Here is a 576,716-nt window from a genome sequence, read left to right on the forward strand (position 1 = left end):
GAAAAAGAGGAACTCTTCTACACTGCTGGTGGGAATGCAATCTGGTCCAGCCATTGTGGAAATCAGTGTGGAGGTTCCTAAAACAGCTAGAGATTGATCTACCATATGATCCAGCTATAGCACTCCTAGACATATATCCTAAGGACTCATCTCATTTCCTTAGAAGTACATGCTCAACCATGTTTATTGCTGCTCAATTTATAATAGCTGGGAAATGGAACCAGCCTAGATGTCCCTCAACTGATGAGTGGATAATGAAGATGTGGCACATTTATACAATGGAGTTCTACTCAGCAGTAAAGAAAAATGAAGTTATGAAATATGCAGAAAAATGGATGGATCTGGATAGGGTTATAATAAGTGAGGTAACCCAGGCCCAGAAAGCCAAAAAAAAAAAAAAAAAAAGAGGGGAAAATTATCAGGGTAAAGGTATCCTACAGATGGGTGAAAATGTTTAGCAGTATATTCATCCAAAAGAGGAACAATATCAAGAATACATAAAAACTCAAAAAATAATAAATACCAAAATCAATTAGTCCAATCAACAAACGGGCACATGAACCAAACACTTTCTGAAGAAGAAATACAAATGGCCAATAAATACATTAAAAAGTCTTCAACATTTTTACCCATCACTGAAACTTAAAACTCCCTTGAGATTTCATCTCCCTCTAGTCAGAATGGCTATCAACAATTAAACAAATTAGTAATAATAATGCGGCCAAGAGTGGACAGGGACAGGATCCTTACATCTTGTTGATGGTGATGTAAAACTAATGCAGCCACAAAGAGTATCAGCAAAGGTGCATCTTGACCATAAAAGTGAAATTCTATTTAATGTAGTCATACTTCTTCTAAGTATATACCTGAAGGAATCTACATCACTATACAGTAGAGATACCTGTATATCCATGTTTATCATAACACTGCCTGCAATATCCAGTGTATGGATCAGTCTAGGTGCCTGTCAACAGATAAATGGAAAGGAACATTGTATTATATACCTATATTTAATGAAGTTTTCAGCCATACAAAGGAACAAAATCATGTCATTTTCAGACAAATGGATGGAACCAGAGATCATCATGTAAAGTGAAATTAGCCACAATGAGAAAGAAAAATATCACAGGTTTTCTTACATATGTGTTGTTGCAGTCCAGTTCACATTGCTGGTAGAAATCACCCAACCAAGAGTAGCTTCTGGGAAAAAGAGGTTTATTTTGGCTTACAGGCTCGAGGGGAAGCTCCACGATGGCAGGGAAAACAATGGCATGAGCATAAGGTGGACATCACCCTCTGGCCAAGATAAGGTGGACCACAGCAACAGGAGGGTGAGCCAAAAACTGGCATGGGGAAACTGGCTATAAGCCCATAAGCCCGCCCCCAACAATACACTCCCTCCAGGAGGCATTAATTCCCAAATATCCATCAGCTGGGAACCTAGCATTCAGAACACCTAAGTTTATGGGGGACACCTGAATCAAACCACCACATTCCGCCCCTGGCCCCCATAAACTGATATCCATACATGATGTAAAATACAATGCATTCAGTCTGATTTTAAAAGTCCCCATAGTTTTTATCAATCCCAATGATGTTCATACATCCCCATAGTTCAAGATCTTTTAACTGAGCCATAATACCAAAATATAACCTCAAAAATCCCATAATGGCACAGAATAAATATTCACACTGCAAAAGATAGCATTGGGCAAAGCAAAGAAACATTCAACCAACACAAGATTTAAAACAACCAGGGAAAACATCAAACTCTATAGCTTCAAATCCAGCAACTCTAACCAGTGACAGATCTTCAAGTCCAATAATTCTAACTAGCAACAAGTCTCTGGCATTCCAATTCTGCCCCTCCAGCTAGGCTACTCACAGTCCTGGAAAACTTCATCGGGGCCGGCAGCTCCTCAGCAGCCATCTCATGGTCCCGGCATCTCCACTGGGTCTCCACTGCAAGCCACGGTTCATCCTCATGGCCCCATGGGGTCTCTATGCAGGCAACCAGCAAACCTGCTTCACACTGCCCATGGCCATTTCCAAAACACAAGACCGTGTTGCAAACTCAATGACCCTCTTTCCAGCATTTCTTATACTCCACAATACCAGGTAGGGTGCCAATTTGTTAATCCAGGGGGAAATAAAGCAGTCTTTGAAGAACAGGACTCCTTGAGCACTCAGGCCCCTTCAAAAGAGTCTACATTCTTCTTGTTGCCCCAGCGCAGGTCAGCTAGCCCAGTCTCAAAGGTTGTAATCTCTCAGTTGCAGCTGAATGGGCAACAGTTCACCCAAAGATTTTTCTTTCTGTGCCATATCCCTCTGCACACACCAGTTCATTTCTACGCAAAGCAACCCTGCACAACTTCTCAGGACATGGGCATAAGAGCAAGCTTCTCACACAAACTGCTAGCCCAGTCCAAGCAAAGCTCTTTCTCACCCTCATAAGCCAAACCTCACAGACCATAGTTCTTACTGCATTCAGGTCTTGCAGCTCAGACCCGAATAGTCCATCGAGCTGTACTTACAGCACCGCAAGGCATCTCTTAGGCCAAGGTTTCTACTCCTTCCACTTTCCTCTTGAAAATCAGCTCCAAAGGCCAAAGCCACACAGTCAGGTGTCTAGCAGCAATCCCACTCCTCGGTACCACTTTACTGTTGCAGTCCGGTTCGCATTGCTGGTAGAAATCACCCAACCAAGAGTAGCTTCTGGGAAAAAGAGGTTTATTTTGGCTTACAGGCTCAAGGGGAAGCTCCACGATGGCAGGGAAAACAATGGCATGAGCAGAAGATGGACATCACCCTCTGGCCAAGATAAGATGGACCACAGCAACAGGAGGGTGTGCCAAACACTGGCACGGGAAACTGGCTATAAGCCCATAAGCCTGCCCCCAACAATACACTCCCTCCAGGAGGCATTAATTCCCAAACATCCATCAGCTGGGAACCTAGCATTCAGAACACCTAAGTTTATGGGGACACCTGAATCAAACCACCACATGTGTCATCTCTCATATATTGAAAAGAAGAATGAAAGTAAAAGAGGTAATATAAAATAAGAAGAATGGGATCTGGGCAGGAGGAGGGGCATAAGGTTATGCTGAGAGTGAATAATATTAAAGTACATTATAGGTATGCACATTATATATATATACATGAAATTTCACAGTGAAACACACTAATGTTTACAATACACAGCAATAAAATACATTTTTAAAAATAATTAGGATACAAAAAGATATACAATGATATTCATGAAAGACCACAAAATACAACTGCAAACTGGAAATAATCCAAAAATCCAACAAAATAGAAAACCAAGTTAGTGGTATACTTATATAGTAGAATACTATTGATCAATAACAAATGAACTATTCACAACAACAAGGTCTAATTTCATCAACATTTTGTTAATTTAAAGAAGATATAACAACATATAAGAACAGGATACACTGGTCAGAAAGAGGAGATCTCTTGGGGAGAAGGAAATTTAATGGGAGGAATTATAAGGAACTTTCTGGAGTGAGGAAAAAAATCTCAATGTTATTTGGGGTAGTAGTAATGTTACTGCATAGAAAAATCCAAACTTCTCAACTGGACAATTCTGATCCAGCCCATTTAATGTAATTTGTAGCTCAAACTGAAATGTTACATGGTTACAAGTGTTTTTGATCATAGATAATTCTGATGTCATGCCACATCAGAGAAATATTTTCTCTTCAGAAAGAATTTTCCTGGGCTGGAGAGATGGCTTAGTGGTTTAGTGCTTGCCTGTGAAGCCTAAGGACCCCGGTTCGAGGCTCGATTCGCCAGGACCCACGTTAGCCAGATGCACAAGGGGGCGCACACGTCTGGAGTTCGTTTGCAGTGGCTGGAGACCCTGGTGCACCCATTCTCTCTCCCTCTTTCTCTCTCGTTCTCCCTCTTTCTCTCTCTGTCATTCTCAGATAAAAATAAACAAAATAATGTAAAAAATATTTAAAAAAAGAAAAAAGAAAGAATTTCCCTTATGATAAAGAAAAAAAAGCATGTAGTTGGCATAGGAATTTCTACTTATAACATTCTGTATCTCATTGCTACCATAACTGGCTCTCAATAGACCCAACCCCAGCAGCCTAAGGAAGTACTCACTGTCTCCATGAATTAAGTGCTTTATTTCATTTATTTTGTAATCAAAAATCTTTTTTTTCTAAGCCTTTAATTTCAGTTTTTTTTCCTTAGGCCAAAGCCTAACTAAACATTGTGCCTATGTAATGTCTCTAAAATTACTTTTGCATGCAGAGGACTTAGTTCCAAGACATGATTGATATTGTAGGGAGCACAATGTTTTCAGAGGCTCTGTGTTATGACTAGTGTAGGTACAGTTGGAATAGAACATGAGGTTCATGTTTACAAGATAGTAAAAAGAATTATCAAAGTGCCTCAGATGAAGCCGCATGTCACATTTACTGTAGGAATAAGTTCAGAGGCAGCACAGTATACACAGACACGTCCACCCTTCATCAGAAAATCCTGTAACCGCTGCAAGGTGTACTTTGTCAGCACAGACTCACAGGAAAGCTCCCAACCCGAGTTACCTTTGAAGGAGGAGAGATGGAAAAACATTAAGATTGAAAGCACATCTCAGTGGGACTGGGGAATGGCTCAATGGATAAAGCACCTGCATGAGTATAAGACTTCAGATCCCCTCCATGTGAAAAAAAGCCAGAGCTAAACCTTGTGGTGCACACCTTTAATCCCAGCACTCAGGAGGCAGACATAGGAGGATCTCTGTGAGTTCGTCAGCCTTGGACTAAAGAGTGAGTTCCAGGTCAGCCGGGGCTAGAGTGAGACTCTAACAAAAAAAGAAAAATCCAGATTCTGTGGTAGATAATCATAATCCCAGAAAATTCTGTGGGGTAAAGGAGAGCTAGAGGCAGGAGAATGTTTTGGAAGCTCTGTGGCCATGTCATCTGGTGAAAAAGTTGTGCTGACCAGTGTGAGACTTGCCTCAAAGGAGGGAGAAGGAGAATACCAACAACAGAAAGTTGTCTTCTGACTTCCACATACATGTCATGGTATGTTTACACACACATACACACACACACACACACACACACACACACACACACTCACATACATGCTCCAGAAAATACCACATCTGAGATGACAGGGAACCTGTATACCAAGACAAGGTGTAAAATCAACTCAAAGATAGATAGCCTTAACCAAGAGCACTGGTATGACCACTCTAGTAAAACATGAGCATTAACTCCATCCTAACAACAGTTAACCACATATGTTACTCTTAGATTTTCTCCCAGTAAAGAAAGAAATAGAAATACAGGCCAAGCAAACACGGCATGTTCTCCCTCATCTGTGATTCCTAACCTTGAACAGCTTGAGCAGCAGGCATACCTGACAGTAACTTGATGGACAGATAATAGGTATGGGAGAGCTTGGGTGAGGGAAATAAGAGGGCAGGGGAGATTCATGAAAAAATCCAAAATGAATTGGTACCACAGAAACCTTCCTTCTGGATAGTACACTAACAGATATAACCCTCAGTACAAGTATGGAGTGATCACCTGATAAGAAGGACCAAGGAGGGGATGAGATGAAACTTAACCCTAAAACATGTGGCTATGGTTTGTAACTCCCAGTAACAGAAATTGGTACTGCCCACATTGAGCTGTTGATCAGAGAGACCTACGAGGTCCCCAAAATAAGAAAGGCTTCTGCCAAAGCACATGATTACACACTTGACATAAAAAGGTAAGACCTGATTGCTGAAAACACCACATGCTGCCAACTAAGAACACTGAGACATCTGGCTGGAACCTGGTAGGAAGACAATTTCCAGATGGTTAGACCATATATGGTGCTGGAAAGTGCTACATGAGCTGTTATGGTGGGGGGGGGTATTTTATTATTATTATTATTATTATTATTATTATTATTATTATTATTATTATTTTGGTGTGTGGTGTCTAACAGCACTGTGAGCAAGCAGGGGACACTGCTACATAAAAGCAACCAGCCTAACAAGTCATGCACACTTGTGCAGTGTTGGCACTCAGCCTGGGTGGATGACCAATGGCTTTCTCACAGGTGAAGCTATCTGCCCAGTGGAAAGGAACCCGTTTCTGGAACAGGGAACCAAATAAAAATCCTGTAGTGGCCAAGATTATGCACTCCAATGAGAAGCACCCACCAGTTTTTTTGCAAAAGTGTGGCCACACTCATCAAAATCTCTAAATGAACAATGCTTATCACCTGTTTTGTTTGTTTGCTTTTCTGTTTTGTTTTTCAACGTAGGGTCTCATTCTAGCCCACGCTGACCTGGAATTCACTATGGAGTCTCAGGGTGGCCACGAACTCATGGTGATCCTCCTACCTCTGCCTCCCGAGTGCTGGGATTAAAGGTGTGCGCCACCACACCCATCTAATGCTTATCACCTTTAACCTATACTGATCTCACTTTCTGTTGAAGACTCTATTTTTTTTCTTTTACAGAAGGCAGCTAGAACTAAGGCCAACAAAAATCTATGATCCACCCCTCACACATCATCCATGTCCTAGGCTAAACCACAGAAGAATTGGCAAGATAAGCAAGAGTGCTATTTCCATGGTGAGCCTGACAACCTGCACCAGGAAGATGGAGCTTGTTGCAGGTGTGCTGAGATGGACTTCTAGACCAGGCACAGTTACAGAGGGAGGGATTTATTGAAGCCTATAGACCCAGGGGAACTTCCATAATGGCAGAAGAAACTGGTCTGCTTTCACAGGACCAAACACACAGAGAATGAGAGGGAGAGAGAAAGAGAGAGAGAGAGAAAGAGAGAGAGAGAGAGAGAGAGAGAGAGAGAGAGAGAGAGAAAGCCACACTACACAGCACACTTCAAGGACTCCAGCTAGGCACACTTTGTATATCTTTAGATTAGAATTTCAAACCCACCACCACACCTTAGGGCTGGACCCTAAGATCCTCCCAGTGACACTGTCTTCAGTGTAAACTACAAACTAATAGATGTAAACTACAAACTAATAAAACACTGAATATATTGGAGCCCATCTATTTAAACTACCACAGAGCTATACATTGAAGATACTAAAAACATATCAAAGCAGAAATCAAGACACTGCTAAGAGCTCAACACTAAACTAGACTTAAAACATATCCTCCATGGCTCAGGAAAGTTTTCAGAAGAGGAGGCAGAAAGAATATAAAAGCCAAGGGTGGGAGGGATATCCACAGGCATTGCCCACACCCAACAATGACTGACTGCTGCTCTCACAACTCATAACCTACAACTCCATAGTGAATACCAGCAATCCCACTGAGGTGGGCCCTGAGTGAAATGGGGGCAGGGAGGAGGGAAATGATGGTGCCAACATATGATAAGTTCATACAAAGTTTGTATGTAATAAAAATTAAAACAAGTATAAGCACTTGGGAATGCAAGCATGGAGTGACGTAAATGAATGGAGTTTACAGGGATAACAACCTCCTATTTTAATAAAATTATGAATCACTACAACAGTATATTATGTGGCCATTCCTTAATAACTAATTATTATCACAGAAAAGTGTATGTTGTGGTGTGTTGTTCATACTTGGTTTTTTCTTGTATTTTCTGTTTCCTTCTTCCCTTATCTTATGAAGAAAATGGCTGCCATGTTTACACAGCTCTTTTTATTAAGTGGTAGCGTCTATTTTCCTACAACTCAACTTTCTTTAATGTTATATGACTTCTTTGCTTGTCTGCTCTTGTCCTTTTGTGATGTGGCTACAACATAAAGAATCTCCTGGACACAGGACACATGTGGCCTACCTGAAGCCAGCACTAAAGTGGGAGATATGTGAGAGAGGGCAGTGTAGAACTTCGGCTCTATGTTGAGCTCTCAAATGATGACTATAGCCATAATAATGTCACTCCAGACCAGCAAAACAACCATCTAAGTGACCGTGGCCCAGGTGGCTGACCCCCAGAATAATAGTTGCTATTTTAGGTTACTAAATTTTGAAGTAATTTGTTAAGCAAGAAGAGGTAATTGATATACTCTCTTTTCTTGTTTGATACAAGTGTCTTCAGACATCCTGAACTCATTAGAAAAGAGTTGATGGATCAAAGATAGAAGATTATAGGAGAAGCCAAACTTCTCTTCAAATCCTCTCTGGAAGTCCCAGTAATGTTTATTCTACTAGAACAATGCAAAGAAATGTTTGCTTATTTAGCTTAATAACTCAGTTAGATTTGCACTCAGTACTTTTGGTCCATAGCTCTGTTCTTCTTATGGTCCCCCACTGAAAACAAAATGCAGAATTAAATAGAGTATAATTCATCTAATTCACCACAGACATACATAGATAATAGAAACTCAGAAAGCAAAATGTTGTATTAACATCATAGAAAAAGGGGGCTATGTAGTGTTTTATATTAACCAAAAAAGATCACAACCCCATTAAACCTAAATCATTTAGTGGTGTAACCAACAATAACAATCTCATTTATCAAGGACTTACTATAGTTCTCCGAACTAACCATGAGATGGGTGTACTGGTTTGTCCATTTTACAGATAAGGAAGCTAAGATGTGCTTCATTTCACTTACTTCCCAATACCATGTTAAATACAATCAGATTCTTAAACTAGGCCTCTTGCTTATCTCTAGATCTTTTTACCTATGGGCCCAGAGTTGAGAATTTGGGTTTTCTTTCTTTTTTTTTTCTGTATTTTTTATTTGTATTTATTTATTTGAAAGGGATAGAGAGAAAGAGGCAGACAGACAGATAGAATGGGAGCACCAGGGCCTCTAGCCACTGCAGATGATCTCCACCACCTTCATGCACCACCTTGTGCATCTGGCTTATGTGAGCCCTGGGGAATTGAACCTAGTTCCTTTGGCTTTGCAGGCAAGTGCCTTAACTGCTAAGCCAGCTCTCCAACCCAAATTTGGGATTATTTAGCAATAAAAATAGACTTGAGACTATGATCTCCACAGAAGCACTCAGAAATATACTCAAGGTAACCCTTCTGTCCATATTAAATTCCAAAGACTACAATATAGCCCTCCAGTCCTTTTGCTTTACTTTACAAATATATTATTGGTAAATTTACCTAGCTTGAGAAATAGAGTCTAAACATTCTTAAGCTCCCTATAGACCAATTCTCTAAGATGATACCCAAATCTACAACAGAATGGGTTATTTACAACAGTACATTTCTACAATCTACTCTCCTCATCACTGGCCAATTGTATTATATAGACTGTACAACTCTGTGAAGTTTCATAATCTCTAGTCCAAAAAGTATTGTATAAAATAAGGAACTATAACAAAAATCACATTGTTAATCTATGACAGAGTCAGATCTAAAATTTTGATCTTTTATCTCACTGGTAAGGATAGCATTTAACAAAACTCAGGAGACAGAGGCAGAAGGATTGTGAATTAAAAGCAGCTTAACAAAACTATCTTAAAACAAAACTAAGCAAAACAAACAACAACAAAAAAAGAATAAAAATGTGGTTTATGGTTCCTAATCCAAAAATACCTTTGGCAAGATTGTAACTGATATTGACAATTACTTGGGAAGTATTTAAAACTAAAATATGGGGGACCTCACATATGGTAGATTCAATTACTTTTTCTTTTTCTATCTTAACACATTATTTAGCTCCCCTAGGCATAGGAAGTTATATGCTCTCTCACAATTGTTTCTAATATATAAAGTGAAAAAAAATGCTTAATCGAGCATTCAGCTTAAGTACAGAACTATCAAGTCATGTGTAGAAATAATCCATTTCATATAGGAGTTTCTCCATGGAGATCTTCCTTTCTTCTCTTATTTTACTGTTAAATTAAAAAAAATATATTTTTGAGTGCCTAACATGTGCCAATCCAAGTATGTTAGATACATATATTAATTTTACTTGCAAAATAACCAATGAGCTGGATATTATGATCATTTTAGTTTCATATGTGAGAAAAATAAAGGGAGAAATTGATTGTTTAACTTCATAGGAGTGATGCTGAAAATGACTGATGAACTCTGGCTTCTGCCTCAGGCTCTGTGGATCTAGAGTTGCACCCTCAGCTGATAATGAATGTTTGATCCTGTCATAGGCAATATAAGGTGGTGGTAGATAAAATTTTAAGATACTGGATACATTGTTTCCCAGAAGGTATTGTGTTCTAGAAATATAATCAAATATGTTACTTCCAAAGCTACAGAGCCCTCGGGCATGAATCACAGTGGCTTCCATCTAACTGAGCAGATTGAACTATCTTCCAGAAATATAGCATGTAACAGGCTTCCTGGAGAATGAGACAGGAACTGCAGGTGCTCCCATCTTTTCCTTGCTGACCATTTGGAATAAGTTCAATGGGTGCCATCTTGTTCCTTGAGCTTTTCTAGCTTGAACTCTGACTGGGTATCTATTCTTTTCTAGGATCAGATCCAGACACTGTCACACAAGTCTGTCCATACTCATGTCCTCTGTCATTTTCAAACTTAACCACAGAATCCAAGGTTACTTTTATTCTCTGTCAAATATGTCTCTTGGTGACCCAACCCAAGGAAAAAAATGACATCTTTCCAAGGTGTAACCCTATAGAACAAGTAGGTATTCTCTTAAGAAATCAATGACTTGTGCATGGTGTTAATGTTTTTTAAGGCCATAATTTTGCAATTCTTCCAATCAGGAGTAGAATTCATTTCTCTACTCCTTCAATCTGAGTTGTTCATGTGGTGCACTTTTAAACAATGGAGCATTAGCAAGTATTACACAAACTGAAGAAGAAAGACTGTGCTTTGGTTGAGGCTTCCCTGCTCTGGTTGAACCTAAAACCTTGAGATCATCATGTAAATGAGTCCATGAGGCTGAATGGTATAGCATTCTCAATCTGGCACTGAAGGCCTGGAGGAATCCTAGAGAGTCCTCAGTCCATATTAGAAGGCTGATAGAGTTCTGATGTCCACAAAGCATAGCAGCAACAGAGTAGATGTACACAGCTGCAGGTAGCTCAGGCAGCCAGGTAAAAGACACTGCATTCTCTCCTAGAGACTCTCTCTCTCTTTATCTATCTATCTATCTATCTATCTATCTATCTATCTATCTATCTATCTATCTATGCATGCTCTACAATTGTAAGGGCGGCCCACTCTGGGAAGTCATCCTCCATAAATTATTCCTGGAAACATCCTTACACAGCCCCCCAAGAGGTATGGCTCTTGATCCCTAATCTAATCAAGTTGAAAACAGTACTTAATCATCACAGCCTCTAAGCCTCTACAAAAACTGATAAATGTAGAAAAGCAAAACTTAGTTTAAAAATACAAAAACCACAGGTCTTCTGGTTTTTGGTTTCTTATATATGATTCCATATATAAGAAACTTAGAAGTCACCATTCCAACCAAATAGTGAATAAAAAGTTGAACCGGGCTGGGCATGGTGATGCATGCCTTTAATCCCAGCCCTTAAGAGGCAGAGGTAAGAGGATTGCTGTGAGTCTAGGACACCTGAGACTACATAGTGAATTCTACATCAGCCTGGGCTAGAGCAAGACCCTACCTCAAAAAAAAAAAAAAGTTGCACAGATTGTCAAACCAAATCTGAGATTCAGAATAGAGATGAGAACACAAGATACTATCCCCAAGAGTGGAGAGACTGGAAAATATAAGAAGCCGTGACTTACTAGGTAGATACAGGATCCAGTCCCGGAAGGAAAAATATAAACTGTAATAGATGAATTGAAGGAGGTGCCACATGAACAAGTCTGAGACTTAAAATCCCCAAGAGAATTTAAAGGATAATTATATCAACCTTCTCCAGGATTGTTATATTATTAAATTTGTTTTAATAGTCTCATTTTCTGATATGATCAGTATACTTTAGACCAATAAACTAAATTTGTGACAAAAAAAAATCTCCAGGAGGATCCAGTTAAAAGGAGAAGTCTCCTCCACAGATTTTTGTGAATTTTACCTATTGAATTTGACCAGAACATTATAGTGAACATCACAGTAAAAGTCTCTTTGTAGTTCTGGCAAGGGGAAGGGAAGGGAGTGATTTTGAAAAGCACCAGAATGCTTTCATTCTCAATAAGTTTGGCCCAAGGAAAACCGACTTAATCAAAGACTAAAATGCTAGAAAATTATAAGAAACTAGCAAGCTATATATATTGGAAGTATCCAACTGCAGCCTACTAATACATTCTATGTCATCTAAGAAGGGAGATCGAAAAAAAAAAAAAAACATTCATATACAGCCCTGAGGCATGGCTCATTAAGACTATGTATTTTCAATTTTCCTACATACTCACCACCACATTGCTGACAGCTTATTTGCAAGTTGTTTTACCCAATATATTAATACCTAACTACAAAGTAAAGATTACATACTAAAAGGGAAAATAATGCACCATTTGAAGATAAAGAACAAGCCTCATAACTAAGATAAGGATGTTTGAACTTTAAGAATAAAATTCAGAACAACCATGATTAATCTGCTAAGGGATCTAAAGGACAAAGTGGTGATGTAGGCACAGACAGACAATGGAAACTGAAAATCATAAGAAACAGCTAAAAACAATTATTGGACATCAAAAGTATTGCAGCTAGGGCTGGAGAGATGGCTTAGTGGTTAAGCACTTGCCTGTGAAGCCTAAGGACTCTGGTTTGAGGTTCAATTCCCCAGGACCCACGTTAGCCAGATGCACAAGGGAGCACATGCATGTGGAGTTCGTTTGCAGTGGCTGGAGGCCCTGGCATGCCCATTCTCTCTCTTTCTCTGCCTTTTTCTCTCTCTTTCTCTGTCCTTTTCTCTCTATCTCTCTCTCTCTGACACTCTCAAATAAATTTTTTAAAAAAGTATTGCAGCTGAAATAAAGGATGTTTTCCATGGGCTTATTAATATAATGGGAGTTTGTTAAAGAAAGAATTTCTAGCTTAAGACTACATCAGCCAAATCATCCAAACCTAAAAAACAATGAGAACAAAGATATAAAGGAATAGAACAAAATATCCAAGGAGAAATGTTTTACACATGCATAATTAGAATTTCAGAAGGAAAAAAATTAAGAAAAGGAAGGAAATTTCAAACAATACTGACTTGGAATTTCTCTAAATTAATGTCAGACTCTGAACTGCAGATCTAAAAGTCTGAGAGACCATCAAGCAAGGTTAAAACCAAACACAAAATACCCTGGGCACATTATTCTCAAGCTATAGAAAATCAAAGATGGAGAAAACTTTCTGAAAGAAGTGAGAAGAAAAAAATAATCTGACCTCCAGAGCAAATGCATCATGTTCCTCCTCATAGATCAGCAGTTGTCATGGATTGAGGTGAAGATGACCAGGAGGACCACAGAGAATTTTTAGGGCAGTGAAAACACTCTGTATCAGTTACCTTCTTATTGCTGGGACAAAACAACATGATAATCTTCAGTTTAAGGCAGTTCCATGTTACAGTTCATCATGGCAGGGAAGACTTGGCAACTGCAGCTGGTCATATTCAGTCCAGCAGTGAGGAAGCAGGTGGCCAAACATTGGGCCTCAGCCAGTACTCTATTTTTATATAATCCAAGACCCTGCCCACCACTGAGGTGGGTCTTCCTATCTCAATTAACTGATCAAAATAATTTTTCACAGGTATTTCCTCTCAGGTTGACAGTCAGTGTAAACCATTACATTTTGTAGGATGTCATAATTGTGGATATATCACATACATGTCTCCAAACACACAGAAAGGCCTAGACCAAGAACACACCTTAATATAAACTATGGGCATAATGTGATGATAGTGTGTCAGTATAAGTTCATTGATTGTAGCAAATGCACCACTCTGGCAATGGGTATTGACAATGGCAGAGTCGACAAATGGTTGGGCAAGATGTTCTATGTGAAATAGCTACACCTTGCTCTCACATTTGCTGCAAACCTACAACTGCTCCAATTATATCAATTTAAAAGAAACAAACATGAGCAGATCGTGAACTATGATCTCTATACCTGGATCTAGTACAAGTGCAGGTGATATGGTCCCCAACATAATGGAAATTTCCTAAAACACAGTTTTCTATTAAAGAAAAAATTGTTCTGCAATAAACAGAGTAAGACCCTCTGCATAAGTAAGAATATCAGAAATGTCACTGAGCAATTCTAGACAATACTACACAGCATTATGTGACCCATTGGACTATACCCACATAAGGACTAGTAAAAAGCTTTCCTGATGAACCATTGAAACCAAACATTGTCTGTCTAGTTGTTCTCAATAGCAAAACAGGGCCACCACGTTCATTCGTTCAATCATTCCATAAACATGCAGCAACACATACTAGACGACAGAGAGCAGCCCTTGATGGTAGAGTAAAGCCAGTCATGGTTCCTACCCTGATGGTTGTATATTCTTGTGGAGAAATAGACTTCAATAAAATAATTAAAATAAAATAATATTTAAAATAAACTAATTAAAATGCATGGAACAATAGACCAGAGCTTGTAAAAATTCAAAATTAGAGAAGTTGGATTTATTGAAGAGGTAATGAAAATCTTCTCTTTCAGAAAAATAATCCTGAAGTTGTTATCTTAAGAATATATGGCATTAAAACTTTGGATCTTGAGGAGTAAACACCTGTCTGGGAAGAATGACCAAATGCAGCTTTCCTACATTAAGAGGAAGTGAGCAAAGTTGAGGGAAAGGATTGGGTGTTTCATCAAGTGATGAGCGCCACCCCCAGGAGAAGCCTGAATAGAAGTGTTGATCATCAACTGAGGTAGAAAGACACTGGCTTGAAAGGCCCTGCTCAGGCTTCAGTCCAGCAACACCCTTCTCCAGGGCACTAGAGATTCTGGGGCGATGGAAGTATGCCCTAGCATCCATGCTACCCACCTCCCTAGGCTATCTTCTAGCAGAGAATGCACAGAATTCCATCTCCAGAGAGCTCCACTCTGCTCTCAAGACGCAGGCCCTAAGTGCTGACTGTGGTGATGGTTATATTTCCACGCTTCCACCCACCCTGGGGCGGGGTGCTGAGACAAAGGTTGGTTGTGAGGATGATGTTTATTGAACTAAAGACTTACTTGGCAGATTACACATGAACTTCAAGGAAGTACCAAAACTCTGAAGGAAACCCCACTTTCCAGATCGTTGGAAAGGTGTTTGTCTAAAGAGGATCAGCATATATTTTATTTAACAACTATTGATTTACTAGTTTTAAATATTTAGGCCTAGGGCATATGGGCTACACCATCTACTCTTCCTAGAGATGCAAGAATGTTAAGCAGATTTGTTAAATATGTATTCAGTTCAAAGAACACAAAGCCTTGCAATGCATATTTCACAAACTTCCATGCAGCTATGAATTACCCAGAGATGTTGAAAACATGCAGGCACCAATTTTCCACTTCTAACAAGCTCCCAGGAGTTGCCCATATTTTACTGCAGGGATGACATTTAAGTAGCAAGGTTGGTGGATATGTTAAGATTGTTTATTTGTATCCAATGAGCCATTAGGGACTTCAAGAGACAAATTTTCATTTGGAAAAGAGGACAAAGGCTCAAATGAATGCATAGACTTAAGGGCAGAGGGCACCGTCATCACCGCATAAGAGAGTAAATATATTTCGACCTGAATAGAAGGTGGGATCTGAAACATCTGCTAAACTAGAACTGGAAAGGAGAACGTGGTAGAATACCAGGAAGGGCAACATTCAAAGAATAAGTGAATAAGTAAATAAAGAAATCTGTTAGCTAGCTCTGTCATTCTCTCAACAAATACTACAGGATAGCAGGATTTCTTCAACCACATAGTTCTAATTATATATGATTTCAGAGAACTAAGAGGGCCTTTTCTTTTCTATCCCTTTGCACATAGTCAGAAGTAATTTTTTTTTAATCCACATTACCATTAACCTTCTTTCCTTTTCTCCCTCCCAAGGGAGCTCAGAAAAATAGAAGGGACAGCAGTTACAATTATAGCCATCTCAATTCATCTGCATTCCTTCTGCATTTAGTAAAGCCATCTGAGCATTTTCTGCCTTTAATTAAGGGGTGTGACTGTCACACACTCTTCTCAGAATGATTTTTCCAGTATCCAAGTGATTAAACAGAATTCTATTCCCTCTACTCTTGGAGCCACACTCCAAAACCTGATTGCCCAAGCACCCTGAAGGAATAAACTCTCTCCCCAGCGCTCCCTTCTTGTGAGAAGCTTGCTTGCATCCTGATGGCACTCTTGGGGATGTTTCCTGACTTCAGAGGGACTTTCACTTTCTTTGAGATGTGGCAACAGCATTCAAGGTCCTGCGAGGTTAATCACTCAGTGCCACCAGCAGCAGGAACATACTATCCCCCAGGAGCTCATGCCTCCAGGGAACTCTGGTTCCATTGAGCTGCACGTGCTGTGTGGCATATGATGCCAGCAGAGCTTTCCTGCTTCACTAATCCCAGCCTGTCTTCCGCTGTGACTCACAGAGAGCAAAAGAGGTAAGACTTAGAGGAGCTTCCAGGAGATATCTTAGCTTTCTCATAAATGCTCAAGGAAAAAAAAATAATGCATTGCATTCTCAGCCTGGTCTGTCATTTATTTCCCACACTGTATAATGAGCCTAAAGAAGGCTGGCTGGATTTGCCTACATTCAAAACATCTTGATCTATTCTTACCTTTATTTATTGTCCTATCTCATTCTATTCATGATGCTTTAGAACTCAGTATCAAATATTTATATGCGTTCATTTCCTAGCTGCACCCCACTTCATCATTTCCTCCACAGAGTGTTGTACTTTATGAAACCAGGTTCCTTCTTCAGTCACCCCCAATACCCCTACTGTCTTCTTCCTCCATAGTCACTGTGTGAAACTGCCAGTTCTGGGCATAGTAAGAGATGGCAGTCTTAGTTTCTCACTTATTTGACAGCATCTGCAGAAGGCACTTCTGTGCTCCCTCCTCAGCATTTGCTTCCCCTGACATGGACTATTAGACAACCCAAAGGCCTGATACAAACCCCCAATAGCATGGAGCTTGTGGAAATGAGTATCCAGAAACATGCTGCAAAGAATGCCTAGGGGCTTATGTCCAACTGGACAGGGCATGTCCCACTGAAAGGTGACAGCCACCTCTTTAACCCAGCCATTAGTATCATGTATGACTTTGTCATCTATTATTTATTAACACAGAATCACACAGTGCGAACCAGATCAGCTTCAAACCTATTTTGTAGCTCAGGCTAACCTTGAACTCAATCTTTCCACCTCAATCTTCCAAGCATTTGCATTATAGGTTGTACCTCAAGCTGAGCTACCTGACAAACACTTTCATACTTTTCACTTTCGGTTTGTCATGTGAAATTCCCAGATCTCTGTCTTTTGGCTAGCTCCAATAGCTCATGGTAGGCCAGAAGTGCAGGTACTCTGGTTCTGAGCTCTCTTGTTGGGAAGCATGCTCCAAACCATTCTCACTCCCAAAGAGTTGAAGCTCACCACATTGTCTCGCCTGTCACTTCTCACTCAAAAGTGCTCTGAACACGGAAAGGAAGAGCAATTAAAAGTGTAAAGCATTAGCAAACACCTCACTGCCCACCCTCCTTTCGATTATAACCCCAGTACAGCCAGGCAGCCTCGAGGACCATCTGCTTGTCAAGGCATCTGACAATACACAGCAATGCTTCACGTTGGGAAACAAGGGAAATAACATTTGTTTCTGTTCCGGATTTCCTTGAATGATCACTCAGAAGCATTTCAAGAACACAGAGTTCTTCTCAAGAATCAACTTTGAGAAACTCATTTCTGCCCAGAGTGCTGTGACTATACAATCCCAAATGCCTGCAGTCCTTAGCATGCTCTCCTGCTTAGCACATGACTGCATTATTTGATGGTGGGGTGGGGAGGGGAGATAAACACGTTATTTTTTTAATTTGCACACATCAGCCCTTGGTATGTGGTTATAAAAATATTATTCACATAGAAATAAGAGTTATCAGGCTGCAGAGAGGGCTTAGTAGTTAATGCCTTTTTCCCTACTGCAGTACCTTTACGAGGTAGGACCTTTGGGGCTAGTGCCTTGGAGAACATCCTTAGGTCACTGGGGACAATGAAGGGCATTTTAGAAGCACGGACTCATTCCCCTTTTCTTTGCAGCTGGATTCATCACATGCTCCCACTATGATGTGCAGCCTTGGCAGAGACTGAAAACCATGCCCCTCCCATTTTTAAGTGGAACCTCCAAAACCATAAACCAAAAAAGCTTCTCTTTATGTGTTAATTATCTCAAGTATTTTACAATTGTGTTATTATATGAAACTGCCTAGCATGCTTTATATAACACATCTGATTCCCACCTCAATAATAGTTGTTGAGTAGATTTGGATAAGCCTTTCTGAACATCATCTTTAATGAAAAGAATCATAATTATCCTTATAGAATAAAAAATCTATATGGCATGCAAATGCCTGGGAGGTATTCAATAAATGAGGAAGAAGAGGAAAAAGGGGGATCAGTATTATTCTATAGAAGGTAGCTTCTGAACAACAGAACAGGCAAAAATATATTTTCGGTGATTTAGCAAAAACATTCTCACAGCTACTGGCCATTTGACCTCATGTGGGGAGAAATTCCATTATTTTTTGATTCTTTGAAAATATCATGCAAATCTATGAAAGCAAATCCATGAAATGTTATATTTGCTGAGTTAAAACTGTGTGTACGGGATGGAGAGTTGGCTTAGTGGTTAAGCGCTTGCCTGTGAAGCCTAAGGACCCCGGTTCGAGGCTTAATTCCCCAGGACCCACGTTAGCCAGATGCACAAGGGGGCGCACGCGTCTGGAGTTCGTTTGCAGTGGCTGGAAGCCATGGTGTGCCCATTCTTTCTCTTTCTCTCTGCCTCTTTCTCTCTCTCTCTGTCACTCTCAAATAAATAAAAATAATAATAAAGGCGTGTGCCACTAGGCCTGGCCAAATTAAAAAAAAAAACAAAAAACTGTGTGTATGTGGGAGAGGGAAGGTGGGAGTCAACCTGTAGAGTTGCCCATTAAAGCAGTATCAGAACTCTACTCCAGAGCTCATGTCTTCATGAGTATTTGTATCAGTGATCAGGAAATCTCTGAAATTTCTAAGTCTAGAGTAGGTTTCCTTTTTCTGAATCCCTTTACTCACCCCTACTACCACCTAACTATCATATTTCCATCTTCACCTGCCACGTGCAACTCCTCTTTATTACAAGATTAATACATAATTTAAGAATGTGTACATGGCTGGACTATCTATATGAGATGGTGGCCCTAATGGGGTGGAAAGTGAAAGTAAAACCAGAGACCATGCAAAAGACTCTAAGCTCATAACTCTGTTTTGGGAGCTCTTTGGAGTGTGTGTCTGACAAAATAGAAGGAAATTGTGTTAGGGACAGAGGACATAAGTTTGTTCTGAAATCTTATATATACATTAATGCCATCTGTCCCCTACCTGAAAGTTTAGAGATATCAAAACTGTGGAATGGGACTCCTCCCCAACTGTTAAAGAGGAGTCTTTTCATTTTCCCCTTAAAGGAAGAATTTCATTGTCATTATGTTATTTCCTTTCTTCTTTAAGGAGTTCAATTTCTTCCCAAATAAAATTGTCACCTGTCACTAGATATGACCAAGGACTGCTAAGTTTATCATAACACTAGTCTAATTACCATAAAATCACACCTCCCCTTTCCCAAGCCAGAAACATCCAGAGTCCTCAGTAGAGACAGCACTGCAGGCAAGACGCCTACTCACAGAGGAAATATGTCAAGCCTTCAGTAAGGCACAGCAGCTGAAGCCTGTCAGTTCACAGCTGATGGCACCAAATGGAGAAGAAATCATCCTGCCCAGGGTGCGGGGACCTGTGCTCCAGACTGGACCCTGTCCCTACTGGTTGTGTGCCCATGTACACGAACCTCCCCATCCTATTCCCCTTCCCTGAAATAAGGCCTGTACAGGTACATGACAATTCAAAGCTCCCTTCCAGCTCCACATGCTCTTCAGCCTGTCTAACCCTTAGAATCCCAAGCACCAGACAGCCAACAAGACACATACATGAACTCAGTATGTTGACCCATATTCTTGCTTTGTCTTTCGAACTTAATATAGACATTTTTATGTTTCCAAGTTCCTCCTACATGATTATATGATTTTTTCCTTATTAAAAACATTCCATACATGCTTATTATGCAGATAAACAGAATTTACTCACAATGTCAGATTCTTAAACTGTGACATGTATGTGGGTACTCTTTGAAATATCTTTCAACATTATAGTACATTGAGACATCACTCATAATCTTTTGTATCATTCAAAAATATAATTTAATGGCTGCAATTGCTGTCAGTGTGGATGAGTCAATCGACCAATTTAGATATTGTTATTCTGTTATTTTTATTACTTGGTCTGAGGTATACATTCATTTGCTCTGAGTCTTAAACATAATAAATCATAAGTGAGCCACATCTTTTACTTACTTTGTGGAAGATTTTTCTTTTCAAATTGCTGAGAACTCTGTGGAACTCTAGTTAAGGAGTAGAATATGATTCCCCTCCCAACTGGGGTTATATTTATGACTCACTTTTAACTAAGGCTGAAGCCATGCTGTGTGACAACTAGGACTACATCAGAAAACTCCATGCAGCTCCCCTAGTTATACTGAAAGACTTGCTCTTTGACTATTTGGAGCCCAGCTGTCGTGCTGTGAGGAAGCTTGAGCCACATGGAGGGGCATGTGTGGTGCTGCAATCAACAGCCTATGCTCACCCAAGCAGCAGACATGTCAGTGAAGACTTAAACTGGGGAACTAATCCTCAGGCCACAGCTTTCCAGGGGTATCTATGTCACCCCCAGTCCTCAAGTCCTCCTAGCTGAGACCTCAGTCCCTGTGAAGCAGCAGAGAGGAGTCTTCCATGTTGCTGGGTTCAAATTTCTGCCCCACAGGATCTGTAATCAAACAAGAGCTCTTGACTTACACCACTATGTGCGGAGGATGACATGAAAGACCACACTAAAGCTGACGTATTTTAAAGAACAGTATTCGGAAGAAAAGAACCTAAATGAACTTAACCTGCAGAGACGACAAAGATAATGCAATTCTGGTGGTGAAAACACTTGGAGGGTTACGTTTGCAATATTTTTTTTCTTTTTTTATTTATTTTTATTTAATTATTTTGACAGTGACTGACAGAAAGAGAAAGAGGCAGAGAGAGAAAGAATGGGCCTGCCAGGGCCTCTTGCCACTGCAAATGAACTCCAGATACATGCGCCCCCTTGTGCATCTGGCTAACGTGGGTCCTGGGGAATCGGGCCTCAAACCAGGGTCCTTAGGCTTCACAGTCAAGTGCTTAACGGCTAAACCATCTCTCCAGCCCTGCAATATTTTTTATGTTTGAAATACCCATTCGTAGATGCTTAAAATATGACTAACAGTCTCAGAAAAGGTGGCTTACCAAAACAAAAAACAAAAAAAAAAAATCAAAAACCACAGTTGAGAAAGGAAAACACTTTCAGACTTTCAGGGTCTCTTTTTTTTTTTTGTTATTTTTTTCTTCTTTTGGTTTTTCGAGGTAGGATCTCTTTTTGCAATAGTTGTGGCCCAAAAAGAGCAAAATTGCAAAGTATTTCAGTTGGGAATTAGATGATCACTTTGCCAGTTCTAGAAAGTTGTTTTCCCTCATCTCTAAACAAGAAAGGAGAGCTCATTCACATCATGTGGCTGTGAGGCTCCACAGCCTAATGGATATGATGCGCTCAGCACAGAGCCCAGAAGAAGACAATATTGATAGTGATGGTGTTGCCAGCAAAGCTGGGAAGGAGAGATGATTATATATTCAGCTGAGAAATGAAGAAAACATAATTCAGAATATGTTATTCCATCTCCAATGCAAAGGGCCCTTTTCTGGCTGGCCATTGCAAAGTAGGAGAGAGTTTCTAAGGAATAAGGTAATGAACCCTTTCCTTGGCCTCCCCTAGGAAGGCTCTGCTGTGTCCTCCTAGATTTGCGGTTCAAAGTGATGGAGTGGTAGGGACATAGGGGTGGAGTATGGTCATGTGATCAGATTCCTGTGCAGAACACAGCTGGAGGCAAGTTGTTCTTCACCAGGATGGTGAGGGGAGTTGGCAGGATAAATCTGTCTACTGATTCATACCAACACAGGATCTTAGGGGTATAAAAATTTTAAATGTGAAGCTATGTTTGACGAGGCAGGAAGCCCACAGTATATTTCATCTATGAGATTGTCAGTCTAGTTTAAAAGTTTTAAAATGTATACATTGCATTTGAGCCTATATTTTTATTCCAGACATGGAACCACAGATGCTGTAGGTACCCTGATCCTGAGTTTTCATCGACTGTCACTTCTTTTAAATTTATACTTGTCTTTAGGGAAAGAGTGGGGAAATTGACCCAACTGAAAATATTAGAAGTACAATGAATTCTGTGTAACACAAGAGAGAAATTATTTGGCATAAGAGTCCTAAGTTCAATTTTTTTTTAAATTTTTTATTTATTTATTTGAGAGTGACAGACACAGAGAGAAAGACAGATAGAGGGAGAGAGAGAATGGGCACGCCAGGGCTTCCAGCCTCTGCAAACGAAATCCAGACGCGTGCGCCCCCTTGTGCATCTGGCTAACGTGGGACCTGGGGAACCAAGCCTCGAACCGTGGTCCTTAGGCTTCACAGGCAAGCACTTAACCGCTAAGCCATCTCTCCAGCCCTAAGTTCAATTTTTTAAAAGTAAGCTGTAGGAGAAAAAGTTTTATCATCTCCACTGTGGTGGCCTAATCCCAATTAGTCTAATTAAGCACCACTTTCTCTCTTCCCACATAGCAAAGTTTCCTTCACTGAAACCATTTTGTAGAATATCTCATTCCTGTATTCCCTTCTGTAACACTTTATTTTTAGAAACCTCTAAGGGTTTTGAGGCTAGTATATTGACAGCCCTCTCTCCTTCAGAAAAGAACACTGGTACACAACTGGTAAAGGGGACAGGATACAGTTTTAGGGTGTTCATGGAGGTCATGGGTTGGAGAAGCCACCCTCCCCCCAGTTTGACTAAGTATGTGTGGGGAAGAAAATGAGTTCACTTTGAACCTTCTCACATACACTGTGAGCTCAAATCAGATAAGATGAATGAGCTGCATGCCTGGAGTCATCTATTGCTATGTAAGAAATCAGCCCAGAATGTAGTGGCTTAAAAGAGTGAGGATTCTACAGGGTAGGCAAGATGCAGGTACAATAGAATCTCCCCTCCACTTATGCTAATAACTGGAGTGGGCTAGATTAAGGAGCTGATAAGGCAAGATGGATACATACACATTTCTGGACCCTGTGGCCAAAGTCACCAGGTGCTAACTTGACTGTCTATGTTTTGTCTTTCTCTGGTGTCTCACAGCCTTTCAGACTTTTCTTTCACATAAGCTCTCAAGCAGGGCAGAAACAAGGGGGAAAATGCAAGTATAGATTAAGAAAGCTTCTTCCTGCACTATGCTTGCTAATATCCATTGTTAAAGTAAGTCACATGACAAGTCAAAAGTAAATGTGGGAGAAGACCACAAAGATGTAAATGCCAGCCAGCATGCATAGCTTCATGAGGCCACCAATTAAGTAGTCTACAGCTTACCCTTTATGAATGAAAGAGAATGAAAAAACAATTATTATAACCTTTTAGGTACACTATATTAGAAGGAATGTCTGCTTAGTCCTTCCAATCAATGAAAACTGAAAGGTGTCTCTTCAGGCAGTTTTCTCTTACTTCATAACAGTTTGTAAGTAGACACGACCTAAGGCATGGTGATGCCTTCCTTCACAGCAGGTAACTGTAAAGGACTGGCAATGTCTGGGTTCCTATGACACAAATCCCATTATGTACAACTGGAGGACAAGGACCACAACTATTTTGCTCACCATTAATCCTAGGACATGGCAGACCCAATAAGTGTTTGAGAGTGGGAAGGACACAAGGAAGGAGGAGAAAGGGAAGAAGAAATAGAGCAAGAAAAGAAGGGAAACAAAATTCCACATGGTATGAGGTTCTGGAATTCAAGGCATAATTTGAATAACACGTTAATGTTACAGTTACTCTCCAGGACCCTATGAAAAAGTGAGGCTTATAGTAGTTATGTGATTTTGCTAAGGCTAACAAGATGGCAAATGGCAAAACTGGTATTTGACCCCAAATTGTCTGGTCTCAGCTCTCATGCTTTTAACCATCCTTAAGTATTATTTTGCTTCTAGGTTAAAAACCAAAGATTAGAAGCAAAAGTATTTAAGAATGCACATTAACTTACTTAGCTTCTCAAGGGCTTTCTGAGAAATATGAGTACATAGTGAAAAGAAAACAAATATAAGAAATAATTATTGATTTGTAAGTTCAAAAAAAGAAATTAAAAGCAATGGTGGTACTCAAGAAGAAAATTGGGGTGAAAACCAAATAGCAGGAAAATGGAGTCAGAAAGGATTAACAGAAAGAGATACTCCAGTAGTTGTACCCTGATTTCATAGAAAAGGAGGGGGAAAAAGGAGATTAAAAAGAATCATGGTAATCAAGAAGAAAATTGGGATGAAAAACAAATATAAAAAAATGGAATCAGAAAGGATAGACAGAAAAAGGTGCTTCAGTGGGTACACCATAATTTTGTAGAAAAGGAGGTGATAAGACAACCTCCCAGCAGATGAGAAGGAGGATAAGCTGACCAATGTATTCAACTTAGCTTAGCTAAAGGCTGCTCTCACAATTAGCATTGGGCTGGAGAAATGGCTTAGTGGTTAAGTGCTTGTCTCCAAAACCTAAGGAACTAGGTTAGACTCCCAGAACCCACATAAGCCAGATGTACGTGGTGGTGTACATATTTGGAGTGTGTTTGCAGTGGCAGGAGGCCCTGGTGTGCCCCCTCTCTCTCTAATAAATAAATAAATAATAAATAAATAAATAAATAAATAAATAAATAAATAAATAAATAAAAAGATTAGCATCATTTAAAAGCACTATGGACAGAAACTATATAAAAGAAAGAATTGTATACCAGTGACAATGTTTATTAAAAGCAGTATATAAGGGCTGGGAAATGGCTTAGCAGTTAAGGTGTTTGCCTGTGAAGCCTAAGGACCCTGGTTCAATTCCCCAGGACCCACATAAGCCAGATGCATAAAGGAGTGCATGTATCTGGAGATCATTTGCAGTGGCTAAAGACCCTGCCATGCCCATTCTCTCCCTCTCTGTATCTCCCTCTGCCTTTCTCTCTCTCTCTCAAATAAATAAAATATATAAAAAATTTAAAAGCAGTAATTGAACCTTATAGTTTTCTGCAACAGAGATGAAATACATGATTCTCTGTAGAAAATGTTAAAAGACTTATTTCACACCCGTGGTATAAAAGCAAGCACTAGTGAGGATGTAAAACAAATGGAACTACTCTGTCTGCTGGAATCGTTATAACAATACTCTGAGTAACTCTGAGAATGTAACTCACTTTGGCACGTACTGAAGCTGAACATATGAGCATATCCTATGACCCAACCATGTTGCAATTATATACAAAACCATAGGATGACCCTCACAAGCTTAAATATTTAAAGATTAAAAAACAACAAGCAACAAAAGCTTGAGCTATAAGTTTGAGATTAGTCTGAATAACAAAGCAAAAATAAGCAAATAAATAAAATAATCATAGATAATAAATAAAGTTAAGCAATAGAAATAAGTGATGCCATGGGGAGTCGGGAGGATATCACTTTGTAGGGAGGGCAGAGGACGTCAGAGAGACTTCTTAGGTAGTATGCATACCTTTCTATATGGAAATCAAATAAAATATTCAAAGAAGATAAAGATAAAGAGATTCAAAATCACATAAACATCTTTTGGAATGGGGGAGTGCTCACAAGAAGGACAGTATCTTGTAGAAAGAGGCTCAGGAGTAGGGTCACATGCTTGTAATCCCAGCACCCAAAAGATGAAGACAGGATGACAGTGAGTTTGAAAACAGCCTGAGCTACACAAAGAGTTCAAGTTCAGCCTGGACTACACAATGAAACCTTATCTAAAACAAATCTCATTTGGAAACATATCCTGCAGTGATGGACATTAGCTGTGACTGTGGACCACAGAGGTAGAAGGTAGGGTTCTAGAGCTAAAAGCAAACACTGGAACCATCTCAGTAGGAAGCAACACTAAGGCCCACTTCCCTCACCACCCTGCTGAAATCTCCCCTTTGCTCTGTTCAATCAGCAATCATGCCTGCAGGAGAAGCCAGAAGAAAGGCAGTGCTTGAATAATAAAAACTCCATGTTACTCGTTCCATCCATGTAAATCCCTGCACTTTTAAAGACTTTGCTCTAAAAAGACTCATGGACTGTTGAGTTCATCTTCTTATGTGACATATTTATGTGCTAGAATTTTCCACAATAGGGATACTGTACAAATTGGGTCCCTATCTCCAATTTGTATTCCAGCACTGCCTAGAGGCTGGAGAGGACACATTTTCACTTAGGAAACTCCCCTTCCATAAGAGCCATACTATCACCAAATCTAAGGTCAGTGTTTCCAAGATATACACCTCGGCTACTTTAAAAGAAAAGATGCTCTTGCCCAGCCCTCATCCCACCCCCATCTTATTAGAATTCTACCCAATTCTACCATTATGGAATTACTAACTCCATAATGACAGTGTAGCACTAGAGTAAAAATTTTAACAGTTTTAACAGTTCCTCAGTTAATCATTAAAATTAGCCTATCAGGGTGAAGAGATCGTCTACTGTTTCAGCACTGTGCAATTTTAGATAATAAGTGAGATGATAGGAAAGGATTTTTAATGCATTATAACTCCATGAGGGCAGTGAGTCTGCTCACATAGATGCTTTGAAATGCCAAAAGTAAAACAAAGCAAAACAAAACCTAACTCCAAGCAAAGCCCGCTTAGATTCGATTTCCAAAGGAGAAAGGCATGAAGTTAGAGTAATAAGGTGACAAAGAATATTTCTTGAATTATTTTTTGGTTTAAGACAGAGTGAAAACTTAATGCCACCCAATGTAAGACCAGGTCTTTATTCTGCAAATATTTATGACTAAATCTTAAAAAAAAAAAATACAAGTACAAGAAGCTGGAAAGATACTGAAAGGTTGAGGCACTTGCCTGGGAAGCCTAAGGACCCAGGTTCAATTCCCAGTACCCATGTAAGCCAGATGCACAAGGTGATTCATGAGTCTGGAATTTGTTTGCAGTGGCTAGAGGCCCTAGCATACCTATTCATTCTCTCTCTCTCTCTCTCTCTCTCTCTCTCTCTCTCTCTCCATGTATACATACATACATACTAATATACATATATATATCACAAATAAAAATATTTTTAAGTAGGAAGAATCATTTGCAGTAACAGAAAGCTCCTTTAGGGTCCTGCCGTGTTCTCAACACCCTGGCTCTAGTGTTGTCCAGCTCAGGAGTGTGGACATTACAGGTTCTCAGTAAATTGTTCACTAAAGAAGAATTGAAGTATTTTCCTTGGAGCCACCATTTAAGTTTTAGTTTATTTGCAGGATGAGCTGAATCTTTTTTTGAGAAATTGAGAGTCGGATTTCACTAGACCACTAGAATGGCGACTGAAAACCCAGTGCCCTGTTTGTCCAAATGCCTCTGGCAGCTGCATTTTTCTCTGTCCTAGAGTCGGGGAGCACCTTGGTCATGATGAGAAAGAAGGACTCTTGAAGACGTGACTCCCTCGGCGCCTCTTCAGTTTGCCTTCAAACCCTGTCCAGTGGGAAAGTAAACACCAGAGCATTTAAACCAAACAGCATCCACTTTTTCCATTTTCTTTTGTATTTGGCTTTTATTCTAGTTTGTTCAGCCTTTCCCTAGGGTCTATGAACCCTGGGTTTATAAAAGTTTTATAGGCATTCAATCAGTTTCATATAAGAGATCTGAAAAATATGTGAGACGATTAGTTCAAGGATGTGTGGCCTCACTCAAGTTCCTTCCACCTCACTGTAGTTGGGTTCAGAGGTTAACATCTTTGGGTCCAATTAACATCTTCTTGTTTGGTTTGTTAACTCCAGCTTCTCCCAGATTTTGAGATTCCATCTGTGTCAAACAGAGCAGAATTATACACTGATGACCTGGAAGCTTTTTGTCTTGGGCATTTTTTCTTCACTTCTGCTCATGAGTGACTGTGTGTGTGTGTGTGTATGTGTGTGTGTGTGTGTGTGTGTGTGTGTGTGTGTGTGTATTTAATGATTTCTTACAGCTAGACATTGATGGAGACAGGTAGTTGCTAAATGATCCACTGAAAGCACTTGTGTGAATTCCAATCATAGCAGGAAATTGTAAACCATAAAAGAAAAGAAAAAAAGGATCCATGACCAAGCCAGAGATTTTACCTCTGGCCTTCAGTGGTGGGGGTGGGGATGAACCATAATATCCCCCACCATGGCATTGCAGTGACATTCCCCCATTGAGATGGGGGCGGGGCCCCTGTATCCTCCTCTTGAATCAGGGCTTGTGATCATGGAGGAAAAAATTAATCTGTGTAACTTAAGAGGCTATAAGAAGCCAGTCAGTGTTCACAATGCTTACATGGAACACTGGCTTAGTGCCCTAAGCAACCGTGTATAAGAGCCATTGGCCTAAGGAAGCTCAGCATAGAGAATCCCAAAATAGGCCAGGCAAAGACACCATATAAGTGACACTGAGACCACATGGAAGAAGGAAAAGCTGACAGCCACCAGCTGCTTCAGGCTTGGCTGTTACTATTCCTACTGCCTTCTACCTATGATCACGAAAGAAGCCTTATCAAGTTCCACCAATCTGGGTTCTACCTGAATTCTAGATCCTCTGAATTATCAAAGATAGAAAAATGAGTGTGGCTGTTGTAGGCCAGTAAGTTTTTAAATGATTTATTACATAGTGATAGATATACAGGATATCATATCTTACAACCACATCTTACAAGGCTTGTAAAATAGAGGAGGAAAGAGCACTTAGTAATCTTCAATGGCATTATAATATATGGTTTTAGTTCTTCTCAGCTAACTGATTTATTTCCAAAGGATTGGATTGGATTATAAGACCAATTTTAGAATATAAACCTAATATCTCTATGCTAAGGAGACCCAACAAACCAACAATTTGGCCATTTGGTAGACTTCATAAACAAACATGGTAGAATGCTACAAAAAAATTGTACCAGATTTCCCTAGTGTGACTTTATCACAGAGACTTGGTTTACTTAGTCAGATCCTCTCAGGTCACCTTGACTGTGACATAGAAGACAAAAGAGCTGAGCTTGTATAGACTGGATGCGAATACAACATTCAAAGAATCCTTACTGGCATTGCTGGTAAAGAAATAGTTATTGAATAGACAGGCCTAATTTCTTTGAAGTGACTTCCTAAAGCACATGTCTTCTAGGTTTGTAGAGAGCACTTGGCAAGAAATATACCCCAAATAAGCTTCCATGTGCTAGAAGAAGTGCATATATTTGTTAGCTCTGACTGTACAATAAACCATTCCCCAACTTAGTGGCTTAAAACAATAACAGTTTTCTTCAGTTCACAATTCTGTGGGCCAGTTGAACAACAGTTCTAATCTGGACTGGCTTGGCCTATGTATCTGTTGGACCCTCTCACATAGCTGTCATCAGTTGGCAGGTTGGCTTGTAGCTGGTTGATCACATATAGCCTGTATTATTTGCATAATTTCTGGGCTTGTTGACTAAGTTAACATGGATACTACCAAGTGTTACGCCGTGTTTTTCATCCTGTTGCCTCTCACCCTCTACCACATTGTTTCAGGGCAGAGAACATAAGAGTATCCAGATTCTAGTATAGCACAAGAGACAAAACCCCATGTTTCAAGCCTCAGGTATTATCCAACCAGACCAAGCCAATCACATGGCTGAACCTAAATTCAAATTATAGAATTGAGATGGAGATGCTACCTCCTTATAAGAAATATAAGGGTTTTATTGCAAAGATGTGTGTGCTTTCAGGAAAGGTACAGTTAATCTTCACTGTCATTTAGGATCACCTCTGGACATATTTGTGAGGGAGTATCCAAAGAGGTTTAACTGAGGGGGGAAGACATATCTCAGATCTAGAATGAACCATCCCATGGGTTGGGTGGAGTCCTGGACTGAATAAAGAGGGGAAAACCTGAAGATCAGCTGAGTGTCAGCATTCTTCTCTTTCTGTGCTTCCTGCACCATCGGGAAGCTGGCAGTCCCAGCACAGCTCCCTTCTGTCATGAACTCTACTACTCCTCCCTCAACAAACAGACCCTCATGATGGTTCTTAAACCGTGACCAAATTCTTCTTTCCTTAAGTTGCCTCTTTGGTCAAAGAGACAGAAGGTAGGAATTTGGGGTATTCTGTGCAGCTGCAGTTGGGAGCTGCTCACAGCCACCTTTTAAGCCTGTTACCCAAGCTCTGAGCACAACAGGGTTCATTCATTCACCAAGAACAGCCGAGAGGACCCAAGGACACACACCACTCTGAACTCAGCCCGGCTTCATCACAATCTGCCATTTCCCAAAAACAGACAGAATATTTAGTCCTGGACTGTTAGCTCCAAAAGACAGAGCATAATATTTTTTTAAAACACAGGATGTTACTGATTCATGATAGCAGCTGCGAAACGATCATAAAAAGAGAAGTTAGGGGAAGGCCAATCAGAAACAAGATGAGGCAATTTCAGCTCTGTAGCTTTCACTGGGCCCTGGGAAAATGCATGCTGAAAGAAAGGTTAGTTAACTTTCTTCCTTCTAACGAACATGATGAGGACAAATGGCCTGTTCCCTCGTACCCTTTTGGTAGCCTGGTGAATTTGTTAAGCCCAACTGGACACATAAAGCAACCCCCTTTGTCTTCATTAAACCCTACTGGAACAGACAGCAAGCTGCAACATCATTTCTCTGCTCTGGTGGGTTTTGTCAAAGGGTTTAGAAAGCTTTAAAAACCTCAGATGCCATTGAGCTTGGCTGGGTTAGCATTTATTCATCTCTTGTAACAAACATTGGCTGCTCCTACCTCTATCCATAGATTCAAGAGAACCAGACCCTCCTTCCAAATACACAGCAGAGGATCCAACACAGCAAGCATGTGCACATGAATATATGTGTGCATACATGAGTATGTGTGTGTCTACACATGCACCAACACACATACACACACACATACACTGACTATTATCATACCTTGTTTTACAAGCAGAGAAGGAAAGAGGATTTTTTTTTTTGTTCGTAATAATAAGGAGGGCAGGGAATGGCTTTTGACCACATTGTATATAAGTCTACATGGAGCCACAAGAGACAGCAGTTAAAAGGAAAAGTGGTTTCCAGTGCTGGCTGTCCCACTGTCTGGGCTGGACAGTCCCAATTAGGTGACTTAGCTTTGCTGCACCTATCATCACTTGTCCAAACAAAATAGAAACAAAAATAAAGAGATTTTGTGAAGTTTAAGTTAATGGTTCTGTGTGCTAAGAGTAGCACCTCTCTTAGATTAGGCACTGCGTAGTTGTGATTTGAGTGTGTCTACTAGGGCTTACATGAAACTGCTAAGAAGCAGCCTTGCTACACTCCAGTTTGCTCAGGAGCCTGAGAGACAAAGTGTAGCTAAAAATGGACAATGACAATGGGCCCTCTTCTTGCTCGAGCACCCCAAGTGGCCAAGTCCTGGTGTTTGTGAAGTTTTTCTTCTCTGTCAGGGATTTTGAAATGAGAATGGGAAAAAGGCATAAGCCAAGATGGAGTGACTTCAGACAGCATCGTAGATAGGAAAAGAAAGACAGTGGCCATGGTTAATTCTGTGATGACAGCAAAGATCATTGTGTTGGTACATGTAATAAGACTTTTCATGGGGTGCCTAGAAATAATATCCTGGGAGTGTATTGTTGGTTGGAATGTGGACTTATCTATTCACACATCTGACTTCCATCTGAAATCTCATCTTGAACTATTAACTCACTATACTTGACAATGAAGCACCCACAGATGGCTTCTTCACAGCATGGTGGTTCAGGATGTACCAACTTTCTCCATGTCAGGTCAGTTCTTCAAAAAACAAGTAGTCCAGCCAGCAAATTAGAAAGCACATAGCCTTGTGACCTACCCTGGGAAGGTAGACATCATCACTTGTACCACATACCATGCTTGAAAAATCCTAAAGGGAAAGAACATAGATCGCATATCTTGACTGGTGAAGGTCAATGGCACACTATAGATGAACATGTGGGAGTCATTATTATAGATAAGATGCAATCAGCTCCAGGGGCTACCAAGCCAAAAGTATTTTTATTACATAAATAAATAACTTTTCATTTACATTTATTTGAAACTTGCATTAATTTTCATAGGCTGCCAAACAAAATACCACAGACTGGATGCCTTAAATAATGGGAATTTATTTCTCATAGTTCTAGAGGCTAGATGCTCAAGTTTCTTTCAGTGTTAAGATTCTGATAAGAACCAGCTCCCAGGGCCTTTCCTCCCCCTTCTCACTATGTGCTCGATGACCTTTCAATGGCCTGTAGGGATGTGGGGAGAGAGAAAGAGACTAAGCTCCTCCCTGTGTCTCTACTTGTAAAACCCTTAATACCTTGTTTAAACTTACTTTCCCTAAAGGGCCCATTTCCAAATGAAGCTGCACCAGCAATTTTAAAAAAAGATTTCAACATATACTTTCGTGGAGCACAGTTTACACCATTCTGCTTCCAGTCCCCCAAAACTAAATGTATCTTCTTCATGACAAAAGCATTCATTTTGCCTTAATAAACCTCCCAAAATCTTACTCTAGCATCAGGACTAGATAACTAGGGAGCCAGTGACAACCCAGTCTCTGCCTTTCCCCAGCACTGGAGCCAAAGGCATGCACAGCCATGACTATCATTTTATGTGAGTGTGGATTGAACTCAGATTCTTGTTTGTGCAGCAAGCATTCTTTGAGCCAACTTTCCACACCCAGGATTGTGTTAAATATGGATACATTTACCAGTAATCACTTCAGGACAGTCTACACTTTTCATAGAATACATCTCAAAACTAGCTTCTTTTGACCCAATTCTGAAGCATCATCCACATTTTTACATATTTCTTATGTAAACATCTTACTTCATGGAAACAAAATACTTATTAGTCTGCTCAGGCATCTGCAACAAAATATTCCAGGCTAGATGGATTACACGATGGGTATCTATTTCTCATAGTTCCGGAGGATAGGAAGTAAAAGATCAAGGTACCACTATAGCATCTACTGAACACTCTCTTCCTGACTTCTGGAAAGCCAAGTGCTTTTTGTGCTCTCATATGGCCTCTTTGATGAGGAAGAGAAAAGGAAGAAGGAGGAAGGGAGATAAACAGGGAGGAGTATTCTTTATTGTCATATGACCACCTCTTGGACTTATTGTAGGTAATGCTTTGTACACAACCCAATTATCACATACTGACTTTTTTGACAAAGGGGTCAGTATGTTCTGCAACTAATAAGTACATTGCTAAAAGTCTAAGTCACATGCTAATAAATAGAAGCTCAAAGCTCTCACAAAAGGTTGTGAAAAATATGAACATTCTCTCACGTACTCTACTCTCCACTGAAATCTTCACTGGGAGACAGAGCTATAAGAGCAGAATAGTATTCGTAGCTACCGGACATGGCAACTACCTAAGACAACACTTGGTATTAGCTGGAATCCATAGCCATTAAGTTAGATAATGAATAAGCCCTGACTTCCAACCCTTCAAATCTCAGACGGTCCTTTATCTTTCATAAACTTGATTTTAAAGGTAACTATATCTATTGTTTCTAGGAGGCATGGGTAACCTCTGGTTCCCTACTATAAAAGATGTCCCAGGGTCATTCACTGGCAATGAGGGGATATGATACCAGAAAAAAACTGTGATAGAGCTATAACAATTTCTTAGCAGCCTAATGGAGCATAAAGATGACATTTCAAGGTTTCAGTAAGGTGGCACAGGTTAGTCTAAACAAGGGTGATAAAATAATGTCTCAAAATTAACTACCCACAGACGGCTTTTTAGAGTTTTCCAGAAAATATTAGAGATTGGATTCAGCTCAGTATTATTTGGCTCAAAAATGTAAATCTGGGGCCTCAGCAATTAAAGTGCTTGTTTGCAAAACCTGGTGGCCTGGGTTCAATTCCCTAGTACCCAAGTGAAGCCCAATCCACAGAATGGCACATGCATCTAGAGTTTGTTTGTAGTGGCAGAAGGCCCTGGCATGCACATTCTCTCTCACCTCTCTTTCTCTCTCTCTCTCTTCCTCCCTCCCTCCCTCCCACCTTTTCTCTCTCTCTCTCTCTTTGCTTGCACATAAATATTTTTAATGTACATTTGGTTTTAATTAGTACTGTGGTCTAAAGACCTGTGCCTGCCCAAAACTCATTAATTGAAGTTCTGAATTATAAAGGGATAGTGCTAGATGGCGAGGTCCTCAGAAGGTGCCTGCGTTAGGGAAGAAGATCTCTCACGAACACCATTTAGTGCCTTTGTAACAGATGCTCAGATAGAATCCTTGTTCTCTGCAAGGATCCATTGAGAAGAAACACTTCTATTTTGTCCTCTTCTCCTATAATCCAGATTGTCTTTCTAGACAGAGATCATGGTGAGAGAGATGTCTTGGAGGAGGCAAGGCCACACAGAGAACTGAGCAGTCCAGCCAAGAACAAGGGTCAAAGAACTAACTATGAAATCTGAGGCCAGCACCTCGTGGACAATGAAGAGTTACCTGTCTGCCCTTAGGAGTCTTGCCTAAAGACACTGACTCACAAGAGCCATGAGCAATAGCATAGTTATTGTTTAAAGCCACCAAGCTATGGAGGGTCTGCAAGTCAGCAGACATCTCATCCACTCTCTCATGCCCTTGGATGAATTCATCCTACAGGTTGTGAAGTCTGCCAGTCAGAACACGCTTTCTGTTATACCCACCACATATAGAGTATACCTCTCAGCAAACTACATGAGTTACTTTTCCACACAATAGGCTTATGCCATTCACATCCAACCATCTTATTTAGACTTGAAAACTTTTCCCATGGCTCCTGTGTGGTGAGTGCTCATTTCCTGAGAGTCACTGTGTCAGGTGAAGCTTTTCAACTCATTGATCTCTGCAAAGAATCTGACAAGTGACTGCTGACAGAAAAATTTTAAATGTGAAACCTGATCTCCTACAAGGTACACCTTTGAAACAACGTTTGCATTGAATAGCAATGAGAACACTCAGGCAGCTGTAGTCCGAATCCTAAAGCTGAATAATTCCATCCTTTTGAGGACCCAGGAAAATACTGCAGCAGCTAGTACATGTCTCAATATTATCAGGTGATCAGTAAATCTTTTCCTAGGTGTGTTTTATGATGGCCAGCCCAGCAGCATCTTAAATGCTTGAATTAGATAATGTTCCTTTTTATTATCCGAGATGAAGTACCTCATGGGGCCAGCAGATACACAAATGAAGTGTGCCCTTCCACTGTGTACAAGGGTGTCTTCCGTCAGCTTCTGACAAGTGCACAAGGCTGCTCCATGTTAATGTTATAGGTTTATTTCAATGGATTCATTGCTGCTCCACACTGAGTAATAAAAAATATCACAATTTCCATGGCAAATGTGGCAAGCCATCAGGGTAATACAAAATTTAAACCCTAAGCTTCCAGGGTTTATCCTGAAAAGGAGGTTTTCTTCAGAGTGCAGCAAGATGTTCATACATATAAGAGAAAATGTACTTTTTGCTCCCACTGGACTCCAGAATGCTGGCAAAACAGGACATTATGCTAATAAATACATGTGATAATGCCAGCATCCATGCTCATCATGAAAAGGAAAGAATGGGGAATGTCTGAGAGTTTACTAACTCCTTGGAATAGGACCTGAACATTTCAATACCTAGTATTTGCATTCCTGAAGAGGGAAGCTTAGATCTCTGTTCATGTTCTTTAGCAACACCTACCATATGACCAACACTCTGTAAGTGCTTGTAATTGAACAATCATTTCTTGCTGACATTGAAGCAATAAAGTATGTTTCTGTCCACTTGTTGTAGCTACAGCAAAATAACTGAGACAGGGTGGTTTATAAAGAATAGAAGTGGATTTGAGTCACAATTCTAAAGCCACAGTTCTAAAGCTTATAACCAAATAATCATTTCCTGCTGACACTGAGGCAATAAAGCATGTCTCAGTACACTTGCTGTTGCTATAACAAAATACCCGAGATGGGATGATTTACAAAGAAAAGAAATGTATTTGAGTCACAATTCTAAAGCCAGAGAAGTCCAAGAGCATGGTGCTGACATCTGCTTGGCATGTGGTGAGGGTTCATATAAGAATATGGCTCAGTTCATCATGCAGTGACACACAAAACCTGCTATCTCCATCTGTTCCTCTTCTTATAAAGCCATTAGTTCCTTCATGAAGTCCTGTGATGGTTAACCTCTGGCTGTCAACTTGAAAGGATATAGAATCCCCATAGGAAGCAATCTGAAAATGTCTATGAGGGATTTTCTACATCAGGTTAATGAAGATGAAATGACCCACTTTAACTATGGGGGACACCATTCCATAGGCTGAGGTCTTGAATTGAAGGAGAAAACCAGCTGAACAGCAGTATTTATCACTGTGCTTCCTTTGTGAACTCACTGTGGACTGAATGTGACCATCTACTTCGTGGTCCTGCCTCCATGCCTCCCCTGACATGAGGGACTATAACTTGGAACTGCAACCCAAAATAATTTTTTTCTTCCTCAAGTGCATTTTTATATTTATGTATTTATTTATTTATGAGAGAGAGAGAGAGAATGGGTGCACCAGGGCCTCTAGCCACTGCAAACAAACTCCAGACACATGCACCATCATGTGCATATGGCTTCCATGGGTCCTAGGGAGTCAAACCTGGGTTTTTAGTCTTTGCAGACAAGCATCTTAACTGATAAGCCATCTCTCCAGCCCCTCAAGCTGCTTCTTGTCATAGCATGTAAAAGCAGCTAACACAGGCTCCCACCCTTAAAACCCCATTCAATCCCATATACTTCCCCAAAAGCCCCACCTCCAATTAACATGAATTTGGGGATTAGGTTTCTGAGCCCTGAACTTTGGGGACACACATTCCTACCATAGCAATATGGGTTTGCTTCCTAGAATAAGTGAATAGGAAATGATGAACGGGATTCAGTACAATAAGGAAGAATGGGAGAAAGGACATTCCAAGAAGAAACAGCCAGGAAGCAAGAATGCACCAGATAAACAGGAAGCTGTGCATGCCCATGATCTTGGGGCAGTGCACCTGCAGAAGGCTGGGGACAGAAAGACAACCAAATAGGGAGGCACCAGCCAGGTCATGGACAACCATGATGAACCTCGGGCTTCATTCTTTGTAGCACCAGGCTGGAGGGGGAAGGGTTAGAGGTTTTAATTAAAGAAGGATGTTGGTCTGATTTAGAAGGGTTGTTCAGGCTTTAGCGTAGAGATGAAGACAAACGGGACCGCTAGAGTAGAGGAGGTGACCCAGGAGGCCCTGAGCTATGGCTAGGCTAACTCTCTTCAAGTTCCCCACAGGCAGGCAGCACAGCCGGGCAACAGGACTTCTGCCATCACAAGGCCATCTAAGGTGAATTTGAATAAAGTAACTGAGTGTCCCAGTTCTTGCAGCATCTCAAGGCCCGGATGTTGTGTTTGGAGAGAGCACACTGCTGAAGAGTACAGACCTACCTTCACCACTCCTTAGTCCTTTCCCATCCTGTTAGCCATGGACACGGCAGGAGGATGGCCAGTGTGGGAAAAGTAACAAAGTATCACCATCTCTCTACTGGCAACATTTCTCAAAACAATCCATCCTTAAAGTTTAAAGGACCCTTTTGGTCTTGAGCCAGTACCGGGAAAGAAAATATTAAACAGTTACATTTGCCAACAAATTGTGCTTCCCATCAATGGATACAGTAAACAGGCTACTTTATTTCCTGGTGACAACTGTTAGAAAGGATTCTGAGACCATGGGTTTTCAGTCTTTCCCCACCCCTACCTCATGAAAACAAAGCATGCCATGAGCCCACCTGAATGCCAGGCACTGTTTTAAGGTGCTTTCAAGAGCACTATAGGTTTGAGAAATAAAAAGCCAGACCCTTCACTATTTTATAAACATCAGAAACTGCTTCCTTAATATGGACTCCTTTTTGGTTGGTCTGTGAAAGTGCTGGAATGTTTCAAAAACAATTATTCACAAAATGTCTCAGTGTATATGAGAACAGTGCCAGCCAGGACTACAGATCCTCTGAGCCCACGTTGTCATTTTCCACAGCCAAGGGAGCCTATGGTTTTCCACCTCTATCAGAAGTACAGACAAAGAAATACACTTCCTTGTGACTTAATTTGGACAGGAGGAAAAATTTGCTTAGAAGAAGTTTATTTTAAAATGCCATGGATTAGCCAGGCATGGTGGCACATGCCTTTAATCCCAGTACTTGGGAGGCAAAGGTAGGAGGATTGCCGTGAATGCAAGACCACCCAGGTGAGCCTGAGCTAGAGTGAGACCCTACCTCGAAAAACAAAACAAAAAATGCCATGAATTATGAAGGGAAAATTCTGCACATTCATTCTTCAGCAAATGCTTGCTGAGTGCCAACTATGTGATAAACTCTGCTACATGCTAAGAGCATTAATTAATGTAAAATAAAGGTCTAGACAGGTGACACATGCCTTTAATCCCAGCCAACACTCAAGAAGCAGAGGTAGGAGGATCACTGAGAGTTCAGGGCTACCCTGAGACTATGCAGTAAATTCTAAGTCAGTCTGAGCTAGAGTGAGACCCTACCTCAAAAGCCAAAAAAAAAAAAAATCTCAAGCAAGACTGGTTGATATTCCTTCATGGGGCCTCTGGGACACCAAATCAATGAGGCTTCAGCAACTGGGAACTACAAAGCACCTGAGCCCAGAGTGTGTAGAATGCAGTGTGGATCAGTGCAGTGTGGCTGCAGTACAGTGTGGGTGCAGTGCAGTGTGGTCAATGCTGTGTGGGTGTAATGCAGTGTGGGTCAGTGCAGTGTGGGTTAGTGCAGTGTGGGTGTAGTGGGGGTCAATGCAGTGTGGGTCAGGACAGTGCAGTATAGATCACTGCAATGCAAGCACACTGCAAACAAAGACAAGGAGAGAGTATAACAAGACTCACATCCCTGCTGCAAATCACCATGTACCCTGGAGAAAAAGCAGGATGGGGGAAGTCAAGAACAGAACTAACTGGATGAAATGTGCAAAAGAAGCCGTGGCTACTTGGAGAGAGGCAGAACCAAAGGAAGAGATCTTTGGGGCCACTTTCAGAATGATACAAAGTGAGACCCCAAGTACCAGTTTAAAAGCATAATATTTAGTAGCCATTCTGATGGAATCTGTGAGAAGTGGAGTTTTCAAACTTAAGCATGGCTGTCTCCAGGAAAGATCACTGAGAAACTGGCTCATGGGGTCATCGGTATGTGCTATGTGTGAGCCTGAGTCAGTGGCACAAGCTTAAGAAGAGACCTGGATCTAGAAGAATGAAAAGAAACAGTTTTCAAAGACAGCGGAGCCAATCTTCTAGTGGATGGTGGGCATATCAGTGACCCAACATGCCCATTGCTTGCAGCTTAACTGGACAATTTAGTCCTGAGGCAGAGTCCAAATACTTTACAAAAGAAATCTTCAAGCCCTTACCTCCCATAGGACTCAAAATTCTTCACTCTGATTTTCTCAGGAGAGTAAGCAACTGTCTCACAAAAGTTTTTAGTGAGTTGGAAGGGAGGACCGGTCATAGGAGGAGCAGCTAACCCATGTTAACATAACCCATGTTAATAATAATCTGCTCTGCAAGTAATTCGATTAAATCTTCTTCACATTCAAGATATTAAAGCAGGGTTTGAGTGGCCTGTAAGTTCTCCACTTCCCATTCCTCACTCCTCTGGCTCGTATGATTTATTAACAGAACACAGAACAGAAATAGTGAGTGCACAAGACAGATCCTCAGCTGATCCAGGAGCCTGTCCACTGAACCTCAGTCATTTTTACTGCAGGGAACAAACAAGCAATGCCAGTCCCTCCCTACTGGTGTCTCCAAGGATGCAATTATCTAGCCTACTCACGTGGCATTGCTCAGCCACATTTTGGTTGTCATCCCTTCCTTCCTAATGTCAGAGGTGAGAGACCCTCACATCAGGTCAGCAATTCCACTTAGAATCGTAAATCCACTACAAAAGATTAGAGCACTCATCTTCGGGGACCCCAGCAGGAACCCACAAGCTACCATTGTTCTACTCATACACATATACACCTAGCATGAGATACCCCAAGACATCCCAATCCACCTGATTCTTGAAGTTTTCACAGTAATCTAGTTGTGCCTGTATTTGGAAAAAAACAAAAAACAAAAAACAAAAAAACTTGCAATTTCAAAAATAGTAGATACCAAAAGATGATATGGAGGTACAAAGAACGGGCACACAAGAGAATATTTTATCCTATTACAATATGGTGATTGGGTAAATAATGGCAGAGGGGTCAGCAAACTGTTTCTATAAAGGGGAAGACAGAAAGTCTATGTCTAACCTATATAGGAGGCCTGCCACTGAAAGGACCGAAGACTCACTTTATCAGCGAGGAACAGCTTCATTCTGATGAACTCGGCACAGCAGCAATAACAGGTGGATTTGTAATGAAAGGGTCAGGAAACCAGACCATGGCTGTTCACCCCACCCAAGGCTGGGTCTCGTCTTATAGGACAGCTTTGTCTCCAGGTTCCTGATGGCACTGGTGTGTGTGTACAGGCTTATGTGTGTCTGTATGTATAGGTGTATGCGTGCATATGTACATAACTATGTATATGCCAAAAGGTAGGTAGGGGTTCCTCAGAGACACATTTTAACTACATAATGATCCTTGAATTTCAATGTTCAAGCCACCTCCCCAGCCTCTACCAAAACTAAAAACAAATCATAAATGCAAATATTACTAAACAATGCTAACAGATGCTCCTCCTGTGCTGAAACAACTTGTTAATCCATGATCACACACAATGTTTGTCTTTAATGAACAGATTCCAAAACCTTGCCAGGGCCAAAAGTGTGGGAGGGAAGCACACATATCATTCCTCACATCAATTTTATTTCTCGGGGTCAGAAACATCTCTGAGTTCCATGAAACCTCAAGAAGTAATTTGACATCAGTGGTCTCAAGGTGGTAGTACCCAAGAGGAAGAAAGAGGTCCAGTTTCTCTATGTATGGACTCAACTTCATCTGTGGCCTCAAACAACTCTCACTGATAAACTTCCACAGAGATCAGGCAGTTCACAGACAAGATCCCATCTTCAGAAACAGAATAAAATTCTAAAGTCTTTGGACATTTCACAGTGTAAAACAATAGGCTCATAGCATAAAATAACATGTTCACGTTTAAAGAAATAAGAGAAATTTGGGCTGGGCAGATGACTCAGTGGTTAATGTACTTGTTGGCAAAGCTTGCTGGACAAGGTTTCATTCCTCATTGCCTACATAAAACCAGATACACAAATTGGCATATGTCTGAAGTTCATTTGCAATGACAAGAGGTACTGGAGTGCCCATTCTCTCTAAGTAAATAGAGATAGTGTTAAAAAAAGAAATAAGAGAAATTTGGACATAAATTCCTTAAAAAATAAATAGGTGCTTTAAGAAATAGTCAAAATGATTAAAAATTCTCAAAATTAGAACTATAGATAGAGCATCTCTAATCAGAAAAGTTCAAAATTTAAAATGCTCCAGAACTCAAAACACATCAAGCACTGACAGGATTCCCCAAATGGGAAATTCCAAACAAATGACCACATGTGACAACCAATCAAAACACAGACTCCCTGGCATTATTGCATACAATCACCTCCTAGCTCTGAGCATCAGATGGAGATGGAACACAAGTGAATTTCATCTTTAGCTATGCGCCCCATCCATAGATTACCTCATTAAATATGAGAAAGTTATTCAAAAATAAAAAAACAACAAATCATAAACATTCCTAGTCCCAAGTACTTTAAATAGGGCATAGTAAAGCTATAGAAAGACTGAAAATTATAAGTAAATTAAAAGAAACACTGACCGGATCTGGAAAAAGAGTAAGTAAAGAAGGGATTGTCCATGAGTGAGCTGGAAGGTACTAAATGATGGGCCAGATGAAAGTAAGTGATGTGAGGGGCCCACAGCTCCAGTCAGTGCATGAGTTATACTGGTTTGCTTTACTTTATTTGGTTTGATTTAAAGATGAAACAAAAATACATCATTGTCTATGAAATCTCCTGATCCTTCCATGTTGGAAACAACTTCAGTTAAAACAGAGTAGGTTTGCAGCCTTAGCAGCAAGATGGTGACTTCAGCTTAAGAGCACTGTTGACAGTAAGAGGAATGAAGCTCACAGAGAAGGAAAGGGGAGGCACACACCAGGGGTCGTTCAGCTGGGCAGGATGAAGCCCAGAACACAGAATGAGCTGAGCCAGCCGCTGAAAGAGAAGTGCAAAGGTGGAGCTCATATTCGGTGTATCCCAACCATCTTGAAAAGTTTAGGAAGACCCTGACTGACATTCTGTGGGTATGCTGTGCTTGACCTTTATCAAGGGACATTAAAGATCAAAGGGAACCTTCTGGGCAGAGCACTGGGGCAGTAATCACATTGTACACAAGCATTAGGATGCTGGATGTGGCACTGCTCTGGTAGCCAGGACTGCTGGGATGAAGCTTGGAGGCATATTGTCTCTTGTTGCTGGGAAAGCTGACAGCAATTAAATGAAAGGAAATTCTCGTTAAGTATTCAGTAAAGGATTGATGGCATTCTGAAAATCTGCAATAAGGAAATAGCTTTTCTGATGCTGTTTGAAAGGAAGTCTCACTCTAATGTAGGGAATGAGCAAGAGGCAAGCCAGGTAAAAGGAAAGCAGCAGGAAGAGGAAAAAGAAAGGAAAAAAAATCTTGATGTTTTGGAAGGGGATGTAAAATAGCAAAGTATATTCTGGGCCTTAAATTCAAAAGTGATGTTGTTCACTAAGGTCCTTAAGAACGTCTACAAAATCTATTATAACAAAGAAAGTCAACAGATCTGGCTTCAAGTCAACTTCCTCTACTAGAGCAAGAGCCAGTGCTCCGGCAGCCTTCGGTGGACACAGCTTCCAGCAAGGTGGAGAGCAGTTCGCATCAAGGTCACTTCTGTTTCAGCTTTGAGCTCCTTACATCTAGGTGTTGAATTTTTGTGCCCATCTGCTGACCTCTCTCTTCTGTTATTTCAAAGAACCAACAATCCATACAAAAAGGCTGTGTCTTAAACTGTGAGTGGAAGTGCATATTTGATCAAGTTCTATGTAAATTCCATCCACCAACAGCGTGAATATTTTCCCTTGCTTCGGAAATACACTTTGCCTGTCAGTATTTGTGTTTTAACAGCTGTAAAGCCTTCATTTATTGTTTTCCATCACCATTTTATATCCAACCTTTCCCATTCAAAATTCCTTCTTGTGAAAGCAATGTATCTCCCCATAGATATAGCCTTTATCAAAAGAAAAAACTCAAAAATAAGTTTTCAGGCCTTGTGTCCAATTTGCAAAGATGCTTTCAAGGACATTTCTAAACTAAAGTCTCATGGAAAATGTTAATAAAAATTAAAAAATTAAAAAATAAATAAATAAATAAAGTCAAATCTTTGTTATTAGTCTATAATATTGTCTTGGCTACAGTTCTGAATTACATTTTGCCAACAAAATTATGTGGCAGTCTTTCCGAAAATACAAATACATGTAAGTAGTGTTTAATAAATTTTAAAAGTATATGCTAAGAGAAACATTTCATTTTCATTTCCCTGTCATGTTAAGATTAAAAAAATATACAGATTGTCTTCTCCCACCTCAGAGGTCTTGTTACTTGATTATCCAGAGGGATATTATATTAGTTGCTCTTATATAACTGTGACAAAATATCTGACAACATTAAGGAAAGGTTTGTTTTATATCATAGTGGACAAAAGCAGAGAGAGATAAATACCAGCATTCATTTATATTGTTCATTTCCGAGAGAGAGAAAATGGGTGTATCCGGGCTTCTAGCCACTGCAAACGAACTCTAGAAGCATGCATCACCTACTGCATCTGACTTTATGTGAAACTGGGTGAACAAACATGGGTCTGTAGGCTTTGAAGGCAAATGTCTTAACTACTGTGCCATCTCTCCATCCCCTTTTAATCTTTTTATTTTGTCAGGGATCTCAGCCCATGGATGGTATCACCCACATTCATGATGGGTCTTTTCAGTTAATCCTCTATAGAAATAAGCAAAGATGTATCTCACCATCACCTATCCAATGTATTCAACCTTTTGACATTGTAATCTACAAAGTTCACACTTGTGGAATCAAGTTACACACACACACACAAACCCTTCAAGATCTCATGTTTGAAGTAAGTTCACAATATTGTGTCTGCCTACATTCATGGTCATTCTGGGTCATATGAGGCCTAAGGACTGAGAGCTAGACATACCTGATAGGGGATTCTAAATCCAATTGAGTTAACAATGAAGATTACCCATTACAGATACTTCATTTATTGGGAGCAGTGAAATAAGGTCTCACTATATAGCCAAAGTTGGCCTTCAACTCACTGTGTACCTCAACCTGGCCCCAAACTCACACTTTAGCATCTCAAGTGCTGGGATTATAGGCATAAGCCACCAAATCCAAATCAACACTTTTGGAGATTTTCTGTACCTGAGAATCATGTAAGGATCTTGTCAAGATGCAGGTTTTGCCCCAGTAGGTCTTGAATAGAGCCATGATTCTACATTCTTAACAAGCTTCTTGGTGAGGGCAATTTTGCTAGCCCAAGCATCACATTTGGTTCAAAGTGACTTGAGCAGTGGTTCTAAGCCTTGATTCTACTTGTGAATCCTGAAAGGGACTTCTGCAGATCCAATGGATCTTAGGTGATAAGTCAGTGGTTGACAGCAAGATACAGTTGTGATGGTCCACATTCTGGGCTATGAGCTCCTGTAGGGCAGAGTGTGTGGCTCAGATGAATTTTCCTCTTGGGAAGCGCAACATATATATACGGCTAAATCATATTTTAACATTGTTAGCAAGTCACATATTATTTAAAATTAATAACCCTATGAGGAAATGATCTGGGACCTTTTACCATGTACCATGGAACCAGCACATTTGTGTTAGTGACTCCCATGGGACACAAGCTCAGTCCCATGTGAGAGTTTTAGAGCCTTATATATTTGATTTCATATAAATGTCACACACACACACACACACACACGTATTCTGATGAACATGGAGTATCCTGCTTTCTCTGCGAAGGAAGTCTGAGGCCAAAGGAGATTAAATATGGGGAAAATCAGGAGTTACTAAAAACCTGTGTTTCAGAGTTTCCAGGATGACAGCAATTGTCTAACTCCACCAGGTGGAAGCATACAAACATACTAAATGCTTTGCAAAATCCTAAAATGTTGTGTTTCCAGGGACTTTGTGGGAAGCATATAATTCTTAAAGACCCTCAGGCTACTTCTTCAACTGTGAAAACAGAATCTGTTGGACTATAAAGGTTTCAACTTATGTTGAAAGGAATATAAATTCAATAAAATAAATGCATAGTGAAGTCCTACTTGACTAAGGAGACTGGTGGAGGAAAAGGCATTAGATGCAAAGAATTCATTTGGAAAATTAGCATTTCTATTCCCTTGGTCATTTTCAGCTGCATTGTTTTAGAAACCTATGTTACAACTATGGTTTAATATCTCATTACATTAAAATCTACTGGCAATTGGCAGACATTTTCAGTACAGTTGTACTCCTATATGTAACATCATTTCTTTTCTTCCTCTTTACCTCATGTTTTGACATCTGGGGAATAATCTATAAGTATTATTGAATGTGGTGACCTTGGAAACACCAAATGAATACTCAATGGGCCAGAGTCAACTGGGGAAGAGTAGACCGTAGGCTTTCTGTCCTGGTATGATTCCTACTGCACACATCTATATTTTACCAAATCATCACATGTGTTCATGAAACAAACCATTGGGATGAGATTGTTTCAATGAAGACTTTAGATCCTGAGCTTCTTGTGAAGTCCAAGTTTAACAAAGCATCCCCAGCAGGTTAATACTGACTGGCTGACACTGGGGTACTGTCAGCCCCCACTCAGACCTCAGAAACATTTTCCATATATTTCTGAGAACTACTATGTATTCATGTGTTTCAAAGAGCATTGATATTGTCCTGCTAGGTCCTGTTCTCTTCTGACACTGAGTCACTTTGATCTTTTGTGATACAGCATTGCCCAAGTTTCTTGCACAGTGAGGAGGTCTCCAAGCATGGCTATTGGGTCTCTCTGTGTAATCTAGTTTTTATTTTGTTTTAATTTATTTTTATTTTTATTTTTTTATCTAGAACTTGTCCAACCCATGGGTCTGTCAGATAGATACAAAATTTGAGTCCTAGCTGCAACATACAGTCCTGATGTCCACTTTTCCCTCATGTTAACGAATGATCATAAAAGTGCTTTTATGAATTAGTTGTCTTCAAAGGGACTCCAAAGAAATATCAGTTGGGATCTTTCACATATCTGCTAGTCATGCAGAAAACCTTACAGATACACTCATGGGTACAAATGATACAGAGACAAAAATCAATTAAATTTGTAAAGGTCGACAGGTGTGGTGGCACATGCCTTTAATCCCAGCACTTGGGAAGTAGAGGTAGGAGAATCATCATGTGTTTGAGGTGACCCTGACACTACATAGTGAATTCCAAGTCAGCCTGGGGTAGAGCAAGACCCTACCTCAAAACCACCAACAACAGAGCCCAAAAAAAAAAAAAAAAAAAAAAAAAACAACTAAAGGAGGTCCACTATAGATCCAAGGAGGTAAATAAAATACCATTTTACCTATAGTTCTCCTTTCACTGGCAAGAAGCACAAGCTTTCTGGAACAAAAGGAAATCTACCAAGTGGCCTTTTTATATGTTATTAGGATCAGAATCAACTTGCCAAATGGGAAAACCCAAATCAAATTATTATTCAAGTAAACAAACTGAAAATGAGACCATTCCCAGATGCTTTTGACAAGGGGCAAATGGGTTATTAAATCAAAGAGCTCATAAATAAATTAACAAAATGCATTGTGTAACACTAATATTAATAGTGCACACCAGATTGCCAACATTATTAATCAAAATTTTTCCATGTAGGCCATGATGTTGTGAAAGGGTCACTTCTTCCAGACAGCTCATAACAGTAAGTAAATCTCTCCAGTGACGTTTCTACCACCACCAAATGCTTTTCCGTCTGATCTCTCTCCAGGCCTGACATTTCTGCAAATTAAACTGGATTACATTACCCATGATGGCTTAAATTCAATTATCCAAAAAACTAACCAGCCAGTTCTATGACTAAATTATCCACCTGCTGCCTGAACTTTTGGGGTTTGACAATGCGCTGGTTTCATTTATATTTTTCATAGTGGAAGCAGATCAAAACAGACCTGGATTGCTCTCAGAAAAGTACTGAGGAACTATTTTTTTTTAATTTTAAAAATTAATTTAGGGATAAAAAACTAGAACCTCACTGTAAAAGAATCAGTCAACACAGAGATGGTCAGAAACAAGAGTCAAATATTCCTTTTACTTTCTTACTCTGTCTCCAGTGTCATTTCTGTCTTCCTAAGTCCCATCTACTTTCTTGGGTATTTGTTGAGGTTTCCATACTAAGTGATCTCAAACATTCCCAGAATATACATCTTCCTCTTCATGCACACCTGTAGGTCATAGAAGATCACATTTCTATTTATGAAAATACTGTCATATTGCTTTTCTATATAAGACTTCTATGGTGGGTCAGGTGGAAAGTCAAGACAAAAGGGGGAAGTATAGACATCCTCATTAACACAGCCACTCTCTCCTTTCTGATCGCCATGATGTGAGCTGCACTGCCATGCCTCCTGCCATGCTCACTGCATCCTCTGGAAGTGTTGGCCAAAATAATTCCTTCCCCTGAAGTTGCTTTGGGGAGATATTTGTCACAAGGTTGGAATATTGGCTAACACAAAGCCACTCTCACGTTCTCTCTGACAGTGTACTACAGTACTGTTTCCTTCCTCACTCATCAACACTTCTGAGTGCACTTCATTTTATATATATTTTAGTTTTTGTCATATGACAAGTCAAATCTCCATTAATATAATTCCCATGGCTGCATGAGATTTTTACATCTTTCTAGACTTGCTGGATCCTTTACACATCATTTTTAAACTTGGTAGAGCTAACAGTTTAGGTTATAAAAAAATTGTAAAGTTAACGATTGCCAACATGTGTATTGGTAGAAACTCTTTAGCTAATGACTGAAGACATTAGAGTCAATTTTACAGCAAAGCAAACATTGAATGATACAATACATATATTAAAGTTCATGCTTGAATAAAAGAAGTGTCTTTGATTGGGAGGCAACTCTGCAAAGCAGAGATTCAGAGTTTAAAGAGAAAGGGGAATTCAATTGGTAGGCCTTCACATTTCAATTATCACATTAGCCTTCTGTTGCTGCTACATACCTGAATGCCACAAACTTATTTGTGTTGCTTAAGGCAATAAAAATTTATGATCTTCCAGGTCTGTACATTAGAAGTCCATAAAGGTCTCAATAGGCTTACATTATGATGTCAGCAGGTGATACTTTTTTAAGTAATCTAGGGAAGAACTTCTTTCCTACTCATTTGTATTGATGACTGAATTCAGTTACTCACGGCAATAGGGCTAAAGTTCCTATGTTCTTTCTGGCTATAAACTGAGGTCCATTCCCAGATTCTAGAAGTTGATATGGTCCTGGATTGTAGCCTGTTTCCTATACCTTCAGAGAAGACAATGTTGAGTCCACTCCACATCACATCTTTCTAATCCACTCTTCTGACTTCATCTTCCAAAGATCAAGTGCCATTGGGTTGGGTCTTCTGCACAATCCACATTGTCCTGGTTTTTTTTTGTCAAGGCAGGATCTCTCTCTAGCCCAGGCTGGCCTTGAACTCGCAACAATCCTCTTACCTCAGCTGCTTGAGTGCTGGGACTAAAAGGATATACTACCATGTCTGAGAGAGAGAGAGAAAGAGAGAGAGAGAAATTGTGCACCAGGGCCTCTAGTCACTGTAAATGAACTCCAGACGCATGTATCTCTTTGGGCATCTGGTTTTATGTGGGTAATGGGGAAATCAAACTTGTTGTTAGACTTTACTGGGCAAGCACCTTAACCACTGAGCAATCTCTCTAGCCCCTATCTTTTCTATTTTAAGGTCAACAGGTGACAACATGAATTCCATTTACCATCTTAATTCCATTTTGCCTTATAACAGAGTCTAGGGGTTGGGACATACTGGGTGGAAGACTGTTCTCTCTATCACCATTAACCTGATGAAATATGTTCATAGAAGCCCCCAAGGAGTGATAACAGGCTAATTTTTATTGAGTTTGGTCTCTGATTGCTGAATTAAAATAAAAAGGATCTGAGCCTCCACAAAGAAAGCTTTATGGGGCATTTTTGGAAGTCTCCCTGATTTAGTCAGTTGTCATGTAGAGAATAAAGACTCTTTTCTATTTCTCTAGAGCCCCTTGCCCTCATTGCTAGGCATTGGACATCATTGTTTCTTTCACTGTGAAAACCAAGAAAATGTGCAATCTGATGCCCTACTTCAAGAGAAAGCAAAGGGCATACTTCTCCTTCACTGCTAGGCACTGGACATCATTGCTACCTTTACTGTGAAAATTAATGAAATATGCAAGCCCATACCCTACTTCAAGAGAAAGGAGAGGGCATACTAGTCTCCCAATATGTGACATATACTTCTAGTTCTAGGTCTACCCGGTCTACATTGCATAACTTGGAAAGAATGTGGCCATATCTATGTATCCCTTTATCTCCCTCCTCTCTGCTGCAGAAAACTCATTCAACTTGATATTTGACAGGACACTGCTCATCAGATATGTACAGAGTGGTCTGACATGTATGTATTATACTTATGCTATACAGATTTGGGCATATATATAGAGAGAGATGTATATACATAAGAAACATATATACACACATGATGAAATAATCTCATTCTCCAGAGGAATTAAAAACATTAGCTTATTACCTTATTTATAATTCATTCTAAATAGCTTTTTATGGAGTATATTTAAGAAAATAACTTCACTTGCCAGATTATAGCATTTCAACCTAAAAATAAAGCTCTATCTTCTGTTTTACTTTTATACTCTTTGTTTTGTAAATTTATTTCCTATAATAAAAGTCTTTCTCAATTTTACTAGGTAAATCACAGCCATTGAAACTGGGACAGGGAACTCCTGGCCAGAAACAGGCCATCATTGTATTTCATTCAAACAAGTACCTTTAACAGTTGGAGCCATCTCCCCAGCCCTACTGTGCCTCATTTAAAGGTTTTGTTCTCTAAGGAGGCAACCTATACCATAGCAAGACTTAGGACTTTGGTTGAATTCCTTCTTTCCATAGTGTTCTTTCAAACAAGGAGCCAATAAAAGAGCCTTGACAATGACAACACATCTGAAGCTGTCGCTAACAATGGGCTTCATAATAAATATTATCATTCTGAAATGGCATGTGTTTCACTTTCAAAGACTTTCTAAGTCTTAAAATCTGGGGTGAATCTCAAAATTTGACATCTTACCCAGAAAGCTAATCAAACCATGTTCCCATCATATACACTGAGATTAAAAGATAAGATGGCAACCTTCCACAAGAAGCTTTTTGATCCAATTCATTTAGGGCCAGAGTTGTCAATTTTAATTGACTTGGAATCCTGAAATATTGGGATATCCTGGAGAATCACTACTGGGGCTTCAAGTCTGTCCAATCCAATGCCTATCTCACAGAAACAAAAAATAATACTCAGTGAGCAGCAATAGCATACTCAAGGTAAGGCACTGAGGCCTTGCCAAACCTGGACCACAGAAGTTCACTGTTCTGTCTTCCGTGATACCTGTTTGGCACTCATCTTCAAAGAACGGCATTGTTGATTGCTGGTTCAAGATGGCACATAGGATATGTGAATTGCTTTGACTGTAGTAATCATTCACTATTTATATGTATATAAAAACATCATGCTATATCTCTTAAATACATATGTATCTTGGGCAAAAATATGGCACACGAAATATACTCTTTCAGATTCCCCCACCCCCTTAAACTCTTCTAAAAGAGTAAGGAAATGACAGAAGTCAATGAAAACAAAATACTACAATATTAAAAGCAGGTAAATTTATTAAATATAGAAATCTGTGTCTTTAGCCAAAGAATATTTGAAATTCATCAAAGAACTACCAAAGTTTCAGAAATTATTTGTCCTAAGGACCATTGATTCCAAGGAGTGGCATTGGTAAGTCATAGAAAAGGAGGCAGTGTGGACTGATGTCTTCCATATCCATGCAGCAAGGCCAAGAGACCTTTCTTAGTGCATCAGAAGACAGGAAGCTGATAATTTAGAATGGAGAATAAAAGATACTCAGAAACAGTCAGGATTGTAGAACCAAAAGCTGATGAATCAAAAAAATAAATAAATAAAATAAAGTACCTGCCTGATGTCCAAAATTCATAGCATTAACAATTATTTTCTTAAATATTTATCAGGTATCAAATCCCAAAACAAATATATGAACTATAAACCATGAACACTAGGGTTACCCAGAAGAACCCCTAGCTCGTCTCCTCTCTTGGTGACTTTGAGTCAATCGAAACATTACAACTGGTGTCGAGGCACACACCTTTAATCCCAGCACTTGGGAGGCAGAGGGAGGAGAATCGCAGTGAGTTCAAGGCCACCCTGAGAATACACAGTGAATTTGATGTCAGCCTGAACTAGAGAGAGACCCTGCCTCAGGAAAGAAAAGAAAAAAGAGACATCCCCTTATTGAGCCTATCAGTGGTAAGAGGCACCGCCCCACATGGTCATCTTCAGCAGTCTAATTCTCTTAATCTTTGAGGGACCTGAACTCAAGTAAACCCAAACTCATGGCTTCAACACAGAAAAGAATTTCAGTACTACTCAGTAAGAAGCAGGGTTGTGATTTTATTAAATGTATTTAAGTATATGGAGACTTTGGGTACATGGGGTGAAGAGAGAGAGGTACTCAAAAAAAAAGAATGTAAGACAGTCCCAAGGGATAGGTGTGGGTTCTCAGAAGAGCCACACTTCATTGTCTTCTCAATGGATACAGGACTTTGGTGACTCTAGAAGCAATTCTTTTCAGAGGGTCACTAAGGCATCTAAATGAGAACTTGGGATAGTTCCCAAGACAATGACTAACAGAATCACAAGTAAGGAATTCAAGCCGTACACCTATTACACTGATGAAGGAAGGTAGTATGTTTAGTGTAAGCAAAGTTAATCTTGTTTGAGATTTCCAGAGAATGTCTAGGAAAAGGATTGAATTCTTAACCAAGATCATATTCACGCATGCCTAAAGCCTGGTTTATTGCCATTTGAAAATGGAATACTTACATAATAAAGGAATATTCTGTGTTGGCCACCTTCACAGCAAATTTTGTTAATTGTGCTTAAATTCTCGCTTCTCAGGTGGCAAGAGGGTTCAGTGAGACTCTTGGGGAAAGGCTCCCTTTCTTTCGCAGTGACCCTCATAATTATCCCTGATTTTCTATCTTGACTTTGCTGTAATTAATCTGAGGAACTTTATAAGAAGATGAAACATAAGAGAGATATTCTCCTAGTAGACTGAGGGAAAAGAAGTAGCCATGCTTTGAACAATAAATGGGGGCATCTGGGAAGGAACTATGAAGACCTCTGGGCATAGACAATGTCCCTGGTTGATAGCTAGCAAGAAGAAAACCTAGGGCTAAAGTACAACTTCAAGATAGAGCATGTGCTTAGCCCTGGGCTTAATATACAGCACTAAAGAAAATAAAGAAGGGAATGTCAGTCACACGACTACAAAGAAACAAATTCTGCAACAAAGCAGAGTTTGGAATAAGACTTTGAGCCTGAGATAAGAATTGCAGCCTAAGAAACTGCCTTAACTTCACCCCAGTTAAAGGCTTGTACAAGAAGCCAACCAACTCATACCCAGACTCTTGAAGCAAGGAAACTGAGAAGATGCACTTAGACTACTTTTAGTCACTACACTTATGGTAATTTGTTATATGGTAGTGGAAAAATCAACACGTTTGAGAAGTACCAGTGATGAGAAATGTCCCAGAAAGAAGTCTAACATGGGCCAAGCCTACGGCCACTTCAGTAGATGGGAGTAAGTTTTTCATTTCATATTCTATACCTTTATGCCTCAGATTTTTTAGTATTTTATATATGTATTTATTTGAGAGAGAAAAATGCAGAGAGAGAAAATAGGCATGTAAGGCATCTAGCCACTGTAAATGAACTCCAGATGCTTCTGCATCTGGGTACTGGAGAACTGAACCTGGGTGTGTCCTTAGTCTCTGTAAGGAAGCACCTTGACTGCTGAGCCTTCTCTGCAGCCCTATCCCCCAGTGTTAACTGGAGACCTGACCACATTTCCCATGGCTTGATCTCAGGTAAGGTATTTCATGCCTTAACTTATTTCTTCATCTACAAGAATAATTAGGATTGATATAAGCATAGAACTTCTATACAAATATAACAATATGTACATGGGAAAACCACACACTATGCTGCCTGCATAGAACTTTTCCACATATTTTCTTGTGGTATTAGGACTGACTATTCTTCCTTCTCTATTATTTGGACCCATTCTCCAGAACCACCTTAGAAGAAGCCAAAAATATGCATTAAAAATATGGAGCCCTAAATACTGAATCTTAGAATAAACCTATCACCCTCTCCCAGCCCAGAATAAAATATCATTGGTATTCTCAGCATCCCACAACAATCTCCCAGCATTGTAAGAAAGCTCATACCCTGCCCAGCTTGCGTGGTTAGATGCAAGAAAGATCAAAGCCTTTCATCTCAGCTCTGAACAGTGAAAGACAAGCTGTCTTAAAAGGATCGGCTTGCTGGATTGTGAAATGCTTCAAGCATGTTAAACAGGAACTGGACAGCAACAATGGAAACAAGACTCAGGCAACCAAAGTGCAACCATTAAATTTTCATGATTTCTGAGCTTGGGACACATGAGTTCATCACTGTGGCACTTTTTATGTCAGTGAATTGGTAATGAACATAGCTGTTTGAAAATCAGCACCATTCATGGTCATAGCTTAGCACATAATGCTGGCATTTTAGAAATTGTTATCAAAACTGGCTTGCTATAAAAATGAAAAGAACCTTTAATAAGAGAAGAAACCTAAGTGCCTGGGCATCATTACCATCTTCAAGAGCTAAAACTGTTTCATGGCTGCCAGCTAATGTGTTCTTCTTAAGGCAGCTTGGGGAGGTCAGTTCAGCTTTTTTTTTTTTTTTTTTTTCCAGAAGAGAGCTCAATACAGAAAACTCGGTGATTTGTTTAGGTTATGGGTGGTGACATCTTGACTGGTTTCTCTCATTCATCCTCTAGTTCAAATGCAATTTATTTTTACAATATTTCAACCTTCATCTCAAACTACCATCACATGTACTCAAACACACTTCCTCATACATGTGTACATACTAAATAAGAGGAAACTCTTTTTTTTTAATTAATTAATTTATTTATTTGAGAGCGACAGACAGAGAGAAAGGCAGATAGAGGGAGAGAGAGAGAATGGGCGTGCCAGGGCTTCCAGCTGCTGCAAATGAACTCCAGACGCGTGCGCCCCCTTGTGCATCTGGCTAACGTGGGACCTGGGGAACCGAGCCTCGAACCGGGGTCCTTAGGCTTCACAGGCAAGCGCTTAACCACTAAGCCATCTCTCCAGCCCAAGAGGAAACTCTTTATGGGATAACTTATGTATTGATGACAATAATGCCTTTTCTCTTTTTTTATTTTTTTAAATTTTTTATTAACTAGTTTTGTGCTCAGTGGATACAGCCAATTTGGTACCATTGTTAGGCTCATCCATGTCCTACCCCCTCCCCCTAGCCCCTCCTTGTTGAGGTATATGCGCCATGCATTGTGGAGTTAATCTACAGTTATGGGTAGGATAAATGTCTCTGCATATCATGACCCAACGTGTGGCTCTGACATTCTTTCTGCCCCCTCTTCCACAATATTTCCCTGAGCCATTTTGGGTTCATTTTTGGTCTGCTTCAGTGATAAGGTGTTGGGGGCCTCTGGGTCTCTGGAAATCTGATTTGGTAGTTGATTTTTCTCTATATTGATCTCCTTCACCCTTGTGCTGGTACCTGGTTTACCAAGCAAACAAAACCATTGCTTGTTTTGCCAATTGTTCGTAGTTTCAGCCAGGGCCCTTTTGAGGTATAATGGGATGGCTCTCTCCTTAGGATCTACGTCTATCTGAAAACGAGGAGCAGATTCTCCAGCAGAGAGTAAAGTTAGCACCCGACAAATGAGATACCCCTTACTTTTTCTATAGAGAATTTAATAGGTGTAGGCCCTCTTATAGCCCACGATTGGTGGTAGCTTGATAATGGAGAGCAGGCTTATGTTTAGACATGGTTCTGACTTGTTTCCCAGTTCCAGCTATGGGTCCTGTACCACTGAGGGGATCAGTTAGCCAAACCAAGAGCAGTCGGTTTCCCACCATGGCTGTGTACCACTATTGCACTTGTGTGAGCATCACAACAGGTTATTTGCTGCTAAGTAGGTTAGACCATGAGTTGCTTGGACAAATAGTGGTCATTTTCCCCCAGTTGCCCGTGTAGCACCTTCTGGCACTAGATGCTCCGACTGTCTGGGGACTGACTCTCTTCCAGCTTCCATCCATGCCATTCCATTCTATGTGTCAACCACATAAGGTGTCTTCAGCAGTAGGGACTTACCACTAGCCTTTGGTAGGTTATCAAGTACTCTAACAGGAATCTGTCTTTCTTTTAGGAAACCTTGTAGGACTCTCTGATCAAAAGCTCATTGTGGATGATAGCCACATGCTGGTACTGGGAGTTACAGGTCAGTGCCCACTAAGAAAAGAAAGAAAAAGATAACTAATATAAAAGAGTTAGAGAGAAGAGAGAGAGAGAGAAGCTGTAGAAGATTAAGGTCAGTCTTCATCATACCCTCTCCAGTGTCTTGTGGCTCAGGTGTTCCCTCTAAGGGCCAGGTGAAGGTTCAGCCATTTGGTCTGCCTTTAATAATGTCTCTTCTCTATCTTTCAAAATGTGTGTACATGCACACGTGTGTGTGTGTGTGTGTGTGTGTGTGTGTGTGTGTGTGTGTGTGTGTGTGTATGGGCACTCCAGGGCCTCTTGCCTCTACAAACACACACCAGCCATTTGTGCCACTTTTGTGGGGGTGAGTGGCATAGGAATCAAATTTTGTGGGGATGAGTGTCTTGGGAATTGAAATTGACCAATGGGCTTGCAAGCAAGTGCCTTTAAGCATGGAGCCATCTTCCCAGGCCCCATCTTTTCTATCCATGAACACCACTCTCACCACCTACTGGCTCTGCACTTTGAGGGCCCTTTTCTCATGCTGAGGTCTCCTAAACTACAGCGTTTTAAATATGACCAATGTTGGATGAGGGAAAGGAGGGGACCAACACATGAAGGATCCATAATTTAAAAAAAAAAATGGCAATGGTAAAAAGGTTCTGAATATGTAATGACCAAAAATTAATTCAAAATCAGAAGCATAACGAGCCTGAATTACTCCTGGTAGGGCTTACCCATAGTGCCTTGCACGACTTCACCATAGACTTAGTTCTCAACACACACGACACATGCACTTCACACTGCACATGCTGCCAGGCGGCTTACCACCAGAAAATGCCACTAAATACACCTAAGCTCAGATTTGAAATTATTTTGTATGTTATGAATTACAATGCTTTTGCTATACATACAATGTTTTCTGCACTTGTAGCTACATAATGGCTTAATTACAAAAACAAATAATTTTGTGGGGAGGTGTTCCAAGGCAGGGTTTCACTCTAGCCCAGGCTGACCTGGAATTCATTATGTAGTCACGGGGTGGCCTTGAACTCATGGTTATCCTCTCAAGTGCTAGGATTAAAGGTATACGCCACCACACCTGGCCCTTAGAAAATACTTTTGATATTTTCTACCACCATGTCTCAATTAGTGTATGTTTAGATTGTATTGTGTTATAACATGTGGTTTTAAAATCTATTGTTTGAACTGCTGACCTGAGTTCCATAAAAGCAATTATTAAATGAATTTTGGCTAGGGATTAGTACATAATCTCCAACAATGTCTGAAATGACCCTGAATATACTTCTGCCAATCTCTCCTGTATATTTATGAGAAATAGCATTCTCAGCCTCAGCATTGATGATTAGGAAACCAAAATATCAATCAACTTTGAAAAATATTAAAGATGTCCTTCAGTATTAAATATGCAGTCAACAAAACTGGACCCCCATGGAAATGGTACAATAGAGTCCTATATCCTGAAAGATAGTCTAAAAGGTTGAACTTTTATCAGGTTCTTAGAGGGAACACCTGAATCAAAGGGCCCTGGAGAGGGTATGATGAATACTAACCTTAATCTTCTCCTGTTTCTCTCTCTCTCTCTCTCTCTCTCTCTCTCTGTCTCTCTTTCTCTCTCTCTCTCTCTTGCTCTCCCTCTTTTCTCTTTCTCTTTTATATTACCTATCTCTTTCTTCCTTCTTTCCCTTGGTGCTGGCTTGTAACTCTCAGTACCAGGATACCCACAATGAGCTGTTGATCAGAGAGACCTATAAGGTTTCCCAGAAGCCAGAAGATGCTACATGAGTGACTGGGGGAAAATGACCAACATCTGTCTAAGCAGCTTGTGGTCTAAGCTACTCAGCAGCAAACAACCTGACATAATGCTCACCCAAGTGCAATAGTGGCACACAGCCCTGGTGGGTAACCAACTGCTCTTGAATTGGCTAACAGATCCACTCAGTGGAACAGAACCCATAGCTGGTTCTGGGAAACAAGTCGGAATCATATTTAAAAAGCAAGTTTGCTCTCCAATATCAAGCTCCCACCAATCTTGGGCTACAAGAGGGCCTACACCTATTAAATTTCCTCTAAAATAATAATGGTTATGCCATTTTTCTGGTGCTGACTTCACTCTCAATTGGAGAATCTGCTTATCTTTTTCAGATGGATGCAGAATCTGAGGAGAAATTCAGCTGGTTGCACCTCACCAGGGCCCCAGCTGAAACCATAGAGAAAGTGGGAAAATGAGCAAGAGTGCTGCTTTCTTGGTGAACCTGGTACCAGCACAAGGGTGAAGGAGATAAACACAGAGAACACTCAACTCCTACCATATCAGATATCCAGAGACATAGAGGATTCCAAGACCTTATCACTGAAGTAGACCTAAAACAAACCCATCATGGCTCAGAGAAATCTGCAGAAGAGGATGTGGAAAGATTGTTAGAACCACAAGTTGAGAAATTATGCACAGAGGCATTGCCTCTGCCCCATAACTGATGGCTACCCCCACAATGCATGACCCACAGTCCCCAATGAGAATGGTCCCTTTGGAGTGGGGAGAACAGGGAGGAGGCTAATGATGGTACCAACATCACTGGTTATACACTGAGTATGTACATAACTAATAAAAAATAAATTAATTAGATAAGTAAAAATATGTAGCCAAGATGTAATTCTTTATGAAAAAGTAAACAGCACATTTCTCATTAATATGAAAATTTGCTTTCACTTTTAATAAATGATAAAATTGTATGTACATCGAAAATCATTTTCAAATAAAATTCTTTGTGATTTATTATCATCACTTGGTTTGTATACCTGTTTCATATATCTACATACTCGTATCATGTCAAAATTCCTCAGACACAAAGGGATTCAGAGTAGAAAAGGTTTCAGAAGCCCTGTTGTAGACAATAGCCCTAAGATAAGAATTTGAGTGTGATTTATTCGAGAGGAACAGTAACCTCAAGAGTCACTAGTAGAGAGAGAAAAAGAGGGATAGGAAGACAGCCAGAATAAGGTATTTTGATTATGAGGCCATTTTGTTGGTACACAAAGAAGCTCAGCCCCACTGGAGTACTCTGTGAGACCACTGCTCCAAGTCAATTCCTCTATGCTGGCTTGCCTTGCCCTACACCAAGTAGGCTACTGCAGCTGGCATAAACCTCAGGCTTTCTTATGTGTTGTCAATAAGTCATCGTAATGCACAGGAATGGCAAATGGCAGGTAACAGAGGCAAGGAAATAGCAGTGTCTGTTTCATGCTGTACACAAGCCTCCAGCCTCACCACTTGTCACCTTCCTAGCAGTCAACTGACTCACTCCCAGGTGAGTCCTCCCTCTGGCCCTTATTCAGTTCTGACCACAACCAACACTGGCAAGTAAAAGCCAGGCAGACGTAGAGGGCAGACAAAAGGAGAGTCGTGTTGAGTATTTCTTATCCTAAAAGTATGGGGCCAGAAATGTTTTAGATTTCAGATATTTTGGACTAGTTGGATATTTGTATTGAGAAGTCTTGAAGATATAACCAAGTTCTTCTTTGTTTGTACAAAGCTTCTATATGTATAGCCTGAATGTAATGTTACACAATGTTTTTATAATTGTGTGTGACATGAAGTTTCATGGTATGAAATTTTCCACTTGTAGAATCAGGTTGGCATTCAAAAAGCTGAAACATTTCAACACCGTAGAGGCTGAGGCAGGAGGATTGTTGAGTTTGATTCCAGCTTTGGCTACAATAGTGAGAGCCAGATGCTAATCGGGGGGCTTTGTAGACCTTTGGTTTCCAGGATTGGAAAGCTCTTTATATGTAATGGTTACGACTGTGGGTGTTAGTGTCCCACAGCCTGGAACTGGAGCTCCCAGCTCCTACTTCTTCCTCCAAGTAATTTCAACCCTGGACCATGATATTTTCCATGAGCCAGGCCAGATTTCTAAAAGACCCTGGAAAAGAAGCAGCACTAAATGTGTGTCATGTGAGACCTAGTTCAAGTGGCTTTACAGAACCTTCAGGAGAGTCTGGGTACTCAAAGAGCCAAGCCATTCAGCACAAACAGGCTGTTGTGTTCCAGAGGAGCCTGTCGACCTTCTGTGAGGGCTGAGTTCCAGCTTGGCACACAGGAAGCAATGGTAGACATACCCAGCTACATTGTAATCCCACAGGCCACCAGCCAGGGAAGGAGAAGCATGTGAAATTGATTGAGCCCAAGCAAGGCACAGACGATTTTAATTTAAAAATAATTAGATTATAAAAAGAAAAAAAGCAAGTTCTGTAAGGGAAAAACATAATAGAGTGTATGGAAGAGAAAATTCTTGTGCATTTACAACTAAGAAAATAGATAACGAGAAGCAAAAAGCACATAAATTAATTGAAATATGGACAACCAAGTAGAGAGGAAAAAAGAATGAGGGAACAACTAAAATGCATGGGAGAGAAGAAGAAAGAAGACAATGTTTTTTTGAGCGAATAAGTCTGATTGATTGAGATTTTTAAATGATCACAGACCATTAAAAAAAAAAAAACTTATAAAAGAGTAAACAGACAAAATATATAAGGAGATCTTAGGAAAACAGCACAGTGAAGGCAGTTGCTACCCGGTTCTAGGTAACAGGAAAAAGTTGGGCATCACTCCAGCAGTCTACACTCAGTAAAATAAATCATCTATCATCATCCCACCAAACACTCAAATGCCCAGGACAAAGATGTTGGCCTATGATCACATGACTTGTCTCTGATGAGGACATTCAGGAGGGGCTACTTGGTTCCATGGCATGAGAGATGGGTGTTTCTTAGATATTGCCAAAAAATAGAGCAAGAGAGGCCATATAGGCCAAACCTGGCTGACAGGGAGCCTCAGAGAGAGGAAGACAGTGGGATGGTGAGGGAGTCTCAGCTGTAACGGAACATCTGGGAACAGGAAAAAGGGAAGATGAATAAAGAGAGAAAAAAGTAAGGCTAAAAGAACATTTTATTGGGACTAGCCCCTTAGATTTAAAAATAAGAAGGGAAATCAGAAGCCAAGCGTGGTGGCGCATGCCTTTAATCCCAGTACTCAGGAGGCAGAGGTAGGAGGATTGATGTGAGTCCAAGGCTACCCTAGGAATTCAGAGTGAATTCCAGGTCAGCCTGGGCTAGAGTGATACCCTACCTCAAAAAAAAAAAAAAAAGGAAATTAGCTTCTTAGCAGTGAAGGGTCAGACAGGAGGAGGAGAAGGGGAGAAGAGTGAGGCAGAGGATTTCTGTTCACTGCAGACCTACCACTTCTTATGCCTGTGAGGCAGATGGAAAGTGGACAGTGGACGGGGCTCCAGGCCTCCCTATGAGAATGAGATTTGGAATCTTTCTACTCCATTCAGCATGATGTTCATTAAGTGATCTGGTATTGCTAAGGTCCTCTTGCTGTGTAACAAGCCACACCAAAACTTAAACGTTTGAAACAGCACATTAGTATTTATCATGACTCTTGGCTTTGGATTCACAGTGGTGGCCTTCACCTATAATCTCATGTGACTTGACCAGGTTTGGCAGGGCCTGCATTCCCCTGAAGAGCCAACTGGGCTGTGAAGTCCAAAACAGCTAATGCACTCAAATGGAGAGATGGGCTTGGCATATATTATCACTTGGGATACCTCCATGGGTCCTGGGAGCTCTGAGAGGGAGTGAGCATTCTAATGTACAGAAGGAGTACAGTATTACACAAGCTAAATAAGACCAGGAGCTGGCCCAGCCATCCCTTCCACCATATACTACTGATCAAAGTAGTTGTGGTGCACACTTCTCAAAGAAATGGAAAAAGACATTCTTCCTCCTGCTGGGACTCTGGACAAGTTATGTTACAAAACAATGTGGGAGAAGAATTTCTAGAAGATATAATTTTCCACAGGGATCTAGACGCTTGACTATAAAGAATGACTTTATTATCTCTTTAAACCTTTCTGAGTTGTTAGATGTGAATTTGATTATCAACTGTGAATTCTCAATCCATGCAACCTTGCATAATGTCATTTTTTAAGGCAATTTGATTGGTCAGAGAAGACGTTATCTTTTTCAGATGGTTGCTTCAATCTTTTTTTTTTAATTTATTTATTTATTTATTTATTTGAGAGTGACAGACACAGAGAGAAAGACAGATAGAGGGAGAGAGAGAATGGGCGCGCCAGGGCTTCCAGCCTCTGCAAACGAACTCCAGACGTGTGCGCCCCCTTGTGCATCTGGCTAACATGGGACCTGGGGAACCAAGCCTCGAACCGTGGTCCTTAGGCTTCACAGGCAAGCACTTAACCGCTAAGCCATCTCTCCAGCCCGGTTGCTTTAATCTTTAAAGGAATGCCCAGGTAGCATACCAGTCTGTAGAGAGCCCACCACAGCAAGTATTTGCAGTACCCCTTGTTCTCATCATTCATTCATCCCATCAATGTTTTAGTCCCAGACTCCATGGGAAGTTTTGGATGCACAGACAAAAGCTATAGTATCTTATGCCCAAGGGTTGAATACCATGAAGGAAGTTTGTTCATTCATATATAATCTTACAGTCTGTAAAGTCAGAGTTTAAACTCAGCAAATAAGCTTAAAATTACATGCTTTTTAAAGAAATCACTCTTAACAATCCCTCAGGAAGTCATTTCTTTCTGAATACCACTTGCAACAAGCCCAGCACAGATGCTTTGCATCCATTGTTGGAAATGGACCATTGTTTTAATTTTCTGAGTACAAAATAAAATAGCTTTTTTGCATCCAGGAGGCACATCTCTCTGTTGCTCTCACTGTCCTTCCCTTAACAGCAGTGACCTTTTAACTGGTCCCCCTGCTTCCACTCTTGGTGACCTTGACTAGAACAGAACTGCTTAAGCAAATCATCACAAATCATCTAACACTTGTCTCTCTTAAAGTAATATCCAAATACCTTCCCATAGCCCTACATGGAGTGACATTTGTCTACCTCTCCAACATCATGTGACAAAATACTCACTTTCTCTCCCAGCGCTACAACCTCACCAGATGCTTCCCCCTTCATGCCAAACTCACGTAGGACTTTTGAGTTTCCTGCTCGCTCTGCCTGGGCCATGCTTTCCCCAGCAAGTCCCATTACTTCCTTTACTTCCTTCAAATCACTGCTTGAAAAGAAGCTGGGCAGAAAGCTCTTTCCAGACTACAGTATACAAAAAAGTAATGCCCATCATTTTCTGCCCTCATTTTCTAACTTTTTGCTTCTTCATACCATCTTCTCTACACCCACCCTCACTAAAATGCAGCTTCTACTGGGGGCAGGGCAGGGCTTTCATCATCACTGAACTTTGGTTATTCTCAACTCTTAAGACAGAGTACTTAATGGAAATGTGTTGAGTAAATGAAAGGATGTATTATGTACAGATGGATGGATTGGGGAATAGATGGGTTTCTGACTTGAAGCAAACCCAGCACATGTTTTCTATTGTTGGAATATGATCATCATTTTAGTTTACTGAGCACCAAATAAAATAACTTTTTTTTTTTTTTTTTTTTTTTTTTTTTTTTGCCTTTTGGAGGCACGTCTTGCCTTCTTCTCTACCACTGCTCTCCTCCCCTATACTGAGGTAGCCTACTAGTTGGTTGTCCTTAATGCACATACAATGTCTTTGGACAAAAATAATAAATAATAAATCTGCTCAGAGATCTCCATCTTAGCCTATTTTCAGTAGACTTAATCGGAAACAATGTGACACCACAAACATTCTTGTCAAAAGACTAGATTCATTCAGGGTTTTCTGCATAACAAGCAGCACATGGGAACTGAAATACACTGAGGTTTCAGTCCTACTTCTGCCATGTCACACTCATCCCAGAGTATCTGTTCACAAGCAATAACATGGGCCACATGCCACGCCCCATGTGAGCTCTTCTGCTCCTAACAATCCCCCTTCTTCATATTTCTTTCTCCCTTTATGTCTTTCTCCATGAAGTTTGTGGAGTTTAGCTCAGTTACATTAAAACCAGGTACAATGCCATATAACCATACCATGCCAAGTAGCCAGACAAGCTTATTAGACCATCTAAAATGAAATTTCTCCCCAGAAAGGACAAAATGGACTCTGGTTACCTGAACCCCATGTGACTAAGGACAGATAAATTAACAGGAACTAAAAGATGCCCTGTGAGAAACCAAGGGCATTGAGTGAGTCAAGTCATCAGTAAGCTGAGGCATCAGAAGGCAGAAAGTGCATGACAAGGAACAAAACTAAAATAGAATGAGAACATAAAGAGGTAGATTCAGAAGTTAACTGTTAAAAGAGTAAGAATAAGTAAACATTTAAAAATAACATAAGGGGGAAAATCTTCGCCAGCTATATATCTGATGGAGGGTTAATATCTAGGATATACACAGAACTCAAAAAGTTAAATAATAAGGAATCAAACAAGCCAATCAAAAAAATGGGCTATGGAGCTAAATAGAGCATTCTCAAAGGAAGAAATATGAATGGCATATAAGCATCTAAAAAACTGTTCTACATCACTAGTCGTCAGGGAAATGCAGATTAAAACTACATTGAGATTCCATCTCACTCCTGTCAGATTGGCCACCATCATGAAAACAAATGATCATAAATGTTGTCGGGGATGTGGTAAAAGGAACCCTCCTACACTGCTGATGGGAATGCAATCTGGTCCAGCCACTGTGGAAATCAGTGTGGAGGTTCCTAAAACAGCTAAAGATGACCCAGCTATAGCATTCCTAGGCATATATCCTAAGGACTCATCTTATTTCCTTAGAAGCACATGCTCAACCGTGTTTATTGCTGCTCAATTTATAATAGCTGGGAAATGGAACCAGCCTAGATGTCCCTCAACTGATGAGTGGACAATGAAGATGTGGCACATTTATACAATGGAGTTCTACTCAGTGGTAAAGAAAAATGAAGTTATGAAATTTGCCGAAGAAATGGATGGACCTGGAATGGATTATACTAAGTGTGGTAACCCAGGCCCAGAAAACCAAGCGCCACATGTTCTCTCTTATATGTGGATCCTAGCTACAGATGATTGGACTTCTGTGTGAGAAGAAAACTACTTAGTAGCAGAGGCCAGTAACTTAAAAAGGAGATATAAAGGGAAGAGAAAGGAAGGGAGGAGGGTACTTAGTAGGTTGGTATTGTATATATGTAAGCACAATGATTGAGATGGGGAGGTAATATGATGGAGAATGGAATTTCAAAGGGGAAAGTGCGAGGGGGGGGAAGGGAGGGTATTACCATGGGATATTTTTTATAATCATGAAAAATGTTAATAAAAATTGTGAAAAGAAAAAATTAATTAATTAATTAAAAAATAGCATAAGGGGGCTGGAGAGATGGCTTAGTGGTTAAGGCATTTGCCTATAAAGCCAAAGGACCTAGGTTCAATTCCCCAGGACCCATGTAAGCCAGATGCACAAAGTGGTGCATACATCTGAAGTTCCTTTGCAGCAGCTGGAGGCCCTGACACACCTGTTCTCATTCTCTCTGTGCCTCTTTCTCTCTCTCTCAAATAAATAAATAAATAAAAATAAAATATTAAAAAGATAAACAACATAAGGTATCCAACTTTTCATTGACACGATGAGTAAGTTCTAGGTATCTAAAATATTTTATGGTAAATGTCATTAATAATACTATATTGCTTACTTGAAATTGTATAAGAAATCTGAATGGCCACCATTAAAGAAAACTGACTACATACCAGGCATTCTCTGTGTCATAAATCCTCACAATAGTTGAAAAGAATATGTAAGTGAGGAGACTGTTTAGGTGAAATGCCCACTGTTAGGAAGCTGGTTGGGTAAATTATTCAAGGTCAGGCCAGTGTGGCTGAACTAGATTCAAAATTGGGATTATCAGCTTTCAAATGCCAAGTCAGTGCAGCCATTAAATTTTTTTTGCAATGACTGATGTCTGCTCCGCAAGCTGTGAACAGTTCTCCCCAGACCACCAGAGCATGATGAGAAGTTCGGTAGCAAGTCCTAAACTCATGTTAATGACACAGTTTGGCTTTTGGTTGTAGGTCAGAAGCCAATAACCAACTTTTGGTAGATTCTGAAAGGCCAGCTCTCAAGAAGATTCACTTCTTAATGAGTAGGTCTCAGAGGATTGCTGATCAGTCCAACCCTACAAAAAAAATCCAAAGACTGCATAGAAAAGCTGTCCCGGCACTAGTTCTATGAGACCATGTGGATATATAGAAACTACCCAGCAACAAATTTTCTGTCCACAGACAATCTAAGCATCCATTTACCAATCATGCTTCCTCTTATGCACACATACATAACACATTTTACAACTGAGCCATCTGTGTTACCACAGTTATGGTCCTGCCAACATTTCCTTAAAAATGATAGTAAATCCTTCTTTTCTGAGGTTCATAAATAGCCTATAAAAACTGAGTTTGGATTGAAACTTATCCCTAACAGTTTGTAGCCAAGACGCAAATAGATTTTGATAACAAATTAAACAGATATTGATTTACATGGCAATACAAAAAACACAAAAATTTACAATTTCCAAAGGCAAATATATATTCCTAAAGGGGAAAAATAAACTACATGTTAGCATAGCTAAGATTATAGACTTACCCTTAATTTCAAGAGGTCTGTAGAACTTTCATTTGATTAACTTAAAATATTTAAAAGCCAGGTTAGCAACATATCACCTACACATGTTCCCTAATTGCATTTGCTAGATTTTTTTTTTTTACAATAAACAGAAATGGGCAAGGGCTGCCTAAGGCAATATGGAAACTCATCAGAAGGATTTGCAGGATCTTGCAGGATTATTAGGAAAGGGAGGAGGATGCCAAGAACAAGGGTAGAAATAGATGAGAAGCTGATCCAAAGAGTCTATGGAACATGAAAATGCCTAGTCTGGTTAAAGATCTTTTAATCCTTTTAATCCTCTCTCTTTTCTGTGTAACATTTCAGTCAAGATTACAAGTCCCAGGAAAGGGTAGGGATAAGCCTAGTAACATGGTATCCCTTAGTTCTGCTCTATCCTTAGAGTTGATGCAGTGGGGATATACAGCTTTATCATTTATAGCTACCAAAATAAAGGAGAAATGAATGAGACAAAAGGAAAGGAGAGGGAGAGAGACAGAAAGAGGAGATATGGGGGAGGAAGAGAAGATAAGAACAGAAAATATGAACATAAATATCTTGGGAACAGTTTGAATAAGTTATACTACATATATACAATGTAATATTATGTAAAATCATTAGATGATATATTATAGAAACAAAATATTTAAAAAATTTAATAAGTTGGAATACTGTATTAAATATGGTATTAAGCAACAAAAGTACCAAACTGCATGGTCAATACAATGCTAATCTAAGTAACTACGAGAATTGATCACTTTTCTCATTGTGGTGACAAACTCTGTGCAAGAAACAACTGAAGACAACAAATATTTATTTTTGAGTCATGATTCCACAGAGTTGGGCCCATGGTCACTTGGCTCCAAGTACTTGGACAGGATGTCATTGTGGTGGGAACATATGGTAGAAGACACTATTCACTTCATGACAGACAAGAACAGAGATCAGGATGAGAAGTGGCCAAAGACTCACTACCAGCTATCTACTTCTTCCATCTGGGCTTCACCTCCCAAAGTTCCTACAACTTCCCAAAGTAGCATGACCAACAAACAGAGGAACAAGTTATCAAAGAGTGAGTGGGAGGGAGATACATCACAATCAAACTAGAATCACCTGTGTGCCCAGAGAAAAAAATAAAAACTGGTAATGAGACTTCAAGTTATTTTATTTCTTATTTTAGCTAATGCCTACAAACTATGATTTTTTTAAAGATGTGCATTACTTTTGAAAGTATAATTTAAAAATTAAAAATACTTTTTGTTTCAGTACCTAATCTGAAATCTCTTAAATTTGATAAACAGTGTCTCCCCATCCCACACATGGAGAAGTTGAGGTACAGAGCAGATCCTCTGACCCACAATCCCAAAGAAGGATGAACACTGGAACTTGTTCTACTTAGTCTTATTCTGAGAGTGTCAGCTATCTTCTAGCCCACAGCTGTTCTTGTCTCCTAAGAAGGCTGGGCCCCTTAGATGTCATTATTGACCTAGGGGATAAACACAGCATTCAATATGCTTCCCGTGGCTCAGAGCAGCCGCCTTGTTTGCTGCCGCATTGAGAGCCACCTTTGAGGCCAGCTGAGCTGGGGCTGTCCCTCCTCTCTTCAAGGAGAGGGTAATTAAACTGCTACTGGAAATTCTGAATGGTGTGTTGTGACTACTGGATATTATCCTTCACACACCATTTTGAAGACATCTTTGTGTTGGAAAGGTCACTGCCACTGGCTAAATAGCATTGATTTCCAGCCATATACTGATAGACATGACAACTCCTGAAAGGGCCTTTCATGGATGGAAGATGGAGGCAATAGGATCCAGTGAGTAAACATCTCTGAACAGCATGGGCAGAATCATTATGAAAGAAAATAAACCCAGAGACGTGTTTCCCTAGCAGACCTGAAATGGAGCTGTTGCTTTCCTGACACTGAGGCTGGAACTACGACATGCCCAAAGCCCGGCTTACCCTGCCACAGCTTGGAGGCTGACATTTGGCTGACCTATCACCAAGACCGTCATGAGAAATTAGTTAATGTTTGAAGCTCTTCCCTCCCTGTCCCCAAGTGACTGGTGCTTCATCATGGACCGGCAGTTGGCAGAGGTGGGACAGAAGCACAGGCTCCGTGGATCCATCTTTGCCTAGTGAATTCACAGAGTGTTTAGGCAGATCAGTCAGGTCTATTAATTAGAGACACTGCAGTTAGTTCCCAGGGTGTTTCAGAAGATCATGAACATGAACAGCAGTGGGCTATCTGTCTCTTGTTGCTCCACTTGCCTTGCGTGGAGGTCAGTGCTGAAGTCCTCAACCCAGCATTTGGGGAGAGGCTTAGCTTGGGCTCTGTGTGAGGACGTACTAGACTTTCAACCTACCGAAGGGCTGAAGGCCCAAGCAAAGTATCTTGCTAATCACTAATTAAACACAAGATAAGGAAGAAGAAACCAGTATTCCAGTAGAGGCAACTCTGGCTGACTGTGTGGGTTTCCATGGCCTATTCTTTACCTATGCATTAAGGGAAGGGTAAATTCCGATTCCTTTGCTATGGAGTGTATAGTTTTAGATGGAATCAAATACCAGTTCTGCATTTATAGCCATATCAGCTCAGAAATGTTATTTAATCTAGTGGGTCTTGGGAAAGGGAATCATCCTGCTTCCTCTGAAGGTTGCCAAGACCCTTTAGGTGCCTCATAGAGTGAAAAGTACCTTCACCATAGTAGCATGAGGCTGTTTGTCCTTTTCATTCTCATCTTTTGTCACTGGATTGAAAGAGTTTCTCAGCACCTAGAAGATACGTGCCATTGACATTCTAATGATTTACAGAGTTGTGTGTGTGTATGTATTTTCATAAAGTTTTCTTTTTTATTTTTTAATTTGATGAATATTGAAAGAAAGAAAAGCTCTTTGGGATCTTCAGTTCTTTTTTAAAATATTTATTTATTTACTAATATGTTTATTTGAGAGAGATAAAGAGAGGCAGAGAAAGAAAGAGAGGACGTATATGGGCAATTCAGGGCCTCCTGCTACTGTAAACGCACTCCAGACATATCCATACCTTTGTGCATCTGGCTATGGATGAGTACTGTGGATATGAACCCAGGCTGTCAAGCTCTGTAAGCAAGTACCTTAGCCACTTAGCAATCTCTCCAACCCCTCAGCTTCAGTTAGTTCTAAAAGTTTATGAGAATTGTTCCTCTAATGTCTATACCTCTGCTCCTCAATGTTGTGACAGGCCATTGTGAATATTAAGTTTAATGAAGTATATGATGTAATGAGCAATATACCAAAACCCATCCTTCTTTCCCCAAATTCACTCATTGGCCCCGGTCAGGCCTCAGTTTTACCTTCTATGGAACAAGTACCAGGCTTCTTGGAAACACCTATTGCACACAGTGCACTATCTGGACATTTTCTTTTCTATATGACCAGACTCCTTACTGCTTCCACCTCCCTTTCATGGCTTCGCTATGTGACATTTCCACAGGTAATGAAGGCACTGCACTTTTTAGTCAAGTGCATCTATATAGTAGACACTAAAGACCTGTGGGATGGAGGAAGGGTCTTTTCTGAAATGAGTAGTCATTCCTGGCACAATTCCAAAATGTGAAGGCTTCTTATATAGCTACCAGTATCTCCTTGATATCTCTGTGAGCCCCACAGAATAGTTAGGATACAGGTGGCAAATCCATAAATGAAGGGAAAATGGCCCTGACACTTGGAAAGAAACCAGGAGGCCACCATAAAACTACACTGGACATCCACATTTCTTTATCCTTTGTTCCTCTTTATTAACATCTCAGGAACTCATTGGTTTCTCAAAAAAATGCAACCTAGCTTTCTCACATCCTGGCATGTCTTCCTTCCTGACAACCTATGTCTTACAGAATTGGTCAACCCTGGCATTCAGTGCCAGATGAATGAAACAGAGCAAGGAAAGTCTAGGCTCAGGAAAACCAAGCAGACCCAATGAAGACAGATCAGACACTGAGAAATTGCCTTTGCTATAGGACATTGGCTTCTCACTTGGGCCTCTAAAGGAACTAAATTCTAGATAGCATCTTTTCTTTTAAGTTGTGTTTGACTCCTTTCACACTGGCAGAACTACAATATTCTAAGGAGAGACATGTGTGCCCCTCCCTTTGTCCATCAAACTATTGAAACAATGGACATCAAGGAACTAGAATTTCCCCAAGAATTTCTTGTTGGGGGAAGGGATAGATAGGTGCTCTGGCACCAGCCAGAGGCAGAACTTGTCTCCAAAGAAGAGATTTCATATAACTTTAACAATCTGGAAAACAGACCAGGAGCTGAGACAGTGCATCAATGATTAGTGGGACAACATCTCAACCAGAAATGCAGACTTCTTGCCTTCTATAAACTTAAACCTCATGACAGTACCCCAAGGATGGCTTTGAGGGTCGCTGGACCTCTTTCTTTCATTTCCCATCTCTGATTTTAAGTATTGCTTGCATCTTTAATTGGCATATTGAGGATGAGTGGCTGAACCTAGTTTGACAGGGCTGCCAGATCCCAGAATTTAACTCCAAGCACTTCAGTTATACCTTACTTACTTTTGGTCACCTGCTTGCCTTTGCATATCATGCTAATCACTCAAAGAGTGCCTACATAGAAACTGATGATAGCTGAGTGTCCCATTCCCCTTCAAACCTGAGACATGTATGTGTGCCTCACACACACAGAGTAACTGAGACATCTCACTACTATTCTTTTTTTTTTAATTTTTTTATTATTTATTTATTTGAGAGCGACAGACACAGAGAGAAAGACAGGTAGAGGGAGAGAGAGAGAATGGGCACGCTAGGGCTTCCAGCCTCTGCAAACGAACTCCAGACACGTGCGCCCCCTTGTGCATCTGGCTAACGTGGGACCTGGGGAACCGAGCCTCGACCCGGGGTCCATAGGCTTCACAGGCAAGCGCTTAACCACTAAGCCATCTCTCCAGCCCCTCACTACTATTCTTTACAGTGTGCTTTTCCAAACCCTCAAAAGTGCCTAAAGGTCTTCAGTCATTCTAAATTTGCACTCACCTTAGATTCCAGGAATAGCAGAGCCTCACAGGATAGTCCACTCCTTTCCTCAGATTAGAGCAACTGTTAACAAAGATGAGGCTGCACTCTAGAGCAGTAGTAACCAGCTCTTCCCTTCACACAATAATGACTTCTTTTTTATGTATTCATTTATTTGTGTTTATTCATGTGTGTGTGTGTGTATATACATACCACTGCAAGTTTTTGTGTCTGGTTTTACATGGGTACTGGGGAATCAAACCCAGGCCACCCAACTTTGCAAGCAAGCACTTTTAACCACTGAGCCATCTCCCCAGTCCTCTAACAGCTTATTTAGACCACCTTTTAGAACTGAACTGAAGCAGCACTGACCAGCCAGACCATAACTTGCCCATGATTGCTGATTATGCATATCATTGGCTACCTTTCCCAAAATATTCAGCCTTTTAAACCTAAAACTTAGGTCACTATCCCAGAGATGTACTTGGGGATCATTGGACAACTTATTCCTCTGCCCAATGTACACATTGACTACAGCTCTGCTTGTCACCACTGTATCTCTTTAATTAGTTTATTGGGGACAGGTGGCCAAGCTTCTTCTCTACTAGGACTCCCAAAGCATAGTGACATAGTTCTCTCCTTCTGGTACCTAAGTCATTCTTCTGAATGTTTGCTCTTCTGAATCCACCTGGGAACATTTACCACACCAGAGTCAAATGACCCAGGGCTAGCCTAAGGGTCAACTCAGCACACCCCTACTTTTATTGCTTGCTGTCAAGATCAGACCAAGAAAGGCTTTCTTGTTCCTTTAGTGAGTCTGTAGATATTAGTAACCAAAGGAGGCATGAGGCCATGCAGGGAGAATCAAAAGACAGCAGGCCTAGGAGAATGAAGACAATAAGGCAATCCTCAGAAAATATGGAAAACTTATTTCTTTTTCCAAAGTCCTGTTGGCTAGGGAATTATGTTAAATAGCCAATGTGGAGAACTTGTGTGCATTTTGGTAAATTTACATCAGAACCAGGTCTTTCAGATCATTGTAGCAACTGTTATTCCATTGATTGAAAAATTATACATAACAGAAGAACCACAATAAGAATGCCTCTGACCTGCTCAGTAGCAATGTTTAAGAACACAGGTAACCCCTTACAATTCCTTATTGACTAAAATTTGTTTTTACTAAATACTGTTGAGGAAGATGAAAAATAATAGTAGCTGCCACCAACAGTTTGCTTAGTTGAAGGTTTTGGCTGAGTGATGAGTAAGCAAAGCTCTAAGGCAGCTGAGCTTCCCTCTGGGCTATATTAAAGAATTATTGATATAGATTATCTGCCAATTTTGATCTCAGTGACAATTAGAAAGTTGCCCAACATGCTACTTGTCAATAATCTACTTGAAATGGGTGAAGTTATTCTAGTTAGAATAGGTTAACCTATTCCTTCAGTGAAAAACAATCCTCTTGATGCCAGTGGGTACAAAGACAATGGCTTTATGTATGGTGCAGATTTATTGCCTTTAGATAGAGGGCTTTGCTCTATGTAGCATTACGCAGAGACTTAATCTAGTCATAGCAATAAGAGAGGAGAGGAGAAGGAATGGAAGAAGGGAGGGCAGAAGGGATAGGGCATCATTCAATCCTAGAGGCTACATATGTCATTGTGTTCACATCATAGCAAACCATACACCACACAAAGTGGTGCAAATAAAACAAAGAAGTGAAAACACTGTACAAACCAGAATAAAATTTAACAAAATAGGAATAGATTCTAAGCTTATCAGCAAAATAGCCTACATGAAGACAAATACAGAGTAATGAAACAGAATGAATCAGAACACATCTTAAAATTTGAATTCTATGTTAGGAACAAGACATATTTTAGGGGGGAGAGGATAGATAAATAGATACATATATGCATACATGCATGCGTACATACACATACTACACATACATTTTATATATAGATACATACATTATGTATATATGTATGTACATATGCATGCCTAAATATAGTCTTTTATCAGTGAAGTAGAAGCATTTTCATGACTTCCCAAGATCACACAGTTTATTAGCAGTAGCATTCTCACTTATAGGCTGGTAGTCTTTGAAGTAGGAGTCCTCACAGGGGCTGGAGTTTTAAATCCAGAAAGAAAGAAAAGAAAGCCACAATGGCTGTAAAGGCATAATTTGCATGAGAACGTCTTATATTAAACTTCACTAATTACTTCTTTGTTCTATTGCAAGGGATAATTGCCACTTCTTCCAATGAGAGTGAAATCACCAGTCGGAGGTCCCATGCGCTGAACTGCCAGTGTGGACAATCTAAACAGATGAGCAGTTACCTGACACATTCACTGTGAGCTACCTTCTAGCAAAGCCGCGGGGTAAAATCTGAGCACACACTTAAGCATGACATTTGAAGTTAAGTAGAAGGGTTGGCAAATATTAAAAGAGACCTAAGAGATCCCGATTCACCCCAGAGCTCTCCAATAACCATGTGCTTTTATTACACTGAGGAAACAAAAAATATATATGAGTAATTGTAAAAACAAAATATTCTGGCTATAAACTTTGCATAATTTCCCTTCTGAGCATGCCTACCAATCAAAGCTAGAACTGCCAAGCTGACACACATCCTTCTTATGAGACCTTTTTTGTTGGAATAATATCTCCAAACAGCACAGAGAAATATAATGATAGTAATAATAATCTATGAGAAGAGGTAACCAACTCTTTATGAAGTCTGTATGGTTATGATTAAATATGTAACCATGTTTTGATTACAGGATGGAACGTTGATAACCATGACTTAGAAATATCCAATGAGAAATCATTTCATCTTTAATGAAGACAACTGTAAAAATCAGAAGTTGACACTCTACCCAGCTGAACATATTTCCCAGAAAAGACATTTTGGAAAGAGAAGATGATGAAAGCTGAGTTCGTAAAGAGGGAAGCCATTGCTAGGACTTAAATCTCCTGGATGCTGTGGTGGACGTCTGCCTGGTGTGATGATGACCTGCTCTGCTGCTGTCATTGCTGCTGCTGCTGTTTGTTTTTTGTTTGTTTGAGGAGGGAGAAAACTGACCACAACAGGGACATATACACATTGTTTCTGGTTTAGCTTGAATTTGATAATCATTAAATGTGAAGTCCAGCTAGGGTGGGAAAGAGATATAGAAAATAAGAAACTGAAAGAACTATAACAAATGAAAGCCCAAAGATTACAGGATATGAGAAAAGACTGAGACTGAGAACAAAGAAATTGACGGTTAAGATAGAACACAAAGTCATTCTATGAGTGAGCAATTTCCTATAGAAGTTCTAATGCCTGTTTAAAGAAGAAAAATGAAAGTGGTATGACAAAATTTTTATAATAGTGAATGTAGTAGCATATATTTTATTTTGAACATTCTACACAGTATGGAAATCAAAAGCCATAGAAATAACTTAAGAGTTTTCGGTACACACACAAAATATTATTAGCAGGAAACTAATGTACAGTTTAACATAGGAATCAAATTGAAAACATACTCCTAATTTCTTACTTTTCTTTGCTTATCAGACTTTGGTTATAATATGTATGTACACCCCCAATAAGATACAGCCATGAGTTAAGCAAGATGTGATGAACTAAATTTGGAGTAGCTTGGTACACATGCTGCAATATATATTTATATAAATGTACCTTTTTCAGTGGCAGATATTTCCTGGAACCTTTTTTACATCTCCTCCTTTGAAAGTCCTGTTAGTATCTGCATAGATTGACGACCACTAAGTAGACTAGTGGTGCCTTTCAAAATGAATTTGTGTTCCCTCTGCATTTAATTAAATTGGACCTCATGCTATCATCTTCAACAGGACACTGACGCAAAAAGAAGTTTCTCATATGTAGACATTGACTACAGATATGTCTCCCACTTGGCTCCTTAAAGTGATCCAATTGGCAGCAGAGTTCAAAATTTTTGGAATAATATACTTTAGAATACATAAATTCAGTGCAGTTTTCCCTTTAGAACAGAAGTATCAGCTTTGAGTGGGAAGGGTCAGGTATCACTTGCAAGCATTTTTTTTTTAATGGTAAAAATGTTAATGTGCTCCTCAAGTTGATAATCTTTAATGGGAGAAGCCCAATCAGGATGTTTCTCTGGCTCCTAGATAGATTCAGGTCATTAAGTGTTTTCTCATTTAAAAATACCATCTTGGGATCTCTTAGTTCCATAAATATCAAAAAAAAATTATCAAAAGAAATTATTTCATACTTGGCCTGACTTATTGCTCTGGTCTATAGCTGAGTTGTCATTTTATAAGCTGGCCTCACAGTAGCAAATGTTTTATCCCCAAGGCATTTTATGTCTTGAAATACCCTAACCTGATTCATTTCCATAAGGAGTATAACAAATGACCACAGAACTCCTACCTCATTGGTTTACAACGATGACTACCCTCCAGAACTACCTAGGAAACAATTATAAAATTGCATGCTCAGAATTCACTCTCTGAAATTCTAATTTGGTCTGGAGTGGTGCCCAGGTATATAATATTTGTTAGAAGTGCCCTTGGGTTATTTGGGAATTGAGGTGGAACACCATTGTCCTATCCAGTGTCTTTCTCTGAGTGGGGTTAGCCAAAGTGAGCCTTTTCTAGGTAGAAGATAGCCTTTATATCATGTTCTTTTCTCATTAATTCCTCTATTTTTACCTATATGAAAGAGAATAGCCATCTCTTGCATTGATTTTGCAGTAGATGGCATAGAAACAGGGATCTGAAGGGTGGGACTTTTTAGTGCTCATGGCTGCTGCTCTTAGAACTAGGCAGGCACATCAAGACAGTCTACAGGATCAAGATGAAAGAAGTAATATAGAATGCTGTTGTGCTAAGATGCATCAGAGGAGACTCTAAGTCACCTGGGGGCTAGTAAAGGCTAGGTAGGAAGGGGAAATCCAAAATAAAGAAGCTTCAAGTGGAATATCTGGCTACTGAGTGAAAAACAATTGTAGGACATTACCCACTTCATGAACCAACGGTACTTTGCTCTCTCACGAGCTGTCTCTAAGGTACCATCATTCTGAGTATGAATTTCTCTTTACCATTTGCTTATGTCCAGACACAGACAAAAATCTTGACCCTCCGAGTCTGGATTGGCTTTTACAGAAGTACCCCTCAGGGATAGTCAAAATTCAGGTAGTGTCAATGACTTACCTGTGCTGACATCTGAGGAAACTCAGAGGTGACACACATGAGACTCAACTCAAACCACTGATAATGCTGAGTATCAAATTTACTTCTGGTTCAGTGTCCCAAAAATACAAGATGCAGCAAGGCCATATTCCCTCAAAGTCATCCCAAACTACCACGCTGCTCCCTCATAGCCATTCTTTACTACATCAGGATCAGTGTGGCTCTGGGGTTCCATATGAGGTTGAAGAATTGCAGGTTGGGGACTGGGGAGATGGCTCAACAGTTAAGGCACGTGCCTGCAAAGCCTAACAACCTGCATTCAATTCCCCCAATACCCACATAAGCCAGACGCACAAGGTGGCACATATATCTGAAATTTGCAGTGGCTGGGGGCCCTTGCATGCCCATTCTCTTTCTCTCTCTCCTGGAAAATAATTTTTTCTTAATTGGGTTTTATACATCACCTGAGCAAAAGTGCCATATTAGCTATTTAATATCACATATATCACCCTAGGCCTTTTACGTGTTTCCTGTGAGGGCACTGGATACAACACAAAAATGATGTAAATGTCATTCGACATGAATAATTCACACTACCTAATACCACATTTACTTCTACTTCAAAGTTTATTCACAATAGCAAGGCACAGTAATTAACAAATAAATTATATAGTTTATGTGACATTTCCCAGTGAGCCATGTCTCATAAATCTATGAATGTCAGATTTATTTACAGTAAGCAACTGACATCAACAAAATGCATCCTGCTGAAAGTAGTTCATGAGCAAGATTTGCCTTTATATTTCTGCTGGTAAATATCACTCATGTATTTTCCAGGAAGTCTGGTTATTAGTAATTTGCAAGACAATTTGTTTGGTTTCATCTCATTCTTTTCCAGGTGTCACAGGTAAATGCTAAAAATAGATAGAAGACCCACTGCCAAACTTTTTTGCTTTCCAGTGTTGTGGCTGAAAAACTATAAGGGCTGCAGAGAAGGCTTGGTGGATAAAACTGCTTGTTTACAAAGCCCGACAGTCTGGCTTTGATTCTCCAGTACCCATGTCAAGCTACATGCACAAAGTGGTGCATGTATCTGGAGTTCCTTTCAGCGGCACTAGACCCTGACAGTCTCATTCTCATCCATTTTCATATTCTCTCTCTCTCTCTCCTTTCAAATAAAATTGTAAAATATATACCAAATTGGAAAATGGTGGCTCGTTCCTATAATCCCAGCACTTATGAGACTAACACAGGAAGAACAATTGTCTTCCTCCTTCTTCCTGACATTTCATTACCCAAGATGATTTAACTCACCGCAGAGGAATAGTCAGAGATCACATTCCAGTCCTGGAGTCCCAGAGGGCAGCAGAGCCTTGTCCTTGGCCAGTGGCTCTTCTTCAGCCCCATTCATCTCTCTGAAAATGTCATTCATTCCTCTTCTAACAGTGCCTATGTTCCTACTTCCCTTTTACTCATGAAGACAGCATTCAAGCCTCAACCAACCATGCCTACTTTGAGGTTCTTATTTTGAGTAGTTTTCATGTGCATGATAATGAATTTGAATTCCCTTTTTTCCTGATACTTAGCCAAATGTCAGCTTACCCCAGAAGAATCAATCTTTAAACCTTCAGGGGGAAAGTCGACTTCCCCATAACCAGTACTGATACACTGTTTTGATGTTCACAGGAAAACTCAGGTAAGATTCTTCCCTAAGTAGAGCAGAGGGGAAAAAAATCAAAGTACAGTGGGGAGACGCAAAACTCATTAAAGTGCTGAAAATAAAAGACTACTGAGAGAGCAGGATTTATTGAGCTCTGTCATGCCCTCCAAAGCTCAGAGATCATCTCAGAAGACACAGCCAGAGAGAATGTAAGAGCCATCAGTGTGGCAGAGTGCTTTAGAACACTATACAGATGTGAAGTAAACAAAGCATTCATGACCTCACAGCGGCCATTAGCTGTTGTTTGATCTCCACAAGCCTTGTACAATGTTGAACCCATCAGGATTGTTTTTTTTTTTAATTTATTTATTTATTTATTTGAGAGCGACAGACACAGAGAGAAAGAGAGATAGAGGAAGAGAGAGAATGGGCGCGCCAGGGCTTCCAGTCTCTGCAAACGAACTCCAGACGCATGCGCCCCCTTGTGCATCTGGCTAACGTGGGACCTGGGGAACCGAGCCTCGAACCGGGGTCCTTAGGCTTCACAGGCAAGCGCTTAACCACTAAGCCATCTCTCCAGCCCCCATCAGGATTGTTTTAATCTTCATTTTAGAGAGAGAGTATGTGACAGAGTGAGAAAGAGAGAGAAAATTGGCATACTAGGGCCTTAGCCATTGCAATTGAACTCCACAAGCTTGCAACACCTGGTGTGCATGGGCATCCTTATGCTTGTTTATGGTTTATGTGGGGTCTGGAGAGTCAAATATGGGTCCTTAGGCTTTTCAGGTAAGTGTCTTAATTGCCAAGCCATGTCTCCAGCAGCTGTCAAGATTTTGACATAGATGATAGAGGTGGGAAAAATGAACAAGCCATCAAAATAGAAGGACTACTTGGAAAGAAGAAGAGATTCAGTGGACTAGGAGTCAAAAGAGGGTATTATGATCAAATTATAGTATGTTCATGTATTGCAACTCACAATAAAAATCATGAAGGAATATGGGTGATGGAAGACAAAAGAAGGTAATGGGAGATTATGGTCAAAGTACATTATATACATGTATGAGCTGTAAATAAAAATGGTTTTAAAAATGATGAGTATTCCAAGACCTTAGAGCAAACTGGTGATAAGCCACATGAGAAATTCATCCATTTTATTTCTGTATATTCTCTATTAAACTTTCTCTTTTAGATCATGCTTCTCATGATTCTCCCTTCAAAACAAGATATTTGTCACTCCTAAAATTCATGCATACACACACATTCATAAGTATGGATACTGGATTCCAGAATCATTGCTTTAAATATCACTATTGAATAGCACACCATGTGACTCAGTAACTCCTGACAGCTACAAATTCAAGCTGAGTAGTGTGGGTAATGAATATCTTTCTAGCTACTACTTTCAAGGAGAAGGCCACCTTCAAGGCTGTAACATTCTTTATTTCTTCATGTAAACATGACACACAATCATGTAAGATAGGTAGCATGGCCGGGCATGGTGGCGCACATCTTTAATCCCAGAACTCGGGAGGCAAAGGTAGGAGGATCACTGTGAGTTCGAGGCCACCCTGAGACTATGTAGTGAATTCCAGGTCAGCCTGGGCTAGAGTGAAACCCTACCTCACCCCCCCCCCCGAAAAAAATAAGATAGGTAGCATGTTCTTGACTTGTTCATCTTTGAACTTCAGCTTATAATATACTCTACACATACTAGGTGTGTACTAACAACTTTGGTTAGGCTAAATCATCTATATTCAAAACTATACAAACTTCTAAAGGAAGCAGGTCAGAAATAATTATCTTCATTACACATGAGGAAAGTAATAAGGAAATTAAACATGCTCAACTTTGAAGCTGGGAAATACCCACCTCAGGACTTATGCCCAAATATCACGAAACTCAGAGACATTCCTTCACTCCACATGCGGCATATGAATAGTACAGTTTTGCCTTCATGTTGCTTTTTACAGTGCCAAGGTCAGGATTATTACTCAATAATGTCTTCATTGTTTACATAACCTTTGCCTCCAATAATCCCCAGATCAATCCTTGTTATTTGACATGCAGACAGCAAAAATGTTCTGAAACTTCATAGTAATGAAGCCATAGGATAGGGAATGAAAACCAGGCACTTAAAGCAAAGATCCCTGTCACTGAAGACTTTTGTCCTCTGAACAAGTCCCCTAACCTGGTAATCCTTTGTCTCCTCAACTGTAAAGAATAGCAGCAGGTAGATTGGTCACTGTGGCCCCTTTGAGTATTTCACATCTCTGATAACTCCCCATGTTGTTATTTTATTCCCTAGACTATGAACCTACTCAGATCAATCTCAAACATTGGAATTGCAGTTCCTACCTTCTTAATGTTATTACCTATTAGATGTTTTGGAAAAATGTCTACAAAGTCATCATCCTCAGCCACCTTCTGGATTAATCCAGGGTAAGTGAGAAACCTTGTCTTCACTCACAGAATGACTACCTCAGTGCTGAATCACATCTGCCTATCAGATATGTGTCCTGTAACCTAGAAACCAGACGACACTTTATACACACCATCCATTTCTAAGGATTTTAGGATAAGCCTGAGTTTCCACTGATGTAAGCCTAAAGTTTATGAAAGGGCAAAGGGCTGTCAAATTATCACGGAAGATAGATGGGAATGAGAAACAGCTATAGAGGAAAAAGGAGGTAAGAAATAAGAAAAAGAGAAAAAAAAAAAGAGAAACACATTGGGTCTGTAAAACACTTAACCAGTGCTGAACATGTTATGCAAGTCATTTTACCTGAGATTCTTACAACAACCTCTTATAACAGGCATTATAAAAATCGGGAAATTGAGGAAAATGAGGCTTGGGCTGGTTAGACCACTATATTACTCTGTGAAAATCAGATAGCAAACCTCCAACAAGTAAGTGAGGGGAAGTTGATGTCTGCTGGCCAAATCCAGCCACACACTGCTAGCATCTGACCTCTAGAAAACAAAAGCTGGTGCATAGAGTAATCGCAGCTCAAACCTGTGCTTGGCACCATGTGCTTTGTGTTTCATCCACAGAGGCCAGGATCAATGTTGTCAGGCTTATTTTATTTCTGTCCCTGTTCCCAGCAGCCCAGCAGAGTCAGCATTTTCAAATCGTGCAAGCAGTTCATCATGAACTAGCCTGGGCTCTTGGTAAGTGATGGGGATTATTCAAACACAGCTGCTATTTTCTCAGGACCTTTCAGTGTCAAACATGGTAGGGATAAGAATCTCAGAAGGCTTTTAGAGATTCCGGCTCTGTCCCCTTATTGTCCTTATTGAGGTAGGAAGTGGTTCTTCTGGGAATGTTTTTGCTTAAAGTCATGACTCTCTCTCTCTCTCATAGTTAGCATAGGAAGGCAATATCCCTAGCTTGGGAAGGAGGGAAGGCAATATCCCTAGCTCCAACTTTTATCAAGAAACATCATGGGCTACAGAGATGGCTTAGCAGGTAGCTGCAAAGCCAAAGGACCTCAGTTCAATTCTCCAGGACCCACGTAAGCCAGATGCATAAGGTGGCACATATGTCTGGAGTTCATTTGCAGTGGCTAGAGGCCCTGGTGTGCCCATTCTCTCTCTCTCTCTTTCTCTCTCAAATAGATAAATAAATAAATAAATATTTTTATAAGAAAAGAAGCATCACAATCAGCCTCCCAGGTGCAGGTGCTCATCACCCAAGAGCACCTAAACCTAATCATGCATACTCTTATAGTATAATTTTTCAAATTTTTGACATTTCAAAAATGAATGCAACTAAGTCATTTATATTTCCAGGAAAACTTTGTTGAGCTAGAAGTTCCATTCACTTCATTAAAGAGAGAAAAACAAACTAACCAACAGCAAACAAAAGCCAGCATTAAAAAAACTACTACAAGGACCAAGCAAATGTGATTGTATCCTAAAGTTCTAGGTGCCCAAGACTCTTAGAGGCCCTGTCCATGGCAGCTATGCTATACATCTGCTTATCTTTGATGAATTAACTTATGATACATACAGAAGTGTGTTTATTTATTATCTGCACCTATGTTCCTAAGCAATTCAGGCTATAGAAAAGAGCTTTTTGGGTATCCTTTGGAGTAATATCAGGTCCTTTGTCCCAGTTGCACATCTAAACCTCAAAGAGTCAATTTTAAGGATAGAAGAAAAGGCCACATGGGCACATTTAGAGAATGAATCCTAGTGGCCCTTAATCCAGAAGAGCCCAACCTCACCACATAGCACCAGCCTCAAGAGAAACTATTAGCCTAAAGTCCTCAAGGTTACAAAATCCCACAGGAATATAAAATGTCACAGTGCTCACTCCATATTGGGCACTGTTGTAATGAACTGGTTGTGGAGGTGCAGTTCCTATGAGAAAATGGAGTTTTCATAACATAGATCTTGCCCTCATCTACTCTGGATTAAAGACACAAAATTACAGGCCCCTCATTATGTGAGGAGGTACGGTTTGCTTGCTGCACTGGAGTATATTTATTGATATTCCGGCTGTATTTTATACAGTTGCCTAGCCATCCCCTTTTTCCTAGTATAAAAAAAAAAAACTATTCATAATTAAGCAATTCATTAAAACCCAAGTACCATCACTAAATACCTACTAGGCGCCAAGCTTTACATCAGATCCATTGTATACATAATTTCATTTAAAAGTCAGCAATTCTATAATTCAGGAAAAATTAGAATTAGTGGGGTAATTTGTCTTAACCTTCTGATATAATTTATGGGCCATGATTTCAATCTGGGGTTTTCTGAATCCAAATTATTCAGAAACACTGTCAATTATTGGTCATAGCTCACCTCCACTCTCACATTTTAGGCAGCACCTTAAGTCCAGTGCTTGAGCCTTGGCTTATATGGGTCTAGGAAGCAGTTCCTTTGCAGACAGATAATGGTGGCAGGTCATGACCCTGTTTACACAGCCTCTAGTATTCAAAGGAATAAGCACAGAGCAATGAGTCCTCACTGTGATGGTTCTCACCTGGCAGCACCACAGCATGAAAGATACTTTGAGCATAGGAGTTGAAAGTTCACCAACAAGGAAGGCGGCCCTCCGAGTAATTTAGGCTTCAAAGCCATTGACCATTAGATTCAGTGTGAGAGAATACTGAATGGAATGCACCTACCTGCATGTTCTGTCAGGTCAGTTGCATTCTTCCCAAGAGATGCTACTAAAGGGCCTGTGATTTCAGCCAATTCTTTGCTCTGTGAGGAAGAAACCCATGAAAGGGAATAAAGGCATAACATTAATCACAAGATTTTCTCCCAGCTTCCCCCACTCAAGCTCCCCTCCCTCCAAATAGGGCTCTTTGAGTGATATAATGAGCAGGAATGTTGGGATGAGGAGATAGCTCAGTGTATAAAGTATTTAACTTGCATTCAGATCCAAGCACCCATGCAAAAGCTGGGCATGACAACACACGCATGTAGTCTCAGCAGTGGTGCAGCAGAGACAGGCATATACCTACAGCGCTTGCTGGCTAGCCAGTCTAGCTGAAGTGGTGTGCCCTAGGTTCAATGTGATACTTTGTCTTAAAAAATAAATTGGAAAGTGATTGAGGAAAACTGCAGACATGATCTTCACCTGCACCTGCACACATGTGTCCACACTCAGATGAATATGCATACATATATATACATGTACATCACACACACACACATGCATGCACACATGCATGCATGCAAAAAAAAGTAAATAAAGAACATGAATGGATTATCAGAGTAAATTTCCAGTTCAGCCACTTGTTTGTGTGATCTTAGAGGGAGCAAGTGACTTTATGTCATAATATTTGACAGTCTCATTTTCAACTCAGGGATAATGGCAAGTCAAGTTTCCCAGAAGCAGCTCTCAGGTTAAAGACTATAACATTAATTTTTTAAATATTCTATTTATTTATTTGAGAGAATGAGGTAGAGAAACAGAAACAAAGAGAGGGAAAGAATGGGCACGCCAGGGCCTCTAGCCACCACAAACAAACTCCAGATGCATGCACCACCTTGTGCATCTGGCTTACATGGGAACTAGAGAATCAAATCAGGGTCTTTAGGCTTTGCAGGCCAGCACCTTAACCATTGAACCATCTCTCCAGCCCAAGGACTGTATTATTAAGGAAGCATTCCCAAGAGAAACTGGAAACTCAGAAAACATGGAGGAAGCCAAGCTGGTATGTGATTTGGAGGGAAAGTCCCACAGAAATGACCTTCAGATAAAACTACAGTGGACTCTGGACTATACACCTTAAAGCAGGCACTGCTCAAGCAAGCCTGGACTTTATATTTCTAAATCTGCTAGTACTCAGGAAAGGGTCATGGGAAAGGAAGATGGACAAAATACTAAACCACTTTCATGTCTGTGAAGCAAGCCCTGTTAGCACAAGGAAAGCCAATGACACATAGCCCCGGGTTCGAGTTGTTAGAAGCACAAGCCTGCCGAGGCCTGCATGAAATGGAAGGAATAGGAAGAAAGTGAGCTGGATGGAGCACCAACACTGGCCATCAAAACAGCAATGCATCTCTTTGGCCATTATTGGCATTTATGTATATCCATAATTGTGGATCACATAATAGGCACTTGATAAACAACATGTTTTAGTCTTACTGTGTAATCTTGCCTAAAGAGGATGGCTACCATACCAGCTTGAGGACCTGCTAACTCTCTTGGTGGAGCCTATAGAGCTAATGTGCCAGCCAGATGGGCATCTGAATGGTGACTTCACTTCAGTGCCTTTCTCTGGCTGGCACTGCGCGTGTTGCTCAGTCTCTAGTCGATAACAATATCCTTGTGAGTATTACAGCACTTGTCATTTGGAGCCACTGAGAAAAATAATGGATTCCCCTATTGGGGTTTCCTCGAGGGCACACTCAGCCTGGCCCGGGGACATAAGTTTGAAACCCTAGTTCCTCTGGAGGCTGAAGTAGGAACCTCAAGTTCAAGATTTGTGTGGGCTACAGAGTGAGTTCAAGGTCAGCTTGAGTAACTTAATAAGACTCTATCTCAAAATTAAAAGTAGCAAAAGAATTGGGAATTTAGCCTAGTGGTCGAGGCCTTTGCCTAGCATGCCCTGATACAATCCACAGATAAATAAATAAATAAATGGCTTCACTTGTGGTGGGGTAGGATGCTCTGTAGGAAGAAAGCTGGCTGCAGAGAACTGAGGTCACTAATCCCCCTTCTCATTAAATCAACCCTTAGCCTTTTCAAGTTTTGCCTATTCATCTCCTTGCAATGACCCACAGTCCACAAAAGGGCTTTGTTCCTCTTTGAACCTGAGACCTCACCCCAGAGAATTTACAGAGCAACTCCCTCCCTAGGGAGGCTAGGACACCCACAGGAACAATAGGGCCTGGTTCTGAATTAATTAATCTTCCTTAACATTCAGTTTCCTCCAAGTGCCAGCATGCTGAGGCCACCTCAGCCCTGAAGGAGCCGCCCCTTTGTGACTAATCCTCTGTTGAGAGGGTGCTTTGCTCCAAAGCTACCTTTTCTATGCATCCGCTCATAAGCAGCATCGTCTCACCATGATGGCTGGCCCCTTTGGCTACACTGCTTTGGAATCTCATTGTCTGGGTTGCCATCATCCCTGAAATTAATCTGAAACGAAGCTTCTCTGACAAGAGTGGCAGCAAAAATCCCATTCAATTTGCTTTTACCCAAGATTTCCCAGGAGTCATGCCGAATGAGATAATCAATGATGATTATGAGGTTTGGCCTGCCTCACTGAGCCAGCGTGTTAAAGGGAGAGAGAATTTCTGCTCTGGTGCTCGCCCAAGTCAGGTGCTAATTCAGGCAGATCCATTACCTTTCTCAGTGGCCGCAAGCCATTCGTGCCGCAATAATCATGCGGGGTTGGGAGTTAGAGGCGATCAGTTCTCCTATCTAAGAAAAGAGATTTTTTTGTTTGTTTGTTTCTTCCATACCGTAACAATAACAACAAAATGTTCGGAGCATCTGGAGCTAAAATGAGTAGGGTGTTTGAACCAATGATGCTAAAGAGATTTAATTTACACAGGCTAACCTTCCCTTCTCTGTGCTGAGGAGACTAGTCAAAGCTTTTGTCATGAATCCTGTCAGAAGAACGTATTAAGTTACTTGTTGCTGCCATCATAGCCCTGAGAAGAAAGCTTTCACCCTGGCTGCTTGTGCTCGAAGACCACAGTACCCAAGCAAGAAAAGCAAGGCAGAGGGCTGAGGAGTAAAGTCATCCTCCAAAGTGTTCACTCCCTTCCTACCCTTGTCCTCTCTTTCTGCTCTCTGCCTCTCATATTCATAACAGTTGCTTGGGGCTTTGGGGAGAGGGCTCCTGAATTATGTACATTTCTGCAAAGGCCATGGCTGAAAATGACAAGGAAATGGTGTATTAATCACCCCTTCCTGTATAACAAATTTCTACCCAAACAGCAGTTGGAAAGAACAAGAGTGTCTGATTTCCAAGGTCCTGAGAGTCAGGAACCCAGGATCATCCTACCTGTGTAGCACTGGCTAAGAGTTTCACAGGAAGCAATCAGGGGATCAGCCAGGGCACAATGATCTTCAGGTACTTATAACGCTTTAGCTGAAAAGCACTGCCTCCTCCTCACATGGGCAGGCAAGGTAACTAAAAGCAAGATAAAAGCCAGGCATTTTTGCTTTCATTTTGTGTCTGTCTCCTTCTCTTTTTCTTTTTTCTATTTCCCCTTAACACAGGGTATCACTATATAACCCTAGTCACATAGCAATGAACTCACAGCAATCCTTCGACTTCAACATCCCACTTTCTGGGATTACAGACATGTGCCATTACACATAGCTGTACTGGTCTCCTTTACTTTGGATTAGAGCACTGCTTAATTCTGCACATACATGTTACTCATTCAATAAATGTCCAAAGCTACAGCTAACCTGTTGTCCCCTTGGCAGGGAAGGCACACAGGAAAAAGTGAGTGAGGCACCTTCCTGTCAGCTTGACTGTTCCGGATGCCTTCGAAGGCACCTGAAAGTCTCCAGTCATCAGTCATCATGCTGAACCCTCAGTCACCTTGGATTCAGGAAGAAAAGAGCCTGGCAGACAGATTGCCCCAGGATGAGATCACCCCCAAGCAATCGCAATCTCTTATGGGAACCCAACTAGTCCCCTCAGGTGACAAGGACTCAAGGACTTCTCCAGGGCATCTTGTAGAATCAGAACTAAGATAACAATCAACCAGATAGCAGTCTGACCAATTATGCATACTGCTTTCCCACAATCCTCTATCTAAAGCTTGGTGTCAGTAGCCCAAAAGTGGGCCAAAAGGTTTAATTTCCATCTTCCTAAAATAGTCATTTTGATTGAAATCTTTTCCTTTAATGTTTTGTTTGGTTGTGGGTATTTATTTAATGACTTGTTCAGGGTTAAATGGCTGGTCATGATATATTGGAAACCTCAGAGTCTGGCCTCTGCTCTAGAACACTTTGTCCCTAGTTGATGGTTTTTTTTTTGGGGGGGGGAGTTCTGGCAACTTTAGGCAGTGGTGTGTAGCTGTAGGAAGAATGCTACTTTAGGCAAGCCCTTGGGATGATCTTGCCCCTGACTCCTTCCTATCTTCTTCTTTATGCTTCCTGTCCACCATGAAACAAACAGGTCTGCTCCACTGCCAACTCCCAATGCCATGATGTTCTCAGTCCAAGGGCGTGGTGCCAAGTGACCTTGGATTGAACCTTCTAAAACTGTGGTGGATGAGGTGTGTTGCATATATCAAGTATTCTACCACAATGACAAGAAAGGTAACTAAGATACTTGGATTCTCCCCAAGTGACTCATAGGAGCATGTAAGATAATAACTACAGTGGAAAATACAGCCTTTTAGTAGTCCAACATCAAAAGTGATAACACATCTCTTCTACTATGATATGCTCTATTTGTGAGAAGCAAGTCAGTAATTCCTATGCACACTCAGGGTAAGAAGATTACACAGGGTCATTAGAGACCTTCTTAGAGATAACAAGGCAGATAAGAGATCTGCCCTCTTCCCTTTGTTCTCTTCAGGAGGTCATCTCATCTGAGCAAGGAAAATGAAGGCCGTTGTCCCATTAGTTAAATAGTGTATGGATGCTTCAGGTGCTTCAATGGGGCTGGGATCATGTCTATGGTGCAAACAGTGTTATGTGTGACTCCAGGGAAGGAAGGAGGGTTATTATCATATACACAGAATTGATCTGGATACTTAAGACCAATGTCAGAGCTAAGACTAAGAGCCCCTTTCCCAAAAACTTCACTGACAGCAATAGTTAAATATGAGAATGCTGGCCTATGTGCTTCCTGGGTGCACCATCTCACATCTGTATCAGGCAACCTGTGGAGACTGCAGGTAGACTCCAAAGAGGTTAACAGGTGGAGGAGAAGGGGTAAAAGGCCTAGACTGGGAAGGTCTGGGTTGTGCTCAGGGATTTGAACAGAGGCTCCATAAGTGCTTATGCAGTAGCGCTGGTACTCTGGGAGTGTGTTCTGAGACTATCAGGCAATGAAGACTCCTGCTATAGAGGGACATGGGGAAGGAGGTCCAGCCATTCCAGCCGAGTCTAGCCCCAAGTCATCCTGCCAGATGTGTGGGTGGCCCCAGAGGAGACCAGCAGAAGAGTCACTCTGTTAACCCATAGAAATATAGTAAATCACTTCTATGGTTTGGATAAGTGTTCTCTATTGAACCATGTTTCAAAATTTTGCTCCCCATGGCAGCATTCTTGTTACGTAGCAGAACCTGTAGGAAGTGGGGCCTAATGGAAAACCACAGATCATTGGAACATGTGCTGTCGAGAGGGATTGTGGAACCATGGTCTTTTCTTCTTTGCTTCTTGGCTAATGAGCTAAGCACTTTGCCCTGCCTTCCACTCCCACTGTGATGTGCTACCTCTCCAGAGGCCCAAAGGCATGAGAACATTCCATCATGTACTGGAACCTCCCATGTTATAAGTCAAGATATACTTCTCTTTTATATAATAATTACTTCAGGTATTTCATTATAGTGATAGAACGCTAACTAAGTGACATTATTTTAAGCCAATAAGTTTTATCATCATTTGTTTATACTGACATAATTAGTTGACATAGAAAATGGTGTCTAGGAGGAGATGTCTTGATGGTTAAAGGCTTCTTACAAACTTGTCAGCCCAAAATTGATTCTCCAGTGCCTACATAAAGCTAAATACAAAGTAGGACATCTGTCTGAGATTCCCAACATAAATGGGACCTGGGATGAGGAGAATTCAGAAGCTTGCAGTCAGCTAGACTTGGATTTGCAGTGGCAGAACAGTGAGAGAAAAGATGAAAGAAGCCAAGCATGGGGGTGCATGCCTTTAATCCCATCGCTTGGGAGACAGAGGTAGTAGAATTATTGAGAGTTCGAGGCCAACCTGAGACTACATAGTGAATCCCAGGTTTGCCTGGGCTAGAGTGAGACCCTACTTCCAAAAAAACTAAAATAAAATTACTGAACTATATTTAATAAAACAATAATAAAAAATTCAAAAGATGAAAGGAGATGACAAATGCCACACACATGTAATGAAACATGTGCCCCTTTAAACATGCATGCACACACTCACCATACACACACAAAATAAAAAACAAAAATAGTACCTGTGGGGCTGGAGAGATGGCTCAGCAGTTAAGGAGCTTGCTTGCAATCCTGATGGCCTGGGTTTGATTCACCAGTATCCATGTAAAGCCAGATGTGTGAATTGGCATATGCATCTGGAGTTTGCTTCTAGTGGCTAGGGGACCTGGAACGTCCATCCTCCCTGCTCAAACACATGCTCTCCTCTCTCTCTCTGTCTCTCTCTCTCTCCCTATCTTTTCCTCTGTGTTTGCAAATAAATAAATATTTTTTAAATGGTACTTGGGCTGTAGAAATGGCTTAGCAGTTAAAGTGCTTGCCTGAAAAGCCTAAGGAACCATGTGTGACTCTCCCGACCCCACATAAGCCAGACACACAAAGGTGAGGCAAGCACAAGGTCACACAAGTCCACTAGGTGGCGGAAGCATCTGGAGTTTGATTGTAGTGGCTGAGGCCTAGCATGCCAATTCTCTCCCTCTCTTTCTGTTTCTCTCTCTTTATCTCTCTCTCTCTCTGTCTTTGCCTGTACCTCTTACTCTCTCTCGTGCATGCTCCCCCTCACTCTCTGTAAAATAAAGAAAATGAAAAATGGTACCTGTAAGTAAACATATGTCAATGTGAGAAAATAAAAAGAAATACATCACAGCCGTGTCATTGGGCAGATGCTGAATGAGGCAGGGAAAAGGCTGGTCCTCAGGACAAATGGATAGCCTGTCTAAAGTCATTTGAAAGGCAGGGAATATATAGTAATATTATGGATCTGGTTAAATAGGTGACAGGTGACCAGCAGAACGATGCAGATGGTGTGGGACTCTTCCAGCTAGGAATCATAAGTATGAGATGAGGAAGAAGAGAGCTAAAACAAGCAACAGATCCATTTGCAAGAAGAACAAATTATACATGGAGTCCAATACATGCTGAGTCAGCAACCAGCTGTCTTTCAATATCTCCAGTCTTTCCCACAGACAAAATTGCCTTCCGAGTCAGATCAAGGGCATATGTATGAGACAGTATCATTGCGACCTTCTCAACAACACCAAAGGGCAACAAGAGTCATATCAGCCTTACCCAACAAGGTAGAGAAAAATCTGAACCATCAAATCATGGTTATGTTTTTGTTCAATAGAGTGAATTCTAGGTCAACTTGGGCTAAAGGAGACCCTACCTAAAAAAAAAAGAAAAGAAAAGAAGGGGCTGGAGAGATTGCTTAGTGGTTATAGTACTTGCCTGAAAAGCCAAAGGACCCATGTTTGATTTCCAAGGACCCACATAAGCCAGACACATAAGGTGGCAGAGTTCATTTGCAGCCACTAGAGGCCCTGGCATGCCCATTCTCTCCCCCCACCCCGCTTTCTCTCTCAAAAAAATAAAATAAAATAAAATTATTAAATAGAAACAGACTTTGCCCTCAAAATCTACAGCTAAGAAGCAGAATGACAGGTCTACAAACATGGACCATCCCTCAAGGAAACAAAACAGTTCAAAGTGTAGAGCCAAAGCCCTGAATGTGAATTGAAGAGTCCAATACAATGGGTGGCTAAGACAGTACTCTCAGGGAACAGAGCTGGGCCTCTGCTGGGTGGCAGGCAGAAGAGAGCCTCGGTGACAGGGTGCTGGTGAGATTTCAGACTTGTTCTGTGTTGGTCACTGCTATGTGCCTCTCCTTTCCTCCTTTTAAAATGCAAGTTGCCTTTGCAGCCTCTGGTCCCTGTTCCTTGAATGTTGGGCCCTTTGACCTCCATATTAGAGGGACCTGATGTACCTGAGAGTCTTCAAAAGCATCAACACAAGATGCAGAACACAGCACTCCTGAATTCAGAACCTGACCCTGAATGTGCACAAGACTTTGAAGGTCATGGGAGGGAAAGAATGTATTCTGTATTTGAAGAATAACAGTCACTATGGACAAAGGAAAATTGTTAAGTCACACAGACCCCAGAATCCTTGCTGCTTCTCCCATCAGGAGGTAGTATGTATTCTGACATTCAAGTCTGGGTTGAGCTCATGATTGACTTTGCTCAGTAGAACAGAGAGAAAGCAAACCTATATAAATCTCATTGTCTAGTCTCCTGAGCATCTGCAGCTTCAACCACCATTGTCCAGAACCTCATCCTACCTTGCTATAAGGAAACCCATCTATTGGCAGGCTAGCATACATGAAAAAAACACCAGGGTATCCTCGCTAAAAGTATCTACTGCAAGACAGGTGAGGAAGGCCATCTTAGAACACTCAGCCTCACTGATTCTGTAGTTAGATATGGCTCAGATAAAACCCACAGACAATCCACACAGACAATTCAACAATTATGAGAAGTGATAAATTACTTCTATTTAAAAATGTTAAGCATAGAGGTGCTTTGCCATATAGAAATACTTAACTGAAATACCTTCTCTACCATGAGAACTGTCCAGACACACCTGGGTAGGTAATGACAGGATTTTCAACAATCTTATGGTTCCAGGGGCCCCCAAGCTAGAAAGCAACACCTAGCCATTGTCTTTGTCTCTCTCTCTCCCTCCCTGTCTTACTTCCTCTATCCCTTTCCCTCTTTATCAGATAAGTGATTAACAAAACCTAATGGTTCTCTATTTCATGGGCGATTGTAGTCATTGATAAAGGCTGAGTTAATTCCACAGACCATTCTTTGACTTGAAGGATGGTATTCTAGCACAAAAAGGTCTTTTCCAAAACCTGGGCTTCCTGGAAGCACAGGGGAAGCTGGAGTTACGCAGTCCCAGCAGATGGTACTCAGTGTGATGGCTGTGGTGCTGTAAGGTCACCTGTCCAGGCTGTTCTCAGGGGAAATTGTTTTTTACTCCACCAGCAGGTGAGCAGCCTGGGTTGCTCTAGTGATGCCAGTGTCTTGGGATGCCATCAGGCTGTCCTTCTGTCCATCAAGGGGGATGCACACTGTCTAGACAGCATGGTTATCACAAATAAATCCTAATTCATATTTCCCTGAGACCAAGTCTGTCTTCCTGAAATAGTATGCACAAGAAAAGCCAGCCGAGATGTGAGGGACAGCTCCGTCACCCTGCTCTACTGCCTGGTAAAATTCCACCAGCTTGCCAAGATTCAATCCCAGTGTCACTTGCTTTGGCAAGACATCACTTTAACTCCACTTTGATTCTGCTCCCCCATGTGGTAGAACTGCAGCTCTGTGCCCCCATCCTTCCTGCTACACAACATGCCTGCACTACTCAAGGTTGGCTGTGCCTCCCCACTCCAGGCACCCATGGGCCCGGGTCTCTCAAGGAGAAAGTTGTGCGGTAACCTCTCTTTTAATGTGCACCTGACACATGAGAGAAGGTGAGTGGAGAGCTCCTAAATGCATTCTTCAGCAAATATTTATAAAATTCCTACTTTGTGCTAGGTACTTATTCTGATGTCAGAGCAGGAAACAAAACACATAAATTTCTGCCTTCAGAGACCTTAATTTCCACTGAGAGGAGACAAACATAAACAGAATGTAATAATTAAAATAGAGAGCTTATGGAAAGGTAACAAATGGTGTTCAAAAAAATTTTTTAAAGGGGAACTAGAAATGAGGAGTAGCAGGTTTAATAACAGCTTTGGTCTGAACAGAGATTTGAACACAAAGAAGGAATTAGCCAAGTGAATCTGAGAAAAGAAAATTCCAGGCACAAGAAACACCTTGTGCCAGGGTCCTAAGGTAGGGGTCAAGCTGGTTTAATTGGGCATCAAGAAGGTCAGTGTGAGCCGGGCGTGGTGGCGCACACCTTTAATCCCAGCACTCGGGAGGCAGAGGTAGGAGGATTGCCATGAGTTCAAGGCCACCCTGAGATGACAGAGTTAATTCCAGGTCAGCCTGGACCATAGTGAGAGCCTACCCAAAAAAAAAAAAAAAGAAGGTCAGTGTGTCTGCAGCTATATGAACAAAGTTGCCCTTTAGAAAATGAGAAGGAGCTGGAAGCTGGAGTGGGTGCTCTATTGGGTCTGCAGGGCAGACACAGGATTTCAAGCATTTACTCTGAGTGAGATGCGAGATGGAAGCTTTCACACGGTTTTGGAGCACAGAAGTGGCATGACCTGTGTTGGGCTTTTAACAGACTGATTGACCGTTCAGTGAGGAAAGGACAGTACTGAAACTGCAGCTAGAAAGTGATCATCACAGTCCAGGTGAGAGATGACAGTGACCTGGACCACAGGTATCAGGAGAGGTCATGAGCAGTAGTCAGACTTCAAATGTGTTTGGCCTGGCATTTCCAAATAGATTAGATGTTCTGTGTGAGAGGAGAGTTGATAAAGAGGTAAGGAAAGAGGGAAGGCCTGCACTGGCTGATCTGGGAAGACGGTGGGAAGGTCGGATGCCAGGACTATCCACGCAGAGTTTGACATTTCTGTTAGCTGAATTTCCAGGAAAGCTGAGATATTTGAATCTGGAACTCTTTGAGAAAGTGTAGACTAGAAGGAACTAATAAATTCCATTACCTGTTTTACTATCTTGATTTGATCTGCCCAATAGCAAATCCAAGTGGAGGGAGAGGGAATTAGATGAGCTATTAGAACAATGGATTATCTACTAATCTTTTCTATGTGAACACTAGTCATTTATCTAAAGGACAGCTCAGCATAACACACTGAGTGTCTTTGGCCTTCTGCCTTTTCTGGCCTCTCCATGTCTGGTTTCATTTTTCAGGCTTGTGTGAGATCTTGCTCATTCACAGAGAGAGAAAGAAAGAGAGAGAGAAGGAAAGAGAGTGAGACAGCTCAGCTGCAATAGGGAATAGCTGGAAGTAGTGGATGGGCCACACAGCTCTAGGGCAACCAACGTCTGGGCTAAAGAGAGGCTTAGAAGGCAAGTGGAGCCAGGCGTGGTAGCGCACACCTTTAATCCCAGGCAGAAGTAGGAGGATCATCATGAGTTCAAGGCTACCCTGAGACTACAGAGTGACTTCCAGGTCAGCCTAGAAAGAAAAAAAAGAAAGAGAGAAGGCAAACAGAGACAATTGTTCTGCCGCTGGAAGGCAGAAGGCCCGCAGCAGTGGTTGCCAAGGGGAGTCAGGAAACTGCTCCCCTGGTGAGGAAGTCTGCTCATGGTACAGAAGCTGTCTTTCCAACAATGAGCAGGAGGCTCTTGGCAGGACTCTTAAAAGAAGAGTGAATATCCATCCTGATGAACCCAGGGCAGAATGGATTAACATTTTTCATTCTAGTATAATTATTGACACCTCATTTCATTTTTCAAAATTTTCCAGTTGCAATAAATTGAATGACCACCTAATATATATGCTTGCCTCTTTGACATCTACCATTCCCATCCCCCAACCAGCCAAGCGTGGTGGCACATACCTTTAATCGCAGCACTTAGGAGGCAGAGGTAGGAGGATCACTGTGAGTTCGAGGCCACCCTGAGACTCCATAGTGTATTTCAGGTCAGCCTGTACTAGAGTGAGACCCTAACTAGAAAAAAAAAAAAAAAAAAAAAGGACCCAGCATGGTCTTGCCTTGATGAACCAGAACATTCTGACTTCTTAGCAGTTGTGAATTAATTGATCCTCCATGGGCGAATTCTGGAAACACATCAAAAGCTCTAATTTTCTCATTAGCAATGAGAGCCCCCAGTCCCCAACTCACTGGAGAGGGAGGGGCAGGACTCAGGAAACCATCCTCACATGTGACTTGACTTAAAAGTTACTGGAGTTGGGCTGGAGAGATTGCTCAGTGGTTAAGGTGCTTTTTGTTGTTGTTGTTCATTTTTATGTATTTATTTGAGAGCAACAGATAGAGAGAAAGAGGCAAATGAAAGAGAGAAAGAGAGAGAGAATGGGCGCGCCAGGGCCTCCAGCCACTGCAAATGAACTCCAGACACGTGTGCCCCTTGTGCATCTGGCTAATGTGGGTCCTGGGGAATCAAGCTTTGAACTGGGGTCCTTAGGCTTCATAGGCAAGCGCTTAACCACTAAGCCACGTCTCCAGCCCATAAGGCATTTTTTAAAGGTTTGATTTTCCAGTACGCACATAAATCTAGATGCCTAAAGTGGCACTTGGACCTGGAATTCATTTGCAGCAGCTAGAGACCCTGACACACCCTTTTTCTCTGTCTGTCTTTGAGCTTGCAAATATATATGTTTAAAAGTTACTAGAGTTTGGGGTGGAGAGATGGCTTAGTGGTTAAGCACTTGCCTGTGAAACCTAAGGTCCCCAGTTCAAAGCTTGATTCCCTAGGACCCACATTAGCCAGATGCACAAGGGGGCACACGCGTCTGGAGTTCATTTGCAGTGGCTAGAGGCCCTGGAACGCTCATTCTCTCTCTATATATATATATCTGCCTCTTTCTGTCACTCTCAAATAAATAAATAAAAATGAACGAAAAATTTTTTTTAAAAGTTACTAGAGTTTGAGTCCAGGTCTCCTAAGAGGCCTTGTGGCTGACAGTACACATGACTCTTTTCATCTACTCAGTGGAGTGCAGAACCATCCTTCCTAGTTCCCCAGCCATTCACAGTAGTGTTCATTAATAGCCTCTCTTCGCAGGGAAGAAACATATATCAGATGCTTCCACTCTGCAGGATATAAGAGGAGATGTAGAAAAGGTTCACACATTACTCCTACCCTTGGGTCTAGCACAAAAAATAAACATGCAAACATCACCACGACTTGGTGCAGAAAGTAAAATGACAAAAACCAGTCTAGCTGAGCAGCAAGCAATGCAATGACACAAAACCTTGCTATACTTTGCACTGTGTGCATTGGTGATTCACTCCACACACATTTGCCTAGTACCAGTTATCGAGTGTCAGCCACTTGATAAAGTTCATCTCATTGGATCTTTGCAGCCCCACTTTGAGGTTGATATCCTTACTGAAGTTTGCTTTAGTGTATGAGGAGCCTGAGGTTCAGAGGAGTTAGATGACTTGCAGATGGCCACGGGACACGAATGGAAACCAAGGTCCGTGCACACATCCTTTCCAGATGCCGCCTCCATGCAAGGCGTTGTTGCAGCCTTTCTTAGCACCTCAGCTCTGTCAAGTAAGGATCAAATGACATGCAGCTGAGGCCTTGTAAGAAAACTACACATCTCTGGCTGAAGGCAGAGCTGGGTGGGAATAGGGCATGAGAGTAAGGCCCTGGCCTTGGCAGTAAGAACCAAGGTGGGAGAGGGGCTCAGTAATCTCAATAAACAACTTCAATATTTTAATGCAATATTTTTTTTAAAAAGTTCAAATTGTAGTTTGTGCCTTCTTGTCCACATTGCTCCAACACTTTCACCCTCAATAGGCTTACAAATGCTAAATAGGCATGTCTGCAGACCTAATGTTCAGCGGATGTCCCCTAACTAATGTTAATGCAGACTTGAAATGTACTGAGATAAATGGTAAATGGTATGTCTTTCCCTGCTCCTCTCAGAACTCCCCCACTACGCCCCCAACCAGATAATTGTGAAGTGATACAAGTGTTAATTTCCTAGATCAGGTTAATTTCCACATATATGTGCATACTATTTTTATTTTTCAGTTATACCTTCATGTTGCTAAAAGTTAGAATGAAGAAAATTAGCACACTGCAGCTGTCCATGCTCCTAAATAAGACTATTACATTTCACATGTCAGCAGGTCGTAGACATTGGTCCCAGGTACCTGGATTCATTTGCAAAAAGAAAAATATCTTTGTCTTTTTTGTTGTTGTTTGTTTGTTTTCTTGATTTTCAAGGTAGAGTCTTACTCTGGCTCAGGCTGACCTATAATTCACTATGTTGCCTCAGGGTGGCCTCAAACTCATGGTGATCCTCCTACCACTGCCTCCTGAGTGCTGGGATTAAAGGTGTGAACCACCACGCCTAGCATCTTTGTCTTTTAGCCTGGAGGACAGAGTGCTTGTCTGTAAATAAAGGCCACATGCAAATTAAGGTTTTTGGACAGTCACAAAGAGTGACACCAGGAAGCAGAATGCTCTTCAATGCCTCCTTAAAGCCAGAGGACCCTAATGTGATTTTCAAACATGTGTAGGAAACAGGCAGTCAGAGCAGGGGCCTGGATGAGGGACCAGGAGGCAAGACAGTACCAGGTGGCTTCAGCCCGAATTCCTTTGGAGGATTCAACCTGGCTGTGCAATAGAAGTATGCAGGGACTCAGTGTCATTTCTCCACCTATACCAGTGATGGGAACTGAAGCTATTTTTAACACATACCCCATCAGCCTGGGCTTCACCATACACAGGCAGTGAGTAACTCCAGAGCTGCAGCTGAACAATTATTAATGGGGAAAGAGAGGGCTAGGGCCCCAACAGCCATTTTTAACTGTGGACATTATTGCTCAATTTTGAGCTGCACCCAGGGACTCATAAGAGGAAGACATAATGCTTGTTTGTGGAACTTTTATAGCTAATTGACATTTTTCCAGTGCTCCCTCGACAGCTGTAGTTACTCCTGATTGGAAGGGCCATGAAAAGCATCAAGTTGTGTACTGTCTCCAGATGGGGCCATATTTCTGATATACCATAAGAAAAAAAAAAAAGATTAAACAAGAAGCCGTCGAAATAAGCACACTCTAAGGTGATAAAGAGGCACTGCAGTGATTGGCAAAAGCAGCTTTCTTTGTAGAAAAATAATGGATGCTATTTTCATACTAATTGGGGGTGTTTGATTATGTGGAGTTGTCAGACTTCCTCCTCCTCTGTAACATTTCTCTCCTCCTACACCTGTTCTTTGCTCTGCAGAGAAAGGAAACCCAGAAGCAAATCTCTCCTTTCCTAGCCAATGTGCCCATTCTCTCACTTCCCCTGATTCTGATTCTGACCCCCCAACTGTGTCCTTGTTGCTAGAAGTAGAAAATAACACATGTCCTTCTGGAAGCTCAAAGTCAAGTTTATGAGACAAGCATGATCAAGCTGGGAAATCAGACAATTGTAAGACATTTACTTTCATCTCTGGACATATTCACATGAGGATTACCCAAGGTCATTCATTGAGATGATGAAGGATCTATCAGTGCAAGGGGGGAATCCCTTAGGATAAAGCCAGTTTGGATTGTAAACTACCATGCTTTCATAGTGATACATTTTACTGCCATTGCCTTCTAGTTTTCTACTCTTCAAAATACCATTGTTGTTTGTGCATTGAGTTGGCTTTAGATAACTTTTTAGCATAAAACAATATTCTGGATGGTACAGCATTTTATAACCAAATTTTCTGGTCATGTGGATGAATATTACATCTTTCCCTTATCAAAAAGTTTTAGCCTGTATATTCCTTGATTGAAAACATATCTCATGATAGGTATAAAAAAATCACAAACTGGAAGATTTGAATGGAAAAATTTTATATCCATCAAAAGTATATCCACTTGACTTCCAGGTAGGTTGGCAGCATAGGAGCCATGCCAAACCAGCCGAAGGAGAGATCTAAGCAAAACCACAGCAAAATACACTCTTCTTCTGAAAAGTGAAGGTATATAGGTTCTTCTTAGACACAGTGGGGAATCAGGAGAGACCAAAGATCCACCAGAAAGGAGAAAAATGGCCATAATCCCACTGAGGCATTAGTAGTCCCCACAGCATGGGGCTGAGTAGCAGCAGCAGAGACCAAACAAGGGGATTTTCCAACCTCATCAGCCTCCTTGAAAAGTCAAGAGACCTGAAGGAAAGACAGCTGAAATCAGCTAAGGAGCTACTGAAAGGGATACAGGTGGGACTGCATGAGCAACTCCAGTACAACTCCAGGCTTCCTGCACCCTCTCATCCCCCAACCTTCAGAACTGTGAACCTCCAGCATTCAGCCCCAGGTAGCAGTGCATCCAGCACAGCTGATCAGGACTCCAGTTCCATAGCACAACATGAAGGGATTGAAGTGGGTACACAGCATCGGTGAGATTGGAAGTTACCCCAAAAGGTAATGAGGCTGACTGACAAAAAAAAAAAAAAAAAAAGAAGAAGAAGAAAGGGACATAACCTGCATTAGAAGTGCTAATCTCTTTCTATGTCAGGGCAGGTTATGGGTTACATATTCTTGGTTGGCTTTATCATTTTCAAGTAAGCTGTATTTGGAGATTGAATATTGTTGCCTTTGATGCTTTCAGATGTATAGGGAGGGACTTTCTCTTTTGCTTCTGTCACTATTGGTGGCAGGGTCTCATTCAGATCCAGGCTGACGTGGAAACCAATTCAGAACAGAATTCTCTATCTCCCAGCTGACAGGATTAAAGGTGTAGAGTAACACACACCCTTAAGGATTTGAGCTTTATGAAACTGTTTGTTTTAATCCACACACTTGCATATTCTGTGCTGGTTTTCATTGAATGTGTATATTTCTCAGTTAAAGTATAGAATTTGCCAGTAACTTAGTCCACCCAGTCCACTAGAATACTTGCTTAGCAGGCAAACTCAACACCTAGGACTACTTCTAAAGTTGGATTGAGGTACAAGAGCTTCACTTGGCACCTTCAACTCAAATCCTGTAAGTATATAAAGTTGGATTGCCACATTTAAGAACACTGCAGATAAGTAGAAAATGAAAACATTAAATCAATTCAGGTTGTAAAAGTTGCTACACTATAATACAAGAAACACAAAGAATCAAGATAATACAGTCCCACCAAAAATTATAAATCCATCAGAAATGATCAACAATGAGACTGTTTTAGATGAAATGCCTGAGAGAGATTTCAATATATATTGAAAGAAATCAAGCTAATAGGAAGTATGAATGGGAATTTCAAAATATTCAGGACACTATGAAAAGATCAAATATCTTATTTATTCTTTGAAAGAACCACCTCTTTGTTTCATTGACTCCTGGATTTTTTTTTTTCTTTTTGGTTTCTTTTCATTAATTTCTGCCCTAATCTTTTTTGTTTTAGTTTTTCAAGGTAGGGTCTCACTCTAGCCCAAGCTGACCTGAATTCACTATGTAGTCTCAGGGTGGCCTTGAACTCACAGCAATCCTCTGACCTCTGCCTCCCAAATTCTGGGATTATAGGTGTGCACCACCATGCCCAGCTTCTCCCCTAGTCTTTATTATTTCTCCCTGTCTACTGATTTTTGGTTTTCCTTGTTCTTCTTTTTCCAAACCTTAAGATGAAGCATTAAATTGTTTCCTTGTGAACTCTCAAATTTTTTAATATAGGCACTCAGATCTGTAAATTTCCATTTTAGGACTTCTTTCAATGTGTCCCACAGGTTTTGGTATGTTGTATTCTCATCATCAATTGATTCTATGATTTATTGATTTCCTTTTTGATTTCTTCAATGATCCACTCATCATTCAATACTGTACTGTTTAGTCTCCGTGAATTTGTGTATGCTTTGTAGTTTTTCTTATTGCTGATTTGCAATTTAATCCCATTGTGGTCAGATAGAGTACAAGAGATAATTTCAATTTTACTGTATTTGCTAAGATTTATTTTGTGTCCTAATAGGTGGGCTATTTTAGAGAATGTTCCATGTACTGCTGAGAAAAATGTATATTCTGCAGCATTTGAATGAAATGTTCTATAGTTAACTATTAGGTCCTTTTGTTCTATGACATCATTTAAGCCAGATGTCTCTCGGTTTATTTTTTTGCCAGGATAACCTGGCCATTGATGAGAGTGGGGTATTGAAATCACCCACTACAATTGTGTTTGGTGTTATCTGTGACCTTAAGTCTAATACTGTTTGTGTGATGAAATTGGGAGCCCCTTGTTAGGTGCATATATGTTTGTGATTATAATGTCCTCCTGTTGGAGTGTTTCTTTAACCAGTATAAAGTGACCTTTTTTTTTAATCTTTCCTCACTAATGTTGGTTTGAAGTCTATCTTGTCAGATATTAGGATAGCAACCCCTGCTTGTTTCCTAGGCCCATTTTCTTGAAATACCATTTTTTTATCCTTTCACCGTATGACAGTGTCTTTTATGGAGAGACTTTATTGAGTTTCCTGGAGGCAACAAATGGCAGGGTCCTGCCTTTCAATCCAGTCTGCAAACCTGTGTTTTTGGTTGGGGCATTGAGGCCATTGTTATTAAGAATTATTATTGAAAAGTATGCATTTATTCTCACTATTCTTCTTATTTTGTAGTGCTTTCTGTTTCCCCTTTACTCGTTTGCTTTAACTGTTTTTGAGTATGGTTTATTTTTTCCTATTTCCTCATGTGTGTCTTTTGCTTTCTCTTCAGTGTGAAGGATTCCTTTAAGTATTTTCTGTAGAGCTGACTTACTTGTCAAAAGTTCCTTTAGCCTGTTTTTGTTGTGGAATAACCTTATTTCTCCATCAATTTGGATAGATAGCTTTGCAGGATAAAGTAATTTTGGTTGACAATGTTATCTTTCAGAACTGGGAATACATCATTCCAAGCCCTTCTGGCTTTTAAAGTTTGTGTTGAGTAATATGCTGTTATTCTGATGGGCTTGTCTTTATAGGTGACTTGCTTTCTCTCTAAAACTGCTTTCAATATATTTTCTTTGGTATGCATGTTTAGTAGTTTAATTATAAACCCTTAGCCAATCTGACCTGAAGAAAGAGAGAAAAGACAAAAATTAATAAAATTAGAGATGAAAAAGTCACCATTACAACAGATACCAAAGAAATTCAGACAATTATAAGGACATACTTTAAGAATATATATGCCTCTTAGTTTGAAAATCTGAAAGAAATGGATGATTTCCTTGATTCATATGACCTACTAAAATTAAATAAAAATGAAATAAACCATTTAAATAGACCTATAACAAGTATGGAGATCCAAAGCAGTTATAAAAGTTTCCCAATTAAAAATGTCCAGGCCCAAATGGATTCACTGGTGAATTTTACCAAACCTTCATGGAAAAACAAACACCACTGCTTCTCAAATTTTTCCATAAGATAGAAAAGGAAGGAATCCTGCCAAACTCCTTCTATGAAGCCAGCATTACCTTGCTATAAAAACCAGACAATGACAGAACAAAAAAAGAAAATTACAGACCAATCTCCCTCATGAACATAGATGCAAAAATCTCAAGAAAACATTGGCAAACAGAATATATCAAAAATATTATTCACCCCAACCTAGTAGGTTTTATCCCAGAGATGTAGGAATGGTTCAACATATGCAGATTGATAAATGTATGCTATATAAATGGACTGAAGGACAAAAATCTCATGATCATCTCAATAGATGCAGAAAAGGCATTCAGCAAAATCCAACATCCCTTCATGGTAAAAGTATTATAGAAACTGGTCATATAAGGAACATTTCTCAAAATAATAAAAGCTATTTATGACAAACCTACAGCCAACATATACTAAATGGGGATAAACTTGAAGCTTTTCCACTAAATCCAGGAATAAGACAAGGGTGTCCACTGTCTTCACTTTTATTTAATATAGGACTGTAGGTCTTAGGTATAGCAATATGGCAAGAAACACTCATAAAAGAGATAAAAATTGGAAAGGAAGAGATCAAATTATCATTATTTGCAGATTATATGACTCTATACCTAAAGGACCCTAAAGACCCTACCAGAAAGTTGTTAAAGTTGATAAACACTTTTAGCAACATAGCAGAATACAGAAATCAGTAGCTTTCCTATACACTAACAATAAACATGCAGAGGATGAAATCAGGGAATCTCTCCCATTCATAAATGCCTCAAAAAAAAAAAAAAGTGCCTTGGAATAAACTTAACCAAGGAACTGAAGGATCTCTACCATGATAACTTTAAAACACTCAAGTGAAAAATTGTAGAAGAAACAAGGAAGTAGAAAGACATCCCATGTTCTTAGATGGAAGAATCAATATTGTGAAAATGTCAATTTTACCAAAAGAAATCTACACATTTAATGCAATCTCCATCAAAATTCCAATGGCATTCTTCACAGAAATAGGAAAAAAAAAAAACTAAAATTCATTTGGAAGCATAAAAAAACCTCAAGTAGCCAAAACAATGTTGAGCAACAAAAATAAGTCTGGTAGTTTCATCTTACCCGATTTTAAGCTATATTAAAAAGCAATAGTACTGGCACAAAGACAGACATGTAAATCAATGGAACAGAATAGAGGACACAGATGTTCATCCAGGCAGCTACAGCCATATGATTTTTGACAAAAATGCAAAACGTTTCATTGGAGAAAAGATAGCCTCTTCAGCAAGTGGTGCTGGGAAACTGGATATCTATATGTAGAAGGGTGAAAATAGATCCTTCTCTTTCTCCTTGCACAAGAATCAAGTACAAGTGGATCAGGGACCTTAATATCAGACCTGAGACTCTGAAATTGCTAGAGAAAAAAGTAGGAGAAACCTTTCATCATACTGGCATAGGCAATGACTTTCTGAATACATCCCAAATTGTTCAGGAAATAAAACCATTAATCAACCACTGGGATCTCACGGAATTACATAGCTTTTGTACAGCAAAGAACACTGTGGAGAGCAAAGGGACTAACTACAGAATGGACAAAATCTTTGCCAACTACATATCTGACAGAGGATTACTATCCAGAACATACAAAGAACTCAAAAAAAAAAAATAATAAGAAATCAAACAACCCAATTAAAAAATGGGACATGGAACTAAATAGACAGTTCTCATCAGAAGAAATACAGATGGCATATAAACTTCTAAAAATATAGTGTTCTATGTTTAGCCATCAGGGAAAAACAAATTAAAACTATATTGAGATTCCATCTCACTCCTTTCAGAATGGTTACCATCAAGAAAACAAATGACAATAAATGTTGGCAAGGATATGATAAACGAGGAACCCTTCTACACTGTTGGTGTGAATGTAATCTGGTACAGCCATTGTGGAAATCAGTGTGGAGATTATTGAGAGAGCTAAAAATAGATTTACCATATGATCCAGCTATAGCACTGCTAGGCATATATCCTAATGATTCTTCTCACTACCTTAAAGACACATTGCACAACCATGTTTATAGCCACTCTATTCACAATAGTTAGGAAGTGGAACCAGACTAGATGCCTCTTGACAAATGAATGGATAACAATGATGTGGTACATTTACACAATGGAGTTCTATTCAGTGGTAAAGAAAAATGAAATTTGCAGGGAAATGGATGGATCTGGAAAGGATTATACTAAGTGACGTAACCCACGCTCAGAAAGCCAAATGTCACATGTTCTCTGTCATATGTGGATCCTAGCTACAAATGTGTGTGAGCTGGAACCAAAAATTGGTAGAAAAAGGCTATAAGAGAGGGAGGAGAGGGAAGGACTTTAAGGGGATGGTATTGTATATATATAAGTAGAAGAACAGATTACAGGGAGGGGAAAGGCCTAGGTGAGACCAGGGGAAGAGATTGTGTAAAAGAAGGGTGGGGGGAGGGTCAATCAAAATTCAAGATATTCTGAATAAGACATATGAAAACCCACTTTTTTGAATAATGGCACATCCAGAAGCCATCGATTATTACTAGAAAATTTTCATTTCCAGGAATGGGATACCTTCCAGTGAGTTGTTGGCCAGGGTGTTACCTGCTGCCTTCAAAACATTATAGGCTATTGCCAAGGCCCTTGGTTTCCCTTGAGAAAAAGATGGTAAGACCCTATTGCTGAAGACTTTACATGCCTGAGTGGCAAGGTCACTGAGAAATCAAGCTGGGGCTGAGCAGAAGACCTTCTCCCTATAGACCAACCAACTGAAAGCTGGAAAAAGCTGTACTACATGCAGCCTTATGGGAGACAGAAGTCATCAGCAGTGACAATAGTGGACACTGGAGGCCTCAAGTTTGGCCAAACAGGCCAAATGACTGAACAAGTGTCATGTCTGCTCTGGGGAAACTAACTGCTCTCTAACTAGACTGAACGCCCACTCTATGTGAAGGAATATATGCCTGGTACTGAAAACCTAATCAAAAGCCTATGGCAGGGAAGGTCACGAGCCTTAGGGGTATAAAGCCTACTCTTATCTAGCTAAATGTATATATTATTCTCACCAAACTGCCCTGAAAGCACTATACTTAATGTTCATTATCGTATATTAATGCTACTCCCACTTTTAGAGAAGCTACTATTTTCAGATGGTGGTGACCACTGAGGTGACCCAAAAGGCAACATGGTGCTGAGAAGAAGGGATGGAAGAGTGTCCAGCACTGAAACATCTCTATCATATACCCTCTAAGACTCAGGGTCCATTGTGGAAGAGGTAGCAGAAAGAACATAAGAGCCAAAGAAAGGGTACCACCCCTTACAATGCTACTGTCCAGAAAGAAATTGGCCTTGATATCCATGAACTCGCAGTGCCTCGTAATACCTTCACAAGACCTTTGTAATAGAAGGAAAAAAAGATGATGACATCAAAATAAAAGAGAGGCTGATGGAGAGATCAAGGGGATATGATAGAGAGCAGAATTCTGAAGGGGAAAGTGAAAGAGGGGAGGGAATTGTCATGGTTTATTGTCTCTAAGTATAGATGTTGTCAATAAAATAAAATTTCAAAAAAGTATATGCACTTATGGCGCTTGCTAATTAAGCTGGAGTACCAGAGTTCAGTCCCCAGACCTGACACAAAAAAGCAGAAGCCATGGTGGGTTTCTGTAATCCCAGTATGCTGATTTTTGAATGCAAGATGAGAGGCAGAGACAAAAGAATTTCCCAGAAGCTCACAGTAAGCACAGCAAAGAATGACAGTGCTAGAATCCAGAGCAAGAAACTGCCTCAAATGAGCTGGACCAACCCAAAAGCTGAACTATGTCCTCTACACTTGTACCAAACAAGCCTGCACTCCTATGAACATATGAATATACATGCACACACACATACACACACACACACATACCTTTTTTTATGTTTTAGAAAATATTTTATTCAAAATCATTAGACAAGTGAGCTCAGTGAGCTCTGTATACCAGCTCACTTCCCACAGAAGCCAGGACCCATAGTAGCCAAGCAGGTATTCACATAGAATGCCACCAATAAAAGGAATGTCCATGAGACATCCCAGAAAAAGTTGTGTTCTAGATTTCCATTAGTACTCTTTAAGGAGGAGAGTGCATATTTAAAAAATCTAAATCTAATTTTTATTATTGTCCATATTATTAATGGGGTGAAATTAAAAGACACATTTCTATGTCAAACAGGCCTTTTTTTGTTCTTAATTAAGAGGCTCTCAATTCAAATTGGGAGGGGCATAAATAGGAGGGAAAGACACTTCAATGAGCTCTCTTAATAAAATATTTAAAGTTTTGAATCACAAGAGGGACATAAATGGGAGGCAGTATAGCCAGGAGAGTCAGATGAAACAACCTTCCCAAATGCTAGGCCAGCATCAGCAACCAGGACAGCCTGAGGGCAAATATCTCAGGAAAGGACAGACAGACTGAAGCTCTGTCTAATCAGGGCCTTTGTGCTGACCTGATGGGGAAGGAGTAACAGCAGAGGTTGTGAGCACCTCCTCTGAGCTAGTTCCATGCTAGTGTCCTATTGCATGTGGGATTCCAGAAACATCCGATGAGAAGATGAAAAGGAACTCTGTAATTATTATTGTATAATAAAGAAAACAGATTAAATGATGGTTTGGGGGCCTTTGTCTTGAGAAACTTTCTCCAAATTTAGGTTTTCAAAACTATGAGGGTTATACAAATAAGTGCAAGCACACAGAGCAGGCCTTCAAAGGTGAGCCCTGGGGTCAGCAAAAGTGTGTTTCTGAAAGTGTGTCAAGAGAAAATCAATTCCCATGAAGAAGTAGAAAATTAAAGGAAAATTTTCTTTTTCCTTTGAAAATGTAATCACATAATCATAGTCTAATTTGTGAAGGCTTATTTTTTTAAAAAATATTTATTTATTTATTTATTTATTTATTTATTTGAGAGAAAGAGAAAGAGAGAGAGTTAGCCACTGCAAATGAACTCCAGATGCATATGCCACCTTGTGCATTTGGGTTTAGGTAAGTACTGGAAAATAGAACCTGAATCATATGGCTTTGCAGGCAAGTGTCCTAACCATAAGGCACCACTCCAGCCCTGTGAAGGCTTATTTTTAGAAGAGAATCACACACACAAAAGTCTGCATATAATCACATAGTAATTCAGGTTAAAGAGAGGTGTCAAAACAAAGAAAGAGCACTAGGATAAATATGACAGGAGAGACCAGTTAGGGACAAATGGCTTCTAAGAATGTAACATGTGAGAATTTCTGGTTAAGATGGCAGAATAGGAGATTTGCTAAAGAAATCTAGGAGAATAAATGAGACAGGATACCACACTATACAGTTTGCAACCAAAAAGTAGGGAATGATTAACCCAGATGAGACCCCTGCAGAGAAGTAGGGGGTAGCTAGGAGCTTCCAGAAAATATACTATCAGCCAGGATGGGACTTGAGCCAGAGGCTTCTGGGATGTGTCTATTGGGAAAGGGGGATCCTGCCTGAGCCACCAAGTGCAGAACTACTGGAAAGGGATTCTCCCACTCAGACAAACTTTTCCAAATCAAAACTCCAGAAGGAGAAGACAACAGCATCCAGTGGAGCAGCTCCAGAACAACTTCAGACAACTCTCCACCCAGTCTTCACTTCCCTATCCACCAGCACAGGGAACCACTGGAGATCTCAGGACTCCATGCAGCATTTAGCACAGTTGATCTGAAGAGCAGATCTACCAACATAACCAGTGAAGCTGAGCCCACAGCACAACAAAGAAAGATCCAGCTTCATACTCGGGGTAGGTGTGAGACTGGAAGCCACCTAGAAAGGTAACTGGGCTATATTAAACTAGGGCAAGATATACCCCAAAGCCAAGAATATATGATTTAATTGGAAGTGCCAATTACACCATCCATATTAGGAGCAGGTTGCTAAAGAAAAGAATCCCAAGTAAAAAAAATCTAATATCTAGCCCACTAAAAAACAAAACAAAACAATAAACACTCATGTGTTAGAGCTGATGCACATTTAATCTGCTGTGCCATTTTTTTAAACTTTTTATTGACAACTTCCATAAATATAGTAACTATATCATGATCATAATCCTATCTCAGGATTCCTTTTCACCCTTCCCAACAACCTTTGCACTGAATTCCTTCTTAGTTCCAACTAGTCTGTCTTCTATTTAGATGCCAAAATACTTTTCCTCCTATTATGTAGGTCTTGTGTAGGTTGTGTAGTCACTGTGAGGTTCTAAATGTCAAAGCCACTTTGTGCATTGCAAGCACTCCTCCTATTTCTTTGGCTCATACATTTTTTTCCCACCACCTCTTCCACGATGGTCCCTGGGCCTTGGAGGGTATGATGAAGATGACTCAATTAGAGCTGAACATTCTACTGTCACTTCTCAGCATTGTGGCCATTTTTGAGAACACCAGATGTCACTACCCTCGGAAGAGAAAAGCTTCTCTAACCAAAAATGAGAGTAGTTTTAATATATGGGCATAAACATAAGTATGTAGAGGGTAGTTTGGTGGGTATAATATGTCCATTTAGCCAGACAACAGCAGCTGTTTCCCCACTGGGCTTATGATCTTCTCAACCGTAGGCTTTTGACTAGGTTTCCAGTACCAGGCATAACTTTCTGATGGAGCAGAACATCAGAGGTGGGGGTGAGCTTAGAGGGCTAGGAGCAGGGAGGATGGGAAGGGAATTACACAAAAGTTAAGACAACATGAATCAGTTCCATAGAAACCCTCATTCTGGCCAGCATTCTACAAGATATAACCACCAATAAAGGGTGGAGGGACAATCCAGACAGAAGGCAGACAAAGCTTAACTTTAAAACTGTGGATTCTGGTCAATAAATCCCCAGGCCCAGAATTGGTTTACCACCAAAGTGAGCTGTTGGATAGGGATACACATGAGGTCACCAAAACAATTCAGGCCATTGCCAAATCACATGGTTACCTTCCAGAGTTAAAAGATAAGACCCTATTGCTGAGGACACCACTGGCTGTGGTCACAGGACATTGGAATATCATGTTGGATCTGAAAGGAAACTAGCTCCTACCTGCTAGCCCTCTTAGTGCTAGAAAGCCCTATGGAAGCTGCTCGAGGAAAATGGACACCAAGTGCATGAATAATCAGGAGACCTTTCAGACAGGAATGCAATCAATCAGCTGGTCAAGAAGCATACACTGTGCAATAGTGGCACGCCTCTGTGGGTAATCAACTGTTCTCTGATTGGACATGAGGTCCACTCAGTGGGAGAAAAGTCATATCTGATACTGGAAAACAAGTCAGAATCTCATTGTCAGGAAGCTCATAGACCCTAGAGAGAAGCTCCCCACTATTCCCTGGACAAGAAGGGTGGGCTTGAACATCAAAAACAAACAAAAAATATCACTCAAATTGGCATACCTCCTTTAACTCAAGCTGCTCTCACTCTTGTTTTGTTTGGAGACTACTTTATTTTATATATTGCAGAGAAAATGAAGAAGAACCAAGATCCATCAATAAGATAAGAAATTAGCTGGCTGCCCACCATGAGATGTGCCACCTCTATCACATCTTCCATAGCCCAGGAAAGACTGCAGAAGTGACAACATGAATACTACTCATACTGCTGGCCTAACAACCAGCCCCAGGTTGATGATGAAAAACATAGTGATCAATCAAAACAGAAATTTAGAGGCTACAGAGAATTCAACACTAAATTAACTACCAATAGGCCTGCTATGGCTCAGAGAACATTGTGGAAGGGGGGTGGAACGATTGCAAGTGCCACAGAGTGGGTAGGCATATCTTAAGGCACAGTCTCCTGTGATCCCACAGGAACTGACTGAGGCCTTCATGGCCCTTCAGTGACCAACATAACCCCACTGAGGAGGGTCTCCAGGGCGCCAGGAGCTGGGGTGAGGGGATAAAAGAGAATAATCTCTTATAGTTAAAATAAAAATTAATATAAAAAGTTGTTGCCCATGGAGTAGGCTTCAAACAAAGAGAAACTGATTTTTCCCAAAATACACATACCGCCTTTTGGTACATTTGGCCTGACTGGTCAGCCGTAAAACTTACAGAGCCCACTGCTGGTGAAGACAATTGATGACTTTTCTCCCCCCCCAAAGGCTGCATGCTACATAGCTCTTTCCAGAATCCTGACAGCTAATTAATAGGGAGGTTTCCAGCTCAGCTCCAGCTATATTTCTCAGTGACCTGTAATCCAAGCATGCAGAGTCTTCAGCAATAGGATCTTACCACCCTCTTGAGGTGAGCCACCAAGAGCCTTGGCAATAGCCTGTAGTATTTGGGCGGGGGGGGGGGAGGGAGACATTAGAGGTCTCCCTGGCCAATATATTTTTTGGAAGGTAATTCCACCCCTGACAATGGAATTATTCTAATAACAATATATGGCTTCTGTCCACAACATTATTTATGTCCACAAGATACTTCTGTCCAAATTTTCTTTTTGAGATCATATATATATATAATTGGTTACTAAGGAAGGTTCCATACGGCTTTTTTATAAAACAAAAATTTCAATTAATGCTCTTCCCATCCCTTCTGTTCCTCCATCCCTTCCCCTTAGAATACCCCTCCCATTATGTGCCCCTCTACATATGTACTATATCTTGCCCTTAAGCCTTCCCCTCTCTTTCCTTCCTCATAGCTCCATATATAGCTTCCCGGCACCACTAGTGATTTTTATTCCAACTCACATACAAATATAAACATTTGAATCTAGGATCCACATATGACATAAAACATGACCTCACAGTATCTTTCCAGGTCCATCTATTTCCCTGAAAATTTCAATTTTCTTTATAGCTGAATAAAACTTCATTGTGTAAATGTACCACATGTTCCTTATCCATTCATCAGTTGAAGGGTATCTAGGCAGGTTCCATTTCCAAGCTATTGTCAATAGAGCAGCAATAAACATGGATGAGCAAATACCTCTTTTATGGGGAAACCAACTTTTCTTTGATCTTACTTGAGGCCTGCTCCTTTAGAAAGAATTCTTGCCTGATACTGAAAGCCTAATGAAAAGTTTGTGGACTGGGAGGTCATAAGCCCTAGAGGAAAATCTACTGCTGCTGTCTGGCTAAATGGATATATTATGAACACCTCTAAATAATTACACTTATCCCCACATATTAATGTTACTTTCATTTTTGGTTTAGAGAAGCAATAACCTCTGAGGTGACTTAAAAATGGCCAAAGAGAACTGACAGTGTTCAGCACTGTTACAGTCAGGTTTGCATTGCTGATAGAAATCACCCAACCAGGAACAGTTTATGGGAAAGAAGAGGTTTATTTTGGCTTACCGGCTTGAGAGGGAAGCTCTATGATGGCAGGGACAACAATGGTATGAGCAGAGGGTGGACATCACCCCCTGGCCAACATCAGATGGACAATAGAAACAGGAGAATGTGCCAAACACTGGCAAGGGGAAACTGGCTATAACACCCATAAACTCATCCCCAACAATACACTGCCTCCAGGAGGTGTTAATTCCCAAACCTCTATCAGATGGGAACCTAGTATTCAGAACACCTAAGTTTATGGGGACACCTAAGTCACACCACCACATTCTGCCCCAGGTACCCATAAACTGATAACCATACATGATATAAAATGCAATGCAATGATCTAACTTTAAAAGTTCCCACATATTTTATCAATGCTAATGATATTCAAACATTCCCATAATTAAAGGTCTTTCAACTGAGTCATAATACCAAAAAAATCTCCCCCAAATCCACAATGGCACAGAATAAACATTCATACTGCAAAAGATGGTATTGAGCATAGCAAAGAAATACTCAAGCAATACATTTTTTAAATAGGGCAAACAATAATCTCTGTAGCTCCAAGTCCAACAACTCTAGCCAGTGACAAGTCTCCAAGTCCGACAATTCTAAGCAGCCAAGTTCCAATTCCTGCCCTTCAGCTAGACTACTCATAATCCGGGAGAAGTTCATTTGGGGCCAGTAGCTTTCCTTAGCAGCCATCTTGTGGTCCCACTATCTCCATTGGGTCCCCATTGCAATCCATGGTTCATCCTCACAGCTCCATGGGGTCTCCATGTAGGCATCTAGCAAACCTGCTTCACCCTGCCCATAGCCATTTCCAAAACACAAGACTGTGTTGCAAACTCAATGACCCTTTCTTTCTTGCATTTCTTATACTTCACAATATGAGGTAGGATGCCAATTTGTTAATTCAGGGGGGAATAAAGCAGACTTTGAAGAACAAGACACTCCTTGAGCACTCAGGCCCCTTCAAGAGTCTACATTCTTCCTGTTGCCCCAATGCAAATCAGATGGCCTAATCTCAATGGTTGTAAACTCTCAAACAATTTGCAGATGAATGGGCTGCAGTTTTACCAAAAGATTTCTTTCTTTTTTTTTATCTGTGCCATATCCCTCTGATCACACCAGTCCATTTCTATGCAAAGCAACCCTGCACAACTTCTTAGGACATGGGCATAACAGCAAGCTTCTCACAGAAACCACTAGCCCATTCCAAGCAAAGCTCTTTCTCACTCTTTTAAGCCAAACCTCCCAGTCCATAGTTCTTACTGCATTTAGGTCTTTCAACTCTGACCAGAATAGTCCATCAAGCTGTACTTACAGCACTGCAAGACATCTCAGGCCAAGGTTTCAAATCCTTGAAAATCAGCTCCAAAAGGTCAAAGCTACGTAGTCAGGTGTTTAGCAGCAATCCTACTCCTTGGTACCACTTTACTGTTATAGCCAGGCTCGCATTGCTGGTAGAAATCACCCAACTAAAAGCAGCTTGTGGGAAACAAAGAGGTTTATTTTGGTTTATAGGCTTGAAAGGGACTCCATGATGGCAAGGGAAATGATGGCATGAGCAGAGAAGATGGACATCATCCCCTGGCCAACATCAAGTGGCTAATAGCAAGAGGAGAGTATGCCAAACACTGGCAAGGGGAAACTAGCTATAACATCCATAAGCCCACCCCCAACAATACACTCCCTCCAGGAGATGTTAAATCCCAAATCTCTATCAGCAGTGAACCTAGCATTCAGAACATGTAAGTTTATGGGGGACACTTAAATCAAACCACCGCAAGCACTAAGTAAGTCATCTCTATCACACTTTCTAAGGCTCAGGGACCATTGTGGAAGAGGTGGTGAAAAGAAAGTAAGAGCCAAAGGAATGGGAGAACTGCTTATAATGCTTTCATCCAGACACAAAGTGGCCTTTATAAAAGTCATGACCTCACAGGGGCTGACACTACCTACACAAGGCCTACATAATAGGAGGAAAAACTATCATGATATCTAAGTAGAAGAGGGACTAGTTGGAAATGAGGAGGGATTCAGTAACAGAGGCAGGATTTGGAAGAGATAAAAGGAAGGGTGTTGGGAGGTGATTATGAACATGTTATATTGTTTATATTTATGGAAGTTGTCAATAAACAACTTTTTTAAAAAAAGAATCAAATACACAAAAAACACGTTTTCTAATTTCCCCTGTTTAGACTTTCTTCAAGGGGTATTAACCTGAAGTTCATAACTGAGGTGAACAGGTACTTGAGGGCCCCAAGATGTAACACAGAATGTCCATGTCTACATTTTTCTTAGGAAAAAAACTGAATTTCCATAGATCTTTCAAAATGACCATAATTCCACACATGTTTAAGCACCAATATTCTATGATGCCTGGTTAGGTAGAAAAATTCAAATAAGGAAGAAACATTATTAGAACTTTTAGTTAGGAGGTGAAAAAAGAGTATAAGCAAAAAGTTAAATGACATATAGCCAAGAAACAAGGAAATACAAATTAAACATACTTCTTGCAATAACCAATGTCATGAGCATTTCTATACACACAAACATACATACATACTACCCAGAATTCCCAGGAAGGTCACTGAAAGCCCAACAGAACACTCTAAATTCAAGTTTGCTGTTACCTTATCTCTATTCTCTCCTGCCACTTTTGCATGGATCATTGTCTATGGAAATGATTTCAATTACTGAATCATTTATTTACACATTGTTCTATAGCATTTATTTCATTTCTTTTAATCATGCAACAAACATTTAAGGAGTATTATTTTGTAAAGAGAATTAGGATTTCAGCTCCAGTATTGGGCCAAAGTTTTAACCAAGAGGGCAGGGAAAGATTAGCAAACATCATTTCACTTCCTTTTTTGAGTAGACTTCTCTTTTTCAGGTTCAAAAGTTTAAATATTCTATTGTGACCTTAGTGTGATCACCCCTTGGGTCACACCACCCCATTGTCCTCCATGTACCAAGATATATTACATTTTTTATAGTTCCCCACATGCATTCTTTCTACATTTGTACATACACTCAAACATCATTCATATATATATACACATACATATATATATATATATATATATATATATATATATATATATATATATACACATATATGTTGTATGTATTTTTTTCGCAATTTTTATTAACATTTTCCATGATTATAAAAAATATCCCATGGTAATACCCTCCCTCCCCACCCCCACCCCCCACTTTCCCCTTTGAAATTCCATTCTCCATCATATTACCTCCCCATCTCAATCATTGTACTTACATATATACAATACCAACCTATTAACTACCCTCCTCCCTTCCTTTCTCTTCCCTTTATATCTCCTCTTTAACTTACTGGACTCTACTACTAAGTACTTTCCTTCTCATGCAGAAGCCCAATCATCTGTAGCTACGAACCACATATGAGGGAGAACATGTGGCGTTTGGCTTTCTGGGCCTGGGTTACCTCACTTAGTATAATCCTTTCCAGATCCATCCATTTTTCTGCAAATTTCATAACTTCATTTTTCTTTACCACTGAGTAGAACTCCATTGTATAAATGTGTCACATCTTCATTATCCACTCATCAGTTGAGGGACATCTAGGCTGGTTCCATTTCCCAGCTATTATACATTGAGCAGCAATAAACATGGTTGAGCACGTACTTCTAAGGAAATGAGATGAGTCCTTAGGATATATGCCTAGGAGTGCTATAGCTGGGTCATATGGTAGATCAATCTTTAGCTGTTTTAGGAACCTCCACACTGATTTCCACAATGGCTGGACCAGATTGCATTCCCACCAGCAGTGTAGAAGGGTTCCTCTTTTTCCACATCCCGGCCAACATTTATGATCATTTGTTTTCATGATGGTAGCCAATCTGACAGGAGTGAGATGGAATCTCAATGTAGTTTTAATCTGCATTTCCCTATGACTAGTGATGTAGAACATTTTTTAGATGCTTATATGCCATTCGTATTTCTTTCTTTGAGAATGCTCTATAAAGCTCCATAGCCCATTTTTTGATTGGTTTGTTTGATTTCTTATTATTTAACTTTTTGAGTTCTTTGTATATCCTAGATATTAATCCTCTATCAGATATATAGCTGGCGAAGATTTTTTCCCATTCTGTAGGTTGCCTCTTTGCTTTTTTCACTGTGTCCTTTGCAATGCAAAATCTTTGTAATTTCATGAAGTCCCTGCAATTAATCTGTGGTTTTATTGCCTGAGCAATTGGTGCTGTATTCAGAAAGTCTTGGCCAAGACTAAGATGTTGAAGGGTTTCTCCTACTTTTTCCTCTAGCAGTTTCAGAGTTTCAGGTCTGATGTTAAGGTCTTTAATCCATTTGGACTTAATTCTTATGCATGGAGAGAAAGAAGAATCTTCTATTTTAATCCTTCTACAGATATATATCCAGTTTTCCCAACAACATTTGCTGAAGAGGCTGTCTTTTCTCCAGTGAGTATTTTTGGCATTTTTATCAAATATCAGGTGGCTATAGCTACCTGGACTTATATCTGGGTCCTCTATTCTGTTCCACTGATCTACATGTCTATTTTTGTGCCAGTACCACACCATTTTTGTTACTATGGCTCTGTGGTATAGGTTAAAATCAGGTATGGTGATACCACCAGCCTCATTTTTGTTGTTCAGTATTATTTTAGATATTTGAGGATTTTTGTGATTCCAAATGAATTTTTGGATTGTTTTTTCAATTTCCATGAAGAATGTCTTTGGAATTTTGATAGGGATTGCATTAAATGTGTAGATTGCTTTTGGTAAGATTGCCATTTTCACAATATTGATTCTTCCAATCCAGGAACAAGGGGTGTTTCTCCACTTTCTAGTGTCTTCTGCCATTTCTCACTTGAGTGTTTTAAAGTTCTCATTGTAGAGATTCTTTACTTCCTTGGCTAGGTTTATTCCAAGGTACTTTATTTTTTTTTTGATGCAATTGTGAATGGGAGTGATTCTCTGATTTCATCCTCTATGTGTTTGTTGTTAGCATATATGAAGGCTACTGATTTCTGTGTATTTATTTTGTATCCTGCTACATGGCTGTAGGTTTTGATCAGCTCTAACAGTTTGCTAGTAGAGTCTTTTGGGTCCTTTATGTATAGAATCATGTCATCTGCAAATAATGATAACTTGATCTCTTCCTTTCCAATTTATCCCTTTTATGTGTGTCTCTTGCCTTATTGCTATGGCTAAGACTTCCAAAACTATATTAAATAAAAGTGTGGACAGTGGACACCCTTGTCTTGTTCCTGCTTTAGTGGAAAAGCTTCCGGTTTTTCCCCATTTAGTAATATTTTGGTTGTATGCTTGTCATAATTAGCTTTTATTATATTGATATATGTTCCTTCTATTCCCACTTTCTGTAGGACTTTTATCAGGAAGGGATGTTGGATTTTGTCGAACACTTTCTCTGCATCTAATGAGATGAACCTGTGATTTTGTCCTTCAACCCATTTATATAATGTATTACATTTATAGATTTGTGTATATTGAACCATCCCTGCATCTCTGGGATATAGCCTACATGGTCAGGATGAATGATCTTTTTGATATATTCTTGTATTCTGTTTGCCAATATTTTGTTGAGAATTTTTTTAAATTTTTATTAGCATTTTTCATGATTATAAAAAAAAATCCCATGGTAATTCCCTCCCTCCTCCCCCCACCTACACTTGTTGAGAATTTTTGCGTCTATGTTCATGAGGGAGATTGGTCTGTAATTTTGATGTTGTTTTTGTTCTATATTTGCCTGGTTTGGTATCAGGGGGATGCTAGCTTCATAGAAGGAGTTTGGTAGAATTCCTTCTTTTTCTATTTCCTGGAAAAGCTTAAGAAGCAATGGTGTTAGCTCTTCCTTGAAGGTCTGGTAAAATTCAGCAGTGAATCCATCTAGGCCTGGACTTTTTTTAGTTGGGAGATTATTGATAACTGTTCAGATCTCCATGCTTGTTATAGGTCTACTTAAGTGATTAACCTCATCTTCATTTAATTTAGGTAGGTCATATAAATCAAGGAAATCATCCATTTCTTTCAGATTTTCATACTTTGTGGAGTATATGCTTTTATAGTATGTTCCTATGATTTTATTGAATTTCTCTGCCATCTGTTGTGATGTTACTTTTTTCATCTCTGATTTTATTAATTTGTATCTCTTCTCTCTTTCTTTTGGACAGATTTGCTAAGGGTTTATCAATCTTGTTTATCCTTTCAAAGAACCAACTCTTTGTTTCATTCTTTGAATTTTTTTTTGTTTCTATTTCATTAATTTCTGCCCTAATCTTTGTTATTTCTTCACATCTACTGATTTTTTTCTTTTTTGCCTTTTTCTTCTTTTTCCAAGGCTTTAAGGTGAAGCATTAGGTTGTTTACTTGCGACCTTTCTAATTTCTTAATATAGGCACTTAAGGCTATAAATTTACCTCTTAGAACTGCCTTCATTGTGTCCCAGAGATTTTGGTATGTTGTGTTCTCATTATCATTTGACTCTATAAATTTTTTGATTTCCTTCTTGATTTCTTCATTGACCCATTCATCATTTAGTAGTGTATTGTTTAGTTTCCATGGTTTTGTGTATGCTCTATAGCCTTTCTTGCTACTGATTTGTAGTTTAATTCCACTGTGGTCAGAGAGAATGCAAGGAATTATTTCAATTTTCCTGAATTTGTTAAAATTTGCTTTGTGTCCTAATATATGGTCTATTTTAGAGAATGTTCCATGTGCTGCTGAAAAGAATGTTCATTCTGTAGCATTTGGATGAAATGTCCTGTATATATCTCTTAGGTCCATTCCTTCTATGACCTCATTTAGCCCAGATGCCTCTCTGTTTATTTTTTCCCGGGATGACCTGTCAATTGTTGAGAGTGGGGTGTTAATGTCACCACCAACATTGTGTTTGGTGTTATCTGTGACCTTAGTTCTAATAGTGTTTGTTAGATGAATTTGGGAGCCCCCATATTCAGTGCATGTATGTTTAGGATTGTAATGTCCTCCTGTTTGAGTGTGCCCTTAATCAATATAAAGGGACTTTCCTTATCTTTCTTGACTAACGTTGGACTGAAGTCTACCTTGTCAGATATTAGGATAGCAACCCCTGCTTGTTTTCTAGGCCCATTTGCTTGAAACAACATTTTCCAACCTTTTACCCTGAGATAATGTCTATCCTTTGTCAAAAGATGAGTTTCTTGGAGACATCAAATTGTAGGATCCTGCTTTTTAACCCAGTCTGCAAACCTATGTCTTTTGGTTGGGGCATTGAGGCCATTGATATTAAGAGGTATTCTTGAAAGGTGTGAGGTGTGTATTTATGTTTGCCATTTTTTTTTATTGTGGTTCCAGTTATACCTTTGCTCTCTTGTGTTAACTAGTATTTGAGTACTGCTTGTTTTTTCCAGGTTCCTTATATGTGTGCTTTCCCTTTTCTTCAGCATGGAGGATTCTATCAAGTCTTTTCTGTAGAGCTGGTTTTGTCTTTAAATACTCCTTTAACCTGCTTTTGTCATGGAATGTCCTTATTTCTCCTTCTATTTGAATGGATAGCTTTGCAGGATAAAGTAACCTGGGTTGACAGTTGTTATCTTTCAGAACTTTGAAAATCCCTCCAAACCCTCCTGGCTTTTAAAGTTTGTGTTGGATAATCTGCTGTAATCCTGATGGGCTTGCCTTTGTAGGGAACTTGATTTTTCTCTCTAACTGCTTTCAATATTTTTTCTTTGGTTTGTGTGTTTGGTAGTTTGATTATAATATGATGAGGAGAGGTTCTTTCCAGGCTTTGTCTTCCTGGGGTTCTAAAGGCTTCCTGTATCTGCATTGGCACCTCTTTCCCAATTTGGGGGAAATTTCTTCTATGATTTTGTTGAAGATGCCTACTATGCCTTTGGAGTGAAATTCTTCTCCTTCTACTATGCCTGAGTTCTTATATTTGATCTTTTCATAGTGTTCTGAATATCTTGAAATTCCCACTCATACTTTTTTATAAGTTTGTTTTTCTCCTTGTTAGGCTGTATTAGATCTGTCACCTGGTCTTCTAGCTTAGATATTCTGTCCTCTCCTTCATCCATTCTACTTGTGACATTTTTCTACACAGTTTTTCATTTCATTAATTGTGTTCTTCATTGCTAGCAATTCTGACTGGTTTTTCTTTATTATTTCTATTACCTTATTTATATCTTGTATTGCCTTCTTTATTTCATTAACTTGGTGTCCTGCGTCTTCTTTGATTTCCTCTTTGATTTCTTCTTTGATTCCTTGATTTGTTCTTTGACTTCTTTTAACATATTTACAATCATTCTTTTGAAATCTTTCTCAGGCATTTCCTGTAACTTGTTCTCACTGGAGGTCATTTCTGATGTATTAATATTTTTAGGTGGATTTATATTGTCTTGCTTTTTAGTGTTTCTCTTTTTTTTAAGTACTCTTTTTTTTTATTTGAGAGCAACAGACAGAGAGAGAAAGAGGCAGAGAGAGAGAGAGAATGGGGCCTCCAGCCACTGTAAACGATCTCCAGATGCGTGCGCCCCCTTGTGCATCTGGCTAATGTGGGTCCTGGGGAATTGAGCCTCGAACCAGGGTCCTTAAGCTTCACAGGCAAGTGCTTAACTGCTAAGCCATCTCTCCAGCCCCCTTTTTAGAGTTTCTTGTGGTATAATGTATAAATTTTGGCATCTTGGATTAAGTTAATGCTTGGATTTTCTAGCTAGCTGGGTATTCTTAGCTGTACCAGTTGATTTGATGTTATATATCTTCAGGGTAGGAACTTAAGGTGTTAGGTGTGGCTCTTGAGACTCTCAGAGTATCTACAAAGGTGTTCCTAGGGGTTGAGTTTCCCTGCTATGGGAGTATTCGAGTAGGCTGAGTGGAATAAAATATAGGTAGATTCTAAAATTTAACTAAACACTGTACACATTCAATAAAAAAACAGCACCAAGTATTTATTTAAGAGAGTTATTATAACAACCAGATCCTCTATCAACAAAGAGGTCTGTTGAGGGATCCAAGTCAGCTTGTGACCAAGTGAGACCCTTCCCTGGTGCAATCCCATATACCTTTTTGGATGGTTTTGGTATCAACAAGTTGCTGGCTGGGTCATTGGGCTGCTGTTCTGATTTCTGGAGTTGGGCACTGGCTTTTCCTGTGGGGCAAAATGAGCCTGGCAACTGTGGCCCTGCAGATTGATACCCCCACTGCTGGATCCACCACTGCTACTGCTGCTGCTGTAGCTGCCACTGCTGGAATCGCCGCTGCTGCCTCTGAAGCTGCCACTGCTGGAACCACTGCTGCTACCATTGAAGCAGCTGCTGCTGGATCTGCTGCTGCTGCTGCTGCTGCTGTGCCGCTGGGCCCGCTGTTGCTGGTGCCGGAGCCACTGATGTTGCTGCTGGACTCTGCTCCTGCTTGGGTCCTGCTGTCAGCTCAAGTTGGCGTGGCCAGATCCCAGGACTGCTGCTCTCTTCACTGTAGCTGGGCACAGGTGGGGGGGGGCAGGGAGCCGCAGCTGCTCTAGTTCTCTCGCTGTTCCACATGTTCTTCTACCTTGTGATCTGCTTCTCTGTTGTTCACTGCCACTCTCCTTTCATGTTCCTAGAGTTTGCGGAGAGCTCTGGTGTGAGTGGAAGCTCCCCTCACCTGGCTTTTCCTGCAGCTGGAGCCAAGCCTGACAGCTTTCTGGTGCGCTGCTGCTGCCACGGTCAGCAGACCTGCCGGGGCCACTTTTGCCGGCCTGTGCGGGCTCTGGATCTCTTCTACTTCTCCACCGCCGTTTCAATTTCCTATACACCTCACTTTTTAGTAAAAGTGTGTATTTTGCTCAGGTTTTTTTCGTCGTTCCCCCCGCCCCCCCCCCCAGGCTGCTTTGGCGTGGTGCCTATGCCGCCATCTTAACCGGACTGTATGTATATATATATATTTTTTTAATTTTTTTTGGTTTATTTTTATTTATTTATTTGAAAGTGACAGAGAGAGAAAGAGGCAGATAGAGAGAGAGAGAGAAAGAAAGAATGGGTGCGCCAGGGCTTCCAGCCACTGCAAACGAACTCCAGGCACGTGCACCCCCTTGTGCATCTGGCTAACGTGGGTCCTGGGGAATCGAGCCTCGAACCAGGGTCCTTAGGCTTCACAAGCAAGCACTTAACCACTAAGCCATCTCTCCAGCTCCTGTATGTATATTTTTATCCAAAGAGTAGTGTACTAAACAGTCTGTTCTTGATTTTGGTTTAATTTTTCCCCTACTTCATATATCCCTACCTGGGCTTTGAGCGATATGGGTGGCAGTACATGCCTCCCCAAAGAATGTAAGTTTTTGTATTGAGTACTTTGAATTAAAATCCACTGAGAAACTGTGGGTGTCAGAAGGGCAGTCTCAACTCCATGGAAATACACATGTCCTTCCTGCAAACACAAAATTAAAATTCATATAAAAGATGTCTTCCATATGCCAGGTTGAAAGCAGCACTCTGATGGAAATCACAGAATTTTGTCTAAACACAGCTTGTTAAAATAATTTTCATCTGCTTTTAGCCTCCTCACATAGTGTGGGTACATTTCCACAATGGCTTCTCTTTGCTCCCTCTACCCTCCCCAATCCTTCCCTCTTACACACCATGAGGTAAGCTACTTTGTTCTACCACACATTAACCACTATGATGCTCTGTCTTACCACAGTCCTCAAAGCAATAGATCCAGATGATCATGAACTAAAACCTCTAAACTGACTTAAAATCATCTTTCACCTTTTAAATTGTTTATTCCATTTTGTCATAGCAAATATATACACACACACACACACATTCACTTTGTAAAGGCTTTGAAACTGCCAATCACCTCTCCTTACATCCCAATACTGAGAAGCAGTTAGCAGTGCATACCTAAATGCTTGTGGATGTAAGATGAAGCTTGCTGGGTGGCCACTTTTCCAGCTACCCTTCTATCATTATGGAAGCAGGAAATACATTTTTATGGATACTAGCCATCCCATCTAGAATATGATTATCAAGATGCCCAAGACTTAAAGAAATGGGGACAAAAGAGATGTAAGCAGCAAACACTCTCACCTGGCTTTTTAGCCTTAGATCTAAGTGGTCACTTGGGTAAAACTTGCCTTGCTCCTGGGAACTAGGGAAGAAGATCTGTGGCATTCCCTCTTATGTGCCCAGCATCTAGCACATAGCCGCTGAACAAGGACTATCTGATAAATAAACACCAAAGAACAGAGTTAGGCTAGAGGTGGAGCTGTAACTGCCTGTGTGAATTGTCCTTGAGTGAAGGTCAGAGGAAAGCTCTTAGAACTTCAAACTTCACTTGGTGTCTTGTCCACTTCTTGTTGCTGGGACAAAAGACTTGACAAAAATCAGTTTAAGGGAGGAAGGGTTTGTTTCTGCTCACTGTTCAGTTTCCTGTGCATAATGGCAGGGAGGGCATGGTGGCAGGAGCTTTGGAGCAGCCGGAAGCAGAAAGGGATGAACACTGGTGCTCAGCCAGTTGTCTCCTTGCTTTTTAACTTAAAAAAGTTTTTTTTCACAACTTCAGTAATTGTAAACATGGTAATTCTCTCCCTCCCCCCACTTTCCTCTTTGAAACTCCACTCTCCACATCATATCCCCTATCCCTCTCAATCAGTCTCTCTTTTATTTTGATGTAATAATCTTTTCCTCTTATTATGATGATCTTGTATAGGCACTGTCAGGCACTGTGAGGTCACAGATGTCCAGGCCATTTTGTGTCTGGAGGAGCACATTGTAAGGAGTCCTACCCTGAGCCACAGGAGGAACCAGTTGTCTCCTTTTTAAGCAAGCACCTCTAACCACGGAGCCATCTCCCAAGCCCCAAGTTCTCTCCTTTTCTTATAATGCAGGGCTCCACAGTTAGGGTGTCTTCACAGATAAATCCAGGTCTTGTCATGTTAACAATCAGTATAACCAATCACCCTTGTTCTGGGCCTCTCATCATTCCTGACTTTGAGATTTTGTTTGATTTCTCAGCATCTGAGTTTAGGCTTCACAGTTCCAACAAGGCCCGAAGCAGTCCATTATCAGCCCTCAAGCCCTAAAATCTTCTCTCAAAAAGGTTTTGTTTTTAATATGAGCATGGAACAATTATGAGTATCAATATTAATTCTCATACCTCTCATGACTCATTCTAAATTTCTGCTCTTCCTTTTATCCCTAATCCTCAAATAAAAATGTAATGCAAGGTTTAGCCAGGCATGGTGGTGCACACCTTTAATCCCAGAACTCGGGAGGCAGAGGTAGGAGGATTGCTATGAATTCAAGGCCACCCTGAGACTACATAGTGAATTCCAGGTCAGCCTGGGATAGAGTGAAACCCTACCTTGAAAAACCAAAAAAAAAAAGTAATTGCAAGGCTCAAAAAGACTACAGGATAGAACAGTTGTCCTTTTTTATTCCTTTCTTCAAATACACTGGTCCTATTAAATAACATCATACTCTGGGACTGAGGTTTTAAGTAGCAATCAGGTCAAACTAGGTCCATCCAAAAGAGTTTCAGACTCATGACTTCCAGTCATAGGTTTAGGTTCATAACATTTGTAGTGACTCCACTAGTTCCTGGCAATAGTCTCTGATGTGAAAATGTATATCAACACAGTGACTGTCAACAGAAGGTGTATCTCTCATTAGGAGGTCTACCTCTGAATTTTTAATTTTTTAAATTTTACTTGATATGCTTCACACAGAGGAAGTCATTAAAACTGTATAAAGGAAAATGAAACAAGCCCAGGCATAGCTTGTTATGGTAGAATTAATGTTTACAATGTGGTGGTATGAATTAGGTGTCCTCTCCAATTCATGTGTTTTGAATGCTTGGGTCCCCAGTTGGCAGCAGTTTTGGAGGTGGATGATCCTTGCTGGAAGGGGATGTGTTGCTAAGGGCCAGGCTTTGGGTTTTGTTTTTTTTGGGGGGGGGTTGTTTTCTTCAAGCTTTCCCCTTGCCAGAGTTTAGCTCACTCTCCTGATGTCATTTTCTACCTGCTCTGGCAGTAGCGATGTCCAGCCTCTGCTCTGCCATCTCGTTCTGCCATCATGAAGCTTTCCCTGGGGACTATAAACCAAGGTAAATCCTTTCCTTCTATTGTTTGCTTTTGGTCAGGTGTTTTTTTTTTTCCTAGCAATGTTAATGTAACTGTAACAGTGGCAATCATGTTGGGGGGTCTTCAGGGAAAGGAGGAAGAGACGTACTTGCGTCTTCTGCCCTACCTCACTACTGTGTGCATGTGGGGAAGGGCCGGTAAGTCCCAGTGGTGGCCAGGCAGACTGTGGCAGGGTGAGCCCAGCAGAAAGTGGAGCAAGAGTAGTGGACATGTGGAAGCATGTGCTGAGGCAACAGAATTGTGGTTTCTTTTCAAGCTTATTATACTTTACTACTAAAACTAACCTGAGACCTTTCTGTCCCTCTCATCCCTTTACAGACGAGGAAGCGAACCTGCATGAAGAGTTCAATTTAAATATGGATTAATATGAATCAGGTGACTTCAAAATATTTCTGATTTGGAAAAAGCACCATGACACAGTGACCTAGATAGTGTGACAACTCTTCATGGCCTGGGATGAAACTGTATAATTATCTAACAGGACTACTTCTGTAGGAGCATAGGGATTTTCCGCTGAGGGGAGTAGATAATAAGTACCAACAAAACTATGTCACTTTTGGTCAGGCTTTCCCTCTAAGGTCACTTTTTTTTTTAAGTCTCTAGAGAGAAGCACCCACTGCTGTCTGGAAAAAAGAGTGGGCTTTCATACCAAAAGAAAAAAAAAAACTCTCAAATTTGCATGCTTCCCTTTAACTCAACCTGCTCTTGCTTGAAGAATATGTTTTATTTTACAAATGACAGAGAAAACAGAGGAGAACCAAGATCCATCGATAAGACAAGAAGTTAGCCAACTGCCCACTATGAAATTTGCCACCTTGGGCTGGAGAGATGGCTTAGTGGTTAAGGCGTTTGCTTGCAAAGTCAAAGGACCCCAGTTCGATTCCCCAGGACCCATATAACACAGATGCATAAGGAGTCATATGCATCTGGAGTTTGTTTACAGTGGCTAGATACCCTGGTGTGTCCATTCTCTCTATAATCTGCCTCTCTCTCTCTCTCTCTTAAATAAGTAAATAAAATATATTTTAAAAATTTTTAAATGACATATGCCACCTCTCCCACATCTGCCATGCCCCAGGAGAAATTGCAGGGTAAGAAATGGCATGAACTCTTCTCTGACCGCTAGCTTGATAACCCACTCCAAATTGATGGTGACAGATACAGTGATTAACCAAAACCTATCAAAACCAAAATCCAGAGTCTACAGAGAATTCAACACTAAATTAGACTGCCAACAGCCCTGCTATGGCTCAGGGAACATTGTAAAAGGGGGAGGAAATATTTTAAGAGCCACAGAGTGGGTAGGAATATCCTGAGGCATGGTCCCCTGCTACCATACGGGACTGACTGAGGCCTTTATGGGTCTTCTGTCAATATGATAACCCCACTGAAGAGGGACTCAGTAATGGAAGCTGGGGCTAGGAGATAAAAGAGAAGAACATGGTACAATTAACATAAAATATAATTTAGTATTAGATTTAAAAAGGTGACTCCTTTTCATATTTTTCATTGCAGTGCCAGAGATTGGAGGAATACTCAATACATATATGAATTGTAAACCAAGAGACTCAGGGAGATGACAGCCTTTGGCCCAGTGATTGAATGACTATGCCCTTTGCTGAAGTCTACATGGACATTAACCGGGGACACATAAGAACAGTGATCTGAAGAAGGAACCTAAGGCCTTTCTATAAGGCCAGCAAAGATACAGATTGACCCAGGCCAAATATGTTGTTTGATCTCTGGGACCATCAAACATCCTAAATTTATCTACAAGGTAACCTCAGACATGCTGAGGCTAGAAGGTGGCAGGATGGCGTCCCAGTGCCATGTGCTCTGTATGGCACCTGCTTCCCAGCCTAGTGTCTGGTGTCATATAGGAGGTCCACATGGCTACTCAGGAATACAAAAAGGTGTTCAGATTTCAGAGCACCCTTGAGGATGGAATTATGAGCTACAGATGATAGATTTTAATTTCCTGTCATTCCTTTCTTCCATTCCTTCCTCACTCTTCCTTCCATCCTTTACTTCATCTTCCTCTTAAACACGAGACTATGCTTTCTGAAATAATAACAGTAATAATAAATAGATCTTGTTTCTAACAATATCCACTTCCTTTCCAATCTCAAATAAAGAAATCAATAAAACAAATAATTATATGAGCTCATGATCTGGGAAAAAATTTGGATCAAAATATTTCTTTTCTGCAAGAACCATAAAAAGATATTGCAAATTTGTCCATAAAAACTTCATATTTTAGGGATCTTTTGCTGCTAATATGGTCAAAATTTCACACTAATTTAGTGTGAAGTAGAACTTATTAAGGTAAAAACTGATTTTATCCATATAAATTTTACAGTTTATGCATCATAAATGACTCAGTTACTTTAAAAACTGGCACATACCATCTCCTTAAGCTGTATATCCCCAGGTTTAGGAGACACAAGTTCTAGTGTGGATTTTAGTTGAAAACAGACTTTTATTTTATATCTTGTAGGTAATTGTGTTCTCCCTTTTTTTTTTCTTTTCACAATTTTTATTAACATTTTCCATGATTATAAAAAATATCCCATGGTAATACCCTCCCTCCCCCAATGTTCTCCCTTTTTTTAATGTACATGAGTGTGATGTGCATGTGTGTGTATGTGTGTTCATATGCATGTGGGCTCATGTGTGTGGAGGACAGAGGAAGATGTCAGGTGTCCTCTTCAGTAACTCTCCACTCACTGAACTTGGAGCTCACAGATTCCAGTTGTACTAGCTAGCCATTGAGCCCAGGGTTTGCCTAGCTCTGTCTCCATAGCACGGAGATTACACACATGCACTGCCAATGCCCAGCATTTTACATGGGTGCTGGGGATTTGGATTCAAGTCATGTTTGCATGACAAGCACTTCATCCACTGAGCTATTTCCCCACTCCAGTAGGGAGTATTTTTAAAAACAACAATGCTGAGTTTACTCTCAATTGCAGGGCCATAGTTTTTGTTTGTTTTTAACTATATGAGAGATTCATGCTCAGAGCAACATTTCATGAACATGACTAATATAATTGTCAGTTTCCCTCCCAACCTCCCAAGCCCAGTGCTTCAGAACACAATTTATGGGCCTGCAGAGAAAACAGAATGTGTTGTTGCTGGATTCCCTTTTTTTTTTTTTTTTTTTTCCCCCAAGGTAGGGTCTCATTCTGGCCCAATCTGACCTGGAATTTACTTTTTAGTCTCAGGCTGACCTTAAACTACTGGTGATCCTCCTACTTCTGCCTGGGATTAAAGGTGTATGCCACCATACCCAGCCTGGTTTCCTTTTTTTAAATATATATATATAATATAGATCACTTAAAAAAAAAACCTTTTTAACATTTTTTTTTTATTTGAGAGAGAGAGAATGGGGACAGTAGGGCCTCCAGCCACTGCAAATGAACTCCAGATGCAGGTACCACCTTGTGCATCTGGCTTATGTGGGTACTGAGGAGTTGAACCTGGGTGCCTTAGTTTTTCAGGCAAGGGCCCTAAGCACTAAACCAGCTCTCCAGGCCCCTGGTTCACTTTTAAAATGCAGAAATAGCTATAGAAATAGCATATCTACTTCACCATGGGGATTCGGAGAATCGAGGCTAAGGGTTCCAAAGTGGCAAGCATGAGAGCTGTCTGGGAGACACCCTAAGACAGAGCCTGGAACCCATGCATCTCACTTCTGTTGCATCTGTAGCCAAATGGCTCTCCAGGTGAGCCTAGATATCTGCCAGGAAGGTGGGAAGCTGCAGGACAGTAGGACACACAGCACAAAATGAACTGTGCTAGCCACCATGGGAAAAAAATCTCTGGATAAGCCAAGCACAGAAAAAATGTAAGTATGGGCCCCTAGGGAATCCACCAGCAACAAGCCCACAACATTGACTATCTATTGTGCTTTGTTCTGTCTAGTGAGGTTCCAGAAATCTGACTAAAACTGCACAGCCAACATGTTCCAAGTGATAGCCTATGTGGCTTCATTTGACTTTTTACCCCCTAGTAAACTTGAGCATCTTTGTCCACTGACCTCTTCAGTTTCTATAGCTGATATTAACTATATGTTTACATTATGAAGTTAAGACACTTGAAAAGATATTAAAATGGATGGATTGGGTGTCTTTATTTATTTGAAAGAACTCTCGATGTATAATTCCTTTTTAAATTTTTTTTTTAATTTATTTGAGAGCGACAGACACAGAGAGAGACAGATAGAGGAAGAGAGAGAGAATGGGCGCGCCAGGGCTTCCAGACTCTGCAAACGAACTCCAGACGCGTGCGCCCCCTTGTGCATCTGGCTAACGTGGGACCTCGGGAACCAAGCCTCGAACTGGGGTCCTTAGGCTTCACAGGCAAGCACTTAACTGCTAAGCCATCTCTCCAGCCCTAATTCCTTTTTATGTATAAGTAAATTCTTTATATCACAAACATTTTTCCCTTTTGTGTCCTATATTGTTGCTGATGTAAACACCAATTCCATCCTTTTGCACCAGAAACCCTAACACTTTTAGGCCCAACTAGGGTATATTCTTTGTTCATGAACTCCTTTCCCACAAGGCACATCCTCAGGGAAGTTCCCAGACCAAATAGCATCCTGTAAGGAATCTAAAGCTTTGGTTTAGGAAGCTTGCTCAGGCAAGTGTACTGAGTGACTTAGCTTACCATGAGCAGGATTTTGGGAGCTAAAATTCCCTCTAATCACATTAGACACATTTAAAAAATTTTATATTTACTTATTTATTGTATGTGTGAGAGAGAGAGAAACAGAGAGACAGAGAGGGAATGGGCACACCAGGGCATCCAGCCATTGCAAATGAACTCTAGAAGCATGGGCCACCATGTGCATGTGGCTTATGTGCATTCTGGAGAGTCAAATCTGGGTCCTTTAGCTTTGCAGGCAGGTGCCTTAGCTAAGCTATCTCTCCAGTCCTTAGATACTTTTATAATCCAGACCAAGTCTTTGAAAGGGAAGGGAAGACTTAGGGGACCTTTGCAAACATCATCAGAGCATAAGGGACACGTCATCATGGTGGGAACTAGTGTAAGCTTGTGGCCAAGGTCCTGGAATTACATACTGCTACTTCCACCCATGCTTGTTGAGCTGAACTTGGAGGCTGTCAGCTCCCCTGTGCTTCTGAGTCCCACCTGGTGTTGTAGAAAGATGCAGTTACTGGCCTGCAGAGAAGCAGGCCTCTTAGCACATGCACAGGCTGGATGCAGAGGGCACAGTGGTTGAGAGTCCTGGAACCTCTGAATTGCTATTCTGGCCTTGATGATAGGGTGCTTTTGATAGTGGTTCGCCAATCTGGGGGAGGGGCTGGTGCTGGGAGAACATTTTCAGTTGACATCCAGTGTAGTTCATTGTCTTGGATAATTTGGATGGGCCTGACTGAAGCCATTGCAAGGTCTTATAGGGGGCGCTGAGAGAAGGGGGGGAGGGAAAAAAATAAGAGGGAGAGAAAGAGAGATTCTCCCTGTGTGTGTGTATGTGCACACATCTGTGTAAGAATATCAACCCTGACAAAACAGATTAATGGCGTAGCTTCTAATTCTGTCATGTTTGAGGTAAGATCTTGGTCCCTGAAACCACTCCAAGGCCAGGATGCCTTAGTGAACCCTGTACCCTGGATGGAAAAGCAGAGGGAGAAAGCATAGCGAGGAAAGAGGTGGGGCTGGGGGAAAGCGGAGCAACTCCAACCTCAGAGGAACTCAAGGGGAAGTACAGGAAGGACTGAGAGGCCCATGTCTGTTGACTTGAAGATAAGTCATGGCAACTGGGGGTCGGGAGCTGAACTAGGGCACTGGAAGAAACTGCACTGAAGCATTGCCGAGCACCCCTTCCCTTACTCCACATCTGTTTGCTGTTTGTAAAGCAAGGCCAGCTTCCATCCCACATGCAAGTCTGGCTGAGAATCCCCTTTCTGAGCCTCTGCCAAACCACATCCTCCTCTCCGTCCAAAGTCTGATTTCACGCTCCAGTGTTCCATGACGCTCCCCCAGGCTGGGCCCATCTGGATGTGCTCTGCAGTTTCCAGACTTCCTCGAAACCCGACTGGCTCTCTTCTTCCATGTCCTGCAGACACATACACACAAGCATGCACACAGAGACAGACAGGTACATGCATGTACATGTGTATCTGAAGAATCTGGAATATCTGGGAGACTCAAGTTGTAAATCTTCCCCTTTACTCTTCACTCTGACCTTCTGCTAGAACAAGACAAGACTTGGCAATGCATTAAGGAGCCTGGAAGAAGCTCATGAGGTTGGGTGCTGGGGTGCCACCTGTTCTTTCTCTTTCCCCTTCAAATACCAGTAGGCTGGGGTGTACGTTAGGCTGCCTTGTTAGAAGGTAAGGAGGCTTACTCCAACTTTACTTTAGAGTCGCATTCCACACTAATCACACGAAACCTTGATTCCCCCTTTGGGTGTCCAGACTCGCTTTCTGTCACTGAGCTGTCCAGCTGAGAATTCTATAACCTGCTCTGCTCTTTTTTTTTTAATTTTAATTTTAATTTTTGTTTTTTTTGAGGTAGGGTCTCACTCTAGCTCAGGCTGACCTGGAATTCACTATGTAGTCTCAGGGTGGCCTCAAACTCATGGTGATCCTCCTACCTCTGCTTCCCGAGAGAGTGCTGGGATTAAAAGCATGTGCCATCACTTCTGGCTTCTGTTCTATTTTTTTAAACTTCTTTTTCTTTGCTCCCTTTGTTGACAACCTCTGCCCACCCTCACCCAAAGCCCTTGGAAATGCTTGAACTATTACCTGTTTTCATTTTACAAGACTGTCATATAAACAAACAATTACACTAGGTAGATTAAATTATTACTCAGCTTAATTTAATATTTTTTCATACTTCCTTTTGCTGCATTTCTAAAACTCAGATCTGCAGGCTGGAGAGATGGCTTAGCAGTTAAGGCACTTGCCTGCAAAGCCTAAGGACCTGGACTCAAGTCCTCAGTTCCCAGGTAAAGCCAGATGTACAAGGTGGCACAAGTGTCTGGATTTCTTTTGAAGGGGCTAGAGGCCTTGGTTGTGGCAGTCTGCATCTGCCCTCTGAGAAGCACAGTTTGCACCAATTTTCTCTGTTTCTCTCCCATAAATAAATAATTTAAAAAAAATCACATCTGCATCATATAATGACATAGCATCACTTGTTTTAGTGACAATAGATATGTTAGGTTCTCCTTGACATCACAATCTGTTATTAGAAATGTCACATCTCTGGGGGAGTGCTTCTGACTGTAGGCAGGTCCTGGGAGAGTACCAGCTCTATGGTCTCCTTGTTCTAGGCCCTGAAGCCTTTGTGGTGGCTATTCCAACTTGGATAGACCACTCCCTCCCCAGCACCAACATTCTCCAACTGGTGAGAAGTATGCCAACCCACTGGCCTTCAGTGCAGTCAGGACCACCAGGTGTATGATGATCTGTACATTGGGACAGAACTCTTCACACCTGGCCCATGAGTGGCTTGGCTGTCACTTCTTCCCCATTTTTCCCAGAACTCAAGAGTTTTGGAAGGTATGTATGCATGAGAGAGGCTTGAGTTTCAGTGCTTTATGGTTAATCTATCTCTACCTTTGATTTCCTCCTATCGTGCTTGGAGGATTTTAGGAAGCAGTGATTCCCCTAAGCTTGGAAAGACACATCCCGCTCCACTGTTCACAATTTTTCAACACTAAAGTACAAAGATGGCACATCAAGTTTTTTTTTTTGTGTACCCCAGTATTTCTGAACTTTAAGGAAAAGCACTGGAGTCTAAATTAGAGGCTCCTGTCAATGGTGTGGTAGAGGAAAGCCCAACAGTTTGCATGAATTTTCTGAATCCCCTGCATTTTGCCATTCCCTCTTTACCAAGTGGACTGTGTCTAGTTATAGAGATCACTTAAAATGTGTTTCTTCAAGTGAGACTGCCCCTTCTGGCATCCCTCACTTTCTGTTGTGTTCCACTGGACTTGTGGGTGTGGTTTTGGCTGGTCTCCACCGAGAAACCCTGGACTGTGCTTCTCAGAGGGCGGATGCAGACTGCCACAACCAAGGCTCCTGACATCTTCACTCCAAACAAGACAAATTTTTCTCTGTGATCAGACACATGTCCTGTGCTTGCAACGGCTTGTCACCCCTACACTGATGAGCAGATTTTCTGGCTTGGATGCCAGGAAATTTAATGAAAATGAAGGAGGTTCTTTGAGCTTCCTGGACAGCATCATTTCGAGAAGAATACAGGCCAACATCACCAGTTCAGCACTGTGTCTGGACAGAGGGCTAAGATATTATAACAAGCAAGAATTTTTGTTTACTTCACTTCTTGAGGACCTTATTACACTGCAGACTGTCCTTGACTTGTGATGGTTTGATTTATTATTCTTCAGTAAAAACCAGAATTTTTGAATTTTGATCTTTCCTGCTGCTGGTCATATGCGGAACCGTATTTTCTCTCAAGTACTTTTCAGTCAATCATGTGATCATGAGTAAGAGTAACTGATACCTGGTAGTGAACTATGTTTCAAGGTTAGAGTGTTCGGCCTGTTAGGTATATCATTTATATATATGTGTATGTGTGTGTGTATATATATGTGTATATATGTGTGTGTATATGTGTGTGTGTGTGTGCGTGCACATGTGTGTGTGCGTGCACATGTGTGTGTGTGTGTGTGTGTGTATCTTAACCACTGAGCAATCTCTCTAGCCCTCAACTTATGATATTTTCAAAGTAATGGGTCCACTGGATCACAGCCAAACTATCTATCCAGAAGCACTGACATGTAGATCCTTCTGGGCCCCAGATCCAAAATACTTTTTTAATGCCATTAGTTATTTTTTTGGTTACTGGTGTTTTGGAAGAGTTCTTTCCTAGGTTTCCTTTTGCATATCGCTTCTTCACTGGCCATCATACCTTGCCTCCCCACTCCTACGACTGGTGTGGGTGAGCAAAGAAACAAGTGGGAAGGTAGCTCGTGAGTATGTGCTTGTAGAATTGGCTTCCACATTAAAAGTGCAGCCATGACAAAAACCCACCCTGAGACTGGGAAAATAGTAAGAAAAGAAAGAAAGGAAGGAAAGAAGGGAGAAAAGACTGTACCACTTCCTCTCAAGTCCTTAATTTACAAAACAGCATTTTCTTGGGTTCTGAGGCTGAAAGCAGGAAAATGGCCCATGTGGTCTCTGAAGGTCAATGTCATGGCTCAATGCCAGGCACATTATGGCTGATCATGCTTCTCGCGGGGATAAAGAGAGAAGTAATTTCTCAGTTGAGTAGCAGTTCATGTCACTCAAGCAGAAGAGATGAAGTTGCCCAACCTTACATGCAGAGTCCACAAGAAACAGAAATGACCCAGTACAGAGAAGCTAGAGTGATACTTCCAGCTTCCAAAAGAGCACAGAAAGAAAGAAAGAAAAAAAAAAACCTATATGCAATCAATAGCATTTTATGCTTGTCCCTAACCCCGGCCCCAAAGCTATCTTTTTCTGATAAATGTCCTAGAAATATCTTGTGTCATCACAGCCTACCTAGATTACAACTCTGCTCTACATGGAATTAGAGAACATTCTCACAGATCTATTTTCTTAGTCACAAAGCAGCTTTCTTGAGCACTAAAGCAAGGAGAGAGGAAAATTAGTGATCATTTTTTCACCAGAATGGGTGTGTATTTTGGTTCCTTGTTTTTGCCAAGTTGCTGTTCAACACTCCTTACCACCACAGCGATGGAAAAGTCCAGTGAGGTACAAGAGTATCAAGGCATTTTCCACAAGGCTAGGTATGCATTGCTTGGTGCTACATGAGCAAATTCACTTCTGCAACGTAAGCACCTAGAAGCCAGAAGTGACGTGGGTTTGCTCCCAGGCCACAGGATCATGTCTCAGCCATCGGCATAGATAATAACTCCAGGATGTCAGATATATAGCTTATGGTGGTAGTTAGGGGTGAATTCACAGATTCCCAATCCAGAACATTCTTGGAGCTGACTGACAGTTGGTGAGTGTGAGGTTCAGGTTTTAAGAGAAGCAGAAGTCCAGTGGGCCAATTAGTTAAACTTCTTTTCAGGTTCCAAGCCTACAACTTTCTGTCCTGCTCTGGGATTCTGGGGCTGGAACACAAGCCTTAATTCTGCTTTGCCAGATGTTCCCTGTTAGTGCTGCCAAATCAGGGTGCTGGAGGGAGACCTGGCCAGTGGGGGCATGGTGTGTGTGTGGAGAGAGACAGAAACTTGCTTCTATTTGATTCTTGTTCCTTCCTGTCAACTGATGTTCCAGCACCCCTTTCTGACTACTGCCTCTTTCTGATGAGAAGACTCCTGTGAACATCACTTTAGTCTCCATTTCTTTCTTCTGGTGACAGCACTTGCAAGGGACAGCAGCTGGGTGCTGTGTGCAATTTCCACAACAGTTTTCAGCAAGTTTCATTCCACCTGGACCCCACAGGTGCAGTAACCCCTCCTCTGAGGTCGAGGTGGCAGCCCCTCAGAACCTGTTTCCAATTCAGATGCCAGTGCCAACGATAATCTCCCTCCTCCCTGGGGTGTGGATTCAGCACTGTGGGAGTGTTTCTTGCATGTTTCTAAGTTTTACTAATTCCATCCTCTTTACAATGCTCCCCCATTCTCAAGGAAGGCATCTATTTCTTGTAGTTAGTACTTTTGTGACACCATTATTTTTCCTTCTTTTTTTTCAGCAAATCGTAATTATTTATGATTCCATTTATGAAAATAACTGGTATGAGTTCTATATACTACTGTTCTAGAAATGACATACCCCAAATTTTCCTCAAATGCACGCTGTGGCAGGGATCCTGTTATTAACCCAAGTCATGGAGACTCAGGTCCCAATGAGTTCTGTCACTTGGGTGGGTTACAACACCCTTCAAGCTGTTTAACCTTTAGTAAAACCAATGGTTTCATTTACATTTTAGACTATGAATGGTGATATGGGTAGAACATGTGACAAGTGTAGCCCAGTGCCTGTGTGTGCCCCTTTACAACATGATGCAAAGTTCTGCAGGAACCTGTCTTCTCCACTCATACTTGTACTCTGTCTGGCTCCTGACTGGATCCTGGATCCAGATTATCTTCAAGGCACTTTCTAGTTACGACACCTCATTTCCAGCCAGATATAGTGCTGCCCTGCTCATGGCCTGTGTTATTCTGGGATCCTTGAAGATGCCCGCTAGATAACCAAAGGAGGTAATCTGTTCCAACCACAGACCCAGGAAAAGAACACAAGAAATGCTGCTTCCCATCTTCCCTGGCCACACAGGCTGCCTGTAGAGAGAAAAGCCTGCTAATGTGGTGCTCCTTGGTGTCCATGGGCAGTGTTGCAGCCCAGTTCGCCTTGCTGGTAGAAATCACCCAACAAAGAGCAGCTTCTGGGAAAAAGATTTATTTTGGCTTAGAGGCTCAAGGGGAAGTTCCACAATGGCAGGGGAAAATGATGGCATGAGCAGAGGGTGGACATCACCCCCTGGCCAATATAAGGTGAACCTAGCAACAGGAGAGTGTGCCAAACACTGGCATGGGGAAACTGGCTATAATACCCATAAGCCCGCCCCCAACAATACACTCCCTCCAGAAGGTGTTAATTCCCAAATCTCCATCAGCTGGGAACCTAGCATTCAGAACACCTAAGTTTATGGGGGACACCTGAATCAAACCACCACAGGCAGGAAATCCCTTCCTCAGCTGCGGAGGTTGTTGTACATCCACTGGTTTCTGGAACAGATGAAGATGCTCCTGAGCACCAATGCCTGGCTCAAGGATAAGACAAGAAGAGGTTTGGCCACAGGTGGCAGAATAAGCGTGGTCTTCTGGAAAACTTATAGCACACCTGCCATGCCTGTGGATCCCGGGACTGTCAGTCAGCTCACTAATTGGGTGCATAGAGTCAGTGTGGCAGTTCAATCTTGATAGTGAGAACTAGTATCACATGCCCCTGGAAAACTCTAGACTCAAGCAGGTGTGTCCATCCTGCAGTCCACAGGCCACATGTGTCCTAGCACAGCTATGAATACAGCCTGACACATCTTTACACAGCATCATGTTGCTGTGTGACAAGGTTGAACACTGAACCCATACATTTATTCAAATGGGAATTCATTTTGGAGACCCAAAGTAGGCTATCAGCCTTCAAGTCACACGATCATTAGAAACTGATACATTTCACCGAATCTCATTCTGAGTGTAGCCATGAAACTGTTGCGTCCAGCAAAGGGGCTTCTCTGTAAATGCCAGGAATGGGTTGAGTTTAGATCATACTTGTTCTTGACACGAACCTCTGAAACGTCAAGGGCCTCAACGCAACAAAGGTTCAGGTGCAGAAGCACAGAAGTCAGCCTTGATGGCACCGGATAAGCTGGGCCCTCGTCTGTCACTTGTGGCTGTTTAGTTAGGCAGCTCCTTTCCCCTGCTGCATGTGTTCTTCAAGGATGAGCCCTGATTGCCATTGTTACATGACTTCTCTCTTTTTCCCAGGAGGATCCTTCAGGAACAGTGGTAAAGAGAAACACGAAACCCTTCACAGAATTCCCGCCAGTAACCTTTTCCATGTTCTTTGATATGTTTCTGTCTCCATCTACCAACCTGTCTCTGGGATGTCACTCTCCCCATGTGGTAGCCATATCTGTTTTATCTCCATTGTGCAAGATCTGCTATTATCGGGGACAATCTCTCCGCCACTACAACACTTTTTTTTTTTTTTTTTTTTTTTGGTTTTTCGAGGTGGGGTCTCACTCTAGCCCAGGGTGACCTGGAATTCACTCTGTATGTTCAGGGTGGCCTCAAACTCACAGCAATCCTCCTGCCTCTACCTCCTGAGTGCTGGGATTAAAGGCGTGTGCCACTAAACGCAGCTAACACTCATTCTTCATTGCTTAGGCCTTAGCTCCCATGTAACTTGCTCATCGAATCCTCAGGTCTCCCAGGTGAGACTAGCTCTTCTAGTACCTTCTGCCTTCCTGCGGAGCAGTTGTCAGTTTGTAGTCATGTAGTTGTACAATTTTAGTGGGTCTGAATCGAGTGGGAACTCTTGAAGGGTGACCTATGGCCCCATGATCACCAGTGTGTGCCTGCCACTCAGTCTCATGCTAGAATGAATGTCTGCCTGGATGTTTGTTTGGTTGTGGGGTCTAATGATCAGCAACTGACTCTTGAACAAAGATGGAAGACAACACAGCTGGCTTGTTTTTGCTCTGTGTTCTCTGTGTCACATTCCAACCCAATGAGGTCCTTGACACCAAGCATGTTGCTGGTGGAGCCACAAGAACAGCTTGAGTTTGGCATCACCCTTCTTTATCTCACTGTAGGAGGAGTTAGGGAAGTGGCTATGACATGAATTTATAATGATGACTTAAAATAGGGCATAGTTTATGATCTGTCAACCAAAGTGCAAAGGATACAAAACTCTCTTAATTATCACAACCCAACATTATTGTTCAGTAAGTTTTTCTGGCAGTTTCAAATAGCTTACTCACTTCACCATGATTGGTACTCCCCAAAAGGTAGGAAGTTATAAGGCCACTGGGGCATGGAAGGCAGTGCAGGAGAATAGCACACCTATATGGGATCCAAGATGAGAATCAGGCCTGAGGGAGTGCCCTATGGCACCACTGTTTACTGGCCAGAGTTGCACATGTAAGCACTACTTTGAACAGACAGCAAGAACTCCAGACAATGGGGCCCTCAGGAACATTCCATGCCCCAAACCCTCAAGTGAGCGTGGTGCTCTTTGACGAGGGGTCCTTCATTAAAGCAAAAACAGCTCTACATGTGGGTCATTTCAGCCTGCAGGCCACTGCTCTCCCTTCCTATGGCTTCCAGCTTGTTTGCAGAAGAGCTGCTAAGAGTTTAGACATCACCCCAAGTGCAAATTCAACAACAGACCTAATTTTACAAACTCTTAGTATTCACTGTGATACTTTCCTCTCTTCTTCCTGACAGCTTTGAAAGAGCAGCTGCTGCAGTTCTCCATTCCTCCTTTTCTCCCTTCCTTCCTGCAGAAAGACTGAGAAGGAAGGATGTATTCTCAGGAATAGCAAACCCGTAGGGAATTCTTGAGTGAGATGTTCTCAGGCATAACTGTAAGTGCTACTGAAAAGACACAAACACTTCTGCTAACATTAGCTGTGCATAGGGATTCGTGACACTTTCAGGAAAGTAATTCTGCTTTCAAGCAGTTGAAGTGGTTTGAATTGCAGGTTTCCTATATGTTTATTTATCCAGGTTTACTTTCTGGAAAAAGGCTTCTTTCTGGTGACTTGTCTTTATGCTACAAGTTTCATCCAATAGCCCTGTGGACTTCTGCCTTTTCTTTTACACATTTCTCACTTTATACCTTAGTGTGTTATACTAGACTGCTTCCATGCTTGTTGAGAGAGAGAGTTCTAGTCCTTTTATTTTATTTTTTTTTTGTAATCTTTCTTTTCTTTTTGGAAATGTGTCTACTTGTCTGACAGGGAAAAATTCTTGGAGAACTTCTTCGACAGAGAGGGCTGGCCCATCACTTTGCAAATACATCCTCTGTGTGATTAAGGAAGAGCCTGCCTGTCCAGCAATGGGGAAGATGTCAAATGAACTGAATGAATCTTGAATATTCACAGGAGCCAGTGTTTGAAAAAGTAATCCTTTCGAAAAACATACCATTACTCTTTTTTTTTTTTTTTCAAATAAAGGGTTGTTGAATGAATATCCCAAGAAAAGAGCCTTCTAAAGAGATTTGAACCCACCTGAGAAGCCAGTGGCAGAGCCAAGCGGCAGAGCAGTGTAACGGTAGGTTTATAATATGCCATTTTCAGAAAGGAACTCAGCCTTGAGCCCTCTCAGATCAGCCACCTGCCTTTCTGTCCTTCCCACCTCCTCAGAAGGCAACACTTTTCTACTGGACCATCAAGTAAACCTTCATTGTGAAGGCAAGCATTTGGCCACTAGCACCATCATCCCGAAACCTCCCAGGCCCCTTATGCAGGACTTGAAATTGAATGTTATGAAAATCTGCAGTAGTGGGTAGCTTAGTTTAACTTGGGCATAATTCTCTATGTACATAATTGAAAAATTCACATCACAGAATTACTTTCCATCTAATGAAGTGTCATGAGAGAAAAACAGCTTCAGCAGAAAAAAATAAAGTAGGCAATTAACAGGCCCTTTTATTGCATTTGGTGGTCTGTTGGTAAAGGAGGAATATGGGTGCTTTAATGGGTTAAATGAATGGTCTTTAATTAATTTTCCCCAAATCTATCTAATAATCTAAATAAAATTAAAGCAGTGGATTCTCACATGAAGTTACTTTACCCAAATTTCCATCATTCCTTTTTAAGATGGAAAGAGACTTTTCTAATAAAGTTTTATATGAACTACTCATGGAGGTTTGTGTGAGAGAATATGGGAAGGATGCATATGGCAGAAGCATTGAACTGCTGACTCATGACGCATCCAGGAAACATCACGAGCATTTGTAAGAGATTGCATTTGATAGCCTAATGTTTGAAGATGATGTAGCTGAGTAATACGAGGCGCGTGTCTCTTGGGGGATTAAGGCTTGCCTCTTGGCAGGCTCTGCATATGAGTAATTAGGCACCACCTTGCAATGGGATACTGATGGACCTGTGTCTAGAAATAAAGAAATCTCAAAAAGCAGAACTCGGAATGCCAATGTTCCCCAACTCCAAAAGCTGAAACCTACAGCTCCAAAGCAGCTCCTTGGAGTGTGAGTGGGCCTCCCCTCTGAGTTCATCCATGCTCTAGCCTGTATGAACTTCCATCCATACTGGTGATTATACTTTCTAAGGCTCTGTGGGCAGACCAGAAGCCAAATTGAGCAGAACTAGCCCTTATTTGCATAAAATGTAAATTTATGCACCAACACAATCTGCATAAAATGTAAATTTGCAGGGACCTTCAGACCAAGTTACCTTGTTTATGTATCTTAAAGCATCTCTACATGTTGGATCAGAAATCTTCTAAGTGTGAGCCACCAGTGAGCCAGCAAGAGTTGGTTACTCCCAACTACATCCTACAATTAATCACAGGAGCAATTTTGAATCAAATTCAGAAATAGCAAGGTCCAAGTGGAAACTGGTCTGACGGTTACTCTATTGTGATTTCAAGCAAGGGTGGTGAAATAGTTACTTTGTAAGCAAGATATAGGAGGGAATGCTAAAGGACTTTAAAAAAGAATTCTGTTTGAGACCCTTAGATTTGTCCAAGGCCTATAAAAGTACTTGTGGAGGGCTTACCAACTGAATTGCTAAAGCGGCCAGAGTGGTGTTAGCTTGAGACACCTGAAAGTACAGTGATACAATACAATACATACATGCTAATTATTTGTACCCCTTTTAAGTTAGTCCCAATTGATGTTTCCATTTTGTCACCCTACTCTGTCATCTGCCATATCTTTATGCCAGAAAGGAATTCCATAATTTGCTTGTATGTGACTTTTTGATTTTCTCTTATGTTTTATTCAGATTCAGCTGCCTCTATGTCAGATTGGCAGCATGGAGCTCACAGTCACACAAGGGGCCTGTAACTGGGCCAACTGGTACAGTTTTATCTCTCTGTTGTAACCATGGGCCAGAATAGACTAGAACCACCCTCTCCAATAGCTTTTGTTTCCTTTTCAAATAGGTAGACTAGGAAAGGCTGGGAAATGTGAAGTCTCTCTTTTTTGTCTTTGCTGGCTTTAGACAGAGCTGGCTAGCACTGGGGCTGCAATATTCCATTGCATGGATTGGAATAGAATGATCGTCTGATTTACACTTTCTACAAACACATGTCTACTTATCATGCGTAACTTTTATAAAATGCTTGGCATGAGCTCAGCTTCCAGTATTGGCACCATAGGGCAGGAGAAAGATTATCTGGTCAGCTGAAGAAAACCATTTACTCCGCCAACGAGGATGGTCTTTAGCACTTGGACTCCTTTTAAATAATTGCCCTGTAGCTAATTATTATCTCCCCAGCTTTTATTCTTTAATCTCTGGTTTTAAGTTCTTGGTAGCAATTGCTCTTAAACCTATGACTGTATTCACCACTAGAGATGGAAGCAAGCCCTTCTGTAGCAATGAAATAAAAAGTTCTCATTTTTTCATGCTAAACTATGATATTTAATTAGTGGGATAAAAGTTTCCTTCTTATAGAAATAATTGCATCTTTAAGCATATTTTTGAGGCTGGGGAGAGCTGTGCTGTGCAGGTATATTCTAGAAGACTGAATGCAAACACATTCTGTTAACCATTCATTTGTGACTTCAATAATTACTATAATTGCATTTTTTGTAACATAAATACTAAGTTATACATTATGTATCTTTCCAAGCACATTAGATCAATTTTTAAACAGACCAGCAGGGATGATCATATTACAAACTTAAAATAAACTGAGCTACAGGGTAGATTCCATCACTTCATTGAATATTGATAGCAGCTTCATTTAAATTTTGAAAAGCAAACACCTTTAATAAATTTGGTGTGAATGATTATGCAGCTCATATACTACTGTACAAGAGTATGTACATATATAAATCTGTGGGTAGTTATATACATTGCAATATATAACACATATCTTTTTCTACTTACATTTTTCTCTTTTGTAAAACAGAGCAGGTTCACTGTTCATATATGTGCAAGGCTACATTATGTCCTGAGTGATTTAGAGATTATGAAGAAACTACTTTAAATTCTAATTTTTTAAGGTAAAGATCCTATAACAAAATGTTATGAACAAATAATGTTTAAACATATACATCTAGCTCTGAACTTTTTTTTTTTTTGTGAAGAAGCCCAAGAAGGCACAGTGGCCACTGAGACTTGGGAAAATATTCTCATATATTCAAAGTTAAACTATGTCTTATTTGTAGGGACTTTTGTTTATATATACATTTTAAGCAATGTTTCCTACATCCAATTTGTCAGGCATGGAAGACTCTAGTCATGATTGGAGTAAATAACCCTTTTCCAGAACATGAATTTTTTTTTGTAAACATCAGAATTTAGGTATTATGTAGAAGTTCTGATTCAAATGGGGAAAAAAGAAAAAAATATATACAATAAAATAATTTAAAATATCTTTCTTAAGATATAGCCAGCCACATGGGATATAAGAAAATAAGCATATTTTGGTGGAAGAGGGAACCAGATGAAAACCATTTAAAGATGGTCTGGTAAGCCTCCCACTCTGGGAGGTCCCAAGTCTCACAATAAGCAAACCACATCCACCTCTCCAGAGGGGACAGACTGGCTTCACACTGAGAAGGAAGCACTATGGGAAAAGGCCACATTCAGCTGTGGTGGAGCAGGAACAACTGCCTGTCAGGATCACCAGTGGCAGGCAAAACATCCCACTCCCAAACTCAGGCACTAGATATGGCATGTGAGGTGGTCCGGGCTGGCTGCTGCACGATGCCCTCCGCATGAGGCAGGCTGGGATCCTGGGGCAGGGGCCACCTTGCATAGGAGCCACTCCAACAAGAAGGCACTGTGTTGGTGGTTCTTCTATCAGCCTGGCTCTACCCTGTCCCATGGCTGCTGTAGTCAAAGACTCCTTTCTTGAAGAATGGCGAGAACTCACAAATGGTATGCTTTGAAAGGGTCAGCCCCACTTTGTTGATGTGGAGGGGAGATGTTGCAGACTGGAGCATAACATTGAAAAAGTCTCTGAGGTATTTCTAAGGGAGAGACAAGAGAGAAGAACATGGTCAACATGCTGCTAGATGTGTCACAGAAGTTCCAGCTTCCCGTCCACCGATGCATTATCTATCTTGTAAGACCTAAGAAGGCACTCCGTGGAAGACCAGCACCCAAGGAAGGCCTTCACCACTTTAGCTACCGTAAGCCCAAGCGGAAGACAGCCATGATAGCCAGGTTCACAGCAGAAAATTTTGGCCTAGTTCTATGATCACAGTGATACCACCAAAGGTCCATCTGTACACATCCTGTGCAATGAATGGAGCCCTGGGCATGTGCTTCACAGCCAAGGTGCTTCGAGTTAGCACCCTTATTAAAAACTTTACCCTCAACCCCAGTTCCTCAGTAAAACAGGACAAAAGATTGTCCACCCAAGTAAGTAATGTTAAGTGTGGCATATATTGGTATAGACTTTAAAGTTCTTCAGTCTCTGCTTTGCATTCTACTTATAGCATAGAATTAACTCCAAGAAGTAATATTTATAGGTCACCTTTAAAGTTCTCTAACCATTAGAAACAAAAACTTTTTGCTAAAGTGAACTGCTCTGGGTTCCTTGATCTTGCTTTCCTACATAGCAAGGTAATAAAACACTATATAAAAAAATATTTTATTTTTATTTATTTATTTGACAGAGAAAGAGGGAGAGAGAGAATGGGTGAGCCAGGGCTTCCAACCACTGCAAACTTCAGACTTGTGCATCTCCTTGTGCATCTGGTTAATGTGGGTCATGGGGAATTGAATCTGGGTCCTTTTGCTTTGCAGGCAAATGCCTTAACCACTAAACCACCCCTCTAACCCCCAAACTCTATTTTTTACAATTTTACTTTTATTGATTTGAGAGAGAATGAGAATGGGCACACCAGGGCTTCCAGCACTGCAAATGAACTCCAGACACATGTGCCACCTTGTGCATATGGCTTACTTGGGTCCTGGGGAATCAAACCTGGGTACTTTGGCTTTGCAGGCAAGCACCTTAACCACTAAGCAATTCCCCCAGTTCTCAAAACACTATTTTGACTTTTCTGGTTCATAGAGAGAAAAGATGCCTGAGAGAAGGCTCTGAGAAGCTGTGAACACCATCACATGTGGATACAGGAAACACCTATTGCAGAATAGGTTCCATAGAAAAAGCTCACGCATTTCAAGTCAGGCAAATCTTATCTACAATAGAAACTGGGGGGAGGAAGGAAGGGGTTACACCTAAACCATATTACTGCCTCACTTCATTTAAAAAATAGAAATAGTCCTGGCACAAGCTTACAAACAAAGTGTTACAATTTTGGCCTGTAACAAAAATAATGCCTAACGAAACTCAGCCTAATCCTAGAGCAGTGGCTCCTAACCAGGGGCAGCTCTGCTCCACAGAGGCATCAGGCAATGTTTGGAGGGGTGTGTGTGTGTGTGTGTGTGTGTGTGTGTGTTGTGGGGGGAGAGGCAGCTGGGGGTAGGGACCATGGATGTTGATAAGCCTATAATGTACAAAACAGACCCACTGAATTATCTGTCTCCAAATGTAACTAAAGCTTCAGTTGAAATTTTGTCCTAGAGAATTCAGCTGCCTTTTTAAACTGTTAACTGCGAGTCTACTTTAGAAAGATGTCATTCAGCTCAAGGAAAGTATGTTGACTAGTAATAGTTTCTAACATCTAACTTTAAATTTATGCTTGATGGAAATAAACTGTGCAAAAATAAACTGCACATTCCTCTGAATAGAACCTTGCAGTGCTGCGGATAGAACCCAGGGCCTGATGCATGCCAGGCAAGCACTCTCCCACAGTGCTGTACTCCCTGGCCTTAGCTGCTCCTGCGCTTGTTCCCAAAGAAAATCTGAAACCACCACAATATCACAACACTCACTGGCATCACCCCAGAATTATGTATACTTTTTCTTCTAACAGTCATTTTTTAGTGGGGAGGCTGCTCCTGGGAGTCATGAGAGAGGTTGACCACCACCTACAAAGATCAGAAAGCATGTGCTCTTCACTCAGATTTAAACCAAACATTTCTAGCTTATGGGTTGCAGGGTAACCTCTTCTGAGAGGACCCAGAAGTGGCAATCAGTTGCAGCAAGCAAGTGCCAATGACATCTGCTGAAGGATAAAGATGGCACTCTTAGCACTCTCTCTGCATTAGAGGAACAAAGAGAAATTTGACTTCTACTTTCCTAGGGGAGAACAGTGGGAGAATCAACTCTAGAGGGACCTGAATTTTATCCAATGTGGCCAGCAAGTGCTGTAGACAACACTCAAAGGGCCGGGCCTGCAATGAAATGTTCATTGCAGAGCAAGAGCGAAGATTTTTCAGATGAGGGTGTTCTAGCGCTTGTCCACTTGCACATGGAGGTGCCACTTGGCTGCAGGAAGGAAGGAGGACTTCTCCATAGCTCCTGGGTTAACTCTTGCTTCAGGTATGCCATAGGCTGCCTCAATAGCAGACTACTGTCTACATGCTCGCCCTCCAGATGAACTCTGGCAGACCAGGAGGCAACTAAAACAGGGAAACAGATGTTGTCAACATTCGTCATAATTACCTCACAAGGGGCCCATAAAACTTGAAGTTTATGTAAACATGAAAAGTACAAGTGAAAAATATAAACAAAAGAAAGGGGAAGTGTTGGAGACATCTTCCTTGCCAGCCCACGACCACTAAGAGAGAACCCTAACTCAGCTGCAGGTAATGTCTTTTTCTCTAAATACATTCATAAGCAGAGCTTGATGAAAACTCTAGACAGAAAGATCAGATCTGAACACTTCTAAAACACCACAGAGGAACTTGCTTTCTGTAAAACATATCTCTGCTTATAAGAATATGGGGCAGGCTGGCTTCTTTTACACACACACTTCCATGGGCAGATGGTGTTTGGCTAGGAAGTATTCTTTGCGGTGATCTCAATGTGATTCCCAGGACTGCAAAACAAGGCATCTGTCTATAGCCACCTATTTGAATTGAGTTGATCTCATTCTAGTGGAGGATATAACTGAGGGCTGGGGCAGTTGTAAGTAGACAAAAGTAATGTTCCAGAAGGGTCTAGAGGTCACAGGATGTCATTCTTCTCTGCAGTTCTGCTCACTTGTGGCACACTGCCTGGTTTAGGAAAAGGCTGAGATATAGCCTTGATGAGTAATTTTAAGTTGAGTTATATGGACGGAAGACAGTACAGCACGTAAGTATACAACCTAATGAACTTTCCCTAAATGAACATACCTCTCTGATCAACATCTGTTTATAAATAACACAACACCTCCAATCCTAGAGGCCCTCCTGGTGCCTCTCCTACCACCTGCAATCCTTCCCTCAATGGTAACCATTATCCACTATCTGGACTTCTACCAGCACAGACTAGTATCATCTGCTATGAACTCCATGTTAATGGATATGCTCCTTTGTTTCAGATTCTTACTGCTTATCACCATGTGAGAGATACATGGACTGATTATGTGCTTGTGGTGTTCAGAATCCCTGCCCTGGAGTCATTTTAGGTAGATAGGCCAACTGACCAAGTTGGGAGGGTCGTCCTGGTGCATGCAGCTCCTCCTTTCCCAGAGCTCTTCCTTTCATGGGTCTGGGATCATAACTGTGTGGCTGGGGAGGGAGGAGTGGATTCTAAATTCAGCAAATCACATATGTGAAGAAGCCAGGCTGGCAGGTACTGGGCTCTGGGTGGGGAATCGTATGACACAGGAGAACATGGAAGACCATTAATCTGAATTTATGTCAATGGGCTCTTTGTATAAAGCAATTCCCAGCTCTTGAGTGTATAGGACCTCCTTGAAGATCCGTAGGATGAGAACATGTCCCTGCATTCTATGAAGAAAATGACATTTTAAGAGGCAGGCAGAGACTTAGACAAGGAGAGTAGCCACAGAGGACAGAGTAAGCATTTCAAGTTTGGGAGATGGCCTGGTGTGGTGGCACATGCCTTTAGTCCTAGCACTCGGGAGGCAACCATAGGAAGATAGATGTGAGTTCAAGGCCACCATGAGAGTACATAGTGAATTTCAGGTCATCCTGGCTACAGCAAGACCTCAAAAAACCAAACAACAGGGCTGGAGAGAATGGCTTAGTGGTTAAGCGCTTGCCTGTGAAGCCTAAGGACCCCGGTTCGAGGCTCGGTTCCCCAGGTCCCACGTTAGCCAGAAGCACAAGGGGGTGCACACGTCTGGGGTTCGTTTGCAGTGGCTGGAAGCCCTGGTGCACCCATTCTCTCTCTCTCCCTCCATCTGTCTTTCTCTCTATGTCTGTCGTTCTCAAATAAATAAATAAAAAATGAACAAAAAAAAATTAAAAAAAAAAAAAACCAAACCACCACCACCACCACCCCCAAACCAAAACCCAAGCTAAAACAAAACCCAAACAGTCAAGTTTGGGAGATAGAGTGGTATCATACAATCCTTAAAAGTAAATCCTGGGCCTACAGAGATAACTTAGTGGTTATGGTGCTTGTCTGTGAAGCTTAAAGACGTAGGTTCAACTCCCCAGATCCTATGTAAGCCAGATGCACAAGCTGACACACATACAGAAGGTCATGCACATGCACAAGGTGGGGCACATGTCTGGAGTTGGAATGCAGTGGCTAGAGGCCCTAGCATGCCAATTCTCTCTTGCTCTCCTTTAAAGTACAGTGAGGCCCATAAGCCTGAGATGTGATGCAGCCTTCAGGGATTTCAAAACCTTGCACAAGTAGGATTCCAGAATATTCCTTCAATAATCAATCTGTGGGTGTGAACATGCATGTGCAGGTGATTTTATTAATAATTAAGGTCTTCAGGAGCATCCAAAAGGCCCTGGCTTCCTATCTGCTGGCTCCTTCCCCTTTAATTTAATTACCAGAGGGTGAAGTCATGGCTATTTCATGTTGTTAAAACTTTATATATTTTTTATTTTTTTATTAATTAGTTTTGTATTCGGCAAATACAGTGAGTTTGGTACCATTATTGGGCTCATTCATGACCTACCCCCTCCCTTTGGCCCCTCCTTGTTGAGGTATATGGGTCATGCATTGTGGAGTTAGCAGTCAGTTATGGGTAGGATAAATGTTTCTGCATATCATGACCCAACATGTGGCTCTGACATTTTTTCTGCCCCCTCTTCCGCAAAATTTCCCTGAGCCATGCTGGGTTCAAATCAGAGAGCCAGAGACCCAGAAGCCCCCAACACCTCATCACTGAAGCAGACTAAAACTTTATTTTAATAAATCTCATGACTCTAACTGCAACTTGCTTCTTGTTCCTGTGCAGCAGTACATCACCCTAATGTCATTCTAATGATTTTTCCAGCAATCTTATTGTTGTGGATCCTTCTTTATTTTACGAAATTTCAACATAAATCCATAGCTTAATTTAAAGTTACTGAAATTGTTAAGAAATGTTCCTCAGAAATGTAATGGGCCTTATCTGCTTTTCTGCTGTGACATTTAGCAAGAGCGTTCAGTGCCATTCCTCATTTCCAGAAGTCACCAGGCGGACTGGCGTCTTACAACAAGCATCCGCTAGTAAGTCCTAGAGGTTTCATTGACCTGGCACAACTTGGAGAATTCATCACTGACAAGCTGTGAAGATGTTTCAGGTTTGGATAGAGGTACCCAGCTGTGTTTCTAGACCTAGAAAAGGTCTGGTCCCCATTGTGTCATAAATTGACCCAGTGGGCTCAAGGCAACCTACCTAGCCAAGTCTTCTGACCTATAAACTCATTTTAAAAATCCTAAAATGTGGCTATACTGGATCATCCAGTATGTTGGGTTCATTTCCCAACCGGCCTCCAATGTCCTCCACACTGATGAAATCAGGGCACTCTGGTTCAGGTAATCAAGCATCTGGCAGAGTTACTGAACACCTACTTTCCATGAAGCAGTGTGCCAGGCCCCAGACCTGTGTGGTGAGTAGAATGGGCACCTCTCAATGTTGAGGATTTCACCTCGCTTGCTCCAGTGGGGACTTTGTTCCCTCATGAAAATCCTCACCATTTCTTTAATTAGCATACAAAGTCATGGTTTTCATGATTGGAATTTCTTGCATTGTTAATACTTTCCCCACAATCCCTTCCCCATCCCTTGCCCCCTTCCTCCCTCAACTAGTACCAACCCCTTCTGCTTTTATATCAATGTATTGTTTCCTTTTTTCTTTTCTTTTCTTTTCCTATCTCATGATACAGGACAAAACATGTGGTATTTGTCTTCCCGAGCCTGGGATACTTCACTTAAGATAATAATTTCCTTTGAAAGAATTTATGTGTGGTTGGCATGATTTCCTTTAATATTTTAGTAATCTTATAAAATTGAGCCTGGGGCTTCTTTGTAGGAAGATTTTTAAACTACTGTTTATGTGTCTTGCAAAATTTATCCACTTCACTTACATTTTCAAGTTCACTGGGATAAAGTTATTCAAAATAGTAATACTAAAGACAACATTTTCCAGTTCCAACCTTTTTTTTTTTTTGTTTGTTTGCATGATGTCACTTTCCTTCATGGCCACATATCTTACTCATCTGTTAGGGGCAGGTGTTAGCTTGCTTTTCATGGGCTCCTCCTTCCTGGATTCCATCAAGATTGAGAAGGCTTTATCTTCCTGGGCTGGGCTAGAAGCTGGGGTCTCAGCAGTGATGAAGACTTGAGGGACTTAGGTCCTGGCAGGTGACAGACAGTGACTAAGACATGGCCATGGAGAATTGGAAAGAGATTCGTCAGCAGCACCTACAAAAGGAGTCTGCCTAGTCCTGGGAAGGGGGGAGAATGTCAGACTGCAATGGTAAGAGCTCAGCAGCTAGAGATCCGGAGGGAAGTCAGCTCCAGGCAGGGCAGAGAGCACGTAAGAAGCCTGGAGAGGGGAGGCTCTGGTAGTGCAGCCTGGTCAGACAGTGCAGTGGGCATACTCCTGGACACGGAACTTCTCCCTGGGTCTGGCTTTTGCCATACCTCATACTAGGTCCCATACACTGTGTGCTGCAATTGCTTCTCTTCAGCCCATGGAGTCCTGCCAGGTTTCTGGTGCTTCTCCCCCTCCTCTGCCATACACAAGTGTCAGTCAAGTAATGCCAATGATACCCAAGAGCTTTCATGAGTCTCCAAATACCTACTAATTCTCAACTTCCTCTTTCTCTACCATCTTTCCAGAGGTACTCTGAGGGACTGGACACCTTTATGGACACTTCCAGTGTGAGATTCTTTGTGGTTCCCCTGCACCATGTCCAGCTTACATGCCTACACGCTTTCTCCAGCCTTTATTGTCCCACATCAAGGCTGGGTAATCTTTTTCTAAAAAATGTTATTTGAGAGAGAGAAAGAGGCAGATACAGATAGAAAATGGGTGCACCAGACCCTCCAGCCACTGCAACTTAACTCCAGATGCATGAGTCACCTTATGCATCTGGCCTCATGTGGGCAACCATCAATGAAAGCCAGATGCCTAGCTTTGCAGGCAAGTACCTTAACTGTTGAGGCATCTCTCTAAGTCTAAATAATCTTTTTCTATGATCAGGATTGTCCACTTGGGTTTTGTAGGCCAAGAGGCAACAATAATGCTATATTATGTAGACCCTTAAGTACCAAGAGAGAAACTTCCTGCTCTACCCTACCATTTTACTGGATTAGATGACACTGAGGTATTGGGCACACTCTGTAGTCAGCAAAGAGTAGGTGACCCAGAGCAGTTTCATACTTGGCCTGGTGACATCCACTCCTTGTGTCTCTCTCTCCCCTATAGAGCATGACCATTTAAATTTAAGCAGCTGATCAGAGCTGAGGCCCTTTCTTACATTAAAACTCAACTGCTAAGTGACAAGCATTTATCAGCAGCAAAGTCCCCAGCATGTAGATGGGGCAGTGAGGCATGACTACCAGCCAGGTAGTGAGCACTGGGAAAATGGCAGTGGGTACCCTTGAGCAACAAGCACAGATAGTATAAAAACAAGTGGCAGGGTGGATCTGACCTGTGTACTTCTCTTGATTTTCATAGCTGTATACAAATCACCTGGTTTTAATGGCTTGAAACAACCCCTACTCATTAGAACACAGTTCTGTAGATCAGAAATCCGGGCCCAGTATGGTGAGGCTCTCTGCTTCACCTTTTATTGGTCAACATCAAAGTGCAAATTAGGCTGGGTCCTGCCTGGATGCTCTAGAAGAGAACTGCTTTCAAGCTCACTGGCTTTTTTGTTTCGATACAGCTCTAGGCTACTGTGGTACTGAGGTTCCCTTTGAGGTCCCTTTGTTGGCTGACAGTCAAGGACTGTGCCTGCTCACAAAGACACCTACTTTTTGGACCTGGACCCTCCCTGTTTGAACCAGTGGTTGGAGCCCATCCTACTTCAACTTTCAGCATAGTCTTCTGCAACAGGTCCCAGAAAACCCAGCTTTTAAAGGGGTGGTGGAAGTCCACAGGAATGGTTTCCCCTTTGCTTTGCTCTATCACAATCATAGGAGTAGACTATCAGTTTCCACAGGTTCAAGGAGAAGGAGGATAACACAAGATCGAAGTCACTCAGTTCACCAGAGAACGCTCCCTATAGCAGTGCTGCAGATCACCAGTTCCTGCTTTGAACTCTAGCTTAGAATCTGAAGCACACAGCAGAGAGCAGATATCAGCTGAAAGAGAATCTGTTCCTCACATAAGCTAGATGGAACCCAGTTGAGAGCATGGGACTCCAAGGCTGAGGTGAAACCTCCAGCCACATTCACACCACGGACTTGAGGTGTGACTGCTGTAAAATGCTCTAGAGTAGGCTTCAGAGAACAGGTATGACAACCAGCATTGCACAATTCAGGAGCTGTATGGCTCCTGAGAACAGAAAACACAACCAGGGCAACTGGGAAAAAGAATTCACATTTCTACTGTATTCTTTTGTTGCTGTTGTTGAGGCAGGATGGCCTTGAACTCACCATGTAGATAAGGATAACCTTGAACTCTTCTTTGGATTTTTTGGTTGCTACTTCATTAATTTCTGCCTTAACATTTATTATTTCTTCTCATCTACTGATTTTTGGTTTGACTTGTTCTTTTTTTCCAAGGCCTTAATGTGAAGCATTATTTATTTGTGAACTCTCTAATTTTTTTGTTTTGTTTTGTTTTTGTTTTTTCAAGGTAGGGTCTCACTCTAGCCCAGGCTGACCTGGAATTCACTATGTACTCTCAGGGTGGCCTTGAACTCATGGCAATCCTCCTACCTCTGCCTCCCAAGTGCTGAGATTAAAGGCATGTGACACCATGGCCAGCTTTCTAATTTCTTAATATAGGCACTCAGAGCTATAAATTTTCCTCTTAGGACTGCCTTCATTGTGTCCCAAAGGTTGTGGTATGTTGTATTTTTATCATCATTTGATTCTATGAATTTATTGATTTCCTTTTTGATTTCTTCAATGCCGCATTAATCATTCAATAGTGTACTGTTTAGTCTCCATGAATTTATGTAGGCTTTGTAGTTTTTCTTGTTGCTAATTTGCAGTTTAATCCCATTGTGGGCAGATAGAGTACAAGGGATTAGTTCAATTTTTCTGTATTTATTGAGATTTGCTTTGTGTCCTAATATATCATGTATATTAGAGACTGTTCAATGTGCCATTGTGAAAAATGTATATTCTGCAGCATTTGAATGAAATATTCTATAGATAACTATTAGGTCCATTTGTTCCATGACATCATTTAATTCAGATGTCTGTTTATTTTTTTCCTGTGATGACCTGACAATTGGTGAAAGTGGGGTACTGAAGTCACCCATTACATTTGTATTTGATGTTATCTGTGACCTTAAGTCTAATAGTGTTTGCTTGATGAAATTGGGAGCCCCCATGTTAGGTGCATATATGTTTAGAATTGTAATGACCTCCTGTTGGAGTGTTCCTTTAATCAGTATAAAATGATCTTCTTTATCTTTCCTCACTAATGTTCGTTTGAAGTCTATCCTATCAGATACTAGGATAGCAACCCCTGCTTGTTTCCTAGGTCCATTTGCTTAAAATACCATTTTCCATCCTTTCACCCTAAGACAGTGTTTATCTTTTATTGAGAGATAAGTTTCCTGGAGGCAACAAATGGCAAGATCCTGCCTTTTAATCCAGTCTGCAAGCCTGTGTATTTTGGTTGGTGCATTGAGGCCACTGATTAAGAGTTATTATTGAAAGGTATGCATTTATTCTTGCCATTCTTATTTTGTAGTGCTTCCTGTTTTCCCTTTACTCATTTGTTTTAGCTGTTATTTGGGTGTGGTTTATATTTCCTATTTCCTCAGGTGTGTTTTGCTTTCTCTTCTGCATGAAGGATTACTTCAAGTATTTTCGGTAGAGCTGGCTTAGTTGCCATAAATTCCTTTAGTTGTGGAATATCCTTATTTCTCCATCAATTTGGATAGATAGCTTTGCAGGGTAAAGTTATCTTGGTTGACAGTTGTTATCTTTCAGAACTGGGAAGACATCACTCCAAGCCCTTCTGGCTTTTAAAGTTTGTGTTGAGTAACCTTTATAGGTGACTTGCTTTCTCTCTAAAACTGCTTTCAATATATTTCCTTTGGTTTGCGTGTTTAGTAGTTTAATTACAACATAGCAAGGAGAGGTTCTTTCCAGGTTTTGTCTGTTTGGTGTTCTAAAGGCTTCTTGTATCTGCATTGGCTTTTCTTTCATAATTTGGAGAAAATGTTCTTCTATGATTTTGGTGAAAACACCTACTAAGCCTCTGGACTGAAATTCATCTTCTGTTACACCCTAAATTCTTATGTTTGATCTTTTCAGAGTATCCTGGATATCTTAAAATTCCTATTCATACCTTGCTATTAGCTTGTCTTTCTCTTTGTTGGACTGTATTAGGACTGACACCTGGTCTTCTAGTTTAGATATTCTGTTCGCTCCTTCACCCATTCTACTGGCGAGACTTTCCACAGTTTTTTATTTCACTGACTGTATTCTTCAGAACTAGAATTTCAGCCTGGTTTTTCTTCAACATTTCTATTTCCTTACTCATGTCTTGTAATGACCTCTTTATTTCATTAAGCTGGCTTCCTGTGTTCTCTTTTAGGAGTTGATTTTCTTCTTTAATTCCTTTGTTGTCATCTTTGTTCTCTTTGAGTATAGACACCATCATTTTTTTTTTTTTGAAATCTTTGTCAGGCATTACATCTAAAACAGTCTCATTGGTGATCATTTCTGATGGATTTACAATGGTTGATGGGACTGTATTGTCTTGATTGAGTTTCTTGCATTATAATGCAGCAACTTTTGCATCCTGAATTGTTTGATGATTGGATTTCCTACTTATCTGCAGTGTTCTTGGATGTGGCAATTCACTTTTACATACATACATTGAGGATGTGAATTTCAGGCGCCAGGTATAGCTCTTGTACCCCAATCCAGCTACAGAAGTAATCCTTTGCTTGCTAAGCAAGGATTCTAGTGGAACAATTTACTGGCAAATTCTAAACTTCAACTGAGCAATATATACATTCAATAAACACCAGCACAAAGTATGCAATTGTGGGGATTAAAAGTCTTATAAAGCCAAAATCCCTAAGGGTGTGTGTTGTTCTACACCCTTAATCTTGTCAGCTTGGAGGTAGAGATTTCTGTTCTGAATTGGGCTCCAGGTCAGCCTTGATCTGGATCAAACCCTGCCCCCAGTAATGACAGAAGTAAAAGACAAAGGCCCTATAAACATGAAAGCATCAAAAGCAACAATATTCAACATCCAAACACAGGTTATTTGAAAATGGTAGAGCCAACCAAGAATATATAGCCCATAACCTGCTCTTACAAAGAAAGAGAGATTAGCTCTTCCAATGCAGGCCTGTGTACCTGTCTTTTTTTTTTTTTTTTGGTTAGTTGGCCTCATTACCTTGTGGGGTAGCTTCCAATCTCATCAATGCTGAGTGCCCACCTTGATCCCTCTGAGTTGTGCTGTGGAGCTGGAGTTCTGATTAGCTGTGCTGGTTCTGTTGCCACTGGGGACTGAATGTAGGAGGTTCGCAGTTCTGATTGTTGGTGGATGGGAAAGGGCAGATTCCTGGAATTGCTCACACAGTGCCACCTGTATCCCTTTCAGTAGCTCCTTGGTTGATCTTCAGATTTCTTACCTTTGCAAGAAGGCTGATGAAGTTGAAAAACCCCCTTGTTTGGTTTTTGCTGCTGCCACTGCTTGTAGTGCCTGGCAGGGCAGTGAGGCGTGAGTGTGCGGATCCTGTGGACCAGTGGGCCGTGAGTGCCTCAGTGGGATTCTGGCCATTTTCCTCCTTTCTGGTGGATCTTGGTCTCTCCGGCTTCTCCACTGTGTCTAAGAATAACCTGTACTCCCTCACTTTTCAGAAGAGTATACTTTGCTGGGGTTTTGCTTAAATCCCTCCCTAGGCTGGTTTGGCATGGCTCCTATGCGGCCATCTTACCTGGAAGTCCAACCTTACGCTCTTGATCCTCTTCCTTACACCCCAAAATACTAGGAATATAGGTGTATGTCACGACTCATGTTTTTACCTTAATCTTAGTATCGAGTGAAATTCTTATGTGTGGCTAGCGGCTACTTTCTCAACTGCCATGACCCATGCTGTGACTGACTGAGTTCTAATGCATGAGTTCTAAGCACAGAGACATGTCACTATTTCTGTGTGTAAAATTTATTTCAACATTCTGTTTGTACTGTTTTCCCAAATTTAATACCCAAAATATTTGACCATTATTGGTTTTTATGCATTTTTCCAGAGAATTTTTATATCAACATAAGCAAATATAAAAGTCACTAGCCCTACTTCAAGCTGAAGAGACATATTATACATTCTATTTTGTTCATCTAACAGTTTATACCGAGAATAATCTCACAAAGCCATAAAGGTTCTCATTCTGAAACTGAAACTTCTGCTTGCAACATGTTAGTGCACATCTAGGCTGTTCCAATTCTTTGCATCAATTTCATAAAAATGCATGGTGGTACACGCCTTCAATCCCAGCCCTTGAGAGGCAGAGGTAGGAGGATTGCCATGAGTTCAAGGCCACTCTAGGCTAAAGAAAAACCCTAACTTGAAAATATGCAAAACGTGCAAGGTAGAGGATTTTTCACTCCTTTTTTCAATGTTTGTATACTGAGTAACTAAAATACTATCTGACATGGTAAATGTTCAAATATTAGGTGCAGGAAAAACTTGAACAACAGAACACAATGTTGAGTATTACAAATAACGATGGCATAAATAACCACATTTCCGTAAAGATATTACACTTGTATGGTATATTTTTAGAGTGAAATTTCTAAATCAAAGGCTACATGTATTTAAATTTTACTAAATATTGTGAAATTGTTCTTTAACAAGCATTTTACCAATTTATACTCTTGTCAGCAATGTCAGAGAGGAGGTTCTCGACATTTCTGTCTGAACAATAACTCAAGTCTAAAAAAAATCTTTGTAAGGTTACCCAATCCTTTCCTGAGTCTCCATAAAACTGGCAATTTTGTAGCTGGGGACTCTTATCCAGATTCCTTGTTTCTTTAATGAAGGAAGGAGCTATAGTTGACAGAGACTGGATGAGAACACTAAATGTGCATCCTTAAACAGCCAGGCATCTTTCTGATAAATGTGTCCATCTCCTTGGGCAGGATCATATCAAAATTAAGTTTCCAAATGTCTAAAATTTCAAGAATCATTTAAAAATAAGCTTAGTCTGAAGGCGGAATCCATTTTTGTTCAATAGAAGCTTCCAACTATCAAGAGCAAGGTCCAGAAGAGGTAAAGATAGCTGTGAAGAGGATACTGGTTGGGAAATGGAAGGCCTGGTAGTTCTCTGAACTGTAAGTCCCAACGAACTAAGCTTCCTGAGGTTCAATCCTTGTGTCACCCCTCCCCTTGAATTCACGTGAGGCCTATCACTTGTTTTAACCCCGGAAATACACTGGGGAGAATTCTATGAAGCCCAGTCTCTAGTGGAGACTCAGCTGAGAATGTAGCCACATGAATGGCCTGACCTTTCCTTGCCCGGAGCAGATGAAGCATCCAGCCTCATCTTGGCCAGGCTCCAGAACCAGAGAAAGACAAACAATGAAACAGCAACTGTTTCAAGGCACCAAAATTTGGGATAGTTTATTACAAAGCCCTAGAAAATTAAAACACATGGGATTGAGAGTAAGGTGAGAAATGAGGGAATAAAATTAGTTGGGGCAGATGAAAGCGTCTTTAATTTCTGTTTATAATTTATGACAAGACATGAATTAGTGTTCTATTCCACTTCATGCCATTTCTTCTGATCCTTTTTGCAGTTATAATGAGATATTCTGCCTTTGCAGGTACTTCTTTTCTACCAGCAACCTTTACTATCCCAGGTTTTAAAGTAAATACTTGAAGTAGTCATCATTTGAAATATGGCATTTATTTCTTGATGTTACATGGAAGTCTGAGAGCTCCCAGTTGAAATTCATCAGGGTGAAAATGTTAGTTTGTGATTACAGAATCAGGACTATTCATTATAGCTATTCAGAGAATCTGCTTTATGAGTTTAATGACATAAGCATATTGTATTGAATTATTATGGTACTGCATCAATTGGATTCATAAATTTAATATACTCAGTCTGGCTCACATAGTCTAATAAAATCCAGCAAGCTTTAAAAATTTTATAAGGGATGTGTGTTTAAAGTCCATGTGATTTTCAATTTTTACAGGTTGACATTCCTTCTCAGGGCATTAAACAGCTCTAGAGGTCATGATGGCTTCACCATGCAGAAGAACAAGCTTTGGGGAAACCTGCCCAGGGACAGGGACACCAGAAAGACCAAGACCTGCCGGACAGAAGCCTGTTTTTCCAGAGCACAAATATAAGCCATCCTTTATTTTCAGGTCATGGAAGGGTAGCAGGGGAGGTTGCTGATCTTGTTTCTGTCAGCCAGAGGAAAGGAGACTGGCAGCTTCCTGGATACATCATCTGCTGCTCCGACGAGTGCTAACAAGGAGAGGGGCCAGGAAGCTGCTGCCAGGACAGCCTTCTTCCCAGAGCTCCCTGTGGGTCTTGGCTTTGTCGATGAGATCTCTTTGCTGTAAGGGAGAGGTAACTGGCACCATAAAGACACATGCCAATAATATCTGCAGCACTGGAGAGAAGCATCCTGGATGCACACTGTGGCAGCAGTTGACCTCAGTTCTTTCTTGCTATCACGCTCCTCTGGCACCCAGCCTGTGAGTCCACCATGAAGGGCGGGAGACTTTATAGCCCCGATATCTGGAATGAGCTCTTAACTCCTCTGGACCTCAGTTTCCTCATCCAATTATGCCATTTTCTTCTTAGAATGAGAGGGTTAAATGAGCTAGTGTCTATAAAGTACTCGGAACAGGATCCAACTCACAGTATTTAAGCAATACAGATTCAATATTATTATCTATAGCATTGGCTAATTTTCTCCTCTTTTAGATGTTTAAAACAAATGAGTTTAAAGTGTTGAAATAAATACTTTTGCTTGCAAAAGAAAATAGAAGACAGAAAGAAGGTGGAGTGTTCCCCTCCCTGCCTTTCCATCACATCAGATATTAGCAGATCTTTCATGGGCTGCTTTAAAGCAAGAAAGAGCAAACATTTTCAAAATGGGGTACTAAAATTAAAAGTAAGCTGAAAACCTAACCCATACCAGGTAAATGATTATCCCTTAAAAGCTTGTCTCAAGGTATGTTTTGGGTGCTGATATTCTAAAGCACATTTGGAGAAAAAGCAATCATTATTTTGTTTCCAAGTTCAGGGTTTCTTCCAGCACCATAGAAAATTTCAGAGATTCCTGACATTGAGATATAATGACTGCCAAATGGCCAATTTGAGTGACAAAGACTGTCAAGACTTTCTTGCTGGGTGGTACCTCTTGGCTACAATGCACTTAAGATCGAATTCAAAGAATCGGGTACTAAAAACCATGAGGATCAGGAAGTCATTGCGTTATTATTTGCTGGCAGCTAAAAACCCCACTTTGAGTGGAATCCAGGACTGGATGCAACTACTACACCAGACAATGAAGGTCTTTATTCTGTCCTCTGTCCAGCTGGGGTTGTAGCTGAACAGAACAAGCCTTCCCTTTGATGTCCCACCTTTGGTAATTTGTATGGAGTTGCAAATTCCCTGAAAATAAAATTCAGTTTGCCATTGCAATCCAAATAATTTTGAGACCTGAATTGAGGGCAACAGGGTAAACTTCTCAGACTCTAGGAGGGAAGACCTGCTGCCCTTTGTTTGTTCCCTAGACAAAGGCTCCACATCATCCCTGTGGGGCTATTTGTCTTGCTGATTACCCTCCTGCCTTGGGCCTTATTACTCAAGTGTCCACAGTCCTCTATCTTGGGGTAGGGGTAGGGGAGAAGCCATGGTCAAACCCCAGGTGTGAGGAGACCCATGGCCCTCAGCGGTGAGCCTATGACCCCACCCAACAAAGAGGATTAGCCAGGGATTTAGATTATCTGCACCAATGGTCCCCTTCACTGTGTTACTGGAGATAGAAGCAAGAAGGCCCCATAAAACTTCTCAAATCCACCATCTCTAATTAAAAAGCTGCACATTTCACACAGGCGAATGAAAATAAAACTTTCTTTTCTATGCAGTTATCTATAAAATTAGGAAATTCTACACACTTATACATCTAGCATGACACATTGCTCATGAAAGAGGCTCTAGGCTAAGTGATGAATGCACTGCATAGCTGCAAGGAAGCATTAATGAGCCTTGACAGATAGTGAGAAACATGGGCTTTCCTCCCTCAGGAGCTTACAATAACTTCTTTCTCATGACCATGGTGAGATTACTACATCTTTCTAGAGAAGCAGGTCCAACAAATCTTAAATTTGTACTTCAGAGCCACACTCCAAGAACTCATGTGTCCTGTTCACCACTTAATATCTGTGAAGGAAACACCAGCAGGACACATGACAAATGCATCCTAGGGCATATGTGTCTGGTTGTGCTAAACTCCAAGAGAACCCCAAATCTTTGTCAAGTATCAGTCTTACAGCCATTCAACCTTTCAGGGGCTGTTGCTGTTTTCAGCTGAATGCTAAGTAGTGCAGCGCAGGTTGAAGAGGAGACCGGAAAAATGAAGGCAGAAGACTGATAAAATGTGACAGAAGATGTCCCAAATCAAGAAAATATTGGCAGCTGGAGGATCCTGGGAAGAGCCATGGGGATTTTAATCTGAAAAATGGGTTAACTGTGGCTAAATAGATAGAGCTTTTGCCACTATGAAACTGCCTTCAAAGTAAGAGCTGTCAGTGTACATTAACTAAGATATTCCTTGAATATGCCCAGATTCTTTTGGAGAGGAGAATGCAAAAGAACAAAACAAAAAGCAAATGTAAGATGGTGAGTTACAAGACACATTATGTTAGTGAGTAAGGGAAGGTAAACAAGATACCAAGTGGCATGAACACCCCAAACTTGGGAGATATTCCTGGCAGAAGCAGTCACCCTGTTGATCATAGTGTTTAACCAAAGAACTCTGAACTTCAAGGCCTGGGAGGCACTGGGGTTCTGGTTCCAAATGGCTTAAAAAGTCCATTGAGAAAAAGATGGTGGTATCGATTTATTTATTTTTTTATCATTTTAAATATTGCTTTGCAAATGCTTTCATGATTCCAGTATCAGTTTAATTTTACTTCTAAATAATATGAAACAGGTGATCTCAATTAGGAAACAAATGAGTAGTAGTTTGAATTACAAAAGTGACTGCCTGAAATGAAAATTATATATGTAAATGTTAGTGCATTACAGAGAAATTCTGGGAATAGAAATAAATCTATTTTAAAAATGGATGGGAGCTTTACCCAGGCCAGCAATAACAGTAAAAAGTTGTGTGGAATTGGAACAAACGAATATTCATGTCAGTTTCTTCCACAATGTTATCTCAAAGGGCTGCAACATATGCTATGATGCATTAACATTATGAAACATACGTGACATGAACAGAATCAAAACAGATCATTGGGGGGAAAGAGCTGGTTGAATTTTAAACTAAAGATGCAATGTAGAAAAGCCACAAAAGACAGCATGAGGTTCACCAGCAAAGGGCACGGCAAGTAAACGCCTTTATCTAAGGACAGTACCAGTTATTTCAGAAATAAATAATAAATGGAGTTAAGGGAATAGGGAAATCTGCAAGAAAGCCTAATGCAAATCGGACAAGGCTTCATAAAAGAGAAAGGATGATTCCAAAATGTTGATATAAATAGTGAGGGAAGAATTGAGTGGTGATGGCACAGAAACTGCAACTCTTAAAATACACAGATGCACAAGAAATCCAAATGTGTCTTTTGGGCTGTGGCAACAAAGGAGATGTTTGAGGAGGAGCTGTGCTGACACCAATGGAACTATACAAAATCAACTATTTCAGGAAGTGTGAAGTGAGGCCTTCGGGTTTATAATGGCACTAGAAGATGTGAAAGTGCCAAGTGGCATGCTAAACCATGCAATGAAGGAATGAGGACTGTATCCAGCACTGCTCAAGGATTTTTTTTTAGGGAAGAATCAGCTTGGGATAGGGATTGGGGCTCTGTGAGAGGGACTGATGGAGAAACGGAGATGAGAAACAGAGGAGACAGCAAGTTGCGAGAGAGGGCTAGACCAGGTGGCTCAACATGGACAAAAGTAATTACCATAAGAGGTACTCATCAGACAAAAATTCTCAGAAATGTAAGCTGTGAGAAAGATGGACAGAGCCTATGCCAAGTCCTGTAAGACTGATGGGCTGCTTAGCAAGACAGAATTCTCAACATTCAGAACCCTGAACCCTATGAAGAGGCACCACAAGCTAGGCTGCTAGTGGGAGAGAGGGTAGGAGAGCATCAAATGCAGAGGACCAAGACTCAAAATGGCTCTGAAATGCTTTATGGTAGAAGTGAAGTTAGAAAATGCTGAGCAACCTCTTTGAAATCTTGAAAAGAAATACTTTCCAAGTAACATATTATATCCGGAAGTGTTTGAGTAACTGGACAAATTCCCAGACATGTTGCTGGAAACTTTCCTTTTGTGCATCCTTTCTGAGGAAGCTACTAGTGATGCACTCTGTTAGAATGAAGCAGTAAAGTATCTGCTTCCTGTACATGAAGTACAGGAGGCAGGGAAACTAATCAGGAGACTAGATTAGACTGCCAGAACAGGTCACAGGAAAGAGTTCTGCAAGGCTCTATTGAGACATGAAGGTTTGAGAAGAGGCTCACAGCTGAGATTTGAGGTTGGTTGGTGACGAATATGCTATAAGTAGGCAAACAGCTAAGTTCCCTACAGTTCTGAAACATCATGTGGGAAGAGTAATCAGGGGAATGGATGTGTGAAGGAGTGGAGCTGCATGTCAGAGAACCACATACACAATGAGATGTTAATAGACGGCATTTAAAAACATTAACAAGGGCTGGAGAGATGCCTTAGTGGTTGAGGTGTTTGCCTGCAAAGCCTAAGGGCACATGTTCAATTCTCCAGATCCTATGTAAGCCAGACACAAAGGTGAGGCAAGTGCAAGGACACACATGCCCACTAGGGGGCACAAGCATCTGGAGATTGATTGCACTGGCTGAGGCCCTGGTGTGCTAATTTTCTCTCTCTCTCTTGCTCTGAAATAAATTTTTTTAAAAATTAATAATCAATCAATAAATGAAATTTTAGTTTGAAAAAGAATATCAAAAGCTATTGAGAGGGCTGGAGAGATGGCTTAGTGGTTAAGCACTCGCCTGTGAAGCCTAAGGACCCCGGTTCGAGGCTCGGTTCCCCAGGTCCCATGTTAGCCAGATGCACAAGGGGGCGCACGCGTCTGGAGTTCATTTGCAGAGGCTGGAAGCCCTGACGCGCCCATTCTCTCTCTCTCTCTCCCTCTATCTGTCTCTCTGTCTCTGTCGCTCTCAAATAAATAAATAAAATATTAAAAAAAAAAAAAGCTATTGAGAGTACAGATAGGAAAAGGGAAATGGAAGGTATGAACATAGGGAAAGGGGTGCTTTTCAAAATAGCCTAACTAAACTATTAGAACATTTACATAATTGATGCCAATTTAATGAAAGTTTTGTTGCAGAAATCCCCTGGAAAGATCACTCCAACGCCAGTATGAGTGTAAGTAGAGGAGTTTATTAACTCGGGGGCCAAAAAGCTTGAGATAGTCCTCCAAGAAGGTCTGTCCTGGAGCTGAGATTTTATTTTCATTTTATAGTTTTCATAGCCGAAGGGAGGGGTAAGTGAACAAACAAGACCTGGCAATTTGAATATCAATCATTTCTGTAGTCAGGCCACCCTAACAACAAACTCCATTTTACTTTGTTTTAGCCTAAACTGTCTTTCCTTGGAACTTATCTCTCTGAGCCCTTTCTGGATAGTTCTCTCTGGGATTTTTCCATCTGCCTGACAAAGTTAAGTTTAGCTCCTCGGCAATTAACTCATACAGTAACTCAGTGAATCAGTTTAACTTTAACTTCTTTTCTACCACAAATTCATGTACACACAGAATTGATGTCTTACACACACACATATAGGAGCAGTTACCTATGGTAAGTGAACCATTTATTTTGAGATTCTCTAAAATCAGAGAGCCCAAGGCAGATTATTTATGGGTAAGTCTCAGAACAGGAGCAAATCAGTGGTAAAGTGCTTGTGGGAAGGGCAGGGGGTGCCAACTAAGAGGGCATTGTGGAGCAGTCATAACTGTGGGCTGTGGACTCAGTCCTGCTGGGGTCCCTGAAAAACATGCAATGTGCACTTCTGAACTGCCCTGCAAAGGTTTTGTTCCCTATTGCTAGAGAACTACCTCCAAGGTTAAGACAATAAGAACTTGGATCAATGTGGCCTGTACACCATTCACCTAAGCAAATCCCTTATCAAGATGATTTCAGAGAAGATTTAAAAAAAAGGCTGGAGGTACCATTTCCAGGAGGCAGCCATATGGTGGCCAGCATCAAGTCTTTCTTTCACTTTTCTTTTCAAGGCAGGGTCTAGCTCTAGCCCATGCTGACCTGAAATTCATTATGTTGTCTCAGGGTGGCCTTGAACTCAGTGATCCTCCTACCTCTGCCTTCCAAGTGCTGGGATTAAAGGTGTTCGCCACTATGCCCAGCCCATTTCTTTTAAATGAGTGTGAATTCAAATCTTATTTTACACTATTACACACCAGTCTAGCTATGTAAAGTATGTACATTTAATTATATCTGTAACTGATATCTCTACTCATATCTATTATGGCTGAAATCTATACTAGTATACCTTTATAATTATTCTAATAGTTAAAACTGTTTGATACAATTTATAATCCTATTTCTATATCTATACACTTATATCTTATGTTTTATTACTCAATTAATAGTGCTTTATTGTAGATCTCCTTTCCCAGAGAATATATCACTGGGTACTCAGTATATTTAATTTGATTTCATGAGGGGACTCTAAATGACAATTAGCACTGAATAGTGAAGGAAGGAACTACAAACCTCACTGCTGCTGGGCATGGTGGCACACACCTCTAATCCCAGCACTCTGGAGGCAGAGGAAGGAGGATCACTGTGAGTTCTTGTACACAGTGAATTCCAGGTCAGCTTTGGCTAGAATGAGACCCTACCTCAAAATGAAAAAACAAACAAACAAACACACACCTCACTGCTGCTGCATTCATCCCTCTATATCCAGGATAGTACTGTACTTAGGGAAAAAAGAAACAAGTTCTGGCAGAAATGAGCAGCTACAACTGAATTAAAAGCAGAATAGCACTGAAAAGTAATGGTGCAAGCATTGAGCTATCATACATACATACATACATACATACACATATATGTATGTATACACATACATACATACATACATACATACATACATACATACATACATGTATATACACACACACACACTTCAAGAGGATGATGAATGCTGAAAAGTTTTTAATAACTCAGGTACCTCTGGAGGGTGGTCCACACTTTCATTACTAGTCATTTCATCTCAGGTCTGTCTATTATTTCCCAGAAGTTTGAGGTGCATTTCTACCCAACACTCCCCAGCGACAAGGAGCTAATTGAGTGCTCCCGTTTCAAAGACCTCCCATTTTTACCACTGTGGTGTCACAACAGGGATGCGGGATGTCAAGGGCAGAAGAATGAGAGTATTTAATTAAACAATATTGTCAACAGAAACATGAAGCCAACATCTGTCTCAGAACAAGGCAGGCAAGACCCATTCAGGTGCAGGGACCAGGAAGCAAGCCTGTGTGGGATGCTCCTACTGCGTGTGCGTGGTATCTTCTCCTGCTTAGAGGCAATGAGACATTTAATAAAAGGAAACAAACAGCAATGCCACACTGAATCTGAGAGCAGAGCAGGAACAACCCTCCAGCTGTTTAAACACTGCATTGTTCTGGCTTCATTTCATTTTATTTTAAAATTAACCAGGGAAATGAAAAGTGCTCTATTCTGAACTCCAAAAGCAGAGAGTACAGTTGTAAGCCTGCCACCTTGAGCTCTTCTGTGTTCCTTTCATCTGATGCTATTTCCATAAATAGGAAAGAATTGAAGGATTTCTTGTTATATATTTGACAAGCCCCCATAACCTTGGAAATGAGCAAGGGAGCAGGGGAGAATGACAGATATTATGAATTTAACACTAGGGCTGCATGTATGTGTGTGGCTGTATTTGGGATTGATATTAAAATATCAAAAGCCTAACACACAGAAAAATTACCATTGTGGCTCTATCTGGGGTGAACACAAATGGCTTCTGTTATGATTAATTTTCTGGGCCAACTTAATGGAGCCATGTGTTTCTGTGTATCTGGTTAAACATCACCCTGGGTAGGATTAAGCGGGTGGTCCAACTAAGATTAATATTTCAATAGGTAGACCTAGTAAAGCAAACAGCCCTACCTGTTGTGGTATGCCTTGACCAATGACATGAAGGCCTGGAGAGTACTAAAAAGCAGAGTATTCCTTGAATAAAACAAAGCTCTTCACTGACTTCATTGGGCTGGAACATCAGCCTTTTCCTGTCTTTGGACTTGAACGGGGACACTGGCTCTCTTTGGCCTTTACAAGAGATTTCACATCGCCATTGCTAGTGATTCTGAGCCTTACAGACTGGCCTGCTGCTGTGCCATCTGCTCCCCCGGCCATGGAGCGTGCTGACTGCAGATGCCAGGAATTCTCTGCCTCTGCAATCACATGCATCTCCTACTGTATCTTTTGTTCAGAGCCTCGACTCACAGAGCTTCCAAACCACAATTACTGAAATGAGAGAAATCACACTTTGAATACTATAGGCTAAGTGAAGAAATATATTTACTATCAGATTTCACTGTCTTGGTAAATTAATTCAGGGCCCTGAGAATCCACACCAATTTTATCACTATGCCACAGGTGTCATTCAATTGAGTGACAAGCTATCTTTTCTCATCTTTGCAGCTGCCACAGCATCCTAGTTCAGACCAAACTCATGTCTCACCTGGAAGATAGGACCAGCCTGCCCAATGTTCTTCCTGCCCACAGCTTCCCTTCTGGAAAACCTTGTCCCTCCATCCTATTGGATTCTCACTGTTTCTTCATGAAGTCTTAAACCAGGGAGATGGCTGTAAAGGTTGGTATTCTTATCCCTAAAGATTCTACTAACTCTTTGTAGCTTCTCATAGTAAATCCATACTCCTGGGTCCTATCCTGGGCCTGGAAACAATCAAAATATACTAGTACAAGGTCTAGGAATCTGCATGCTTTAAAAAATTGCCCAAGGTCATTTCAAAGATTGACCTGATAGTTTCAGAAATCACCTCTTTGGGAGTTACATCCTTTGTCCTCAGCAAAAGAAACCATAGACACCTGTGCACCTAGGACAGTGCTGAGCTGTCCTAGCTTGGGCAGGACTGTGAGATGTCCAAAGGCATGGATCACAGGACTGACTGCATGAGGGGCAGGCTCAGTGTGAGCACAGAAGTTCTGAGCATGACTAGGGACAGACAGTGTCTGGACTGATTGACCAACACAGGAAACATTCCTGAAGAGCAAGCACCAGGGACTGAGTGCTTGCTATAAAGCATGGGTTGACAGCTATTCCTGAAAAATGCTCCTGCTAAGAAGCCACCCTGGCCCCTGACTAAGTCTCAGGTTTACAGAACACACAGGGTGAGAAGATGTGAACAATAACTCAGAAATATCCAGGTGAAGACTCTACAAAGCAAGTGACATGGCATACATAGACCCTAAGTACCAGACGAGAAGGACAGAGGGAGAGAAAGCTTACAGAGCCCAAGAGACTTACAGGCATTCCAATCAGGGCTGTGTGATTATAATTAGGGGCTAGGTCAAAAACATCCACTGAAAAAATAGGAACTTTGGTGTGACTGGAACACTAGACATTTGTCCATACTGATTAATTTGTGCTCTCTCTCTCTCTTTCTCTCTCTGTGTCCATGTATGTCTGTACGTAGTACTATTACGGTTGTGTCTTAAAATGTTTTGACTTTTTGGGCTAGAGAGATGGCTTAGCAGTTAAGCACTTGCCTGTGAAGCCTAAGGACCCCGGTTCGAGGCTTGATTCCCCAGGACCCACGTTAGCCAGATGCACAAGGGGGCACACGTGTCTGGAGTTCGTTTGCAGTGGCTGGAGGCCCTGGTGTGCCCCTTTTCTCTCTCTTTCTCTCTGCCTCTTTCTGTTTGTAGCTCTCAAATAAATAAAAGTAAACAAAAAATTTTTTTTAAAAGTTTTGACTTTTTAAAAGAGATTTATTTGTGAAGTATTTATAGATAAAATACTCTGATGCCTGGCATTTTCTTCAAAATTGCTGTGTGCGTCTGTCACCCAGGGTTGATTAAAAGTTGAAGCTAGGTGATGGGGAGGGTATACTGGAGTTCATGACACAGTACTTTCTGGCTTCATGTGTTTCCTTAATATACTGTCATAAAATGCAATTTTACAAAGAAAATATACGTTATGGTTTCTATATCATGGCTTCTGAATCCCTGTGGTACAGTAAAGTCTGGGAGGTATGTAATCTGTCACATAGCAGAAACTCACTACTATGACAGAGTTATATTCTTTCACTGTGAGAAATCTTTTAGCACCTGATATTAACAAATCCAACCCTCTCAGATAAAGGGAATTGCTCTTTGGGACCAGAAAGTGTTTCAAAGAATTGTCAAGGAAGGTCAGTAATACACCCAAAGAGATGTGGTCATATAATTTTTTTATTTTTGAGTGAAACAGAGAGAGAGAGAAAGGAGGGAGGGAGAGAGAGAGAGAATGGGCATGCCAGGGCCTTTCAGCCACTGTGAATGAACTCCAGATGCATGCCCCCCTCCCATGGTGCATGTTCGATATTGAGTGCTTGCATCACTGTGTGTCTGGCTAGGTGGCACCTGGAGATTTGAATATGTGTTCTTAGGCTTCACAGGCAAGTGCCTTAAACTGTAACCATCTCTCCATCCCAAGATGATGTCATATTCTTAATTGAAGATGTTCTCTTTTCCATGGGAAATTTTAGTCATATTTGGATGTAAAATGTACTTAGCCTCTAATTCTATACCCTAGTTTCACAGGTTCAACTTTGGTAGAATTAAGGGAACTTGATTTTAATATTATAAAAAGTTATGAGACAGAGGCAGAGGTGACCTACACTGAGACTTCTTAAGTAACCCTTCCTTGAACAAAATACTTGATTTTACAGTACAATTAAGTTTGTTAATAGCTCACACAGGATATTCTAAGTGATGTTAAGAAGACAGATCGTGGAGGTCCCCTGAACCAAACATCAGTGTGACAAAGCCTTTATGGTAATGAGTGGAAATTTCAGAGGAAAATAATCTTTCCAATTGTCTAGTTACATCAGTATTTGACCTGGCCTTTCACCACCTTAATTTAAGGTTATATAAGATTAAAACACATTTCCTTCTTGGCTTCTGCATTCAAATATGTTTTAATTTGAAATGGCAGTCCAATGTGGGGACACCTCATTCATTTCCAAGGTCTAAAAGGCATTAGAAAACATGGTTATTAAATTTGAGTTTGTGAAGAAAGAGGGAGTGAATGACGGTGCTTGGTCAAAGAGATGGAATAGTGGCTCTATTTTCAGAGTATAGGAGAGTCAATACTAATGAAACAAATTATACTTTAGCAGCAGGAACACACACACATCAAGTACAGTTTCCATATGTCATAATTTCCTTCTTATGATGGTTAATGTCTACCATCAAGTTGAACAGATGAGGCATCAAATAAGAGACATGTCTCTTGGGTAGGTCTGTGAGGGTGTTTTCAGTTAATCTCTGGATTAACTGAGGGAGGAAGACCTTCTCCCAGAGTGGGCAGCCTTTCTGCCAGCAGCCTATTTACAAAAAGGTCCAAGAAAAAAGCAGTGCCTTTTGCCTGGCTGCCCTTGCTACATGGTGGCAAGTGTATCTACCCTGTTGCTATTATCCTTCATGACACTGGAACCCAGCTTGTTCAACCTTTCAATGTGACTTGAAGACCAGTGGCTCTTCAGGAGTCTTCAAGGCCTTCAGCAAGCATCAGATAAGAAATGTTGAGATCCAGTCTCATAAACTAAGTATGGTGTTCTCTGACTCTTCAGCCACTGTGGACTATGTACCTTGTATTATCCTGCAAGCCAATCTAGTAAATCTAATTTATAATATATATGCATTCTATGAGTTCTCATCCTCTTACTAATATACTTCTTTTTCACAGTAGCTTACTATAAAAAATGATTAATGATGCTAAGTCCACCTAACCATCCATGTATCAATTGTTCTTGCCGTTTTCAGTAAAGCTATAAGGGGCTGATGGAAAAATAAAAGGATAGAGATGAAAGAGAGATAAGGGAAGATCATAAATGCGTGATGATCATATAACTTTTAAATGTTTTTTCTTTTGGATGTGTGTATATGTGTGGTGTGTGTATGGTGCATATGTTGTGTTGTATGCACATCGATGTACAGATATGTGAATCTAGTGCATGCATGCAGAGATAAAGGAGAATGTCAGGCAACTTCCTCTATCACTCATCCATGTATTTCTTTGATATGGAGCTTCTCATTCCAGAACTTGCCATTTTTGTGAGCCCCAGTGATTCTCTGGTGTCTGCTCCTCACAGGACTGGAGTTACAGAAATGCACAGTCACACCCAGCTGTTTACACAGATGCTGGGAATTGAACTCAGTTGGTCTCAGGCCATTTCAGGCTTTCATGTTTGTGTGACAAATGCTCTTGCCTTCTGAGCCATTTTTCTTTTTCTTTTAAAAATTTAAGTTTATAGAGTAGTTTAGGGTTCACAGAAAAAAAAAAAATGAGCAGAAAATAAATGTTTCCTATATGCCCACATGTCTTATCCTCACATAGGAACATACTAGTTCATTATCAAAATCCCATACCAGAGTGACACCCTTATTACATTAGTTGTCAGAGGGCTTACAGTGGCACATCATTATCACCCAGAGTCCACAACTTACACTAGGGTTCAGGGGTCTGTTCTTTCTATTCATAATAACATGATATCCTATAGGCTAGTTGCATGACCTAAAAATCTGTGCTCTAACTTGTCCAATGTTGGCAACCTACAGTCCTTTCATTGTCTTCATGCCTTTTCTAGAATGCCACATAAATGGAATCACATAGTAAATAAACTTTTCAGACTATCTTCTTTCAATTAGTAATCTGCCTTTCAGTGTCTTCTATGTCTCATGACTGGACAGCTTATTTCTTCTTAATGCTAAATAGTATTCCACTCTCTGGACATACTACTATTGTTTTTTAATCCATTTACCTGCTAAAGGAAATTATGATTCCATTTCCATTTTTGCAATCATGAATTTAAAAATCCAGGAGTTTTCAATGCCATTTTCTATGACTTGGGGGAGGAATATCAAGATTGTTGGATAATACAGTAAGAGTTTTAGTTTTATAAGAAGCCAACTCCTTCTTTCAAAATATCCTTGTTTTTGTCTTCTTACAGTGAATGAAAGTTTTGGCTGTACCATACTTGCAGCAGCTTTTGTTCCTGTCTATGTTCTGGATTCTCACCATTCTGAGGCAGGCGCAGTGATAACTCATGTGACTGCCAAGTCCCTGACTTACAATGTTGGTCACACTTCCATGTGTGGGTCTGCCATCTCTCTCCCTCCTTTGGTAAGATACCTATTCAGATCTAGCTATAGGTTATTTTTTTTTTTTTTTCAAGGTAGGGTTTCACTCCAGCTCTGGCTGACCTGGCATTAACTCTGTATTCTCAGGGTGACCTCGAACTCACAGTGATCCTCCTACCTCTGCTTGCTGAGTGCTGGGATTAAAGGCATGCACCACCACGCACGGTTTAGCCATAGTTTTTTTGAGGTAGGGTCTCGCTCTAGTTCAGGCTGACCTGGAATTCACTATGTAGCTTCAGGCTGGCCTTGAACTCACAGTGATCTTCTTACCTCTGACCTCTGGAGTGCTGGTATGTGCCACCACGCCTCCCAAGTGCTAGGATTAAAGTCATGTACCACTGTGCCCAGCTACTTGGTATGTTATTAGTTGTGTTGTCTGTATTTTTATTGTCAAGCTTTAAAATCCTTTAAATATTCTATCTGCTGCTCTCATAAATAAATAATTAAAATATATTTTTTAAAGGGGGCTGGAAAGATGGCTCAATGGTTAAGATGTTTGCCTGCAAAGCCTAAGAACCTGGTTAAGTTCCCAGTACCCACATAAAGCCAGATGCACAAGGTGGCACCTGCATCTGGAATTCATTTGCAGTGGCTCAAGGCCCTGTTATGTCCATTCTTTCTCTATCTGCCTTCTGTTCTTTCTCATAAAAAATATTAACAAAATATTTTTAAAGTTTTAGATAATTGTATTATCTCCCCATTTATGGCTTCTTCTGTACTCTAGACAATGTTTTTCATGGAGTAACTTTTCATTTAATGTACTCTTGCCTATTATTTCTTTTATGGATCATGACTTTAGCACTTTATCAAAAACATCTCAGCTATACCCACATGTGGTAGTTAGTCAGATGTTCTCAATAAAATCATTTGCTTTGAATGCTTGCTCCCCAGCTGATGGCAATTTGGGAGATGGAGTCTTGCTGTAGAATATATGTTGCTGGGGGTGGACTTAGGAGTGTTGTCATCAGCTTCCACTTGCCAGGGCTCAGCAGCTCACTCTCCTGTTGCTGTTGCCCATCTATTGTGTCAAACAAGTGATGTTCACTCTCTGCTCATACCATGTTTTTCACCCTGTCCTGAAGCTTTCCCCCAAGACTATATGCCACCATAAAATTTTTCTATTACAATGTGGTAAAAATTTTATTTAAGTCTAAGTTCAGGCATGTGCTTTCATACAGACACATTTCCTTGTCAGAACAAATATGTGGCATTACTAATGGAGGAGAAAGATAACTTTTTATAGTCAGTCAATCAGGGAAAGAAGCCCAAGGAAAACAAGGCGATGCTACCTTGCCTACATTGGTGGGACTAGAACCTATGTGTGATTCACTCTCATCCAAGATGGCTGTAAGCAATCCCTCAGCAAGAGTGTTTTTTAAGCTGGGAGTGGTGGCACACGCCTTTAATCCCAGCACTCAGGAGGCAGAGGTAGCAGGATCGCCATGAGTTTGAGGCCACCCTGAGACTCCATAGTGAATTCCAGGTCAGCTTGGGCTAGAGTGAGACCGTGCCTCAAAAAACAAACAAAAAAAACCCCCAAACAAACAAACAAACAAACAAACAAAAAAGAGTGTTTTCTGCTTCTTCTTCAGTCTCATGCACCTCAGTGGGCAGGTCCCTCCTAAGTTAGTCCTGTGAGTCCACCAACCAGTTGGGTCTCTCTCTTACATACCTGGGCCTCAGGGCAAAGCGTATCCTAACTGGATCTCTGACCCATGTAAGTGGGCCTGGCATGTGTGCATACATCTCTTGTGACCCCTTTTCTCCCCGCGTCTGAGGTCCCATCCTTGCTTTGATAAGATCTTCCCCCCTCCTAGCCTTGCTGGGAAGGGCGCTGGGTGTGTGGGTGGGTTGCTTCTCATTTGCCTGGGCATTTCCCTGCTTGTTTAACCTACACAAATTTTTATCTCAGATGCTTTCTCGCTTTGCTACATGAATGATCTCTCTTTAGGCCCTGAGTCATTGACTGTCCAGTCACTTAGCTTTGACTCCCTACGTGAAGGTAAGGGGCTTGTCTCTCAGGCTTTGCCTTTGCGTGTGGGTGCGTGTGGCTCCTCCAAAAGCTCTTTCTGGCAGGTTTCTCTGTGAAGATTTTCTCTAGCTTTCCTCCCCCTTTGTGGCTGGGCAAGGAGGAGAATTCTCTTCTGGCTTGAGTCTTTCAGCTAGCCTTCCCCTAGATCATAATTCTCCCTGAAATGAGCTTCATAATTCATAATTTACCCTTCTCAAAGTCCATTTTATTCAATTCTTTGTTAAATTAAACAAGGATCCAAAAATCCTGCATCTCTATCTTCAATACAGTTTTAACTTAGTACTCAAAAACATTTATTCAGCACCAGTAAGGGTTAGATACTGTTCTAGGCAATGTGAATTCAGATAAAGTGATAAGGCTGGGATGTTTCCACATGGTGGCCAGGAAATACTTCTCTGACATGATGTCTGAGCTAAGGGTGGTATACTCCAAGCTTTGAGATGTCTTGGCCAATTTGAATTACAATATAAATACATGAAGATCCTGATTTGAGTCCAAGATGGAGAAAAATTTTCTACGTACACAGTAGTGCTTCCAAGTCTCAGAGTTGCCACCATCACCCCAGTACACAGTGCTATTTGGTGAAGGAGGAGGAGTATGGCAGAGAGAACCATATCTGACAATGCGACAGTGTGGGTCACACACCCTTTCCTCCTGTAGGCCCCCTGTGGTTTTGGAACCTGTTATTCTCCTTGGAAATGTTTAATTTTGCTTTCTCTGACTGTTCATGGCAACCAAATTGGTATTTTTTTTTCCAATGGAGATTTACTTACTGGTAAAGTCTTAACGCATCAACTCAACACTGGTGAGATTTGCCCTGCATAAAAGGACTTTTTGACTCTCTTTGGCTAGGGGATCATGACATTTACACATCCTATCTATGTGAAGTACAACAAGCAGTAGTCTCCAAACTGCAGCTTAATCTCCACTCTCACGTCCACAGTCACTTAACCCTCCTCAAAATGCTTTGCTACTGATGGTGTGGCAGTAATGGTCTACTAATAGAAAATAGCCCCTGTTAATGTGAATAAGCAGATAACCAGAAGAAGAAAAAAAGCAAAAACCAAAATGAGGAAGGAAATGACTATGAGGTTTCACTTTAATCTTTGACTATGCTTGATAATAGTTCTATCATTGGGAATTTTGTAAGATTAGTGAAAATATAGATGGAATTCAATTCAATTAAGCATAGATTCTAAGTGTCTTTTCAATAGCCAAATGAATGAGTTAACTCAGAATATCTGAGTTGTTTTTTTAAAGTTCCTCAAATTTCAAGGGCTTAACCTGTAAAGTGTCTAATTCAATCAATTCTTTTTTTGGAAAGGCAAAGTTAGTGAGAAAAATAAACTCATGTACAAAGACATACTACTGACAGGGAAAAGTAGAGGGTGTGGTGCAGGCAACATAAACTAGAGGAGTGATTCAGGTGGAGGGAGGCAGTGAAGGCTTCGTGACAATGCCAGCCACTACTAATGTAAATATATATTATATATTTAGCAGCAAAGGGATTTAGAAAACTCTTCATTTAATTCACTGTTCTAATGAGAAAATATGATACACATAAAATTCGAGTATTCTTTTCTAGTAAATAAAAGGAAACACCCACCTGGCATTCATAACTAAACCCCATGGTTTTATAGACTGTAAGCAAGTTCAGAGATAGGGCTATTTGTGACTATGTAAGAGCAAACAAACAGAAAACAAAGCAGAAACAAAAGCCATTTCATCATTATATCTGAAGGACAAAAAACACTAAAACTGTAAATTTGACTGCTACTTTTTAAAATTTTTATTTATGAGACAGAGAGAAAGAGAGAGAGAATGAATGAGAATATGAGAATTGGCTTGCCAGGACCTCTAGCCACTGCAGTCAAATTATAGATGTGTGACCCATCTTACGTGCATGTGTGACTTTGTGAGCATGTGTGACCTTGTGTGTCTTGCTTATATGGGTTCTGGAGAGCTGAATCTGGATCCTTAGGCTTCACAGGAAAGCACCTTAACTGCCAATCCATCTCTCCAGCCCAACTGCTACTTTTCAGTCAAATTAGAAACCATACTGACCTTATTTTCTAAATAAAAATTACTAGTCACCTAATTTCAGAGAAATCCTTCAGATTCAGCCCAGAGCAAAAGCATATTTCTCGTACTCTCCAAATTATGTATAACAAATACAAACCCAAACTTTTTTAAAAAATATTTTTTATTTATTTGCCATGAGAGAGAGAGAGACAGAGAGAGGGAGAGAGACAGACAGACAAACGGCAAGCGAGCCAGAGAGAATGTGCGCACTAGGGCCTCTAGCTGCTGCAAACAAACTCCAGATGCATGTGCCCCTTTGAACATCTGGTTTTGCATGGGTCCTGGGTAACTGGTATCTGGTCATTAGGTTTTGCAGGCAAATGCCTTAATGGCTGAGCCATCTCTCCAGCTTTAAACCCTGGCTTTGTAATACCTTTTTTCTGGGATGCCCTCACAATTCCCAAGGTTAAAGTGAGTCAGTAAACAGTGTATAAAAAGTAGGAGTATCCCTGGGGGTTTCTGACTGAAGAGCACTGACAGCCATTTTCTTTCCACATAGAAGCTGGGGGGGGGGGGACCAGGTCAGCTAGGGGCTCTGTAGTGGGCAGATTTGCAGTCAGTGACCCGGGGCATGCATACAGAGAACTAACCAGCTAGAAACCAAAGACAGGTAACACGGAGGAACGGTGCTCTTTTCACAATGATCCTATGCCTCTGATCTTTCTTACAGTACACAGTACTTGCACAGTGATCCACATCTTCATACAGCAATTTCTTCTCCTTAGGTTAAATGTTTGCAGGTTGAAGGAAAGGATGATATAACACTAAAAGATTTCTAGTATCTCATAGAAGAGTCCCATAATTTCAGTTTTGCTCTCAAATACAATGATTATTTTCTTACTGCAAGATGGTGGTATTCTTTGTCTTTCCTTGGCTTGTTTTTTAAACTTTTTTTTGTTCATTTTAATTTATTTATTTGAGAGTGACAGAGAGAAAGAGAGAGAGCAAGAGAGCATGAAAGAGGAAGATAGAGAATGGTGCACCAGGGCCTCCAGCCTCTGCAAACGAACTCCAGATGTGTGCGTTCCCTTGTGCATCTGGCTAATATGGGTTCTGGGGAATCGAGCCTTGAACCAGGTTCCTTCGGCTTCACAGGCAAGCGCTTAACCGCTAAGCCATCTCTCCAGGCCCTTTTTATTTTTGAGGTAGGGTCTCACTCTAGCCCAGGCTGACCTGGAATTCACTATGTGAATTCACTATGTGATCCTCCTACCTCTGCCTCCTGAGTGCTGGGATTAATGAGCCACCATACCTGGCTCTCCCTTGGTTCTTAAGACAGACCTGAAATGCACCTCCCACAATGCCCATCTTCATGTCCATCATCTCCACCACTACTGCTACCACCAGAGTTTTCTCTTTCATTATTATACCAGTCAACATGTTTAGATACTTGTTCCTGTACAAGACTGTGTTCCATTCTTAATCTCATTTAATCCTCAGTGCAACTCTATCAAGACGGCATCTCATTTTACAGATGGTATGTGAGCTGCAATGTGACGCAGCTTTGGGGAGCAGAACCTGGCTGGGAGCTCAGATATTCTGCTGCAGGCTACACTCAGTTACCACCTTACTTTTGGTGTACCTTGTTAGTGTCTGAGCTAATGAAGTGAAAATACTTGCCTAAGTACTTTGAAGAAAACTTCCTAGAAATGTCCCTTACTTTCAGAGGTGATTCTATTATTCTGGAAAGCTTTAGTTTTAGAGGATTTCTTGTTTGCCTTAATTACAGTTATTTTCTGAAATGACAGAACATTAGGATGATGAGTGGAAATGACTGCAAGTACATATTAATGCTCTCTGAAATTAGTAACTCAAAATGCACCTCTCATCAATGAACAAAAATAAAACAAAACAAAAAAAGTTCACTAATTTTAAGGCTAATTTGGGCATGTTTTCTGATAATTTAGTGAAAGTGAAGCCCTTGTGAAGTGTCAGGGGAGATGAGAAATTCAACCAGATGCCAATATGCTGCCTTCAAGTGACCCAAGAGAGAACTGGAAAAATGCCAGGCACCTACCTCTTGACAGAGCAAGAAGGGAAGGGAGGCCCAGGGAAGCAAGGCAGGCTTCCTGGACATTCTCCAACACTTCTAGTCGCAGCTGTCTGTGCTATGCACCTTCACTACAACTTACCACAATCACTTCATGTATTGTGGATCTCTGTATAACAATAATAATTAATAATAATAGCTCTGCTTGTATTTTATGTCTTTTATTTCTCTTGTCTAAGAGTTGTCATTCATTGTATAAAAGAATGGATAAGCGAGGTAATGAAAATAGTTGGTCTTTCGGCACTGAAAGTTTGAGAAAGAGTATGGTTCTACTTTTCAGACCTACTATTATTAAATATCATATGACATATAGTATTTCTTAGAACTCAAGTTCATGTCAACTTGTATATACATATAGTATTTACATACATATATGAATATACAAATATGCAAGTATATTTTCTATGACACATACAATATTAAATTATATAAAAATTTCTTGAAAGATAGTCTACATAGGAAGCTTTCTTTCATACTTTTATGACTTAAAAAGAAATTTTACTGAGCTAGGGTCTTCTGTCTCAGATTGGCCTTGAACTGGCTATGTAGCCAAGGATAACCTTGGCCTTCAGATGTGCTGCCAGTTCCCAGTTGCTGGGGTTACAGGCATATACAATCATGACCTCTTGATGCAGGGCTGGGGATGGAACCCACAGCTTTGTATGTGCTAGGCAGCCTACCAATCCCTGGCCCTGATTTTAATGCATTTTTAAAAATAAGTGTACATAGGAGTAATATGCCATTTCTTATCTTTAAGAATAAACAAAATTATAAGCAATCTAGATTTAGAACCTTTCATTATCCATACAGAGAACATTATAAAGTAAAAGATCACAACAGATATCTTCCTTTCAACAAAAAGCATATTCACTGTAACGGTCATTAAGAGATGAAGAAAGGGTGGTTGAGTTGGTCAATAGAGCTCTTCAGTCACCCAACACTGCCTGGCACAGAGGAATTGCTTGCTTGACTTTTGTTGGGTGAACAGACTGGTATTCCTGAAAAGACAGTTGGGCATTGCTGCTTTGTGAACACTGTGGAAATAATTCTAAATTTCTGTAGAACTTTCCTTCCTTCCTTCCCTTTCTTTTTTTTTTTTTTTTTTTTTTTTTTTTTGGTTTTTCGAGGTAGGTTCTTATTCTAGTTCAGGCTGACCTGGAATTCACTATGTAGTCTCAGGGTGGCCTTGAACTCACAGAGATCCTCCTACCTCTGCCTCCTGAGTTTATAAAGTTGTATTTCTGGCTTTTAATAATGTTAAACAATTCCTCTTAAGCAAATATCATACATTCAAGTAAGCTGTGTCTTACAGGAATTTACTTTTTTTTGTTTATTTTTATATTTATTTGAAAGTGACAAAGAAAGAGGCAGACGGGGGGGGGGTTTGGAGGGGAGGGAGAGGGAGAATGGGTGCGTCAGGGCCTCCAGCCACTTCAAACTCCAGACACGTGCGACCCCTTGTGCATCTGGCTAACGTGGGTCCTGGGGAATCATAGCTTCACAGGCAAGTGGTTAACCACTAAGCCATCTCTCCAGCCCTGGAATTTACTTTTATATATGTTTGTGTTATATTCCCAGATAAAGATTTCCATAGAAATTTAAACATATGTTCTTAAAAGGAAAGAAGTGTCCCATTAATATTTCCATTCTGTGTAACACCTAGCTCTAGCATGTGACAGACTGGAATTAAATAAATGTTTGCTGAGTTAAATCTTAGGTAGCTCAGGGAAAATTACTGTTAGTTTTCTTATAAAAATACACTAAGTCAAGCAATGACTTCTGATATTAGAAGATCAAATGGAAAGTCACAATAGCCACAAGAAATTAATGCAAAAATTTCAAATTAATTTCCCATTAAGGTGAGGGTGAACTGCTCCTTGAAATGAAGAAAATGTTCTCAGATATAGCACTTGCTAGGTGAAATACACTTGTTTTCAAGTAAGCCTATTTCCCTGAGCCATGAGGCACATTCTATAAAGGCTAACACCACAGGTAAGTAGCAGTCAAAGGTAACCCAAGAAACTCATAGGGAGGCATGCTACAGAATGGACAAGTCTCTCCCAAGGTCTATGTGTTAAAGGACTGGTCTCTGGCCTGATAATACTGGGAGCTGGAAGATCCAGTAAGAGGTGGGGAAGTTGTGCCAAGCACTGTAGCACACACCTGCACTACCAGCTGCTTAGGAGCTGAGGCAGAAGGATCACTTGTCTAGGAGTTCTGTGCTATAGTGCTATGCTGATGGCTGTCTGCATTGAATCAATATGATTTCATCCTGGGAGTGGGGAACCATCAGGTTGCCTAAGGTAGGGTAAACCATTCTAGGTCAAAAGAAGTTTCGAAGTTGTGTCACTGAGAGTGTAAACTTGAACAGAGTATTGGGACCTTGACTCCTTCCTCTCTCTCTGCTTCCTGGCTGCCAAGAGGTGACCGGTTTCCTCTACCACGTGTGCCCAGTGTCCTGTACCATCACGTGCGCCCATCGTCCTCTACCATGTGCTCCCATCATACTCTTTGCCATGTGCTTCTATCATGATGCCATTGCTCAAAAAGGAGCCAAATGGTCCTTGACTGAAGCCTCCAAAACCGTGACCCAAAACACACCATTTCTCTTTGTAAGTTGTACTGTGTTACTGTAGACACCTGAGTAACAGAGACGAATTTAAACTCTATTTATCAAAAATTGATGAGCTAAAAGAGCTAGGTGATAACATAGGACATGCTGAAGGAACAAGTGTGGGTTCTACCTGAAATCACCAAGAACAAAAGAGTACCCTGGGCTTTGCCCTGAAGCTGGTGGTTGGAATGGAAAACTAAGGGTCACCAAGTAATGTGCATGAAACACGCTCCTTAAATGTCACCCAATCTGTTTGTGGCACATCTGGGCTCTATGTGAGTCAAACTAGAGCAGCTAGGGATGGCAACAACCTATTTTCAGTAAAAGACAACAATGATAGCTTGTAATTTAAATCACTATTCTCTAAGCTTCCATTAAAAATGATGCTATATAATGAAGACAGGAAGGGTTATTAAAGAAAAACACCATCAGATTTAGTGTTGTTTTAAACATTTTTATGCGGTACCTTCAAAACTTTGAGAAAACTTACTTGATCAAGCAGGTTTTTTTAAAAACAAATTTTTCCTTGAGGGCAAATTCTTCAGTTAAATTTTAGGCCATGCAGCAGAGGATGAATTTCAGAGCCTAGAACAACCCTTCCAAAACTCACTCAGTCTTAACGGGCTTGGGAGCTCTTCCAATGTGTGACTCCACAGTGTGACTTTAATGCTGAAACTTGTCTTTCTTCAGAGTTGACCAGGACAGAATATCAATACACTAAAATGTCTCTCATGAACAGAATTCTCTTCAATTTCTCCACGTCCCCCATTTCTCACCTTTCCTTTTACTTCTAGCCTCTAGACAGTCCATAATCTTTGGTTGACTGACAGTAAGTAGACCCCACTGGCAGCTGTTTGTGGTCAGCTGGCATCAAGGATCAAGAATACCTCCATATTTTTATATGGCAATTCATAACTCAGAAAGTGCAACCTCAAGCTTTTGCTTATTGATTCAACTTCCAATAGCTCTTATGACTGTTCCTCTTAAAGGGAGCACTGAGAGCCCTTCTGGAAATTTGTAGACATGAAATTACAGTGAGCTAGTTGTACTTTTGCCCCATTAAGGGCTTCTGATGACCATGCCCCATGATTCCACTGTTCTCAATATAAACAGTTGCCTTGGCATAAACCAAATAAACAATTATATCTCCAAGAGAAATACAATCTACATAAAGTAATTGGCAGTATGTGCTGGCAGTAAGGCAGCCAGAAAAACAGATTGTGTTAAACTGAGTTCTATGTGTAGCTGGCTTGAAAGATTAAGTTAAAATAAGCCCAATGGCACCTAACCATATCTAAAACTGGTACTTCTCTTTTTGCTCCCAGGTATTTTAAAAAATCAACAATGATACGATACTTTACTCCTTTAGTTAATTAGTTCCAAGCTTTCCTCAGCAAGCTTTGTACCCTTAATGTGTATCATGTACCATCTGTCAATGGAGAATATTTAGTGTGCACGCATATCCTGCTTCCTAATCCTCAGAACAAATGTATCTTCTTCAAAATCAGATACATGTTTGCCAGACCAGAGAGGAGAAGGACCTGTATTTCCCATCAGCTAGTATCACTGCTTTCCAATCTACTGCTGCCACCTCCTGTGTTCATGAAGCAGCAACTCACCCTTGCTGATAAAAAATAATTTCTGCCAATCAATCAGATGTCAAACTTCCTGTACACAGAGGGAGAAAAGTTAGATCCCCTTACCTCTAAATGAGTCCGCCTCTCAGCAACCACACGCTCGTCTTTGTTCCCAAACAGTTTCTTTGGGGGGAATTCAAGGGTGGCAAGCTGAAATACATAGTTTTAAAAAGATGCATTAATATTTTCCCTATGGTCTTTGGTATATCATTAAACTGTTACTTGGGGGTTTCTATCATGAGGTGATCTTGAACAGGTCAACTAGGGTAAGATTCCTCAATGGTCAACTGAGAAGACAAAAAGGTGGAAACTCTAATGATACTAAGGATGGATTGATAAGACTTTCAACAGTTTTGTCTCATTTGATACATCGGACTCAGTTCTATATGGCTATAGTGGTTTAAGTCAGAAATACCTCATAAACTCATGTGTTTTGGATTCTTGATTACCAGCTAGTGGAAATATGAAGGTGGAGTCCTGCTGAGGGAGGCGTGGGGTTAGGGTGGGCCTAGGGGTGCTGGAGCTAGCTCTCAGTTCGGCTCACTCTCCTGTCAGTGTTTTTTATCAGCTGTGTCAAAGAATGGACACTCAACCTCTGCTCATGGCATGTTTTCCCTGCCATCATGAAGTATCTTCTTGAGACTGTAAGCCAAAATAAAGCCTTTCCTTGCATCAGCTGCTTTTGGTCAGGTATTTTATCCCAGCATTAAGCTCAAACTAGCCTTGGTTCCATGACAAAAAAAAAAAAAAATCCTCTTAAATATGAAGATTATAGTCAAGAGTCAACCATACTGAGTTGGTATCTTTATTTTGAGGCATGGTCTTACTAAGTTACTCAAGCTGGTCTTGAACTTGTTTTATAGCCCAAGTAATCACTTTTATGTTGAGATGAGAATTTAAAACAATCTATACATTCCCCCCAAACATTTGGCAAAATACTTCTTAAGACAATGACTAGATTGTCTGAACAGTCCACATTGCCTTTTTTTTTTTTTTTTTCCCAGTTCCCTATGAACACAGTAGTCAGGTCTGTCACCTTATTTCATAGAGAGTGAGGCTCAGAATTAGTTTTAGCTGGGCTTTAAACTTTCATAGTTATTTTCCTTGCTGCTTTTCTTCTTTGAGGTATAAAGATCATAATAACAAGGCAAGTTTTATTACAGTAACCAGGCTGGAAAGGACTGTATAATCTTGTGAGAACCTGACCACCCAAAGCTGCACTGGCAGAACACATACGATGCAGCAGTAACTGCTGCTGTCAGGTTTCACTGTTTCCTTCCTTTCTCACCTTGGGCCCAGATAAACTGAAGTCAATGAAGCATTATTAAGGAATAAAAAAGTTTTCTTTCACAATTTAGGCCATAATAGGCCTCAAAATTCCAATTTTATACCCAGGTAACTCACTAAGTTAATTTAAATTTATATTGCCACAGCAGAAGTAAAAAATTAAGGACTAGCACCTACATACTTAAGACTTTAAAATCACAGTATTAAAGTACAGTAGACACGCTGAATAAAATGACTTCATGAATGCTCAAACGCTCAACACTGTAGCGAGTCCCCAAGTCAAGAAATTGACACTGTCAGCTTCCCAGGAACCACAGGTGCTCCCTCTATCCTGCCCTCCTTCACCTATGACAATTAACATGAATGTGACTAAGATCTCAGTGTGCCAGATCCCCAGTGACACTTGGAACCATACTTCTGTCCTAGCAATTCTGGTCTGTAGGTAGTCATTTCTGTTCAGGGTCACATTTGCCTTTCTCAGTGTAAATGGTGTTGAACATCTTTCACATACTTACTGATCTTCTGTTGCCACTTTAAGGGAATGGCCATTCAAAACTATCTTGTCCTTTTAAAAAAGAAGGGTCCATATTTTCCCTAGTAATTAATCCCCGCCCGCCCCCCCCCTCCCCGTTCATGCTCCTCAAGGTGCTCCTAATGATGTCATTGTTGCTTTTTCTTTGTTATGTTTTGTGTAGTGTCTTGCTCTAGTCCAGGCTGACCTGGAATTCACTATGTAGTCTCAGAGTGGCCTTGAACTTACAGCGTTCCTCTTAACTCTGCCTCCCGAGTGCTGGGATTAAAGGTATATACCACATCCAGCCCCCCTTTTTATTAAATGAAGTATTTTTTTTTTTAGGAAAGATAAAAACATTTTATTATTATTTTAAAGCGAATCAGATAGAAAGAGAATGGGCACACCGGGGCCACTACCCACTGCAAATGAACTCCAGATGCATGTGCCACCTTGTGCATCTGGCTTTACATGGGTACTGGGGAATCAAACCTGGGTCCTTTGGCTTTGCCAGCAAGTGCCTTAACCACTAAGCCATCTATCTAGCCCTAAAGTCCCTTTTGAAATTTGGAGGGGCAGATGGTTTCACACTTCAGAGCTCTTTTTGCTAAGCAGAGTGACAGTGGAGTGGGTGGCTCAGCACTGGGAATGGATCTCCTTTTCTCACCAATGTTCCAATTCTGTTGCTGACATTCAACTCTGAAATAAGTTCAGGGTAGAGTAAAAGACCAGGGACACTGAGGTAAGAGATATTCAATTTGTATCTGATTTATTCCCTAACTAGCTGAACTTTTCTCAGTCTGAATATTCTCTGTTGAAAAACATTAGTGACAATGTAATATTGAACTTGACAGGCTTTTAAGAGGATTTAGTAAACAATGGTGAACAGTACTTAGCCACATCAGCTTTTAGTTGTTACAAGTCTGGTCACTCACTAAGCAAGCAAGCACTCTGCCTACACACACCCTTTGGCCCTTTGTCTAACCACTAGACTGATTATGTGGCTTCAAGGAGCAAAGCATTTTCTGGAACCTGACCTTGCTGGTACGAACACTTCCCCCCATGTCGCAGCTCAGAGGAGACTGACACACCAGAGCGTGTCCTCCTAGATTTATCCAGTCTCAGTTTCATCTTCTACAAATGCATTCCCCCGATGCAGGGAAGCCGAAAGCTTGGCAAGAATGCTTTCACAGTTGGTTGTTTTGTCACTTTCTTAGGAGGTGATGTGGTTTCTCTCAGGGAAAATTTATACTCACACTCACATGCTCAGTCAGAAATGGTACACTAGGACTTTAGGCAGCCAAACTGGGCAAGCAATAAGCATTCCGATTTTCCCAAGTGGTCCTCTGTTCAAATGAAGCCAAGTATTTTGTACCACTAATATTGAGCCTATGATTCAACTGCATCTAAATTATGGGCAAAACTTTTATTCAGGTCTTAGGAGAAAAAGAATGATCAAGTTTTAATGACTTCCATATATATAAGCATAGGGCAAGGACATTCAACAGTTTCACTGCGGAGTTAAAGAAATGTAGGACCGTAAGTATGTGAAGGGCTTAGTATCCTGGGGTGGAAAAGTCCAAACAAGGATCCCAATTTTTCTAAACAATTATAAAGAAAGTAGCCCCTTTGTACATGTATTTGCAGAAACATGAAGGCGTGAGTGCTGGCAGTAATCAACAGTTACAACAGAACTGCCAACAAGAACCTCAGTGAGGACACACGCCACAAGGGGACAGGAGAACATACTAGCAAGGCAGTGGGGAATGGATTGAGGTCCACTTCAGGACTTGCATGGTAAGTCAGCTCCTATCACCACATTCCTCTCCCAGGATGAGGGTGATTGATTATCTTGACACATAAGGGGAGAGAAGAAAGACATAGAAGTTCCATGTGAAATCACAAGCAGCTAATTCAACATCTTAGTCATGGGGCAAGTACCTGAACAAACCAATGCACAAAGCCATGGTACCAAAACAACAGAGAAAAAAATGCTCCCATTGAAATAACCATGTTGCAGCTCTCAGACCACAGCAGCAGAGAATCCTTTCCTTCTGGCACAGAGAAAACTGTACATCATTTGCTATTAGAACCTTGCTTTCTGCTAGGTCAGGGTGAGTGAGATGAAACTGCCACACTTGGAGGTTAAAAAGTGTTGTGTATCAGCAATTTCATCTGGTTAAACCCCAAGTAATACTGTGACACTTTAAAGTGACTACTGGTTTCATTTAGTTTCCATCAACTGTATTATCTACTGAGTGGATATACTTACTCTCAATTGATGGATTTTTAATCTACTCCATCCAAACCAATACATTTGAAAAGAATATTATTTTTCTGAAAATGCCCAACAAAACAATCCACAAAACAAAACTAGAGGTATCCTATATAAAAAGTAAATAGTGCTAAAATAACTTAAGAGTTGGGATGGACAGTCTAAGGAGCCTCTTGAGGATCAGTAGTGTCTTATGTGGAGCTTGGCTTTTTGTAGTTCCAGCTACCCTCAGTCTGAAAGCATCAAATGGCAAATTCCATAAACAGAGAACTTATGAACTTCACAGCATGTACCATTCTGAGGGACACAATCCTGTGCCTCCTCACTCTGCTACCCAGGTGATGAATCAGCCCCTTGGCCAGTATATCCATGCTCCCATTAGTCACACAGTTCTATTGGAACTCCAACTGTGCTTGTGTAGAAGGCGCCTTACTTAAACTTGAGTGGCTCCAAAATGCAACAGTAGTGATGCTGCCATTAGATATAACAAAAGAAATCAATAAAAATACTTTACATAAAAAATGAGGGGCTGGGCTGGAGAGATGGCTTAGCAGTTAAGCGCTCGCCTGTGAAGCCTAAGGACCCCGGTTCGAGGCTCAGTTCCCCAGGTCCCACGTTAGCCAGATGCACAAGGGGGCGCACGCATCTGGAGTTCGTTTGCAGAGGCTGGAAGCCCTGGCGCGCCCATTCTCTCTCTCTCCCTCTATCTGTCTTTCTCTCTGTGTCTGTCGCTCTCAAATAAATAAAAAATAAAAATTAAAAAAAAATGAGGGGCTGGAGAGATTGCTCAGTAGTTGATGCACTTGCCTCCAAAGCCTAATGACCTGCATTAAATTCTCCAGTACCCACGTAAAGTCAGATGTGCAAAGTGGCACATATATCTGGAGTATTCCTATAGTGGCTAGAGGCCCTGGCATGTCTATTCCCTCTTCTCTCTCTGCTTGTAAATAAATAAACAATATATACGTTTTTAAAATAAGAGCTCTTGACTTAAAATGGATTAAAAAAAAACCCTATGCTAATGTGGCCAAGCTCTACAATATTTTGAAAATGTGAGATGGTGGAGTTGAGGGAAGAATGTGTATGAACACTTTTATATAACTTTTATTATGGTATTTTGTTATAATTATCTTGTTTTATTATTGTTAGTCTCTCACTGTGCTTAATTAAACTTCGCTGCAGGTATGCATATCTAGTGGTTTGATTATAAAATGACCCCCCTTAGGCTCATGAGTTTGAATACTTAACCCTGGAGGAAGTGTGTAAGTAGACTGGGGGTACTTAAGGCATTATAGCTGAGCCTCATGTGCTGTTCCTCTCTCCTTCCTACCTGCTGCTGTGGTGATGTGATGCTCCCACCATGCTTACCTCCAACCCCACCATGGTGTATTCTGCCCTGGAAATATTAAGCAAAATAAACCCCTTTCATTTCATGAGCTGCTTCTAGAGTATTTGGTCCCAGCAATGAGAAATTAATTGATACAATACATATAGGAAAGAGCATAATATATTGGGGTTGGTAGCAATAATGGAACGTTTCCTTTATGGACAATAGTGGACTCCCACAGTTGCTTCCATAGAACATTTCACACAGTGTGTGGTGGTTTGAATGTAAAATGTCCCCATAGGCTCGCATGGTTCAATACTTAGTGCCCAGCTGGCAGTACTATTCTGGAAGGCTGTGGAACCTTGCTGGAGGAAGTGTCACTGGAGGTAGGAATTGAGGTTTTAGAACCTATTCTACACTATTCTTTTTCTCTCCTTCCTATCTGTTAGGGTGACGACACTTTCCTGTTCCTGCCAGGTTTTCTCCACTATGACAGACTCTACTCTCTGGAACTATATGCAAAGTTAACTCTTTTCTTCCTTAGGCTGCTTCTGGTTAAGTTCACATCATGAGAAAGTAACTAATATAGAATCTTAAACCCATTTTTCTAGAATCACCACCACCTTTATTAGTATGGCTTCTTTGGCTCAAATAAATGAAACCCTAGAAGACAAGGTAAGGGCCCTGTGCCAAGTGCTGTCAAACTGGAATTGGGGGAAGGAGATTATGATGATAATCACAGTGAAAGCCCTTTTCACAGTTCAGAATCTGAGGGAACAAAGAGACCTGGGTTTCTCTCTCTCTGGAAAAGCACAGCTACTGCATCATTGGTTTTAAATCTGAATAGCAAAAACAATCCTGTTCTGATTATATGTCTACATTGTTAATTTATTGAACTGCCAACATTGCTTTTACAAACGAACAATTTATCAAGCTCAACAGAGCAACTGGCCAGCATAAGTAATTATTCTTGGAAGTCAAAATGGAAAATAAAACAGAAATAAAAAAGTCTTTTCTATTTTGCTACAAGTGGTACTGACTGAAATGTTAGAATTCCAAAAGATTAATAATACATAAAACAGTTTCAAGGGGAAGAGGGTATTGAAACATCCTGGAAATTTTTAGTGATGTCTCCCAAATATTGTTGTTTTGGTTTCTCATGTTATAAAGAAATTTTGAATACAATCTCAGTAGTATTATCTGGACCTTTTCATTTCCTCTCAAGTGCTTTACATTTGAACATTATCATTTTTATTGCCTTATCTTCCTAATCTAGCAGATGGTCTAGATTTAATTTTCACAAGAAATCCTGTCAGGAACAAACTGTAGGTGGACAAAGTACACTTTGATTTCCTTTGTAACCTCTAACAAAAGAAATACAGTGTCCTATATTTCAAAAAAATTAATGTCCCAAAGTTCTATAGTCCTTACAACAACTGAATTCATTTGGGACTAGGGTATTTCTGATTTATACAGAATGCTCAAGATACCTGGCACTTGGAAACGAGTTTTCTTTCTTTTTTTTTCTACACAATTTAATTTTCATAAAGAATAAGGGCACCATTTTTTCTGTTCCACCCAAGAACAGATTCATGCTGAAAAGCATGATGGCAACAAAAAACAATTTTATACAAGCTATAAAAATGGATAGAACACATTTGATTAAAGATGGTAGACGAAAAGCTTTCTCTGCCTCCCTTACCTATCCCCAAAGCACCAGAAATGACAAAGAAAGAATGAACGTAAAGGAAAAGCTGCCTGCCATCATTCAAATCACCACTGGGTAGCACACAGGATGACTATCCTGGGGAAGAGATAGATGCAGAGATGTGGAGGAGGGGCTGCTCAGAATCATGCTTCCCATACCTCTTGGTCCCTCCTGGGCCTCTGGTACCATGAATTTCCAAGGATGTAATCACCTACACATTTAGGCCTCTTAACCAAAGAGATTCAAAACCTGGGAAAAGAGGAGTAGAGGAAGTCCTGCATGCAGGAGGAAGATAGGTTGGACTACATGAAGAAGAGCCTATAGAAGCCTAGGCTTCCAGGATTGGGAAAGACTTGATCAGGAGGCAGGCAGAGGGCAGGTATGAGGCTTTGCCACCTACAGCCAGTGATCTGGAAGCCTCATGAACATCAGGAGGAAAGCAGGTGTGAATAAAAAGGACAAAATTATCTAGCCAAGAGACAGCACAGGGAAGATCTCAAAATCTAAGATACCAGAGCAACAAGAACTCTGCCTCTATTTATGGTCACAGAAAAAAGAAATCATGTATTTATTTGCAAAATGCTTATCACAAAAGAGTGTGATTGTTATAAATCTTCACAATTTAAATATGACATAACTAACTAAAGGTAATTTATGCCTTTTCAAAGAGCTAACTGATAATTTGCAAAGCGTAGAGACATTACCTGAAAACTAGTGAATTTTTTAGAATCTTTCTCCTGAAATCACATCTATTTTAGAGATCTTATATCTTGTTGCAGGAAAAATTTCTTCAGCTTTATTCTTTCACTTCTCTGTTAAATTCAAATAAAATTAAATTTCTCTTTGTACTTAAAATAACATCCAGGATGAAGATAATGTCTTAACATTACTTCATTCTTTTGCCCTCTTTTCTTATTTTAATTAATTTTATCAGTCTACATACATATCTATTCTTTTATTTCTGCCCATCCTTTGAAGATACTTAAAATACTGTTCATTAAGCAGTAACCTTAATTATACTTAAGAGGACGACTTTCTTCTATTTCCTTGTATTATATACAACTTTTATAAATGAGCATGTGTCATTTTTATAGAAACAGTAAAATGTGATTATTCTTTTTACAAGTTTAATGGAACAGTTAAATTAACACCATATGTCTTTTTTGCTTTTAATAACCTGCGATTTGGGACAATTTCATTTCAAGTCTCAGCTCAGCAAATTGCTGGTTATATAATCTCGAGCAACTTGTAACACCACTCTTGTTCCTAGTTCCATCATCTGCTCAAGTGAAGAAACCAAACGGAAATGTTTCAGTTTCCTTTCAGCTCTGAAATTCTATAACTCAGAGGCTGATGATTAAAATCTCTTGACACAGAGTTACGAGTAGCACTTCAGAGACTAGAGATATTTTACCTATTATCTTGGTTATACTGCATTGTTGCTGAGGAGTGGATCTTACTTCCTGTAAAATTCTTACAGAATTCTCATTTGAAGTGAGGCTCAGATGTGTGAGGAAAAATGGAGCCCAATATAATAATGAAATGTTATTTTTCAAGAGGTTACAGAACAGAAAAAAAAGATAGGCACAAATAGGGATGCAGTATTCATGAGAAAACCCTCAAAATGACATCTTTTCCTGATATAGCCATTATCCTCAGAGCAGGAGTGGGAAATGATGCAAAGACATTTGAGCTCTTATGGGAAAACTGTATATTAAAGTTAAAAATGATGCCTGAGGTCAAATAAATTGGGTGTTTGTGGGAGACATAACAGGCTTAGAGAGTGCTGGAAGAAATTTGAACAATAGCCCCATGGCCTACTTTGCATAATTATGAAATTTGATTATGCAGATAAAAAGACACTGGAAACAAACAAATGAGGATTAAAATAGCACTTTCTTTTGGTCTAAGAGAAACATAATGGCAAGCTTGTTCTGTAATTCAGTAAATAAAACATTCTACAGACTAAAGGGCTGAATTAAAAGTCATTAGAAACATAAAATCAGTAATTTTGAAGTCTACTGATTTCCCATGAAATTTGGTTTTTGGCTTCTTAAGCACATGTAGAATTCCCAAGCCCCAGTAATTAGCTTTATTTTGGATGTTCAACTAGCAAGCCTCTATTTGAGGCTGTAAAACATCTATATGAAAAAATTCCAGGAAGATGAACAGTTACTAAAAACTTGCACAAAGAAGGTATGTAATTTGTGAAACCTGACACATTAAGTAGCCATTTATCCATTTATCAAGCTAGCTGTCTATGTATGCATATTAGAAATACAGTCAACATTCTTCTTGTATTTCTTAATGATCCAAGAGTAAAATAGTGACCTATAAGTTGATTTTCCTTTTTCTGACTCCCAGTGAACAGACCCAATCTATTTTCATCAGTGTCATCAAGCTCAGGCCCAGGCTTTAAGGTTTTCTATAAGAAGATGGGTTGGCCAGTCTGCTGCCATTGATAAGACAAATTAAATGAAATAATAAAGTTTGCTTTCATTAGGAGCTTTTCTCTCTCAGTCAAGGCCATGTTTTAGGTTATATAAACCTTGTATTAAGTCCAGGCAGTCTTGGAAGAATCATAAAGTACAGGTTTTAGTAAATGGCCTCATTATTATTTTATACATATTAAATATATTTATCTCATATATATACACATAAGAAAATAAAATGGGTCACAAAAATCTTGCTTATCTTTTATGATTTTTAACAACACAGCAGCTTAAACTGGATGTACGTTGTTGAGAAGATGAAGAACTAATGAAGCTGTAGAAACATAATAAAAAAAAAAGTGATATTTGGCTATCTGTAGACCATTCTTTTTTTAAAATTCTACAGGGAAAAATTGAATGCACTCTATCACTGGTCAAGTCCGCTATAGTTTTCCTCTTGCAAGGAGATATACTTACTATAACTGGCAGGATTTTTGGCAAAATTAAAATTACTTTTCATTATAAACTCAATTAAATGATTCAGCATTTAAGATAAAAATGAAATGATATTTAAGGAAAATACTTCATTACAGAAATGTTAAACTTGACAGCAAAGATATTTATACAACATTTTGGGTATTAATCATTCATTATAAAAGTGCTACAGACCTGAAATACATCCTCTCTAAAAACACATTTAATTAACAAACTGTCTAATTCCAGTGTCACAATATGAAAGAAGTGTCTCCGGTTCAAAGATGAGATCCTAGTTCTGTAAGATTGGTATCCTAACAAGGAATCATTGACTCTACAGCCTCCCTCTCTCCTTTCCCCTTGACCTACTACTAGAGAATGGTCACGTGAGGGCACAAGTGGCAGTAATTGGCAGTTTTGAAACGTCCACACCCTGCAGGTTAGTGGTTGCACACTTCAGTCCTTTCAGCTTTCAGGAAATGGAAATAATGCAAACTCATCAAAAGGCTGCCGTCATTATCACAGCTGAATAGATGGAAGCATTTTTGACCATTCAAAATTAACAGCAGCTCCCAAGGTCTTATAAGAACAGCTGTCACTGAGAAATACATTCACACACACATACGCAATTGTCTTCCAAGTTTGATTTGTTAGTTGCACGAAGCAGCAGCCCTTCAATACAACAGAATGGATTAGTTGGGAGTGATGAGCTTCCTTTAGACCTTTGACAAGGTGTCTTGCGCCCACTGCACAGGTGATTTATGAGTACCTGACCTGTGCCTTGCTCAAATTTCAGCACATACTAGACTCTTGTGAACACCTGCTGAAGGATGGAGCAAGGCCGAATTCTTTGTTGGCAGACCACACCAATTGTCATGGGGGCATATCTCTAAGAGAAGCTTCTGTTCTCTTGTCACCAAATTGCTAAAACATGAGGACATCCTAGTTATAAAATCAACTTGGAAATGAAGACAGAGCTGCACTGATTTCCAGTTATATTTGGTATAGAAATGAGTATTTCCACATACATTCTCACTTTTCCCAAAGCTAGTGTCAATTTCATTCAGGCATGAGCCAGTGAAGACAGATTTGATTAACATTCATGCATGCAGTAATGACTTTTGAAAGTAAAAATATCAGATCTGTGAATGTTAAACATTACATGTTAAAGAATAATTACGAAGTTGATGTAATTCAAATGTTTACATTTTCCACCTCTTGCTATAATGTTGTCTTTTGCAGGGACTGAGGCATGCAAGAACTTGTCACTGTAATGAGATGTAACAGAAGGAACACAATTTCTGGTTATCTCATTGACATCCACGGAGACTTGCCAGGAATAGGTTTTCTCCTATTTGGCCATGTCTATAGCATTCTGTAAATGTCTTCTTCGACAGTAAACACTGTCATGAAATGGGAGGCTCAAAGAACATGGGATCAGGAATCAGTAGACATGGACCATGTTCATTCTTAATATGACCTGGAATAAAATTCTCCCTCCATCTCTCTGTTTTTCGTTTTTGAAATGAACATTCAGCTACAGGTACAAAGGACCCCAGTGGGCTTCTGCTTCCCAAATACATGCTCCCAGGTCATACATTACATATACAGAATCAAGATTTCCTAGTCTAGGGACACTGTCCACATAGTTTGGAAAAACATTTTGGTCTTTGCCCCTGCACTCACTCATGAAAGGAATGAATTGAATGCTGTTTATCTACTTAGTGAAAAGAACAGTATATTGTAAACCACAGTGAAATGCTCGGGCCTCTGATGATAAGAAACTCGGTCAGAAAGTTGGCTACCTTCTATTTTTTTTTTTTCTACAAAGCTGTTTGCTATTTAAATTTCAAGGAGGCTAAGAACTTGGTGCAACTGAATTTACTAAAGGTTTACTGGATGCTCCCATGACTACAGTTGGTAGCATTATAATTTGGGTAGTGAGTAAAAATGCATTTTTGTACTAAATTTGGAATGCTGGTTATAAAACCATATAGAATGCACTGAAATGATGGATGGTAAGTAGCTGTCCGACACAAATATGAGGCCAACAGCCAGTTCCCTTTCTTGTCCTTATTTGGTGCTGCTTTGGGAAAATTACTTTCAAAATAAAGAAGTTGAGAAATAGTTCTATCAGCACAAACTGAAAGTCTAGATACAAATTAAATAACCTCTTGACTAACTGTTTTGTTGCCTCCCATTGGTATTCACTGTGCATCCAGAGAATAGAATAATGAACAATTACTCTAACACAGCAATCTACCATTTTTACTTTCAGCTTTTCTAAAGATTTTTCTTGCTCATCTTTGAAGGGAGGAGGGATCCCCCTTGGGGGTGCGCCTGACTGGGACAGATCATTTTGTGTTTTCACGTGGCAGCTGAAGAGAGCTGTGCTTTTATCAGGGCATTAGTCACTTACCAGGACTCCACCCTCATGACCCAATCACTTCCCATGGGCACCACCTTAATATCAACAAATTGGGGATACCATTTCACACATGAATTTTGGTGGTACACAGTCAGTCCCAAGGGATTCTAGCACTCTGAAATGTATGAAAACAAAGACTTAAAACAGCCCAACTGTGGCTATCACTATCTCTAAACCTGCTAGAAACAGCAGCTCTCAAAGGTCTTCCAAATTTCTTACCTATAGAATACTACTTATTAAATGCATTTAGCGCCTACGAGGTCAGTTATACAAAAAGTCAAATGAGGTACCATATCCTCCCCATTTTTTTTTCTTTTGGTTTTGCTAGGTAGGGTCTCACTCTAGCCTGGAATTCACTGTGTAGTCTCAGGGTGGCTTTGAACTCACAGAGATCCTCCTACTCTGCCTTCAGAGTGCTGGGATTACAGGCAGTGTCTGGCCCACCATTAAGTTTAGTGGCTAGAAGGGATGAAAGTTTTTGTTCTCTTCACTGTAAGGAGCAATGGTTCTTTTAGGAAGGCCTCTCAGTCTGGTGTGGATATATCCATTTGCAAACATCCTGGACATGAGGCATATACAGTAACTCCACCTCCTTCTTGGAAAAGCAGAAAGAGAACTTAAAGGGCTCTTTTTCCTTAAAGAAACAACTTGACTGATATTTAAAAGACTTACATTTATTGTAGTAACATAGGGAAAAGACCTGGCTTTCATACAAAAAAGCATTGCAAGCATGATTTGGGTAAGTTACAACATTCAATCCAGGTCAATGAGGGAAGCTGAGAATGAAAACCGGAAGGAGTAACTGGCCAGCATAATACATGTCAGTTCATCAAAGCAAAAAGGGAAGTCCATTTGGCATCTGGAAGAAATTGCTTATAATAAAGCAAATGCATAAATAAAGAATAATGAAGCATGGGTAGTAGGAAGAAAGCCCACTCATTCTCTAAACTGAGAATTGAAACCAATTGGTGGACGTCCTAAGACACTGTGCTGCTCTTCCATATTAAAGCGCCAAGGATATAGCTTCCTTTCCTCAGTCATAAAATTTTTATTGTCACTAAAGCTTTTTTTTTTGTTTTCCATTTTTTTCCTTTCAATCTTTTTATTCCTTGTAGTTTTGTGGAGCCCACTTTCTTCATGCCTTTCAGTTCATTAATTTTGCTTTTCATAACCCCAGCTTTTTCAGAGATGTGCATTTATACCTAGTGATTGATGGCTACTTACTGTTTTAATTGCCTCCATAGCTGAGTGAATTAGAGTATCCCAGAGGGGTCATCAGCTGACCAGTATGAAGATCTCCATAAGGAAACATTGCCATAAATAATTAACCACAAGAACATGGGCAAGTAGGAAGACGAGAAGACTTAAATAAAGGAATAAATGGCTGAAGTCTTTTTAAAACCCTGTCCCAAAGGTGAGGGCCTGCAGGGCTCTTGGCTGACCAACTTCAGGGTATTCTTTCCACAGCTGATATCTGCATAAATTCAGTCTTTAAGGACACAAGTAATTATGTAATTCCTTCACAGAAAAGTTTTACAGGTGGGGCAGAAGATATGCAGATAAAAGGAGTGGTTCAATAAAAGAGGATTGAGAAAGATGGGACAAAAGAAAGCATTGGGAGATGGCAATCAATATGTACATGGATAAAAATTGTCACTGAAAAAGTAAAAAAAAAAAAAAAAAAAAAAGGTCAGAGAAGCAGTCAACTCCATGCTCCAATTATCTGGGAGAGGTGGTGCAAAGAGAATGGCTTCCAGGTAGCTGTGTAGACTGACTGCTAGAGTGTTCCAGGCCTTCACTAAGCCATTGTCCTGCTGGCCAATGGCTGGTGAGAAGGTCCCTATCCTGAACTTTTCCTAGACAGAATGCTGAGCACAGCCTATGGAAACCTTATGAGTCTCGATTTATTGACACACCCAAGAGGACTTCCAGGTAGAAACTTCATATTGAAACCTCTGAGGCTCAGATTAAGACAAACTTCAGCAGATAAATGGACAGACAGGCAGGCAAATAAGCAAACATACACTTTAGTATAATGCTGTTTTTTTTTTTTATCATGGACAAATGATCTACTATTTGAAATAACAAAGGAGTGATTATTGAAACAACAACAAAATTTACACAAAAGGAACTGCCAACTCAAATTATTTTACAGTCTGTCCCCAAGAGAACATACTCCAGAATGGAATGTAAAAAACAATAGGATACGATTTTAGACAATGTTCCAAGAATTTATAGGCTGTAAATATAATTGAAGTTGTAAGGTGAAAGATTCTTTATCTTATTAAGCATATTACAGATTCCATGTAAGCCCAACTATACTCTGCTTTTCACTATTTTTCCAACTTGATCAAAAGTTTCAAGACTTGATATGAATGTAAAAATAGTATCACTAAATCTGTTATTCTTGCAATAAAGAGAATAGTTTTTACCTTCACAGAAAGAATGAACCCAAATGGTGAAGGGGAGAACCAAGTAAAACATGTCCCATGTGGCTATGAAACAAGAGTCTGTGTGACAGGATTTCTGGGGTCATTTGGCTTAACTGTCAAGTGGTTCCAAGGATGATTTCAGGCCAAACTGACCATCTGAAGCTAGCTAATTAGCACTATAGACAGAGAGGCTAATGATATGAGCAGTATTGATCTCAAGTCTCAACAGACACTTAGCAAGTAGGATGAAGAAAGGCTAAGCTGCTTGAACAAAATCTAACTCCATAAGCAAGCTCACAGCTGGCAGTCACTGTGGTCCTTAGATGCTCTTGAAAATGTTGGCTGGAAATCATTCTTTTCCTTTGACTCACAGAACATTCATTTGGAACATGCCATGGGATTTTAGAATCATGACAGTCTTTTAAATTACAAATTTAAATCTTCTTGTTGGTTTAGTAATGTGAAATAAAGCTGGATGTGGGAGCACACACCTGAAATCAGAGCTCTCAGGAGGCTGAGGAAGAAGATCGCAAGTTACAGATCCGCCTGGGCTACGCAGTGAGACCCTGTCACCAAAACAAAGAATGACAAAAGGAAATAGGAAGTGAAGTCAAATTCTTTGGCTTCTGACCCTGGTCTCTACTTCCCAGTTGTCTGACGAGAAGCAAGCTACTCATCCCCCTCTTGTCTCTCACTCTCTGCTGATAGCAGCTCTGTATGCACGCTGCTGTCAGAGGGAAAAGCCCTGAAGACAAGAAGCATAGCACCAGTCCCAGGGCAAAGAAGCTCCAGAGGCAGCTGAGGGGCATTGTGGCACCACTGGGCTTTCCTGTCCTAAACGTGATGCTAGCTCTAGGAGTTTCCCGCATGGTTCCCAACCACTGCTGTGCTCTTTGACTGTTCCTTTCTAAAAAAAACATTCACACATGGGTTTCGGGGACCTTTTTCATAACTAATGTATCTTGTGCACAGGATAAAGTAATTATAAGTTGCAGAACTGAGCTAAGGCTAGAAAAGCCCTTTCCATTCTTGGGTACTATTTCTTGCTGAGTCTGTCTTAAGGAAAGGGGCCTGTGGGGCACAGGCCATAAATACAATGGCCTAAAGGTTGAAACTCAGCCAGAAATCAAAACAGAAACAAAAGGATTTTTTTCATTATTGTTGATATAAATATTTACTTCTAAGAGAAGGTTCTTAACCTATTCTTTCCTTAAACTATAGGCTTATATCCATCACCTTTCTAAATGTTTACAACTGGGTGTTTGAAAACAACCTCTGAGTTCTGGATATGAGTGAGCTATGACTCCAACAATCCATTCTCCATACTAAAGTATAAATTGGAGCTCCCTGTTTTATACTGATTTGAAGAATAAAAGTTAAACTCCCCAAGCGATGGTGATTGTACTTAGTCCTTTACTCTAATTCTACATGTACCACTCTTCAGAGGCCTTTTTGGTTTTAAAAATGTCAAACTAAATCCTACCTCAGGGCCTTTGTATCTGCCATTCTCCTCTAATAAAATGTGCTCACCTCTGGACTTTCATGCCTACTTTCTTCTTAATCTTCAGATCTTAGCTCATACCTCTTTTACAAAGGCTTCTCTGGCCTGTCTGATCAAAAACATCTATATATACACTAGATAGCTTGTATGCCACATTACCAGTGTCCTGTTTTATTATCTCTGTGGCATGTCACATTATCTGAAAGTGCTTTCTGTATCTGCTTATTGTTAATTCTCTACTTCATGAGAGGATGGAATGTCACTAACACAAACTTATTCATAGTAGAGTTAATAAGGATTTTTGTATAAATGAATGAATTAGTATTATTATTCATTTGAAGATCATTTAATTATTTCAACATGATGTTAACACAAATTTTGTCTCTTGAAAAGACTTTTACATATATAAAGGTGTTGACTAATTTTACCTGTTACCAGGCAACCTTCGATTTACATGTTTCCATCAATCACAGATACATTTTTTTCCACTGTATCTGTACACATTGCTCCTATCATGTTCATTCTGGAGTAGACATGTGTACTGATTCGTTTTTGAATTCTTTTCAGTATCTCTCAGTTCACATTTAAAGTAGAATTACACCTCTTTAAAGAGACCAAACCTGAAATGCTTTACATGAAGCCTTTTATCTCCATCATACTTTCCTGATATTTTTTATAAGGCATGTAACTTCAATAAAATGACAAGCATGATGACCCTTAAGCTATTAGCTAGTATTTGTCATTGTTTATGGTCAGTCTCCATAAGAATTTAAGACAATAATAGAAGAGATTTTTTGTTCTGTTCAGCTACAATATTAGTGTAATCTGGAAGACCGTGTATATGTGGAATGATTTAAACTAGTGAAAAAAATTGGTATAAAATAATCATGAACTTAATGGTGTGTGTGCAAGCAAAGCTTACTTTTTTTGTCTCAAATACACTGCTTATTATATTACTCTAGGAATTTAGTGACATTAATGTAATATGCAAAATCTACACATTATTAAAGACTTAATGTGGTACCTCACAAGCAAGCAGCTAATGAACTACTGAGCTCACTTTAAAAACAAGCTGTCAGCCAGGCATGGTGGCGCACGCCTTTAATCCCAGCACTTGGGAGGCCGAGGTAGGAGGATTGCTGTGAGTTCGAGGCTACCCTGAGACTCCATAGTGAATTCCAGGTCAGCCTGGGCTAGAGTGAGACCCTATCTTGAAAACCCCCCCCAAAAAGTTAAAAAAATTTGGGCTGGAGAGATGGCTTAGCGGTTAAGTGCTTGCCTGTGAAGCCTAAGGACCCCAGTTCGAGGCTCGGTTCCCCAGGTCCCACGTTAGCCAGATGCACAAGGGGGTGCACGCATCTGGAGTTCATTTGCAGAGGCTGGAAGCCCTGGCGCGCCCATTCCCTCTCTCTCCCTCTATCTGTCTTTCTCTCTGTGTCTGTCGCTCTCAAATAAATAAATAAATAAATAAATGAATAAATAAATAAATAAATTTTTAAAAACAAGCTGTCTATACATTTAATATGTGCTCAGTAGTTCTTCATTCTATTTTTGTTATTAATTTGGACATACAAGTAAACTTTGGAAACAAGTTTCAGTACTTTGATGTGGTCACTTCAGAAACTGAACTCTAACATAGTTGGAAGTTTTTTCAATCCTTAAGAGAGTACTAGTACTCAAGAAGAGGAACAGAATCTCAGAGACAGCTTAATTCTACCTGGATTCAAGGTTCTTCCTTGAAGGACCATTTTATTAAAAAACAACAACAACAACAACAAAAAACTTTGTATGTCAGTTAATAAAAGGCAAAACTTATGCCATCTTTAAAGGAACAATCTTATTTATGTGAATCAAATTGGGGACAATTTCTTTAAGTAAGGTATGTTTTTGGATATACTATATTGCAAAACACTATACCAGATAGCATTTTCTTTACACCATATAAGCAGAACTGAGAAAAAGTAATTAGTGAAAACATGCGAAGTTGATCAATCAGGTCCATTCCAAGTTCCCAAAGAACTGAAGCAACACACAGCTTCTTCTGAAGGAAAATCATCAGCGACACATAGGAAATGCAATTCACTCTCAGAATTTTATTTTTACTTAAAATGGTTTTATAAAAATGTAAATTTGTCTAAAAAGAAATAATTAATAATGCATCAATACACAGTGGGCAACTGATCTGATTACTTTCTTGCTTTTAGATAATTCAATGTTACTATCTACCTCTTTTTATCCATGGCTTGATTTCTCATTAAATGCAAATTTAAGCATAAATGTAGTCTTTTTGAATAAAAGGGAAAGTCTACCTTAACAAATTTATTAGACATTAATTTTAATATAATATTCTTTAAAAGTTATAAATTTATTATAACACTTATTTCAAATTAATCATAAATTTACCTAATGGACTTCAATTATTATCATTTCTCCATCATTTTCCAAATCTATGTAAGGAAAATGTCTAAAATTCTGTAGAACAAAAATGGAAGAAAGGGGTACTATTTTAAAAGTATCTTTGATAATGAGTAAATTAAATAAAACTAGATGATATAAGCTAACACACACACACACACACACACACACACAGAGGACATTGCTAATGCAATCAGCTCACTTGCTTTATAAAATGTATGCTCTTAATTGAGAGTAATGATTTCATATCTTACCTCTGCATACTTTAACTTCAATGTTTTATGCATTTCTCGGAAACGACTGTAGCGCCTGAATACAGTCCACGTCTCATCTAGGACAGAAATCTATTAGGCAGGAAAGCAAAAACGAATCAGCATTAATTATAAGAAAATGTAACACAAATTTTAAAAACATAATTTAAAAATTAAATTAAAAGTGATTAGCATGTACAATTTCTTCACAATTGAAAACATTAATCTAGTTGCCTAAGTGCAACTTATAAATAGTAATTCTACTTTATTAAACATGCATCTTCAGCTTCCCAGTCTTATTAGGAACAGCATCTATGTAAAAAGCAAGGGACAGATGGTCAACTCTTCACTATTTACAATGTCCCTTAACTCTCCACTTATACAAGGGAAATCCTTTTGGTACAGTGGTATGTCCATACAAAATATCCAGTCAACAGAGGTTACCCCACAGTGGAGAGTAAGGAAAAGAGGAGAAATCAGAGAAAAAAGAGGAGGGGAAAGTCAGGATAGGGTTAGGGGGAAAGGGACAAAGGGAAGACAAAGGAAACCTTAGGCATCTCTGTGATTGTGTACATATAGCAGTATATTTTGCCTTTCTTCAGAGGGAGAACTTCTGACCTAGGCTTGACCTGGGTGACTGGAGTAAAAGTTCTCCAGTACACCACACCACCAGGAGCAAGTGGACCACACTGGCTTGTATAATCTTCCTTGAAGTGTAGCCTGCAGTCTCGAGTTCCCAGCTCAATTTTTCACTGCTCTTCTGATCTCCATATCCCTGGACTCAACTTGGAAACTATTTTTTGGATGCCATGCAAGAACCTCTCATGCCTACACACACTGCTCCACCACCTATGACACCAGGCCAACCAGAAAGATGCTGCATCCAACCTCGAATGTCCTTATACATCCATATCTGCACAAGGTGCAGGGCCCAGCTTTTACCTCTGAAGTGGTTCTCAGAGCTGTGCCCTTCCATCCTTCACCATCCCTATCACTTCACTTGAGAGCTGGCCCAGACCATCTCAGGTGTCTAGCCACATTCTCCTCTTTCAGTCCCTGCCTTGCAAAACACTCAGGGCAGTATTCAAAAGCTCAAATCTGCTTATTCTATCTTTTGCTCCAGCAGCTTCAACTTGTCTCCTAGAAAAAGAACAGAATCTTCAACCTGGCACCCACTACCTGCAGCAGCCTCACCTCAGGCATCTCTTGCTTGTGGGGTCTTCAGTCTTGCTGCAGTCCCTGAGCTGAACACATTACACTCCTACCTTTGTGCCTTGGCATGGTCAATGTCTCTGTGTGAAAAACTTTAACCTGCATATTCGAGAAATTCTTCAGTTTAGTAGCTCTCTGAATTTTCTTGGAGGTCATCAAGGGGCACAGGTAGGAAAGGAGAAGACACTTGAATCCCAGTCAGGACAGGAGAAGACACTTGAATTCCAGCCAGGAAAAGGAGAAGACACTTGAATCCCAGCCACAATCGGTTCTCTCATTTTCCAGATTGGCACATGAGATGATTTGGGGGCTGTACAATAATGTATTGCTTTATTTTATCATTCTGCTTCTATGTTCATTTGCACAATAACTTTTTAATTATGATAGGATTCTCTTTATGAGTTTCTATGAAAAAAGATATTCCCATACGGCACAGAGAGTCAGTAAGAAATGACAGTGCCACTGCTCTGCAGCTGTGGCATGCTTTCAAGGCTGGTATGCCAGTCATGCAAGCTGGGAGAGCGCTGCTCCTGACAGCAAGGCTGGGAGGCCTCCCTTTCCAGAGCCCTGGCTTCAGGCTGGAGCAAGTCTCAGGGCCAGAATGCAATCAGTGCCCAAGAAAGAACTGAGGTGGTACAGACCTTCTGCCTTTTCACATGGCTTCTGCTATGTGCTACCAGAAAAGCCTAGAGAATTAATAGAACCACATCCATGACCAGGAAGTGGAAAGATGCAATGCATCCTACAGGTGTAGCCTTGCTATCTTGGGATGGAAAAAGTTGCCACAAGAAGCCTAGTTTTCTCCCATCACTCAGATTATCAATGACCTTGGCTCTTACCTTCTACAAAAATCCTTCCACCAGATCTATTGGTCTCATGTTGGAGAATCACTAACAAAATCCCTTCAGTCCTTAGCCTCTGACAGGCATATCCCTGCATCTCTGTTAAACGCTAAAGGCTGATTCCTCCTGCAGAGCCATTTCCCAATGGTCGCTAAAGTAGAACCATCAGAAGAACATACCCACCAGCACCTCCATGCAGGTCTACACAGCTGCAACCCTCTATTCTGCACCTCACCTTGTTGCCATTATGCAGGCTGGAGATTTGTCAGTTCCCCCAATTCAGTTCAAACCTTCTGGAACACAGAGCTCCAACCTTGTCTGCTTCCTTAAAAACACTGATTCCTGTCATCTTATGCTCTCACTTTGGTATCCCTTTCCTTTCCAGCTATTCCTCTATGCTGTGTCTTCCATTAAAATAAAACTCCTTTAAAAAGTTTACTTATATGCCCTATTGCTGAAGACTCCACATACTTGGGCTGCAAGGCCACTGAGAAATCCTGCTGGAACTGAGCTGAGAACCTCCTCCATGTAGACCAGCTGACAGAAAGCTGGAAGAAGCCATTCTACATGTAGTTCAATGGGAGAAAGAGATACCACCAGTGAAGACACTCAACAGTGGGCACTGCAGCAAGCCTTATAATTGGCCAGCCAGGACAAATGAGCCAACGGGTGCAATAGTGGCATATCTGTCATGGTGGAAACCAACTTCCCTCCAATTGGACTGGAGGCCCGCTCCATGTGGGGAGGAACACATCCCTGATACTGAAAACTTAAAACATGAGCCCTAGGGGTGTAACATCTGCTGATGTCTGGAAAAGTATATATACTATGCTTATCAAACTGCCCAGTAAGCACTTCTCTTAATATTTGTACCCTTATATTAACGCTACTCTCACTTTGGGTACAGAATCTTCTCTTTTCAGAGGGCAGTGACTTTGGGATGACTCAGAAGATATCATAGTGCTGGAAAGAAGTGACTGGAGTACTGAGTAACACCTTCCAAGGCTCAGGGTCTAATATGGAAGAGGTGGTGGAAAGAATGTAAGAGCCAAAGGAAGGGTAGGACTCCTTACAATGTGCTCCCTCCAGACATAAAATGGCCTGGATATCCATGACCTCATAGTACCTGACACTATCTACACAAGACCATCATAAGAGGAGGAAAAGATTATGACATCAAATTAAAAGAGAGACTGATAGAGATGGGGAGGGGATATGATGGAGAATGGAATTTCAAAGGAGAAAGTGGGGTGGAGGAGGGAGGGTATTATCATGGGATACTTTTTATAATCATGGAAAATGTTAATAAAAATTGAGAAAAAAAGCTTACTTATAACATCATCAATTTCTTTCTTTCCATCATTCCCTTGAATCCACCCCCAAATACTGACCTTTCTGAGGTTATCAATGCTCCATATTGCTAAGGAAAAGGGTTAATTCTTTTTTTTTTTTTTTTTTTTTGGTTTTTTTTTGAGGTAGGGTCTCACTCTGGTCCAGGCTGACCTGGAATTAACTCTGTCATCTCAGGGTGGCCTTGAACTCATGGCGATCCTCCTACCTCTGCCTCCCGAGTGCTGGGATTAAAGGCGTGCGCCACCACGCCCGGCTTAAGGGTTAATTCTTGATCTTGATCTTACTTGAACTCCAGGAATGACTTGACAAGCTTTTGATAATGTTCTCCTCCTCTTCACATCTTCCATTTGGTTTCCAGATGGTCATTCTCCTTTTATCTTACTTTTCTCTTGCTGGGATTTCTTATCTCCCTTGCCTCTAAACATCAAAGAGCCCCAAGTTCTAATGTTTATTTTCTGTCTGCACTTGCTCATTTGTTGAGCTCCTTGTTTAAATTTAGACACTGACTTCCTACATGTTCCTTTCTCCCCTCTGAACACAGGCTTGTATACCCTGCTGCTTATTTGGACATCCGACATGCATCTCAAGCTTAATGAGGTCCACATCACAAAATGGATCACATAAACTTCATCTTCCTCATTTCAGTAAATAGAATTCTTCAGCTGATTCAATCCAAAATCATGGTGTAATCCTTAATATTCATCTTTCTCACACCTAACATCTGATCTTGTCTAAAAAGCCTTATTTCCAAATGTGAAGAGTAAGATTCTGGCCATTTCTCATCAGCTGTTACTATCTTCAAGCACCCGACATCATCTCTGCATGAACTGGTTTTTACAGCCTCCTCACTGGTCTCCTTGATACTGCTCTTTCACCTGGTACTACTCATTCTTCGATCAAAGTCATCTTGGTAAACATTAAGTCAGATGAGGCCATTTCTAGCTCAAATGCAGCACCTCCCCAAGATGTCATATCTCACTTAGGTGCAAGCTTGAGTTCCTTCACTGACTTACAAGCACCTCCATGAGTGACCTTCTCCTTGGCCTTCTCTACAACCACCCTCCTTTGTTTACTCTGGACTCCTTGCTTATCCAGAATACACCATACATGTGCACATCAAATAGAGCCTTGAGGACAATGTGTGTATTTTCTCAACCTTCTATAATATTTGTTTCCCAAACCTACACATGAATAGTTTCCTTCAAGTCTTGGCTCAAAGGCAACACTGTCTATGTGGTACCTTCCTGAACAGCCCATCTAAAACTATGTCCTCCTTTCCTCATTTGACACTACTTTCTGTGTTTCTTTTTTTGCACTTAGCAATGTCTGGTTATCAAGCATGGTTTACATTTATTAGCATATCTTGGTTTTGGTCTCTCTTCCAAAGTAGAATGTGAGTTCCAGGAGAGTTGGCTTTGCTTTTTTTTTTTTTGTTGTTGTTTTTCTGCTGACTGCTGCACCTTAGACAAGTATGTGACGCAGGATGCAGGATAGGCATTGTAAATGAACAGCTGGAAGAGGATGCGTCTAAACTACACTTGAGCTCTAAGTGTTTTGAAACATAAATGCTTTTTTTTTTTTTTTTTAACTTTTAAATCTCTAGGGAGAAAAGGTGTTAAAAAGGCCTCAAACAAATTAGGATGAGGAGCTGGGAGGCTGATTCAGCAGTTAAAGGCACTTGCTTGCAAAGCTTACCAACCCAGGTTTAATCCCCTAGCCACACAAGCCAGACAAAAACTGACACAATTATTTGGCATTAGTTTTCAGAGGTAAGAAGCCCTGGGACATGTGTCCACACACACATGCAAATAAATAAGTTTTTAAAATTAAGAAAAGGCACACTGGACAACAGTCTTTTGGGCTTTGAACTAAGGCTTCTTCTGTTGCTTTCACAGCATTATTTTATTTTATTATTTTATTTATTTGAGAGTGACAGACAGAGAAAGACATAGGTAGATACAGAATGGACATACCAAGGCCTCCAGCCACTGCAAATGAACTCCAGATGGATGTGACCCCTTGTGCATCTGGCTTAAGTGGGTCCTGGGGAACTGAGCCTCAAACTGAGGTCCTTAGTCTTCACAGGCAGGCGCTTAACTATTAAGCCATCTCTCCAGCCCTCACAGCATCTTAACACTGAACCATTGTGTGAAATCTCTGGTTAGTGAAAAGACACTTCCAATCTTCATCAAAATTTGGCATATTATTGGTTACCATGGTCTCACAGGTTGCACATGCACATAAGGGGGTGTATGGATCTTGAGTTCAATCACAGTGGCTAGAGGCCCTGGCATGCCAATTCTCTCTTGCTCACACTCTCAGAGAAAAAATAAAGGCAGTCTATTGGGCTTGCCTCAAAGACAAACAAACAAAAAAAGAATACCAATTTCTCTAGCAGCATATTCAAAATGCAGACTATAATGCACCTAAGTTATTTTCTGAGTGGTAGATGTCAACACGATTGGAGCATGAGAAGTGAAGATAGCAAGGGGAAGAAAAAAAAAATTCCCTATATACTATTTTTAGTTTTCCTGATGTTAGTATACTATTTTTTTTTTTTTAGTATACTACTTTTGGTTTTCCTGATGTTATTATACTATTTTTTTAGTATACTATTTATAGTTTTCCTGATGTCAGTACTGAGTGTCCATAAAAGCAGGTAGGATGCTTTCATGTGTACATATGGAACTGGGAGGAAAGAGATGGGCCAACCTGGAGAAGACTGTGCCTATCCACATCTTTGCATTCAAACTGAGCTTAGCAAAGGCACCAGAGGAATGTATGTATGTTTGCTACCCAGCCTTAACTGAAAAGGTGCACTGTGAATGTAATAAGTGCTCAAAAATATTGAGTAAGGATGGGGACAGGGTATACTAGTAGAGGGCTTGCCTAGTATGTATAAGGTCCTGGCTTTTGTCCCTGTTGAACAATGAAGATAATTAGTGTAATATTCTGAGTAATGACGTATTTCTGCCCTGTATCTTACTTGATATTTTCATAATGTCCTATACACGTGTGTTAGTTTGAATGTAAAATGGTCCCTATAGTCTTAAATGTTTGTGATTAAGGTTCCTTCTTAATCACCAGCTGGTGGAACCTTTGAGAGGTGAAGCCTTGCTGGAGAAGGTATACCACTGGAGGCAGACCTGGGGTTGAGGAGACTAGCCCACTAGGTGTTTCGAGATAGTTCACTCTCAGAATATTCTTGCTCGCTCTCTGTCTGAAGCATGAAGATTGTGAGCCAGTTTCTCCACTATGAAGAAACTTCGCCTCAAAACTGTAAGACTAAAATCTTTTACTCCCATAAACTGCTTCTGGTGGGGTGTTTTGTCCCTGTAATGAGAAGATATTTGCTAGTACATGTCAAGGACATTTGCCCTCTATGTTTCAATTAATCATCTGGAAGCAGCATGAGCTGACTTTTTAAAAAGTGAACTTCACTCTGGAGCTTGTTGGAAATGTACATTAAAAGGTCCCACCCAAACCTACCAAATCAGAAACTCTGTGTGGGCTCAGCAGCTTGAGTTTTAACACCAGCTCCCAGGGGATTCTGATGAGGGTACTCATATGTCACTAATCCTCCAACAGCAAAGCCCTTAGGCTGGCATTCAGGGCATCTTCTAGCTAACCTCATGTTATAAGTCTAACCCTAGCTCCCAAGGCTTAAAATCTCACACTCCAATTGTCAGCACAGGAATATGGTGTGTGTGCAGATCTTTTGAAGAGTCTTCTAAGTGGTCTTTACACATACACATTTCCACAGGAGGAGGGTTCTACTGAGCCTCCAGGGCGAAGTTCCCAGTTCAACTCCTCCCTCAGAAGCATCCTTACAGCCACTCCTCTCTGTCCAGAGAAATCATTTATTCTCTCCTCCATAGATATCAGCATTTGGCATACAGTCAGAGCACACATCACAGGTATTCATTATATAATTAGTGTCACACTAATGAATTTATACAATGAGTATTAACTACATGTCTCTCTAACCTACAAGATTTTGCACCTTGTAAGGGACTCTTGTTGTAGAGATAAACTTACTTTGAATGGCTACTACTTATGTAAGTTTGCTCTGCTTTTCAAATCAAATAAGAATTTAGGCCTGGTCCTCATCAGTCATAAGGGACAGCAAGGTTTGTTAAAGAGTATAGGCTCTCATTACCCTGTTCTGGCAACTTGAGGTTATTTAAAACATTTTCTGAAGTAATAAGGTGTCTTTAAAAAGAAAAATGGGGGGAGGGAGTGGAGAAATAGCTTAACAGTTAAGGCGCTTGCTTACAAAGCCAAAGTACCCAGGTTCCATTCCCCAGGACTCATATAAGCCAGATGTACAAGGTGGCGCATGTGTCTGGAGTTCATTTGCAGTGGCTGCAGGCTCTGGAGCAGCCATTCCATCTGTCTGTCTGTCTCTATCTCTCTAATAAATGAAAAAAAAAATTAAAAAAGAAAAACGGCACTAAAAACATGATGAATGCTTTGTAGAATTGCATTGCAAATTTACAGTGAGGCACAGAGAGATGATGCACAAATTCTTCACCCTAGAGATTTTTATCTGAATTGCGGTTATATACAGGGACAATAAAGGCTCACACTTCCCACTTTATACATGTAACCTTTCCCTGTCTATCCGGGGCAAGGACAATGTGATGTTGAATGACTATCATTATAGTCACCTTAGAAGTACAGGCAAGAGGGCTGGAGAGAAGGCTTAGTGGTTAAAGTACTTGCTTGCGAAGCCTAAGGACCCAGGTTTGATTCTCCAGGTCCCATGTAAGCCAGATACACAAGGCAGCACATCTGTCTGGAGTTTGTTTGCACTGGCTAGAGGCTCTGGTGCACCCATTTTCCCTTTCCCTCCTCCCTCATCTTAAATATATATATATTTTTAAAGTGCAAGCAAGGGAAGTCCATGGGTGATATCTCTTCAGGAAAAGGATAAAAAGGTCAAAACCCTTCTTTTTAATGGAAAGATACCATGGCATGTGAGGTTTGGAAAAAAATATACAGAAGTATAAAATATATATTAAATTCCTAATTAAATCTGAGCATGAGTTGAGATGTTGATTGTGAGGGGAGGGAAAACAGATCAGTAAAACAGATATATCAGACCTAGACATTCACTATTTCTTTAATGTTGAGAATGCAAAGCATCCCTACCACATATCTTTGAGAAAAAAAATTCATTACTTCTCTCTCACTAGATGGTTCAGTTGATACAAATCCATCTTTCTTGGGCAATAAAATGATCAAGTTTAAGTTAAACACTATAAACATGCCCACAAGATGGACTGCATTTACTTACAAACAATTCTCAATTGACTGCTTCCTACAAATTTATGTTATATACATATTTTCCTGGGTTAAGGATTGTCGATTTTAAGATATGTCATCAGTACACATTTGTTGGTATGGATCTGTCTGTGTATAGAGCAGCATCGATATTTTCCATCTGAAGAAACAGATTCTAACCAGCCTTCATTTAAGCAGCTACTTGTAGAGTTTTTCCAGTAGTGTTTAATATATATGCATGATGTACATTAAGCTCTACTATGAACGTGTTTGAGGAAACTTGAAATATTTTCCAAATGTATGGATCTGGACAGTAGCAAGCACTAATGCATTAGATTTAATTAAAATGTGCTCATACACCATAGAAAATGAAAACCAATACATATCTGCTAGGCCACTGCTTGGGATGATACATGGGGTATGGAGAAAAACTACTGGACTGGGACTCTCATTCATATTTTATGTTGTTCTTTTTATATTCTACTAGTCTATTACAATAAATGAGGACACTTAATGGATGTTATATGCTTTATAAACCAATAAAAAAACACGTGGGCTGCATCTGGTCAGTAGGTTTTACTGATAGATATGTATGATTAAAAATATCTAAGGGCTGATTTAGAAGAAACACTGATAAATAAATGACTTGGAAATCAGAATGAGTGTAGGTGGGTATAATACTCCTCAATGATACATCAAGGAAAACAAAGTAGTTCCTGAATGGCCTTTAAAGAGTAGATTCAATTAACCCTGGAGTCATTTATTCCTGAGCAACAGCTGGGGGGTAAAAGCCATGCCGGTGGGCTGCAGTGGCATCCTCAGACTGGGCCGTGACAGCAGGTGGTGGAATACCTAGGAAGGAGCAGTGTTTGGCAGTGGGGCGAACACAGCTGTCCAATAGGGTGCTAAAAATCATTTTCTCTGACATATGCACTACCTCTTTTGTGGCTCCTCCAGGGAAAATTCAGGGATGTTCACTCATTTCTCTTTCTAGTAAGAGCAAAGGAGTGCTGATCTCTTTAACCTAGTGGGCTCAAAAGGAAAACAGACAGTGCCAAGAGCCACCCAGAGACTCACTCTGGTGGCAAGGGGAAAGCTGCGGTGTGGATCATGTCACAGACTGCATAAGGAATTCCTGGACCAAATACGTGCCCCTTTTTCACTGTAGTGAGTCCTAAAAGCCAGCAACATGAGAAGTTGTTAAAAAACAACTCAAGCACCCCAGGAAAAAGGCTAGGCCCCAGGCAGGAGGAGCCTGGTTCCAGAGAGGTTCACTAAGTAAGCAAAGGGCAGTCTAATTCCAACACTTGACCTCTGTGTGCTGGTAACTTGTGAGAGGCCCAGGCTTTCTGTTTAAGATCTTTCTGTAACTCATATGCTCCAGGAGAACCCAGCAGTCCCTTCTGCACAGATGTACCACAGATTGTGCCTGAGAGCCTGGTCTGAATTTTCAGTGCTATGAAGAAATGAGCCTAGTGACCAAGTGCTGAGTTAACACCCATGTTCTACACAGCAATGAAATGGAACTTTTTAGCTGGCCCAATCCCAGCCTTCTAAAATAGCTTAAAATAACTTCTTCATGGTTCAATTTCAGCATCTTCAAAATAGGGGATAATACTGCTTATTTAGTATACTTACCTTACAGGTAAGATTGAAGGTAAATTTGATAGAATGTATGAAGCCCTTGAGATTCAAATCCAAGGTCATTACTCATAAAGGCTCTTCTAACACTGTGTGGAGCAGGTGAGGAATAGAGGGAATGATTCTACTTTAAAAGTTCAGCAAATGGCAAGGGTGACAGCCAATGCATTTTTCTTTTAAATTATCTGGATACTGAGCGGCAAAGCAAGGATGGTAAATTCTCTATAGACACTGTAGAAGAACAGAAAATGAAAAGCTATGGATGAACACAGGCTTGGATCCTAATTTCAGCCCAGTAACTTATTAGTCGAGCACTGGCCTCACCTTTCTCAACTTTACTGTGGACTCCTGATGCTTAACCATGCTGATGAACAGCAAGTAGCACAGTGCTTGCACACTCAGAAGTGGGCAGTCCCAGGGAAAGGCCTTATCCAAGACACCCCTGAAAAGTCAGAATTCCCATAGGTAGCAACTGCACCAGGAGGAATACAAGCCATTTGATTTATTTTAAAACAAATTTTAAATAAGATACAACACCCCCAAAGTTATAAAATCAAAAAGAAAGACATGAACATATTCTTAAAAGGAAAAAATGCAAAACAGAAATTTGTGTGAGATGGAAAATCAAGATAGGACTCTGGGCCTGGCATGGCAGCATATGCTTTTAATCCCAGCACTTGGGAGACTGAGGTGGAAGGATCATTATGAGTTCAAGGAATGAGATTCTGCTTTGAAAAACCAAAAACCAAACCAAAGCCAGCACTCTGGTATCGGCTACCTTTCTCCTATGCTTGTGACTCAATCTCATGTTTTAGCCATTCCTAACACATGCAACATTTACTCTATGAAAACAACCATGCCATGGTTCAAGTAACAGTGATATAAAGGATGAGTTGGTTTGTCTGGCAACCAAAGAGGGGAAAAATAGTGGGTGTTCCCCATCCTTCGGAGGAAGACAGAATTGTTAAAGAGGAATACTAAAGAAAAAAAAAAAAACACTTAAGGTAAGTGTGATTCTTCAAGTTCTAATGCAATTTCCTTTCCACACTGAATCTTGGAGTCTGCATGGCCTAGGGTACATGTAGCACTGCATTTGTCTCAGCTGTGCTAATCCATACACAGGGTGATATCTATCAAGTTCCTAATAAGCACAAATTCAGATGCCAACACTCCACTCTTTCTTAACATTTACATTCCCTTCTATCAAGTGGGAAGCTAGTATTTCTACAAGAGATGTATGTGTGTGTGTGTGTGTGTGTGTGTGTGTGTGTGTGTGTATGTGTGTGTGTGTGTGTATAGCTTTTCTAATATAATGGAATGGCTACTCTGTTATTTCTATTCTGCCAAATGGAGAGGAATTTCTCTGACTAAATGTAATTACTTTAACTCCCCAACTGCAAATTTCCTGGGCATTTTTTTTTTCAACATCAAATTTTCCAGCTTTGTCAAAGTCTCAACAAGAGCTACACTTTATAAAATACCCGTGACTCGGCAAGAATTCCAGATAAAAAGTTGAAATGTCTACATACAAACACAGCTACAACATATTTTGTAAGGAGAGGATTTGAAACTGACTACAATGTCTAAAACAATACTAAAATATGCCTTCAACTCCTAAAACATACAGAATGTCTTGCTATTTGTGAGGTACATTAAAACAAGAAAGAGTTAGCTTCCTTCCATCGAGAAGATAAGAAAATGCAACAGAGATCTGCCAGGGAGGATCTCAGGCAAGCTGGGTGGGGGTGGGCTAAAAGACAACAGGGAACAGTGGTGTGACTCCATTGAGATCATCTGATTGTGTCACTAAGGATTGATAAAGCTCACAAGAAGGGGTTAAGCACAGTTACTAAACAAGTGAGGAGTCTAGAAGATACAGGAGGATTTTGCAGGATGTGTCAGAACAGATGATGTACCAGCAGGCCCTAAGGAGATACAACAAATTCATAAAATATGCTAAATATGGACACTAGTTGTTACCATGTAAGAAATGCAGAAGAGGAGCTGGGATGGTAGCCTAGTTGGTAAAGTGCTGGCTTTGCAAGCATGAAGTCCTGAGTTTGACCCTTGGTACCCGTGTAAATGCCAGGCCTGGTGGCATGAATTTGTAATCCTAGTGTTGGAGAGTCAGAGACAGAAGGATCACTGGGATTCCCTGGTTAGCCACTCTAGTCTAAGTAGTGAGCTCCAGACCCATAGAGACCTTGACTCAGAGGTGATGGTGTTGCTGACCTCCATACATATGCATACACACACACACACATATAGATCCACATACAGGCACACACAAACACATGACACACATATGCAAAACTTAATTTCAGAAGATATATTTTATTTATTTATTTAAGAAAGGGAAAGATGCAGAGAGAGAGGGAGAGAGAAAGGGAGAGAGAGTGCGCGCAAGCACATGCACCAGGGCTTCCAGCCACTATAAATCAATTCCAGATACAAGTGCCACCTTGTGCATCTGGCTTACATTGAACCAAGATCATTTGGCTCTGCAGGCAAGCTCCTTAACTGCTAAGCCATCTCTCCAGCCCAGAAGATACATTAAAAAATGACAAACATACAAGAATGCTATTTAAGAGTCAGAAAAGTAGGAAAGTGTCACATTATGGTACACCCCTTATGGGATGACAGGGCACTCCTGAATGGTCCATACTTGGTGACAACCAGCCTGGTCCTATCCTGCCCTATATGTGTTCTACTGCAGAAGCGCAGGAGAAATCTGGGTCTGCTGGCTTGGTGTTCCTGTTCCTTAATAAAGGAAGAACACACTAGTTCTGGGCATCCTTCACTGCCCGAGGGCCTTTGCTCAATCCTCCATGCTGACCCTGGGAATATCATCATCACAGAAAAAGGCAGAAAGCAGAGAGGTGGTGACAAATGAACATGGGATGACCAGAGGTCAGACAGAATCTTACCCAACCAAGCCCTCCTTTTTCCTGGTTCTGTGTAAACCAAACCAATAAGCTGCCACCAGAGACTGTCTGGTCTGAGTGCCTTTCTCTATAATGCAGCCCCTGGAGGTTGCCATCTCATCAAGGTGACTGCCTCAATCGCATGCACATGGACTTCTTAAGTCTATGTAGGACAGGCCGCACAAGCCAGCACATACCAGAAAGTGGATCCTTTGTTCCCGAAGAAATTCCACTCTTGGTTCTTTGACTTTTCAAAAGAACTTGGCAAATCTGGATTTCTATGTTAAATCTTTCACATTTGTAAACAATGACATAGATTTAAATGCTGGCATTCATCCAAAATAAAAATTAGATACATAAATGCCAAGTAAAATGTATCTTCTGTGAGCAGTTTGGTCCAGCCATAGCATGCCAATACTGTTCCTTAGGTGTGCCAGGGCCCCCCTGCTGTCCCATCACGTGTAGGAAATGTGAGACTACTTGCTGCCTTATGCTTCTGCAGTTTTAAGTCTTCCACATCTCACTTTGAGTCTCTTCTGCAATGTTCAGGGAGGACCCCGCATAAGAGCTCTCAGTCTAAGCATTTCCTAACTCAAGGGCTGAAGGCTTGAAATTGGAGGTTGAGAGGGCTCAGACATCTATAGCCACATGACTGCAGAAAAAAGAACTGTCACTGACTGGAGCTCTCCATCACTCTCCACAAGCATTCTGCCTATTTGTGGAACTTCGCCGAGGTCATACTTCCTGTCATTTATTACTTGTTACTGCTGCTTTCCCCCTCCTTTGCAGGCCATCAATCACTAGGCGATACCACAAAATAAGACAGCATTTTGGGGTAAGAGGAGACTACTTATATATTAATTTACACAAAACTTAGATGTTTAGAGTTGGAAAGATTTGGGTACCATGTGTTTGAGGTAAGGTGCACATTTGAACCCGTACCCCTGATGTATGCACTGTTCTAAGGGTTGACCAGCAACCACCTAAGGGAAGGCAGGGCCTTTGAGCGAGGGGGTCTGACCAGGATGCCAGCAGGATTCAGATGACATCAGAGCAAAGGTTTCCATGGGCAGGAGATGGACAATGCCTAACTGCCCAGGATCACATGCGGAGGGAGCTCAATGAGCCCCGATGTGCATCTTTTTGTGAACAAAAGTCACAAAAAGATACAGCAAAGCCAACCTCTGGGTGCTAGGAACTGCCAAGAGCACGGCACATGTGCGCTAATCTGCTGGAACATGGAACTACATTCTTGGACTTGGACACAGTTAAGAAGCTCTATGCACACACATTTCTCCTGCATGAATAAAAGTCGGGCAGGGATGCTGTGGGGAGCAGAAACAGGGATCTGTATGTGTGGATGCTGCCTGGGAAGCCTGTGGGGTACTATTCACAATGGCCACTCAAGATTCTTACTTGAAACTGTAACAGCACACTGGGTTATCTCATCATTCCTACAGCTCTGGGCAGGCCATGACAGTAAGAGTATCAGCCTCACCTGAGTCACCTCTATTGGGCGATCATTCACAAGCAGGTATGGCATGGGTGCTGGGGGTTCAGAGCCATGCAAACCCCTGTCCAAGGCTGCTAACATCTCTGGGGGAAGAGCAGCAATGAAGAGGACAAGGACTGAGCTGTGGTAGGGCTGCAAAGAATTCTGGGTAATAGTGGAGAGTGGGATCCAAGCCACCACTCTAGTGAGGAAATGGAAGACAGTGTCTTATAAAGATTACTTTCTTATAGGAATAAAAACTCTTGAGGAACACAATACTAAAAAATAAATATATAAACACCAGTGTTGGCTTGTTTCTCTATATTTCCATGTTGATATGTAAATTAAAATATAAGGAATTTTAAAATGTCATATTTCTAAGACAAATGGGGTATGACATTCTCTGTTAGCCTTAACCACAGATTTCTCTGGCCGGTGTGTTGTACCATGCTGTAATGTAATTTAGAAATTAAATTTCACCCACTCTGATCCTAGCTAACTGAAAATGGCAAGCATAATGCAAGGCAATTGATTTCATGAATCAATCACTGGAAAGCTTTGAAGAGGGAGCTTTGAGATGGCAACTGTAGCCCAGCGAGTGGCATTACCTGTGGCATTTGTGGTTTATGGGCAGTGCATATTTTATAGATACATATTGCTGACCAGGGGTGGGTGCTCAGAGAGAAGCCAGGCTGATCCACCTTCAGCTTCCTGCCTCCTCTGTGACCTGATGGTTAGAGGCATGTCTCTTTATATACATGAGGACACAGTCCCCAACAGATATGCTCTTAGAAGTCCCTGAAATAAAGCCAGGCATGGTGGTACACATCTTGAATCTCAAAACTCGGAAGGATGAGGTAGAAGCCTTGCCATGAGTTCGAGGCCAGCCTGGGCTACAGAGTGAGTTCCAGGTCAGCCTAGTTGACTGACACCTTGCCTCAAACAAGTCAGTCCCTAGAAGGACAATGCTGAGGGAGTGGGGAAACTGACACCTAACCTGGAAGGACCAGGCATGTATCAATCAAAGATCTGTGAAATAAGGGGAAAGCAGCATGGGTAGGACAACTTCCTGCACCGCCAGATTAAAATGGACATCATCAGGAGAGAAAGGAATGCATAACTGTGATCTGTCCCTGCAAGGGAATGCAACCCAACAAGACAACATCAGTGGCAGTTTTACCCATATGCCAGGTAAATTCTCAAGACCCAAAAAGCAGATGCAGTATGATGCTAGCTCTGTCGAAGGTCGGGTCACACAGAGTGAATGTACAACTGTGGAGATCAACTAGTGCTTGCCTCTAGTGCCAGAGGATTCACAGGATACTGGAGCAGGTTGCCAGGCATGTGCACAAGCATAAGCCTACCAATCCACATACACAAAGTGTGCATTTTGTTTCACAGTACACGTACATGAAGCCTCAGACCAAACAACAAAAACCTTTCTACTTGCATATATTCTGTGATCTCACAAAACAAATCTGTTCTTTGGTCCCCCTATATAAAGGAGGTATATGTGAACCAAATATATTCTGGCTTAGTGAAAAGCTCTATATGCATTTTAAAAACCAGTGATGGAAACTTCCTCAGGAAGAGCCATGGTGTCCCCCTGCCATCTCCTGCAGCCCAACAGGTTCTTAATTACCTCATTTTTCAGAGAGTTCCAATGGGAGCTACAGGGTTGAATATTAATATGAAAATGTCCAAGGGAGTAGAGGAAAAGAAAAGACCTACCTACCTAAGGAAGGGAAAGCTGAGAAGGGTAGGAAGCAGAAAAGATGAACAGGGCCAGAGGAGGATGTCAGCAGCTGTATACTGGTATGGGTCAAATACTTAAACACCTCAACTCATACAATGTTCACACCAACTAGGCATGAAGGTTTTACTAACATGCCTGACAGATGGGGCATTGTGAGTCTTCTTTTCTTCATAGCTGTCATTTGCTCAAGCATTTTGGGGCCTGCCAACTCAGAGAAGGGAATGCTCTCATGGTGGCCTACAAATGAGCCGGTGCTCGAGCAGCAGCAAACCATGACGTGCGCAGGAGCCCCACAGAAACAGGCTCAAGCCCTTCTCGGCTGGTCACAGCGAGTTTGTCATGCATGCTTGGTCCCCCAAGAAGGCACTGAATAACAATGGGGAGGTAGAGTGGTGAGGAGGACAAGTTTGGGGTTTGAAAAGAAGCATCAATGATTGTACTAAAGTATAAATCACAATAATGTCAAATATCTATGCACACAACATCTTATTTTCCTTATAAAAGCCTAAAATTAAATACAATAATCTTTTATCCAAATTAAACTTTTGACCTTTGCATCTCAAAGTCACTGACTCACCAAATAATTTAATAGTAACAAGTTGCCACAAAAAATGAGACTCTGCTAGACAGCATGGTGTGTGCACAGCATATCAACACGATTGATGGAAAAAGTTGGCAAGCTTGCCAAATGGGAACATGGCTTCACAAAACATCCTAAATGCAAAGTTTTGAGGAAAAGAAAAAACTGTTACAAAGTTATTTTGTCAAGACTGTGAGCAGTGTTAACATTGTTTTCTCAGATAAGCATCTACAGATCCATTGGGGTCTCAATGAAGCATGTCAACAAAGATGTTAGAAGCAGGTGCAAAACAGTCACAGTTGTGTCCTACTAGTGACCATTGGAGGATATAGTCTCTATAGGCTTTCTTCACAGATTCATTAATTTTTAAGCTAAAAATTCTGAGGGGAACAAAGAACCAAATAGAAACAAACAAACAAACCACACCACATCACACCAAACTTCTTAGATAGAGTTGCACATCAGAAGTCACTGAGGGGATAGCAAGGTCATTGCTGGCCACATCTTCTCCAGCACTCAGGACATGGCAGGCCCTGTTCCAAGAAGGTTAACACAAGATCACCTGCTCCTCACAGTGATTCAGTTGGCTGGATTTATTGTCCCCAGATAAGGCAGAGTAAGGTTATGTATCTTCCTGAGAGTACAAGGATAAGACAGGAACATCCAGAGCTACTTTAACAGCTGTCTTTGCCTAGAGTCTACATTTGGTTTTGTTTGGAAATGGACACTAGTCACAAGATGTTTGTTTGTAGTACTAAGTCCCAGTCCCTTTGTGACAGGGAGTCTCCACAGGAGTGGAGGCTCTAACTTGAGTTAGGAATCTTCTGGTTGGTGCTAACACTCAGCACCTCTGACAAGTGCTAAAAGGAAGAAGTACTGGGTTTGGTAAACTCCAAGAAAGCAGACTTCCTGGGATTTGGATGTTGTGTATCACAGTTGGACAGTTCTCACAGGCTCCTTTTGATTCCATACATTCTGTTTCCCTAAGTGGCTTCCACAGCAGCAGCAGCACAGTTTTGGGCAGGACTGACATTAACTGGGCTACCATGCACTTAAAACTTTTATTTAAACCAACTCATTTTTTTAAATCCATGTCTTCTTCATAAAAATTTTAAATATGGAGTCAATTTAAGTTACACCATATGAATGTATTCACCTGTTGTGGTAGTTTGAATGTGTGGCCCAGAGTCTCATGGGTTCTGAAGGCTCGGTGCTCAGCTGGTAGCAGTGTGGGAGGTGGAGCTTTGGCGGGGAGGCGCATTGATGGGGACAGGCCTCGGCAGGGAGGCGCGTTGATGGGGACAGGCCTCGGCGGGTAGGCATGTTGATGGGGACAGGCTTTTGGGTGCTATACACAGGCTTGCCAGAGCTCAGCTTGCTACTGCTGCTTTCTGCCAGCTGCTGGGGCAAGAAGTGATGTCCCCCCTCTGCCCTACCATCCTTTCCCATCATGAGGCTCCCCGTGGAGACTGTAAGCCAAAATAAACCCTTCCCTACCATCAGCTGCTTTTGTTGAGGTGCTTTGTCCCAGAAATGTGAAGGTGGCTACAGCACTCGTTGAATTAAAGTATTATTTATTTTTGTATCACCTAAAGTCCTTTCATGTTTTCACTGCTGTGAGTTCTGTGCTTTTTAGGAATTATGAAGTGGAGAAAGCTAGTTTCTAATTAATCCAGCACTATGAAAATAATACAAATACCCTTAAAACTGTTTGTGTGTATATAACATTTATATAACAGAACTCTACACAAGCACGAAGTATGGAATGGCTGAGAACAAACCAAAGGAACTGAGCACTGACTACTCATTACTGGGTCAGGTGCACCAAGGATATGGTGCAACATTTTAGTACAAAACCACTGTTGAAACTATCACACAGGCATGCCTGTTCAACCCAAACCTCAAATATATACATTACTGTCCACCCATATATTTATAAAGAAAACTCAGTGTATAGATACAAAATTATAAAAATCTTATTATTCAAAAGTTGTTTCTTCAGAAAGACTAAAAAATATACACCTGAAGCGAGGGATCCATCAGAGCCCTCAGGCTCCTGAGGTGCATGGGGCTGGACATGTGGTGGTGCTGGCTCCACTGTTTTCTTAAAACTCCAGGCTTGGCTCCTCACAGTGTTCATTCCTCTTTAGATGTTCGCTGATTAAATAGCTCCTCAAATACGATGGCCTTGGGAGACCACTGGTGTTGCTTTCCCTCATTTTACCAGTGAAGAAAATGAGGCTCAAGAGAACTTGAAAGACTGAGAGTCACTCAGCAATCCATAGTCCATACATAATCAGAGTCTACAGAACTCTGTGCAGGTCCCTAGGCCACTGTTTATCTGCACGAAAGCACCTTCAAGGTTACCCTTTTGCATCTATACACCAGAACCCCAGCAGACTTCATTACACTAACACCCTTGACAATCCTTGAAAATGAAGAATTGTGATTTATCATTAATTCACAAAGGAGGAGAGGATGGGAGTCAGCAACACTTAACGAAGGCTTATGAGTCAATGGAAATAAATTAGAAATAAGATGAAGTCATTATTTTAGATAGCATGATGTAAGGAAACAGACTCATCTCTTTCCTAAGTTTTATAAATAATACCTGAAACAGATTAAGAAGGCTCCTTAATAATAGCCATAATAATAAAAATGGCAGTAACAATAATGTAATAGTTATAATAATATATAATATAATAATGGTAATAGTTATAATTTATTATTTATTACATAATAGCCACTGGGTTCAGCACTTTTCTTGCACTGATATTCCTATGATATAAATTTTATTATCATTTTTAGAGAGAAGAAAAATTAAGACCATATGTAGGGATACCAACTGTCCTGGTTTGTTCAGGCTGATCATTCCCAGAATTAGAACTTTCGGAACTCAAATCAGGAAGTGTTAGGTAGTATTAGTTACCCTACCTATGGGGCTTGTGGTTAACAGGAATTTCCTGTCTATCTGAATTCCCACATGAACAACCTTCTATGGGTCATTTCCCTGCATGAACCAAGATGGTTTAAGAGGGCTGTGACCAACATCTTATAGAGCAACGTATTTACACATAACCTAACTGCATAACCTTTTCCCAAACAGCAGAGAATGAGCTGCAACAGCTTCCGGCCTCTGGCCTCCACTCCTCCAGGTAAGAAGGGGACACTTACCTTCACCTCAAACTCGAAGTGTTCATCCTTCCCTTGCCCACAAAGGACATAGCGTGGAATACTAATCTTAATCGGGTCCTTCAGGTCATCTGGATTTGCTCCCAAAGAGCGAGAAACCATCCTCTATCAAAGGTATATGAGACAGGGGAACAAAGAGAAAGGAACAGTCACTGTGCTTTGCAGGAGACAGAAAATGCATTTCAAGCGGAGAAAAGGGCATCAAACTGGTAGGGTTTATTTAGAAAAATGATGGTTTCATTTGAAAGAGAAATGCTAAGCCTCTCTTATAACAAAAGACCATTCCTTTAGGTATTCCATTCCAAGAAGTTAGGGTAAAAACATCTTAAAATGCTGTTTGGCTTTGAAGTCCTTTCCCATTTATAGGAACAACTGAAAACAGGGAACAAGAGTATATGTCCTGCCTTTAAACAATCAGTACACATTAGATTCCTTTTTAAAAAATCCTTACCAGGAAAACTTTTTCTTTTTTTTTCCCTTCACAGACTGACTGCTATATTTAAATTGTAAACACTGGAAAATTTACTCAAATTTATTTAATCTTTAGCATTCCAACTTTTTTTTTTTCAAGGTAGGTCTCACTCTAGCCCAGGCTGACGTAGAATTCACTATGTAGTCTCAAGGTGGCCTTGAATTCACTGTGATCCTCCTACCTCTGCCTCCCAAGTGCTGGGATTAAAGGCCGGCTACCAAACTATTTAAAAAATATATTTTATTTATTTATTTGAGTGAGAGCAAGAAATAGGCAGAAAGGGAGAGAGAGGGAGAGGGAGAATGGGCACATCAGGGCCTCCAGCCACTGCAAATACACTCCAGATGTATGTGCCCCCTTGTGCATCTGGCTTATGTGGGTTCTGGAGAGTTGCTCTGGGATCCTTTGGCTTTGCAGACAAATGCCTTAGCCACTAAGCCATCTCTCCAGCCCCCAAACCATTTTTATAAACCACTGTAGTATGGAAGGTTCTGGAAACAATAATTAAAACAAATCCCAAGTATTTTCTTTAGGGTCCATTTGATTAATCACTGACTTGGCTCTGACAAGTATGTATGTTCTGTGTGGGGGAAAGCCCAGAAGGGTCAGGGGAAGAGGCAGGAAAAAAAATAAATTTTAAAAATGAGTTCTCAAGTGTGTACAGGAAGAACTCTCCAAACAATCATAATTTATACTAACCTGGGGCTTTAGAAAACATATGAAAATATGTTTTGAAGCAAGAAGCAGTAACAAAATAATGAGAATCATACTTGCAGCTGGCATTTGCTGAATTCTTACTGTCTAACTCGCTAGCTCCATCAGTCCTCAGGATGCCCTGTCCAGCACTAACTGTCCTCATATAACAGTCAGAGCATGGGGACTATGAGGCAAGGTTGCTCAGTGGAGGTGGGTGGGTAGACTAGGCTTTGAACTCAAGGTTATCAGAGCCCACCTTTGGCATTACTACATACTTCTGTGGTTATAAAATTTTAAAGTGATTCCATCTATCTGGGATAAACTGAGATAACAAACACTTAAAGTAAACTGAGTTTAAGAAGTTGAAAATTCTAGGCTGGACAGATGGCTTAGTGGTTAAGCGCTTGCCTGTGAAGCCTAAGAACCCTGGTTCGAGGCTCGGTTCCCCAGGACCCATGTTAGCCAGATGCACAAGAGGGTGCACACATCTGGAGTTCATTTGCAGTGGCTGGAGGCCCTGGTGCACCCATTCTCTCTCTCTCTCTCTCTCTGTCTCTCTCTCTATCTGCCTCTTTCTCTCTCTGTCTGTTACTCTTAAATAAATAAATAAAAATAAACAAAAAAAATTTAAAGAAAGAAGTTGAAAATTCCACAATTAAGGAGTAAAATTCACTTATTTGACCCAAGAGAAATCAGTGGGCAATGAATAGTACACTTTTTCCCAAGAAGAAAGGAACGCTGGGCCTAAGGCAGGTGTTAATGTGGAAGGTCTCCGGCTGCCTGTGTGGTATCACAGACATGGACAGTTTGTTCAGATGGTGGCTTCCAATTCAGCTGACAGAGTAGATATGTTGACAGGGTATGAAGTTACCACAGCCTTTTACAGTATCATGAGAATCCCCGTAATAAGCAGCACTGTTTGTCACAATGGTACCTCTCATTGGCTGCTCCTTGTCTCAAGATCCAAAGTGGAAATTCTTAAAAGAGGGGTGTTTCAATATAAGTATTGCTAAAGATTTAATACACTGAAGTATATTTCCAAGTTAGAGGCAGACATCCCTGAAATATGGAATATATTCATCAGTTGAAGGGCAGAATGAATTTAGTGGAGATACATACACACACACATATGTTTATTTTTTGAGGTAGGATCTCACTCTAGCCTAGGCTGACCTGGAATTCACTCTGTAGTCTCAGGGTGGCCTTGATCTCACAGCAATCCTCCCACCTCTGCCTCCCAAGTGCTGGGATTAAAGGTGTGAGCCACCACACCCGGCCTAAGTGGATATATTTTTAAGAACACATTTAATACTACAAAATAGCTTTGACTAACACATACTCCAGTTTGGCCAGGAGGTTCTTGATTTTTCCCTGATCCATTCTGTGTCATGTGTAGTATATACATTTTTCACATAGGAACACCATCTTGTCTCCTGACATGTATGTCTCAGGTACAGTCTGTGACTGTGTATAGGCTATGAGCTGGAGGCTGGGAAACATCTGTGCTGGGGTGAACCTCAGCAGAGAGAAACTGATGCCTTGAGGATTTCTAGTATCAACGAGCACAGCTAGCAACCCCATGGAGAGAGGACTCTAATGCTCTCCCCCAAGAGGACCCTGTGCTCTCCCAGTAAGGTAAACTACCCGGCCAATACCGCCATCAACTCAGCAAAATTCTCTGTGCAGTCCAGGCACTGTCCTATAGGGTGAGGAAAAAGAAAAGCAGGCACGCAGGCCATTAACTTTCTTCCTTCAACCCCCAGGAATGTGAAGAGTGAGAGATACTTAAACATACAACCTTGCTCAGGGCTCACTACCACTGTTCTGGTAAACTTAATCTCTTGTCACTTGAGGCACATGACTGTCACACATACTACTGGTGAGGGAAAGGGTCTGAGAGGCAAACTGAATTTTTTATAATTTTCCCTAGCCCTCAAGTAATGAACTTCCCTTAAGAAAAGATGGAGACACAACTGCCCAGGCATATTCTGTAAGCTACCATGGAGAGTAACTTCAACATTCTAGATACCTTAGCCTTTCATCAACTCAAAAACATGGGATCAGACAGCATAATCTTTCCCATGAGATTACCATGTGTCATGCAGAGGGCCTGATCCTGGGGTGCAGAATAACTGGTACACAGCTTTTGCAATTTCTAAGACTTCTTAAGGATTTAGGGTTCCATCTCTGAATGGATTCTCCTCTACAGAGAGCATCTGCTACCTTAGATTTTACCTGATCCTTCTGCCTCCACTCCCCAGTTGTTTACAACTGGACAACAGGCATGTGTTACCATGCTCAACTCTTAGCTTTCTCTTTTTATAATGCCATTTCAAAATGAGATAGAACCAATTGCTGGTCTGGATATTCCATGGGCATTTTATGACTAGCAAGTTTTTATAAATGCACAATTGTGAAAGTAATCATGAATGACATGAAAGTAACCAAGGCTCAGGGTTGGAAATCCTCCATCCAAACCAGTAAGAAACCAAAACCCTGTTTTGGACAATACCTCTGGGCATATGAGGTAAGTGGGTTTTTGTGTGGAGTGGTTGGATTTAAGATGTTTATGTAGCTCATATCAACTTATGACACTCCTTTCCACATGAATGCCTGCATGTGAGCTTCTACAGATAGTTCCTGACCCAATGCTATAGACACTGCTCCTCCAGGATCAGACAGAGAACCTCACATATTCATCTCCTCATTCCTCAGCATGCTGGAGATGAGAAATATTGTCAGGCTGCCCATGATGATCATTCTTGGCTAGTTTACTTCAATCTCACTCATCACACGAACAAGCTTATACATATGATATCGTATAGAAATGCATCACTGATATAAGACAGGGATCAGAAGGCATTTGAGCAAGAGCATAATAAACACAGCCAGAAAGATAAATGGAATGTTTCCATCAAATCATTGCTGCAATGCAATTTTTAATGAATTCAGTTTCATGGGAAATGAAGAATTCTCAGGATATGGTGCAGAAGGTCTCTGACAACCTCCTAAACTATGTTTATATTTGGTAGGAAGAAAAAAGTAACATAAATGTCTCGTAAATTTACTTTTGATTTGAAAATGGCTGTTTTAAATACCTGGTCTTATCCTATACATGTAAATGTGTGCTGTATTGTGTGATTTATGGGAACTTTTAACTATGGAACATTATTTTTTTTGGAACCAGTCCCTTTCCCTGCATGTGGTAAAGAAGTCTCTTACATTTGGAAGGGGAAGCTGGTGACAGGGACAAGGTGGAGAAACAAAAAGTCTGTCTGTCTGCATGTAACTCTGTGTAGCAGATGTAGTGTAGATGAAAACGCAGATGTTACAAGGAACTGAAAGGGACTGTGAAGTGCTCAGTTAGGAATAAAAGTTCAAGACAAGGCATGTGATTAGTAACCTGGATTACATACATAATAGTTATCACCTTTAAAAATATAATACAAAAATATTTTTTCTGGTAGTGTTTAATAAAATAATATCTGGTGTCATCAAATACATAATTTTTTCTATTGTGAGTAAAACCCTGAGGTGAGGTCCTCAGCCAAAAGACACAGGCAGAATCTGGGCTGCACTGTACATTTTCTAATCAGAATCTTCTCTTCCCATTCCAGCCCATCTCCTTCAAAGGGGAACAAGTTGAAGAAATGAACAAGAAGTGCCATTAATATCTGCTCAGATCACTGTCAGCTCTGCAGGGGCACCAAATGGTCTGATTCTCCAGGGAGTCATCAACATTCCCCCTAAACACTCTAATTATGTACCAGATGGTTAAATTCAGTTCACACTTGACCATGACAAGGTCAGACCTCAGAACTGTCATCGAATTTCCTGGAGCCTACAACTAAGCTTTGCTTCTAGAGGGCAAGCTAAGATTGTTTCTATCAGATTTGACAAACTTACCGATTCTCCTGTCTCTGCTCCCTGCACAGCACACAATTCTAGTTCCTCCTTTGTTTCTACTACACATACCACAGTGATAGTTCTTGTAGGAACTACTATGTATTGACACCAATGCCCTAACAGGTTGAAAACAGGAAGAGGCAGAGATGGGTCTGTGGCATTACTGAATATGTTATAAGTAGCAGGAAATAAAGATAGCTTGAGTGAGCAGGTGCACTTTAAGAATATGATATATGGCCAGGATGGGTTTGCATTCCCTTCCAAGAGAAGCTGCCTCTGCTATAGAGACACTGTCTCAATACCATGCTATACCATGCTGTCCTTGAAGGCTTCGTAAACACAGTGGAATTGGATTTTGCTAGTACATGTGCCCCACATGCTACAGTTACAATTTATCTATCCTTGTTAGGGGACAAACTTAACATCCTGGGATTTAAAAAGAATGGCTAGAGAGATAGCTTAGTGGTTAAGACTCTTGCCTGCAAAGCTTAAGGAGCCAGGTTCGATTCCCCAGGACTCATGTAAAGCCAAATGCATACGGTGGTGCATGCATCTGGAGTTCGTTTGCAGGGGCTTGAGGCCCTGGTGTGCCCATTCGCTTCCTCTCTATCTGCCTCTCTCTCTCAAGTAAGTATATAAAATTTTTAAATCTTCCAACAATATCATTTAAAATGAATTTAGAGGGCTGGAGTGATGGCTTAGCAGTTAAGGCACTTGCCTGTGAACCCTAACGACCCAGGTATGATTCCCCTGTACCCACATAAGCCAGATATACAAGGTGACACAAGCGTCTGGAATTCATTTTCAGTGGCCAGAGGCCTTGTTGTGCCCATTCTCTCTCTCTCTCAAATAAATAAATAAATAATACATAAAAAACAAAAATGAATTTAGAGTAAGCGCCTCCAGAGAAGGAAATACACATTTTAAAATAAAGGAATATTTCTTCAATATTGATAAGCATCACTGGGGACAAGTTTCCCAGAAAACAACAGCCCACACTTCACACAGACCTTGTGAAACATCTTGAACTTAGGTGACACTTCTATCATTATCTGTGATTCTTACTGGAATCAGTTATTTCTTTTCTTCAGATTTGTGTTGACTAACATTAATTTGAGGTTTGGAAGTACTGCATATCTGATAAATATTTCAACTTGAAACTATAAAATGTCATTACTGACTTTGTGCACTGTAATCACAGACTAGGCCTTTTACTGGTCAGCCTTTCTGGACAAGTCATGAAAAATGACCGATTAAAATAAAAGACTACAATCTGGGTTTCGACACCTGTCTGGCTGCTAAGTGTTTCTCACCACCACAGTGGACCTAGTTTAGGCCCCTTGGAAGGGAAAATCAGCTGCTCCCCTTGTACTACACGGCCTTTGACCAACATGAATGGAACACTCTATTGCACCCACATTTGGTCAAGCTGTAGCTTTAGTTCCAACTGTGCTGATTAAATTCTAGGTCCAGGAGAAACTGAAAGTGGGGAGTAGTAAGGGAGTTCTCCCTTTACCAGGCTTCTGATTTAGCTTCCCAGCTAAAGGAGCAATGTGGAGTAAACACAGTCATCTGAGTCCTGTTATATCTGACTGAGCCCAAGCTTTTCCACAGGGGCTGAAGATGCACAGAAAACTGGAGGTACAGGCTCATGCAAGGAAATAGTAGAATTGGAAAGAAACATATACAAAAATTATCTTTAATATCTAGACATTGTAAGAAAAAGCATGCAAATAGTCCAGCTTTAAGTGCTGCTGGAACAGATGGGGGAAAAAAAGAACAAAAGTTTACCCAGACAATGTCAGAATGACAGTGACTAGATATGGCTTTGTCAATATGGAAACAAACTGTACTGGAATAATACATTCTAGTTTTAAGTCACAATCAGCTTTCCCCTTCTACTCCACTATCTCTGATTAGCCATGGAAAGGACCACTCATTCCTTCTCATTCACATTTGGCAGAGCTCTAGCTCAGTCTCAGCTCAAATCTCCAGAGCATTTCTCAGTCCAAATTTCCAGGTATAAAACTGAGATTGTTGTAATTTCTCCTCTAGGAGGGTTATTTTAAGGATTTGAACAAACATCATATGGACAACAACTCCACATTTTGTAAAGTATTATATACAGAATGGATGAGATGTTACCACTGAAATCTACTATAGCTTTCTTAGGAAGGTGCCTTAACCAAGCAAGACATGAAGTATTCTGTTACAGTGTGTGTGGGGTGTGTGTGTGTAAGGGTGTGTACATAATGTACGCACATGTACATACCCAGAAGCAAACAGTAGGTGTCCTCTATTGCTGCTCCATTTTATTTTCTTATTTATTTTTATTTTAGGGGGGGGGGAGAGAGAGAGAGAAAAAGGGGGGGGGCAAGCCAGGGTCTTCAGCGACTGCAACTGGACTCCAGATGCTTGCGCCACCTAGAGGGCACATGAGACCTTGCGCTTGCCTCACCTTTGTGTGTCTAGCATTTCAATATATACATTTGTTTATTTCTATTTTAGAAAGAGTGATAGAGACGGGCCATTTTATTTTCTTTCTTTTTTTGAGGTAAGGTCTCGCTCTAACCCAGGCTGACCTGGAATTCACTGTGTAGTCTCTGGGTGGCCTCGAACTCTCAGCAATCCTCCTACCTCTGCCTCCTTGAGTGCTGGGATTAAAGGCATGCGCCACCACGCCCGACTCCATTTTATTTTCTTGAGGCAGTGTTGCTCATTGAGTTGAGAGATACTTTTTTTTAGGTGACACTGGCAGTCTGACGAGGGATCCCAGCGATTCTCTTGTTTCCCACACCTCAGCACTGGGGATATGGGTATGTGTGGCCAAGCCTGCCTTTTTTTTTTTTTTTTTTTTTTTTTAATCAAGTCTTACCATTTATATCCTTATGGGGTTAAACAAGAGCAGACAGGCCTCTGCCCCACAGTGCAACACAACAGAAGGCAGTACACATACACTCTCACTGAAACACAAGAGGCAGGTTAAGAGGGAGGGCAGAGACAAATGAACCATAGCCAGGGAAGGGAGAAAGGACATGAGAGACTACTAGGAAACCAGCTTGGAGACTCAGTTATAGGAACTAGTCCAGAAAGTCCTACTCACGAAGCACAGTGTAGGAAACGGCATAAGACAGCTGCCCAGCTCCGCTGCCTGTGAAGGAGGGCAGAGGCAGCTGGAGAAGTGGTGGAAGATCAAGGGTGGGCTGGATATGGACAGTCAAATGACTCTGAGGTGGAGTGTGGTGGCCCTGTCCCCCGCCACTGGGCAAGGCCTTCATGCTTGGCTCTTTATGTGGGTACTGGAGACCAAACTCGGGGCCTCATGCTTGGGCAGCAAGCACTCTTTGCTGCATCATCTCCCTAGCTGCCCCTTGCATTCTCTACAAAGGAACTTTAACAAATGGCAAAAATGCACCCTTATCAGATTTGACTGTAGTGGTTTGGAGGCTATTGTACAAGAATATAAGAAAATTAGCAGCAAACAAACTGACGTGATGCTCACACAAGTGCAATAGTGGCACACAGCCATGATGGGTAACCAACTGCCCCTGATCTGGCTAATGGTTCTGCTCAGTGGAATGGGACCCATAGCTGGTTCTGGGAAGCAAGTCAAAACCATATAAAAAAAAAATGAGCCTGCTCTCCATTATCAAGCTCCCACCAATTGTGGGCTACAAAAGGGCCTACACCTATTAAATTCTATCTAAAATAATAATGGTCATCCCATTTAACAGGTGCCGATTTTACCCTCCATTGGAGAATTTGCTTCTCTGTTTCAGATGGATGCAGAACCTGAGGAGAGAATCAGCTCATCGCACCCCACCAGGGCATCAGCTGAAACCATAGGGTAACTGGGGAAATGAGCAAGAGTGCTGCTTTCTTGGTGAACCTGGTACCAGCACAAGGGTGAAGGAGATAGACAAAGAGAACACTCAACTCCTAACAAACCAGATATCCAGAGACACAGAGGCTCCCAAGACCTCATCACTGAAGTAGACCTAATATGTCTCAGGGAAATTTGTGGGGGGCGGGGGTAGAAAGATTGTTAAGAGCCACATGTTGGGACACTATGCAGAGACATTGCCTCTTCCCCATAACTGATGACTCACCCTGCAATGTACAGCCCACATTCACCAATGAGGAGGGTCCCTGCAGAGGGGGCAGGACAGGGAGGAGGCTAATGGTGGTATAAACATGGCTGCATACACACTGTGTACATAACTTATAATAATAAAAAATAGAGAATAAAAGAAAATTCACAGGAGGTAGAGCAAGAACTATCATCTTGAGGGCTATGATGTAACACAGCTTGTGGAATAGACTTGCTTTGTTCCACTACAGAAAGTGCTTTGATAGATTCTGAAGAAGACACTATCTCAAGGAAGTTTATAAAAGAATGATCTAATGATGAGAGCAGTTCTCAATGACTAGCTGTTTCAGCCATATAAAATTATCAGGCTATTCATAGAGTATTCAAGTACAGACTGAAATGGAATGCAAATGAAATACATACTATGGGTCCTAGCACATACATTCTTATTGGTACCCCACTGTTCCCCTGGGGCAAAGTACTCTAAGTTTTACCTGAGTTTTATTCTCACTAGATCAGCAGTGTTTCAGGAACCTTGGCCTGGAGCATCTATGGGAGACTGAATTACTGGGCCCAAGTCTTTCCTCTGCTGCACACTAGGTCATATTTATTGTGTGCAAAGATCTGTTGGTCAGTGCGGTGTTCCTCTTTGTCCTTGATTGATTCTGGGTTTGGTGGCACCCAATGGAGTGTTAGCATTAGAGGTTTGCATGGCTGTTCTTGGGTACTTCTCACCTTCATAATGGTGACTGTTCCTGCAGTAACAGACTCTGAAAAGAGACATATGGGGCAGACCAAACCTAGCTCAGCAGGGTCTACAGCCTTCAGCAGTCATTTCTATCTTCTGGCAAAACAGTACTGAGAAGCAAAAGCTAAATCTTCCAGGCTTGCTAGCAAACTGGCAAGAACTGACTGCAAGGACATTTCTCACAGTAGTCATTTTGAGGAATGAAATAGGGTCAGCTAAACGACATACTGTAGACTGTGCAGCTACCTGAATACAATGATCTCAGTAGAAACGAGTCAATCCAACACCACTGCCTGACATCATAAAAGCATTACTAGAAGTGGTTCAGATCTATCTTGTAAAGCACCAGGGAAGAAGAGTGGAAGGAACACTGATATTACTGCTGGAAGGCTTTAAGTGTCCTCTCCCAAAGGGAAGTATGCATATTTTCCAAGAAATAAGATTCGTGGGAGACAAACTGTTCTGAGATGTTTTTAAACATAGGCTAAATAAATTTACTCTGCCAACCATAAGTCTAAAATAGGCAATTGTGAATAAAACAAACTTTAATTGAATTCAGATGAAATCACTGTTTTATGTCCTGAAAATGGTATTGTCCAGAATACTTGAGTGAGTTCCACCATGTAAAGTTCATGCTTATATGACTACAACTGCAAATGCCAGAGAATCTGGTACATACAAGCTTTTCCTGATTTGGAAACTCACTGTGATTGAGATGTTTCCTTGTACTGAGTACTTTAAAGACTCTCAGGCCTGAGCTTCTGAAGAGCCAGAACAAAAAGGCTGCCTTTAAGCCTGAAGCCATTGTGTTTAAGGGCACAGACCTACTTCACTGGCTTCTACAGGCATTATGAAAGCCTCAATGCCTACCTTATGAAGGAGGTTTAACTTGCACCTGCTAACAACATGCTACTGTGAGGTATGAAGTATACCTAAGCAAGAACAGGAACAACTAAAATCTGAATGTTGTACGCCACTTCCTTTATGTGGGAGATCTGGAGTCCCCACTGTGGGCCACACAGTATACTGAAGACATGATGACAAGCAATATGATTTTATGCAATGCTCATCTTTGCCACAGGCCCCATCTGGAAGAAAATCTGAAGACCGTAATTATGATTTTATTCCTGTGAGGACAAGCAAATATGTCTCCCATTGTAACACTTTGTTAACATGATGTACTGTATTGTAGCGCTAACTTTTCCCAACCACTGTACCCTTCTGAAGCCTATTAAATGTTACTCTATGTTCTTCATGGTTGTTAATTCTGTTTTGTTTAGTAAGGCTAGATGAGAAAAGAGTGATGGGATAATTTAAGAAAATGTTAAGAAAATAATTAGTTGAAAAACTGAAAATTTGGAGAAATAGTACTGATGAGATGTTGGTAGACTATCATGGTAAATTTTAGGATTATTTTTCCATGACAGAAGATGACCTACCAGTCCAAACATGACCTATCAGTGGTATTAATTTTGACAATATCCTCAATATAGATAAAAGCCTTTTGTTGTCAGGCAATAAAGTATGTATGTGTTGGGGGGGTGCTTTGGAAGTGACAAAATCATATCAGAACAGGAGCAATCAATTGTCCCAGAAGCAAAAAGTCTCCACTGGACCATAGCAAACAGGGTGATAGCCAAGAGTTTCCAGGTCACAAGACATACTCCAATTTCCTCCTTTTTCCTATTCACTTTCCCAGAATCTGGGGGGAAGAAAATAGGTGAAAAACAGAACCAGTTAAGGAGTTTGTTAGCATCTCAGATGGTGAAAAATATGCATTTATGGGCAAAACCAGATGGTAAGTTTCTCACTGGAGTAAGTTTAGATGCCATCCCTACTGTTAATTACTTAGAAGACTGAAGGGTCTGTACTTATAATACACATTATCCAGAGATTTGACCAAAAGATAAGATGGCCCTTCCAGGCCAGGGCTAAAAATGGATGATTTAACAAAAACCATTGACTCACATGACAAAAGAGCCATGAGCCACTGTAGCAGGCTGAGCCTGTGCCCGCTGAGAGGGGAAGATAAGTACATGGGGAGAAAAGAGGAATGTTTCCCCCTTCTGAGACTTTGGAATTTAGTGAACACATATCCAAGGACAAGCAAACAAGGAAAGAGCTTCCAGATGAAGTAAATACACATGTTTCCTGATTACTCACAGGATTGCTACATAAAAGTGGACAAAGAGGAAAGGGCGAGGGCAAGGGCGAGGGCGAGGGCGAGGGCGAGGGCGAGGGCGAGGGCGAGGGCGAGGGTGAGGGCGAGGGCGAGGGCGAGGGAGAGGGAGAGGGAGAGGGAGAGGGAGAGGGAGAGGGGGAGGGGAAGGGGGAGGGGGAGGGAGGGGGAGAAGAGGACATACAGACTCTGAAAGGCAGTCAACTGCTGGACCCAGTGTGGGAGAGAAAGAAGAGCCCCTCCAGGACAGGCAAGAATGGATGGAAACTCTTCAAGCCAGCAGTACATCATATTCAGATATGAGACATGGCTGGTTATGAACAAGAGGGAAGGAAGCCACAGAGAGTACTGAATGCCTTCAGAGGCAGCCAGATATGTGACAAGATAACAGCAGAAGCCATGGGAAAAGTAAGACTGAGGGAAAGAGCCCTTGTAGGTTAGAAATATAAAAGTTCAGAGAAAGAACTAGAATGTGGCAAAAGATGTGTAAGAGTGTAGGAGGAATTAAGGGCAGGGCAGTAAAGCTGAATAAATAAATGAACCAATGTCAGGTTCTGCAATCACACACCTTGAACGAGAACAGGGAAGCAGTGGAAAGAAGCCAGCAGTGGGCAGTCAGCTGAGGTGGAAGATGCTATGGGAGTGCAGTGCTGCCTCCACCCCATGCACTAAAGTGACGGCAGGGCATAAGGGCTCCTAGATCCTTACAGGAAGCTCAATGCAGCACTGATGTGCCTGGCAACACAGCTGTGCTATGTGTGGCCAGCATGGAGGACGTCAGTGCAGGCCAATGCCAGACTAGGAAGGCATTTTTTGAGGCACCACAAATTAGCCAGCCGGAACCCAGCAAGCATGGACTGATTCCAGTCCACCATGCCACAAATCAACATGAAGCCAACAATCAAAATGCTTTAATCACCTTACAAATAATGAGGTGGACACAAATTTACAATCCAGAGATCCAAGCAAATAAAGCAGGTGGCAATAATGATGTTTTACTAGTTCTTTGCTGTGAGCAATTTTTATTTTACCTTATTTAAAATATTTTCATTTTCAAGTTTAGAGGTCTACTTTGTTCCAGTTCTAATGTGATTAGCTACACTGAGATATTCATATTCACTTGACTATTTTCACAATGCTCATTTTATGTTTAAAAATGCTCTGCATCTTTAAAAAAGTATTTCCTCCTCAGAGTCTTGTTAGGTATGAGATTAGCCAAAGGCCCTCGTCCTGAGAATTAAAAGTGAGTTTCCAGACCTCGAGGGCTGGATTGTGACTATACTGAACACATGATGGGGTGAGCAGCTCGATGCTTGAAGCGTCATGAAGGTGCACAGATGGGCCACTTCCTGAGTGTGAGGCATGCCCAGGTTTCCTTAAGAAGACGAGCTCCAAAATCGATGCATTATTCTTTTCTGGAACAACAGCACACCGGAACTCACTCAGAGCTCGGCATTTGATCAAGTCAAACCGTGCACGTGGAGGAAGTGTGCTTAGAGAGCGAGCACGGGGGTAAAACACATGATCATCCTTCATGAGCACAATGTGGGTGTTCAGGACGACCAGTGCCTGGCACTGGCCATAGCCAGCCTCACCCTCAAATCGGACCACAGTGTAGAGCAGTAACCGAACCTCTGCCAGGGAAGGGATGTTGGCCTCCATGTTCCCATGAAGAAAGTAAATCATGTCCACCAAGGTCGTCTGGAACTTGGAGGACAACTGAACTCCATTCTCCAAGTTTAAGTCAGGGATTTCTGCCTGCCAATCAAGAGAGAGCTGAACCAGATCCTGCTGGAGCAAAGGGTGACTCCTACAGGCAGCAGCTTCAGGCTTGGGCACCAGGACATTCAGGAGGTCCCAGCACAGCTGCTGAGAAAGGCTTTTGTTGTAAGTGAATATGGTGAGCAGGAGGTCCTCTGTGGAGCCCATGAATCGAAGGCTCTGCCCACCAAAGCCCACTTGAATCTCCTGTAGTGAAGAGAGAGGGAGAGCATGAAAGATGCTCATGGCACCCTGTTGATGGTGCAATGGGACCACAGCGTACAAAGTTGACGGCAGCAGCAACAGACATGCGGGCTGGGGGTCAGGCTGTGAGAGGTTAGCAACCGCCAGCCAATAAATGCCTTTGACTTTCTTCATGCTACCCAAAGGCACTGGAAGAGCATGGGCCATGTGTTGCAGAAGATCTTGGAGAGGGTGCTCTTGAAGCTTCAGCATTTGCTCAGGGAATGACACCAGGGTCTGCTTAAATACAGAGATCTTTCTAGCATCTTTATAATTAAGGTGGAGAACTGAACTTGGTAAGGAACCTGGTGGAACTGCAGCTGTGAAGCCACAGACTGCGTAAGGTGTAACACTGTCTGCTGGCCTCAGGCTTCCACCCTCTTCACTGTCAGAACTGCCAACCTGAGCTTCAAGAAAAGCAGATGCAGATGATGCTAGTTGTGATCTCAATGGCAGGCCAAGGGATAAGTGCCTCAGAAACGGCAGGCTTTTCATGAAGGTTGTCATGTGGGAGGCTAGCCCACTGGGGTCACATACATCTCTCACATACTTGGCCTGGCTCATCACCTTTGTACCAGCCTGTATCAGGTGACCACTGGTGTCTTTATAAAGGTCTGAGAACTTGTGGTAAAAACACCTCAGTCCTCGGTGTCCTTCTGTCCTGACACTGACTGGGGGTGCTGTAGCGGTAGTCGTTTCGGCAGTTAACTCTCTCTCCGGTTGCTGCTCCAAACAAAACGTGGAGGCTGGTGCACTCTGAGGAGCACTGCTAGACTGAGACTTCTCTCCAGAAACCCTTTCTGAGAGAACAAAGCAAAGCACCCTACTAGGCATGGCCTGCTGGCTGCTGTGATTCGGAGAAGCTTGATGGGATGTGTGCTGTACCAATGTCCAGCTGGAATGGACTCCCAAGCTGAGTTCATCCTCTGGAGTAACTGGCTCTCTCTGAATACCTTGTGTACTGCAGCTGTTGTTTATTTGAAGAAAGGAGATTTTAGGTAGATGAGCACATTTTGGTACAAGATGGACAGACTCCTGAGGACAACAGCATTTGTATCTGAAATCTTGCAGTACCTCAGGACCTGAGCACTGGGAAATTCCTTCTTGGGAGGCCAGGGAAGCAGCTCTGGAGCCTGAGGTGCTCTGTGATGCAGGGTGGCGGCTCCAGTGGCTGCTCAGATCCACTTCCTTCCTCTCTTCTCTGACGATGCCACCGAAAATATAGGTGGTATTTTTGGGCAGTGATGGAGCAACAACACACTGTGTAGACCAAGGCTGCCTTTTCTGTTTAAGGTGCCAAAAGAAGTTGAAATGGGCATGTGCCATCATTCCTTTGATCTTTGTAGCCACTGGTTTCATTACATGGATTAAGAGGTTAAGTAAGAAGCCTCAGACATTTATATTGATTAGGGCATGATTTAAGAACAGGTGATCTGATTTATATACAGCACATCAATTTCCCTATCATTATTGTTAAAAATTTCCAGGTATTTTGATAGAAATACCCTGCATAAGATTGATCTAAAGTATTCTTTTCTTGGCCTAAGATTTAATTTTGTCTAAAGCAAATCCCAAATCTTTTGATTCAGTATGTAAAAAGCCACAGTGAGCTGCATGGCCAAGTGTTCAAAATATGTTTCAAACTGGGGTATATGTAATGAAACATCAGCAAGGCCAAAAGAATTTAACAGGTATGCCAATCCAGATTTTTTTTTTCTTTTTGATTACATGCCTCCTCCCTTATTAGACTATCATCACTGGTATTTATCCAACCACTATGAAAAGCTTTCGGCACTCCTGTAATGTGCCAGGCACTGTGGATACAAAGGACTGAGTGGCTAGGAGATGGTATCCAGAAGAGGGAATGTCATTACTGGGTGACTGGCAGGAGGGAGGGCTGTGGTCAAAGTCAGTCAACACCATGGAGGAATACTTACCCTCTCTCTTTCTCTCTATCCAATGAGTGACTAATACTGGTGGGAAGATTATGACCACCTAGCTTTTTTTGTTTTGTTTTTACTTTTAAACTTAAGACTATATAAGAAGAATGTGCCCACTCTGTGCAAGAAAGTGAATTCTTACAAATTGTAAGCCCAAATAAACATTAGTTTGACAATCCATCCAAGAAGCAAGCCAGTCAATTATGAATGTTTCCTTTGTACCACTGCCAACTCTGTCTGTAAAATGAATGGGTTAAAAAGAAAAAAAAAAAAAAAAACACTAAGAAGACCTCAGCTTCATTTTCAACCCTCCTATCTGATTCTGCTTGTTTGATTCTGCCTTTCAAATGAGACCAAGGGAAGGATACTGCTACAAGAGAGAAAGCAGATACAGCTCTGCCACAGCCACAGGCCACTCACATAAAGCCAAAACAGTTTGCTGCCTGCAGGATTCTCTTTAATTTTAAGACCATATAATAGCTTGCCTTCCCTATTAGCCATTAATCTCACTGGGACTTCAAAATTCTAATTATGCAACTAAACATTAAGAAAATTTAATCACACAAGCATGCCATAATTTAAGCAACCCTATCAATCTGAAAAATCATTACCTACCTCATATTTTAGCTTACGTTGAATGGTGCCATTGTGAAATTTCTCATTATCCTGAAAAGAAAATAAAAAGCCTTTTATATTAAATTATAGCATGTTCATAGAGGGAAGAAAAGCTGATTCGATTACCAGTATTTATGGGAACAAAATTTTCAAAAACATACTTGTCATTCAACAATGACAGCCCTTTTACAGAATTAACATTCCTAAGGTAAACATGTCTCTTACTGATTTATCTGCCAGAAAGAGAATTTAACTATTCCTAATGCTAAAATTCAAAGAATAAAATGAGAAGCAAAATTTCTTTAGAACCTTTCGTTTGCAAGATAGAAATGAATTGTATTTTGCTATGGAAACCAATATGGAGGTTCCTCAAAAAAAAACTAAAAATAGAAATACCAGTTGATTCAGCTACCTCACTTCTGAGAATACATCCAAAGCCATCCAAGCCAGTGTATGATTGAGAAACCTGCACAGCCATGTTTAGTGCAGCACTACTCACAACAGCTAAGCTAAGGAATCAACCAGGGTGCCAACAACAACTAGGTAAAGAAAATGTACTACATATACATATACACAGCCAAGTTTCTTTTTAGGCCATAAACAACAAAAATTCATATATAGGGAAATGGATGGAAATCACATTAAAGAAAATAATACAGACCCAGAGAGACAGGTATTGTGTCTTTTCTCTTATGTGTGCGATTTAGAAAAAGAAAAAACAAATGCAATCAGAACATGAAAGTAAAGGGGGGAACTATGAGGGATGTGGTGGGGATCAGATAGGAGCATAAGAGATAGGCATTGCATCATTTCCCTTATGTGTGCAATTTAGAAAACAAAAATAAAAACCCATCAGAACATGAAAGTAAAAGGGGGACTATATGGGAGGTGGTAGAGATCAGACAGGGGCATAAGAAAAGGTAACAACAGAGAGATAAATACTAGATCAGAACATAGCTATGGATAAAAGTATCACAATGAAGCCCATTACTTGATACACAATTAATATATGCTAATAAAATGTATGAATTATCACTTTGATAAAAATCAACCTATCACATGTATGCATCTGGTCAAGAGGAAAATATATACCTCAGATAATTTACAAGGTGAATTAAATACTTATGAAAGCTGGTCATTTTTGAGGAAAAAAAAAACAGAAAAAATGTTACATGTGGAAATTTTATAAATCAAAGCAAATAAATCATGCACTTAAAGAGTTTCCCCTGAATTAAAAAAAATTGAAATAAGCTACACCTCAATTAATTCTATTTGAAATCCATTGAGTTCAATTCAAGCAATATTTAATGCTCACCCTTGAACATTCCACATCCAAATTTTCTCTTAACAAGCAGTAATGAATGACTCCACTACTATTACCAGTCCACTAACATATCTAAGAGGTGATCTGATTGGCACCTGTGTCTCACCTTCATAGTATCTGCAGGTGCATTGCTGGCATCAGCCATAACCCGGTTCAAATCCTGAAGGCGTCTTTGGACTTCTTCCTCAATGTATGCACTGATACTGAAAACAACGGAGATAAGATTGAATGTACCTAACCATTATGCATGGTCCTTATGTCTTCATGATGCCCCATACAATAGAGACTTTCTCATTCTAAAGGCCAAATATTTACATTAAAAAACACTTGGGATCTTAAGCAGTTTTCTTCTTTACAAGAAATCTGGTTCTATGTGTTCACCGTCTATGTCTGTCCCAAATAAGAAAGACCTGAATGAACAAGATACTGAGATTGGAAAGAAGAATCAGTGACCCCATCTAAAACTTTCCTAGATTTTTTTAGTGGAAATCCTTTACAGGGTAGGGGGAAATCACAAACACAGATGTCCAAGGCTTGGTGTGCTCAGATCCTACTTTATAGCACATTTGGTTTCCTCATATGGAAAAGGAAGATACAGATGATAGTCATTTCTCAACCACAGGCCATTTATAATGGTTACAGAAAAGTAAAAAGAGGTAGACGATACTCTCTACAAAGTCTTGGGTGTTCAACTAGAATAATGTCTTCAGTTCTCACACTGTTCCTGGTTTGTCTGTTTCTTGAGCTGGGTCATTGTCACCTGGCCTGCGATTCCCTTGAAGGTCCTTGCCTTCCCAATTGTCAAGTACAGGGCCAAATCTGCACAAGCCAGAGCTGCTGATTTCTGAAGCATGTAACTATTGTCCGGTGCCTTTTAGGATACAGATGAAGCTCTGTGTATGTGAAGTATACCCATCAAACTTAAACATCCCAGAACTTACAGAACAGTCTCTGGTCTGCTTATAAGTTATTGTATCCAGAGGAAACACAGTCCAGAGAATATCAGCCATATCAAAAGTCCTTTCTGTGGTTTACATTGCCAAAAATAAGTCTGACTCGGCTCTAAGCTCCTGTCCTCCAATTCCACAGATGCTTGTTAGATAGGTTATTTTAAATGCATTCCCTGCTTACACCATAACACATTTACCAAACAGATAAATTATACCTTTGTCTTTCTAAATACGTGCAAGGTCCTGTCAGCATGTTTTTTTTTTTTTTTTTTTTTTTTTTTTTTTTTTTTTTGTGCCACAGACCACCAGAGAAATAGTCTTCTAAATGCTGGGTAAAGAGATTAATATTGAGATAGGGCAGCTTACATAAAACAATATTTACCTTTCAGCATTGAAAGCACAATTATGTGTAACTGAACGTGAACCAAGGTAATGTACAAGTTAATTCCCCACTTCCACCTTCACTGACATTTAAACTGATCCTGTGGAAAACAGAGCTAGACTAAGGGTCCAAGGAGGCTCATGCCAATCAGAGAAGTTTGATAGCCAAAAACCTAGCACCTAAGATCCAGGCCTCAAGTCTGCTGGGTTAGAAATTTCCCTATGATATCCTTCAGTCAATGCTCTAGCTTACTTTTTTTTCACTCTGGCCATGCAGCACTTTGCTGTGGATTTTGTTGGATTCTCTGTACTTTATAACACCATCGTTTCACAATGGAGCCAAAATTCCTTGGATCTGGCTGGCCAGTTTTTTTTTTTGTTTGTTTGTTTTTTTTTTGGTTCCCTTCACATGATTCCATACCCTTCCACAGGCCAGGAAGCAGCCAACAGAGCACTGTTCAGGCACAGTATTATTGCTGCCTTTGTCTGAAGCTCTCCATATGTGAAGTAGCCAGTATGGATTTAATGCATCATTAAATCAAATCAAAGAATAGCATTAGTTTAATATTGAGTACCTGGCATCCATCAGTGGAGCCAGGGGAGGTTTTTCAGTACTGGATACCATGTGGGAAGCAGCAGCCTTCCCCTCCAGGGTTCCAAGATAAGGTCTTTGAACACCATCGACCTCACAGATCCTCTGCTTCAGCTGCTGGATTTCAGGTTCCAACCTAGAAATGTTAACCCCATGAATTAGTAGTATTGCATTAGCACACGTGCTGTAGATTTGTTCTAAAAACCATGAAGGATCCAGAAAAGAAACTCAAACACATGGAGCTTGACCTTCTGGTGCCACACACTGGCACTTCTACCTATGAAGCCCTGGAGTGCTTCTCCTCCAAACCTCATGGTCAAGAAGGGTATGGGACAAGTGCTGCAGGTATCCAAAGCAGGAGAGCTTGAACAATAAAGGCAAAAAAGGCACTTCTGCTGGGCTTCAAGCAAATCCTTGAAATAGCTATGCAGAATTCCGAGTCCCCTAAATCCTACCTCAACGAGATGTGGTTGTAGACTGCATATTAGAACAGTGCAAATACTTCCACTTGGCAAGATATATGTTTCAAAGGCTTGTGGAAAATAGCAAGCTAAAAGGAATTTCATGGTCAAGACAAGTCTGGGTTTTGTTTTCAAAGCCTGGAGGAATGTGGACATTTGGAGATGATAGTGGAAGAGGTGTAGAAAGCAATCTGAACAAAGGAGCTATGTCACAAAATCGGGAAAGCCTGTTGTGAGGCAGAGGGAAAAGGAAAGAGAGGATATCTATTTGACTTCAAATTAAAAATTATCTATGGACTGCACAAACAAAAACTATCTCTAGTGATAAATGATACATCTAATATGAGGCCAACCATGTAAAAAAAAGCCATTCTCTTACTGACCCATGTGAACTTGACTCATGAGTGATCAGACTATTTGCTTGCCAGGAAATTGGCACCAATGAACAAAAGTCCCAACAGTTTAAATCTACGGTCCACTCACTGTGCATATATAAATGTGGTCAAATGACTTGAATCTGGGTCTCTATTACTCCAGGGGTCAAGTATGAGTGAATTGATCTCATGTGCTACTGCCTTAAGCGCTGAGTCAGAGGTTTTAGCTGCAAATGCTGGTTCTCTGGTGTCACCAGCAGCAACCTGACTGCCCCACCTTGAACATGAACGCCAACTTCTTAACTCTCACATGTGACCATGGGGTGGGGACAGGAAGCATACCTGGGCTTCAAAGGAAAAAGTGCTGAGTTTAACTCAGGTCTTATCTGTCCAGTGATGAGCCATCACTTACAGAGCATCAACTTGTAGAGCTTCTGGTACTTTCAAAAGAGGAAGGAATCAGCACAAAAGAGTGGTGTCTGGGGCTGGAGAGATAGCTTAGCGGTTAAGGAACTTGACTGCGAAGCCTAAGGATACAGGTTCAATTCCTTAGTTCCCACATAAGCCAGATGCACAAGGTGGTGCACACATCTGGAGTTTTTTTTGTTTTGTTTTTTTTGTTTGTTTGTTTTTCTGCAGTGGTTAAAGGCCCTGGTGCACCCATATATTTTTTTTTCTCTCTCTCCCTCTCTCTCTCAAAATAGATAAATAAAAAGAGTAGTGTCAGAAGCTGGGCATGGTGGCACATACATGTAAACTTGGGAGATAGAAGTAGGCAGATCAGGAGTTCAAGGTCATCCTTGGCTACATAGTGAGTCTGAAGTTAGCCTAGGCTATATGAGACCCTGTCTCAAAACAAACAAGAAAAGAATGGTGTAAGGGGCCACATAATAGGAAAAGGATGAAGGGTAAATGAGCAGGATGTTTAGAGTCTTCTTTATCCTGTGGGGGTTATTTACCCACAGGTGTCCTTTGAGGCTAGTACAGTGGAAAAGACTGCAGAGGGGCCTTGGCAGTGCTGGTCTACGTGGGGCCCTAAGGACTCACTGAGTGAAGAACTGCTCTGACTGTACAGTAGAAAACTATGGTCAGAAAACTAAGAGCTAGGCAGGAAGTAGACCTAGAATCACTTCATCACTTATGTAATACTAGGCTCCAGGAACAATATTAACACTGTGGCTTTAAACCTGTTACCTGGGGATGCTGCTGGGCCTTCTTTGGAAAATCAATGACAATACACATTGTCACATTTAAGACAGTGTGAGTTACCCACAATTATTTTTCATGGTGGACATTAGGACTATCATTATTAAAGGACTCATAGTAAAGTCAATTAAATGTGGGTATTACAGTTTTCCTCTTATGTCTTCTGTGGCAATAGGAGGGCTTTTCAAGTGGGTTGCCGCATACATGTCACTGGGGCAGCTGGAAGGAGCAGCCATGGGAAAGCAGTGAAATGGCTTGACCTTCCCTCATAAGGCATAGAGGGGCCAATGGGCAAGCATTGTCAGTGCAGTGTAGTCACATGTGGTCCCTCATGGGCTTAATCTTCCCCACTTGTCAGATTTCACAAGGGGCCAAGTCAGGCTGTATGGCCAGCCAGTCCTGGCACAACCACAGAACCCAGGAAGAAAATAAAGTGCAGCAGAACTGCCTGCTCACATAATGCTGCTGGGACATCACAGGCAGAGCAAAGCTTCATCAGCATGAATTAGATCTCAGTGCAGTCTACTTCATCACAACTAATGAAGCTAACTGCCTTCCTCGCAAGGCTTCTGGAGGAATGCTGACACTGGGGAATCACTTCCACGGACATCACAGCACTGTATCTAATATTATGAAGTAGTAATACCATGTGGCTGGTTGACAAGAATCAGGGACAGGAAGTTGAAAGCTCACACCGCACTCTTATTGCACACTGCAGGACACAAATTGAGAGCATGCCCTCCACTACTTTAAATTTCCTGGGGCTGGAGCTTTGTCCAGCAATTTCATTTACATAACATACCTGTAATCATTTCCTTAACCCCCTGACCTATTCCTCTGAAGTAATAGCATTATGGTTTTTGATTGTTATTTTGTTTTTGTTTTGCCTGAAGGAGTTACCACAGAGTGACTAAATATAATGCATCACATAAGCAGGTCATTTAAAAGGAAGCTGTTTTGACATTCTCAGGAAATGGTGGGTGAAGGTTAAAACTTTTTAGCCTTGCCATCAATGACTGCCCTGTGCCTCTGCCAAATGCCAAACAAGGGACTCAAGGCAGCAGCCTAGACTTCTGGTGGCAGTGGGTGGGCTTCTGTTAAGGTCTTGAAGGTCCCTAAAAAAGCCACACTACATTGAAGACTCTGCAGCCTCACTAGAACTTTGTGATTACGGAGAGTTGGAATGGTGCCAATGGAGAGTTGAAATGATCTGAGATAATCTTTAGTCGCCTTAATATCCATTTATCAACTATGTCTGTATCTGATTTAACGACTTCTCGATTTTTAAGAACAAATTCTTGGAATGTATCCCCTAAGCTCGACACACCTAGACTCTAACAACCCAAAAGCTAAGAATGCCATCAGATTGCATCTGAAACCCATAGCAGAGTTCCTCCCTCTGCTGGCACCTGCTTGATGTCATCACCAATGTGTTTTGTGAATGTATTCACTGACAACTTTTGTTTGATCTGTCAAAGTTCATACTTCCACAGTGGCACACATCATTCAGGACAACCTGAATCTGTCTTGCTGGGCCATGATTCCTCATATTTGGCTTAGAGTAGACATTTTAACCACACTGGAGCAGAGATATGTTTTGTGCTAATGGCTCAACTGACCAGAGGGTCTTGGGCCTTAAGAAAATGGATCTGATCTTACCCATCTCCTCCTCTTACAGGCACAGGCACTGAGGGTAGAAGAAAATCCAAACTGGGTTATGTTCATTCACAAGGTGGCCCTCAGTCTTTCTGGGAGTCTTAGCATCCTGTCTGCAGCATACCAGATAGATGTTCTCACATTCATGTATTTTTCATTTTGAGAGCCTACTCTCTGGTAATTATGGTAACAAAGAAAAAGGCAGAAAGATGAACAGCCTTTCCTTACCATCAGTACTACCTTCATTTTACTTTTTCCTAATAGCAAACATAGTACTCAGATCACCAAATGCTGAGTTCAGAATCACCTGGACAGCTTTCCTTGCTGGCTTGGTTGGCTGTGTTCACACACAAGTACTATGTATACTGGGCTCTTTTCAAGTACTATGAATCAGGGGGCTGGGGAGAGTTCTCCCTAAGTTGTTCAGGGAGTCAGTTTGGGATATGCAATGATCCAGTTTTTACAGAGACAGTAAGAAACGTGCCATGACAGGCAGAAAAGGAGTAGAAAATGGGCACCTACCATATTCCCTAGTCTTCTTACCTTTCCTGGTCCTTCTCCAGGGCCTCCTGCTCTGCTTCTAGGCTGGCCCAGAGCCCTGACTGTTCAGTACTGTGGTGTAGAGAGACAAGCTTCTGCTTCTGCTCTTGGATCTCCAGACCTAGGATGGAGTGCCTCTGCAGGGCAGAACTCCTCCTCTCCAGCTTGGCCATAGCATGCTCCAAAGCCTCTATCTGCTGCTTCTCCTGGGATTCCAGAATCTCCTTTTCCTTCTTCCTCACTCTCTCTTCCTGCTGAGCAATGTTGGCCGTGAACTCCAAGGTGGCTTGGAGCTGCTGCAGCTGGCTCACATTGGTCTGGTGCTGTGCTATCTGCTCTGCTTTCTCCCCCACTTCTTTTTCTACTTGGTAGAGAGTGTGGTCCAAGTCCAGGGTGCCTCTGTCAAGGATTTCAAGCGCTCTCTGCTTTTCTTCCAAAACAGCTGGCAAATGATGCTTCAGAAGGTCCTGTAGCTGGCGTTCTTTACACTGCAGCCTGTCTTCTGCTGGCTTTATATTCTCTACACCCTGAGCCACACAGGTGACACTTGTAACACTACTATCATTTGTTGCCAAGAGCCTGGGTTCCTTGTCACTCTCACATTTTACTTGCTGGAGGGTTTCCTGTTCTTCTTGGATGTCTTTTCTAAGGCGGTCTTTCGGATGGACCAGGTCCTTCTCCAAGTTTGCCAGTTTCACAAGCTGCCTTTTCTTGAACTCAAAGAAGTGCAGCTGAGCCCTTTCTAGCTCCTCAGTGTAGATGTGGTCCCCTCCAGCACGGGCCTCCCTGGCCCTCAGAAGAGCCTCCCGGATGCCTTCCAGGTCCCTCTTCTCCTCCTCCTCGACTCGCTGAACCTCACTCCTCTGTAACAGGGGAACCATTTCCTGCTTCTCTCGCAGCTGCTCCTCCAGGTGTGCCACACGCAACACCTGCTCCTTCTCCAGCTCCTCCAGCCTCCTTTTCTCTAGCTCCAACTTTGCATTCTGAGCATCCTGTTCCCTGTGGAGCCGCTCCAGCTCCAGAGAGATCTCAATCTTCTCTGCCTGCTCAAGGTTGTTGAGCTCTTGGAGCCTCCAGAGCTCTTCTTTAATGCGGGAGAAGCTCTCTTCCTCCTGCCTCTTCTTCTGTTGCTCAAATTCCAGCTGTTCCTTCAGCCTCTCCTCCTCAAACTTTTCCTTCTCTGCTAGCAAGTCCTTGAGCTTGTTTTCAATGTGGAAGCTACGACGTTTGAGGCTCTCCTCCTGCTTGCGGATCTGGCGCTGCACAATTTCAGTCTCCTTGCGCTGGGTCTCCACCTCCTGCTGCATCCGCTCCAGCTCGGCCTTGTCTGACTTCTGCTTTTCTTCCATTTCTTCAATGAGTTTCCTGTAATGCAAATGTTGATTGTTCATCATTTGATGCTAGGTGCTAATGTTAATCTAACTTTTCTCTAACTGGAATGTTCTGGAAATGCACAGGCAACATGAAGCCGAACCCTTCATTAAAATAAACGAAGAGGAAATGCTTTCCTTTCAACTTTTCAGCAGCATGCTACTTTTTATTTTTTTTTTTACTGTCCAATGTATCATCTGCCTTGTCTCCTGAAGTTACTCTAATATCATTTCTTTGCAAAGCCTAGAATCATAATGTGTTATGCATGATATAATTAAAAAAGCCCCCTGAGCTCAAAGAGAACGAACCACGTCCAATTTAAATTTAAATGTGGATCGCTTTATGCAGCCCAGTGACTAAAATGCAACAGAAGTTCAGTTACAAGATGACATTAAATAAGAATGCTTTGGCTGTCTTCAACTCATTGGGGTCAAATAGCAAAGTCAAAATAATTGACAATTCATTGTTCCAGCTCAAAAATCCTCCATGTTATTTAGCATTTAATCACTAGTTGAGGAAAATCATGATTACCTAATGGCCCAAAATATTAAAAGTAACTGGAATCTCTATTAGGATAGTTGAATGTATGACTGACTCTAGGGGTTACATGTTGCCTTTTTTTCTTGGAATACAATAGATCCTCCCTGGGTGCGAGATCAAACTAGGGGTTGAGTTGGCTTCCAAAGTAAAAGCATGGAGTGACAGCAATCACGCTGGCCCTTCACTTCCTGACTCCTGAAGTCTATCCTGAGTGGTGCTACAAATGGACTCACATGTGACACTGACACTCCAGATTCTAGAAGATAAATGTCACTTTACAGATTTTTGATGGCCTTTAGCTTCTCTTCTGCACTGTGTTTACCATTGGTCCATTTTTTTGCTTATTGAGTAGGATGGGGCAGGGAAAAATATAATTTTATTAGACAAAAGGTATTTCAGAACATATAAAGAACATTCCAAGCCAATTAAGCAGACAGGCATGTATACATACCCTAAAATAAAAGAAATATGAAAGCAAAAAATACAGGTTGGAAAATACAAATTGTTAAACAAAATAAGCAAAAGTATTTTAAAAAGGTGGGTGGTGTTGGGTGTGGTGGTATATACCTATAATCTCAAAAGTCAGGGTGGTGATGTAGGAGGCCTGTCTAGGCTACATAATATTATCCCGTCTCAAAGCAACCAAACAAATTAAGAAAATACCACAAATATACAAAAACTGGGATATGGCTCAATGGTAGGGCACTTATCTTAGAAACCTTGGGTTCAAATTCTAGCCCTTAGTCCCACCCCAAAAGGGGAGAGGAGTAGTTATTAAGGAAAGGAAATTCTTTTGATTTTTTCATTCATTCTTCCATTGACTATTGATGTTTTATAAAATTAAGAGATGTTATAAGAAGATATGCCTTTGAGATAAATTTAAACATATGTAACATGCTTAGTTTGTTGACTCGTGGCCCTTTCTCCCAAGCATTTAAGGACAAAGTGCTGTAAAAAAAAAAAAAAAAAAGCAAACATATAATAAAGTCAATCTCTTAGATATGCAAATAATATAGAACAAGAGGGAAGTGGTAAAAGTGACAAAAGAAGTCTATGTAGGATATGAACACTGGAACCCACAAACAGACAAAGCCTAGTGACTCAAAGCCAATATGGCTTACCTTTTACTTTCTAGTTTCTCAAGTTCTTCACGCTGCTGCCTCTCAAATTCAAGTCTAATGAAATCAAACGAAAATAAGACACTTTGTGAGAGAGGTTTTTTTTTTTTTTTTTTTTTTTTTTACCTCACTCTGAATACAAATAACCCATTAGCTAGAGAATCTGCTTTTTAAAAAAATTATTTTGATTACTATGGATTAGCAAGTTTAAAATACATTCTTTAATGTGTTGACTATGATTAGAAATTAGAAGAAAGTTTGAGTGCTTGAACTTATATTGTCAAGAACAGATTTGTCTCAGAGGCAAATACAATGTCACTGTATTTAAACACACAACATTAAACACAACTTCTAAATGATAAGTATTTCTATTCCATGCAGCTTAGTCACTGGTGAGTATGTAAAAAGAAGTATCTCTACCTTAGACAGATGGGTCCTTTTATAGGAAAAAGACTGCCAGGGAAGTAGAGAGGGAAAGAGCACAGACAATGATTAAGAACACAATTCAACAGGAGGAAGAACCAGGAGATAAGCAGTCAGGTACAACAGCCATGCACAAGGCAAAAAAGGACTTGTTATAAATATCACATTTCCAAACATTTCATGAAGAAAGCATACCCCCAAAAGTTAGCCTTGTTTTGTTTTATACATATCTATGGTCATCACAAGCACTAATAGTAACAATGAACAGCGAGGTCATATTCTTACTACCGTATGGGTAGTGACGCAGCTCAGAGGTTCATCAAGGTCCACCTCTAGCTCATGGTTATGTAATGACTGACTGTGGGGTTATGAGACTGTGGCAGACTGGCAAAGTTGGATCAAAATCAAAGCAAGTAGGTCACTCGGAACTTTAAAATAGCATTAAAGAATTGACAACACAGACGGTAGATTTAATTATTGCAAGGTCTCACTGTTCAATTAAGTAACATGATCTGTAATTCTTGATCTTAAACATTTTCCTGTTTTAGCAGACAGCAGATATAGCTGGAAAACTAGCTGTATAGAAATTCACCATAATTGTTTTCCCTTGATAATATGCAAATCCAGATTGACAATGGAGTTACTTTTACAGTGATCTAACACATTTCCGATAGCTCTCATTTCACTTGAATTTGGGCTAATACTGAGAGTATACTGTCTGGTGGCTTTTGTAAGCAGAACTGAGCATTTATGATATGATGGGCACTCTGCTGCTTTACACAGGGTGCTAGTCCTTGTTGTGCCAGCAAATGAGGAGAACAAATCCCATAGATTCATTCTATAGATGATGAAACCAAGGCCCACATATGTCCAAGATCATACTGGCAATATGTGTTGGGGCCAAGATTAGAACTTACAATCAGCAAATTCCAAAATGTTTGCTCAATTTACAAGCTATGTACAAATTTGTGACATCAAACACAAGAACTAAACCCATTATTGGAACTTATTGTTTACAGCTATATTTACACCAGTTAAGACAATCTGTAGCTTACTATAGCCGTTCTATCCATGAGAAATCAGTCACATGGCCATATATGATAAACCCTACAAGTCATGGAGCTCAGCTTGCATATCATTGCATTAAATGGTATAGACTTCTTTTTTTATTTTTTGGTGTTTTGAGGTAGAGTCACACTCTAGCCCAGGCTAACCTGGAATTCACTCTGTATTCTCAGGGTGGCCTTGAACTCATAGCAATCCTCCTACCTCTGCCTCCCAAGTGCTGGGATTAAAGATGTGCACCACCACACCTGGCCTTAAATGGTACAGACTTTATTAAAATTAATACATGATTATTCTATTTCATTTAACTACAAAGCTTCCTACTAAACATCTCAATAAACAGTTTAGACTTTCTGGAGTCAGTTAATCAGTTTTTGTTTTGTTTTTTTTTAATGCAGGTTCTGGAGATCCAAACTTAAGTACTCACACTTATGTAACAAGTGCTTTATCTACTGAGCCTTTTCCTCAGCTCTAAAACACTTTTGAAACCAGAGAATTTCCCTAAAGGAATTTTCTTTAATCTCAAGTTTTACTTTCTGTGAACCAACAGCTGACCATGCCCATTATTAATATACACTGCTTTGACAATACTGCTTTGCAGTATCTGTAGTTTGTTTTTTTGAAAGTGAACATATCTATCATTCTCAGCTAACAAAGTAAGAAACTGAGGCTTACAATATATGATTAACAAGGAGGAACCTAAACCCAGATTTGCCAAGCACAATTCTTGCTAAAGAGTGCTTGCTACGGAGTGTCAAGATTCTAATCTGAGTTATAATATCTAATGTGGCATTCTACCTGAGCAATGATCATTTTGCCATTGACCACAGCGTCAAGCAACATGACGAGAGAGAAGATATAGCCATCTATAAAGAGGTGCAGCCCCAGCTCTGGTCTGTCTGTGAGAGTACATCACAAAGAGCATAGGGTACCTACTGCAGAATTTGGTAGCAGGCACATTGAGAAAAAACTTCCTGATTCTCGACCTACTTGTGCTTTTTATTCTCTTATATAAGGACTCAAAGAATGCTTAATGAAACCAGACTTTGGCTTCCCATGAGAGATATAGCAACATAGATTGTAAGAGAACACCAGAAAGTGCACATCAAAGAGTGCTGAAAGTTTACTGAAGATTTTCAACTTGATCTGAGAGACAGTGACAGAGAAATGTCTTGGAACAGGTTGGTGAACAACACTGGTGTTCCAGGTTTTGGAAGCTGTAAAAAGAGTGACTGGGAAGCAGGAGACAAATCAGGAGGCTGGATGGAGGCATGGAACTTGAGGGTGCCATTCTCTTAGCACTGTTGAATTCTGTGTAGGCAGAAACAAGAACTCTGTTATTAATGAGGAAGAGTGGTGGGGTTATAGGTGTAAGGGCCAGGGACAGTACTTGTAACAGAAAAAAGGGGCAGTAAATAAGAGAACTGTGGCACATACCTATTATCCTAGCACTCAGGAGGGTGAGGCAGGAGGATCACGAGTTTGGGAAATAGCTTGGGTTGCATAAGTAAACCCTGTCTCTAAAACACACACACACACACATACATACATACATACATACATACATACATACATACATATATGTATATATATATAGCCCAAAAAAGCAACAAAAAAACCAACAAGTTTCATCATGGGTGTAGCCATTTGTAAGTTGCTCATTCCAAAGCAAGTAATATTCTACTCATGATCACAAGTAACCATAACTTAACTCAGTGAGCACAAAAATAAAAGGCATGAATTAAAGTAAAGTAAGATGGAATTCATGGGGAAGAAGGAGGATGTTAATAGGAAGAGAAAGATAATAGACGGCAAGTGGGGGATATAACATCAAATATATGCAGGTATGAAATGGAATAAATAATTTAAAAAAAGAAAAAAATGTACATCTGTATTGTACATATAGAAACTGTAGAGAAAACTGATAAATTAAATCAGGTAAAAAAGGACCAGCTGGGCATCATTAAGGCTTTGGGACAATTAGTTTGAGGCCCCAATCTCTGCACTGATCTGTTTCCCTCTGGTAGCACTGAGGGGCAGAGGACATCCCCATGCTCCCAGAGCTGGAACTCCGGCAAGAGCTTAGCAGAAGGCTTGTCCGAGAAATGTGGAAGGCGTGGGCTAAGCTGCTGGTTTCAGGACTGGAAAAGATACCAAACAGGAGACTAAATGAGGTCAACATGAAGTTTACATGCTGACAAAGTCAATAGCACCTAACTCATCAGTTTGCAGGGTGAGTCAGCACTGAATTACTCAAGACAAGTAGGGATGGAGGGAATATATCTGGGATGGTAGCAAAATGATAACAGGGACAAGAGTCAGAGACAGGTGCCACAAATTGAGCCACTGCTGGCCAGGAGAAGGGGGATCATCTGAGAAGACATTGACCTTGTCAGAGGATGTAATTGTCTCAGGGCTCAGAAATCACCAGCTCCTCTGAGAGTATGTCTTGAACTAGAACACTGGAGTAGGATAGAGGGAAACACTTGATCAATGCAAGCTATTAACTGAAGATACCTGAACCCTCCAGAAGGGCGTTACCAATTGATCAAGGAGAAATTCCCATTTTGATTCCTTTAAAAAAATATTTTATTGACTTATAAGAGAGAAAGAGAGAGAATATGAGCATACTAGGGTCTGTTGCTGCTGCAAATAAACTCCGGATACATGCACCACTTTGTGCATCTGGCTGTACCTGAGAACTGGGGTTTTAAACTCAGGCTGTCAGGCATTATAAGCAAGCACATTTTACCACCAAGCCATTTCTCCAGCCCTTCTCCCCATTTTGTTTCTTAAAGAAGAGGTATGACATGAAATCAGTCTGGAACTGAGCTATAAACTTCCTCCTTCCTGGGTAGCTTTTACAGTGTTGGAAGGTATTATGCAGACCGCGGGGGGGGGTGGGGGGGGGAGAGCAAACAGTCTTAGGGAGTAGATTCTTTTACACAACCAGTCACCCAAGTAAGATGTGCTCACTGTTACAACAGTGGCCTGAATGTCACAAAGTTAAATAATTGCTCTCAGATTGAAATTGAGGCCTGATCCATGGAGGGAATTCATGCCTGGTACTGAAAACCTAGTCAAAGGCCTATGGCTGGGAAGGTCATGACCCTAGGAAGGAAGCTACTACTGTTGACTGGCTGAATTAATCATCTGGGAAGGAAGAGTTCATTGAGAAGGGGAAGGGTAAAAGAGAAGATAATGAGAGGTAAACATGAAAATTAAATGTATGTGCTTATAATTTATATATACATATTATTAATATTATAGGTATATGTAAAACTGGCAATAAAATTCTTAAAAAATTGTGAATTTACTTCTGCTTTCTGTTTCTCAATGTTACTATCTTAGCTGTTTTTCACCAAAAGCTATTGCTAAATAATGATTCTTGTTTCCAGTCAAGACAAAAATAAATGAATAAACCATAGATAATCACTCTTAACTTAAAACAAGGTCCTGAAGACTATAAGAACAGTGATAATGACTTCTATTAGGTTTACATATTATATCTTAAAATGCATCTCTTTCTATAGCCCATGATTATTACTTCAAATAAGAAATTACAAGACTATAAAACATATTGTGAGTGTGTCAAGCATAATTGTATTTAAATGTGGCAGCATTTTAAAATAAGAGTATTTCACTACCTTACATTATTGGAATTATCACGGCCCCAAATGCTAATTTCCAAAATGTTAAAATTAAAAGGGAAACAAGAAAAGGGTGTAATTTCTACAGTTGTTTTCAACATTTTAAAAATGACATTTGGAAATACACAGACTGTGTTAGGTTCAACAAAAAGCACAGTATACAATCTATTTTTATTTTCATTAAAAGACAGCTAGTATTTTTAGGAATAACTTCACATCTTGCAATTTACATTCCTGTTATCATCAGCAATGGAAAATGAGGGGGTGGAAATTTCTCATTTCACACCATTACTTTGAAAGTGAGACTGACTATGAAAGAGAAGAAAGAATAATTGAAATAAACGACAAGCTTAAGTATTTGAATCTTGCTATTGTCCTAATAGTGATTAGTTTGGTGGCTCTGAAGATATTTCACTTTCTAGATGGAGGGAGATAGCTACTCATGTCTTGCCAGCACTTGCGCTGGCAAGTGAAGTGTGAGCCCACTGGGAGGGCAAAAGAGCTGAGTCTGGGACCATATACAAAATGCCTCGAAGAGAGTTCTTGTCTGACCACAGAGGTGAGCTGAGTCAGTCATACTTGTGAAGTTCCCAGATGACTCACTCTGTTGTTTCAGCAGGCCAATGGACAGGCTTGGATTTTCTAGTGACTTTTAAGTTGTAGCCAATGTAGTGGTACATGATCCACAAATTGCACAGACCTGAGCTCACATGGGACTGATTTGGTGCTCTGCCCTTACCATCTTCAAACTTAACAATACTGGAACAAGAGGCCCTACTCCTTCACTATCCACCGGGCTCTGCAAAGTACTTCTGTGACTGATCACACAGATGTCTCTGAAGAAGCATTGGCCATTGCCTGGAATGTGTGGCGCATTCCTCAGTGCAAACCCAGGGAAGGAATGACAAAAGCCTAGCGTTCAGTGGAAGATGCTTTCTCTACCCCTGCTCCTTCCCTGGGTCTAGTTGCTGACTAAAGTGGGCATTGTGGATCCAAGGAGATTGGATCATCCTAAAGATTCAAGCACAATTTTGGATTTGAGCATTAAGCTCATACTGATCCTATCCAACTTTCCCTGACCCAGAAAATAGAATGTACTAGTTGTTCTCTCAAGGCTAAGTGAAAGGCAAATACTCTCCAGGATGGGTACAAGGACACAGATTAAAGGAAGCATCAGCCACTCACCTGAACACTGATTCTTCAAGAGAGGCTTTGAAATATTTCCTCTGTACATCATCACTCACATGAACTTTCGCAGGAAAGCTAAGAAGTAAGGCATTGTAGAGACAGCTAACAGGCATTTCTACACCCTACTGCCATGTCTGGTTATCGTCCATGTCAAGTTATTCAAAAGTGGAGGCTATAGCTGCAAGGGAGTATTTGCCAAGATGGGGTGGGGCAAAAGGACTCACAATTTAATCTTGAAGGTCATAAAATCAAACTCCTCTTGAGTAAAGATCACAGTTTGTAACAAAATATCCAAAGCATTCTAGGAATGTTTTCTAATGAACTGTCATATCCCTAATCAAAAAAAGTACAACTTTCCAAATGGGAGTCTGAAAACTACTCTGTCAAAAAAAAAAAAAAATCCAAAAAGCAAACCAGTGATTGCTTTTAAAAAATGGTAAATATATATATACATATATATATTTTATGGTATATATGTATATATACCATAGCATTTTTAGAGTTAGTCACTCCAGGCTAATTCTAATAATAGTGGTATAATTTGTCCTAACAGAGACTGCCAGGATCCCAGATGTTAAATTAAGAGACACTCTTCATAGGTGGGTGGAACTGGATAGAAATTCAAGATACTATGCCTTCAGCTCAGTTCATACCTCTACATCCTGGCCCCTACCTCCTACTTCTCAAGCCAGAAGGCTGAGACCTACAGGGTATTACAGAAGAGTCTAAGCTAAGCCCCTTTTGAGGATAGCCTACCTTGCCCAGCTCCTCATTTATTCTCACATCTACCCTGGGATTCCATCTCACTTGCTCAGCTACACTGTGGTTAAGTGGGTGATGGCCCCCAAAAGTTACAAATGATTCAGAATTTCTAAATAGATACTCCCTGCTCAACACACCAGAATGGTAGGTCACAGGTTTCTTCCCTCAGTCATACGTTGTATCCAGTGAATCTTTACCAAGCTTCCTTTTGTTAGTGGGCCAGGTAGGACTGAGGACAAAATGGGATGAAGAAAGGGCTACTGGACATCCAAGAGAGTGTGTCACATGTGAAAGATAAACATGTTATACATTGATCACACAGAAGACACTCAGCCCGGTAAGACAGACAATGCATTGGGGCTTAACAGCTGCAGAAATGAATGGAGGATTTGCAGAGGAGGTCCTGGTGAAATGGACATAGTTAACACTGCATAGTGCACTGAGATGGATCAGTGGTTAAGGCGCAAAGCCTAACGACCTATGTTTGATTGCCCAGTATCCACATAAAGCAGATGCACAAAGTGGCACATGCATCTGGAGTTCATTTGCAGTGGCTGAGGCCCTGGTGCACCCATTCTCTTTCTCTCTCTCTTGTCTCTATCTCCCTATGTTTGAAAATAAACAAACTTTTTTGTTGTTGTTGTTGGTTTTTCAAGGTAGGGTCTCACTCTGGTCCTGGAATTAACTCTGTCATCTCAGGGTGGCCTTGAACTCATGGCAATCCTCCTACCTCTGCCTCCCAAGTGGTGGGATTAAAGGCGTGCACCACCATGCCCAGCTCAAACTTTTTTAAACAAAGAAATTCACTGCAAAAAAAATGAAAACTTTTGTACAGAAGCCTCCACCATGGTTGCTCCACCTTGGTTAACAGACTTCAGCCATACACACACACACACACACACACACACACACACACACACACACACACACAAAGAGAGAGGGGGGGGAGGGAGGGAGGGAGGGAGGGAGGGAGAAAGGGGGGTTGATATTGAGAGGTGAGAGCTTCCAGTAAAATGCATTTGATAATCACTTCCCCATCATATACCTGGGACGAATCCCCAAACCATCACCTAGCATTGGATGACACAGTTTAGTGTCACATAATTCTGGAACAAAGACACATATGACTTGTGTAAACAATCACATGTTGATAGAACTGTACATGGCAGAGCATTTTGATAAAGAGTTTGCAGGATCTACACTGGGTAGCCCAAGGAGAAAAGCTATTTAAGTTTAAGAAAAGCTGTCCACATCTGTAGACAGAAGGAAAAGAAAGAGTAGAGAAGGGAAGGGACAGGATGGAAAACTCTACAGAGGCAATACTTCACAGGTGAAACGACCTTCCCAAGCCTACTGTGCACACTGCATACACCTTTGATACTGTACAGAGGAAGACCTCAGTGAACACAGCCAGCCAGGTGCTGCTTGAGCTGTGCGCCTCTACAGCTCAGATGAGGCTAGTGCTGTTCTGGGTATGTCCTGTACCCCAGCCCTCTAGCCTGTGGTCCCTCCTAGCTCACCACGGCCATGTCTTTCCGTTGCAGGTCTCCACTTCAACATTTTTTTTCTCTTTTGCTTTCATTTCTTTTCTTGACATTTCTTTCTCATTTTTCCCTGTGTTACTTTAACTTAAGCAACAGTGGCCATAAAATTAAGAACTATGTTTTAAACATTTGATTTCTAATTATGTCAATAAATACCAAAGTTTGGACATAGGGTCTATGAGTGTATGTTGAATTGTACAAGGAATGAATAAATTGGTTTTGTGAAGTTACTACTGCACTACTGTGTGGTATAAATTGAAGTGGCTTCAAATCCTCATTACCATTTCATACTTGAGATTTTATTTCTCCATTTTATAAATAACATATAACTTAATTTCAAAAATAATTTACATTGACAAAATATGTATCATTTTAATTTTTACATATTAATTTAATTTTGGCAGTCCCACATCATATAGACTCAGAGACAGGTCCTAAATTTGAAAGTTTAAATAAATACTCATTAAAAAGAAAAAAAATAATTCTGGTGTGGATTTAACTAACAAAATACCAAAGTAGGCAGAAATTTATGTAAGAAGAATAACTGTAATGTTATCTACAATTTAGATGGTAAATACAGTTTAGTACCTTTAATGATTAAATAAATCACAATATAAACATAAAATTAACATTTATATTTCATGGCCTGGGCATTATCTCCTAATATAAATTAAGTAGAAAGAAGCAGAAGACAGAATTACATATTCAGGATGAACTCAATTTTTTAAATGTTCTATATGGTGCATGATTATAGTAACTAAGGTACAATTAAACAAATGTACTTTAAAATACAAGCAAATATTACCAGTGCCAACCGATGATGACTTCTTGGTGGAAGAATTACAAACATCTGTGATTACCTTATTCATTTCTAAGTGTTTTATGTTTTTGTAGTTAGTATTCATTTTTCTAATGGAAAAACTACCTGAATTCTTGAAATTTACTGTGATTATGTAAGCATTCACTTCTGTTTGGCGTCTATCAGACTTTAGCTCATGTCCATTTATTTCTACCAATGACAACCAGTGTGAAGTCATACAAGAAGCAGGGCTTGCTGATGTTGACTGAACATATTACTTTACGGAGCTGGGAAATAGCTATTCAAGGTTAGAATTTTGGTCTCTGATAAAACAAGGGGATAGAACTGCCTCAGTGGGGAACAATTCATACCTAAACATCCTTACTCAAACATCATTCCTCAAACACCTTCTGTGAAGTGGGAAGTAGGTGTACAGTGTGGAGAGACCTGCTCTGTTCGCTTACCACTAAACACCAAAACAGAGGCTTGACACAATTGTTCAACAGACAAAATTATCACTTATTTAAACTGCTAACAAGCAAAGCAGGAGCATGTTATGAATGAACAGTAAAGGAGATGAAATTTGGGTTGCACCTGGGAAGTCCTCTTTGAGAAAGTGACATTTAAACTGACAGCATAGAGATGACAGAGGATTTTGCCACATGAAGAGGTGGTAGCCATTTGGACAAGAGTTCTAGGAGACATATGGAAAGACCTGGGCGCTCACAGAGGAAGCCCTTGATGGAATCAGCACATGCTCTAATCAGGGGACAGAGACTGGAAGACACATAACTAAGTTAATGCAGTCTTGTTTTAATGGAACACCAATGCTGCCATGTCAGGCAGGCAGGAACGCACCTACCTTTCATACTTGCACACAACAACCTTTTGTCATGTCACTAATTAATGTCCCATTTGTACAACTGTGCTTCACACCTTAGCTCCAGTTTTTGCAACTGAAAGAAGAGAGCACAGACAGCCCACTACCTGGACTAGGTGAGCCAAAGCACCTGACAAGGTCACTTTGTTATCCTACCCTAGCTCATCTTCCCATCTACCTGGAAAAAGAAAGCATCTAGGGTTATCTTTTAAAGTGCCTCACAGTGGAGTGCTAGCCAAGGACTTAAAAAAGAAAAAAAAAAAAAAAGCCAAAAAGCCCCAGCAAACTCAGTAATTAACACTGATCTCAGTTAATCGAGGAGGAAACCCACTTCTTTTAGTTGCTTTCATCACAAGTTCCTTAAGACTGTGTATCTTAACAAGCCATTTAAGACAATCTATAGCCATTGTAAAGTTAGTAAATGGTCCATAAAAAAAGCAAGACAACTGAGACCAAACACTGGAGAAGAAACCAGCACGGCAGCAAACTAAACTCGACAAATGGCAAGACCTCATAAAATAAGCCAGCAGAGACCAACAGTAAATAATCATCAACCAGCACACAGGCTAACTACCAAATCACCAGCAACATAAATACTGCCAACAACATGCATAAAACTTACGTGCTCAAGGTCAGGAAGAAAAACAGGACAAGCAACTTATAAACTAGGAGAAAGGGAGCCAGAAGAAGCAAGAAAAGCGTAGCTAGCAGGGCGCAGGCTGGTAAGTGAAAGTGAGCTTTCCTCTCAGAACACGCAGGCAGCCATGGCTTCATTATAAAGCAAAAGCCAAGGCAAGAATTCTGTTTCTGAAGTCCTTTCCATGATGCTCCAAAGAGAGAAAAGTGAATCCCTCTCATCTACACTGAAGCTATGGCTCAAAACAATGGAGGATGTGACCTTGACATTGATGATTTCCTAATGTGGTCTATTTATCCCCTGAGTGAAAGGACTGAAGAAAGGAAGAAGTGATAAGGAAGAAAAAGGGAAAGGATGGGAGACAGAAAGGCAAAGGAAACTGCTTTCTACTTGTGTAAGTCTTGTGGGCTTGTCAGAAGTCTCAACAGTATCTTGGTGCCTATGTCAGCTTGCATCCAATCCAAACATTTGGTTCCTAATCAAGTTTCCTCCGGCTTTATGTTCCAGAACTCCACTTCAACTCTTGACCAAGGCACTCTTCACAAGAGACACTGGTGTAGGAAGCCTCAACTCTGCTTCCCAGTGGCAGGGCCTAGAACTCCATCCAAAAGAGTGAACATTACAATGACACAAAACTCTCACACAGTGGGGATGATGGCGGAGTGCACTATTGTAGAGAATAACTGAATACACACCATGAACCTTAAAGCTACTCTCTGGCTTTGACATTTAATCTCTGCTTTCTTTTCTCTTGAGGAAGTATCAAGGAAAGATTCAGATACAAATCTCTATCCCAACAGCTGGAAAGTAAACAAGAAAAATTGTATCCATAGACAGTAAGTTCAGTGAGATATGGAATGCCCATATAGGAGACATTAAAATGACATAAAGGGGTTGGAGAGATGGCTTAGCGGTTAAGCGCTTGCCTGTGAAGCCTAAGGACCCCGGTTCGAGGCTCGGTTCCCCAGGTCCCACGTTAGCCAGATGCACAAGGGGGCGCACACGTCTGGAGTTTGTTTGCAGAGGCTGGAAGCCCTGGCGCGCCCATTCTCTCTCCCTCCCTCTATCTGTCTTTCTCTCTGTGTCTGTCGCTCTCAAATAAAAAAAAAAATAAAAAAAAATTAAAATGACATAAAGCATAGTGATGAAAATAAATATTAAGTTTTGAAAATTCTTTTTTAATTTTTTCTCAATTTTTATTAACATTTTCCATGATTATAAAAAATATCCCATGGTAATACCCTCCCCCACCCCCCGAATATTCTTAAGTACAGTATGAATCCATCTTGGTAAAAATGGTAAACAACAGATAGATACCTGAGAAGAAAAAACTTAAGGGAAGAAGGATCTCCTTAAGTCACAGTACAACAGGGTGTAGGCCATCATAGTGGGAGCGTCATGAGGCATTGGTAGAACGAGTGGGAGACGGCTAGTTACACATCTCAGTAGCAGTCAGAAAACAAGAGGTTCTTACGCATACTAAGGCCTGACCATAAACCTCAAAACCATTTTCCCAAAGACTGTTTACCTCCTGCTAGGTCCCATTACCCAAAGAGCCCTGAGTGAGCTCAAAACACACAAGTCTGAGCCTGACTTTTTTTTCCTTTTCGGTCAAACTTGGTTTGAAACTAAGGTGCTTCATCTTTTCTGATTTTAATTATTCAAATTTATCCCTTTAAATGGGCTCACCACTGAGTAGTGTTTTGAGGAGGCTAATATGCCAGTAAAAAAAAATTCTTTCATTTTCAAGACTGAAGTGAACTTGGAAAGTATCTAATTTTGCTTCGAGCACATTCAAGAAGCTGTGAAAGCTTCCGCCTCCTGCCAAATTAGCTGCCTGTTTGCAGTCTTGGAGTGAGATGGAGGAGGCGCAGGCAGTCGACTTGCTTTCTTCTTAAAGACACTGTGCCAACTGAGAAGGAATGTTTCCCCTGCAGGGAAATTATCTTCTGGCAAAGACCCTGACTGGGCATGTGTCCAAAGTGGAGCTAACTCCCCAAAGGAAGTCACCAGGCTGCTTTGCCCCATCCAAAAATTCTCTGGCACTAAGTATCGCATGTGTATGTACAAATCAGTTTCTAGAGAACTTGAGGGTTGGGCCAGCAGTGAGTTCCAAAACCATGTTAGAAATGATATGCCTGACTTTATGTGCCCACTTGGACAGATAAAATGTTCTTGGGTAGTGAGACTAGTAAAGAAAAAAGCCAGATCCCACTAAATTCAGAATATAAGTTTCTGTGTTTTTTTTTTTTTTTTTTTTTGGTTGTGGGATCCTTGGAAAATTAATAGGTTGTGTGTTGAATGGACAACAATCTGGCAGACTTGAGATACATTGGATCTTACTGGACACAATAATTTGCAAACCAGCTTTAATTGTTTCGGAGTGCTTTGCTCTGGGAAGAACTGAGCGCTAAGCAGCAATCTTTTCATCTACTATATAAAAAAAGGGGGGTTGGAGAGATGGCTTAGCAGTTAAGGTATTTGCCGCAAAACAAAAGGACCCAGGATCGACTCCCAGTGCCCACATAAGCCAGATGCAAAAGGTGATGCATGCGTCCGGAGTTCATTTGCAATGGATGGAGGCCCTGACATGCCCATTCTCTCTCTCTCTCTCAAATAAATATTTTTTTAAAAAATTTAGGTCTACACAACAACAAAGGAAACCAGAGAAAGTATATGCAATCATAAAGAAGGCAGGGGCCAAGGAAAGGAACACCAAGGGATGACATGGAACACGTGATTCACTTGCCACAGGAGACGGCTAGTGGTGCCTGAGCGCACACAGCAGGAGCTCAGAGTCCCTCTGCTGGCCCACATCTGCCTTAAAGACGTCCATATCAATTGAAAGCAAAGCATCCATTAGACGAATCTGCAAAGAGTGTCAAGGTATGTACAGAAATCTGCCCAAAGATAAAGAGAAATCCCAGGGCGCAAGATGAAGAGAACAGCAGCTTTCTGAAGACATAATTTCTCCCCTCAGCTAAGAAGGTCACAACTGGACAGAGGAGTAAGGTGGAAGGGTTTTAGACTTGACTTTAAAGATGTAGGGAGAAGTGTGAGAGTGTTTCGTCCACTTACACCAAGGACCAAGTTCAGGTTGGGAAATTTCAAAGTATCGTCCCAGAGATGAAATTAATGGATGATGATGCTGGTGCCTGAGGGTCACCTGGTGGGGACTGAGGGGCCAGAGCAGAGGCTAGCAAGAAGGGATCATCATGAAGAGTTCAATAGCCACCATGGACTGTCCCCTCAGGTTCAGGCTGGGAGAAGACTCCAAGGGCTGCTCTTTGAGTTCACAGAGGAGCCAGGAGTCCCACCCAGAGTCAGCCAGCCATTAGGCTGGATCACATGGATCCTCACCAATCTATCATAAGGATATTTTGAGGGAAACAAAAACTATCTCCCGAGTGTTCTTCCAGTGATGGGTGGCAAATTCTAGAGTGCAAAGGTACCACAGACTTGCACCAGAGGAACCTCATAAGGAAGAGAGCTGGGAAAGCAGTCTCCTTGTGATGCTAATTCAGTAGGAAAAAAATAATTGCCAAGGGATGGAATGGGTGATGGTTGTTACTGAATGAATCAGGGTCAGAAACTGTGGGCAGAAAGAGAAGAGAGCTGTGCAAATCAAGAAGAAACCCAGTATGTTTAAATAGAGGGGATATGAAGGCTTGAGCCAGAGGTTGAAAAGAGATGTAGCTGCTGGGAGCTAGGAAGTAGAGGAGGAGCTGACATTTAAGAAGAATTGACTTTACATTGTGAAATAAATAAGGGCCAGGTGGTAATCTACTTGAGAAACATCTTGAAATAAACAAAAGAAAGGTCTGAAACAAGTGTGAAGAGCTAGAGGTACCCTATCATCAAGCTGATTACAGTGAAGTGACAAGGTACATGGGGTAAGGAACTCCAACTCCACACTTACAACCAGGGTTTGGTCACCCATCTGTCATAAAAAAGGCAGCAACTTAAAAACAGATAACAGGATTGTGTGAAGATGTGTTGGCCTGCCTAGAAGATGAGGAGCCACAGAGAAGTGTGGTGTTGGAGAAGCAGGCTGCACTCAGCCTCCCACAATCACACAAAGATGAAGTGTGCCAAGTTAAAGCTGCTGTAATTTCCAATAGACTTACTAAGTCTCTTCCCCATGAACTGAATCTTACTCCAAGGTAACTGACCTTAAGTGTCTTCATCACTCAAGCACCGGCACAAGGCTGGGCAAATGGTATGCCCTCAGACACCAATTAAATGAATGAGTAAAAACTGTAGATGACAGGCATGGTGGTGCATGCCTTTAATCCCAGCAATCAGGTGGCAGCAGAAAGAGAACTGCTATGAGGCAAAGGCCAAACTGGGACTACAGAGTGAGTTCCAGGTCAGGGTGGGCTCAAGTAAGAACCTTCCTTGAAATAACAAACAAAAAACTGCTGTGCTAGAGACATCTATTTTATTTAACAGGGGAATCACGTCTATTTTGCCAGTCAAAGCAGACTGTTTCTGACAGACCACACAAACCTACCTTGTTTCCTCCATGAGGCATCTGACTGCTAACAGAGAATTCACATACAGGTGGAAGTTCAAGACTCAGAACTGAAGCAGAGTTGTTCTCATTATCTGCCCTGCTCTTGACAACCTGACCTTCCTCATGTATATATTTCAGCCAAGTATCACATAGCATTGAACTGATTATTTAATTGCAAAACTGGGAGTCACCATCTTCTCCTTTGTTAACTCCACAATCCACTAACTGTCCAGAACTTGTACCTCCTGCCTTGCTCATTACTCTAATATGTCTTCCTTCCACCTCTCCTCCAGGATCCTTGTTGCAGTTCCCTCAGTAACCTCCTTACCCACCAGAGCCAAAGATGGCCATGCTACTCGGATACATGTACTTCCTAGATTCCCACCACTGACTGGGTTTTAGCTAACTAAAGTCACCAGGAAGTCCATCCACAGCAAAGGAACATTCACCACACATTTACTATGCTTACCTAGTGAATTCTGATATGTTCTTGTCTCCAATAGTTCTAAAAAGTATTCTTCAAAATTGGACACTTTTTGAGAAAATAGAAAAAGAGTGTGAAGAAAAACCACAAAAGTCATCTCTTCAGATCTAATAGGACTGTTACCAAATAAATAAATAAATAAATAAATAAATAAATAAATAAATAAAATAAAAATAAAAAAAAACTAGCAAACCATATGTATAGCTGAAGAGAGAATTTAGAACCTTCCTTCACTGTTGATAATAACACAAAAATAACAACAGCTACTACTGGAAACAGAATGACAGTTCACTGAAAAATTAAAAGCAGAACCATTATATGATCCAGCAATTCTACCTCTGGACATGTTCTCCAAAGAAATGAAATCAAAGACTCAAGCAGGTATTTCTACACTCAATTTCATAATAACATTATTTACAACTGCAAAAGACAGAAACCACCCAGGCCCATCAGTAGAAGAGCGGATGAGCAAATGTGACGTATACACACATTGCAGTATTCATCAGCCAGGAAAGACACGTCAGTGTGAAACCTGAAAGACGCCATAAAGTCAAATTCACAGACAAAAAGTAAAATAATGGTTGTCAGGAGCCAGAAGATGAGACTAGGAATGTATTATATAGTGGGTGTAGTATTTCATTTTGCAAAATGAAGAGTATTCTAGAGACTGGCTGCACAGTAATATCAAAGCACATAAATCTAATGAGCTGCATACTTAAAATTGTTAAGATGGCAACTTAAGTCTATTTTACCACAGCCCAAAACAAAAGTAAATCTATTGGTTACCCAATATATACGGGGCTACAGAAAATCATGGTCTGTTGAGTTTTTGATCATACATTCACTCTTAACAACCACAGAACAAGTTTTTAAAAAAGACTAACCTGAACTTATTAAAAAAGTCTTCCCTACACACACTATTATGTACCTGCCTGAGGAAGTTGGGCTGCATCCCACCCTAACTTCCTCCCCCAGGGCCATCCTGTCAATGTACAGACCCATCTCCTCAAAGAGCAGCTCTGTGCATTTGTCAAAGCAACCTGCAACTGCTGATGTGTGGGTCCCCAGCAGAACCTCACCTCACAGACTCCCCTGATCTCTCCCTGACCCTGAACATGTCTCCCTCCTTCCAGCTCTCCCCTACTGCACTAGCAGTTTCCTTCTGCAGCAGAGGTGATCAGGCTGTCTGCCTCCTGCCAACATACCAGGGCCCAGAAAAGCACAGTCCACCTGTTCCAACATAAAATCAGGGATGTAATTTGAGGTCCCTTAGTTAGCATTCTTTTCTTCTCTATGCAAAGTATTGTTACAGGTTTGGACCATCAAGGAGACCACAACCATCAAGGAGAAAAGCAACCAGACATGTTTTTGAGTGGTTTTCTTTAAGGCTCCTTATAACATTGTACCCACCAAGATATTCTCCTCTGTCTAGGCTATGAACTGTATACCACTGAGAATCAGCCAGACCACACAAATACAGAAGGATGGGGAATGATAAATGGTGTCCTTAAGCTCTGAGGTTAAATGGGGTCCTAAAAATTAGGCTTACCATGCATATTCCTTGGAGTTGGCTTTAGGAGATCTTAATGTCAGTCACAGAGAGTTCTGGAAGGCAGAGGGCTTCTGGCTTTCTAAGTCACCCTATACAGTACAGCATGGCTCTCTAAAGGGTGGCAGGCACCTCCAGAGGTACACCAACTTGCACTGTCCCTTTCCCAACTGACTCCCAGAGGACAGACAGCTCCAGGTGCTCTGCTCTTCGCTCTGAATCACACGTTGTCTTGCAGTCATTCTAAATGACTCCACACACCATGCTGGTACTCTTGAGCTCTCTGCAGACAGCACTACAGCTGGTACTTAGCTGACTGTCAGCACACAGCAGACCCTCATTAAGGCATGCTGCTCTAAGGAAATGCTGCAGTCTTGGGTGTCCATCTTGAAGAACAAGCATGCTCTTCTGTCCAAACTGTTTATTCTCTGGAATTAAGTATCACTGAGGACCCAAGTATTCAACAATATTTTCACCGCTCTTTCATTTAATTTATAGAGTATTTATAACTGTGACACCCTCCAAAACGGTGGGAACAGCATAGCTATAGCTTCAATCCTGCTTCGTTCTGTGCACTTGGTATAGCCAACAACTTCACAACAAGGCGCCAGCTTCCCATAAGTCAGAGCAGGCAATTTTTCTTCAATTATATTTTGGTTCATGGGTAATCACTACCTACAGCAGGTAGCAAGTGGAGGGGGGCTGGAAGCCAGGGAGAATGAAGGTATGATGAAGTGTTAAATAATTTTCATTTGAATTTGTACCAACAAATGTTACAGGGATGACAGACACAAAACATATCTGTTTTCAGAAGCCAGGTGAAAAGAAAGCAGCATGTTAGTATCAGAAACATCCAGAACCAGCTCCTCTGCCAGCTGTAATTCAGCCAAAAACAGATTGCTTCTCACTTGGATGTCCTACTGCCTTTGCCTAATCCTCCACTACATCATAAAGCCTTTCTCCTTCTACCTCACATGGAAGGACTGAAACATGACCTTGAGATTATTCAAACAACTGTTCTGTCTCTGGGATTTGACCTACACTACAAATCTGTGTGTCTCTATGCAATGTGTCTCATTCTGATATTTGGAACATTCACATTCAGAGAAAGTATTTTTTTTTTAATCTCTACAAATGTCCTGTGTTTTATTAAAACTGATCTTAATATATTTGCTGAATTTTTATTCACTAGGTTATGCGGACAAAACTTTGAAATATAGAAATAAGACAGTGCCTTAGACCTCAAAAAGCTTTAACTCAAACAGAATTCTCACCAACTGTCAGCTTGTACCCATCTTCCTTGCCTGCCCCATCTCAGGATAGGGAGCAGCACCGGCCCCAGCTGTTTATGCCTGAAACCTGAGAATCAACCCTAATTCCTGATTCTACCATGCTATGTGTACTAAAACCCAGAACCATCACATCATCTCTCACCTGGCCTAAGGTAATATCTTTCTCAACAGTTTCCTGCTTTTATGCTATAATTTCCAACTGGCAACCACCCTAATTTCTACAGCAAGTGCACCTCAGGTCACTGCCCTGGTCAAGGCTATCTCTTGTTGTCCAGTGCTCTTAGAAAACAGACTTGAAAATGGCCTTTCAGGCCACACACTGCTAGCCTTCAACTGCCTCTCACCTCACCTACAGCACTCTTCCTACTTACTATATTACACTTCCTCTGGCCCTCTTTCTGCTTCCGATTCTGAAGCGTTTTACTTGCCTTTCCCTCTACCTAGAGGAACACTCTTCAGTCTTCCTTTTTCTGTTTTATGAGAATTCTCTTCACTCAGTCTTATATCAGATGTCCTCCTCAAGAATGGCCTGAACACTCCTGCTAAATACTGATCCAAGACATTCTATTTCCTTTCACCTTCCTTTTTTTAAAAAAATTTTATTTAATTGCCTTTACATTGCCTCTCTCCTCAAAGTAGCATGGAAACCAACCTTGCCAGTACCACTGGCATATGTGTTCCTGTCCAAGAATCTGCTCTAGTGCATAGGAGGTGATCAAAAAAGATGTGAAGAATGAGTGGTCACCACAAAGAATAAAAAAATAAAAAGATGGGAATACAGCAATGCTTGGTGAAGAGGAATAGTTGATTTTGAGAAAGCTGAAATCACTTGCAGAGGAAGAACATCTGTACACTTTCTTGGAGGAGGAATTGGTGACAGGTACAAATGTGTCCCAGGCCCTGGAATCAGCTAGTAATGAAATTGCACCAAAGGTACAGACAACAGACACAAAACTGAAGGGTAGCAGCATACATAAGGGCTGTACTGATGCACAGATGGTGGTGGTCTGAAAGGCATGGAGGAGTTGCAGCCTTATATTTAAATATTTATTTGAGAGAGAGACAGAACGAGAAAAAACGGGCATGCCAGGACTTCTAGCCACTGCAAACAAACTCCAGACATATGAGCCACCTTGTAAATCTGGCTTATGTGGGTCCTGGGGAATCAAACTTGGGTCCTTTGGCTTCACAGGCAAGCACCTTAGCCTCTAAGACATCTCTCCGACCCTGGAGCCTTATTTTTTAGACCATGGAAAAAGTCTCTGAGGAATTTTGAAGATTCATGTGAGTATACACTGATCTGCATTTTATAAACATTTTATAAACACTGAGAAAAACCATTTGAACTTCAATGCAAAAAATAGCATGACTTTTTAAAGGACTTTTAATATTCTTCTGTGTTTGAGAAGAAAAAGGCATCACTCCCATACATAGCTACAGAAGAAAGGGGAGCTCATGGCTAGTGACCCTGTTTCTGAGTTAAAAGACTAATAATAAATTACATTTTTAAATTTTATTTTTATTTAATTGACAGAGATGAAGAGAGAGAGAGACAGACAGACAGAGAATGGGCATGCCAGGGCTCTAGCCACTGCAAACAAACTCCAGACGTGTGCACCCCCTTGTGCATCTGGCTTATGTGGGAATTGAACCAGAGTCCTTTGGCCTTGCAGGCAAGTGCCTTAACCACTAAGCCAACACTCCAGCCCTACATTTTGCTTTTAAAGACACTGGAGCATCACATGATATTTACAAATGATTTCAAACTAAAAGGCACATACTTCCCCAAATGTGAAATGGAAATAGCAGATATGAGAAATAAAAGGCAAGAGGCAAAGTTGGGCATGGTGCCAGGCACGGAGGAGCTACTAAGTGGACGAAGCAGAAGAAATGTCTGTTTTATTTTACTCACTTAGCTCTATTTTACATGGGATTTTCCTGTTAGGAAAGATAAAATTATGGCACCTCACAAAACTTGGGAGGACCCCAAAAGCCCTTTCATGTGGTGTTTTTCTATTTTAAGGCATTTTCATTATCACTGTTGTTTGTTTTACTGATAAAGTCACTAAGGAGTTGGGCAGTTAGGTTGAAAACTCAAGGTCAACCAGCCACTAAACCCACTGAAATACTCGCATGTATGTCCTTCGTTGTACTCCAGAACTGGGAATAATTCCCCAGGCTGTGAGATGCCCTAAGAATCAAGGCTACCTCTGTTATTAGAGATAAATTATGACACTAGATAAAAACCATTCAAGCCAAAAGTATCATGTGCTGAGTAATCAAACTGCCAACTTAAAATATTACACAGTTATGAAAATGATAATGAAGCCTGTAACCATTCTTGCTAATGCTTATTATGTTAAGCAAAAAGAAAAAAAATTAGAAAACATCTCATTTAGGCTACAATTATAACTAAGTAAAATTATGTATGTATATATATATATATGGCAAGGGCTAGAAAGGAAGTTGGAAAATGACTGTGGCAGATGTGCTAAGGAGGTGCTTTGCTGAAGCTTCATTATTATCTAGTGACTGTAATGGAGTTGACACCATAAACACTACCACAGTGATGATCACAGGGCTGTCCACTTACCCGGGGTTATACAACATGACTGCAGATAGGTTCTCGCAGGACTTTGAGAGGTCGGTCATGGACAAACTGAACGAGGACAGAAGGCCACTCTAAGGGCAGAAACAGGGCACAGTGGTTACCTCAGTGGGTATAGCAAGCCAGTGCTCTGCACTCCATTGCTTTCTACTTGTGAAGAGTGATGAGATGCCCATACTTGTGTGAACACACCTAACAGCTGCTGGCTGATCTGAAGACAGCACACCAGGGGTAGTCGAGCCCCCACACTACAAGTTCACCATGTGTTCCACAGCCCAGATGGCCTCCCTGCTATGCCGCGTTACGTCAGGGTGGAGGGCAAGACTTACATCTCTGCTACTTGCATTTCCCAGAAGGCAGCAGTCTCCTATTAACAGCAACATTCACATTTACTTAGTGATGAAGGAGGAGGAGGAATGAGACCAGGTGAGGGGAGACCAAAAAGGTAAGAGTTGGCCTATGTTGCTTCCATTGAAAGCTATTGGCAAAGAAGTTTCCTCTATTTTATCCCTCTGAAACTATCTCTAGAGAGGACCATTTAGGGTAGCCCTGAGCTGGAGCAGACATATGTTTATACTGGTTAACCATCATTCCTTGAGAATACCAGGAATTTTCCCATATAGGTCCTGGAAGCCATGGGCTGGCCTCATAGGAAGGGCTGACATAAGCAGCTGTGTCACTGGGTAGTTAGGACAAGGCCTTGGGCCTGGATGTCAGGACTATAGCCTGGGCTCCGAACCAGTGGTATGGAAGTCTTTCTTAGTCTGGCTTCTCACTCACTTATATGTCACGAGGGGTTGGTGACACTCCTGTGCAGATCAAGAGACAGAATCGAGGAGGAAGCAGGGCACCACTCCTGGCTGCTGGAAAAGCTCTCTGTGGTCTTTATTGTCACTGTCAGCCAGAGGATCAGCCATGATGGCCCTAGGCAGCTTTCTTTCCCTCTTCTTCAATCTTTCCTTCTTTCTCTGGTGCTCAGCCTGCCTCCATTGAGCACTATTGCAGTCATGCTCACGTTATTGGCGGAAATCACCCGAACAAGAGCAGTTTGTGGGAGAAAAGGTCTATTGTGGCTTACAGACTTGAGAGAAAGCCCCGTGATGGCAGGAGAAAATGATGTCATGAACAGAGGGTAGACATCACCTTCTGGCCAACATCAGGTGGACAACAGTGACAGGAGAGTGTGCCAAACACTGGCAAGGGGACACTAGCTATAATATCCATAAGCCCGCCCCCAATATTATACTGCGTCCATGAGGCGGAAATTCCCAAATCTCCACCAGCTAGGAATCTAGCATTCAGGACACCTATGTTTATGGGAGACACCTGAATCAAACCACCACATGTACCATGCAGCATCTGGATAGCCCCATCCAACCAAACTTGTCTCTTCCAAAAGTGCTAAACTCACCTTTGTTCTGCCTCCTACTCCATTTTTTTTAATATCTAATACTGGGACTGATTTGGGATAAGCATCTTTCCAATACTAGATCGCTAGGGCAGATACTGGCAAGTGGAAGTCAGCCTCCACATATGCCACGTAATGGGACTGGCTGGAGAGGACAATCAGCAGAAAGCAACTGCCTAGAGATTATCGCAATTATAAAACGTCCTATCTGGAAATTCTGGACCCCAGAAAGCCAAGGTGATAGAACCTCCACCTCATACCAATCAACTTTCTCTCTGAGAGAGCCCGCATCCTCACCTTCCTCTTCTCCCTGAGCTTGGCAGCTTCCTTTGGATGGTTAAAGCGAAACATATTGGTTCTCCCCAAAAGAATCACAGCACCTGATAACACACAAGAGTAGAAACAAGTGGACAGTAAGTGGTTTGGTCCACTGGCTACCATAGAGTGTGAAACACTCCTTCTCAATAATAAGAACAAGCTTTAGTCTTAAAAGCCTGAATATGTAAGCTAATTTTAAATCTGCAAATACTTTTGTTTTTACAGCTGGGTGTCACAATACTCCTAACAACCTAGGCAGAAGTGATGAATCTAGGCATTAGAACCTATTATGATGTTTAAAACTTGATATACAGATAATTGGACTTTTGATTGTTGGAAGGAAAAAAAAAAAAAACAGAAACAAGGTCTCCAAAGAAATGTAACATCAAGCAAAGCATATGATCACAAATGTGGCAAATGTTTATTCTTGCTGACAAAAGCAGAACTCTCAAAGAAAAGAGATTTCAAGAGATAGCATGTTAAAGCAGGTAGAGAACAAGACACGGTTGCTAAAACCCCTTCATGACTTGACAGGAAGGAAGTTGCGTACACCACTGGTGCTCTATTTCTTAACCAATTCTCATTAAAATTAATATGACTACATCAGATCCTCAGGAAAGACTCCTTTGACTAGAGTTCTTACTCAGAAATGAACTGCCCAGTGGGTAAAGGGCAAATGTCCAAGGATGACAAAGGCCTGGGAGAGGAGGCCCATGTGATTAAGTAAACAGTTTATAAAGTCAGACATGTCCAGAGCTATCACACAGACTATGGAGGCTAAGGAGCCCCCTTGTACCTCGAGGCATTCAAAAGAAGTGATATTGCAGCAGGGATCTTCTATCCTGTGATCCTATTCATGCCTGAGTGTCTACACCACATTAGAACAGGAACCCATACTCAGTCTTTCCCCTTATAAAGACAAATTGGTAGGGCTGGAGAGATGGCTCAGCAGGTAAGAGTCCTTCCTATGCAAGCATGAGGACCTGAAGGGAGTGGGGTCACCCAGGTCAAGACTTCAGCACCAATGTAAACAGCTGACCATGACCATACATGTCTGTAACCCTAGTCCTGTGGGGAGCAGAAACCAGAGAATCCCTGAGGCACACAAAAACAGAAAGCCATGGAAGCAGCAAGAGAGGAGCAAAGGAGGAAGGGTGGATATCCACTGTTTTCTTCTGACCCTCACCCCACATGAGACTCACTGATGATGACAACACAAATGTTTCAAGTGAAGTCAGCCATCAAAGGCAATGACTATGTGACAGTCCAACATCTAAGTGTCACGATGTGGTGGTTTAAATATACAATGTCCTCCACAGCCTGGAGTTTTTATGATTAAGCCTCATGTTTGGTCCCCTAATCTCCGGGAGGTGCAGCCTTGCTGGAGGAGGTGTGCCAGTGGGGGTGGGCCTTGAGGTTGGTTAGTCCAACCTTCCCAGTGTTTACAGAGAAATTCCTCTAGATGCTCTCTCTCTGCTGCTGATGTATGAAGATGTGAGATGGTTACCCTGCTTACTCCACTATAATGAAACTTCCCCTTGAAACTGTAAGCCTGAAATAAATCCTTTCTACCCTTCTACTTCTGGTCATGTGTTCTGTCCCAGCAATGAAAAGGTTTTGCTACACAGGGAGAGGCTAGAGCAGCTGGAACAGACTTCTATGTGTGCTAAAGACCCAGGATGGTCTCACTGGATAACCAGGGGACAGAAGAAGGTGCATCCTTTCAGGAACTACCTTGGACAGAATGATGGCTTGCTATGCTTAGGAGAGTGGAGAAAGTCAAGTCTAGCCAGGACACAGGATGTTTGAAACAATGACAAGAACTGACATTGGACAGATGATGCAGAAAGACTGCGTGGACCCAGAGGTTAGAAACTAGTGGATAGTGATAAACAGCAGCACATAGGTATGCCTTATCTGCCCCATAGAACATTTCTTTTGTTGTTGTGGTTTATTTTTATTTATTTGACAGTGACAGAGAGAAAAAAAAAGCAGAGACAGTAAGAGAAAGAGAAAGAGAGAATGGGCACACCAGGGCCTCCTGCCACTGCAGATGAACTCCAGATGCATGCACTCCCTTGTGCATCTGGCTAACATGGGTCCTGAGGAATCAAACTTTGAACCAGGTTCCCTAGGCTTCACAGGCAAGCACTTAACCGCTAAGCCATCTCTCCAGCCCCCCACAGAATATTTCAAAAGCAAAAATAGTTGTCTAGGTTACCAATCCAGGTATTATCACATAAACTCTCAGATCTTTCTGTCATCCCTTGAAAATCTGATGACAGAATGTCAGGGGGACAGTATCAACAGATCCTTACTGCCCTTGGCATGCATCCCTGGGGTTGCTACAGGTGGATGTAGCCTCTGGCTGATCATAACCAGCCGCCTCCTGCTTGGGCGAGCTCTTCACCTGGACACATCAGGTCACAGCAGAGATTATACATTCTGGATCTTCAGCCCAGATATCCTGCTCTTATTCATGTACTGTCTCAGGTGTCTCAAGAGGAGTTTCAAATTCAATATAGTCAACCACCTAACTGATTCAGATCGTGACCCCAGAGAGCAAAGCAAAGACTGGGTTTAGCAGAAGTCATTATTTCACAAAAATGGAGCCAGCCGAAAAGAAGACAATTTGATGAGACTCACAAGTACAGCTGTGGGTGCTACGCACTCTGCAATCTACTTTATACCCTCACAGAAAGTCACAGTTGTGTTGTTGTCACGTATGAAAAGGCACCACTACTGTAATTAAGAAAAGTGCTTCCCATACCGTTTACTACTAAGACTCAGAGGTATATGCCTCACTGATAGTCAAAAGTTAAGCAGTCATGCCCAAGATATATCCTCATTTAATGCTCTTAAAGTTACATTACAGATTAATAAGGTGATCAAATTCCAGGTGTTAATTACATCTAATCCAATTCTCTTTTTTTCCCTGTTAATCAAATACCCAGCCATGCAAGTTGAAAATTGCTAAAATATGTTAATAGAAAAATAGAATAGTGTCTCAGAGACATTATTTCAAATTGCATTATATCATTGAAAATAATCTAACCACCCATGTTCTTTGCATGGAATACACATTCAAAAGCCTTTTGAGGAGTTATAAAAGCAGGCAACAATCTCCATGATAATTCATTATTTCTATCCAGATAATGTGTGTCAAATGTCTGGCATGTACAAAGGCTTTATCAAGGGTAGTCTCTTTTTCTTTTCTCTACATTCTCTCTCAACAAACTCTGAACCAAACCAAAACAAAACAAACAACAACAACAACAAAAAAAACCCTGTATCATGTCTATGCGACATTGCTGTTAATTTATATATTCAGCAAATGCTTAATGAACACTTATTGTATGCTAGCCATGGAGATAAACCATGGGGATACAGAGTTAGAGAGGGCAGGCATATGCTGTGTCTTTGTGGAGGTTAAAAAGAAAACAGAAGCCGGGCGTGGTGGCGCACGCCTTTAATCCCAGCACTCACTGTGAGTTCAAGGCTTCCCTGAGACTCCATAGTGAATGCCAGGTCAGTCTGGGCCAGAGTGAGACCCTACCTCGAAAAAACCAAAAAAATAAAACTAAAAATAGAGAAAGGTAAATGAATGCAGAGCTAGCACTGAAGCCATGCTCTGGGCTGCAGGAGCAAGACAGAAATGCTGCCCGGGGCTAGCTCTGACCCTGGGGACATGGGACACGGCTCAGTGGTAGCCTGAAAAGGTCCTGTGACAGGAACCAGAGAAGATGATGGTGGTGAATGACTGGCAGACAGGTCTGTGGCTGCTGCAGAGGGAATAAAGGAAACTACTGCACAAGATAAGGCTAGAGAGAAGGCGAGGGAACTGACCACCTCAACTCTTTCAGGCTACAGTAATACAGCAGCCTGCTTTATCTACTTGCAATAGGAAAGCACAGTAAAAGGATTAGATTTGAGTTTCAGAAGGATGACTCTTGCACTGACAGAATGACTGAAAGGGACAAGGGAGACAAGCCAGGAGGCTATCTAGGTGGTCCTGTAAAGCATGGTGCTTCAGAGCAGTGGGGGGGAGGGGAGGGAGGTGAGGAAAGAGGAAAACAAATAGTTGTAAGTGATTTAGGAAATAGAAGCAGGGTTCTATGAGGGCCAGATACAGGCAGCAGGACTAAGAAAGAGAATGGCATTTGGACTGACCAGACATTTAGATGGGGAGGGAGCATCCCACACAGACTGACAGCCCTGGGAAAGGAATCTCAGTCCATTTGCAGATGAAAAGACAGGGCTAGGTTGTTTCCACACAATAAACAGGAGATGCTTTTAGCAAATGAAAAGACAAAGGTCTAAGACTTCAGAAGAAAGGACCATAGTATCTAATTATCCAAGTAACTATGGTCTATATCTGTATGTGTATGTTTATAGAAACATTATATGTGTGTGTGTGTGTGTATTCACATATATATAAATATATGTTATATGCATATGTTTTTATATTTTTTCCTCCCAGAGACACTAGGTGCATGTGAATACATAGTATATATGTACACTGTCTGTATACTCCACCAATGTTGGAATGTCACCTGAGGAGAGGAAGGGGAGGCAGAAGAGAAGTCCTAAGACTATACAGTGAGGGAAGTTGGCTTTTAACACCCATGTATAGGAGGTGGACTTGCAAAGGAAGCAAAGAAGTTACCCTAAATCAGAGAAGGCGGAAAGAAAGAAAAACAGTATAGAAGCCAAAACAGAAATGACACTGTGCAGACTGTTTCAAAAGAGGCAAAGATGGAGGCTAAAAGGTACCACGGGGTGCCAGCTAGGAAAACCTATGTGGGTGGGGCCTGAGCCAGAAAAAAGGTCAGGGGAGGAAGGAGAGGCACAGCAATGCAGATCATCCAGGAGCAGACAGCTCCTTGAAGTCTGTTTATAAACAAAAATATGAGTTGGTACCTAGTTGTCTAAGGGTGAAATGTGTCCCACAGGATATTTTGTTTTGCTGTTGCAAAAGGAAACCTATGAATGTAATTAAAAAAAAATTAAGCAAATACACCATTTACTTTCTCATTGCTGGGACAACCAGAGAAGCAGCTTATAGAAGGAAAGGGTTTATTTTTCAGCTCCCAGTTTCAAGGGAATGTCTACCATAGCAGGGAGACCATGGCAGGAGATGGTTGGCATTACATTATCATGCCAACAGGGAGGAAGTGGAGAGATGAATGCTGACTATGACCTACCCTTCAATTCAATTTTAATTAATATAATACAGGACCCAGCCCATGAGATGGTGCCATCCACATTTAGGGTGAGTCCTTCTGCCTCAAGTAATCTAATTTAGAAAAATCCTTCATAAACATGACCATATATTTGTTTCCATGGTGATTCTAAATACGTTCAAGTTGACAACCAGAGATTAACTACTGCAGATAGCTAAAGGAAAATGGAAGGGATAAATTAATGAACAATGTAAATGGCTGGTGGTTCAAGGTTTCTGGATGAGATTACAGCTTAACACATATGGGGAAACCTTTGAGTGGCCAAGGAGTTTAACCTTTCCAGAATTCAAGGTCTTTAGCTACTCATCTAACTGGAAAATTCCTAAGGTTCCTTTCCAACCTTACATTCTTTTTAACAATGAATGATTCCTTATTCTGAAGTTAATGTGATTAATTGCAGCAGATGGACTTTTTGTGATACACTTAATTTGTAATTTTGAGAGCATGTCTAAACTGCCCTGAAATATGTGATGGCTTCATAGAGATTACTTCAGAGCTTGTTAAATACCTGAGAACAGACAAATCCCAGACAGTCTTAAAAAGGGATGGAGGGAAAATGACATTGTAAAAGGTAGAAGACAAAGGCATTTGTTTAAAAAAAGAAAAGCTACATTTAAATTTCTGTGAATAACAATCACTGAATACCATTTTCACTTGAGATTTTATTATTTTAATATTTCAAGTAAGCTGAAAACAATAAGCATATATACAGCAATTTCTAAGGAGTATAGGGAAAATAGTTATTAATATAACAAGTAATTACCCTCCTCCTTAAATTTTAATGAGATTTCCTAATTTGACTACTATACAAATAAACTACCTTATTTTCTATTGAATGCTGTGAAACGAATATTTCAGAGATGACAGATGAAAGAGATCATTGAGTTGTAACTGCTCCAAGCATAGGAAGCAGTTGTATTCTTCAAACTGGCCCATGGTAACATGAGCTTAGAGGCTTTTGTTACTATAAAATTGGGTAGTTCCTCACAATTCTGCATCAGGACTCCTCATTTTTCATTTTATATACTTTAAAATACATGTTTGTGTGTATGTATGCATGTATACATATACAATACATATATGTATATATGTATACATATACATATATCTTTGTCTATCTATCGACAGAGACAGAGAGAGATTCTAATAAATTGCTAAAGGGTGCTCAGTGGGAGGAAATTTTCTTTCAAGACAATACAGGTGGAGAAGCTAGATGCTGTAGTGGACTATGTCATTTCCTGAAATGTCACTGAGTGAGAGAGGGAGGGGAGGTGGCTAGGGTGATGAAGGACAGGCAAAAAGAATTTGCTTGTAAGAACTTTATCTGTGGGGATGGAGAGATGGCTTAACGGTTAAGCGCTCGCCTGTGAAGCCTAAGGACCCCGGTTCGAGGCTTGATTCCCCAGGACCCACGTTAGCCATATATGCACAAGGGGGTGCACGCATCTGAAGTTTGTTTGCAGTTTGCAGTGGCTGGAGGCCCTGGTGCTCCCATTCTCTCTCTGCCTCCTTCTCTCTGTCGCTTTCAAAGAAATAAATAAAAATAAACAAAAAAAATTTAAAAAAGAACTTTATATGTGATTTAGAATACTTTAGAAATATTTATACAGAAAAAGCTATGATGCTGGCACCACATAGGGGTCCCGATAGAGCCTAATTTCCAACAACATATGCCAACACACATGACCTAATTAAATAATATGCTTGAGACTTTCGATTCTTGTAAACCTGACTTTAAAATACTTGAATTATATCAATTTATCTCTTTGGGAAGCTAGATGTGAAAGAGAAGATGGTGCTTTTGGTAAGAAAATTTCATGTAGATAGTAGCTAACTATCAGGGTGCCGCTAACTGGTTTGGGCATGAATTAATGGTAGTGATGGGGTCATAAACATAGCTTTGTGCTGTTGTCCTCAGTAGTTTTGCCTAAGACTATAAGCTTCACAGAAATGAGATAATGTAGGAGCCTCAGCAAGTTAGGAAGCAGGTGGTATAGAAAGAGAGAAGAGTGCCTTTATGATTTTAGAGTCAATAAAGAGTACCAAAGCAGCCATTCCTAATATGTTTAGGATCCAAAATGTACTGTCCACTGAGTACTGAGGCTGAGAGAATAACTTAGAACATCAGTGGCCTTCCCTAAAAGAGCCATGTTTTGCGCCATCTAACCCAAGTACAAGAGTAGATAACTCTAGTAGATTTCTGTCTTCAGTGCTAGTGGCACTCCTTAAACACAACGTGGATCTCTGACCAGAAAAACAGAAGCCAAGAAGCAAACCAAGTAACTGGCTGAGCAGAAGCAGCAATCAGGGAGAACATACCAATTCAGACCAATTCCTGAAAGAGCTCCAAGATGTCAACTATGAGGACACCATTCCATGCTGTCACCCTCATCAGTCTGAGGCGCTCCCTTACTCTATTAGGGACATCTACACAAGCAAACTCAGGATTTGTGTTTTCTACACAAAAAAGGACATGAGGACTAACTACCATAAAGCAGTGTTAAGGTTTTATTAAACACAGAAAGAAAGGCACTCAAGAAGAGTATGAAGGTGTGTCTGAGCATGTGGGTGGGAGCTTCTCTAAGACAGAATTGCATTTCAAGTGCCCTAGTATAGAATATATACAGGACTTGCGAGGGTTTTTGAAATTATACTGTCCAATTGATTTCTAGGAATCACTTCCCCTCCCATCTCTGTTTCCCTCTTCAAAACAGATTATAGAGTGGCTCTGGAGGTTCCATGGATGGGATTACAATCTGACAGAACCAGAAACCACTAGGGTCACATAAGGATTTCAGGCTATGTTGTCACTGTAAGGTGGGTTTCTGTTGAGATGCTTAGAAAACTGTAGGTTTACAGACTGGAAAGGAGAAAAACATTAATGGTGCTAGAATTCTTGCTTCTCAACTGGCAGGAGGTTTTTTCCCCTTCTCATGTCACCATAAATTTCCCTATCTCTCTCTCCTACTCTGCCTCAAAATGACAGAAATTCAACATCCAGTTGATGCTGTAGCAGTTATCACTTCTCAAAGCATGTCATCAGATTCTGAGTTAGTATTTGTGAAGCATATGAATATATATGATGCCTTATCAAATAGCCACATAGGCCTTGGTCACCTTACTTTTCTCAGCTTTCTTTTACTTATTATTATTAACAACATATTTTGTATGGATACATCATGTGTTGGTACCCTTTTTTCCCTCATCCCTGCCCCCATTCTGCTGGGGACCCTTCTCAGTGGGGTTGCAGTTATTCCCCAGGGGATTGTGGGTTATACATTGGGGGAGCAGCAGTCAGTCATGGGGGTGGGGGCAATGCCTCTGGGCATGTCTCAACCTATGGCTCTTACAATCTTCCCGCCCCTCTTCCGCAAAATTCCCTGAGCCTTGCTAGGTGCACTTTAAATCTACTTCGGTAACACCTTCCTTTTCTGTGGTCACATTTAAAATATAGATTTACAATTTCCTGTGTTAGTATGTCACTTTAATCCCTCTTCTTTCTTCATCAACTGAAAATTGTTAACTTAGATTCTGAGACTCTAGAGAAGAAAGGAATTTGATTTTCAATCTTTGCTATTGATGATTCCAGCCAAGTATCTATCACGGATTATATGATGAACTGTGCACAAGCAGAGTACAGCATTTCTAATACTTCATGATGTGCCAGTCCATCCTGCATGGGTGAGTGGGGACTAGCATTTTTCTTCTTAAAACCACATACAAAGGCTATGTTCCATATGCACAAGTCTGTCCTTGCCAGGGAAACTGTGGAAGGAGTAAGGAATAATTAGAGGGAAACGCAGGACCATGGATGACAGCATGATAAATTCAATGGCACTGCATGGAAAGCATTACAATATCTGGCAATAACTGGTGACTTTTCCCCCATTAACTCCAGTAGTCCATATTCTTTGATAACAACATTATTAATTCACTGTTAGTAACAACTTTAGCTATTTTAGGCCTCCCACATGCTATAAGATGTCAGTATTCTATTGTTTCTTCCAAATATGTCTTAGAAAAATAGCTCTTTTGCTTGTTATCCCGATCGTGTGAAAGCTATTAACAGTCACTTAACTTCACCTCTTCCTGATACTATAAGCCATGGTTTCAGTCAGCTCCTTGTTGCTAGAACAGACATCCAACCATAAGCAGCTTATGGGAAGCAGGGGTTTACTTCGGCTTATACATTACAGGGGAACACTATCAATGGTGGAAGAAACTTGCTCACTTTGATAGACCCAAGCAGAAAGACACCACCAACAGCTAGCATCACAAAACACCAACAACCACAACTCAAAAAACTCTCTCCAGACACTTTATGGCGGGACCCAAGATCTGCCCCAAACACACACTAGGGTTGGATTCCAAGATCCACCCACAGTGACACTCCCCCTGTATCAGGGATCTGCTTACTAGGAGCTAAATTAACAAAAGATCTCAGTCTATGGGGCCATATATTCAAACTATCACATTCAAACTACCACATTCGACCCTTGATCCCTGTGGTGGTTTGATTCAGGTGTTCCCTACAAACTTAGGTGTTCTAAATGCTAGGTTCTCAGCTGATGGAGATTTGGGAATTAATGCCTCCTGGAGGGAGTGTATTGTTAGGGGCGGGCTTATGGGTGTTAGAGCCAGTTTCACCTTGCCAGTGTATGGCACACTCTCCTGTTTCTACAGCCCAGCTTATGTTGGCCAGGGGGGTGATGTCCACCCTCTGCTCATGCCTTCGTTTTCCCCTGCCATCATGGAGCTTTCCCTCAAGCCTATAAGCCAAAATACCCCCCTTTTTCCCAGAAGCTGCTCTTGGTTGGGTGATTTCTACCAGCAATAAGAACCTCCTGACAACAGTAAAGTGGTACCAGTGCTGCTAGACACCTGACTGTGTGGCTTTGGCCTTTTGGAGCTGATTTTCAAGAGGAATGTGGGAGGATTTGAAACCTTGGCCAAAGAGATACTTTGCAGTGCTGTAAGTACAGCTTCATGGACTATTCTGGTCAGAGCTGAAAGACCTCAATGCAGTAAGAACTATGGACTGTGAGGTTTGGCTTATGAGGGTGAGAAAGAGCTTTGCTTGGAATGGGCTGGTAGTTTGTATGAAAAGCCTGCTGTTATGCCTGTGTCCTGAGAAGGTGTGCAGGGTTGCTCTACATAGATATGAGCTGGTGTGATCAGAGGAATATGGCATAGAGAAATGAAATCTTTGGGCCTAAACTGCTGCCCATTCACCTGCAAATTGTTTGACAGATTACAACCATTGAGATTGGGCCAGCTGACCTGCACTGGGGCAATAGAAAGAATGTAGACTCTTTTGAAGAGGCCTGAGTGCTCAAGGAGTATTCTGTTTTCCAAAGTCTGCTTTATTCCCCCCTGGATTAACAAACTGGCACACTCTCCTGTTGCTATTGTCTACTTTATGTTGGCCAGGGGGTGATGTCCACCCTCTGCTCATGCCATCATTTTCCCCTGCTATTGTGGAGTTTCCCCTCAAGCCTGTAAGCCAAAATTAACCACTTTTCCCCACAAGCTGCTTTTGGTTGGGTGATTTCTACCAGCAATGCAAACCAGACTTCAACAGTCTCATAGACTTATGACCATCTCACAATCTAAACTGCGTTCAGTGAAACTTTGAAGGTTTCAAAGTCTCATTTGATATTCAAAACTGTTTCTTAACTGTGAGTCCTATAAAATAGAAGCAAGTTACATATTTCCAACACATAATGACACAGAGTAAGCATTTCCATTGCAAAAAGGCATAACAAGGAGAGAGTGGACCAATACAAAATCAATAACCAGAAGGCAGACATCAAACAACTGCAATTCAAGTTCACATCTATAACCAGTGATGATAATCTCTAGATTTTCTAATTCCATCTCATCAGTTGGGATAGTCATAACCCAGGCAAACATCCTGTCCCAAACAACCAGCTCTCCTCTGTTGTAACCATTACACAGTCCTGGTATACCCAAAACATTTCAGGTCTCCACTGAAAATCAGTCCATCCATATAATGGCTTTATTTGGCCTCTAGTACAGAGTTACCAAAAACACTTTCACATACTGCCTCTCAGCAGTAGCTACTGATTCAGCTTTACAAAATGCCCTCACTGGCCTCTACATAGGGACATTACCCTGTTTCACATGCCATACCTCCGCTGAGGCTTGAACTATGTGCAATTCATGACCCTCTTCCCTGTATTTTTCATGCTTCCAAAACCAACACCAGGTGTGCAGCAGCACAGCTAATTTGTAAGTCCAGAGGGAATATACATTCCAGGGGACAATGGCAGAAAAAGCTGACTCACTTTGATAGATCCAAGCAGAAACACACCACTCATAGCCAGTACCACAAGACACCAATAGCCAGAACTACAAAATCTGCTCTCCAGAAACATTACAGCTAGACTCCAAGATCTGCCCCTGTTGACACTCCCTCTGAGCAGGGTTCTGCCTGCTAAGGGCTAAATATTTATAAAACACCCAAGTCTATGGGACAATAATTTCAAGCTATCACATTCAAAGTATCATAGCCTCCTTGGCTAAGCAAATGCAGCATGGTTCTTGTCTTTCAGCCAACATTCCTCCTATATACTGAAAACTTAGCTTTGACACCTTCTCCCTTCCCAAGCATTGTATACATTCAGTCTGGATTCACAGAGCCTTTCAATCTCCTTACGCTCATCATCATACCTGACTGCCACTACATGCACTCCACATCCAGCCTTTTCCTAGTCTTACTATACATTTCCTCACTGCAGGATATATCAGTTACTTTCTCTTTTCTGAGACAAAATATCCAACTAGAAGTTGCTTCAGAAAGGAAAGGGCTTATTTTTCACCTTATAGTTTCAACAAAAATTCATGATGGAAGGGAATGCACAGCAGGAACAGGAAGGCGGCATCACATCAGGTAAGAGGAAGTAGAGTGGGATGAATGCTGGTGCTCAACTGATACTCTCTTTTTTCATACAGCCCAGGACCCCAGCTCATAGAATGGTGCCACTCAATATATTGAGGCTTCTCACTTCCTTTAACGAAATCAACATAACAATGTACATAATCCTTCACAGGTGATTCTATATTGTCTCAAGTGAAAAATCAATAAAAACCACACAGAACTTTTTTTTTTTTTTTTTTGAGGTAGGGTCTCACTGTAGCCCAAGCTGACCTAGAATTCAATATGTAGTCTCAGGCTGGCCTTAAGCTCATATCAATCCTACCTTGACCTAGCTAGTGCTAGGATTAAAGGTAGCAGAGTGAGTGAAAGAATGGGTGCAAACAAACTCCAAACACATGTGCCACTTTGTACATCTGGATCTACATGGGTACTAGGGAATCAAATTTAGGTCATTAGGTTTGAGGGGCAAGCACCTTGACCTATGAGCACCTCTCCAGCCCCAAGTCCCTTTTTAACCATAGACTAAATAACAAATGTATTCTTTCACATCAGAATTTATATTCAGGTAAGCTTTTCTCCTTTCAGAAATGCAAATCCACTCATTGGGAGGAGTTTTGGCCCTGCACGTGATGAAACAAAAACATTGCACACTTTGTCTCTTTCACTGAATGCAGCTTTCACACAGTGCAAACAGTAGTTATTTGTGAGTCCCCATAAGTAAATGGTAGCAGGTAAACCAAAACACATGGAAGGCATTGTTCCCAGTCAGCTGGCTGAGGTCCTTTTTCTACTACTCTGATTAAAAACTCTAGGGAGGGGCTGGAGAGATGGTTTAGCAGTTAATCACTTGCCTGTGAAGCCTAAGGACTCCAGTTCGAGGCTTGATTCCTCAGGCCCATGTTAACCAGATGCACAAGGGGGCGCACATATCTGGAGTTTGTCCGCAGTGGCTGGAAGGCCTGGAGTGCTCATTCTCTCTATCTTCCCCTCTGTGTCTGTCACTCTCAAATAATTAAATTAAAAAAAAAAACAAAAACTCTAGGGAGGTGTGAAGCTCTTACAGCAATGGCAATTCCAGGCCCTTGAGTGCCCAAGGTTTAGGAGCTAGACTGGAAGACCCAGAGACTAATGATTAATTAGGATCATGCTACACAAGGGAAACACAGTCACAGGGCTGCTAGGCTGGCAAACTTTGCTTAAAGAAGCAGAGCACCAAGAAAGGGTCTAAGAGCTGTAAACAAGGAGTCACCTCGCCCTACTCAATATCTCATTAGGCAAAATAAATATTAAAGGCAAAATATGTATCAAAAATGGTGCTTCCACATTGGCCTGTCCTGCATATTAGCACTGCTGGAACAGAGCTGCACTACTAACCAAATATTGCTAGGGAAGAGTCTAGTTATCTTATGTGTCTCAGCATCACAAAACAAAATGACCACTCTTCTTCCTGGCTTGGTTGAGGAGGAAACTCAAAAGTGCTTAACTCTACAAAATATGATCTCTAGGAGAAGTCCTCTGTTTCAGGCTGGGCTGGATAAGAGAACAAAGTGTGTTTGGCAGCAAGTGGAAGCAGCAGGGGTACCCTTGACAAAGAGAAACACCTGTGTCCAATGAGAGGCGCTGTCATCTCCAATATGGTGGAAAAGGCCTCTGTGGTTGCATTATCCCTCTCTGTGTCCTCTTAATCCTTTTTCCTGGATATGGGCATAAGCACATAAGGTAGAAGTATAGAATAAGGAAACCTTCACATTTGCAGTGTGAGGATCAAAAAGGGAAGTCCAAGGTAAAAAGGAAAGTATTAGTTAGGGACATGGTGCAGAGGGAGATGTTTAGGAAAGTGACTGTGTAGTCATTTATGATTTCCTGTGCTATCACTCTCTGTGTACACATAGACCTGGTCCTCAGCACAGAGAAGAGCCAAGAGGCAGAAGCCTGTATAAGTCTAGGCTGGCCAGGGGATGGGAGACCCACTGCTTCATGGAAGAGCCATGCAAAGGTGCACAACCTTGATCCAATATGGGACCTGGATCTCCAAGCTGATTCTGACTTAGGAGCCTAGATCCAACCAGGGAAGTGCCTGTTAAAACAAGTTAGCACTAATCCCCACAGGATTTAAGTAAGATCCTAAGTCTCTTAACAAAAGACAAAACTTTGGGGATACAACCCATTATTATAACATAACAAAGAAAGAATCAAGAAAATCTCAGCTAGTATGGTAAAAACCAATCGATGGAAGCTCATGCCGAGATGAAAAAAGGCTGCAATTATTTGAAAAGGCTTTGAATTAGCTATTCTAAAAATGTTTGAATAATTGTTTTGACTATTGAACTAAACAGGAAAGTAAAAAGTCCAACAATAAGATTCAAAGAAGAATCAAATATTGCAACTGATAATCACAAAAACAAAACAAGAACCTCACTGGAGATACTCAATAGACCCTCACCAGAAGGACCCAACAGCAAAAAGGAGGTCTCAGAGGAACATCAAAGAATTTGAAGACACATCATATATATGCATATACAAACATACATATATATATATGTATATATATGTATGTGTATATATACATATATATATATACACACATACATACATATATATATATATATATATATATATATATTAGAGTCCCTGAATAAAAGGCAAGTATATGGTGTAGGATGGAAAAAAAATTCTTTTTAAACAAATAGTGAAAGCACACTTAAACTTCAGAGAAAGATATGAGCATATGGATTCAAAAGGTCAGCCAACTTCAAACAGGCAAACTCCAAGAAATCCATGTCAGGACCTATCATAAAGCCACCTTAGGTAACGTGAAGCTAAAAGTACAGTTTAAAAGGAAGCAGGGAATGTATGACAACTAGATGTGACAAGCAAAATGAGAAAAGGGAAGAGATAAACAAATGGTTGTTTCTTGTGAGAAACCTAGGATACCAAGAAATAGAAGTACAGAATAAGGAGACCCCTAGAAGTAAAGAATAAGGAAACCCTTATTCTTATTGGCATGAGAGGATCTATTTAGCTGTTCTCATGCACAGTTACCCATCAAAATCACTCACAGAAGACCCAGATCACTAGGTCTCATCCCTAGATCTTCTAATTCATCAGACAGATCTTGGGGGATCTGCATATGAAACAAGCTCCCAGGTAATTCTGACACTTCTGATCTGGGACATACTTGGAGAACCACTAAATTGTGGTGTGACCTTTTCCTGAGTATCTTGGGATTGACAAGCCCAAATATGTGTTAAATCAGCCCAACTGTAAATGACTGGTGACATACTTTCAGGTTCTAATTTGAGAAGAGTATCCAATAAGTGCTTAGACAAGACCAGGTAAGTGCATAGGGAAGAGACAATGACTGGTATTTGTAGCATGTATGGATCCCTTATATTAAGTGGTTATCACTACAGAATCACTGAATCACTCATAGATCTATTTCCCTTTCCAGTGCCACTAAAATACTTTCTTTTAATTTGTCACTAAGTAACTCACAGCAGCCCTCCAGCAGATGAAAATTTTATCAAAGGCTCCTCAGCTCCACTCATAGACAATCACCTGTTCCCTCTTTCAGGGCACTTGAATAGTTGCAAATATATTTTGGCACTCAAGCATATCACATTCAAATGCACCAAAGTGTGAATTTCCCAGATGCAGTTTCTATAGCAGTTCTAAAATGAGAGATGAATGTTTGATGGATTTGACAAACTAGCAAGAAAACCAAGTGCTCACTGATATGAAGGGAAAAATTAATTACATTCAATAACTATCAGCTTTTAAACAGCATAGTACGGTAAAAAGTAAATAAATAAGAATATTCCTAGCAATTATAAGGCAAGGGTCAAATACTTCTTGAATGACAATACTCAGAACTATTGTACCATTTCATATGGGAGTAGACAGGAAAACACAGGACCTAACCTTCTAGAAGAGATCTGATCTACAGACAAGACAATATGATCAAATTTCACTGTCATTTTTCTAAGGTATCATTCTGTGGAGTCATAACATGGGATTATGAGACTTAGGTAAGCTGAGCTTTGATGACAAGTTGGGAGAAGGCCATGATCAGAAACAATGCTGCAGGTCCTATACCTGTAAAGATGAATAAAAAAGCATCCTATGCCAGGCTTTGGATAATACAAAGTATAGACATCATCCCAATTCATGCTCACAGTACTAGCAAGTGCTCTTCAGTTTAGTGAAGATGCTAACAGATGAAAAACTTGCCTAGAGTTTCATATGGGAAAAGCAGTTTATGTAATCTGAGAAAAAAAAGCTCAACTAACACTTAAAAATTTAAAAAGAAAAAAAACTATTTGCCTCTAATGGTGACAACCTTCTAAATTTAGATAAATCTATTAGCTGGCATTCATGTGTGTTAAGTGATTTAGGTAAGGAAGTTGTAATTACTACTTGTGATTTTTAATGGGAGAGCCTAGCATGTTTAGAAATGAAAGTAATTTACCAATGATGAGACAGCTAAATACCAAATATCAGCAATAAGCAGGAAACTGGTAATGAAAAGGCAGGGCACCTTAGTGATGTCAGGCAACCCTGAAATGTGTGGCTAATGAGGTTAGAAATCATTGTGACTTGAATCAAGATACATCTGCCTTTTCTGCCCTTGATCCTTTTCAATTCTATAGAACGGAAATCCTATTTTGGGTCTGTTTCACAGGTTCCTTCTGTTATGTCTTCAGGGATTCAATCAAGAGATGAGTTAACAGTAAGGCCCATTCTGAGGACTAAAAGACAATGGACCAGGAAAGGTGCTAGCCAATTACCACTGCAGGAAATGCAGAAAGGATGAAAGATATGAGAGAATGGAATTGCCTTGACTTCCAGATTGGCAAGGTGGTTGGTATACCCTATGCCTGGTATGGGAGGATAAGAAGATGTCATAACACATACCAAAGTTTCTGAAAGTCAATGCACAGATAGAAGTGAGCAAGTGACTGCTAATGAGTTGTCTGGGTGGGTGGGGAGGGGAGGGGAGGGGAGTGTGTGTGTGTGTGTGTGTGTGTGTGTGTGTGTGTATTTAATTTAGAAGATCTGACTTTACAGAAATTACCTAAGCAGAACTATGCAGAAACACTATACAAAATTAGCTTTAAAACCTTGTTCTATGGGCAAACGCTAAGAGCTTTTCAAGTACAAAAATGCTGTTCTGGGGCTGAAGAGATGGCTTAGTGGTTAAGCACTTGCCTGTGAAGCCTAAGGACCCCAGTTCAAGGCTCGATTCTCCAGGACCCATGTTACCCAGATGCACAAGGGAGTTTGTTTGCAGTGGCCGGCAGCCCTGGCACTCTCATTCTCATTCTCATTCCCCCCTCCCACCCCTCCCCCCCTCTCCATCTGCCTATTTCTCTGTCACTCTTAAATAAATAAATTTAGAAAAAATGCTGTTCTGGGGCTACAGAGATGGCTTAGTGGTCAAGGTGTTTGTCTGTGAAGCCAAAGGACCCAAGTCTGATTCTCCAGGAACCATATAAGCCAGATGCACAAGGTGGCACATGCATCTGGGATTCCTTTGCACTGGCTGGAGGCCCTGGTATACCTATTCTCTCTCTCACTCGTGTGCTTTCTGTCTCCCAAGTAAAAGTAAATTTAAAGATATTTTTTAAAAATGCTGTTCTGTATAATCCTGCTCATTTATTACACTTGTAATGAAGTCCATATACTTTTTTTAACAAAAGCTTTATGCTTTCATTTTAAAAATATTACTACTGAAGCCATGCCTTCTTACTCTCCCAAAGCTAGATTATCCTGAAGTACAAATATATTAGTCCCATTCACTTCATTTTAGTTTTTACTATTTTCAAAACCACAAGAACCTATGATATCACTTTGCACTTTAAAAACACATTCTAGTTCCCATTTTAATAATCCTCAAACATCAAGAAAGACTAGGTAGATAATTTGGGTTCTTAATTTTTTTAATACTATAGATTTTTTTTTCTCTAAATGAGATGTTAAAGGAGAAAGAAAGTGTAAGTTAAAAAAGAAAGTTATCATCTTGCTTTCAATGAAATGCCTTGAATCACAAAGCCATTTGGTTTCACTGCCCCAAGACTTGTTAATGGCATCTTATCCACTGCACAGCATTTTAACACCTTCAAACAAAACATTTTATGTCAATTTCATTAGCAGTGATACAGAGGAAGCCGCTCAACAGCACAGCAGAATGCCGGAGGACCTCAGGCCCATCAGATCTGAACACCATGGCACCATGGTAATAAAACAATTAAGAACATCCCACAGGGAAAGAAAAGTCCTACAATTAACCTTCAATGCCAATTAGTATCACTGCTTTCTTAGCAAAAGCCCTGTCTGTGATAGACCTGAAAATCAAAAGTTTACTTCCTATCCTGAGTCACTACCCAAAATAGGTACATCTTAAAATGAATTCTCAACTAGAGTAAAAGTTTAAAACAAAAAGCAATAAAAATACTGTATATAAGACATTTATTTAATAAGCCTTAATCTACAGAACCATTAGAGACATAATCATGACTATGTAAAGAATTTCTTCCATCTAAACTAGTAAGTCAGTGATCCTTTATTCATGGAGAGTAGGGAAGGTAGAAGGTGTCTATGCATGGCTCACACTGAACAGGGTATGTTGTAAAAGGAACCCAGGCTTTTTGGAGAAGTGATAAATTCTAGGAAAGGCCAAGGCGGGCTTAGAAGATCTTATGTCGGAAAGTAAGCAAGTGCTCAGAAAACAATGAGGTTAAGCCAGAATAATGGATACTAGCTTGGAGGAACTCCTGCAGACTAATTCCATGACAATTTAAACACCAAAATAAATAATGGCATAAAGACTAATGCCTACTAAGTAAAATACCACACTTTGTGACCCAACTAATTTAAATACATGCCTAAACAAATGGCAGGAACAGAAAGATTCTTCTTACAGTTATAAAAAGTTATTGAAAAAAAATGATAAAACTGCCAATGGCAACCACCAGAACAACAACTGAGCTAAAACATTGTAAACCATGGTTTCTAAAGTCAGTGAGTGAACATGTGATAGAGTGTAGAACACTTACAGTAACAAGCATTGTCCCAATATACTGATTAAAAACCAAGACAGAAGGAGGCAACATCACAATGAAGAAGCCCCGCCAACTCCAACTTAATCAAGAAACCAAGATGAGCACTGGCAGCCACAGACGAGTGAAACATGGGTGGGACAGGAGAGACACGCAGTGCCACAGGAAATGTGTAATACTGGGCCTGCATGTCAGTGGCACAGCACTTGCCTCCATGCACAAGATCTGAGTTCAACAGTGCCTAAAAACAAACAAAGCAGCATGATATTGGTCTAATCATGAGAAATACCAGACAATGGCTCCATTTAAGCATGGGAAGGTGGAATGTTCTAGAAAATATCTGTCCTGCCCTTCCCAGAGTTGACAAAGTCTTAAGAGTCCCAAAGAGGAAGATAATTCACCTCCACCTCCAGATGGCAGAGATGCGAGCTGTGGCCAGAAAAGGCAATGAGCAATACTGGACCATAAGAGATGAAGGGAAAAGTCTGAATGGGCTCCAAGGACCAGAGGTCCACGCTAGCATTCATGACCTAATTCAGATGGTTGTCTGCAGTTATACAGGAGAATGTTACAGTTCAACAGAAATACAAAATGAAGTAAGTGTTGTGATGATTTGGATCATGAACGTTCCCCAGTGACCCAGGTGTTGAAGGCTTGGTCCCCAGGGTGTGCAAATGGTAGTGTTGTAAAGAAAAAGGTGGGGGTCTATGGAAAGGTCCTCAGATAATTGAGGACATGCCTCTAAAAGGAATTAGAGGTGGCAGCAGCTCTTGCCTCTTCTCTTTTGCTTCCTACACATGAGCTCAAAGCCAAGGGGTCAACTGATCATGGACTACCTTTTCTCTTTATGCCTTTTCTATAATACTAAAATTGGTTCAAAAAGAAAAAAAGATGCCAAATCTCCTAAAGAACAGAAAGAGAAGTATTAAAAGATATCACTCTCTTAAAGAATTACTTGTGAGATATTTTTAACTTAAAAAGAACTGTAATGAGCTATTCCATGACAATAACGTTTAAAACAATGACACTCATAAATCACATTTAGCTCAATAGGACAATGGGAATCATAAATCAGCACTCCAGCAAAGCAGAGGGGAACATATTAAATGAAGCAAGCAGTTGTCATCTTCCCTTTTTTTTTTTTTTTTCAGCTTTTCAAGATAGGGTCTCACTCTAACTCAGGCTGACCTGGCCTTGAACTCGTGGCAATCCTCCTACCTCTGCCTCCCAAGTGCTGGGATTAAAGGCATGTGCCACCACGCCCGGCTTCTGTTGTCACCTTCTTTATACCTATTTAGTGTACAGACATGCTCCCCTAAGGCCTGGCCAACATGTTTTCTCAAACAGCATGTACAATACATACAAATCAAAAGCCAGGTACCTTGGTTGAGGTGTGTGGCATCCACAATCTGAACACCATTCACGGAGCACTGGGACCCACTCAGAGGTATTAGGGTCACTGTCCCCCCAACATTTTCAAAGACACAGTGTTCACTCTCCAAGTCAAGACCATGGAGAACTAAAATGAAAGAAAAAAAATAAGAAAGATTTTCTCTCCTTTGTTAATGTTACTTTTTCCTCAGGGAAAAAAAAAGAGTTGAATAACTTGTTTTAACTGAATACCTTTGAGTTGTTCTGTTTGAATACATTTCTTGTACCAGCCTCCCAGAGGCTATAGGAACCAGGAGTGTGATATTGGAACCTATCAAATGTACCTAAAAGATTTCAGTCCCCGCTCTTTGCCAGGTTCTCGAAGGTAAAGAAAAAGTAGCGTCCACTCTCTCCTCAGAAACTGCTCAGTGGGATGTCTCTGGTCACAGAGAACATCTTCCCATCCATCATCACTTATAGCTACTCTAAAGGCCAGACACATAATTCAACCCAGAGACCTGTATCAAAGCCTACTCAAAAGCACTTGAACTTAAAGACTTCTGGGATTGGTGCTCAGCTTTCTCAGTCACCAGTAAATGGAAACTATGCACAAGAACATGCTACAATTAGCTTGATTAATAGCTTATGCCTATGAGAAAGCAATGCTGAATACAGCTTAAAATGATATCCTCTCCTCCCTCCAATCCCCATTGTGCCCCTCCCCACCATCACACCTTCCTCCAGACACCCAGCATGATGCTCTAAAGTCTGGCAGACGTCATCTGCTTGAAATGAGTCATGGGCTCTCTGTTTGCCCTATGAAGACTTGTGGAACACCCAGAAAGCCATGCCTTCTTATGTATGTGCTTGGTGTGTTGTCTCATAATTTGTTCAGTGACAGATGGCGAGTGGGTTCAATAACTGTACTTTTAAAAGACCTAACAGGGTAAAGAATGCATATGAAATGATTCAAAGTTCCATTGCTGTCCTTATTATCACTTGTTTGCAGAATTACAGACATAAAAATACTGAGCAGTATGTTTGAAAATGTTCCTTCTCCTAATGACTTCAATGTCAATTAAAAGAAAATTCATTATTAAACACAGTGTTTCAAAATCACTGGTAAGAGATAGTTGATAAGAGTCTCACCAATGTCTTGCTCTGTTGTAGCATCTTCTCTACCAACATAGGTCTGGCCTTCCTGGGAAGAAAATCCAGGTAATATTAATTAGCAAGAGCAGGAAGAGGACTTGCTTCTCCACTTTTCATTCCAGCCAGGGTATCATGACCACCAAGGGGATGAGCAAGGCCGGTGGCAGGCCACGGCCTCAGTTGAAGATCTGCAATGGCACCACATTGGGTCTACAACATAGCAGACCACTCCAGAGGCTCACTGTCAGCAGCAATGGAAGCTCTGCAGTTTGCACATGTCCACGACAGTAAGGATGCTCCAGGTCCTTTCTTTAGAGCTTCTGTTGCAGGGGCCAGGGTTCTTTGTGTTAAAGGTAAGGCTGGCAGGATGCTACAAAACCTGAGTGCAGTACCAACTCAATTTAGGTCATGAATCAAACAGTAGACACTAAAGTCAAGGTCACAGAGGCAACACTGACACTGACCTGGGTCTCTGCTCTCTAAACCTGGGAAAATTTGGCAATCTAGGAGTGAGGATCAGTTTTATAGTTACCATAAGAAACCAGGAAATTATATCCCATGGTCTCATGACTGTAAGTATCTGCCTGGCTTTTTTTTTTCTTTATTTTAGAAAATATTTTATTTATTTATTTAAGAGAGAGGGAGAGAGGGAGAGAGGCAGATAGAGAATGGGCATGCCAGGGCCTCCAGCCATTGTAAGGAACTCCAGACACATAAACTACCTTGTGAATCTGGCTTACATGGGTATTGGGGAATTGAACCTGGGTCCTTGGGCTTCACAGGCGAGTACCTTAACTGCTAAACCATTTCTCCAGCTTTCTCTTTTTCCTTTCTGTTCTTTACCTTCATCTTCCCAAATGACTTATCATTTCACTTTAGAACCACATCAACATGAGTTCTTCAAATACTGCAGCATCCCAGTGAACTGATGGAAATCCCCACAGGACTCAGCTATTTGCTGCATATTCTTTAATGTAATAGTTGTATCCATGGCCATAAAGTAGTATAATAAACCCTGCTAGGGTCTGAAGGGAAAACTGGAGACAAAATTAGAATGTTCCACTTAGCAATTTCTACCTTCAAGTGATATAAGATGATTCCAGTACTCAGAAGGTCATCGTCAATGCCAATCAAGTGAGGCAGCTCAGAGTCCAGGACAACACCAATTCCTTCTTTCCTGAGGGCCAGGGTTTGCTCCTGAAGTTAGGAGAAAAGACAGAAGAAAAAGGTTACTTTGGGGAAAGATAACTTTAGATTAGGTGCTCATTAGATGTTTAAGTAATGTTTTATTTCTTATTTAAAAAACCTTCAAGAAAAATGGACTTTAAATTTTATGCTGCAAACCTGGAAGGTGGTAGGTAATGTGAACTTGGAACATATAAAAACTCAATATAAAATGAATTAAACTTTTAGCTTGATATGTAACCTTTTCAAAGTCAATCTCAGAGCCCATGTTCCTTAGGAGATTTTAGAATCACTCTCTACAAGGTAATCTTTCTCCCTTATTCAAAGCATTTGCTTCCTTAATGTCTAGAAGTCTCCTTACTTGCCAGCCCTTGTCTCTGGTCACTATAGTAAACTATGCTCTGGAGACAGCAATTTCCTCTACTATATTAGGTATCCTTATATTAGAGGCGCCCATCAGACACAGTACTACGAACTTCTCCAGTCTGTCGACCACTTCCACCTAATGTTCTTCTGTAATAGCTCTCTCCACATGGAACACCTCCCTTGGCCTTGCACCATCAAGTTCTTTGTGCTCCTTGAGAGAAAAATCGTACACCTCAAATTTCTCTGTACTGGGATCCTCTGCTGCTCTTTTGCAGTGACCCCACAGATGCTATCACCCTTGGATTCTACCTACACTTACTCCCTTGATGATCAATCTCTTCCTAGTGCACCTCTCCGTTAAATTCCATTATGTACATATAACTACATAACTCAGTACCTCTAAAGAAGTGCTAAATTGGTAGCCCAAACTTAACACATTTTAAAAAACAATCCAAACTTCTAGACTATCCATTCTACCTCAGCAAAGCCAACATACCTTGTAATTACACAGACCAAGCCCCTATATCCACAGTATGTACTTTGGTTTACAAAACATACCTCAAATCTAATAACATCAAACCACTAGACTGCATAGTCTATCACACGGATCACTGCAAGGATTCAGGTGGTCGCCTATCACTGTCATCTATGACACAAACAATTCAACAGCCAGAGGACACTAGAACAGATAACTCATCTGCTCTGATTCAGACCATCACTGAGACACAGCCCCTGCTGGTCTTCCAGCTTGCTCTTCAGCCCTATTTCAGGGCTTCACTCCCTGCTGGTTTCTTCTGCCAAGCCTCTGCCTCCTCTTCATTTACCCACTATTGACCAAGAACTGGTCCTTATGTGCTGGAGATGCTTAGCAGTATCCCTCTCCGTCCTTCCCCTCTCCAAAATGGGGACAACCAGAACTGCCTCTAAACATTCTCATGTACCCTCTGGGGACAAAACCAACCTCAGTGGAAAAGCACTGCCACAGGCAGACAGCATGGCCCCTTACTTCCTCCATGTCCCACTCAGAGCCACCTCCTTCAACACAAGACACCAACCACCTACTGATTTCTCTTACTAGCTGTTAATACACATGAAACAGCTCTTCAACTCACATCTGCCAAATGTCTGAGTGGCAAAAACAAGGAGTTCAGAGTTATAAGCTGACTCATTGAAACCCTTCAGACAAGAGGCCAGTCCATGACTTCACATGGACCCAATGAAGCCAAGACAAAAGACCTCCTATACTTATGCCTCTGGAGAAGATCAAGGGTAGGAAGCTGAAAAATTGCAGAACATTGTAGGTAAAAATTTCAGTCAAGATTGAGCTGTGCTGGATTCGCACTAAAGCATACCTAAGTGCATGATATTGTCATTTTACATGTGATGGAGTTAACAGGGGAGCAAACTCCAGGTGACTAACCAGGATTCCTGGTCAGCAGCACTCCTGGTAAAAAAACCTCCCACTCCAGCAGATAGCAATGACCCACCACCTTATCTCACATTTCTGGAAAGAATCTATGAACTATGGTGCTATTAGAGCGAACGCCATACTGCCTACCACTCTCTAAGAAAAAGATTCTGAACTTCACAAGCAGAGCAAAAGTTAAATCTTAAGAGACATGGGAGCTTGGAAGAGGTTCAGGGACAGGGCAAGAAGTCCTCCCGTCAGGCCTTTCTCTCGGGAGACATCTAGGTTTCAAGTGTACACCCACATTCCTGAAGTCACATGAGATGGCTATGGAATGAAAGAGCCCAAAAAGATGGATACAGGAAAAGAGAGACATGAAATCACCCCTTGAAAGAAAGCAATTTAATTTAACAGCCATTAAATAGATATGCAGAGAAAATGACCAATGTATAACTTAGGTTCAAGAAAAGGAAATGAAGCGTATCATTGTTCTTCAATTACTCCTCTTATCATCTAGGCTCTTATTCCACGGCTGGAAACCTGGGCTTTGAGGTCAGGAGATTTCAGTAACTTTGATTTACTAAGCCAAGGCTCTTGCAAATCTTGCTGAAATGAGTGCTCTACATAAAACAAGCCCTACTCCTACCTCTCAGTTAGTAGCTGTCTTCCCTACTTCTGGTAGAATTCAGGTGAAAGTGAGAAGCACGTGATTCTTTTTTACAAGACATACATCACAGTGGAGAACTTCATCACACTGCTCCATCCCAAAAGACAATGACCCTAGCCAGAAGGTCCAGTTACTCTGAACTGGGTTACAGCGCTGCACATCAGGTAAGTGACTAGGGACAACAGTTGTTTTCAGTGGGGCCCTTGAGTCCATATGAAAGGGAAAGTGACTGTGCCTGAAGTTCAGAGGCACATGTTTTCTTTCAGCAAAAACAGCAGACAATAACTACCCTCAACAAAAATAAAAAGCAATATTTTAACCATTTAGCTGTTAGCTCCCACTCAAACCAGAAAAAGTTTTGGACTACAGCCAGGTTTAGTTTAATGTTATTTAAAAAAAGCTTTGAAAACATTTTTATTCCTTGAGGTCTCAGCAACTTTGAAACGCACCAGGGGATCACGACTTGGGAGGTAGCAGACCAACAGCATGTACTTTTCCCACAAAATGCACATAGCACACACGTGTACACTCTTCCCTATGTACTATGGGCAAAACTTGAACCAACAGAAAGTTTTCCAGGATTGAGAGTGGGAATGGATGAATTTTTGATTAATGCTGCCCTAAAGCTCCGTGACATTCAAGCTGCATTCAACTACATGATATTATAAAAGTGTCACCTCATAAAACTGAAAACGAGGGTTTAAATCATTGCTCAAGTGAAAAAGTAATTTCAGACAAAAATATCTATCATGTATAAAATATTTATTGAGTGGCATCTACTGCTATACATAATTTATGAAACACCTCTTGGATAAGATGGAATCCTTAACATAACAGCACTTTCTCCCCTCCCCCAACACCTAGCACACTGTCTCTAGGAAAGAGGTAAAATATGCAAGTTGCAGATATCTAACACCAAAACACAGCTTTTGGGCAACCAAGCATGTTTGGATGAAAAGGAAAAGTACAGACTCACTAAACGTGCCAAAACATACTATCACCTTGTTGTAAACATCATGTTCATTACATCTGCACAAACTAGGCTTAATATGTTTTCCTTCAACTTCCAGACACCTATTCAGGTAAAAATACTCCAGAATTTAAAACATGTGTTCAAGGCTGAGGTTGACACAAAATCACCTCTGCCACATTCTAAGGTCTCCGGTTGGGGGAGGGGGAGGGCTTTGCAGCCAAGTTGCCTGAATTCAGAGAAGACTCCACAAAGAAGCAGTCCATAGTGGCACAGGAATGGAGGATGCAGACTGTAACCACCAAACCTTGAATTAGAGGTTGCAAGAAATCTAACTTTTATAATCATAACTTTATTCTAAGTATCTAGCACTGAGTCTTACAAAACTCAACAACTTCCTTGAATAAGTAAGTGAACACCAATAAAAAAGCTTACTGTGCTGAGAAGGCAGCTTAAGAGTATGCATGAGGCCCTGGCTTCAATCCTCAGCACCAAAACTCAAACAAAAACAACAAAAATCTATACCTCCCTCAACTCTTTTAGGGAAGCCTAGTTAGAACATAGAATTGGCTTGGTGGGGGAGGGACATACTGTGTCAAAGTGTCTGCCTCACCTAAATTAGGAGCACTCTGAGGGTGGAAACTGTTTCCTCACACTGAGAACATTACATGAATATCGCCATGCAGGCACACCTTAATCACTCAGTAGGCACTGATTGTTTGGTACTATGGGGAATGATTTTTAAAGTAGATTTTTTTTTCAAACAGTCCAAAATTAAATGTCAACATTTTTTGTGGAAATTTATTGTACAAAGAATTATATATTTCACAAACTAGTGACATTTTATAGAACTGACTCACATCTTATAAAGTGCACTTAAATTCTGCAACCAGAGCACCAAACTGAAGGTGGTAGGGAAAAACAATGGGGACTTACAGTGTGTACCTAATGTGGGTGGCTGAGGGAAAAGTTAAAAAAAAAAAAAAAAAAAGGAAAACCTATAGCAGAACTACTTTTCAATTTGAAAAATTGCATGTGACTGAAATTCAACAGATGGAAAAAAATTAAGTATTTGTTGTCTTCCCATCAAATGTTTCCTTATTGCGAGAGGTATTTTCAAAAATATCTTTCTAAGTTGACAAAAAAAAAAAAGAAAGAAAGAAAGAAAGAAAGAAAGAAAGAAAGAAAGAAAGAAAGAAAACTATTCATGGTGGCTAATCTTGATGGTCTAAGATTGAGGGGTTTTAGAGCCATTATGCAAACATATCTAGAGATGTACTTGTAAGGGTGTTTCTAGGAAGATTTAACTGGGGGCCCAGATGACCCACCCTAGACATGGGTGGCATTATTCCTAGGTTCCTAGCTTGAATAAAGGAGAGAATATCAGCTGAACGCCAGCATTCATCTCTCTGCTTCTGCATGTTGAGTGCACAATGCGGCCACATGGCTAGCCACCCTGCTCTTGCTACCATAATGGACCATACCCTCAGACTGTGAACCAAAATAAACCTTCTTCCTTAAGTATCTGTAATTATGCCACAGCAACAACAAAAAGTAACCAAATCTCATTGCTTATATATAATTTCCATGAGTGTTTTGGCTGGAAGCACCATGGCCTGAGGCTGTCCCTGTTGGAAAATGTCTTCCTCCAGTCCTGACACATGAAGCACCTTAAGTAGGCCAATCTGGGGTGACATAGGATTGTACTTTTTGCTATAAATGCTGTAGGCATGCCTGCATTGCCTCCAGAAATTGAATAACACTCAAGTATTCAGCTAGTCGGACTTTTTAGTCCATGGCAGACAAGACAGTTTTCCACTTGGATGTTGAAAGTAGTTTTGCTCCTTCCTTAAATTCAATAGCTTAATTAGGACAGACCTCATTGTTGAAAATTCTCTATTTTCTTGGAATAGGATACAACCTCCTAATGTACAAACTCAGTTCTTTTTTCATTTCACAAAAGCTGTCTTGTTTTATTTTCCATCTTTTGTTTCATTTGTTGCCAGTCTACTTCAGGAACACCAACTATCCTAACATGATATTGTCTCTTTGCATCTATCTCTCTTAGCTTCCCACCACTTTAATACTTTGGTCGTTTCTTTTGTGCTCACTGAGATTATCCAGCACTTGCTCCTTGTAACTTGATTTTCACTGGCATTTATTCTTGTCCTTGAGGTTTTTAATTTTATTTATTAGCCCTACATGATGTTTCATACTTTAAAATTCTTTTTTAGACTATAATCACCCTATTTCATCTCCTTCTGCTTTTTATTATCATCTTGCTTTGTTGACAGAATGTTTCTCATTAATTTGTTCCACTCAATGGAACAATTGTATGGTGTTCCCTTTTTGCCTTGATAACGTGTTTTCAGCTAGATTAGTATCTTGTGTCTTTGGCATGTTTCTGTCTCCCCTTCTCTGCCCCTCCCTCTTAAACCCCTTTGACTTTTTCCATATGTCCTTCCTTTCTTTTCCTATCTTCCTTCCTTTTCTTCCTCTAGCCATTCACCAATGGCTAGTATAGTTAATTCTATATAATGGTCCTGTTTCTTTTCTTCACCATACATTATGACTGTTCATAAAATTCATTCTTTCCAAACAGCAGGATTCTTGTCCTGTCAAATCTGTGAGCTTTCCAGATAGAATAAGTGGTCAGCATTCTGTCTTTCTTCTAACTGGAAGGAACAGCAGGGAATAGGAGACCTTGACATGGACACCGCAAAGCCTTTGGGCCCTGCCCTCTAGTACCAGACATTAATTCTGGTTTCTCTGAGGAGCTTCCCTGCTTCTGCCTGGGAGGATCCATTACCAGGAAAGGGAGGGAGAGCTTCCTGTTTCACCAGCCATTCACTCATACAAGAACACCAGCTTTGCTTTTCTCTTCATCCCAGGTGCCACCCTGGCCTTTGCTATAGCTCAGTAAGAATAAACTGTCTTTGTGCTCTTGAGTCTAGAGTACACTGAGGAGGGTTTTAGAATCCTCACAGCTCCTGCTTCAGAGGCACGGGCATGGAAGCACCATCACAGTATTACCATCTGCTTGGAAGTAGCCAGCTCATCAACTTTGCTTACCTGCCACCTCCAGGTTTCTTGTACTATGGCTCTTCAGGGTGTGTGTATGTGTGTGTGTGTGTTATCATTTTCTCATGTCACTGAAATTTGCAATACTAACTTAAAAGAGATTTTTCAGTATCAAGGTAAAGAATAATATTTCAACAAGCTATTAAAGGTTGGTAAGGGGGGGCTGGAGAGATGGCTTAGTGGTATGGCATCTGCCTGCAAAGCCAAAGGACCTAGGTTCGATTCCACATAAATCTAGGTGCACAAGGTGGTACATGTGTTTGCTGCTAGAGGTCTTGGTGCACCAATTCTCTCTATCTCCTCTTCCTCTTTCCCTCTTGCTCAATAAATAAACTAAATTTATTACTTTTGACTATAGGAAAGGCAGGGAAGCTCAACACAGGGCAAGAACACAGGAGCCACTGGACTTCCACCATAGCTGAAAGTAAGATCTAGAAAGCCAGGGTCATCTGATTTTGACACTGGGAAAGCAGTGAGAAATTTGAAATATGGATGTGGCTGAAGCCCCAGAAAATGAATCTTGCCTGATGTATATCTGTTAGAATCCTCCTAGCTCCTGGTGGCCTGCCCTTTTACACACACTGCCTATTCCTTTAAACATCAGAGAGATCTTGAGTGAAGAGGAGGAAGACATTGTTCAATGAACTTTAATTCCTCTGCAAAGCCCCAGCCCTGTGTCCAGAATCACTCTCCTAGTCCACTGCTTACTGTCTTCAGAAGATCCAAGGCTATCAACATTATCTCACATATTGGTTTAGTGTCTGTTGTACTTTCAGTGTGTGTGTGTGCGGGGGGTGAGAGTAGGCCAAGCCAATATGTCAAAACCAAAGAAGAAGCAATCAGTATGGAAACAATGAAGATCAAATCACAATCTCCAGGGTGAGAACTGTCTCTTAACCCTCCTTTGCGGAGTATATACTTTTATAGTATGTCCCTATGATTTTTTAAATTTCTCTAGAATATGTTGTGATGTTACCTCTTTCATCTCTGATTTTATTAATTTGTGTCTCTTCTCTCTTTCTTTTGGTCAGATTTGCTAAGGGTTTATCAATCTTATTTATCCTTTCAAAGAACCAACTCTAAATTTCATTAATTCTTTGGATTTTTTTTTGTTTCTATTTCATTAATTTCTGCTCTAATCTTTGTTATTTCTTCCCGTCTACTGATTTTTGGTTTGCCTTGTTCTTCTTTTTCCAAGGCTTTAAGGCGAAGCATTACGTCGTTTACTTGCGACCTTTCTAATTTCTTAATATAGGCACTTAAGGCTATAAATTTACCTCTTAGAACTGCCTTCATTGTGTCCCAGAGATTTTGGTATGTTGTGTTCTCATTATCTTTTGACTCTATACATTTTTTGATTTCCGTCTTGATTACTTCATTGACCCATTCATCATTCAGTAGTGTATTGTTTAGTTTCCATGATTTTGTGTATGCTCTATAGCCTTTCTTGCTACTGATTTGTAGTTTAATTCCATTGAGGTCAGATAGAATGCAAGGGATTATTTCAATGTTCCTGAATTTGTTAAGATTTGCTTTGTGTCCTAATATATGGTCTATTTTAGAGAATGTTCCATGTGCTGCTGAAAAGAATGTACATTCTGCAGCCTTTGGATGAAATGTACTGTATATATCTGTCAGGTCCATTCCTTCTATGACCTCATTTAGTCCAGATGCCTATCTGTTTATTTTTTCCCAGGATGACCTATCAATTGATGAGAGTGGGGTGTTAAAGTCACCCACCACCACTGTGTTTGGTGTTATCTGTGACCTTAGTTCTAATAGTGTTTCTTTGATGAATTTGGGAGCCCCCATGTTAGGTGCATATGTTTAGGATTGTAATGTCCTCTTGTTGGAGTGTGCCCTTAATCAATATAAAGTGACCTTCCTTATCTTTCTTGATCAACGTTGTACTGAAGTCTACCTTGTCAGGTATTAGGATAGCAACACCTGCTTGTTTTCTAGGCCCATTTGCTTGAAACACCATTTTCCAACCTTTCACCCTAAGAAAATGATTATCCTTTGTAGGAAGATGAGTTTCTTGTAGACAACCAATTGTAGGATCCTGCTTTTTAACCCAGTCTGCAAATCTATGTCTTTTGGTTGGGGCATTGAGGCCACTGATGTTTAGAGATATTATTGAAAGGTGTGTATTTATGTTTGCCTTTTTTTTTTTTGTGTGGTTCCGGTTCTACCTTTGCTTTCTTGTGTTAACTAGTATTTGAGTATTGCTTGTTTTTTCCAGGTTCCTTATATGTGTGCTTTTCTTTTCTTTAGCATGGAAGATCCTATCAAGTATTTCTGTAGAGTTGGTTTTGTCTTCAAATACTCCTTTAATCTCTTTTTGTCATGGAATGTTCTTATTTCTCCATCTATTTGAATGGATAGCTTTGCTGGATAAAGTAACCTTGGTTGACAGTTGTTATCTTTCAGAACTTGGAATACATCACTCCAAGCCCTTCTGGCTTTTAAAGTTTGTGTTGAATAATCTGCTGTAATCCCAATGGGCTTGCCTTTGTAGGTAACTTGATTTTTCTCTTTGACTGCTTTCAGTATTTTTTGCTTGGTTTGTGTGTTTGGTAGTTTGATTATAATATGACGAGGGGGATTCTTTCCAGGTTTTGTCTGGATGATATTCTAAAGGCTTCCTGTATCTGCATTGGCACCTCTTTCCCAGTTTGGGGGAAGTTTTCTTCTATGATTTTGTTGAAGACGCCTACTATGCCTTTGGAGTGGAATTCTTCTCCTTCTACTATGCCTGAGTTCTTATATTTGATCTTTTCATAGTGTCCAGAATATCTTGAAATTCCCACTCATACTTTTCTATAAGTTTGCCTTTCTCTTTGTTGAACTGTATTAGATCTGCCACCTGGTCTTCTAGCTTAGATATTCTGCCCTCTCCTTCATCCATTCTACTGGTGAGATTTTCTACAGAGTTTTTTATTTCATTAACTGTGTTCTTCATTGCTAGTAATTCTGACTGGTTTTTCTTTATTATTTCTATTTCCTTATTTATGTCTTGTATTGCCTTCTTTATTTCATGAAATTGGTCTCCTGCGTCTTCTTGGTTTCCTTTGATTTTCTCTTTGAGTTTCTCTTTGAATCCTTTGATTTGTTCTCTGACTTCTTTGAACATATTTACATTCTTTTGAAATATTTCTCAGGCATTTCCTCTAACTCGTTCTCACTGGAGGTCATTTCTGATGCATTAAAACTGTTAGGTGTATTTATATTGTCTTCCTTTTTCGTGTTTCTTGTGTTATAACTTATCTATTTTTGCATCTTGGATTAAGTTATTGCTTGGATTTTCTAGCTAGCTAGGTATTCTTAGCTGTATCAATTGATTAGATGTTATATATCTTCAGGATAGGAGCTTGAGGTGTTAGGTGTGGCTCGTAAGGCTCTCAGAGTATCTACAAACCCCTGCTCCTAGGGGTTGAGTTTCCCTGCTATGGGAGTATTCAAGTAGGCTAAGTGGAATAAAATACAAGTAGATTCTAAAATTTAACTAAACACTGTATACATTCCATCAAAAACAGTACTGAATACTTATGCAAGAGTAGTTATTATAACAACCAGATCCTCGAGCAACAAAGAGATTAAGATTTCTGGTCTGTTGAGGGATCCAAGTCAGCTTGTGACCAAGTGAGACCCTTCCCTGGTGCAATCAATCCCTATTACCTTTTTGGATGATTTTAGTCTCAGTCAAGCTGCTGGCTGGGTCGTTGGGCTGCTGTTCTGATTTCTGGAGCTGGGCACTGGATTTTCCTGTGGGGCAAACAAAGCCTGGCAACTGTGGCCCTGCAGATCGGCACCCCCACTGCTGGAACCGCCACTTCTGCTAAAGCTGCCGCTGCTCGATCTGTCACCTCTGCTGGGTCAACTGCTGCTGCTGTTGCCACTGCTGCTGCTGTTTTAGCTGACACTGCTGGATCCTCTGCTGCTGCTGCTGCTGCTGCTGCTGCTGGATCTGCGATTGCTGCCTCTGAAGCTGCTGCTGCTGGATCTGCTGCTGCTGCTGCTACTGGATCTGCCACTGCTGGGGCTGCTGCTGCTGCTGCTGCTGCTGCTGTTGCTGCTGCTGCTGCTGGTGCCAGAGCCACTGATGTTGCTGTGGGACCCTGCTCCTGCTTGGGTCCCACTGTTCACTCAAGTTGGCGTGGCCGGGTCCCAGGTCCAGTGATTGCTCTGTTCGCTGGAGCTGGGCACAGGCAGTGGGGGAGGGGAGGGAGCCGCAGCTGCTCTGGTTCTTTAGCTGCTTCACACATTCTTCTACCTTGTAGTCTGTTCCTCCATTGTTCACTGCCGCTCTCCCTTCACGTTTCTTGAGTTGCAGAGAGCTCCAGTGTAAGTGGAAGCTCCCCTCACCTGGCTTTTACTGCGGCTGGAGCCGAGCCTGGCAGTTTTCTGGTGTGCTGGTACCACCGCAGTCGGGGGACCTGCCAGGGCCCCTTTTGCCAGCCTGTGCGGGCTCTGGATGCTCTGGATCTCTTCTACTTCTCCACTGCCATTTTGATTTCCTATACACCTCACTGTTAAGTGAAAGTGTGTATTTTGCTGAGTTTTTTCGGTCTTTTTCCCCCCCTAGGCTGCTTTGGTATGGTACCTAAGCCACCATCTTAACCCGAAGTCTCTTACTAAAATTCTAATAGAGATCATCATAAACAATTTAATGTGTCCAAAACTATATACACAGCATCGCAAATTTGGTATAAGATCATCAATTACATTATAAAATTTGAACAAGGTAAGTAAAAGCATTGCTTTTTCCTCAAGTTTGAAACAATTCATATTATACTACCTCTGGTCAAAAAGAACCACTTACAACAGGTGCTGAGCAGTCCCATGACTTACCCCAGCAGAAGTGGATGAGAAAGGCCTGGCTACTACCTACCCACTCTGTGGTTTACACAGAGCAAAGTTTCCTGGCACTAAATGCAGTCAGTCGTGAAACAATAAATATAATCAACATTGTCCTTTTAATGAACAGAAACTCTTGGGGCAGTTCAATTTCCATTACACTTCCCACTACAGAAACATCATTCTTTATTTAAACACCAAAGAGCTAACTGCTGGCATGCAGTTTGGAGAAGATGCTATGTAGATCTTTTTGATGAAATGGTCCTCTTTGCTGAGCAAATCATCCAGATGCTGGTATTTAAATTATGCAAAATACATAATGCCAATTAAAGAAATTATGTGTGAAAATATGCAAGAGCAAATTTCTTCACATTAATATTTAAGTACACTTTTTAAGTAGAGTGGGAGCTTATGATCACAAGTGCTTTAGTATATTTGTCCTAAATGGAAGCCCAAAATATCCAAGAGGATTCACAGATGACTCTCCAAGGGCATTTTCTATGGATCACAAACTTTAGCATACGGCAAGACAGCTAAATGCAAGGATTATTTTAAGTGGGATGTGGTATCCCAGGAAACATCAATGTAACAGCAGCTTTAGAATCCTGTCTTCTGATGCTGGCTTGCTTTTGTTTCTTACACACAAGAATTCTCCAAACTTGTTTCCACCTCCCCGATAGCCTTTATTCAAATGATAGTATCATCTGGCTTCCAAATCTTACCTTTCCTTCCATACCCTCAGAAATCCTTGGTGAGGTGTGTCCTGTCCTCTACACTGACCACAGCTATCTAGCCTATCCACTTGAATATTGGTCCCACACTGCCTGGTACCTTTATATCCATACCCATACCTAAACCAATATCTACTCTTTAAATGAGTGCTTCCAAGCAGGACCCAGGGAAAAAGGCCTATTTTTAGGAGAGAGAGGCTTGAGGTAGGGTCTCACACTAGCCCAGGCTGACCCAGAACTCATTCTGTAGTTCTAGGCTGGCCTCAAACTCACAGCAATTTTGCTATTTCTGCCTCCAGAGTGCTGGGATCAAATACACATGCCACTATGCCAATTTGAAGGGTTTTTATTTGTTTGTTTGTTTGTTTGTTTTATGTTGCCAGGCATTTTGCATCAAGGGCTGAACCAACATCTCTGCTATTCTGGTACATTTTGAGGATTCTCAAAAGGGCAAGTGGTGTAATCTGACTCCTTCCTTCCTCAGCCTGTTCTGTGACTGACTCATGCAGCACCCAATAGCATCTTCTACTTGCCAGGTACTAGTCTAATCTAGAGATGTTACAGTGAGTAAAACACAGGTAGTATATCCATAGCTGTATCTTTGGATTTCAGTCTTTATCTGTACTATATAGACACACATCCATTTTATATAAACATATTTATAAATGATAGACTTATTATATTTACTTTTAAATATTTCAGACAGCAATTGTTACCTTTAATATCCTTGTCTTTAATTAGCATAAATTACCAAAAGAATAAAATAATCCTAACTCTACAAACAGTATTTTTGGTTCATCCAAAATGTTTGAAGGTTGGATCACTAGGTTATTACAAGTACTTATTCTAACAAAATTCTAAATCACGTGGGATTTGCATAGACTTTCAAGTTAGAGAAAAATTCAGTTTTTCTGGGTCAAATCATCCCATTTAGTCACAGTGTATGTGGGCGGCAACATGCTGTGCAGTGGGAACCTGAGGTGTCTCTGCTCTGCACTGTCCAAGTGAGAAAGACTGCTGCTTTCTTCCCCAGGGCAAGCAGTGAAATTGCTTGTGTCAACTCTTCAGGGAGCCAAGACTTTAGACCCACTTTACAAAGGCAAGGACAGTGATGACAAATACCTCCCCTCCACCTAGTACACAATCATTCCACTGTCTTGGCAATGTGGAATGGTCTAGAAAAAGAAAGGAAAAAGGAGTTCCACATAGCCAACCCCAATGCCACAGACGAAGGCTGCAGTAGGGGACACTGGGTGTGCTGCATGGTTTGGCTTCATAGTCACCTCTGTGAAGCAGGTGTTGCTCCCAAGGGCCACTCAGTTTTAAAGACAAGACAATGACCCTCAATGGAATTACATCATCTGCCAAAGGTGTATGTCTATTTGGCTGGTCTACCTGACTGTTGCTTACTCAGAACAGCTCTTCCATATACTTTTCTACTTTCCAAACATGTCTTTAATACTTGTATAGCTAACAAACCAAACAGCTCGTATATACAATAAATAAATATGAGAAAGAAAAGACAGACTGAGCCTGACAGAGATGTTCCATGCTATATTACACAATCAAATTAGAAGTTATCTCTAATTTCTTTTTTTCTACTTTTCTACTTTCCACATTTCCTTTCAAAATAATACATGTAATACATATTTAAAAATCAAAATGTAGGAGTACACTTTAATAAAGTTTTTAAACATATTTTCCTTAACTTAGTACAATTTATCTTATTTAAAATGGTTTACTTTTAAGCAAATTTCTCAGGTTGCATTATTGTATATTATATAATGTTAAAAAGATAGAACTCTAAGATGATGAATCAAAGAAAACACAGAACACATTTCTCCAAAAGACACTAACTTTAAAAAAAAAAAATCTGAGGGCTGGAGAGATGGCTTAGCAGTTAAGGAGCTTGCTGCAAAGCCAATGGACCCAGGTTCAATTCCCCATGACCCACATAAAGATAGATATACAAGATGGTACATGTGTCTGGAGTTTATTTGCAGTGACTAGAGGCCCTGGCATGCCCTCCCTTTCTCTCTCTCTCTCTCTCTGCCTCTCCTCCTGTCTTTCAAATAAACAAATAAACAAAATACTTTTTAAAAATCTGAAAATTTCATTCATGTTTATACTAAACAGAAATCACACCTGGGAGACCTATTCACACTTTAAGTAACAAATTTCCCATCATCCACGGCCATTAGGAAACCTCTATGGCAGTAACAGTTTAAATTGCCTGAAGGAGCTTATCTCAGTGCCACCCTACATGGCACTGCACTGTCACACATGTGGGCTCAGAGCCTTCTAAGTATACAGAAACTAAAATATCAAAATAAAGACCTTCAATTCACCTTTTCAGTGAAATGTTTTCCACTATTCTTTCATATAAGTGAGAAGAGAAAGAGAATACTAAAGAGACCCCTTAAACAGAAGAGAAGAGGGTGGCGGCTAACTTCTGGGCTTGGTGCAAAGACTTCATCTGTTTCTCAACAATGAAGCCAGGATTATGAGCAGAAGCAAATTTAGAGAAAAAAAAAGGGGTGGGGTGGAAAGGAGGAGACTTGCAGGATGGCATAAGAGAAAAAGAGGAGAGAGACAGGCCCTCCACGTTGTACAGCTTCTCTCTGAAAAGTGTGCATATCCTCGTGCTGCTGAGTAGGTGAAGATCATGCCTGATGTATGCTCCCCTTGCACCTCCTCAGAAGTAACAAGGTAGGGTTTTTTAAGGAGAAGGCTGAGCATGACCCCTTTACTCTATTAACCAAATATCCAACAACTAGCAAAACCAAATTAGTCTAGTGAACCAAACTGTTCAAACAGCTGCCTCACCATGAACAGTGAGGACCTATCAGGAGCTTAAATCAGTACAGAAGGGAGAATGTCCTGCTATGAATCACATAGAAGAAAAGTCCAAGCCAGGCATGTGACAGTGACTGAATAAATGCACTGACCTCTATGGATTTAATGAGTTAATCCTTTCTAAACTGTCACTCAAGGCCTCTTCCTCTGAGACGTTTTGTCATTTACTTCTTGGCCCACCCAGCCTCAGAAGACCTCAAACAATAAGAAACAAAAATATGCATCTTGATTATGGTCAATTCTGTTTTCTACAAGTATTCCTGGAAGTGATGCACTATGCTTAGAAACATAATTAATAAGCTTTCAACAAGATGCACAGTGCAGTGAATAAGAAGGGCACTCTCACTCAAATTAGCTAAGGAAGGGTGTTCCAATACCTATATATAATTGTGTATGTTGAACACATGGCCTTCAGTTTATTAGAATAAGCAAAGTAATCCATTTGCAAAAGAGAATTACATTTGAAAGCTTCTGAAGAATAAAGCATATGTGACTGACATTATAGAACTTGTCAAGGATACATGAAATTCAAGATGTGACATAAATTGTGCTTGCTGGTCTGACCCATTAGTAGCAAAGCCTTGCACCAAATACAAAGTGAATACACATCATGTTTCAGTCACATACTTCATTTACTTTTGCTAACAGATGAAGGGCAAGCCACTTACCTAAACATCTAACTTTTTATAACCATGGCCACTTAAGAGATAAAAGGAAGTGAATTCCTAAGACATCACAAAACTCAAAATTCCATTCATAAACTATTTACAAACTAGGTTTAGTGATATGCCTCTATAAACATAGCACTTAGGAATCTGAGGCAGGAGGATCACTTGAGCTGAGAATTCAAGACTATCCTGGACAACATGGTGACTCCCTGTCTTAAACAATCGAATGAAGCTTATTTACACATTTTACACTGGATATAAGCTCCCACTTTTGGAGGCTCTTTGGCAGTGCTGTCTATAGATGGATAGTATCTACATAATGTGACTCAATATTCCCTTCCCTAGTTACTGGGACCAGGGTGCAACAACTGCAGCCTCAGGTCAGGATAGGCAGGGCACATATATTCTATATGACTCAAGTGCTAAGTGAAACTTTTACATTCTTATATGGTTGAAAAAAGAATCAAATGAAGGATGTTACTTCATAACATGCATGAAATGTATGAAATTCAAATCCCAAGCTCCATAAAGTTCCCATGGGAATATAGAATAAATCTAATATTCCCTGTCTCTTAATTTACATGTTGTGTATGACTGCCTTTTGTTATGAGGGCAGAGTGAAGTAGCTGTACGACAGTAGGTATGGGCTGTGAAGAGGGAACTGGTTACCTTTCAACAGACCCTTACAGCAGTAATTTACCAATCTCTGCACTATCATGTGGTTTAAATCAGATGTCTCCCATAAACTCATGTGTTTTGGATGCCTGGTCCCCAGCTGGTGGCAATTTGGGAGGTAGAGTCTTGCTGGAGGAGGTGTAATCTGGAATGGGCTTCTGAGTGTTATAGCTCAGCTTGTACCTTGCCATAGTTTAGCTACTCTCTTGCTCTCTGCCAGCTGCTGTGGCAACAAGTGATGACCAACCTCTGCTCTAGAATTTTTTCCCTGCCATCCTAAAGCTCAAAACTAGAAGCAAAAATAAACCCTTTCTTCCCATCAACTGTTTTGGCTGGGTGTTTTGTGCCAGCAATGTAAGGTAACAACAACAATGCATGTGTGTTTTCACAGAATAACAGGTTCAAAACTTACACAGTGGGGCTGAGGAGATATCTCCTAAGTTACAAGTTCAAGCATCCTTTGTGTGCATGCTTCTGAAATTCCAACATGCCTGTGGCAATGGGAGGAGGGGACAAAATAATCTAAAAGCTCACAAGCAGCAGTGGCAAGAGAGCCTGTTTCCAAAAGAAGGTGAAAAGAAAGTAGAAATTTCCTGAGTTTGTCCTCTGACCTCTAGATGTGAGCCATATCATGCCTGTGCCTCGACACACACAGATCAAACACATATATACATAACCACACACAAACAAATAATAGAACTAGATTTCAAACTTGCATAGAAGTTTATCTGAAAGGAAACAAACCCCAACAGACTACCCAAATATCCATGAGAAACTTTCAGGACAACAAATTGTGATGCATGGATCAACACAGTCAGCCCCCATGTACCTAAGTTTCACCTCTGCAGATTTAGCCAGCTGCAGTTCAAAACTTTTCAGGAAAAACACATCTCCAGAAACTCAAAAAAGTAGAAGCTGACTTTCCAACCTGCAGAATACTACAAGGAATATATATGAAAGAAATGACGTGGGCATCCATCACTCACAGATCCTCAGTGTCCCCAGTACTTGTTAGCAGAGCTCTGTTCATTACAGGGCTCATACTTGGGCTCTGCAGTTAGGCTTGACTGTGTCTGTGCTGGACATAGTTAGCCTTTTTCTGGTCAAGATCCCCTCCCCACCAAATATAGTATAACCAGCATTAACACAGTATGCTATGCCATTTCATGAAATGCACTTGAGCAGTCATAGAATTTGGTATTATAGGTGAGGGGCGCCCTAGATTAGGATCACCTACAGACACCAAGACAGGACTGTACGGTAATGAGAAAGAGCAGCTGTGGGAAACACCAACGATGAACACCACATTGTGATTGTGAGTAAAGAAGCCACATAGAGAAGAAAAAATGTTGGTAGATATCATTTGTGTAGAGATTGAAAACACCCAAAGTAGCATAACCACACAGAAATCAGGGTTATGGGTACCTTTCACAGAGTAGTGACCAACAGGAAACACAGGGTAGGGAAGGGAGATAGCACATCTAAGACTAGAATGCAGTATTTCTTCATCACCTGCATTTTGGCTACAAGGTGTATTCAGTTTGTAAGTGATTCAAAGTAGACACATGAGCTTGCATTGGTTTCTTTTATTGTAAAACTTCATTGTGACTTCTCTCCCCATAACAGAGCTGAAGAGAAATTGCAAGGATCAAAACCAGGAGAAGAAGGAACAAGCATAACAACAAGGTCTTCGCCAGTGAGTGACCAGAACATAAGTGAAACTGCTTACCATGACATCTGGCATAATTACCTTATACCCGCATGCACAGAGACTAAAGAACAAAATGTTGGCATAACCTCTCTATTTCACCAAAGAACAGTGGAAGCTTCCCCTCCAGAAGCTATGACTTTCCAAGTCATAGGTTCTGACTAGGTTGTCAATACCAGGCATGAATCACCTCCTGCTGAGCAGACCTCAATATACAATCAGAGAGCAGGTGATTATCCTCATACAAGTACCACTATTGCACCCATGGGTATATCAGTAGAATAGAATGGGGGTGGGGAAGAAGGGACAAAAGAAAAAAAACCTGATGAAAATACAACCCATTACAGAATGTTCACATAGTGAAGTTCTCAACAAAATGAACGAAGGCTGGGCCAGTATCCATCTGGACAAGGTAACATCTCCTTTCTTGGCATTCCTTTCATGGTTCACATAAGCATCAAAAATATTCTCAGTCATAACAAATACAAATGCACTGTTCTGTTTAAATCATGGGTGTGTGTTGTCTAGTTTCTGGACATTTTCCACCCTAAATGGATAACTGAAAAGGGTAAAGTCTTGTAATAAGAAAAGAAAAAGTAGAATCTTAGAGGACAATGTCTCACTCACTGTAACATCAGACACTCAAGCTCTGCATAACCAGAAGGGTTAACTCCTTTTACTGACACAAAACTATAACTTACCCTGTCCAAGTTTGTAAAATGCATTAAAAACCAAAACACTAAAACACATACTTTCTGGCTGCATATCCACAGGCCAGGAGCCTGGAAGTGGGCTGTGTTCTCTACCAAGGGTTTTACAGGTCTATAGTAAGGTGTGGGCCAGACTGTGATTTCATTTAAGACTTGATTTTGAGTTCATTCACGTCAACAGAATAATTCAGTTTCTGATAGTTCTGACTGTATGTTAGGAGGAGACACTCTTAGATTCTAGAAGACACCTACAGATGTCCAGTAATTGGCAGCTAACATTTTCAGAGCCAACAAGAGACTATCCAGCTGCTAGCAGAATCATTCATGATATAAGGCCCATCACTCTCTAGTCCCACCTATGCTAGAGGATAGGGTTACTCGGTATTCAGAGCTGAGAACAGGCACCTGGAACCATCTCAGAATTCTGCTGTGACTTGAATGTGAAATGACCCCCATTGACTCAAGTGTTTGAGTCTTTCATCCCCGGTTGATGGTGTAGCTTAAGAAGGTGGTGAAATCTTGCTAAAAGAAGTCTATCACTTCAGCCCTGTTTGCTGCTCCCATTCTCCCCTGCTAGTGTGAACATGTAACATAGCCTTTCTGCTCAGGTCTGTCATACCTTTCCTACCATAACAGGCAATTACCCTTGGCCAAAAAAAAAAAAAAAACCTCTTGCCTTCCTTAAGGTGCTTCTCGTCAGGTATCTGTACCATCAGTGAGAAAGAAACTGATACATGTGCCTAGCACAACAATGAATGCAAATGAATTCACAACTTCAATGTCTTCACAATTTTCAAAATGACTATCATCATTCTTTCTTATGAACACTTAAAATCTATAGTTTCATCAAACTAATGTTAGCTAAACCTAAATAAGCATTTTTCTTACTACTTGTTTTTTTACTATTAAAACATGTAAATGTGTGCACACGTGTGTATATGTATATGTATGTGTATATATATATATATATATGCATATATGTATATATGTATTTCCAGTTGCAGTTAAGCACATTATATAAGGAATATTCAATTGGAAGAACAAATTAATCTCTCAATTTTATTATATCTAATCTAAAAATATTTCCAATTCTTCCCTACTTCCTTCCATTTTCATTTAAGGAGGCTATTCAATGAAATGTAAAATGCATTATTTGTGCATTAAAGAACTAGTGCCTCCCACTCCCTCAACTTTTACTTCAGCATTGAACTAACAAAGGACATTACTAAGCATAGAAAAGAGAAAAATATTATGTTCTTTGAATATAATTTATAATTTATACACAAATTTGTATATAAACAGAAGATATAAAAACAATGCATCCCTATTCATCAAGGAAACAATAGCTTGCCCAAGTTTGCTTTTTAAAAACTTTTTACTATTTACAAGTTCCATAATTATAGACAATAAACCATGATAATTCCCTGCCCCCCTTCTTTCTCCTACACAACTCTACTCTCCATCATATCCCCTCCCCTCTCAGTCTCTCTTTTATTTTGATGTCATCATCTTTTCCTCCTTCTACACTGGCCTTGTGTAGGGAGTGGCAGGCACAGCAAGGTCATGCTTTTTATGTACTCAGATAAACAAAAATATTTACCAAGTTTAAGTCTATTTGATAATGGCTAACAGTGAATCAAGACTGCGCTAATGCTGTTCTTCACCGTAGTGCCTGATACGCACAGTAGATACTTTGTCATCATTTGCACGACTGTGGGTGTTTATAAGATCTGACGGCACTACAAGGTGAGAAGTATCAGCTCGGTTTGTACAGTTCCTTTGGAGGCACAACTTTTTGTTCTAAATTTGATTCTTTTGTGGTACAGTACAGCACTGTGTCATCTCAACATGGGCCAGCACTCACTGCAGACATGGAAAGGATGAATACAACTGTGTTGTGTCCTGTTTTATAGTGCTGGGGTCCTCTCTCCAGGCCCATTACTGAAGTTGAGAACTGCTATGTCCCCACAAGCAGGCTCATGTTTGGGAAGTGGCACTGTCTGGGAAGGTTGCGTGGTTTTTAGGAGGAAGGGCATTTCTGGAGGCAGTGTGTTACCAGACAGAGAATTTGAGGTGTCATTGCTGAGCACTGTGTTCTGCAGATGTATCCCTGGAGTTCTGCTCCTGCCATGATTTCCCCACCATAACAGACTACCCTCAGGAACTACAAGCTGAAAAGCACTCGTCCCTTCTTTAAGCTGCTTCTAGCCTGGACTCTGTCCTCAAACCAGAGATTAACGGACACAGCAGCTTTGTCCAGGTCAGATACAATGCTATGGCTGACGTGATGCTGGCAGCACAAATCTAGTTTCTAGAACTAGTCATTCCCAAGGTTGATGACATGGAACAAAATTTAAAATATGAGGTTTAGGCTGCTGTTGTGGCACAAAGTCTTAATTCCAGCACTCAGGAGGCAGAGGTAGGAGGATCACCGTTAAGTGTGAGGTCACCTGAGACTATATAGTGAATTCCAAGTCAGCCTCAGCTAGAGACATTACCTCAAAAAATATATATATATATATATATACACACACATATATATACATACACATATGCATACACAAACACACACGTGCACATACAGTTTATACTCCTTTCCCTCTCCTACACCCCAGCCACCAAGGTCCATCCCTGAATCTCAGGTATCTTTCCAGGAAAGAGGCACAATTTTTTTATACTTGTTTATACTTGTCACCCCTTTTTGCACATGAATGTATGTACAAATGGATAACATTCCATGACTTGTTTTTAAGTTTGTGTGAGCATGTGTGTGTTAGACTAACTGTACATGTCTCATTTAAAAATACTCCTTGAGCTCACTCTGTATTAGGACTTATATATATATATATATACACACACACACACACACACACACATACATATATATGTGTATATATATACACACACACACATTCATATACACATATACACAGTCTTTCAGTTATATCTTTATACATATATATGTGTGTGTATATATAGTCTTTCAGCTATATATTTATTCTGAATGCTATTTGGTGAGTACAATCTAATATATATATATTTTAATTTTTTAACATGTCTTTCATTCATGCATATTTAAGTACATCACAGAATCTTTTTATCATCAGCTACTACCAACCATGCTGAGGTAAGTAACAGCAATACCCATTACATTAGCCCTTTAGTACAGGTTCATGCAAAAAAGAATATATTCATGATTTATTCTTGTTTATGTATCAAAAAAACAACTAAAAAATTCCTTGGGGCTTAGAATCTAAATAAGCTACATTCTAATGAGAACTCAACTGAATTCTCTGTTTCCAGGATCTAAGTGTATGAAGACATTGTTATCACAGATTTTCAGAGGGAAAGGAAAATAAGAACACAGGTACTTTTTGAATTATAATGGAGTCATAGCTCAAGAAAACCATCATATGCTTAAAGCATGAGAGGTCAAAAACACATTGCCCTGTCTACCCTAGAACACATCCTGGCATACATACAGCATGATGGTGTTGGCAGCTTCCCCTCAGAATGGCATACATAAATATTTATAACAAATTCACATTTAATAACTAACACTCCATAAACTAAGATCCTGAAAAGGGGAGGCTTGGCCTCAGAAATACATGTGTAAACTTATATATGTATTTATTATTTCCTGTGGATATACACTTGTATTGGAACATATGTACACTTTTAAAAATATGAAGTCAATATAACAAAGGACTCTACAAGAACTTCATAATATTTTAAATAAGTAATGTGAAAAACAAAAGTCACAGATGGCTTAGAACTCTAAGTGCTCTCAATATCTTCAGTAGCCTGGATGACCGTTTTCTAGAAAGGTCAATCTTGATTTAGTTTTCTTCCTTAGTTTTCTGTCCAAGTCCATACTTTTAGTGAGAAAACATGTTTCATATGACAAAAGGTACTCCCAGGGTGACATGCAAGTTGAGAGCAGTTAATCAGAAGACTGTCTACAGATTATTTGTCCACACTACACAGTAAGCACACATTCAATGCAAGCATTCAGAAATGTTAAAATCCATTTAACAGTCACTTTAGAGTATCATATTTGAATCTCATAAGATAGAGAAGCTTAGATTTTTGTTTATACCTTCTTTTTCTATCTCATTATATTCCAGTTCATTTTTATTGCATTTATAGAAAGTCAGTGTTCAATGGATTAAAATTTAAAAACAAAACAATACCTGCTGTGGACCACAGATAATGCAGATAACCCTCTCCCTGCAGGAATCTGTCTGGAGGGGCAGCAACAGCCTTGTGCTGCCTGAATCGCATCAATGCCCATAAAGAGCATGAAGCTTAAGGAGGGGCAAAGAAGCTTGTCTCTTTACCAAGAACAAAACTTACCTTTGTGTATAAGTTAAATCATGAGGAAACAATCAGGAAAGCGAAAAACACATTTCTTTGTTAAAAGGTAACTTCAAAAGTTTAGGGAAAACCATAAAGGAATTCTACCATGGTTTTAATAGGAACAATGCCAAACATTAGATGATTCCAACTGTAATAGCCCTGTGGTCATTGTCAAGCCACCAGACTGAGGTTGGTTTCTACTATAATTAATCTAATGAATCTGCTGTCTGGCTTCAGCAGACATTTTTTAAATGTCACTGCATACCTCAGGGCTGCAAGTGAACGGGTGGTGTGCTCTCCTACACCATCTTGATTCCATTAACTCTTGCCCACGGTGACATTTTACGTCTGCATCCTCATATGCCCTGATAATGTAGTCAATTTGTGCTTTATTAACCCAATTAAAATACAGAAATGTTAAGGAACGGAAATTTACCAAATTAGAACAATTCCTTAAAATAGACTATATCTTCAATTAACAAAAAAGAAAGAAAAAAATGTTGGAATATAGCTGCCAGATTTAGTTAACTAAGAAGGTCAGAATCCTAAATGCTAACACAGGAAATGATAATTTAGTTACAAGAGAACATACTACTTAAATCTTAGGTTCTGTGTTTATGTAGGCTTAAACATAGTAGGCCTGCTAGCTAGATCTGAAAGCCATGCAGACTGGATACGTGCACCTACATAAAACTCAAAAGCAAACAAGAAAAATATTAGGATACAAAAAAAAAAAAACCTGTACCTTGAATTAAATCCACCCACATCCACCAACTCTAGCCTCACATTGCCTCTTTGAACAAGAACCTTATCTTTTCCAAATTGGTTTTCCCAGTGTGAAGCCCAGAGCAGGCACTCCTTCATGAAATGACTGCTTCCTTGGAAACTAAGTGAGCATTTTTTTTAAATCCTTGAAATCATGGACCACATTTGAACACAGAAAAAGAGCATAGAGCTTAGTATATCTACTTAAGGGCTTATCTGATTTACCTTAGATATGGGCCACTCAGAACACTTTTTCATGTTCCCCTTACTCTAGCAGAACTTATAGCTTGAAAATTCTACTCCTAAGTTAGATAACCAACAAATGCTCCACAGAACGAACAAATCACAAAGATTTATTCTGATGTGAAAAAAAAAATATGCCAGTCTTGATTACTATGCCTCCAACTCTCAGTGGCTATGAGGGTAAGGGTGAGGTAGTTCTAGAGGACGACCTACAGTTTTATGTAGAAAAGATGTACAGGGTTAGTCTGGAGGCTGAGGCCGGGGGATTACTAACTTGAGGCCCGTCTGAGCTAAATAGGGGGTATGGGAGGAAGGAGTCAATTAAAAACATACATCCCAGTTGAAACCTTTAATAGAAGAGCTGAAATAAGGCTGGGGAATTGGTTCAGCAATTACAGGTGCTTACAAAGCCTGCCTGCTGGGGATTCCTTAGTACCTACATAAAGCCAGAAACACAAAGTGGTACATGTGTCTGGAATTTTTTTACAGTGGCAAGATGCCCTGATATTCCCATGCATTCTGTCTCCCTCCCTCCTTCTTCTCTCTCTTACCCCCTCCTCTTTCATAAATAAAAACTTAAAAATAAATATATTTTTTAAAGTGCTGGGATAAAATTACGGATGGTGCTACAGAATGGAGAGAGGAGGTAGTGGGGGTGAGAGTTAACCAAAACTAAAGATGTATGAAAGAGTCACATGGAAATGTACTATTGGAAAACTAACTAAACATATAATTTTAAAGAACAGCTTGAGGGCTAAAGAGATGACTCAGTGTACTTCCTGAATAAATATGAGGACCTGAAAGGGCCAAAAGCCACCAAAGTTCAAGTCTCCAGATCCCACACATGCCTGCAACCCCAATCCCTCAAAGGGGAGCAAAGAGACCAGGGAATTGCCCAGACTTGTGATTAAACATAAGCCCCAGTAAGCTCCAGCTCAAATAAGAACAGACTAAGAAAGAACAATGGGGAAAAAAATGAAAATGAAAGAACAATGGAGTGGGGCATGGGATGTTGACCTCTGGCCATCGCATTGCAGGCAGATGTCCCTTAGGATGACACAAGGGCACACAGACATGGACACACCACACCACACCACAAAAGACAAACACATACACACCAGCAAGCCAAGCAAAAAATGACTTTGAATAAAGGTATCCTATAGAGGAACATAAAGCTATTCCCAGAAGCTATTAATTAAAAATCCCAGTGCCAAAAAGGAAATGACGCCCAATGAGTTGTTTATAAGGGAGGCTACAGAGGCCCCTAAAAATATATGTCATTGTCATTGGTCTTGGTTGCCCACCAGCACTAGATCCTAAGTCTCTATTGCTGAGGACTCCATACACATATATTGCAGGATATAGAGAAACCAAGCTGGAACTGAACAAGAAGCTCCCAGCTGCCAAGTTTTCAAAGTGCCTGAAGGTTTAGGCAGACTGCTGGGGTAGAAAAGTCATCAACAGTCTAATCTAGCTGTGGATTCAGTGCTGTACAACTGATTTGCCAGATAAGATGTGGCCACTGGGTACAATCATAGCATGACTATTACAGGGGTAACTTACTTCTTCCTGACTGGCTTTGAGGCTTGGTCCAAAGAAGGGAATTCATCATGCCTGGTATTATAAACCTAGTCAAAAGATTGAGGCTGGGGAGGTCACAGGCCCCAGAAGGGAAACTTACTACTGTTGCTATATTAAGTAGACAAGCTGTCAAACTACCTCATAAATATTTGGTTATGACCACAGATTTGGTTCTCAGTTTCTATCAAGGAAGTAATGCACAGTTGTTAATGAAGAGACCCATAGCTGGAATAAGTGGCTGTGGAGTGTTCAACCCTAAATGGAACATGTAGACTACTGCTCCAAGGTTCAGGAAACACTGCAAAAGAGGGGATGGAAAGAATATAAGAACCAGAAAATAGGGAAGAATGTTATGAAATCCTGTCTTCTGGACAAGACATAAGCCTTTACAGTCCTGAAATCAGTCTGTTGTCTACATATAACAAAAACAAACAACAGGAGCACTACTGGGGAGGGGGAGATTAAATAAAGATTTTATATACACTGAATTTAATACTCCAGAAATACAGAAACTGCTGTACTGTATTTGTAATAACAGAAGCTAATGTAACATTAAGGGGGAAAGAAGACAAATGAAAAAGAAGTAGAAAGGCAGATCAAACAACTGAGTTGTGATTGTAAGTTGAGAATCAAATTCTACAGTGGATGAAAGGAAAATTCCACAATACAAATAAAATAAATGAGTGAAATCCAAGAAAAACAGAGAATCCAAGAAGTCATGGAACATGCCGAGCATCAGGAACATGGAGGTGGAGACACCGTGAGCACAGTGGACACCAAAGACAGAAAGTGGGAGATTTAAACTGAAGGTCACAGAGCTGGGAATAGGGCTCAGGGGCAGAAGAATCCTTGCTTCACAGGGACAAAGTTCTACGTTCAATCTCTACACGCACAAAAATAATAATAGTAACTAAAGGTAATGAGTACTACAGAAGTAAGGGAGAAAATAAGAGAGAAGATATCTATTGATATCTACTATATCAATCTATTTCAATATCTATATATACATATCTATATCTAGAAATCAGAAACTAGCCAGCAAATTGGAAAGCAAAAAGAAATCTGGTTGGAAATTATAAATTTAAAAAATAAGTTTAAAAATACTATAGTAGGGGTGGGAGGGGTGGAGTTAAAGGCACTTGCTTGCAAAGCCTGATGGCCTGGGTTTAATGCCCCAGCACCCACATAAAGCCGGATGCATAAGATGCCACATGTGTCTGTGGAGTTCTTCTGCAGTAGCAGGAGGCCACACTGTGCCCATGCTCATATCACTCACTATCTCTCCCTCTTTCTCTCTCCATCAAGTAAATAAAAATATTTAATTTTTAATATTTAATGTTTGTTTATTTATTTCATGAAAGAGAGAAAGAATGGGCACACCTGGGCCTCTAGCATTGCAATAGAACTCCAGACACATGTGTCATCTTATGCATCTGGCTTTATGTGGGTGCTGGGGCACTGAATGGAGGTCCTTAGGCTTCACAGGCCAAGTGTCCAGCCCAAGTAAATAAAAACATTTTAAAAAATAAAAATACCATAGTTAACCAATCAAAAGTAGAGAGTGATTACAAGAGAAAAAATATGATATTCAAAGAAAATTTTCCTTGTGTTCTTGGAGATGAGCATTGTCCAAAGAAGTGATGTTCACAAGACCATAAGCAACATCATTCTACATCCACTGGGCTTTTCATTAGCAAAAGTAGCAAAAGCTACCAAAGAAGGGTTTTTCTGAAACATTACCCTGAGATGATAAATAAAAAATAATCTACACAAAAAAGACTGGACATAACCTGAGGAAAATGGTCTAAACCAATGCCTTTTTTTTTTTTTTGCTTGATTTTTCAAGGTAGGGTCTTACTCTATCCCAGGCTGACCTGAAATTAACAGTGATCCTCCTACCTCTGCCTGCCAAATGTTGGGATTAAAGGCATGCACCACCACACCAGGTAAGAACCAAGATTTTATTAGAATGTTTTTTAAAAAATGTTTTATTTATTTGAGAGAGAGAACGAATGGGCACACCAAGGCCTTCAACCACTGCAAGCAAACTCCAAACGCATACGTCACCTTGTGTATCTGGCTTATGTGGGTCCTAAGGAATCAAACTTGGATAATTTTGCTTTGTAGGCAAGCACCTTAGCTGCTAAACCATCTCTCCAGCTCTAACCCAGTGACTTTTAATGAAGGCACCTATGAGACTAAACAGTAGGAATATTAAAAGAAAATTTGGAGAACTAACAGGAAAAGAAAAAATTTTTTTTTTTTCCCAGAAAGCAAGCCACACTGATATGATATGGATAGCTTAGGCACATTACAGAAAAGGCAGACACATGTTGTTTTGTTCTAAATCATAAATGCACTCTAGCCTATTTCTGTATTAATCTATTAGAAAGCTTGCATGTGTTTGAGACTTAATCTCTTGCTGACTTTGGTATCTTAGGTAATTTGGATCTCAAAAGAAGTAGCATAGAAGAGAGATATAGCCTCACATATAACACACCCACCTCAGCATTGGTGTTTACCAATCTCAGAAGTAGATGAACAGTAGAAATGAACTCTATACACCAGCCCTAATTTTACCATTACACATTTGCAAAATTCAAGAATGATCCGGTGGTACCATCCAGCTTCAGCATCAGAATATCAGGATGAAAGCGCACAGGCCTGCAGCATTATAACGTAAAAGCTTCTCAGAAAAGAACAGACATGGGGTGGGGGAGGTGGTGCACAGGAGAACTAGAGAAGGCTAACAAGTTGAACCTCACTCAATGACAGAGAGAGAGACACACACATCCCACCCTGCCTCACCTGCCCAGCAGCTCGGTATCTGTGCTCAGGTTTTCCAAGTTATGAAACCCTGTCTGGCTATATTGTAATTACACGTTGTCTCCCTCCCTCGGCTGTGATTCTCTGAGCACCTACACTTCCTAGAACAGGACACATGTTCAATAGATGATGTTGGGCTTAACAGAGCTTATCTAAGCAAAAAGAAACATGACATCTAGAAACAGACATTCATGTTTCAAACCTACATTTTGATCCATAGGTTGATGACAGAAGCTCAATACTAAAGAGACTGGCAAATGCCAGTAATAAAATAATGGAACAAGTTGTCTTATCTGAGATCACTACAATTTGCCTTAAGTGACAGGTAATGTGAAGGAGAAAATGGAGTGTTGTGTGGCATAGAAGGCAACATCATCTTCTGTCATTGTCACACATTCTTAGGCAGCTTTGGGTCAAGAAAACTATCTCAAGGTTTCTTCCACATTGTACAGAAAAGAAGCTTGTCAGCTCATATTGTGCTGGCTGCCTTGCATATTCACAGATAATGCATGTCTAAAAGATAGATATGAGAGAGACTGAGCTACAGCCAATCACTTACCATCACATGTGGCTGATGTCTTTGGGGGAAACATTTCTATAACTTTATCTTCCTTATTTAGTCTTCTGCTTGGCAACATTTATAGCACCAAGTATAAGAAAATAAAAGCATTTCATAGAATAAAGCAGGAGGGACAGGGAAAGGGAAAATGAAGCACTCCTCACTTCTTGGGAAGTCTATGGAGCATACATGCTACAATTCTTGTAATATTTAGGTCCTCGCTAATGGTGATCCTGATAAATCATATATGACTCAAAATGGCTATCCTAAGTAATTTCAAAACTCCTTTCCTAGCATCAGTAAGTCATTTTCATTAAACTGAAATAATCACTCCATGTAAAAAATAATCATCATTTCCCCAAATATTTTCATCAAGTACACTGAAGATTTTGGTATAAACTTGACAACAGATCAGGGGCAGAGGTGATCATTTAAGCAAACTTTATATTCACATCTGCTGTATTCACTTCTACTGAAGATTCTGTACCCAATGTGCATTAAACATTTCCAGCAGCTACAGAAATGCTTGGAGATGGGAATTATTTTGGCCTTGTTTTCTCTGACTTATTAATAATCAGTCCTCTTTCTTAAACCTTAAACCTAGATCACATTTACCCATTTTAGAAGGAATCTGTAGAATCTTCCAGGATCTGGAGGGACAGTGGCACTGCCCAAACTGAATCCTTGTAACTCTTCTCTCAAACCCACAATAAATACCCATAAGCATATATAGAACCTCTTACAAGAGTTCCTTAAATAATACAACTAGTGAAAGCCAGACACCATTGGAATCCTAGAAACTCCAGGAAATAAATCAGGGAAAGTCAGATAACAATGACCAGGAGAGGTGGATAACATGTGACTACTCTAGCTTAAAAGCAAAGTATAACAGGAAACTTTACAAAGCAGGAGAGAAATTTCAGAGCCCATAACAGTTGGTGAGCTCCCTTTCCCACTGTGAAGGAGCACAGGAGCAGATGGTGAGTGCCAGGGCTCAAGAAAGAGAGGTTCAGAAAATCTATACTGCACATTCAGTATTGGACCTTTTCCAGAGAAAAAGAAGGGGAAGTCAGGCAAAAGGTGCATGGTGGCAGCAACGGCAGAGAGGGGATATAGAAAATGCCAACTTCTTGGCACTGGACCAGGGCAGTAGGACACAATTTTCATACGATGTGTGCTGAGTCAGGAGCATGGTGCCCCAGAACCTCTATGCACTGCATTCTCAGGGTAACTCAAGAGTAAGTGTCATATGACTACATGCTGAATGGTGGCCGGCAGAATATCACTACAATGTATGCAACCAACTAGGAATCAGAAGAGCATAATATTCAGTAAGGTGGAAACCAGGTAGGTGTTGGAGTCTGCAGAGGGTCACAAGCAGCACAGATGACATCAGGGCAACATGCAGAGGAGTGGACAGCATTTGCAGGGTTATCCATGAAGATGAGAGCAGCCCCTCTGATCCAAACTCGCAAAGGACTGCCCTGGGGCACAGCCAGCATTGGAAGCTGGACTCATGAAGTGTCCCAGGGTATCAGCAGCATATTTGACTTGACCTGCAAAGGATGGCCCACTGACCAGACCAGCATCTGAAACTCAACCTCCCAAAGGACAGCATTCACAACCAGATTCCCAAAGATACACAAAAAGGTGTGACTGGCACCTGTGACCCCACTTCACAAAGGTATGAAGGTATGCCCAGTGGTACGAAAGATATCTGGGAGCCCAGGAAAGAAGAATAGAAGTCAGAAACTTGAGACTAGAATCAGGAAGCAGACCATACTGTATTCAAACACTATACCTCCATCTACTTTTCTTCCCTTCACCTTCACTCCTCTGTTATCTAATGTCTAGTATCAATTTATCAGACAAGCTCTCTCCTTGTCCTCCGTTATGTTCTTTTTTTCATCTTGTTTTGCTTTCACTCTTATTTTATTCTTTCTTTTTCTTATTCTCACTTTCATTAGCTTTTCCTAAGAGCAGAGGCATGCCTGGTTTGCAGGATAGGTAAGCTTGCAGGGCAGGATCTCTGAGACTAAGCCTACTGAAAGATGGGACTGTTTTAGGTTGCCCAATTTTATTTATTGACTTCTCTTTTCATTCTATTTTTAGTCAAAACAACAACATGCCGCCCCTTGTACCTACTTTTACCCCTTCTATTTAATTTTCCCTCCTCTACTTTTTCACTATTAACCCACTACTAATAACTAATCTGACTTTGTTGGTTTGTTTTTTTTTCCTTTACTCTGATACCATAGTATACCCACACCCTCTGGCTCTTATATTCATTCAGTTCCTTCTTTTGAAATGTTCCCTAAGCTTTGGAGGGCATAAAAGAGATGTCTCTGGCACCTCAAGCCTACTAAAATCCCATTCTTTCTGCTTCAATATTACGAATATTAACCCTGAAAGAATAAAGGGGATTTTATAAAAGAAAATTAGGGTTGTTGGGGTTGGCTAAGCTGTTAAATGTACTTGTTTGCACATCATGTTAGCTAAGCCTTGACTGCCCAACAACCATAAAATCAGATGCAAAGAGACACATACATAAGATGTATGCATCCCACGCCAACACACATTTTTTAAATAAAATAAACAAACCAATGTTTTAACCTTAGATTTACAAGTCCCAATCCAAAAAAAGAAAACATAAGAAAGATGACAAACCAGGACAACCTGAATTACAAAATTACTAATCCCACAGAAATGGCCTCCAATGAAAGTGAATTACATGAACTCTTAGAGAAAGAATTAAAACCAATAGTAACTGTAAGCATGTTGAAAGAAATATAAGAAGGCACAACCTACTGAATGGGTACCAAGAGACAACATACTCATGCTCATATACACAGACATAAACTCATGCACACATGTATGCACGTGTGCGCACACGCGAGCGCGCGCGCACACACACACACACACACACGCTGTAAAAAGACAGACACATTGAGTGAAATTATGGAAATAAAAAAACACCAAGTCAAATCAAAAGATCCATGGAAAATTTCACCAACAAAATTGATCAAATGGACGACAGACTATCAGTGCCTGGAGACAAGTGCACTGGAACATTCAGGCAATGAAAAATAAGAATTGGTGATGAAGGACAAATGGAATAATATAGATCTCTGGGACATTGTGAAAAAATGAAATTTTAAGTTGTTGGCATAGAATGAAGAAAAGAAATTCATGCTAAAAACATACAAAATAGTTTCAATAAATCATACCAGAAAATTTACTAAATTGAGGAACCAACAACTCATGCAGGTAGAGAAGACATCTACCCTAAGTAGACAAAGAAGAATAGAACAGATCATTACCTACATAACATTGTAATTAAAACTCTATGCAAAATGAAGTATACAAAAAGCTACAAGAGAAAAACACAAAGTGACAAAGGCAGGTTCATCATAACAAAAGCAGTTTTTCAACAGACACTTTAAACACCACGATGCCTGAGATGATAAATCTCACATTCTGAAAAATAACTACCAAGCCAGCATAAAATAACCAGGATAACTACTGGCCATAATTGAAGGAGAAAAAAATTTTTTTCATGACTGTATTAAGACAGCCTCCATGTAGCTGGGATGAACTTCCAAACCAGGCACAGTTATGGAGAAAGGGATTTATTGAAGTTTATAGGTAGAGGGAAGTTCCATAATGGTAGAAGAAGCTGACCCTCTTTCACAGGTCCATGCCCAGAGAGAAAAGCAAAAGCTATCATCACCTTAGCTCAAGCACTCTGCATATCTTTAGAATGGAATTCCTCAGACACACGTAGGGCTGGACACTATGATCTACCCATAGTGACACCAACACAAGCTTTAATAAACTCTTGTCTCTATTGAGGGACATCTATTCAAACTATCACAATGACAAAAAAAAAAAAAAAAAAACCATACTAATGGAATGCATGGCCACTGTGCCAGCTCTACATAAAATATTTTAAGGGATAAATAAAACTGGAACGAAAGAAAAACCGTATCCTTTAGGCCAAAAGGAAGGAATAAACAACACTAAAATAGTAGCTAAATAAATGAGGAACAGGAAAACATCTAACACTACAACATCAATAAAATGATAGGAATTAACACACATCACCCAGTAATAATTCTGAATATTAATGGTCTTCAACTCCCACAACTGAAACAAACAAGCTAGCAGACTCTAAGAAATAGGATCCATCTATTTGCTACCCCCAGGAAACACACTTAACCATCAAAGACAGATAAAACCTTACGTAAAAAGATGGAAAAGGTATTCCAAATAAATGAACCTAGGAAGCAAGCAGGTGGTGTTTTATACAACAAAATAATATCCAGTCGAAATACATCAAAAGAAATGAAGTCACTTCATTCTAATTGAGAAAGAAAAAAGTACATCAAGATAATGTTAAAATTTTGCTCATATACACACCCAAATTGGGACACACTCAATTTCATAAAACAAGCAATACTAGTTGTAATGTCACAGATGAACTCCAATACAATAATAGTGACTTCAATATCTCATTCTCACTCATGGACAGGTCACCTTGACAAAAACTAAACAATAACATCTGAGTAAAAATAACATTACAGGGCTGGACATATGGCTTAGTAGTGAAGGTGCTTTCTTGCAGGCCTGACAGCCCAGGTTCAAATCCCCAACACTCACATAATGTCAGATGCACAAAGTAGTACATGCATGAATTCTTTTCAGTGTCAAGATGCTCTGCAATGCCCTTTCTCTCTCTCTCTCTCTTCCTTTCCTCCTTTCTGCTTGCACAGAGTAACTAACAAATAATTTAAAAAATAATAATATAGATCAAATAGACCTAACAAACATTTAAAGAACTTTACATCCAAGATTTGTAGAATATACATTCTCAGAAGCTTGCAAGACCTTCTCTCAAATAGATCATATAATAGGTCACAAAACCAGTCTTAACCAATACAGGAAAATGGAAATAATTTCTTGGATTCTATTTAAACATGATAGAATAAAATTAGAAACCAATAGCAAAAGAAACAATAGAATACACACAAACTCATGGAGAGCAAAAAACACTCTATCAAGCACTTAATAAGTCAGAATAAATCAAGAAATAAAAAAATTCCTAGAATTGAATTAAAAGGAATACACAATACACCCAACCTTGTGAGATACAATAAGCACAGTTCAAAGAGGTAATTTTATGGCTACATGTGAAAAATGTTAAAAAAGACAAAACACAGAAACCTCAAATAAATAACCTTGATGATATACTGTAGGACCTTGACAAAATATGAAAAGCCAAACCAAAGATCAGAAGACCAAATACAAGAATTAAGATCAGCACAAAAAATGAATGAAATTAAAATAAAATGCAAATAATTGATGAAACCAATAATTGGTTATTTGGGAAGATAACCAGGATAGACAGACCCTCAGCTACACTAAAAGTGAGATAAGATGCAAGTTAATAAAATCAGAAAAGGCTGACATTGTAACACGTATCAATTTAATTCAAAAAATCATTAAGACAGACCTTACAGACCTATACTCCTCTAAATTAGAAAATCTCAGATGAATGCACATGGACCTAAAAAATTAAACCAAGATAAGGAAACAATTTAAACAAAAAGCAATGAAATTAAAGCAGTTATTTTAAAAGTCTCACAGCTTAAAAAAAGAGCAAACCAAGATAAAAATCACTTCTAAGTTCTACCAGACCTTTAAGGAAGAACTTAAAAGACTTCTCCAATTATTCCTTAAAATAGAAAAGGAGGAATGGTACCAAAGCCAGTGTTACCCTGATACTAATGCCAGGGAAAGACACAACAAAAAAGAAAATCACAACTCAATTTTCGTTATGAATACAGATGCAAAAATCTTAATGAAATACTTGAAAGCCAAATTCAAGAATATGTCCAAAAGATCATTCATGATGATCAAGTTGGCTTCATGCAGAAAACACTAAACTTGCATATGAAAAATTAAAGAAATATTCTGAAGACCCTGCAACATCAAAAGATACCCTATGCTTGGGCTACAGAGACGGCTCACTGGCTAAGGCACATGACTGTGAAGCATAACACCTCATGATCAACCCTCCATATCCCATGTAAGCCAGATGCACAAAGTGATGCAAACACACACGGTTGCACATGCACACAAGGAGGTGCATGCATGTGGAGTTCGACTGCAGTGGCTGGAAGCCCTAGCATGCAAATTCTCTGTCTTTTGCTCTCTCACTCAGTCTATCGGGCTTGCCTCAAAGGAAAAAAAGATACCCTATGCACACAGATTATACAAATAAACATTGTGAAAATGACTATCTTATCAAAAGTTATATACAGATTCCATGAAATCTCCTTCAAAATCCCAATGCCATTCTTTATAAAAATAGACCAGAAAAAAAGGTCTTAAAATCCATTTGGAATGATAAAAGGCAGTAGGTAGCAAGAGCAATCCTAAGCAAGGAATAAAAGGCTGAAGGTATCACGATGCTGGATTTCAAGGTGTACTACATAGCTTTAGCAACAAAGCAGCTTGGTACCAGCACAAAAACTGAAATGTAGATCAATGATGGAATGGAACAATACAAAACAACACAAGAACAGGATTAAAATATAAAGCTACACAGCTATAACCATGAGCCTTTTAACAATGATGCCAAAAAACACACCGGAAAATAGTCTCATCAACAAATGGTGATGCTCAGAAAAATGAATATCCACATGCATAAGAATGACACTAGATCCCTATCTTTCATCCCACGCAAAAAAAAAAAAAAAAAAAAAAAAATCAACTATAAATGAAACAAAGACCTGAATGTTAAACCTAGAAATCTGAAAGTAAGAAAAAGTAGGGAAAACTACTTCACAACATTGATATAGTCAAGGACTTTTTGAATCAGATTGTAGTTGCTCAAAAAAGTAACAGTTGGGATGTTGGAGACTTCCGGTTAAGATGGCGGCGTAGGTACCAGGCCAAAGCAGCCTAGGGGGGGGAAAGACCAAAAAAAACTCAGCAAAATACACACTTTTACTAAAAAGTGAGGTGTATAGGAAGTAGAGGCGGCAGCGGAGAAGTGGAAGAGTTATAGAGCATCCAGAGCCTGCACAGGCGGGAACAGCGGCTCCGGGGCGGCTCGGCTACCCGCCGCAACCGCGGAGCGGCAGAAAACCACCGGACTCTCGGCTCGAGCCGCAGGACAAGCCAGGTGCGGGATTTTCCCCTCACACCGCGCTCTCCACAACTCGGGAAACGTGAGGGGAGAGCGGCAGCGAGCAACGGAGGGAGGAGACCGTGAGGTAAAAGCACACGTGGAGAAGCGATACAACCAGAGCAGCCGCGGCTCCCTCCCCTCCCCCGCCGCCTGAACCCAGCTCCAGCGAACACAGCAGCGGCCCGGGACCCGGCCACGCCAACTTGGGCTGACGGCGGGACCCAAGCAGGAGCAGAATTCGGCAGCAACTTCAGTGGCTCCAGCACCGGTACCAGCGGCCCCAGCAGCAGCGGACCCAGGAGCGGCAGCGGTGGCAGATCCCGCAGCAGCGGCTTCGGGGTGAGCAGCAGCGGTGGACACGGCAACGGCAGCTTCAGCAGCGGTGGTGGCTCCGGGGGTGGCAGCTACAACAGCTGCAGAGGCGGCAGCAGCGGCTCAGTTTGCCCCGTAGGAAAAGCAAGTGCCCAGCTCCAGAAATCAGAACAGCAGCCCGACGACCCAGGCAGCAACTTGACTGAGACCACAATCACCCAAGGTAACTGGGATTGCACCAGGGAAGGGTCTCACTTGGTCACAAGCTGACTTGGATACCTCAACAGACCAGAAATCTAAACCTCTTTGTTGATAGAGGATATGGTCATTATAATAACTACTCTTGCATACATACTCGGGGCTGTTTTTGATGGAATGGGTACAGTGTTTAGTTAAATTTTAGAATCTACCAGTATATTATTCCACTCAGCCTGCTTGAATACTCCGATAGCAGGGAAACTCAACCCCTAAGAACATCTTTGTAGATACTCTGAGAGTCTTAAGAGCCACACCTAATACCTTAAGGTCCTACCCTGAAAATATATTACATCAAATCAATTGATACAGCTAAGAATACACAGCTAGCTAGAAAATCCAAGCATTAACTTAATCCAAGATGCAAAAATATATACATTATAACACAAGAAACACTAAAAAGCAAGACGATATAAATCCACCTAAAAGTATTAATGCATCAGAAATGTCCTCTAGTGAGAAAGAGTTAGAGGAAATGCCTGAGAAAGAGTTCAAAAGAATAATTATAAATATGTTCAAAGAGGTCAAAGAACACATGAAAACAATCAAAGAAGAAATCAAAGAGGAAATCAAAGAGGAAATCAAAGGAATCAAAGAAGAGGCAGGACACCAATTTAATGAAATAAAGAAGGCAATACAAGACATAAATAGAGAAATAGAAATAATAAAGAAAAACCAGTCAGAATTACTAGCAATGAAGAACACAGTTAATGAAATAAAAAACTCTGTAGAAAATCTCACCAGTAGGATGGATGAGGGAGAGGACAGAATATCTAAGCTAGAAGATCAGGTGGCAGACCTAATGAAGTCCAACAAAGAGAAAGACAAACTTATAGAAAAGTATGAGTGGGAATTTCAAGATATTCGGGACACTATGAAAAGATCCAATATAAGAATTCAGGGCATAGTAGAAGGAGAAGAACTCCACTCCAGAGGCATAGTAGGCATCTTCAACAAAATCATAGAGGAAAATTTTCCCCAAATTGGGAAAGAGGTGCCAATACAGATACAGGAAGCCTTTAGAACCCCAGCCAGACAAAACCCAGAAAGAAACTCTCCTCGCCACATTATACTCAAACTTCCAAACACACAAACCAAAGAAAAAATATTGAAAGCAGTTAGAGAGAAAAATCAAGTTACCTACAAAGGCAAGCCCATCAGGATTACAGCAGATTATTCAACACAAACTTTTAAAGCCAGAAGGGCCTGGAGTGATATATTCCAAGTTCTGAAAGATAACAACTGTCAACCAAGGTTACTTTATCCTGCAAAGTTATCCATCCAAATAGATGGAGAAATAAAGACATTCCATGACAAAAGCAGGTTAAAGGAATATCTGAAGACAAAACCAGCTCTACAGAAAATACTTGATAGAATCCTCCATGCTGAACAAAAGGAAAAGCACACATATAAGGAACCTAGAAAAAACCAGCCATACTCAAATACCAGTTAACAGAAGAGAGCACAGGTAGAACAAGTAACACACACACACACACACACACAAATGGCAAACATAAATACACACCTTTCAATAATATCTCTTAATATCAACGGTCTCAATGCCCCAACGAAAAGACATAGATTTGCAGACTGGGTTAAAAAGCAGGATCCTACAATTTGTTGTCTTCAAGAAACTCACCTTTCTACAAAGGATAGACATTATCTTAGGGTGAAAGGTTGGAAGACGGTGTTTCAAGCAAATGGGCCTTGAAAACAAGCAGGGGTTGCTATCCTAATATCAGACAGGGTGGACTTTAGTCCGAAGTTAGTCAAAAAAGATAAGGAAGGTCACTTTATATTGATTAAGGGCACACTAAAACAGGAGGACATTACAATCCTAAACATATATGCACCTAACATGGGGGCTCCCAAATTCGTCAAACAAACACTATTAGAACTAAGGTCACAGATAACACCAAGCACGGTGGTGGTGGGTGACTTTAACACCCCACTCTCATCAATTGACAGGTCATCCAGGGAAAGAATAAACAGAGAGGCATCTGGACTAAATGAGGTCATAGAAGGAATGGACCTAACAGATATATTCAGGACATTTCATCCAAAGGCTGCAGAATATACATTCTTTTCAGCAGCACATGGAACATTCTCTAAAATAGACCATATATTAGGACACAAAGCAAATCTTAACAAATTCAGGAAAATTGAAATAATTCCTTGCATTCTATCTGACCACAATGGAATTAAACTACAAATCAGTAGCAAGAAAGGCTATAGAGCATACACAAAATCGTGGAAACTAAACAATACACTACTAAATGATGAGTGGGTCAATGAAGAAATCAAAAAGGAAATCAAAAAATTTATAGAGTCAAATGATAATGAGAACACAACATACCAAAATCTCTGGGACACAATGAAGGCAGTTCTAAGAGGTAAATTTATAGCCTTAAGTGCCTATATTAAGAAATTAGAAAGGTCGCAAGTAAACGACCTAATGCTTCGCCTTAAAGCCTTGGAAAAAGAAGAACAAGGCAAACCAAAAAGTAGTAGACGGGAAGAAATAATAAAGATTAGGGCAGAAATTAATGAAATAGAAACAAAAAGAACAATCCAAAGAATTAATGAAACAAAGAGTTGGTTCTTTGAAAGGATAAACAAGATTGATAAACCCTTAGCAAATCTGACCAAAAGAAAGAGAGAAGAGACACAAATTAATAAAATCAGAGATGAACAAGGTAACATCACAACAGATTCCAGAGAAATTCAAAAAATTATAGGGACATACTATAAAAGCATATACTCCACAAAGTATGAAAATCTGAAAGAAATGGATGATTTCCTTGATCTATATGACCTACTTAAATTAAATCAAAATGAGATTAATCACTTAAATAGACCTATAACAAACATGGAGATCCGAGCAGTTATCAATAATCTCCCAACTAAAAAAAGCCCAGGCCCGGATGGATTCACTGCTGAATTTTACCAGACTTTTAAGGAAGAGCTAACACCATTGCTTCTTAAGCTTTTCCAGGAAATAGAAAAAGAAGGAATCCTACCAAACTCCTTCTATGAGGCCAGCATCACCCTGATACCAAAACCAGGCAAAGATAGAACAAAAAAAGAAAATTACAGACCAATCTCCCTCATGAACATAGATGCAAAAATTCTCAACAAAATATTGGCAAACAAAATACAAGAGTATATCAAAAAGATCATTCACCCTGACCAAGTAGGCTTTATCCCAGAGATGCAGGGATGGTTCAACATACGCAAATCTATAAATGTAATACATTACATAAATGGGTTGAAGGACAAAAATCACATGATCATCTCATTAGATGCAGAGAAAGCATTTGACAAAATCCAACATCCCTTCATGATAAAAGTCCTACAGAGACTGGGAATAGAAGGAACATATCTCAATATAATAAAGGCTATTTATGACAAGCCTACAGCCAACATATTACTAAATGGGGAAAAACGAAGCTTTTCCACTAAAATCAGGAACAAGACAAGGGTGTCCACTGTCTCCACTTCTATTTAATATAGTTTTGGAAGTCTTAGCCATAGCAATAAGGCAAGAGACACACATAAAAGGGATACAAATTGGAAAGGAAGAAATCAAGTTATCATTCTTTGCAGATGACATGATTCTATACATAAAGGACCCTAAAGACTCTACTAGCAAGCTGTTAGAGCTGATCAAAACCTACAGCAATGTAGCAGGATACAAAATAAATACACAGAAATCAGTAGCCTTCGTATATGCTAACAACAAACACACAGAGGATGAAATCAGAGAATCACTCCCATTTACAATTGCATCAAAAAAAATAAAATACCTTGGAATAAACCTAACTAAGGAAGTAAAGAATCTATACAATGAGAACTTTAAGACACTCAAGCGAGAAATTGCAGAAGACACTAGAAAGTGGAGAAACATCCCTTGTTCCTGGCTTGGAAGAATCAATATCGTGAAAATGGCAATCTTACCTAAAGCAATCTACACATTTAATGCAATCCCTATCAAAATTCCAAAGGCTTTCTTCATGGAAATAGAAAAAACAATCCAAAAATTCATTTGGAATCATAAAAATCCTCGAATATCTAAAATAATACTGAGCAACAAAAAAGAGGCTGGTGGCATCACCATACCTGATTTTAACCTATACTACAGAGCCATAGTAACAAAAACAGCATGGTACTGGCACAAAAACAGACATGTAGATCAGTGGAACAGAATAGAGGACCCAGATGTAAGCCCAAGTAGCTATAGCCACCTGATATTCGATAAAAATGCCAAAAATACTCATTGGAGAAGAGACAGCCTCTTCAGCAAATGGTGTTTTGAAAACTGGATAAATATCTGCAGAAGGATGAAAATAGATTCTTCTCTCTCGCCATGCACAAGCATTAAGTCCAAATGGATTAAAGACCTTAACATCAGACCGGAAACTGTGAAACTACTAGAGGAAAAAGTAGGGGAAACCCTTCAACATATTGGTCTTGGCAAAGACTTTCTGAATACAACCCCAATTGCTCAGGCAATAAAACCACAGATTAACCACTGGGACCTAATGAAATTACAAAGATTTTGCACCGCACAGGACACAGTGAAAAAAGCAAAGAGGCAACCTACAGAATGGGAAAAAATCTTCGCCAGTTATATATCTGATAGAGGATTAATATCTAGGATATACAAAGAACTCAAAAAGTTAACTAATAAGGAATCAAACAAGCCAATCAAAAAATGGGCTAAGGAGCTAAATAGAGAGTTCTCAAAGGAAGAAATACGAATGGCATATAAGCACCTAAAAAAATGTTCTACGTCACTAGTCATCAGGGAAATGCAGATTAAAACTACATTGAGATTCCATCTCACTCCTGTCAGATTGGCCACCATCATGAAAACAAATGATCATGAATGTTGGCGGGGATGTGGAAAAAAAGGAACCCTTCTGCACTGCTGGTGGGAATGCAATCTGGTCCAGCCATTGTGGAAAACAGTGTGGAGGTTCCTAAAGCAGCTAGAGATTGATCTACCATATGACCCAGCTATAGCACTCCTAGGCATATATCCAAAGGACTCATCTCATTTCCTTAGAAGTACATGCTCAACCATGTTTATTGCTGCTCAATTTATAATAGCTGGGAAATGGAACCAGCCTAGATGTCCCTCAACAGATGAGTGGATAATGAAGATGTGGTACATTTATACAATGGAGTTCTACTCAGCGGTAAAGAAAAATGAAGTTATGAAATTTGCAGAAAAATGGATGGACCTGGAAAGTATTATACTAAGTCAGGTAACCCAGGCCCAGAAAGCCAAGCGCCACATGTTCTCCCTCATATGGGGATCCTAGCTACAGATGACTGGGCTTCTGTGTGAGAATGAAAATACTTAGTAGCAGAGGCCAGTAAGTTGAAAAGGAGACATAAAGGGTGGAGAAAGGAAGGGAGGAGGATACTTAATAGGTTGATATTGTATATATGTAATTACAATGATTGTAATGGGGAGGTAATATGATTGAGAATGGAATTTCAAACGGGAAAGTGTGGGGGTGGGGAGGGAGGGAATTACCATGGGATATATTTTATAATCATGGAAAATGTTAATAAAAATTTAAAAAAAAAAAGTAACAGTTAACAAATGGGATCTCATGATATTAAAATGCTCTGTTCAGCAAAAGAAATTGTTAATCAAACTAAGTAACAGTCTATAAAATAGGAGAAAATGTTTGCTAGTTATACATCTGACAGAAGACCAATATCTAGAATATACAAAGGACTCAAAAACTAAAGTCAAACAACCCAATCAAAAAAAGATAAAATACAAATGGTCAATAATCATATAAAAAAATCAACCATAGCAGGGTGTGGTGGCACACGCCTTTAATCCCAGCACTCAGGAGGCAGAGGTAGGAGGATCATCCTGAGTTGGAGGCCACCCTGAGACTACACAGTGAATTCCATGTCAGCCTGGGCTAGAGTGAGACCCTACCTCGAAAAACAAAAACAACCATAACAAAAAAATTCAACCACACTCATCAGCAGAGATACATACATCAGCGGTAAAGAAAAATGAAGTTATGAAATTTGCAGAAAAATGGATGGACCTGGAAAGTATTATACTAAGTGAGGTAACCCAGGCCCAGAAAGCCAAGTGCCACATGCTCTCTCTCATATGTGAATCCTAGCTACAGATGATTGGGCTTCTGCGTGAGAATGAAAATACTTAGTAGGAGAGGCCAGTAAGGTAAAAAGGAGACATAAAGGGAAGAGAAAGGAAGGGAGGAGGATACTTAATAGGTTGATATTGTATATATGTAAGTACAATGATTGAGATGGAGAGGTAATATGATAGAGAATGGAATTTCAAATGGGAAAGTGTGGGGGTGGGGAGGGAGGGAATTACCATGGGATATATTTTATAATCATGGAAAATGTTAATAAAAATTTTAAAAAAATAAAATAAAAATTAAAAATAAAAAAAAAACTATACTGAAACTCCATGTTACTCCAGTCAGAATAGCAGACATTTAGAAAACAAGTAATGCTGGCACAGAGGGGATGGAAGGCAGCTATTACACACTGCTGATGGGAATTTAAACTACTCCAGCCTCTATGGAAGTCAGTATGGAGGTTTCTCAACAAGCTAAAACTAAATCTCACTCAAGTGTATCGCTCCTTAATACATACCTGAAGGACTCCATGAAAGCATATCAGAGAGATATTTACACATCAGGATTTATTGCAACACGTTTCATAATAGTTAAGTTATAGAACCAACCTAGATGTCTAACAACCGAAAAATGGATAAACACACTGTTGTACATATACAGGATGGAGGGTTATTTTTTCCAGCCATAAGCACATTACGCTGTTTTCCGAAAAAATGGATGCAAATGGAAATAATAATATCAAGCAAATTAAGCCAGTTTCAGAAAGGCAAATGTTGTTTGTTCTCATTTGTCATGTAGGTTATATATGCTGTGAGACCATCTAATGGTGAGGAAAGGAATGAAAAAGGAGGGGTAACGGGCATGGAAAGAATATGCTCAGTGCATAATATATACTTACATGAATGTTTTAAATTTTAAAGAATTCTAGGAAAGGGGAATGGCCAAAATCCAAATGGAAAAAAAAAATATTGAAACAAATGATTTATAGAAAGGAAATGTCCCTAAAAAGAAGTCTCCTAATGTCACTTGTAAGAATACAAATCAAAATTACCATGATCCATTTCTGTTCTATGACATCAACCAATTTTTTTCTTGTTCTTTTAGTTTGGCAACACTGCTGAGAGGCTGTTGACAAGTCAAACAGTACACCTCCTATGGAAAGAAACTGGTGACATCTTTCTAAAATTAGACTCATTTATCCTTCACTGAGCAACCTCATTTCTACAATTCTAACCATAACTTTGCAGAAAGAAATATGAAAAGACTTTCAAAAACAAGTTTTTCAGTTGCTCCTTACAAAATTGGTATAATTCTATCAATTAAGTAACCTTGAGGCAATCTACAATATCTTCACATATCCACATGACTATGCATGTAGTTTTAAAAAAGGATAAGATACTAAAAAGATCTGGGATGCACTGCTATGTAAATAAAATCTAGATATAGAACGGTATGCATAGTGTCTTTTACTAGCAAGTGTGGAATAAAAACATTCTTATTTGCTTTTCAAAAATGTACCTATATGATTGATATATTACAAAAGAAAACTCAGAAAAATAAACAAGTGATAAAAATGATAACCCATATATAAAATTATACAGTTTCATATTTAAATTTAAATGTGCATATACACCATTGTGGCTTGAATATGAAAGGTCTCCCATGGGCTCATAGATTGTGGGCTTACTGGTACTATTTTAGGAGGTACTAAAAACTTGAGGAGGTGGGTCATAATTGGAGGAAGTAACTCACTAGGACCATGTCCTTGGGGCTATACTTTGCCCTGGGAAGGGAAGCTTGTTGGCCACTATGAGGTTATCAGCCTACTCCGCTCCTGTCTCCCACATCCATGAGAATCTTCCTGTCTTTAAGCTAAAAGCAGTAGATCAAACTGACTTTGGACTAAAACCTCTAAATTCTGTGCCAAAATTTTTTTTTCTTTCAAATGTTTATCTCTGAATGGCTCAGAAGTTACAGGTGCTTGCTTGCAAAGCCTGAATGCCCAGGTTCGATTCCCCAATACCTGTGCAAAGCCAGATGCACAAAATGGTGCTTCCATCTGGAGTTTGTCTTCAAGACAAGAAGTCCTGGTATGCCCATTCTCCTTTCTTACTCTTTATCTACCTTTTCTTACAAATAAATAAAATATTTTTAACAGTTTTTTCAGGTATTTATCATAGGACTAAGAAGTCTACAGATGTATTATTACAGTAATAGTGCATATATGCATGCATAATCTTACTGCTTAAGTTAGGTAGAAAAGGTAATATTTTATCCTTGACCTCATAAATAAACATCATGATGGCAATTTTACTAATTCTATGCCTTATTTGAAAGCTGTTTGGAAATAGGACAATCAATATTATAACATGAAAAATACAGAAAGAGGTGATATGTTTAAAAAATCACCATTCTGCAACTTTAATGAAATTACAAGTTTAAGAAAGAATTATCAACTCTTTTCAAAACCAATGAGCAACTCATAGGAACTAAAGGGACAAAATATGTTCTTTATTCCCAACGCTGTAGTACACAACAAGATTTTGCACATACTAGCTGGGTGATATACATCAATAATCCTAGCACTTGGGGAGGTGAGTCAGAAACATCACCAATTCAAGGTCAACTTAGGATATACAGAGAAACACTGTCTCAAAAAAAAAAAAATTACACACACACACAGAAACAAGAAATTAAAAATAAGGAGAAACAAAAGGCAATTGGCTAAATTGAGGGCAGACAAAACCCCAAGTGGTTTCTGGAAGCCACACATATGTACCTATTTAAAGTTGAAAAACCCCTCCACCTGAAATATATCCTCCAGTGCAAAGATGGAGCTAGCCTGGGCACCTCTTTTCAAATGAACCCCTCTGCCTCCTTTGCACCATGGCCTCAGGCAACATGGGATGTCCTAGGACTTGTCCTTCAGAGTTCCTACAATTATACATGACATCTTGATTTCTAGGACATTTCTTACAATGTCCTTCAAAGCAGGTTAACAAGTAATTTCCCTAAAAGTTAGTTCAATAAAATATGCCTACTAGAACTAGGATGATTTAGTTCAAGTATAACTCTGAGGTCCCGGACCTTATCTAGGGAGAAATATCTGGTTATCTACCAACCAGCTCAGCATATTTCAATCATATAAGAAGTGAGTAGAACCGTATCTCCTGTGCGGGTTCAGAACACAGACCTCTTCAATATGTAAATTCTGAAATCAACATGACGGTAATGTCTTCTGCAATAGATTAGTTTTCTGTCTTTGAACCAAAAATGCAAACAGAAAAGACCTTACATGCTTTCTTGCAAAAACTGCCTGACTCAGGCATGTTATACATATGCCACCTGACTCCACTCATATACCACACTCAGACTCTAAAAGATGCATGTAACTGAAGTTTGTTCTTAATGGTCTTTAATGAGATAGGATCCTCTGAGTCCCAAAGAAGAAATAAATGGACGCTATAATATATTAATAACATCTGAATATATACAATGTAAGTAATGTACCAAAACTATTTAATTAGCAAATGGTGTGCTTGGATTGGACAGTAAGTGATTGGACATAAGACACCACGATAATGTAACACTCACTACCTGTTATTTCTCAACAGCACACAAGTCACCAAAACCCATGGCTCCTGCCCCCATGTGTTTTGCCACACTAGACTTGAAGAAGATTATAAAGATGGACACCGAAGCAGTCTGCATGTTTAGTGACCTGTGAATGCTTCTGAGAAACACACAAAATAAACTTACTTAAAAAATTAGCAACTATGACAATAGTCCATTAATCTATGTAAGACCTGTATTCCACTGAGAAATGGCAATTTACACATATTCTTAAAAGGACAGATTACATGTGATATTGCAAAATTTCTATGTGCTACACCTTTGCCCAAAAACACCATACTTAGTAGAATTTAGCTCATAATGTTGATTATCTTTGCTCAAGTGAAATTATAGGGTCATGACTTACTGTCAACACAAACTTCACTTATGCCTTATGAAGCTATCACAATCCACCTAAGTGTGGTTCACAGTCCCTTCAACAATAGCTGAGCAAGTCATATTGAATGCTATTCAGTCCTTGGCTTGGTAGAGAATAATGACTGGGAAATCATACCTCAAGAGGGCTTTGCCTCTTGGATTCTTAGAGCTTCCAGATCAGTATATTTAGAAAGACTCACAGTAAGGCTTTCCCTGGACAAGGAGCTCAACCCTGAGATACACACAGACTTGAAAGAGGGTGTCAAAATGATCAAGAACAGCACCGCAGCTTCTCTATGGTAGCACAGTGGCCCAAGATCACAGTAAGGAAGATAGAAGCAAAATCCTTTTATTCTTTGGGGATAAAAAACACCTATACTACCCAAGCACAGCACAGATGAGAGGAAACTTCAGAACTGGCATTTTAGGAAGTGAGATATTTTCCTTTGGCTTCATGAAAACCTTCTACTTTAATCAATCAAGAGATCCATCAGTAATTCTGCCACAACCCAGATCAAAACAGTGTTGTTTTGCTGTTAGCCACTTTATTGCCAAAATGCAGCTGATGTGAAAGCAACTGGCAAAGGTACCAATGGCTGCTGAAGATGAATGTCAACTAAAGAAAATGACAGGGACAGCACAAACTGCCCAAATGAGTATCCACTGGCATAGACACAAAATGATAGAAAATTAATATGGGTGCTCTATAGAAAGAAAATAATGCTACATTAGGAATAATGTTGCCTTCTCACAACTCTCACTTTTCCTATAAATTACACTAGCTTTTGTCACCTAGTCAAATGTTTCTTCAAAGGTAGGCATGACAATAGAAGCAATTATTAAGAAATCAAATTTTATGTTAAAAGACTAAACAGGAATCTGCTATTGACACACATGTCTGTACAACATTTCTGATAGCAATGTTTGATTAATATGTGTGAGTAGCATTAGCTCCATCTATTTCTAGAAAATTGTTTTCTGTCTTTAGTAAATAAATGTAGCTTACTATCCCAAACAGGTTATGCAATTTTTTTCAAAACATTAGGCTTATCAAAATGCCAAGTTCTAGCCAAAATTAGATTCAAAGAATAGTTCAAGTGATATTAAATTTTTAAAAAGAGGGGGTAGAAAGAATCCATGTGAAAACTTGCACATACACAACATACAGACAGAGAGAGAGAAAAACAGAGAAAGAGAGGGAGAGAGAGAGAGAGAGAGAGGGCGGGAGGGAGGGAGGGAGGGAGGAAAACCTTTTCCTCTCTGCAGGAAAGCCACAGAGATTAATGAGATGATTTCTAGGAAATGCTTTGAACTCTTTGAAAGGAAGGTGATATGTAAATGGAAAGTATTCGTTTCCTTATTCTAAAAGGCATTTTTATTCTCTGCAAGATGAAACATAATACAACTAATATCCAGTCTGCTAACTTTTAACAATGAAAATTAATCAATTCAGGAGTCTTCTTAGAACTTTCATTGAGCAAACACCAATTCCCCATTTGCTAACTCTAATGCTTATGTTATTTTTAAACAAGTGCCTGGAGTCATTCATGATTTCTTGCAGAACTAATTTAATATAAACTTAATTAAAGCTGTACTGATATTTCTGACTTTTGAGAATTACGCACTCACCATCAAGACAATCACCAGAAACAAGCACTGACTGACACAGAGAAGCACAGAAAATAGCCCCTTGACCTCAAGGAGCTTGTGATAAAAGGAAAATGACACATGCAAAACTGAACAGCAAAATCTATTCAACCAACACTGGGGCTGGAGATGGCTGTCAGACCCCCATGGAATGGTTCTTCCCACAGTTAGGCTGGGTCTTTTCACCTCAATCTAATCCAGAAAATCCCTTACAGACATACTCAAGGGTTAGTCTCCTAGGTGATTCTAGATGCTATCAAGGAGAAAATATGATCAGCACACACACACACACCTTCTAGAGTTCTTAAGTCAAGTACACTGTAAACTATCTCTGGATCTCTGAGGCATGAATTGGACTTTATGTGGCAAGAGTTTAATAGAATTCAGTCCCCATGTTTCAGAAGCCATGCTACCATCAACCTAACCAAGGGGTCCTCAAGGTGTCTGAATTTATTAAAATTATTCTGCCTCTTTCATAAAAATATCTTTACTTATATGAAAAAGAAAGAGCAGGAGAGAATGAGAATGAACATGGGCATACCAGGAACTCCTGCCACTACAAAGAAACTGCAGACACATGCACAACATTGTGCATCTGGTATCACATGGATACTGGAGAATTGAACCTGGGCCATCAGGATTTACAAGCAAGCACTTTAAATGAAAAGCCATCTTTCTAGCCCCATTCTACCTCTTTTCAAAATGAGCTCATGAGCTGGACAGAAGGCTTAGCAGTTAAGGCATGTTCGAATCTCTACGCCCCAGGTAGCCAGACACACAGTGATGCAAAGCACACAATGTCACACATGCACGCAAGAGGGGCACATGCACCCAGACTTCATTTGCAGTGGCTGAGGGTCCCAGAACATCCTTTCTCATTCTTTCCCTCTCTGCCACCCCCCACAGTCTCACTCTCTCTCTTAAAATAATTTAAAAAAAAACTGCTCATTGCCACTTAACCCTAGTATCTTGGGCCTATAACTAGCATCTCCTATCCTACTTCTAACTTGATTTTTGTTAATCTTCTGTAGGCCAAAGACTAAGCAACTGTATCTTAAGAGAGGTGTACCAAAGGTCTCTACTATGAGTTTAAATTCTGAGAACCTTTTACTTTGCTTTGACTTTTATTCAGTAGCCAAACAATTTGCTGGTTAAGGTCACAGCTATTTCCCAGGGAATCAAAACTATCAATGGAATGTGTGCTTCACATCTCTACTCACAAAAATCTGGTGTAAAAATAATAAAGTATGAACATGGACTAATGAGAAACACTGGGCAGGCAGAGTTAATATCCATCCTAAGGAAATTTCAGGTTGCCTGGCTATGAAGCCAAACACAGACAGACTGAAATGACCAGTATTGTAAACATTGTAGTAACTGGCTCTTAATAAGAAATGCCTAAAAGAAGAATACATAAAAATGGCATGCATATGGCTTTAAAACAAACACTAAGTTGATCTAAGATTTTTCAGCTGTACATTTTGGGGAAAAAATGGAGCATGTCTAAGTTGAGCAGAAATATCATGAACCCTAGAAGCAGCAAAGCTACCATTCAAAGACAAAAGTGAAGGTCATGTCTAGCCTGACACTACAGTACACCAGGAGGTATATGACAATCAAGACTAACAGAGTACTCAGTAGTGAAATGTTGCAGAGAAGCAAAAAAAATCTGAAATGAAAAATGGGGTATGTTAATATATTCTAATACAGTCTAGATAAAGAAACAGGAAAAATAGGGAGGGAAAAGTAAGAGTGAACTACAACAATCAAAACTGGAGTTAGGGCCTAGAAAGATGGATCAACACTTAAGGCACTTGCCTATAAAGAGTAAGGACCCAGGTTCGATTCCCCAGTACCACATAAAGCCAGATACATAAGATGGTGCAAGTGTTTGGAGTTTGTTTGCAGTGGTTAGAGGCCCTTGCATACCCATTCTCTCCCTCTTTCTTTCTCTGCTCCCCTCTCTCATAAAATAAATAAAACTGTAATTCAATTCCAAAAACATAAAAAATGGAAATTTATATATGCATACTATAGAAACATACATATATACACATATGCAAATATGTGTGTATATGTATGTGCACAAACATCTATATACACATCCTCTTAAATTTAAAACTGTAATAGTAAATAAATAAAACTATAACTATACATTAACCAGGCATAAGTATTGTATATCAAGATATGAGGTGATGCAAAACTCATATTCAAAGGAAAATGCATAGCCATAAATAACTTAAATTCTTACACGAAAGGTTAAAAACAAAATGATACACAAAAGGTTAAAAATAAAATGATACAAAGAAAGAAAAAGACAGATGCAAGACTTGAAGATAAGGCACAAGAATAAAAGGTCCTTTAATTTAAGAGAAAAAAACTACAAATATACAAGATTAGTAATAAACACTATGACTCAATAGTGTGTGTGTGTGTGTGTGTGTGTGTGTGTTGAGCAGTACATTTTACAAATTTTTCCTGTTTTAATTAAGTTAGGACAAGGAACCTAGAGCTTCATGAACCCAATAATTTCACTTTCCTACTGCAAAATGACACTGACACATAGGGAAATAACAAAATCATGTCAAGTTTCCCCAACTAAGACACTTTACCAATTGCTACACATGGATAGGATAAACTTACATTATTAAATACTTTTAGTCAGGTCCAACTAAAGACAGTTCATAATTTGAACATTAAAAAAAAAGCAAGAATATCAATGACCACACATCACAATTAGCTCAGGACCACATTAAGGATGCAAAGAAAGCAAAGCTCTTCCTGAAAATTTCAGGTTTCTAGTATAATACTGCATAATAATTTTCCAATAATTTCTAATTTATTCTTAGAAATACACAATTTTAGTGACTTAGAGAACAAATAACTGTAAGGTAAAAGGACAAAACCCCACAGAACTGTGCACCATAGACTTGAAGAATTAAGAGATGCAAAGCTTTAATGAGTTTCTACCCAAAAAACAGAGATAGTATTTGAGAGACACAGCTCCAAAGCAGTCATCGGCAGACTTGAGCCTTACTAAGGGCAGAATCTGAAAGATATAAGGGAATTCATTTTCACATTTGCAATTTCCATAGGATACATTTCTAACATGTGTCTCAGAAGGTACTTGCCATGCCTAATCTACTTTTAAAACTATTCTCTCTTGCTTCCTTTTCTACAACTGTTCTTTTATTGTACTGGAGGAAGACATAGCTATGCTACCCACCTTAGTTTTCTATGTTGCATTCACACTGTTGATCAACAAAGAAGGTCTGAATATGCAGTAAGTCAGCATCTGTAATCATGGCCCATCACAGGGCTTGCCCTTTTCCTGCCATGTGCTTCTGCTGAGAGCAAAGCTGTGACAGCACCAGAGACTCTGGCCTGTGCTGGAATGCTCTCGAGCATACTATACCGAGTACTCTGGGAGTAGGGAGACAAAAAAATACCGATATGCTCAAGATTCAATGTCCTTTCTTCAAGCCTACAAAGTCATGGGAGGACACTGTACTTAGCTTTTCTTACACAGTGTCTTAGCATTAGAAAACAAAAATGGCATATATGCCAGCGAAATCAATATTTACATATTCATTTGAAGTCAAGAGTGAAATCAAATGTGTTTTAAAAGTCTGACTTTTTTCCTAAATGATATGACAATAATTCTGCTTTTTAAGTATTTTTATTTACCTATCTCTTTGCTCTATCTTCAAGTTTGCTGTTGTTGTTTTTTTTTAAATAATTTCTTTGCACAAAGAGAAAGGGAAAAAGAATGAATATGGGTGGGCCAGGGCATTCTAGCTACTGCAAACAAACTCCAGATGTATGAACCACTGTGCATTTGGCTTTACATGGGTACTGGGGAATCAAACCTGGGTAATTAGGCATTGCATGCATGTGCCTTAACTGCCGAGCCACGTCTCCAGCCTAACAGTAACTATTTCTATAGCTCCGACATTTTATACAGAGAGAGAGGATAGAGAGAAAGTAGAAAAAAAATACATAAAGTCCATGACATAAAAACACATCCCAGCTGGGGTGTGTATTTACCCAGCATGCTTCAGGATTGGGAAGATGACTTAGTGGTTAAAGATACTTACTTAATGCCCCATGCTCAAATGCTCAAGGCCCTGAGTTCAGTCCCCAGCATCATGGCAGTACATACACGTAATATCAACACTTGAGAGGGTGAGACAGGCAGGGGGTTCAAGGACCAGCCTGAAGTACTGAAGAAGACCTTATCTCAAAGAAAACACAAAAAGAGCTGAAGAGATGACTAAGTGGTTAAAGGCACTTGCTTGAAAAGCCTGATTTCCTGAGCCTCAATTTCATAGTACCCATGTAAAGCCAGATATAGAATGTACAGTATTGGGTTTGTTTGCAATGGCAGGAGATCCTGGCATACCCATTCTCATTCTTTCATATTCTCTCTCTCTTTCTCTCCACCCCTTGGAAATAAATAAATAAAATATTCAAAAACTATAAAGAAAGCCAGGTATGGTGGTGCACACCTTTAATCCCAGCACTCGGGAGGCAAAGGTAGAAGGACTGCCATGAGTTCAAGGCCACCCTGAGACTACATAGTGAGTTCCAAGTCAGCCTGGACTACAGTGAGACCCTACCTCAAAAAAAAAAAAAACAAGAAAATACAAGAAAGTGCATTCTCAACCTTTCTAGACGATACAGAATGTAACAAGAGGCTCCAAAGTGGAAAGGCAATGGTATGATTGGTAGTGTTCTGGTAAACCCGGATAAAGCCTTTTTGGGACACTTCCCAGAAACCAAGAAAGTAAATGACATTAATGATTAGGTATTAAAGCCTTTTTGGAAGTCAGATAGCTCCTAAATCTTGGCTTTCAACAAAATTGGAGGACCACAACTCAAGTTGCCAGCATTATTAAAAATAATTTTTCAAGCCAGGCATGGTGGCGCACGCCTTTCATCCCAGCACTCGGGAGGCAGAGGTAGGAGGATCACCGAGAGTTTGAGGCCACCCTGAGACTACGCAGTGAATTCCAGGTCAGTCTGAGCTACAGTGAGACCCTACCTTGAAAAAACAAAACTAAAATAAAGTAAAATAAAATAATTTTTCATCACTATGTGACGTTTAGTTGATTACATAAAATCATTTCAAAGAATAGAGGGACACTGCTAAAGCAATATTCTTTCCACTGCCAGCAACTTATTTACCTGAAAAGGTTTACCACAATTCATTCTGAGTCCCCCTTTCAGTGTCCTTGTGAAGAGTCATCTATATTTTCACAATCTAAGGAAAACCCTCCACATGTGACACACTTGCAATAGCTTTTCTAATGTTTAATAATTAGTTATCAAAATGCAAAATACTTATGTTACTTTGATAAAGTGTTTGCCACTAATAATTATAATCGTTACTTACTCTGGAAGAATTCTTTAAATAATTAGAGCCACATGGTTACAAGAAATATCTTTAAGTACAATGAAATGTATTTGCAAGCTTCTATTGCAAGGATTGTAACAGAATGATGAAAAATCTTACAAGCACAAAAAAAAAAAAGTAAGAAAAAATTCATGGCAAATTGACATACAAGCTCAAGGAAAAAGGAAAATGATATAAAACTAAAGAAAGACTTCTGATAATAGTAAATATCAAGTCTGTGGTTTTAGATCCTAGTATGCATTTAGAAGAGTGACAGAAATTTCATTTTAAAATACTGATATTAAAAATCCATCTTGTGCAAACATTAAATCTGTGCCAACACAGTTTGATGTCAGTGCACACAATTCCATTAACAAATGTCCAATACATCTGAAGGGCTCAGCACTGACCCTTGGTATCCCTGCACTGTGCCAAGTACACAATCTCAGCTCCAGATTCAATAGTTAATCTGGGGCACTATGGCACTCACTGTCAGACTCCTTCAAACCATTCAACTGGGTTTCCTTGTTTACTCTTCCTTACTTGTATCCTAGCTGTCTGGAAGTGTTGGTTTTCAAAATGAAATAAAATGTCATTTGCCAAGGGTTATAGATTAAATCTTTGCTCCGCAAAGGGCCTGTTCACACCGAATATTTATCAGACACAAGAGTGCATATAGGTTGAACTCTGGACTATGTGAAGAGAGGCCAAGTGCTGGGCTTCTAACTACCATGAATTCTGGAAATGACCTTTGCTAACTCACAGGACAGTCAGATGCTTCCTGCAGGTTCTCATCCATTGAAAAATAAATGTGGAAGAGATAAGGACTCCTGACCTTCTACAAAGGAGGCCTCCAGAGGATTACACAACTGGCAAAGCATTCCCAGCTCCTAAATGGAAGAAAAGCCTAACATTGGGACAGCAAAGATTGCAAGTCATCATGTGTTCTTGTATATATTCCTTGTATGTGGATAAAACCAGAACAAACTCTACACAATTGAGGGCTGGTAGTTAACAGAACTAAATGACGCTCCCCCTCAAGACTGTAAGCCAAAATTAACAACTTTCCACCCATCAGCTGATTTAGTCAGGTGCTTTATATCCTAGCAATGAAATTAACTACAAGAGCAAGTAAACAAGGAGGGGGTAAAATTAAGTTTGATGAGGGAAAAATTCTACCAACCTAGAATGAAGTTCTCTGTGAAAGTATCCTTCAAAAGGGAAAGAAAATAAGAACTTTTTCAGAGGAACAAATTTGGGAGAATCTATTACCTGTAGACTTATTTGCATGAAATGTTAAGATGGCTCCAGAGAAAAGGAAAATTATATGGATCAGAAACTTGAATCTTTATCAAGAACAAACAGTAGAGAAGAAATATGTGAAAATTAAACAAAACCTTTATTTTTCTCAGTCTCAACTGATATGATAGAAAAGTTTAATCAAAACAGTGCCAACAATGCATTTGCTCTGTATGTGCACACAAGCTGGTGAAACAGGCAACACCAGGGCAGAAGGGAGGAGCCGGGAGTGTGGAGTGATAAGGAACTCATGAGACCAGTGAAGCTATATAGTGTTATTTCAAAATGGATTCAGATTAGTTGTAAATATACTTTGCAAATTCCAGGGCAATTAGAAAAGAAGCATAATTCATATGCTAAGGGAGGAAAATGGAATTTCAGAAATTGCTTAGCTGAAAGCACACAAGGCAAGAAAAATGTAGAAGATCAAAACAGCAAGCAATATGCTAGGCGAGAATGCAACTGCATTTTAAATCATTTAATCATTTTAAACATCCATAGTTTTATCACACTAATAAGAAAGATTGTCAGAATGTGTCAAAATAAAAGACTCAACTATATGCTGTCTATAGGAAAACCACTTTAAATATAAAGATATATTTAGATAAAATAGAGAAATGGGGAAAGCAAACACAACAGAAAGTAGGAATAGCTACTTTAATTTCAGACAAAGTCAACTTAGAGCCAAAAAAGCTATCAAGGATGAAAAGAAACACTATACAATGAGAAAATGTCAATACTTCAAAAGACAACATAGTCATCACTATGGATGGCATAAAAAGAGCATGACATATATGAGGCAAAAACATGAAAAATGATAGACTTTGTAAAGTTAACAGATGAACTCATGATATGGTTTGGATGTACTTTATCTAGAAAGAGTTGTATGCTGGAATCTTGGGCTATATTGTGATGCTGAAATATGAGATCATTAAAAAGAGGAGTCTAGGCTAGATGGCTTAGTCACTAAGGTGACTGCCTGCAAAGCCAAATGCATAAGGTAGCACATGCATCTGGAGTTTGTTTGGAATGGCTGGAGGCCCTGGCATGTGTATCCCCTCTCTCTCTCTCACTCACTCACTCTCACTCTCTCTTAAATGAATAAATAAAATATTTTTAAAATATATTTAAAAAAACAGGGGTCTAGTAGATGGTCAGGTCACTGGAGACACTACCTTCAAGAAATTAATGTAGTTCTCAAAAGACCCTATTTAGTTCGGAGTTAAGAAGTTGTCATAAAAAGAGCAAGCCTGTCCCCTGATCTACTATTGCTTCCTTCTTACTTCATGACTGTCCTCACCTTCTAGCTCACACTTCCACAGTGCTGCTACATGCCATGTGGTGATAAAGTCAAACACACCAGAGGCCAGACAACTGGACTGGCCCCACTTTGGATCTTCAGCCTCCCAAATAGTAACATAAATAAACACCTTTCCTTTCATGTTATTCAGCATCAGATATTTTGTTACAATAAAAAAATACAAAGACAATTCACTATTACAGATGCAGACTTCCAAAACTTCTCTGAGAAACAGATCCAGTAGGAAAAAAAAAATTCTGTAAGGACATACTTGAACTCTCTGGCCCTGTCAATCAAATGAACCTGAGTCTAGTTACACTACTTCATCCAGGGGAAAAAGAAAAAGACAACGCAGACAGATGAGGAAGAAAAAACCGTGATAACACGAATCAGCAGAAAGTTTGAGTGGTTACTTTAGTTTCAGATAGATTACCAATTCTCTTCAAGCTCTCAAAGAACATTCTCCAGAAAATATGCCTTAGCCATTTTAAAAGCGTAGAAATCATATGATCTTTGAAAAAATCAGTAACAGCCAGAAAATCCTCACTCAGATTAAACAAACATTTCTAAGGAGCATGTGGATCAAAGTTGAAATCCCAAGACAGTTTTTTTTAAACATTTTGAACTAAATTAAAATGAAAATACAATTTATCAAAATATGTGTAACGTAGCAAAAACAGTCCACAAGAAAATTTATGGCATTCTATGCATAAAGTAGAAAAAAGAAAAATCAATCACTTAAGCTTCCTCCTTAGGAAACTAGAAAAAGAAGAACTAAAGTGCAAAACAAAAATCAGTTTTTAAAACACTAGAGCATAAATCTATATAAATGAAAACAAAGTCAGTGGAGAAAATCAACAAACAAAATGCTGATTCTTTGAAAAGATCAATGAACATTGATAAACATCTAGCCAGGAAAACAGATGAGAGCAAAGACACAAATCACTAATATCAAAAATCAATCACTTAATTCTTCTTTACAACTGAGGAAAACTCTACTGTGTATATGTAACACATTTTCATTACTTAGTCCTTGTATGATGGACATTCAGAATGGATCCATTTCCTTATTACTGTGAGTAGAGCTGCACTTAGCAGGACAAAAGAAAACACATAGGATGAAAGCAAAAATGAGGTTATGTCGAGGTAGGCCACAAATTGGGGAGGGAGAAAGGAAATGAAAGATTTTCATTCTCCAAGTTCAACAGACTTTGGTGGCCAACCTTGGAGCTTACACAATGAACATCAACACTAAGTGAACAAAACTCAGAAACACCCTCGGAGAAGCTAAACACTCCAATTACTTTTCAGAAGGGCATAAATTGGAGAGGGAGAGGGAACAAAGTATGAAAACACCAATAAAATCGAATTCTTTGTAAGCTATTAAAAACAAACAATCACAAGTAAGCCAGGGCCCATAGACCCAGATACAAAAGTAGATCTGTACTTAGGAGACTATTACATATGCTGCCCTCCCTTGCTATAAGATGGCACAGTATGGCCAGCTTACCAATGGGATCTAGGAGCTTTCTATATGGACTCCTTCATGATGGTAAGATTTTTACTAGTTATATCTTCTGAAAATCTATGATCACACAAATTCTGGAGGTAATTATTTAACCAAGTTTATTACAGTCATATAGTGCAAAACAGCTAAAGAAATACAACCCCACAAAATCCCACACCTACATCTTGATGACTGTGGTGGTTTGAATTAAGTGACCGTCATAAATGCACGTCTTTTGAATGCTTGGTTCCCAGCTGATGACAATTTGGGAGGTACAGCTTTTCTGGAGGAGGCATGCTATTGGGGGGTGGGCTTAGGGGTGTTATAGCCAGCTCCCCTTTGCTGGAGTTCAGATCACTCTCCTGCTACTGTTTTCCGTCTGCTGTGGCAGAAGTGATGTTTATCCTCTGCTCATGCCATGCTTTCCTCTGCCCTCATGAAGCATCCCCTGAGACTGTAAGTCAAAATAAATCATTTTCTCTCATCAGCTACTTTTTTGTCGAGAGCTTTGTGCCAGCAAGGAGAAAGTAATTTCAACAATGAGCATGAGTAGGTATTTTTAAATCTACATCTATATTTGCTATCATCAACTAACATCTTCTAAAGCAGAACTCTGCTACCTAATGAGCTAAAGGCCAAATTTAGCACCCTTCCTATTCTTATCAATTGTTATTGACAACCTCCTCCCATTTGTTTATGTTCTAGGTTGGTACCCTGTCCATTTCCACCTATAAGCTGGAGTTAATGAAACAGACTGTGTGGCCCAAATACCATCTATTTGTTAGTAGGAAGATTTTGCTAATTCATATTTAGAACCTCTGCTTAGCATTTCGTATAGAGTACATTTTTACATGAACTATTCCAATGAGGAAGAAGAGACTATCACCCCCAGTGGGAGGAGGAAACTGAGGCTTGTCACATTTACATCAGCAGTGATCAAGTCCAGCTTCAACACCAAACTCACAGGCTGTCATAAACACAAATACTCTATGGGACAGGAGCTAGGGGTAACTTAACCTTAACTTTAAATAACTTGACTAAAGCAAAGGTAAAAGGCCCATGCCAGGACCGAGAGCCCACAGGCTGGAGGGACCTCTTCCTGAACTGCAAGGCTGTATGTGACACCCCAGAACTATCACCTTTCCCATTAGGACACAACCATCTTGGAAAGAATAAAGACATTCTAGAGATACTTGTGCCCCTCCCTTTTACTATCAGACTGTTGAAACAATGGTCCCAGGGAACTGGATGGTGGCAACCACAGGAAGAACTTGTCTCCTAGGAAGAGATTTCACACACTTATATTGCCAGAGCACTTTGCAGGACAGACTAAATTTGAGACAAAGATGGGTCAATGATGGGCACAGCCACACCTTGAGCACAACCTTTTAGTTATGAAGGCTTCCTGTCCCTTATTTAAGCCTCAACTTCATGTCAACACCCCAATGGAACTTCTGTATTTGTTCCTCTTTTCTCCTTTCTCTACTTTTTCCTGTTACTTATGTCTTTAGTTGGTGTGTTGAGGACAGGTGGCCAGGCCAAGCCAAGCATCTGACTCTAACAACTTCGGTGACAGCATTACTCCACCCACTGCAGATGGAGACTGAATCTCTCACCTGTCCTCTCCACCCCGCCACAGTCTACTGATGGCATTTTTCCCTGGTTTACCAACCTAGTCCATGTATACTACCCTGAGCATGGTACATCATTACCTCAGAGCATAATTTTCATTATCCAAGTTCAACACCCTTGTGTGTGTGGGGGGGGGGACTTTGGAGCTTACACAATGAGCATCAATACTAAGTGAACAAAACTCAGAAACTCCCTCAGAGAAGATATATTCTCCAAACACTTTTTCAGAAGATTATAATCTTCTAAGAAAATAGCCTTCCATTGCCATAAAAAGCTTTACCATTATAATAACAGCAAAAAATAAAAAACCTAAACAATAAAAAGTATTTTTGTTATAAGGAATCAATTCAATATACATGTTTTCTTATGCTGTGAGCATCACAAATGAAAAGGCATTCTCTTCACACCAAATCAAAATCCTCGAAAACAAGAAAGTCTGAGGCAAGCAGCCCCCACTCCTTCCATGTGGAGTCCTAAAGAGATTAAAGGACCCCTCCACTCTCTGAAATAACCACGTTTAGGTTGGTTTAACCTGGTGTTTCCCCGGCTAATGGATATTTGAGGATCTCTCTCTGGCCTCCTCCTCCAGGATCCCTCCTCCACCTTGTACACATGCCCACTCCTTTAGTTTGGTTTAATATGGTGTTTCCAAGATCCATCAACACTTCCTGCATGTCTTGACCTAGGGGCTGGAACCTGATTCTACAGAAGATAGATATTAAACATATACCTGAAAGTTGTAAATTATGTAGCGTCCCATGAAGGAGAGAAGAGCACACACCAGAGTGTCCACACTGCTGTAAGGGATGCCCAACTAGAAATAAGAAATCATCTGACCTCAGCTTGAACACTCATTCCCTACATAATCCTCCAGAGCAAAGAATGCCCTGATCACCCAATATGACAGGACAAGGTTGGATAAGATCAGCTATGACTCCATCCATTTTGAATACTCTGCCATTAATTCAATGTGAAATGAGAGAAATGAGCTAGAAATTTCAATACACTGCTTAGACACTTCAAAAGAAATACTGATGGGTAAGATAATGAAACTAAACTGCAGAAATGTCTTCAGAATATATGGCCAGAATTTAAATTAGTTTAGCATTTTTGAAGCAATAATGAAAGAAAAGAGCCTTAACTGAGAAATTAAGGTCTGCTATGAACTAATGCATGCCTTTTCTGCAGCCTAGGAACCCCCATTTCTCCCCACCCGTGCTCCAAGCTCATGTAGTTTCCTCCAAAAGCCTCAAATCTCAAGAGAATAAACTCCTGAGCTCAAGCCATCAGAAAGCTTTTCTTACCCAGCCCAGGACTCCCAACATCAAAGCATGTCTACAACCATGCTCAAGGTCAACTGTTTCTGAATCCCTCCTGACATCCTCATCATAGTCTTGCAGGAGATTAGAACCATTACCAGGCCCTCCTTTGTACCTCTACCACCATCGTAAGACTGACTTCTAACTGCCTTGTCACCTGCTAGCTTTCTAACAACCTCCATTTCCTGTAACAGAATAATGAGTATCCACCTCTTGGGATAATGTGAGAGTTCAATGAATTACTACCAGTGAAATGCTTAGAAAGTGCCTGGCATATAGCATGGCTTCAAGTTAGAGCAGCCTCCTGCTTTCCCCTTCCCTTTCTTTTTGTCCTTGTCTACTGCTCTCCTTTCTTCCTCTTTCTTCCTACCTTTTCCCTTCCCTTCCCTGATCCATCTCTCCCCTCCTTCCCCTTCCTTCCTTCTGAACAGAAACCTGGCTTTAATAAGGGTGCAGACATGACCAGCTAAAGGCTAAATAAAACATCTCCTTCCCTGCATAAGGGATCATGTGGTAGAGCTATGCAAAGAATTAGAGACCCATATTGTTGATTAAGGCTCAAAAGAAGAGTGAACTCAGCTACCAGGTGACCCATTGGCTTTCCTCACTCCTCAAAACTGCACATGCAATATTATATTGTATATATGTGTAGCAGTCAGCATTGCTGGGATGAACTTCCACTCTAGGCACCATTTATGGGAGGAATGGCATTTATTTGAAGCTTACAGATATGGGGGAAATTCCATAAATGGTGAAAGAGAAAACCCACACCCAAAAACAAGAGCAAAAACCTGACATGGCAGAAGTCAGGTACTTTGCATATCTTAGGCTGGAATTCAGATCTGCCCCTACTGACACTATCTCCAGCCAGCTAGCTGGAGATCGAAATTACAAACTTTAATAAAGGTTGGGAGGCATCCATTCAAACTACCACGGGGTGGTTGCCAGCATTTCACAAAACCAAAGGAAAGACACAGACCTCAGCAATGGCAACCATGAACAAGGAACCCCATGCCACAAGCCGCCACTCTCTATAGTACTCAGTCAGCAAGGTAAGAGACAACCCATGCCTGGCTTAGAAGGCTTCTCAGGTTGCTGTTACCCGAGGCCATACACACGCAGGAACCAGTCCTTCTCACTATTGAGGTAGCAGCTATTACAATGTGTTTCATTATCTGTTTACTAATTAGCCTTCTTCACTGGATGAAGTGTCTTCTTCATGTCCACAGAACATTTCTTAAAGCATGATCAATAAAAGTTAAATGAACAAATGAAGCAGCAATAATAGTGAAGATCACTTTGTCTCCAGGTATTTTATTATAGCAAATCATCATTTTCAAGATTTCCTGTCTTCCCTCACTCACTAAACTGAATCTTTACAGTACCCAGCCACTTTGGAAAGTGCTTGAAACTAATGGTACTTCTCTAACAAGCCCTTACAGGAGATGCCATATGCTCCAGACGTCTACAGCAGTCCCCAAACACTGAGACAGACACAAGGAAGCCTGTTTTAAACATGGGATACAGCTCAGCTAAACAAGTCACTGAAGGTTACACAGGCAGCACACAGTAGAGCTAGGTTGGTTCCATTATGGCCTCCTCTGTTACTCTGCAACTCTGCAGGCTCTACTTGGGGTGGTACCTGCTCCTTCCTGTTTCTACATAAATAAGGAAAAAGCAGAGATGGGGAGTATCTATAAAAATCCTCAGCTTCAAATACCAGCTGAAGCCAAAAAGAAAACTTGATTTGCTACCTTCAGAGCCAAGGCTACTTTGGTACCGTGTACATTACCCCCCCCACACACACACAATGAATGGTGAAGAAAAGCAAGAGTGGTCCATTTTAATTCTCTTAATAACATCTTAGAACTGAAAGATGAGGAAAATATGAGGTAAAAGATGACATTAACAGAAAAATGAATAACAACAAAACAATGTTCTAATGGCAAACAAATCAGATGATCATCCAAGATTCAGATTATGAAAATTCTTTTAAATGGATCATCAGCCTACTACTCTTCTCTTAAAGCAGTTTTAGAGAAACTGTTTAAAAAGATAAGAAAAGAGCCTGTAGACTGTGAAAGAGCTTCATGTCTACTGTATTAGTTTTCAGGAGGGCTACAAGAATAGCAACCAGTGTTTAGTTCTTCAGAATTTATCTCTCACACAGATCCCTGCCTAGGAGTCATCGGTACCTGGGTCAGATCTACTTCGCAGTACCCTTCATGTCTACTTCGCAGTACCCTTTATGGCCTTTCTGATAGCTTTACTACCAAGGACCTTGGAATCAGAATGAGGCAGCTTGTTTTCCCTAACTGCAGTGACATCTAGTGCTGAGAATCAAAAACACTCTCAACAGCAAAACTTTAATTCCAGTTATCATCACATTAAATGCACATTACAAAACTGGAAAATGCTCTTAAAATATAATGGCCTTTTCCATAAGTAGAATTGCCACTTGTCAGCTTTCTCCTAATACAAAATTTAAAATATACTGCATAAGATGAACCTATTGGAAAATATATATTTGGCTGGGCTGAAGTCAAGTGTCTTTGTTTGCTCTAAACACAACTATATTTTTACTAACAGCAAACTGTTAAAGCATATTCTGCAGACATTAAAAGATTTTCTGTTAAATTTAACAAAAAGTACTCTGGATTAATAATAAGTATAAGCCATTTATTCAAAAGCAACTTGCAAAATCTCTAAAGAAGAATAATTTAAATGCAAATGAAGCCCATTATAGAATGGTTTTTCATTTAGGTATATCTTGTCTCCAAATCCTACATATTAAAATTATACCCTGAAAGATGCAGGCTAGACATATTCCCTTCAAAGTGAATAATAATTTTGGTTCTAAGAATACAGGGGTTTAGATGCCATTTTTCAAGCTAACTAAGGCACCATTAACAAAGACTAAATTAGGAGTGGAAGTGGGATCTGGTCCTGGTTATACCTCTAGAGTTTTGAGGCCAATTCACTTCTTACTATCTCTTGATTTTAATATCCCCATTTAAAACAAACAAGAAAAGAAGGCTCAGAGTAGGAAAAAGGCATTTAGCCAAGATACTTTCTTGATGCACCTATTCTGACCTTATGAACAAGATCAACTCTTCAAGCACCTTCTAGCTTATGTTACTGAATCCACTCACAAATAGCACTCTGAGAAAGACAGAGGTAAGGGAGTTAAGACCCCACAACATACCAGGTATAAACTGCAATCAGTATGGAATATATATACAAAGATCTCTTTAAGAGTGTAGTTCATGGCTCTTGACTTCGATCAAAGACACATTAAGCTGCATCCACTATGACCTACACTTTTGGAATGAGCAAGTACTATCTAAAGCTTTTAATAAATATCTTGAGAAATCACTTCATGTAAGTGTGCTTGTTCTGGGCCAGGATATTCAAGAACATTTTAGAAAAATGAAGCATTGCTGACAGTCAGTCAAGATCTTTGTTTAGGTTGCAGGGAACGTTTATCAAAAAGATTTCTAAGATGAAACAAGAGCTCTAAGTAATTGAAAATATACTGGGAATTTTCTACTACAATTTTAGTTATCACTGTCCTATTTTACAGACAGAACTTCACTAAATGAATTTGCTATGGCTTGGAAAACATGTCTAAGACATAAATGCAGTTGGAAGTGTAGGTCAGAGAATGAGTAGTCAAACTCAGTAAGAAAGAATGAAATGAAGTAAGCAAGACCCAAAAGACCCACAACATTTGGGACAACTCCAGAGAACTGCACTGGCACATATAATGTCCCCTTGAAGGTATGATAGACCATTTGTCATCAGCTGGAGACTGTATGAGTAACCCTCTCCAAGATGACTAGAGTATGAGGAGAGCAGGAAAAAGCCATAGGAGTTCAAAATAAGAGAACACTAAATAATTCGTTCCTGGAAAGTCTCAAATCCTTCTCTGATAGAATACTGGAGCCCAACTTAGAGCACAATTAGAAAAAAAAATATGACAAGAAAGATAGGTCACTTAACTCGTTAATGATACAGCCAGATTAGACAAATGTAAAAGCCAGGTAAGTACCATTAATAAGGGATAATGATCTCTCCAAAAAGCGATTTATCTACTAATCAGAATACATAAAATGCTAAGAAGGAGGTGGGCTCTATCTGTGTCATCAGATGAAATAAGCAGCAAAAAGATATGATGCCCACAGCATGCACAGGGCAGAGTAAAGGGACTGCAGAAGGTGAGGGGGAGGAAGCAGTTGGGAGAGATTTGGGCACACAGCATGCCTATCACAGTCCCCAGGTTTCTAGTCTCCACAGACAGCACTCAGTAATAGTGCACATTTAGATCATTTGTCCTTGTCAACTAGCAGTTGTGAGATCTTGTCTATAACCAACCATCTTTGCAGTAGAGCAATAGAATAATTACAAACAAGCAAGGCTCATATGCAGTTAAAAAATTACCTATTAAAGGTATAATATGACATACTTCAAGAAAAAAAAAAGATATGAAAGATGCCCAAAGACATCATTAATGTAAGAACAAATGGTAATGAAAAGACAGACAAGAAATAACCATGATTTTTTTTTTTTTTTTTTTTTTTTAGCTGAAGAAATAGATGAGAAAGGAACCTGGGAAAAGAAAGAACTAAGCTCAACTTTGTAAAAAGCAAGAATCAGAGCTGTGACTAAGGAAAGAGCATTACAGCACACAGAGGGAAACCTGAGCCGAGCCCTGTCGTGCAGAGAACAAACCTTCTCCTGACATTTACAGAGACAGTAGAGCAGATGGGGCCTATGCACCGGCCACCATCCATTTTGGTTTTTAAAATACTGACAACGAAATTCACTACAAATAAAGGATCACTTTCTAAGACCACTTTTCTCCAACAATCTTTACAAAATGAAAACCCAAAAGGAATCACACAAAAAGGTGAGAAAGCATAAGAAAAGTAGAATTGGTAAAGGAATTAAAGAAAGGACAGTTTCAAAGATTCAGCAGTGACCTCACCTCTCCCTTCCATAGCTACTACTCTTAAGACCTCAGTTTCCTTTTCTGTAAAATGGAAAAACCAAGAATGTGACCTTCATAACACTGAGTGAAGTAAATAGTACATCAGTAAAAACTGAGATATGCATGTGTGATGGGCTACTGTAGTCAAAACACCAACTTCAGTGATGTTGGTGTAGTCTAGATTCAAGGAGAAGTCAGTGTTGTCTGGAACGGACTCTTCACATCTATGTGACACAAACAACTTGCTCAAGAAGGCTATTTTTACCTGGCGAAGCTGATGTCATAAAGTACTAGATACAATGAAAGATTTATAGCCAATTCCCTCTTTGCAAGCATCAGAATATCCTGGTAATAAATGTCTTCATGCAACATAGGTCCATTATCCTTCTTTCTCAGTAGATGTCTGCTTGTTAATTATATGGTCTTACGGATACACACTTCTTAAAACCATCCTTTCTGCTAAAAGACCTGGAGCTCTGCTGCCTATAATAAAGAGAAACTGCTGTCATCCTTAAATAATGGAAAAGCAAAATCAACCAGGATGCTTAGGAAAAGTAATCTCTTAAAACCTGCTGTTGCTATATGAATGCAGGGCGATGCCAACTTGCCATGCATAGTAACTGTTGCTATGGGATAACTGGGATAGGAAACAGTATGTCAAATGGAAATTAAGTTCAAAAGTACATAGGAGGGCTGGGATATAGTTCAGGAATTAAGAGTGCTCTCATAACATGCATGAAGCCTAGGTTCAATCCTCAGCACTGCCAAAACCAGGCCCAGTGATGAAGGCCTGTAATCACAGCCCTTGGGAGGTAGAAGCAGGAAATTCAAAAGTTCAGGTCAGCCTGGAGAGATGGCTCAGCAGTAAAGTCGCTTGCCTACTAAGCCTAACAACCCAGGTTTAATTCCTCAGTACCCAGTAAAGCCATATGTACCAAGTGCTTCATTCATGCAGAGGCCTGGCATGCCTGTTCATATATTCTCTCTTCCTCCCTCCCCCCTCTCTTCTTGCATATAAATAAATAAAATATTTTTTAAAGTTCTAGATCATCCTTAGCTAGTGAGTTGAAGGCCAGCCTGGAACACATAATACCCTGTTTTTTGTTTCTTTTTAAAAAGTACATAGGAGAAGCAGGAAAGGAGAACATGTGCATACTAACAGTTCCCCTTCAAACAACACAATCTAAGCAGGGAAAGAAAGCACACTTAAATACACGGGAAGCATCTTGTGTTACTCCAGTTCTACCACCAGAACAGAAAGGCCTCTTCCTTGTGAAATCACATCACATCACTGACTTTCAGCTAGATCTTTCTTGAATTTCCTAGCTGAACATGAGTTTCCAGAGTCATAAAGAAAATATTCACAACGGTTTCTTAAATGAAATAATGTTCTTACAAATGTCTACCTCCTAGTCAATAAATACATTGAATATATTTTGTATTTTACATGGCAGTTGATGTCCAGATTCTGTCTATGGTATAAAATGTGGACCATATACCAGGACTCCCCAGCTCTGCCCACCCTATGCTGAATAGCTTGTCCTCTAGCTCCAAAGATGGGTCTGACTCCTCTTAACCAGCTAGGATAGCCCATTCCTTTCTCAGTGAATGATGTAGCTTAGTCCAGCCTGGAGCAGTCAGTACCCACTATCTCCCTGACTGGCTTAGAAACGACCAGGTAAATGTAAAACTCAGAGTTTTGCTGGGCACCTAGGAGCTCAAACTTGAACTTCAGGGTGAGGGAGCAGATATAATGCTGGAAGTGTCACATTGCCATTCTCAAGACAACACACTAAGCCTGAAAATAAGAGTCAAATTATACACATACACAAACATACACACATCCTCCCTCCCTCCCTCCCTCTCCCTCTCTCTCTCTCTCTCTCTCTCTCTCTCTCTCAAGAATAATCAGAAACAGCCAGAGCCCTGATGGAACCATTCCTAAATCCCTTCCTCCTATTTCTTTTCTGTGAGCTCATTAACCATGTATTCTTTAAGCCAGCTTGGAACTGAGTTCCCAGTTATTTGAAGGAAATAAACACAGATACAATATGATAAAACATCTTGCAACACCATGCTGTATCTGTTTAAAACCATGTGCTTTAGTAAGTTTTCATATGCATAGTTTTTCTACCCAATTGGAAAGACAAATGCCACTGATGACACAGTTTCACATTAAAGAGGCCAGATTTATAGAAACAGAAGTCATAAGAAACCCTGGATGATATCATCCCAAGACTCACAATGCTGACACATACCAACCCAGTTCTCAGCACTGCAAAGGCTCATTACTGGCCTCATGTGGCAGGAACTCTAGTTGCATCTTACTGTGGAGCCTAAGAAACAGACAGGGTCTGCACAGTGATCAGTGATGGACCCAGGGTAGGGCACAGGCAGAAGCCAGCAGTCTGGAAAGATGGTGAACCTTCTCACTCCTAGGCTTGCTGCTATTCAACTGTCATTCATCCTTCTTCAAACTCACATGTCTCAGAAATCACCCAAGTAAGTTAAATGTGCACCAGGGTGACATGAGCAATAAACTCATCTGTACCGTGAAATGGCTGTTCTATCAGCTTCTTTGCCAACTAAACCAAGTTCCCATAATTTAGCACCCTGGGAGTACAGGTGTTCATAAAGCACACTCCCATATGACCAGGTAATCTTTTCCTCTCTGCTTGAGGCAATAAATATGCAGCCTGAGCCCATCAGCACGCATGCCTTGTTGCAAAAGATCAAAAGAAAAAAATCCTTATGTATTCAAAATAATATATTGGTGTAGCACCAACATTTAACAAGGTGCATTTGACTTATTTCTCAGCCTTTTGAACCAGAAATATTATTTAAAAGTAAGGACCTGCACATACTTGGAATGCCTTTATTTGTGAGCCCTTCCTGCCAGGTGAGAAATGTCCTGGAAAATAGTCGAAGGCATTATTAACAATTCAGATCTGGTTGTGGAGGGAGCTTGGTGCCACCTCTGACCCGACAAGCACTGCAGAGCTGTCAGCCGCCTCCCTACTAATTATCAGGTCCTAGTTGCAGAGAACCATGACCTTTGTTGATTACTTTGCCTTTTGGCTTGACAAACACTTGCAAGAACAGAACTTTTGAAAACAGAGAACACATAGTTGGATGGAAATTCACAGCCAGGGTGAAACTTTAGTGAGAGGTTGACAAATTAACAAGTGCACACTCAAGAGGTGAAGAAGCACCCTCTTCTCTCTCTCTTTAACATCAGGGAAGAGCCAGTGCAATGGGGTGTGTGAAAGCACGAAGGACAGACAGGGCTCTCTGCATGTGGAGGCTGTTACTGGCAATGACTTGTCCAGACACAAGGTCAGCCTCACTACTCTGCAGATTAAAGCAGAGACACGACGATTTCTAGTAATCACCCCCTCATGTTGTCTTCATGGCATGCCGCCCTCCCAATTCTCCCTCAGTTCAATTATCCCTTCTGCAGATGCTCAGTTTGCAGAACTTTGGTGCTGGCTCAGAAGGACAGGGGAGAGAACAGACTTGAAAAGATGCTGATGGGGGAATGGTATTTGGAAAAACAGCAAGAAGCGTTACTTGACCTATACTTATATCTTTACGTCATCAGCTCAAAGCCAACTCTGATTTCCACCATAATACAAGCTTCAGAAAATGGAAAATGAGATGCACATAGGTGCTGAGTATTGGGATTTCTCAGACTGCAGTTCTTAGGCCTCTGGGACTTCTCGCAGTTTGCAGTTCGTAGGCCGCTGAAATCATATGTAAATACTTAGCCTGATGGCAATGAGAAACACAAGGCTAAATTAGCCCCAGAAGACATGAGGCTAACTACCAGCCATGGGATTGAGGTCATCTCCAACCTGCCACTCCAGGGCAGGAAGGAGAACAGCAGAAAGCCATGGGGCAAGTCTGGGCCACAGTCAAAAAAATCATAGTATCCTGGGCTGGAGATATGGCTTAGTGGTTAAGCACTTGCCTGTGAAGCCTAAGGACCCTTGTTCGAGGCTTGATTCCCCAGGACCCATGTAAGCCAGATGCACAAGGTGACACATGCATCTGGAGTTTGTCTGCAGTGGCTATAGGCCATGGTGCACCCATTCTCTCCCTCCCTCTCTCCCTCCCTCTCTCCCTCTCCCTCTCCCTCTCTCTCCCTCCCTCCCTCCCTGTCACTCACAAATAAATAAATAAAAATAAACAAAAAAAATTAAAAATAATCATATCCTGCCTAAGCCAGTAGGTCTAGGGACAGTTTGTTACCTCTCAGAGAGAACACAGCTAAGTTCAGCAATTATTCATCCCATTTAAAAAAAAAAAAAAACTAAACAGAAAATGAATTTATAAAATAGGAAGGTAAGAAAACTCAGTTCCAGATTGCTAAGACTTTATAATCTAACAGAGAATAAGCAGCATGTGGATAGTTAACACACACCACGAAGTACCCAACATCCTCCTGGCCTATGGTTTGCACTACATTCGTGACCACATTACTGTAAATAGCTTCACCTGTAACATAGAGCCATGTGGACCTGATAACCACTTATTTATCTGATGTTCAGACCTGAGGGGGCAGAGACTGCTCCTGGAGTTTTCATCCTAGTAGATGTGAATCCATAACTATTTCCTGTGTGTCAGGTCCCTCCCAAAGTTCAGTAGAGGAATGGAGAGAATAGAGAATATACACATGTATATATGTAGATACCTTTAGCAGAACTTATCTTTTTAAGTAAATTTAATTAATAAAATACTGTAGCTGAAGGTAAGGATGGCTATTTTTACAAACTCTGAGGTCCAAAATAACATGGGACTCTGGGAACCAGACTTTTTTACAAGTATGCTTCAGGCCTTGTTTCTTAGAAATCATAGGACAAGGTAGGACAACACAGGGTGATAAGAAGTGGACAAAAGGATACTGCTAAGTGGGGAAAAGTCATCTAGTACCATAAAGCAATCCCTATGAGTACAGGGACTCAGAGCTTTGTCCACTGGGTATACCTACTACATAAAACTATGCCTAGAAGGTAAGATGTTCTCCACAAACATGTGCTTAGCAGAAAACAGGAAGGAAGCAAGGATGAAAAGATGAACAGGAAGATGGACAGAAGGGTTAATCTTTGGTAAACTGGGGAGTCATTATGAGGAGAATATTTTCAAATGTGCAATAATGATAGGAATGTCTTCAGGAGCATAGGCAGCAATTCTAGTTTACCAAAGTGTCAGAATGACAGAAGGATACTTTATATCCTTATCAAAATGCTTTCTAAAGTTTGAAAATAAAGTTTTCAAGGCTACAGAAATAAAACATTAAGCTGAAGAAACTTCAATGATTAAAGGCTCTTGTACAATCTGATGGCCCAGGTTCGATTCTCCAGTATCCACATAGAGCGAGATGCACAAAGTGGTGCATGAGTCTCGAATTTGTTTGCAATGGCAAGAGGTCCTGACATATCCTTTGCCCATCTGTCTTTCTGCCCTCCCCCTTCTTGCTATTATTTTCTGTTTGCAAATAAATAAGAGAAACTACGTTTTAAATAATGAAGCCCACAAGAAATGTCCTGAGGTTCTAAAGGCATAAAGACCTACACCCATATGCAAGTGCTAAGTGAGACTGACACTACTGTCACAGCTGAAACCAAAGGGGAAGATTACATTCCCGCTGCAGCCAACCCTGGCTGAACACATGGAATGTCACTGGACTGTCTTCATTTAGCCAAATGAGCCCAATATCACAGCAGTCATGTACCAAACAGTGATGCAACAACTGACCACACAGCATTCCTAGAATACTAGTGATGCCATGGGCATCTCAGTCTGAGAGGTTGGAAGTGATGACACCACCTAACAGCACATCTCTCAAAATGCATCCCTATTGCATTATGCAATGCAAGATTGTATTTTGTATTTTATCAAGTGGCAATAATGAATTTTAAATGATATGCATGAGTGTCTAAGGTAAAAATTTTGAGCAATCAAAGAGAAGTCTCCTGAGTTCAAAACCTGAAGGAACCTGATAATTATAAATGAAATTCTACTCCAGACTTATCCCTGTGTTTCATTCTTATACCAAGAACAGAAGGGAATCCACACACAAAAAATGTTGTCTCCCTCATGCTATAGTATAGCTTTTCCAGAATCCAGTACCCTGGTCAGGTGCACCAGAAGGCCACCAGAAACTTGTCTCACAAACCTCCCTCATCACAACTCCAATGAGCAGCACCCCAGTTATTAGACTGCTTCGGAGTCCATTACCTTCCCCCAATGCACGTGTGTCTCTACTATAGGGAAAGCTACAGAGCCAGGGAAAAGGTCTTGTATGGGATATGAGAATTATCCAAATCAAAAAAGTTCAGCTGATTGGCTCTGTTACAAAACATAAATAAGTTGGCTGATAGTACGCTTCTCCATGAAATTTTAAATTCATAGAAGATTATGCCAGAAAAGGATTCCAGTTTCATTTTATTGTATTTCTTGTTAAGATGTTCCATAAAAGGCTTCCCTCTGCTAATGTGTTCTCCAGCCCAGCCATGATCTCATCAGCCCAACCTCTTCTATTTCCTCAGAGAAAGCTAGCAAAGCACCAGTGCATTTTCTTTATCATGGTGTTTATATATGCCCAACTTCCCCACTTAGATCAGCAATCAACAATTCCTCACTGGGGAGAGGTGTATAATCACTCCATATTCTGATAACAATTTCAAGTTATTTTCATCTAACTAAATCACTTTTCAAGGAAACCCTGTGTAGGCATGGAGTCTGTATTTGAACAACCATTTACTTCCCTGACACAGTGACAGGTTCAGAGCAGGGCATGAAAACACAAAATCCAGCCAGATACTGGAGTGATCAAAAGCTGTGTTTGCAGCAAGGAAGAGACCCTGTTTATTGGAAAAGCAAGAAGAATAAGGGAGGCCTGAGGGACTCCAACAGCGAGCACTGGAGTGCCATAAGCAGCATGCTGCAGCCCAGCTCTGAACATACACAGAGGCCACTCTCCTTCTGTGGCACCATCTGCCACATGACTGCCATCTTTATGTTACAGCCCTAACCGTCTGTGACTTATTTTGAAGTACACCGATCAAGGAGTTCTTTGGAAGTCAAATAGTATACCTTGGGAATTTTTTTTAATCATCTATAAAATTCTGGACCAGAGGAACGAAACTATGTGCAAAGCAGATAAACCAGAAAGAACTATGTAGACACACGGGAAGGAAAAGAAGGACTATGGCAACAGAGGAAGGATGCTGGAATCCCTCTTTGAGAGGAAATCTTAAAAGTATCCATAAGCTGGGTTAGAGAGATGGCTCAGTGCTTAAAGCTGCTTGCTTGAAAAGCTTGATGGTCTGGGTTCAATTCCTCAATGTCCACAGAAAGCTAAATGCATAAAGTGGCACATGCATCTGGAGATCATTTGCACTAGCAGGAGAATCAGACCTGCCTATACTCATTTATTCACTCTCTATAGTTCTCCCTACTTCCCTCCCCCTCTCTCCCTCTTTCCTTCCTTCCTTCCCTCTTCCTCTCTTTCCCTCTCCCTTTCATTCTCTCAAGTAAGTAAATAAAATATATTTGAAAACACCCTGGATTTATAAAAGGCTAAGCTAAAAGGTACACAGGAGAGGGTCTGAGCAATCATTCATGTGCTTCTAATACTAAGCAACCCACCTAATACTACAACCATGCAATGGGGAGCCAAGACCAAAGGCCTCAGGAGCCCCTGATGCCCAAGCTGGCAGAAGTTGGATTCATCACATTTACTTCTGAGCCCCAGGAGAAGGAACCCAGTTTAAGATGAATCCAGCCAGGATGGAAATCACACAGAGACAATATACTAAGGGGGACCAGAAAGACTGGAGTCCAAAGAGAAGTGGAGGCTGGGCATAATGGCACATGCCTTTAATCCTAGCACTTAGGAGACAGAGGTAGGAGCACCACCATCAGCCACCCTGAGACTACACGATGAATTCCAGGTCACCCTGGGCTGGAGTGAGACTCTACCTCAAAAAAAAAAAAAAAAAAAAAAAAAAAAAAAAAAATTATCAAAAAAGAGAGCGAAGGAGAGAGAGACAAAAACAGAGCATACTGACACACCACATTCCAAGCAGCGGGCAGCACACCCAGAGAGCGGTGTACAGCGTACTTAGGCATCAAAGTCTAGCCACAGAACAGATGCTACTTTGGTAGTTAAACCCAAGGGTCTTCAACACAGGAACCGGGACCAGTTACTCAGCTTTAACTGAGTATTTTAGCTGTAAAAGAAATGCTGGAAAGGCACCCAGGACAGTGAGGTCATCCACAAATAGGCAACTGGAGGCTAGAACCACCACTAGATGAGGAAGAAAGAAAGGAGGGCATGTTTTTGGAAGCAAGGTTGTGTTACCAGAAAGAACCACAACCAGCATGACCCAGCCCTTGGTGGCAGGATCTGGGGTCCTGGACAAGGCCTATCTGTCCCTGGAGATGCTTTCCAATCATCCCCCCCCGGGGAGGGGTAGAAAGCCTGGCAAGAGGCATCCTGATGCAGTATGTACAATACAGGGAAGAGCAGAAGGGAATGATTTGAGGACAAAGAACCCCAGGACCGCATCCCCTCCTCTCTGCCCCAGAGTGGCAGATCTGTGTCAATACTCAAACTTGAAAGCGCAGACACATCTCTTTGGGACCTGCTTAAAATGCAGGTTCTGACTCAGGCAGTGTAGAGTGTGTGGAGCCCGCCTTGCTATTCAGCTCTCAAATGGTGCTGACATTACTGATCCTTTAGCCACACAGTGAACATGTCAGGATCTCACTGATCCAAGGGAAGGAAGAGCTTTGATGCCAAGAAGCAGCTGCAGCTCTTCTATAAACAAAAATATGCAGCTATGCAGGAGGCTTTCCAAAATAGAAAAATAAAGCAGAAAAGATAGGTGGGAGCATTCCTAAGTCAGGACTGCTCACCCACACGATGCTGTGTGGTGTTTCCCATCAGTCTCCAGATTCACATGGCTCAAATTAATTGTATGACCTCAAAGCTCATGTTTAAGGCTCTAGGCCACAGAGTCTGAGAATGTGACAATATGTGTGGACAGGACACATAAGTGAAAATTAGCTGAGGTGATTAAGTTAAAGTGAGGTCATTAGAGTGGCCCTAATCCAATGTGACTATTGTCTTGCAAGAGGTGATTACAACTCACTAGGAGGGACCAAGGACCAAAGGGGAGGCCATGTGAGAATACAGATCAAGCAACTATCTGCAAGCCAAGGAGAGATGCCTCAGGAGATGCCAACCCTGCCAGGTCTTATCTTAGACCCTCAACCCCCAAACTGGGAGCAAACAAATTTCTGATGTTTAAGCCATCATATCTATGGTATTTTGTTATTGTTTCATGGTATTAACCATAAAGTCTCACAGCACATTGCTCCACAAAAAGAAGAGCTGTTGGAGCTACTCACAGGATAATACACATGGTCCTTGGTGGGTCTGGACCTTGCTCTTCTGTGAGTATGTACTGTGAGAGGCAGGGACAGAGTGATACTGCCTCACTCAGGTGAGGATGAACAGTACACACCAGATGAAAAACCAAATGTTAGAAAACACACAGGAAACCAAAACCTATCCTAACTAAGACATGGGGAAGGGGCCAAGTTCACTTCAGGCAGATGGATGGAAGAGGAGAAGTATCCCCAATGATAAAGAAATACCAGCAAAGGGACCAAGAACTCAATCCCTGCTGCACTTGGGGCAAGCATGGCTTCCAGCAGGACAGGGTGGGGATGCCGAAGGTGCTAGGGAAGCAGAGAGAACTGCAGACAGAGAAATGGAACTGAACAGGAGGCCTAAGCCTTTGGAGGACAACAAGGGAGTTTATACTTTAGAAAACTACTGAAAATGAGCAAGGTACATTCAGGAGCAGGGAGTAGAGTACACAGCCCAGTATAGAACTGGCCCTCATGACGGCCTGGTCTGACACCTGCTTCTGAGATATGTATGTTTGGCAGGCCATGACTTTCAGAGTGACTGACCAGTCCTTATCTCTCACCCTATTATCTGTGATAGGGGAGAGGTTAGCATCCATCACAACTTCAAACCTGGGGGTAGTATACATGACAGTTATGAATAAGTGTCACAGCCCAGTGAGTGAGAATGAATGAGAAAAAGAACTGAACCCTGAGATCCAAGTTCTGAGCTCCACAGACCAAAATCTGAGGCTCTAGCCAGCCAGTGTCACAAGATTCCATGTTTTCCCCCTCCTCCAGAGCAAGGAAAGCCACAGACTAGATGCAAAGGGAAGGGAACAAAAATGTCCTTAATTCTGAGCATCTGATAGCTGGAGGTGCACTGAGGTGCAGGGAAAGTTAAATATCTTGTTTCAATAGTATTTCTGACTTCAAAGGCCTTCATTCAATACATAGACTTTAGACACCTGTGCCTGTAATGAGAAGGCAGGAGGATACAGTCCTAAAATGTGTCTGTTGATTATCATCCCAAGTTTCCTACCTGACACAGGAAAGGTGAGTAGGCAGCACTAATAGGTAAGTACAGCTTTACTGGCAAAGTGATCAACACAGCAGAAATAATGCTGGAGAGAATTCTGGAACCCACACAGAGACATGCCTATGGAATAACAATCAATTTATAAGAAAGGAAGCATTTAAGGGGCCTCTTCTTCACATCAGCCCATAGGCAGTCTTCCACTGAGATGAAGACCACCCTTAAAGCACCCCACTTACAATATCAGAGGGAAACTGGAGATTTCAGCACAAATACCAACAAAGAGAACCAAAATAAATATAAGGTCAACATAAGCAGAAACTCGAAATAGCACTGGCCTTCTTGCTCACAACCCTTAACATCACATATTTTTATTCTCTTCTGAAAAAAATGAAAAATAAAGATAATTAGCTTTATGTAATATGGGATTAGAATCAGAGGAGGGTTTGGATTCAAGGCCCAGAACTACCTTATGGAAAAAAAAATGAAAAACTTTGGGGGTCTCACTGTTGTCTCTCACAGAATGAATTTGTTTGCAAAGATGTCATGTAACTACAATGACAAGCTATAAATGTCATTCTGAAGTGCTTGCCTGCATGTTCAAGGCCCTAGAGGTGTGTTCCCCAGTGATAAAATTTAGTTAATTAATTAAACTCTCAAAATATAATGACAAGGGGAGACACCACAGCAGCAGGAAATAAGGCTTAAATCTCACAATTCACTGCTGCTGTGCTGCCGATGCTACCCAGCACTGTGTACTAATGACTTCTCAAATAGCTTATTCACCACGATTTCCCTTTCTTTAACTCAATCAGACTTTAGCTTTGCATCTTTGTCAAGTTTCCTGAGGAAAGTTATACCATATCAGGAAAGGACAAAAGACTTGAGCTTCTAAGGCTGCTACACAAAACCGTCCAAGGTGGACCAACTTAAAGAACAAAAGCAAACCACTCGGATAGTGCCTTCCTCTTCTGAATATTCTCAGACATGACCCAAGTGTTGTTTCACGCACTATCCTCTCAACAAAGGTAGGTGAGGGTATAACTTAGTAATAGGGCTTTTATCCAGCATGTACCAGACCCTAAGTTTGATATGAAACACCACAAAAGTTAACAAATACATTCTTAACAAAGAAAATTGTATAAGTATGGCATCTCAAAATAGCATGTTTTGGGCTGGTGAGATGGCTTAGTGGTTAAAGCACTTGCCTGCAAAGCCTAAGGACCCAGATTCAAGTCACCAGTACCCATGTAAGCTAGAGGCACAAGGTGGCATTTGTGTATGGAATTCATTTGCAATGGCTGGAAGTCCTAGCATGCCCATTCTCTATCTGCCTCTTCCATTTTCTCTCTTTCTCTCTCTAATATTAAAAAAAATAATAATAATAGCATGTCTTTCTCATTATGATCCAAAGTATAGAGAAGACCTAAATACAAAAGCCTTCCCTTGAATGTACTCTCAGTACCTGGAAAGAAAGTTCCTAGAACCGTTCCCATAATCCTGTAGAACCTGAATTCAACTTCTAACGTTAATGGGTTCTGTATAACCCCTGAGCAGAGTGGGTGACCTAGATACAAGGACAGCTGTTAGATATAGAACTGCAAGGCAAGTCCAAGCTTTCAAGTTGGCACTATCAAACTGCTGTGCCATTGGATGCTCAGGGGACCCAAGGTAGGGTTCTGCTGCAATGTTCAGCTAAACCCCAATGCTCTTGACTTGCCAACATTACATGGGACTTCATTTTTATCCTTTAGGGCAATAGTTCCACTTCAACAGATCTTAAAAGCAAACTCCAGCTCTAACAGCCTCTGAGGTGCCTTCTCTTATGTAAGACAGCCAGATATCATGAAAGCACAAATCTAATGTACTTACTGACCATCAAAAGTAACAGAGGTCATTTACTAACCAAGCCAGCCAAAAACATAAACAAGGAAACTCATATTTGGTAGCACAGAGCATGAAAAATGAAGGCCATAATTACTGACATCACTTCATAGTGAGGCGTGGCTGAAATATGTACCACTATGGACCAGACATTGAGACACAAAGAAAAGGAACACAGTTTTTATAGGGCATCACTAGTTCAGAAATTCCTGTAATTTAGATATGCTGTCCCAGCATATGCAACACTATTATCATGGAAAGTATTTATTATTTAATGTATTTTTAACGTAGACTTTAACAAAAACTGAAAGACAAGTGGGTGCCCTTCAATAATAAAGATGAAACATGATGAGACAAAACTGGAAAAAGTCCAACAATGAAAAGCAAAGACCAGAAATATCAACATAATCAGAACATGTTACATTTTCCCAGCTTTAAGGTGTAACAACTATCTCTCATGTCTTCAAAAATCAATCCAAAACCCCCACTTAGAAGAAGGTACGAATCAGCTCCATTGATCTTACTTTATGCCAAGAACCTAACTGCTATATTTCAGAAGAAAGGAAAACAAGTTTTACCTACTAAAGCCTGCAAAGTAAGACAAAGACACCTTTTTACAGATCTTACTTTCAAAATATTCTGGGTTTCATTCCACTTATTTGTCCACTCCTTGGTCAGTTCTTGGACCTGAAAAACAAAACAAAACAAATCATGATGTCAATAAAAAATTAATATATAATTTTCCACTATTCATTAGATGGCACAGCAAAGCAAAAGAAGGTAATAGTGAGAGAGAACAATGTAAATTGAGGTAAGGATTGAGGGGTGAGGAAGGGATGGATTTAGTAGAAAAATGAACCAAACTAATGATATATGAATTAGCTATATGGAACCCTACTATTTGGTAAGTCAACATAAAATATAAAGTGTTTTTAGAAGTGTTTAGGGCTACAGAGATGGCCCAAAGGTTAAGGCACTTGCCTGCAAAACCTAATGACCCAAGTTAGATGCCGCAGTACCCACACAAAGCCAGATGCTCAAAGTGGCGCATGCATTTGAAGTTTGTTTACAGTGGCTAAAGGCCCTGGCATGCCCTTACACCGATTCATGCATATTCTCTCAATCTACCTATCTCTCTTACTCTCTCGCTCTTTGAAAATAAATAAAAATAAATAAATATTAAAAAAATATTAAAGACATGTGCTGTGGTTTGATTCAGGTGTCCCCCATAAACTTAGGTGTTCTGAATGCTAGGTTCCCAGCTGATGGAGATTTGGGAATTAATGCCTCCTGGAGGGAGTGTATTGTTGGGGGCGGGCTTATGGGTCTTTCCCCTTGCCAGTGTTTGACACACTCTCCTGTCGCTTCGGTACACCTTATGTAGGTCAGGGTGTGATGTCCACCCTCTGCTCAAGCCATCATTTTCCCTACCATCATGGAGCTTCCCCTGAGCCTATAAACCAAAATAAACCCACAAGCTGCTCTTGGTCAGGTGATTTCTACCAGCAATGTGAACTGGACTGCAACAGCAGTGTTTGGCACAATCTTCTGTTGCTATTACCCAGCAGATGTTTGCCAGGAGGTGATTTCTACCCTCTGCTCATGCCATCATTTTCCCCTGCCATCACAGAGCTTCCCCTAGAGTCTATAAGCCAAAATAAACCTTTTTTTTACCCACAAGCTGCTCTTGATTTTGTGTTTTCTGCCAGCAATGCAAACCTGACTGCAACAACATGATTAAATGAGGTCCAGTCCCCTACATTGGTGATATAGTTGCATCCAGAAGCCACAGGGTAATCACTGAAAATCCCAGTACCAAGTATGAGATACCTCCAATGAGTTGTCAGGAAGGTGACAGAGGTGTCTAAAATAATACTGGCTATTTCCATTGTTGTTGATTGATCACTCAAACTAGACAGTAAGTCCCTATTGCTAAAGACACATAACGTTTTGGTTAGAGAAAGTAAAGAAACCAAGCTACAACTGAGTTGGAAGCTTCCTCCCTACCACCTACCTTTCTTTATGCCAGAAGGTGCTGCGCTGCTGGGAGAGAGTCATTAACAATCCTACCCAGCTCTTATTCCCTGTGTACGTCACAGTCAACCTGAACACCAAAGTGTGTCCACTGGGGCAGTAATGCTAAGAGTCATGAGAGTAAGCAATTGCTCTCCATTTGGATTTGAGGCCCACACTGCAGGAGGAAAATAATGCCCAATCCTACGAATCTGGTCAAAAGTCTATGTATAGGGAGCTAGAATCTACCTAGGCTCTCCCAGGACCTAGGAGAACCTCATCCTGTGGTTCTGTTAATTGGACACCATATGAAACTACCTAATAAGTGTGTGTGTGTGTGTGTGTGTGTGTGTGTGTGTGTGTGTATATAGTTTCCCATATACTAGTCACAGCCTCAAATATAGGAGTTTCCTTAAGCAAAGGATAGAGGCTGTTACAGAGCTGACAAAGTTACCAAGAATAAATTACTAGTTTGTGCTCAGTCCTAAACATCACATCTAAACCACTCTCTCTAAGGCTCAAGGCAACTCTTGGAAGAAGAAGGGGAAAAAATGTAAGAAGAAGATGATAAATAGGGCTGGGAATGCTAACTTCAGTCATGATAAATCCACTACATCCAGAACACCACAGTAGATGGAGTTTTCTACATGTGACTGAGTTTGTCAATCAAAGATGAGGGAGAGGTCCATGAGATCCCACATCTTCTTCAGCAAACAGTGAGAACTGATGGCTGCTGAGAGAGGGGGATTCATGTTCTTGAGTGGTGTAGCCACTGGAGAATTGCCCACTCACCAGGCATACCTTCCAACCCATGATTATGCAAACAGTCTTAATTTAAATCCGTGAGTCAAAAATAAAACAAAATTGAAAAGGCATGGAAGTGGGATGAGATCTAATGAGACAGAAGGTTTTGGTGGGAGAAGAAAGTCCCAGAGAAGGTAAATGGGGGAATCAAAATGCATTGTATGCATGTATGAAATAGTCAAAAAATGAAAAGATGTAATTTTCATCTAGAAAGTTTCTAATTTTTACTTTAGAGAAAAATACAATTTTTTTCTTCAGCTAATAATTTCTACTTTTTAAAGAACTATCACCAAAATATAAACCAACAGCTGCTCCCATCAAGCAACCTGCATCATAGCAAAGGAAAGAGACAGAAACTTGTTAAATTTCACTGTTAAAAACCCTTTTCCATGGTGTGCTTGACTAAAAGCTGCTTCCTTATATCACTGACCAAATTTACAACTCCAAGGATGACAGCATCGCATTGTGTTTATTTTTCCTGACAATATGTGAGGTCCCTAGAAATCATCATTTACTTTCCTTTCTAATTAGATGTGGTGATTAAATCACCTTGGATGCTGTAGTCTTCTTTTTGGAGATAATTTGCTTTGGAAGCTAATTAATGGGTTTGTAAATCTCAACCTGCCTTGGTGGGGGGAGCCCCTTTAATTGACTCTTTCAGAAAAAGCAAAAATCTTTTGATAAAAATCAGCTTCTTTGCAGTACTTGTAAGTTAAGAGAAAAATGGGTCATTTAATGCAGCCCATTTGGGAAGTGCTCCTCAAAGTTAATGGAGTTTTCTGGCAGTTCCAAGAAATGCTTTAGCTGATTCTCATGATTAGTTCACAGAGAAACAAAAAATTGATAACTGAATGGAAAGGTCAGGAAAGAATGAATGAAAATTTTTTTGTGTGGAAAAGAAGACAGCTACAGCTAAAAGAGTAACTTCAGGAAGGGGCTGTGATTATGTCTTTCACCAGATATCCTCACTAAAGACATCACAGGTGCACCTGCCAGTGGACCTGCCGGAACCCCACTGCCATAGGGAAGCTACTTTCCAAGTGCCACATATACAGTCATTGCAACTTAACAAAAGAACATATGCTTCTGACAATACAAGTGATATTGGTTAGGAGCAAGATAGCTTTTTTTCTGGAGTGTGGTTAGCTGGGGACTGGCCCACACAAACATTAATGTCTCTTTGCCTGCCCTGGCAGGACTAGAACCCGTATCTGATCCAGTCTCTAATCTAAGACGGCTACAAGCATCAACTCCAGTGACAACTTCCTGCTTCTTCCTCAACACCTGTGGGCTGGCCCTTCCTGAGTCAGCCTCTTGAGCACACCAACTGATCAGTTATGTCCCTTACTCACCTGAGTCTAGTAATCAAACTCATCCTGATTGAGTGGGTGATCCATACAAACAGGCCTGAGCCATGCACATGAGCACTGTTGGTTCCTGCCCGATGTGAGGGGGATCTCCTCAGTCTCCGCTCTCCAATGGGGGAGACTTGCTTTGTTACCTGAGTGTTTCCTGGCTTTGTCCTGGGAACGTTCATGCTTGCTTTCCATGCAAGTCCACCCCTCCCTAGACACTACTGCCCCTGAGAGCTCTCAATGCAAGGGAGATTTTTCTCTGTCTCCCCTCTCTCCTTTTCCAGAGAGGGAATTTCTTTTGCTTGAGCTTTTATACTTTACTTTCTGTCCTCACTCTCCCTAGAATAAATCTCAGTTCATATTTACCCTTCTCTGAGTCCACATTTTCAATCCTTTAATAACATGGACAAGGACCTGAAGTTGGGGATCCAGGGGTCTGGAGTCTCCTGCTTCCTTATGGACATCTAAGCTCCCCCTGGACTTCAACTCCACACCCAAAGGAGGGTTTAGAGTAACTGCTTACTCAGAAGGACGGCCCAAACCTGCCTCACCTTCACATTCAGTGGCCACTCATTTTACTTAAGTTATCACAACCTGACTGTGGAGATTCTGCATGCTCTAAAATTATGACTTTTACCTAAGCATTCTGGTTCAAATGTAAAATGCCTCCCATAGGCTCATGTGCTTAAACACTTAGTCTCCAACTGGTGGCTGTTTGGGGAGGTATGGAACCTTAGGAAGTGAAGCCTTACTGGAGTGAGGATGAGGCATGGGGCGGGGAGGGAATGGACTTGAGGCTTTTTGTCTTTTTTATTAATTATGAACTTTGCTGTATGAACATATTGCATGTTGGTCATATGCCCATCAAGCTATACTAATATCCCTTCTCTCTTGCCCCCATTCCACTGAGGATCCTCCTCAGTAAGGTTGTTGGTCTAACACACTGTGGGGTCATGAAGGCTTCAGTCATTCTCTGTGGAGCGAGACCATGCCTTAGGATATTCCTACCCATCCTGTGGTTCTTATAATCTTGCCACCTCTCTTTGACAATGTTCCCTGAACCATGGTGGGCATGTTAGAATTCCGCAGCATGCTTAATTTTTATTTTGATGAGTGTTGAGTGACCACAGTGTCTGTTGCCATCTTCCTGACGCTGGTTGGCAGGTGAGCAGTGACTTGAGGTTTTACAACTCGGCCCTAGATCCTCCTATCTTCTGCTTCCTGATACTGGTGAGATGTGACCAGCTCTAATCCCATTCCTACTACCATGCCTTCCCTACCATTAAACTTCCCCTCAAAACTATAAGTACAATTAAACAGTCTTCTTTCCATATGTGGCTTTTATTCAGTTATTTATTCATAGCAATGAGAAAAAGCCACTGAAATGCTAAGTATTAGTATCAAAATCTGTCATCATTTTGGTGAATAAAAAAAAAAATCAAGGAGAAAGGCTTCCCTAACTTCATTCACTGCTTGTCTCTAATGCTTTGATAAGGCTGTGCCAATTGTCTAAACCAGCCACGTTCAAGGGAGAGCAATGAGTTGAGTGGCAGTGGAGCTTTTTGTTTAAAAAGAAAAAAGAAAAACTTCCAAAGAAGGGATATTCTTTGTCTTCTCTCCTTCCAGAAGGATAAAATATCAGCATACAGTATTTGCCAATTTATACTAATTAGTGAGTAGCATTATCAATGGTATTTATCTGAGAACACAAAAAGCATTCAATAAATGCTGTCACAGCAAACATGTCTTTACTGAAGAACAGTAAGCCAGTCATCAATCCTCCTTTCCAAACTCAATCAAATAGTCCTAGTTTTAAAAAGGAGCCTAAGTATGCTTTGAATGTTAACATTGTGTGGTTGTATCAAATGATCTTCATTGAAAACATGGATAAAAGGCTGGAGAGATGGCTTAGCAGTTAAGGCACTTTCCTGGAGAGCCTAATGACCCAAGTTTGATGCTTCAGAACCCACATAAGCCCGATGTACAAGGTGACACATGAGCACAAGGTCATACATGCGTACAAGGTGGCACATACATCTGGACATTGTAGTGGCTAGAGGCCCTGGCGTGCCAATTCTGTCTCCTCATTCTCTATCGGTCCCACTCTCTCATAAAATATATAATAATTTTTTAAACACATGGATAAAAATGCCAGCATGGGATGCACCTCTGACAATGAGATAGGGAGAAGACCCATGCTGAAGCAGGCAGCCAACAATTCAAAAACATCAGCAAAGAACTAGCTAAAAATTTTAAAAATCTAACAAGCAAAACCAACAGTAATTTCTGTCACAGCATATGTAACATATTCAAGTTAAAATGTTTAATGGTTTCTATTAACTTGACTTGTTATTCTTGAAAACTGTAATTGATAAACAACTTAAGACTATAGAGAGACATTTCATAGCAATTCAAATTGAAAGTAGAAGCCTTAAAATAAAAAATTTCATGAGAAAATTTAGAATAAAGCAATGAATGTTTTTACCATTGTTATTATAAATGTTATAATCAACTATTGATCAGCATAATTATTCAGAGAAGTAAAAGTTCCCAGCTACAACTCAATCTAAACCTTTCACATTGTATATCCTTAAGTTTTTAATCAAGAGTCTTTTTTCTTTTGGCTTATTTGTCTACTTTAATCATTCGTCATTCAGTAGAATCAACTCCAGAAATTGTTTTTAGTGTCCTTCTATTTCCCCAGACTGGAAATTTAAAAAAAAATTTAAATGTCATACAACCAAGTCAGCCATGAAACAGGTTTTCACAAAGTGCTGGCACACCAACCTTCACCACCCACCCCCCACACCAGCATCTTCTGAGTACCCTTGCTCCCATCCCTCACAAAGTACTCACATACTGGCCTTCACTGCATACCACCCCCAACACCAGCACCTCCTGTGTACCCCTGTTCCCATCCCTCACTTCCACTCCTCCCCTGCCTCACATCCTATCTGGTTTAACTAAGCCCTGCTCTAGAGAACTCCCAGCTCCTGAAAGCTATACATCCCACTAGAACAAAGTCAGGGATGGCAGAAAGCTAACTAGTGTTCATGGCTGAGCAGCAGGGACCACTGCCCTCCTGTGAATGTTATATATAGCCTCTTTCACTGAGGATCCCTCCTGACCGACTTACTGGTCAGTAAGGTGTCCATGGCCTTACTTCAGTGAACCATCACATGCCACTCAAATCCCATCCATTAACTCACAGAAAATATGTGCAACACACAAAAAGTCAACATTAGCCAATTGTGGTGGGGCACTCCAATAATCCTAGAACTCTAAAGGATGGGGCAGGAGGATTATGAATTCAATGCCAGCCTAAACTACACAGTGAGATCCTGTCTCAACAACAACAACAAAATTAAATGATCATGTGTATGAGGTCTGGGGGGAAGAATAATGAAGAAAGAAAATGTGTTTGATAAGTACTAGACATGGAATTTTTAAAAATAGTGTTAGTTGTGATTTTTGAAACAACAAATCAAACTGTCACTTACTCTTGCTTCATTTTGGTGAAGTTTCTCCTCCATGCTTAAAGCTGTAGGGGAGTCTAAGAAGGCAATCTATAATTTAAATGACAAAAGAAACCAACATTAAATAAACAGATACAATACACAGCAAGGACTGTCACATAAATATAAGCTACCAGAAAGTTCCGTAAGACTATTAAACAGTGGTAAAACTAATTTCACACATAACTCCCTTGCCAAAGTCACCAAGTCTCTAAGTCATTAGAAACCCTATCTCATAATATCTAAACCCATGGCAACATGGAAAACCTGCATTTGCAATACAAATCAACAAAGCAAAGTTATAATGGCAATATTTTACCAAACCACCCCCCCCACACACACACACACAATCTAAATCTCTACAGTTTTAAAGATTCATTTGTCTGGGGCTGGAGTGATGGATCAGCACTTCAAGTTATTTGCTTGCAAAGCTTGTGGGTCCGGGATCAATTCCCCCGTACCCATGTAAAGCCAAATGCACAAAGTAGTACATGCATCAGGAATTCCTCTGCAGTGGCTAGAGACCCAGGATTGCGTGCCCATTCTCTCCCTTTCTCAACCCTGCCTCATAAATAGATTTTTTTTTTTTTACAAAAGATTCAATTGTCTGTGCACAAAGAATAAAACTCAAAATGTAAGTTCTCAAGTTTTGTTCAACAGTCTTTGTGGTTCATGCAAGTCACAATGCACAAACAAAACTCTTTTTTTTTTTCACTGCTGTGGTAGCTAATCTATGGCCTTGCTGCACAACAGTCTCTAGTCACTTCTTTATCCATACTGCAGGAAGGTGAAGACTAACATGAAAATGATAAAAACCAACATGTGAGTCAAACAGGTAGGAACAAGGAAACAGACTGGGGGCTACCATTCCTAACCTGTGAATCCTCACCCCAGTGACAGAGCCACAGGTGCCCGTATTTGCCTCTCTTCCAACGCAAAATTTCATAGGAAGCAAATGGGGAGTCTTCCACCCAGGTGTATAATCACTCTTTCCAATTCTAAGAGTACACTTGCATGTTTCCTGCCCCTATGCAACCGTTTTTGTTTTGAAGCTAAAACAGCATGAATATACCATTCTGAATACTGTCTTTTGCAAGGAATGTACTGACAGAAATTTAGTTAAAATAAAAGTGCTTCCCTATTTTTAACAATGCCATTTCCACTGCTTGGTAGTTCATTGGGCACATATTCTGTAGTTTAGGTTGGACCCCTCATGTTGATATAGATGAAAGCTTCTAGAGCCATCTGCTTTAACAACAAAGCTACGATGACAGTCCTTATGCCAAATACCTACAACACACATGGCTATATCAGCAGAAGGAATCCCTGAGGGACCTGTGTGACATCATGAATAGGATTCCCTTATAACCACCAGGATCGCATCCCCAGGTACCGGGGTGGTTTTTAAGTGCCTTTCAGTGTCTATTCAAACTAAAAGAACCATAAGGCATCAGATTAGGTTCAGCTAAACATCAACCAAGAAAGGTGAATATGGGCTACATTAGGCTTCTGTGTGCTCAACAGAGGCCAATGTTCACCTCAGACCAGAGCCTGGTGAGAGTCTCCACAGTGATCCTCCAGGTATTCAGGAACTCTGGTCTGTGGTCCTTTTGAATGACATGCAGGTTGCAGATCCACATGAGCATGTGTGCAGCCCATCTTGATTGACGTATTAGGCCACTAGCCATAGGAGCTAGCATCTTGTTCATGGGCACACTCTGCAGAGGCCTTACAAGTGGCATGCCCAGTTACAGGAGCCCCTGACTCAGGGACCCAAAACTATGGTTTCTCAACTGCCATTTAAGGATCATATATAGTCCCTCATAACCTGGATGAAATCAACAACTGCAGTCATCATTATCATTACAGATAATGTCTGATTATATAGCTGGCATCCCACTTTTATCATCTTTAAGAGCAAACTAGGTCAAATTTCCTTGAGGAAATTAAAGTTTTGTTTTTGTTTGTTTGTTTTTAACACATTGCTACAAAGTATCACTGTACCTAGCATGGACACATAGGTGGTGCTTCATTATTTTTCATTGAAGAAATTAAAATGATAGACATTACTAAGACTGTATTGTTTTAATCGCGCTGATAATCTCCAAGTCAATTATTGAGCCCTGCACAACATGACTAATTTTCAGAATTCACTAATGCTGAAGTCTTCCTAAGTCACTGCCAAAGTAGTCATCAAAGACTGGATTGCCTGAACCAAAGGCCATGTCCACAAGCTCTACTGGGAGATTACATGAGCACCTAAATATGACAGACCTACTTCAGCCTTTCTAAAAGAATTGATAGATAAAACAAAGCACTGTAGGGCTGGAGAAATGGCTTAGCAGTTAAGACAATTGCCTGCAAAGCCTAAGGAGTCATGTTCAATCTCCAGGTCCCACATAAGCCAGACACACAAGGTGATGGAAGCGCACAAGTTTGCGTCCATGTCTGGAGTTAAATTTCAGTGGCTGAAGGCCCTGGCATGCCAATTCTCTCCATCTCTCTCTCATTTTTGTGCTCTCTATGATAAAAATTTTTTTTAAAAAAACTTTAACGGCCTGAGGGATGGCTTAGCAGTTAAGGCATTTGCCTGCAAAGTCAAAAGACCCAGGTTCAATTCCCCAGGACCCACATAAACCAGATGCAAAAGGTGGTGTGTGCATCTGGAGTTTGAGTTATAGCAGCTGAAGGCCCTGACATGCCCATTCTCTTTCTGTCTTCTCTTCTCCTCTTCTCCCCGCCGCTCTGAAATAAAATATTTTTAAATTTTTTTTTAAAATAAAGCACTGTCAATTACTCTTTGCAAGGTGTCTGTTTAAGAGAAAATGGATCAGGACTAAATGACATGCAGATTAAGTTCATATACTACTGAACCATGAATAACACTATCTCACAGTACAGCAATTTAACTGAAGCAACAACACAAATAACCACCCCCCACCTCCCACCCTGGCCAAGAGCTATATAATTTGAAGTCGTTACTGTACTGAATGTGTTTTTCACATGCTCAGGAAAGCACCTGAAACTTTCCTATGACCTGGACTAACATTCCTTCTTCACTTTCCTGTTGGGTTGTGGTATTTTTATTCACAGATGCTCCTATCATAACAAGGAAAGGGGTATTCAGCTGCCTGAGCCACAGCCTCCTGGTTTGTTCAGTCTTGATTAGATCAAACTTTGGGATGTTACGTACACTTTGCACATCTTCACTGACTTTTGTCTATGTGGGTGCTCACAAAATGAGAAAGAGTTAACGTTTTCTGTGGTAAATGTATGTGACTTTGTCTCCTACTATTTCCAACTGCTTTTTTTCCTTCATGAGAGTTCATGCCATACCTGATTTTAACTGAAAACTACACTCTGATATAGCAATCTGAAAACACTGAGAAAATTAATGAAAATTTTAATAGTTCTCAATCTATGTGACAAAGCTCCTTCTAGTTTAGTTTCTTAAAATATACCTTTTTTCTCATTCACAAGAGAGCAAGTATATGAAGAGGCATCTAGAATTTTACAAATATTGTCCTTCATATATTATTTTTAAATGCTTACTTTAAATAATGTTTCATAGCACTGATAAAAAGATACCAATAACAATGTATAATTAAAACTGATCACTGTAGCTTACATTATGAGCTATACCATCACATTCAACTGATGACTTTCTTTCACACACTGGGAGCACCTCATCAAAAAATGCATCCAATTGTGTTTTTAAACAGAGAAGGATTTCTATTTGATTGCTACCTCCTAGTGGGAAAGGCCTGTCAGGTGTATAGCAGGACATGGAAAACTCAAGGTTTTCATCCTGCCAGTCCTTTCATAGCCTAACCATTTACAGGATGTCAAGAACACTGTGTCATATATTCCTATAGCAAAGTACTACTATTTGGAGAGGACACTGCATTTAAAGTATGTATTTGAATGACAGGCTTAAAACATCCATCCATAAGCTACAAACATGTTTTGAGATGTGACTTCATTTCATTTCTAATTTCAGCAGTTTACAACTTTCCCTGATTTTCGTTCAAGGGGTCCTTTCCAGACTGTAAGGGCTAAGCCTTCTAGAATTCAAGTCACACCAGTCCTCACACAACATAACTCTGGTACACATGTACACTGCGCAGGCAGCAAGGGTGTTTGCTGTGAGAAACAAAAGGACACAGCTTCTTCTCCATAATCCCAAAAGACCCTGAAGTCAGGCCTTTTTTAGACCACACAAGGCTCCAAGAGACAGCATCGTGGCCAGGCCATAAGCATAATGTCACTTAGCTATTGTAACCACCCCTATAACGTCCAACATGAGACACAAACACAGGTTTTCACACAAGTCACCCGCTGTTAAAATAGTTAACAGTTATAAAATGCATGGGCAGAATTTTAAATATTATTCTAAGCATCTCAATTTCTTTCCACTAATGGAGATTATGCCACTGATCCTATTGCATGCTAAATTTCCATCCATAATTGATAATTATTAGGTGGCTAATCATTTCAGGTTTAGTGGATAAAACCTTGATACATGGAGCCTACCACAAATGTGAAGGCTGACAGGATACAAAGTAGGATTGGCTAACTCATCCAAGCTTTACTTAGCTCTTACTCAAATCAATATCGCAAGATAACTGTCTCATTAAGATCTCGAAATAGTACTATGACTCAGAAAAATTATCTATAAATCTCAGAAAAGCCCAACCTGATTCCCTTGAGCAAGCAGTGTTTTCAGCCGGGCTATTTCTGCTCGTAGCTCACGGATGAGTCTGACGTTGGCATCCTCGTTAATGGTAGGCTTGTTGATGATGTTTTTGGCTCTATTTGCATAGCGAAGAGTACTTAGGGTTTCTCCGTAATTGACATCAGCAGGTGAAATGGCTGTGAAGAATAAACTCAAAAAATAATTTATCTAGCACTCCATGTTTCATTTAGCATAGAGCTGGTTTATAATTTAAAAGTCAGATTAACTCCAGGTCATTGGATAGACTAAATATTCATTGCCACAGTGATGAATATTAAAAATTATATAAGATTGAGAGAAAAGGGCTCCCATTATACCAAATTAAACATCAGTTTGCCTTTCCCACGCCTAGACTTAGTCACCAAAACAATTTGAAAAAGGACCTGAGATCTCACCAGAGTGAAGGCATTTTCTCAGCCAATGGCCTAAGAAGATTTCAACACTGTATTTCTCTACATTAAGCAGGAATTAAAATGCTTGTAAATTTTCTGGAAAACATATCATTTGTAAAGATCCAGAGCATAGCAATTTTTCAAAAGGCTGTATGTAGTCCAGGGCTGGAGAGATGGTTCAGCAATTTAAGGCACTTGCTTGCAAAGCCTGAAGGCCCAGGTTTGATTCTCCAGCACCCACAAAAAGCCATATGCACAAAGTGGCACTTGTGACTAGAGTCTGTTTGCAGTGGCAGAATACCCTGGTGCACCCATTCACATTCATCCTCCCTCTCTCCCTCCCTCCCTCTCTATCTCTCTGCGTCTGCCTTGTTCTGTCTTTCTCTCAAATAAAAATTTAAAACTATGTCTTTTAGAAAAAGAAACAGTTGATTCCTTTCCTTCTAGAAGCTTTGGTTGCTTTTATACTTCTCCTGTCTCCCAAACAGCATACCAAAACTAAAACCAGGGTTCCTGTCTCTAATACTAAATGTGTGGCTGGAGGGGTAAGGAGGGCATGGGAGGGGAAAAGAATAAGAGGCAAAAAAGTAGGAGAAGAAAGTGAGGCTAAGAGAGAAAAAAAAAAACCTCAAATTTCTCTTAACAATACCTACTTCTACATATTTTTTTCTCAATCCTACTTTTGTTTAGCTAATTGATCAATATAAAAATAAAGTATGATTATTAATTCCATTATTTTATATTTCATGATACAGAATTTAAAAGTGAAATGGAAAGTATCTGTTTAAAGTATAAAATTTTGGATTATTTTTATTTGGTGTCCCTGAGATTTTTTTTTCCTCTGAGCTAATGAAGTGAAATTTCTGTTGTGCACTTTAAGCAAAGGAAAGCTGAGCACTTTTGCCTGTCATCACAGCTTCCATGACACCCCCAGGACTACAAACCTGTTAATATGATATTACAGACTAGGGACAGCAGAGGATTTTCAAGAGAGGGAGGGGAAAAAAAAAAAAAACATTTTTAAGCTAGAAAAGGCACTATATCCTAGTGAGACACTTTCAACTTATTTATTTTCAGGTAATTCACAGGAAACATTGAATGTTCAAGAAAATAATTTGAACTTACTGGCAATCATGATAGTTTTAGAGTTTCCTCCAAGGCTATCTTTCAACAACCAAGTCAAAACAGAGTCCCTGTAAGGCACAAAAACCTGCTTTTTCTTTACAAGAGGGCTTGCTGCATCCTGAGATAAGTCAGCTATAGGGAAGAAGGAAGCAGAAAAGAATTGTTAGTCTATCTCCCCCACCCACCCCCGCCAATTTAGCTTCAAAATACCATGAGGATTCTGTCTCATTGTGCAAGACAAACATCCAAGACAACTGCTCCATGCTAATTCAGTACCATGAGGACAAAGAAAATGCAGGAGGTGAACGTGAACCTACCTAAGGCAGAAATGACATTTCCCAGAGTCACAAGAGACTTATTTATATTGCCCCCTTCCTTGAGCCTGACCCCGGTGGCACCCGTGGCATCCGCACGCTCACTGCCAGCAAGATCAACTAAGTGGATCTTGCTCACGGTTTCACATGGCATTTCAGCATCAAATTTTGCCTGTGGAAAGATTTAAAAAAAAAAATTGGAGAGGTACAAAGGACCCTGATGGTGATGATACAAATTCCAATTATTTTTCGCTCCTCACTGAGATCTCTTGGGGTACATTTTTTCTTCATTTTTGTCATTTCATCAGCCTTCAAACTGATTACAAAACATCCAAAATTATATTTACTACAACAGACGTCTACCACATGTGACTCTCAAGCTTCCTGAAGAATTATTCCATTCAAATAACTGTCATTGTTCCCACAAAGCCCCACAGGCTTAGAGGGTGGCAAAATATGAAATGGGGCCCCAAGAACAACTCTGGAAAAAGGAATGTAAGTGAACAAGTACTTGGCTTTATTCTCATCTGGAAGCTCCAGCATTCTAAGAACAAAGGCTCTTCAAAACACAATCAACAGACAATTATATAAAATATCACTAGACACTATTCAATAAGATATTGGTCCACATTTTTTAAAAGAAATTTTTTGTATGTATTTTCAAGCAGAAAGAGAGAAAGAGGAAGGATGGGAGGAAGGAATGCAGGCAGGCAGGCAGGCAGGCAGGCACGCACGCACAGAAAGGGCACACCAAGGCCTCCACCACTGTGAACAAACTCCAGGTCATGCGCCACTTCATGCATCTGGCTTTACTTGGGTACTGGAGAATCAAACTCAGCTCATTAGGCTTTGCAGGCAAGCACCTTAACCACTGAGCCATCTCTCCAGTCCTCCATACTTTCTAAAACATGAAATACTCAATATGCTATCTCCTTGCTTCTGAATCCAACCAAAATTATGTTTTTGAATATTTTTACCCTTATTTTACATTTTAGGTCAATTTTTTAAAAAAATAAATTTTGATAGAAATATAAACCTCTTAGAAACTGGAGATGGCCATATCCTAATTAAGTATTCTCCAGAAACCAGAAGAAAAACCAGCAGATTGCTACGAATGAAAGCAAGGATCTAAGGAAAGGTACAGATGTGGGGACGGAGGGAGTGCTAGTCTGACTGACCCCAGAGAACCTCTTCATTTTTCTGTTCACTGGTCCCTCTCATTAGCCAAATAATGCTTGGTTTGTTCCTTATGTGCTCGACTGTTGAGGTGGGCAGATGTCTCCGTCTCCTAACCTGTGCTGACCCCTGGGACACCATGCCTGGTCTGCCAGCCTCCATGGTAGACTACTTACCCTCAGCCACTCCTGCTCATGTTCAAGACACTCTCTGACACTCGAACATAATGAATTCTGGTAGAACTCCTAAGTGGCCTGCTGTCCTTTACCACCACTCTAATCACAATCAACATGGAGGGTGAGTCTGTGGGGTGATAATGTGCCTCCCTGTTTACTCACCTTGGCCTCCAGCTGCTATGACTCGGCAATCCATTATCTCCCACAGAGCTTACAACAATGAAAACTTTTGCTTAATTAGGTACCGAGCAAGTTTTTTTCTTATTCCTAGAATGAGGTGGAAGCCTGCTACATATTTCTTAAGGGTACGCATCAGGACACGTAAAATCACTGTGACTGGAACCACCAGGAAGCTCAGCACACAGCACATGTTCAACTCTAATTAGCGAGGAAATGACAGCCGCCTTTGCTTGCTGCTGCTCCTGGTTCAACTATGATCAGTCCTCAGCTGGAGTTAATCAGTGAGTGAAGATGGCGGGGATGGAGCCACCTGACCCCACAGCCATCCTTACCTGAGTGAACTTGATGGTGAAGATGGCATGAGACCTGCTGCTGACATCGTTCATCCCCGTCGCTGCAGTGGTACGGTTGATATTGCCGGCATCCATAAGTTCTTCCACGTCCCCGTAATTCTGTACTAAATGCTTAGATAGCTCTAGGACAATGGGGGAAGGGTGGAAACCCCCCGATTACCTTGTGAAGGTAATAAGAAACTACCCTTTAAGCAACAATGCATGACTATAAATCTGTGCAATTATTTAAAGATCTTAGCCATTTCTGTAGTGAGCTGGACTGTAACACTAACTCAGGAGCTAGACAAGCTGGACCTCCCTGGGCCTCAGGGGTGTTTTCTGATAAGCATACTACAAAAAACATCTACGATAAAAAGCCAGTTACTAATATCAGTCTCTTACCAACATAGCACAAAAAAGAAAAATGCCAAAGCCCTACCCCCATGCAAAATCTGAAAACATTTTTAAACACTTGTAACATTGGGGTTGGAGAGATGGCTTAGTGGTTAAGGAACTAACTAGCCTATAAAGCCAAAGGACCCAGGTTTGATTCTCCAGTACCCACATAAAGCCAGATACACAAGGTGGTGTATGTGTCTGGAGTTCATCTGTGGTGGCTAGAGGCCAGACGTGCCTATTCTATCTGTCTGTTTCGCTCTCTCTTTCTCTCTCTCTCTCTCTCTCTTGTTCTCACTCTCTCTCAAATAAATAAAATATAAAGAAAACACTTTAAAATTTCTTTTCTCCCCCTGTTTTTGGCAGAGGTGGGAAGAGGGGGCAGAAAGGATTCACAGGGTTCCAAAGTTAAAAGTTATAGTGTGTAGGGTTCCTCTATCGCTTCCCCAGCTAACTAATATTGTAAGTTTCTCCTCACCTTTCCAGAAACAATTCACATATAATTACAAATTTCACCTTTTCTCTGCCTTCATACAAATGATATCATACTGGGTTAGGGATGGAGCTCAGTGGTACAGCTGGTGCCTGGCATGTGGGAGGCCCTGCATTCAATCCCCAGCACCACAAAACAATAAAAGTGTTTTAAAAGTAGCATATCATAACAGCATCCTGCTTTTATTTAACACACGGAAAAGCGTATTCTGTAATAGTTAGGAGATTTCCCATGCTCTTTAAGGCTGCAGAGAACTCACTGTATGCCTGGACCATAACCAATTTAACCAGTCTCCTCAGCAGAACAAGTCATCTGTTTACATTTTGTCTCCAATTACAAGTAACGCTGTTAAAATAGTTTGTACATAGGTCTTTTCAAATGTGTGGAAATGCTTCCACAGAATAAATTCTTGGAGGCAGAACTGCTAAACCAAAGGATATTTGAGATGTTGACTCACACTGTACAATTGTTTGCAATATAATTTACACCCCACAGGGGCAATGAAGAAAGAGTGCTTGCCTCCCTTTCCTTTCCCAACACCTTCTTATGAGACGTATTTGCATCTGCCAGAAGGGGTGATGAACATCATCTGGAAGCACACTCTGCTCTTCTGCAGTGATGAGAGGCTAAGAAGGGTTAAAGACCATCCACAGCTTGGGATGGTGGCACGGATCTGTGGGGTAGCATATGCCTGGTACACACACCAACAAGGTCCCCGGTATCAGGTATCAGAGCCCAGGCACCAGAGAAAAATAAACAAAACTTCCTCTTTGGGGCTTTTAGTGTAACTCAACGGTGAGATGCCTGCTTACTTTGCAAGAAGAACTGGGTTCAATCCCTAGCACCACAAAAAATAAATCAAAATTCATTATTTCCATCAACAACCTATAGTTATCTCCTTTGTCCCGTATCCAGGTGGTTGCTGGATCTGTCTTGACTCATTTTAGTAAGCTTCACACCTTACCTTTTCTAGGGTAGGGAAATTAGCCCTCTACCTGAAAAATATGTGGAAGATATTTTTCCACATTCTGGTTAAGCTTTGTACTTTATAGCATTTCTGCTAAGTATGGAGTTTAATTTTTCAATTTTTTTAACTATTTGCCAGATATAATAATGTTTCCAATATGGTTTCTGGGGTTTATTTTGTTTTGGGCTTTATGTTTTTGGTTTTTTGAGGTAGGATTTTATGGTTTTAGGTTTTTTTGAGGTAGGATCTCACTCTAGCCAAGGCTAACTTGGAATTCACTATGGAGTCTGAGGGTGGCCTCAAACTCTCTCACAGCAATCCTCCCATCTCTGCCTCCCAAGTGCTGAGACTAAAAGCATGAGCCACCACATCTGGCTAGTTTCTGAGCTTTATGTCCAATTTTTTAAAAGCTTTCCTTCCTCCAAGTTTTTGTTAAATACTAATCCATGGTGACATGCAGATATGTCACTCATTGTTTCATCTTTAACATGTAAATCTCTGACAGATTTACCAATTATTATGTTCTAAAATCTGAGAAGAAATTTTATATTTTCCTCCCATATATATTAATAATCCATGCTCCCCCATGTTTGAACAGTACATCCATTAAAAACTTGGACTGGGGAGATGGCTCTGTAGTTAATGGCACTGGCTCACAAACCCTGATGATCCAGGTTCCATTCGCCAGTACCCAAGTACCCACAAATACAGCCAAACACACAAAGTGGAACATGCATCTGGAGTTCATTTGAAGTGTCAGGAGGCCCTGACATGCCCATTTCTCTGCGCGCGCGCGCGCGCGCGCTCTCTCTCTCTCTCTCTCTCTCTCTCTCTCTCTCTCTCTCTCTCTCCTTGCAAATAAGTGAAAAATATTAAGAGCTTTTGGGAATCATAAGTACTAAGTTCAACAGATTCCAGATGTTTTATCTTGTTTGACTGTGTCTTCCTAGACAGAGACTTTAGATGTTTTTAACATTTGATGTAACCTATTAAAAATAATAGTAATTCAATCCCCCTTCCCACTTAACTACTCAGCTGTACACCTTCCTTGAGGTAAGAAGGCAAAAATGCAAATATAAACTTAAGAAAATGCCAATTGACTTCAGCCAAGCCACAGCTGAAACCACAGAGGAATGGGGAGATGAGCAAGAGTGCTGTTTCCATGCTGAACCTGACAGTCAGTGCCAGGGTGAAGGAGACACACCCTGAGGATACTCAACAGCTAACAAAGCAGAGATCCAGAAGTTCCTAAGAGCTCATCACTGAAGTAAACTTAAAACTCACCTACTATGGCCAGGGAATTTTGTAGAAGAGGGGCAGAATGATTGTAAGAGGCACAGGTTAAGACATCATGCCTAGAGGTATTCCCTCCCCACCAAAAATATAACTGACTGCTGCTCCCACAATGCATAACCCACAGTCCTATAGGTAATACCTGAAACTGCACTGAGGAGAGTCCCCAGTGGAATGAGGGCAGAGATAAGGGAAAAGAGGGCACCAGCACATGATGTATCCTTACAAAATATGTTAATAATAAAAAGAAAATATGCAGATGGAGTCCTGTTAGTATACCCAGTGACTTCAATAATGTTTAAAATGCAGGTAGAAGAGAAATCTTCAAGCCCATGCCAGTTACTTCTCTTGCCATCAAAGAAAAACACATGAAGGTACTGGTCTTGGCAAAGACTTTCTGAATACAACCCCAATTGTTCAGGCAATAAAACCACAGATTAATCACTGGGACCTCATGAAATTACAAAGATTTTGCATTGCAAAGGACACAATGAAAAAAGCAAAGAGGCAACCTAAAGAATGGGAAAAAATCTTCGCCAGCTATATATCTGATAGAGGATTAATATCTAGGATATACAAAGAACTCAAAAAGTTAAATAATAAGGAATCAAACAAGCCAAACAAAAAATGGGCTATGGAGCTAAATAGAGCATTCTCAAAGGAAAAAATACAAATGGCATATAAACATCTAAAAAGATGTTCTACATCACTAGTCATCAGGGAAATGCAGAGTAAAACTACATTGAGATTCCATCTCACTCCTGTAAGATTGGCAACCATCATGAAAACAAATGATCATAAATGCTGGCGGGGATGTGGAAAAAGAGGAACCCTTCTACACTGCTGGTGGGAATGTAATCTGGTCCAGCCGTTGTGGAAATCAGTATGGAGGTTCCTAAAACAGCTAAAGATTGATCTTCCATATGACCCAGCTATAGCACTCCTAGGCATATATCCTAAGGACTCATCTCCTTTCCTTAGAAGTACGTGCTCAAACATGTTTATTGCGGATCAATTTATAATAGCTGGGAAATGGAACCAGCCTAGATGTCCCTCAACTGATGAGTGGACAATGAAGATGTGGCACATTTATACAATGGAGTTCTACTCAGTGGTAAAGAAAAATGAAGTTATGAAATTTGCAGAAAAGTGGATGGATCTGGAAAAGATTGTACTAAGTGAGGTAACCCAGGCCTAGAAAGCCAAGTGCCACCACATGTTCTCCCTCATACGTGGATCCTAGCTACAGATGATTGGGCTTTTGCGTGAGAAGGAAAATACTTAGTAGCAGAGGCCAGTAAGTTAAAAGGGAGACATAAAGGGAAGAGAAAGGAAGGGAGGATGGTACTTAATAGGTTGGTATTGTATATATGTAAGTACAATGATTGAGATGGGGAGGTAATATGATGAAAAATGGAATTTCAAAGGGGAAAGTGCGGGGGGTGGTATTACCATGGGATATTTTTTATAATTATGGAAAATGTTAATAAAAATTGTGAAAATAATTAATTAATTAATTAAAAAGAAAGAAAAACACATGAAGGGGCAATGTTGTGTTTCTGAGCTAGAGAAATGCCTTGGTGGCTAAGGACTTTGCCTGCAAAGCCTAATGACCTGGGTTCAATTCCCCAGTACCCAGGTAAAGCCAGATGCACAAAGTAGTGTAAATATCTGCAGTTCATTTGCAGTGGCTAGATGTCCTGGTACTCCCATATTCTCATTCATATTCTCTCTCTCATTCTCTCTCTCTCTCTCTCTCTCTCTCTCTCTCTCTCTCTCTCTCTCTCTTTTCTTGCAAAAAAAAATTTAATAAAATAGAAAGTATATTTCCATGGCAATCAGTACAGGCTCGTCATTACTCATATCCTTCACCAGAGCAAGATGAGCTTTGTAACAAGGACAGCCAGCCTATGTTTTAGATAATCGGTAAGGAATAGTGCCTGACCCACATTACCTGTGGCATTCCCCACAAGTGATTGTGCTTCGGTTAGTGTGACAACCCAGATGTTGAGAACCACAGAGAAGACTGTAAGAGATCTCAGGTAAGCATGCTGAGAATGCCTTCCCTTCTCTACTGCCTCTTATCATTAGGGTCATTCAAGGGATGCCATGAAATGCCACTGAAACAGACAGACAGGTTTGAGATTGCTTATCTTGCGGCAGAAGATTGGAAAACAATTTCCAGAGAGTTCTTAATGCCAAAGGAAACTGACAAGAGTCAGTGAACACCTAGTAATGTATGAGTTTACAAAATGAACATTGGATAGTGACAGCTCATGACATTTTTACCATAATAAAATTCCAAAAGTAAACACATTTTAAATCTCACCTTCATTCTACATTTTTTTTTTCCTCTGAAAGCACTACTTTTACACCAAGAGAAGCTCAAGGCTATGAAATTTCACTCTTACCTTCAACATAAGGTCCTTCTTTTGGATGTTCCCGGACTCTCAAATTGAAGGTTTTAGATGACTTCCGCCTTAGTAGATCTCTCACACGTTCATTATAAATTTCTAAGTAGCTACAAATGTTAAATAGAATGTAATTCAGAAAAGTGAACTGAGAGGTTAACAGTAACAATGACTCATAACAATTGTAGCGCACACTTCTGTGCTGAGCAATTTATGTGGGGATGGTTCACTGAGTCCCTGCAATGGCCCAGACATGGGTACTTCCATCATCCCATTTATGGATTAGGCAAAGAAGGTCTAGCATGCACTTTGAATAACTTGTCGAAAGCCACAATCCACCAGGAGGGCAAGTGGCTATGAGCAGCAGATTCACCCAACTGTCCTCATGACCCTGGCCAGTCCACTCCCTCACAGGTGCAACTTAAAGAGGTAAAAGAGCTTCTACCACCCAGAGTCACGTGTAGGTTACAGTGGCCCTTCCACAAGGAGTATACCTTATTTAGCTGAAGGAAAGACAAGCAACTCCATACACCCAAAAGTCAAGGTGCTCACTCCATCTGGGATGACTGAATACTATACTTTCCTACTAAACTATGTTATTTCTTACACAGATTGTACCCAAGTGGTCTCCGTTTTATTCCCAACTTTCATAAGTACAGGCAGGGAAAGGGCAGGTTCCTTCCTTAGAAATCTGTAAGTCTCCCAAGATATCCATGCAAGTTAAGCGGTATCCCTCCAAGTGTCACTCAGGCCACAACCTTACCTGACTTCTGTCCGGAAAGATGCTTCATCCCATCTGGTGGTTTCACTTATCCGACTAAAGAGCCCTTCGCAGATCCGAGGGATTAAGCCAGAATCTCCCTGCAATGGAGAAGGTGGCTGTCACAGCTGTTGTTTGAAACAGAATCAAATGACAACTGAATATGAATTTTGCAGGTATGGACTTAAATTTTAGGAGCCTGCAGGCCCACCCCAGCCATGCTACTAAGGGTATCAAATAAGCCACTTGCTTATCTGAAATGAGAAGATGTAGCCTTCTAACTTTGACGTGCTGGCACTTGGGTAGCATGTGAATATCATCTAGTAGTAAGTTAAATCGTGGCTTACAAAGATAAAGCTACTTATTCTCTAACTATTAATCAGATGAGAGCTGTGAGTAAATGTTAAAACTACCTAGTTAAATGACAAAGTATGGGAACTACATACTGGGAAGAAAAGAAGCACTAAGAAATCCTTAGTATCCTCAGGATAGCAGTTTAAAACTTAAGCTGGGGCAGGATCACCTTAAAACCTTGACTACATATCACCTTTTGGTACAGTAATCCCTACAGGGGCCCTGCTGCAAGGGAAGATCTGAATCTACCCATTCCCTATGCAAAGAGGGTAGAATAGTCACTACTGAAGTATCCATTGGCATGAACAAGCCTGCAAAACTGTGATCAATGCTCTGCATCAGGTGACACATTTGCATTAGGAAACTCAGATCTCAGAGCACACAATTGTTGGCAAGTCCCTTCCAACCTCCTCAACTCCTCACCCAAAGAACACAAGACCCACCACCACTATTCTAAAACATGCTTTTCCTTTGTACCATTCAATTAGTACATATTCTTAACAAGGAAAGCTGAGCCTAGCCCCACATGGTTTGTTCTACCTTTAAACTAAGTACAATAGGAAACCAAAGCCACCTTTACCTATGAGGTCAGAGAACAGCACTTGTCATTTGGGAGTGCTTCATAAATGTATGACTTACATAACACTGCTTCTAAGGAAGTACCTTGCAAATTTCACTTTAGTTTTTTGTTGTTGTTTTTCAAAAGCGTATTAAGAAAGCAGGAAAGAGAAGCAATGATCAAAGTCAAGTGCAAACTTTCGAGGGGCTTGGCTTGTCTGTCTCCTTTGTTCTCCCCTGCCTCTCAGTGCTGGTGCTGCACAGCCTGGCTGACTGCAAGGCCTGGGTTAGAGAAGCCAGGTTCCAGCCACTGAAAGTGTCTCAGGGAATACCCACTCTCCCTCAGGACCCTCCTTCTGTAGACCACCTAACTTTGCACACTGATGACATGGTACCTACTAGCAGGGACTCCTCAAGCCTGTACGGGCACCTCTACATGTAGAAGAGACCCCAGGCTTGGCAGTAATTAAACAAAGCTTCAATGCGACATGAGAAAAATAAAATACACAACCACTGTTGAAATCTTAACTCCTCATTTCAAGGGGGTGTGTGTGGATGTTTCTAGAGGCACAAACCAGAGCCTTGAAAATGCTATACAGGTGCTCTACCACTAAGTTATATCCCTACCATTGTTTTGTTTTGTTTTGTTTTTTGCAGGGGTGGGGGGTACATGTGTGTGTGTGTGTTTATGTATGTTTGAAGACGATATATCCTTAAATGTCCCTAAATTGTTCAAGTTGGCCTGAAACTTGTAATCCTCCTACATCAGCATCCAGAATAACTGGGATTATAGGTAATGTGCTGCCATGTCTCCATCTGAGTTATACATCTCCATATTTGTGGACAAACATATCATTAATGCTTATTAATTTATATAGATTACTTACTAAATTGTATATACTATGTTTAAAATCATATAAACTGTACAAGAACTATTGGAGCTCAAACTTTTTAATGTATTTGCTAGATTTATATAACACAGCTCCATCAAAAAGTGAGATTTTTCTTTTAACATTTTTCTTGTGGAAAAATGTTCTGAATAATTTTAAAAAGAACAGACTTTGGTAATTTTATTCAAACTGTTATGTTGGCAGAAAAAGAGAATAAATTACTTGTGGGCCCTGCATACTTTCTTGATAAGATTATAAGGTCTTTAAAAGCAGAAAATGAACTGGGACTTGCATCCATTATTCATGCTTATAAACTTAAAACTATTTCTAATTTAAAATTTCTCAAAGGAAATTTAGTTCAACTTATTACTGAGTTTTATCTTATTACTAAAGGATAATCAGAACATGAAAAGGCAGGTTCATGAAGAGTGAGTAGATGAGAGAGATAATGCTATGAGTATAGAAAAAGATAATAAGAAATCTCTTCCCATGCAGTGTAAACATACAGAATTTCCCATCATAGTGTATGACTTTCCAGATCCAGTTTGTCCATATGCAAAGACGCAAGCATTGTAACCTTCAAATGCAGATTTCACGACATCTGTGCCCAGGGTTTTGAAGACCTGAAAAGCCCAAAATAGTAAACACAAAGGATACAATTACCATGAATTTTAACAAAAGCCCCACAGTGTTGATAATATTCTTGAATGCTACTTTCATCTTTATGGATTACAGCAGATAAATAAATCACTCAGAACTTTTCACAACAAAATATGTATGCAGCCCAGCTTTGAATCAAAATTCAACTTTCCAAGCAAGCAGAAAGTAATGCCATCCTCTTTTCTACTTAGGGTAACAACCCCTAAAATACAAAAATGTAAACGTGGCAGAGTGACAACTGCATGTAGAAGCAAAGATGACTTTCAATGCATGATGGCTTACTATTCAGAATTGCATAATATATTTATTCTGTCAGAGCTTCTAGAAATTAATATGCAAAACCTAAAGGTCATAGTAGCCAGGAAGCCTCAGGAGGTTTTGTGCAGCTGAGGGATGAGTGGGGTAGTTGAGGCTAGAATGGCTGGTCTTCCTCATGACAGGATACAGATGTTTTTTGTTTTCCTCCCCCCCCCCCCCATTTGGATACTTGCACAGAATGGAGAGGGCAGGGATCACAGCTACAACAGGCTGAGTTTCTATCCCACGTGCCACATAGCTTCCACTTGGAGAGTAAAAGAAAATGAAGCACATATTCTTCAGGAAGACAACTGATGTAAATGAGAAAAATCAAGATGGAAGGAAGGTCACCATAGATATTGGGTCTGGGAAGAAGTAAGCCCAAGGTTTGCGGATGCCTCATGTCCTCTATGTCCAGCATACTAAGGGCACATCAAGCATCTCCATGCTTCACAAAGTAGGAATGTCAGCAACAGAAAATATGTAAGAGGAAAAACTCATTTAGGTTCAGAGCTATGAAAAGGTGAGTGGGGAAGATGACCAGAGTCCAAAATGGGGGCCTCAAACAACCTCACAGCAGCCCCTGTAGTGATGATGCCCCCAATCCAAAATGAGGAGTCACAGACGGCTCAGCAGAATGCCAGCTGCACTGTCACCAAGCAGCAGACCATAGCTTACACAGCTTGTAAGAATCACCTAGGGATCTTTCAAGAGTCTCACTGGCCAGGCCGGTGCCTGAGTCCAGTGAATCATGAGTCTAAGGGTGTGTGGTGGTTTAAATAGGAAATGCACCCCCCAGAGCCTCATGTGTTTGTGATTAAGCCTCATATTCAACCTCCAGCCAGTGAGTGTAGCATTTGTAAGGTGGAGCCCTGCTGGAGAGATTTGTCACTAGGCTGGACTGGGAGGATTACCAGTCCAATCCCACTGGATGTTCACAAGTTAGCTCACTCTTACTAAGACCTCCCAACTGTTGTGACAAGATATGATGCCCAGCCTCTGCTCTACCGTAATGAAACTCCCCCTTGAGACTATAAGCTTAAAATAACTTCCTCACATCAGCTGCTTTTGGTTGGGTTTTTGTCTAGGTAGCCACTAGAGGAAATTGCAAAGCTCACCATGTGATTGCAACATTGATACACTTGGCCATCATGATCCCGGCTCCACATTAAAAAACACACAAACAAAAAAAAAAACCTGCTGATAACACAGTGGCTGTTCAAGAATGAGACAAGAATACAACCAAATAGGCTTGGGCTTTCTTCTGACACCATCTTCCCTCCATCTTGTTTGAACTTTCTTTCTTAGTGTTTGTCATGGAAAAGATTTAAAAACTATCACTGCAATTGAGTCACTTTCATAACTGCCCATACCTATGGACTCTGAGTTAAATTTTACCCATTTCAGACTTAGACACTGATATTTTCTGATTTTATAATCAAATTCTGATGATTTCTGCAACTATGGACAAGTAGCTCACTTTCTGAGCACTTTCACATATTCACGCATTAGTTTGCAGGGCAGGACAGGAGGATGACTGTAAGGACTCAGAGGGCCAAGTTGAACGGGTAGAGGTGCAGGAATTAATATGCAAATTAATATGCCCTTGCCAGTGAGTGGCAGAGCTGGCACTGGACCCTCATTACATGTCCTCCTCTTCTAAACTCACCTGAGGCCCTAACACTTAGCTGAGAGTACTCTCCCCTAAACTTCTTTCACAAAGCAAAAGCCAGAATCCCAGGAGACTCAGAGATCCAGTTTATATTCACCACTGCAAATGAAGTATGAGTAAATACTCTAAATATTTCCCCAGGTCTCTCAGATTAAACCAAAGACAAACACCATTTTGTTATGATTTGAGTGGATATAGAAAAACTTCCACAAACATCTCAGACAATAAAATAAGGGGCATCTCTCATGGTTTGGGGAAAAATTAAACCAAATCCCTGGGCTACCATGAGACCTTAACTCAAAACAACAAAAACCAAATTTAAAAAAAAAAAAAGCCAGCCATAGTGACTCATATGTTTAATCCCATGAGGTAGACAGATTACTGTGAGTTTGAGGTCAGCCGGGACTTAAAATAAATTCCAGGTCAGCCTGAACTAGAGTGAGACCCTGTCTCAAAATAAATTTAAAAAAAAATAGTAGTTGTAATAATAATAGCAGCAACAATAATAATACACCAAATTCAAAGGCTTCCATAACAAAATTCTGCCCTAGGGCTAACATACAGGCCTCCAATTTTTAATAGCTATTAGAAAGTAGAAAGCCCATCAAGGGAGTTTCTGATGAGCACAGGTTGGCAGAATGGATCTAGAAATATAGGTCTGGAGGTCAAGACCAGACACAGTCCAGTCTCAGCATAAAGTAACCTCCACAGACAGCCTGGGACCACAGAAGCAGACATTGTCCACACCTCCAGAGGTCTTTCCAGGAAGCAGGCTACCCTATTATGCTCCCATCACAGACAGCTATCACACAGAGCAGAAAGGGAAGGCACCACCAAACCCTCACTAATGCTCTCCCAGGCTAGGCTGTCCCTGTGTGCCTTGCTGCTTATGTAAACCCAGCCTAAAACAGGCATCCCTGGGGCCTGGTGGTAGGAGACTGGCCCACAAGAGGGCACTGCAGAAACAGACTCTGCCATCCAGCTTGGCAACTGGGAGACTTTTTAGGTTTCAAGTTTTGCCAGTGGTTGAATTAAGGAAGGGTTGTATGAGATCAAAGCTTCCCTTTGGAGTTGTGAAGGGCAATTAAGAAAATTGGGCCTCATTTAATGGTCTTTAATTTACAAGACTGTGGATTTAAATTGCTCATTGATTTTCTTAAATTCTTTAAAAAAAACTAGCCTTACCTGTTATTTATTTTTAACCTCAAAGGAAACTCAAACTATACTGATAGGCATGATATATTTTTCTCAATATACTTTTACCTTTAACTGATTAAAACAGAAAGAAAAGAAAGAAGGCTAGCTGGCATGATTCTCTGTCTACAGAAGGGATAAGGCTATCAATTCAACATAATCACTTCCATAAATAGCCATGGTCATTTTTTAAATTTTTACTTATTTATTAAAGATGGGGGGGGAGAAAGAAAGACAGACAGACAATGGGTGTGCCAGGGCCTCTAGCCACTGCAAATTAACTTCAGACACATGTGCCACTTTGTGCATCTGGTTTTATGTGGGTATTGGGGAATTGAACCTGGGCCTTAAGGCTATATAGGCAAGCACTTTAACTGATGAGCCATCTCTTCAGTCCCTATGGTCATTTTTTTAAAAAAATATTTTTTATGTATTTATTTGCATGTAAAAGGGACACACACACACACACACAGTGAGTATGGGAGCACCAGTGTCTCCTGCCACTGCAAACTAACTCTAAATGCATGGGCCACTTTATGCACCTGGCTTTACAGAGATACTGGAGAATCGGACCTAGGCAGATTTTACCCATAAGTGCCTTTAACCCCTGAGCTACCTCTCTAGCCCAATGGTCATTCATTCATTCTGTATGCTCACTTTCCATCCTGAAAAGTCAGTCTAGATTTAAAACTCAAGCCTTCTTGGTAAGAGATGCTAAAATTTGGGGTGAAGGAAGATCACTTTAATATTTTAAAGATAGCTGTTTTCCTGTGTCTCTGGTGGCTTTTAACATGAAACAATACTAGTGTGGATTATGGTAGCTGCTGTAGCTGTGTAGTGCCACATAACATCTCAGCAGAAAGCCTGAAGCACCTGGGGACAGACTCTGCATGCACCTAAACAAGTAAAGTTATTCCTGTTGGTGAAAAGCTTTCCACATGCTAGAACTATTTTTAAACTCCAGGCATTTATTTTTAACTCTCAGAAGAGCTGAACTTGTTTCTGCTTCCCCATCTTGACTTGTGTGCCATTCAGGGAATGTTACCTGCCTCCGTTAAGTAACCACCATCTGTAAATGAGTTCTTTGGGTCAACAAGTAACCCCCTTGCCAGATGCGGCAGTCAGACAATATGCTACTCCTCCATCCCCCCAGAACATTAAGTTAAGCTCATTAAGTTAGAAAAGAATACCTTCGAAACTTCTCATTCATCCTGTGCTTAAAACATTCTGGTCAACACTACAATGAGCTGTTCCTCTCTTAAGTTCCCTCACCTCTGGTAATTTGTTCTATTTCACTAAGAGCATCAATCCTTGTTCTACCATCTGTAACCTCCCCTCTAGACTACTGGTATCAGTGTTCACAGTCCAGCAACAAGGACACCAAAGCCATCCTCACTAGCTCACTCTCATTTCTTGGTGCAACCAGCTGCCCTCTACCCACAATATTCCTTTTCTCCCACATTCTCAGGGCCTTTAAAAAGCTTCTCCACCACCAGCTCAGGCCTCAACTCTGCAACTGTTAAAAGTCAATTAGTCCATGATCTTGAGCAAATTATTTAAGCTCCCTGTGTCTCTTAGCAAAGAAATATGGGAGTTAAAATTCACCTCATTTGATTCTTGTGAAGATTAAACAAGATAGAACACCAAGCAGTCAGTATCTGACTTCAATATAAGCTCACAAGGTTCCTCTTCCTCTGGCAGCCCCTCAATAACACAGGTATCCCCTTTCTCTGGGTGGCTCTCAGGCTCTACCCTACCTCCTATCACTACTCTATGAAATTTCCCCTTGATATTTGAGTTCACACCTTCTGGACACAATTACTTTACTGCTAACTTCACTGCACTCAGAAAGTCAAGCTCCTACACTAAGCGTTTCCAAATATTTCTCACATTTTAAAATGCATGCAAATAACTAGGGATCTTGCCAAATATACTGAAGTGGGGAGAGAATGAGATTGAGATTGATTCTGAGCAGGATGTGGCAGCACAGGCCTGCAATCCCAGCACTGGGTTGCTAGGTTCCTAGGCAATGCCACTGATTGCAAGGATGCACTCATTTATTTTTTCATGTTTTCAAGTTCTGTTGCATGGGTGACAACCCAGGCCAAGAAGGACAAGTGTTTCTATGTATTTTAACACGTGAAGGAAGACCTGAAGCAGTATATTTGTTTGTTTGTTGTTCAAGGTAGGGTCTTGCTCTAGCTTCGGCTGACCTTGAATTCCCTATGTAGTCACAGGGTGGCCTTAAACTAATGGTGATCCTATTACCTCTGCTTCCATCCCAAGTGCTGGGATTAAAGACATGTGCTACCAGGCCCAGCACTTAGAAGCAGTATTTCTAAAGAAGCTGTTGAGAAAAGCCAGGGGGAGACCCAGTGATGAAGCCCATGTTCTTCCACCCATGTCAATGCTCTCCCACACTGCTCTAGCACCCAGAACACAAAACTAGTCCTTCTGCTCCTATGATATGTCACCATGGGTTTCTTCATCTCCTGGGGGACACCCTTGTGTTTGTTGTCATCTGTCTTCAGCACACCTATATCTGTTACTGGAACAAATACAAACATCAGTCTAGGTTCTACAAAGATTCTCTACAGAACACTTTTAGAATCCTCTCAGACTTACAATGATCCACAAAAACAAGGGAAGTGTGTTTGGGTTTGATATTTATTTCTTAAACTCTGTATCACAGCAAGACTCAGGGCTGAGTTTTTGTCGTTGTTGGGCTTTTTAGTTAGTTTGTTTGTTTTGGCCAAACAGAAATGCTATCTCCCCTTGGATATTGTATTTGGGGCACTCCTCCAAAACAGCAGCTATGTCCAAGTTTGGAAACAAATTTAAATTTATGAGCACCACACTCAAAGGTGAAAAATTATAATAATCAACCTTTTGAGGACTAAATTCTCAGGTTTAAACCAAAAGTTCTACGTTACTTTAAAAGCAAAGTCAAAAAAATGCAATTTTATAGAAGAAAACCAGCAAATGGTTTTAAGCACGATTTTGAAATGATCACATCATACCATCTCCTGTGAAACATAATCTGGACTCCTAGCATCAGCAGAATAAAAAGAGAAATCATAGGTGAAGGTCTTCGTCCGCTCCCTTCCCGAGTCCCCAGTCCCTCCTTCTGGTATCTGGGGAAAGACATAATTTTTAAAATAATATTAATATAGAGTAGCATCATTCGGCAAGTGGCCCAAATTAAGAAAAAAAAATCAGTGTCTAAAAATAAAAAATGATGACCATTTGTCATATGTACACCCTAATTAGCATTTAATTTTCACTGGCCTCCCTAAAGAATAAATGAATTGTAATCATGGAAGAAGATCTGGTAACTGTTATTAACTCAGGACATAAAAGCTTAAAAAAAAAAAATACCCAAACTGTATTATGGCCAATGGCTACTGCTCTTGCCTTTTTATTAAGATTCAGTTATATGAAAACAATGTCTAGCCCAATTCTGTTTTTTCATGATTTTTAGTTTCCTCCACTTAAGTCCATGAGAGCTGGGCATTGTACAACCCCAGCGGTGCTAGATACAGTTCTGATGGGATTAGCCTCCACCATAATTGCATAATGTGGTGGCCACTTGAAAACTGCAGACAAGATGTTTCTTTTCCCATGAAGCTTTGCTACTCTACCCCATCCAGAAGTAATTTCTCTCTTTTCTCACTGAAAACTCTCCCAGGACACGTTATACTGTGAGGTTATCACAGATGTTTTTGTATGCCTTTATCTGCCACTCTATATAATGCAAGTGAACTCCAAAACTAAGTGTCCCAAAAACCAAAGCAGAACATTTGAATATAACCCACATATTAAAAGCCAATTATTAAAGAGTTAATTAAAACAGAAGCATATCAAAATGTTAAAAAAAAAAAAAAAACGAGCAGTCTGTAGTCATACCACCCAGAACATAACCTCATCTGACACTCTGGACATCTATTCTGGTCACTCAATTGTCAGAGAAGAAAGTGTCTGTAAAACATGAAAGAAAGCAGAGTAATCAAGGAAAGAGATTCCGTAACTATGTTACTAAAGGGGATTCCTTAGAAGCTCTGTGAGCAGACAGGGATACACGCAGTAAAGAAAAGGTAGCCAAGGTCATAAAATGGGCAGGGACTAAAGAAGCCTGACAGATAGGAGGTGGCCAAAGGAGGGGGGCTAGGGGTAGCCACTTGTGCCAAGGACGGTGCTAACATGCAGAAAGAAAGACATTCCAAATGGAGAATGCCTGGAGCACAGGAACATCAGTGCCCTAAAGGAGGCTGATCAGATTGCACAGGACACAGCCACTGGAAGACAGTCACTCCTGTCACTGGAGATCAAGTGACCCTACTTTGAAAGGGGATCTCAGAGTGTCCACTCCGTTGGGCCAGGATTAATAGAAATCTTTCCCTTAGATAAGAACTGGAGGCTAATCTGTACTTCGCTGTGGAGCAGCAGGCCCGGAAACCCAGACTCTAAACTGATGACGACAAATATCAAAGGACAAAAGAACTCCACCAAGAAAGTACATGATCACCTTATAATTCATTTTTTGCCGGTGTTTCCTCCTTGAGTGCAAAGCAATCAAGGTTCTTAACAAGTATGCTGACCAAACCAACAAGCAGGATATGTTAAATGTAAAAGAAAGAACTTGCTATCAGGGGAAACTGGGGGTTTTCTATTTTTTTTTCCAGAAAGTAAAATAGATTTTGTGGGGATGTTTTTTTAAGCTTTTATCTCCTGAGTTAATAACAACAGTTACCAGATCTTCTTCCATGATTACAATTCATGGTAACTGCCACTAAAAATCAAAATAAGGGGCTGGAAAGATGGCCTAGTGGTTAAGGTGCATGCCTGTGAAGCCTAAGCTTAACCCAGGTTCTATTCTCCAGATCCCACATAAGCAAGATGCAAATGGTGGTGCATGCATCTGGAGTTCATTTGCAGTGGCCAGAGGTCCTGGCATGCCCATTCTCACTCCCTATCTTTCTTTCTTTTTCTTTCTCTTTCTCTTTCTCTTTCTCCCTCTCTCTCTCTCTCCCTCTCTCCCTCCCTCCCTCCATCCTTCCCTTCCTCCTTCTCTCTCTCTCCCCCCCATCTCTAATAAATAATGGTAAAGTTTTTTAAAATAAAAATAAAAATAAGGGGCTAGAGGTGTAGCTCAGTTGCTAGCAAGCACGAGGCCCTAGGTGTGATACCAAGCACAACATAAACCAAGTGTGGTGGCACACACCTAAAATCCTGGCACTCAAGAAATAGGAGAGGAGGATCAAAATTTCTAAGCCATCCTTGTCTGCATGGCAAGTTTGAGGACATCCTGGACCATACCAGATGCTGTCCCAAAAGAATTCAAATGAAATCTAGGGTGAAAGCTTTGTCAGTATTTCAAGAATAGAGTCAACTGCCAGGCTAAGACCTCACCACTAAGACAGTGGATAGAACCAAGACCTGGTCTACACTAAGGTGCTCACAGACTGGAGCTGTGGGTTGGGTCAGGCTTCCAGGGCATATGAAAACATAGGCAGGAAAGCAAATAGTATCACACCAATGCTTGGCTTCAAGACTGAGCCCAGCCAAGTCAACATGGTTGATACACCCAGAAAGGAAGGGTGCAGAAGGGGCAGGGGATGTGCTCATCTGCATCACAGTGTCGTGGAGCAAGCGAGCAGCTCCCAGAGCTGCAGCAGGGCCAGGTCACTACTTGCCTTTAAGTTTGTGATTGTTGTTTTGCTTTTCTCCATTTGAATAATGAACTTGGCTTCCAAGTCCTTTTCCCTGAAACACAAGTAACAGTATGAATTAGGACACAAAAGTACATGAAGTAAACCAGCTTTGTTTACTTGTCACATATAGGGTTTGATTTTAAATGGCTTCTGAAGAGCAATCCCAGACAGAATTGCTCCCGAATCCTCACTAGTACTATAAACATGGAGATACACACACACACAAAAAAAAAATACCACCATCAGAAAGTATGCACACACATGCGTGCACACACACACACCATCAAATTATAGAGGAATTTTTAACTTTAAGACAGCAAATGAAATGATAAAATTCCATGAAGGACTGTGTGTCATGAAAAAGGTAGTCCTACCTGACAGGTTGAAAAAATAAATAAATAAAACAGACACTTCATTACACATTCTCTACGGTGAAAATAAAGATGAAAGCTGGAATGGTCACAAAGACAAGCTGCTTTCAGAAGCAAGCAGGTTACTGTCCCTCCTCTCGCCAAGTGTTATACACACTAGGAATTGTATTTCTCACAAAGCAGTAAATAAACAGTAAGAATACCCCAACAAGTACAGTTTCCATACATTAGGTGACACATGCAATAATCCCAGGACTTAGTGGTTGGGATAGGAAGATGATGAGCTCAAGGCCAGTCTTGGATGCATAGTGAGATCATGTCTCAAGAAAATGAGACAAAACCAAAAGGACCATAAATCCCAATAGAGTAACATGACAGAAAATTTAAAAAAAGAATGAGGGCAATCTCTATAAGATTCTAAGTATGGCCTGATCACTGGGATATCAGATTGCATAGAGTGCAAGTGTTCCACCAGTCCCATACTTCCCTGGTATGATTTTCAACTTTCGGACCACTTGATAGAGTGAATACAATTCAGAAATTTGAATCTTGAATTTTTACTTTTAACCAGGCTAGGGATAAGATGTTCAACCCTCTCTAGTGAGAAATGGCAGCAGGCTGTGGTCCCAAGAGGCCATGAAATCACAAGAGCAAGCAACCCAAATTCCCTGGTATACACCATACAGTACAGTATCTAAAATAGGCAGTAAGAAAAATGCATTCTTGATGAAGGATAGTTTCAATCTACCATGGGTTTATGGGGGCACAACTCTATTTTATGTCAAAAGAGCATCTTATAAAGAATAATAATTGTTTATGTATAGAAATCAAAAGGATAATCTAAGTATTTTTCAAAAAGCTACCTATGGAGAAAGGGAAAAAGAAGGGGAAGAGGTAGGTAGAGAAGCTAGATTTCCTTGAATATAACCTGATCTATGAATCATGAGCATGATAAACATTATACATGAAAAATCATTTTTTAAAACAAGCAAGGAATCAAACTGTGTGCCACACAGTCAGAGATTACTCCCAGTTTGTCTTCATGGAGGAAAAAGACTACATAAGGCAGCAGAGTAAAGTTTTGATATTTTGGTGGCTATTCTGAGATTTTTATGGGTGTAATGTGAGATAATACATGAGTCATTACATGCATACCACTGAGAGCCACCAGCAGTAGGCCCTGGGTGACTGAAAAGAGACACAAACATATGATTGACGATGTTACAGACGATGTTACAAATACTTTGTAGCCCTGATTCTCAAGGGAAATAATACCATTAACTTTACCTAAAGTTTTAAAAAAGAAAAAGAAAGAAACACCATAGATTGAGCATCCCTAACCTGAAAATGTCAAATGTCCCAAAAGTCAAAACTGAGAGAACTGACGTAGTGCCACAATTGACAAATTCTACATTTGATTTCACGTGACAGATCACAGCAAAGATGCAATCATAGTAAAATATTGTTTGAACTTATCAGTAAACTATGAGCACATGAAACAGAAGTGAATTTCATGATTAGCTTCAGATCCCATCTATAAGCTTTCTTAGTATGTATATGCAAATATTTCAGCACCTCAAACAATTGGAACTCTGAATCCCTTCTGGTCACAAGCATTTCTAGAAGGGATACTCAATATGTACTACCTAATTTTATCCACTGAAAAGTCCCAAATTATTATTATTATTATTATTATTATTATTATTATTATTATTATTATGGTTTTTCTAGGTAGGGTCTCACTCTAGCTCAGGCTGACCTGGAATTCACTATTTGGTCTCAGGGTGGCCTTGAACTCATGGCAATCCTCCTACCTCTTCCTCCAGAGTGCTGGGATTCAAGGCATGCGCCACCACGCCTGGCTAAGATCCAGATTCTTATGTGCAAAGTGTAGCCTTAAATATCATTTGCCATTAGAAGAACTTAGGGCTTCTTAGACAAGGATCTCAATATAATTATCTACCCCTTCTTCTCACAGGATTATGACACTAGCTGCAACAAGCTGATGAACTTCAGTGTTCTCATCCCTCTGATTGGTGTGGGTTGAACCTGTTGAGTCACTTCCAATGACTAGAACATGAACAGCCCAAAGGCACATTGGGGCACATGACAAAAGACTAACTTCTGTCTTACCACCTCTCTCCCTTGACTCCCCTTGGTCTCAGAGCCCTTGTGATGGGAGAAGCCAGACACTATATTGCAAGACATCCTTTGCCACTGACCAATGTTGAGAAATTTGAACCAAAAGATAACAACTGGAACAGAAACACAAAGAATATGCTTAACCAGCATAATAAATCTTAGTTTAACAGCAAAAACTAAGAGAAAGCCAGGTGTGGTAGCGCACATCTTTAATCCCAGCACTTGAGAGGCAGACACAGGAGAATCACAGTGAGTTCAAGGCCACCCCAAGACTGCATAGTGAATTCCAGGTCAGCCTGAACTAGACTGAGACCCTACCTCAGGGGGAAAAAAAAACTAAGAGAGTCCCATTGGAGGATCAAAGGATTTTATTTTATTTAATACTAGTTTATAGCTGGTAAATAAAGGGAAAGAATCAAACAAATATCCCACACCTGCTCAATAATGTCTAGTTCAGGATAACCACATAGCAGTATAGGCATTACAGGCATGTCCATGGGAAACAATGACAAAATTTTTTTTTTAATATTTTTTTTGTTCATTTTTTATTTATTTATTTGAGAGGGACAGACACAGAGAGAAAGACAGAGGGAGAGGGAGAGAATGGGCGCACCAGGGCTTCCAGCCCCTGCAAACGAACTCCAGACGCGTGCGCCCCCTTGTGCATCTGGCTAAACGTGGGATCTGGGGAACCAAGCCTTGAACCGGGGTCCTTAGGCTTCACAGGCAAGCACTTAACCGCTAAGCCATCTCTCCAGCCCCAATGACAAAATTTAAATATCACTGTCTTGTTGTCTCTGGTGAATTAATGGCTCTAGGGAATAACCACACATGACTTTTCACACAGTCTTTGTGAGACAAGTAAGGCTGGTGGGTCCTGTAAACAGCACTGCCTGGGAGTCTTGTCCTTGCCTCACCCCAAAGACCTGCCCCAATCTACAGTGAGCCACCAAGAAATACAAAGTAAACAAGCCACAGCATCAGGGACAGACTGTAAAATCCAGCTTGTAGAAGGGTTACATGACAATAAATGATCCGGTTCACCTGTAACAATAATGAACTGCAAAAACTAGAAAGAAGGGAAACCCATTCATTAAAGATGATTTTAGGGGCTGGAGAAATGACTTAGCGGTTAAGGTGCTTGCCTGTGAAACCTAAGGACCCATGTTCTACTCTCCAGATCCCACCTTAGCCAGGCACACACAGGTAAGGCAAGTGCAAGGTCGTACATGTCCACTAGGTGGCACAGCATCTGGAGTTTGATTGCAGTGGCTGAGGCCCTGGAATACCAGTTCGTTCTCCCTCCCTCTCCCTCCCTCCCTCTCCCTCCCTCTCTCTCCATCTCTCTCCCTCTCTCTCTCTCCCCCTCTCCCTCCCTCTCTCCTCCTCTCTCTCCCCCTCTCTCCCCTTCTCTCTCCCCTTCTCTCTCCCCTTCTCTCTCCCCTTCTCTCTCCCCTTCTCTCTCCCCTTCTCTCTCCCCCTCTCTCTCTCTCTTGCTCTCTCTCAAAAAAAGATGATTTTAAAGGCATATCAACCAACTAGACCTCAATCCAGGCAGAAGAGCATTTTTTTAAAAATTGTAACACTTGTGAAGATTATTAACATCAACTAGACATCTGATTACATTAAAGAATTATAACTAATATTTTAGGTACAAAAATATTACCATGACTTTAAAATTTTTACCCTTTTAGACCTCCAGCATATGCTAAAATAATGACAAGTGAACTGATATGTTATCTGAGATTAACTTTGAAACAAACTGGGGTGGTGAACCAGCTGCATGGACCTCTTGGCCACCTTGGGATGACAAGGATAGAACAGCATCATCCATGACAGCCAAGCCCCAGGAGCAGACAGCAGTGAATACCATAAAGGCCTGCCGTGGGTTCTCTAAGCCTGGCTTAACATTTCTAAACCAGTCTGAAGAGAGCTTCCATTCACTACACCACAAAACATACAAGTAAGACCTCACACCTACTGAGACACCCCGTGTTCGTGTGAACATCCAACAAGAGGCTCATCACACAACACCTTCCCTACAGCACTCCACCACCATTGGCACACCCAGCTCCACAAGGGCTGGGCACGCTGGACTGCCCCATTCCATTGACACTTGTCATCTCATGTGCCATTGCCACAGTGGCTCTATCCTGAATGTTAAAACCACTACAATCAACAAAAGCCTCTGGTGAACAAGACTGGTAACTATTTGAGAACACTGGACATGACTGCTCATCCTCACACTACTTGTCAGCCCTTGCCTTTGAAGGAAGCAGTGAGACTCATCCCATGCTGCAAGCACAGAATTCCATAAATCCCATCTCAGAGCAGCTATACTAACAGGGTCCCCATATGATCACGTATTCTAACTCATAGATACCGTAACAGTATTTGTCAGTTTTAAGTTGACACTGTCCAAAAGCAATGAGAAATCAATTGAAAGACTGCCATGTAATATCAGCATCTCCCTATGAGCTGCTTCTAAAATCACAATTGACCATGAGGACAGAGGGCACACCCTCTCTGGCATCAATCATGGTGGTGGAAGGCTTACAGGTAGCAGGTGGCAGCTTTGCTGTTCTGAGAGTCCATAGCTTTATCAACTTGTCAAAGAACTCTAATCTCCCCAAATGACAGAACTCCCGCTGAGACCCCGCCTGTTTAAAACGTGCTCTAGCAGCACCATCACCAGCCCAGAGGGACTTATGTGAGATGAGGAGCGGAAGCTCACATTTACTCATAGCCATGGTCAATGATCCTGATGAGCAGGGAAGCTTGAGAAACACCAGTCTGACTGTACACCATCTGACATCGTGATATCCCGGTCTTACTCCTAGGATCATCATGCTTCTGACACTGCAAAACTTCCTTTGTTATTTGGCTTCTAAGTTTACAGCATATAGATGGAACAGGTCAGCTAACACTCTCTCTGCTCTTTGTTCATAAACGGTACAATGGCTTCTAAACAAAAGCAGTGAAGGACAAAATCTGACCTAAGAAGCCATCCCAGTGTCATGACATCTGGGTTCCCGCAATCTCAGAACCTTGCCAATCAGCCTCTAGCTTTTTCTGTACCCAAGATTCTCTCCCAATGTCACTCTAAGGCCATAGCAAAAACCCTGAAGTCATTTTATTTATTTACTTATTTATTTACAAGCCAAGAGGGGGGGGAGGGAGAGAAAACAAACAGGCAGAGCCTCCAGTCACTGCAAATGAACCCCAGAAGCATCCACCACTCTGTGCCTCTGGCTTTACTTGTGAATACTGGGGAATTGAGATGGGGTTGTGAGACTTTGCAGTCAAGTACCTTAACTGCTGAGCCATCTCTCCAGCCCCAAAGTCATTTGTACACATAACTGGAGTTCACCAAGAGTAAGAAGCTATCTTTCTTTTCCAGAAAGTTTATTTCATAATCACCAAGCTTATTTCCTTCTTTAAGTATCAAAAGTGAAACTGTATTTATTCAAAACTAATCTGACAGTAGTTATAATAAAGATGCTAGGTAGAGCCTCAGCCAGAGACAAAACCTCATGCTAGTTCTTAAAAATACCTATAGAAAAGCCAATGTACTCTCCATGATGGCTGGAGTTATCAACATTGAACTACATATTTGGTGGACATATCCCTTCTAGGCTCCAGGGCATTGTCAAACCTGCAAATATTTCAGATAAAAGTCAGGAAAACAGAAGGCTCTAGACCCCTCTTTTTACCATATCCTACAGTCCAGTTTTCCTTCTTTGCCCCACTGAAGATTCTGGTCTCTGTTCACAGTCTTCTCTTTACCCTCAGGGCCTTTACCAAACTAGCACAGAGTCCATGTGACAGCCCATCTTACCTCATTCCCCTACCTCTCATTCAATGACTGCCGCGGACTGACTCTCGGGGAGATCAGGACCGAGGGAGAACAAGGGCGAAGGCTCAGGGAGAACTCGGGATTCGGCGAGGAAATGACAGACAGACACACTCAAGTTGAATATGCTGCTGCAATTTACTGAAGGTTTCATGAAGATTTTATACAGATTGAACAGAGAAACTTAGCAAGCCAACAAGTGATCTCAGAAATCATTAATCTAAACAATCTTGAGTATTGTTCTATTGTAAGCATACATGTAATGTTGATCAGGCAGGAACTGTACCCATTTTTTAAGAAGGGCGTCTTGTATCATTGACCACAACATTATACAAACAGAAACTAGGTGTAAGGTGAATAACAGGTTACTTATTTCTTATACCCCAAGGACTGTATAAACACCAAGGCTTACGCTTCCTTGTTAAGCGTTCCCATAAATGGAAGAGAATGCCATAGCCTCCTTTTTACTTCATAATTCACCCATCTATTACCGAATTCATCATATCCTCCCTCATAGGGGAGTGGAACTAAGTAGATTCCAGCTCTAGGAGTCCACCATCTGCCCTTGATCAAGTACTGAACATATCCCCCAGGAAGTTTCCTGGTGGGAATGTCTAAGTTTTGTAACTCCTTTTCTGCAGAACTGTCATGTTTCTTATGAACACTACCGATCAACATTTCTACTTTCATATTCTCAGGCTCAGTATCGTTCTCAAACATCATAAGCTGTTTTTACTTTACACCATCTAAAAACTGTTCTAGAGTTAATTTTTTATTCCTAGTAGAGTTATACATTCTCTCCATTGCCCTAATCATAGGAGGGGCACATTCAATACTTAGATTGTTTCTTGTACTCTGATTGCGTGCATGATTACTAATAAGTGTTGAATTAGCTGTTCTTAGACAAACAGCTAGAAGAAAGCAGGAAAGAAACAGCATTGGCGCCAGCAATTAGGTCGTCGTGACTTCATGGGCAGCAGGAACCTTTACAGTAACTGACTGCCAAGGGGTCACCGGGGGCATCCCTCCGAGGAGTGCTGGCCCTCTGTCCTCAGCTCTCTTCCAGTGCAGAAGCATTTCTGCTTGCTACACAGGCGAGGTCGCCGTGGACGTAGCAAATGACCAAGTCCCATACACTCCACACTACTGACTTTAGACACATATCCTCACTGTGCAGCCAGTGTTCCAAAGCCAAGCCACACCCATCACTCTTCAGTCTCTCTTCCTCCATCCTTGCCCTCCTCCCATACACACTCCACTCACTATTGGAAAGCCTTCAAAAAGCACACTTCACCATCAAACACTGCTTTTAAACTCCTTTGGGGACTTCTCAAAGGCTACAGGACAAAGTCGTATAGTGCTATACAAAACCCTTCATAATCTGCTGATTCATATTGCCATTCTAACACTATCTCCCTTCCTCCAGCCGATTCTAGCCATGCTTCTGGATGCACTCAACAGACACCCTCCATAAAGCCTTCTCGACCCTCTGCCTTACCCCTTCGTTACTAGCCTGCCTCTTACTCACAAAATAGTGAACTCCTTAATAACAAGAACTGCCTTCCTGCATTCATATCCACTGCCCACCTGGCCTGCTGAGATGGCTGACTGAATTATGAATGGATGGCTCTCATCCTAGCCTACTCAGCAATGGCCATCTTCTGCCCATGCTGGCCTGCCTACTTTCTGAGTCTTACTCTCCTTGGACCTTACCTTCATACAAAACTGACATAAAAACTTGTCTATAGTTTAGTCTGACCACCACCTCCTAATCTATCTTCACAAATGACCCTCTTGCCCACACCTAGCTCATCTCACTCCCATGGGCTTCATCTCCACTGATTCCATCTCTCCAGCTAGTCAAGAGACCCCCAAAGAACCAAGACCCAAGGTTTCCTCACATCCACACCAGGTGCACAAAGCACATGGGAGCACCAGCAATCAGCACTGAAAACTCGGTCTCTCACTACTCTTGTTCAATGACACTGCCTAGACCAGGCAGAGTTCTCTGACCTCAGGTCAATTTACTGACATGGGAAATAAATCCTGACATGTTTCTTAAATTGAAGAAAATAAATAATCCTAAAATATCATTTGAACATTGATTTGATAATAGAGCAAAATGAACTATGCCTCTCCCTGGCCACTCAGGTGAACTGGTTTTCTCAACCGAAAAATCAATTACAGGCTCTTCATATAAATAGGTAATTTACTTGAAAGTTCTGAAACTAGACCATAAGATGTTATAAATGAGCCAGCTGAAGCAGGTATGCTGAGTTATAGACCAATACTGGTGGGGCAAGGACAGGAAAAGATTTAAAATATCCAGTCAGGGAAAAAGATAAAGAATGTTAGCACTCTGATAGGTGGGTAAGAAAACGCTAATTAGAAGAGAAAAACAAACCATAGTAATCCAGATAACTTTAAATTATTCAGCAATTCTGATTGCACCTGTCCTGCTAATGGTTATTTGGTCGCAGCCTGAATGCGGGATAGTTGGGACCTCCAAGCAGAACCTCATCTTGAAAAGATTCTTCTAGTGGTTTATTCACCCCAGGTTCTGAAGCAAACCAACACCCTCCTATTCACCTGAAAAGTCACATCCTATGAGTTGCTTCCTGTTGTTGGCAGGACCCTTAACAACAATAACTAAATTAAAAGCTGCATTTATTTATTTATCTGAGAGCGAGCACATGGGCATGCCAAGGCCCTTTGCCACTGCAAACAAACTCCAGATGCATGGCTTTATGTGGGGACTGGAGAGTTGAACCCAGACAGCAGGCTCTCCCCAGCTCAAAACTGTGTTTTTGTTTTGTTTATTTTGTTTTGAGGTAGGACCTCACTCTAGCCCAGGCTGACCTGGAACTCACTAGAGTCCCAAGCTAGCCTTAAACTCACAGCAATACTCCTACCTCTGCCTCCCAAGTGCTGGGATTAAAGACATGTGCTACCATGTCCAGCCAAAAGAAAAAGTACTTTTAAAAAGAACATATGAACTTCATTTATAATGTAATGGAAAGAATCACATGAGACATTGTAAGTGGCAGAAAGAACAAGCTTGCTGATGACCATCAAGTGTGCAGTTCAATCAACGGCCAACGAACATGCACATCTCAGCTGCTAGATGTACTGGACACAGATGAGAGGGGAGACAGGAAGCTCACTGTCCACCTGCTTACCTCCTTACCTCTATGGAGAGACTGGGCAGCCCTCAGGGAATGAGAAGGGAAACCTAAACACTTCCCTGTTGGAATGAGTCTAGCATGATTTGATAACTTTTATAATTAAATCAATGTAGCTAATTAAAAGACGGCAGCCCCTGCTTGGAAACTTTGGGTGACTCCCACATTAGGACAAGTCCGTAGCCACTCACCTGCCTCTCCTGGCACTTGGCCACACAGAGGACAATGCCTGGCCTTGCACTCTATACCTCCCCATGACACAAGGCTTACCCTGTGGCGCTGCCTAGATTGGCTCCTACCCCTCTTGAGTGTTTCTGCCACTCAATACCAAAGGTTCAAAGATACACCCAACCACCTACCCCATTCTTGAGAAGCATTCCAGATATCCTCAGCTTAAACCGCTCAATTACCCGACTCTATACATTGGCATTTTTTTATTAGAGTTTGAGATAACAGAAGGGTTTTATCTTGGGTTTATTTGTTATGTTGAATTATGCCCAATTTTGTTGGATAGCAGGTAACCAGATAGTTTAATACTAACTCTCCTAAATATTTAATGATGCATCCATCTCACCTATCAAGCTGCACTCCTATACAGAGAGGCATATGTGTTCACCTATACCTCCCAGCCCAAGCAGAAAACATGCATGGCAGACTCCCTCTGAATGCAATGCAGCAGTGGAAGCTGCAGGCATACACTTCAGCTCCCCTGCCTCAAAGACTGGAATCAAACTGAGATGCCAAGCCATTCTATTCCCTGCAACCACCTCTTTCATAGGCTGCCCCTATACTTGCTGACCTACCCTGAGCACTTAAACAAATTAAGAGAAATCAGTGCACAGCCAGAGACTGTTGACCACTCTTATTCTCCATTAAAGTCAGCCAAAGCCAGGATGGTGGTGTATGCCTACAGTAACCCCAGAACTCAGGAGGCAAATGGATTGTGAATTTGAGGCCAGCCTTAACTACACATATTGAGACCCTGCCTCAAAAAGCAAACACATGGGGATGGGAAGGGAAGGCAGATCAATTGATAACATGCTATTGCTTAAGCATGAGGACCTGAGTCCCAAGCCCCACGTAAAAAGCTGAGTATGGCAGCATGTACCTGTAATCCCAGCATGGGGGAGGCCAAGACAGGATCCCTGGACTTGTGAGCCAGCTAGGCTATATGAATTATTGTACTCCAGGTTCACTGAGACCCTGTCTCAAAAAAGTAAGAAGTGGGCTACAAAAAAGCCTTAGTGGTTAAAAGTGCTTGCATGCAAAGCCTGACAGCCTGGGTTCTATTCCCAAATGTCCACATAGAGCCAGATGCACAAAATGGTGCATGTGTTTGGAGATTGTGGTGGCAACAGACCCTAGAATGTCCATTTTCCCCACCTTTTTCTTCTATTCTCTCACTCTCTGCTTGCAAATAAATAAAATCTAATTAGTAAATAAGGTGGAAAGCAATTGAAGAAGACTCCCAATATCTACCTCTGGTCTCCACACACATGTATGCACATGAATACATATATACATACATATAATACAAAAATAAAAATAAACAAAAATCCACCCAAATACTAATCACAAAAAGTATGGAACTCAATTCTGGAGGAAATCCCAAGAGAGATGGTTCTGAGAAAACCTTCCAAAGTGAGTGATCCAGGTGACCACCCGGACTACTATTTGGCTTCTCAGAACCTTCCGCATCATACAGTGGTCAGCTAGCTAGCAACACCTGACCTGCACCCTGATGCCAGCCTCAGGTGGCCGAGATAAGGAACTGGCACCACTGCTACTCTATTCCTTATAGGCCCCCATGGAAAAGCAAAGAACAGGGCACTGTGGTAGTGTCAAAGGTATTAGAGGCCTCCTCAGCTGAGCCCTCCCCCAGCAGGAGGGAGCTATTAAAGTGAACCCTTTATTATCTACACTGGCCTAGGAAAGAGACATAAACCTTAGGTTAGAGACAGACAACTTGGGATTCCCAAAAGCAGCCAATGCGGGTAAGGCTAGCACGCATTTAATGATCAGTGCATGTCCTCAGGATAAAGACCAGGAAGAGGAACAGATAGACGGACAGGCATAGAGAGAAGTGGGGTGTGACACAGATCCAAGCACAGCCTGAGCTCACTGCATAGGCAGCTCTAGAGCTATGGAGGCCTATTAGAGTTTTACTGAGCAGGAAGGGGCTGTAAGCTGCTTGGAAAAGGGCATGTGACAGGAAGACCATAACCTGATTCCAAGGGGCCTGGTGGCTGAGGCTGAGGCTGAGCCAACAGCAATACAGCATTTGGCAGCAAGACCTCATAAAGGAGAATGGAAGTGTGATGGCAAGCCCAGCATGCCTGACACCAGCTCCTCTCTGAAACACGACAGTATACACACATGATAATGGCAAGCCCAGTGTGCCTGACCCCAGCTCCTCTCTGAAACAAGACAGTATACACATATGTGGTCACACTAAACACTGACTCCCCAACAGGCAGGTCTGAACTGGAGCGACAGAACAAGAAATCAAATGGATTTTTTTTTCTTTTGCAGTTGAAGGAAGGACAGTCAGAATTAGCTCTACAAAATGGACTGTCTTAAACTGTGCAGGGCTTTTATTATCTTCCCTGGCCAAGGCAGGGTGTCCTATACCTATGATTTGACTTAAAGAGCTTTAAAGGCAATAGTTCTGGATACCCAAAAAGTAGTCACTGTAGAGGGACACTGGTGGGAGGAGGGAAAGACAAATTCTTAGTGCATACACGTATGGTAAAATTACATTCCACTCATTCCACAAAGACTTAGCACCTTCCCATGTAGACAGTACTCTTGATGCAGTGACAGAGTGGCAAACAACACAGAGGTTTGGTCCTTGTGTAGTGTGCAATTCAGAGAAGAAAATTCACTTGAGAAAATGGTAAGTGCACAAGAAATACAACTGGGTGCCCTGGCATGAGACTGATGGGCAGAAGCATGAGAAGGCAAGAACAAAAAGGACTCGCCCAAGGATGATGAGTGAGTGAGCAAGCAAAGGACTAAGCAGACTGAGGCTGAGGGCCAGACAGAGCCAGGCCAAGCTCTTCACAGAGTGTTCCTGCAGAGAAGAGCATATGCTAAGGCCCTGGGGCAAGAAGCAGCAGGAGGCTCTGGGAAACCTGAAAGACCTTGTTGACTGCAGAACAAAGAAAGGGAGACTAACCAGGAAAGATCAGAAATGCCTGGAGGAAGGAGCCAAAACATGTCAGGTCTTGAACTCTGGCTAAATGGCTGAGATTTGGAACATACATAAGACAGGAAGGCAATGCATAGGAAGGTCTTGAGCACAGGGAAGTAGAAAAGTCACATCTGTGTTAAGATCCCTCTCACTGCTCTGCTCATCCTCCACAGGGAGACCACTTGAGACACTACATGTGGGCTTGTGGCCCCAGACTGAAGAGGGCATGTGTGACCATAGAAACAGGGTCTCATCAGTGATGCCGGCCTAAAGTTCAACAGACAGAGTCATCTGTGCAGACCCAACACAGACCTACCACACTGAGACTTATGCCCAGGAGTCTACCTACCTTTGAGATCTCATGACCCACCTGCTTTGGGAGACAGTGCTGATCCGCAACCTGAGGAAGCAGGACTAGACAGACTAACGGCCTCACAGAAACTCTGGAGCTGGCGCTGCACTAGGCAGTGGTCTGGGCCCTTCTTAATATAGCCAGAGCCACCAGTCAACTCCACAGAAAAAGTCCACAAACACAAATACAGCCTTTTGGGTAACTGTGCTAGCTTCCACCTAGGGATTCTGGACTCTAGAACACCATGGATGTACACATGACTATTTTCCCACTTCTCTGAAAGAAGATACACAATTAGCACCATCCTAAGGACCTACCTACACAAGGAGCTGATACATCACACAGAATGGATGCCTTATTCAGGCTGTCAGAATAAAATTCTGCCATGGAACTCTGGTCCTTGAGAAAAGCTGGCAGGGCATTAAGGAATTTTAGACCACGAAATTCAAGTTTGAAACCAAAAAGGAATAAATTTTGCAGCTCAAGACTAAACATGACATGTTCACCAGAATTGTAGATTTCAGAAAGTATCCATTCTTCAGGGTGTACAACTGAGGGCCAAGATGGGGTTTGAGGAATGGGGAGTACTTGGCAAGGAATAGAGTCGGAAGAGAGCAAGACCCCTAGCTTATGACTTTATCTGACCAAAGAAACTGAGACCCAGAGAGATTGGGTGACTTACTCCAAGTTGCCACTATAGAGTGGACCTTGCAACAGACCATGGAAACTGAACAGGAAATCAATACTTCACAGGGAACTGCTGGCAGCAAAGCTACCTAACACTTCTAATTTGACTCAGCTATGGCTCCTGAGGTGGGAGCTCTGTGAACATGGGCGTCAATGAGTACACAGTGGGCCCATCAATAACTGAAGGAATCATATGAAGGTTACTTCAAAAGGGATCAAGATGTATGTTTCAGGCACTGCAAGGGCCCAAAAAAGCCTAGCCAGCCTCACCTCCCACCACACAGCCCAACAGCACCCAGGCCCCCCACATTCCAAACTATTCCGCCAATGCCCTTGCTTATGTTAGTAATCAGCCTGGAGGAGAATTTTCTCTTCCATCTGGTTCATCCTGCAAAGCCCATAAAAGTCTTTCATCCACAGGAGGGTTTCCCACACAGACCTCTCCACTTTTATCTTGTATGGAGGTTCTACAACATGCCACCGCCCTACCACCTTAGACTGGTTGACTGTGGAGGAACTATATGTCCTCCTTCTCCATCTGCCTGGAAGCTTTTGTACCATTAATTATTTCTAGTCTCTTATTATGACTCCTTTATAAGTTAAACTTTATATTCCATAGATATTATATGTACATGCATACATATACATACATACATATATACATAGATAGAAATAAAAAACATCTAGAGTTGGTGCTACACTTGGTTTCAGACATCCTCACAGACACAGGAGAACTATGGCACAAGAGAAAGAATGAACAAAGCAGCTGAACTGAAGACAAGGTACTATTCTTGAACTTAAGTGATACAGCTAAGCTAATGCTGCCAAATTCAATATCCATTTTTAGTCATTAGGTACAGATGCATGTCCCCCATAAGGTCAGTCAACGTGGCAGATGTTGACTCCAGAGGCAGGGGTGAAGCCTATCTTGTTCCACAAACCCGCAGGTGTGATCCTGACACTAGAACCAAAGCACAAGGAACCTGCCCCATCTCCTTCTGAGTCCGAGTCACAGGAAAGGGAAAAAATGAGGAAGTATAAGTGGAGAGTTGGGGGTGCATGTTTGTAATCCCACTTGGGAGAGGGACCAGATAGAGGTCAAGGACATCTGCTACACAGTGAGTTTGAGGCCAGCCTGTGCTGCATGAAAGCCTGTCTCAACAAAACAAAGGAAGAAATAAATAAGGGAGGGAGAGTGAAGAGGTAATAAGGGAGAGAGAAAAGAAGGGAGAGAGGGAGGGAAGGTAAAGCAGCTGATGGAAGGATAGTGTGTATTTTGGCTCCACGATGGCAGGGGAAAGCATGGCATGAGCAGAGGCTAAACATCACCTCTACCACAGCAGGTGGCAAACAGCAGCAAGAGAGTGAGCCAACTTCTGGCAGGGGAGAGCTGACTGTAACACCCTGAAGCCTGACCCCAACAAGCAAGGCTCCACCTCCCAAACTGCCGTCAGCTGGGAACCAAGCATTCAGAACACATGAGTTAATGGGGGACATCGGATTCAAACCACATTACAAAAAGGGAGGGAAAGCAAAAAATAATTTATAAGTATATATGTCCAATCCTCTGAGACATGCCTACCTTAAAAAAAAAACATAAAACACCTTTTAAAAAAGTCAAAATTTGAAGAGAGATATGTTTAGATACTAGACAGCATACAAATGTATATTAATGCTTTTGCCTCTTTCGTGTGTTCAGACATTAAATCAATTTACCCAATGCCCAAAAAGACCTGCTAGTGAGGTGCAGCAGAATACTGGACACACAGAAATGCACTCTCTGCATTCATCTGCCTCATCTTATAGCTCCTCTAGATTTCTCGCCATTCTAGAAAGCATTCTGAGTGAAAGCCTACGGAAAAGATATACACTAGCTAGCCTGTGCAAAGAAGACTGGTTTCTTCTACATCGCTGGATAAATAGGGTACTGGTATAAATGCAGACTAAATTGTGGGAGTTTGTTTTTTTTTTATCCTCTGTCTTAGTAGGCAAAGGAGAATAAAAGATAACCTTGGCTTCCTGTTACTGTTCTTTCAAGCACAGCAATGAGCATTGCCAACCCAAGTAAGTTAACCATGGGTGGGGGAGGAAGCTGGGAAGGACTTGCTCAGTGATGACTCCTAGAAGCGTTGGGACTTTAGACACATCGCCTAACCTGCTGAGCCCTGGCTTTCTCAGCTGTGTGACAGCTTTGACCAAACTTATTCCACACACTGGCTCCAACAGTACTGAGGTTACTGGGCCATGTTGATGTACAATGTTTTGCTGAACAATGTGACAGATGACAACATGCCTCAGAGTCAGGTGCAGAGCAGAACTTGATGAGTACATTCACTTCTAGTAGGAGACAAAAAGTTCACCCCTAGACTCAGCCAGTGGTTCTTGTATTACTTCTGTGTGGAAGTGCCATTTGAAGCTCTAGCAATATACCAGTAAACAGAACCAGCCCAAGCCCTGTCCTGCCCTCTGGGAGCTTCCACTCCAGTAAAGAGATTTATTTCAAAACAGCCCTTCCAAATCCTTTCCTAAAATAGGCACAAAGGGAGGGACTCTAAAAATATATATTGTACTGCATTTTCTGGCTATATCGTATAAAAATGAAGAATTACTATATAGTTGATCTTACAAACATCTTCACAAGTTTTCTTTATCAAATCTCTATATCTTCATCCATACACTACAGAACACTCAGCTCATAAAGGTAAGATGATCAGAAACACCAAGATTATTTCACTTATTTTCATTTTTTGCATGTGGATGTATGTATATATATGCACGTATGTGTACGTATATATACATATATTCACATATATATGTATATGTTTGTGGATATAGGGAAGTATATATATTGTGGAGGCCAGAGGTCAACAGTGGGTGTCTTGCTCAATCACTGTCCACCTTATTTTCTGAGACAGAGCTTGCCTATTTGGATAGACTACTGAGCTTAGAGAATCCTGGGGATCCTCCTGTCTCCAACTCGCCAGCGCTGGGATTATTGTGTGCACTGCCACACTCAGTTTTTACTTAGGTGCTCAAGATCCAAATTCAGATCTTCATGTTTGCACAGCAAGCACTTCACCCACTAGACTATTTCCCCAGCACTACCCCCCTACACACACACACACACAAACGCTTATTTTTAAATACTTGTAAATTAATCTGGTTATGCTGACTATATGCTGCCTGTCCAGTCTAAAGGCACGCAATATCTGCTTCATCCTCCCCCATCACTTCCCTATGGCAAAGCTATGATACTCACTAATTTAAATTACAGATCCATAGTGGCCAGAGGGAAGACTAAGACAATGGGCAAACACATATAGCCCCTCTCCCCCAGTGGCTTTATGAGGCTCTGTGTGAGAGAGGCATATAATCATGGTGTGTGCCCTTCCACAGCCCCTATGACTCCATAGACTAATAGCAGACAGCCGATAAAAGCAAAGCCAGCTTGGAGGTTAGATCAATTTCACCCTATCCAAACTGGGAGGCCAGACCAAGGATGGGCTAGTGTGGGTTGACTTGGTCAATGAAGTGAAGTTGGTCCAGAAGGGAAACATGGATAATATATATATTAATATATATATATATATATATATATATATACACACACACACACACACACACACACACATATATATACATATATATACATACACATATATATGTACATATATGTGTGTGTATGTACGTATGTATATATGTATGTATATATATATACCAAAACTAGTAGGTCACCAGAAAGTTCCTTCGTGTGATATTCTACGAACTCCACACTGAACCAGCTGCCTTTCTTGGAACCTGAGTAAGTCCTGTTGGATGAAACCTGCTCCCTGCTGAGCTGGCCCTTGCTCCTTTCAACCACAAGGGCCACACCAGACAGTGTCAATCATGAGGAGAGGACTCCACACTCTGGCTCAGCTGAGGCTTCTCTCCTTCACCCGGAAGTGTCAGGGCATCACCATGGGAGAATGCTGCATCTGAGTGCACAACCCAGGGCCATCCACAACCCAGAGAACCCTATGCTCAGTGCCTGTCCAGCAGACTCCCACCCAGTAGTTCTGCAGCTCAGCTGCACACAGGGATATGGGGGAAGGGGCTCTGTGAGGCCAAGGCCCAGCCTGAACCCTAAACCTGATAAATCTGACTCAGGTGGTAAGCATCCACTAGCTGAAAGGCACTCCAGTGACCCAACATCCATATTTCTCTACTTGCCTGTGAAATGTCAGAGGGACAACCTGTGGCTCAACCAACCATCAAGTGATTCCAAAGCCTGTGAGAGAAAAACTACTAAAGCGCCTACAAGAAACCAGATAAGAAAAGGAAACACGGCTAAAGGAGGGGAAAGACCCAATAATGCAACCATATCCCTCAGAGAGAGCCCATAGCCTGTGTGGGCCTGCAGAGAGGCTCAAGGTTTCTGAACCTCAGCCAGAGTCCTGGAGTGCTAACCAGTCAATGCTTTGACAGCTGTCTACCATCCACAAAGCTGGGACAATTCTGGACTAGCCCATCTCCTTCAAACCAGGCAAGGAGGAGGTGAGCGCCAATGAGGGGAATAGAGTCCAGATGCACACCATGGCCAGCATTTCCCACACAGGTTCCAGGAGCAACTTCCAGACTCAGGACATGGAGGAGGCCCAGGGTCCTGGTGTACCTGCCCTACACCCCTCCCAAATCTAACCTCCAAATCTTCAGGTCTTCCTCATTTATCTGAAGCACTATGTGACTTTCAGAGCTACTTATGAGCAAGAGAACAATGAGCAAAAATGCTCAAAGTCACCGTCTAGAATATCCATACCAACAACACTAGCATGATAGCAAAGTGTCCAATATATCAATCAAAGCCTTTAAAATGGCATCTGGCAGCCAGGACTGGTATGTTGAAACATCTTTAATTGGTGGCCAAATAGCAGAAGTGTTTTTTTCTGTTTGTTTTTCTAAATAAGAACTTGGATTTCCAACTTCTCTGGAAATACTAAGGGGGGGCTCACCTAAGAGTACAGGTAGGAATTGAGATAGGTCTCCCCATGAAAGATACTCAACCTCTCAAGGTCCAACCTGGCCCACTTCAGTCTCCAAGCCTGGCTCCCAGAGTAGCATCCCAGGTGGAGGCATCTCAGGGACAAGGGAAGGAGAGATACCTCCTAAGGTAGGAAACTTCCTTCAACCACAAAGTGGCACAAAAATCTACAGGAACTGACTGTGGCTTCTCCAATCTCTACCTGTATGATTTACTCTCATCTTTTACCCTTGGTGCCTCAAAGGGGGAGAGACCAAGGAAAATAATGGCTGATGTGATTTTTAAAAATGAGCCACTTTCAACAAAATAAGATGTGGTGTAAACCAGCTGTGGCAAATAAGGGAACATTTGTTCAGATTTTCTAATTTCTCATTTAAGATTAAAGAAACCACCAGTGAAGAGATGCCTCCCTTCTAAATCTCTCTGTGGTTGTCATTCATTCCAAAACCCAGACAAAATTTTCACCTTCTGATGCCTCCCAGAGGTGCAACTTCTGACAGGCGACACTGCTAATCCCCTTGGGCTGTAAAGTGGAGACAATATTAGCAGGTTCTTAACAATCTGACATTTCATCCCAGATTCTTTAAAAGTAAATACAATGAACAAGCAGAAGTAAATGAAATGACATGTCATTAAGCCAGAAGGGCTGAGGTCCAGAAGCTCTCTGTCATCCCTAGTGTTCTCTGCAGTGAAACAGAGACCCTCAGCCCAACAGGTCTGATCTCTTTTCTGAGGTTCCACTGAACAAATGCTCTGAGATCAATAGAGCAGGACCCCTCTAGGCCAGCAGGATAAGGGGAAGGAAGTCTCAGGTTGCACCTGTTGACACAGTTCCATCTGTAATTGGACTTCATTTCAAAGCAGGAAGGGAGGTGGGCTGGAGATAATACACAAGGTGATGGCAGTGACTGTCTGGGGCCAAGAAGTCTCATCTGAAGATAAAAGGATGACATCAAATGAGCAGCTCTACTTCTGTTTCACGCAAGCACTCAAATCTCAAGTGTCACTCCTCTGATGGTTTATGATTACTCGTGCATTTGAATTCAGCCTGCTTTCCCTTGAGCCTCCTTCAAGTTTCAGAGCTACCCTGCTTGCATTCACAAAGTTTGACAAACCCAGTTTAGCACTTGAACTAGGAAGCTCTCCAACACAAAGAGGCCCTTAGCTTCCTTCAAGTCACAGTGATGGGACTTGAGAACAACCCAACGTGCTTCTCAAAATAAACAAGTGAGTGAAATCATATCATACCAAAGCCACACAGAGAAATCAAATTGCTGGTAGCATCCTACCAAGTGAAACATTAACTCAAAGCCATGAAGAGTTCTTTCAGGTCCTTAAATGAGGCCTCTAGGCCTCCCATAAGATGCTTCCTCAACCTCAACACTCTGTCCTCCCTGGACCTTCCCATTTGAGCTCTGAGCTGAGATGTCTCTTTCCACATACCTTCCAAGATGCCCAAATCTCAGTGAGTCCCCAACCTGATCACAGCCTTCCACAGTAGCAAAGACCAAGTACAACAAAGGCAGGGACAGTGCCCATCTTACATACCAAAGTGGAGGCTCTGCATGGCTAAAACTACTTTCATAATAATATCAACATATTATTTTAATTTTCCATTCTCTGTCACCATTCTGATGGTTAACCAAACCTATGCTAACATTCTCTGGGTTGGTAATTTTTATTTTAATTTCTAATTTCATAAGCATAAATTGCAATAACCCAGAAAAGGCAAAAAAAAAATGCTTTGGGATTTTTGACAGTTTTAGGGGCCCCAAAAACAAAACTCTGGGAAATATTGGACTACTAAATCACCTGGCACCACCTGTAGCATTTTAATACTTTGGGAACGATGAATCAAGCCATCATCCATGCAATCAATCCATGCTGAAGCAAGCCAATGAGGTGTGTGCTAGACTTTGTTATGGGTAAGAGGGAAAAAGAAAGGGTGCCCATGGGTCAGTTCAACCCTTCTAGGTTAAGAAGAGAAAAACAGAATTGGGGAAATAGCTAATGAGAAAAGACCAACAGCATCACTGGCCAAGATAGTACATTGACTCCATCACAGCTTCCTGCATCATGTATTGTGTAATGAATACTGAAAGGCCCAGAAACCAAACTGGCACCATGACAGGCTTCAGTAAGGTGCTGCTCGGGCTAGGCCTAAGTTTCAGTTTCAAATTCCCACTTAGGCAGAGGACCTGAGTCAGCCCCTAGACATGTCCAGGCATGCCCAAGACTTGTCCCTTCTGCCTCTCTGCCCCAGCCAATCAAAAAGAATACAAGTACAGTTACTGTTTAAACCAACCAATCATGTAACTGCCCCCTACTTTTTGTTTAAATCCCTACTAAAACCCTGCCCTCCTGCTACTCAGGGCTCTTGTAGGGATCCACTGAATTTGTGAAGTCACGAGTCCAAGCTTAAGGCCGAAATAAAGCTCCTTGCCTTTGCATACGTGTTTGGTTCTCCTTGGTGGTCACTGGGGGTGCCAAGAGCTGGGCATAACAAATACCATAGTCTGGACTGTTCAGAAATCAGAAATGTAGACCTCCCATCTCCTCATCTTTGCTACTCCCTCTCTACCTCATCCATGTCATCCATTCTCCTTCCCCACCTCTCCTTTGTCACCCATTCTCCCTCCCCACTCTTCTTGGTCTCCCACTCCTCCGTCACCACTACTTTGGCATTCACTAATAACTCAATCTCTTCATTATCTCTGGAGCCTTCAGGATGCAGCATTCAAGGGCTCTTTGTACAGACACTTTTCTTGGCTCTGTCCTTCGCTCTCAGAGCACTTCCCTCAACCTCTAACGCATAGTCCTTTGTGGTATTTTCATCACAGCCCCCTGCCCAGATAGACCATAAGCTCCAGGAGTACTAGCATGATTGGACTTACTCACTGTAGCATTCCAAGCACCTGGTACAAAGCCAGGTGAGCTAATAAATATGGATAGAAGGTTTACTAGATGAGAACAGGATAATGGACCAGTGACTGGCTAAACGGATGGTTGCCTGGGTGGGTGTGTAGGTAGGCAATGGGTGGGCAGGTGGATGGCTGGGTGTGTGAAATGGATAAATGGGTGGGATGAATGGATCCCTGCCATCTATGGGGCACTAGCTCAGTCCTATCCCTACCCAGCCTCATACCATCAGCCTCCCCAGTAGCTCTGGCAGCAGCTGGTCATCTTATGGCCTGGTCCTAAGTAATTCAATGTGCTAAACTCATCTATTAAATGGCTCCCATTACCTACAGAATCAGCGTAAAATTAAATCACTTTGAGAGGCATGAATAGGAACAGCTATGAAATCCTAACTGCACAAGTGATCAAGCAAGGTATCCTATAGTCTGGACTTCCCACTGTCCAGCTACCCCACCACCACCCATCTGAAGTTCCTACATCTCCGGATACTGTGCAGCCCCCTAACCACAGTGGGGCAGAATCTAGAACCTCTGGACCTTCGGTCACAGCACCTTCTAGGATGTTTCTCTGGTCCCCAGAAGAAGCTGCCCCAATCCCTCCCCACCCACATCATCACCCCACCTTGAATGTAGAGATTATTTAGATAACTTTTGGAGCTTTGTTTCTGTTGCTCCTACAAGGGCAAGGATGACTCAAGGATAAGGAGCAAGCCCTTGTCATTCCTGCCTAAAGAAAGGGCTCAGTGACAGCCCAGTGACTGCATGGGTGACCAAATGGCCAATAAGCCACCTGCTCATCACCAAACTGAGGTTGTCTGGATCTCAAAGTTCTCCTCCCATCCCACTCTGGCTATAGATTTGGGCTCCCACTGATCTGATTCACTATAACTTGACATGTGTGCCTATATTGCACCCTTTACTCTATTGAACATGGCAGCAGAAGGAAGGCAGTGACATTCCTAAATTTAAAAAATCACTAATCCATAGTGCAAAGACAAAAATTAGTTTCTCACATGCAGAAAGCTTTTAATGTCTCCTAGATGGATGTATAAATAAACAGGTAAGGGCCAAAGAATTACAGTGTGTTTCAAGGAAAAGGTGGTACAAAAAGTACACCAACTTTATCTGCTATTAGTGTTAGCTGCCTCTCAAAGGTCAGTGCAGAAAAGAAAGAGGGGAAACACAGCAAACTAAAAAGCTGCAAAATCTTCTAACTCTGATCAAATCAAATCAGCTCCAGTAAGACTAGCACTCCGGGAATAGATGGGGAAAATCTTTTGTGATTCCTTAATTCATTTCATTAGTCACCAGAAAGGACAGGCAATCTGAAAACTGTTGTTGCAAGTACAGGGTGCAGTATGCTGAAAATAAGCTCCCCTTGGGGAACACCTACCTCTAGAGTGTTATTATTTCCCTCCCTCCCCATCCTCGTCCTCCTCCTAACACTAGGCCACTGACCTCATCAGGCACTGATAATATCAACCCCCATCTCCCCAGCTCACCTTCATTGGCTGTCCTCTGCCAGGTGAGTAAAAGCTGCTGATCTTAGTGCCAGAAGGAACTTACAGGTCATCTGAGTTCAGGCTCCTTACTGACACTCCAGCCTGGTGATCAGCCAAGCATAAAACTAGCACAGGCAAGGGGCATCATGCCTGTCTCCCTAACAAATGGCTCCCCTCCTGTCCCTCTGCTTCTCTGGCCACTTACTTGCTGGCCTGGATTCCTGAGGGCAGGAACCATGGCTATGGTGTTCCCAAATGCCCAACACAATGCTCTGGACAATAAATGCTGAGGGACTATATGAATGATCACATACATTCACATCCTGTACTCAAATTGTCCCCCATCTACTCCCTTAGAATCCATTCTCTATCAGCAGCTCAACTGACTTTTAGATAACATAAGCTGAATGAACAAGGGTAGCCCATGCTCACATTCCTTCAATGGGTTACTAGGCCCTACATGTGCATCACACTCCCTGCCTCACTGCACTGGAGGGAGGGCACAGGTGTCCCTGAATCCATGCACATTCCAGGCATATTTCTGCTAGGGGCTTCCTACTTCTGCCTACAACTTTCTTCCCAGATACTTTCATCAACACAACCTGCACAGAGTCGCTCCCTGCCCATCGTGACCTATGGTTATCTCCCCTTTATTGTGCTTGATTTTTCCCCCCCACAGGACTCTATCACTGCATTGTCACCCATTGTTTACCCACTAGGTCTACACTGTCCACTATGGAAGGTACTAGACAAACGTGGCTACTGAAACCTAGTTGTACATAGATGTAAAACACCAGACTTCAGACTTAGTGGACAAAAAAGAGAGAGAAAGAATACTAAATATGTCATTACTAATTCATGTTGCTTGCTTGCTGAAATGATATTGTGTATGTGCTAGGTTAAATCGATGATTATAGTCAATTTTCTCTTTTCTTTTTATTTGTTTTTGGTGCTGGGAATAAACTCAGGGCCTTGCACGTACTAGGCGACTGCTCGACCACTGGGCTGGGTCTGCAGCTCCTTTTACTTCATCTATGTGGCCACCACAAAAACAAATCCTGTCTGTACCTCACAAAAGATCTCTACCTAGGAGGGTGGCACAAGAATGCAACCTCTCGAGGACAGTTACTTTATACCTCCCACTCACCAGTGTATCTCCAAACTTTGAACAGGTTCCTGCACTCTGAGACAGCAAGACTTGATTACATTACAATGTCAAGGTATAGCATTCCCTCATTCCAGAAGCTTTCTGGAATTGCAAGGCATGGCACTTAACTCCTAGCCATTAGCACAGTGGACACACAGATCCAGGAACCCAGCTACCATTAATTAAAAATCTACCATAACTGGGTACTTTTACATATCATCTGCCTTGCTTAATTGTCAAAATAATGCAGAGAGGGGAAGAGGAAAGAAGGAGACTATTGCACAGGTGTTTCAGAAGGATCTGAGATCCAGAGAAGTGGAATAATATGAAACAAGCAAGTGGCAGACATAGAATGGAAATGCATGTCTTCTGCTTTCAGGCCCTGGCACCTGGTGTTCTACCCATGGCCCAGACTGGCAGCTGGCAGACTGCATCACCCCCACAGAGATGATCGGGTTGGCCTGCACAGTAGCCTGTCTGCTGGTTTGTTGTAGGCAGAATCTCTGCCAACATCTGAAATTTTAGGGATTTTAACAGTCTGGGTTCCCATTTTCATTCAGCACTTGAACATTTGTTTACATGCCAAGTACAAGGACTATAATCCAAGAACAAGATAGAAACAGTCCTCGTGCTCATGAAGGGATCAAATAATGAACCATTCAGTAAGAAAAATATACAAGGTGCCAAATTGTAGTGAGTGCTACAAAGAGAAAAAGCAGAGAATGCTAAGGGTAACAGGTGCCATTTTCAGTGAGTTAATTAAGGAAAATCACACTGAGGAGGTGATGTTTGAACAAAACTCTAGGGAGGGAAGGAGCAGGCTGCTGCACATCTGGGGTAGGAATGGTGTCCAGCTGATGGAAGGGTGAGGGCAGAAAGAGTCACAACTTCCCCTTTATGGTACTAAATTATCACTGGAAAGTGACCCCCAGCCAGGAACTATTTCTCCCAGTCTTCCCTGCATCCATGCATGGCCATCTGACTAGCTTCCGCCAATGGAGGATGAGCTATTGTGAGGTGTGTCTTCCACATCCAAGCAGCAAAGAAGCAAGTGTGCCTTCCCCACTCTCTTGCCACCTCTACCCCCTCCGTTAGCCAGTCAGGACAGTGAGGCCCCAGACAGACAGGCTCCGGGAGATGGAAGAAAAGGCGCTTGCTGACCAGTAGCCAAACAGTGGCCTGCTTATACGAGCACAAGAGAAACTTCTTTGGTATCTATTGCACTAAAACAAGTGGGCAAACTTGTTCCAAAAGACCCCACACACCTTTTAGTTCCCTGACTCAGAGGCTCAGCACCAGCCCTGTGTAAGCACTTCTCTGCTCAGAGTTTCACATGAGAATTACTCTGAAGTACACTGTTTGGTCTCTGCATTATAGTAACATAATTCTGCTGACACCCAGCTCCTGAGACCTGACTTTCCTCAGCTCCCTGTAACTACCCTACCCACACACCTGGGGATGACTTCACATATGTCCTTGTCATTTGACCTGTGGGAACAGTTAGTCCTACAACTTGTCAACAGCTTGAAGCCCTTGCCTATATTTCAATAAAAACAGTACAGTCCTGAGGAAAGGCATTCATTCTTACTCATAAGATCAGCCACAACAGGCAAAGTCGGCTCTAATGACAAGAAAAGCTTAATGATGAGTGTTGTGTTACATGAAACTAAATATTCTATAGGATCTTAGACTGCATCCTGTACTCTATAAAAAGCTTTACTGGGTCAATTAAGAAATCTAAGCAGGGGGATGGAGATACTGCTAAGCATTTAAGGTATTTGCCTGCAAAGCCTAAGGACCCAGTTGGATTCCCCAGTACCCACGTAAGCCAAATGAACAAGGTGACGCATGCATCTGGAGTTTGACTACAGTAGCTAGAGGCCCTAGCATGCCTCTTTCTCTCTGCCTCATTCTCTGTCACTCTCTCAGATAAAGAAATAAAATTTAAAAAGAAAAGAAATCTAAACAAACTCTAGCTGGTTTTTAGCAATTATACTCTATCAGTGTTACTGTCCAGTTAGTGGGTTTTTTTTTTGGTGTGCATGAATTGCCATATGCACATGTCCTATGCACACACGAGTAGAGGCCAGAACAAGACACTGGACATTCTCTATAACTCATCTATCGTATTTCCCTGACAGTCTTTCACAGAACCTTGTAGGGAGCCCCAGTCACCCTCCTGTCTCCTCCACCTCAGTGTTAGGGTCATAAGCAGATGTGGCCATGCTTTTTACATGGGTACTGAGAGTTGACTGGGAGGTCCTCGAGCTTCTGCAACAAGTGCTCTTACCTACTGAACCATCTCTCCAGCCCTATTTTTCTGGTTTTTATCAACATGTTAAGGTAATCAAAATGATCACATTTGGGTGAATAATACATGAAAATTCTATTTTTGCAACTTATAAATATTTTAAATTGAAAAAGTCCAAAGTATTTTTTAATGAAGAAAGAAAAGCCACTCATGTAAATCTCTGCAGACACCAGCACATGACTGCTGATAATGTTCCTCCAATTGTTCTTCAATTTGATCAAGCCACAGTCACTCATACAAGGACAAGATCTTTAGGAAAAGGAAGAAAACGGGCCACAACCTCTTTTCAAAACTTCCTCCCTGCATTTTCTTCACTTCCTTTGCTAGTCTTCAAACCTTGAACAATTTTTCTCTTAGAAGTTCCCTGAGGGATTTTAAGTTTCTTCAGAGAGGCTCACCAAGTCATTCACCTGTAACTCAAGTAAAACTGGAAAACCCAATCACCAAGATCTTGAAACTAAGACTCAGCGGGTGCATCCAGGCAAGAGCCCACATTCCCGCAAGGACCAAAAGAAGCAAGCTCAGAAGAGCAGCTCCTCGTGGCAGGTTCTAACATCTAACCTCTGAAAGGTTTAGAATTCTCTTCTGGGCTTCCCCAGACCTCTTGGGACCTTGAGGTCTGAACCCCAACTCAACGCCCACCCCCACCCCCCACCCCCGCTTCTAAGAAGAAAGAAAATTGGCATATTAATTCCAATATTTTCTGGTAATAAAGGATCACATTCTACCAACCTACAACACTACATTTGTGTCTTTTGGGCCAGAGGTCATAAAATTAGTAGGTAACAGCAAAGGGGAGGGGAGGGGAGAGGTGGCTGAAGGGATGGCTTAGCAATTAAGGTGCTTGCCTGCAAAACCTAAGGACCCAGTTTCAATTCCCCAGCACCCATGTAAGCCAGATGCACAAGATGACACACATGTCTAGAATTCGAATGAAGTGGCTAGAGGCCTTGGTGTGCCCATTCTCTCTATATGCTCCTTTCTCTATGCTCTCTAATACATATGTACATACATACATACATACATACATACATACAAACTCTTAAAAAAAAAAAAAAGGCCAAGCATGATACAGAGGTAGGACTGCTATGAGTTCAAGGCCAGCCTGTAACTACAGAGTGAGTTCCAATCAGCCTGGACTACAGTGAGACCCTACATGGAAAAAACCAAAAACCAAAATACTTTTTTTCAAGTAGTAGTAGCTGAGGGCCTGTAGAAATGGCTTAGCAGTTAAGGTGTTTGCCTGCAAAGCCAAAGGACCCAGGTTTGATTCCCCAAGACCTATGTAAGCCAGATGCACAAGGTGGCACATGCATCTGGAGTTTGTTTGCAGCGGCTAGAGGCCCTGGCACAACCATTCATTCTCCCTCCCTCCCTCTTCTCTCTCTCTCTCCCTCTTTTCCTCCCTAATAAATAAATAAACAAAGGCAGTAGCAGATGGACATGATGGCTGACCCCTTAACTAGCACTCAGGAGCCAGCGGTAGGAGAACTGCTATGAGTTCAAGGCCAGCCTGAGACTGCATAGTGAATTCCAGGTCAGCCTGGGCTATAGCAAGACCCTATCTCAAAAACAAACAAACAAAAAAAGTGCTAGTAGTTAAGTGTTGTAGTTCCCCTGAGCATGAAAGCCACTGGCATCTCCAAAAGCAGCCATGAGTACAAGCAGGCAACTCTTAAGACTGGACCTATAAAAAGAGTGGATGTGGAGGGTCATCAGACCCTCACTTGGAATTTTGGCTCCTCTCTCTCGAGCTTCAGCCAGTTGTATGTAATACTGCCCCCACTCATACTGTGCCTTGGATATAAAGTTACATGCAATAAACCTCAATACAAGGGGAAGGCATGAAAGCTGTACTCCTTTCGCCAGGCTCCTCTCTAGCCCTCTTCTTCGCACACAATAACACAAGCAGCCTACTAAGGATGCAGAAATTCAGAAAAAAAAATTTTTTCCTAGCCAAAGAAATCAAAAGGATGTGTTATGGATTTCCTAGATGAAATGTCATCTGGGTCAGGGTCCTTCTTTAAGGCCTGAAGAAGTGGCTCAGCGGCTGAAAAAAGTGCTCGCTGTGCTGGAACCCACATATGCCTGCATGTACATAGTGCACCTATGGCAATGGGAGGTGGAGTAAGGAGAACCCCAGAGGTGGTGGGCCAGCTAGTCTGGTGTTCACCACAGCAAAACTAGAAAGCCTCCACAAACAAGGTGAAGACTGACACCCTGAGGTTGTCTTCTGACCTCCACTTATGCACCAAGGCATGAATGTGTGTGTGCGTGCACACACACACACACACACACACACACACACAGAGATCCTTCTCTGATCCTCAGTTTTCCCATCTGTAAACCAAAGTTTATGACATTTTATCAAGATCATTACACTGAAAGCAGCAACTCTGCAATTTACTCTAAATTCTATACATCCCAATGAAATGTACACGAGGTGTCTATGACTAGACACTGCTGGTCACAGCAGTCATCAGTTCCTCTCCACTGGGCAGCAATAATGAATCATAAATGAGGAGATGGATGGTGTGACTACTGCCAAACACAAACATTAAGGCCAGAGCCAGTGAGAATGAGTGAAGGAAGGCTGGGCTCTGCTCTGGCTGGCAGCTCCTCTGTGCCTGACATCAAAAGGTAGGCAAATCCTAGCAAGCCGTGACTGACTTCCCATGACGGGTCTCTCCCCTGCCTGTCTTTCATCACTTGAGCTTGACAGAAGGTGTCAAAGTCAGGAAATTAACCCAAGTCTCAGTACTCAGTCAGGGGCAGAGTACTATAAAGCCTAGTCCTATCTTCCCCGAGGCTGCTGGTTAACTAGAGTTGCCACACTTGCTTTCTGCATGGCTGCATCCCAATTCCAGAACCTGAAGAACAGTCAAAGGCTATTAAACTACTTTGCAAACATGATCGTAAAATAAATGGGTATAAAATAAACCAAATTCAGACCTAAGTGATTTACACCCAGCAACTGTAAATAAATAATCACTCAATCTTTCTCTGACAGACAGCAAAATACACACACTTAATCTCTTTCTAGGATGAGCCTGTGTGTGCTTACTTGTGAGCACGTTCTCTCTCTCTCTCTCTCTCTCTCTCTCCCTCTCTCTCTCTCTCTCTCTCTCTCTGTCACTCACTCACTCACTCACATACACACACATACTCAATAGAAAGTCTCTATGCTTGCAGTAAACTTTAATGCCAAAGTATGTTCAGGAAATACTCAGAGTCACCTATCAGCATTTTAAAAATACTCTCACCTTGATACTTTGAATAATGTATACCAAGAATCATTACCTATTTGCTTCATATTACTAGGCAAACCCACCTGAAAGAAAAACTCCTATGTGCTCGAAACTCTAGAACTGGATGACAGCAGCTCAGCCCCCTTCCTACAGGAGCAGCAATGAACTCCCACCTGACAGCTCCTCTCTGCTCAGCCCGCTCCTGTATTTACTGCCCTCCTAGCCTCCTTTATCCTTCTGTTTGCATTCCCAATCCCCCACCAGTTTCTTTTTCTCTTTTAAAACAAAACACCTGTCCTCTGCAAGGCCCAGGTGAGATCTGGGATCCCAGCCAGCAATATGGTTCAACCAAGGGAGAGGAGAGCTTCAGAACTCTGCCCAAACAACAGAAAACCAGGCTCTTTCTTTCCTTCCTCCCTCTCTCCTTCTTCCTATCCTCTCTCCTTTCTTTTCTCCATTAGTTGGAGAGCAGTCAACAGGTGCCATCCACACCTTTAGGACCAATCACACTCCCAGTTAGATCCCCACAGCCAGTGGCATTTCCCACACCAAAGTCCCATGCAGAGCCCTAAACCCTAGGCCCATCCAACCTGCCAGTAGACTGGGGCCTGGCCCACACACTCCTATGCTGGAGAGCTCTCCCCTTCCCCAGGCTATGTAGGTCAGTCTTACTATCCTGCTGTCCTCCCTCCTCTTTCTATGTCTTCTCTGTCCACTGTTTGATACTCCCCTGCTATCTCCCTGAGTGTAGCTACCAGTGACAATGCAGATTATAAGAAATAGTAGCCACTAGGACTTAAAGTTCGTTGTGCACACGGAGGTGTGCTAAACATACTACATTGCTTCATCTAATCTCTCCAACAACCTGCTCAGCATTACCCGACAATAGTGGGTCTCAAATGCCATGACCTCAGGACCCTTTTATAGTCTCAAAACTGAATGAAAAGTAGAACTGGAGAAATGGCTCAGTGGTTAAAAAAAAAAGTGCTTTTTTGCAAAGTCTGATGGTCCTGGTTCAATTCTCCAGTATCGAGATAAAGCCAGATACACAAAGTGGCACATGTGTCTAGAGTTCCATCAGCAGTGGCACGAAGCCTAGGTATACCCATCCTCTCCCAACCCCCACTTTTATGCTTGCAAATAAATACTAAAATATTTTAAGTACTTAGAAGCCCTAAGAATTCTCATTAGCATCCATTACATTGTGGGAAAATTATAATATTAGAAGTTAGAACTGAGAAATGCTTTGAGCATAATGCATAGCCCACAGAGGCATGATTTCATCACACATTGGTTCTGAAAAACTCCACTGTATGCTCATAAAAAAGTAAAAGTTCTGGGAGGCATGTCTGCTTCAACCCATACCATGCATTGTATTCATGAGACAGTGAAAATAAAAACAGCAAATATCATCATAGCATTATTATGAATACAGTCTTGACTTGAAGAAATGTTTTTTTAAGCCGGGCGTGGTGGCGCACGCCTCTAATCCCAGCACTCAGGAGGCAGGGGTAGGAGGACCACCGTGAGTTCGAGGCCACCCTGAGACTCCATAGTGAATTCCAGGTCAGCCTGAGCTAGAGTGAGACCCTACCTCAAAAAACCTTAAAAAAAAAAAAAAGAAAGAAATGTTTTTTGAAGAATCTTAATGATCCACAGCTATTTCTAGGCTACTAAAGGAAGTCACTGTTTTATAGAAAAGTGAAACTGTCTGAAGAAGTCCAATCAACAATGTCTAGGTCACATGACCAGCCTCCTGAAGAACAGCTCTCTAAGTGCTGCTCCCTACTTCTCCTTCTGTTGTGGCTTCCCTGCAGGCGGCATCTCTGCCCAATCGAGACACCACCACCTGCCAGTGCCTGACCGGCAAAGGACACTGCAGAGCTGGAAATTCACCAGAGCTCCCGCTGCCCGCATCTCCAGCACCCTGAATCAACTCACAATGCCACCCCAACCAGCCCCCTGCCCTATTTTCACTTTTGAAAAAGGCGATTATTTTCCTTAATATGGCCTCAAAGCCCTTAGTCATCTTTGATTCCTAGGAACTAGTTGTCGTCATCTGTGCAGCTACAAAAACCTAGGATATTATACATATAAACATTCCTATACTAACAAGAGAGAAAGACTAGATTCAAATGTATCAAAAGTTTGCAAGTAGGCAGCTCCAGTTCATGGAATCACATGTGATTTACAACTTACCTTCTTTGGCACATTTTTATGGATAAAACAATGCTGTGGTTACCTTCACATTGCTAGGACAAAACACTCGACCCAATCAGCTGAAGAGAGGAAAGGATTCATTTTGGTTTGCAGTTACTAAGAGAAACTTCGAAGCTTCCTGATGATGGAAATATGATAGTCAGAGGGTGGACATCATCTCTGCCACAGCAGCAGAAGAATGAGCTAACTCTAGCCAGGAGAAACTGGCTATGACACCCTTAAGCCCGGTCCCAACAACACAATTCCTTCAGCAAGGCTCCACCTCTCAAACTGCCACCATCTGGGTACCAAGTATTCAAAACACATGAGTTTATAGAGGACATCTGATCCAGTCCAAACCACCACACATGCCTTATGTCAGCATGTGCTACTTTCACAAAAAAAAAAAAAAGAGAGAGAGAGAGAGAGAGAGAGAGAGAGAGAGAGAGGGGCTTCAGGCATGGCTCAGTGGTGGAGTATATACATGCCTAGTATATGGAAGGTCCTGGGTTCAATCCCCAGCACAGAAAAAAAAAGTGAAAAATAAAATAAAGATAGAGAAAAGACAGTGACAGGTTCTTTGGGGTTTTCTTGGTAAGGTCTGTCCTGTGCTCTGCCTTATCCTGCCGTAACTCCAACCCTATTGATAGCCAGCTCACAAGTCTTTCTCGGATCACCTTGCACTGGTAGTGTGCACTGGGGATACTGCACTCAGCCTTAGGCTGTGATGCCAGAGTAAGCTAGTGCATTAGGCTCTACAAAAAGCACTTCACAGATCATCTGGAATGCAGTAGATATGACACTGTGCTAGTGATCCTGTTATTATTTACACTATTAGATGAGACTTCTGAAAACACAAATTGTCAAATCACAGCCTTGTTTGAAAACCATTAGTTATTTCCAGTGGTCATACTCATTCCCTTGCTATCTGCGCTGGTGAAGTGCTCCTGATTAGACTCCATTTTCTCGGTGGAGAAACTGAAGCATGGAGCAGTGAAGAACCCAGGTACAAAACAAGGAGGGGGAAGCTGGGTTCAAACCCTGCTCTCCAGTGTCACCACCCAGCAGAATGTTCCACAACAGACATGCTCTGCATATAAGCTGTTAAACATGTGACTTTAGAAGTCCCTTGTATGACTAAAAAAATTCTTATTTTAAGTTCAAATTGACAACATTTGAACATCGATGTTACTAGGCAGCACAAGACCTTACACTCAACAAACAAAAGCCCTCACAGCAAACCACCTGCCTGCTGCCTCTCCAACAATTCTCAAGATAAAATCGAATACAACTTACTTGTTCCTGCCTCCCAGCCATCCCCCTCCTCCTCTCATCTAAGTCATCTGATAACAGAAGTTCAAGAAGTAGGAATAAGACTGAACAGTTCAATTTCTAGCTCCATGTGCCTTGGGGGTCCAGGGTCAGAGTGATTCAGTATCTGGCCTTCTGTTCTTTTATCTGTTGAATGGGCTGGTAATGAGCATCCACCCAGCACTTACCACTTACCAGTTACTGTACTTGGTCCCTGGTGATTCCCATGCAGGGTGAAATTCAAGCTCCACCTCCTTGTCTAAACACCACGGAGACCTCTCCCCCAAAGCCCTAGGGTTCCTAGGGGTTCTACTGCAACTGCATAAGGATTGGACTGCTATGGGTGGCTGGCTGTGCCTCCTCAGCAAGTAGACCAGCAGGGTCCTGAAGCAACAAGTGTTCGTTCAGAAGCAAAGCTGGCTGGGCCCAGGTGACCTGTGAAGACCATAGGCTCACAGCATTTTCCTAGCACACATGAATCCCTGGGTTAAATGCCACATAAATCAGGTATGGTGGCACTCACCTCTAGTCATGGCACTCACTCAGGAGGTAGAGGCAGGAGGATCAGAAGTTGAAGGTCATTCTCTGATATATAGCAAATTTAAGGCCAGCCGAGGATATATAAAATGCTGTCTCAAATACAGTTGGGGGGGAGAAGGGGACCTGGGTCAATCACTGTCATTTCGTGAGAGGAAGAAAGGTGGTTGCCAAAGTACAGAGATGTGCATGGGCCTATCATGGGCTCTGCACAGGTATCTCCCCATCCTTGTCCAAGACGCATCTGCCATTATCACAAACCTTGAACACTGACCCTGTTTGACCTCACCTAGATCTTGAAAGGGGAAGACCTCACAGTACCCTAAAGGTATTGATCCCAACCAACATACCACTGGCCCTGTTTCTTCTCCTCCTCTTTTGAACTTGAGAGTCATGAGGCTGAAATGAAAATCAGGAAGAAAGGGGCTTACCTGCCTTAGACAGCATGTTACCAGGCAGGCCAAAAAGCTGGCATAGGGCCAGCACTTGGTAAATACTTTGGTAAAATCCTTTTCTTATGCTTGTTCTTTGAATAAAGTTACAATCATTAAACTCTAGAGATACTCGTAATTAATTGTAGGTAAATTTTTTGTTATTAACATACTTTGTATGGATATGTCATGTGTTGGTACCATCTTTTCCCTCTTCCTTGCCCCCATTCCGCTTTTATGTGTGGTCCTGGGGTGGGATTGGGGTACTTGCTCGTGCTAGGCAAGTGCTTACCTCTCAGTCACACCCAACCCCACAACAATCAATCTTTGTGAAGCCCCGGCTATGCCTGGCTGCATGGAGGGTGGGGGGCTGGTCTTCATGTTCTCCATCATATGAACCCTATGCTGTGTGTTCCACACTGAAAACTGCAACTCATTAATCCTCCTGAAATCAATGTAGTCATCTAAGACTGGCACTCTTAATGAATTAGAAAAGGCAGGAATAGAACATGCAAGAATGAATTGCATATAATATGTGCAAATACCTTGTGAATCCTTTTTATCATGTGCAGAGCTACAATATAAAATGTATTTCTCATTGTGAACTGTCAAAAACATTTAGTAGAATGTTGTTTTACAACAAGATATAGAGAAGTACCATCTTAGAGACATAAAAACTGAGGCTTATGATAATTAATGCTTGCTCAAATTTGTCTGATTCATAAATGACAACCAAAATTTTAATCCAGAAGACTAGGACCCTCTTAACACTAGCAGGTCCTGAAGGATCTAGTGTTTTCATCAAAAGCCAAGGAAGGAATTTAGCTTGGAGGCATGGGTCTGTCATCCTATCTATTTGGGAATATGAATAAGGAAGATCACAAGTTCAAGACCAGCCTGAATTATAGGCCACCCTGGGCAACCTGCTGGAAATAAAAAAACGTGAGACACAATCTCAAAATTAAAAGTATACAGAGAGCTAAGGATGTTAGTCTCACTCTGTAGCCCAAGCTGGCCTCAGCATCCATACTGTGAGAATTACAGGTATGAGCCACCTCCTCCACCTTACTGTCTTTTCAAAGGAAAAATGTTAGAACCTCTAAAAATAAAGAAAAGTGAAATCAGAAGAACAGTGGAAGTCACAAAGGAAAAGATGTACAATATTATCCAAAATGTTAAACTTTTGCCTATAAAAATTATGATCAAGGACTAAAGAGATGGATTAGTAGTTAAGGCACTTGACTATGAAGCCTAAGGACTCATGCCTGACTCCTCAGGTTACATGTAAGCCAGATGCACAAGGTGATGCAAGCGTGCAAGGTGGCACACGTGGCTGGAGGCCCTGGTGTACCCTCCACCCCCCCACCCCCCAACACACACAAAATGGCTAGTCTGTTTGGCTTACCTCAAAAAAATTATGAACAAAATTAAGTTTATGTTAATACTCATTTTAAGAGGCACAGCTATGCTTCTGGATAAGTTAACTGTGCCATGGTCTGAATGTCTGTGCCCCTATACTCTGAATGCTAAAATCTAACCCTCAGTGAGACAGCATTAAGAGCTGGGGCCTGTGGTAAGTAAGTCAAAAGGCAGAGCCCTCTCAAATGAGATCAGAGTCCCATTAGGCACAAGGGAATCTGCCCATTCCAGCATGTGCAGACTCATCAAGGGTGCCTTCCTCAGACTCCTACCTGCCAGCACCTTGAGCCTGGACTTGCTAGCATAAAGAACCATAAGAAGTAAGTGTCTGTGGTTTTCAAGACACCCAGGTTATGGTATTTTGTCATAGCACCCCACATGGACTTGGGCCCTGCTATCCAGTCTATAAAATAGCATAACAGTTTAAGTCTCTACCTGTTAAAAATCTTTGCAAAGGGCTGGAGAGATGGATTAGTGGTTAAGGCGCTTGCCTGCAAAGCCAAAGGACCTCAGTTCGATTCCCCAAGACCCACTTAAGCCAAATGCGCAAGGTGGCGCACACATCTAGAGTTCATTTGCAGTGGCTGGAAGCCCTGGCATGCCCATTTTCTCCCTCTCCCCCTTTTTCCTTCTCCCCCCCTCTCCCCACCCCCAGCTTCTTTCCTCTCTCAAATAAATTACTAAAAATAAAACATATTAAAAACTTTGAAAAGAGTTTCCACCCCTGCCAGAGAGTCAGGAACACAGCAATTATTCTATTATCCAGGTGCAAAAAGATCACTTTTTCTGCATCTGGAATGACTACTTCTGCCACATAAGACATGAGGCCAGAAAAACAATCTCATCAAATCCTGGAAGTACTTGTGTTCTATGTACCCAGGACAAAGTACTGCAAAAGCTGTAAGCTGGAGACTCCGGCAGTCAGGCCACAGCAGCACCCTCACTTCTCCCCAGGCCCCTGTACTCCTATGTGCTAGTTAGACTGAAACACCCCTCCCTAAACATTGACTTTAAATAACCACAAAAAACTTCCTTCAGCTGTCTCCAACCACCAAATCAAATTTTTCCCAATGCCAAAGGCACTAGATAATTTTTAAATAAGTTTTTAATCATTAATTGTAAAACTATGCATGAGCAATGTGAAAATTCAAATAGTAAAAGGGAAGAGAGAAAACCTTTCCATCTTTGCCACCAGTCTTCCTCTTTAGGCTCTTTGTGAATCATTCTACACAGGGATAGCTCTGTGTGTGTGTACAGTTCTTCAACACGCACACACAACTCTAGCCCACTGTACTACATGTGTACTCATGTGGGTATCTTGCTTTTCTCAACCTCCTAACTTGGAGTTAAGATTCATGCACTCTTTTTAAGTGCTGCATAGCATTCCACCAAATGATACTTAAGTGGATAATTTTAACAGTTCCCCATGTTTCCATACCCCAGTCATTTATGACTTCTGTTTTGGTTACCACAATGGTGTAACAAGCATCCTTATACATCCATATTGATGACAGAACCACAACAAATGTATTAAACTTTTACAAAGAGGTTGCCATAGCAAGGAAGGATTTCCAATCTTGATAGCATGAATGCTTGACAGGTTTTGATTCTTTATGCTTCCATGACAAACCCAAAAGTGCCTGTTTTGCCACTCTTTTACCAGCAAGTGATACTCATTTCAAGCTTGCCCATTTCAATAGTACACTCTTGCTTCTAATCATCATTACGATTTGCACGCCTTATGAAATACATCAAGAAGTGTTGGTTGAATTTGCATACCTCATTCTACTTCCTTGCCAACTTCTCAATGGTTGACTCTCCTGAAATTGCTGTATTCTCATCATCTCATGCTGATAAACATTTGACACAAAGAGGCACCATGGTCTTCAGGGGACTCTTCCCCCTGTCTTAACACTCTCTGATGGTTCTCCTCCATTGGCAGCGAGCCCTCCTTCTCCCTAGAATCCTAGTGCGAGGCATAGCCAGTGTCCGCTCCTGACTCCCATTCTCATCCACAGATTTCCATATAACAATCCTGGAAGCATCTAAAACCTTAACCAGATGCTGAACACCTCCAACAAAAAGATGGATGGCTTCCTTCCCACACACCACAGACCAAGGTCCCCATGTGCCCAGTGCTCATTCTTTACTGGGCAGAGCTGGTTACTGACACTTTCTGCACTTCATTAACTCTGCATGGCTGGAAAAAATAAAAAAATGACCATCTTCACCATCCACCCTCCCAAACGTTTCCACCAGTGTGCGCATCAATTAAAGCTAATGACTCTGTTCTTTCCCTTCTCCCTTCACTCCAATGAGCTGCCTGATCTTACCAATTCTATCAGCGAACTGTCTAGGTGTATTGATCCCACCTTCCAACTTCCACCACTGGCCCTTACCTCTGGACTAGCTTCCTGTCGTCCTTCCATGAAGCTCCTGGCCTGTTTGCACAAGGCAGTGAACTCACAGCTCCCACCCACCCCCATGTTAGTATATAACCCACCCTCACCAGGAAGTGGGGCTCCTAGAAGACACTTACCAGCCCTCACTCACCTTCTACACCAAATAATGCCTGGCACAATGTGGTGCATTTGATAAATGCTTAATAAATGTTTTATTATTAAATATTATTTTCTATATTTCCCAAAAAAGAAAAGTTGTGTATATGTAAATCCATTATAAAGAAATATACTTTAAAATCATCTAAGTGACTTTGGGATCTGTTTTTCTTATATGGCTGAGTGTACAAAGAAATATGCTTCAAGGATTTACAAAAAAAGAAAAAAAAGCCAAACAGACAAGAAATCAAACTTGTCAAACTTCTTCCCTAAAATCTTAGAAATAATTTGAAACACACACACAATTACAGTGATTTCTAAAAATGACTGGAATTCAGTGGTTACACATGAGGATGATGGCCAAGTTGCAAGAGAAAAATAAATTCAGGTGAGTCAAATAAAATATCTTGATTTTGTGATCTTCTAAAGCAGTAGTCAGCTGTCAGAATCATCCAATACTGACCTCCATAAGCTGACAGTATGACTAAGGAAGAAAGGCCATATGGTAAGTCAAATGTCCAAGAACTCAGTACAAACATCAATAAAAACAAATGGCTTTGCGTGAACTGTGCCCGTCAACTTGGAGGGCATCCCATCTACGTGTACTTCATTTGTTAAAGTTAAATCCACTTGAAAAGCAACTTTGTTAATTTATCTTTCTAAAGTGGTTGGTTATAAAGAAGTCATTGAAAAGAAAGTACAGATTATTCTGCAAAGTGAGCAGAACCGGTCTGAAAAGCATTATTTTGTATAAACATAAGATTACATTCTAAATGTGCTCTCAGTTCATCCCCTCAACATCAGCATTATTGCAAACACGTGTAAAAACGTCCTAGACTTTTTTTCCCTAGGAGCCAAAACTTTGTCAAAGTTTCCTCATTCCTTACTTTAACCTCAAATTAAGAACTGCTAAGTTACAGATGTTAAGGGTCCACATTCAGGAGCTCAAAAATCATCCCTAGCTTTACAAGAAGCACGGTTCAGTAAGAACTTCTGCGTTGGCACAAATGAGGGGCGTGCCTGACAGCTCACGGAGGCCCCAACATCACTCCTATGTTCCCCCAACGATGTTTACACCTTCACGGAAGTGGCCCGCAAGGTGCTTTTTAAGGGGCAAACAAGCAAAAGTTCACTACTGGGACGAGTATAGTTTAGGGACATCGGTCTGGCCTCACACGCGGCCTCCCTCCAAGGGTCCCCTTCCAGGACAGCAGGGAAGGAACAGCAAAGCACCAAATCCTCCAGGCCGCCAGGGCCTGGCGGGGTTAGGAGTTTGTCCCCAACCCTTAAATCCACGCGGGCCCAGGAGAGGAGCTGGAGACTGGCTGCCCCAGGGCGGCGTTGTGACCTGGGCCGGGGGGTGGGGGGGGACGGACGGCCCCACTCACCTGCGATTCATGGGCCGGACCCTCACGGCCACCTTGACCGATGCCATGGCTCATCCCGGCCGGGCCCGCGTGGGCTTCCAGCAGGCCAGCGTCCCACAGCAGCCCGCCGCCACTGCAGCCGCTGCGCCCGCGGCCCCCGCCCACTTCCCGCTCGCCCCCGCCCCTCGGCGGCCGCCGACCTGGACTCTCCGGGCGGCCCCACCTGCGGGGCCACTGAGCATGCCCAGAGCGGCTCCCGCCCGCGAGATCCGCGCACCGGGATTTGGCTGCGGCCTGCGGCGCGGAGGGGCGGGGCCGGGGCGGGGCCGCGTCCCCGGGAGGCCACGCCCCGAGCTCCTCCCAGCCCTGCACTGCCCGAGGGTCAAGGGGGACCGGCCGCGGATCCTTGCTGGAAAGTTTAACCCAGCCTCAGACCCCGAGAAGCCAAGCCCGGAAGAGAAAAGAGGCTCTATGCATTTGGGTCCAGAGCAAGGGCCATAATCGGGGGGATGGATGACCGAAAATAGGGTTCTCAACCACGAAGGAGCCCCTGGCCTAATTCAGTTTGCTCCTCTGTAAAAATGGACAAGCTGCCGGCTTCGTGCACTTTTTTACAAAGGAGAGCAAACGGACGTGCAGTGGATCGCGGTTCCTTAGTGGCGGGCTCTACTAGGGCCTTCTCGCTCCTTTATAAAGGTCCTGGTGTTCTGGACTCCGCAATTTAGGGTAGCCAGAAAACAGAAAGCATCCTGGATGTTTTAAATGTAGGCAGGAAGATATCGATCGACTGGAATCAGATCTAAAGGAAGAGTCTTTGCATTGTTGTGAGAGTTCAGCAAGTTTAGTTTTATATTTATATATTGAGAGAGAGAGAAGACGCGCCAGGGCCTCCAGCCGCTACAAATGAACTCCAGACACTTGCGCCAACTTGTGTATCTAGCTTATGTGGGTCCTGGGGAATAAAACCTGGGTCCTTCTTTAGGCTTCGCAGGCAAGCACCTCAAGGGCTAAGCCATCTCTCAGGCCCTAGCAAGATTAGTTTTAATCATTAGGGAACCAGAGGTGAAGATATCCATTATCTTCTTTAGGAGTTTAAGCCTCTAGCATCAGTGGGCTTCTTTGTACTCAGCTTTCCTCTCCAACAGAATGTAAATTGATTTCAGCCCTGCCCTCATGAATTCTTACACACACACACCACAGGTTTATAAGCCACAAGATTATCTGTGGCCACATGAACTCTGTCCTCCTCCTAAACCTTTCAGGTTAGATCAGCACTTGTAGCCCAGACCAGCCCTAGGCCCTGGCTCTAGGCCCTGCGACTTGGAGCTGGTTGAGAGATAGGTACACTGAATACACAGCTTTGCCCTTAAGGCCAGGTCCTGTGACCTGTGATCCCTAATGGGGCCACAAAGGAACCTTCTGCCCTCACATCCTCCATGTCCCAGCTGGTATGCACACTCCCAGGACATCCAGGAAGCTAAGCTGTAATGCCTCCTCAGACTCACACCCTTCAGGGAGCCAAGGCGGGGCTCCTAGATGTGAGCCCCAGCTCCAACACGAACTGTGTGTGAGTCCTCAGGTCTGCGTTACCAAGCCACTCAGAACTCCATGGGTTTAGACAACGCAGGAAGTGAGAGGGATGCGCCTGCCAACATGTCCCCTCAGACCAGACATGCTCAACTCCTTATCTTCCTAGGCTAGACACAGAGACGTAGAGAACCCTTTGCTCGGGTCCCCAAAGCCTAGGTGTCTCCCCTTTGCTGACAGAGATAGGGGTGCAGGTTCCACCACAGGGAGACGGGAAAACTCGAGGGCAGACGACTGGACGTGGGGAGCCGGATGAGCATGCGCAGTAGCAGTGGCCTGTACGCCTGAGAGCGAGCAGAGCAGCGTGTCGGCCGCGGGCAGGGGCGGGGCCCGCCTTATATGGGAGCTGCGTGGGGACAAACTATGCTGTCGTCACCCCAGCTGGCAGCCCCCTCCTGTGCGGGGTCTCTGCTCTGAGCACCCGGGCGTGGGACAAGCCCGCCCAGCCCGCCTAATTCTTAAGGACACCGGTATCAATATTTTTAGAAGGCGTCCTAGTTTACTGGTGACTGGGATGTTCTGTGTCCGGAGTTTGTGTTGGTTTGGGTTTTGCTGTGAGGCTCTTTAGGAAGTTCTGCTCGTTATTTCCAGGAGCCTACACGTGTTTATGAGCCCTCTTCCTCCCGTCCCCCCTCCGCCGTCTTCCTGTGAGTTAATTGGACACAAAACTGCGGATCCAACCATTGCAGCGGGACAATAGACCTCAAACAGCATGCATGCAGATTTTAAATAACAGGCAGTAAGATTTCTTCTAGCCACAGACCTGACTGGATGGGCACTTTGGGGGGTGGGGGGAGGTGCAGAGAGAGAAATACGTGTCTGAAAGGGAAGGTGTGAGATTAGGGGCTTGCCCATCTTCCCAAAGTTAATGCGCATGCTTTAACAGACCTTGCAAATTTAGAATGCTTATAGAAATGGCCTGGGGATCTTGTAAAAGTGCAGCTTCTTGTTTAGTAGGTCTGAGTGAAGCATGAGCTGGTAGCTCCTTCTCTTTGTCATCTTCAAAAAGGCTAGTTGGACCCCACTTTAGCAAAACAGTCTACTAGAAGAGAACATCAAGGCAAAAGCTTCAGTGAAAATCAAGTATACTGATTGATGTCCCATTGCCCAAAGGTAATCACATGGCTAAGCCCAGCATCAGTGTGGGTGGGACTCCTGGCAGAAGGAAAGAGACTAAGAAGAGATAAGTAACCACTCTATTATAAGGTCAAAGAAACTTGTATGAGGGGAAAAAAAAATTACGTCTTTAGTCATGTCAAGGTAAAATGTATGTTAGTGACATCTGAGATTTTGATACCACTAGAAATCACAGATATCTTAATTCTAAGTTAGAAATGGGGGCTGGAGAGATGGCTTAGCAATTAAAGTGCTTGCTTGCAAAGCCTAAGGACCCAGGTTCAGTTCTCTAGTACAGGTACAATCCAGATACACAAGATGGCCTAAGTGTCTGGAGGTCATTTGCATTGGCTAGAAGCCCTAGTATGCCCATTCTCTCTCTCAAATAAATAAATAAATACCTTAATTAGAACTGGGATAATTCTCTCAAATTGTTCTTATATTCATTGTGACATAGAAATTATGTTAATCATTGGGCTGCCACTAGAACTTGTTATTTAATTCAAATACATATATGATTCTATTACATTTTGCTAATATTTAGATAGTTGTTCCTTGAATCTGATTGATTTTATTTTATGCTCTTTAAATGTTCTTCTGAAACTTGACTTCACTACACTATCCAAAGGGACCTTGACACATATAAAATAATTAAGAACCTAAAATTTATAAATTCAGTTAAAAGACATTTCTATCTTTCAAATAAATGTTGAATTTTGTGATGAAAAATGAGAAAAAGAAGAAGAGGTTGAGACCTGAGTTGAAACCCAAATAGCATTAGATAAGAACAGAGCATTAACCTTATCACCAGTAATTCATGGAAGCATACATGTATGTATGTATGTATTTACGTGTCTGGGTGTATGGTTCTGGTCTATTTGTTTTGGTCTTACATTCTGTTTAATTTTATTGTTGACTTTTTCCTGGGTTTTTCACAATCATACTATTTCCAAATACTTTTCAGTGATTTAAAGTCCCTGTGCCTTAGCATCTTCGTTTAAAAGTGAGAAAGCACTACAATAGAATGCTGACTACACTTCAAAACATTTCAGGTCATCTGGAAATACTATTATCAGAAGAAAAATACCAGGTTTCCATTAGCTACATTATTTTACTTTCTAGCTCCTAGGGAATAAAATTGATTTACTGTCTCACACACATGATGTTTTTTAAAAAATAGTTGATAAGCAGTTGGACACATTTATATAAAGACCTAAGATACACTTGACATATCCCATGTGTCAGCAATCACTACAAGCCTTCCTCACACAATATCCTTAATATCTCCTTATGGGGGTGCCTTTCACAAGGGGGCTACAGTTCAATTTAGCAGAGGTGCAGTGAACCAATAAACAAAAATAAGTACACTTCTGCTTTTATGAAAATGGATAGTAATATCAGAGATGGAAAAGATAGATACTGAACCCAAATCCAGCTGCTTTCATTCTCAAGCCAGAAAACTTAAGGAATCTTAAAATGTCCTAACATTCTAAACTTCAAAAGAAATGATAGTTTGAAAAGTTTATTTGGGGATCTGAGAGAAAACCTACCCTCCAAAGTAACTATGAGGTAATCACACACACACACACACACACACACACACACACACACACATCATACTTAGTAATTTCAGTAAAGCTGCAAGCAGGTAGTCTTGAATACCAGCTTTCTTTTACAGCAAAGTGAATGAAGAAATCACAGTAGATTCAACTTAATAGAAACGATCACCCTAAATTATAGTAATTTATATACTAAGATGAAAAAGATTGCTCTCAACTGCATAGAACTATACCAATGGTCACAAATAGGTCAGAATTGATGGACTTAATAGAGTCAGTAGCAGCATTTCAACTTCTTACGGGTGAGAAAACATTTATTGAAAAAAAAAGGGAAGAGTTTCATGGATATGTGTGCTCTGGAAGTGGGTCTTGCAGGAAGGACAGAATTTGAAATGCCAAGATGGATAAGAAAGGTACTTCCAAGACAGAAGAAATACCTTGAATAAACATTCTGAGTTGGGAAAACATGGCCTATTCCTTTAATAGTGAGAAAGCCTCTTTACTTGAAGGAGCATGAGAAGTTTAAAAATAGTTACAAAGGTTAGGAATATAGCTCTTTGATAAGGCTCTTGCCTAGAATATCCAAGACCTTCAGTTCTATCCCCAGCACCAAAAACTACAAATAATTATACATTATTCCCTGCCTTGTACTCTTGCCTCGCAGTGTGTTCCTGCAGCTCCTCTTAACTGTAAGAGGCACTATCCTATTTTCTCTTCAGTACAGCTGACTGTGGCTTGCTTTGGCCCATATGGTGCAACAAAACTGACTTCAAATGATTTCCAAACCTCAGTCTCAAGAGGCCTAGCATCCTTCCAAACTCATGTGAACCCAGCTATAGTCATATGGGCAAACCCAGGCCCACTAACTGAATGCTGACTCAGAACTGCGGCCTAGAACTCATCAAGCACCAAATGTGTATGTAAGTCATCTCAGACCATTTATCCCATGAGCGGGGCCCCCAATAACTAAAGCCAAGCAGACCAGCAGAAACACCATTCTGACTATAGAGGTATGAACAGTCAGTGGATGGTTGTTGTTCAATCCACTGGATCCAAGGTGTGTGAATTATTGCTCACATCTGACTACATACCATCTCATATGAAAAAAAGGGGGGGATTCATAAGCCTTTTAAAATCATGTAAAAATATAAGTGGCATAAGAGCACCTACATGGTTGGGGTCCTGCTCAAAGATCTTCATAGTTGTAGCTGGCAACTCTGAATCTTCATGGTAGTTTGTTACTTTACACTAGAGGAAACCCAAGCAAAGTGACTGTGAAAGCTGCTTTCATCACCTATCTGTGGAGCTTAAGTCAGTGAGTGAGGCAGGTTCATGGGCGCATGAATGCTCTCTGAGCACACAAGTACATTCCCACTCCAGACCTGGGCTTTGCTGCTCATGCCACAAAAATGTCTTCTCTCCTCTCCTCCCAGTTCGTTCCTTGAGTTCTACCTTCTTAGTCCTCTCAAGTTCACTAACACACAGTCATTGCTTCCTCTTCAGCACACTCTGAAACATGATTGGCTTTATTCATATATGACTCGCTGGACTTTTTTTTTCCTGAGACAATCTCTTGCTAAGTAGTGGAGGCTGGCCTGGAAGTCAGCATCCTCTTACATCAGCTGCCTTGATGTAAAGGGACATTTTAAAACTTATTTTTCTTTATCTATCCTCCAATCATATTAAGGATAAAGAACATGTCTCTAACTTCATAGTAATGTCAGCTTTGTAAATATTTAACTTGACAATTAGCAAAACCAATAAAGTCATTAAACTCCTCTGTTTCTGTAGCTAGTATAAGTGTGAATTTCTACATGATGATTTCTGGTCTATTTTCTCTGGTTTTTGTTCCTTTAACTGGTCCATAACATAGAGGTTGTGCCATTTGTTACTGTCAAGCTTAATGAAGCCCATTAGAATTTGTTAACCCCCGTGTTCACTTTTTAATTAACATTGATTAACACAAACAAGTACAAACTAGGCCATCAGCACTTTCCAGAAGTGCTGATTCTGATTGTATTGGTAATTCAATACAATGTAGAAGATGACAGGATAGTAATTTGTGCTCTCTCTACATAAGAAGACAAATGCTACAATGCAACACTAAGCCAAGATTCAAAATACTTTGTTCATCTATTTCATGTGATTAAGCCTTCACCCTGTTCACCCACTCTATGTTGGTTTAAACCTTGAGTACGATTGCTGAAGTCACAGTTCCAAGTAACTTGTCTAATTGCATTCCTGGGACAAAAGAGGGAATAACGGATGGATGGTGGACAGTCCATTCACAGCAAAGCAAGCCCTCAGGCTCCTGATAGACACTACAAACCAAGATCTCATTTTGTAGTTCTGGGATCAAGTCCAGGTTTGACTGCAGCAGGTTAAGTGGGCTTCCACTTAACAATGAGTACTCCAGAGACAGATACCAAAAAGCTGAGTGACTTACAACCTAGAAGTAAATTCTCTCTTCCTATTCAACAGTACTCCTATCAGAAAATATCTTATATTCCCGTTTGTGTTTAGGCATTCCTTCCCTAAAACCAGAGGTCATGCATGTACTGGCATGCATGTCAAAGGGAGGCCCACATGCTCTCATGTGAGTGTGGTAAATGGCCAGGAGGGAATGGGCATACATTCAGGCTTCTGCATTTTTCCAAGGAGAAAGCCAGAATGCATAGGAGCTATAGCTGTTTGCATTCTGTATAAAATAAGTAAATGGGACTCTGTCCCAGTGCACTCCAGGGAAGGATTAACTGAACCGACATCATCCAAATCAATTGACCTTGTGCAGATGACTTGATAATGAGGTCATGGAGTGCTTATGGTTCACTGTACCTGCCCCAGAAAATTACGTTTCGAAATCATTTAAAGACTGGAAAGGAGTGTCCCTTCAAAATGGGATATTTCAAAGTCACTGTGAGGAGATCCGTGATGATTGCAATCTCCTGGATAGTGAGACTTTTAAAAACTTTTTATTGATAACTTCCACATTTATACAGAATGTACCCTGATCATAATCTCTGCCTACTATCTTCCTTTGTACTCTTCTCCTATTCCCCTTCACTGAACCCCTTCTTCTTTCCAGCTAGTGAGTCTTATGAATACATGTGTGACTCACACAAAAAATCTTCCAGGTGAAAACTCTGTGGAAATTTTCCCAAGGTTATAAGAGCTTTCTCCTTAGCAGAGATGCGTTGGAAAGTTGAAGAAATTGCTAGAAACAGAGTAGTAGCTGTAAGAAGCGAGACTGAATAATGAGAGAAGAAAAATAACATACACATGCAGATTAATACACAGGGCTAAAGTTACTTGTACAAGACACTTGCCTTGAGTGTGGTATAATTCTGCATTCCTTCTTACAATTACTGAGCACCATTGTCAATGTCCCGCCAATTCCAACAGAGTTGTAGAGTTGTCCTGTTTCAGTTTTTTCTTTTCTTTCTTGAGTTAGGGTCTTACTCTAGCACAGGCTGGCCTGAAATTCATTATGTAGTCTCAGGCTGGTTTCAAACTCACAGAAATCTTCCTTCCTCTGCCTCCTAAGTGCTGGGATTAAAGGTGTGCACCACTACACCTCGCTGAGTTATCCCCTTTCTCAGCATCTCATTCTCGTCCTCTCTCCACCCTTCCCTCAGTTATAAACTACATAAGAACATTTTCCTTCTTGATTTTTTAATATGATATAAAATGCAGTTATAAACTACATAAGAGCATTTTCCTTCTTGATTTTTTAATATGATATAAAATGCATTCAGTGGGCCACATAAAGTACAGAAATATTTATTGAACAACTGGAAAATGGTTTCATATATTTGTCTTGGTCCATTGTGTGTTACTATAACAGAATATATTAGACTAGATAATTTACAAAGAATAAAGGATTATTCTACTTCACAAAGAATGTCCAAGGACATAGTCAGCATCAGCTTAGCTTCCAATGAGGGTCTCATACTGCTCAAATGTATGGAAAAAAGCAAAGGGACAACAAGAACATTCAGCACACAAAATAAACATACTGCACTCTAACCCTCTCTGCAGGAAGTCTCTAGGTCTGTGAGACGGATAGCTCACACCTGCAAGAGTGCATCAATCATCTATTCATGAAAATCTCACCACCATGACCCAAGCAACTCTCACTGAACTCCACTTTCCAACAATGCTGCCTTGAGGAATTGGACTTCAATGTAAACTTTGTGGTGACAGACCCCATTCAACCCATAGTTCTAATGGGGTAACCATGACCCAGGTGAGATTCCTTTGAGGTAAAGGTATTTTATTTAAGCTCAGGTTCATAGAGGTGCTATTTCAGACACAATTTTAATAACCACAGCTCTTAGGGTATTCTTCTGTAAGTTGTAAAACATATTTTATTTATTAGAGAGAGAGAGAAGGAGAGAAAGAATATGGCTGCATCAGGGCCTTTTGCCACCATAAACAAACTCCAAATACATGCACCACTTTGCATATCTGTTATGGCTTCTCATGAGCACTGGGGAATTGAACCTGGGCCAGCAGGCTTTACAGACAAGTGAATTTAACTGATGAGTCATTTTCCAAGCCCCACTTATATAAATTTTGGTAAATGCAAACAGATGCATGGTTACCAATAATCAAGATATACAAAGTTCCTGCCATCCTCCAAAAATCCCCTAGGCCCTTTGTAAGCCCTTTCTTCTGTGTCCATCCCCTGGCAGTCAACAGTGTGCTTTCTGTGTTCATTCCCATAGTTTGTTTTTTCCTAGAATTTCATGTAAATGGAGTTATATATGACTTTTGGAGATTGGGCTTGCTTAATACATTTGAAATCCATCCATGTTGTTGAATATACCCATGGATCCTTCTGTTACTGAATATTGAATTATGCCACAATCTGTTTACCCATTCACCAGTTAAAGGGCATTTGCCTTATTTTTACTTGTGAGCAATTATGAATAAAACCATTATAAATGTTCACATACTGGGTTTTATGTAAGCCTGGGTTTGGGGGAGTAGAATTTCTTGATCTATTTTAAAATGCAAAACCATTCCCTAGAGTAAGATGTACTATCTTGCATCCCTTACAGCAATCATCAATGTATGAGAATTTTAGTAGTCCATGTGTGTGTGTGTGCATGCGTATGTGTGTGTGTTTTGCTAGAGATGGAATCTAAGGCTTTGCACATGCTGGGCAAGTGTTCTATCACTGAGCTCTAAAACCAGCCCTTGGTTTGCTATTTAAACCAGGCTGGCCTCAAATTTGGGATTCTTCTATCCTGTCCTCTCTGGTACTGATAGTATTGATATGCAATCCCACACACAGTTAAGTTGCTCCATCTTCTCACCAGTAGTTGGCATTGCTATTGTATCAGAGCCATGTTACATGGCACAGAGTATTGAAGCTGCATAACATGAGCACAGAATGTACTATTTTCTTCAGAGGAGACTTGAAATCAATATTTATTTATATATGAACAACCAGGTTACAATTGTAAGCTTATATAAGTGATCCTAACAGGAGATGGTTTTGCTCACTCAGTTCAACTCTGAGGTGTGTATATAGCTCTGCAAACATTGAGGCTAATTTCTTTCACACAGATGTGAAAGACAGAGTTCCCCTCATACCTTCTTGATTCTTCCCTTCCAGGCTGTGCTCCAGAGAGAAGCAGACCTCCTCACTCACTTCCTTTGGCACCTTTACAGCACTGAAGAGCATTCTTCTATCACCATTATGTAAAAGTGTGTTCTGTGCTCAGAAATGAAACATTCCTCCAGCTTCTCCTTTCAAGAGTACATCCATCACAAGCACTCCTAGGATTCTAGGGAAAGGTAAACAAATGATCACACCCAGAAATTTGCTAGAGAATGCAACCTTTTCCTGCTTTGACTTCAATGGACACAGAGCATCACACCGCAGTTCTCCACAGGAAACCACTTCTCAATGGACACAGAGCTACACACTACAGTTCTCCACAGGAAACCGCATCTCAATGGGCCCAGTGCTACACGCCGCAGTTCTCTACAGAAAACCAGTTCTCAATGAGCACAGATCTACACACTGCAGTTCTCGACAGGAAATCACTTCTCAATGGACACAGAGCTACACACTGCAGTTCTCCGCAGGAAACCACTCCTGAATGGACACAGAGCTACACAGTGAAGTTCTCCACAAGAAACTACTTCTCCATGGACACAGAGCTCCACACTGGAGTTCTCCACAGGAAACCACTCTTCAATGGACACAGAGCTCCACACTGCAGTTCTCCACAGAAAACCACTTCTCAGTGGAGACAGAGCTCCACACTGCAGTTCTCCACAGAAAACCACTTCTCAGTGGAGACAGAGCTCCACACTGCAGCTCTCCACAGAAAACCACTTCTCAGTGGACACAGAGCTCCACACTGCAGCTCTCCACAGAAAACCACTTCTCAGTGGACACAGAGCTACACACTGCAGTTCTCCACAGGAAACCACTCTTCAATGGGCACAGAGCTCCACACTGCAGTTCTCCACAGGAAACCACATCTCAATGGACACAGATCTACACATCGCAGTTCTCCACAGGAAACAAACTTCTCAATGGACACAGAGCTCCAAACTGTAGTTCTCCACAGGAAACCACTTCTCAGTGGACACACTGCTCCACTCTGCAGTTCTCTACAGAAAACCACTTCTCAATGGGCACAAGGTACATATTGCAGTTCCCTAGAGGACACTACTCCTGATTTTTCCATTTCTATTACTTAGTCAGGGCCTGGTTCTGTTGGATTTGTCAGACAATTTCCTCCCATGTTGCTTCTCCCCGGAGTTAATTGCTGCCTCATTCGTTTGCATTCTTCTCTCCCATTGGCTGGTTCTATGGGTGTTTGTCAGTATGGAGACTGGAAATGGACCATCATGTGTATATCACTTATGCCACCCTCAGAGCTCATGTAACTACCACTTGCCATCTTCCTGCTTCATTTCTAAACACAAGGCACAACTTAACTGCATCTTTAAAAATTATTAGTTATTTTAAATACATAATGCATGGACAAAGAAATTTGAGAGTATACATTTTCTGCCCAGGTTTCTGAGAAAAGATATGTTTTATACTTGCATATGTTATACCCAACATACAGTCTAGATATTTGTATGAATGGCAATAAGCAATTATGCTGTTTTCAAACTGCACTGTTTCATGACAAGCATACTTATTTTAAAGCAATTCATCACCTTACATCGACATATGCTAGTTATATACTTCAGTGATTTGACTCATTTGTTTTAAGAATTACATAATTTTCAATGTTGTATATGTACTATGATATATTTTACTAAAATCTCCTTTAAAGTGTCTAAAATAATGGCTTAGTACTGAAGCAAGGTAGACGTTTATTTCAAGTAGAAGAAGAGATGAGTTGGATGTGACAGGGCTGGTATGAGTAGCAACAGTGAGACTGAAGATTCTGCTCTCGTATTGCTCCTGTTTTTAGCATAATGGTTTTTCCTGATGTTTGATGATAGCTGCTTAAGCTCTAGCCTTGAATTCTGCATTCCATCCTGAAGAAAAACCAGCACATCTCTTCCCAGTTTTCAGTTATGTCTCATTTTCCAGATCACACAGAGGAGGATGAAAAATGTGGTAAGAATCCAGAGAGCTTGATTAAAATTTGGGACTCTGTTCTGGGGAAAAATGAGAGAATGGAGATTAGAATAAAATGAGCAATTTCTACACCAGAATTGTCACCAGCCCCTTTTTCTTACAGACAATGCTGAAGGAGATTGTCTTTCAAAATGTGCCATTTCATTTTGTGGAAGTTCTGGGCCACAGGGTGTGTTCCTTTTAATTGTTATTGCTACTGTCAGTTGTCACACCTTACAAGGTACCAGTTAATATCCTAGGCAACATTATATGTGAGTGAGTGCTTGTTTGCCCACACCCTCAAGTCTTGCAAGTGGGTTAACATAGCTTTATCTCTATAATATGACAATACAATCCCTAATTGCCTTAATTGGACTTGTTGAACGTTCTCTTATTTCAGGGAGTTGAGCACGTGTTCAAATGCTTTGACAATTTTATCACTTCTAACACTGTTCCTATCATCTGATCCTTTGTTCCTTGGAGCTTCTTGATTTGTAAATAGGAGAAGTTAGCATTTTTACTTGTATTCATTATAATTATTTTCATAATGTTAGCTTTGTTTACTGTGTTTTATTTCCATGTAGCCTTGCATTTGGGGGAGCTTTGTTTTGTTTGTAGAGATATGGTTTCATTGTCTTATGCAGGTGGGTCTTGAACTTGTAGGCTGACGCTGTTCTCCTTCCTCAACCTCTCAGTTAGCTGAGACTACAGCTTATGATGGTACCTAGACAGATTTTCTGTTTTTAGTTTAATCTAATTTCTTATTGAGGCATGGCCTCAGTCTAGTCCAGGCTAACCTGAAACTCACTGTGTAGCCGAGGCTGGCCTCAAACTCACAGAGATCCTCCCACCTCAGCTTCCTGACTGCTAGAATTAAAAGTATGTGCCACCACAGATGACCTCTTAACTTTATATTTTAATTTTTTTTGCATGTGTTGTGTGTGTATGCATGTTGGTGTGTATGTGTGTGTGTGTGTCTGTAGGAGAGAGAGAAATTTTTCTGGTGTCATTTCTTAGGCATGCAATCCACCTTATTTTATTATTATTTTACTTTTATTCCTACTTTTACTTGACTTCATTTGATCCTTACAAGACCCATGCAAAATGCAACTCATAGTCTATCTTCCTAGAGGAGTTATTAGCCAGTTAGTTCTAGTCAGTAAGGGGACTGTGTAAGATCACAGAATCAATATCTCTGTCTTCAAAGTACAGTGATCTCTTCATAAGTGGACAGCTTCCCTCTTGTCTCTGGGATTCAGAAACTAGTAGACTGACTCTAAACCCATAACTGAAGAAGTTACTAAGATTCAGAAGGAAAGACATTGCCACAGACAATGACAAGGATATGGGGAACAGCACCTTCTCCAAAGAGACCCACGACCACTCATTCAGGTAATGACTAAGTGAAATGCCTTTTGTCATTCACCTCTTTTTGAGACAGGGCCCAGAGCAGCAAGGGGATTTAGGAAACTGGTTCTTATCACCCCATGGTCATAAAGGAAGTCAAGGCGGTGGGGAGTAGTGAGAACAGGAAGTAGGACTGGCTTATAAAACCTCAAGGCTTGGGCTGGAGAGATGGCTTAGCCAATTAAGCTAGAGTAGCTGGCCAGTGAACTCCAGGGATCCACCTCCCTAGTGCTGGGATGACAGGAATGTACCTCTATGATGAATATTCTCATGTAGATAATGATGACTGAACTCAGGTCCCCATGCTTGTGAGGCAAACACTTGACTGAATGAGCTGACTCCCCAGGCCCTAGTTTGTTTTTTTAAATAATCTTCTATTTCCCTATTTCACATATAAAGCTGTCTGAGTTGGTTGCTTTTTGTTGATTAAACAAATCAAATTCTATGTCACTTACAACTCATCAGGCGTTTCCTCTCCTTTGACCTCCGCTGGGCTGTAGCAGGTGCTATGCCCCCACGGGCATAGCAACACAAATGCAGATGGAGCAAGTGGCCTTGACTTTTTCAACAGGTGGGAAGGCAGACCAGCCACTAGAGACAAAGTTGCAAGCACACACTCATTAATGATAGGATGCCAAGTGGTGACGAAATGAAATTGACAAACATGAGAGAATCTTCTTACAAGTGGGTAACCAACCTGTAGACATATCCTGGCAGCATGACAGGTGCCCTCCAGGAAGTGAGAAATCAGTTTCCTCTGTTAGTGACAAGCACATTGGCAATAAATGTCAAACACACTGTCAAACTCCTGCTGGAAAGTCAGTTCAGAGGAGAAGGAGAAAGATGCCTGCTAGATGCCCAGCAGCATTGCATCATTGGTTCACAGTTTGACTCCAGTCTTAGCTAGACATCATGCAGAATTTCAGTGGTGATTATATTTTCTATGTAATCAAATATATTTTCCTTTAAAAGTCATTTAATAGTGTTGATTCTGTGTACACCACAACCAACCTGCCAGGCAAAATGTTCCCAAGGGTACAATAGTGCCATGAAAGCTATAGGAGTAACTAATAGCTCTCTGGATCTGAAGCCTGCTCCATAGGTGGGAAATCATGCCCAATACTGTAAATCTGGCCAAAAGCTTATAGCTAGGGGCATAGGCCCTAAAGGACTCATGACTGTGGTTATGCTAAATGGATAGCATATCAAACTGTCTCTCAAATATCTGTTTTCTCTTACAGATTGGTACTGCTGGCATCCTGAATAACAGGCATTTTTCTGTGAAAATGGCAGGGGTTAATACAGAGAGGCATACCTAGCAAAGTCACCAAGAATAAGCAATTATTACGTTCTCAGCCCTCAACCACCACCCCTCTCCAAGGCTTAGGGAGCCTCGCAGGAGAGAGAAAAGAAAGAATGTAAGTGCAGGAAGATGGCAATCAGGCTTTGGAATGCTGTCCTCTGGACACAACATGACTATGACACTCCTGGGTTCATATCTATGTGGGTTCCTGCCCAAGATTGAGCCTGTCAATATTCATCATGGATAGAGGAAGGGTTCATGAGACCCCCACACCTCCCAGAGTAGCTAGTTGCAAGCTAAGATTGTTAGGAGAAGGGGAGTCATGTCCATCAGAGGTATACCCACTATGGATTGCCCATTCTTCAATAAATAACTCTCACCCACCCTAATTTAAATAACTTCCAGTCCAACACCCTGCAAATCACCCTAATTTAACTCAGTGATTCCAAATAAAGACAGGAAAGTTGGATGGGTGTTAAATGAGAAGAGTTTTAGTGGGGTGGGATTAGAGGGTAATTGGAGGAGAGTAGAATCAAAATACATTGTATAAATGTATGAAATGTCAAAAATAAAAATACATATATATTTTTTTAAAAGTCCTCTGTAGTGAACTTTTTAGGAAGACTCTTCCTAGAACATCATTATAAAATAAATTCTTTCATTTTTCACAATCAAAATAATTAAAGAGAGTTTACAACTTGATTCACTTTAATATAACTTCTGGTTATCCTGATGCCATGGAAACATCCACCTTTCCCCATGACTTGTCATATTGGCTGCATCTTGAAAATGAGGCAGCAGTTGTTTTTCACTTAAAAAAATGACTTTTAAAAAACTATTTTAGGGCTGGAGAGATGGCTTAGCAGTTAAGCGCTTGCCTGTGAAGCCTAAGGACTCCAGTTCGAGGCTCGGTTCCCCAGGTCCCACGTTAGCCAGATGCACAAGGGGGCGCACGCGTCTGGAGTTCGTTTGCAGAGGCTGGAAGCCCTGGCGTGCCCATTCTCTCTCTCCCTCTATCTGTCTTTCTCTCTCTGTCTGTCATTCTCAAATAAATAAATAAATAATTTTTAAAAAACTATTTTATTTATTTATTTGCAATCAGAGAGAGAGAGAAGAAAGACAGATAGAGAGAATGGGCACACCAAGGCCTCCAGCCACTGAAAACAGACTCTAGACACATGTGCCACTTTGTGCATCTGGCTTTACCTCAGTACTAGGGAATTGAACTCAGGTCATTATAGGCTTTGTAGGCCAGTGCCTTACTAGCTGAGCAATCTGTCCAGGCCTAAAATGACGATCTTTTTAATTTTACTTTTATTTGCTATAGTTTATAATACTGTTGGCATTATTCACTGCACTTTTTAAATTACTTATTGTGGTCCATCCAGTTTGCCAATGATGAGAGTTACCCACAAAGAACTTCAAACATTCAAACTCATCTGACCATAGTCTAGACACAGATCCATGCTATGATAAGCACAGGGAAGAACACAATCTTTGGAAATTGTGGGGTGAATTCTGTTCCAGACCAAATTTATATGTTTGCATTCTAAACCCCAATATTTCAGAATGTAACTAGGAGATAGCAAGAGTGAGAGAAGAGTCTTTAAAGAGGCAACTAAGTCAAAATGAAGTCAGGAGAGTAGGCGCTAAACCAGTGTGAAAACATCACGACACAGACACAAAGTGGGCATGTGAAGACACAGAGAAGGCAGTCATCTGAAAGCGAAGAACAGGCCTCAGAAAACAACAGCCGTGAGGACAACTGGATCATCTCGAGCAAGGATGATCAAACTGAATGATCAGGCTTCAGGAAGGACATGGCCCAGAGCAGCAAGGGGATTTAGGAAACTGGTTCTTATCACTCTATGGTCATAAAGGAAGTCAAGGCAGTGGAGAGTAGTGAGACTAGGAAGTAGGACTGGCTTATAAAACCTCAAGGCTTGGGCTGAAGAGATGGCTTAGCAGTTAAGCACTTGCCTGTGAAGCCTAAGGACCCTGGTTCAAGGCTTGATTCTCCAGGGCTCACTTTAGCCAGAAGCACAAGGGGGTGCACGTGTCTGGAGTTCGTTTGCAGTGGCCAGAGGCCCTGGCATGCCCATTCTGTCTCTTTCTCTATCTGCCTCTATCTCTCTCTCTCTCTCTCTCTCTCTCTCTCTCTCTCTCTCTCTCTGTCCGTCGCTTTCAAATAAATAAATAAATAAAATAAACAACAACAAAAAAACCCCTCAAGGCTTGCCCCCAGTGACACACTTCCTCCAGCAAGGCTCCACCTCCCAAAGGTTCTGCAATTTTTCTGAACAGTGTCACCACCTGAAGATTAAGTAATCACACACTTGAGTCTATGGAGACAAATCATCACAGGGTGTGCTTGGCTATCAGTCAGGGAATGTGAAAGCCAAAGGGAGAGTTTGTGACCTAATCTGCTCATGGGGTTCTGTACAAGCAGGTTTCTCAGCATTAGATGGTCCAAGGCAGGGTGACATAAGAGCACCATCTCCAGGTGCCAGGGATATGAAGTCTACCTAACAAAGGGCATCTGCTAATAAAATTGCAGAGTACAAAGTTACGTTTCTTTCTTTGCATATATCACAGAACCAGGCATGAACCTGAATTAAAAACAGGGAGGCAAGCAGAGGGGGAAAATATTTCCTCCCACACATCTATTTCCAAAGAGAAATCTAATTCCAGCAACCAAGTGTCAACTTCACTCCCACACACAGCCACCAAGAGAGATGGCTCATGTGGACGCTTCTCACCTTGCAAATGTTTCCTCTCTGAGGTCACAGAAATAGCTGATATATCCATTTTCCTGGAATAAATGCCATCATGGAGGTCTTCTTGAAGCTGACAGAGGTTACAAGCTGCGCAGAACGCAGAAGGAGTGAGGTAATGACTTGGCCAAGTGATTGAAAGGGTTTAGAATGTGATTTCCTATTTGGTGCAGAAAAAAAAAAAAAAAAAACCATTATCTGTGCTTCATCTTTTTAAAAGAGATTGTTTCCTAAGCCGTTTTGTGCTTGAAGCTTGTTGTAGCACCAAGGAAACAATATTAGCCTGTCACAATTATAGATCAGTTCATTGCCACAGCCAGCCTCCAATCACCTTGAACTCTCTCCAAAGGAATGACTTTTCTGGGTCTATCTTATCTCCCAGGTGTTGCCTTTCAAAAAAAGATACTGGTATAGCCATTCATTTAGCTGTGAAGATGGTCTATCAGTACAAACCCAGACACATTGGAGAATTTGTAAGTAGCCACCTGTGAGAAACCAGTTCCTCCCCATATATCATAGGTCAGGAGAAATGAGACAGATGCAATGGGCATGAGTGCTTGCTTAAGTGAGTAATGGATGTAGTTAATATTGAAGAAGATAGGGTTCCTTGGCACCTTTCATATATATTTCATATACAAATATATAGACAGCAACTTTTCATGAATGATGTTTCATTGTGGTAAAATATAACATAAAGTCGACTATTTAACCTGTACAGCTTAGTGGTATTAAGTATTTTGCTCAACATCATCTCTAGAACTATCTTCTCAAGTTATATATTATATCAGCACTCCCTCTTTTCCTAGAACCACTCAACTACTCTAGTTGTCTCATTTAAGTGAACTTGTTCAGTTTCTTTTTTGTTTGCTTATTTCATTTAGCATAATTCCTTCAACGTGTGCCCATGTTGTAGCATGTGCCAGAGCTTTGTTCCTTTGGGGGATTTAATGATATTCTTCCTTATGTGTGTTTAATACATTGTGTTTCTCATTTGGGTTGGTCCCACATTTTGGCTAGTGGGAATAATATTTCTATGAGCATGGGTGCACAAACATTTGTTCAATCTCCTGCTTTTAATTCTACTGGGAATATATGAAATGTGTGATTTCTGCATCATGTGCAATTCTAGGCTGAATTTTTTAAGGAGCTGCCATACTATTTATCAAAGTAGCTGCATCATTTTATATTCCAGTGATACATGAGTGCTTTTATTTTTCCACACCCTTGCAAAGCTTCATTACATAAAATGAGTATTTGTTCTGCTTATCATATGGGGAACTTTAATTTTATTTAATGTAATATTTACTTACTGCTTTCATCAGTACAAGCAATCATACTTATAATCTTGCACAAAGTAAGAAAGTGCTCTCTACCTCTGAGCTATTGCCAGCCCCTGGGTTTTGAGAGATCTTAAATTCAAGAGCTTCCTACTTCAGTCTCCGCAGGGCTGTGATGATGATGACTGGACAGTTTTCTTTTCTTTCTTTATTTCTTTTTTTTTTCTTTGTTTCTTTTTGTTCAAGGTAGGGGCTCGCTCTAGCCCAGGCTGAACTGGAATTCACTACTTAGTCTCAGGGTGGCCTCAAACTCACCACAATCCTCCTACCTCTGCCTCCCAAGTACTGGGATTAAAAGTGTGCACCACCACACTCGGCAGTTTTCTTTTCTTAAGTAATAGTCATCCTAAAATAGACCCGTAGGTGGGTTTTTTTAAATTTTTGTTTAATTTTTATTTATTTGAAAGCAACGGACACAGAGAGAAAAAGACACAGATAGAGAGAGACAGAATGGGCACACCAGGGCCTCTGGCCACTGCAAACAAACTCCAGACGCATGCACCTCCTTGTGCATCTGGCTAACATGGATCCTGAGGAATTGAGCCTCAAACCAGGGTCCTTAGGCTTCACAGGCAAGTGCTTAACTGCTAAGCCATCTCTCCAGCCCATCCGTAGGTGGTTTTAAGTGCAGTGATCACTGTTCTTTTTACAAAAATTTCCATAAACAAAAGGGAAGAGGCATGCATGGTGACCCACACCTGTGACCTCAGCACTTGGGAGGCTATGGAAGGAAGATGGTGATATTAAAGTTAACCTGAGCTATATAGTGAGACCTTGTCTCAAAAAGCAGACACGCTCACAGAAAGAAAATAAAATCTCTCTTTTGAGTGTACCGGATAGCTTCATGGGCAGTTCGCAAGGATATATGCATAAGGATCTTCACCACAGCACTGTTTGTGCTGCCAGGGGTGAACAGAAACAATTGACCATCACAGTGAGCTGTGTTCAATGAACTTGCTGGATGCATCATGAAGTATGATCTAACAGAACAACATACTGCAGCATGGAGCTATGGTAAAACAAATTTTAAGACATATGAAGCCTAGAAAATATGCCTTAATAAATATCACTTATGTACATTAAAAGCTCCATGGAGATATAAAACTATGTCTGCAAGAAGTGCCCTTAACCACTGAGCTATCTTTTCAGCCCCCAATGTTTTTAAAAGCAATGTGAATGTTAAAGACACATTTCAGTACACTAGAAAGTACACCTCAGACTGGGAAAGCAGATGTATATAAAATTAGGAATAAGGAGGAACAACAAAAATAAAACAGCAAAGCTAGCTTTGAATCAGATGACTAATAGCATCACAAAAATGGTGATAGACATGAAGATGGTTAACTCTTATTTCCTCACTTGAGTACCAGTTAAAAGTTAAGCAATGAAAAAAATTCATTGATCAATATGTATGACTGTAATTGGCCTGTCAGGAAGGCTTATATTTTAAAGAGACACATGTGCCCTTTCATTTAGATGGACCCCAAGACATTGGAATTTTGACATGCACCCTATACTGGGAAAAGAAATAAGCAAAAGCTGGGAAAAGAAATAAGCAAAAGCCTGGAAATGGCCAGAGGAGAAACTTGTCTAAGGGAAGATTTGATCACCTTTCTGGAGAGTCTAGGGTTGAAACAATGAGATGGATGGGACCATACCATGGCTGGATGTGCTTAGCTGTGCATGCCCCATGCCTCTTATTTAAACCCAAACCTATGTCAAGACCCAGAAGATGGATTTGCTAGAAGGATGAGGTCACTGGGTCTCGTGACCTCTCTTGCCAATGTGGCCACATTAAACAAATTTATCTTTTCTGCTTTTCACTATGAATTTGGCTCTTTTAATTGGCTTATTGAGAATGTATGCCCAAACTTGGCTTGTGTGTATTTGTGTTGGGTGGGAGGCACTAGGACTTAGAAGCTCTGAGCCCAATAACTCCAGTAATGAGATAGTCATTCATCTTTTCTCTATATGCTATTACACCTATATCCCACAACTTCAAGCCTAGTGGCACAGATGGGAAGCCGTTCTACTTTATAAAAATGAAGCTTTCATTATTTAGTAGTGAAAAACTGAATGTTTCCCCCTTAAAATCATTTTTATTCAATTTTATTCTAGGGATCTTTGCCAGAGAAATTAGACAAGAAAAAAGAAAAGACATTGTAATTGAAAAAGAAGTAAACTATTTCTATTTGCAGGAGACCTGATCTGTGTAAAAATTCTGAGGAATGCACTAAGAATATTAAAAACAATAAGTGAGTTTAGTAATGTTTTTGAGGATACAATATCAATGATGAGCATCAATTTTGTTTCTATATGTCAGCAAAAAACAATTAAAAATGTAAGAAAATATTTTCATTTATACTGGCATCAGAAAATACTTAGGGGGCTAGAAATATGGCTTAACGAGGAAGGTACTTTGCCTGCAAAGCCAAAGGACCCAGGTTCAATCCCTAGGACCTACATAAGTCAGATGTACACAGTGGCACACGCATCTGGAGTTGGTTTGTAGCAGCTGGAGGTCCTGGTGCACCCATTCACTCTCTCTATTTGCCTTTCTTTCTCTCCCCCCTCCCTCCCTCTTGCTTTTTCTCTCAAATAAATAAATAAAAATAGAAATATTTAAAAAAATACTGGGCTGGGGAAATGGCTTAGCTGTTAAGGCATTTTTCTGCAAAGCCTAAGGACCCTGATTTGATTCCCCAGGACCCATGTAAGCCAGATGCACAAGGGGCACATGCATCTGGAGTTCATTTGCAGTGGCTAGAGGCCCTGGCATGCCCATTCTCTCTTTCTTTCTAAGTACCTCTTCTTCTCTCTCAAATAAATAAAGATTTTAAAAAATAAAATAAAAAATACTTAGGAGCTGGAGAGATTACTTAGAGATTAAGGCACTTGCCTGCAAGGCCAAAGGACCAAGGTTTGATTCCCTAGGACCCAAGTAAGCCAGATGCACAAGGTGGCACAAGTGTCTGGAGTTCGTTTGCAGTGGATGAATGTCTTGGTGTTCCCATTCTCTCTCTCTCTCTCTCTCTCTCTTTCTCTCTCTCTCTCTCCCTCTGTCTCTCTACTTCTTTCTTTCTCTCCCTCTCTCAAATAAATAAATAAATAAATAAATAAATAAAAAATACTTAGGAATATATGGCATAAAGTACCCACTTTATTATATGAAAACTATAAGACATTACTTGAAAGAAATTAAAGATGGCCTTAAAAGAAAATCACCTTATTCATAGACAGAAGGAAAAGTAATCAAAGATAATATGCATGATATTGAGACAGGGTGGAGAGATAGACAATACTGTGCTGAAGTGGGAAGAAAAGCTTGGAGAAAAAAGAATGACCATCATCCCAGGCCTCTGACTTGCCTTTTCTGCTGATGAATACAACAAACTTCAGATGCCACTGATCACAATGACAGCAGATGGTTATGGAGGTGATAAATGTTTTCCCAAAGATATCTCTTTGAAGACAATAAATAGTCCTACAGAGGGACAAAATGATTTATAACTTCAAGTCCCTAGCACTTTGCTCTCCTATCCCTAAACAATACTCCTCATAAATCTACCTTATAACTTTGTTTACTAATAAAAATCCTTTAACATTTTACCTGGCTGTGGGTTGCCCTCTTTAAACAATGTTGGAAGGAAGAAAGATGTGGCTTCCTAGCAACATTTAGGGATATAAATTGCAAGTCAGTAAATCTCCCTATATACCCATTATAAAGAAAGTTAAGGGCTGGAGAGATGGCTTAGTGGTTCAAGTTGCTTGTCTGTGAAGCCCAAGAGCCCAGGGCCAATTCTCCAGTACCCACATAAAGCAGATGTACATGTGTCTGGAATTTGCAGTGGCTAAAGGCCCTGATGCCTCTCTCTTTCTCTCTCTCCCTCTTTCTCTCTCTCAAGTAAATAAATAAAATGTTTTAAAAAGGGCTGGAGAGACTTAGAGACTCAGAGGTTAAAGAAATTTCTTACGAAGCTGAAGGACCCAGGTTCAGTTCCCTAGGATCCACATATGCCAGATGCACAAGATGGCACATGCTTCTGGAGTTTGCTTGCAGGATTGGAACCTCTGGTGCACCCATTTTCTCTCTCTCTATCTGCCTGTCTTTTTCTCTTTCAATTCAATTCAATTCACTGTTAGAAAACAAGAAGGTAATTGTGACCCTTTTCTTAGGGGGACTCTAACTTTGGAGAAGTCCATACCTGTGGTTTTTCTCTCCTTTTTCATTTTGCCTTTTACTTTTTAATAAAGTTCTCAACATTGTTTCACTAAATTGGTTCTATCTACCATTGATTTTAGCATTAGAAGGCATGAGCCCTAGAGATCTGCCTGGGTAAGTTCTTTAAAGGAGATCCCCAAGCTGCTGGGACAGAAACAGAAAGGTTAAGTCAGAGAGTGACTGAGAGTGAAATTTCCATCCAGTTCATCACTGTTGACAATGTAACAAATACAAAATGGCAGTAGTTCCCAAGCTGATGTGCAGATTTAACACCATTCCTATCAGCATCCTAGCTTTCTTACAGAAATGACTTACCTGAACCTAAGATTTATATGAAAACTCAGAATACCTAGGACAGATAAAACTGTCTTGAAAAAGAAAGAGCAACAAAGGACTCACACTTTCCAATTTCCAAACAGGAATAGTTAAGTTAGTATGGAAGCACCATGTGCATTGATATCAAGACCCACAGAATAGAACTGAGTCCAGAAAGAAAGCCTTATGTTTATGATCAATTAATTTTCAACAAGAGTACACAGGCTATAAAGTAAAGAATAGTCCTTCCAATGAATGATGTTGGAAAAGTTGAATCTTCATGTGCACAAGAATAAAGGACTTTTTGTTCTGGTTAAGATGGTGGCCTAGGAACCACACCAAAGCAGCCTAGTGGGGGAAAAGCCAAAGAATACCCAGCAAAATACACACTTTTACTAAAAAGTGAGGAATATAAGAAATGAAAATGGCAGCAGAGAAGTAGGAGAGATCCAGGGCATCCAGAGCCCACACAGGCAGGCCTAAGAGGCTCCAGGAGCAGTGGCTCTGGCTCTAGCTCCGGCAGCGGCAGCTTCGGCTCCAGCAGTGGCAGTGGCTCTGGCATTGGCAGTGCCGGCTCCAGCAGCAGCTACAGCAGCACCTCCGGCAGTGGCAGATCCAGCAGCGGCAGCAGCAGCATCAGTGGCAGCTCCAGCAGCAGCAGTGCCAGGTCTGTGGGGCCGCAGCTGCCAGGCTTGGCTTGCCCCACAGGAAAAGCCAGTGCCCAGCTCCAGAAAACAGAACAGTGGTCCGGCGATCCAGCCAGCCTACTTGAACCCACAGGGCACCAAAGAGGGACACATAACTGAGACCAGAGTCATCCAAAAAGGTAACTGGGATTGCACCAGGGAAGGGTCTCACTTGGTCACAAGCTGACTTGGAGCCCTCAGCAGACCAGAAATCTTAACCTCTTTGTTAGTAGAGGATCTGGTTGTTAAAATACCTACTCTTGCATCAATACTCGGTGCTGTCTTTCATTGAATATATACATTGCTTAGTTATATTTTAGATTCTATCTGTATTTTGTTCCTCTCAGCCTACTTGAATACTCCCACAACAGGCAAACTCAATCCCTAGGAACACCTTTGTAGATACTCTGAGAGTCTTAAGAGCCACACCTAACACCTTAAGCTCCTACCCTGAAAATATATAACATCAGATCAATTGATAGAGGTAAGTATACCTAGCTAGCTAGAAAATCAAAGCATTAACTTAATCAAAGATGCAAAAATATATACATTTTGGGCTGGAGAGATGGCTTAGCAGTTAAGCACTTGCCTCTGAGCCTAAGGACCCCAGTTCAAGGCTCGATTCCCCATGCAAAAGGGGGCACATGCATCTGGAGTTTGTTTGCAATGGCTGGAAGCCCTGGCGCTACCACTTTCCTCTTTCTCTGTCACTCTCAAATAAATAAATAAAAATAAACCAAAAAATTAAAAAATATATATACTTTATAACACAAGAATCACTAAAAATCAAGATAATATAAATCCACCAAAAAGTATTAATGCATCAAAAATGACCTCCAGTGAGAACGAGTTAGGGGAAATGCCTGAGAAAGATTTCAAAAGAATGATTGTAAATATGTTCAAAGAAGTCAAAGAACAGATCAAAGGAACCAAAGAGAAAATCAAAGAGGAAATAAAAGGAATCAAAGAAGATGCAGGACACCAATTTCATGAAATAAAGGAGTCAATACAGGATATAAATAAGGAAATAGCAATAATAAAGAAAAATCAGTCAAAATTACTAGCAATGAAGAACACAGTTAATGAAATAAAAAACTCTGTAAAAAATCTCACCAGTAGGATGGATGAAGGAGAGGACAGAATATCTAAGCAAGAATACCAGGTGGCAGATCTACTACAATCCAACAAAGAGAAAGACAAACTAATAGAAAAGTATGAATGGGAATTTCAAGATATTCAGGACACTATGAAAAGATCAAACATAAGAATTCAGGGCATAGTAGAAGGAGAAGAATTTCACTCCAAAGGCATAGTAGGCATCTTCCACAAAATCATAGAAGAAAACTTCCCCCAAATTGGGAAAGAGGTGTCAGTGCAGATACAGGCATCCTTTAGAATATCAGCCAGACAAAACCTGGAAAGAACCTCTCCTCGCCATATTATAATCAAACTACCAAACACACAATCCAAAGAAAAAATATTGAAAACAGTCAGAGAGAAAAATCAAGTTACCTACAAAGGCAAGCCCATCAGGATTATAGCAGATTACTCAACACAAACCTTAAAATCCAGAAGGGCTTGGAGTGATGTATACCAAGTTCTGAAAGATAACAACTGTCAACCAAGGTTACTTTATCCTGCAAAGCTATCCATTCAAATAGATGGAGAAATAAGGGCATTCCATGACAAAAGCAGGCTAAAGTATTTGAAGACAAAACCAGTTCTACAGAAAATACTTGAAAGAATCCTCCATGACGAAGAGAAGAAAAAGCACATATATAAGGAACCTGGAAAAAACAAACAATGCTCAAATACTAGTTAACACAAGAGAGCAAAGGTAGAACCAGAATTGCAAAAAAAAAAAAAAAAGAATAAAGGACTTTTTTTATTAGACTATGTATAAAATCAAGTCAAAGTGAACCATAGACCTAAATGTTATAGCTAGCAAATTTTCAGTTCCTAGAAGAACACACAGGAGTAAATCTCAGTGACCTTGAGATAATACTTTAATATATATGACACCAAAATAGCAGAAGTGACAAAAGAACAAAAATCAAAAGTAAAATTGTTTGTGCTTTAAACATGTCCTTAAATGAAACAATTATTCACAGAATAAGAGGAAATATTTTCAAATATTTGCAATATTGCAAGCTGTGTATGTCTATTAAGGCAATCAAGCAATAAATTTATCAATAAAAGGGTAGCCCAATTTAAAAAAGGGTAAGAGTACTGAATAGTCATCTCTCTGAAAAAAGATATACAGAGGTCCAGAGGTCCAATAAGTACATTAAAAAAAATTCAACATTATTGCCATTAGGGAAATGCAGATCAAACCTCAATGAGATACCATTTCAAATATGTGAAGGAGGCTGAAATTTTTTTTAAAAAAAGATTCACAATAATAAGTGTTGACAAGGCTGTGGAAAAACTGAAACTTTCACTCATTGCCACTGTGAACTCAGCATTATCTAGCCAGTTTGGAAACTAGTGTGGCAGTTCCTCAAAATGTTAAACACAGAGGACCATAAGGCCCAGAAATTTTACTCCTATATTCAAAAGATATGAAAATATACATCTATTCAAAAACACACTTATATCTGTAGCATTGTTATTTGGTAGTAGCCAAAAGGTAGAAGCTACCCAAATGGGTATAACTGACAAAAAGATAAACAAAATGTTGCATATCTATACAATGGAAAGCTAGTTGCTAATAAAAAAAATAAGTACCAATGCATGTCACAGTATGAGTGATCCTTGAAAGTCTTATGCTCAGAGAAAGTGCCCAGTCACAAAAGGTCATATGTTATATGATTTCATTTTAATGAAATGTGCTGATTAGCTAAATTTTTACAGACAGAGCATAGTAATTTCCAGGGTGTGGTAGTTTGAAGTACGAGTCCCCCATAAACTCATGTGTTTTGAATGCTTAGTTCCCTGCTGATGATAATTTGGGAGGTGAAATCTTGCTAGAAGAGGTATGTTGTTTGTGGTGCACTTAGAGGTGATATAGCCAGCTCCCCTTGCCAGAACACTGCTCACTCTCCCGCTGTTGTCCACCTGGTCTTAGCAAGGAAGTGATGTCCAGCCTGGGCTCTGCCATATTTTCCCTGCCTTCATGAAGTTTCCATTTGAGACTGTAAATCAAACACAAACTTTCCTCCCATCAGCTGCTTTTGGTCAGGTGCTTTATCCCAGCAACAAGAAGGTTGGGTGAGGCAAGCAACAGAACGGCTACTAATGGGTAGAGATTTTGTTTTGGGGATGATGAAAATGTTCTAAGATAACATAACAGTGAAGGTTGAACAACTCTGGGAATAAACTAAAAACCACTAAAATGTGAATAATACATGACTAAATTGCATGACATGAAATATATTGCAGTAAAGCTCATAAAAATAGCATAAGAGCATTTGTTTTGATCTTGTTTTCAACATTGCTGTCTGATTCGCAGTGTTGAGAGGTGGCCCCCGAGAGAAGAAAGAGCTAATTCAGTGATTTTAAAGAATGCCAAATACCTTGCTTTAAATGATCAGTCATTTGAAGTGAAGTGACACCCAAAATAAATATAAAAACAAACACTTTTCTCCTTCTGCTGCACAGCATGAGCACATTGACTGCAACGAAGGAAGGAGAGGTTCCACTGTTTGGATGAAATGTGGAATGATATTTAATAGTACTTACAGAGGACTGAACCTGGACATATCCTGAGAAGTTTATTTTTTACAAAAGTATTTATTTATTTATTTGCAAGCAGAGGGAGATAGAAGAGAGACAAACAGAAAGCGTGGGTGAGCCAGAGCCTCCAGTCACTGCAGATGGACTCCAGACGCGTGCACCCCTTTGTGCAACTGGCTCCATGTGGGTCCTGGGGAATTGAACTCCAGTTGTTAGGTCTGCAGGAAGGTGCCTTAACCACTGACCCATCTCTTCAGCCCTTGAGATGCTTTTTATTTCAGTGATCTATATTTAATTCGAATGCCACTTACCTCGGAGAGTAAGAACACAAAGTACCAGAAGGGAAACAGGAAAGAAACTGCTTCATGGGAAACTATGGGGAAGGGATTGTACCACCCCATTGGGGACCTGCAGCGGTGGCAATGCTGCCACACTACTGACTGCACTGTTTATGTTGCTGTGAGCAGTACATCTTCAAACACTGGATCCATTATCCACGGCAGACTTCTATCATTTCCACCAAGATAACAAAAGAATCTGTACTATTTCCTGCATCAGAAATTGCTCAAGTCCAAATCATTATCAGTGCCACTCATTTGCATGAGCCATTTTCACTGGTAATGCCCAGTGAGTATCAATGTGGAGTGCCATATTATCAGAGTAATGATCCAACACTTTACATAACTAACATACTGCTCTTTATAGAATACTCTTCATAGTGGCAATATGTTTGTCCCAGTTGGTCTGCTATAAACAAATAAACACTTTGGGAGAACTGTGTAATTTAGTTTTTTCATGTTCTCTTGACACCATGCAACCTAAAATGAGGTCAGCCAATCCAATGTACTTTAAAAAAATTGGAAAGAAAGTGCACAGAATGGCCTGGAACAATAGACTTCTAGAAATACAGAAATGAAATGCTAGAAGACACATCTATAAGAAATGCTGACCCTGGGCTGGAGAGATGGCTTAGCAGTTAAGCACTTGCCTGTGAAGCCTAAGGACGCCGGTTCGAGGCTCAATTCCCCAGGACACATGTCAGCCAGATGCACAAAGGGGTGCATGTGTCTGGAGTTCATTTGCAGTGGAAGGAGGCACTGGTGTGCCCATTCTCTCTCTCTCTCTCTCTGTCTCTTTCTCTCTCCCTCTCTTTCTCTATTTCTCTTGCTTCTTTCTCTCTCTTGCTCTCAAATAAGTAAATAAAAATGAATAAAAGATTTTTTTTTAAATGATGACCCTGTTCTTTGGATAAAAGTGAGGAATTGTTTAAAGAAGGACAGCATAGTAGGTAGACAGCATTGTTTGTGGTAGGTCAGCATAGTAGGTGGACAGCATTATTGGTGGAATTGCAAATTTCCAAATAAGACATCTTGGGATTGCTTCATATATAAATTGACAAGTTTACTTTTTTTGGCCTTGGGAACTTCTAATTTTCATTTCTGGCATCTGTTATCTGGCTGATAAGTCTTGAGACTAATCACAAACACAGATAAAGCTGAATGACTCAGCTTGTCAACCTCGTGGCTTTGTAACCCTAGCAGGCTGTCTAGGGTGAAGATTCAGAAGTAGCCTAGAAAATCCCATGAGACACAATTAAAATTTTAAAAAGTGGGAAAATCTGATTTTTTATTATTTAAAACCTGTCAAGTAATAAGGAAAACAAGTTCCTATTTCTTTTTAAAATATGAGGTCGACTCATAGTGTGTCTATATAAGTATACAAAAATACATGGGTAGCTGTAGGAATAATTTCACCATTATGTGCATAACCAAGTCAGATAAGTTAAAAAAAAAAACTATTCTTTGTGTGTGTGCATGTGTGTGCATGATTGCATGTTTGCATGAGTGTAGTTTCATACGTTACACTGTACATGTGTAGAGGTCAGAGGCAGCTTTTCAGGCAGGCCCTCACCTGCTCTTATTTGGAGCAGGGTTTCTCACTTGGTATTCTAGTGCTGCTGTTCTTTGCTGCACTCACCATGAGCTTCCTGGAAAGTCTCTGTCTCTAACCCATGCCCCACCAATCTGTCCATCAGTGTCCCTGTGCGAGGATTACAGAAGCTCACTACAGCCTGATCACTGATCCCTCATCCGGTTTGGTTGGGGAGAAATATGGGAAGCAACTGGATTATTTCAACACCCTGGGATATGTACAAAGTGACTGGATATGACACTGGGATTTGAAGATATCAGATGCCTTCAACATTTGGGTTTCATGCCTATCTATTAAAGGAGTACCAGATTTGATGGGAGGAGAGAGCTGGTATGTTGCAAAAGGATGCCATACTGAGATTCTGATTTGCCAGTGCTTTTCCAGTGACTGTTTAATATCCATTGTCAAGAGAGGGAAGTCTGTGTACCATTCTCCAGAGATCCAATTTCCATTCCAGTACTGCTCACAAAGGTGAGAAAGGTGCTAACAATCTCTAAGAGTGGTGGTCTCAGGCTCCACTACTACAGGAAAGTGGTAAAACAAAACCTGTGCTAAGGTAAGGAGATTCGGGGAGTCTCCAAGGAACACTAAGATGGGTTCCCATACTCCAGGAGGAGCCTCAGACCCCTTGTCAATTGTTCTTCATACTCACATGAGGGAGAAGGGAATATCCCAATGATGGCTGCCTCTTTAGGAAGAGAAAGGCTGTGCTTGATCAGGTGGGTGTATTGTATCTTCTAGGTCTTTTTTTTTTTTTTTTTTTTTTTCTGAGATAGGGTCTCACTCTAGCTTAGGCTGACCTGGAATTCACTATTTAGTCTCAGGATGGCTCAAACTCATGGCAATCCACCTACGTCTGCCTCCCAAGTGCTGGGTTAAAGGTATTCGCCACCACGCCTGTCTTCTAGGTCTTTAAAAAAAAAACATTTTAAAACTCTATTGTCACACAAGATTTCAACATTGAGAGATGAGGGATGAAGGGTACAAGGACTTTGCTATAGATTTCCTTGAAATGTCCTCTGAATTTATAATTGCTTCTTACTACAAAGTTTTTAAAAATTCTTGGGCTGGAGTGGCTTAGCAGCTAAGGTGCTTGCCTTCAAAGCCTAAGGACACATGTTCAATATCTCCCCAGATCCCATGTAAGCCAGATACACAAAGATGAGTCATGTGCAAGGTTGCACATGCACACTAGGTGGTGCAAGCCTCTGAAGTTCAATTGCCATATCTGAGGTCTTAGTGTACCAATTCTGTCACTCTTTCTCTTGTTCTCACTCTTTCTAAAATAATTCTTGATATATTTGGCATAAAGTAAAATTCAGATAAAAATAATAAAGAAAATACTGTCCATTAAAAATTATATGTCCTGGTGAAGCCTCTCCCCAACCTGGTCCACACAGCCTGAAACATCACTGCATAGAAGCACAGCCTGGCACAGACCCTGGTAAAGTTGGCCTTGGTTTCTCAGAGCAGCTGGCTCCCTCTGCAGAGTACTCCAGGACAGTTGGTAGGCCTGCTACTTTGGAGGGCCTGCCAGCATGGCACCAGGGAGAGTGCAAGTGCTTCTGAGAGATTTCCAAGTTCAGTTTACCAAGAGAAGTGCACAGCACGTCAATGCTAACACCCACCTCTATCCTCAAAGGGGAAACCTGACCCACTTCCCTGACACATACACCCCTGGGGTCTTCAGGGAATCTGGAGTCACTCACATGTCAAGCACAGAAATAGCTCTCAATGCCAAAGCTGAGGGGCATGTGTTTACACAGGGACCCACGTTTTGAGCATTGTCAGTGGAGAAAGATACCTCTCACAGAGGACTTTGGAAGTATACAATCGCCAGACAAGAGCCACAGGAGTAAAGAATCATGACATTAATTAAACAAGATACTTTGGGGAAACAATCACCTCATCTGGTTGGCAACCTCATGGGTGGGTGGGTGGGAGAAGGAAAAATCAGACCTGAAATTCCTATCATAAATGGAGATGAATCACTTCTCAATCCTTTGGCAAAGATCAAGTGTAGTATCTGTTCTTATCATTTTTTTTTTTTTTTGAGGTAGGGTCTCGCTCCAGCTCAGGCTGACTATGGAGTCTCAGGGTGGCCTCAAACTCATGGCACTCCTCCTACCTCTGCCTCCCGAGTGCTAGGATCAAAGCCATGTGCCACCATGCCCAGCTGTTCTTATCAATTTAATAAATGGAGATAGAACAGGAAAGAAACAGAATATGAAGTGGTAGTGGGAAGGGAGATGCAGATCTTGGTTCCCACGAACTTGAAATGCTGTATTGCATCTACTCAAAGGATCCAAGAAATGGTTGATAATTACTGTGTGGAAAGTTTACAAGAAGCTGAGATGATTTCAAAGAGACCAGAAGAAGCTGCCAAACTGACAACATTGGACTCTGGTAAGACTCCAACTCTCTTGCTCCTCCTACACACTCTTGTGTGACAGATTCAGCTATTACCACAGCTTTGCTCCAGGCAAATCCATAAAGACCCCGAATACTGCTGGCCCCACAGGAATCCCCACTGCTTCTCATGTGCAGCTGGACATGGGACCCTCCATGGCTGACTTTGGCTGAGATGATGAACTCATTTGCCCTGGTCCCTCGTTCAGAACTGGTGATAATAACCGCAGCTTCTGCCTCACAGTGTTGTTAGGAGTACCTAAAGCTTTAAGGGTGCATGGGGCAGCATAAGGAAAAGGATATTCTATGTTCTCGGGGACAGTATATTGTAGTAGAGTAACAAACCTTAAATAATCACAAAAGAAATGAAAAATTGCAACTAAAGTAAAAGACCTTTCTTTAGTATGCTTACTTCTGCAGCACCACCAACCCAATGTCTGGCACATATGGCTTCAATGATGATTCAAATGTACTGAATGGATGCATAAAGTAGTCACAAGTGGAGGATAGTATCAGGACATTTAGCTACCAAGAAAGCCTTTTCTAGACAAATATTATTACTTCATTAAATAGCAGGAGGGAGACGTAGATTTGTTTCTTTACCTAATTTCCTAATAGACCTTTAAATCAAATTTTGCTTACAAATTGATGAATAAAATAAGTTATGAATAAATCAGAAAGGGTTTCTAGATTATGAGCATATAGAATGAATTATTAAAAAGAAACCAAACAATAATTTTCCCCCAGCATTTCTCCCTTTCAATTTTATGCTTGAGCCAATTCCCTGTGATTTAGTCTGTCTTTATTACTGTAATGAAGTGCCTAAGGCTTTTTTAAAAGGAGGCCAACTTAGTCCACATTCCTGGAGGTCCAAGGGCACAGCCCTAGTGTCAATAGCTTTGGCGAGGGTCTCAAGGGGAACAAAATCACAATAGCAGGTATATGTGAAAGGGAGAGAGCACAGTACCAGACAGGAAGCCAGAGAGCAATGAAACTAATTCAGGATACCATTAGAAGTATCATATTTCCTTCTGAGAGCACTCCTACAGTGACCTAAAGACCTCTAATAGGCCCCATGTCTTAGTGGTGCCGTCACTCCACACATAACCACCTTAGGGATCAAGTTTCGGATACACAAACATTTCAGGGAACAAACCACATCCAAAAAGTTACACCTTAAATAGGAGTGTTATATTCAACTAACAAGCACTTAACTGAGCATCACTTGTGTGTACATTAGACCAGGAAGCTGCCATGGAAAAGCAAGGCATATGTCCACAAAGGAGCTATCATGTCCTAAGAGATCCTAGTATATCTTGAGGACTGGAATTTAAAGCATCTGACATTCATTTAATTCTATATTTCAAACATTGTTTTAAGTACTTTTCAAGGCTTATCGCTTAAACAACAATTCTCAGAAGCAAATCTAAGCAATCACCATTTTATATGGGAAAAGTTGAGGAAAAGAGAGACTAAGTTGCTAGCCCAGAATCACAGCTAGTCACAGGGAAGCACCCAGGAGCCCACCCTGCTTGTACCACTCTCTCTCTCTCATCAGAGTGGCTGAAGGTAAGCATGGGAGGGCTGGTCAAAAGTCAAGTGTACAAGCCAGATGTGGCGGCACATGCCTTTAATTCCAACACTTGGGAAGCAGAGGAAGGAGGATTTTTGTGAGTTCAAGGCCATCCAGAGACTACATAGTGAATTCCAGGTCACCCTGAGCTAGAACAAGACACTGCCTCAAAAAAAGAAAAAAAAAGAAAAGAAAAAGAAAAAAGAAAGAAAATAGTCAAGTATACAGAGCATTTTAAATTCTTATAAATTAAAATAATTCCTTATTTGTATAGAAGTCATATAACTGCCCTGAGGTTTTTGAGAACTCTAGGATGAATGTAACATTAGCCCAAGACCTTTAACTTTTCATTATTATCAATTTTATCACTAATGATGAGAAGCAATTTAGTCTTACAGCATATATGTTTCATTTCTCAGCACTTGGGGTAGCTATACCCTATTGTGTCCTTATAAAAAACTAAAATAAAGGATAATAAAATTAACACAGTCACAGAGTGAAGGCATTTCTTCCCTTGGCTGAGATGTAGACATCTCCAAAGTCAGCTGAAAGTGTCCAAGCAGTTCTTGACTTTGACACAGTTACTTGGAGTTTTTCTGTACCTCTCTATTAACTGGAAAGCAAAATAAGGTGGTAGTTAGGTGTACCTTTAAAAAAATTCTGGGGCTGGAGAGAGATGGCTTATTGGTTAAGGTGCTTGCCTAAGAAACCTAAGGACCCATGTTAGACTCTCCAGATCCCACATAAGCCAGATGCATAAAGATAAGGCAAAGTGCAAGGTTGCACATGCCCACTAGGTGGCACAAGTGTCTGGAGTGTCATCCCAGTGGCTGAAGCCCTACCATGCCAATTCTCTCTCTTTTCTCTCTGTACATCTCTCTGTTTCTCTTAAAAAATTTAAATTAAAAAAATACTTTTAAAAAGTCTGCATGAACTATAGCTACTTGATATTTGACAAAGGCCCAAACAATATAGGCTGGAAAAAGACAGCATCCTCAACAAATGGTGCTGGAAAAACTGGATAACCACATACAGGAAACTGAAACTTGATCCACACATTTCACCATGCACTACACTCAAATCCAAATGGGTCAAAGACCTCAATATAAGACCAGAAACTCCAATACTACTGGAAGAAAATTTAGGAAGTACTTTCCATGATATAGGAATGGAAAAAGACTTCCTGAACAAAACCCCAGTAGCTCAAGATCTTAAACAGTCACTCAACCAATGGGATCACATGAAGCTGAAGAGTTTCTTTACAGACAAGCATACAATAAGCAAAGCCAATAGATTACCCACAGAATGGGAGAAAATATTTATGGGTTATTCAACTGATAGAGGCCTAATCTCTAGAATCTACAAAGAACTCAAAAATCTAAACAATAAGAAGTCAAACACCCCACTCACAAAATGGGGCAAAGAGCTGAACAGGAGATCACAGAGGAAGAAACACAAATGGCAAACACACACTTAAGAAAATGTTCATCATCCCTAATACCCAGAGAAATGCAAATTAAAACAACTATGAGATTCTACCTTACCCCAATAAGGATAGCAAACATCAAAAAAAATCAAACGAAAATAAATGCTGGCGAGGATGTGGAGGAGTAGGAACACTCATCCACTGTTGGTGGGAATGCAGGATGGTACAACCACTTTGGAAAGCAATATGGAGACTCCTGAAAAAGCTGACTATAGAGTTACCAACAGACCCAGTTATTCCCTTACTGGGCATCTACCCTAAAACCTTCAAACCACAGGCCAGAGAGATTTGCTCAACCATGTTTGTAGTGGCTCAATTCGTAATAGCTAAGAGCTGGAATAACCCAGATGTCCATCACTAGAAGAATGGATATCTAAGATGTGGATATCTACACAATGAATTCTACACAGCAGTAAGAAAAACTGACACAAAGAAATTTGAGTAAAAATGGGTAAACCTGGAACAGATCATCCTCAGTGAACTTACCCAATCACAGAAAAAAAATCGCCACATAGTCTCACTCATCTACAGCACCTAACCTGAATCTACCCAAGATACCTTACATACCCAGCAAGCATCTCATGGACTAGACACTAGGATGGATGGGGAGGGAGGAGAGGGCATAGAAGGGATGGGAAACATTAATTTAGACCCAAACTGCAATGGTACCATAAAATTCTATTTCCTAAAAGGCAGACCAAATGGTTGAATTCTCACCAGGCCCTGATAGGAAACACCTGAACCACAAGACACTGGAGAGGGTAGGATCAATCTAACCTAAACCTTCTACATCTTCCCTCCTTCCCTCTCCCATTCTCTCTCCCTCTCTCTCTCTCTCTGTCTCTCTCTCTCTCTCTCTCTCTCTCTCCTCCCTAACTCTTGTATATTAGTTATATTCTTTCTCATTTTCTTAGTGGGCACTGACCTGTGACTCCCAGTACCAGCATGGGGTTATCATCCACAATGAGCTTTTGATCAGAGAAACCTACAAGGTTTCCTAAAAGAATGACAGAATTCTGTCAGAGTACTTGATGACCCACCAAAGGTTAGTGGTAAGACCCAATTGCTGAAGACACCATATGCAGCTGACATGTAAAATGGAACAGCATGGCTGGAAGCCAGGAGAGAGATAGTCCCCAGACAGTCAGCGTATCTAGTGCCAGAAGGTGCTACATGGGCGACTAGGGGAAATAACCAATATCTCTCCAAGCAACTCATGGTCTAACCTACTTAGCAACAAATAATTGGTTGTGATGCCCACACAAGTGCAATAGTGGCACACAGCTATGGTAGGGAACCAACTGCTCTTGATTTGGCTAACTGATCCCCTTAGTGGTACTGGACCCATAGCTGGAGCTGGGAAACAAGTCAGAATCATATCCAAACATAAACCCTCTCTCCAATATCAAGCTACCATCAATCATAGGCTACAAGAGGGCCTACACCTATTAAACTCTGTATTAAAAAAAAAAAAGTAAGGATTATTTCATTTGTCCTGGAACTAACTTACTCTCCGTTGGAGAATCTGCTTCTCTTTTTCAGATAGATGCAGATCCTAAGGAGAGAGCTACCCCATCATACCTCAAAAGAGCCCTGGCTGAAACTAAGGAAAATTAGCGAAACAAGTATGGGTGCTGTTTTCCTGATGAACCAGATACCAGCACAAGGGGGAAGGAGACCAACACAGAGAAAAATCAACACCTACCAAATCAGAAAGCCAAAGCCTCAGAGTCCCCTAACACCTCATCACTGAAGCAGACCAAAAATGAACCCAACAAGGCTCAGGGAAATTTTGCAGAAGAGGGGGGTGGAAAGAATGTCAGAGCCTCATGTTGGATCAGGATATGCAGAGACATTTATCGTACCAATAACTGTGAGCTAACTCTACAAGGCATGACCCATATACCTCAACAAGGAGGGGCCAATGGGGAGGGGGTAGGTCATGGATGAGCCTAGTAATAGTACCAAACTGCCTGTATTTGCTGAATAGAAAACTAATTAAAAAAATAAAAAGTCTGTGTGCTACCCTACCTCTGCTGACTTTCGTGAAGTTTCACTCTTTCAATCTCTTGAATCATCAAATATAATTTTCAACTAACCTCTAGCAGTCCACTTGAATCTATCTTGCAATCAAGTTCTTTACAATGAATGTCTCTCCTTCCCTTGTGGCTCTGATTTTAACCATGCCATCTGTCTGCAGACATGTTCTTCGTCACATTATTTTTTGCCAGGCAACCTCCTTCTCACTTTTGCAAAGGCTTGTAAAATCATTTCTTTAAAAAAATCAGAAACATTTCCTTTTCTATGACTCCCTTCACATCCCCCTGGGCCAGTTGGGGATTTATGGTGGTGACAGAACATCAGATAAAATAGAAAAGATCTTATTATCTCATAACTTCAAATTCACAAGTGGTGAATTAGTTAGGACTGGTATGTTGGCTCCACAGTTCTCCCAGGACCCAGTTCATCATCAGTAATCAACAGCTTTCAACCTCAATGTTGTCTCATGGTATCAAAATTTCTCCTGGTGATCCAACCACATCATCTGCATTCCAGGCAAGAGGGGTAAAGGAGTAACGGGGGGAGGAGAATACATCCTCTAAGAGCTTGAAAGAAATTCCTAAGAAACTTTGACCAGTGATATATCTTCACAATTCATTACAGACTCATCTTCAAGGGAGGCCTGGAAAAGTAGATACTTTTTAAATTTTATTTACTTATTTGAGAGAGAGTGAGAGAAAAGCAAAAACAAAAAGGCAGATACAGAAAGAGAGATAGAGATAGATACAGAGAGAGAGAGAGAGAGAGAGAGAGAGAGAGAGAGAGAGAGAGAGATAATGGGTGTGCTAGGGCCTCTAGCCACTGCAAACAAACTCCAGATGCATATGCCACCTTGTATAACTGGCTTATGTGGGAGCTGAGGAATTGAAGCTGGGTCCTTAGGCTTTGCAGGCAAGTGCCTTAACCACTAAGCCATCACTCCAGCCCACAAAAGTATATTTTTAAAAACATATTTTATTTATTTATGTATACATATATTTATTTATGAGAGACAAAAGGGAAGATGCAGATAGACAGAGAAACAGAAGAATGAGTGCACCAGGACCTCCAGTCAATGGAAATGAACTCCACATGCTTGCACCATCTTGTGTATCTGGCTTATGTGGGTACTGGGGAATTGAAGCTAGGTGCTTAGGCATTATTCTCAGCCCTCAACTATACTTTCTAACTTCTGTTACCAAGGATATGGTGTTTTTCAAAAACAACTGAATTAATGGGTAAGACATGGTATTCATAGTTTGTTTCAGCTTTTTTTTTTTTTTTTTTGACAGGATCTCACTACTGTGCCCAGACTGGCTTTGAACTCTTAGTCCTCCTCCCTGTGACACCCAAGTGCTGGGATTATAGGCATGCACTTCCATGATGGGCTCTAGTTATTTCTTAATGTGTTTATCTTCTCTTCTGGACTGAAAATTCTAAATCAGAGACCAAGTGTAAGGGCACAAAGTAGGACCTCAGTAAGTTTAGAATGAAACTATGGATTTGCAATGGCTACTTTGGGACTCTGAGAATATTCAGGGATGGGTTTAGCTGCCCTCCTATAACACTGGCTGCAAAGATTTGTTTACGTTCCTCTTTTACCTTTAAATTAAAAACAATTATCAGCATATATTCATTATATAAAATGGTAGGGGGCGGGAGATATGGCTCAGTATTAAAGGAGCATGTTTGCCATGCCTGATAGCCTGGGTTTGATTCCCCAGTAGCCATATAAAGCCAAATGCACAAAGTATCTGGAGTTTGTTTGCAGTATCAGGAGGTCTTAGTTCACCCATCCTCATTCTTTCTCTCTCTTTAATAAATTAATTAAATTTAAAAAATAAATGATGGGTTTCACCATGATGTTTTTTCACTGATGAATATCAATCATAATTTGATCATTCACTCCCCTATTATCCTAATTGTTTCCCTTCTCTTTTGCTGCTCTCCTTTCTTTTCCTAAATAGTCTCCTTTAACTTTCATATTGTATATAGAGATAGATGATGTAGATATGTATATATTTAAATCTGGATTCTTCATAGAAAGCAATGATGAAAATGTGCCTTTCTGAGTCTGGCTTACCTCACTCTTAACATGATGTTCTTCAAGTAGTTTTAACTCACACAGGGAAAAACCAATTAGGATCAAGTGATACCAGTTGCAGTCTAATAACCATCCTGGGTTTATAGCCCAGACTATATCACTGTCTAAGCTGGTGTTAAGAGTTTTCCAGTATGATGGCTGAGAGAGGATTTAGACTCTTTCACTGTCTAAGCCTGTGTTCAGAGTTTTTCAATGGGATAACTGAGAGAGGGTTCAGGAAGAAAAGTGCATCACATGATCATGGCTGAGAAGTTCCATCATAGATGTGTACAAGCAACAGAGAGGCTGACAGGGTGGCTCAGTCCAGCTCTGGAAGCCTGCAAACCTGGAATTCCAGTGACGTAAACAACAGAGAGCAAAATCCCAAGGTCCTTGGGCAAGAAGGGGGCAGGGGACAGGGGCAAGTCTCCAAGTCCAAAAGTTGAAGAAGCAGGGGTTCCGATGTCCAAAGGCAGGATAAAAGAAGCATCCCAGTCAGGTGTGGTGGTGCACACCTTTGATTCCAGCACTGGGGAGGTAGTGGGTAGGAGGATTACTGTGAGTTTGAGGCCAGCCTGAGACTACATAGTGAATTACAGGTCAGCCTGGGCTAAAGTAAGACCCTACCTCAATAAAACAAAACAAACAAACAAACCAAAACAAAACAGGCATCCCACTTTTATTTATTCTATATTTTTTAAAGAGAGATAAAAAAGGTACAGTGAGTGAAAGAGAGAATGGGCACCTGTGCCACCCTGTACATCAGGCTTTATGTGGGTACTGGGGAACTGAACCTGGGTCATTTGGTTTTGCAGGCAATTGCCTTAACTGCTAAGCCATCTCTCCAGCCCCACTTTTATTTTTTTCTTTCTTTACTTTCTCAGTTTCTGTCTTCTGTGGGGGCTCCCAGCAGAGTGAACAGAGTCCCCTCATATTGAAGGCAGATTGACTCTCAGTACACCAACTCATACTCAAGGCCCTTTCTTTGCCAACACCCTCAAGGGTAGAAGGAACGATATTTCCCCAGCCATTTAGCCATTCCTCAGCCCAATCAATTTGACCCCTGCAACTTACTCCTCACGGGGCCAACACAGGCCTTACCTTACCTCAACATACATACTGTCTCCAGAGCTCTCAGTCCTCTTCCATACACATTAGCATTTTCAAACAGCAGACCAGTTCTCAAAACATTTCTACTTTCAATTTAATAAAGAAACATATCTTCATTTTTGATGGAGAGTGAGAAGAGCCAGCTCTCCTTTGCATTGGACCTGCCCTTAAAAATGGGAGCTTATGGGCGGGGGGTGGGGGGGGGGGGGCGCACGCCTTTAATCCCAGCACTAGGGAGGCAGAGGTAGGAGGATCGCCATGAGTTTGAGGCCACCCTGAGACTCCATAGTGAATTCCAGGTCAGCCTGTGCTAGAGTGAAACCCTACCTCGAAAAAAAAAAAAAAAGAAAAAGAAAAAAATGGGAGCTTTTTAACCTCTGAATAGGCAAGGGGAGAAATGAAGGGCTCCCAGGTCAAGGCTAAGCCAAGAGGTACTCGGAGGCAGGTTTTATTAGTGATATAACATCTTCTTCCTTTAGGACTTTTATGGGGAGCTGTCAGGTAGTATAGACTTAGCAGCAGAAGCTGCCCAGGTGCTTGGTATCTCAAGGCCTTGATTTGAAAGCATTTTCTCTGCAGGCTCTTGATGTATTTTTAAGAAGACAGGCAGAAATTACATATTCCTCCTGGTGTATGATTTCTCATTTTTCTTCCAGCAGAAATAGGGAATGGATTGCTCTGGGATTTGTAGGCTTCCTGAGCATTTGGGAGGGTGGCAGTTAGAATGACAGTAATGACTTAGGCTTCCTCTGAGGGTGGTCCCTTCATTACTGGGCCAGCTTTAGCTCCGGCTCCATAGTCATTCACACTCACCCACTCCAGTGCTCCATTTCCCATTCTGTCCATCGCAGCTGGGAGCTCTGGGGGCTCTGACAGCTGTATACCATGCAAGCTGGGTTTTCTCTCATTGCAGTAGCCTGTCAGTCACACCTGCCTCTTTCCCAAATGGGGCCCATATTTGAAGAAACATTTTACAATTCCTTTCTTTCTCCTCTCTCTTTGCCAGTACGCATGCACACACACACACACACACACACACACACACACACACACACACACACTCATACACACACACGTAGGCTCATGCATGTGCACACACACAGACATACATAAAAAAATCTTGTACTGAAAAGAAAACAGAGCAAACTGAGAAATGAATGAAGAGGTTTGAGGAGGGAGATGTGGAAATGAGGAGAGCTAGTCCCACCTACTTAAGTTTGGTGAGGGGTAAGGAGCCAAGCTCATTAGCTAATAGCTGTACCAGGTTTGCAGAGAAGCAAAAAAGGGCAGCTTTCCATGATTCATACACAAGACGATCTTGTCACATTTTCCTAAAGGAAGAATATAAATACACCCCACAGTGACCATCTATGGCCATATGCTGCAATATGGAAGAATTTGATGAATTTCATGTTGAGCAAAAGACAGCAGACACACATGAATACTACATACACTTGTTTATGTAAAATAAAAAAAGAAGAAGTAAAGGGGGTGGGAGATAGCTCAATTAGCAAAGTACTTACCTCTCAAGCATGAGGATTTAAAGAAATTCTCAGTGCTCATGTAAAAACGCCAGACCTGGTGGCACACACCCGCTATCTTAGTGCTGAGGAGGTGGAGACAGGAGGATTCCTAAGCCTCTGTGTCCTAATTGTGTCATCATTCCTGAGAATTACGTCCAAGGCATCCATACTCAAGCAAAAATATACACGAATGCATATCCACGTGCATGCAGAAAGTAGAGAAAAAGGTAAGACAAACAAAAAATTGAGTAGAAAACAAAAGAAGGTAGTTGTGGGAGATAGTCCTGTGAAAGCACTAAATTTGTGTGTGTGTGTGTTTTTGTGTGTGTGTGTTTGCATGTGTGTATGACTTTTGTGTGAAACCACCACCAGTATCTGGCCATGCCACACCCTCAGTTCAAGGAATTTCTTGGCACTGTCTAGATGGCAGATTTAAATACTCAGCTCATTTGACACTTATCCATGAAAGAGGGTTTTTTTGGGGGGAGTGGTAATACAGGGTCTTATGTAGCTCAGGCTGGCCTCAAACCTGCTATGTAGACAAAGATGACTATAGCAATTACCTTCTCAGAGTTGGAAAACATCTTACCTGAGATAGCTCATGGAGGAAAGGGTTTATTTCAGCTTAAGGTTTCATCATGACGAGAAAAACATGACAGGCCTGAATAGGAAGCCTGGGCCACATCTCCACAGCAGCAAGGAGAAAAGAGAGAGAGTGAGCAAGCTAATGAAAACCCAGTGGGGGCAAACTCATTACCCTGAAGGCCAGCCCCAGGGTCACACCTTCTTCAGTGAGGCTCCACCTCCCAAAGGCCCTACATTACACCTGCTGGTGGCCAAATAGTCAAAACATATGAAGGAGCCTATGGGAGATATTTCATTCACATAACCTTGAACTCCTGATTCACTTGCCTCCAACACCCAAGTACCAGGTTCACAGATATATGCCACCATATCTGGCTTTTGATGAAGCTCATCTTCCACAACATACAGATTCCATCAACTGATAACATTTCTGATCTGTGTTGCCCCCTTTGAATCAAGAGCAGTGCCTTGATCTTCCCCATTTTTTTGGTCTAGGTAGCTAGCATGGTACCTGGCAGTTCATCAGCCCTCTATCCATTTGGTGAATGAATAGATGAATCAAAGAATGAGTAGTTAACTTCATAGATACTCCTTGTCAAGGCTCCAGGTTGTTGTGGCCATTAGCCCGGGGTCATCCAGGGACTGGAGGTGTCCTTTAGAGAGAGTGGTATGTCAGGACTTAGACCCCTATGTCCATGGTCCTCATCACCCCACTCGACCTTGGATTCACTGTGGTTTGTCCTTTGGTCCTACCACTCTAGAAGACTTCTGGCTTAGGTCAATAAGGACCTTTAACTCTCAAATCTAGTGGACATTTCTCAGAACCTATTGTAGATGATTTCTGAGATATCTGATAAGGTCAAATGCTTTCATGTTTTCTTAAAACCTCATTCCTGCTGGCTTCTCAGACATTGGCCTCTTGCTCCCCCATATAATTACTTCCAGACTTAGCTACATGCTTCCTGGGTTTTTTTTTTTTCTTCATATATTGACAACTAAACCACATACTCTTTTCATATCCCATGATAATCTCATGGTGATTTTTCCTACTTCTGGGATGCTAAAAGCCAATATACTACAAAAGAGCTCTTCTTGTTGGAGTGGGGTGGTCACAAAAGCATCCCACAACTCCAGCCACACATTTTCTCCTTATATTTAATTAACAATTATTTTGCATGTATGTGTGATGTATCATGTGTGATGTATGTACATGTGTGTGTATGCACATGCACTTATTCTGTGCCTGTGCACAGAGGCCAGAGATCTTTGGGTGCCATTGTCTATTGCTTATGCATATAATTCCTTGAGAATGGATTTCTCCTCATCCTGGAGCTGTTTTCAGTCAGTGATCTCTAGGAATTCTCCTGTCTTTACCCCCCCATGGTCTGAGGTTATGGACGTTTAAGGTCACACCCAGAGTTTTGCTTGGGTTCTGGAGGGAACTTGGGTGCTCTTAGGCCCTTTCAGGCCCTCATGCTTAAGGGGCAAGCACTCTTAATGACTGAGCCATCTCCCTAGCCCTTTATTGACAATTTTATACATGTTTATAACATATTTTTTCACATTTTATACATTATTATTATCACAATTTTCATGATTGTTTTTGACTTTTTCTGATATTTCTAAACACTTATGGACAATTTTATGCATATATAATGAATTTTGATCCCAGTACTTTCTTTTGGCCCTCTCCCCATCCCTTTTCTACTGAGCCTCTTCTTCTTTCCAACTAGTCCATCTTCTACTTTGATGTATTTTTTTTCTTTTGATCATCCACAACAATATGTTTATGTACTAAACATTATGCAGATCTTGGCAGGCAACAAGCCACTTTGAGGTCATAAATGCAATGCCTACTTTGCATTAAGAAGACTATTCCAAAGCACTCCTCTCCATCCTTTGGCTCTTACATCCTTTCTGCCACCATTTTCTTCCTCAATGAGCACCTAATCTTGACTGTGTGATAGAAATGTCTCATTTAGTGCCGAACACTCAAACATCACATCTTAAAACCCTGATGAGTTTTGAGTGTCCCCAGTAGTCACCACCATCTGAAAAGAGAAGCTCCTCTAAACAAAAGTGGGTGTGGCACTTATATATGAGCATAAACATAAGTATTTTGAGAGTAATTTGGTAAGTATAATATATCCATTTAGCCAAACAATGGTAGTAACTTTTCCCCTCAGGCTTATGACCTTCCCAGCCACAGGCTTTTGGTAAGGTTTCTAGTAACTAGGCATGAGTTCCATCTCAAGGAATGAAACTCAAATCCAATCAAAGGTTCATAATGTGTTTTGAACATATCTCCTCCCATTATCTTCTCTTGTTCCCCTCTTCTCATCTCCCTTCCATGGAAGCCCTTCTTCCTAACTAGTTCTTCTTCTCTTTGGATATCTTTTGTTCCTTGTATGTGTGACTCACTGAAAACCCCATATCTGACCCTGAACTTTTTTTTCCCTTCAACCTACTTCTCTTCTTTCTGAAGACCTACTCTTGGGGAGCAGTAATACCATTTCTTCATCCAAGCCATAAAACCTGGATGATCTGTAGAGCTGCTCTCCCTTGCCATTCCTAACAAGTCAGCAATAAATCTCATAGCTACTTCCTGCTTATGGACATTCCTACATGTGGCTATGGAATATTGCTATTGAATGAATGACTCAGCAACTCTTTTTCTGATCCTATTTAAGAAGCACAGAGCAGTGAGTGAACTCCAAGTTTGAAGCAGCAAATTTCATGGTCTTTGTCTTTTTTTTTTTTTTTTTTGACCCCTTGTTTTCCTTTGGGGAATCAACATCCCTCCTGTGATGCCAGGAATAGGTCGGGCATCTTTGCAAACCTGAAACTTGAGTAAATTTCACATGAACAGAAAATGATTCTTTCAGTCTAGAGTTTCAAGACCATCTGTTTCTTGTCTTTACTGAGACATAGCTGGGCACATTTTTTGCCTGTTTTATAAGACCCAAGTATCTCTAGTTAGTTGCATGTGTTCCCTTCAGTGAACTGGTGTTGGTTTCTCTGGCTCCTATCTACAGGTCTTTTATAAATTTAACAATGGATGTCAACATAATCTTAATTTCTGCCTCTTAGCTCTGTCCTACCTGTTACCTTTCCACAAGTCGTTCTTTATTCAGGTATGGTCTTACCTGTCACTATTTGAGGTTATGGCTTGCTTTCTTCCATAGATACCTGCTTCTCGCCTTTTCTTCCTATCCCTACTTCCATTATCCACGTGGCTATTGGGATAAAAGAGACCCTGGGGCTGGAGAGATGGATTATCCGTTAAGGTACTTGCCTACAAAGTCTGAGGACCCAGGTTAGATTCCACATTACCCATGTAAGCCAGATGCACAAGGTGACACATGTGTCTGGAGTTTGTTTTCAGTGGTTATAGGCCCTGGTTCTCCCATTCTCTCTCTCTGTCTCTCTCTCTCTCCATATATGTATGTATATATATTTGTACGTATGTATCTCTCTCTCTCTCTCTGTTAAATAAAGAATTTTTTTAAGGGATCCTGATCATTTTAAAGATAGGTTGGAACTAGAGAATGAATTAACTGATGTAAGGGCAGAGAACTCACAGAAATAGACAAATGGTCAGAGTATGAACCTGACTACTGGAGCTCATGATGTTTGTCACCACCAATGCCAATGGTCAGAGACAGAAGCTGTATCTTCAAGTTGTACTTTATTCAGTCATCAGATGATCTGAGAAAGTGGTGGGGCATTTATTACTGTAGGACAAAAACTGCCTTATATCTCATCTCTATCCAGCAGGTTATATAAGGAGGTGTATTAGTCGGGTTTCTCTACAGGAACGGAAATGGTAGAATGGATTGTATTAAAGGGAAGTTATTGGATTATCTTATAGCAGTCCAGCGATAGCAGTTTGCAGGTTCAAGTGTCAAGGAACTCCATAGCTGCTCAGTCCATCCTCAGCAGTCCTAATCCAGCAATGAAGGTCTGGAGACTTTCTGGAGAGCTGCTGGTCTTCAGTACATACTGATCTTCAGTCAATGCTGGTCTTCAGCCCATGCTGGAAGGCAGCCAGGGCAGCACTGGCAGCCAAATGGGAGGAAGAGCTTCTTTTCTTCCAGAGCTTCCTTAGATAAAGGCCCCCACTCCAAGAGGGGCGGCTCACCCTGGGAGAGAGGCTCACCCTGGGGGAAGGACTGCCTCCTTCAGTTACTCCTTCCTCAAAGCAACCTCAAAGATCCACCCAAGAGGAATGTCTGTGGATTCCTAAACAGATAAAGCTGACAACAAAAAATAACAATCACAGAAGTTGTTGTAGTCAGGTTTGCATTGCTGACAGAAATCACCCAACCAAGAGCAGCTTTTCAGGAAAAAAAAAAAAAAAAAAAAAAAAAAAAAAAAGGTATATTTTGGCTTATAGACTCGAGGGGAAGCTCCATGATGGCAGGGAAAAGGCTGACATGAGAGGAGAGTAGACATCAGGTGGACAACAGCAACAGGAGAGTGTGCCAAACACAGGTAAGGGGAAACTGGCTATAACACCCATAAGCCCTCCCCCAACAATACTCTGCTTCTAGGAGGTGTTAGTTGCCAAATCTTTATCAGCTGTGAACCTAGCATTCAGAACATCTAAGTTTATGGGGGATACCTGAATCAAACCACTACAGAGGCCAAAGGCAGTGGATCATTCCAGTGCTCAGTCTTGCTCCTCTGATCAGGTGGTTAGCCGCATTCTTGAGATTCGTCATGTCAGTGTTTTTCTCCTTGGGATCTCCTGCACTTCTCCTTCATTATCATCATAACCACCTCTCAGACAGATAGGATCAGGCACTCCTAAGGATGCCATTTTGTTAGTGTCTGCTGGTGTCAGGCCTGTTTTCCTCCAGGTATGAGGTGGTCTGGGTAGTTAAAACAAACAAACATTTTGGAGTGTGTATGTTTTGAGTTACATATATGCTGATTCCTTTCTACAATATGAAATACAAATGTGTTCTTAGTGTGTAGAAGACATTAGTGCCTTTATCCATAATTCCTGTTCCTTATCAGTATGAAAATGTGAAATTACTTCTTTGGCCAAGGTTGACTCTCTTCAGTACTTTGCTAGAATGGCAGTTTGGCCAAGTGCTTTTATTTTGCCCAAAGTGGGAAGATCAAGAGGATATTCTCAGATGGGCACAGGGTATCATTAATTTTTAAATATGTATCTTCCAAATAAAGCAGTTGTGTATATCACAAAAAATGCTTTCTAATACAAATTATATCATAAATGAGATCCATAAAGGCTCAAGTTAAGTCAATTCACAGGTGGGCAATATCATGTGTGGAGCCCTGACTCTATTTGATGGATTTGTGAATCTTCCTGTAGGCTGAGAGGGAGGCAGAGAGACATGGAGTGTCTGTGGTAAGGAAAATAGGTATTCCAAAGACGGAGTGATAGATGCTGGGGTTGGGGATGATTTCTGTTTGCCAAGTACCCATTCCTATTGCTTAAGACAATGTCTTCACTTCCTCAACTTCCTTAGGAAACTACCTTTCCCTACACATCCAGATGAGGAGAATTTGATAGGCTGGTACCAGTGCTATTCAGCATCCAAGGTGAACATGTGACCTTGATGTGACCATGACCAGAATAACTGGCACATGAACCAATTAGAGCCAACAGAAGGCACAGCTCTAGGACTTTTGTTAAAATTATCAGAAAGGGGGGCTGGGGAAATGGCTTAGTGGTTAAGGAGCTTGCCTGCAAAGGTTGAAGACCCAGGTTCAATTCCCCAATACCCACTTAAGCCAGATGAACACAGTGGTCTGGACTTTGTTTGTAGTGGCTAGAGGTCCTGGTGTGCCCATTCTTTCTCTCACTCACTCTCATGAATAAATGAATAAATAATAAAATACTTAAAAAATATCAGAAAAGGAAACTCCTACCTGAAGTTGCTTGGAGGGTTCATATGGTGACAACATGAAGAGCTTAGGACTCCTTACTTGAATCATTAAATGGACAGAGGTGTGTGCCTTATGCTTTTTAACCAGAAGCCACCACAAAGAAAAAGTGAGCAAAATGTAGTCATTGTCCTTTGCTGATGATCTTATAAGAGAAAGACAACAAACAGCCACGTGATGAAGGAACAGAAGCACCCAAAGGTGGAAAAACCTGGTCAATGGGACATGTTAGTCATTCTTGGAGTTTTAAATCAAACTCAGGAAAAATGATTCCAGGGACTGGAGAGCGGGCTTAGTGGTTAAGGCACTTTCCTGCAAAGCCAAAAGATTCAGGTTCAATTCTCCAGGACCCACATAAGCCAGATGCACAATGTGGCACATGTGTCTGGAGTTCATTTGCAGTGGGTGGATGCCCTGGTACACCCATTCTCTCTGCCTCTTCTTCTCTCTCCCTCTCTCTGCCTCTTTCTGTCTGCCTGTCTCTCTCCCAAATAAGTAAATAAAAAAAAAAATAATTAGAAAGTGATTCCAGAGCTTGGCAAACTTGACCAATACTTATATCATCTTTCTCTGAGCTGTGAACGATGTGATTGAAAGGTCAGTGTAGCTAGGCATGGTGGCGCACTCCTTTAATTCCAGCACTTGGAGGGCAGAGTAGGAGGATTGCTGTGAGATGAAGGCCACCCTGAGACTACATAGTGAATTCCAGGTCAGCCTGGGCTAGAGCAAAACCCTGCCTTGAAAACCTCCCCTGAAAAAAGGGTCAGTATATGCTGGGTGTGGTGGCTCATGCCATAATCCCAGTACTAGAGAGGTACATGTAAGTGAGATCCTACCTTGAAAACCAAACGAACAAACCTAAAAGAAGTATATTGCCTGTGGAGGAAGTCATCTTATTGGAAAGGCTTTGCCCAGTAGCACACAAAAACCTACAGAAAGCCAGATGCAGGAAGTGTTACATACATCTGGAGTTTGCAGCAACAAGAGACCCTGGCATGCTTATATTAATTCTCTCTCCAAATAAATAAGTACTACTAAAAAAAAAAAAAAAAAAAAAAAGCTTTTAATGAGGGTATGGAGATGAGAAAGGGCTTGTTTTAGCCAAAATATTTCTCTCACTGGCCTAAAGTGTTATGGTGGTGCCCAGAAGCCACTGTTTGCTCCACTGTCCTGTATACCGTGATCTGAGTACATCAGGAGACTTGCAGCTCCAGCTTGCCCTTTGAAAAGTTCAGCTGGCAGTGCAGTAGGACCAGCAGCATGTGAGACATGCACATCAAGCGTCTCCTCCAGCATGGCTCCATCAGGAGCCCCGGGAAGCCCAGGCTGTGGACCTCAGTGGCTGCCCCAGCAGCAGTTGCTTGACATTCCATTGTTTGTCCAAATTTTCATTCCACTCACTCCTGCCTTCTTGGAATGTGTCACCTTGAGACTCAGGGTCACAGAGACTTTTAGATGCTGACAAGAGAGTGCAGACAAGAAGACCATGCTGGGAATCCCAGGCTAGGAGAAGTCCTGGTTCCAGCTCCAGCTCCAGCTCAAGACCTTGGTACTCAGGTTGGGAGGATAGCAGCCTAAAAAGTGCCCATCTGGAAGCTGGCCTATTTCTCCATTAACTTAATCTTCATGTGGAAAAGAAAAGAAAGTTAAGAATGCCACCTTCCTTCATCCTACTCTGTAGAGATTGCTACCTGGGTAGCTTTAGTCTCTACCTTTTCTATTCACAGGGAGGTCAGAGCCTGGCAACAGCATCATTCCCAGGCAGCTGATCACAAGTGGATATGCTCCACTCCCAGCTCTGGTCACTGAGCTACAGTTGAACATACTTCCCAAAGGATACACACTTAGGAGTGAGAGCCAGATCTAGAACAGTGGTTCTCAAGTGGTCATGCACATATGATATCCTCGGACGACTTGATAAAACCCAGATTACTGACCCCATCCTCAGAATTTCTGATTCTCTTGGTCTGGGGAAAAGCCTAATCTTTAGCATTTGAAAACATTCCCTAGTGCTTCTGCTGGTCCAGCACCACCTATTGAAGAGCACCAGGCTAGAATACTGTTTCAAAACCAGTGACAAAAGTTCTTTCCTGCGGGTATGGTGGAGCACACCTTTAATCCCAGTACTTGGGAGGCAGAGGTAGGAAGAATGCCATGACTTTGAGGCCACCCTGAGATTACATAGTGAATTCCAGGTCAGCCTGAGCCAAAGCAAGACCCTACCTCAGAAAACCAAGAAAAAAAAAGTTCTTTCCTTCTTGATTTTCTCCATTACATACTGGTGCTTTTATAAAATACAGCATAATAAACTTAAATCTCCAGGAAAATTGAAAAATACAAGACAATGCCTAGTTTGTTGTTATTGGAGACAGCAGGCACATTGTCTTTCAAATTGCTGTAAAAGTTTCTACACAGTTAGTTTTTGTGCTTTTCTCAACACAAACTAGTGACATATAGTTCATTGACCACACTTTGATTATCACCCATCAAACTAGTCCTTATAAAGTACAGCAGGAGGAATTCCTCTGAGGAATCCAAGGTTCTCTTAGGGGTTTATCAGGTCAAAATTATATTTATAATAATACTAAGAAGCTATTTATCATTTTTTCTGTTATTCTCTAGAGTGTATGATAGAAATTTCCAGAGGCTATCTGCACTGCTGAAGACTGGCTTAAAATGAATGCAGAAACAGGTAAGTAGACAGCTCTCTTCTACTGAGCCAGACATTAAAGAGGTTTATAAAAATCTGAAGTAATACCATCTCTAGGTGGTCATGTTTTACAGTGTCTCATAGACATCTCAGCAGAAGATAAGGCCTAGAATCCCTCAGCCAATCCTGTTCTCTCTCTTCTCTCTTTCTCTCTCTCTCTCTCTCTCTCTCTCTCTCTCTCTCTCTCTCTCTCTGTGTGTGTGTGTGTGTGTGTGTGTGTGTGTGCGCGCGCATGTGTACCACAGAGCACACATGGAAGTCAGAGGACAACTTTGGGTGTAAGTTCTCCTTCAATCTTGCTCATCACAGTGTTCACCAGACTAGCTAGCCTATCAGCTTTGGGACAATTCTCCAGTCTCTGCCTCTATTCTCACTGTAGGTGTGCTACAGCGTTAGGCTTTCCATGGGATCTGGAGATACGAACTCAGGTACTCCCTCCTCCACAGCAAGTACTTTGTCCAAAGAGCCATCTCCCTGACTCCAAATCTCTTCATTTTCATTCCGGCTATGGTAAATGTATATTGTGTCTAGATGAATAGTGTGTCCAAATGTTTACTGTCCTCATAAAGTAAACTCTTGAGAGCCTTTCCTAGTCAAGAGTATAAAGGCATCCTGAGCCCACAGTTTGAGAACAACTAGCTTCAATCTTCTGAGCACTGCATGCATTTTGTTTGGGATTGTCAAGCCTCTGAGCCTATGCTTGCAGCCCTGGGAGGTGAGAACAGGACAAAGGAAACTGTGCCCTTTCGATGTTTAGCACTAGAAAAGAGAGGGGCTTGGGATGGCTCTGATCTTTTGCCTTCTGTAACTTCCTCTTCATAGTTTCTGACATTCTCCTCTGGGGCTCGCAGACCACAGTGTAGCCACTTCAAACCCTTTCCAGTTTGCTTCCCAGGCTCATAATGTCTGTCTCCTGAAAATGTAGCCTTCCTCACCATATTCTGCTTCTTATAGGCAGTGAGAATTGAGGCACAGAACTACTCAATAATTTACTCCCAGGAGTCACACTGCTTCATCATTTATACATACATTGCATCTGATAGGTATAGAGTATATGCAGATGTTTATTGTCCAAGGTATAAAGGTGAGTGTGGTAGTTTTAATGGATGGACCCCAATATATTCAGGATTTTATTAAAGTTTGTAGTTTAGAACTGTATCCACCTGGCTGGAGGAGGTGTCACTGTGGGTAGATCCTAGGGTCCAGCCCTGAGGTGTGGGGTGGATTTGGAATTCTAGTCTAAAGACATGCAGAATGATTGAATTCTGCCCAGAGTTCCTGAAGTGCCCTTGCCTGCTTCTTTGTGGTGCTGGTGTGGCCTGTGGCCTCATGCTCTTCCTCTCTGCTTGATCCTATAAAAAGAGGGCCAACTTCGTCAGCCATTATAGAACTTCCTCTGGATCTGTAAGCTTCAAATAAATGCCATTCCTCCCATAAACTGTGCCTGGTTTGGAGGTTCATCCCAGTGACATGAGGCTGTCTGCTACAGTGAGCAGGCAAGTGCTCAGAGAAGGAAACAGGTACTGAGGTAGCTGAAAGGCTTGCAGGCCGGGGAGAGAGGAACGCTGAGTAATTAGGAGGTTGCCGGGAAAGCTGGAGCTAACTTCAGTGTAGCACTGGCTATAATCTGGGCTGGCCACCATGATGTAGTAGGCATTTTCTGTTTATGAGTGGCGTGATCGATTCCAGGCAAGAATGACAGGAACAGTCTTTGGAAACCAGCTAAACCTTTCATGTCTGTCATCCCCATACTTGGTAGAAAATATGGTTATCTGTCCACTTTCCTTCCCTTCTACCTACATCCCCTCTTCTGACCCATCTTTCTAGTGTTCCTACTCTCCGGCCCTTTCCATGATGCATCACGAGCATCACTCCTGTAAACAGAGAAGCATCTTAGACTGTCACCCATGGCCTCATTGAGCACTCCTAGGCTTTGCCTTACACCAGCCATTACCTGACTATTTCCAGATGATTGAAGGAGTCTAATCCTCAAGTCATGGATGTGTGAGTGATCTGCTTCTTCTCATGTCTTTCCATCTTCCTTGGGAATCCTTTTCCTCCTCCTTGGAAGCTTGTACTACTTCCTTCTTCCTCCTAGATGGTGGCCTGAGTAATGTTTCACCCAACTCTACCAGGCCCAGCCATTCTCCACTCAAGCAAGCAGACACTCAAACTAAAATGTATATTGGATTGTTCCACTACCTTAGAGATAAAATCCATCCTTGATTGTAGTTCTAAGATTTGTACCTCTAGCCCTCATCCCCTGTCAGTCCTGCCTTCTTTTCATGTGGGTTTCTATTCCATGTTCAAGCCACTCTCAACAGCTCTACTCCAAACTCTTCACACTCTACCTCCCTTTGTCAGCTTACTTACTAACCTACTGCTTACTGTCCATGAGTCAATACTGCCTTTTCCAAGAAGCCCTCTCTGCCCCCTTCAAACCCTGCAGCTGTCCCTCATATATACTCCAAGAGAGCTAGGTTTCCTCCACATAGTGGTAACAGCATCATTTATAAATATCTTCTACACATGCACCTTCTGACCATACAGAGGACAAGAAGGGTTTTTCTCTTTATGATCATTCGATGATCCTGTCCACTTTCCAGAGATGGAAAAAATGAAGGCGCCTGCTAACCGTTCTAGTGCATGAGCTTTCTGTGCACAGTTCATGGCCTTTCTTAGCCTCAAGAAAGGCTCAGACATGTGGTTTAAAGCAAAACACACTTCCATGAGGAAGGCAATGATTTTCTTAGTAAGGAGAAAGAAAGAATTAATAGTAAGATATAACTAACCGTTAGTGCTCAACAAAATCCAGAACTTGCAGAATTTAACAAAAAATAGCTAACTAGAGAACTTAATAAGCATTGGTTAGATGAATGAATAAGCTGTACTAGACATACATAGTCAAACCTATGAGGATGCAGGACACAGGAATCAGGTAGAAGGGCTACTGTGGGCAGTTACTGAACTGATCCATGCCTTGAAAAGGAGGGGTGCTCTCCACCCTCACTCACAGGCAGGGTCTTCCCTCCAGTCTTCATGCTTTCAACTCACTCACACCCCTACTTCATAGTTCCCCTTCATAAGGGCTTATCTTCCGGAGTGCTGCAGGCACTAAGATGGTCCTCTTCTAGGTTCAAATGTCTCATTTTAGATGAGTGTTCAAAGTGAAGCCATTTTCCTTATGGAAAAATATGAAAATGCAAAAGTACAAAGATCACACACACACGCACAAAAGCAGAGCTCCTATAAACCAAGGCAAGCCAGTCTTAATATTCTTGTGCAAAGTCTTCTGATTTTTTTTATTTCTATGTATGATTTTTTTTTTTTAAACTGCAGGTGTGGAATGTATAGTATGTGTGTTGTTTTGTAATTCCCTAAATGACTTGATCAAACATTTTCCCATGAAAGTCAACAAGTAATTGCTGAGCTTAAGTGTTGCTAGGAGTCCACTGTAGTGTCATTTGTGCTGGCTCTGTGCTATCTGTCCATAGCTCCATAAGTCAGACCTCAGGTCCCGGGCCTCAGATTTGACATGTCTGTTTTCCCAAAATTGCTCAGAGAAGAAAATGTTAGAAAGGAATGAGAAGTGAAAGATTTAATGAGGGAAATGCCTGTGGGAGAAAATGGGGAGAAGTAATAGAAATATGCAAAGAGAGCCTTTGGGGTGAATCAGACATAGCCCTGTGGGAGGAAAAAGGGAGGGAAGATGTTTGAGTGGGGTGAACCTTGAATTGCAGAACTTCTTTGAGAAAGTCACTGCCAGGCCAATGGGGAACTTCAGAGCTAGAATTTCCCACGAAGATAGCATTGGTGGCAATGGCCTGGCTCTAGGACCCGCTATGTTTAATCATTTGCTGACAGCCACCCACAGAGAGCAAAGGCTCAGCATGGAAATTGTGATGGACCTGAAGTTACACCCCCTGCAAGCTCTTAGTCAATGATTCAACCTCTCAGTAGGTTCTCTTACAGATTCCTTATACATACTTATAGAGTATGCTAATACAGCATAATCTAATTAGTCTAGAATAATGGCTAATCACCCTGTACCTAGAGTTTAAGCTCTTCTACAGGGTAAATGTTAAGGAAGTCACTCTCACAGAGTGGCTCTTTCTAGCAGCTCTGTGCTGATGGTCACACTGGTTTTACACTACTGACTATAGATGCATTACCTGTCTTTGTTGATGATAAAGAAGGCCATCCAAGTCAACATCAGGAATCACTGGGTGGATAAGTAAGCCCATGGTGCATGATACAAAGAATCATGTACTTACACAGAACTATAGCTCTCCTGGGACAGTGCAGCAATGGATTCTGGGTCCCTCACAATACTCATCAATCTGACAGTCCATATTGATCTTTAAAGATTAACTATGACTACTTGAAGCATATCTCTTCAGGCCAGTATTGCAGATGGTTCATCCTAACTATTTCATTTAACTTTGGTTCTCTAACTCAGATATTGAAAATTTGGAGTTTATAAGGAACGTGTTCCTGAGAAGCTGACCCTGCTTCTGGTATTTTGGTGCATTTATTTTGCTGCAAAATGAGGACCTTGAAAACATGAATTGTACCACAGAATTGGTCACAACTCAAAGCAAATAAGCCAGTTTTTACACTTATTCCAGCCATTCATTGGTAGGGGCTGCATTTTGTGAGGAAAGGCACATTAACTACCAGGGAGGCATCTTCCATGTAACCAAGAATAATTAACTGTAGAGGGGTACAGTTGTGAACTGGGGTCCTTACAGCAAGTCAAAGGCAACAATCAACATGCCCTAAGCTTACTTGAGTCAGACATACTATCAGTAAAACTTCAAATTTCAGCAAGTGGAGGACCTCAGGCCCTATCTCAGGGGATCGCCTGGAACTCGGCCTTGGATAGCCATGTCAGTTCATCGATACATTGAGAGGACCTGGAAATTTGGAATTTTATGTGAGAATTGCTGATTTTTCAATATTAGCCAACAATGGAAAGACCAAGGAGAACAAGTACGTATGTATCTCCAGTACACCACGTCTGTGGAATTCTCCTTCTTAGCCCAGCCTGGCTTAGCAGGCTTGTTCATTTGAGAAGGGAGGGAGATGGGTGTGGGTTTTCACACAGGGTGAAACACAGGACAGCAGGCCTTTCACATCCACACATTCTGCATAGGATCCACCAAGCACAAACAAGAAAATACTTAGAAAAAAAATATGTCTCTATGAGCTCTAAGTCACCTTTTTGTGGTCATGACTTCCTAAATAATACAGCTGTACTACGCATCATCGACACTGAAGTATTATAGGTAATCTGCAGAAGATCTCTGAATATAAGTGGGGACGATCTAGAATATATGCCAATACTATGCCATGTTACGTAAGGGACTGGAGCATCCACAGGGTTTGGTATCCACAGGGATCCCTGTAATCAGAGGATACTGGAGGACAAAGGTCCAGTGATAAATTAGACTTCAGTTCTGCTGCTAGTGGTATAAGACCACAAATAACAACTATTTGGGAAAAGCTAGGAGTCTTTTTTTTTTTTTCAAGGTAGGGTCTCACTCTAGCCAAGCTTAACCTGGAATTCACTATGTAGTCTCAGAGTGGCCTTGAATTCGCAATGATCCTCCTACTGCTGCCTCCTGAGTGCTGGGATTAAAGGTGTATACCACCATGCTAGCTTTTCTAGGAATCTTTTTTTGTTTGGTTTTGTTTGATTTGGTTTTTTGAGGTAGGGTCTCACTCTAGCTCAGGCTGACCTGGAATTCACTCTGTAGTCTCAGGGTAGCCTTGAACTCATGGTGATCCCCTACCCCTGCCTACCAAGTGCTGGGATTAAAGGTGTGCACCACCACGCCCAGCCTCTAGGAGTCTTTTTTTTTTTTTTTTTTTTCTGTGATCTAGGTGGAGCCAGGAGATAAGCTATTCAGCCCCAGCAGGGAAACTCCAAGTTCTCAGGGACCTAAGCTGTTTCCACTTTGTTTCTCAGCCAGTTTTATAAAGTTTTTATCTTTTAAAAAGTTGTATTTGTTTGAGAGAGAGAGAGGGAGACAGACAGACACAGAGAGAGAATAGATGTGTCAGGACCTCCAGCCACTGCAACAAACTCCAGACACATGTGCCATCTTGTGTATCTGGCTTACATGGGTCCTGAGGAATTGAACCAAGGTCCTTTGGTTTTGCATGAAAACACCTTAACTGCTAGGCCATCCCTCCAACCCTCTCATCCATTTTTAAAGCATGTCTCATTCCTTGTACTTTTCCATATGGTAAGTGCCGTGCTCTTTTTAAATATGGCTAGTACTAACTGAGATGTAATTTGTTAACTCTACATCACATTTCAGACTTACCATGATCAAAAGAAAGATACTACTAAAATTTAATTAGCTGTTTCTATTTTCATAAACATGGCTACCAGAAGGTTTAAAATTCACCTGTGGATATATCCATATCATGGGCCTTTGTGATCCTCGTCAATGTAATAGTCTGTATTGATCTGTACAACTGAATGTGACGCTTGAAGCATATGTCTTCTGTTCAGCACTGCCTGGTACAGAAGGTCCACTTTAACTGTTTCAGTTCAGTCTGGCTCTCTCTCTCTCTAACCCAGAGATTAATAGGTCACATTTTATACGGGTCATGTTCCCAAGAAGCTGAGCCCAGTACTATAATTTTGGTGCATTTCACTAGTTGCAGAAATACACTCTTAAGAGGGAGTGAGGGAGGCTAGATAGATGAGGGGAAGAAGCTGAGCTAGAATGTGGCTAGAGCTGGAGTCATGTTTTTACTTTGTATATTGGGGCGTTCTGAAGTCTACAGAATTGGTCCCACCATTGAGGTCTTTTGTACATGATGCCAGTCAGTCACTGACAAGAGGTAGGTTAAGTGTTTGCTTATCATGGTATATTAGAAAGCCACATGTCAGTGGGATGATCTCTAAACAAGGCACAGTTATGGGAGGAAGTGATTTATCAAAGCAAGGGTTCCAGAATAGCAGAAGACGCTGACTCACTTCCACAGGTCTAAGAAATTAAAAAGCAAAAGCCACCAACACCAGCACATGCAAGCACACCTTTGGAACTCCAGGCTAAGCTCAAGCACTTTGCATACCTTTACACTAGAATTCCAAATCTACCACCATACTAAGTGCTGGATCCTAGGATCTGTCCAGTGATACCTCCTCCCTCCAGGTAGCTGAAAATCCAAGAAGCTAAATTTCTTCTGAAACTCTTGAATCTACTGGGTGGCATCTATTCCAATTACCACACATGGTGAGGTCCTACTTTGAATCCTCAGAATTGGGAAAAAGATTAAATCAAACATTCTCATTTGTGGCTTTTGCCAAACTTCTATCACATAGTATTGGTTAGTGTTGTTCTTGGATAACAGTGTCAGCTCCATCCATCACTCTCATCTGGATGCCAGCTAGCTAGAAGGAGAAGGGGCAGAGAACAGTAGGTAACCACTTATCTTTCAAGGACATTTCCTGAAAGTTACACACAGTGTTTTTCCTTCTAGCTTGCTGGTTAGAACATAATTGCATTGATTTTGCAAGTACAGAGAATACTGAGACATGCTCTGCACATCTGGAGCCTACCTAGTTCTGTATCTCCTACTTCCCAACTGCAAGATTTTGCTTATTTTCTCTTTTGCCTCCTGGCCTGTACTAACTCTCCATATTTATTAGTTTCTATTTTAGGCTGATCTCATACCACCCACCAGATAGATATTCAGGAGTATGTCAGGGTTCTCATCCTCACGGAGTTTTCCATTAAGTAGAGTTAGACAATACTGTGAGAAGAGTGGGAGCAACACATCATGCCAGGTACAAGATGGATTTCTATAGAAGGAACATGGGCTATAATGGCAGGGGGAACCAGAAATCACCTGTCAAGGAAACAGCATTTGAGCAGGATGTTGACCAAAGCTTAATTAGACATATGGGAAGGGCATTTAAGGCTTGGCATCATAATGCAGCACGACCCACTTTAGAGACATTATGCCTCATACAGTGATAGTCTAGGGGGCAACAGGGGCTGAGGGCAGAGGTGGTGGTGGAAGCAGGAAGTTGATGATTCTGGCAGAAGTAGAACTGGCAAAGACTGTGACACAATCACCAAGCTTGTGAGTGGCCAACTGCTAGCATCAGCATCCCTTACTGAAGGCTCCTTTTGCCTTGGGAGCTTGCACATGCATGGCAAACTGGAAGTAAAGTAGGCCCATCACTTTCCAGTTTCATAAGAAACAGGCTTGAACCAGTGATTAAAGAAAGCTGGAGCTGAGTGATGGCTTCGTGGTTAAGGCACTTGCCTGCAAAGCCTAAGGACTGAGGTTCAAATCCCCAGAACCCACGTAAGCCAGATGCACATGGTAGCACATGTGTCTGGAGTTTATTTGCAGTGTCTAGAGGCCCTGGCATGCCCATTGTCTTTCTAATACATAAATAAATAAGCTGATGAGGGAAGTGGAGTCAGGAGAATTGTGAATTTGAAATGCTGTTTAAACAAATAATCTTCCTCTGTCCAACTAAAGTGTTATGATGTATGCTTTGACAGTAGGTTCACATCAGTAGGATGACTGTTTACCACCGACATGAACAAGTAAGTTCTGTGAAGCAAGGATATCTCATTCCTCTTCTAGCTCCTCAGCCCAGAAAAGGACCCAGCACATATTTGTTACATAGATGAATACAGGTTCCATTAAGATGAATGTTAGAAATGTACAGGGACTTATCCACAGAAAATTCTTTCTCCTAATCTTTTGCTATTCTCCCCTAGGCTGCCTGCTTGTCCTGCCTAGGACACTGTACTTTTCATTTTTCCTCAGGCAGCTCCAAGATCCTCCAAAATTCCTCCCACTTTGTGTGCAGAACCTCCAAGTAGTTCTCTGTTCATCTGCTTCACCAGATCCTGTCCTGAGTCGTCTCCACTCCCTGTCAGGAGCCTGGAGTACTTCCCCCAAAGGCCAGTCTCTCCCACACAGCTTAGCTTTTACAGTTGAGTGTGCTTTTTTAAGCTGGGTGGGGGGTAAAGCTGACTAAGGAAGGTGGAGCAAGCTTTGGCCTGCACTCCTTTTTCATTTTTTTAATTAAAATAATTTACTTACAGATGGTAAATATATTTTTTTGATCCTGGGTATAAAGTGTCTCAAAATGCATCATCTAGTGTAGCTCCAAGGGCAGTTAGACAAGTACTCGATGGCTCCTCTCATGAGGCAGGCAGCAGCTCAGTGTTTTGAGAACTGTGCTTTCTGAGTTTCTAGCTACATTTCAAGTCTGTGTGGCTCAGCCTGGGTTATTCTCAATGCCTTCTTTCTCTGACTCCAAATAGCTTAAAAGTGACCTCTCTAATTTTAGATGAAACTTAGGAGATGTTTTTAACTGAGTGTTTACTATGTCTGTCTCAAGGGTATGTGTTCTAGCAGAAAAATATATATTCCCCTTGTAGAGAATTTTACACTCAAAGATATTTGGGATTGGTGCGTTAGAATACAAGTCTGGAAACACAATTGTAGGACCTGTCAACCTTGCATACATTATACTGATCATTAATACCATACATATATCTAAAAGAGAAGAAGGAGAGCACATTGCAGAGGATCCATTGCTGTGGTGGTATGAATATAAAACACCTCCCATAGTTTCAAGTGTTTGTGATTAAGACTCCTACTTAACCTCAGCTGATGGAGCCTTTGGGAGGTGGAGCCTTGCTGGAGGAGGTGTGTCACTGGGGATGGGCCTTGAGGTTTATGGGTCCAGCCCACTGGGTGTTGAGAGAGAGTTCACGCCTCCTGCTCCCCCACCCATTCATTCCAGCTGCTATGGAAAAATGCGACGCCCCTGGTGCCTGCTGTGCTATGCTTTCCCTGCCATGATGAAACTTTCTTTAAAACTTCAAACTGAAATAAGCCCTTTTCCCCAAAAGCTGCTTCTGGTCAAGTGTTTGATCCAAGCAGCAAGAAGCTAACTGCTACAGTTGCCATTGGATTTACACAGGGGATTGAAGTTATAAATGCTGGAAGACTATAGAATTACTAGAATACATAAGTTGGCTTATACACATTGTCTTAGAAAGCTGCCTGTGATAAGTAGAAACAAAAATTTCTTGATAATATGTATAAATTGCTTTATATTCACCAGAAAAGTAGTAAGTGTGTGAGAGAAAATATGTGAGAAAATGAATACTTGGCATGCACACAAGAGGCTTGAGGTTTGTCTATTAAGCTGGAATTCTTCATCTGCACTCTCAAGGGGGAGAGTGAAGAGAAAGGAGAGAGTTCATTTCATTTGATCTTTTACATTTTTTTAATTATTTTATTTATTTATTTGAGAGTGACAGACAGAAAAAGAGGCAGATATCTAGAGATATGGGGACACCAGGGTCTCCAGCCTCTGCAAATGAACTCCAGATGCATGCACCACCTGTGTCTGGCTTATGTGGGTCCTGGGGAATCGAGCCTTGAACCGGGGTCCTTAGGCTTCATAGACAAGCACCTAGCCACTAAACCATCCCTCCAGCCCCTGATCTTTTACATTTTAATGTGACTTAAATATGAGTAATTTTTCAAAATTTCTGATGTCTTTTTTAAAAAACATAAACACCTTAAACCAGAATTGGTAGTGTAGGTCTATAATCTCAACATTCATCAAGCTGAAGTGGTAGGATTATTGCAGTCAGGCTCACATTCTGGGCAAGAAACACCTAAGAGCAGCTTGTGGGGGATAAGGGGGTTATTTTGGCTTAGAGACTTGAAGGGAAGCTCCATGATGGCATGAACAGAGGATGGATATCACCTCCTGGCCGACATCACATGGACAACATCAGCAGGAGAGTATGCCAAACACTGGCAAGAGGAAACTGGCTATAACAGCCATAAGCCCACCCCCAACAATACACCACCTGCAGGAAGATTCAATTTCCAAATTGCCATCAGCTGGACACCTAGCATTCAGACCACCTAAGTTTATGGGGGACACCTGAAGCAAACCACCACAAGGATCACGAGACTGAGATCAGCCTGAGCTACTTTGTGAGTTCCAGGCCAGCCTGATAAGTAGAAGAGGACCTTGTCTCAAATAAACAAACAAAAATTAAGAACATAAATCATAAACATTCACAATGAACACACCACTGGAAGTCTTTCTTCTCTACACCCTTAAGCTCCTGCTAATATTAGGGGCTTAGCTGAATTGAGAAAAATGTATGTCTGTGCTGGAGCCTTGGGCCTTATTTTTATCATGAAGAATGTTTGTCTGTCACTTAAATTTGACCAGTGCTGGTTTCTAGCAAGCAAAAAAAAAGATACTTTTTTCAACTTTCCAAATTCAGGCAAGAATGTTGACTGGTGATAAATACGTAAGGGAATAAATGAAGAATAGGTGTTCACAGTTGACATCTAATTGCTACAGAGCTTGGGGAGCAGAAAAATGAGAATGTCTATATGGAATTTCTCTCCCCTTCTCCCACCTCCCTACTTCACATCAAGTGAAATGGAACAATTTGTTCATTTCCTTTCTTAACTATACCGGGGAGATGTTTTAATAAGTCTTCATTGGCAAGCTCATGGTACCTGCAATATATTTTCCCTATCAGCCAATTTTGTCTCCATTGTTTGTAGAACTGCTGTAATGTCTTTCTAGAAATGGGAAAACTCTTACTGTTAAGTAATAAAGAGATAATGCTGGGTGACAAATGCGCATGAAAGCGGGAGTTAGAAAGGTTTAATAATGCCAGTGAGTTATGACAATCATCATGTTTTGTATTTGAAACAAAGAAACTGACAGCAGGTGCTTTGTAAGGGAACCCCTCTTTCTTTCTTTTGTTTCTGCTTTGTTCCTGACTCTTTGGCCGTGAGTTGAAGGTATGGGGAGTTGAGGAAGTGTCTTCTGTTGACTTGGATTCCCTGAAGGAAAACCCAAATATTTGAAGGTACCAACAGGATCAAGTGATATGAGAAGGCAGAGTGCCAATCCCAGGCTCAGTTCTGCCAGGGATATCTGGGAAGCCCTGGCTTCAGAATTAAGAGGGAAACTGAGGTATTTATCTCCTCTGTTAGGCAGTTTCCCAATGCTGGAACAGAATATCAGAGAGAACATCAGAGGAAGGATTAATTTTGGCTCACATAGTATAGAGGGGACAGAACAGTGGAGAAGAGCCATTTACTTCATGGTGTCTTAGAGGCAGAGAAAAAGAATACTGGCACAACAGGCCTTTCCTTCTCTTTGATTTTATTCTGGCCCTACACTACTGAGTGATGGATGCTGTCTGCATTCAGTGTAAGTCTTCCCCCTTTAGTCAGCTGTCTCACAGACACATACAGAGGTGTGCTTTAGTAATTTTATTTTGGTGGTGGGGGGATTGAGGTAGGGTCTTGTCTAGCCCAGGCTGACTCAAACTCACCCTGATCCTCCTACCACAGCCTCCTGAGTAATGGGATTAAAAGCATGGACCATCATGTCTGGCTTGCTGTCCAAGGGGTTGCTGCCAGATAAGAGAATGAGACTGCACAATATTTGTTTCATGCAGATTCCGTGTAACTTTCTCAAGAAACCTGTTGGGAGCTATGAACCAAACCTTGGCCATGTTGACAGAAACCGCCATATAGCAAGTTTCTATTTCCTCATCTAATGATCTATTACCAGAAATGAAGAAGCCATTACGCCTGGGTGATAGCCTCTCCTGGTGCTGCTGGTAATTGATGAAGAAACAAAAGAAATCGCATTTAGCCAGTAATCCTGTGATCTCTGGCCTGAATATGACTCCTTCCCCCTACAACCTATAAAACCCTATGTGTAAAACTAAACTTTGAGACCTTGACAAATACCTAGCTTGGTCTCCGTCTTGCGTCTGTTTGTCTCCCCCATTCAGGTTAGCTTCTCCTCGAGTCCTTGTTCAACTCCCCGCTGGCTGGGAAAGAAACCTACATGTAGCTCCTTATTGACCCATTTTTCAGAAAGCAACAATAAGGCACAGAGAAGTTAAGTGACTTGAAATCTACCATGTGTGTCAAAAGTAGCTTCCAGAATTTATATAGGACGTTACCTAACTCAGAATTATCAAGAATAAAACCTTTAAGAACTCAAATTAAAGTAAGGCAGACATTGTCTTTGGCTCTGGCATAGGTCCATGAATAGTTTAATTTGTCCTGATGCTTGACTTGCTGTCCATTAATAATCCCCTCAAGGGATGGCTCAGTGGATAAATTGCTTGTTACACAAACATGAGGACTGGAGTTTCGGACCCCCAGCACCCATGTAAATATTTGGTGGTCATGGAGGGATGGTCTGCCTATAATCCCTGCACTCAGGATTCAGAGACAGGGGCCAGCTGGCTAGCTAGACTACCTGAATTGATAAGCCCTGGGTTCAAGAGAGAGATTCTGCCTCTATAAGTAAGGTGGGGAATGAGGAAGGAAAATACCTGATGTCTACCTCAGGCCTCCACACACATATGCATGTGCACTTGCACACATATGCAAATACACATACACATACTCATTCCACAAACACACACGCAAAAATTAAACCAAAACACTGTGCCTTGAACAAGAGCCTGTTTAGCCATGCCAGGGTGCCTGTGCATTGTGTTCTGAACTGTAAGTTACCCAACTCCCTGGGGGCTATAATCTGGACACATGTGGGAATATCTTCCCTGGTGTATGGAGTGATACAGCAGCAGGTAGTCACTGCAATTCACTGCTTTGCGGTACACCTGTGACAATTTATTTTGGGAACTTACTAACAGTTGATGATGCAGTTCAGGTCCTTTAGAAGTAGCGCCTGCACGTGACTGAGGTGGAGTGAGTGCTCAGAGGTCATTTGTATAAGGGGTGGCCCGGCAGGATTCAAGGAAAAGCTGAACAACCGAGGTGACGTCATCTGGCGACTGGTATAGGAAGCTCCAGAAAATGAATTGCAGGAGAACTGGTACCAGATAAATTTATAGGGCTAGCCTTTGTGTAACTCTTGCTAATCAGTTTTTGACCAAAGTTTGTCTCACAGTGCTTGGGGAATTTCGTGTGTGAAGGGCTCATGCATGACCAAAGACAATTTTTGGAAAGGTTACAGAAATTGGGTTTGAGTGTTGCATGAACTGGTCAGTGAAGGCCATTTGGGCATGGCCCTAAGAGCATCTTCTTTGAATGGAAGGTACTTTACTTCAAATGAGAATGGGGAACAAGGTCTTCTATGAATATGAGGAACTACTAAGCCTAAAGACACATGGACTGCAAAGTTAAAAAGTCAGCAAAAGCAATCACACTGGTGTAGAATTTGGACAATGGGCTTGCATACATTGATACAGACTGCTACATGAGGGCTGCAGAGATTGCTTAGTGGTTAAGGCACTTACCTGGGAAGCCTAAGGACCCAGGTTTATTCCCCAGTACCCACATAAAGCCAGATGTACAAGGTGGCACACATCTCTGGAGTTCATTTGTAGTGGCTGGAGGCCCTGGTACACCCATTCCCTCCCTCTTTCTCTGTCTCTCTCTCTCCCTCTTCTTCTCCCCCCCTCCATAAATAAATAAATAAATAGATAGATAGATAGATAGATAAATAAATAAATAAATAAATAAGATTTCTCCATGAATATATTGTATAATAGGCAACAAAGCTATTGGCCATTCATGTGTACTCTCAAGAGGGGTGTGAATTTTATAAGACATTTTTGGTAGAACTATAAAGGAATGACCTGACTACTCAGGATTCCAGAGAAATTTGGCAAGATTCTCTGGGATGACGACTCCACATAGGACTCCTTCCAGACAACTCTTATGGTCTAATTCTGCTCATCTCAGGATGATACAGGATATTAGGAGCTTGCACAGAGCACTTAGTTCTCTGGGAAGACAGCCAGTATCTTGGTGTCATACTGAGGAATGATGTGATAGTTTTATTGTTTCAAGCATCTCATATCCTGAGGTAACTTCCCTTGCAAATAGTTAAGTATCTGATTCCAATAGTCAATCTAATATAGCCACCACAGCCCATGCTTAGATTGCTTTCTTTTTCTTATTTTAATTTCAACTTTTCAAAGAAAGGAACCGTGCCTAGCTGAATACTCAATGCTCAACAAATATTTGTCAAATGAATGTGTGAGTATTGAGTTTATGCCTCTGACAGTTATTAAGTTCTCTGCCCCACAGCCACCTGTCTTGCTCTGTTTGTAGTGCTATAACAGAATGCCTGGGAGTCAATAATTTATAAGGAATAAAAATTTGTTTAGCCCATGGTTCTGGAGTCTGGCAAATCCAAGATTAAGGATCTGCATCAGCTGCAGGCCTGCCTCTGACTCATAACATGGTAGAAAGTATGCTATGGGCAAAAAAGAGAGAGAAGGGGGACTTACTCATCCTGTATAAGGATCTCAGTCACCTTATAACATTCATCAACTCTCAAAGTAAGAGCCCTTCTGACCTAACTACTTTTTTTTTTTCTTTTAGAGAAAGGGACAGATACAGGGAATGGGCACACCAGGTGCCCTAGCCAACATGAGCGCCCCCTTGTGCATCAGGCTTGCGTGCATCTCAGGGATTTGAACCGGGGTCCTTTGGCTTCAGAGTCAAAGGCTCTAACCACTAAGCAATTTCCTGGTTCTCCCTAACTACTTCTTAAACTCCTGCTTCTCAACACTGTTGCATTAAGGATTAAGTTTCTAACATGAATTTGGGGCACAATGCAAGCCACAGCACCACTTTTCTGTGTTCTGGTCTCTGATGCTAAGCCCTGAATATCTCATGGCTGATGTTCCAGGTGGCTCCCTTCTAATAGGAGACTTTGAGGAGATTGGAAGGCTGGGCATGGGTGGAGGCAAAGGGGAGACTTCATTGTTCCTACTTTGCTGTTGTGCCATTCTGTAGAGTATCAGTGAGGTAGTTAGTAGGGTTACCTCTGCAAAGGGGGGAATGAAATAGTCAAGGGTAAAATGAGCAGGTTTTTTCTCCCTTCCTTCCTTCCTTCCTTCCTTCCTTCCTTCCTTCCTTCCTTCCTTCCTTCCTTCTTTCTTTCTTTTTTGGTGCTAGAAGTGGGAAATGTCCTTGAGACTCTAAGGAGGATCAGGCTTTTTCTTATCTATTCTTCGTTAAAGGAGTGCTTCTGAATAAGATATGAGGTTTGAACACATGGCTTAGGATCTGTTTTCTTATTTATTCTTCCGTAGAGTTCTGCTTCCCTAGAAACCTGACAGGAAGATGTGAATAAGATTACGAAGTGCTTAGGCACCAGCTATGGGAACTGCATGGATCAGTCCTCATCTCATAAATTCCCATAAAATACCCCAATTGGCATCACCAGGTGGGTTTTCCATTTCTGGGTACCTCCCCCCTGCCTTACAGGAGCTCTGCCTTCTTTCCTTCTCTTGAGTTCTATGATAAAATCTTTCTAACATTCACCTTTTATGGTCTGTAGATTTCATTCTTTGAGTTAAAAAGACTTTGGAGGCCACTGAATTAGTGGAAGTTTTGTGTGACCATGACTATCCCACACCCTAACTCCTGGTCAAAGCCCAACCAAAACCTGAGAAAGGCTCTGGTTGATCTCAAAGACATTCCAAATTCCCATGTCAACAGCAGGAGCATTTTCCATAATGACACCAGTTAGGTCTCGTTTTTTTGTTTCCTCCTTTGCCCCAGAAACAGCCTCACAGGAGGAACAGAAGCAGCCAGATGCTTGGCCCTTCTCATAGGTCTGGGTCCTAGCTCCATTGGGCCCTACTGCTTCCCAGGTTGAATAAAAACCCCATTTTCTTCTTTCTGTCACCCTAGACATTAAGTAGGTTACTTCCTATGGTTTCTGCTTCTGCATTTTCTTTCTGTTTTCCTCTCATATCTGTGTAATTGTACTCCCTTAGGTACTGTAACACTTTACGTGGCCCTGCTTTTCTCACTGGTCACTTATTCTTACATTATCTTTTTGCAACTTTGTGAAGGGGAAAGTGGTATAAAATATTGAGCAGTTTTCCCAAGTTTAGATACCTAGGATGAATTACAGAGAAAACATACAGTCATCCTTTGGTATTAATGGAGACTGCTTTAAGATTTCTGGAATATTCCAGTCCATGGGTGCACAATTCCCTTATATAAAATGGCCTAGTATTTGGATATAATGCACACAATCCTCCCACATAATATTAAAACCATCTCCCTATTAGTTACAATGCTGAAAACAATGAGATGCTATGTAAATGGTTGTTGTATTGTTTACAGAATGATGACAAGGAAAAGTCATTACCTATTCAGATACAAGCTTTTCCTGAGTCTTTTCCATCCGTTTGAAACCATGGATGTGAAAGCCACAGATGTGGAAGTCAGAGTGTACATTATAGTCAGACAGCCTTCCTTACAAGTCTACCCTCATTATTTATATTGATTTTCAATTTTTAATTGACACGTGTCAAAACTTCCCCTTTTGTGTATGTTCTATGAGTTAAGAAAAACAATTGTGTAACCTTCTCCATCAAGATGTAGAGTGGTCCCTATGAGTATTTTCTCTTATTATAATTTTGCTTTTCTACAGAATATAGCATTTTGAGTCTACCATCTTTTTTTGTTTGTTTTGTTTTGTTTAGTTTTGTTTTGTTTTTGAGGTAGAGTCTCACTCTGGCCCAGGATGACCTAAAATTCACTGTGTAGTCTCAAAGTGGAATTGATCTCAGAGTAATCCTTCTACCTCTGCCTCCTAGGTGCTGGAATTAAAGGTGTGTGCCACCATGCCCAGTGACCATCTTTTGTTTAGCATAATCCATGTGAGATTCTTTCTTGCTCTTGACTGAAAAATCCTCCCCTTTTCTGTGACTAAACAGAATAGATATATATAGTTGTTGTTAAATTGGTTGTACAGGAATTTTTCCATTTAGCACAGAAGAGATATATCTGGGTTGTTTCAGTTTTTGACAGCCATGAACTAAGTTGTTATAAATACATAATGCTTCATTTTTTAAAAGATATGTATCTAATAGTAGTGAGAGGGAACTAGTTAGATTATTATTAGATAATATTGCACTCAGCTTCTCATTGCTGCCAGAAAATACCAGACCAAGAGCAGCTTGTGGAAGGAAAAGGTTTATTTTGGCTGAAAGACTTGAGGAGAAGCTTCATGATGGCAGGTGAAAACAATGGCATGAGCAGAGGGTGGACATCACCTTGTGGCCAACATCAGGAGGACAACAGCAGCAGAGAGTGTGCCAAACACTGGCAAGGAGAAGCTGACTATAACACCCATAAGCCCATCCCCAACAATACACCACTTCCAGAAGGATCTAATTCCCAAATTCTCACCAGTTGGGGACTTAGCATTCAGACCATGTAAGTTTTTTTGGGGGCACCTTAATCAAACCATCACAGGTAGTTATTAAAAGGCTGTTAGGATAAATTTTTAAATTGGTTTCTGTTTGACACACAGCCCATGCAATCTGTTTCAGCAGAACCAGAATCAGCGACTGGTCCAATTGCATCCAATCAGCACACTTGCCTCCTACTCAGGTGTGCTATCCCTTCCTGATCCGGCCTCCCTGAGCCCAGAACTATCAGCCCTGTCTCAGACCTTCTGGCACCTGAGGGTAAAGCCCACCACAATGAGACTCAGATTCAATATAGATGCTTACCTGGTGAGCAAGCCCTTTTTCTTTGTTGGACAGTCATCAATCCTGAACTTCCAGATTCCCAACCACCTCACCTGTGGGCTCTCTGCTACCTCTTGCCCTCGACATGGCAGGGGCTCTCTGCACTTTCTTCTCTTTCCTCTCTAAATTACTTTTCACATCTCAGGCTCATGCTTACTTCCCATGTAGGTTCTCAGGCCATGTGGGTGCATGCATTCCTCCTTCCTCGGTCCCTTACCCATCCTGACTTTTGAATAAATGCAATGACTTCATAATTGTTCTTCTCAGTCTTGTTGAAGAACCTTTCCTAAACTCCAAAAACCCTGGAAGTCTGCACCATGGGATGCTATGCATTTCACTTTTATGGAATAGTAAACTGTTCTAAGGGGTTGAATTATTGTTCTGTCCTACTAACAGTGTTTGAGAATTCCAGGTATTCCACATTCCCATCCTGACTTGTCATTTTCTCTATGTAGTCATCACAGGAGGTGTATAGGGATGTGGCACCCCCGAGTAACACTTTGGATCATGTAATTCATCATGAAAGATGACAAAGCATAGTGAGAAAGAGTCTAGACCCCGAATTAGCTTTAGTATTCACTACCTTTGTATACATAGGCCCTGGTTTCTTCATCTGAAAATGGAGATAATAATAGGATATCTTAAAAGGTTGTTGGGAAAATTAAATGAATTAATATATGCCAAGTTACTTCAGTGTTAGTTCTCATGCTGTTATTTTTATGAGAGATAGATCACCCTTCTTAGCTACCTGATATTTTAAATTTGCTAAAAAATAAAACTGAGAGGATACACCTCGGTCTCTAATCAGTAAACCTTGGAGCCTTGATGTTAACATCTTCAAGCTTCTCAAACCATGGAGCCAAAGTTACTTTTTTTTGTTATTTTTTTATTTTCACAATTTTTATTAACATTTTCCATAATTATAAAAAATATCCCATGGTAATACCTCCCCCCCCACTTTCCCCTTTGAAATTCCATTCTTCATCATATTACCTCCCCATCTCAATCATTGTATTTACATATATACAATACCAACCTATTAACTACCCTCCTCCCTTCCTTTCTCTTCTCTTTATATATCCTTTTTAACTTACTGGCCTCTGCTGCTAAGTATTTTCCTTCTCACACAGAAGCCCAATCATCTGTAGCTAGGATCCACATATGAGGGAGAACATGTGGCTTTTGGCTTTCTAGGCCTGGGTTACCTCACTTAGTATAATCCTTTCCAGAAACATCCATTGTTCTGCAAATTTCATAACTTCATTTTTCTTTACTGCTGAGTAGAAATCCATTGTATAAATGTGCCACATCTTCACTATCCACTCATCAGTTGAGGGAACATCTAGGCTGGTTCCATTTCCCAGCTATTATAAACTGAGCAGCAATAAACATGGTTGAGCACGTACTTCTAAGGAAATGAGTCCTAGGATATATGCCTAGGAGTGCTATAGCTGGGTCATATGGAAGATCAATCTTTAGCTGTTTTAGGAACCTCCACACTGATTTCCACAATGGAAGGACCAGATTGCATTCCCACCAGCAGTTTAGGAGGGTTCCTCTTTTTCCACATCCCCGCCAACATTTATGATCATTTGTTTTCATGATGGTTGCCAATCTGACAGGGTGAGATGGAATCTCAACGTAGTTTTAATATGCATTTCCCTGATGACTAGTGATGTAGAACATCTTTTTAGATGCTTATGTGCCGTTCATATTTCTTCCTTTGAGAATGCTCTATTTAGCTCCCTAGCCCATTTTTTGATTGGCTTGTTTGATTCCTTATTATTTAACTTTTTGAGTTCTTTGTATATCCTAGATATTAATCCTCTATCAGATATATAGCTGGCGAAGATTTTTTCCCATTCTGTAGGTTGCCTCTTTGCTCTTTTTCACTGTGTCCTTTGGAGTACCAAATCTTTGTGATTTCATGAGGTCCCAGTGATTAATCTGTGGTTTTATTGCCTGAGCAATTGGGGTTGTATTCAGAAAGTCTTGGCCAAGACCAATATGTTGAAGGGTTTCCCTTACTTTTTCCTCTAGCAGTTTCAGAGTTTCAGGTCTGATGTTAAGGTCTTTAATCCATTTGGACTTAATTCTTGTGCATGGTGAGAGAGAAGAATCTATTTTTATCCTTCTGCAGATATATATCCAGTTTTCCCAACACCATTTGCTGAAGAGGCTGTCTTTTCTCCAATGAGTATTTTTGGCACTTTTGTCGAATATCAGGTGGCTATAGCTACCAGAACTTACATCTGGGTCCTCTATTCTGTTCCACTGATCTACATGTCTGTTTTTGTGCCAGTACCATGCTGTTTTTGTTACTTTAGCTTTGTAGTATAGGTTAAAATCAGGTATGGTGATACCACCAGCCTTACTTTTGTTGCTCAGTATTATTTTAGATATTCTAGGTTTTTTGCGATTCCAAATGAATTTTTGGATTGTTTTTCTATTTCCATGAAGAATGCCTTTGAAATTTTGATAGGGATTGCATTAAATGTGTAGATTGCTTTTGGTAAGATTGCCATTTTTACAATATTGATTCTTCCAATCCAGGAACAAGGGATGTTTCTCCATTTTCTAGTGTCTTCTGAAATTTCTTGCTTGAGTGTTTTAAAGTTCTCATTGTAGAGATTCTTTACTTCCTTGGTTAGGTTTATTCCAGGGTACTTTATTTATCTATTTTTTTTTTTTTTGATGCAATTGTGAATGGGAGGGATTCTCTGATTTCATCCTCTGTGTGTTTGTTGTTAGCATATATGAAGGCTACTGATTTCTGTGTATTTATTTTGTATCCTGCTACATGGCTGTAGGTTTTGATCAGCTCTAACAGTTTGCTAGTAGAGTCTTTAGGGTCCTTTATGTATAGAATTATGTCATCTGCAAATTATGATAACTTGATCTCTTCCTTTCCAATTTGTATCTGTTTTATATGTGTCTCTTGCCTTATTGCTATGGCTAAGACTTCCAGAACTATATTAAATAAAAGTGGGGACAATGGACACCCTTGTCTTGTTCCTGATTTTAGTGGAAAAGCTTCCAGTTTTTCCCCATTTAGTAATATGTTGGCTGTAGGCTTGTCATAAATAGGTTTTATTATATTGAGATATGTTCCTTCTATTCCCAGTCTCTGTAGGACTTTTATCATAAAGGGAAGTTGGATTTTGTCAAATGCTTTCTCTGTGTCTAATGAGATGATCATGTGATTTTTTGTCCTTTAACCCATTTATATAATGCATTACATTTATAGCTTTGCATATATTGAACCATCCCTGCATCTCTGGGATAAAGCCTACTTGGTCAGGGTGAATGATCTTTCTGATATATCCTTGTATTCTGTTTGCCAATATTTTGTTGAGAATTTTTGCATCTACGTTCATGAGGGAGATTGGTCTGTAATTTTCTTTTTTTGTTCTATCTTTGCCTGGTTTTAGTATCAGGGTGATGCTGGCTTCATAGAAGGAGTTTGGTAGATTTCCTTCTTTTTCTATTTCCTGGAAAAGCTTAAGAAACAAGGTGTTAGCTCTTCCTTGAAGGTTTGGTAAAATTCAGCAGTGAATCCATCTAGGCCTGGGTTTTTTTTAGTTGGGAGATTATTGATAACTGTTTGGCTCTCCATGCTTGTTATAGGTCTATTTAAGTGATTAATCTCATCTTCATTTAATTTAGGTAGGTCATATAAATCAAGGAAATCATCCATTTCTTTAAGATTTTCATACTTCGTGGAGTACATGTTTTTATAGTAAGTCCCTATGACTTTTTGAGTTTCTGTGGAATCTGTTGTGATGTTACCTTTTTCATCTCTGATTTTATTAATTTGTGTCTCTTTTCTCTTCTTTTGGTCATATTTGCTAATGGTTTATCAATCTTGTTTATCCTTTCAAAGAACCAACTCGTTGTTTCATTAATTCTTTGGATTGTTTATTTTGTTTCTATTTCATTAATTTCTGCCCTAATCTTTACTATTTCTTCCTGTCTACTGATTTTTGGTTTGCCTTTTTCTTCTTTTTCCAAGGTTTTAAGGTGAAGCATTAGGTCATTTACTTGCAACCTTTCTAGTTTCTTAATATAGGCACTTAAGGTTATAAATTTACCTCTTAGAACTGCCTTCATTGTGTCCCAGAGATTTTGGTATGTTGTGCTCTCATTATTGTTTGACTCTATTAATTTTTTGATTTCCTTCTTGATTTCTTCATTGACCTATTCATCATTTAGTAGTGTATTGTTTACTTTCCATGATTTTGTGTATGCTCTGTAGACTTTCTTGCTACTGATTTGCAGTTTAATTCCATTGTGGTCAGATAGAATGTAAGGAATTATTTCAATTTTCCTGAATTTGTAAAGATTTGCTTTGTGTCCTAATATATGGTCTATTTTAGAGAATATTCCATGTGCTGCTGAAAAGAATGTATATTCTGCAGCATTTGGATGAAATGTCCTGTAGATATCTGTTAGGTCCATTCCTTCTATGACCTCATTTAGTCCAGATGCCTCTCTGTTTATTTTTTCCTGGGATGACCTGTCAATTCATGAGAGTGGGGTGTTAAAGTCACCCACCACCACTGTGTTTGGTATTATCTGTGACCTTAGTTCTAATAGTGTTTGTTAGATGAATTTGGGAGCCCCCATGTTAGGTGCATTAATGTTTAGGATTGTAATGTTCTCCTGTTGGAGTGTGCCCTTAATCAATATAAAGTGACCTTCCTTGTCTTTTTTGACTAATGTTGGACTGAAGTCTATCATGTCAGGTATTAGGGTAGCAACCCCTGCTTGTTTTCTAGGCCCATTTGCTTGAAACAACTTTTTCCAACCTTTCACCCTAAGATAATGTCCATCCTTTGTAGAAATGTGAGTTTGTTGGAGAAAACAAATTGTAGGATCCTGCTTTTTAACCCAGTCTGCAAACCTATATCTTTGGTTGGGGAATTGAGGCCGTTGATATTAAGAGATATTATTGAAAGGTGTGTGTTTATGTTTTCCATTTATTTTTTTTTTTGTGGTTCCGGTTCTACCTGTGCTCTCTTGTGTTAACTAGTATTTGAGTATTGCTTGTTTTTTCCAGGTTCCTTATGTGTGTGCTTTCCCTTTTCTTCAGCATGGAGGATTCTATCAAGTATTTTCTGTAGAGTTGGTTTTGTCTTCAAATACTCCTTTAACCTGCTTTTGTCATGGAATGTCCTTTTTTCTCCTTCTATTTGAACTGATAGCTTTGCAGGATAAAGTAACCTTGGTTGACAGTTGTTATCTTTCAGAACTTGGAATACATCACTCCAAGCCCTTCTGGCTTTAAAGTTTGTGTTGAATGATCTGCTGTAATCCTGATGGCTTGACTTTGTAGGTAACTTGATTTTTGTCTCTAACTGCTTTCAATATTTTTTCTTTGGATTGTGTGTTTGATAGTTTGATAATAATATGGGGAAGAGAGGGTCTTTCCAGGTTTTGTCTGGCTGATGTTCTAAAGGCTTCCTGTATCTGCATTGGCACCTCTTCCCCAATTTGGGGGAAGTTTTCTTCTGTTATTTTGTTGAAGACACCTACTATGCCTTTGGAGTGGAATTCTTCTCCTTCTACTATGCCCTGAATTCTTATATTTGATCTTTTCATAGTGTCCCAAATATTTTGAAATTCCCACTCATACTTTTCTATAAGTTTGTCTTTCTGTTTGTTGGCCTGTATTAGATCTGCCACCTGGTCTTCTTGCTTAGATATTCTGTCCTTTCCTTCATACTTTCTACTGGTGAAATTTTCTACAGAGTTTTTTATTTCATTAACTGTGTTCTTCATTGCTAGTAATTCTGACTGGTTTTTCTTTATTATTTCTATTTCCTTATTTATGTCTTGTATTGCCTTCTTTATTTCATGAAATTGGTGTCCTGTGTCTTCTTTGATTCCTTTGATTTCCTCTTTGAGTTCCTCTTTGACTCCTTTGATTTGTTCTCTGACTTCTTTGAACATCTTTACAATCATCCTTTTGAAATCTTTCTCAGGCATTTCCTCTAACTCATTCTCACTGGAGGTCATTTCTGATGCATCAATACTTTTAGGTGGATTTATATTGTCTTGCTTTTTAGTGTTTCTAAACAACTTGGATTAAGTTATTGCTTGGATTTTCTAGCTAGCTAGGTATTCTTAGCTGTATCAATTGATTTGATGTTATATATCTTCAGGATAGGAGCTTATTGTCTTAGATGTGGCTCTTAAGGCTCTCAGAGTATCTACAAAGGTGTTCCTAGGGGTTGAGTTTCCCTGCTATGGGAATATTCAAGTAGCCCCAGTGGGATAAAATACAGGTAGATTCTAAAATTGAACTAAACACTGTACACATTCAATTAAAATCAGCACTGAATATTTATGCAAGAGTAGTTATTATAACAACCAGATTCTCTATCAACAAAGAGGTTAAGATTTCTGGTCTGTTGAGGGATCCAAGTCAGCTTATGACCAAGTGAGACCCTTCCCTGGTGTAATCAATCTCAGTTACCTTTTTGGATGATTTTGGTCTCAGTCAAGTTGCTGGCTGGGTCACTGGGATGCTGTTCTGATTTCTGGAGCTGGGCACTGGCTTTTCCTATGGGGCAAACCAAACTGTGGCCCTGCAGATCGGCACCCCCGCTGTTGGAACCACTACTGCTGCTGCTGAAGCTGTCGCTGCTGCTGCTGAAGCTGCTGCTGCTGCTGCTGTAGCTGCCTCTGCTGCGTCCGCCACTGCTGCCTTTGAAGCTGCCACAGCTGGATCTACTGCTGCCACCTCTGAGGCTGCCTATGCTGGATCCACCACTTCTGGGGCCACTATTGCCGGTACCAGAGTCGCTGATGTTGCTGCCGGACTCTGCTCCTGCTTGGGTCCTACTGTTGGCTCAAGTTGGCATGGCCAGTCCCGGAACCACTGCTCTGTTCCCTGGAGCTGGGCTCAGGTGGTGGGGGAGGGGAGGGAGCTGCAGCTGCTCTGGTTCTCTCGCTGTTCCATGTGTTCTTCTAACTTGTGGTCTGCTCCTCTGTTGCTCACTGCCACTCTTTATTCACATTTCTTGAGTTGCGGAGAGCTCCGGTGTGAGTGGAAACTCCCCTCACCTGGCTTCTCCTGCAGCTCGTGCAGTCTGGCAGCTTTCTGGTACACTGCCGCTGCCGCCGTGGTTGGCAGAACTGCCAGGGCTGCTTTTGCCAGCCTGTGTGGGCTCTGGATGCTCTGGATCTCTTCTACTTCTCTGCTGCTCCTTCAATTTCCTATACACCTCACTTTTTAGTGAAAGTGTGTATTTTCCTGAGAGTTTTGTTCTTTTTTCCCCCCTAGGCTGCTTTGGTGTGGTGCCTATGCCTCCATCTTAACCAGAACCATAGTTAATTTTTATTTATTTATTTGAGAGCGACAGACACAGAGAGAAAGACAGATGGGGGAGAGAGAGAGAATGGGCGCGCCAGGGCTTCCAGCCTCTGCAAACAAACTCCAGACGTGTGCGCCCCCTTGTGCATCTGGCTAACGTGGGACCTGGGGAACCGAGCCTTGAACCGGGGTCCTTAGGCTTCACAGGCAAGCGCTTAACCGCTAAGCCATCTCTCCAGCCCCATAGTTAATTTTAAAAGCCATTCCAATTGTGGTGGTTTGAATAGAATAGATGACCCCCAATATATTCAGTTCTTTATTGTTTGTTGTTTGCATTTGCTGGCTACCTGGCTGGAGGCAATGTCACTGGGTGATCTTAAGGTGTGGTGATGGGTTTCAGGTTTCAATCTAAAGATATACAAAGTGCACCTAACTGGATTTCCTGGTGTGCTGTGGCTTTTGGCTTTTAGGCTTGTGCTTCTCTCTCTCTGCTTGGTCCTGTGAAGGCAGGCCAGCTTCTTATGCTATTATGGAACTTCCCCTGGATCTGTAAACTTCAATAAATCCCTTCCTCCATAAGTGTGCCTGGTCTGGAAGTTTATATCAGTGAACCTGAAGCGATCTGATACACCAACTATCATGCAGTTCCCATCCTCACTGAGAAAAAGTCCACTTCTAAAAAGGACAGCATTTGAACTTCAGTGATTAAAGCTTTTTAATTAAAGCTTTTAATGCTTTTGAATTGTTAGATTCTTGTCTCCACTCAAACAATATGCTTTGCATAGAAACACAGCTTGTGATTTATAAGTTCCTGCTTTGATCTGCAGTGTGGTCTGCATCATCAACATTAAGATGAAATTACCCTGCAATTACAAACACGGTGCTCATACTTTAAGTAATTGCACAAAGAAAACCTTCTTATCCTTCAGTAAGGTCTTCAAAAGCAAACAGGAGACCTTTACTCCCTCTAGTGGTATATTTAGGAAATAACCTCAAGTATCACAGAGGCCAGTCTTGCCTATTAAAATCAAAAGAGACAAATTGAGTTTACACAAGACTTGAGGAGAATCATAATATCTGTTTATTATTGATTGTGTTAACAAGTTTGTATTTTATTTATATAAAATGATATTTCTGCCAAGATAACTAGCGGGGTCATACAGATAGAAAATTTGTAATTTATCCTCACCTGGCATTTTATTTTTTATTAAAAACAATAAACTCTACAAACAAAAGGTAGTGAGGGATACTGATTCCAGGCCACCTCTTGAGAGAGTAAAACCCTGTCCTTTTTGTCCCGGTCCTTTCCAAGTTCGTGAGCAATGAAGCTGACTGATAATGTCTGACTGCAGCAGGCTAAAGAGTCCCCCGTAAATTAGTGTCCACTTGGATCCTCACAGTGCTGTCTCACTTGTGAACAGGGACTTTTCAGGTGAAATGTTTTGAGTTGAGGTCATACTGGACTAGGTGGACCCTAAATCCAATAACAATGTCATTGTAGAATGAGACATGGGCACAGAGAGGTGGATGCAGGGATCTTGTTACTGGTGATGGAGGCCAGTTGGAGTGAGGCCTCTTCAAGCCAAAGACCACTGTGAATCTTAGGACCTGGATATAGCTAAGGAACACTCTCCCAGTCTCCAGAAGGAACCAATTCAGCTAGCTAATGCTCTTGGTACTGGGCTTCTGGCTTCTCGAGCTATGAATCCTGTTGTTCTAAGGCACCCACATTGTGGCCATTTGTTCCAGTAGCCCCAGGAACTATTGTGTTTTTCTCTAATGGAAACAAAAGCAGCAAGTCTCCATGATTACAATAGGTTCATACAAATGTATCCATTTAATCCTCACCACAACACTGAGATAGCTACTGTTATATCCATTTTATAAATGAGCAAAACGGATTCTGAGAAGTTATTTCCTTAAGAGTGTAATTTGATGTTTTTTAGGTATGCCTACCGCATTGTCTTAAACATCTTCCCAAGACCTGAGATTCTTATCTTTTCTCTATTGCCCATAAGTTTTTTTTTTTTTTTTGTTGTTGTTCGATTTAAAGTTTGTGTTATTGGGGAATAAGCCACATATAGTAAGCTACATATATATTAAGTGAGCCAAGTGGTGGATTTTTACAAATAAAGATATTCATGTTGCCATTTGCAGAGATTTGACATGATCCTTCCCAACTGACATGCTTTCTAGACACTCAGCATTAAAATGCTATAAAAAATAATATATGCTTCTGTGGTAGTTTGAATAGACGGCCCCCAATATATTCAGTGTTTTATTAGTTTATAGTTTGAATCTACAGCCACCTGGCTGGAGGTGGTATCACTGGATGGATATTAAGGTGTGATGGTGGGTTTGAGATTTCAATCTAAAGATATGTAAAATGTGCCTAGCTGGAGTTCCTGAAGTGTGCTGTGCTATGTGGCTTTTGGCTTTTGACTTGTGTTTCTCTTTGTGTGTTTGGTCCTGTGAAAGCAGGCTGGCTTCTTCTGCCATTATGGAACTTCCCTGGATCTGTAAGCTTCAATAAATCCCTTCCTCCATAACTGAGCTTGGTCTGGAAGTTCATCTCAGCGAACCTGAGGCTGTCTGCTACAGCTTCTTATAAAATATTTAGATTATACCGAACTTTAATTTGTTGCAAGTTTCTATACTTCCCTTTATCTTACACCAAAAGTTAATCTTTATTTATTTATTTAGTTAGTTAGTTTTAGTTTTTTCTTGGGCTTTCAAGGTAGGATCTCGCTCTAGCCCAGGCTGACCTGGACTTTACTATGTAGTCTCAGGGTGGCCTTGAACTTACAGTGATCCTCCTATCTCTGCCTCCCAAGTGCTGGGGTTAAAGGCATGCACCACCATGCCCAGCAAAGAGTTAGTCTTTATTAATGGATGGAGACATTTTATGTGATATTTGCATTTATGTATTATGTGGACACACATACAATTCTTAAATAAGAATATGTGTCTTTGTACATGCATATATTGGTAGATGAACTCACACTGCATACTTTTCTGATGTGGCATAATTTTATCTATATTATGCTGCCATTTACTATTTTTCATTTAATAGAATCTTGACATGTTGTATTTTCAGTTCATATAGATCTAAAAAAGCTAATATGTTGAATGGTAGCAATCATTTCTACTTTAGTGTGAAATGAGCTTCCAAATGAAGATATCACTGAGTATGTAACGAAGGTAGAGGGTTGGAGATATGGATCAATGGTAGAACACTACACGTCTTGCAGGAGGGAGCCCTGAGTGTGATTTCCAGGACTGAAAACAAAAGAAAGGGGGGCACATATAATCCTTGGGCTCTCTTCACTCCATTCCTCTCTCTTACAGACTCATTGCTAGAGGTGGGAAAGAGAAAGCTTCTATTGACCAGGCTCTCTTGCACCTTGGAGTGGGTGGTAACATCCATGTTGCATTATAACGAAGACCCCCTGGGTTTGGAAGGCAGCAACAAGATAGAATCATCAGCTGCTCTCTCAGCACCCTGTGTTTCTACAGGGCTGTGTGGGAGAGGCAGATTACCGCTACAGGAGGCTAGGCTCTCAGAAGGTGGAGTATGAGAGGCCCATATGGAAAGACTAAAGCTAAGGGGCTGTGTTCCTGGGGTTCATGTAACTGTGACTTCCTGACCTCAGATGGCTACAGAGCCTTTGTGGTGTGACAGCCTGGAGCAGAGTCTGCAGCCTCCTTCTAGGGCAGAGGCAGCAGCTGCTTTGGAGGCTCATTTGGCTCATGTATGTGGCCTCTTCTGGAAATACCAGGACTCCAGCTATAGCCCTCCAGTGGTTCTGCAGGAGCTCACTTCCTTTCTGTCTAAGACAGTGCAGCTTCTGTTACTACTATTGACGGGAAGAGGGAGGAGGAACAGAAAAGGGCAGAAACTAGAAAGTTCTCCATTGGAAAACATCTCTGAATTATTCACATACATTAATGGAAATGAATCATTTCAATTCAATAATCAATAATTAAATGAATAATAAGCAACAGAGGAGAACTGAAACTCTTCTGTTTGGATTTTAATCTTGCAAACGAACTTCTAATTTAATATGGATAATGTATGCCCTGGGAGTTGCTATTACTGCTGGGAAATCATGATGCCACATTGGGAACATATGACCCATCCCACCAATACTCTTCATTGAACCTTTTTCTCAATGAGGATGACCCAAGTCATCTTCACTGTAAGCTTTAAGTTCCGAGAGACTGTGGGGACATTTCTCACAAAATGAGATTCCTGGCTTGGTCTGGGTGATGAGTTAGTGTGATGGTGAATCTTGATTGTTAACTGGGTTGGATTGAGAAATGCTTAGGAGGGTAAGTGAAACATACCTGTAGGTGTGCCTATGAAGGAATTTCCAGAGCTAATTAGATCATGAGAGTTCTGACCCAATGAATGGGTTAATTTCTGGAAGGATTCATGATGCAAAAATGGCATTATTGGGAGTTGGCCAAAGCTAACAAGGGTGCTAGTTGAAAGAAGTAGGTAACTGTAGGCATGTCCTTAGGAGCCTTATCTACCCCAGCCTCTTCCCGAATCCCTGTGCTCTATTGCCCGGTTTGCATGATGAGAACTGCCGTTTTCCTGCTCCCTTTCTGCCATGATGGACTCACATCTCTGAACCACATACTCTGCTATTGGTTAGTTGGGCTTGTTTCTTCAATGCAGCATTAAAGAAAAACCTGCATAGTGTGATGTAGATGAAATCTCACAGAAGCTAACCCAAGATAAAAATTGTTTGTACAGGGCTGATCCCTCAGGACAGCTGGGACATAGAGCCAAGTCTATTTCTGTGAGAAAGTATGATCCTCTATTGTTTTTGGATTAAGAACTCCCTATTGACTTTGACAAAACTTTCTAAGAAAGGCATCACAGTCCAATACTCCTCACTCAACACATCTGTTTTCTCCCTCATTCTTATAGCTGAGACTTGAGGCTCCATATGAAAAGCTTTCCCATTTCCCTTTTTACATAGTCCTCCTCCAACTCTTATATGTCAAATCCTGTCTTTCTTAGTGGTCCCTCAGCTAACCTAGTTTCCTTCCTCTCCTACTTTCTCCTCTACTTTCTGAACTTCCCAACGCCCTACTTATATCTTTTTCTTGGGGTGGCTCCTATGAGGGCCTAACTATATCACATTATGTAGGATTTTCTTTAATGCCATATTTAAGAAACAAGCTCAGGCTAACCAATGATGGTATCTACAATTTCATTAATATAATTTTTATATTTTTGTCAAAAATAAAAGTAGAGTACTGGAGAAATATCTTGGTACTTAAGGCACTTGCCTGCAATGCCTAAGGACCCAAGTTCACTTCTCTAGTATCCACATAAAGCCATAGCAGTGCACGTGTCTGGAGTTTGTTTACAGTGGCTAGAAGCCCTGGCATGCCCATTCTCTATCTGCATCTCTCTCTCAAATAAATGAATTAATTAAATATTAAAAATAAAAGTATATAATGAAGATGTGGCATCTATACACAATGGAATTTTATTCAGTATAAAGAAAAATAAAAAATTGAAATTGGCAAGAAAATGAATGGATCTGGAAAAGATTATTCTTAGTGAGGTAACTGTAACTGTGGTGGTTTGAATTAGGTATCCCTCATAAACTTATGTGTTTTGCATGCTTGGTTCCAAGTTGATGACAACTTTGGAGGTGGAACCTTGATGGAGGAGGTAAGTTGCTGGGGGTTGGATTAGGGGGATTATGTCAAGCTCCCCTTTGCCAGAGTTCTGTTCACTCTTCAAGTACTGTTGTCCACCTGCTGTGGCAAGGAGATGATGTCCAGCCTCTCTGCTCATGCTATGTTTTCCCCAACCATTATGGAGTTTACCCTTAAAACCATAACCCAATAAATAAACTTCCTCCCATAAACTGTTTCTTGCTGGGTGCTTTGTGCAAGCAATGAGAAGGTAACTACAACAGAAAACTGGTACCAGTAGAGTGGAATAGTTAATGCTAGAAACCTGACTGTGGTTTTGCCCTTTTGGAACTAAGTTATGGGAGGAATGTGGAAGTATCTGAAACCTTGGCCTAAGAGATGCCTTGCAGAGCTGAAGGCAAAATCTGATGGACCATTCTGGTCAGTTAAAAAATCTAAATGTGAAAATAACTATGCAAATATATGGGTTTGGCTTATTAAGGCAAGAAAGAACTCTAACTGGATTGGTCTAAAAGTAGTTTATGTGAGAGGCTTACTGCATTCTTTGAATTTCCTGAGAATTGTGCAGGGTTGTGTTGCATAGAAATAGGCTGGTGTGAGCAGAAGGATTCGGTACAAAAACAAATGAAATCTTTGGGCTGAAACTGCTGCCACACAACTTGCTTTTCTCTGTGAGTTAGCAAACTAGTTAACCCAACTGTTTTCTCCTCTGTGAAGTAGTTACATGAATAATGACCAGAAGTATTCATTCCATTTGAAGTGTTGGTTAGGGTAGCATGCATATGTGTGTGTGCTTATGTGTGTGGTGTGTTTGGAAGTGAGGTGTTGTTACCCTGTTTGTGAAGAGAGTGGGTTAAAAAATTATAGTCCCTTTCAGAAATATTCTTTCTTTAATTTGTTCTTAGGTTCACACTTGGCTGGATATACATACCACCTTTAAATTGTCTTTCTTTCTCTGTTGGGAACCAACTGGACTATTCCCTGTTGCTTTCTACTTCTTAAGGAAAGTACATGTCTAAGGATGGAGCAAGCTGACTGAAGAGTTAAAACAAGTGACTGACCTTTTGTCCATATATCTGGTGAGCTGGCAGAAGTCATGGTGTAAGAGTTAGAGCATCATGCAGACCAACTAGCCCATTGAGCACAGAAGTGAGAAAAAATGAGGTGAAAGGCAAGGACCACCACCTAAAAGTTGTCTTCCAGGTACATGCCATGACATATGCACACCTGCACTCACACACATGTAAACTCACATCACACACAATGGAGAGCTTCGTCCTTTGTTTATATATGTACAAATATAAATACATTGCTCCATAAAGGTATTGAAAAGAAATAATCCTCACATGATTTTTTAAAAACCCCTAGGATGAAGAATGGTGGCTCATGCCTTCAGTCCCAGCATTCCAGAGCTTAGTCAAGAGCATTGCCTGGAGTTCAAGACCAGCCTGAGATAGAGTGAGACCTGCCACAAAAAACCCCCAAACAAATAAAAAAGAACCTGTAGGATATATAAACTGAAAGTTACTTAAAAATATTTTATTTGTTTACTTATTTATTTGAGAGAAAGAAGGGAGAGGGAGAAAGAGAAAGAGGCAGATAGATAAAGAGAATCGGCTCACCAGGGCCTCCAGCTACTGCAAAGGAACTCCAGATGCATGAGCAACCTTGTACAACTGGCTTTATGTGGATACTGGGGAATCCCCGGGTCCTTTGGCTTTGCAGGCAAGTGCCTTAACTGCTAACTCACCTCTTCAGCCTCCTGAACATTATTTTAGAGTCTTTAGTCCTTGCTTTTATTATCAAGGAAAGTAAGGAGCTGTGGGAGTTTGTTGGGGGAATGAAGGTTTTCTGCAATAGTCCCCGAGTCTTGGAAGGTGCCAAAGGAAGGGGAGAACTGTTTACAATACTGTCATCCAGACACAAAGTTGCCTTAATATTCATGACCTCATAATGACTGACACTACCCATACAGACCTACATGATAGTAGGAAAAAATGATGACATCAAATAGAAGATAGAGTAGTTGGAATGAAGAAGGGATTCAGTGGGGGAGGGATTTAGGAGGGGAGAAAAGGGAGCATGGTGGGAGGAGATTCTGGTCATGGCACATTGTTTATATTTATGGAACTTGTCAATAAGAAAGATGAAAACTTTTCATATACCTTTTTGGCTCAACACCCTAAGCTTGTAAAGTGAAATGAAAAAAATTCAGAATAGTTGGCAGCAAGTTCAACTTTTATTAATATTGGCATGTTTCATGTGCATGAGTTTCAGAGACAAGAAGTAAAAACTAAAAAAAATCAATTATACTTGTCAACTCATACAGCATTTTAACAAAACAAAGTCGACCATAAAGAAGCAAATAAACAAAGAAAGGGGATTGAGGCCTCTAGGTTTGACCAATGGCAGGGCAGTGACGATGGGTAAAATGAATTGAAGATGAGTATTATTTTAGTAAGATCTGTGAGTGCAGATTCACGCTGGTTTAAACACCCATCTTGGTTGGGATCCGATTCTTGGTATAGAGGAATACCTTCCTCAAAGGAAAAGCTGGGAAGATCAGAGGAGGAAACAATCTTCCTCTACATCTATTGTTGCCCAACTGCCTTCAACTTGAAGAACCCTCATACCAAGTGTCATTTTTGAAGGTACTATATTCAGATCCTTTTCAGTTTGGGGGAAGCCAGAAAGAACAAATCAATGGGTAATCCTGACATGCAGAAAATATAACAAAAAAGATACTCTTATGGAAATAAGATGGGATTCAATGGGTGTGTGTGGGGGGGGAGCAGGATCTTGTGAGAGAGAAAGGAAGGACGCTGGGAGGGAATTATGATCATCGGATAATGTCTATATTCATGCAAGTCATCAATAAAAACTTTAAAGGGGTTAAAAATATGATTCAAACCTCTGAATTAAGAAGCAAAGGGAAAACTCACCTTCACTTGACAGTACAGGATATAAATATCAGAGATGCATTATAAGTATATTACATTATATATGCCATGAATAAGGAATCAGAAAGTTCAAATGTAATGGTTAAAAGTGAAGGCTGTGTCAATTTTAAAGATGAAATAGGGGTTGAAAAAGGTTAAGTGACTTGTCCGTAGTGACCTAGATAGAATAACTGATTTGGGGGCTAGATACCATTATCCGTATATATCAATTAGGGGTGGTTTCTGTCTGTGAGGATCAGCAATCTTAACTTCAAAATGGCTTTAACTCTGAACAGATGACCTCTCCTAAGGAGTCTTGCTGAGGGGTGGCACCAGGGTCGATTAATTCAACAGGCCTATCAAGGAGCAGATCACACTCTTTGTGAACTACTAAGATGTGCACAAATCTTCAGATGAACCCCTCTGTGGCTCTCAAATGGCTCCTCAGTTTCATGGCACATTTGTATCTCAAGGTCACTGTTCACTGGTGCTGACATTGTTTTCTTTTATGATAAATCTTCCCCAGAGTCTCCTCCTGTATTTTATTCATACTGGGTTAATGGGATGATGTTAAGATTCCAATTTTTCCTATCCTTTCCATTAGAAAGGGTCACTTTTCCTGTATGAGTCTTGCACAGGAATGTAAATATATCCCAAGGTGTAAACTTTGAAAAGAACCAACACAATGTTTCTGGAATCTAGCACTCAAGAACTTTGGGGATTCAAAGTATGGTTGCCTCATAATTCAGCAAAGAGCTGAAAACTAAAACAAATAAAATAAAATGTTTCTAATATTGACTCTGAGTTGTAGTCTCCTCTTTGGTTGGAATTGGAAAATGGACTAATCACCAGGATGTCTATAAATAAGGCTTGGACCACAAGCTCATATTCTCCATGCTCAAGCACAAATGCTTTTCAGAGGCCCTGCACCAACTAGCAGCCTGACAATCCACAAACTTAGTACCCTACCTTCCCACCCATCTCCTTCCTTCCACTCCTCTCCCATCTCTTCTCTCCTCCCCTCCCTCCCCTCTCTTTCCCTCATCTTCCTTTCCTTTCCCTTCCCTTCCTTCCTGTTTTACTTGGTCCTCACTGAACTTTTGGAAAGGGAGCTGATAAATATCAAAACAGAGGAAGTTGCTCATACAGAGGTTTCTAAATTTTCTCCTGCTATAGCTCCTCCATAATCCCACCGCCCCAGCTTCAGACTAGCAATTCCCCAGCTTTCCCCTTGGGCTGTCCAGACATGAAGATTGATGAATGCACTGGGCTTCAGGGAGCTCTGAAGAGCAATGGCTTCATAGAAGACATCAATTTGACTCCCTTCTTTCCCTTTAGTGGTAATTGAATGTCAGGATAACGGATGGAGGGTGGGGAGGCAGGATCACAATCTCACTTTTAGCAAGTGGAGTAAGGGTTAAAATATCAAGGCTTTAACACTTAAACTTTTAGGATAGTTGAGTGTTTGCTTTTCTTAACAGTTTGCAGTGGGGAGTTTGTCAAGTAAAGAAAAGACACCTTTGTTTCTTAACACTGATTATTAAACTATCTCTCTCTCACCCACTCTTTGGGTTTGGGAGATTGGGTCTTACTCTAACCCTGGCTGACCTGGAACTGACTATGTAGTCTCAGGGTGTCCTCAAACTCACAGCAATACTCCTACCTCAGCCTTCTGAGTGCTGGGATTAAAGGCATTTGCCACCATGCCAGGCAATATCTCCTTATAAGACCTAACATAGACCTATCTAAGGAGAGATCCTTGAGAATGACAGCAGAGAAACAGAAATATTTTTAGGATAGTAATTAGAACAAATGTGATTCTAAGAAAGCCATCTGGGTTTGTCCACAAATATGAAAATATTTGTTCCACCTGTATTAACACTTGAGACTTGGCTAATTTTATTTGTATATCTTTCCCCTTCCTCCATAGAAAACACCCTTCCTTTCAGGAAACCACCTTTGCCCAGCTCTCCATTGAGTTTCAAATGAAGATAGCTCCGAGCTGTGGACAGGGGATGCTCTACTGGAAATCAGTATATATCAGTATAATCAGGATCTTTAAGGAAGTTAGTCCAGTAGAATAAGACCCAAGACAAACCTGATTACTTTATGCTGGGATCCATTTATATCCTTTTGGGGGAAAAAAACTCTTCCTCATTGCTACCAGGGATAACCAATCTGAGAATTATGTTAATATAAGGGAAAGAGAAATTTGTCATTAAGAAAGAGGAAGTAGGTCATGAAACTGAGCTATGGAATCCAACCATGCCTGACTTTTCTGCTATGTGAGTCATTGGTTTCCCTCTCGTTAAGTCTGTTTGAACAGAGGATGCCTGATACAGCCAGAATTTTAAAGCAGTCAACACACTATGGCACCTTTAGCATTAGCTTTTATCCTACTCAAATATCACACCCAGTCTCTTTGTTACTTCTTTCTGAATGCAAGCCAATATAATGAAGACCACTATATCGTCTTCAAAGAGAATTTTCTTTTCTATATTGTCCAGAGAGTAGCTGGTGGCCTTTGTTTTTGGTGATATTGCTATCTTAAACTTCTCATTGAAAAAATGCAAAGTTAGTTCAAAGAACTCCTCCTTCACCCAGTTTCACCAAATGTTGATAACTTACCACATCACAGGAAGTATTGATCTCAGCAGCAGATCAAGGCTGATGCAAGATCATTACCTAGCCAGCAGACCTTAGCCCAATATTCATAACTGTTGCAGTAATGTTCAGTTCCTGGTCTAGGTTCCAATTCAGGGTCACACACTGTATTTAGCTGCTTTGTCATCTTAAATCTATCTTCGTCTGCTACCATTGTTGCTGGCACAAAGCACCCAACTAAAAGCAGCCTCTAGGAGGAAAGGGTTTATTTTGGCTTACAGACTTGAGGGGAAGCTCCAGGATAGCAAGGGTAAGGATGACATGAGCAGAGGGTGGACATCACCCTGCCATGGCACTTAGCAAACTGTCACATGAGAGGGAGCTGAAACTGACAAGGAGAAGCTGACTGTAGCACCCACAAGCTGGCCCCCAACAACATACTTCCTCTAGTGAAGCTCCAATTCCTAAATTGCCACCAGCTGGGTAACTAACATTAGAGCACATGAGTTTATGGGGGACACCTAGTTCAAACCACCACCACCATATATTCCAATCTTGATTTCTCATGGCCTTAACACTGTTGCAAAGGCCTGGCTGGTTATTTTAAATAATTTCTCTCATTTTGGGGTGTTTGTTTATTATTAAGTTCACACTATACATTGTTTTAAAAAAGACCCACAGGTGGTGCTGTCTTTTCTCTTGTGTACGCCTCAGGAAGCATGTGTGTATAAGACTTTGGGCACCACACAATGTTTCTGTGTCATACTCCTCTTTGTGCGTTTGTGGGTACATGTACCCCTTAAAAATTAAAACCTGTTTAACTCCTGGGCTGAAGGCTGCATTTGGCCCTTGGGGCAATGGACCTCAGTGGTGGAAGGAACCTTTGAAAGCATGCCAGTTAATGGCATGCCTCTGCTTCAACATCTCCTCCTCACAACTTGATTTTCTAGTTTACTCACTAAAAGCTTCAGTCCTGACCTATGAGGAAAATGAAACCACAGAACCATCAGGATGTGTGCTTTATGAAGGCATGTAAATAGCATGTACATTCATAAGGAGAATTATTTTTTTGAGAATTATTTATTTTGAGGGCTGGGCTCATATGATTATGTAGGTTGCCAAGTTCAAAACCTGAGGGGTCAGCTGTCAGGCTAGAGACCCAGAAAAGTGTTGACATTGAAGCTGAACTTGAAGTCCATGGGCTGGCTGAATTTCCTCTTGTTGGGGTCAGACTGATCTTTCAGCTGATCTTAGCTAATTGGATGAGGACCACCCACAATATGGAAGGCAATCTGCTTCACTTCGAGTCTCCTGATTAAATATTAATCTCAGCCAAAACTTCCCTCAGAGAAAGATCCAGAATAAGGATTGACTAAATGTCTCGGAATTATGGCCTGGCCAAATTGCCGTACAAATGTGACCCTCACAAAGCCTCACTAAAGCCTATTCTCCAGCCTCCCTTTCTGTCATGTACCTACTAACCCTACTAGATGGTTTTATTTGGTCTAGACCAGTGGTTCTCACACTAGAGTTATGAGTGTGTACATACACACACATGTGCGCGTGCACACACACACACACACACACCAAAAACAAAAAGAAAAATGCACAATATCAAAGTCATGTGTTTACAAACTGATTTCTGGGCTCCAAACCCAGAATTTCTTATCCAGCAGGTTTGGGCTGGCACCAAAACAACTTGCAATTCTAACCACTTTCCATATGATTCTGATGCCATTCATCAGTTTACACATTGAGAAGCACTGTTGTAGACATATTGGTTTTCATCACAGCAATACTCTTACAGCCCAGGGACTTCATCTGGATGCTCCTTCTTTGAAGAGTCTTTGCATGAAACTGGGTATTAGTAAGTGATTAATGATTGATATGCTGGAAAAAAAAAAAAGTCCTGATTAATACATAGCACTTTCTGCTTTCCAGACTGCAGTTCTTACTGATTTCAAGCAACCATGTCCACATGGGGCTGATGTCCCTGAACATGAACTTGGGAAGAGCTGTCCCTATTATTTGACGGGAGCCAATGCGACCAGGTTCAGTGTATATCTTCATGCCTCCACTCTATGCTACTTCTTTGAGAGGGACTCCCGGAGCACATGATAAAATAGTCCAATTGAACTGCATACAGTGTTTCTTCCACCTATGGTAGATCTCTATTTTTATGTTTCCATTGTCCTTTACTAAGTAGAAATCTCCAAGAAGGCAGGTTATTTTTAAAAGTATTTTTATTTATTTGCAAGTACAGAGAGATAGAAGAGAGACAGATAGCAAGAATGGGCATATCAGAATCCAGATGCTTGTGCCACTTTGTGCATCTGGCTCTATGTGGGTATTGGGGAATAGAACATGGGTCACTAGGCTTTGCAGGCAAGTGCCCTAACCATTCTCTCCAGGCCCTTGGATTTTTTGTTTTGCATAATACATATGGTATCCTTGTTACCTAGAAAAACACTTGACATAGAATACATAATTAACAATTATTTTTGAAGACACAGTCTCATTCCAGATCAGGCTAACGTGGATTTTACTTTGTAGCTCAGGCTGGCCTTGAACTCTCTACAGTCCTTCTACCTCAGTCTACTGAGTGCTGGGATTACAGACATGATCCACTAAGTTTGGCTTTTAAAAACATCCTTTCTTTCTTTCTTTCTTTCTTTCTTTCTTTTTTTTGTTTTTGGTGTGTGTGTGTGTGTGTGTGTGTGTGTGTGTGTGCGCGCGTGTGTGTGTGTATGCACACACTCATAACCCTGTGTGCACAGTTGAGGAGGCCAAAGAAGAATGCCAGATGTCCTCCTCTCTCATGCTTCTGCTTTATTTCATTAAGACAGACTTTCTCACTGAACCTGGAGCTCCCTGATTTCTGGTTATATTGGCTGGCCAATTGAGTCTCAGCCATCTGTCTCTGCCCCCATCAGCATTGGGGATACAGGTGTAGGTGGCCACACCCAGCTTTCTATGTGGATGCTGGGAATCAAACTCAGCTCTTCATTCTTGCACAGCAAACATTCGTCCCCACTGAACCATCTCCCTAGCCCCCAACTTGTCTAGTTTGGTTCACCAATATTTCTTCATTCCTGGTATATATCAATATTGCAAGGAATAAGTTATGATGAGTTAATAAATTAAGTTGTTAACATAAAAATATATTAAAATAACTAAGAAAGTAAACTAAGCAATTGCAATACAAGTGTAAAACAATATATATAGCAAATAATTATATATATATCACAAATTCTGGGTCTGTCAGAGATGGAATAGAGGCAAGAAAGAACTTGTAATACTTTTCCTATTTCAAGAATAGCCAATGGGAAGCAAGAAACACTTTATCAAATTTTTACCTTAAAGGCTGTTCCAGAGACAACCCAAATTCAAGCACAGGGTTAAAGGGGTATACTTACTGTTGGAAGTTGCTATACTGCAAGAGTTTACAGTTGAAGCAGTAGCGACCTTCACTCTAGTTATGAGAGCCCACGATTGACAGGACTAAGTTCCTCCACAGAAGTGTATACAGCAGATTTGGAGATAAATGTAACAATAGTAATAATAATAAAGCACAAACTTGGCAATGAATCCTGAGCACCAAAGGCAAGTACTCACTTCCGTGTACTCCGTTACTAGTTGGCTTGTCAGATGGTGTCCCTAAAAAGGCAAAGCTGTTCAGGGAACCTGGTGGATGTCAGCTCAAGAAATATGGGCAACTCATCTGCATATCTGTTAGTGACCTTCCAGAATGACAGTCAAGCCACCAATGCTTTTCTGTTTGCAAATGACAGAGATCTTATTTCTGGGGACGGCAGGATTGATGGGGCAGCCGCAGTGCCATTAGACCTGGAAGATGCTCTGTTCTCATTACTGTCTCCTGGCAACGTGGCACCAGATGCTGCTGTGAATATTAACGACACTCATTCATGTAACCTTTATTTCCTACCTCCACGCGCAGCAGCCAGGGACTGCTGCTATCTGCTTCTACAGTCTCCATCTCAACAAACCTTTTCTTTTCCTCCTTGTTTGAGAAAAGAAATATTAATGAGATTTTTATCTTCGGAGAGGGATCCTAGCTCTCTATGGAGACACACTTTCCAGCCATGTTGCATTTTCTAAGAAAGATAACAATCCTCCCCTTCTACTGGGGCACATCTGCAATCATTTTCACTCACTTTATCTGCTGGTGGGAATATGTAATTTGTCTAATATCTTTGCTTCTCCATGTGGGGAGTTTAAAAATAAACATGAACTGGGCAAAAGGGGAAATCGAGGATTACTAACATTGCAATGGGTTTCATATTCCCTTTCAGCTTCCCACAACACTAGAGATGGAGTTATGTGTTTGAAAATGGGTCACTCCTAGCACTGTCTGACATCTAGCTCCATGGCCGGTCCTACTTACATACAGGCTGGGAAAGGCTAAGCCTATGATGTTGTTTCATGCCAGGATTTCTGAGTCCTCTAGCTCCTTTTTTGTTGTTGTTGTTGTTGTTTGTTTGTTTGCTTGTTTCAGGCTCCTGAGTATTCAGCAGAAGTTGTTTGTATAGGCAATTCAATGCACTGCAGATGGTAGGCTAGTCACCTTTACCTTCTGTCCTCCTTTCCTCCCCCTCTTTTTTTTTTAATTTTTATTTATTTATTTATTTGAGAGCGTCAGACACAGAGAGAAAGACAGATAGAGGGAGAGAGAGAGAATGGGCGCGCCAGGGCTTCCAGCCTCTGCAAACGAACTCCAGATGCGTGCGCCCCCTTGTGCATCTGGCTAACGTGGGACCTGGGGAACCAAGCCTCGAACCGGGGTCCTTAGGCTTCACAGGCAAGCGCTTAACCGCTAAACCATCTCTCCAGCCCCTCCCCCTCTTTTTAGCGAGAGGTATAAGGAACCCCATCTCCAGTGAATCCTAATTCTGTTGTTTATATGTTCGGGGTTCCTGGGTGATTTTTTTCCACTTTGCTGAGCCTCATGCCTATAAAACACAGACGAAGGACACCTACTGAGCTCTTTTTTGTCAGCAAATTAAATGCCTTTACCTATAGAAGTGCATGGCTCAGTGTCTGGTATATATAATGAGGCATGAATCCATGGAAGTCTGGTGTGGTAGACTGCTGTAATCCCTGGCCCTCAATAGAACACATCTCTGGGAATATGCACCACTCATATCGCTCCTAGCATGGACATGTGACTTGTTTTCACCAATAGGATATCAGCAAATGTGCAGCAGTTTCTGGGTGATTCTTTCACAGTACACATCAGTGTTGTGTCTTTCTTGGCCACATCATCCCTGAGTCTTACCCTGTTACACTGTTTCTGGTGAGAGTGACGTCAAAGCTGGAATGGGTGTATTGAAGTCTCTTGTTTTGGGTTACTGGTGAAGAGCAGTTGGTAAAAGTTTGCAAAAATTAATGAGAGTGCACAGCACAGGACAACAACTGTGATAAACTTAATAAATTTTTATTCTAAAGTTTTCACTGGATTTTTGTTTTGTTTTGTTTTTTTGAGGTAGGGTTTTGCTCTAGCCCAGGAAGACCTGGAATTCACTGTGTAGTCTCAGGCTGGTCTTGAACTCACAGCAATCCTCCTACCTCTGCCTCCTGAGTGCTGGGATTAAAGGTGTGGACAACCACTCCTGCCTTTCACTGGGCTTTTCGAACGCTTTGTTATAATCTCACAGTGTTTACACTTCTGCAGAAATGAACATGAAAGCATACGCTTGTGTGGCCTTCATCGCCATGGATTTATCTTACTCACTGACAAAGGTGGCAAGCATGGCTTTGCCCAAATCACTCCTTGTTTTTCCACAAAATTATCACCAAGAGGCTGTGTGGTTTGTTGTACTGCCCCTGGGGATCAGAAAACCTCTTGGTGATGAGCAGGCTTTCCACGACCTGGAATATTCTGCACCATGAAAATAAGGATCTTCTGCCCTTCTCAGAGATTTGTGGGCCATTTTTTCTGCTCTCTGCTGGAAGTAGACTGTTTTGCTTGTTTTTGGAGACAAAAGGGAGAAGAGCTCTGTCACTGTGTAGAGTGATCCTGAATAATGTACACATCTCCATGTCTTGATGAGGCATTTCCTAATAGTGAAAATCTTATCAGGAAAGTCTAAATAACTTGGATTCAAAGTCAGACTCCATAATGTTTTAAGGCCATAGCTAATATTTATATTAGTGTATATGATGAACTTTTTGTTTATTTTTTAAAAAAGATAACACCTGTTCTGCGAAAAAATATTGCACTTGCCCAGGACAAAGGTTTGTTGAATAGCGTAAAACTGAATTTCAGCCCTGACTCAACTTTCTTGTGTGTATGGTGTTTTCACATGTGTGGTTGTGGATGTGTGCATGTGTGCGGAGGCCAAATGTTCACACTGGGTGTCTCCCTCCATTGCTCCTCACCTTATTGACTGAGGCAGCATCTCTCACTTGGAACCAAGAGCTTGCTAATTCAGCTAGTCTAACTAGCCAGTTTACCTCCAAGGATCCCTCCCTCTCTCGGTCCCCACATGCAAGGATTATAGGTGGGCCCACCCATCATTTAAATGGGATGCTTGGGAGTCTCACACTTGCTTAGCAAGAGCTTTATCTGTTGTCATCCACCCAGTTCCTCCCTTGACCACTCAATTTCTTGCTTGATGTCCTTGCTAGAAAACCTGTATTGCTATGCATAATGGTCATAGCTCCTGTCTATTCACATGGCCTCTCGACACACAAGCACAATGAGTGAGAGTTAATTTGGCTGGCTCATAAGCTAGTTTGGATACGTCTTGGTCCTTGGCTGGGCTATGGCCCTTTATTTGCCTTGGAAAATGAATCAAATGGAAGGCTTCCATTTTATGGAGAGGGAAAGCAAAAAAGAACCTTCTAAATGTTCTTAGTGTTCTGTTGCTCTGCTAGGAGCCATTTGATCAATATGTTTTGCCCTTTACTCAGAGCAATGGAATATACCACATGTCACAAGACCAAATTACACTTATTTCCAATAATTTAAAATTGGGATTTGAGCCAAGAGCATCCAGAAAGGAAGAAATAATTTCGTGCCAGCGTCTAAATGAATTGCACAGTTCCCAAGGGGCTATGGCCCTTCAAACCAGAAGAGTACACACATTTGCCAACAAATGGAGAAATAGTGCTGGGATTATACCAAGTGCATTTTCCCTGGCTTTGATTATATATTAGACAATTCCCAAAGAATGGTAAAAACAAGAGAAAATATACATCCCCATGTGTGTGAGCAGATGGTGTATGAAAACTCAATGAATTGATGATGGAAACACACACTATAGTATTGACACTTATCGGCATAAAGAGAATTCTGAAAATCTAATTGGCCTTGATGATGAAGAGACATCTTTTGGCTCATTATTCTAACTGAAGTAGAAAAAGAGTTTGTTCCCTAGTTTCAGAAACAATTTTAGAGCTACCCAGACACTTCCTGTAACCAAATCATGACTTCTAATAAAAGTGACAGGTCTGGAAATCTTTGTTTTCTTAAGCCATTCCTTGGAGAGTAAACACTCTCTTTCCTTTCTCTCTGTCAGATAGCCAAGCACACACTTTTCATACCATCATAATCTAATGTAACAGTTAGCTCCTTTCAGCCTTATTCTTGTCTTCTTAGCCTGTGGTCATAATCTTGACTCATCCAAATAAATGAGGAGAGACAAGCTGCCTTTTCATCCAGCCTTACTCTTGGAATTTAGAAAAGCTTCCTTTCCGCAGTGCCATGTGGCCAATTCCACTAGTGTCCTGAGTTGATCCTCTCGCAACTGTCAATCCTCACTGGCTGAGGGTATGCTTACAGGGTCACTATTCTGATGACCTTTTATCCTCCTATGATTGGACCAAGCCAGGAATACCCAAGTTCGCACTTCTGGAATCCAGCTGCTGGTGGGTGAAAGACAGAGGATAAGTTTCAGAGGTTTCTTACCCCTTAGTAGGACAACTCAAAGGCAGGCTCCAGACTGTTCTAGAAGCCCACAGAGATGGAATACTGCAAAGAAGATAGCCCACACAGCTAAAATCTGTTTCCATATAAATAGAAGGTGATTTTTTTAAAGTATATCCTGAATGTTGCATGAGACACTCATATTTAAAAATTACATTTAGTTTACAGGAATTCGAATTTAACAAGTCATCCTGTAATTTCATTTGCTATAATTAGAAACCCCACAACAGAAAGATTGGATCAAATTGCCCATGTGGTGGCCTGTATATACTGAAGCCTACTTGGGTGTTCTTCCTATACCATTGCCTTTTTCTTCTACTGGTACCTTCTGATTTCCTCCTACCTTAGGTCAGGTACTCTAGGAAGGAAACCCCAGGTGGAGAGTCTCACGCAGTGATCTGCAGAGGAGAAACTATAAGCATGGCAAGGGGGAGAGAGGGAAGATGGGGCAAGAGGCTTAGCAAAGCTTTGGTTTGAGTTTGGCTGAATTTAGCCTGATCCCAGGAGGAGCTCTTAAGCATGATGGGCATCACAGCTTAGCCAGACTGTGAGGTTGAATGGATTGATCTTTGTTGTCCCCTTGTACTTGGATGTGAACAAACTCCCCAAATCATCTGACATGCTCTAAACAACCTGCCCTCACCTTCTTCCTTGTCTTGGAGTTTATTTCTGGTAGTATAAAATACAGAACTACTGGCCAAACGCTTAACAGTTCTTAAATCCTGTAAGGTGACCATTACTTTAAAGAATTCCCTAAATGAATTCCCTGAGATCGGAAGTCCAAACTAATTCGCAGCACTTTACACATAAAAAAACCAATACATATATGTTGAATTCTGTGTACACAGAAGCAAAATTGATATATCTATGATATAAGCATTAATAAAATCATGTAATTGGTTTACTACACACTAATGTGTTATAAACTAGGTACTCTGTGAGGTCACTAATTTTAAAAATTCAGTAAACAGGGCTGGAGAGATTGCTTAGTGGTTAAGCACTTGCCTGTGAAGCCTAAGGACCCCAATTTGAGGCTCAATTCCCCAGGACTCATGTTAGCCAGATGCACCAGGTGGCATATGTGTTTGAAATTCATTTGCAGTGGCTGGAGGCCCTGGTGTACCCATTCTGTCTCTCTCTTGCTCGCTCTCTTTCTCTCTCTGCCTCTTTCTCTCTCTGTCTGTCGCTCTCAACTAAATAAATAAAAATAAACAAAAAATTAAGAAAAAATTCAGTAAACAAAAACCATTGAAATCATATGTCAAAAATACCTTGGAGTCGGGCATGGTGGCACATGCCTTTAATCCCAGCACTTGGGAGGCAGAGGTAGGAGGATTGTAGTGTGCTTAAGGCCACCCTGAGACTATGTAGGGAATTCCAAGAAAGCCTGGACTAGAGTGAGACACTAAGTTGAAAAACAACATCAACAACCCCCCCCCACAAAACAAACAAACAACAACACCCCCCCCCCAAAAAAACACCTTGGGACTAATCCCAACCTTATTATATTAGATCCTTAGTGAATAAATAAAGTACAGGAGCTCAGAGTGTCCTGCTAAGTGTCACCAAAGCACACATGGCAGGAGTTAAGAGATGGAAGTTGAAAGATCTGCTTTCCAAAACATTTCCCCTGGTGCGTGCAGGCAGCTCACCATGTCTAGGAAATATGTGGCACTGCTGGAACCTTGGTGAGGGCCAGAAGGCTCACTTGTCAAAGTTGCCTAGACTGCTTAGATTTCACGAATATGTCTCACCCACAGAAGCCAATGAAGGTAATTGACACCACCCGTACAATGAGGTCAAAGACAGGAAGGACAACAGACAGGCCAGTGCAGCACCACGTGTTGGAGAATTCAGTTTAAACAGGGACCATGCAGGAGTTGGAAAATGGCTTTAGTGGTTAAGGCACTTGGCTGCGAAGCCCAAGGCAGGTTTGACTTTTCAGTACCCACGTGAACCAGATGCACAATGCAGTGCCTGCACCCAGAATTCATTTGCAGTGGCTGAAGACTCTGACATTCCCATTCTCTCTCTCTCTTTCTCTATCTGCTTGACTCTCTCTCAAATAAATCAATACAATATATTTTTATTAAGTTTACATTGGTTAAACAGGGACATTGCAATTTGGGTGTAGAGGAAAAGTGACAGGGGGCACAGAATAAACTAGCTTCAGTGGAGCTCAATGGACACTGGATCACATCACACACATAAGAAGATGACCGGAGCTCCAGACACGGAAACCAGAGCAAGAGCACTGATAACATGCCCGTGGATACAGCCTATCTTTGGGAACCGAATTGGTCCTACAGGCAGCTAACCCAGAATCATGGGTATAAGAGTATTAAATTCTAGACAAAGGTCTCCTGTTACATTAAAAAGAAAAAATCTAGAGTACTTGATATTTTCGAATTCAGTACAAGGCTGTGTGACACATTCAGCCAAACCTGAGTAGCAAAAGGCAGGAAGTACGCTCTGAGCTCAGCGGCATGGCAAGGGTGGTAAGATGGGGGGGCTGCACCAAATGCAGGGGCTGAAGTGAGGCAAAGGGAGCTTTAAAGGGAGAGCCCTTGCTCAACTAATTCGAAAAATATCTTTGAATGTAATTATGAAAGGTAAGCATTTGCTGACTCTATTTTAGTAGTTTTGTTTTTGGAGGTAGGGTCTCACTGTGTAGCCCAGGCTGGCCTTGAATTTCTGATCTTTCTGCTTTAGCCTTCTAAGTGCTGGGATTATAGGTGTGTGCCATAAGATCAGCTTGCATACTAAATCTTATTCCTTTCCTATATGCCTAACACACATACATGTGTTCAATACATTTAGATAGATAGGTAGGTAGATGATAGATAGATAGATAGATAGATAGATAGATAGATAGATAGATAGATGATAGATAGATAGATAGGTAGATAGATAGATAGATAAATAGATAGATAGATAGATAGATAAATAGATAGATAGATAGAGGTCACAGCAACATTATTTGAGAGAGTCCCAATACTGGAGTATGCAGATAATAGACTAAGACTTAGTAGTTCAAGGGTAAGAGTACCAGTGACAGTGTGAATGATTCTTACAAACAAAACACTGAGCACAAGACTTTGGATTCCATAAAGTATTAGTGTTAGTCAACATTCTGTAATTGTTTCACATACCCAAGGCAAAACAAACTGTGAAGGGAAAACGTTTGCTTGGGTTCATTTTAGGGATTTCAGCCCATGGTCGTTGCTTTTGGGCCTGTACTGAGGCATTGTATGGTGAGAGTAAGCCATTCTCTGTCAAAAAGGAGAGAAGGAGACGGAGGGCTCCCAATTTCTCTGAGGGAGTTTCCTTAGTGGCTGTCAGACCTCCCACTCGGCCCCACCTCTTCAAGGTTTCATCTCTGCCTCACAGCACTACGGACTGAGAACCAATACTTCAACACATAAAACTTCGGGGGACATTTCAAGTCCAAACTACAGCAGTAATTTATTATTGCATTGGTATAAGGTGCAAAATTAATCCATACCGCTGAAAATAAGAAAAACGGCTACACTGACTGGAAAGGAACTAGTCGCTGAAAGTGGGCACAAGGGTGCTGGTGGGGAAGTGCTATTTATTGATCTTGTTGCTGTTTACTTTATCATCTTGGTGTGTACAGTTTGTGAAAATTTGTCAATCATTAAGATTTATTTTCTCTCTCTCTCTCTCTCTCTCTCCACACACACACACACACACACACACACACACATATATGAATGTCTTTGGTAAGACATTACAGGTAGGAAAAAACAAAAACCACTGAACTATTGAACAGAAAAGACAAACTTTACTTATATCCTAACTTTGCTAAAGCTATGTCTCATGTCATCATTTTCTAAAGAATATGGAATGAGGGAACAGGAGACTGAATTGAGGTAGATGAGCAGTCATTGACTTCAGAGTGTGAAGGGACAATAGCATCTTGTTATAGTCACTGTCCCCTCTCCCCATTGACATCCCTACGGTTTCAGTCTTAACGTGCCATCTTGGTGGTACACATCAAGCTCTTATTATCTCCGTGAGAAACACTGGAAATCTGCATAAGCAAATTTATGAATTTGGGCTAGAGAGACATCTCAGTGGTTAAGGTATTTGCCTGCAAAGCCTAATGACCTGGGTTTGATTCCCCAGTACCCACTTAAAGCCAGATACACAAGGTGGTACATTCATCTGGAATTTATTTGCAGTGGCTAGAGGCCCTGGAATGCCCATACACACTCTGTACCCCCCCCCTCTGTCTCTCTCTGTTTGCAAATAAATAAATAAAATTTTTTTTACAAAAATCTATAAATTTTTTTGAGGTAGAATCTTACCTTAGCCCAGGCTGACCTGTAATTCGCGCTGTAGTTTTAGGTTGACCTTGAATTCAGAGTGATCCCCCTATGTTAGCCTCGCAAGTGCTGGGATCAAAGGTGTGCACCACCACACCAGGCTGGTAAAACTGTAGATTCTTTTTTTAATGAGTTTTCAATTATGTTTTATTTTATTTATTTGAAAGCCAGAGAGAAAGACAGATAGAGATAAGGGGCATGCCAGGGCCTTCAACTACTGCAAACAAACTCCACATGCATGTGTCACCTTGTGCATCTGGCTTACATGGGTCCTGGAGAACTGAACCTGGCTCCTTTGGCTTTTCAGGTAAGTGCCTTAGCTGCTAAGCCATCTCTACAGCCCCCAAGCTGTAGATTCTTTATACCACTGCAAGTGCGGCTTCCAAGATCTTTACACTGCCAACACACACACACACACACACACACACACACACACACACTAATGAGAACACGTCTTTTGTGATGTTTTTATTGTAAGGAGTGTGGGGGGGGCACACCAGGGCCTCTAGAAGCTACAAATGAACTCCAGAGGCATACACTACTTTCTGTATCTGGCTTTATTTGGGTACTGGAGAATCAAACTCAGGTCATTAGGCTTTATAGGCAAGTACCTTGACCACTGAGCAATCTCTTCTGCCTCAGCCTACTACTTTTATCTATACTTTTCTTTATTCCCTTTTCATTTCTGTGGAATATGGCTTTTTAAAGACTTGGTTAGCTTTAATTCTATTGTCTAAAATACACTTTCTTTCAGTTTTCTTAACTTAAACCCCCAGCTTCAGCTTTTCATATGTTAATCTCAAGGCCATGTACTTACTTGAAGGACACTGACACAGGTGCCTTCTACTGGGCTCATTAAATGTGGTGCTGGTGAATAGTCATATAACAAACTCACTTGGCTATTGCAGTATTAGAAGGCTATGAGTGTGCTTTCTAGAATCTGGTTGTCTGTTATTGTGCAGACCCATCACTTTTTCATTCTCTCTCTCTCTCTCTCTCTCTCTCTCTCTCTCTCTCTCTCTCTCTGGTCCCCAAAGTCAATTCCTGAGAGCAATTACTTCTTCTCCTTATAAACTTATTTATCTCCTACCTGCTGCTGATTCTAGCCTGCTTTGTGATTTGAGTTCTACTCACTATCAGATTTCCATGCTGGACAGTGATGGAATGAGTCCTCAAAGCCTTAGAAGGCCCTAAGACTTCACTGGGGATAGTTCACACCTCCCTTTCAGCCCAATCATCCTTCAAGTTTGTTGAGCTATAGAAAGAATAGCTAGTTCATGGTTTAGCTCCTTCAATTTCCTCTGCTGCCCACCTTCTGGCAACAATGCCAGCAAACAAGGAAATGGCCAAATAATAGTAGACAGGCGGGCAGAGTGGAACGAGAAGCCAAGGAGCTGAGCTGAGGAATGAGCCTTTGAACAGCAAGACAGGACTGAGCCCGAGGCTTCCTGAGTAGATTAGAAGGGGAAGAAAGGCCCCTGTTGGCTGGGAGCTAGGATGCTGATCTGCAGGGGGACACTGCAGGATTCATTGGCCTTGGCAGGATTATAAAGGCTCTAGTTTCACTTGAATAAACTCTCCTTGAACACCGTCTCCAGTGTATTTCCTCAAATCTGTTTTCTCAGAGTGTTCAGAATTCATTCCTTTTTGGTTTTCCTGCTGCTCAAAGCAAGTGGGACCCCAAGGGATGCAGCTTCTCAATGTAAAATAAACACAATTCTTTGTGGACCAGCTGAGTCAGAAGAAAAATAGACCAAAAAATGAACAAGACACAAAGTTAAAGTAAACCAAATTGTTGTGAGCCCTCTTGCATCCTCACTCTGCTTTGGTTGAGTGAGTGGATGGATCTATCCTATCTACTTTCCTCAGCTGCCAAGGGTATCTTCTTTCTTGTAATGCTTTTTATTACAGTTTTCTTTTCAAAGGACTTTCTGTTAATCATCCCTGCTCCTGTCTTTTACTTACCCTATCCTCATCCCTGAGGTTAGAAGGGGCATGGAGAAGATGGAGTATGTGCCCCACGGCCCTTCTGATTTCGACGATGGATTAATAAACATCTGTTCACACATATTGCTACCAAGGACAGACGACGTTACTGAAGACAACTGACTGGGGAGATGGCACAGTAGTAAAGGAAACTTACTCTGTAAACCAGCAGGTCAGAGTTTGGATCTTTAGCACCCATGGGAAGACAGATGTGAAGTGATGCATTCATCTGTAATGCTAATAGACCCTGGCAATGGGAGGCAACAGTAGAAGAACCCTGAAGCTTCTTGGCCAGCTGGTCTGGTCTTCTCAGTGCAAACAGCATCAAGAGACCCTGTCTAAACCAAGATGACAGAAAGAGAGGTCCAACACCACAAGATTATCCTCTGGTTTCCACACAAGGGAACACATGAACACATATACACACATATCTCATATACCTTCATATTTACACCTACACACAATTAAAAATAGTAGCTTCAGGTTTACTTCTAATATCTTATAACTTGTCAGTTAATTTTAACGATGGGCCTTAGCCCTCCACTCTTAGCTCAGACCACTGTCATGACTCAGGAGCTCTGTATAGGGGCTGCACCATCACCCACCACTGGCTTCAGCCTTGAGCCCAGCTTTGAGCACACTGACCCCCTGAGTCAGGGTGTTTTTTCTCTTTCTCCTTGAAGAAGGCCCCAGAGCTGAGTTCACCTTCCTCTTGTTTGCTCTGGTGAAAGTCGGTTTCTGAAGTCTTCAGGTGCAAGTTCTTGACCACATTTGACTAAGGATAAGTAGGCAGACTAAGGATAAGTGGCCATGTCCTACTGTAGAAGGGAAAATCTTCCCTTTCCTAGACTTGGTACTGGGCCTAAGAAATAAGCTGATATGAGACAGGTTTGCAAGAGAAAAGCATAAAAGATTGTTTAATATTTTACATGCAATTTGGGAAGAACAACGACTCCTCAAAGAAGCAGTTAGAACTGAGAACTAATAGAGGTTTTAAACAAAGAAATGGATAAATGTGTAGAGAGATGACAAGAGAAAGTGAGAGAGTGGTTACGGAATACAAGGGGAGCTAGGCATGGTGGTGCACTCGAGAGATAGAGGAAAGAGGATCAGGAGTTCAAGGTCATGCTCAGCAGACCTGGGTTGCATGAAGCAGTGTCTCAAAAAATAAATAAACAAAACCAAACAAAAAAGCAACAACAAAATATGTGAAGGACAACCGAGGGAGGGATATTTCAATCAAGTTGTGTGTACAGATTCATTTGGCTGGGGCTCCAGTCTCTGGTAATGAGAATGTTCTTTCTCTCTGCTGTAGCAAAAGACCTTTTATATAGGCTAAAAAGGGAGGGAGGTAGCCTTTTTGCTCTGCTGTTTCAAAGTTGCTTCTGCTCAAAATATGTCATTGTGACATATCTCAGAAAGAACCCATTCATCACCAGAGACAGGTGGTTGGCTTGGTTACCTTTGCCAAGTAGTGCTGCATTCTGATTGCCACACAGCTCTTCCAGAGCAGCATACTTCCCCTCAATCTTTGCTTTGAATTCTTTCTTTTGTTGTTGCTACTTGTTTTTGAAGTACTAGGAATTGAACCCAGGGCCTTGTGCATGCAAGGAAAGTGTTCTACCACTGAACCACTTCCCCGGCAATGGGTTCCCTTTGTGTGAACTCTCATCTATATTAAGAGTGTTTTGAGAAGAGGGATTATTATTATTATTTGTTTTTTAAATATTTTTGTTTATTTCCATTTATTTATTTGAGAGTGACAGAGAGAGAAAGAGGGAGAGGGAGAGAGAGAGAGAATGGATGCGCCAGGGCTTCCAACCACTGCAAAGGAACTCCAGATGCGTGAGCCCCCTTGTGCATCTGGCTAATGTGGGCCCTGGGGAACTGAGCCTTAAACCGGGGTCCGTAGGCTTCACAGGCAAGTGCTTAACCGCTAAGCCATCTCTCCAGTCCTATTATTTGTTTTTTAAGGTAGTGTCTCACTCCAGCCCAGGCTGACCTGCAATTAACTATGTAGTCTCAGGGCGGCCTCAAACTCATAGCAATCCTCCTACCTCTGCTTCTGGGGAGTTGGGATTAAAGGCGTGAGCCATCACACACAGTTTGATTTTTTTTCTTTTTGGTTTTTTGACTTCATTTCTATCCTAAAATCTAGCAGTGTGTTATTGAAAGAAAAATATATATTCTTAAAAACTATTTTAAGGGCTGGAGAGATGGCTTAGTGGTTTAGCGCTTGCCTGTGAAGCCTAAGGACCCCGGTTCGAGGCTCGGTTTCCCAGGTCCCACGTTAGCCAGATGCACAAAGGGGCGCACGCGTCTGGAGTTCATTTGTAGAGGCTGGAAGCCCTGGCGTGCCCATTCTCTCTCTCTCCCTCTCTCTGTCTTTCTCTCTGTGTCTGTCGCTCTCAAGTAAATAAATAAATAAAATTAAAAAAAAAACTATTTTAAGTGTATTCTTTTTTAATTTCTAAAATTTATTTCATTAATTTCTGCTTTAATCTTTATTATTTCTTCCTGCCTACTCATTTTTGGTTTGCCTTGTTCTTCTTTTCCCAAGGCCTTAAGGTGAAGCATTAAATTGTTTACTTGTGAACTCTCTAATTTCTTAATATAGGCACTCAGAGCTATAAATTTCCCTCTTAGGACTGCCTTCATGGTGTCCCAGAGGTTTTGGTATGTTGTATTTTCATCATCATTTGATTCTATGAATTTATTGATTTCCTTGTTGATTTCTTTAAGGACCCATTCATCATTCAATAGTGTACTACTTAGTCTCCATGAATTTGTGCATGCTCTGTAGTTTTTCTTGTTGCTGATCTGTACTTTAATCCCATTGTGGTCAGATAAAGCACAAGAGATTATGTCAATATTCCTGTGTTTGTTAAGATTTGCTTTGTGTCCTAATATATGGTTTATTTTGGAGAATGCTCCATGTGCTGCTAGGAAAAATGTATATTCTGCAGCATTTGGATGGAATGTTCTGTATATATCTGTTAGGTCCATTTGTTCCATAACATCATTTAATCCAGATGTCTTTCTATTTTTTTTTTTTTTGCCAGGATTACCTGTCCAATGAAGAGAGTGGGGTATTGAAGCCACCCACTACAATTGTGTTTGGTGTTATCTTTGACCTTAAGTCTGTCTGATGATAGTGGGAGGGGGAGGTCATGTTGGTGCATATACTTTAGGATTGCAATGTCCTCCTGTTGGAATGTTTCTTTAATAAGTATAAAGTGACCTTCTTTATTGGGTCCCACCTGTGTCCCCTTCAGCAGCTCCTCTGCGGTCTCCCCTTCAAGTTTCTTGATTTTGCAAGGAGGCTGATGAAGTTGGAAAGTCCCCCTATTTGGTCTCTGCTCTGGTCCGCAAGCACCTTCGTGGGATTCTGGCCAGTTTCCTCCTTTCTGACAGTTCTTAGTCTGTGCTGCCTCTGCACCATGGCTTTTGGGATGAAGAGTATTTTCCTGTGGTTTTGTTTAAATCCCTCCCTAGGCTGGATTGGCGTGATTCCTATGCCTCAGGTGCATTCTTAAAGTAAAGAATACTAGGCACAGAGAAGAGCACTCAGGAGGCAGAGGTAGGAGGATTGCCGTGAGTTTGAGGCCACTCTGACACTACATAGTGGATTCCAGGTGAGCCTCAGCTAGAGTGAGACACTACCTCAAAAAACCAAAACCAACCAACCAACCAGCCAAACAAACAAACAAACAAAAATACTAGGCACAGAGAACATTAAAGAGGTTGTGTGACTAAAACAAATTTCCCTTTAATACTCCAGCTGCAGCTCACCAGCCACCTGGCCTCAGTTTGTTAGAATTTGCAGGCAAATGGGAGAACAGATAAACTCATGGATATTGTTTTGACAAGTGCTACATTGAAAACAATTTTTTTAAGTTCTTATATGTCTCACAGTTATTTTGTGTTTTCTTCAGGTTCCATGCGACTGATTTCTTCAGAATATTTTCTTTTTAAATTTATTATTTATTTATTCATTTATTTATTGAAACAGAGAAAGAGAAATGGCATATGCCAGTCACTGCAGTAGAACTCCGGACGCTTGCACCACCTAGTGGGAAGATGTGACCTTGCGCTTGCCTCACCTTTTGTGCATCCGGCTTACTTAGGATCTGGAGAGTCAAACATGGGTCCTTAGGTTTCTCAGGCAAGGGCCTTACCTGCTAAACCATCTCTCCAGACCTTCTCCAGAATCTTTGAAAAAGGGTGTCAAAGGAAAATAAAAATGACAGGATTGGGGCTGGAGAGATGGCTCAGCAGTTAAAGGTGCTTGTGTGCAAAGCCTGATAGCCTGGGTTCAATTCCCCAGTGCCCATGTAAAGCCAGATTTGCAAAGTAGCGTATAGATTTAAAGTTAATTTGCAGTGGCTAGAGGCCCTGGAATGCCCATTCTCTCTCTCTCTCTCACTCTCTCTCTCTCTCTCTCACTGTTTCTGTTTGTCTCTTTCTCGGTCTCAAATAAATAAAAGTATTTAAAAAGAGGATAATTGGCTGATAATATGCTTATATTGTGAGATTTTATTTCTACAAAACTAAGTAAAAAAATTCAGTAACTTAAATTTTAAGTCAAAACCCTAGTATCATTTTGCTTTCATAACACTTTTTAATTTTATCATAGTTTTTATTAGAGTGTTGTTTCACCATGCTTTTCACAGAACTATATACTTACTGTATTTATTACCAATTCAATGATTACTTGATAGAATAAAAAGCAATATTGAATTGTTTTTCGGTTTTATTGATGAACAGGTTAAATGCTAATTCAGAACAAGCTAAAAGTAAGCAAAATATGCTATTTTATTATTTAAATTAAGCTGCCTTTCTGTTGTACAAATATTACAATATTAAAGTGCCTAGAATCACTAACTCAAATACCATTTACCACATTAGGAAGTAGGGAAAACAAACTTGTGTGCAATTATAACAGGAGAAAGGATTATTGACTGCTGCTGATAAAGATGCAACAGAGACAGGTGGCATGTCTCTAATCAGTAATTAGGGAGAATAAGACGTCCAAGGTCAATCTGAAACTATCAATCATACTTAAAGCTGTGTAACAAGAACTACCTAGATAGTCAAACCTACATGATCTGTAAGGTCAAGATGAGATTCATTAACCAAGAAGATGAGTTCATTTCACTGAAAAATAAAACAAGCTATTGACTCTCAGCTTTATTTTTTCTTATTATTTTAGCAATTTCAGCAGCAAAGACAGAGAAAGTCAATTTTCTCTTTTTATTCCTTTTCAAATGCTTCCAAGTGTTATTGGCTTATTAAAATGTTGTCAGTCCCCTTATTAATAACAGGGCAGGTTGAGCCTCCAATTCTTTAAGATGAGTATGTTCTCCATAATTTTAAAGCACATCTATTGCTTGTTTATATTTCATTGATTTTGTGAATGTACTATGAATAGGATTGCTCATTGAAAACTTTAATATCTTTTTATTTGAACTGAATAGCAATATTTAAAGGCTAAAAATATGAGATTTTGTGTGAAGTTTCTAGCAAATGCAAACACAACAACAGAAGCTATACTCTTCTACCTTTCATGGAGGGTTTCTAGGTCATCCGTGCAAAGGAACTGGTTCATGGTACAACCAACACCATGGAACAGGGGGAGTTATTGACTCTTTTCTTCACTCTGTTGAGAAAGGTACTGGGGAAGACTCTCTGAGAATCTGAAATTTATTTTGTGATTTGAGGGTAATAAACACATAAATCAAGAAGTTAAGTCCCATTTCTGGCCACATATTCCTGTCAATATATGAGAGCTATACATTATTCCTGTCAATATATGAGAGCTATACATTCCCCATACATTATCACCACCCCTCATTAAGGTTTCCTGGTTTAAAAATCCATGCAATTTAAGTGTACTCTACAAATGTGAGTGTCAGGAACTGTATATGAAGTACTCATGTATAGAGTCAGCACGTATTATGGAAGACAAAAACCAAGCAAAGGTGTCAGCAGCAAAACAACCACAAAGGTCAAGAACCACGGGTGGTCAGAGCGCCATGACACTTTGCTCTCAGCAAGGTTGAGTGTCAACACCCTGCTGGCCTCATGCTGGATGTTGAGTTGCTGGATAGAGAGAGGCTGTGCACCTCATTCATGCAGGAGCCCTTGCATCAATCAAACTCACAGGGATGGCTTTGGCAGGCACCATGGAGGAAACAAGGTCTAAATTTACAAGGTGAATGGTGGCTCCCTTTGGGTCCCTTAGATGGTAGGACTGTATGTCTTCATCAGATTTGATATGTACATAGATATAGTCTAGGTATACTGGAACTAAATCACCCTTTAGTAAGCTGAAAAATGCTTCCATCCGTGTCAGACATTTGAAAAGACTATTCTTAATCAGTTTCTAGTCACTATGTCAAAGCTGGTGAAATGACTGTGCTGGCTTTTCTGGTTCCCCAGTAGATCTTCACTCTTGAAGCTTTGAAGAAGTCATGTCACTCACTGAGAAGACCAAAGAGGAGGTTGGAAATTGGAGCTTTCTGCTTGGTGATAAATTACTCCAGTGACTACATCAGGGAAACCAGCATGCATGAGGGGGAAGAGGGAATTTCTTCATGTTGACAAGGTGTATTCATAGAAGTGACTCACCTAGGTTTGTATAAAATGAGGGACTTCCCCAGGACCCACAGTTATGCATTAAATGTAGAAGGTAGAAGTTGTTCAAGGCGTGTCTCAGCAAGCAGAGGCTAAGGAGGGCTTCAAGAAGGACCAGCTGGTGGGAGGTCTGCCCAGTAGAGGAAGATATTTTAACTGGAGGACCTCTTGTGCACCATGGAAACACCCCTCCAGAGACCAGGGCAACTTAGAAACTTGTCCAAAACAGATGGCAAGGATGCTGACTTAGGATGAGGCAGGGAAGTAAGGCCTCTACCTTCCAAGACTCATCCTCCTGAGTCTACCACTCTCCAGTGCCTAGCAGGCTGATGTAGATGTGGGGGTGGGATAGAAGTAAAGGGCTGGCTATAAAAAGATGGTAGACGGGCTGCAGAGATGGTTTAGCAGTTAAGCACTTGCCTGTGAAGCCTAAGGATCCTGGTTCAAGGATTGATTCCCCAAGATCCATGTTAGCTAGATGCACAAGGAGGTGCAAGCGTCTAGAGTTCATTTGCAGTGGCTGGAAGCCCTGGAGTGCCTGTTCTCTCTCTCTCTCTCTATCTCTCTCTCTGCCTCTTTCTCTCTCTGACTGTCACTCTCAAATAAATAGATTTAAAAAAAAAATGGCTTACAGAAGCTTCTCTTTAAAAAAAAAGATGGTAGAGGAGCACATAAAGGTTCTGGCTCCTGCCTGCTCCCCGGTTACAAAAGTAATTTTAAACGTTTAGTTTTAAAGTTCTTACAGTTTGTACCAACAATCCTACGTTCTCTTTAGATTCTTAGTAATCTGAAAATCATGATAGATCATTTGTTCAGGAAAATCATTATAGACAGAGCCAGATGTGAAAACCCACAATTCATTAATCTCTACAGAGTACATTTATAATAATTAAGCATATCTTATCTGCTTTATATCCTTTATTTTTATGAAAATATTATAATTTTTATTTTTTGAAAAGTACAAAGGCTGTCACTAGTGTGAGAATATATTTGTTTTATTCCTATCAGATTATATATATCTTTAAGGCACTATAGTTTGTGTGAATTTTCCTTTTATTAAACAGCATTTTGGAAGGCTATAACTAGTTTTTAAAATTTTATTCATTTATTTATTTCAAGAGAGAGAGAGAGGCAGATAGAGGGAGAGAATACCAGAGCTTTTAGCCATTACAAATGAACTCCAACTGCATGCACCCCCTGTGCATTTGCCTTATGTAGGTCTTGGGGAACTGGGCCTGGGCTTTTAGGCTTCACAGTCAAACACCTTAACTGCTAAGCCATATCTCCAGCCCTATAATTAGTTTTGAAGGGTATGGCATACTATTAGTAAAAGAGGAAAATGTTCACTTACTAATTTTCATAAATAAGTATGTACATATGCATAATGTGTACATAGGCAGATATAACATGTACACATAAATGTATATGCACAGGTTTAACAAACATGAGTGTGCACACATATACCAATACACTACAGGTAAAGGTATTTCTAAATTTAAGTATTCAAAATATAATGCATGGTGGCCTCCTCCTCCTCCCCACTCAATAAAGTAGTAGAAACTAGGCTGGTCAGTGCTGACAACTGAATCCATGGCTGAAGAGATAAGGGACAAACTAAAGTTTTCTTTCAAAACAGAAAGAATATCACAGAAATAGAAATTATAAGAATAAGAGATTTGGAGTCCAGACCTGAGACCTAAGTGAGACTAATAGACTTTCCAGATGGAGAGGGTGGAACAGATGGAAGGAAGTTAATCACACTCATCACAGGGAACTTGGCTTGTTTAACAAAAGACTTGGTTTGCTGATAAAAGTGTTCACAGAATTCCAAATGTGATTAACGAATAAAGACACACATGTTAGCCCATGTCAATAAAATTATGAATTAAACAGTCAAATGCTTCTTTTCTAAGCAGGCATCACTAGCATCCAGCTGTGGAATCATTCCTAAAACAAGCCAAGTTCATGTTGCCTTTGTTTTTAAAATGTTCAAGGTCTATAAGATATCTGGTTCTCTATCTGGCTTTATGTTGTATGGTAGGTTAAAGGTGATGGTGGGATATTTGTCACTTCGCATTGAAAGGAGAATGTTTTTCCCTTCCTTGAGAATTGGGATACTAATTCTCATAACTCTGCCCATGCTGAGGGGAAGCAAGACATAGGGAGAGGCTGTGAGTACAGCTTCCTGTTGATAAATCCAACCAAGGTTACTGATCAGAATTGGAATACTCTTCAGTGGACTGGAAGGAAATATTCTAGAAAATGTAGACTTTAATAATCCATCAAAAACTTCACTCTTTTTGCCCAGGTCAATGGGGCTCCCTTTAAACAAAAAGTATTCAACTGACTATAAGTAGAGAATTGCTTCTTCTTCCTCATTAATCCTCTAAAATGAGCTTTCATACAATGCTTATATTTCTGGAAGCCCTGTAACAGTATTTCAACCTCTACATTGTTAAGGAAGAAATCATTTGTCTGGGTACTATAAAATATAGGAGGACAAGAAGCCAATAGGTGTCCCTATTGTCAAATAAAGAGAGGATTATTTTCTGTGAAGATGTGAAACATCAGAGATGGATGCCTGCATGATAACTGTGAGTATGTAGAATCCAAAACTAACCAAGCAACTATTACCACCACCGCCACCAACACCATAATCACCATTACCATCACCACCACCATTACCATGACTACCACCACCACCACCATCATCACCATTACCATTACAATCACCACCACCACTATCACCACCACCTTCATCACCACTACCACAACCATTGTCCCCACTACCACCATCATCACCATCACCACTATCACTACCACAACCATCACCACCATCATCACTACGACCACAACTATAACTACCACCATTGCCACCACCTCCATCATTACCACCACCACCATCACTACTGTGACTATCTTCACCACCGTGACCATCATCACCACTACCACCATCATCAGTACAACCACCATTATCACCACTACCACCACCATCACCATCACCTCTACCATCACTACTGCCATCATCATTACCACCACTATCATTAGTACCACAACCATCACCAACACCACCACCACTACCACCATCATCAGCACCACCACCACCATCACCATCACCATTGCCATCACTGTCACCACCACTATCGCCACCACCACCATCACCACTACCATCACCACCACCATTACCATGACCACCACCATCACCACTGCCATCACCACCACCATCACCATCACCATTGCCATCACTGTCACCACCACTATCGCCACCACCACCATCACCACTGCCATCACCACCACCATTACCATGACCACCACCATCACTGCTACCATCATCATCACTATCACTACTACCACCACCACCACCACCATCATCACTACCACAAACATTGCCACCACCATCACCAGTACCACCACCATTACTACCACCACCACCATCACCACTACCACCACCATTGCCACAATCACCACTATCACCTCCAACAACAAAACAAGGAAAAACCTTCCCAAACCCAGACCATAAAATCATCACAACAAAACAAATAAAAACATACTAATGGTGTTCAGGACTCCTACTAAAGCTTTGTTTTAACTGTGTCCTGTTTTTATATTATTTATTTTCATTTATTTCTTTATTTGAGAGACACAGAGAGAGAGAGAGAGAGAGAGAGAGAGAGAGAGAGAGAGAGAGGGAAAATAGAGAGAGAGAGACTGAGAATGGACATGCCAGGACCTCTAGCCACTGCAATTGAACTCCAGATGCATGTGCCATGATGTGCATCTGGCTTATGTGAGTGCTGGGAAATCGAACCTTGGCCCTTAAGCTTCTCAGGTAAGTGCCTTAACTGCTAAGCCATCTCTTTAGACTCACTATGTCTTTTATTTCTGGTAGTCTTTAGGTGTTCTTGACCCTGGAGGGAATGTACCTCCAAGAGCCAGTCCAATCCTAGAAATAATAAATAAGTCCCTCGTGAGCACATTAAAAAAAAAAACAAAAAAAAAAAACACCTAATCCAGAGTCCCCTCCCCATCCACCTGCATTCTCAGGCTTTCATTCTACACCATCTCTAACCCCACCAGGACTAGGTACCACATAATCATGGACAGCCCCTTTGTCCCACATCCCACTGACATTCAAAACTGGAAATCCTTAAGTGGCTTACCTTGATTTGGTCAGTGTTTTCCAAAAAAGCCAGAAGAAAACTCTTGCCCATGCCTTTCTTCTCTCTGCCTGTGTCCAACCTTGGTGTTTTCTTGAGTGCCACTCCCCATCATGTGCTGTGTCTCCTTCTCTTGGGAATAGTGAGTACGAAACTATCTTTTAAATTGTTTGCTGGTCTACTAGACTTACTATGCCTCAAATTTACCATTAATACACTATGTTTTAAGGAAACCTCTGGATATTGGGGCCAGACTTCACTTCCTTCTGTTGTTTTGTCTTGTTTTCCTTTTCCTTTTTTTTTTTTTAAATTTTTTTGGAGACAGATCTCAATACATAACCCAGACTGACCCTGAACTCACAGTGCTCCTTCCTTAACCTCGCAAATGCTAGGATTACAACACTACCTCTCAATTCTCCTCCTTCCAGAAACTGAAAAAGTTAAATGTTAGGAATCATGGGTACACAGAAGCTCTTGAATTGTACTAACATGCTCTACATGGCCTATCGCAGATCAAATTTTTTAAAGATAGCTGAATTACCACCTTCTATTCCTTCTGTCCTTGTTTTGGTATGAGTGAGTGTGTGTACGCTGTGCACATATGCAACATAAGTGTGCTTGCTTATGTGTGGGAGTGCAAGTGCATGTGAGTGCCATGGCATATAAGTGGTCCCTGTTCAGATTCTGGTTAGTGTAACACAACTAAAGGCGGCTAGACAGAATGGGAGGTGAGAAAGAGGAGCATTCAAGGCAAGTTGTTTTGTAGAAAATGACTTTGGGAGTTCAAGGTCAATTAAGGTTATGTAAGTGTGATTATAAAATAAAGGGAAATATCACATATAGAAATAACTACTATAATATGAAAATATAAAATTATTGCCAATTGCACTCACTAGCATGTGCATAGTTTCTCCCTTCTGGGATTAGCATGAAGCTTCTGTAAAGCATGTGCATCATTTTGGAATCAGTTTTCAACCCCCACTCCACTCTGAGCATGAGATCCTTAGTGATGAGTATAATACCACCTCAGAATGAAACATAATTTTCATGACACACTGGCCTTAAATGCATACCAGAAACTAAATTTCTTTTTCAGTATGAAGAACTGAACTCAGGGCTTTGCATATGGCAAACACTCTGCCTGAATTTCTTTTCTTTTAAACTTTATTTTAATTTTTATTTATTTATTTGAAAGTGACAGAGAAAGAGACAGATAGATAGACAGATAGATAGATAGATAGATAGATAGATAGATAGATAGATAGATAGATAGATGGGGAGATAATGGGCGCACCAGGGCCTCCAGCCACTGCAAACAAACTCCAGATGAGTGAGCCCCCTTGTGCATCTGGCTAATGTGGGTCCTGTGGAATTGAGCTTCAAACCAGGGTCCTTAGGCTTCACAGGCAAGCGCTTAATCACTAAGCCATCTCTCCAGCCCTCTTTTAAACTTTTTTTTGTTGACAACTTCCATAAATATACACACTCTACCATGATCATAGCCCCCTCCCACCACCTTCCCTATTCTCATTTCCAAGTCCCCCTTTCATTGAATCTCTTCTTTCTAAGTAGTCTCTCTTCTATTTTGGTGTCACAATTTTTCCTGTCATGCAAGCAGCCTTAGCCACTGTGAGGTCATGAATATCAAGGCCACTTTGTGACTGGAACACAGTACTGTAAGCACTTTTCCCCTTCCTTTGGCTTACTTTCTTTCTGCCACCTCTTCTGCAAGTGGAGGGTATACAGAAACTAAATTTCAATCACCGACGGACAGGTGGCAGTGATGGCATGGACATCTCTGTCTCATGTACTACAAGTTGTAGATGAGAGAAATTTTCTCTTTATAGAAGCTTTCTAGATACTCAGTAAAAATTTGTACAATTGGAATATCACCTTTTTGAGCTGCTAATGAATGAATGGATCTTGGCATTACACATCGATGCTGTTAACATCACAAGCAAAGACAATCAGACATGATGTGTCTCCTGATGAAAATCCAGCACTACCTGTGAATTGTTCCTGCCAAGAAATCAGAACCATCTGAGACTGGGCCTCCACTTCAAATAAGCACAATTTACACAAGATATATAGGGCCAAACAAACATTTTAAATTACAACACAGAGATGAAATAAACAAAATTCAGGCAATGGCAAACTCTGCATGCATACATAACCCACTTTCTTCAACAAATAAGTTTTAAGAGAGGGAGAAGAGAGTGAGGGATAGAGAGAGACAAAAAATTAATAAGGATTAACTCATTCAAATGACATTAGTAAGCTATCCTATATAAAACTTACCCATATACCTGGGTTTTATGTCTCTAATTGACGCAGTGAGTATGTGTGTGTTCATGGGGAATAGTGTGATGCATTGATTCATCTACATATTAGGCAGTGATCATGTTGGGGTAATTAGCACATTCATCATCTTAAAATTTTATCTTCTATTTTGAGATATGTAATGCTATGCTATGTTTGTACCATGGGACATCAGGATTTATTCCTCTTATCAAACACTAAAGTTGCATCCATTGATTCATTTCTTCCCATCTCCCCACCCCCCATATTACTTCTCCTCACTTTCCTAAGCCTCTTACAATTACTATTCTATTCTCATCTTATATGAGATCAACTTTTTTGGATCCTACTTGTGGCTTAGATCATGGGATGTTTGTTTTAACCATAAAACCAATTTTGAAAATATGTAAGAGATAATTGGAACATTGCTTAGATAAGATGCTTGACGAATTATTAATTTTCTTCAGATTTGAAAAATATACCATGGCTATAATAAAGATAATTCTATTTTTTTGAGAATACATTGAAGTAGTTCTGGATTAGTGATATGTCAGACACATGCCACAATGGCATGCCATATGAAATATGTCAGTAATTTGAAGATTATATAGGAGGAGAAAAAGTGGATGAGAGTGTGGGTGGGAAGGGCTGTGGTAATGATGCCTGTTGGGTAATAGGAACTCAGAAGTGTGATTCATTATCTCTTCTTTAGCTTTGGTACTTTTCAGGATTTTCCATAATAAAAAATTATAAAAAAATCCTCAAATGGATAATAAAATGATGTCAGTGGCTTAGAAGAAAAATCCATCGATAACACACATATTCTCAGAAGTTCCAAGTTACCTATGCTCCTGTTTCCAAACATAGTATCAGCACAGTCACTGGTAACAAATTTGAAAGTGATTCAGAATTAATCTCTAAATGTGAAAAACTAATAATTCTCAATGATTGTCTATATATTTCTCTTTTCCAATATGAGATTGATTGGTTTTTTAAAAAATGCTTATGAGTCTATAGTCAGGGTTCTCTAGAAGAACAGAACTGCCAGAATGAATTATTTTAAAAAGGAAATTTATTGGATTCACTTATGGTAGTGCAATAGCAGTTGCAGGCCTGAGAATCAAGGAATCTGGTAGCTGCTTGGTCCACATGGCCAGATGCCTCAGCAGTCCCGATCTGGCACTGAAGGCCTGGAAGCTTCCTGAGGAGCCTCTGGGGTCTTCAGTTGATGCTGGTCTTCAGTCTGTGCTGGTCTTCAATCCAGGCTGGAAGGCAGCAAGCAGCTCCAGTAGCCAAATGGGAAGAAGGAAGGGGCTCTTTTCACCCAGAGCTTCCTTATATAAAGTACCGCTCTGCTCTGGGGGAAGGGCTCACTCTGGGGGAAGGACTTCCTCCTTCAGTTAATCCTTCCTGGAAGCAACCTCAAGGATCCACCCAAAAGGGATTTCTGTGGATTACTAAGCAGATCAAGTTGACAATGCCTTAGCTATCACAGAGTCTAATCCATTTAATAAAAATAAAAATACAATATAGATAAAAATTTTCTTTCATATGGATGGAAAGTTCTAAGTGATAAGAATGCATTAAAACTAGGAAAGGGTGCCATTTTTCTCGAGAGGTATATAAAACAATAATGTGCCTTATTATGTCTTATCATTGACAGCTTCTCTTTTTAGTTTGAGTGAAATAGATGATTGCATTTAGTGGCCAAGTTACTTAGAGATTTGTTCAAATACAGAATAGAATGAAAGAAATTGGACCTATTGGATTGATTAACAATGTTTCTCTGCTATTCTTATCTGTAATTTCATGGTTTTAAATGGATTCTTGCTTGTTATAGAGGAGTGTATACAATGTTCCTGCATAAGGATGGTGAAGATGAGGAAGATTCTAGAGGGTAGAAGCCATCATGGTAGCTTTTCCCTAAATACTTTTCATCTTCTTTTCTGTTGAACTAGTTAAAATTAGAAGAAAAACAAAAATACAAACAACAAAACAAAAAAGAGGCATTAGAATGTGGTATCAGTGAAGATCTTCAGTTCTATCAAGACAGTTTTTTTCTTTTTTGAGTAAGTGAGGACACCATACTTTAATGAAGAAAAGCATTTTGACAATCTAGGTCTGATTCATTTAGGACATCTATTAAGCCATGAACTCATAGGGAATAGCAGCTCTGGCTCTTTTCCATTAGTCCTCACAAAGTGCGCCTCTCTGGGCAGAGCAGGCTGCCGCTTCAGCTGCACCCAGGTTCCCTTCTCTTTGGCCTCCTTCTTCTTCTGGTCATTTTCCTTCACCCATTTCAGGAAGCTGTCTCGACTCTTAGAGTGCTTAATATGCTCGATATGCACATTAATTCTCTTGGCAAGAATCTTGCCCTTGACTTGCTTGTTCACAACAATGCCAACAGCATGCTGAGTGACATTATAGACTCTTCCAGTCTTCCCATGGTAACAATTTATGAGGCATTCCTTTTTGGACAGTATCCATTCCCTTTATGTGTACAATATCACCCTTCTTGTAGATTCGCATATACGTGGCCAATGGAACAACTCCATGTTTTCTGAAAGGCCTAGAGAACATGTACTGGGTGCCTCTCCTCTTTCCCTTTGTGTTTGTCATCTTGGCAAATTACTGGAAGATGGCGGCTCCGGCCGAAAAGCTCAAGACAGTTTTTGCTGTGGATGCATTAGCATTAGCTAAAACAGACATATAGGAGCACTGGCTTGGCATGACTTGAAGGAGCAGCAGGCAGGAACTGCAGAAGTCGCTTAATCCACATGCCATCCTACAGCTAAGGAAAATGATCTGTTTCCCTGAGGTTAAACAGCAAGCTGGACCCATGCCTACTGTCTGGGTGTACTGGAATGTAAAATGTGGATCAGGGCTAAAAGAATATGCTTCTCGACATAGAAGAAACTCCCCTGCTGGTTTAATGACATGGTGAAAAGCCTTCGTGGCAATGGAGTGTTGGTAGCCTCCACAACAGCCAGAGGATCACTGAAGTCTTCAGCAATACAGTACAGTGAACCTGAAAGCAGCTTCTCCCCTGGGTGAACTTGAAGACTGAAATTATAGCCTGGTCAGTTCCTCGATCATAGTTTTATGAGAACCATAGCAAGTGGCCTGCTAAGGCCATACCCAGACTCAAACCACAGAAACTGTGAGATAATAAGCATGTGTTGCCTTGAGCTGCTATATTCATGGTAACTTACTGTACAGCAGCATAGGTCTGATGCAGAAACTAACGTAATAATTAATGAATACCAAAATAAACATGGACATCTGAAAAAAAAAAAAAAGAATATGCTTCTCTGGGCCCCTAGAAGGAGAATCTGAAGTGTGCATTCTTGTGAAAGAGGTTTTCTGGCGAAATGCTCTTGGGAGAAGGGGGTGAAGGTAGCAGGATAGAATGGGGAAGAGAGGAAAACAAGGATTCTGACCTGGGCACAGGTCAGCTTCATCACAAGGGACTTCAAGGTCTGGAAGAACTGCCACTTTAGTCTTGAGGCAGGAAGGCTGGACAATCTTTTGAACCTTGAGTCAACCAGAGACATTATTTCCAATTGTTGCCCCTCCCCCATTTGGATGTTAAAATACTAAATCCACTAGCTCAGGATGAGGCTGTACTTAGAGAGAGGGTGTTAAAAGACTTAACTAACCCTCCGAATCCTCACATAGCATATGTCCATAATTTATAGACATAGCTTGCTTTTACAAAAAGCTTTAAAACTTTTTATTGACAACTTTCACAAATATGCGCAGTATACCATGATCATAGTAAAGGCATTGCTTTCTTCAAGCTTGTTTTATAATGCCACCTCTGAAACCAAAAGTTGGTTTTGCCTGGAACAACTCTTTTAGGAATGGGATCCATAGCATAGATGCAGTGAGAAGTAGTGGCATCCTTTTTTGGCTGATTGTTCAGAAGGTTGAATAGTCCTGGGACACTTGATGCTCTTCTTCTATTGAAATGGAGAAGACATTTTTGTTACGTCCTGACCTAAGTCCTCTGCAAGTTCACATAATCTAATCCCCAGCACCTCAGAATAGAATATTTGAAGAGTTACCCAAGCTAAACTGAAGTCCTGGGGTGAGCTCTAGTTCATAAGATGGAATCACAATAAAAAAGTGAATTGGAACAAACACACAGGGAATGAAGACCCTGTGATCATATGAGAAGATAGCCAACTGGATGCCAGAGAGAGAGGAATTCTAATGAGACCATCCCTAGCAATGCCTTGATTTCTAGATTTCTCCATCACTGTGAGAAATAGTTTATGTTGATTAAACAAACCAATCTATAATACTCTATGGATGTCAGCCCTAGCAAACTCTTACAGCCTTAACCAAGGAAAACTCTGGAGAAAAGAGCAGCTGTATCCCATATTATCTGACAACACCCCTGGAAATTAGAGAAAGGATGTCTAGTTGGGAAGGGTCATAAAGTGGTATCAGGGGGTCTTTGAGGAGTTGCTTCATTAGAACTCTGAGAAGCCAGCATCTGACTAGCTCTACCTTTCCTTATATGATGCAGAGGGTGAGGGTGGATTACTTGAATACAAGAATTTTGTAGGTTGATTCTATTCTATTCTCCTATTCTCCCAAAAGCACATGTGAAGAGAAGACGGACCTTAACATTACGCTGAGTAGGGAAGGAGAGCATGGCTTGTCTCTGCTGATGAAGAGATATACCAGGATGCACTCAGTAGAGAGGAGCATTGGTGACAATCTGCCACTTCTAATCACCAAATAAGTATGGATCCCATTGTGGGACAAGCTGCCTTTAGTCATCACCACAGAGCAAATTACCATAATCTACTCTTTGTTGAAACTCTTACAATTTTTTTTTACTCTTATCTGATGAGGAAAACATTTTGAAACTTTTTATTGCCAGGTTCCATAAGGATAGACAATAAAATATAATTCCCTCCCATACCTGTACTCACCTCCTCTCAAATTCACCCTCCATTTAATCCTTTCTTCTTTCCAAATAGTCTCTCTTCTATATTGATGTCATCATTTTTTCTTCCTATTATAAAGGTTCTTGTATAGGTAATGTCAGACATTGTGAGGTCATGAATATCAAGGCAATTTTGTGTTCAGAATAGCACCTTGTAAGAATTCCTACCTTCCTTTGGCTCTTACTTTCTTTCCTCCACCTTTTTCTCAATGCTCCCTGAGACTTGGAGGATGTTATAGAGATGTTTCAGTGTGGAACACTCTACTGGAGTAAAACTTTTTTTTTAATTAAAAAAAAAGAAATTGCTAGGTCTAGTGGCTCACACTTTTAATATTTTATTTTTAAAGTATTTTATTTTTATTTATTTAAGAGAGAAGGAGAAAGAGACAGAGAGAGGAAGATAGAGAAAGAGTAGGCATGCCAGGACATCCTACCACTGCAAACAAACTCCAGACACTTGCGATACCTTGTGCATCTATCTGGCTTATGTGAGTCCTGAGGAATTGAACCTGAGTCTTTTGGCTTTGCAGGCAAATACCTTAACTGCTAAGCCATTTCTCCAGCCTGAGTAAGACAGCTTTTAAAGACAAATTCAATTATTGCTGATGTTTAACAAGTTGATCCCTCCAAACTTGTTCTGTTCTTAATCAAGGAAAGGTTATTGGTTGGAAAACTTGTTCCTGGCATGTTATAAGTGGAGTAACAATATGTGATTCTTTTTTTTTTGTTTGTTTGTTTGTTTGCTTTCTATTTTGGTTTTTTGAGCTGGGGTCTCACTCTAGTCCAGGCTGACATGGAACTCACTATGTAGTCTCAGGGTGGACTCAAACTCACAGCAATCATCATACCTCTGCCTCCCAAGTGCTGGGATTAAAGGCATGTGCCACCATGCCCAGCTCAATATGTGATTCTTAACAGACAGGAAATTCTCTACTTTCATCAAACCTGCATGACAATTTTAATTAGCAAACAGATCCCACACTTCAAGCCTTTACCCCCATTTAACTTTACATGAGTTATATCAACTTGCCACTATGCAAGAAGATCTTCCATGACTTGGAAAGCATACTTTCACAAAAGATCACATAAATCTAGGCCTGACAAGGAAGCCTCTATTCCTTGTACAGACAGGCTATGGTAAAAGAGAAAATAGTTATTCTATCTTAATAAAAAAAGATAGTCAAGTGGCTGTACTAAATGGGTAGAGTGCACCTGTGTGTGTGAATAAATCATGCTGAATCTATTATTTGTTCTTTATTTATAGAGGCCATGTACCATTAAGCAAGGAAAAGGTCTTGAAGCTCCTAAGCTTATGTTTAGGTCCTATAACTAATGTTTCTTTTATCATAGTTTTGAAAATCTTCTTCAGAAATGGACTCAGAAATTAAATTATTTCCAGAATCCTGATAGCCTAGACTGTTGCATATTGGGAATAATTTTGTCAAAAGAAGTTATTTTAAGTGGTATATTTAGACCAGTCTAACAAGGCATCACAATGATTGCCTGAAGGGGATTTATTAAGTAGATCAACCTATTTTTGAGAACATGAGACAAAAGTCCTTCACTAGTGATTTCCCTAAGTGACAATTGTATGGGGTCTTCTATTTGCTATTTAGCTAGTTCATGCAATTGAGACTGTCTTGCTCTTCAGGGAGCATTTGGCAATGTTGTGAGATGTTTTTCATGATCATAACTGAGGATATATAACACTGTTACAGATGGTTTAAAAAATAAAAAAATTTCCAGGAAATCCCACTAGGTCAAGAATGAGCAGAACTTCTGGTACCACATAGGAACTCTCCAGAGGAGAGACTGTCTCCCAGAAAAAGGCTCAGCATCTGACAGTACTGATAACCTAGCTCAGCTAACTATACCTGTGTGTTTGCTGCATTACCATAAATCCCTCTCCAGCATGGGTGATAACTTATGAATGCTCCATCCCTGGAGCTCAAAGCATAGCTGTCAGGCAGCTGTCTGGTGAGAATTGTTGCTACTTATATAACCTTGGGTAAGGGCTTTATGAATCATATCAATTTCAAGAGTTTCCTGAACTTTATAATCTTTGTTTACTTCCCAAGACTTTTTGCTTGTTTGTTTGTTTATTTTGGTTCTTTCCAGGCTGACTTGGAATTCACTATGTATTATCAGGGTGGCCTTGATCTCATAATGATCCTCCTACCTCTGCCTCCAGAGTGCTGGGACTAAAAGTGTGCACCACCACACCCAGTTTACTTCCCAGTTCTTAAAGAGCATTCCTCAGAGAGAAAAATGTTCCAATTTATGGGACATAGTTACACAACAAAATTCTATGCCAAATATCACCCCCCAGTTTCCCATCAGACCTAGGAGGATGCAACCTGGCATGGCTTGCACTTTATGAGAAAGACTAAGGGAAGAATTTATGTGGACCTTGGAAATGGGTTCAGAGCTATTTGACCAAGAAATTGTATGGTATCAAGTCATAGTGTAGACACAGAGTCTCTGGTATGCAGGTACTCTAAGCTCTGCACATGAAGCCCTGGAAAGGGGTCAAGATGCAGCCCTATAAAGCCAGCAGCCCAGGGCAATGGGTCCTTTAACCTTGTTGCAAAGATGGTAACTGCATTCCAAAATGAGACTATGGCGTACCTATTTTCTGTTTCTTATTCATTTATAAGACGACAGTGAAATTTCTACACTACATGGTATAAATGTGATTTTTTAAAAAACCTATATATTCTTGAATCATTGTATATGTGGTAATTAACTTCATACAGCAACCTGAGAGTGTCATGAAGCACCCAAATAGCTGGATAAGCATCTTTCTAGGTGTGTCCAGCAGTGTTTCTGGATTTCAATCTGCATATTGAATAAAACAGATTGCCTTTCTCAGTGTGTGGGAAGGTCTCACCAAATCTGTTAGAGGCTTTATTAAAATACAAAGAGGAAGTAGGAAGAGTTTACCCTTTCTGATGATCCTTTTTCATTATTAGTGCATGTCAATTACACAAAATAATAAGTTTTATTGGAACAACTTCAAACATGTATGTACATACTTTGATCAGACACCCCCCACTACCCATCTTACTCTCTTTTCACCTTTCTGTTCTGTTCCTTGTCCCTAAGAGTCTCTGTCTGAGCTGGACTACTGGCTTTGTTGCACTCAGAAAGAGCCGCATACTGTCAGCTCTCCTGAGCCTTGGGCCTTGGGATTTGGACAGAGGTTTAATGCTTTGTGTTCTCCTGCTTATCAGGCTTTCAGACTCAGACTGATTTTCCCAGGTCTCCAGCTTGCAGATGGCAAGCTGGAGGGCTTGTTTGTTCCATAATTACATAAGCCAATTCCTTCTATTCTATCTATAATTGATCTATCTATCATCTATCTGTATCTATCTATCTATCTATCTGTCTATCTATCTATCTATCTATCTATCTATCTATCTATCTATCTATCTATCATCTACCTATCTATCTATATCTATAATATATTTATCTATCTGTCATCATCATTATCTATCTATCATCTTCTCTGTATTCATGCATCTGTCTGTCTATCCTGCTGGTTATGATTTTCCTTGAGAACATTGACTAACACAGGATGGATGCATCATAATTTAACAAGCCATTTCTTAGTTAATATACATTGGCTTTATGTCTGGGTTTTAGCTATAATCAATCCTGTGTTAAATGTGCCCCAATATGTCATGGTATTATTCTCACGGGATGTATTTCCAGGAGTGAAACTGAATTAAAAATATAGATATTAGGGCCCAGCATGGTGGCACACACTTGTAATCCCAGCACTCAGAAGGCTGAGGCAAAAGACTAACAAGTGCAAAGCTAGCTTTAACTACATAGCAAGACCTCTTGTTTTCTTCTTCTTCTCCTCTATCTTCCTTCCTTCCTTTCTTTCCCTCTCTTTCTTTCTCTCCATACATTCATGCAAATACATACACACCCATACATATAACATATATCACATAACACACACACACACACACACACACACACACACACACACACACACACACAGTGAGTGCTGTCAAGTGACATGACACCAAATACACTAGTCATCAGGGAAAATGTGAATTAACCTGACTATATACTACACCCATCAGTTTGGAAAACTGAAAAAAAGAAAAAGGACTGACACTGTCAGCATAAATCTGGGAAAAAGCAGTAACATGAATTGCTGATGGAAAAATGACATGTACCAGCATTCCAGGAAGGAAGTGTAAAGTTTATTTATAGGGTCACAAAAATAAAGCAGCAGTAGTTCCTCAGCTTTTCATATTTCTTTCCAATTTTTTTTTTTTTTTTGTCAAGCAAATGCATCCATGATGGCACTAGGAGCTTATTTTCTCTAGGATGCTCCTCTCTACTCACACGAATTGGTCCAGGAGGGCTGAAGAATGATGGGCCTTACCTCTCATCAGTGGCTTTCATCACCTCCTGGCTAGGAGTGAATACTGTTCATCATGGACACAGGTGACAAGATGCATGGGAAAGGCTACTGAGGAACAACTAGACACCACGGAGAAGCCCTGGGGAAAGCTCCCCTTTTCTTGACTTAGAGGCTTGGAGGACTCAAGTTAGACTCTTTACAAAGTCTTTATTTGGCAGTGATTGCTTATCTGGCCCATGATTCCTTCCCAAAGAATTCTCACAGCCGATTGAGAAATTTCTAGCTATAACTTAATGGTATTTTTTGCCCTCTTCTAGGTCAGACAGGCTTGCTGGGAGCCTTGGAAGAACACCCTCTTTGGGAGTCTCTATTGATTTTCAGCATGGTTGATAAAACAGAGATAAAAGGCCAATTTATCTTTTTTTGATAGATATGACCAATTAGCTATAAATGTCAAGTATCCACAACTTAATTAATTCCAGTTCATTTAACTACTGTAATTAGATTTCCCCCACCAAACAAAGCAATAGTCAGCTTGCAAAGGTCACAGACTAATACTGAGGCTCAAAGACCCAAACTTTGAGTGAAAACTACTGATGGTTGATAGCTATGGGGGAAACAGGCCACACAAAATGAAAACTAATTGGCAGGCTGATTAATAGAGTTTGCTTGAAATGTATACACAATACATATTTGATTAATAACACCAACAAGCACTTGAAATTAATCCAGCAAAACTTATAAAGAGTTTTCATTATTATGAGAATATTTTAAAAATTCTGACTGGAGTTTGGGTCAGATGGACCAACAGGAAATCAGAGTTGCAATTAATGAGAAATGTCTCCTGTTTAAGAAAAACAGTCTAAAGGGAGCATATTTTATTATATTAATCAAGTTCTCTAGGCTTTTTTTCTGAATAGGGAAATATCTGATCATAGAGAGGGTCAGGTACTTGCTGTCAAAAAAATTAAAAGCTTTAGAAAATTTGAAGAGGCTGGTAAGAATTGCTGGGAAAGGAGTTGGGGAGATATATGGAAGGAGGTAAAAGAAGTGTTGTTGCATAGATGTTAGTAGGGGGAACTGGTGAAATGAGTCAGTGGAAGGAGGGAGTGTGTTCAGAGAACTTTAAAATGGAGGTGGCTATTCAATCTTAAGTTATTTTCTGTGCAGCTTAATGCCAATAGCCTTCCCTATATGTCCAATTAAACCCTTTCAAATGGAAATGGCTTGTGACTATGGCACTAGGGGTAAAAGGAGAAATAGCATGTAATTAGTATAGACTGACATCATGAGAAAGAAAAAGAGCACCTCTGGGAATCAAGAAAATGTGGGGGGAGAAGCAATGGTAGGGAAATAAAAGCAAATGGACCACATAAGTAGAAAGGACCCTCCCAATGCTCCTCAGGAATTACTGCTTATGGTATTGATCACTGGTAGTTCAGTGGACAAGCAAAGAAATTCTCATGTCTGTTTTATTAACTCATTCACTTCATTTAACATTTTTCTAAATGATAAGTTAATTCACTTACATCCTACAATGGGTTCCAATAACCAATATAAACTCATGTATTATTAATTCTATTTGAAGCTACTATGAACTCATATGTTCAAACATATTCATTATGTTTACATTCTGTAGGTTTATTATCTTTATCTTTATTGCTGTTCACATGCTCCCATGTCTGGAACAAGGGAGCCTCTTCAAGTTGTACAATGGAAACGATATAACTATGGAAACCTACAAGTCTTTTTTTTTTTTAATTTTTTATTTATTTGAGAGCGACAGACACAGAGAGAAGACAGATAGAGGGAGAGAGAGAGAATGGGCGCGCCAGGGCCTCCAGCCACTGCAAACGAACTCCAGACGCGTGCGCCCCCTTGTGCATCTGGCTAACGTGGGACCTGGGGAACCGAGCCTCGAACCGGGGTCCTTAGGCTTCACAGGCAAGCGCTTAACCACTAAGCCATCTCTCCAGCCCGAAACCTACAAGTCTTGATATTATTAGGGTACCATGTGCTTAAGTTACTTAGTGTTTCTGGAAACTATTATTCTTCTAGGTATTTCTTCCTGCTTCTATTTTTTTCATTAATAATTTTTTATTGACAAATTCCATAATTATATAATTATAAACAACATTCCATGGTAATTCCATCTCCTTCCTCCCCACTTTTCCCTTTGAAACTGCACTCTCCATCATATATCCCCTCCCCCTCTCAATCAGTCTCTCTTTTATTTTGATGTCATAATCTTTTACTCCTATTATGATGGTCTTGTGTAGGTAGTATCAGGAACTGTGAGAACATGGATATCCTGGACATTTTGTGTCTGGAGGAGCACACTATAAGGAGGCCTACCCTTCCTTTGGCTCTTACATTCTTTCCACCACCTCTTCCACAAAGGGCCCTGAGCCTTGAAAGGTGTGATAGAGATGTTTCAGTGCTGAGTACTCCTCTTTCATATCTTTTCAGCACCATGGTGCCTTCTGAGTCATTGAAAGGTCAGTGCCATCTGAAAAGAGAAGGTTCTGTAACCAAAAGTGAGAGTAGCATTAATCTATGGGTATGAATATTAAGAGAAGTGCTTACTGGGCAGTTTGGCGAGCATAGAATATGCATTTAGCCAGACAGCAGCAGATATCACACCCCTAGGGCTCATGACTACTCCTGTTGTAGATTTTCAGTATCAGGGATATATTCCCTCCTATGGAGTGGGCCTCCAGTTCATTTAGAGGACAGTTTGTTTCCCCCATAACAGATGTGCCACGATTGCACTTGTTAGCTCATTTGGCCTGGCTGGTCAAATATAAGGCTTGCAGTGTCCACTGTTGAGTATCTTCACTGGTGATTTCTCTCTATCCCATTGAACTACAGGCAGTGTAGCTTTTTCCAGATTTCTGTCAGCTGGTCTACATGGAAGAGGTTATCAGCTCAGCTCAATCAGGATTTCTCAGTGGCCTTGCAGTCCAAGTATGCGGAGTCTTCAGCAATACAATCTTACCATCTACTCCTGGTGGGAAACCATGGGCCTTGGCAATGGTCTGTAATGTTTTGGGGTCATCAGGGACCCCCCTGACCAATATTTCACTGGAAGGTATCCCATCCCTGTCACTGAAGATTTTCTAGTGACAATCTATGGCTCCTATGTATTCCATTGTCCAAAAATTAAGTTTCCATATGACTTATTTATATGCTCTTAGATTTTGATTAGGCATCCCTCTATCTTTCCTTTACTCAATCTCTTCCTCTGACCTCACTTAGGCCTCTTCATCCCGTTAATCTATTCTTCTACTTACATATATACAATACTATCCTATTAAGTCCCCCCTCCCTCCATTTCTATTCCCTTTATATCTCCTTTTTAACTTTCTGGCCTCTGCTACTGAGTTTTCTTCCTACTCACATACAAGTCAAATCATTTGTAGCTATGATCCACATATGAGACAGAACATGTGATGTTTGGCTTCTTGGGCCTGGGTTACCTCACTGAGTATAATCTTTTCCAGATACATCTATTTTCCTGAAATTTTCATAGCTTCATTTCTCTTTATCACTGAATAGAACTCCATTGTATAAATGTGCCTCATCTTCCTTATCCACTCATCAGTTGAGGGACATCTGCAATGGTTCCATTTCCTAGCTATTGTGAATAGAATAGCAATAAATATGGTTGAGCTAGTATATCTAAGGTAGTGAGATGAGTCCTTAGATATATGCCTAAGAATGGTATAACTAGGTCATATGGTACATCTATTTTTAGCTGTCTCAGAAACCTCCACAGTGATTTCTATAATGACTGGACCAGATTGCATTCCCATCAACAGTGTAGAAGGGTTTCTCTTTTTCTGCATCCTCACCAGCATTTATGGTCATTTGTTTTCATGATGGTAGCCAATTTGATAGGAGTGAGATAGAATCTCAATGTAGTTTTAATCTGCATTGCCCTGATGACTAGGGATGTGGAATACTTTTATAGATGTTTATAAGCCATCTTTATTTCTTCTTTTGAGAACTCTCTATTTAGTTCCATAGACCATTTTTTAATTGGGTTGTTTGATTTCTTATTATTTAATTTTTTGAGTTCTTTGTATATCTTAGATATCAGTCCTCTATCAGATGTATAGCTTGCAAATATTTTCTCCCATTCTGTTGGTTGCTTGTTTGGTCTATTCACAGTGTCTGTTGCCATAAAAAGGTGATTAATCTGTGTTTTTATTGCCTGAGCAGTTGGGGTTATATTTACAAAGTCTTTACCAAGACGAATATGTTGAAGGGTCCCCATAATTTTTCCTCTAGTAGCTTCAGAGGTTCAGGTCTGGTATTAAGGTCTTTGATCCATTCAGGCTTAATTTTTGTGCATGGAGAGAAATAATGATTTATTTTTATCCTTCTACAGATACATATTCAGTTTTCCCAACACTATTTGCTAAAGAGGCTGTCTTTTCTCCAGTGAGTATTTTTGGTACTTTTGTCAAATATCAGGTGGCTACAGCTACTTGGACTTACATCTGGGTCCTCTATTCTGTTGCATCAGTACCATGCTGTTTTTGTTACTATGGCTCTGTAGAATAGGTTAAAATCAGGTATGGATATACCACCAGCCTTATTTTTGTTGCTCAGTATTATTTTAGATATTTGAGTTCTTTGTGATTCCAAATGAATTTTTGGATTTTTTTTCTATTTCCGTGAAGAATGCCATTGGAATTTTGATAGGTATTGCATTAAATGTGTAGAGAGCTTTGGGTAATATTGCCATTTTCACAATATTGATTCTTCCGATTCAGGAGCAAGGGATGTTTTTCCATTTCCTAGTATCTTCTGCAATTTCTCGCTTGAGTGTTTTATACTTTTCATTGTACAGATCCTTTATTTCCTTGGTTAGGTTTATTCCAAGGTACTTTATTTTCTTTGATGCAATTGTTAATGGGAGTGGTTCTCCGATTTCATCCTCTGTGTGTTTGTTGTTAGCATATAGGAAGGCTACTGAGTTCTGTGTATTTATTTTGTATTCTGCTGCATGGCTGTAGGTGTTTATCAGCTCTAACAGTTTGCTGGTAGAGTCTTTAGGGGGCTTTATATATAGAATCATGTCATCTGCAAATAATGAT

The 576,716-nt window shown here is 40.9% G+C and overlaps 1 protein-coding gene and 1 pseudogene across 6 annotated transcripts; both read right to left on the reverse strand.

The window, feature by feature from the left end:
- Positions 1–143,302: 143,302 nt before the first annotated feature.
- On the reverse strand, positions 143,303–446,948 carry Kif16b (kinesin family member 16B). 6 transcript variants are annotated; one of them, XM_045156258.1, is made up of 27 exons: positions 446,825–446,948; positions 407,038–407,107; positions 404,365–404,478; positions 398,028–398,144; positions 395,723–395,820; positions 394,960–395,069; positions 389,400–389,542; positions 387,539–387,707; positions 387,222–387,353; positions 385,666–385,841; positions 380,955–381,020; positions 373,910–373,969; positions 294,815–294,934; positions 293,735–293,786; positions 292,596–292,733; positions 271,992–272,074; positions 270,272–270,360; positions 249,310–249,342; positions 248,893–248,946; positions 245,864–247,225; positions 241,607–241,759; positions 239,807–239,903; positions 238,377–238,427; positions 221,709–221,831; positions 201,452–201,541; positions 182,474–182,557; positions 143,303–143,914 (listed from the first exon to the last, which is right to left on the reverse strand). In XM_045156258.1, exons 1-27 carry the CDS (start codon positions 446,869–446,871, stop codon positions 143,756–143,758), a joined length of 3,990 nt encoding a protein of 1,329 aa, XP_045012193.1. In that variant the 5' UTR covers positions 446,872–446,948; the 3' UTR covers positions 143,303–143,755. The 6 variants fall into 6 exon arrangements, with proteins under 6 accessions (XP_045012193.1, XP_004661589.2, XP_045012194.1 ...); XM_004661532.2 differs by lacking the exon at positions 249,310–249,342; XM_045156259.1 differs by lacking the exon at positions 221,709–221,831.
- A 117,439-nt stretch (positions 446,949–564,387) lies between these two features.
- Positions 564,388–564,924, reverse strand: LOC105944241 (annotated as a pseudogene).
- Positions 564,925–576,716: the final 11,792 nt, after the last annotated feature.

Source organism: Jaculus jaculus, chromosome 8 (genome assembly GCF_020740685.1).
Source record: "Jaculus jaculus isolate mJacJac1 chromosome 8, mJacJac1.mat.Y.cur, whole genome shotgun sequence".
Classification (NCBI taxonomy): Eukaryota; Metazoa; Chordata; class Mammalia; order Rodentia; family Dipodidae; genus Jaculus; species Jaculus jaculus.

Excerpts from the sequence above, each read along its gene's own strand:
- Kif16b (XM_045156256.1), bottom strand. The coding sequence starts at position 446,871 with ATGGCATCGGTCAAGGTGGCCGTGAGGGTCCGGCCCATGAATCGCAG. Across the intron at positions 387,708-389,399 it reads TCACCATCAAGTTCACTCAG|GCAAAATTTGATGCTGAAAT; the intron begins GTAAGGATGGCT and ends ATCTTTCCACAG. Across the intron at positions 373,970-380,954 it reads TTCACCAAAATGAAGCAAGA|GTCCAAGAACTGACCAAGGA; the intron begins GTAAGTGACAGT and ends TTTGTTTTTCAG.